The following is a 460,642-nucleotide window of genomic DNA, read 5'->3' on the forward strand; positions in this document are numbered from 1 at the left end:
CAGGGATTCAGGCCTATGGCAGACTACAGCCTGGCTCATGTTTTCCACATCGTACAGTCCTTCCACATTGTACAGGTAAGGACAGATGTAGAAGAAAGGGTCATAGCAGGTCTGATATTCAACTGGTAAGCACCAATGTGGCCACAATGATTTTCTAAATGTTAAAATATTTCCATACTAATTGGTAAATAGCTGCTATTATCAGCCCCTCCCTGCCCCCAGTGCTCTTCCACTTCCCTCCTACGAGACCCCTGCCCCGTCCCCCCAAACATGCAGCAACTAGAGGGGCCACACCTGGCCCAGGAGGGGGCTTCAGGGGGCCTTCTGTTTGGGCAGCATGGTGATTATTAAGTCTCTGCACATCACCCCTGAAGAGAGGAAATCTCTAGTGAGGATAGGGCAGAGACAGCAGCTCTAGAAGTTACATCTTTGTTTGTCACGTGCCATTTCTAGCTACTCTTTTTTATACATTAAAAGTATCCGGGGGCTTCCCTGGTGGCGCAGTGGTTGAGAGTCCGCCTGCCGATGCAGGGGACACGGGTTCATGCCCCGGTCCGGGAAGATCCCACATGCCACGGAGCAGCTAGGCCTGTGAGCCATGGCCGCTAAGCCTGCACGTCCGGAGCCTGTGCTCCACAGCAGGAGAGGCCACAACAGTGAGAGGCCCGCGTACCGCAAAAAAAAAAAAAAAGAATCTGCCTGCCAGTGCAGGGGACATGGGTTTGATCCCTGGTCTGGGAAGATTTCATCATTAGTGTATAGGAATGCAAGACATTTCTGTGCATTAATTTTGTATCCTGCTACTTTACCAAATTCATTGATTAGCTCTAGTAGTTTTCTGGTAGCATCTTTAGGATTCTCTATGTATAGTATCATGTCATCTGCAAACATCTTCTTTTCTGACTTGGATTCCTTTTATTTCTTTTTCTTCTCTGATTGCTGTGGCTAAAACTTCCAAAACTATGTGGAATAATAGTGGTGAGAGTGGGCAACCTTGTCTTGTTCCTGATCTTAGTGGAAATGGTTTCAGTTTTTCACCATTGAGGACGATGTTGGCTGTGGGTTTGTCATATATGGCCTTTATTATGTTGAGGTAAGTTCCCTCTATGCCTACTTTCTGGAGGGTTTTTATCATAAATGGGTGTTGAATTTTGTCAAAAGCTTTCTCTGCATCTATTGAAATGATCATATGGTTTTTTTCCTTCAATTTGTTAATATGGTGTATCACATTGATTGATTTGTGTATATTGAAGAATCCTTATATTCCTGGGATAAACCCCACTTGATCATGGTGTATGATCCTTTTAATGTGCTGTTGGATTCTGTTTGCTAGTATTTTGTTGAGGATTTTTGCATCTATGTTCATCAGTGATATTGGCCTGTAGTTTTCTTTCTTTGTGACATCTTTGTCTGGTTTTTGTATCAGGGTGATGGTGGCCTTGTAGAATGAATTTGGGAGTGTTCCTCCCTCTGCTATATTTTGGAAGAGTTTGAGAAGGATAGGTGTTAGCTCTTCTCTAAATGTTTGATAGAATTCGCCTGTGAAGGCATCTGGTCCTGGGCTTTTGTTTATTGGAAGATTTTTAATCACAGTTTCAATTTCAGTGCTTGTGATTGGTCTGTTCATATTTTCTATTTCTTCCTGCTTCAGTCTCGGAAGCTTGTACATTTCTAAGAATTTGTCCATTTCTTCCAGGTTGTCCATTTTATTGGCATAGAGTTGCTTGTAGTAATCTCTCATGATCCTTTGTATTTCTGCAGTGTCAGTTGTTACTTCTCCTTTTTCATTTGTAATTCTGTTGATTTGGGTCTTCTCTCTGTTTTTCTTGATGAGTCTGGCTAATGGTTTATCAATTTTGTTTATCTTCTCAAAGAACCAGCTTTTAGTTTTATTGATCTTTGCTATTGTTTCCTTCATTTCTTTTTCATTTATTTCTGATCTGATCTTTATGATTTCTTTCCTTCTGCTAACTTTGGGCGTTTTTTATTCTTCTTTGTCTAATTGTTTTAGGTGTAAGATTAGGTTGCTTATTTGAGATGTTTCTTATTTCTTTTCTTTTTTTTTTTAAAGGAAGGAAGGTTTTATTTATTTGTTTATTTATTTACTCCTTTGTTTATTTACTTATGGTTGCGTTGGGTCTTTGTTGCTGCGGGTGGGCTTTCTCTAGTTGTGGTGAGAGGAGGCTACTCTTTGTTGCTGTGCATGGGCTTCTCAGTGCGGTGGCTTCTCTTGCGCAGCATGGGTTCTAGGCACACAGGCTTTAGTAGGTGTGGTGCAGGGGCTTAGTTGCTCTGCGGCATGTGGGATCTTCCCGGACCAGGGCTTGAACCCATGTCCCCTGCATTGGCAGGTGGATTCTTAACCATGGCACCACCAGGGAAGTCCTGTTTCTTGTTTCTTAAGGTAGGATTGTATTGCTATAAACTTTCCTCTTAGAACTGCTTTTGCTGTATCCCATAGGTTTCAGATTGCCGTGTTTTCATTGTCATTGTTTCTGGGTATTTTTTGATTTCCTCAGTGATCTCTTGATTATTAAATAGTGTATTGTTTAACCACCATGTGTTTGTATTTTTTACAGATTTTTTCCTTGTAATTGATATCTAGTCTCATAGCGTTGTGGTCAGAAAAGATACTTGATACGATTTCAATTTTCTTAAATTTACCAAGGCTTGATTTGTGACCCAAGATATGATCTATCCTGGAGAATGTTCCATGAGCACTTCAGAAGAAAGTGTATTCTGTTGTTTTGGATGGAATGTCCTATAAATATCAATTAAGTCCATCTTGTTTAATGTATCATTTAAAGCTTGTGTCCTTATTTATTTTCGTTTTGGCTGATCTGTCCATTGGTGAAAGTGGGGTGTTAAAGTCCCCTCCTATGATTGCGTTACTGTCGATTTCCCCTTTTATGGCTGTTAGTATTTGCTTTATGTATTGAGGTGCTCCTATGTTGGGTGCATAAATATTTACAATTGTTATATCTTCTTCTTGGATTGATCCCTTGATCATTATGTAGTGTCCTTCTTTGTCTCTTGTAATAGTCTTTGTTTTAAAGTCTATTTTGTCTGATATGAGAATTGCTACTCCAGCTTTCTTTTGATTTTCATTTGCATGCAATATCTTTTTCCATCCCCTCACTTTCAGTCTGTATGTGTCCCTAGGTCTGAAGTGGGTCTCTTGTAGACAGCATATATATGGGTCTTGTTTTTCTATCCATTCAGCCAGTCTGTGTCTTTTGGTTGGAGCATTTAATCCATTTCCATTTAAGGTAATTATTGATATGTATGTTCCTATTACCATTTTCTTAATTGTTTTGGGTTTGTTATTGTAGGTCTTTTCCTTCTCTTGTGTTTCTTGCCTAGAGAAGTTCCTTTAGCATTTGTTGTAAAGCTGGTTTGGTGGTGCTGAGTTCTCTTAGCTTTTGCTTGTCTGTAAAGGTTTTAATGTCTCCGTGAAATCTGAATGAGATCGTTGCTGGGTAGAGTAATCTTGGTTGTAGGTTTTTGCCTTTCATCACTCTAAGTACGTCCTGCCACTCCCTTCTGGCTTGCAGAGTTTCTACTGAAAGATCAGCTGTTAACCTTATGGAGATTCCCTTGTGTGTTATTTGTTGTTTTTCCCTTGTTGCTTTTAATATTATTTCTTTGTATTTAATTTCGATAGTTTGATTAATATGTGTCTTGGCGTGTTTCTCCTTGGATTTATCCTGTATGGGACTCTCTGTGCTTCCTAGCCTTGATTAACTATTTCCTTTCCCATATTAGGGAAGTTTTCAACTATAATCTCTTCAAATATTTTCTCAGTTCCTTTCTCTTTCTCTTCTTCTTCTGGGACCCCTATAATTCGAATGTTGGTGCATTTAATGTTGTCCCAGAGGTGTCTGGGACCTTTTCATTCTTTTTTCTTTATTCTGCTCTGCAGTAGTTATTTCCACTATTTTATCTTCCAGGTCACTTAACCATTCTTCTGCCTCAGTTATCCTGCTATTGATCCCTTAGAGAATTTTTAATTTCATTTATTGTGTTGTTCATCATTGTTTGTTTGCTCTTTAGTTTTTCTAGGTCCTTGCTAAACATTTCTTGTATTTTCTCCATTCTATTTCCAAGATTTTGGATCATCTTTACTATCATTATTCTGAATTCTTTTTCAGGTAGGTTGCCTATTTCCTCTTCATTTGTTAGGTCTGGTGGGTTTTCACCTTGCTCCTTCATCTGCTGTGTGTTTCTCTGTCTTCTCATTTTGCTTAACTTACTGTGTTTGGGGTCTCCATTTCACAGGCTGCAGGTTCGTATTTCCCGTTGTTTTTGATGTCTGCCGCAAGTGGCTAAGGTTGGTTCAGTGGGTTGTGTAGGCCTCCTGGTGGAGGGGACTAGTGCCTGTGTTCTGGTGGATGAGGCTGGATCTTGTCTTTCTGGTGGGCAGGTCCACATCTGGTGGTGTGTTTTGGGGTGTCTGTGACCTTATTATGATTTTAGGCAGCCTCTCTGCTAACGGATGGGGCTGTGTTCCTGTCTTGCTAGTTGTTTGGCATAGGGTGTCCAGCACTGTATGTAACTTGCTGGTCGTTGAGTGGAGCTGGGTCTTGGCATTGAGATAGAGATCTCTGGGAGATTTTCGCTGTTTGATATTACGTGGAGCTGGGAGGTCTCTGGTGGACCAATGTCCTGAACTTGGCTCTCCCACCTCAGGGGTACAGGCCTGACACCCGGCTGGAGCACCAAGACCCTGTCAGCCACACGGCTCAGAATAAAAGGGAGAAAGAAAGAAAGAAAGAAAGAAAGAAAGAAAGAAAGAAAGAAAGAAAGAAAGAAAGAAAGAAAGAAAGAAAGAAAGAAAGAAAGAAAGAAAGAAAGAAAGAAAGAAAGAAAGAAAGAAAGAAAGAAAGAAAGAGAGGAAGGAAGGAAGGAAGGAAGGAAGGAAGGAAGGAAGGAAGGAAAAGATAAAATAAAATAAAGTTATTAAAATAAAAAATAATTACTAAAATAGTTTAAAAATTAATAAAAAAGAAAGAAGAGAGCAACCAAATCAAAAAACAAATCCACCAGTGATAACAAGCTCTAAAACTATGCTAAAAAAAAAGAAAAAACAAAACAAAACAAAAAATATGGACTGACAGAACCCTAGGACAAATGGTAAAAGCAAAGATATACAGACAAAATTACACACAGAAGCATACACATACACACAAAAAGAAAAAAAGGGGGAAAAAAATATATCGTTTCTCCCAAAGTCCACTTCCTCAATTTGGGATGATTCGCTGTCTCTTCAGGTATTCCACAAATGCAGGGTACATCATGTTGATTGTGGAGATTTAATCCGCTGCTCCTGAGGCTGCTGGGAGAGATTTCCCTTTTTCTTTGTTCGCATAGCTCCCAGGGTTCAGCTTTGGATTTGGCCCTGCCTCTGTGTGTAGGTCGCCTGAGGACGTCTGTCCTTCGCTCAGACAAGACAGGGTTAAAGGAGCAGCTGATTCGGGGGCTCTGGCTCATTCAGGCCGGGGGGAGGGAGGGTTACGGAGTGTGCAGCGAGCCTGCGGCAGCAGAGGCCGGCATGACGTTGCACCAGCCTGAGGCGCACCGTGTGTTCTCCCTGGGAAGTTGTCCCTGGATCATGGGAACCTGGCAGTGGCGGCCTGCACAGGCTCCCCGGAAGGGGGGTGTGGAGAGTGACCTGTGCTCGCACACAGGCTTCTTGGTGGCGGCAGCAGCAGCCTTAGCGTCTCATGCCCGTCTCTGGGGTCCGCGCTGAGAGCCGCGGCTCGCGCCCGTCTCTGGAGCTCCTTTAAGCAGCGCTCTTAATCCCCTCTCCTCGCGCACCAGGAAGCAAAGAGGCAAGAAAAAGTCTCTTGCCTCTTCGGCAGGGCCAGACTATTTTCCGGACTCCCTCCCGGCTAGCCGTGGTACACTAACCCCCTTCAGGCTGTGTTCACGCAGCCGACCCCAGTCCTTTCCCTGCGTTCAGACCGAAGCCCGAGCCTCAGCTCCCAACCCCGCCCGCCCCGGCGGGTGAGCAGACAAGACTCTCACGCTGGTGAGTGCTGATTGGCACCGATCCTCTGTACGGGAATCTCTCCGCTTTGCCCTCTGCACCCCTGTTGCTGTGCTCTCCTCCGCGGCTTCGAAGCTCTCCCCCTCCGCCACCCGCAGCCTCCGCCTGCGAAGGGGCTTCCTGGTGTGTGGGAACCTTTCCTCCTTCACAGCTCCCTCCCACTGGTGCACGTCCCATCCTTATTCTTTTTTCTCTGTTTTTTTCTTTTTTCTTTTGTCCTACCCAGGTACGTGGGGAGTTTCTTGCCTTTTGGGAGGTCTGAGGTCTTCTGCCAGCGTTCAGTAAGTGCTCTGTAGGAGTTGTCCCACATGTTGATGTATTTCTGATGTATTTGGGGAGAGGCAGGTGATCTCCGCGTCTTACTCTTCCGCCGTCTTGAATCCCCTGTCGCAAATCTTCTATGTTAATGTAATTAAATATTTTAATTTTTTACCTTTGTGTTTTGGGCTTTTTATGTCTTGTTTTAGAAATCTTTCCTTTTCTCACAGTCTTAAAGATATTCTTCTGTATTGCTCTCTAATTTGTTTTAAAGCTTTGATTTTCTACTTGGATATTTAATCAACCTGGAACTGATTTCTTGTGTATGGTGTGAGGAAAGGATATAACTTCAGTTTTTTACTATACAATAACCAATTATTCCAGTGCCATTTATTGAATAACCAATCTTTATCCCACTGATCTGCAGTGCCATCTCTGTCAAATTACATGTTCCATAAATGAATGGGTCTATTTCTGGGGTCCCTATTTACTTTGTGAATCAATTTATCTGTCTCTTTATCAATACTATATTGCCTTAGTTACTATTATTTTACAGTAAATCTTGACATCTGTTAAGGTGTGTCTCCCTTCCTTGTTCTTCATAATTGTCTCAATTATTCTTAGCTTTTTATTCTTGCACATAAATTTTGGAATCAGGTTGGCAAGTTTCATGAAAAACCCTGTTGGTATTTTGGTTGGAGTTACATTGAATTAATAGATTAATTTGGGACTATTGAAAGGTCTGAAACATTGACTTTTCTCCTCCATTAAGATAGTGTACCTCTTTCTTTATTGAGATCCTTATTGTCTTTCAATAACGTTTTACCGTTTTCTCCAAATAGGTTTTGTACAAATTTTGTTAGAGTTATTCGTAAGTGCCTTCAAGTTTGGGTTGCTATAGTAAACAGTATCTTTTCCTTTTAAATAATGTTTTCTAATTTTTCATCAATGGTGTGTAACAGGAGTTACACACTGTATGACCTGTGGACCAAATCCAGCCTGCAGCGTTCTTTTGTAAAGAACACAGCCGTGCCCATTTGTTTACATATAGTCTATGGCTACTTTTGCACTATAATGGCAGATTTGATTAGTTAAGATTGAGACCATATGCCTTCAAAGTCTAAAATATTTACTACTTGGCTCTTTATAGAAAAATTTGCTGACCCCTAATGTATAGGAAGGAACACTATGGATTTTTGTATATGTACCTTATGTCCAGCAATGTAGGTGAACTCTCCTATTAGTTCTAAGGATTTTGGGGTTAATTCTCTTACCTTGTTTATGTAAACTATCACATTATCTATGATTAATGATATTTTTTTTTCCTTTAGCTTGACTCTTTTGAAAAATGTTGAATAAAAGCTGTGATAACTGGCCTCCTAGCTTTGTTTCTAATTTTAAAGAAAATTCTTTGCATTAATTAACAGGATTGCTTTTAATTTTTGGTAAATATCAAATATCACATAAGGAAGTTCTCTTCTAATTTTTTATTTTTAGCTTTAAGAGTTGTTTTGTGATCACTATTGGGTGCTGAGTTTATCAAATGCTTTTTTGTATCTATTGATTACCTATTGATCACATGCTTTTCTTTTGATTCTTTGACCATTGTGTATTATAAATAGTATGAGGAATCCTTAGAACAAATAAAATATATTTGTATTTTTCTTCCTGTTTTTTAATTTCCTTTTCCTTCTATCCATCAACAATGAGATCTCAATTCTGTACAACCACACAAAATTATCAAATTAAAAGGAAGCTCTTGGTAGTAACTATAATGGATGCTTGTGGCTGTATCTAAACTGAGATAGATTAAGTAAATTGATAAATTCACATTCCACCACAGGTGGTTTCCTAGAGCCAGAGATGGGAGTGGGAGGATAGCATACTACTTGGCTTCCATCCCCCCAGCCCCAGGCAATAGTTGTGAACTTTTTGGAGAGAAGTATGGTATCTGCATTTCTGCATGGAACACAGCATGGTGTTGGCATGGTGCATCCTGAAGAGGAACCAATGGCACTTGGCACATTGAAGGTTTTACAGGTTTGGGAGCACTGAAGTCTGTGCTATGGGCAGGATGTTTTCCCTGTGAGCTTCAGCAGAACATTGCAAAACAATGGGGCTGGCAGCAGATTGCCAAAGCTCAGCAGACTCAGTGGATAACCAGCAAAGCCCTGAGAGAGAGTAGAAGCACCTCATTTGTGTTCATTCATTCCTGAATGCATGTGAAACATCCTTGTGACTTCCCAGAGTCACTTAGGGTCTGGACTGGAAGTAGGGGGCACTTAGCCAGGAATACATTTGGGCTTAAAAGTTAAGGTAACCTGAGGCTGTTGGGCTGAGGAAGTGGGGCTCCATAATCCTACCTGCACTATTCTAAGTGCCTGTTTACTTGGATAAAAGCTTTTGTATGACAAGAAGAGCTATTGTAGACCTTCATTAAGGCTCCCAAAGACTTGTCAGTGAACTATTTGGTGGATTTGATATTTGCTAGCTTGTTTTTCACCATGGCCCATGCACTGGCAATTACACTGCAGAGAAATAGTAAATGTAAAACATGCAAGCACATTTTTAGATTCTTTTGCTGTGTTCTTGATTTCCTTGTTAATGATGCATCCAACTGACAAACTGCCAGACACTAAATCTTAATTCTTCTCTGTTTCTACAAAAATTGAGGGTACTTTCCTATGGGTTCTACCATCGCTGTCTGACAGCTATGCGTTCTGCACACTGGATGGGAAAATCCAGCTGTATCTTTGTGTCTCTGAATGTCATTAACTAATTCTCAAATATTCAGTGAAACCACAGATAGACGAGGTCAAGCACTTTTCCCCCTGAGTTTTTGAAAATGTGCACATTTTAAGAAATGTATTGCATGTTTCTTATTCATTTACTGCTAACTGTTCCAAATCTTGCATTGCAGGAGTTAGACACTGTCCAAAGAGCTTATTTTTTTAAATTAATTAATTAATTTATGGCTGTGCTGGGTCTTCGTTGCTGTGCGCGGGCTTCCTCTAGTTGTGGAGAGCGGGAGCTACTTTTCGTTGCGGTACGTGGGCTTCTCATTGCGGTGGCTTCTCCTGTTGTGGAGCACGGGCTCTAGGCGCGCAGGCTCAGTACTAGTGGTGCACGGGCTTAGTTGCTCCACGGCATGTGGGAATCTTCCTCAACCAGGGGTCAAACCCATGTGCCCTGCATTGACAGGCAGATTCTTAACCACTGCGCCACCAGGGAAGTCCCCAAAGAGCTTACTGAACCATTTTTGAAACTGTTGTTTTACAAAAACAGAAAGTCACAATATATCAAATGTCAAGTAAATTTGAACTTGAGAGAAGTCGGATTAGGTTCAAAACATTTGAATTCATAAACTTGAGCAGTTTCTAAATCAGAGCATTGATGAGTCCCCTGGTTTCTAATTATTTTTCCTCTTTTATGCTTGTGTGTGTGTGTGTGTGTGTGTATGTGCATGTTTGTTTATACAGTGCCTACTTCATACGTACTCTGAAGTGCACTGATGAGAAGAAGAAATTTCTCTGTTTTGATTACATTGGATTTAGGGAGGCAAGAAAAACAATCCTGAGGCTTCAGACTTGGAAATTCAGAATGCATATTTAATCGTCTATGAGCTGTGTGACTGTAGTACTGTTCTTTTTTTTAAAATTGAAATATAGTTGACATACAATATTATGTTAGTGTCAGGTGTACTACATAGTGATTTGACATTTGCATACATTATAAAATGATCACCATGATAGGTCTAGTAACCATCCATCCCTATAGCAAGTTATTACAGTATTATTGATGATATTTATTATGCCATATATTACAGCCCCATAGCTTATTTATTTTGTAACGGGAGGTTTGTACCTCTTAATCCCCTTCATCTATTTCACCCACACCCACACCCTCTCCCCTCTGGCAACTACCTGTTTCTTCTCTGTAACTATGAGTCTGTATTCATTTTGTTTGGTTGGTTGGTTTGTTTTTAGATTCCACATTTAAGTGAGATAGCATGATATTTGTCTTCCTCTGTCTGACTTATTTCACTTAACGTAATACCCTCTAGCTCCATCCATGTTGTCACAAATGGCAGGATTTCCTTCTTGTTTTTTGTAATTTTTGGCCCCACCACGTGGCATGCCAGATCTTAGTTCCCCGACCAGAGATTGAACCTGTGCCCCCTGCAGTGCAAGCGTGGATTCTGAACCACTGGATCGCCAGGGAAGTCCAAGATTTCATTTTTTTTATGGCTGAGTAGTATTTCCTTATATATATATGTATGTGTGTGTGTATATATATACATACATATATATGTATATATATCTCACAACTTCTTTATCCATTCATCTGTTGGTGGACACTTAGGTTGCCTCCATATTTTGGCTATTGTAAATAATGCCACAATGAACATGGGGGTGCATGTATCTTTTCCAATGAGTGTTTTTGTTTTCTTTGGAAAAATACCCAGAAGTGGAATTGCTGGATCATATGGCAGTTCTGTTTTTAATATTTCATACTGTTTTCCATAGTGGCTGCACCATTTGGTCCTGTTTGTTGTCATTTGTTAAAGCCACTGAAATAGGGGACATTTACACTTAGTGATTTTTTTTAAGATATATTTCACAGATTACTTAACATATTATTGAAAAGAGTGCTTTGCAAAGATAATTAAAAAGTGTGTATGGTTTATTATTTTATATGCTAATCATATATATATATATATATATATTTGTTGTTGTTGTTACTGTTGGGGGACAGGAAGGAGACTTGGAAATGTTCCAGGATCTGAAAATGGCAAAAAACTGATATAACTGCTATGCTCTATATTTCTTTAGTGGCTGATGAATCTGTTCAAGGTGACTTAGAGAAGAATTTTTGGAGTATGAAAGAATTATCTTCTTAACAACATCTTATACATTAGAAGATATAATTTTAGTTCAGTTAATAAAAATTTGACTGAGTGAATGTTATGGGACCAGGCACTGAATGTGCTTGAGATAAAAAGATGAATTTGAAATGGACCTGCCCACAAGGAGTTCACAGTAGAGTGAGATACAAACAAATCATCAATATTTAAAGTGTTAGACCAAGTAGTAAGAGATTAGATAAAGTACAGGAATCATACAAAGGGAGGCAGGATTAAGTGTGTCTGGGGTGGTGAGGGAATGTACAGCACCTGGCACTGTGCCTGGTATATAGTAGAGGCTCAGAAAATGTTAGTTCCCTTTTCCCCTTCCTTTAGATATAATATGTTGACCTTTATATGCAAAAATTATGATTCTACTGGCCAAATGCCAAGGGGATATGGAGTTCGAATTCTTTCCTTGTTGAGTGTTAAGTTAGTATGGATTCCGCTGCATTAAAAATTTTTTCGATTCTTCTGGGGACTCGTGACCAATATTTACAAAATTGCCGACCAGTGCAATGGGCAAGCAAGGAGCAAAGAACAGACACACAAATCAATGCTCAACTATAAACTTGTGGTAAATGAACTGACCGTATTTGCTGAAGATTCTTCTGTCTCTGTTTCATTTCAGCAGTATGGAAGCCTACCAAAGTTCTAAAAGCAGTACTTATTAAACTTTTCCTAAGCATCCCAAGAGCATAGCTGGGTAAAGACTTACTCCTAGGGTTTGGGAGTATGGAGATTTGGTAGGGGGAGTGAAGGGAGACAGTGTAGGACTATTGTCCACTGGAAATACAAAATATTTGAAGTCTTAGGTTTATTTAAAAGATGTATGCAAGTGCTACAGTCCAAGCTATAACATACCCATTTATTTATATAAATATGAAAATACTGCTTCAGGTTACTTACCAAGTAAATGATTTAACTTCCTGAATCACCAAGTAAAAGTGATGTTCCAGGAAGAAGAACTGAGTTTATCCTGTGATTTCCTGAGCCCTGGGTACACCATTATGAACAGCTTGGTCTTCAAGAAAGAAATAATTATTTGTATCTCACAGATCGTATGACCAGTTAATGAACTGATACAATGTCTTCTTTACTACATTCCTCATTTCCCACTTGTTGTCTCTTTGAAGCACTATGGCTGCTCGTTCTAATTTAAGACAAGGCACAGGATCTGTGCTCACTTCAGCAGCACAGGCATTAAAGTCTTACACATGATGGAGTGGAACGGTATGTCTCATGCCTTTCCTTAGAATCATCCCTTTCCTTGTCACTTTCTCTTTATGGTAATGCCATGACAATTGTTCTCTCTCCCATCTCTTTATTTCTTTCCACTTTCAAAGCATTTTTCACATACATTTTGTCATATTGTTCTGTAAAATATTGAGGACAGACATTCTTAGCCTTATTTGACCAGCCATAAACTAAGGTTTAGTTAGGTTAAACGATTTACCCGAAGTTGCATTCATTCAAAAGTATTTACTTTGTATCTACCATGTGCCAGACTCTGTACAATGAACTAGAGACACAAAAGTGAGTAAAACACAGTCCCTGCTCTAAAAGAGGAGTCAAGAAAGTAAACAGACAATTATAGGATCAAGGGATAAGTACAAAAATAGGATTTAAGCAGAGGGCACTAAACATAAGCCTTAGGGAAATTCCTATTCCAAAACTGGGAGACAGTGTGAGTAAGGGAGAGCTTCCTTGGTAAGTGATATCTAAATTGAGATCTAAAGGACGAGTACAATTAACCAGATGAAGACGACATGGAGTTGGACGAAATTATAAATGGGAAACAGCGATATGCAAAGGCTCAGAGTGAGGGGAAATACGATGTGTCAGGGAAGCTGCTTTTAGCACAGTATACGAAGTGTGAGAAAGAGGCGAGGCTGCCACGTTTAATCTCACAGGTTGTGCACTGCACTACTCCAGCAGTCATCATTCACATAGACCAGGATGGAAATGGCGGCTCCAGAATTGAGCAACCTGGCTTCCCTGCAAGAAGAAGGGTGGGTGGGGAGAGTGCAGGACTTTGAAAACCAAGCATGCTAAGGTGTTTGCCAATAGCCTGAAGGTAATGGAAAGCCACTGAAGGAGAGTGACTTGATTAGGCTTGCAGTTTAGAAAGATTGTACTGCCTGTGGGATGGAGAATAGATCCAGGGAAACCAGCTAGGAGGCTGCTCCAATAAGGTGGGTATACATGGAGACTGTCCTGAAGTGAAGTCCTGGAGATTGGGATCAGAATAAGTGATAGATTTAAAAGATATGGCAAAACCAGAATTGATCAGACCTGGAAGAGCCTCAGCTTTTGTGTTTAGACCAAACTAGGTCCGTGGTAGTGTCATTTACTGAGATGGAGACACAGGAGGAGGAATGGGTTTAGGGGAACATTATTAATTCTTTTTGGATATGCCGAGTATGAGGTGATTTTGCCACATCCGAGAGAGGAGTTGGATGGTATGGAAATCAGGAGAAATACGGTTGCCCTGAGACACAGAAATGCATTCTGGGCCAAAGACAAAGTGTTTGTCAGCATGTGCCCGAGTGGAGCTGGTCAGAGCTGCTGTGTTTTCAGGGGAGTGGCTCAGGGGAGTTGGAGAGGGATGTGGAGGTGAGGAAGGGGAGATAAGAACAAAGAGACATCCCTTGTGAGAAGTTTGGCTGTGAAGGAGAAGAAAGAGGGGCAGTTAACAAATTTTGTGAATTTGCATAATCATTTTTCTGGAGGAAGGTTGAGAATGGTGCCTCGGATTCTACAGCGTCCCAGTGAAGCTGAAGGACCACCACTGCATGTTAAAATGCCCCATCAGGAGTTTCTCTTTTTTTTTTTTTTTTTGCGGTACGCGGGCCTCTCACTGTCGTGGCCTGTCCCGCTGTGGAGCACAGGCTCCGGATGCGCAGGCTCAGCGGCTATGGCTCACGGGCCCAGCCGCTCCGCACGGCATGTGGGAATCTTCCCGGACCGGACCGGGGCACGAACCCGAGTCCCCTGCATTGGCAGGCGGACTCTCAACCACTGCGCCACCAGGGAGGGGTTTCTCTTTTAATGGAGATACCTCCACCGACTTCACCTCTTTGACATTTCTTTGCAGCTTCTCTTCTCTCCTTTATTGCCCATCCCTTTGTATTTTAAGGTGAGTCTTTCTCATCTTCTCTTGTTTTTGATTTGCTTTTCCAACACAGCTGTCTAAAAAAGTTGAAAATAAATGGAATTTTAGAAACCACAGTAAACAATGGAAGCCTTAACCCAGAGCAAACGCAATATTCATTGTAGCAACCCCTCACAGGAAAACTTTAAATACTTTGTTTCTAAATCACTGTAATAACTTAGCTCTTTCTACTTTGTTCTACATCTGAAAAGTTTTTTGTGTTGCTGACTTTTACACTTTGGGTAGGAAAGTAGGATTTTGAGTAAGTATTTAAAGAAAAAAATCTTAGTACATATTGAGTAGAATTACTACATTTGCAGCTATCATTCCCTCCACTTTCATGCTTTTAACATCAGGTAGTGTGCCATTATTTATCGAATTTGTACTTAGTAGCCAGCACTATAGGGGATACCAAAGAAGTATAAGCCATGGTCGTGCCCACTAAAAGTTTCTAACATAATGAGGGAAACAAAACAAGTACAAAATAAAATATAAAAAGTCATTAGAAAATGGATGCTCACAAAACAATTAAATACAATAGATGAATAATAGCAAATAAAACAATGAAGTACGACACTGAATGCTACTGATTACACGTGTGCTAGAAGGTCAAGGACGGTAAAGAACAAGAGCTGCGGAAGGCATTCCCTGGTCAAGAACATAACTTCCAATAAATTAACACCGAAAATAATTTTACAATATTTATTTTAAAAAACTACTATATTTCTTCAATTCTAAGCTGTCATCTTTTCCCATTTTACAACAATAGATACAATGGCTAGCATTCATCTTGCACTGACTCTGTACAAGGTACTAAGTGCTTCACATGTGTTGACTCGTTAATATGGATCATTTAATGGGGTGGAAATATTTCATCTCCTCCCTGAAAAAGTGCTATTAAACCATTGGTACAAACATAAACCCCATGGCTGTTCAGAATCCAGGAAGCATGGTGTGTGCAGAAATAAATAGCGCTTATAAATGAAAATGTATAAAAATACACTGACAAAACGTTCTAGTCTCCTTAGCCTCGACTGCTAGGCCCCGGGTTGTGCTCTGTGGGGATCACCTGTAGCCCTGATACGCTGGAACCTCCTGTAGCTTAACTGTTCCATCAAAGACCACACCAGCTTCAAAACTGAGAAGTCTCCACACTGACATAGTGAGAGAACCTCATTCAAAATTTATCCTCATTCGGCAGTCATTTACGCAGCTCTGCTTGTGGCTTTCACCTAGGCTGGGAGGGTGGCTCTGATTTTTTTACAAACAGGGGATCAACTCTCTAAACCACCAGCGTCAAGTCAAAATAGATGATTACATTGGGTTGGGTTTCTCAGGAACAGTCTCTGAGGTGGAGATTGGCATGCTGGGATTTATTGGTTTTTAGGGTCACCACCTGTGGGGAATGAGGGAGAAGCTGATCTGCTATGAAGTTGCAGCATAGGCCTCAGATGATCCCGGGGGAGCTCTGGGGCTAAAGTGTCCCACATTGAGGTTAGGGGGCTGGGCCTCTGTTCCCTTCCACTCACTGGATAGCAATACCTCCAGGGAGGTGTTGTAATCTCGGGTGAGGCGATTACACTGGGCTGAGGCCAGTTCTTGTGGGGAAGACAAACGCAGGCTGTCAGCAGGCAACATTCTCAGGAGTTGGGGGAGCGAGGGCTTTGGTCTTGGAGGTAGGAACTGGGTGGCACACCACAGCGTCCACTACAGTGATATATATTATACATTCATATGTTTTGTATATTCACAGGCATATATATTCATATAGACATACATGGGTATATAGGCAAGCATATATTTATGTGTGTATTTATATTTACACAAGTTTAAGATGCATAAGTCAGGGAACTTCCCTGGCGGTCCCGTGGTTAAGACTACTATGCTTCCATGGCATGGAGCACGGTTCGATCCCTGGTTGGGGAACTAAGATCTCACATGCCACGTGGTGTGGCCAAAAAAAAAAAAAAAAAGCATAAATCAAGTAAAGAAAACAACCACGGTGAAATGTGACATAGTAAGTTGGGTGGATTTATTAAAATCATAGGTAGTGATCACTGCAGTACAGTAGATCTGAGGGTTGCCTCTTAGGGAATATTTTTGAAATTTGAGGGAGTGTATTTGGTTGTCACAAAGAGTAGGGAAGTTCCAAGCATTTATTTGGTGGGGATCAGAGATACTAGGTGTCATGCAATGTCGAATTTCAAATGTCCCACTGAATATTCATGTAGGTGAAAAAAATCTGTTTTTAATTATCTTAGCCTAGAGCTTAACCCACTTTACATGTAAACATAATATTTTTGTTTTGTTTTATATGGTTTTAATATTCAGTGATTTTTTTTTTATTTCAGGGATGCACCTCTGTTGTTGTAGCAGACAGGATCTAGTCGGGAAAACAAACCACAGAAATAATTTAATATGGAGCATTGCTGAAACAGGTGTTGGAGGACTGAAAAAGCAAAGAGGGAAGCAGCGGCGTCAATTGGGCTGGGGAACAAAGGGAAAAGTTTAGTTACCAGAACTAAAAGTGTGCAAGACTCACACCTTCATTCCTGAAGGGTGTGAATCTACTTTTAAACTCTTTTAAAAAAAATTATAGTAGCTTTCCATTAACTTTTACCATAGGACACGGAAGTGCTAAGAGGTATCACAGAAAATCAAGAATGCACCCTTTTTTTTTTTGCGGTATGCGGGCCTCTCACTGTTGTGGCCTCTCCCGTTGCGGAGCACAGGCTCCGGACGTGCAGGCTCAGCGGCCATGGCTCACGGGCCCAGCCGCTCCGCGGCATGTGGGATCCTCCCAGACCGGGGCACGAACCCGTGTCCCCTGCATCGGCAGGCGGACTCTCAACCACTGCGCCACCAGGGAAGCCCAAGAATGCACTCCTTTTGTCCCCGTAGTCTTCCCTGTCCCCACTGTGAAGCAGAAAAGCCAATTTCCTCTTGGCAATTGGAACCAATCACCCCAGCCAGGACAGCACCCGCTTCTTCACCTGATTTTTTTCTATAGTACGAGGAGCCCAAAGTGCCGAGGTACCATCTCAACCTCAACCTCAGTGGAACCATAGTTGTGATCCCTGTTGGGAAGTAAAATCTCCAAACCATCAGGGCTCAAAGTTACAGGAACTGGAAACAGAAATTGTGTGAGTGGATTATTGGGTATAATGATGAGAGGAACCAATTCCACTTTCCCCACCCCTTGATTCTTGAACCTGTGTATTTTGAAAGAAACGGTACTATGTATTGGCACTGACTCAAAGCATATACTGCATCCTATACAACGGAACTTCAGTTTTTAACATGTTATTTCCTAACTGGCACCAGAACTCAGTGGGCTATTCCATCATCCTTCCAGGAGCTTCTGGCTGGTGGGGCATATGATAAGACTAGCAAATTCCAGGGAATTCCCTGGTGGTCCAGTGGTTAGGACTCTGCACTTTCACTGCAGAGTACCCAGGTTCAATCCCTGGTCAGGGAACTAAGATCCCATAAGCCGTGCAGTGTGGCACCGCCCCCCCCAAATTCCATTTGCACGAGTCCATTGCTGCATTTATTTTACTATGAAATGAGTTCCCTGGAAAGAAGTAATATGTAGAATATCATAACAGTGAGTAAGGTATAATGAGTTCATGGTTGATAATAATATCAGAAATATTCTGAGCATAGAAAGCAAATCTATATCCAAAATATGTGTTTATTCCAGTAAGACAAATAGCTGTCCCTTCCATGATGGAAGGGGTCCAGTATAATCAATCAATCTGTTACTAGGTTACTGGCTATTTTCTCCTGGAAATAGTGCCATATTGGAACTCAACGGGTGATCTCTGATGTTGGTAGATATGAACCTTACTGTGGGGAAGCCCATGTTCTTGAGCCCATGAATATCCTTTGCTCCTGACTGCATGGCTACTTTGTGCAAGCACTGCAGTAGGTGGAAAAAGAGGCCAACTCCATCAAATGTGTCATCCCCCTGATTTTGAAATCTGAGTGGATGCCCTTTGGTGTACACAAATATCCTCACACTTTGTGCCCACTCTGAGAAGTGCATCCATATACCTCTTCCCTAGACCTCCTTGTCATCAGTCTCCCAATCTTTTCTTTCCAAGTTATTCACCGTTCAGGAAAACCATCAGCTATTGCCCATGAATGAGTGTAGGTCTATACCTCTGGCCATCTCTCAATCCAGACAAAGTAGACACCCAATGCACTGCAGGACATTCTTTGTGCTGAGAGAATTTCCCTTCAGTACTACCATCAGGGGCATTCCTCATGGGAGTTCTAATGCTAGAACAGACCACTTCCAGCTTGTGCCAGTGTATTGAGGAGAACTGTATGTAAACCAGTTAACTGATTGAAGATGATGAGGAGGCAATATACCAGGAGTAAGAATCAAAGGAATCTAAGTCACTGGCTAAGGCAACTTGTGCTTTCTGGACCAGCTCAAGCTGTCTCTTACATACCACTTCCATTTGATGAGGGATTGCTCTTGTGCATGCCCAGCCTTATGGGCTGATGGGTCAGATAACATCCAGTTCATAATGGGCAGCTGAGGTTGCATAGTCACTTGATGTCTCATGGCCAGTCATTCAAATTCAGTAGCAAGCTAGGTACAGTTTCTCAAATGGAGAATTGTTATCTGCAGAAGAGGGCATGGCTTTGCTGTGAAACTAAAGAAAGCTGCATTGTGGATCTTCTATTAGAGTTTGCCAGTGGCAGATGTATATGTATATGTTTGCCACAGACACTTCAAGTATCATGGGATTCCTCTGGATCATAAGGTCCTGTTACAGAGTCTTCTTTTTCTTTACTCCTGATAAAAAATGCCAGCCTTATGAGTTACTGGGTAGATGGGTCAGAGCACCACACTCAAATGCAGTATATATTTCTTCCAAAATCCAAAGAGACCCAACAAGTATTGTGTCTCATTTTTAGTGGTAGGTGGTACAAGGTGCAGCAACTTGTTTTTCACCTTGGAGGGATATCTTGATATCTTTCAGATCACTTGGATCTCCAGAAACTTCACTAAGATGGTGAATTTTAAGACTTCCCTGGCAGTCCAGTGGTTAAGACTCTGCACTTCCACTGCAGGGGGCACAGTTTCCATCCCTGGACGGGGCACTGAGATCCTGCACATCGCGTGTATGGCCAAAAAAAAAATAAAGTCTAAATTATTTGTTACTTCCTGTTTATTAGGTCTAATCAGCTTGACGAATCTAACATAGTGATCAAGATCTCTGCAGACTAGATTATGACAGAGAGCAAAGGAGTTTATATCCCACAGACAAGACTATAAAGGTATGCTGCTGGCCTCGCCACATAAAAGAAAATAGATTTAGTGCAAATTGGAATAGATGAAGACAGCACATATAGAATTGCAGTTGCAACTGGCATTACCATCTGATTAAGTTCATAACAATTCATAATTATTCTCCAAAATCCACCTGCCACTAGATAGGTCAAACAGGTGTGTTAAAAGTGGGAAGTGATAGTATCACCACTTTTGCATCATTCACATCTTTTATGGTGGTCCTAATTTCTATATCTCTCCAGGGATATGGTATTGCTTTTGGTTTTCTATCCTGGTAGCAAGAGGAAATTTCCAGAGGCTTCCACTTGACCCTTCCTACTACAATAGCCTTCACTTTGTAGGTCAGAGAAATAATGTGGTGATTCTGCCAGTAACTGGGCATGTCAATTCTAATTATATATTCAAGAAGTAGGGCAGGGGCTTCCCTGGTGGCGCAGTGGTTGAGAGTCCGCCTGCCGATGTCGGGGACATGGGTTCGTGCCCTGGTCCGGTCCGGGAGGATCCCACATGCCGTGGAGCGGCTGGGCCCATGAGCCATGGCCGCTGAGCCTGCGTGTCAGGAGCCTGTGCTCCGCAATGGGAGAGGCCACAACAGTGAGAGGCCCGCGTACCGCAAAAAAAAAAAAAAAAAAAAAAGTAGGGCAATAACCACAGGGTGGGTCTGCAAACCTACTGGATCCATGGTGATATATACTTGGGTGAAAACTCCATTTACCATCTGACTACCATAAGGCTGCACTTTGATTGGTGGACCCAGTGATATTTTTGGATCTCAGGAATTAACATTAATTCAGAAACAATATCAAATAATCCTTGAAATAGATGGGTACTTCCTTTTTCCCAGTGTATGGTCACCCTAATAAATGGCATCAGGTTCCCCTGGGGAAGGCTTGGATGAAGATTTGTAGTATATATTTATGGCAATGCTGCAAGATTCTTCTTCAAGGGGACCAGCTACCCTTTCAATCAAGGTCTGTGTCTGTGAACTGGCTGAGGTATGGAAACTGGATGAGAAGAATGATTTCATTTGATGGCTCAAGTCAGGTTTCAGGCAGCAGACCTAGAGTTTTACTTGTTAAAGAGATCAAAGAATATTTCAGAAGTCTCTCCATATATTTCATTCCTGTGGCCACCTAGGGCATTACCAAATATCCCTGTAGGTCAAGACCTTTGAGTACCACTTTGTCCCTGCTACCCAGTATAGTAAGTGTCTGCCTGGTCCCTGCCAGTTAAGTGCTGCCACTTGGCCTTTGACATCCCAGGATCCCACTCTCGCAGAAATCAGGGAGTCGTCTCAATGGAAGCATTTCCCACCATCATATCCAGTTACCACAGAGCTTTTCTGGTGCTCCCCTTACTAATGTATTTTTCTTTTTAAAAAAATTTTTATTTATTTATTTTTGGCTGCGTTGGGTCTTCATTGCTGCACGCGGACTTTCTCTAGTTGCAGCAAGCAGGGGCTACCCTTGGTTGTGGTGCGCAGGCTTCTCATTGCAGTGGCTTCTCTTGTTGCGGAGCACGGGCTCTAGGCACTCAGGCTTCAGTAGTTGTGGCATGCGGGCTCAGTAGTTGTAGCTCGTGGGATCTAGAGTGTAGGCTCAATAGTTGTGGCACATGGGCTTAGCTGCTCCGTGGCATGTGGGATCTTCCCAGACCAGGGCTTGAACCTGTGTCCCCTGCATTGGCAGGCGGATTCTTAGCCACTGCGTCACCAGGGAAGTCCCACTAATGTATTTTTCAATGCCTTACTGTAGGGGTTTATAGTTTGGGGGTGGGTATACAGTATGCATGATAAAATCACTCCAACATTCCCGTCTCCATAAACCTTTGGATTTTTTTTCCTCTACATTGTACCAGGGACATTCTGTCATCTCCATCTCATCAAATATAGACCACCACTGAGTCTGAGTTTTTTTAACCAATGAAGCAAACTGTTGGAGTTACTTTCAATTCATGAGCTCACACATTAAATCCAGACTTTCTGGTAAATGCACCCATATCAGCAAATTTAGCTTAATCTTCCGCTCTTTATTTTGTTTGGAACTTGACCAGGAACTATTCAACCTTTCACAAAATCATGTCACCAATGACAACACCAATGTTTATATGTGAGTTGCTAATAAAACATTCAAGTTGGATTGCGTTTGTCGTTCTCTCATTCACAATGGTTCTACATACAGGTGCAAGCATCTTACTATTTGTCTTCCAATAGAGTTGTGCTATAGCATTTACTTATTGAAATACACATTAATTATAAACTGCTTCCCTTTTATTTTTCCTTTATTATACAATTAGGACATTATATTGATTTGGAGGGAAATTTGCCTAGGTAGGTAATATTACCTATGGATTTCATTTCATAGTAATGAGTGTTAAAAATACTAGTTATAAAAAGGGATGATGGGTCTGAAAGGGTTGAGAACTGCTTGCTCCTCCTTTCAAACGAGGTCCCAAGAACTTACCTGTAGGCATGCCCATGATGAAGCAAGTGGACCTTGAGTACATCTGCCAAATCAAATCATATGTTATCACTCTTCTGAAAGACAGCTATATTTAGGTAGAGAAGTCAGTGTCCTGTTCAGTTACAAAGCCATGCAGGATGATATTAATAAATAGACATACCAACAACAGCACTGAAGAACTGCTTCATAGATGCAGCAAAAGCAAACTATTTTGTGTTTGAGGGAGGCCTTGGAGTGGAATTTTTTTTGTCTCTGTGCATCACTGAGGATAGTGGAGTGGAAGCCAGGAGAGTGCTTTCTTGGTTCCCCTTGCCTGTGTGACTGAATTCCAAGCCCATGGTTAGATAATAAATGGGAGGATACTAAGCAAAAGCTACCATCCCTCCTCTCCTTTCTCACAGAGACTCTTTGGGAAGGCTCTGAAAGTGGGGAGGAAGAGTCCACATTTGGTTTGTGAATGAAGGGTAGATACTGTGGTTTTGGTTTGCCGTTCAACTGTAGGTTTGTTCCATGGCATGCCAGGGGCACGTGGGGCTGCCTGGGAGCATCACCCCATACACTTGCCCACTTAACCCTTTCTCCTGAAGAATCTCAACTCTTGTCTCTTTCTCAGGGAAGCCCATCCTCACCTACCAGTCTGGCCTGATTCCTCTGTCATGGATTCCTTCACAAGTATTATTTTCCCCCTGTGATCCCTTATCTCATTCTGTAATTACATTCATTAGTGATGACTATTTATGTCAGAGACCTCCTAAGACTAGGTATCTTAGATGTTTATGCTCCCCTTTACATACTGTGTCTAGCCAGTATCCGGTACAAAGTCAGCAGTCAGTACATGGTTGTTGAATGAATAAGCGTTTGCTTCAGATTCCACAAGTATTAACACTTTACTCTGATTATGACTATCACCGTTGTGCGTGTATCCCATGCTGTTTGACAGCTGGGTCTTCTATCTGTTGAAGAGCATGGTAACTGGATTTTGTAGAAATGAATGAGTCAGAACAGGTGGAAATCCTCAAAAGCCCAATTAATGCGGTAATTTAAGACCTCTTTTCTTCTCTGGTAACTCCGCTCCACCTCCTTCCTCCCCAAATCAACACCCAAAAGTTTGAATTTAATGATGGGGTTCTGCGCGTGTCCAACTGGGAGGTAGCTGGAGAACAAGATGCAAGGGCCAGAGCCCTTGTCCCCACCCTCCAAATGTTTGACAAACACTCGCTAAAGAATTAGCGTCGGGGCCTTCCCGTATTACACAAAGAGAGCATCAGCATAGTGGCCCCTTGCCCAGGTGGGATAAGTTGAAGTGCTGTGCAGTCTGATTCCGGATTAGGGGGAGAGGTTTAGGGGAAGGCGTGTGATCCAATCTCCAGGGTTGAAGTTGGCTGCGTGTGAGTGCAGCCTTTCTTGTCCCTCGGGGTGTGTCCACAGGGCTTGCTCGTCAGGTTGTGTTTGTGGGTGTTTGTGTGAGACAGGGCGAGGGTGTGTGTGGGGGTCACGATCAGCCCCCCGGGAGAGGGGCCTCTAATCGTGCATGCCCTGGGTGGGGGCAGCGGGGGCAGCCACGGGCCCCGGTCCCGCTCACCCCTGCGCAGAGTGCAGGTGCGGAAGCAGGCGACAGTCCGGCCCCACGGCGGCGCGCCGGGGGCGGGCGCGGGCGTGGGCGGGCGCCGAGGGCCGCGGGCTGCGAGGCGCGGCCGCGGGCGGCAGGAGGCAGCGTCGGCCCAGGCGTCGAGGCGGCGAGCGAGGCAGCGCGCGGTGATGTCAGTGGCGGCCCGGCTGGCAGCAGCCGGTACTTCCTGTATAAAGGCGGGCGGGCTCGGCTGCAAACCCTACTAGCCAGTGTCAGCCTCTCGGCGGGAGGAGGAGGAGGCGGCGGAGGAGGAGCAGGGGGAGGGCTGTCAAATTCGGGAGCCAGATTTTTTTTCCTTTCCCCTGGCAGTACCTTCCGCTTCCCCGGCTCCTGGCGTGACATCTGCGGGCCGGGGACCTGTATGTGTGTGCGCGCCAAGGAGCAGAAGAATGGCAGTGCTCAAACTCACCGACCAGGTAGGGGGCGGCGGCGCCGGCGCGCGGGGCGGCGCGGAGCCGCGGCGGGGGGATGGGGGCGCGGCGCGGAGCGTGCCAGCGAGCTGTTTACTCGCGGCGAAGGAGAGGAGTGTGTGCGGCCGCCGGCTGCTCCGAAAGCCGGCGGCTGCAGCTCTGCTCCCCGGCTCGGTCCCCGCCCTGGGCCGTCGGAACTGCGCGCACGGCTCGGCGGCCGGGGCGCCCCAGGGGCTGGGGAAGGGGCGGCGGGGCTCCCGCTGGCGTGCGGAGGTGCGCGGGAGTGCGTTGTCCGAGGGCCCGGGCTGGGCAGGGGGAGGGGAGGCTCGAGGTGCTCCTCCGGCTCCTGTGGCGCTGCGCAGCGTGGGCTCCGCCAGCCCCGGTGGGCCGAGGGGAGGCTGGTCCGCGCCGCCGGGAGGAGGATCGTGGATGGAGAGGGAGAAGGGATGGCAGCCTGGGACAAGCCAAGAGACCCCCCAGCCAAGCCGGAGACTGGCCCATACCGCGGCTCTCGTGTGGTCGGGCTGTCTTTACCCTCTTGACATGACATCCTGACTTCCTCTTTAGTAGCCCAGAGGCTGTGTGTGCGTGGTGCGCGATGGGGGCCCTTGGCGCGGCTCTCCCAAGAGGAGTGAAGTCCGGCCCGGGGCTTCACTCACAGACTGTGGGCTACCGCACAGGGTAGCTCTGGAGTCCTTTGCTCGGAAAGGTGGGGCTATTTGCTGGCTTGGTTGACAGTCCTCACTTCAGGTCTGTGGAATGGAAACACCCTACCTTTGCGGACTCCGCTGCTCTGAGGGCATTGACACTCACAGGCGCCCAACCAAGTTGCATGACAAAACTCTGCAGCTCGTCCTACGAAAAAAGGAAACAGCTTGCTTTTTTTTCTTCTGCTATTTATTCATGGATAGTGAAATGAACATTGTTTTGCGGTCCTGGTAGGCGGCAAGGCAGTCTTGACTTTGACACACACGGTCAAACATGCCAGTCCTTGGTGTTAAACATCTCATACTTATCCAGTGGGTTGCGCCTCGTGCCTCGCTGTCCTCAGTATCCAGCCAGAACTTCCTGCGACTTAAATGCAGTCAGTCATCACTATAATTTTTCTCCTGCCTTTAAAGTTTTGCTTTGCTTTCCATAAGTATTTTCAGGCTTTTAAAATTTTCTTTTCTGTGTGGGGGAGGGATCACTGAATTAAAATTCACATTATCGTTAAATTTAGCAGGGGGAGCAGCAGCTGGTAATCGTGATGAATCTACTTGTTCGCATTGGTTCCAGAGCATTGAAGAGTGCTTGTAAGTTGATACTAGTTTAGGCTTCCCCTCAACCTTTTGGTCACATACTTAACAATTGTTAGACATTTGGTTGTTTTAAATCTTCCAAGTTTAGTCTGCCTTGGTCTTGTTATCTTTGCCAGTGCAAGTTACTATATTTCTCTGTTAATGCCTAAATCTTCATCTTCAGAGTACAAAAAATGCTTCTAATAGGCGTTGTCATTTTCACATACACAGAGGAATTTCACATAGAATTTTAGAGCTGGAAGGAATGCCAAAGATGATCTTCACCCAGATCCTTGATTTTTTAAATGAAGAAACTGAGGTATAGAGAAGGGAAGCATGTCTTCCTCAAGGACCCAGCTGTTGACTTGTAGGGTAGAGATGCACTCCTGGCTCCTGCCTTCCAGGTTCCTGTGCTTTCTTCTAGGGGTTAAGACACCTCCCTCCATCTTGTCATTGGATGTGTTGGAAAGCTGACAAGAAGGCATCCTCTCCTCAATCAGATCAACACTAGTGAAAAGTGTACTTGGTCTTAGAAAGAAAGGAAGTTATTCTCCAGGACTTATCACAGTAGGACTTTCAAAGATAGTTTCTCTTTTAAAGTGTTTCTGAATACATCCCAACCCTTCCCCCAACAAACTAGTATTACTGTGGGGGGAAAGAAGTTGTATGACCTTCAGTTGGTTCCATTTACTGATGCATAAAGGGAAACTAAGGAGTTCTAAGATTCAAGAGCATCTACAAATTGCCAGCCTATCTTGGGGCAAAACCGGAGGGAGGTTGGGTGAGGAGGTAGACTGGGTGCCATGGAGTGGTGAACAGTGATGGTTTCTGCGAGGCTTTAGGTCCAGGAAGTGTGTGGTCTTTCTTGCCTTAGATGGTCTTACCTTTCAGTTTGAAACTAAATTCTTAGAAGCTGGTTCTTAACCTCACCAGAGGCTTCAAAACCCTTTGCTTAAACTCCTGTTGCAGGAGCTTTGCTTCACTATTGTGGGTAGGGAGCCACCTGCTTTGTATCTGGGCCTTAGAGTTTGTAGAAGAGTGCCTAGGTCTCCACTCACCTGTTTGTAAAGCAGTCACTTGTTAATTGCCTCTCATCTGTTTAACACCCTATTTGCAAGGTGGATCTTATTTTTGCCAGGGTTCTTGGATTTTTAGTTTGAGGACACATTCTTGCTGTTGATAACCTGAATCACTAGTTGTTTGTTTTATTATTTTGGTTTTGTTTGTTTTTTTGAGTTTTATTTTGTTATTTTTTAAAGTGAGGTAACATTGGTTTGTAACATCATGTAAGTCTCACGTGTACATGAAAGCAGGTGACGTTTCCAGTCCCGCTGAAGCTGGGTGCGGGAGCTTGCTGGCGATGACGGTCAACACCTCAACAGTCAGTCCTGTGCTGACATCTCCATCATGCAAGAGGAGGAAAATGCCTTTTCCTAACTCTGTTTTGGGAGAGTAGAAAGAAAGGGGGAAGGGAGAGGCAAGTGTGGTGGGTTTTTTTTTTCTTTTTTACTATGAAAAGGAACTGGGAGCTATTGCTGCAAACAGACTTCGCATTGAGTACTTCTGCATTTTAACTGTCTCTTCTGTTTTCCCCTTCACAAAACACACATCAATTTTCTTGCAGCGTTAGGGGGACCAGTCTTCCTGGTTTGCCAAGGACTGAGGGGTTTTCGAGGATGTGGGACTTTTGGTGCTAAAACCAGGACATTCTAGGCAAATCAGGTCAAGTTGATCACCCTATACAGCACAGCACACACTCACCTATGTAATTAACATTAATAATGTAATTATTTCCTCATAGATGGATGTTGGGAGGTTTATGTATATCTTTGGTAAAGTGAGGTAATTTTAAGTTTGGGAAAGAAAATTTCATTGCATCCAAATGTAATACATTTTGTTTGAAGATAGACGTGAAATTCTTTGCAATTTTATTTGATATTGAACTTTGCAGGGCTACGGGGGGTGTTCTTTATGTCATGTAGTGAAGGCACTGCAGTGATTTTAAGAGTGTGGTCATATCTTTAGCCTGGCCCCCCCAGAAAAGTTTTTCAAAGTTCTGAAGCAGAATGGTAAGTGCTATTGGACCTTTGAAATATTCACTCTTCTTCCTGAATTTGCTAGTGACAGCGGAATGCCATCTCCATCTCGAGGGTTGCCTGTAGACAAACTCTTTCTGCAGGGGGCCCTTTTTGGAGCTTCCTGCCTGGAGGCCTTTTGGTTTGGTGTCCTCTTGCCAAGTCCTATAGCTCACACTTGAGTCACCCACCTCCTTGCCAAAGGCAGTGGCTGGCAGCCGTGGCAGTGGCAAGAAACTAGAAATCCTGTAACTTTGAAAGAAGCATTTCTAGCCCGTAGTGTGGGGTCTTGGGACACGTTACATATTTTACTGGGCTGCCCTTGTCCTTCCGGGGCTCCTGGCAGCACTGGGCTTACAGCAAACTCTGTGTCCAGTCCTGACTTCAGCAGAGAAGAAGGGAAAATAAAGGCTTTATTCTGTGGACCCTTCTCTAGTTGTCTTGGGATGCAGTCACGTGGTTTGGGGAGGGCACTTGAGGACTGGTGTTTCATGGCAGAGACCTAATAATGGCTTACATTATTGTGATCTTATTGTATGCTGGGCCCTTGCCATGAATCGTCTGTCTTAATCCTCACAGCCATGCTAGGAGGTAGGTGGTTGTGTGATTCTTACTTTACAGATGAGAAAACAGGAATAAAGAGGCTAATTGACTTGTTGAAGGTCACACACCCAGTAAGTGATGGAGTGCAGTGTCCTACCCTGGCAGTCTGATTGCACAGGTGGGACTCTGACCACAAAGCTATACTTACGATAGTTGAAAGGGCAGTGCACCGTAGGACTCACAGATGCCTGTTCTTATTTACCGGGAAGGCTCCGGGTGAGCCACACTCCCGCATTCCTCCAGGCTCGGGGGCCAGAACCAGGTCTGGCAGAGTCAGGAGCTGCTCTGAGGCCTCTGCTCCTGCCACACTGGGGCCTGGCTTATCCCATTTGCCTTTCACCTCCCTACCCTGGAGAGTGATGTGTTGGTTGGTAGCTTGGTGATTTGTTTCTTGGTCATTAACAAATAAACTGTGGTCATTGTAGAAAAATCAGAAAGCTAGATAAGCAAAAACAGTTAAAACCGTGTGAAGTCTCTGTCCTCGGAGAGAGCTACTCTTGGCAGCTTGATATATTTCCTTCTAGCTTCTGTCTAGGTAGCCATGTAAGAATTTTTAAACATCCCACATGATGATATTGGTATCTTTCTCTTGAGCATCAACGTGATACCTATGATGTCTAGACCAATGGGTTTTCCAAATAAACTGAATTTATGCCTCTCAGTTAACAACTGGCTGCTTTAGTGTAAATCCAGCAGTGGTGCACAAGGTCTAGCCCTGGATTGATTGAAAAAATTTTTTTAAGATTTCAACTTTTACTTCTTCTTTTCTTCTAAACAGAGAGTAAATATAAACTCAGAAAGGCACACTTGTTTGTGCCAGAAATAGGCCTGAAACATTATTTTTTTTTTTTTTTTGCGTTACGCGGGCCTCTCACTGTTGTGGCCTCTCCCGTTGCAGAGCACAGGCTCAGCGGCCATGGCTCACGGGCCCAGCCACTCCGCGGCATGTGGGATCCTCCCGGGCCGGGGCACGAACCCGTGTCCCCTGCATCAGCAGTTGGACTCTCAACCACTGCGCCGCTAGGGGAGCCCAGCCTGAAACATTCTTTAAAAAGATTTCTATTTCAACAATACAATGTGAATTAAAAAAAAAAATTTTTATTGGAGTATAGTTGATTTACAGTGTTGTATTACAAGCATTTATTTAAATTTACTTTTGGCTGCATTGGGTCTTTGTTGAGCGCGGGCTTTCTCTAGTTGCGGCAAGCGGGGGCTACTCTTCGTTGCAGTGCGCAGGCTTCTCATTGCGGTGGCTTCTCTTTGTTGCAGTAACACGGGCTCTAGGTGTGTGGGCTTCAGTAGTTGTGACACTCGGGCTCAGCAGTTGTGGCTCGCGGGCTCTAGAGCACAGACTCAGTAGTTGTGGCGCACAGGCTTAGTTGCTCCGTGGCATGTGGGATCTTCCCAGACCAGGGCTCGAACCTGTGTCCTCTGCACTGGCAGGCGGATTCTTAACCACTACGCCACCAGGGAAGTCCAATGTGAATTTTTATAGGCGAAACTATAACATGAAATTTAAAAATAGGCAGGGGCTACAGAGGTCTTATAATCCTGTCGTTTCCAAAATTGCATAAGCTATAGCTCTCCTTTTTGTTTTTTTCCCAAGGAAAATTCCGTATTAAAGCTCAATATATAAAAGAGGTTGATGAGAGTAGTGGTCCCTGAGGCCCTTTAAAAGATCATTTGGGTTTAGTATTATTTGAAAGTGTTTTGCAAAACTACTGGTGACTGGGTCAGTGGTTCTGTTCCTGACACACTGTGTACTCAGAAAACAAATAAACATTTATAAGTGTTTGTAGGTGATTAGGAGTTACATAGAATTTGGATGACCATATCATGTTAATCCAAACTGGGACACCTTTGAGGATGATAGGGGGTACCATTAAATATCACATTGAGGAAACAGGTGTCAGGGCTGTCCCAGGTAAACCTGGACACAAGGTCACACCACATAAACTATGTTTGCTCACTTCAGTATTGAAGTGACAGTAATAGTGAACTAGTTTGGCTAGTAGACTAGTCACTGTCTTTCCAGTCAGATTTACACAGGAGCTGGTATGATAAAGACTGTTTTATAACGTTATGCAAGGCCCGAGTTGGAAATTGGCTTCTTTCTCACACATCAGCTCTGACCAGTTGGTCAGGGGTTGCAGGAGCAATATGTCAGGAGCACTGTGGCTCTTGCAGCCAGAGATGGGGGAAAATGTGATGATTGATAATCAGTGTTTGCTGTGGGTATAAGATAAAGGAGAGGTAGCATATATTGTGCCTTAGCCAACCCTTGGCCAGTCAGATTACCCTCTGTGGTCCTCAGGCTCCTCTTTGTAAAATGAAGAGGTTGGACTGGGCGCCTTTCCAGTGCCTGGGCTCCACTCTCTCCCTCTGTGACCCACCCCTGCATGGGTGTAGTGGCTGAGAAGGGTGTGTTTGCAGATGAGCTCTAACTGAGCTCCCCAGGTAACGAAGTCAAACAGTTAATTTCTGGCTCCAGAAAAGAGTTTTAACCGACGTCAGTAATTCAGGAACTGATTCCTGCCCTGTCCCCCGCTTTCATTTTATAGATAACCCAAGATTATCTAAGATTCTTCATTTTATAGATTATCCATTTTATTGATTATTCCTTTACTACCCTTTTGCCAACATCATCTTCGCCCTCTGCTCTGCCGTTGGAAAGTTAGTAGAGCAGGTATTTTCTCTTATCAGTGTTGATGCTTCTGAAAGAGTTGGTCGCCCAAGAGGTTGAAATGAATGATTCATGACTCTAATTTTTTATGATGATATTCATAACTTTTAAGGATCCTTTCACTTGTCTCTCCTTTTGAAAACTGAAAATTTGTCTAGTACTCTATTAATTGGGCCAAGCAAAGAAAAGAAGCATGTAATCCATCTTTGGGCCATTTCAGGCTTTACTAAGCCAATGTTTGCTTGTATTTCTTGGTTTTCATTTGTCTCTTATCCCCTCGAACACACCCTCATGAGTCATAAGCACCGCCATGTAACTTTCTAAGGTATCTTCAATGCCAAGAGGCCATTTTGCCCCAAGGGAGCCCCCCACCCCGACCCCAGCCAACTCCTAAAATTAGAGGTGTGCAGAAACATCTGAGGCCTAGACACGCAACATTTAATCACAGTTCTAACCTGTTTCTAAAGATTTCCATGTTAAATTGCTTTAGTTTTGCTTTCACTTATTTTTAAAATAACGATTGGGAATCCGAAGATCTGGATTCTACTCATGGTTCTTTTTCTAATAGTTGTGTTGCTTTGGGCAGGTCCTGGCCTTAGTTTCTTTGTGAAATGGGAGTGGGTGGGTGGAGAGTCCTCTAAATTCTTTCAGCATTCTAACGTTCTAAGAGAGCACCCCAGGTAATTTCAATGTCAACCTCTTCTCAACTCTTGGAATCTGGTTTCAAAAAGTATCTGCCTTCCATGAACTTCTGATTTTCCCTCCAGCACCCACAGTTCTGCTTGAGTCAGGGGTCCTTTCCCCCAAAGTTCCATCTTCTAGTGTCTCCAGGAGCTTGGTTTTGGGGACCCAGAACCCCTGGGGCTTTTCTCAGTGTGGCCTTTTGAGACTCCCTTGAGCATCTTGCAGGGCAAGGGGAGCAAACTTTCAGACCCCATGTTTGTCTGTTGAGAGCTGTGGTGAGCTGGGGGACCCTCTGTAGCCTTCCTCAGAGGGGCTGCTTTAGCAAACAGCCTGGGTTCTCTCCTTAATCCTGTTTTATTGAACTCCACAATAATATCTGGGTCTAAGAAGTCTGTTTCCCAACCATTGGCCCCAGATATTGGGTGCAGTTGACCCAAAGACCATCAACTTTCACAAGGAGGGATTTCTTGCATGAGATCAACATGTGTAGATACACTCCGTCTGTGGAGGAAACTTGTTTTGGTATCTAAGACTGGCAGAATGAAGAAGAAGATAGGAAGTGAGCACAGGACAAGTATCACAGCAGAAGGCCAGGCAGAAATTCAGGTCAACTGATACAGGTCAGCCAACCAATTTTTGTTGAACAGTGGCCTCCTAAAGAGGACGGGGGGCACCCCCACTCCAGGGGTGAACAGGGTGCCTTATTGACTTTGAGAAAGAATTTTAAAATTCTTAAAAATGTTGTTTGTGTGTACTTTTAATGTATATTATATGCTAGTACTATAAAACCCTCTTAGCTCTACTTTCCGCTTTTGGCCACCTTGGCCAAACCACAACTTAGATGCCTGCAGTGGCCTTCTGACTGGTCCTCCCCATCCAGCCTTGGCCCCCGCACTCTATCCAACATAGCTCTCAGGGTGATGGCTCTCAGATCATGTAGCTGACATCCCACAGTGGTGCCCCAGGCCCTCTCCTCCCAGTCCTGCCACTCACCTGTCCAGCGTGTCTCTTCCAGTCTCTCCCTGGCTCCTTGGCTCCAGCACAGTGGCCTCCTCACTATTCAGTGGATGTGCCAGGTGCGCTCCTGCCTCAGGCCCCGAGCCTCCTGCTTCCTGTGAAGCTCTTCCCCAGGTATCTGCATGGTCCACCCTCACCTCTCTCAGATCTTTGCTTGAATATTACCCTCTTGGTGAATTCTTTTCTGGCTGCTCCAGTTAAAATGCCCACTCCACACACTTCTTGCCACTGTTTCTTTCTTTTCTCCATGGTACATATCCTTTATACCATATGTTATATATATATATATATATATATATATTATATACATATTTTTTAAATAAAAACTTACGTGTAGGAGAGCCACAAGTAACAGGGCAAAGATATATATTTTTTTCATTTCCTTCTGTATCTTCAGCACTTAGAGCAGTGTAAGGCACATAGTGAATGCTCAGTAAATATTTGTTAAGTGAATGAAATAAATATGTATGTATGTGTATATATTTGTATGTGTTCAAATGTTTTTACTTATGAGGTACTCAAAGAAAAAATTTGGAAAAACTTCCGTACACAGAGTTTCTATCTGTACACTGGGATATTGAGTTTCCATTCAAACAAAATTCGGAGTAAATTTTTGGCCCCATCAGAAGATAAAAGATCACTTTTGGTCTTTTTTTTTTTTTTTTTCCGGTTGTTTCCTCTCTTTTTAAATTGGGATGAAGATGGGTTAACACTGTATTTAGTTCTGAGCAAGTTCCATTTCTTTACAGGGGAAGTATCAGGGTGACACTAGGAAAAGGGACCCTAAATATGTTGGGAAGGGACACTCACACCCATGGCAAAGTGGATCTTCTATGCATTCAAGCAATCGAGGAGTGTTTAATGAACTCCATCTCCATGGCAGTGACTCAGCTGGAGTCCTCTACTCCCCCTTTCCACAAAGCATAAGAACAGGTAAGACTAGGTACAATACAATAGAGACCAGACAGAGAATTGGTAATAAGGAGACAAGATAATACTCACGCTTTATGTGATTTGATCCTAACAACATATCTGTGAAGGAGTGGCTATTATTCTATTTTACAGATGATGAAATTGAGAACTGAGAGATTAAGTAATTATTCAGGGTCACATGACTCTGGGGTTCACATCTGGGCAAGCTTGACTCCAAGGTGCACATTCTTAGCCACTGTGCTTCTGGCCTCCTGACATAGGTGTAGCATCACAAGAGACCCTTTTCCCTGTGGAGGTCATGGTCTTGTTAGAGATGACTGTGAATGCCTTGTATGTGGAAGGCCCACCTCAAATCTTTGTTGAATACATGTGGTATATGAAACAGCTCTCAAACCAGCCATAGCGCAGGTTTAGACTGTATTTTGGGGTACTGATTAGGGACTACAGGAGTCCAGAGATGGGCAGAGTTATTAAGAAAGGCTTCAGGGAGCTGGAGGGAGCCCAACTGGTCGTTGAGGAAAGGAATGATTTAGGCAGCAGATGGGAGTGGAAGGTATCCCAGATGAGTGACGTGCCATGTACCTGTCGGGGTAACCTGAGGACTGTGAATTTACTGAAGCATAGGGTTCATGCTAGGAAGGCAGAAGAGCAAAAGGAAGAAATAGTTAACATGCAAACTTGGTAGGAGAGCTGTTTGTATATTAACAAATCTTTCTCACTTGAGTTCTTCTGATAGGTACTACGTGTCCTCTCCTGGAGACCTAAATTAATGAGTTTGTATCTGGACAGAACTCATTATTCCCATTTGTTGCTTAGGCATGAACTTTTAAAAACTAACATGTACCCCACCTTGTTCCAAAAAGTACTAAAGCATAAGGTAAGGTGTTACCTATGGGTTCTTCTGTCTCCATGACACCCTCTGCTTGAATAGAATGTTGCATATATTACTTGCATGGCAACATTTTGTGGACAAACATGTATCCTGGAGTAGCATGGACTTCATTGAAAGAGGCTGGGTGGTCATCATGCTGCAGGACATTGGTGGAAAAATGTAGTAGGTCTAGAGATGGCCTGTTTTTAACCTAACACAGTTTTTAAATTAAAAAAAAATTACTTAAAGAAATAGAGACTGTGGGGATTCTACAATAACAAGATCCCATTTCTTTAAAGAAAAATTGCAAGAAAAAAAAAGATGGAGGGGAACTATGTAGATTAAATGAGAATTAAGACTAATTGGATTCTGATGCAAACACTTAAAAAACACGCTTCTGAGAGACAGTTGGAGAAATTTGGGTGCTGACTGGCTGGTGACTTAAAGTATGAATATAGTATTGTGATTATGTTTAAAAAGAGAATCCTTATCTTACAAAACAAGAAAAAGCCCCATGAAACCTTAGCATTTGCCCAGGGCACTGAAATATTTTAGTTGACTCACTCTTTTTTGGAAACTGTTTCTCTTTCTTTTTACTTCTTCCTGCTCCTTTTGTTCTCCTCCAAGCCCTTCACTCTCACTTGATAGAATATCTTCAGTAGAGTTTTTAGAGTCCTTTCTGATTGATTGTCAGAAAAGCACACAATTCTGCTAGTTCTGTTGCCTAAAGAAATACGCTTCTGAATTAGTTGTGAGGTTCACCCGCCTGTTGACTTAGTCTAAGCGGCACTCATGACTCCAGTCAGATATTTGAGTGTCTGCCTTAAAAATCACATCTTGTGTGTGTAAGGAAGACCTGGATTTGGCTGTCCTTGTGAAATATTTCAGGGTGAGGTTTTTCCAGGGGAATTCAGATATTAGAGTTGCCAAGAACTCATTTTGTTATATTAACTTTTTAACCCTGTTTCTATCTAACCCGGCTAGTTTTTAAAAACAGCAAGCAGTTATAAGGTCTCAATTTTAACGACCCTGCCTCCTCCCCTCTCTTGTTACCTGAACAGGAAGTGGGTGTTGGTCGTTGTCCCAGGGATTTCAGTGTTGCTTTACGCATGCTGAAATATCTTCGTTTATTCCTACAAGTGTGAAAATCTTTCCATATCCTTCTTAATGGAGTCCAGATTTCAGACTAGACTGTAAGCTTGAGAATTGGCCAACTGCAGCTTGAGTAAATGATAGTGTCATGAGTTATTTAGAAGCCAAGTGAATAGGGTTTTAGGTGCCTTGGAGCCTCAGAACAATTATGTCTTGGGGCCTCTGAGGCAAGTGTAACGTTTAGTTGCTAATGCTCCATTTCTTAGCAGCCAAGAAGGAGCAATCTTGTTTTGAGAAGCTCTGCTCTTTAGCAAAGAGTCTTATGTCAGGGTGCTAGGGTACTCTATTACTGTGTTCGTAATGTTTTAAAATATTGTGGCATCTCAACAATAAATGCTGGAGAGGGTGTGGAGAAAAGGGAACACTCTTGCACTGCTGGTGGGAATGTGAATTGGTACAGCCACTATGGAGGACAGTATGGAGGTTCCTTAAAGAACTAAAAATAGAACTACCATATGACCCAGCAATCCCACTACTGGGCATATACCCTCAGAAAACCATAATTCAAAAAGAGTCATGTACCTCAATATTCATTGCAGCTCTATTTACAATAGCCAGGACATGGAAGCAGTCTAAGTGTCCATCAACAGATGAATGGATAAAGAAGATGTGGCACATATATACAATGGAATATTACTCAGCCATAAAAAGAAATGATATTGAGATATTTGTAATGAGGTGGATATACCTGGAGTCTGTCATACAGAGTGAAGTAAGTCAGAAAGAGAAAGACAAATACCGTATGCTAACACATATATATGGAATTTAAGGGAAAAAAATGTCATGAAGAACCTAGGGGTAAGACAGCAATAAAGACACAGACCTACTAGAGAACAGACTTGAGGATATGGGGAGGGGAAAGGGTGAGCTGTGACAAAGCGAGAGAGAGGCATGGACATATATACACTACCAAACGTAAGGTAGATAGCTAGTGGGAAGCAGCCGCATAGCACAGGGAGATCAGCTCTGTGCTTTGTGACCGCCTGGAGGGGTGGGATAGGGAGGGTGGGAGGGAGGGAGACGCAAGAGGGAAGAGACTTGGGAACATATGTATATGTATAACTGATTCACTTTGTTATAAAGCAGAAACTAACATACCATTGTAAAGCAATTATACCCCAATAAAGATGTTAAAAATAATAATAATAAAAAAAATATTGTGGCATCTCAATGAACAGTTTCCAAAAATATTACATGGGAGTGGCGTAGTTAAGAGAACACTGAATTGATGTCTGGAGATCTAGGCTATAAGCACATCTCTTCTCCTAACTAGCTGTGTCATTCTTCCTGTGACATAACTTTTCTCGATTATAGAATGGGTATAATAATACTTGCTTGATGGGAAAGTTGTGATAATCAAGTGGGAAGAGTCTTTGTCCAGCAAGTGGCTCATGGTAGGAACTCAATAAATAGTCTTTGAATCTCTAGTTGGTTCCTCATTTGTCTAATTAAAGAGACTAGCTCTCTAGGATTAATTTCAGCTCTATAAGAATATGATTTTAGGGCTTCCCTGGTGGCGCAGTGGTTGAGAGTCCATCTGCCAATGCAGGGGACACGGGTTCGTGCCCCGGTCCGGGAGGATCCCACATGCTGCGGAGCGGCTGGGCCCGTGAGCCATGGCCGCTGAACCTGTGCGCCCGGAGCCTGTGCTCCGCAACGGGAGAGGCCACAACAGTGAGAGACTCGCGTACCGCAAAAAAAAAAAAAAAAAAAAAAGAATATGATTTTAGGTATGTTTTAAGTTTATGCCCATTTGTCTGGTCTTCCTTCTCTCTAACTTAAACAGCATTGGTAGAGAGTGTGTGTTTGTTTTATTTTTGTGTGAAGTTTCCATCGGTAGGTTTGAATTGTAGCATTTTGGTCCCCCTACAACTTTAGGAGGTGTATTTTTCTTTCATTTCATTTTAAACAAATCGATTGACTTAGTTTATTTGACTGAAGAATCCTATGTTTAGATAGGAGAATAACTGCGTTTAAAAAATTCTGAGGCATTTGCAGTCATTCTTGATTTAAGTTGTCAAAAAGAACTGAAAATTACTTACGAGAACGCCATTTCCTCTTTGCAGAAGTATATAATGGTGTCTTTTTGAGGAAGTAAGAACAAAATAGTTGGTAGAGCAATCTCGATAAAAAAAAAATCATGGTGTAATTTCTGAAAAACATCAGTGTAAAACTTCAAGCCTTGAATGAATACATAACAAGATAGGCAACGCTAAATTTCTCTGAAAAAAAATGTGGTTAAAAAAAGTCAGATGACAGATCCTGTGTAAAAAGTCACTTTAGAGTCCTTTTTTTCTTAAAACTGCAGAATGCTATTTAGGAGAGGAGCTAAGTTAAACATCATTGGATACACGTGTGTATATTAATTTTAAAGTGTATTTCAGTTTGAGTTTATACCCAGTGAAGGTGTAGGGCAAAATAGAAAGGGTCACGGGAAAATGAAAATAAGAATTGGTACCAAAAAAAAAAAAAAGAAAAAGAGTAGATTAAAGAAAGAAAAATAGGAGAGAAACATATTTTAAAAAAAGAAGGAAGGAAGTAGGAATGGGAGGGAGGCTGAGCATGTTGCTTTCTGAGGTGAATGTTGGAGATGCTGTTGAACGTAGCTTGAGGTGGTCGTCCCTGCTCTCTCTGTTCTTTGAAATAATTTTTAACATCGATCTCTGCTCTTCAGCCACCTTGACCCTTATTTCTTGGAGTTCTAGAATCAGAGTAACCGAAGTGGAGGTTGTTACTTAGGCTGCAGAAGAAATGAGCAGAGCTATGTACCCGGAAGAGTGGAAAGAATCAGGCTGATGGGTATCTGGCTCATCCTTTGGTCCTTGCTGCTGATATAGAGCCCTCAGAATCTGTGCAGTGGCCGGCAGGTGATAAGTTGTTTTACATAGTGGGCAGGCAGGTACTGAAGGCTCCTATGACTGGTGGCTAGTTTCCTGTGACGTCTCTGGTGTTAAGCACCCAGGGCCCGTCCGTGTGAATTGAACTCAAGGACATTTCTTCATCACTGCCATACCTTTTCAGTGATCCTTCCCAGAGATCTAATTCTCAACTCCATTTCTCCCGTGAATTGGCAGGGAGACCCTGGCAGTCATCACACCTCTCTGGGCCTCAGTTTCCTCTAAGTGATGAGGATGTTGGCTTAGGTGAGCCAGCTGCCACTCTACTCTTCTATGACTTTGACCCAGAGGCTGGCAGACCACTCACTGTGCACAGGTCAGATCCAGCCTGCCGCCTGTTTACATGGCCTGTGAGCCAAGAATAGTTTTTACATTTTTAAATGGTTGAAAGAGATCAAAAGAATAATATTTTGACACATAAAAATTATATGACATTCAAATTTCAGTGTCCATAAATAAAACAGAACACGGCCTCCCTCATTTGTTTATGTACTGTCTGTGGCTGCTTTCAGGCCCTGAGAGCGGAGAGGAGTCCTTGTGACAGAACCTGTATGGCCCGCGACGTTGAAAATATTTACTATCTGGCTTTTTGCAGAAAGTGTACCATCCCCTGCTCTAACCTGAGCACACACTTGGGACTGTACTCTTCAGAAATTGAGTGCTGCCTTCTTACAGCCGTACTATTACCTAAACTGAACTTCGATCTAGACTTAATTAGATTAAGATGGGAGAGTCTTGCCTTTATTATTTTCTCCAGGAGAAAGTAGAAGCTTAGTTAGCTTTCTTGGTATACTTTTAATTAAAAAAAAAAAATCCTCTTTAAAACAATATTTTGTTTGTACTCAGACTTTTTTTTTCTCCCTCTAGGAATCACTGTAGAAAAGGAAGCCGTAAGTTTATATTTTAAATCATTTGCCTTGTAAACTGGATTTTTAAACTCCAGATGTGGACTCAGAAACAGTTAAAATGTACTTTTGATGCTCTCAAAGAGCTGAGATGGGAGAGGAGAGCTTTACCACTTATATATATTTTTTTTCTTCTTTTTTTTTTAACATCTTTACTGGAGTATAATTGCTTTACAATGGTGTGTTAGTTTCTGGTTTATAACAAAGTGAATCAGCTATAAATGTACATGTATCCCCATATCTCTTCCCTCTTGCGTCTTCCTCCCTCCCCCCTTCCCTACCCCACCCCTCTAGGTGGTCACAAAGCACCGAGCTGATCTCCCTGTGCTATGTTTACTGCTTATATTTGAGAGTGAAACAGAAATCTTAAGATTTTCTATTTCCCACTGTGTGCTGAAAATGCTATTTTTAGTTTCTTTGAGTAGGGACTCCAGATTAATGTGGGGATGAAAATGGTTTTAATTTTTATGGAAAGCCAATTTAAACAAATACATTTAAAAGATACACTTAATTATTATACATGGAAATCATAAAATTAAGAAATAAATATCAATAGTATCTACTTATCTAATGTTTCTCCTTATTCTAGGAAGTTCTCTCTGAAGCTAAGTCTTGTAATTTCTGTGTGAGTTATGAGTGTGGGTGAGTGTGTGCGTGCGTGCGTGTGTGTGTGTGTGTGTGTGTGTGTGTGTGTGTGTGTGTGTGTGTGGTTTCCAGTATTCATGTCATTATAATTGTAACGAGGATTTGCCTCCCACTCTTGAGCTTCCAGAGTCATCTGAGTTATTCTAAAACCCCTCCTAGGCCGGGAGTTCCTTTTGATCTTGGGAGAAGATGGGTACCTTGAAGTGGTTAGTGAGGAGCAAAAGGGCAGTTAATCAACACATGTCATCTTTCTTCTAAAAGTTAGCTTCATTTTTCTCTTCTGAGCCTACAGAGAGAAAGAATTAAGACTGAAGGGACTTGCTGATAAAGATTTGAAAAGAAATTCTTGTAGTGTATAACTTTAGAAAACATTGACAGTGACTTCGTACCTAAAGTACCTGAAGACCTCCAGCATTTTCTGAACAATATTATAAATCCTCTGGGGGAGACAGGAGGCGAACACGAGAATCCCCATTTTTCAGAGGGAGAAACCGAGGCCAGAGGCTGTTCCTGGGCTTGCAGACTCTCAGTCGGGTTAGAGCTCTTGTTTTTCCTCTGGCTCAGTCTGAGGTGCATTTCATTTGCCTGTCCTGTTCTTAAACAGCACTTGTAAAAACATGTGTTGTTTCTACAGTTATATTTAGGATACAGCTTGAAGCACTGCATAAACACCCCAGGATAGAATACTGAAGTCTGCTGCCTGGTAATTGTTATGTGGTTCTAGTGGCATGTTGTCTGTGTTATCCAGATGAGAACTGGATCACCCAGTTTTAAGTTGGTCTAGAAGAGGGAGCCCCTTGTGTACAGGGCCGAAAGGATATTGCCTCATGGTTCCCCTTTGGGTTAAGAACCTTGTGATATACAGAAAGCCGTGGAACTTCATCCTTGTTTGAAAACACTCGTAACTGGGAAAAGTGCTGAAATACTAAGGCTTTCCCACGCTCTGACCCCCAGAATACCTCCACAATGTGCTTTGTTTTCTTTTTTCGAATTTCCTGAGAAGTATCTGAAATTGCCATCTGAAGGGAATGTTTGTCACAGAACTGCTTAATCTCTAGATGTGTCTAAATGCAGATGTAGTTAACGAGTACTTTCATTTTCCCTCTTACGTGGACAGGGGCGAGTTTCTTGGTTGAGCCTCTCACTTCTGGTTTCAAGCCATGTTTAGCTCCTTGATTAGTGTGTGGCTTGGGAAGGTGGGCGCTAAGCCATTCGTTTACTCTTCACTTCGGGGGTTGGGGGGAAAGTGCTTGCACGCCCACTTTTTAGTATGCAGGGCTCTGGTGAACCTGATAGTAGGTTATCAGTAGCTACTAACTGAATGAATGAATGATCCAGTGCCAGTTTCTGCTGCTATGTTTTCTCCTTCCCCACCATCCTTCCCAGTTCCTTAATATTTACTTTCTTTCCTCTTCCTGAAATCATTAAAATGAAGCCAGAAAGGTCAGGACATGATTAATATTTTGTTATATAAATAGCCCTAGTAAAAGGATTGGTGGTGGAAAATATTGTCAAGTTTTTTGGTGGATTTTCTTTCTTGGTTCTCTGTTAAATACGTATAATCAAGAATTGTGTGACTGATAGCTCATTGTGTCATGACACGAGCAGATCTGAATCAGCCTCCCTCACCCCCAGTCAAGGAAATAGCACAGGAGGAAATGTTCAGTTATCATTTTTTTTTATAGTTACAAGATTTTAGATGGGCTTTAACTGAGACAGGTCTTTAAAGACTTGCACAGGGACTTCCCTGGTGGCGCAGTGGTTAAGAATCCGCCTGCCAGTGCAGGGGACACAGGTTCGAGCCCTGGTCCGGGAAGATCCCACATGCCGCGGAGCAACTAAGCCCGTGCGCCACAACTACTGAGCCTGCGCTCTAGAGCCCGCGAGCCACAGCTACTGAAGCCCGTGCACCTAGAGCCTGTGCTCCGCAACAAGAGAAGCCACCGCAATGAGAAGCCTGCGCCCTGCAACGAAGAGTAGCCCCCACTCACTACAACTAGAGAAAGCCTGCGCACAGCAACAAAGACCCAACACAGCCAAAATAAATAAGTAAATAAAATAAAATAAAGACTTGCACAGGAAGTCACTGTTAATGTGGGTGCTTGGTACCAAGCTTATATGGGCCCAAAGGAGGCAGAATATGATTCCCACCATTGATCCTGGGTGGACCAAAGGGAGGGCCAAGCTGGGCCATCTAATGATGCTCACGAACAGCTCTGCAACATTTTTTATCCTCAACTTTCACCTCTGAAAGATTTTTACAACTATGTATTCCCTTGCACATTTTTTAGGTTTTCATCATAAAGTTAGAAAGATACAAAGGATGTGATTACTGGCATAATGTAAATATTGACTTTTAAAATAAAAATGTTATATCACTGTTTAAAATGTATTGAATGGAATTTAAACACTGTTGTGATTTGATATGTCCCATCATCAAAAATACCTGAGCAAGCAGTTCTTTAATAGAAGGAACTTTTTTATTGTTCTTTTTTCTCCTTGAATTCATACTTTCATTTTACTTCCTCACACAGAATTTTACCCAAGTGTAATATGTCAAAAACCCTGATTATCCAATGATACTTTGCAATAAAAATATGATCTCAAGGCGGTAAGAATTATATAAATTTCTGGATTGAGTTTATCTGTATAATAATTATTAACAATTTGTCAAAACTTAAGTATCAATATAGTACAAAGTTCGATACATTATTAACAGAACCTGCAAAGTAAGACACTGTTTGAAATGCCTTTCTTAATCTCTGGATGAGGCTTGCTTTCTTGTTTTAAATTAGTTTGAGTATTTGTGGAGAATGTAACTTACTGCTCGGACGATACAGATGTTCTTTAAAGGAAGTTCTCCTGACCTGTAGTATTTTGAACGTGCCCTTTCTTTGGCACCAGCACGTTTAGCACCTTGCGGGCAGTTCCCTTGGTCAGAATCAGAATGGCGGAGAGGTAAGTCTACCTTTTGTCATGTGAGAGAAGAAAGCTCCCCAGGAGAGATGTGTGAAAAAAGCAGCAGCAGGTCTCCTGAACCGATGCCTTTTAGGAAGGTGGACATTTGCAAGCTGAGGCTGTGGATCGCGATTCCCACACACAGCCTGTGTCTGCAAACCCCTCACAAAGGCTTCCTGTGCTCCAGGGGGTGCAGGGCCCCTACGTGAAGTCACAGCTCTAGAGAGGCAGCCCTCGAAGAGCTGATGTCGTCCTGGGGGACAACCTGCATTCCTGTGCCCCCCTGGAGTCCCATCAGTGGGCCAGCTGGGTCACCAGGTCACCTCAAGTGTGAATGAGACACATTAGTCAACTCTCATAGGCAATACAGATCTTCTTTGAAAGCTTGTGCTTGCAATTTTGAAACACTAGGCTCATATGTGTTAAAACTTTAACTTTTGAAGGTAAGGTAGAGGGATATGTAATAGGGCTTTAGATAAATTCTCACTTAAAAGATATTTAAAACTAATTCACCCAAATAACATTTCTTTCATGATTTCTGTGTTTCTGAAAGATAATTCTAGTAACTAGATCCTTGATGAAAAGTCGGTTTCATGTGTATGGATGTTTGGACAACTTATCCCTCCGACATGTGAAACTTTATTTGACGCTTGGGAAGCCTTCCTCTCAGATGTGTTGAATCTGGTGTCTATATAGTACCCCTCCTCATATTCCAGTCTGTGCCATAATAATCATGGGATGTTAGCAATGGTGTTTCTCATTAATTTTTTTTTTTTTTTTTTTTTTTTGCGGTACGCGGGCCTCTCACTGCCGTGGCCTCTCCCGTTGCGGAGCACAGGCTCCAGACGTGCAGGCTCAGCAGCCATGGCTCACGGGCCCAGCAGCTCCGTGGCATGTGGGATCCTCCCGGACCGGGGCATGAACCCGCGTCCCCTGCATCGGCAGGCGGACTCTCAACCACTGTGCCACCAGGGAAGCCCCTCTCATTAAATTTTAAAATTTAATTAGAATTCAGTGTCTTGGAAAGCTCATTTCTTATATTTAAAGACCCAGATCCTGCTCTTATAAATGATTTTTGGCAAACCGGCTGCTTGTGGGAGGACATCTGACAGCTACTTTGGTTTGTTTGTCAGTTTTGGAATGAGCTATCGAATCCCCTGATTCCCTAAGTTGGAAATAGATATTATATCTGGGCAGTTACTTTACCAGAAATGAGGTGAAATAACGAGACATAAAATTAAAAATGATGTATTGTTGTACGTATGTGTCGAATGGCTTCATCTGGCTTTTCTGTGCAGTGTTTCAGCAGCATCAAACATGGTTCTTTAGAGAGAATGCTGATCTCTGATGACTAGTGTTGCTGGTTCCTCTCTCGCTCATCTCTAGGCCAGACAGAAACACGTCCTCTCTGCCAGGCATTCTGTGATGTCCCAAGGCAGGCCCGACAGCCCAGCCGCTTTTCCTTTTCTGGCTGCAGGAGGTTTAACCTCTTCCTCAACTCTTCTACCCATTTTTTTCAGTTGGAGGATACATACTATTACATTATTTAGGATATTCAGTACTGTTATTTCTTTTTCAAAAAACAGATTTTATTTTTTAGAGCCGTTTTGGGTTCACAGCAGAAATGAGCAAAAAGTACAGAGTTCACTTACACTCCCAGTCCCCTACCTGTACAACCTCACCCACTCTCAACATCTGGAAACAGAGTGGTACATTTGTTACAATCCCCAAACCTGGACTGATACCTCATTATCACCCAAAGTCCATAGTTTACCTTAGGGTTCACTCTCAGTGTTGTGTGTTCTGTGGGTTTTGACGAATATTTAATGACAGGCGTCCACCATTATAGTATCATACAGAGTAGTTTCATTACCCGAAAAATCCTCTGTGCTCTGCCCATTAATCCCTCCTCCCTAACTCCTAGCAACCACTGGTCTTTATATTGTCTCCATAGTTTTGCCTTTTCTGGAATGTCATATAGTTGGATAGATTCTTTTTAAAAAAGAAATAATAGGATAAGAGAATTTGGGAACTTTAAGGAGTCTTAGACTGTTTCCATTCGGTGGCCTTTTCATGCTTACCAAAGTTACATATTTTTTAACAGTTCAGATAAAAACCAAATGTTCAGCTTCACAAGCAAAAGCATGCTTTACATTGTTTAAAGGCAAGTTAAATATTTCTAGAAGTAAGGAGAAGCGTTAAAAAAAAAAACAAGGTGTAGGAAGTAGAAAGAGATTCTTTCCTTAAAAACTCCTTAAAGAATTCTTACACCAACTTTGGTTGCCATTTTCATAGCATTAAGGGAGATCTTTGATTAAATAAAAAGAGATTGCTTTCAGATTGAGAGAACTAGTATTAAATAGAAATATGTTCAGTTTTATTGCAAGGTGGAAATGGACTCTATTGAGGCCAAAGACGTTTGGAAAGGATAATGTGCTTTAATAGTGTCATGGAGAACTCTTGTAGAGTAGCAAACGACTATGTTGGCCAGCCAGCTACAATGACCGAATGGAAGAGTTCTCTTGTGCCAAATAATTGGCCAGCTTGCCCCTTTACTCTGTAAATTGGGGTGGTAGTGCTATCAGACTCACCCAGAATTAGCTCTGGGGTTCAGGCATTTAGTGTGGGAGGTGGTATTGTTGAATCACTTCCACTAGTGCCCAGTGATAAAACTGGCAGCCTTGATTTTGTCCAAGAGGCGACCACATCGACGTCTCTTCTTTTCCTTAGGCATCTGGTACTGTATTATTTTATTCATTTCGTTAAGCTCTGTACAGGTTCTTTGTCAGCCACAAATGGGGTTTTGTGTTTTCTTTCCTTTTTGTTTTTCTGTAATCTGTTTAACCAGGGTTTATTTTGCAGGAACTTGTGATGGGGGGCATATCTGAGACTAACAAACAGGCCAAGTCTTTAGGGCTGTGACACTAGGCTGTTAATAGCTTAAGAGGCTCTTCGTTATGGAAGTAAGTCATAAAGTCACAGAAGGATTTAGTTTCTTGAGAAAGTAAAAATCTACTTAGCATGTTTATGAAGAAGGAGTGAGAGTCATTACCTCACTAGAGCCAAGCATTAAAGCTCCAACATCCAACTAGAATATTTCCCATAGTTTGGCAAGTCACTTTAACCCTTGGCTTCCTACACTTTGATCCTGTTTCTCCAGTTGCTCCATCACAGGCAGGCTACTGTGTATGGATCACAACCCAGAAGAGGAGCAGAGGGGAGCTTGATGCCACAGGTAGCATTTTATGGAATCACACAGGCTCCATTGACTGACTCTTGGCTTCCATGGTTCCAGATGCATTCCTACAGCAGGAGGATTTGTGGAACTAGTTGATGGACATCTTGCAACTGGAACTCACCAGGGCCTACAGGTCTTGCACAACTCAAACTCCCTAACTTTTCATCGCTTCCTGCAGAATGTTTGTAGGTGGGCCTAGGGATTTCACTAGAGACTAGTGAGTGATATATTTGTTCAGGGGTTAAAGCTCTTGGGTGGGCTTCGAGGTGTGCATTGCTCAGAGTGCCACAAAATTGGAAAATCACTGCTTCTGTCATAAGAAAAAGTCGCTGCTCAACTAGAAGAAAATATATTTTTATTGTAAGTCGTTAAAATTTAACAGTCATTTCTAGAATTTTGTTTAAATACACACATGTAGTTTTTGAGTATATGTTGCCTTCATTTCTTGTGAGATCATGTGGTGGTAGGTGCTAAGATTTTAGAGAAATTAATGGGAAAACTTTAAAAGAATAGATGTCATCTATCTATATGACACTATATAAAATTATTTTTTTTCCTTCTAAGAATTGGGAAAAAGACTCCATTGTTTGATTTTCATGGTGAGGCAACTTGGACCTGGTCATAGAACATGGGTAGCCTGAGGGACAGTAGTTGGAAACCTCTAGATCAAAATGCAGGGGAAATTCCGAGGAATCCTGGTAGCCTGTCAGAAGCCTGGGAGACCTTCGTTCGTTCTCCGTGTGCAATTCTTTGATATTGTTTGCAAATGGATCTCACTAAAGTGAGTTCCATCTCTTAATGTCACTAGGTATAGATGTCTGTCCACCTTTGGAAGTACTTTGGAAGATGATCTCATACCAAATGAACATGTTACATGCCTGTTCATATAAGGCCTGATGCTTTATTTTCTCCAGAGTAAAATGTAGATATTTCAAGATTGTAAACTCTACGAAAGCACTTCAGTTTTAGTTTCCCTGCACCCCTCAATCCAGCAAAGAGACAATGTCCTGGACCTTTTTGGGAGATAGTTGTCCGACTTTCTATTCATTTTCTTCCACATCACCAACTGGTAATTACTTCACGTAATTGAAACTGGAAAACCATTGGCAGCCCTCGTATAAGGCACCAGCCCCTAGGTAATATATTCTATACTATGAGACTTACTGGTAGGTGCTAGTTCTAAAGGTGTTCTGTCTAAAACCCTCTAAAATGATTCTGAAACAAATATGGAAACTGCAGTGTCTACCATGTTTTCCAATGAAAGTCTTTACTTGGAGGCATTAGAGAGAAGAGGCTGCAGTGAGGGGCGGTTGTTGATGGTGTGTGTGCATCTTGAATGCCGAACCTGGCAGTTTATAGTATTGGGCTGGTACAGGGTGTGTGGCAGTGTATGTTTAAGAGTTTGAGGATGAATCTGGCATTTGGATATAGGTAGCTTATTTTATTTTATTAATTTTTTTGTGGCCATGCTGCGTGGCATGCAGGCTCTTAGTTCCAGGAACTAAGATTTCCTTACAGTGAGGCCTATTAAATTAAAAAAACCCATTATGATGAATTACCCTAGGAACAAACAAAATGGAATACAATTCATTTTCCACCAGTAAATATTTATTGAGTCCTATAAAATTTTACACCAGTCTGTGGGCAGAGCACTTTGATATGTCTTTCAATACCTGTTGTACTGAAATTTCAGTATTAATCTCCACGTTCGCATATAAAGCAATTCAAGTAAAAATTAAGTGAAACTGTCGCTAGCGTGATGTAGTAAATCCAAAATAATCGTAGTCTTAATAGAAACCTAACTGTTGAAAATGCGACAAGTTAAGTACCTGGATGACAATAATTATCAAATCAACATATATTTTAGTATAATATCGTATATATTAATAATATATTTTAACAATTTATGGGATGGTTTCTTTAAAAAGTTTAATGTAACAGTGAAGTCATTGGAATCTCTGTTACCGAAGTGGATTTTTAATATTACATTTCCCTCTTGCAACCATTTTACGCAATAAGCAGGGGAAGGTAAGGCTTGGGCACTGCATTTGGCTGGAGTAGGTCAGGGCGCCGTCTGATAAGGGAGGGGTTTAGATTTTGGTGTGGAGAGATTTCTAGTGTTGCACTGTTTCAAAGAGTAGCTCGGTGGTATCGGTGTTCTTATACTTAAATGGGCACCAGATGTGGAAGGGTTTTATCAAAGGAGGAACCCCATTAATTACCTTTCCCGTTTTTCAGCATCTACTTGTGGACAGTACTCTGTATCCTCAGTTCACCGAAAAGAAGGGAATATTATTTTGGAAATATTTTTATGAGCTTAGAGAGACAATGTTGTGCATAGAACCAGGGCTTAAGACTTTAGGGTAAAGAACATTCTAGTAGTCAAAGACTTTATATAAAGAAAACCACAATCTTAGCTGGAGAGATTTAGGAAGGTAGTAGCAACATAGAATACAGTGGTCCCCTCTTATGCGCGGGGGGAATACATTCCGAGACGCCCAGTGGATGCCTGAAACTGCAGGTAGTACCGACTCTGTTTTTTCCTATACATACATACCTATGATAAAGTTTATTTTATAAATTAGGCACAATAAGAGGATATCTGAATTGCCAGCATCACTACTCTTTGCTCTGGGGCCATCATTAAGTAAAATAAGGGTTACTTGAACACAAGCACTGCGATACTGTGACAGTTGATAACCCAGATGCCTACTAAGTGACTAGCTGGAAGGATACGTAGACAAAGGGATGATTCATGTCCAGGCAGGACAGAGCCGGATGGTGCTAGATTTCACTGCACTACTCAGAATGGCGCTCAATGTAAAATTCAAAACTTACATATTGTCTATTTCTGGAATTTTCCATTATAATGTCTTCCGACTGCTGTTGACCTTGGGTAACCGAAACAGCGGGTAGGGGGATTACTGTAATGGAGAAAGAAAGGCTAAGTATGTTGGGTATGGATTGGTAACATGTGACTGTTAATTGGTAAGATTAATCTCTTAATTAGTGATTGACTAACATGAGTAGCTGTGTTTCTCAAGTGATGCCGCTATACCCCTGGGCAGCTGTTACCTTTTCAGCAATCAAATCAACAGCACAATTCCTGGTCCACCACACTGTCTTCAGTGAGGACCATGGATGTTGTCTAGCTGTTGCTCAAAGCCTCCACACTCCGCCCCTACAGACCTGAAACGGTGGAGTCAGCTCGAGATCTCCCCATTTCTGTTAAGTTTGTGGTTCAGGCACAGGTAACTGAAAACAGATGTGCTGAGTGAAAACTGCTAGTTTTCTTCTTGAGTTTTGGTGATTGGAGGCGGGGAGCTAAATCTGCCCCTTACAAAGCCTTTGTGCTTTCGTTTCACGTACAGTTTTCCCATCTCAGCAGTGTCTGCCCAGGTACTATCCAGATGCTTGCTTTCTTTTTTGTTACTTAGTGGGATTGCTGACGAAGGTGGAGAGGAGCCATAGCCTACTTTTCCTTTATGCTAATCTCTTCCTTGTGTTGCCTGTTTCGTGTCTGCAGACCGAACATGGCCCTGTGGGACCCAGGGTGATTTTCCAACCTGGCAGTCGCCTCTTAGGATTCTTTCGTTAAACACTCATTAAGCTATTTGACAGCCCTAGGGACAGAGTGAATCGGCAGTCCTGTCACATGCTCGGGCCAAAAGAGAGGGCAGTGATGGGACAGCGAGGAAGAGAAGTAAGATGATTTACAGACAGAAGTATCTCATAAACCGTAAGCCCCAGGGAGGACCCAGATAGTGGTGATTGCTGAAAAGTGAGGGCAGCAGACCTCTCGTGAGCATCCGCTGTGTGAGGGGAGCAGGTGATGCTGGGGAAGTCGGTGCGGGAAGCTGTGCCCAGGAGCTGCACCGTCCACCTGGGGCGGGTTCCGGGATAAGGGAATAAGAAACCCACGATGCACAGCACGTACAATGCCAGCTGATTACTGTCATGGTAACTCAGGGAGAGAGAGAGATCCAGGGCAGGACATTTCCTGAAATGCAGTTTTGTGGAGGATATGAGTGTTGGGCTGGTTTTTACATGCCTCATGGTAGGAGCCTGACAAACTGGGAAGAAGGAGGAAGGGGGCATTTGGGACAGAGGTCAGCAAAGCAAGAGGAAAAAGGAAGCTCTGTGCTGGGTTTTCAGGAGCAATGACATCAGTTGACTGAAGCCAAGCGTTTGCACTGGTGACTGTGGGAGATGGATTGGAGAGAATGGGCAGCGCCCCAGAAAAAACGCTGAGGAGTTTGGGTTCCATGGGGAGCCGTGGAAGACTTGATCAGGGCTGTGATGTGTGCAAAGTAGTGTTTTAGGACAAATAATCTAACCACGATGTAGAGCACCAAGGGCTTATTTACTGCCTTGACTGTGTGTTTCTTGAGCTATCGCTCAGTTAGAAATGCATTTTTATTGTATGCAGGTGGGCCCCCTGGCATTGTATCAGGAACTGACCCTCATGATCTTGTTAGGAGAGGGAAATGTTTTTATTACCAGCTTCTCATAAATCCAAGGAGGCAATATCAGTCCTTGAAGTGTGGGCTGAATGATGGATATGCAATCGACTCTTAAATATGTCACTGCTAAGCTCAGCCCTGCAGTCATGAAATATTATCCAGCCTGAAACCGTAAGAAAAAAACCCTCTTAGCCTGATCTACTCACGACACACAATATGAGAGCCTAGTCTTTGAAGGGATGTGGAAGAACTGGAGAACCGCTGACTGCATGCAATGCAAATGAGAATTCCATGTGGAGGGATTCTTAGAGTTGTGGAGGAGGTACGTTCGTTCTCTTGAATGTTGGCTCCAGAGCACACCACCTGTTTCTGCTCCGAATGTTTCCAAGGCCAAGGGTCTCTGCCTCGCAGATTTGAGGCACTTGCTTGCTGCTGACCCACATGCCCTTCCTGAGGGAAGGGAAGAGGATGGAGGGGAAGAGCTGATGGGCAGAGAGCCTTTGGTCTTTTGGTTAATATAAGCTGGGGCCACAAAGTAGTGCTTTGATTGGAAATCTTCCTCCAGAAGCATTTGGTCTCCAGACAATGCACCTGGAAGTTGGGGAGCTGTGGGAATGGGGTGTGGTACATTGGTGTTAGTCTTGCACCAGCTCAGCAGGAGAAATCCTCATTGCCCATGGTGATACGTGGAATAATTGGTCCTGCCCCACCTGCATCGCCTCTGCCAGGTTGGTGAAGGCTGATCCAAAAGAACCTGAAGTTTGATTTTGCCAATGGGTGCTGAATCTCGGTCAGACCAAGATTTCATTCATTGCAGAAGCCTGGTCCTCTTCCAACTGGGGACCCAGGGTTATCAGCCATAGTGGGAACATAGGTCGACACTGGGAAGGAGCAATGTAGAACCAGTGAATTTTCCTTAGAGTCCTGTAGACAGAGAAGTAGCCACTCAGCTATCTTGGATCTGGGACCTCTTGTCCCTGGTGACGTATTCTGACTTCCCCTTTGATTAGCCAATCTCTTTTCACATCTGTGAAAAGTGCAGGCCTCCACTGTTTTCCTTGCCATTTCGTCCTCATTCTCCACAGACATGTGGCAGCCGTTATGCTATTGCTTATAGTTATAGCCTCTTTATTCTTAAACGAAATGACAAATCATTGGTTTAAAGAGTACATGGAAGCTTCCCTGTGTTATTAAGGGTACCCTCGGTCGCTTGCTGAGATCACCTCACTCCCTCTCCGCCCTTCAGCTGCTCCTTCGTTCTCCCACCCCCTCTTCCAAATGGCTCCTGAGGCATTCTGAGCAGTGGTTCTCACAGTGTGGTCCCCAGATCAGCAGAAACAGCACCCCCTGCAAATTGTTAAGAAAGGTAAATTTTAGGGCCCTACCTAGGATCTACCCAGTGGGAAACTCTGGGGGTGGGCCAGCCATCTGTGTTTTCACAAGCTCCCTAAGTGATTCTAAACGCATGCGAACTTCCCAGTGTCTGAGTTTGAGAAACGTTTGGCTTGGCTTACGAAGAGCCTTGATCTTTCCCTGTGAAGTGTTAAAAAGTAAGTTTTGTATCTACCTGGATGCACACCTAGGATGTAAGAATAAGAACAACCGGATGCATTTCATCTTCATTTCTATTCATTGTTGACAGTTTCTGCGTTAGAATGGGGAAGCTTAGCACTTGCAATTTAACAGCGATAGTTAAAAACCACTTAACCCCTTAGCACTAGCCAATCGCTTTTCCTCCGAGCATGTTTCCACCCCCGCCCTTCCCACCAGTGCCCTGCTGATTGCTGCAGTCACTCACTATTAGGCCGATTCGCAGCTCTGGGAGACGGGGCCACGACGGCCCCCTGGTTAGGTGGGAATTGATTAAGCGGAAGCTGCTTTGTGCTGTTGCTAGATCAGGGAAGCAACCAGAGAGCTTCTCATTCTGAGCCTCCTCCCATTTTGCTGTTGCCTCAATCAAGTTACTTTTCTGTGCTTCGTGGCTCATTAGCGTGGTGACTGCTGAATGCCTGTTCTCCTAGAGTGTTTCCAGCCTTATGTGAATGATACGTGTTCAGAATCCCTCATCACGGTGATATCCTTTTGCCATCCTGAATGTTGGTGACAAGGCAGATAGCAAGATGGAAATGCAGCTTTTGAATAGAAATCATCCTTCTTGAAAATCCTTGGGCCTTCCCCCAAACCCACCTCCTTTCCCCTGGGCCAGGTCCCAAGTGTTAGCTGGATGGTTAAGCCCTGTCCTCTGGGGCTGCAAGAGCTGAGTTTGAAACCTTACGTTACCTGACTTCCCTGGGCCTCAGTATCTTCTTCTGAAAGACCTGGACAGGAATGATATTTACCCAGAGGGTAGCCATGAGTATTGACAGAGGTCATTTTATGTAAAGGTCTCCTGCAGTGATGCTCCCCAGAGATGAGGCTCCTGGGATCACTGTTTTTCAGATCCCCACGCCAGTGTGCCCTCTTCAAGACACCTCCCCCAGGCTAGCATCTCCCTTTCTTGAATTCCCATAGCACTTTGTTAGTACACATTTGCCGATTAAGTGCCTAATGTTATGGTTACACCTCCAGGCTAGGTGATGGCTTGGTGTCCCCTCTCTCCTCCATAGCTGTGGCTACAAAGCCTGGATGAGCATCAGAATCACTTGAGGAGCTTTGAAAAAATACAGATTCCTGGGTTCTAGCCCCAGAGAACACTCTGGTGAGTCTGGGTTGGAACCTAGGAACCTTGATTTTTTTTTTTTATTTAATAAATTTATTTATTTTTGGCTGTGTTGGGTCTTCGTTTCTGTGCGAGGGCTTTCTCTAGTTGTGGCAAGCGGGGGCCACTCTTCATCGCGGTGCGCGGGCCTCTCACTGTCGTGGCCTCTCTTGTTGCGGAGCATAGGCTCCAGACGCGCAGGCTCAGTAATTGTGGCTCACGGGCCCAGTTGCTCCGCGGCATGTGGGATCCTCCCAGACCAGGACTTGAACCTGTGTCCCCTGCATTAGCAGACAGATTCTCAACCACTGTGCCACCAGGGAAGCCCGGAACCTTGATTTTTTTATGAACACCACAGATGTTTCTGCTGAGGGTGGGCCTCACACCCCAGTTTTAGAATCAATTCTATAAGCCATCAAACCTAACATCCCCTTTTATATATTTTGTAACATCCTCTTTACTTCCTGAAATGAAACTCACAGATAATAGGCCTCACTTACACACAGTATAAACAACAACAACAACATAAGCCTCTAACTGGAATATAGAGAAGTAACATGAAAATAATTCATAATAAAATAGCTTGTATTTCAATATGTGCACAGTTACATTAGAAGACATTAATGAGAGAGATATTTGCTCTTATAATAAATCAGTTTGGATTTAAGGACTAATTCAATTGAATATTATCAGAAATCACATATAAAACCTTAGAAATAAAGGCTAAATAAATCTTTATGTTTATCACTAAGACTAAGATAGCTACAAATACCAACACAGGTATGTTATAGAGGTGACTCAATAATCGTAAGTGACACTCCTGAAACTGTCATGACTTTTGGAGATGATAAAAAAAAACTCTTGGTAAAGTCCTCAATAGAATAAAGTACACCTTTCCCTCGATTTATAGGATAATTGAATTCTTAGAAAATTCAGTGTATTTAAAACTGAACAAAACATTTTTATGAAATGTAGAGTTGAGATCTAGATTCAGATGATGATATAAACTTTTGTTCTCTGTTTTGAAAGTCGTGTGGGACATGGGACAATCCATTATCAAGAGGGGCCTTCTGGAGCATTGTAGGCATTTAGCATTTCTGCTTCCCCATCCACAAATGCCAGCAGAGCCCTGCAATCAGTGTAACAACCAAAAGCTGCTTACCCAATTCCAAAGCCTCTAGGGACATGACACCCCACCAAGAGCCACACCAAGGAGATAGACATCAGCCCTAAACTATGATCATTACAGAGCCCTTGTGGCCCCCAGCAGGTTGGCCCCGGGACATGATGTTGTGTACACATGTGGTGAATATGAATGAACTACCAGACTTGGAATACTTTGAAATAAATGGCACATATGCAAAAAAAAAAAAAAAGTTTATGAGCATGATATATTTTTTTCTTCCTAAACCAGAATTGGCCTTTGCTCTTTGTCACATTATGGAAGCTGTGAGGTACTGTAGACAGCCCAAGGGCTTTGTTGCAGGTTGGATTCTCTGGAAGCAGATGCATGGAATTTGGGGTGGAAGATGCTCATTAGAAACTGGTACCCAGGAAGGGAAAGAAGCAGGATTGGGCAGAGGAAGGGGTTGAAAAGGCCTCAGCCAACTTGGTGGGAAACCCTGGGGTGAGTACTTGCAGTCATGGTGTCCTGCTTTGGGCCAGAACTGCTGGGCCTCAGTCACCAGATGCAGATTGTCTCAGGCCCAACAGGGAGGGCATGGTCTCACGGGAGGCATCTCTCTGCCCGTGAGGAAGACCCTGAAGGAGTGGGTAGCTGGAGGCCTTGTACGATCACACTACCCATAGTTGGGAGGCAAGCCCTTCCCTGAAGGGGGATCTGGGCAGCTTACCTCCGTCTACCCCAGGCTTTCATGTATATCCTCATTTGTGTCTCACAGTAGCCCTAGGAGAGGCACAGTTATCATTCCCATTTCATAGATGAGGAAACTGAGGCTGAGAGAATGTTCACTAATTTCCATGGTTTAAGTACCTACCTAGTATCTCAGTGACGATTGGATTCTAGGCCTTCTAAATGTCAGGTCCCCTCAATGATGTCCACGTGAGCGTGATGATTCTCATTCATTCTTTTTTTCTCCCGTTGCGGAGCACAGGCTCTGGATGTGCAGGCTCAGCGGCCATGGCTCACGGGCCCAGCCGCTCCGCGGCATGTGGGATCTTCCCGGACCGGGGCACGAACCCGTGTCCCCTGCATCGGCAGGCGGACTCTCAACCACTGCGCCACCAGGGAAGCCCCATTCTTTCATTTATTCAGTCCCATTCATTTGGTTGATGTGAGGTGCCGTGCCCCATGCTGTGTGGGACAGGTGAGCTGCTAAAGCCTCTCCCATTCATACTGTTTCTTTCATGGTTGAGTAGCGTACAGGTAGATTAGCACAGTGAAGTAGAAATATCTGAGTCCTTTTAAATATCTAGCTTTATCACTTGATCAGCTTAAGGAATTAATTAGAAAAATCCTTGATGTGCTGGAGAGCTTGTTTTGTGATAAGATTTTCCTTATAGGTTGTTTTTGGCAGAGACAAGGACCTTTGATTTAGGGCCTCTTGAAAAGAGTGCCTGGGCCTTCCAGATACAGTATCACTTCCCAGTCTCCAGCCAGGTAGAGAATCGGTGGCTGGCAGCTGCCTTGGGAACCTGACATGCACACAGGAAGCTCTGGCCACTAGGTGCGCCGGCCGGGTCCTCCACCCTTTGCTCTCTTCCTCTCTCTTTGCTGGGCACCTTCGGTTTGGACTCTCAGTGGCCCATTGAAAAGACTTTCAGATTATTTCCAGGTCCCCCAGGGGGAACTACGGTCTTTAATCAAAGGCAAGACATTTCTGCTACAGGGTGTTGGAATAATTTTGGCTTTTTCACAAATCAAGTGGGAGATGACTAGGCTACGAGGTTGGCCGTAGGCAAGTCCAGTGAACCCTTAGGGTGGTCAGCCTTGTTAACCCCAGCAGGTGGAATAAACACAAAGTATGATAGTTTAATATTCTTGAGGCCAGAATTCTTTTAAAATAGTTTAATTTTTTAAAATTACAAAATATAAGCTCACTTTAGCAATGAAATCTCCTGTCCCCTTCAATGCCATCATACCCTTAAGGCTATCAGTATTAACATTGTGTACATTTCCTTTCCTACCTTTCCCTGTGCTTATTCAAACATGTGCAACTCTAGTGACCACATGGGTTTTTCCTTTCCTTTTAAATGAAAGTATGATTCTAAATATTTTATAAATTGCTTTATCCACAAAACAATATATTATGGACATCCCTCCCACCCCAGGTCAGTATCTAGCTTCATAATATTCCATAGTGTGGATGTGTCATGATTTATTCAACCGTTTCCCCTATTGATGGGCTTTCAAGATTGTTTCCAGTTTTTGTTCCTAAAACAATGCTGCAGTGAAAATTGTTAGTCCAAATAGTGCTTCTCCAGGCATCTCAGAGCTGGGAATAGGGGGTGAATGAGAGAAAGGGTAGGGGGAAGGGGGAGGGAGGGAGGTGCTCCCTGCTTTCTAGACGTTTACATTGTGGTGGTGGGGAAGCTATGTATAAACAGGTAAAGCCGTTCATAAAGTAGGAAATAGCAGAGATAAGGGCTCTGAGTAAAATAAAGCAAGATTCCATATTAGAGCAAAGGCCTCTTTCAGGAGGTAATTTATGCCAAGACCACAGGACCAGGGAGACAGACCTGCAGTGAGTGGTGCATGTGAGGAGGTTAGACTCGTATCCTGGGGGTATCCGTTACTGGAGCCTGCCACCGTGACCTTCTGCAGAAGTTCTAGCAATGCACACTCCACCCAGCAGTGTCTCGGAGGCCCTGCTTCCCCATAACCCCCTTAGCTCTAGGGGGGTCTTTAGTCTTGCAACATTTTGCCAATCCAATATGTGAAAAATGGAAGTTTCCCTGAGTGCTGAGGAGGGCAGGCAGCTTTTTATACGTTCATTGACCTTCTCTGTTTCTCTTCCTTGGATTGCTTATTCACTGACTTTGCCATTAAAAAAAATGGGGTTATCCGGCCTCTTCTGACCATTTTGTAGCAGCTCTGTGTCTATCACAGTCCATTCCCTCTTGTATTTCCTGACTTGTTTTTCTCTTCATCTTTCTTCAGTCTCTCCAGACTTCTTTCCTTAAGCCCCAGAGACATCCAGCCTTCGTTAATCCTTAGGAATTATGAGCCTTGGTCCTGTGAGCTTTTCAAAGGCCTAAAAATATGTCTGAAATCAGGAAAAAAAAGAGTTTATGTCGGCCTCTTGAATACTGAAAGAAAACTTTAAAATCAAAAGTTATCTATTTTTGGGGACTTCCCTGGTGGCGCAGTGGATAGGACTCCACGCTCCCAATGCAGGGTGCCCGGATTGGATCCCTGGTCAGGGACCTAGATCCCCCATGCATGCCGCAACTAACAGTTCACATGCCACAACTGGGGAGCCCACCTGCCGCAACTAACACCCGGTGCAACCAAATAAATAAATATTAAAAAGGTAATATATGTTTAATCAAATGCCTATAAAACGTAACATTTACGTCAACTAATCACTTGCAACTCAACTCAATATATAGTTATAACGCAGATAAAAGTAATGTATATTTAATGTGGGAGGTGGGCATATTTTTACATGTTTAATATGGTGGAGAGCAGGGCTTCTAAGTGAAAGAATGGTTGGTGGTCTTGGAAGATTTTTACTCACCCTTGAATCTCCCAGAATTCTTAAAAAGAAAACATTTACCCCGTTCTGCTTTTCCTCCAAGTTCCTTGATCTCTCCTTTTTGTGTGCTGTCTTTGATTTCTCCGCTTTCTGTCTTCCTGGTCCCTTGGCATCCTGTACTCACGCTTCTCCCACGTGGCCCAGGACTGATATAGTTCCTTCTCAATGGCCTCAGGATGCAGCTCTCACCTTAGCCTGATATTCTCTGGGGCTCTTGACCTCATTGACTACTCCCTTCTGGAAGCTCTTTGGCTCCCTTGATTTTGCCTATTTTTTCTTAGTTTTCCTTTTACCTTTCTGACCATTCCTCCTCAATGCCCCACCTCCCAACTCAGTGTTGGTTCCTCGTGAATCCTTCTCTGACTCTCTGCTTCCCTTGGTTAATTTCAGCCATTCCTTTGTCTTCAGCTACCCTCACTATTTTCTGTATACTGCCTCAAATTCTTTGTGGAGGAAAGAGAATATAAATTTTCAAAAGAATCTGCACACCCCTTCCACCACCACAAACAAAACAAACAAACCTTTAGTATTGACTTACCCCAAGAGAGTATTTTAAAACTGTGATTTGCAACCCATGAGTGGGTTGTGAATGTAATGGTCTGGGGGAAAAAAACTGCATTAATAAAATAAAATAGAAAATATAATTTTATATCGCATGTGGTTGGGAGATACTGTTTTATGAAACTTTGGTTAAAGGTATTTGTGTCAAGATTGCCCTCATAATTTGCGGGATCCTGTACAACATGAAGATGGGGGACCTTTTGTTAAAAAATTGCTGGAGATTTCAAGATGGCAACAGCAGAGCGCGTAACCAAGAGGGGGGCCCTTCTGAGCGCGGGACCCTGTGCAGCTGCCCAGCTTACACGCCCGTGTAGCCAGCCCTGGTGTGGTGTGTCTAACCTGGGTTCAGATGTCAAATTATTTTCTTACTGTGAGTCACAGGCATATAAGTTGGAAAGCCACCGTTCTAACATGTGCCAAGATTCGTGTGTAAGGGTGGCTGTAGACACTCAGCAACGGGGAGCTGGTTCCAAACCACCTGTATTCAGTCATTCCATCTCTAGTCTGCTCACCTCCACCCGGCCAGCTGGCTCTACTTCCTTAGCTCCTGCCTGCCTGTGCCTGGTTTCTGCTGTGTTGCCCACGTAGTTATGCCTGGCTCCAGGCACTCAGCTTTTTCACCTGCAGTTGCCCCTCTCCCTGGCTTGTTTAGCAACCTGGGGAACACTCCTCCTGGGGGCCCCTTGAGGAATGGCTTGGAATGGCTTAGCAAGTAAAGGCTAAGGTTTCTCTTACTTCCAGCCCAAATGTCTCCCCCCAGCATTCGTCTGTTTATTACTTCTTAGACCTTCCGCCTGGATGTCACTTGTGTGCCTCAGACTCCTTTTCCACCTCGCCTTCCCATCCCCTCCAGCCCTGCTCGGACTCTTATAGTCATCCCTTTGGTTAGTGCCACTACTGTTTACTCAGTTGGCCCAGCTTAAACCTGCGGGGGTTATTCTTTATTCTTCCATTCTTCCTTCTTCCCCACCTCCTCATAGCCCGTGAGCTGCCAAGTCTTATGGGCTTGGCCTCCTACGTAACTACTTTGAATCTGTTGTCTCTTCTCCACGTCTGGCAGACAGTCTGACTCCTTGGCAGGGATGCAAGGCCCTTCATTCTGGTCCCCACCTGCGCCTTACCCTCAGCTCCCACCCTCCCACCCATCCCATCCCCTGCTCCAGCCACGCATCTGTTTTCCTAGGTTCTTGGGCTTCTCAGCTGCGAGCAGTAGCACACCCGCACTCCTTGGTACCTTTAGAAATGTAGGGGGCGTTACATTAGTTATCGTAACGGTTGGGATTAGCGGGTAGGGTCAGAGATGGCAAATATCCTGCAGTGTGTGGGACATTCTCTCAAAGGGGAGTTGTCCCACCCAGAACTGCAGTAACCACCCTGTTGAAAAGCAGAATGGGGCTGTGTCATGCCTCTGTCCTTTGTACCTGCATTCCCTTGGCTTGAGACGCTCCTCCTCGACCCCAGCCTGGGGAACTCCCACATATTCTTTTAATTCTAGTTTTAAAAAGATGCCACTTTCTCTCTGAAGCCTCCAGCACCCGTTTCATGCTGAGGGTAGTTGGTTCCCTGCTTTGTTCCAGGCACTGGTACCTCGAGTGGAGCACTTCTCTGAGCATGCCTTTCCCTGCAGAAGGGCCAGTCTTTTTTTTTTTTTTTTTTTTGCGGTACGCAGGCCTCTCACTGTTGTGGCCTCTCCTGCTGCGGAGCACAGGCTCCGGACGCGCAGGCTCAGGGGCCATGGCTCACGGGCCCAGCCGCTCCGCGGCATGTGGGATCCTCCCGGACCGGGGCACGAACCCGCGTCCCCTGCATCGGCAGACGGACTCTCAACCACTGCGCCACCAGGGAAGCCCTAGAAGGGCCAGTCTTATACAGCTTTGCGTTTCCTGCATCTGGCATGGGGTTGGCAGGTAGTACCGTGAGGTCACCATAAGGTAAAGAGGGCGGATTGACTGAAATGAATGAATCCCAGAGCCTGGCAGCCAGTCAGTCCTTAGATGGGCTTTACTTGCTGCACTTGAATTTCATCTTCTCCTTCCTCCGTCCCCGCCTCTCTCTGTTTTTTCCTTTCTTTATTGCAGTCTCTCTAACTCTGGCATGCGCTTCTTCATTACTACAGATCGGCCGTCTTCCATAGTTACAGTCATCTGCGGTTCCTCGAGGCATCTAAGAATTGAAATAGATCTTGGCCATCTTTGCTCCCGAGGTGTGATTGCAGTAGTTACAGCTCCTGTTTCCAAGGCAACAGCCTTCTGGTTGTGAGTAGAGTGCTTCTCTTAGTGGATCTCCATTCGGAGAGAGGAGTCTGAATGGCTTCTGTCTCCATATTCAAACTTACCCTGCTTTATTGCTTATAAAAGGCCAGTTTACATTCGAATAGGGCAAGGATAAACTATTACTCTGCTCTGACAATTTTAACACTTTTTATTGAAGCATACTATACATATAGAAGAGAACACGTATAAGTGTATATCTCCATGAACGCACCTGTGTACGTAGCACCCAGATCAATAAACAGCACCTCAAAGCTTAATGATTTTTCATGGAACTGTTGGATTTTTTTCTAATGTGCATTTCTTATTGATGTTTTATCTAAGAATCACATTTCTTTCCCAAACCGATACTAATCTAAGACCCTGTAAGATGGGGCCTGATTTAAGACCCCTGGGCATTCAACCCACAGGTTATATAGGGAGCTTTAGGTCATTCCTATTTAAAATACCATTTAAAAATGCTAGTTCTCTGGCATTAGGGAGGTTCCCTGTGGATCAGCTGCTTCAGTCTGATGGACTCACTCTGTTCTTTGAAAGCAATGCATGCGAGAAAGGCCTCAGTGCAGGCTGTTTCCTCAGTGCAGGCTGATGATTCACATGAAACAGATGCACACAGACATAGAGGGCCCTCTCCTCACTCCATTCCTCCATATTTTTCTCCCTTCTTTCCTCCCTCCCTCCCTCCCTTCTTTCCTTCCTTGTCATGTTTCCTGTATATCACTTGGTGCGAGTGGGATTTAGGAATCAGATCATTCTGGAATAAATCCCACCTGTCACCCATGCTGTGTGGCAATTCTTTTCAACCTCTCTGTTTTTCAATTTCCTCATCTGTAAAGTGGGAATAATATACTCCTCTTGTAGACTTAATGTGAGGAATGAATGAGATAATGTGAAACACACCAGCATTTTGCTTGGTTCACAGAAATAAGCAATAGTTCCCTCTCTTTTCTCACCCAAAGCTGAAAATCGTCAGAGCTTTCATCACGTTATTCCTGGATAACTGTTGTCACCTATGTGATCTCTTTGCTCCTGCTTCCCCTGCCCCAATTCATCTCCAATGCTTGTCCCTCCAGATTTATCTTTCCAAACCCCTACTTCCACTTTTGCTCTTCCCTTCTCAAAAAGATCAGTAGATTTTCATGGTATGTATGCTAAAGCCTGGCTTTGAAGGACTTCCTAAGTTGCCCCTAGAGCCTCTGGCTTATCATTCATAACTGCCATGTTGAGAACTGTGTTATTTCAGGGAATAAATGAGGTTACTGCACTGTAATGCATGTAGAGAAGTGTTTGAGTGACATATATAGTATGTTTGAGACAAATATAGGTGTTTGGGAGACATATGTAGCTTCCTCCAGGCTAGCCAGTTGTCCCTTTGGTGTGCCTTAGGTTTTCCTGCCCCTGTATCACCCACTGGCAATGCCCTCTTATAGGTCACCCATTTGGGCATATCAAACACAGAGGCCACTTTGCCCTGGGGCCCTGGAGAAGGTGATGCCTGTGGACCATGGAGAAAGGGGTGGTTGGCAGCCCCCTGCCCCTGTTTTCCTGACATAATCTGCTGGGTTCCTCAGCTTTGCCACAACCTGAGACATTTGACCCCTACCTGTAGGTCCTGTCCCATTTGGCTTTGAGGATTTAAGGAGCTTCAGCTGAACTCGGGGACGCTGTGTCACGTTGGAGAATTGGGCTTTTTTGTTTTGTTTTTCTAAATTTATTTATTTTATTAATTTTATTTTTGGCTGCGTTGGGTCTTCGTTGCTGCGCGCGGGCTTTTCTCTAGTTGCGGCGAGCGGGGGCTACTTTTCGTTGCGGTGCGCGGGCTCTTCACTGTGGTGGCTTCTCTTGTTGCGGAGCACGGGCTCTAGGCGCGCGGGCTTCAGTAGTTGTGGCACGCGGGCTCAGTAGTTGTGGCTCACAGGTTCTAGAGCGCAGGCTCAGTAGTTGTGGCGCACGGGCTTAGTTGCTCCACGGCATGTGGGATCTTCCTGGACCAGGGCTTGAACCCGTGTCCCCTGCATTGGCAGGCAGATTCTTAACCACTGTGCCACCAGGGAAGCCCTGGGCTTTGGTTTTGTTCCTAAGTTGTCATGTCTACCTTGCACCCGACTCTGATGACTCTTTCTCAGCTCCTCCCTTTTCTGGAATGACTTCCTCCCTCAGAACCCCAGTGTCGAGAATGGGGTTTCCACTCCTGACAGACAGGCTGCCCTGCACTCCAGGGGTTTTGTTTTGGACACCCCCATTCCAGCCCTAGACCAGCTGCTTACTCAGATAACCACCAGTTATCTGGGGCCATAATTTCCAGATACCCTGCCTAGTGGAACAATCGCCTCTTAGCCCCTGGAAATGTCGTACTGAAGTAGCATAAGTTCATTTAAAATGCCCTTTTTGGAACTTGGCTTATGGCCTCTTACCTATCCAAAATAAGGTGGAGAACCAGGAAGTAGTCTGAAAACCAGAGCTTGAGATCAGGCACACCTAGATATTGCAAGGTCTAAGGATTCTTTACTCCCAGGCTCTCACTTAGAGCCTTGTGCTTTTACTTGAGACATACTGCTGTGGTTGATTGCCTTTTAAGTGTGCAGTAACCCAGAAACAGCCAATTTTAGGCTGTTTACAATAGGGAGAAATGATAACCCAACAGAGAGGGAAAGTAAGGAAAAATGACAAAAGCATAAAATAACTGAGGAATTGCATAAAAAATGCTGGAGTGATTTAGTATTTTAAAGCATGCTAAGAACATCTTTGAAGTATAGGATGTATATAACGGTGACCTTCTGCTGTTGGCAAAGTGTGCGATTACTATCTTTATAATCTTTTAAAGAAGGTAGGAGAGGGTGCTACTATAGTACACATTTTAAGGAAATCTCCACCTGAAATGGCTAAAATAAAAAGCATTCCCACATTTATGAGGGCTAAACTTTTATTCATTTGTTCATCTAATATATAATGAGCACCTATTATGTGCTGGACACTGTTCTAGGTGCTGAAGATATATTACAAAGCAAAATACAAAATCCCTGCCCTCTTGGAGATTAATCTAGAAAACTAGGCTATCCAGAGTGAATAATTCTCTATGACTTGAGAGGGTCAAGCCTTTTCCTTTATTATTTTTAATAGATTATATGGGAAGTTTTTCTATGTTGCAAATAGATTAAATGGAAGAGATTATTTCTAAGACTTTCAAAACTGGTTGCATGAATGTCATATACCATGTTGAAAGTCTCTTTGGAGCTTGACTTACCCTAGTTATTTTTCATCACAACAGGAAGTACGAATTGTGGTTTGTTTTTTTGCAGGTGGGGAAATGGCAGAATGGAGAGGTGTAATGACTTGCCTGAGGTTATACAGGGGTTAGTGACACTCTTCAATGCTCAGACTGGAAGATTTCCCACTTCCAAGTTCAAGTTCCTGGGTTGGGACCATTGTTCAGTTGTGTAAAGAATAAGGGGTAAAAAAAAAAAAAAAAAAGAATAAGGGGTAAAAAAGTCCAAATTTTAAATATGAAAGGTTAAAAAAATGGAGTGATTTAACGTTCATGTAATCAGTCCTAAAATGAATTCCTCACCCATGGCTTGTACATTAGCGGCTTAACTGGATCTCTGAAGGATATAATTTCAAGTGTAATTTTCCTTTTGCCCCCCTTCCCTCTGGCAATGTTATAGAAATCTCTTAGCTGTTACTTGGGGCTTTCTAAATGATCAAAATGAAACAGCTACCGCGGCTTTTATTTTGATCCTTAATCAGAAATAACTGAAAATGGTGGTGTTTGATGGAAAATTTTTTAGATGGTCACCTCTGGTTGGTCTCCAGGCAGCCACCATATCCTCAGATAGGTTCCACCTGCCCGAGCAGTCACTTTGCTGCCTTCATGTACAGCTTTTTCCTGGCCTGCATCCAGTTTGTGACTTTTTGCGTGGAGAGTGAGCATTTGATTTCTTTCTTCTTCTTTTATATACAGGGATATGTCATATGCTTTATGGAGTATAGATTCTAGATGGATTTTTAATTACCTCAAGCCAAATATGTTTTAAATTTTAGCCCTTGGAGGGTGTGATAAAATACTTTCACTACTGGAGTTCAGTTTATGAAAACATAGGTGGTTCGGATTAGAACTCTTCTGTTATGCTGCTAATAAAGCCAAAGGGTTGAAATAGGATTAAAAACCCATTTATTTTGTTTTTAAAATTTAAGTGTAGTAGATGTGCAATATTAAATGTTACAGGTGTACAATATAGAGATTCACAATTTTTTTGAAGGTTATGCTCCATTTATAGTTATTATAAAATATTGGCTATATTCCCTGTGTTGTACAATATTGTCCTTTCTTTTTTAATATCATGGAATCATGTGCTCTTTCGAATGTTAAAGGAAAGTGATACCTATTGGTTTGTGGTATTCTCATGGCAACATTTAATGTGCTCTGTTCCTAAATGGTCTCAATTGCAATACTCTCTGCATGTGGAGATATCCTACACTTAGGAGTTAAAGAGTCACAGAACAAAACACTCAATCATTTTTATTAGACAAGGCAGGGGCAGTAAAGAAAAAAAAAGAGGAGACAACGCAAGCTTTCATTTTAAGAAAGCTTTTACTTAAGCAAGTGCATTTGCATTTCTGTGACTAAAATAAGAAAAAGCTATCTGGTGTGTGGAATGGGTTAATGATGTGTTTGCCCTTAGTTGGGTTTTTGGCTAGAGGGAGATTAGGGGTTGATATAGGACAGAACAATTCTATGAGGACTCAATTCTGCAGGAGTCTTACTGGGTTTTCTCAGTGTTTTTTTTGTCTGCTGACTCTTTCACCCTTCTTGTCATTGAGCCAACTATCATTTTCATTCTGTAAGTGGTAATGACTACTACAAATTTGAGAAAGTTTAGTTTCTTTTAAAGCAGAGTGTGTGTGTGTGTGTGTGTGTGTGTGTGTGTGTGTGTGTGTGTGTGTGTGTGTAGAGAGAGAGAGAGAGTTTTTTTTTTAAAGAGCAGTTTTAGGTTCATAGCCAATTTGAGAGGAAGGTACAGAGATTTCCCACATACCCCCTGCCCCCCGACACGTGCATAACCCCCATTATCGACATCCCCACTGAGTGGTACATTTGTTACAACTGATGAATCTACATCGACATTATGATGAATTTTTATTTTTAAAGAACCTATGAAATCTGACCTGTTAACTTTATCCTAAGTATTTTGTCCCGTTATCTGGAGTCGTGGATTTTGACTTCCTGAACTATAAAAAGGTGATTTTTCTCTTTACCCTCAGGGGTCTGGGAGAAGTTAAGATAAGGTTCTCATTTTCTAAAAGATGTGAAGGAAGTCCCCAGGTGTTTACTACCTTTCTCGATGGAGGGATGATGAAGACAATATGAGATCCATCTTATATGGATGAGATGGATGCCAGGTAGAAGGAAAGACTTTCTCCTTCTGAGTGTATTGTCATTCTTAAGTTGAAAGTCATTATACTTTCTTTAAACGTTCTTTTGTGGAAAGAATGGACTCATTTTGGCAAGTTGGAATTTTCACAGAGAATTTCCATTAGCGCAAATCCATATGCATCAAAGTGAGAAAAGCCTTCAAAGGACAACCTCTGGGGAATAGGTCAAAATTTTTCATTCGGGATGGGAATTTGATTCTGCAGCTGTTAGTGGTCTGTAATTAGGGCTGACTTGATTATGCAAATCCTAGGAATGGAGCCAAAACATTACAGACTCATTTATAACTCCCCCACCCCCTGTGAGTAACCATATTAATAAGTAATTTTAGGGTCTGGGTTCTAAACTAATTTTATTAAAACATAAGAGTGATGTTTCTTGTTTTTTCTACAAGAAGATAGTGCCAGAAAGCTCTGCCGTTTCTTCTTTCTGGCTACTTCCTGTCTGGATTTTGCTTCCTGCTCTCTGCCCAGAATGCTCTATCAGAGGGAACTACTGTATGGTCAGGAAGGTTGGTTTGTATAAAAGTACGTGAATATTTTGTTCTTGTCGGTAGGAAGGGAGCCGTTGCTGATACCTAAATTCTTACTGCAAAGCCTGGCACATACCATACGTTACAGATTTTTAGTCGAGATTCCTAGTGGTGTGCGTGTTTGCATTTTGCCCTTGGGTTTTCTCTTATTTCATCACACACAGCAAAGGTGGTTTTGACATCTGAGCTTCAGATTCTGTTTTCCTCGTAAGGGTGAACTGGACTTGCAGGCTCTCTCTTCTGGCCATCTATGAGAAGTTAGCAGGCCTTTTCTCTTGTTTGATACGAGGCAAGTGTTCTTGCTGGCTCAGTAGTAGTATATATTGTGTCTCCAGCTTTGTTCTGGTCTTTGGTTTGGCCGTGAAGTTTCAGAGTCTCTAGGGTCCCTTGTTGTCACTCCACCTTAAACCTTCTTCAGGAGACTCAGCGGTAATGACAGCTACTACCGAAGAGACAGGGTATCAGCTGTCATCAAAGTTTCCTCTTTAGCATAGAGACTTTGGGTGAAAGTTTTTAGAAAAGACTGTCTATGTCTTTTTGATTGTTGTTTTTCTTACCAAGAAAGCCTTTGATGAATTTCCTTATAAAAGACTGTTTGGTTCAGGTCTCTGCTTCCAGGAAAGGTATTATTACCATTTTTCTGGGGAGGCCACCGAGATGCTTGATTTTGCTCAAGGACCTATAAGGCTGCATGGCCTTTTTATTGCACCACATTATTTTTCAGTGAGTTATAGTATAAGTGACCCTCTGTTTATAGGTGAACAAAGAGTGGTTATAAGCCCCCAGAGACACTTCAGGATTTTAGGTAAAGTAGGAACCCAGAGAAGGCAGACATCCTCCATGGAGAGTCCTTGCTGCTCGCGTCATGGTATCACCAGCACCAAGCTCAGCCTCTAGCACACAGGGGTCTGCAGGGTATGCATGTTGCCCGTGGAATTAAAGACTGTGAATTGGAGGACAGTTTAATAAAGAAAAAGGAAAAGAAAAGATGTGGCAGGGAAATTTTCTCAGGCAGCCTAAAGACAGTTAGGTTAGCTTAGATGAAGAAGGGAAGGAGAGATTATTTATAGGATTTGCAGAGTCATGGCGGGCTAGACAAAGAGGGACCCAGATGCAGAGAATTTCTCAAGGAGTTATCTCACAGCAGGACTTTTAATTCCAAGATCTTTTAAGTGCCTGAATTTGTCTTCGTGTCTCAGGTTTACGAAGTTACTTTTATAATGAGGAGGTTGAATCTATTGCTGGGTTGTGTTGTTAGGCTGTGGCTTTGGGAGGGGTGCCAGAGAATGCACGTGTGCACACGTGAACACACGCGTGTGCATGCATGAGCAGGAGCTGATCAACTAAGGCCTCGGGTAGGAGTAGGCGTACCTGACTCAGCGCACCAGCCTCATGACCCCAGAGCCCTGGGCCCATCCTGCTTTCCTCTCACTCAGCTAGCTAGTTAATCTCCTTGACAACAAAGACATTATTGGCAATATAGGAGGACTGTGCTGTTTTACCTCGTCTTTAAGAACCTGGAAGGAATTTTTGGAAGTACCCTTTATGTCCAGGCCCCAGGGATTTGGCACTGGTTGAGACCTAGATAATGGAAACTTTGGCTTCTTAGTTTGAGTGTGTTGGAAGTTTTTCAGAGCTCCCAGAGCATTTCATGATTATTTACTTAGAGCAGTGACTACATTTCTGTCATATAGAAAGAGATACCGAAACAAAATAAGAAGATGTATTTTGAAACACCATTTAAAAGAAACTGGAACGGTCACTAATCACTGGGGAAATGCAACTCAAAACCATCATGAGATATCACTTCATACCCATTAAGATGGCTGTTATCAAAAGAAAACAGAAAACAGTAAGTGTTGGTTAGGTCACAGAGAAACTGCAGCCCTTGTGCATTGCTGGTGGGAATGTAAAAATGGTACAGCTGCTGTGGAAAACAGTGTGGCATTTCCTCAAAAAATATACCATAGAATTACCATTTGAGGACTTCCCTGGTGGCACAGTGGTTAAGAATCCGCCTGCCAGTGCAGGGCACACGGGTTCGATCCCCGGTCCCCGAGCCACAACTACTGAGCCCACATGCCACAGCTACTGAAGCCCGTGCGCCTAGAGCCCGTGCTCCGCAGCAAGAGAAGCCACCGCAGTGAGAAACCCGGGCACCGCAACGAGGAGTAGCCCCTGCTTGCCACAAATAGAGAAAGCCTGCACGCAGCAGTGAAGACATTTGACCCAACAACTCCACTTCTGCATATATATCCACAATAATTGAAAGCTGAGACTTGAACAGATAGTTGTATACCAATGATCAGAGCAGTATTATTCACATAACCTAAAGATGGAAACAGCTCACATGTCCATCGACAGATGAATGTATAAACAAAATGTGTATATACATACAATGGAATGTTAGCATTCAAAAGGAATGAATTTCTGAAACATGCCACAACATGGATGAATCTCGAAGACATTATGCTAACTGAAATAAGCCAGACAGAAAAGGACAAATATTGCAACATCCCACTTATATGGTAGTCAAATTTGTAGAAATGGAAAGTAGAATAGTGCTTACCAGGGGTAGGGGTAGGAGGCAAGGGGGAAGTTGTTGTTTAATAGGTACAGAGTTTCCATATAGGATAATGGAAAAATTCTGGAGATAGTGGTGATGGTTGCATAACAATGTTGTTAATGCCGCTGAATTGTACACTTGAAAATGCTTAAACTGGTAAAGTTAATGTTATGTATATTTTACCTCAATAAAAAATATTTGTGCAAAAAATGTGTTTTAAGATACTAAAAGAAAAAGAGCAGGAAAATGGAACTGAAGAAAGTCATGACGGTTTTTTCCTAAAGATTTATAATAATCAGTAAAAAGCAGACTAGTATTGTGTGTTGATTCTAAGTTTTAGCAAGTAAAAATATTCTGTGTGGCTTTAACTTTTTTTTAAAAAGAATACTTCTTAAAACTATTGTCGAATCATGTTGAACTAGCACATATCCAGCTTTCTGTGGTCTGCATTGGTACCCACGTTTGGCTAACTGACTTCCTGTGCACAGTGACCTAAAAGAAAGCTGACTACCTTGACTGTAAAGAAATCTGCAGTTACGGAAGCTGCCTCCAAGCCAGTCCAGAAATCTGCTTAAGCTCAGGCACCTGCATGTTAAACCCTAAACCTGTGCAAGCGGTGTGCTTGTTTCTTAGGGGCTGGATTCATGTTTTCACTTTTTCCTCCATTTTTATGAAGGCAGGCTGCTCTCTGAGATTTGGAGACATCTACTGACTTCTCTATTTTCTACACCTCCTGAGGCACCCACAGCATGAGTCCAGTTTTTTTTTTTCTTCCTCTCTTTGTATAGTCTTTGTCTTTTTTTTCCACCAGAGACAAGACCATATTTATTTATTTATTTATTATTATCATTATTTTTTAACATCTTTATTGGAGTATAATTGCTTTACAATGGTGTGTTAGTTTCTGCTTTATAACAAAGTGAATCAGTTATACATATACATACGTTCCCATATCTCTTCCCTCTTGAGTCTCCCACCCTCCCACCCTCCCTATCTCACCCTCCCACCCTCCCTATCCCACCCCTCTAGGTGGTCACAAAGCACCGAGCTGATCTCCCTGTGCTATGCAGCTGCTTCCCACTAGCTATCTATTTTACCTTTGGTAGTGTATATATGTCCATGCCACTCTCTCACTTTGTCACATTCTGTGTTGAAAAAAAGGTTGAGAAGATTTGAAGCCCCTCACAGCACAGTTCACTGTTTATTGGGGATACATGGAAGTCTTGCACTAGGGGCATGTGGCTGCTCAAATTTCATAGGAAATAATTGGCTCAGAATATGAGCTTCTCGATTTGTTATTTATGTGTAGAGCCTTATACCCCCTTCTTTTCTTGTGCCATTTTCTGAAACACCTAGGCCTTTGCTTTAAATCCATTCTACGGGAGATTAGTGATGTCTCCTTCAGAAATAATCTGTTTTTTTTTTTTAACAAAAAATTAAGTCATTTAATAGAAGAATCCTTTTAAGTTAGGAGCAATTAGTATCTCCATTCAGAATGAGTCTTAAAGTGTATTTTTTAGAAAACTTGAGCCTGGAAGGTAGATATATATATATATATATATATATATATATATTTCCTACAGTTAAACATCTACCATATATATATATGAATATATAAATATAAATATATCTATATCTATCTATCTCTATATATATACATATAAAATTTCCCCTTTGTCTTCCCCAGGCTGATTTATTTCCTGATGTAATGCCTATAATGCACTTTGGTTTTGTTAACTTTGTTGTACGTAGATGCTTGTATTCAAACTGTCTTACCTTTGGCTCTGTTGTGCCTACATGTCCCTTTTGTAAAACTGTTGATATGTGGAGAATATCTAAATGTTGGTTTTAAAGTTAAAGTGTCTTTTAAAGGCACACAGTTAAAGACACAGAAAGACAGGAATCTCTTCTACCGGTGCTCCTGACAGGGGCTAACTGTCCTAACTGTTTTAAGTTCACACTCCTAGTGATTTAGAAACCAGCTTGGTCCAGCCTGGTCCACTGTTGGGCATTTGCTAGAAACTCGTTCTTTATCTGAAATCTCTCTTTTTTAAATTACTTTCCCCATTTGTCTTATTTTCTGCTGTTTAGAACAATAAATGAAAGTGGTATGAATTCAAAGACTCTGTATTTTAGATTTGAAAATGGGTTCAAGTTATAGGTCATCCATACATTTTCTCTCAAACCATGTGTACAAAAGACAGCCCCCATTACAAAAATATAAATTCAGAATATGATAAGAATTTCCTTCAGTCATTTTTCTTGATTTAGAACAGATGGATTAAGATTCCTTACTATCTTTTTGTGGTACGTGGGCCTCTCACTGTTATGGCATCTCCCGTTGCGGAGCACAGGCTCCGGATGCGCAGGCTCAGTGGCCATGGCTTACGGGCCCAGCCACTCCGTGGCATGTGGGATCTTCCCGGACCGGGGCATGAACCCGTGTCCCCTGCATCGGCAGGCAGACTCTCAACCACTGTGCCACCAGGGAAGCCCCCTTACTATTTTTAAACTGTACTTAGTAACCACCCATTTAAAAGGTCTCCTGCAATGAACACCACAGATGCATGATGAAGCATTTCTCTGTTTGGTGGGTGTCCTTCCATTAAGCGTGGTGTCTGCTCTGGCTTCCATGATGTGACTGGAGGAGGTGCACTGTTACTCTTCATCAGCGCTCTAGCCCTGCTTTCTCTGGCTTTCTTGTGCTGGTGGACACGTGGCAGTCTGTAGTGGGGCAGCCGATTTGCACACTGACAGTGCTGACAACAGCAGAGCACATAACAACCTGGAGAAAAGGGAAGTTCATAGTCCTGCTAAAGACTAAGCACAGGCCTGCACTTCTTCCTCTTTTTAAAATTTTTATGCTCCCAACTTATAATTTATAGATTATCAATTCCAAAACTGTGACAGTTTAAGGCAAGGCAGGTTAGATTGGTTCCTTCTTGCTAGGTAAGAAGGAATACCTAATTTCTATCCAAATAGGAGCCTGTCCGGTTACTGATTTAGTTTTACTGCCTTTGTGTCTCTTCGTTTTTAATTTTTTTAAATTAAGAATTGCTGTTGGACCAGAGGGCAGACAGCAGAAGCAAGAACTACAATCCTGCAGCCTGTGGAACAAAAACCACATCACAGAAAGATAGACAAGATGAAAAGGCAGAGGGCTATGTACCAGATGAAGGAACAAGATAAAACCCGAGAAAAACAACTAAATAAAATGGAGATAGGAAATCTTCCAGAAAGAGAATTCAGAATAATGATAGTGAAGATGATCCTGGACCTCGGAAAAAGAATGGAGGCAAAGATCGAGAAGATGCAAGGAATGTTTAACAAAGATCTAGAAGAATTAGAGAACAAAAAAACAGAGATGAACAATACAATAACTGAAATGAAAAATAGACTAGAAGGAATCAATAGCAGAATAACAGAGGCAGAAGAATGGATAAGTGACCTGGAAGACAGAAAGGTGGAATTCACTGCTGCAGAACAGAATGAAGAAAAAAGAATGAAAAGAAATGAAGACAGCCTGAGAGACCTCTGGGACAACATTAAACGCAACAATATTCACATTACAGGGGTCCCAGAAGGAGAAGAGAGAGAGAAAGGACCCGAGAAAATATTTGAAGAGATTATAATAGAAAACATCCCTAACATGGGAAAGGAAATAGCCACCCAAGTCCAGGAAGTGCAGAGAGTCCAATACAAGATAAACTCAAGGAGAAACAGGCCGAGACACATAGTAAAACTGGCAAGAATTAAAGACAAAGAAAAATTATTGAAAGCAGCAAGGGAAAAACGACAAATAGCATACAAGGGAACTCCCATAAGGTTAACAGCTGATTTCTCAGCAGAAACTCTACAAGCCAGAAGGGAGTGGCATGACATACTTAAAGTGATGAAAGGGAAGAACCTACAACCAAGATTACTCTACCTGGCAAGGATCTCATTCAGATCCAATGGAGAAATGAAAAGTTGACAGACAAGCAAAAGCTAAGAGAATTCAGCACCACCAAACCAGCTCTACAACAAATGCTAAAGGAACTTCTCTAAGTGGGAAACACAAGAGGAGAAAAGGACCTACAAAAAGAAACCGCCCAAAGTTAAGAAAATGGTCATAGGAACATACATATCGATAATTACCTTAAACGTGAATAGATTAAATACGCCAACCAAAAGACAGGCTTGCTGAATGGATACAAAAACAAACCCATATATATGCTGTCTACAAGAGACCCACTTCAGACCTAGGGACACATACAGACTGAAAGTGAGGGGATGGAAAAAGATATTCCATGCAAATGGAAATCAAAAGAAAGCTGGAGTAGCAATACTCATATCAGATAAAATAGACTTTAAAATAAAGAATGTTACAAGAGACAAGGAAGGACACTATGTAATGATCAAGGGATCAATCCAAGAAGAAGATATAACAATTATATATGCACCCAACATAGGAGCACCTCAATACATAAGGCAAATGCGAACAGCTATAAAAGAGGAAATCGACAGTAACACAATAATAGTGGGGGGCTTTAACACCTCACTTACACCAACGGACAGATCATCCAGACAGAAAATTAATAAGGAAACACAAGCTTTAAGTGATACAACAGACCAGATAGATTTAATTGATATTTATAGGACATTCATCCAAAAATAGCAGACTACACTTTCTTCTCAAGTGCACATGGAACATTCTCCAGGATAGATCACATCTTGGGTCACCAATCAAGCCTCAGTAAATTTAAGAAAATTGAAGTCATGTCAAGCATCTTTTATGACCACAACACTATGAGATTAGAAATGAATTACAGGGAAAGAAACGTAAAAAACACAAACACATGGAGGCTAAACAATACGTTACTAAATAACGAAGAGATCACTGAAGAAATCAAAGAGGAAGTCAAAAAACACCTAGAGACAAATGACAATGAAAACATGATGATCCAAAACCTATGGGATGCAGCAAAAGCACTTCTAAGAGGGAAGTTTATAGCTATACAATCCTACCTCAAGAAACAAGAAAAATCTCAAAGAATCTAATGTTACACCTAAAGGAACTAGAGAAAGAAGAACAAAGAAAACCCTAAGTTAGCAGAAGGAAAGAAATCATAAACATCAGAGCAGAAATAAATGAAATAGAAACAAAGAAAACAGTAGCAAAGATCAAAAAAACTAAAAGCTGGTTCTTTGAGAAGATAAACAAAATCGATAAACCATTAGCCAGACTCATCAAGAAAGAGGGAGAGGACACAAATCAATTAAATTAGAAATGAAAAAGGAGAATTTACAACAGACACCGCAGAAATACAAAGCATCCTGAGAGACTACTACAAGCAACTCTATGCCAATAAAATGGACAACCTGGAAGAAATGGACAAATTCTTAGAAAGGTATAACCTTCCAAGACTGAACCAGGAAGAAACAGAAAATATGAACAGACCAATCACAAGTAATGAAATTGAGACTGTGATTAAAACTCTTCCAACAAACAAAAGTCCAGGACCAGATGGCTTCACAGGTGAATTCTATCAAACATTTAGAGAAGAGCTAACACCCATCCTTCTCAAACTCTTCCAAAAAATTGCAGGGGAAGGAACACTCCCAAACTCATTCTATGAGGCCACCATCATGCTGATACCAAAACCAGACAAAGATACTGTAGAAAAAGAAAATTACAGACCAATATCACTGATGAATATAGATGCAAAAACCTCAACGATGCAGAAATCCTCAACAAAATAAATACTAGCAAACAGAATCCAACAACACATTAAAAGGATCATACAGCATGATCAAGTGGGATTTATCCCAGGGATGTAAGGATTCTTCAATATATGCAAATCAATCAATGTGATACACCATATTAACAAATTGAAGAAGAAAAACCATATGATCATCTCAATAGATGCAGAAAAAGCTTTTGATAAAATTCAACACCCATTTATGATAAAAACTCTCCAGAAAGTGAGCATAGAGGGAAACTACCTCAACATAATAGACAAACTCACAGCAAACATCATTCTCAATGGTGAAAAACTGAAAGCATTACTTCTAAGATCAGGAACAAGACAAGGATGTCCACTCTCACCAGTATTATTCAACATAGTTTTGGAAGTCCTAGTCACAGCAATCAGAGGAGAAAAAGAAGTAAAAGTAATACAGATTGGAAAAGAAGAGGTAAAACTGTCACTGTTTGCAGATGACATGATACTGTACATAGAGAATCCTAAAAATGCCACCAGAAAACTTCTAGAGCTATTCAATGAATTTGGTAAAGTTGCAAGATACAAAATTAATGCATAGAAATCTCTTGCATTCCTATCCACTAATGATGAAAAATCTGAAAGAGAAATTATGGAAACACTCTCATTTACCATTGCAACAAAAAGAATAAAATACCTAGGAATAAACCTACCTAGGGAAACAAAAGACCTGTATGCAGAAAACTATAAGACACTGATGAAAGAACTTAAAGATGACACCAACAGATGGAGAGATATACACCATGTTCTTGGATTGGAAGAATCAATATTGTGAAAATGACTATACTACCCAAAGCAATCTACAGATTCAATTCAATCCCTATCAAATTACCAATGGCATTTTTTTTTACACAACTAGAACAAATCATCTTAAAATTTGTGTGGAGACACCAAAGACCCCGAATAGCCAAAGCAGTCTTGAGGGAAAAAAACGGAGCTGGAGGAATCAGACTCCCTGACTTCAGACTATACTACAAAGCTACAGTAATCAAGACAGTATGGTACTGGCACAAAAACAAAAACATAGATCAGTGGAACAAGATAGAAAGCCCAGAGATAAACCCATGCACCTATGGTCAACTAATCTATGAAAAAGGAGGCAAAGATATACAATGGAGGAAGGATAGTCTCTTCAGTAAGTGGTGCTGGGAAAACTGGACAGCTACATGTAGAAGAATGAAACTAGAATACTCCCTAACACCATACACAAAAATAAACTCAAAATGGATTCGAGACCTAAATGTAAGACCAGACACTATAAAACTCTTAGAGGAAAACCTAGGTAGAACACTCTTTGACATAAATCACAGCAAGATCTTTTTCAATCCACCTCCTAGAGTAATGGATTTAAAAACAAAAATAAACAAATGGGACCTAATGAAACTTCAAAGCTTTTGCACAGCCAAGGAAACCATAAACAACACGAAAAGACAATGCTCAGAATGGGAGAAAATATTTGCAAATGAATCAACGGACAAAGGATTATTCTCCAAAATATATAAACAGCTCATGCAGCTCAGTATTAAAGAAACAAACAACCCAATCCAAAAATGGGCAGAAGACCTAAATAGACATCTCTCCAAAGAAGACATACAGATGGCCAAGAAGCACATGAAAAGCTGCTCAACATCACTAATTATTAGAGAAATGCAAATCAAAACTACAATGAGGTATCACCTCCCACCAGTTAGAATGAGCATCATCAGAAATTCTACTAACAACAAATGCTGGAGAGGGTGTGGAGAAAAGGGAACCCTCTTGCACTGTTGGTGACAATGTAAATTGATACAGCCACTGTGGGGAACAGTATGGAGGTTCCTTAAGGAACCTAAAAAAGAATTACCATATGACTCAGCAATCCCACTACTGTGCATATACCCAGAGAAAAGCATAATTCAAAAAGAGTCATGTACCACAATGTTCATTGCAGCTCTATTTACAATAGCCAGGACATGGAAGGAACTTAAACGCCCATTGATAGAAGAATGAGTAATGAAGATGTGGTACATATATGTACAGTGGAATATTACTCAGGCATAAAAAGGAACGAAATTGGGCCATTTTAGAGACGTGGATAGACCGAGAGACTTTCATATAGAGTGAAGTAAATCAGAAAGAGAAAAACAAATATTGGATATTAACACATATATGTGGAACCTAGCAAATGGTACAGATGAACTGGTTTGCAGAGCAGAAATTGAGACACAGATGTAGAGAACAAACGTATGGATACCAAGGGGGGAAAGCGGCGTGTGGTGGGGGTGGTGGTGTGATGAATTGGAAGATTGGGATTGACATGTATACGCTGATGTGTATAAAATGGGTGATTAATAAGAAAAAATAAGTAAACATTAAAAAAAAAAGAATTGCTGTTTGAACAAAGGTCGCACCCACAGCAAAAGTGATTCACCTTATGATGAACAAGGCCCTGGGTTGCCTTTTCCATCACTTTAGCTCGTGTTTCCCAAAGTGCAGTTCCCTGTGGTGTGCTGAGGTGAACTGCTCAGAGAGCTAAGCTTCCAAATTGATGGAGTCCAGTTCCAGGAACGTTGGCCCCCCTGACTGGACATCTCGGGGACCCAGGTGGCATTTTCACTCTACCTCTCGCCTCTGCTTCTCTCTATTTTCTTCATTTGCTGCCTTTCTGAAGACCACATTTCTTGTCTCCTCGGATTACATAGGGGGACACGTGGCTTCAGCTCCAGCCAAAGAGAGAGACGTCTTGCTCTCCATCTCCTCACATTCCCTGGATGGGGAACCTCCTGGTCCCCCCCGGGCCTTGTGGTTCGGTTAACACGGTGAGGGCCTGGGGCAGCATATTGCACAAATGGCTCTCAGGAACTTGCTTTGTGGAGGTGGTTTGTAATTGGGAAGGGGAACGTTTTGAATAAGCCAGACAATCTGATGGGTGTGTACCCCAGTGGGTACACGAAGTGCTGTAATACATCTACTTCCTCCTTCTGGAGTATCCATTTTTCCTAGAGTTTTAGAAGAAACATTATTTGCTATTAAAGCAAATGCATAAATACAACAGAGACTAAGATGGAACCTATACAAGACATCTTAAGATAACCCCAAGGGAGAGTAATTTAATTTTGTATTTGGGGTCTGCTCCTCTGCTGTTAGGATGCTTCAGTAGGATAGTTCAGGAAGCACCAACATTTCTGGCCGATTACAGGCGGGAGTTGAAAGCTTAACATGAAACCGTGGAGGAAGATACTGAGTGCTTTTACCTGTTTTAGTTCAATGAGGCCAGCAGATTTGCAGCCTGCGTATTATAGAATTGGATAGAGAATACTCCCACTGGGGGTGGCTGAGCTCAGAAACATTAATCTTTCAAGGAACCCCTGCTTATTAATATTGTTTCTGGAATGAGGCTGAATAATAAGACTGAGTCAGTGCAGGAGGCCACGGTTAACCCTTTTGCTTGTTGACTGTAGGACCACATAGTGTTGCCCTTGTCTGCCGAGCATCCACCTAACATAGTGTGACTTTCTTTTTCTTGGCTACAGAAAGAAGATAAAACTCTAACCACAGGGCCTTTTCTCCACCCAGCTGAGGCTGCAGCTGAAGTGATTTTCTGTGATTTAAATACCTATGTGGAAATACGCTGGAGAGTTAGTAAAGCACTGACTTACGAAGGCTTCTGCATTAACATTCTTCTGGTTTTCAAGTGCATCCAAGTTTCTCTTTATATACATATGTGGAATACATACATATAGAATAACTGATATTCATAGAATAATGCAGAAATCAGCATTACTGAAGGCATTAATAAACTATCCACTGTGCTTTGGGACATCTTAGAATAAGATTCTAATAATGCCTGACAGCAAAGAGAATTCAAAAGGAGCCAGTGAATAAATGGGGAATGCCACCTAGGTTTTTTACGAATCCCCTTTCATTTTCTCCTGAAACATAAAAAATAACTTCCCCATAACATTAAGGAAAAGTTTGAAAAAATAAAATTACTTACGGTTGACTACCCTCATACAAGTTGATTTTGGTTATTTATAAACAAGCAAACAAAGAAAAAACAAAGTCCCTTTGCAATAGGACTAAGGATTCCTGAATACTTCCTTCAGGAAGCACTATGAGGGTAAATTGGTACCAGTGTTGGTCCTGGATACCACGTGATCCTTACCTTACCTTGCAAAGGGCTGAGAGTCAAAAATGTTTGTCTCTGGCCTCTGCTCTTTCTTAGGTAAAAGATTAATTAAGAGTGTAAATTATCTTTCAAGAGCTTTTTCCAAAACACTACAGAAGTAAATGCAGATCTTTTGCTTAGCAGGATTTAAAATCAATTTAAATATTAGCCTTATGGTTCTTGTTAAGAGTTAGTTTAAAATGAGAATTTTGCAGCTAAAAGATTTGGAAACTTGGGGAATATTTTAAAAGTATAGATTATTAGGCTGCAGCCCCGCAGATTTGGGGCATGGGGCGGGAATCTATATTTTTAAAAGGCTCTCTTAGTGATTCTGGTTTGAGAATAAATATTTAGGTAACAGAAGGAGATAAGAGGCAAAGTGGTAGAGTCTAAAAAAAGTGTTTATAACAATGTGCCTTATGCTTTTACTTTTTCTTTTTGTATTGAAGTATAGTTGATTTACAATGTGTTAGTTTCAGGTGTACAGCAAAGTGGTTCATATATATATATATTATATATAATATATATATACTTTTTCAGATTCTTTTCCTTTACCGTAGGTTATTACAAGATATTGAATATAGGTCCCTGTGCTATACGTTAATCCCAAACTCCTAGTTTATCCTTCTTGCCCCTTTTTATGCCTTTTCTTTTTTGCTAAAAGATGATTGAAGAGTTTATTGTATATGTTGTTTGGAGGAGGCTTTTTTTTCCTCTTTATATACTTAAGGAAAACAAAACCTGAAGATACTGTTTTTTTTTTCCCCTAGGAGTTTGCACCTACCTAGCAATTTTGGGATAAAAGCACAAAAGAAATCTTATAAAGGCTATTATCCCATAGTGAAAGAATGATCCTTTATCTGCAGAGTGTAGTTGACAATGAAAACAAGGCTTGATGTATATATGTTAATATTACTCTTAGAATTTTTGAGTGTAGTGGTCTTAATATGTATCTTGGGGAAAAAATAAGCAGTGGAAACATTCTTGTTCATATTTTTATTACTAAGATGGACAGTTATGCCTCAGTTGTTGAAATCTAGGAATTCTGGGAAACAAGCTGGAATTTGGGTTCACCCAAGTGTAAGTCTAGATAAACCAGTCATTTAGTCTGCATGCAGTTTGCAGTAAATGAAATTAAGCCAACTTTGTTTTGGAATATGTGAATCACAACAGCACTAAAACCCAGAAAGATTAATGGGCAGAGAATAGGAACAGGTTTTTCACAGGAGGAAATACTTGCACACACGCCTATGGGGAAATGCTCCACTCCAAATCAAAGAAATGGAAGTAAAAAAGTAATGAGAAACCATTTTATGGCTACTTAATGAATACAGATACAAATAAAACAAAGCTAATGTGACCTGAGAAAATGAGTACATTCTTACATTTCTGGCAGCAATGTTAATAGCTCAGTTCTTTTTGAAGCCCATCGACAGTGGATGAAAAAGTCATACAAATGGTCAGACCCTTTGACCTGGCCATTCAACTTCTTGGAACCTATTCTAAAGACAAACTGCTAAAGAAGAAAAAAGCTATAAGAAAAAACCCCCATTTATTGTATTGTTATTTCTGATGGTGAAAAATTAGAAGGAATGTAGGTGGCCAACAATCGAGAGATAAAATTGGAATTTTCTTTTAGCTATTCCAAATGATATTCAGGAAGACTGGAAATGAAAAAGATTTGGAAGAAAGCAAAGTAAAATGTATGTGTTTATATATTGTAATAAAATATGTAAAAAGATTATCAAGAAATAAACAGTTTTATTTTATGGTGTTGGCAATATATGTGAAATTTAAAACAAAAAATTTTAGCAATAAATAAAAGATATTTTAAGAGGAGCGTTCTAAAGTGGAATGCTGGAATAATTTTTCTTCCTTCTTTGCCTTAATGCAGTAAAAATGGGTGAAATAAGAGTGAAATAAGATGCTTTTATTTGAAATTTGAGGGGTTTTAACACTTTTCTCCTTTTAAAAAAATATTTATTTATTGGCTGCGTTGGGTCTTCGTTGCTGCACGCGGGCTTTCTCTAGTTGTGGCGAGTGGGGGCTACTCTTCATTGTGGTGTGCGGGCTTCTTGTTGCAGTGGCTTCTCCTGTTGTGGAGCACGGGCTCTAGGCGTGAGGGCTTCAGTAGTTGCAGCACACGGGCTCGTTAGTTGCAGCACACGGGCCCTAGAGCATGCGGGCTTCAGTAGTTGCGGCGTGTGGGCTCAGTAGTTGTGGTGCATGGGCTCTAGGGTGTGCGGGCTTCAGTAGTTGTGGCTCGAGGGCTCTAGAGCACAGGCTCAGTAGTTGTGGCACACGGGCTTAGTTGCTCCACAGCATGTGGGATCTTCCTGGACCAGGGATTGAACCTGTGTCCCCTGCACTGGTGGATTCTTAACCACTGTGCCACCGGGGAAGCCCCTAAAACTTTTCTCCTTTTACTAGCTTACCACCCCAGATGAATTTTATAGCCACCTCAGTTGTCTTTTCTGCTTTAAAATTTTTGTAGCCACCCAAACCAAGCCTTTGCTGACTGTGGGGTCAGACTGTCTGGATTTCAGTCCTATTTCTATCACTTACCTGGAGAAACTATATGACCACTCTGTGCTTTGGTTTCCTCATCTGGAAAATGGAGATAATAATGGCCTCTAACTGGTGAGAACTAAATGATATAATGTATAAACAGTGCATAATAAGGTGAGTGGTACTAAAAGCATTCAATAATATAAGCTATTCTTTATCCATCTTTGGAAGTGACTCTTGATTGCCCATCCCGCTTTCTCCTTTGTTAACAGAATCCCAATTTTGTTCAGGCATCCGGCTGCAATGTGCCCAACCCCAGGGGATGAATGAAGACCTCTTAGCAGATCATGGCAATCCTATTCCCATTTGGCACAAATTCGTTTAGAAGGGGTCATGTGACTTCATTCTGGTTCAGGAGATTTACTGGAAGACTGGGGGCTTCTGGGAAAGATAGTTCTCCCTTATAAAAAAGAGAGAGGTTCAGGGAGTACACACTCCTTACCTCTCCCTGCCTCCAGTGTTCCTACTTTGGACATTCTTGTGTGATGATGTGTTGTTTGGAGCTTTTGCCACCATTTTGCAATCATAAGGAGGTGGTCACCAACTACCAAAGATGCAGAGCAAAAGGATGACATCACTGAACCACTGACCTACTCAGGCTAGAACAACCTACCTCAAAAGGTTTTGCTAAGAGATATATAAATGTCCAGATTGCTTAAGCCAATTTTAGTTGTTTTTTCTGATGTTTGCAGCTGAAAACATCCCAACTGATAGATAAGTTTAACTGTCATTGTCTAGTGTAGTGATTTTAAAATTATGCCACCAAAAGAAATTGTTTTTCATGAGTAGATTAAAATTTCTGAAATAAGTCAGCATTCTCCTATTAGTGTTTTATTATAGGTGCAGATTTTCATTATGGAAAGAATACTTTTAGAATTTAACCTTAGTTAATACCTATCGTATATTTTGGGCCTAGAAACATCTTTGAAAACTACTTTGATAATAAAAGTGAAATGTATGTGGACTTGTATGCTTTTAATTATCCACATGAAAAATATCCTCAAAATAAATACTGTAGTGATGTAGACATTTTGGTGAGAATGAATGTAAACCTGTAACTCGACAACTGATGATCCAGCTGCAGCTGTGATAGGATTATGGCTTAAATATTTTGAATATCTGTTTAAAAATAAACTTTAGTGCAGCTGATGAAGAGATTATGTGTTTTAATGGTTGTTTTGCTTAAATTACATATCTAAAACAAATAGGAAGTTGTGTTTTCCCTTTGCTCTGTCATAAAAACTTTTTTTGTTTCCCAGCATACTGTTTGAATAAAAGTATGCTGGTGGCCACTTGATTATTCCACACATAGAGCAAAATTGGGAAGTTCTTCCTCTTTCATAATGTGAATCTTGTCCTCTTTTAAGAAGGTTAAATTGATAAAAATTGTCAAATATGTTTTCTATTGGGATTTTTATAATCAAAGTGAGTTTTAGACCACATTTTTCTTACATATTATGTAATTTTCAAGAATAATAAACTTTCTCCTTGTATAACTAAAAATGTTAGTTCTCCCTAAGCAAAAATTTTCTCAATTCCAGCACCCGCCCCGTCATTCCTCAAAGTACATATACATCAGTACTTCCCTCCACGTGGACACCACATGCTCTCTCTGCTTTGAGTTCCTTTTCATCATCCCAGAGATCCTTCTTCATCTGTAGCAAAGATCTGCTCCTATAATATTCCACCATTGCCAATTGGTCCCTGTGTTAGTCATGGTTCTCCAGAGAAACAGAACCAATGGGAGATATATATATATATATATATATCACACACACACACTATTTTTTTAATATATATATAAATTATCCATATATATATGATCTGTCTATCTATATGGCATTTTTAATAAGGAATTGGTTCACATGATTATGGAAAGTCCAAAATCTGCAATGTGGGCCAGCAGCCTGTATACCCAGGGGAGCTAATGCAGCTCTCACTGGAATGGCTGCAGCTCCAGTCCCAAGGCAGTCTGCTGGAGAATTGCCCCTTGCTTGGGGAGGCTGGTCTGTCTGCTCTATTCGGGCCTTCAGCTGATTGGATGCGGCCCACCGGCATTATAGAGGGCAATCTGCTTTACCCAGAGTTCATCCATTTAAACATTAATCTCATCCAAACACACCCTCCAAGTTGACACATAAAATTAACCATCACAGTTCCCCTCTCATCCCCCTCCCCAGGTTGAAGGTAATGAGGCTCTGCTCTCTGCTCTTACTGCAGCATTGGGTGGGAAGCCAGGAGGGACAAGTGTGGATGTTGCTACTTTCTTCTTTTCTGCTTCTGGGTTGTTCAGGTATTTTGGGGAGCAGGGAGGAGGAGGGGGGACAAGGAGGAGGAAGGGACCCTGTCCAGAACCATTACTTAGCATGTACAGTTGATGGAGCCAATGTCTTAAGCCCGCAGAAACCTGTTGCCAGCCGTTTCCTGGTTCTTCTTGGGTGCCTCTGCTCCTCAGCTTGGACTCTTGTACTAAGTTGGGCAGAACCTTTCTTTATCGTGGAAGAGGCTGTATGTAGAGGGAAAGGTCTGTTAGAAAATAACTGCTCTTCACACCTGGGACCCTCAGGCTGGACTTGGAGAGAGAAGACTTGGTCTCTTGTCTTTTGTGTGGTTTTGGGTACATTGCTCATCATCTTTGCACTCAAGTTTCCTCCTCTGCCAAATGGGGAGAATAATAAGGCCTCAGAACGTTGCCATGGGGATGATGTCAGAGGTTATGTGTAAGTGGTTTGTATCCTGTGAAGTATTGTATGAATTAAGTTTGGGTTTTTAGTTTATCCTACTTGTTGGCACCAAGCAAAACCTAATTTATATAAAGCAATCGATTTTGCTCTAGGTACTCAGGACTACTGCCAGTATGATTGCCCTATGATAGATTTGATAAATTTTCTTTCAAGGAAAAAAACGGTGTATTGTAAGGAGTTTGTCTCCTGGATTGGGGATCCATATTCAACAACCATGCCCCACCCTCGTGTGACTTGTAACACGTCTGGGTGTAGATCTGTTACCGCTGCCTTGCTTGGAAGCCCTCGCTGACAGTGAGGAGATGAATAATTAACCTAACACGTTCTTGTGCAATTTCTTTGTTGCCTGGTGTCATGTTCAAAGATTAGATTTCCTGGGAAGACGCTGCAACAATTTTTTCCCCGTGACATTGAAAATAAGGACCATGTTTGAATGAAATAAAAACTGACTGATCATTCATTAGCTTGGACATTTCATTCAATCAACACGAATTCATCACGGGGACTGCATCGTGCTGTGCCAGGTAGTAAGGAAGAAACGAAAGGGAAGAGATGGAAATAAGACTGGAAAGATACGGAGATGCTTGATGGCGAGGCCGGAGAGTTTGGATTTTATTTTGTTGGTGTTAAAACATGGGGGTTGTGAGTGTTTTGCTGTATCCTAGCTGTGTAATTTTGGGTAAATTATGCAACTACTCTGTGCCTCAATTTCTTCATCTGTGAAATGGAAAGAATGAGAATATAGCTCATAGCACTGTAGTGAGGATGAAATGAGATAATGCATGAAAAGCCCTTAGCATAGTGCCTGACCCTGGGGAGCTGCTGTAGGCGTTCAAGCTCTAGAAAATATGTGTCGGGAAGCAAATCTGGCAGCAGCGTGAGGGTAAGGTGCTACAATGGGAAGGGCTGACAAGGGTGGTGATGGGGAGACTGTTACAGTAAAAGCGGGATACTTGGCAGCACCAGGGGCCCAGGAATTCAAGCTCCCTTTGTAGGCTGGCTGGGCGGAATGGTTTAAGAATGTAGGAATGGTTTATGTGCGGCAGGGCATAGTTATCCGTGGCCTTATAACTGGACTTCATATTTTGCCTATTCTCTTCCTTCCTTTTCCTTCCTCAAAGCCTGGCCTTCATCAGGGCTCATGTGGCTGCATTGTGTTCACGTTCCTGATGTCATTTTCTGGTTTGGGGACAGAACAAAACAGTAGGAATGGAGCATTGGGGGAGAATCCAAAATACTCCTCCCTTTTCCCATTTTTTTCCTCTGTGTTTTCTATTTCCATTTCAATGAGATAAAAGAGGTTGCATGATAATCTGAGTGCCATATTAGGGAATATATTTTATTTCTCTTGCCTTCCTAGTTTTTAAAATGTTCCTGGAGGAATTTAGGTACAACTTTGATTTGAATGGCCTCGGTGCTTTTAATTATTCCTGAACGGGAAGACATTCCCGTGTCCTTAGGAGTCACAGTCAGTTGTGATGCTCCAGCTGCCTCCTGACTCGAGTGATGAGTACAGAATCGTCGTGCTGATTCTCACGGGGCAGCCCAGCAACTGCTACCACTGTTACGAAAAATAACTCCACAAACAACTTTGCTCTCAGGTTTCCTCTTCCCCTTGACCTGATAAAAAACTATAGCAAACAGCCTCTTTATTTTGTAAGGTAAATGAGCACCCTTGAGTTAATCTGTTTTGTAATTGGGACATTTCCACAGATTTTCTTAAAACAAGCAGTGTGTGTAGCCAACCTGTGGGTGGCCAGCCTTCAAGATTGGCTACCCACAGACTTACCCACCTATCCATGTATTTTTACCAGGAATGGAGTGATCAATCATCTTGATAGAGCAGGGGGTTAGCTGAAGAGATAATTTGCGTCACTGCTTGAGATGTGGAGGTGGCTTTCTTTAAAAAATTGTCAAGCCAAAACTTTGTTGAGGGTAGAAAGCAAATAGTAAATAGTCTCTGTACATGTTGTCATTTCCCCCATTTTCTGTTTTTCTGTCTCCTCAGCAACCGTTTCAATGAACATAAGAGACACACACGGTATTCTGTCCCACCTCTATCCTGACATATGCCTGGTGGCAATGAATAGAAATGCTTATTAGCAAATAATATTAGAAGCGTTCTAAATTCTTCAGAAAGACGGGAGTAAATAAAAATTACTGCCCGCTGCTTAGATACTGACCAGTCTGAGGCTGACACATTCTTCTTATCTGCTAAATTAGTAAGAGAGTGGGAAGCAATTTTCTCCTAATGCTATTGTATCCCTTGATGTACAGATTTATCTCAATTTTCCCATTATACCATGGGTAGTTGCTTAAGAGAGTTGTGCCCAAGCATTTAAACAATTACCCTGTTTTTTAATGTGGCTGCTGACATGAGCTATTAAGAAACTTCAAACTTTAACAGCAGCTGCTTCCTTTGTCATTTATAGCCACCTAAGTTGTTTTGAATTTCTTTTCATTTTTAAGATGTGGCTCCCATGTGTGAGAAGCATTTGGTTATTTTGATATTTTTGCCTTGGAGTATACAATGTCAATGACTGTGCGCTAACTTTTATACATAGATCATTTCATGTCTGTGTTCGTGGGTGACATAACAATAGTTCTGTGCCTATTCATGGTGCTGTTTGATTTCTTAACTCCCTTGTTTTGGGCCCACAAATATTTCCTCTTTGTATGTTTTCTTGGCCTTCATTTATTTGTTTTAACAAGTGAGTTTTAGGAAGCCCCAACTAGCTTGAACTTATTAACATTGATTCAATTAACACAAAATTTAGAGTTCAGGCCCAAGTTTCTCTTACTTATAAAACAATTTTTTTTTCTTTTTTTCGGTCTTAAAAAAAAGTTGTACTTCTGAGGCACTGGATTCCTTGTTTCTTAGGCTGTCTAGGAATCCTTTTTTTTTTTTTTTTTTTTTTTTTTTTGTGGTACGCGGGCCTCTCACTGTCGTGGCCTCTCCCGTTGTGGAGCACAGGCTCAGAGGCCGTGGCTCACGGGCCCAGCCGCTCCGCGGCATGTGGGCTCTTCCTGGACCAGGGCACGAACCCGCGTCCCCTGCATTGGCAGGCGGACTCTCAACCACTGCGCCACCAGGGAAGCCCTCTAGAAATCCTTTTGAGCTAGTCTTACAGACTTTCTTGCTGCTGTTGACATCGTAAGACAAATTCAGTAGTGTGAACTAGAAACACATTGCATATTTAGTGAATATATGTGTGTAGTAAATACTCAAAAATGGTAGACTTAGTTTATTTTTGTTTTGCTTTGGTTTGATTTGTGGAAATTTATTCCTCTAAATGGCTTTTCTAGTATGGTGGTGTGGGTCCACTTTAGTCATTGGAATTCTTGCTCAGTGAAATTGAAGGAAATCTCAGCACTTTCTAGAAACTCTGTTCCAGCAGAGCTGTAATTAGAGCAGGGCAATATTATTTCCCTGAGCAAATAAGTTTGCTGCTTATTTGGCTAGTCACAAAATTTAGGCCTCTTTATTCAGGTCTCAAAGCAAAGGAACTTGTACTTTTTGTGGCCCTTCCATGTGTGGTTAACCTGGTGGACTGAGAATTTCCACACTGGGGCTTCCAGCTGACATAATTTCCCTGGGTTCCTCCCATTTGAGTTGTAGAGAGACTACACAGAGGTTTTCTGGTCTCATCGTGGGAGATGACATAAATAGAAGCATGTCCTTTGCCTCCCTTGATGGGTGAATCAAGTCCCAAAGTCTGCCTACATTGGAGTGTCCTGTTGACCGTTCTTGACCTTCCCCCTAGCTGAGAGGAAGGGGGTCATTCTTCCATGGGAAGAATAGCCTGGAGGGGTTAGAAGAAGAGTTCTTTTCTTCATGGTGAACCTGGAGAGGTGGCTTTGCTAGTTTAACCTAGTCGCTGTGGTTGTAACTGGGGACAGAAACGCCTTAACAAGTAAGTGGTTTGTAGACTTGCTGAAGATGGACTTTGATGCCTGGCTCCTCCGGTCTCTTTTGCTAAACGTGGCATAACTGGAAACGTAGGAAGCCTTAGGACCAAGCATACTGAAATTGTTTTCTTTTGGCCAGAATTAGAATTTGGTTTTACTTTTCTGGATAGTCCAAGTTACCATGATTATCAAACTGAAAATAAGACAAAGCAACAGATAATATCATAAAGTATTTGCCACGTCGGTCTGTTATAACTTTAGTTTCTCTATGCTAATTTTTCTCTTTCTAATTTTATAAATAGTATTAGATTTATTTAGATAATAACCTGCTAAAATAACTAATCATGAAGAAGGACATGCTTTCATGGAATTCTCCAAGAATAATCACGTATTTCCCAGTATGTAATAAGCATTTAATAACTTGATGAAAGAATGAATGATAGAGTTTAAGGGTCTATTGATAACATTTTATTTCCAATTCAAGTTTTTATATATAGGGTACTGTTACAAAATAAATCAAGAGGTTATATTTAAAGGGGATCTTTTAAATGATTAGGGGGAAAAAGCACAGTAGCATAAATGTATATTTTTATATTGATATTGTACAAGTATTTTTATTATGTTTGCAGGCTTTAGTTTATTTATTAGCTCATAGTGGGAAGACCTTTGAAGAGTTTCTTTTCCTCTTTCAGGCTACTGGAACTATGTAGTGAATCATCAAAATAAATTCTTCCTTTTTATTACTCCTACATTAGAACCTGGCATACTGGAGGTATACAGTAAATCTTGAAGAACAATAAGCACCTCTGTTTCTTAAAAGAAAGAAAAAAAATCTCCCTTTCAGTTACTTCTGATTTTTAAAAATATTAAAACAATATAGATTCAAATGTTAGTTTTTCTTTCTCATCCTTAACTTTTTTCAGATTGTAAAAGCAATAGCAATTCATGATAGAGAATTTAGAGATACAGAGCATTAAAATTACCTGTAAACTTTATTACCCAGAGACAGCCCTGTTTAATCTTGATACATTTCTTTCCATTCTAGTATGTTGCCATGTATATTCTACAGAGCATTTGCCATATAAGATGAACAAGAGTTGAAGTAGAAGATCTGTCTACTGTGCCCCTCTTGGAGATCCATAATGCATATTGGCAATATTAAAGGCTCTGAGAAGGTCTGCAGGAAAGGAACCTTTCAGTTAGTGTTTCCTAAGAGTATTTGACTCCTAGCACTGTGTGTGTTTGTGTGCGTGTGGGCGCATGTATAATGCCTATTGGCATCTTCACACATTGACAAATTTAATTCTGTTTTCCTTTTCTCCTTTTAAGTCATGAGCTTTTCTGACAGACTTCCCTGGCAATGGGAAATTCTCCTCTAATTTTTCAGACCTGATGTCTTGGTACACCTCAGAAACAGGACCGAGATTCAGAAAGAGAAAATTTGTCCTGGAAAGGAGGAGTAATCTTCAAATGCATGACCATTGTGGGCTGTATAACATGATTTTGCATACCTCCAGTCCAAAAAATCAAATTTATTCATGGTCAAGAGAATGTTTCTGAGTCTTTGCCAGCTGTGGATTATGTATCTGGGGAAAGCTGATGGAGAGGCCTTTGATCACAGGCGGGCTTGTTGTAGAATTTCCTGACTGCAAAGAGCAGACAGTTACTTTTAAGAGAGGATGGGTGTGTGTTAGGGTGGGCTGGAGAATGGGCCAGAAAATTGTGAGGTTTGGTTATTATGCAGTATACCATGTCCTCGGATCTGTCTTTCTGAGATGACTTACCTGCAGTAAAACATTGCCACATGCTGCTGTGGTTAATCAAAAAAACTTACTTTAAGACGGATGTAGCCACACTAAATCTAAACTGGACACAAAGTGTTGTTTCTCTCAGAGAAGGACTCGCTGGAAACAAGTGAGGTCGAATCTAGCAATTTTGTGAAGGTTTCCTTTACGCTTCTAGCAACTGTCACTGGTGTCACTAGCTTGCCGTTTGTAGAACAGTTTCGGGGATTCCCATCTTGCTTCTTGCCCAGCTCTTCCTCTTAATTTCTGAAATACCTCGAGTTTAGTAGTTGAAGTCTGACCAACTTTTTTTTTGCAATGCGCAGGCCTCTCACCGCTGTGGCCTCTCCCGTTGCGGAGCACAGACTCCAGATGCGCAGGCTCAGCGGCCGTGGCTCACGGGCCCAGCCGCTCCGCGGCATGTGGGATCTTCCCGGACCGGGGCACGAACCCGTGTCCCCTGCATCGGCAGGCGGACTCTCGACCACTGCGCCACCACGGAAGCCCTCTTTTTTTTTTTTTTAAGAAGGTACCAATCTGGTTTGACTTACCTCTTGAGTATATTTTTCTATGTAAGTTTTATTCCATAATTAACAATTCAACCATTGGTATTTTAGGAAATGCAGAAGTCATATGACCCCAAATGCATATATTATAAGGGAGTGTGTTTGAGAGATTAGCAGAAAAATGAAAAGCCCCTCTTCTGACTGAAAACCCACATTGAAGCCATTTGAGAAGAATTAGACTGATTGTATTTGGTATTTTTTTCTCCAATATTCACCACATATATTTCCTCTTATGCAGTCTAATCTGAGGATGCCATGTAAATGGGTCACTGTGAAATGCAGCAATTTAATTTTTCTCCAATCGAACGATCTCATTTCTATTAACTTTTGAAGGTTTACAGCAGTGAAAGTATTTTTGCTTCTATGTATGAAGTTTAAAAACATCATTTTTTTTCATAAAATACAAGAGCAGCCAATTTCACTGTCGAATAAAAATAAAAACTAGGATTTAAAAATTAGTCCAAAGTGGCATTTAGGAACTTAGCTGTAGGCTGCTGTGCTGATACCATGACAAACCAAAGTATAGGGTTGGGTCAGGTTTTGTTTCGGTTTTCTTTTCAATATCCAGTGCTCGTGGATTAAGTTCTAGAAATGTTCCAATTGTAAGGCAGGGATCTGTTTGGATTCCATCATGGGTATGTTCCTTGGGTTGGATGCTGGAGGGTGAAGCACGTTTCGCCAGACCCATGTCAACTACCTAGTAATCATCAAAGTCAAAAAATTCATTGTTTCCTCCTTGGTATTCCATTCCCTGGAAATCTGCTCGGTACTGCAAGATACCTCCAATTGCACCAAATCCTTTCACAAACTGGGATCCTTCTTGTGCCTTATCTGCGACAATTTCCAACATAGCTCCAAATTTTTTTTTATAGTTGTCAGCAAACCATTCCAACAGGGGCATCATGCTCATGTTCTTGTCGTGTCTGTCTGTAAAATGAGATTTATCCTTCTCTTTCTCTGGAGTTGATAGAAAATTTTGTCCTCTTCTGTGCTTTGCCAGTGAGCAACATCTCTCTGGCTGACGTCATCAAAGTATCGCTCTATTAATTTCTTCTCCTGAATGAGCTTCACGTTGGAGAGGACTTCAGTAGATATCTCAATACCTTGGTTGAATCCACTTTTACCACTGTAGGATGTATCAACTAATTTAAAAACTTTTGATTGTAACCTCTGATCAAACATATCAGATAGACTTAGTTCAGTTTTAGTCAGCTGATCCAGCTAAAATGAGACCAGTCACATTCACTTTGTCCCCAGAAATAAACAGCTGCCCCGCAGTCTGAGCTACTTTCCAGATAGAGTTAGGTCACTTCCCATTCTTAAATGGGCAAGATGCAGGCTGGTTGACCTCCTCCACCATGTTTCTTTGGGAGAGCCACAGTGAATTTGTGCAGGACTTCTCTTGTATTTCCTTGGAGTGTGCCAAAAAGTCACCACTACCATCTGTTACAATGATGCCAGCTGGCTGTCTTCTGGAAGCAGTGCTGTAAGAGCCTCTGGATGGAATTGGTTGTCCCACAAATACAGTGACGTATCAATTGGTTTGAAAGGTTCAAAGTCAACGTTGACTTTCTTTTCCTTTCCCTCTTCTGTTACAGTTGTAGCACGGTAAACTACCAGGCCATTTGGATGTACTTCGTTATAAAACTTGAGGCTTTGTTGTACAGATGTAATGGCTCCCAGGACTGAAAGGCGGTTTGCTAGTAACTTAAAGTAACTTAAAGTTTGCTAGTAACTTAAAGTAACTTAAAGTTTGCTAGTAACTTAAGGTAACTTAAAGTAACTTAAAGTTCCAAACTCCTCTGCTAACATTTTTTGCCACTCTTGAAATCTGGTCTTTGGGAGGGATGGTCAGTGATATCATGCCTGTGCCTTTGCTGCGGGCGGCCTCCAAGCTCTTAATGAGCTTCCTACCCTTCCAGATCTCCACGTTCCTGTCGGCAGCGCTGGGGTCATCTGCTGTGTTCTCGCTGCCTTCTCCCTCAGGGCCCACTCTTTGGTGGCACTTGTTTGTTCATATCAAGGCTCGGATTACATTCTGTTGTTGGGCATACAGGTTTCTTTCTCCCGTTTGGTCGGTCTTACTTGCTTAAATGACATTCATTTGAGGAGGGACCTGCTGTTACCAGGAACAGCAGACGAGATCCCCTCAAATATTTTTGCAATTTGTGGCAGAAACTACTGATTGTCTCCCAGTATCCAGCCTTCCTTTCTTTGTTATTAATATAAACTTCTTCTAGAATACAGACTATGTTTTCTAGCTTCCCTTGCCTCTAGGTATGGCTGTATGACTGCATTCTGACTAAAGGACTTATGTGTGAAATTTCTAGAAAGGGGGAAGCCTTTTTACCTCTTTCTTTCTTACTGATGCCTAGAATTGGATGGGGTGGCTGGACTTGAGCAGCCTTGGTGGATCATGAAGTAGAAGCATGAAGTAGATGCTAAGGAGAGTTTTGCAGCAAGATAGATGGAACCTGGGTCTTCTCATTGCAGACTACTGTAGCAGTCCTGGGTAACTTCGTATTTAGACCTTGTTTACAGTGAGGGAGAAACATGCATCTATCTTGTTTAAGCCACTGCTGTTTGGGATTTTCTGAACTACACTGCTGAACCTAATCTATCATATTATGCTATCCTTAGGACTAAACCAGTTCTTTGTCAGGGTCATGACCATAGCATAGATCAAGATAAACTAAATTCGCCAAGAAGAATCTACTTACTAGCACTATGTCAAGCTGATTGATCAGACAGTTTTCAGAACACTATTTTCTTCACTTCATCTTTATTTGGCCTGACCATTTATATGGCAGGGTGTCAGGACATGATGGGGTTTGCTTACTAAATTCATTCAGCAAATTGAGTGCCTACTATATTCCAGGCATTGCGTTAGGCTCCAAGAATCCAGTGAAAGCAAAACAGCCATAGTCTCTGTTCTGACAGGGCTTAGCGTCTGGTGTAGAAAGATGGATATTAGTCAAATAACACACACAGTTACATAATTACTCTACAGACTGATAAGTGCTCTGAGGGAAAAGCACAGGAAGCTGCAAGAACCTGTGTAACAGGGGAATCTCATCTAGATGGGACAGTGGTAGGGTGGTGAGGGAAGGGTGTTTTGGACAAGGGCCTTTTGAATTGAGATCTGGAAGGTGAATTGGATTTAACGAGGTGAGGAAGAGTGTATAGAATGTTCTAGACAGAGGGAATTGTGCAGAAGCTGTGAGAAGGGAGAGGGCTGATGCATTTCAGGAGTGGAAGGGAAGCCACTGCATTCCCGTGCATTACTGGTGCACAGTAAATAAGGGAAAACGGCGGGAATAAACTAGGCTTATTTGGTAAGGATGTCACTTTTGTAAGGAATTAAGTATTATCTTTTATTACAATATTATTGTAGAGGATCTGATCACTTAATTCCAAATCTATCACAAGATAGATAAAACAATCAGACCTTTTGTATCTTTGGAGGTGATGCTCTGGGACATGTAATTAAGCTCCAGGTTTTTCTGCATGATTCTCTTTTGCAGTGATTTATATATTGTTTATCAACTGTCGTTTAGACATTTGCACAGGTGGACAGTAGACACAAACAGAGCCAGCATTAAAGACATCACACCCATTGACGCTTCTAATGAGAACATTAATGCTGTGAGATATTTTTAATGAGCATAGGCTCCCTTGAATAGAGCTTCATTCCTAAAAAAAAAAGGGAGAGGACCAGAGTGGCTTGAATGCAAGTGAGTTGATAAGTCTCGTTTTTTGAGAAAAATATTGCTGAAATGGTACCTTTTTTTTTTTTTTTTTTTTTGCGGTATGCGGGCCTCTCACTGTTGTGGCTTCTCCCGTTGCGGAGGCCCTCTCTGGATGCGCAGGCCCAGCGGCCATGGCTCACAGGCCCAGCCGCTCCGCGGCATGTGGGATCTTCCCGGACCGGGGCACGAACCCGTGTCCCCTGAATCGGCAGGCAGACTCTCAAACACTGCGCCACCAGGGAAGCCCTGAAATGGTACCTTTTAAGTTAATGCTACTGAAAGTAAAAACAGCAGAGGCAGGAAAATATTTGTTTTCCAAACACATTTTATTTATAGGTTGGTGAGTTCTTAGAAAAGATGATTTAATAATTGATCCCTTCTTTGTTTTGAACAAATATAGTGTTTGGTGCCTTTCTTAAGCTCCATAACTAGTACTGAAACATTCAAGAGTGCAGTACTATATGAGAACAAAGGTCTATTCTTAGGGGAAAAAATCAGCTATTATATGAGACTCACAATCGATGGCAAGCAACTTAAAGAAGTCGAATTTGCTCCAAAAATGAGTCTGTGCTGCCTCTCATCAGCTCAGTTCTACACTGTTGCCATCCTTGCTGCTGCCAAGCCATCAAAGAACACTTTGTTTTGCCTACTTCCTTGACTTCTAGTGAGAGACAGTCAGTAATGTCTTGCTTCTCTCGACTTTCCCTCTAGTATTTCTGAATGCTGCTATGCCTTTGCTGCTTCTGTAAGTCATTTTAATTATAGTATAGTGTATTTCTTCTTACCATGTGCTCTGTACAAACTTGGACTTGATGTGGTACAGCAGTTCTCTTTTTCTCATAGCTACTGCAAAATTTCTTTCTTCCTTCCTTCCTTCCTTCCTTCCTTCCTTCCTTCCTTTCTCTCTCTCTCTCCCCCTCCCTCCCCCTCTTTCTCTCTCTTTTCTTTCTTTCTTTCTTTCTTTCTTTCTTTCTTTCTTTCTTTCTTTCTTTCTTTCTTTCTTTCTTTCTTCCTTCCTTCCTTCCTTCCTTCCTTCCTTCCTTCCTTCCTTCCTTTTTCTTTCCTTCCTTCCTTCCTTCCTTCCTTCCTTCCCTCCCTCCCTCCCTCCCTCCCTCCCTCCTTTATTTTTTTAGTCATTTGTTGAGGGGAGATATTGGCAGTTTGGGACTTAGATCGAGGCTACCTTTGTGATGAATGGAGAAAGAAAATTGAAACTTATTTAAAAGCTCCATTAAAGGGATATATAGATAGACAACACTTCTGTCCATAGAGTTGAAAGAAACGACTAGGCCCTTTGCATGATAAGGCTCAACATTGTAAGAATCAGCGAACACAAGAAATCTTTTGTAATATCCTCTTTTTATTGGCCTACAGAAATATTTTTTGCGTATGTTCTCCTGTTGCTCCTTTTTTCAATGTGTTCAGGCTCTACTATTGATTAGCTGGGGAGGTGGATTCAGTTGTTCAGATACCTGTGAACGCTTTCAAGGTAAGAACGATGTGTCTTCTTAATCTGCTCTTAACTTAGGCAACAGACACATAGTAGATGCTTAGTGATGGTTTTTGAATGTATTTACATGCAGTCAGCCTTCAGGAGAGGAAAAGTGCCTACAACTTAAATTCTGATCCCGCCAAGAAAGCTTTGCAGAGATAGTGCTTTGCAGCCTCTTTGACCCATAGAAGGGGCAGGGGTTGGGAGATTCTGGATATAGCTCTGGGTCTGAGCATCTAGGTGGCATCTTTTGGGTTTTCACCTATTGGAGCATTATTATGTCCTATTTCTACCAGATGTGCCCTTATACTTCTATTCATTTGTCCAGGAGTGTCTTAGACTCAGAATTACTATTTGATGGTCATGTAACAGATAGCCTTCATCAATTGACTCTATGTTTCAAGCCCTCACTGCAGTGCTGAGGGCCCTATTCAGAGTGAATTGTGTGGTGTTACTTCCCTTGATTTACTGTCCCTGAGAGCTCCGCCTGGAGCACCATTGCCTGAACCATTCATTTGCTCAAATGAATGACTTTGGGCTACTTTGCATTGCTAGTTACTTGTTTTATTCCTGTAAACCTCACCTCCCCAGCTGTTTTATACCTTCTAGAAGGCAGAGGTTGAATCTCAGACTACTTTTGATCCCCTCTCAGCATATAGTAGGGAATCAACAAATATTTGAATTTGGAAATTCCAAGCGAAGATAGTTTTTCTCTTGTGGAAAATTCTAGCAATATCATTCTATTTAGTTCTTTTGTAGAACCCAAGACCACGCTTAACTGGGTAAACAATTCCATATAGCTTACTAAGATTTTCACAGGCAAGCCTTCCTTCTTTCGTCTTAGCATTGTGTGTGTGTGTGTGTGTGTGTGTGTGTGTGTGTGTGTGTGTTGAGGCTGAAGTTTGTAATGCTTAACATGGAAAGCCCATAGGTGTAGGCCCATTCTCTCTGAAGGTGAAACGTAGGACTAATTGAACAAATGCTGTTAGCAATGAATAAGGAATGAAGTTTGAAAGATTTAGCATTGAGTATAGACTGCTAACCCTCTCTTCAGCCTTTTCTTAAAATGACTCTATTGAAAGGAGATATTAGAACTTACTGGAAGTGGTTTTCAGGTGAAATTTGGAGAGAGGCAATCAGATGGAGATTTAAAAGTTTTAAAGTTTAGCAAAGTTTTGTCATTTTGGAAATCGAGGACCATTAAGGTTAAGTCAAGTTTGGGGTATTTACCTAACAGAAAACCATATGCTATTAAAAAGATGAGGTGGATAGGCATGGATGACATGGGAAAATATACAAAAAGTCAAAAGAGCAAGTTGTAGGACAGCTCTTAAAGTATGATCTCTATTATATAACAAAACAGAATAAGAGATTTCTGTATATAAACACATATAGCTGTTTGCAGAAAGAAGTCTGGCAGGATGCACACCAGACAGACTGATGGCTGATTACCTCTGGGGAGTGAAGATGGGTGGGTTTTTTGGTTTACTCTATATTTTTGTATCGTGTGAGACTTTTAAACAGATATGTTTATATATTATTCATTATGAAAAAAAGTACATCCAGTGGTCCCAAGACATTCCTCTGTCATTCCAGTTTTGTGGTGTCTTAGGAGAGAAAACTGAAAGAACAGTGTATGGTTTTGAGTTGTTTCATTGCATTAGTTATCTTGGCCAAAGATGAGTGCAGTTACACTTGAGTTATTGCTAAACAATGAGAAGCTGTGATATGAAAGAGAATATAAGCAGTTTCTGTTTATTCCCTTTGTTAAGTCAATTTAGAAATCATCAGATATTGGTTGAAGAAAAAAGTACAGCCCTTAGTTTGATAATATCATTTATGTGATCTAATTTGTACTTTCTAGCAGTTCAACCTTAGTCAGAGACATTCAGTGGCTGAGGGGCATATTAATCATTTCTGGGAAGAAGCTAGGACACCATATTACGAAATGCTTTTGCGTGGTGTATCCCCCTGGATCCTTTTAAGAGAAATGGATGAAGTAGCACAGGAGGCACTGATTCTGCTTCATATAGGAGGAGATGGTCCCAGAGAAAATGATGACATAAACTGAGCCATAGAGCTGGTAAGTGACAGAGCATCAGCAACTGGATGGAGCCAGGCTCTCTGGTTTCAAATTTTGTTCTCTCTCCACCCAGCATGAGGGTGTGCACCATAGCAGAGCTGCCCAGGGTAAAATATACTGGGACCATGTTTTGTCCCAGTAAAGCTTCAAACCACTGAAAAGTGTTGTGAGAGAATATTAGGCTTGAAGGAAGAGGATGAGGGTCAAATAAGATAACAAATATGAAAGAACTTTCTTGGAAAGTGGTGAGGTGGTGTTTTGGTGATGAGTGGTATAACAACACGTTCCATCTGTCCTTGACATGCTTTGAGATGTGCCCGAGAGCTCTACTGTCTTTTTTTTGTTTGTTTGTTTGTTTGTTTTTGCAGTACGTGGGCCTCTCACTGTTGTGGCCTCTCCCGTTGCGGAGCACAGGCTCTGGATGCGCAGGCTCAGCGGCCATGGCTCACGGGCCCAGCCGCTCCGCGGCATGTGGGATCCTCCCGGACCGGGGCAGGAACCCGTGTCCCCTGCATCGGCAGGCGGACTCTCGACCACTGCGCCACCAGGGAAGCCCTCTACTGTCTTTTAGATTCAAAAGCTGGTGCAGAGGATGGGGACAGATGAGGAGGGAAGAGAACCAGGAGAGGAACCTCATGGGATGACTTCTGTTTGGATCAGTGGACTCACTGCCATTAAGGCAGCTACTTTCTAGAAGGAAGTGGGCCTTACTCCAGACCTTAGGGGCTCCTCTCCTCTTCTCTTGTGTGGACAGATTTTGAATGACAAATAGTTTTGTCATTGTGCCCATCCCCACGTGCTGTGATGGGAGCTGGGATGGTAGTTGCATATACAGAGCCCCGATCAGATGAAGTTCAACAGACAGCTGCCACATGGGTGCAACTTCCTGTATCTTTGGGTCTGGATGAGGGTTTGTGAAGAGCTGACTTATGAAGGTGAGGCTTTGTGCTTCATTACCAGCCTCTAAGGCCTTGTGCTCCTTTGAGCATTGGATTTCTTAAGGGCAGACTGGATTCTCACCTCCTTGTTGTTGTTTTGTTAGGTTTTCAAAATGGGAAGTCTTGAGAACCAAATACCTTCATTTATTCAGAAGGTGAGAGTGTGGGACACAGTGGTTCAGGGTCATCCACCCATCTACTCATTCAGCATGTATTATATGCCTAATATTAGTGGACACTGGAGGGTGGTGATGGATACAAAACCCAATTCTGTTCTTGCCCTGAACTCATAATCTAGTGGGGAAGGGGAAGAAGAGACATGGAAATAACTATTCCATTACGATGTGCTAGGTGAAGCACCGGGCACGTACTAGGTACACAGAAATGGCCCATGAATGGAAGTATTATAATAGGTGTATGAACAAGACCCTAGATTCAAGGCCTAGAGCAGAGCTTCTTAACCATGGTGCTATTGACATTTTGGGCCAGATAATTCTCTCTTATGGGGGATTGTCTTGTGCACCGTAGGATGTTTAGCAGTATCCCTGGCCTCTACCTACTAGATATCTGTGGCACTCCTTACCCAACTGTGACTATCAAAAATGTCTTCAGGAGTTGCCAAATGCCCCTGACAGGGCAACATCACCCTTGGTTAAGAACCACTGGCCTAGAGGAACATGGGGTTACCATTCCATGTTTGGCAGGGCTAGGGAAAGGTATTCATGGTAGGACATTCTTAATTGATTGATAATTCAGGTTCAGCTCAGTTTACCCCCAAGAAGTATGGCTGCTGACAATGACTTAGCTAAAGGCATTTTTGTCCAAATCTGGATTGATTTCCTTCCTTCTCCTCACCGCAGAGAAAATATTCCATCAAACCCTGTATTCTTTTCTCTCTGGGTCCAATTTTCCAGTCTTCCTTTCAGTTGGGTGGGGCCAGGTGACTGAGCTCTGGCCAGCAGAATGTGGTCACTTTCTGGCCTCGTCCCTATAAAACCTCCCACATGTTCCTTTACTTTGTCTTTCATGGCTTGTTGACTGTAAGCACAGAATCCAGAAGAGGACCCTGAGGTCCTGGAAGGTGAGGGAAGCCCTGGAGGAAGAGGCCTGAGACCCTGAATGGCCACGTGGATCCCTGCCCTCTCCTAATCTGCATTGGACTGTAACACGAGAAAGAAACAAACTTACTGTGCAATAGTACTGACATTTAGGGGATGTTTGGCATAGTAGTTAGCTTTCCTGATTAATATACTCTCCCTTGCTCCCTCTCCTTTATTGGGTACCTCTCACATGTCATAAAAATACTACTTAATGTTACTTCTCTTTGGTCACTCGGTGACATGCACATGTCATAACCTAGGATATAGCCTTGTCTTAGCAGTACCTATGATATAATTAATTGTATACCTTCTTATCTCTCATGCTTTTCCTTTTCAAAATCTTCCTTGGAAGGGATGAGTGTTTGAATCTGCCTCTAGTGCTCTCTGAGACTCCTGGGACCCGGTCATGGAATAGGAGTTTTGGTTGCAATCCAAGCAGAAAATTCTTCCTGAATGCTGAGTTCATAGTAGCTTTATTCCCCACACGGTTCAAATGGTGACATTCTGAAGGCAGAGGAAGAAAGAGGACAGTCAATTCTTTTATTTAATTTTGGCAAGACTACGGGTTATGGTGCTGTGGGGAAATGCAGCCACAGATGCATCAACCTTTTTAAAAATTCTTGGCAGTTTAACCCTTTACGTCATAAACCTAAACACAGACAGTGCATCCTTGAAGAAAGTTTGTATTGGCTACATTTGTCAACAGTATCCCTCCTCCAAGATCATCCTTCCATCTGTGCTTGTGAAATGCAAGTTCTGTTTACTTTAATCAGTATTTATTTGCTACATTATTTGGGTTATGATTTTCAACATGTTGGACAGTTTTATGATTAGCTTAGCAATCCCTATTTTATATATCATTTGCTGCCAAGTTATAGATAAGCATAAGGGAGTTTTTTTTTTTTTTTCTAATCGTGATAATATTGTATCTACAGTGACAATATTGTATCTCTATTTGAGAGGCAGCACAGCAAAGTGGTTAAGAACGTGGACTCTGGAGCCCTACTGCCTAGGTTCTAATCCCAGTTTAGCATTTTACCTACTGTGTGACCTTGGGGCAAGTTGCTTAACTTCACTGGGCCTTGCTTTCAGGACAATAATTGTACCCACTTCATGGAGCTATTGTGAGAACCAAAAGGGTTAATTTGTGTATGGACTTTAGGTGTGTGCCTGGCACAATATAAGTGCTTTATAAATGTTATCCTTCAGTGTTCCTGTGCTCTGTATTTTTCATATATTTTAATTACATGGTAATCAAAAGGAGAAACTAGTTATTATTTAATTCATTAGGTCTTGAAACTTCCTCTATGCTTTTAAAGGACTTAATTAGCTAGAGTTATTACAACTCAGTTTGGAGAAAATTTTCTATTTTTATATATACACAGACAGGAGGAAGTATGAAAAAGTGAATTCCAAAATTTCATAGCATCATCTCTGGGAGGTTTGATTATGGATAATCTTAATTCACTGAAAATTTTCTCATGTGCATTTTTCTAGTCTCTGCACATGAGCCTATATTACTTGTAGAGTTTGTTATAACAGAAGAAGGACTAACATTTTTGACATTTCGTGTTCTGTAGTCAAATCCTTTTTTTAGGAATTTAGTACTCCTGAATGTTTTATCTTTTTATCTGCTGATGTAAGTCTCTTTTCATTTCCTTTGCTCTTCCCAGTAATACATTTATGTGCAGTTTTTTTTTTTTTTTTTGCGGTACGCGAGCCTCTCACTGTTGTAGCCTCTCCTGTTGTGGAGCGCAGGCTCCGGACGCGCAGGCTCAGCGGCCATGGCTCACGGGGCCCAGCCGCCCCGCGGCATGTGAGGTCCTCCCAGACCGGGGCATGAACCCGTATCCCCTGCATCGGCAGGCGGACTCTCAACCACTGTGCCACCAGGGAAGCCCTTATGTGCAGTTCTATAAGGATTTCTTCTTTTTTTTTAAATCTTTGGTTGAACCATGTACCATTCTAAGTGCTCTGCATTACATATACTATCTCACATAATTTCCCAACAATACTACTACTATCCCATTTTACATATGAGACAAGAAGTTAAGTAACATGCCCAAGATGACACACATATACATGTATTTTTTCTATGTCATAATATTGACATTCAGTCCAGTAGTCCTCCACTGTAATAGCTCCTTTACTTTGCAGTGAAAATTGATTTGTATATTTTTTGCCTCTGAGTCCTTGTGGGATTTTTTTTTTAATTCAAACAGAAAGTCACAAAAATTATAATCATCCTCATCAGTTCACTCAGTCCCATGTAATTAACTTTTTTTTCATCTTGATCTTTTGTTAGCACTTTTATGAATTCATCAGTTTTCCATTAGAGTTCTGAAAATGCTTATTCACTCAGTTCAGCAGTATAGTCAGTTACCAGAAAACTGTACTTGTCAGAGTCTTTTCCGTGAATTCCTTGAAGATGAAACCCTTTTATAGGAAATGTTTGCAAAAGCATCAGAGTACACCCAGAACTGTCTGTAAATGATAAAAGACTTAAAAATGACCACGGTTAAAGATTTGATGAAAGTTCATAATAATGCAATTGACAAGGAAATTTAGTTATTTATGATATATACATTTTAAAGTAATAACTAGAATTATGACATATGACATTATACCAGAACATATAAGATTTTTAGAAATTTCATGTAATGTCTGAAACATTTATATTAACATATTTCCATACAAATAACCCAAAGAAAGTTTAGTATTAGTTGGTTTTTTCTGTTTGTATTTTTATACTGCAGATTCTTATTAGTCATCAATTTTATACACATCAGTGTATATATGTCAATCCCAATTGCCCAATTCATCACACAACCATCCCCACCCCACCACGGTTTTCCCCCCTTGGTGTCCATATGTTTGTTCTCTACATCTCTGTCTCAACTTTTGCCCTGCAAACCGGTTCATCTGTACCATTTGTCGAGGTTCCACATACATGCGTTAATATACGATATTTGTTTTTCTCTTTCAAATTACTTCTCTCTGTATGACAGTCTCTAGATCCATCCATGTCTCAACAAATGACTCAGTTTCGTTCCTTTTTATGGCTGAGTAATATTCCATTGTATATATATACCACAACTTCTTTATCCGTTCGTCTGTCTGTGGGCATTTAGGTTGCTTCCATGACCTGGCTCTTGTAAATAGTGCTGCAGTGAACATTAGGGTGCATGTGTCTTTTTGAATTATGGTTTTCTCTGGGTATATGCCCAGCAGTGGGATTGCTGGATCATATGGTAATTCTATTTTTAGTTTTTTAAGGAACCTCCATACTGTTCTCCATAGTGGCTGTATCAATTTACATTCCCACCAACAGTGCAAGAGGGTTCCCTGTTCTCCACACCCTCTCCAGCATTTGTTGTTAGTAGAAGTTCTGATGATGCCTATTCTAACTGGTGTGAGGTGAAACCTCATTGTAGTTTTGATTTGCATTTCTCTAATAATTAGTGATGTTGAGCAGCTTTTCATGTGATTCTTGGCCATCTGTATGTCTTTTTTGGAGAAATATCTATTTAGGTCTTCTGCCCAGTTTTGGATGGGGTTCTTTGTTTCTTTAATATTGAGCTGCATGAGCTGTTTATATATTTTGGAGATTAATCCTTTGTCCGTTGATTCGTTTGAAAATATTTTCTCCCATTCTGAGGGTTGTCTTTTCATCTTGTTTATGGTTTCCTTGGCTGTGCAAAAGCTTTGAAGTTTCATTAGGTCCCATTTGTTTATTTTTGTTTTTATTTCCATTTCTCTAGGAGGTGGGTCAAAAAAGATCTTGCTGTGATTTATGTCAAAGAGTGTTCTGCCTAGGTTTTCCTCTAAGAGTTTTATAGTGTCTGGTCTTACATTTAGGTCTCGAATCCATTTTGAGTTTATTTTTGTGTATGGTGTTAGGGAGTGTTCTAATTTCATTCTTTTATGTGTAGCTGTCCAGTTTTCCCAGCACCACTTATTGAAAAGACGGTCTTTTCTCTATCGTATATCTTTGCCTCCTTTGTCATAGATTAGCTGACCATGGGTGCATGGGTTTATCTCTGGGCTTTCTATCTTGTTCCATTGATCTATGTTTCTTTTTGTGCCAGTACCATATTGTCTTGATTACTGTAGCTTTGTAGTATAGTCTGAAGTCAGTCTGATTCCTCCAGCTCCGTTTTTTTCCTCCAAGACTGCTTTGGCTATTCATGGTCATTTGTGTCTCCATACAAATTTTGAGATGATTTGTTCTAGTTCTGTAAAAAATGCCATTGGTAATTTGATAGGGATTGAATTGAATCTGTAGATTGCTTTGGGTAGTAGAGTCATTTTCACAGTATTGATTCTTCCAATCCAAGAACATAGTATATCTCTCCATCTGTTGGTACAATCTATAATTTCTTTCATCAGTGTCTTGTACTTTTCTGCAGGCAGGTCTTTTGTTTCCCTAGGTAGGTTTATTCCTAGGTATTTTATTCTTTTTGTTGCAGTGGTAAATGGGAGTGTTTCCATAATTTCTCTTTCAGATTTTTCATCATTAGTGTATAGGAATGCAAGACATTTCTGTGCATTAATCTTGTATCCTGCAACTTTACCAAATTCATTGATTAGCTCTATAAGTTTTCTGGTGGCATTTTTAGGATTCTCTATGTATAGTATCATGTCATCTGCAAACAGTGACAGTTTTACTTCTTCTTTTCCAATTTGTATTCCTTTTATTTCTTTTTCTTCTCTGATTGCCGTGACTAGGACTTCCAAAACTATGTTGAATAATACTGGTGAGAGTGGACATCCTTATCTTGTTCCTGGTATTAGTGGAAATGCTTTCAGTTTTTCACCATTGAGAATGATGTTTGCTGTGGGTTTGTTGTATATGACCTTTATTATGTTGAGGTAGTTTTCCTCTTTGCCCACTTTCTGGAGAGTTTTTATCATAAATGGGTGTTGAATTTTGTCAAAAGCTTTCTCTGCATCTATTGAGATGATCATATGGTTTTTCTCTTCAATTTGTTAATATGGTGTATCACATTGATTGATTTGCATATATTGAAGAATCCTTACATCCCTGGGATAAATCCCACTTGATCATGCTGTATGATCCTTTTAATGTGTTGTTGGATTCTGTTTGCTAGTATTTATTTTGTTGAGGATTTTTGCGTATATATTCATCAGTGATATTGGTCTGTAATTTTCTTTTTCTGTAGTATCTTTTTCTGGTTTTGGTATCAGGGTGATGGTGGCTTCATAGAATGAGTTTGGGAGTTTTCCTTCCTCTGCAATTTTTTGGAAGAGTTTGAGAAGGATGGGTGTTAGCTCTTCTCTAAATGTTTGATAGAATTCACCGGTGAAGCCATCTGGTCCTGGACTTTTGTTTGTTGGAAGATTTTTAATCACAGTCTCAATTTCATTACTTGTGATTGGTGTGTTCATATTTTCTGTTTCTTCCTGGTTCAGTCTTGGAAGGTTATACCTTTCTAAGAATTTGTCCATTTCTTCCAGGTTGTCCATTTTATTGGCATAGAGTTGCTTGTAGTAGTCTCTTAGGATACTTTGTATTTCTTCAGTGTCTGTTGTAACTTCTCCTTTTTCATTTCTAATTTAATTGATTTGAGTCCTCTCCCTCTTTTTCTTGATGAGTCTGGCTAATGGTTTATCAATTTTGTTTATCTTCTCAAAGAACCAGCTTTTAGTTTTATTGATCTTTGCTGTTGTTTTCTTTGTTTCTATTTCATTTATTTCTGCTCCGATGTTTATGATTTCTTTCCTTCTGCTAACTTTGGGCTTTGTTTGTTCTTCTTTCTCTAGTTCCTTTAGGTGTAAGTTTAGATTGTTTACTTGAGATTTTTCTTGTTTCTTGAGGTAGGCTTGTATAGCTATAAACTTCCCTCTTAGAAGTGCTTTTGCTGCATCCCATAGGTTTTGGATCATCATGTTTTCATTGTCATTTGTCTCTAGGTGTTTTTTGACTTCCTCTTTGATTTCTTCAGTGGTCTCTTGGTTATTTAGTAATGTATTGTTTAGCCTTCATGTGTTTGTGTTTCTTACGTTTCTTTCCCTGTAATTCATTTCTAATCTCATAGTGTTGTGGTCAGAAAAGATGCTTGATATGATTTCAGTTTTCTTAAATTTACTGAGGCTTGATCTGAGACCCAAGGTGTGATCTATCCTGGAGAAGGTTCCATGCGCACCTGAGAAGAAAGTGTAATCTGCTGTTTTTGGTTGGAATGTCCTATAAATATCAGTTAGATCTATCTGGGCTGTTGTGTCATTTAAAGCTTCTGTTTCCTTATTTATTTTCATTTTGAATGATCTGTCCAGTTGTGTGAGTGAGGTGTTAAAGTCCCCCATTAGTATGGTGTTACTGTCAGTTTCCTCTTTTGTAGCTGTTAGCAGTCACCTTATGTATTGAGTTGCTCCTATGTTGGGTGCATATATATTTATAATTGTTATATCTTCTTCTTGGATTGATCCCTTGATCATTATGTAGTGTCCTTCCTTGTCTCTTGTAACATTCTTTATTTTAAAGTCTATTTTATCTGATATGAGTATAGCTACTCCAGCTTTCTTTTGATTTCCATTTGCATGGAATATCTATTTCCATCCCCTTACTTTCAGTCTGTATGTGTCCCTAGGTCTGAAGTGGGTCTCTTGTAGACAGCATATATATGGGTTTGTTTTTGTATCCATTCAGCAAGCCTGTGTCTTTTGGTTGGAGCATTTAATCCATTCATGTTTAAGGCAATTATCGATATGTATGTTCATGACCATTTTCTTAATTGTTTTGGGTTTGTTTTTGGAGGTCCTTTTCTTCTTTTGTGTTTCCAACTTAGAGAAATTCCTTTAGCATTTATTGTAGAGCTGGTTTGGTGGTGCTGAATTCTCTTAGCTTTTGCTTGTCTGTAAAGCTTTTGATTTTTCCATTGAATCTGAATGAGATCCTTGTCAGGTAGAGTAATTTTGGTTGTAGGTTCTTCCCTTTCATTACTTTAAGTATATCATGCCACTCCCTTCTGGCTTGTAGAGTTTCTGCTGAGAAATCAGCTGTTAATCTTATGGGAGTTCCCTTTTATGTTATTTGTCGTTTTTCCCTTGCTGCTTTCAATAATTTTTCTTTGTCTTTAATTTTTGTCAGTTTGATTACTATGTGTCCTGGTGTGTTTCTCCTTGGGTGTGTCCTGGTGTGTTTCTCCTTGGGTTTGTCCTGTATGGGACTTGCTGCGCCTCCTGGACTTGGGTGGCTATTTCCTTTCCCATGTTAGGGAAGTTTTCGACTATAATCTCTTCAAATATTTTCTCGTGTCCTTTCTCTCTCTCTTCTCCTTCTGGGACCCCTATAATGTGAATATTGTTGTGTTTAATGTTGTCCCAGAGGTCTCTTAGGCTGTCTTCCTTTCTTTTCATTCTTTTTTCTTTATTCTGTTCCGCAGCAGTGAATTCCACCAGTCTGTCTTCCAGGTCACTTATCCGTTCTTCTGCCTCAGTTATTCTGCTATTGATTCCTTCTAGTGTAGTTTTCATTTCAGTTATTGTATTGTTCATCTCTGTTTGTTTGTTCTTTAATTCTTCTAGGTCTTTGTTAAACATTTCTTGCATCTTCTCGATCTTTGCCTCCATTCTTTTTCCAAGGTCCTGGATCATCTTCACTATCATTATTCTGAATTCTTTTTCTGGAATGTTGCCTATCTCCACTTTAGTTACTTGTTTTTCTGGGATTTTATCCTGTTCCTTCATCTGGTACATAGCCCTCTGCCTGTTCATCTTGTCGGTCTTTCTGTGAATGTGGTTTTTGTTCCACAGGCTGCAGGATTGTAGTTCTTCTTGCTTCTGCTGTCTGCCCTCCAGTGGATGAGGCTATCTAAGAGGCTTGATGGGAGAGACTGGTGGTGGGTAGAGCTGGCTGTTGCTCTGGTGGGCAGAGCTCAGTAAAACTTATCCACTTGACTGCTGATGGGTGGGGCTGGGTTCCCTCTGTGTTGGTTGTTTGGCCTGAGGCAACCCAACACTGGAGCCTACCTGGGCTCTTTGCTGGGGCTAATGGCAGACTCTGGGAGGGCTCACACCAAGGAGTACTTCCCAGAACTTCTGCTGCCAGTGTCCTTGTCCCCACGGTGAGGCACAGCCACCCCCTTCCTCTGCAGGAGACCCTCCAACACTAGCAGGTAGGTCTGGTTCAGTCTCCCTTGTGGTCACTGCTCCTTCCCCTGGGTCCTGATGCACACACTACTTTGTGTGTGCCCTCCAAGAGTGGAGTCTCTGTTTCCCCTAGTCCTGTCAAAGTCCTGCAATCAATTCCCTAGGCTTCAAAGTCTGATTCTCTAGGAATTCCTCCTCCCGTTGCCGGACCACCAGGTTGGGAAGCCTGACGTGGGGCTCAGAACCTTCACTCCAGTGGGTGGACTTCTGTGGTATAAGTGTTCTCCAGTCTGTGAGTCACCCACCCACCAGTTATGGGATTTGATTTTACTGTGATTTTGCCCCTCCTGCCATCTCACTGTGGCTTCTCCTTTGTCTTTGGATGTCGGGTATCTTTTTTGGTGAGGTCCAGTGTCTTCCTGTCGATGATTGTCCAGCAGCTAGTTGTGATTCTGGTGTTCTTGCAAAAGGGAGTGAGAGCATGTCCTTCTACTCAGCCATCTTGGTTCCTCTCTGGGCTAGATTCTTCTATAAGGATTTCTTAAAATATAAATTATCTATTAAATTATCTGCTTGGTCTTCATAACCAACCCATGAGGTGTGATCCCAGCTTTGCCCATGAGTAAAATAAGCTACTAGAAGTGGACTTGCTCTGGGACTTCCCTGGTGGTGTAGTGGTTAAGAATCCGCCTGCCATTGCAGGGGACACGGGTTCAAGCCCTGGTCCAGGAAGATCCCACATGCTGCGGAGCATCTAAGCCCATGCACTGCAACTATTGAAGCCCACATTGCTTGAGTCCATGCTCTGCAACAAGAGAAGCCACCGCAATGAGAAGTCCATGCAACGCAACGAAGTGTAGCCTCTGCTTGCCTCAACTAGAGAAGGCCCAGATGCAGCAACGAAGACCGAACGCAGCCAAAAAGAAAAGAAAGAAATGGACTTACCCCAACATATGCCACCAGTAAGTGGCAGGAGCAGGGCTGGAACTGAGGTCTTCGGACCCCTGGGCCAGTTCTCATTCTACTCTGCTGTGGTTCTGACCCCTCTTTCTCACAGGTCAGCTGTCTTTTTCTTCCTGCCCCAAGAGGATAACCTTTGGTTAAAACAAAAACATTTTCTTGTTTTTTTTTTTTTTTTGCGGTACGCGGGCCTCTCACTGTTGTGGCCTCTCCCGTTGCGGAGCACAGGCTCCGGATGCGCAGGCTCAGCGGCCATGGCTCACGGGCCCAGCTGCTCTGTGGCATGTGGGATCTTCCCAGACCGGGGCACGAACCCGTGTCTCCTGCATCGGCAGGCAGACTCTCAACCACTGCGCCACCAGGGAAGCCCTTTCTTGGTTATTTTTAATAGGTAAGCAGGATTGGGACATGCACATGGGATCAGGCAGGACAAGCAGAGGAGACTGCTTTCCAGGGGTTTTCACACCTTAAGTTGTGTGAATGAGGAGGTATTCATGAACCCCCAGGTGGGGTCATTGTGCTTATCCCTTTCCAGAATCTGGAATGGGACCAGCGATGCCACATGACACCCAGCTCTTGAGGAGCTTGGCCCATTGTAGCTCCATACACTATTTCTGCAGTCCCGTGTCAACTCTTCCTGAAAGCAAAGCTTCAGACCACCCATTAGCAAATAATTTCTTTTTCAAGAAGTTGCCCCGAAGCCATTTCTTTACATGAAAGCTTTTAGTTCATCCCTACCCTAGAAATTCAGTTTACCACCAAATGAAGTTTTTTAGAGGCGGTTGTTATTATTTCTTTTAAAGAGAAGTATCAGGACAGGGGTTGATGGAAGCAATAAAGAAAACCATTAAAATAGATTGCGAATTAGGCTGCTGCTTCCTGGTGAAGATGGCAGCAGTGGGCGTTTTCCAGCTCACATGGTGATGTGGTTGTCATAACAGTAGCCAGTGGCTGGGCGTCCAGGCCACAGTTAGACTGACTATTGTGTAGCTGGTCACTGGAAGCTCTCAGGGAATTGGGTCCAAATTGGGATCCCTTTTTAAAATCAGACTCTGAGATCTAATTTCATAAGGAGAAATAGAGGTATGAAAGAAAGTAATGTAATAGAGAAGAATCTGAAGACATGGATTCTAACTCCCACGTTATTATGGGCTAATTACCTATGTGACTTTAGGAATGTCACTTCACAGCTCTGGGCCTCAACTTCCTGACCTGTAGAATGAGGTGGTTGGATCACATCTGTGGTACCTGACCCTCACCATGCATCAGGATCACCTGAGGAGTGCCTAAAAAAATACAGTACCCCAGCCTCATCCATAGAGACTCTGATTTAATTGCTGTGGGGTACGCCCAGCATCGGTATTTCTAAAAGTTCTGCAGGGGATTCAAATGTGCAGCCCCGTTGGATCAACTCTAAAATACCCTCTAGCCGTAACAGTCTATTCTAAAATATATATAGCTGGTCTCTTACCAAGGGATTTATAAGCTACACAACAGCTTGTAAATGGGTTTACTATAATGAAGAACACTGATCATTTTTTGTCTTGAAAAACATAGAAAAGTTATTAAAGAGTCATTGAAGCTATGTCATTGATTCGTACAATAAGCTAATTCTGCAGGGGAAGCCATAAAAGTTTTCTTCTATGAGGCATGGAGGGTAGGAGAAAGAGAGTTTAACATAGCCAGAAGGGAGGAATTGCTGTTTTTAGGTAACTGAAAGCGTTTTTCCTCAGAGTTTATGTTGGGAGAACTGGTTCATAGGCCTAGAAGAGAATGTTTGGGTTGCAAATTACTTTTAAGGTAAGCACAGTAATTTCTAACTGATACCTCTTTTTAAATCCCAAGGCAGAAATCATCTTTTTATAAATGCCAGATTATTAGGTCTGGTTTGGGGTCAAAATTCCAGTCCTTGCTAAAGCAAATTACCTTTCCTTGGGAATCAGATTCCCCCAAACCAGATTTATTTTTAAAGGCATTGCACTGGAAAACATAAGATTAATTGAACATTCCTTTTATTTACTTAGTTTCAAATTATTAACCGTATAGGAATTGGGCAGAATGATTTCCTAGTTTATACTTGGATATCAAAAGAAAAATTAAGAGTTGTGGCATCAAATTTGATACTGAAGGTTTCCTCACAAGTACTTTCTGTTCAAGCCTTTGGTTCCTTGGATCCCCAAAGGTGGTTATCATCCAGCACATAAGCCGGTCATAGTAAATCCAAAGCCCAAGGTCACCTCTCTTCCGTCTCTCGCTCCCTCCCCACCACACACATAAAAAGCTCTGGCTATGTAATCCTCTTTTGTGTCAGAAGAATCTAGGCAAGATTGAGAACTGTTGTTTCTTGCAAACAGGAAGGCACCATCTATAGCCATGATAAACTTCACATTTGTTTTGAATTTAGAGCCTGTGAGCTATAACAATCCTATACCAGGAAAGGATAGTAACTGACCTCATGTGGCATCGGGTAGGAACAGATATAATTAGATAAGAGGCACTTTTAAAACAATCAACGTTTCTACTTATTACTAGCCCTTGACTCCTTTTCCTGAAAAGAAAATTGAGTTTGTATTTGAAAATTCTATGAGGCTTAAAAAAATCAGGTGTTAGTTTTTTAAGTACAGAAAAGCATAATGAAGAAAAGAAAAATGACCCCAAATTCATCACCCAGGTAATCCTGTAAACATTAGAAACTCAAATGTCCAAAATGGGCACAAAAGACTACTCCTTAGATATCTACTTTTTAAAAAAAAAAAATAAGTATAGTTGATTTACAATATTCTGTTAATTTCTTCTGTACAGCAAAGTGATTTGGTTCTTAGATATCTACTTTTTTTTTTTTTTGCGGTACGTGGGCCTCTCACTGTTGTGGGCTCTCCCGTTGTGGAGCACAGACTCTGGACGCGCAGGCTCAGCAGCCATGGCTCACGGGCCCGGCTGCTCCGTGGCATGTGGGATCTTCCCGGACCGGGGCACAAACCCGTGTCCCCTGCATCGGCAGGTGGACTCTCAACCACTGCGCCACCAGGGAAGCCCTTAGATATCTACTCTTAATAGATAACTTTTTTTTTATTTAAAAAATGAGGCTAGAATATAATAACAACTAATTTTTTTTTTTTGCCCACTTAGGTGCCAATTCCTATTCTAACTTCTAATTCCCTAACAACTATTACAAGGTAGATACTATTATTATCCTCCCCTTACAAATGAGAAAAGATGCTAAATAATTTATGCAAGGTCATGGTTAATATGCAGCAGGGCTGAGATTTGAACTCAGGTCACCTGGCTTCCAAGGCCCAACTCATAAACCATTTCTCTATACTGTATATCACAGAATTTTGGGGACTTAAACTGTAGAAAGTTCTCATTATGCTTGCTAAGTAGCTAGACTGCTATGAAAATTGTGAATTATTATCTTAGGTTCTGAAGAACTCATCTCAAGACCATCTCCTTCTGCTCCTTTTCCAGAACTGCCCTTTGGGATCAGCTCAGAAAAGTAGAATTTGTTTTGTTTTGTTTTAATTGGACAAGAGTTGATTTACAGATTTTGGTTTTAATACCCAAAAGATTGTGCAATATATATATATATAGTGTTTCAGATTAAATATATAGTGTTTCAGATTAAAATTAGGAGGAAAATGCCAATTGTGCATACAGTGTATTGAAACTGATTTTCCTGTTTATTCTCCTTCCTTTTTCATTTGTTCAGTTTTTTCTCCCCCTTAAATCTCTTTAAACTATGGTCAGGATTTAAGCCATGGAGAACCACTTCCCTCAGAGCAGTGACAGTGGTGGTGGTGGTGTTTCTTGTACTCTGCCTGTTGAAGCCTAGGACATGAGTTGCCTTCTAGAATGCAGAATGTGCTCAGGGAGCAGTTTAAGGGACCAAGATCCTTTCTCTAGTTGTAATCAATATCTCAGAAGCCAATATTTCATAAATACAGATAGAAAATTCTTTTCCTACATGCAGTCTATTACACATGTGGAGGTGCATCTCCCACTTTGCGGGGCTTGCTTACACATTTATAGAGTCATAGATTTATTCGTTCATCAGACTTTTTTCTTTAAAAGTTTTTTTGGAATTCAAAAACTTATTTGTTTTATAAGTAATAAGGGGAAGCGTGCATTTGTTGAATAAGTAATAAGTGGAAACATACAAGTAGACATAACCATCAGATTTACAAGAATTAAAATCTGAAAATAACAAATGTTGGAGAGGCTGTAGGTACACAGAAACTCTCACAATACTGCTTCTGGGAGTGTAAAGTGTTACAGCCATTTGGAGAGTAATTTGGAGATGGTCAAGTTGAAGCTGTGTACACCCTACAATCTAGTGATTCCATTCCTGGGTCTATACCCATAGGAAACCCTTGCATCTGTGTTTAAGGAAACAAGTACAAGAATGTTCACCACAGCATTGTTTGTAATGAAAAACAGACAAACTGGAAACAAACCTAACTGAAATGGAGAAATAGAGTGGTTATTTTTCATGCAGTGGAATACTATACAGGTGTAAAAATGAATTAAGTAGAACTATGAGCACCAACATAAGTAAATCTCCAAAACATTGTATTGAACGGAAAAGGCAAGCTTCAGGAGTATATGGATACTGTGACTCCACATAAACCTTTAAAACATTATGTTGTTCATGGTTATAAACACACCCAGTAAATATTTTAAAACGTGTATGGGATTGATGACTACCGATATCAGGGTAGTGGAGTGGAAGATGGGTGATGGGTGTGGGGCTTTACTTAACATCTGTTATGTTTCACTTCTTAAACTGGTTAGTAGGTACAAGGATGTCATGTTTCACTTCTTAAACTGGTTAGTAGGTCTGTAATTATCTAAATTGTTTCGTATGCTTTAAGTATGTCACAGTTTAAGAATAGAAAAGAAAACAAGTATCTTGTACAAGTACATTAATTCCAAAGTAATTTATACAGCACTGACTTTTATGCTGACATGAAGAAAAGTGCTCCTGGAATATTCCTCCTGTTTCTTTTTTTTTTTTTTTTTAACATCTTTATTGGGGTATAATTGCTTTACAATGGTGTGTTAGTTTCTGCTTTATAACAAAGTGAATCAGTCATACATAAACATATGTTCCCATATGTCTTCCCTCTTGCGTCTCCCTCCCTCCCACCCTCCCTATCCCACCCCTCCAGGCTGTCACAAAGCACCGAGCCAATATCCCTGTGCCATGCGGCTGCTTCCCACTAGCTATCTACCTTACTACGTTTGTTAGTGTGTATATGTCCATGACTCTCTCTCGCTCACCCTTCCCCCTCCCCATAACCTCAAGTCCGTTCTCTAGGAGGTCTGCGTCTTTATTCCTGCCTTACCCCTAGGTTCTTCATGACATTTTTTTTTCTTAAATTCCACATATATGTGTTAGCATACGGTATTTGTCTTTTTCTTTCTGACTTACTTCACTCTGTATGACAGACTCTAGGTCTATCCACCTCATTACAAATAGCTCAATTTCGTTTCTTTTTATGGCTGAGTAATATTCCATTGTATATATGTGCCACATCTTCTTTATCCATTCATCCGATGATGGGCACTTAGGTTCCTCCTGTTTCTTACCTACACAATTATTTGTGTAGGTAAGGACAATAAACAGGGCAGCTTTCTAAAGCTTGTTAAAATAAAGGGAGTCTTTTCTGCTAAGCTTTTACTCTCTTTCGTTCCTTCCTTCCATATTCTCTAAGGCTTTTCCCTGCCTTAGGAGATTTGTCTGTTTGGCCTGATTCTAATTTCCTCTGTAGAATATCTTCCCTTGGGAGATGAGATGCAAGCTTCCTTTTTGTGTTAGTGCTTTCTCCTATTACATATATAAAAGCAAAGAATCTTCTTTTTAGCGATTTACACGACATGATCCATTTGGTTAATTGTCTTCTGGTCTTCCCAGAATCCGATTATTTTCAAGAATAGTCAGGGTCCCATTTGCTTTCACAGTGCCAGAAAATTTTGTTTTATTCATTGTTTTTTAAAAAACCCTCATATCCTTTATGAATTTCTTGTATTTATCACTCTATACTCTGCATTTATTTATTAGTCAGGATTTTGTTGGATGCAAGTGACAGAAATCCCTCTCAAACTAGTTTAAGCAAAAATGTCATGTTTTGGAGACGGATGGTAGTGATGGTTGTAAAGCAGCGTGGATGTACTTAATGCCACAGAACTGTACACTTTATTTATTTTTTGCAGTACGCGGGCCTCTCACTGTTGTGGCCTCTCCCGTTGCGGAGCACGGGCTCTGGACGCGCAGCCTCAGTGGCCATGGCTCACGGGCCTAGCCGCTCCATGGCATGTGGGATCTTCCCAGACCGGGGCACGAACCCGTGTCCCCTGCATCGGCAGGCGGACTCTCAGCCACTGCGCCACCAGGGAAGCCCAGAACTGTACACTTTTAAAAAGTGACTTAATGGGCCCCCCTGTACTGGGAAGTCTAAAAGGGCTTCAGGAAACTTTTTTTTTCATTTTATTCCTTGGACACCCAATGTTTAACTTCTCATCATTTCTTTTTTAAGTTTCAGAAGTGCAAGTTTCCCTCCGTATGTGACAGATTCATGTGGGAGGTGGGAGTGTACTGTGGGATGGGTCCCAGGTGATTTCATGGAGAAGCTGGCTACTGAACTGTGGTTATTGGCTTGGGAGCAGTTAAAAGAAAAGTTCTCAAAGTAAATTGATCAGCTTGAGCAAGGGTGTGAAGATGGGAAAATTCAGGAAAATAGTCCACTTTGGCTCTCAGATGCCCTGTACCATGTGTGCAGAGTGAAGGGGTGTGGTATAGCTGAGTTCAAGAAAGGTGGCCGGGAATAGCAGTGAGTCCCACTGGTATTTTAGACACCCCCGGAGGATGGAGGGTGGACACGAGGACTGGGATAGTGGCCTCAGAAAGAAGGCAGACTCCTGCTCTGGGGAATTTTTCAGGGGAAGGAGTGTTGGAGAAGGATCATCTCAGTAAACATTTTTCGTTCCTTCTATTCAAATGTCTTTTTTATGTTTTCATTTATAGGATAATCTTTCCATGTCTCTGCCATTTTACAGGATCTCTTTTAAAGTATCCCAAGCAAATAAGAATCCTTCCTCTTCTGGTGTCCTGATCTCAAAAATGATTCTTTCCTTCTCATTCTCGTGTTTTAACTCTGCCTGTAAATTTTCTTATTTATAACCTAAACCCTCATGCTATTGCTAATCTTATTTTATCCATCCATAGGAAGCAGAGGGAATATTTTAGTCTAGGAGTGGAGGGCTTTGTTGCTAAATTTTTTTTTCCTTTGGGGACAATTACTCAGATGTTTTTCTGCAAACTCTGTGGGAAATGTGTTTTGAGTTGAACTGTAGACTCTTTAGATGTGGAAAAGACCTAAAAAACAAAACAAAACAAAACAAACCTCAAAAAAAAAAAACCCTAAGCCAACCAAATGTAAAATAGATAGCTAGTGGGAGGCAGCCGCATAGCACAGGGAGATCAGCTCGGTGCTTTGTGACCACCTAGAGGGGTGGGATAGGGAGGGTGGGAGGGAGACGCAAGGGGGAGGGGATACGGGGATATATGTATATATATAGCTGATTCACTTTGTTATACAGCAGAAACGAACACACCATTGTAAAGCGATTATACTCCAATAAAGATGTTAGAAAAACCCCAAAACCCAAGCCATCCAACCTGCTCATTTAACAGATGAAAAAACTGGACCCCACAGTGGTTAAATAACCCTATCATATGTTTATTACCTCAAAGGATAAAAGTCTCAAGGGTGCACCTAGAGGAAGAGCAGGTGAATGATTCAGAACCATTATTGCTCTGTCCCAAAGTGGAAAATACGCTCTCTGGACTTGTTATCTGCCTGTTTTCCTGTTGCTTAATTTCTCAATTGTTCTACACAACAATTTCAAGTATCTCTGAGGTACAGAGTCGAGTGTGATACTTTTGCTGCCTCTCTGCAGGAGAGTCTATTATGTCATTTAAGCAAGTACTAGACTTTCTCTGGTTGAGTCACTTGAAGTTTGGTGGGCTGGAATGACACTAATATTTTCTGTATTAAAGAACACTAACGTGTTCCCCTATTGAAATCTGTTTGGGGAGCCATCCAACCTTAGTGAAAATCTGTATCTCTGCATGGTTTTAGAGCCTTTGAATGAAGTCCTGGTGGTATTTACATCATATCTGGCACCCTGGATTTTTCTCTGCTTCTTTATGGGTTTTTACGGAAAAGTATATGGATCAGTCAGGAAACAGGAGGTAATGGTGATTATCTAGATAACCTAGTAATGTGGAAGATAATTGGGCCAGGAAAAAGTGGAAAGAAAATGAAATGATCTCTATTCATCAGCAAAGCCAGGCTCACTTGGCAGTGATGAGAAAATAGTCATCACTTCTTTATCTTAGGCATGGGAGCTTTTACAGATCAGCCAGCTCTGCCTTTTTATTTGTGATGGTGTCTTTTTTTTTCAGTCAAGAGTGATTTTGGTTGGTTGTTTTTCTATCAATGTGCTTGCTTACACTAGCCACTGGCTGCCTTAGATTTCATGCTATTTCAGGGCAGTAAGGTAGTGTTTCCTAGAAGTTGATGCTTGTGATGGCAGCAATGCTTTTCTGCTGGAAAAAAGCAAGAAAAGGTAGTTTTGTGTGAGGTGATGTTAGGCAGAATGGGATGTCTACTGTCTCCCAGTTAGAGAAGGGCAAGAGGAAGATGGTGAAACGTGCCTTTGCTCAGTGTCTTAGAGAGAGGTCACCCTTGTTCTCCTCCCAGGATCCAAATCAATTTCTAAAAAGAACTCTGACTGGTCAGCCTGCGTCATGTGCTTGCCCTGGTGGTGAGGACAGCTGAGGGAAGTGTTTTAATGAAAAATTTCATTGGAATCACAGGGATTTAGGAGGGACGGTTCCTAAAATTGGAGGGAGGTAGGACAGGCTAAAAAAGGTCCCGGATTTTCCCTGCAGTGACACTGATCCTTTGGAGGGCATTGAATAGTTCACAGTAGGTAAGCCTCAGAAATTTGTTGGGTCACTTATAGGATGAGCCAAGGAAATAGTGTGTTTCTGCCCAAGTGAGAGACTTTCAGGGTGAAGTATCAACTCATCTTCTCTGTTGAGTGGAAGTACCATTCTTGTAGATTACTTCCAGATCAGGACAATAGTTTTTGAGAACGATACCAGACACACTATATTTTGAAGGATGATTTTGTGCTCTGTACCTTCACGTGAGTTACAGCCAGAAGAGCTAGGTGATTTCCTCTCGGTTTTAGGAATAAAGAAACAGGCAACAAGGGGTGAAGTTTCAGAGGCGGCAGGGGGCTGAACAAATCCTTGAACCCAAGTCTGCGTGACTTTTTGTGTTCTTTCCTCTACACCCTAGCTGCTTGTCAGAGAACCGGTGTGTGCTACTATTAATCAAGATTGTGAATTTAAATACAAATTGAGACCGGAGTGTGGAGGAAACAGCCTCATAAATCCTGACACAAAAGTTTAAGGCTTTTAAAATACCTTCAATATGTCTTGGCTCTTAGGATCTCTCTGTTTGTTGTCACATAATTAGGACCAAAGACCTAATTGCAGGTTGATTTCTAAAACTGCATGCCCCTTGCCAGTAGGATTTATGTTGAGACATTTACTTTAATTAAATGGCTACTTAGTAACAGGGCTTAATATGTATCTTTTAAAGTACCAGATATTTTTTTCAGATACTTGGTCAACCAAGAGTATGTTTCTTCCTCATTAACAGTACATAGACATGTTTCTTTCTGTTAATTGAAGCCATGTGAGGCCATCATAATTATCTGGGGAGATGTTCTCTAATCTGTGTCTTTTAGGGATGGGTTAAATTGGAAACTGTGGATTCACTGCCTCACACTTTCCCCTTTCAAGTGTTAAACTGAGGTATTGGTTTAACCCTGGCACCAGGAGACCCTTGTGCTGCCCAAACCTGAGGTTTCTGTAGTCCAGCTGATGCCAGACAAAATGGCCTTTTCTCACTCAAAAGCAAGAAAAAGCTTCAGTTGAAAAACTGGAGCTGACTATTTACTTCTTAGTGTTTTTCAGTGAACAGAGTGAAATAAGCTATCACATTTTGCTTAGATTTAATATATCACCCCAACATAGAAAGTTCTGATGCAAAACTAATGATGACGTATCAACTTGCTTTCTTTTTTTTTTTTTTTTGCGGTACGCGGGCCTCTCACTGCTGTGGCCTCTCCCGTTGCGGAGCACAGGCTCCGGACGCGCAGGCTCAGCGGCCATGGCTCACGGGCCCAGCTGCTCTGCGGCATGTGGCATCTTCCCGGACCGGGGCACGAACCCGCGTCCCCTGCATCGGCAGGCGGACTCTCAACCACTGCGCCACCAGGGAAGCCCCTAAACTTGCTTTTTAAATATAGCTGTTGGTTATTCTAGTCCCTGAATTCTGGTTTGGCCTGACTTGGAGCATCCATCTAGGGAGAAGCAGCCCTGATCTCTGGTCTGAGGCTTTGCTTCCGCTGTAGCTGTTGATGTCACCGGGCTTCTGTGTTCTAGTCACTCTTCAAAAATTACATTTAAATTGCAATTTCATTTAGACATCTGTTTTCATGTTTAGGGTTTATAATGTTTCTTTTCTCTCTCAAGTATATCAGTGATGGATATTAACTGTAAATTTAGAATATACACATGAGAATAAGAAAAAAAGGAGAAAATAACTCATCTGTAATCTAATCACTAAGAGAAATACTATTGACTTGTTGATATTTTTCCTGTTTTCTTTATACTTGTTTATGTGTATATGTACTTTAAAATATAGGCTTGCTATTTCATTGTATGTGCTACTTAGTGTGACAAAATGCTTTTTGCATGTATGCCGTGTGCCAGGGCTTGGATATGGTTTTGTTTACCTTTTTTCTCAATCTTATATAACAAATATTTCTCCAAGTCTTTAAAAATTCTTTGAAATATAATTTTTGATAGCTGCATAGTGTTCTACCATTTGGATATGTGCCATATTTTATTTCATTTTATCCCTAAGATTATTAAGAAGATTCCAATTATTTTCTATAATAAACAACGCCCCAATCAACATGTCGAACATAAATCTTTGTGCTCATCCCTGATTGTTTCCTTAGGGCATTTTCCCACAAGAATTACAGGAATAAAGGATGTGAAGATACGTGCAGCGCATTCAAGTGTACCCTTCAGCTGTAACCTCCATCTTATTCTATGATTCTTTGTCCCCTAAAGTGATGTGGATTGCTTTAATGTGATCCTAACACTTACATAGCATTAAAAAAACCTAAAATATGCTTTAGGAAAGATTCTGTACTCCCAAAGATTCAAGCATTTAATCTCTTAAACTGGCTGTGGTTGAGATATGTTTCTTTACTTAGGAATGAAAGTGTCCTAAGTTTGTTTACTCAAAAAGTCTATTAAAACAGATCATTAGAAGTGCTGGAATTGTCTTGTTTATGAAAACTTACAGTGGATTTCAATTGACCATTAAAAGATCGTATGAACCAGTCGCCAAAAGCTTAGCAATGTACGGGCCCAATTCCATTATTTGCTTAATAACAGATTTTTATGCTGAGGCTTAGCATCTACGGCTGATAATTGTGGCATCATAAGATTGCATAGTGCTCAAGTGTATAATAAGCCTTGCTTAGCTGGAGTAGAGAAATATTTACCAGTGCTCTGCTAATGAGCTGTTCTTTATATCATTTAATTAGCCAGATTTATTTTAGCTAAGGTTAAATGTGTTTAATATATTTAAAAGAAGTTTTAAAATAACATGTGCTGAAATCAGTTAGAAGAAATGCAGAAAAATTCCAGATAGGCTTGCTGTGGAGTAGTCACCATGCAGATATTATTTTGGTTCATCTTAGAAAAACCAGAAAACTGGTTGGAAGAAAATGTACTGAATCCTAACCCATGCCAAAAATAATATTGTCTAGGGGTTTCCCTGGTGGCACAGTGGTTGAGAGTCCGCCTGCCGATGCAGGGGATGCGGGTTCATGCCCCGGTCCAGGAGGATCCCACATGCCGCGGAGTGGCTGGGCCCGTGAGCCATGGCCGCTGAGCCTGTGCGTCCGGAGCCTGTGCTCTGCAGGGGGAGAGGCCACGGCAGTGAGAGGCCCGTGTACTGCAAAAAAATAAAAAAATTGTCTATATTATCAGCCCTTCTTTTTATAGACCACTTGTGGAAGCAGATGTCCAGTCCTCTCCTTTGGAAGGTACTCCTTATTCAGCCTACTCTTGTTGTGGGTGATGTATCGATCAGGGCTTACCAAGTGGCTAGATTTGTGAGTGTGTATAGGAGGCAGAAGTCATGTAAAATCAAAATTACCCTTGAGAGTCTCTTTGGAAGGCCCCACCTTGGAGGCCAACACAGCCAGTTTTGCCTGCAGAGTGGGAATTCACTGCTGTTTCTTTGAGCACCAGACAAGCAGTTGGCTTGAGTGTAAGGGCCGACTTGTATGAAGAATATATTTCCCACCAGGATCCCGCTCAGGTCTGAGATGTCCACACTGGGAGGAACTCACCGGGATGAGACTGACTGAGGGAGCTGAGGAATGATGTTGCCTTCTCTTCCTTACCCTGGGGCGTGAGGTCATCGAGTGGGTTGGCTGGTGCGTGTGTCTGTCTGTCTGTCTCCCTCCCTCATGGTAGGTGTTACTGAATTCTTTTGAGAGAAAGCATGTGTGACGTGACACCACAGCAGTTGCCATGATGCAGAATTTTTACCCATGGAGAAGTTCTTCTGTGAGACCTTCCAGTGACCTTATTGTTCAGTACACACTATGAAAGCAGAGTAGAAGAGGAAGGAGGAAGGAATGTGTTACTTTGCAACTAACCTATAATAATACTATAACTTTCCTTTCCCTACATTCAGTGAGCAGACATTTATTGAGAGCCTACTACATGCTAGGACTTAGGGACACAGTGGTGACCATCCCTGCTCTTCTGGAACTTATGGTCTTGGTAGGTCCTTGAGAGTGTGCCTTTGCCTAGACAACAGTGGACTGACTAGATAATCATTACACCTATTAGGACTAAATATTTGGTGCAGAAAATGCTTATTTGGGGTTCTTGATTTGGGACTGTATGATGAACGTGGTTTCTTTGAGAGGTATCCATTACCTAAGCTTACACGGCTACTGACATAATAACCAACCTCAGAGGCCAGTTGACCTTCCTGTCTGATGCCGGTGTGCTCTCACTGCATCACTACCTACCTGGTTTCAAACTCAGCTCAAGTACCGCCTGATCTCTGGCATCTTCTGTGTCCACTGGCACCAGCAACTCCTCACTCCAGCTCTTCAGTCTCAGGATCTGCATACCTGTCATATCTCCTCTGCTTCTCCCGAAGTGGTGGTGGTAGACTGTGTGTGTGTGTGTGTGTGTGTGCGCACACACGTGTGTACGTGTGTGTGTGAGAGAGAAGCAGACTCAGCGAAGCACATTCCTGTGCATGAGAGTTGACTTGTGATTACTGATCCTTCATCATTAGAGTGATGGTTGCACACCTGGAGAAGAGGGCAAAGTGATTGGGTCCCCATTGTGTGTGTTCCTTTGGCTCTCTTGCTGTTCACCTTTCTTGGGGCTTCCTTGTGCCGTGTCGTCTCCTGCTTGCTGTCTCTCACTATTCTTCTTATCTGAGTTATGGTTTATAACCTCCAGTCCTTGTAAATGAACACCTGGACCCTCCAAAGTTGGTAAAGAAGGGGAATCTCATGGTGGGGTGGGGCAGCAGGACCGTGTGGCCCTGACTTGGTCCAAGATTCTTGTGTCCCTCAAGATGGATGCCAGGATGGATGCCTCAAGGTACGCCAGGGTCCACATAATCCACAGGATTGACATGATGTATCTTCCCAGGCAGTTAATTGTTTTTGTCAGTCACCTAAAAACATTATTTTTACATTGACACAAGCATGGATATCTTAAGGTATAGACTACAAAATTTACACGAAGTTTTTTTAAATCTTTATTTATTTCTGGGTCTTCGTTTCTGTGCGAGGGCTTTCTCTAGTTGCGGCGGGCGGGGGCCACTCTTCATCACGGTGCGCAGGCCTCTCACTGTCGCGGCCTCTCTTGTTGCAGAGCACAGGCTCCAGACGCGCAGGCTCAGTTGTTGTGGCTCACGGGCCTAGTTGCTCCACAGCATGTGGGATCTTCCCAGACCAGGGCTCGAACCTGTGTCCCCTGCATTGGCAGGCAGATTCTCAACCACTGCGCCACCAGGGAAGCCCCCTACACGAAGTTTAAGTTAAATTGTTTTTGAGGCAGACGCCCAGAGGGATACGTTCACTCTTGTCTTCTGTTACAAGGACTTTGGAGGAAGAGTTGAAACAGGCCTGGCTGAACCCTGTCTCCTTGGTGCAGTTGTTTGAGATGTAAGAAGCACACGCAGTGCATGTTGGTTGCCCTCCCTCCCTGGTCCCTGCTGCCCCCAGCTGCCCCCTGTGTTATCACTCGCGCCGGAGGTGCTCTGCTCCTTGTGTCACCCCTCGTGCATGCCTGCCCGGTCCACAAGCGCTGCGGACATTAATCCTGGGTTTCCTTGGACCTGCTCAAAGGGCAGATCCTGTGGCCCATCAGAATCCTGGGCGCGAATAGTGTGGGAATGAGGCATGTGAAGAGGGATGGAGAGCGGCTGTGGCCAGCTTCGTGACATCAGAATGGGAGGCATCTGCCTCCTTTAGAGAAGGGGCCAGTGTCCCCCTGGCCCGACACCCTCTCTTGGCATCCAGGCATGCAGTGGAGCCTCCTGCATGTGACGGGGTGTCTGTAGTCCCCAGGTGAACCCACTGATGGAGCAGGCCAGGATTAGCTCATAGACTACAACACAGACCAGAGCAGAGTCCATCCTGGTTGCTTTCTGCTGCCTCAGAGGCTGCAGGAAGACATTTGTCCCTTGACCCTTTCATTCTTCTCTACGTGGAGCTGAGGCCATGCTCAGCTTCTGTTTCTGACCTCCTTTGAAGCTGCATCTCTCCATGCGGGAGGAATGATATTTGAGCCGAAGGAAGCGGACACATGCCATTCCAGTCCGCATAGCCCTGGCACCCTAATCTCTCCAAGACAAGATGTTCCAACAGGTGGGCAATCCTTCTCTTTTAAGACCTATCTTATAAGAGGAGAATTTCCTTCCTTAATCTCTGGAAGAAGGCGATGCAGTAAGACAGGCATCAGCCTTAAGGAGAATTTCTGAGCGTGCCAAGTGTGTCTTTGATGCCATTCCAAAGGACGCAGCTCAGTGTAGTGGGAAGGGCGCCAGTGTTGGAACTGCACAGATCAGGATCTGGTCCAGCCTTAGTCCCTTGCTACCCTTGTATCATTGGTCAGGTTACTTAAATTTCTGAGCCTCATTTGCCTCATCTGTAAAAGGATGATGTTAATAATAACTCACTGTTAGTGATGAGGAAGAAGCAAGATGATGTACGCAAAGGGCTTGGCATGTAGTAGCCAACTGAAAAGTGCCCCTCACGGATGCTCTACAGTCCCCAAGCCCAGTCTTGGGTACAGGGCAGCCCTTCTCAGGAGGCTCCAAATCACATTTATTCTCTTTCCTTGTCTCTATTGAAAACACTTATCCTCCCCTTACTGCTGATCTCTATTTCGGAGTCAAGGGGAAAAAAAAACCTAAATAATTCTCCATAAGATGTGGCTAAATGATAATCTGACTCGCTCAGAGGTGATTTCAGCCTAAAGGGGAAACTTTAACTCAAGGGAATTTCTGTTACTAAGAGAAGTCTTTCAGGTAGTAGGCGTGGGTTCCCATGGTTTCTGAGCAGTTTTCTGCTTTACCCATGTTCCCCCAAGTGAGGCCCCAACGTGCCCTCTCTCCCCTGCAATCCTCACCTTGTAGCTGTAGCCCTGTTTTCACTCCCTCTTGGACTAAAACTCTTTTTTTTTTTTTTTAAAGAAGATGTTGTGGGTAGGAGCTTATTAATTAATTAATTTACTTTGCTGTGTTGGGTCTTCATTTCTGTGCGAGGGCTTTCTCTAGTTGTGGCAAGCGGGGGCCACTCTTCATCGCGGTGCGTGGGCCTCTCACTATCGCGGCCTCTTTTGTTGCGGAGCACAGGCTCCAGACACGCAGGCTCAGTAGTTGTGGCTCACGGGCCTAGTTGCTCCGCGGCATGTGGGATCCTCCCAGACCAGGGCTCGAACCCGTGTCCCCTGCATTAGCAGGCAGATTCTCAACCACTGCGCCACCAGGGAAGCCCTGGACTAAAACTCTTGCCCTGATAATTGGTTCTCCTGATTCTTAGTCCTCCTCTTGGGCTGTGTGCTGAGGCAGCTTGCTTATCTATTCATCTTACAGAAATCAGAAGTAACAGTTTTAGCGTTTAACTCTTTCTAGCTTTTCATGGTGATTTCCATAAACTATTCCACTTCTTAGAGGAAAAGAAAATAAATAGTTAAATAAAAGACTGGTCAACTTTTTGTCTTTGTCTATCACCAGTGGATTGTCTAGCTTTCTCTTAAACCAGAGTGACAAACAGGCCAACTGTTGTTCTTGGTTGTTAATCATTGCCTGGGGTACTTGAGTGTTGAGAAAGCTTCTGAGGTTGTGTCTATTTGAGATCGAAAAACATGTCATGCTTGATTAGTGATGTCTGCTAGAGGCACAGGAAGGGAAGTGCAGTGCTGACTACATTATTTGTCATGCCTCTCTCCAACTCTCTAGACATTAGTCATTTCATCATTTCTCTCTTCATTTGCTCTCCCAGTTGAGTGCGGTTAGGGTATCAAAGAAGGTACTTGCAAGCCAGGTTTACTCTGGTAATGATTTAGCCTGGCTGAAGCATGATGCCAACTAAAACTTATTTTCTGTAGATTTCATAATTATCCTATTCTTGAGGTCCATTCATATGAATAATTAAGAGTTCTTATAAAGTCAGGGTTTTTGGATCCTGGGGTCCATAAACAGCATCAGGATTTGGTTCATTCAGAGAAACTACTCAGAAGATCTTGCCTTTTCATCTCTAAAGAGCTGTGAGCATGTGAACCGTCGGCAAGGAAATGAATTGCATTCATGAATCACTTGAACAGCACAAAGCAAACCAAAGAGCTGTCTTTAATAGTATTGGCTGTTGTATCCGCTTTGCCTTTATTCTAAATGCCTGTTTTCCAGGTAGCCTAATGGATGAATCACACTATGTTCCGAGAGAAGCAGAAAAACAGCCTGGAGAAGATGGGTCGCTTATGTGGGGTTTCGGGTTATTCTTCTCCAAGGTTACCATTAGAACCCATTTGAAAACATTAAAATGAAAGCCATGCTTGAAAAATAGGCACCCGGTGTGTGGCATGGCTTCGCTTTGCCTGCTCACCTCTCCCACTGGGAAACTGAACCAGTCTTTGGATGTTGAAAGTCGAAGGGCTAACAGCTCTTCCCCCAAGTGTTGTTTATCCTCTTTTCTTCCCCAGGGTGGGAGGAGAGGTGGGGTGGATACTCAGATAAGTTTTTCCGTGAATTTAGGAGAAACTGGCCAGCTCTCTCTGACCTCCATTTTTTTCTGCACTGTTGGCGTGTCTGTGGGTGGTTACTGGTACCAAGTGTTCTCCGCTAGGGTAACTGCAGGCAGGTTTAGGTCATACTTTGGTTTTGAGGCTCTTCTGTGGAGTTACTGAGAAAATATCTAAAATACTTAACAAATCTTGAGCATCTCTTTGAACATCCTCCAGAGTAAAATATATATTTAGAACGTTTGAAGAAAGCAAATTTTTTAAAGTTTATCAATACTATCCAAGACTACTGTGCAACGATAATCCAATAATAGCAACAAAACTCCCATCACCATTTGGCATCTCCTCTTCCTCTTTCCTTGCTGTATAGTGTATAAAAGGGGGAGGGGGACTTTAACATCTTACTTTTAGGAGTCTGATATATTTTTTATAAGCTGATTCTGCTTGGAGGCAGGCTCATAAGTACCCAGGGAATGTACACCTCATCCTCATTTCTGTTCTCCTCTAATTTGCCTAAATGTTGCCTAGTTTTCCTCTAAAATGCAAAGGTTAGGATTATTCAACCATATGGGGCACCAGTTCTTTCTTTCTGTAACATTTCTGGGAAAGCAGATTTTGACTCAGTACTACCAACCAGTAGTATATGAGCTCCTTTGCTGGTGGACCAAGGAAAGGTGTATGACAGGCATGAGAGATCATCGTGGCAAAAGAAGAAACTACAAGAGGGCTTTCTCAGTGACCTGACTTAGGTGTGAATTACCTGAGCTGGTATTTAAAAAGGGAGAGGGGAGGGAACACATTCATTTGATAACGTACTTTTTTTCTTGCTAGAATGCTAAAAGATCAGAGGAGACATCCGAGGAGACACAAAGAAATTAAAATCACCTCTAAAAGAGAAGCAGCTTAATGTGCCATCCACAAGCACAGCTGTTTAAGCGAGGGTCATTCTTGTACTGGAATCAAGTAAAGGAATGAACAGAATGTCGTGGCTGTGACTTAAACCACAAGGGCTCTCTGGTAGGAGCGTCCTGACCTCACCAGTGACCTGGGACTGAGCAGACTTCTGGAGACCATGGGTCAGAGCACCGGGAGTCCCCTCCAGAACTGAAAGGCCCTGAGTGGGGAGAACCTTCAGACAACCCCCCCCCCCGTACACACACATACACACAAGTCGTGACTCTCTGGTGGCTTGTTCCGTGGTCTGTTTTTGGATAACTCCAAACTTGTTCCCAGACCACCTAGCATCTATCCCGAATACAACAAGAAGGGTGTTCATTTAATTTAGTATGAGGCCACATTTAGTAAATTGTTAATAATGCTTCTGATTTATTGATTTAATATGCCATTCCCATTTTTTTCCTCGTCGATCATTTCTGTTCAAGGAACGATGTATTAAAATGGGGGTAAGTTCTTCTTAACTTCGCATGAATGAAATACACCGAGAGTAGGCAGTCTGCTTTACATTCTCGCGTATGAATATTAGAAACATAATGCTGAAGAGTACTGGCTTGCTGAGGATATAGCTGTTTAGGGTTATCTTACGGGGCTCTTATACTTAATGACTCTTTCAGAATTGATGATGGAGGAGGGAGAAGGCAGCCCCCTAATGTCCTTTAACTATTATATTATTATTGATAACATACGCAACCAGTCTACTTTTTGTATATTATTTAATACTTTAGAAAATACTTCCACAAGCATCTTTTGCCCGGCAGAGGGTGAACTCCACGTCAGCAAGACTGTGTTTGTTTTTGCCCATCCTTGTACATCTAGCTCTGGCAGAGTGGCCAGTACATAGCCAGGGCTCTGTAATATTGTTTACAGAAAGAAGGAAGGAAGGGGGCAGGAGGAAGGAAGGGGCACAGTCATCTCTCTGCTTCACAGCATCTGCCCTGCCACCATCTTTGTAAGGATGACCATCCCCTCTTAGCTGAAATTATTGCCCCAGTCTTCCGTGTGGTCCCCCTGCCTCTAGTCAGTCCTGCTCTGCCAGTCTGTTTCCACACCACAGCCAGTCGGATCTTTGTTAAGATGTGATTCTGAATATATCACTCCTTTGTGTTAAGCCTCAACCCTTTCTGTTTCCCTGAGGACAAATGATGAAGTCTTAGCATGGCACACAAGTGCTTGGGGCTCTACCCTGCCCACTTGGCCAGCCCCAAGTCTTGCCACTCCTTTCCTTGCATCCTTTTCTCTAGCCACCCTGAACTGCTCGCATTTCCCCACATGTGCTAGGCTCCCGCTGGCCTCTGGGCCTCTGTAGATGTTGCACCCTCAGCCTGGAATCCCTTTTGTCTGGTCACCTTAGGACTCTGGGTTTGATGTTACCTCCTCCTGGAAGCCTTCCCTGATAACTCAAGGCTGGGTTGGGTACCCCTCTCGTGTGACCCCCTAGTTCTCACTGGGATGTAATTGCTTACTTTTCTGCCTTGCTGGATGCCAAAGCTTCCTGAGGCTGGGGACTGTGTCTTAATCATTGCTGAATCCCCTCAGCCATTGCCCTGCCTGGCTCCTCAGGGGCAACTGAGAGATGTTTGTTGAGCTGGTGGAAGAGGGCACTGTGGTGGAGTTCAACTAGTATGTGAATCAGAGCCGGAAAGATCTTCTCAGTAACTAGCAGTTAACTTGGATCATACTCAAATTCCCCAAGCCTCGGTTTCTCTCTCTGGGAAATGGGATGGAGGACATCGCTTCTGACCTCCAGCAATCATTGTGAAAATTCCATGAGATGACATAAGAAAGCATTTAGCACAGAGCCTGTCCTGTAATGAGCTCCAGTAAGTTGTTCTTCCTTCCTTCCGTCTCTCCCCGCCTTCCTTGCCAGCTAGGTCAAGCCATGGATTAGTCATAGAATTCCCGCATCAGAGTCAGGTTCACGGCGGTGGTTCTAAACCATCTGCCAGGCGGCTAAGACACCTTTTAAAAGTACACACTCCGGGGCCTCACCCCATGGTTCTGGGATGGGGTCCAGGAATCTGTATTTTTTTCAGATTGCTGGTACTCAGCCATGATTGGGAACCTTTGACCTAGTCCAACTTGTGACCAATAACAGGAATCCCACTTACATAGCCCTTGCTGGAACACCTTGGGGATGGGAAGCTCAGTGCATTTTGGAGCTCTGTTTGCTGTCGGGCAGCTCCTTGAATGTTAGAAACCCTCACTTATCTAGTGGGCCTAATTCTGCTTCCAAATGACACCTAGCCTTTAGTTCTGGGTCTGCCTCCTAGAGACAAATGGATTAAGTTCACACGTCTTCCCATAGCCATTCTTCAGATATTTGAAGTTACTACCATGTCCCTTCAAAGGTTTTTCTTTTCCAGGCTAAACATTCCTGTTCCTATAAACTGGAGTTTGCTGACTGGCGCCTGTGGGCTACATCCGGTCCACAGATGTGTTTTGTTTGGCCTGGGGTGTTTGAAAAATACTGAATAAGTTTCCAACGTTTAAAAATCAGGGCATTTGCTGATAAGTCTGGAGCTCCAGCATCTCTTGAAAACTCAAAAGATCTGGAGCTGCATTTCCAGCTTTGGGTGGGATGTAAGTTCTCCAGATTGTTGCACTCGCAAACACTCCATAGTTTTGTCTCACCCCCGCTAATTAAATCATTACATCATGGGTTTTTCAGACCTTTCGTTACTCCTGTTACCTTTTCCTATCTGTGCTCCAGAGTGTCAAGTGGTCTCATTTTTTTAAAAAAGTTCTTTATTTTTATGATTATAAGAATAATATTTAATAATTGAATGATATTTAATAATAAAAACAATAGGAAATTTGGGAAATTATGGAAAAATGTAAGACAGAAAATGTATCTGTCCACATACCCTGTGTGACAATTTTATACAGTTCCTTCCAGCGCTTGTTCTTCTGTGCATATTTCTATATTGTGAAGCTGGGATCACACTAGAAGTAGTTTCATAGAGTGCTTTTTCCATATTTTCCGCATCTCATTAAATTCCCTCACAAGATCAATTTTAATAACTAAAAGATGCTGTTTTATGTATTGTGCCTTTTTCTGATGGTGGTAAAATACACATAACATGAATAAAATGTACCATTTAAACCATTTTATTTTATTTATTTTTATTTTTGTGGCCGTGCCATGCGGCTTATGGGATCTCAGCTCCCCGACCAGGGATTGAACCTGGGCCACGGCAGGGAAGGGCCGAATCCTAACCACTAGGCCACCAGGGAGCAACCTTTTTAAAGTGTACAGTTCAGTGGCATTTGCAGTGTTGTGCCGCTAACCCCACAACCCATTCCAGAACATTTCCAAAAGGAAGCCCCGTCTCCATCAAGCAGTCACTTTCATTCCCTCTTCTTCCCAGTCCTTGACAACCACTGATCTGCTTACTCTCTGTCTGTATTTGCTTAGTCCAGATATTTCATATAAATGGAATCATACAACGTGTGACCTTTTTGGCTTCTTTCACTTAGCGTGATATTTTCAAGGTTTGTCCATGTTGTACGATCTATCACTGTATGTCATTCCTTTTTATGGTTGAATAATATTCCATTTTACGGCTATACTGCATTTTGCCTATCTATTCACCAGTTGATGGACATTTGGATTATTTCCACCTTTTGGCTATTGGAATAGTGCTGCTGTGAACATTTGTGTACACCTTTTTATTTGAATGCCCATTTTCAATTCTTTTGAGAATACATCCCGGAATGGAACTTCCAGGTCATATAGGAGTTCTATGTTTACCTTACTGAGCAGCCTCCAGATTAGTTTCCACGGTGGTTACACCATTTCGTACTCCCATCAGCCATGTTCCAGTTTCTCCACATTCTCACAAACGCCTACTTTTTGTTTTATTTTGTTCTAGCCATCCTAGTGTGTCTGAAGTGGTGTCCCGCTGTGGTTTTGTTTTGTATTTCTCTGATGACTAACGACGTTGAGCTTCTTTTTGTGTGCATGGTACCCATTTGTATATCGTTTTGGTCCTTATGTTTTGTAACTTATTCAATAATTTCCCTAGCTTTTACACTGGTTCCTTTCGAACTTTTGCTCTCATGAATATTGGTGTTATTAATATCTCTATTTAAAAATTGTGTGCATATCTAGTTATTTTTGTAGGATGGCTTCCTTGAAGTGCAATTATGGGGTCAAAGGTGTGCTATTTCTAAGGTATTGATACGAAGGATCAGATTCAGTACTGCGTGTTTGAGGAGCACATATAAGTTGCCTGGAAAGCCTTTTCAAGTGCTTTTGCTAGGATTTCCATTTCTGACTTACTGCATCAGGCTCATTGGGGTGTGACCCACTTTCCCAGGAGATTCTGATATATGCAACCCAGCTATCACTCATTAGCCAAATTTCTTCTGCACCCATGATGTAGGTCTTTAAAAAAAAAAAAAAAGAAGAAGAAGAAGCACTTGAGAACTCCACACTATTGACTGTCCCAGTACCCTGACCAGTTCCAAGCAGACTGGTCCTGCTACTTCCCCAGCTGTGAGCAACATGGTCCATTGGCAAAGTGAGCTTACCATCACCTGAACCCCCTCAGTGGATTTTTTTCCTCGTAAAATCTGGTCTTCCCCTTCTTGTTGTTTGGGAGTTGATTGTATTGAACCCATTTGTTTCTGGTGAGGAAGCAGAGGTTTCTGTTAGCCTTATGACTTGCCCTAGTTTTATAACACCTATTCGCCAGAGACAAAGCAAAACCAGGCCTCTGGCTTCTCAGATAATTTTTCTACTTCCCTCAGTGACCTCGTTTCGACATTTTTGATTGGTCATGATCCAAGAAGTCAAATGTAGTCGCACATGCCAAATGTACTCAGAGTCTGTAAAAGAGGGAACAGGCTTCAGCACGTCTGGGCAGGCCGTGTCTGTCACACGAAACCCTGGTTTTACTGCCTTTGGCCAAGCCCAGTTCTATCCCTGGGAGGAAGAAGGGCAGCCCAAAGTCCTCCTCGGCTGGGACAGCGGGACTGTGATCTCTAAAGAACCGTGATCATATGGTGCCTTTTAAACCACTGGAGCGTAATGTGGTAACTGGGTAACGGTTGCGAAAAGTTTTGATGTTAGGGATCTGCAGGGCAGATTCCCAAATCTAGATTTCATCTCCAAAGATACTCATGAGGTCTCCATAGCATTTAGTGCCAATGTCAGGGAGAGTGTTGGTGAGGAGAAGGGAGTGTGGAGGCACCAAGAAAGACATCCCCTCAGTTACCGTCATTCAGGCCATAGGAGGCATCAGGACAGTGGCTGCCTCGCTGGTACCCAGACTCAGACCTCACTCAGTTGTCTTTGTGGATGGGCTGGTACAGTGGAGGTCAAGGGCTTTTTTTGTTTTTTTTTTCCTACTGCTAAATAGAAACACACAGCAAATTAGGTTTTATTTAAACTCAATATTTCCCTCTCCTTGTTAAAAACCCTTATTTTCTGTGCTATGGCTGTCAAGATTATGTCTTTGAACTTGGCATTCAAGTTAACATCCTGGGAGTGAATCTTGTTTTCCTAAAGTTTAAAAAAATATGTTCAAAGCTAATTGTAGACCGGGAAGGGTAGTGAAAACAAAGAAAATTGTAGATTTCCCCGTGGCTCCACCTCCGTTAAAAATGGCTTGTAACTTTTAAATCTCAAGACTTTGAGATGAAAGGGACATTAATTTACGTATGCTGAATTCATTTGCAAAATTGTGTCACAGAGCCACTTATATTCAGTATCAAGGCATAATACCTGTCTGGCATACACATGGAACTCTCAAATCTTAGTTACCAGTATGATAAAATTTAAAACATGGTATTAGATATATTTTATATTTAGATGAACTTGGTAAGTTGCAAACGTAGCAGTGTAGCATAGAGTCAAAGACTGACAGTGTAGTGGTCAGTTTATCAATAACAGCATTTTTTTTTTTTTTCGCTACATGGGCCTCTCACTGTTGTGGCCTCTCCCGTTGCGGAGCACAGGCTCTGGACGCGCAGGCTCAGTGGCCATGGCTCACGGGCCCAGCTGCTCCACGGCAGCTGGGATCTTCCCAGACCGGGTCACGAACCCATGTCCCCTGCATCGGCAGGCGGACTCTCAACCACTGTGCCACCAGGGAAGCCCAATATAACAGCATCTTTAATAGGGTTTTTGATTCTCAAAAGAGCTCAGTTTTTTGGTTACACTACAGTCACTTCAACTTCATTATTACTTTCTTCCATGTTGCTCATGTTCTTTCCCAGATGGACAGGAACAGTTTAAACAACTGCTATTGTTTACAGGGCACAGAACAACGTGGGGTGTGTGTGTGTGCATGTGCAGGGCTGGGGAGGGGTGTGTAGAGGATGGGGAGAGAAGAGACCTGGGGAGTATTTTCAAGCTTACGCTGGCTGGAAGTAGTACATTTAAATCAATGTTAGTGTAGTGATCTGTGGCAGCTAAACTCGGGATTTTTTTATGTCTTTAAGCAGAGGCTGGGTGGGTGTAGAGGAATACGAGAGGGCATGTTTGGAAATGCAGTGACCTAGAGAAGGGCCTGCTTACTGTCACTCTCCTGAGCATATACATGGCTCAAGTCAGTGCTGTACCCTGGCTCATTTGTCTCTGAGATACAATTGCTTTCTCTCCATCCATCTAAACTGTTCTCAGGCCTTGGTCAAGTACTGCCTCCTCTGCAGATACCGCCTTGATTTCTTAGCCTTTCCTGTTTCCCCCTTTTCTGAATCAGAGAAGCTTCCTAGAATGTTAGGGCTAAAGGGACCACCGAGCTATCGTTGTGCTGGAGGAAAACCTGGCATCCACTTGTGTGAAGTCTGTAGAACGTGGCTCAGTCCCGTCTTACACGGTTTAATTGTTCTGTGTGGGCTAGGCTTACTTCCTCAGCTATATTTGGCATTCTCTGAGGGAGGGACTGTCACACATTTCTTCTGCATATTTCATAAAAATAGCCTGTAGTAGGTCCTCAGAAAATGCTTTCCGCTCTGGTAGCACTCTTCTGTGAAATGCACTGGCCAGGATGGACACTGATAGAGGCTGTTTGCTGTGCCACCAATTAGAAACAGCCTGAATGCGCAGCCACAGGGGAGTATATTATGATCTATCCATATCGTGGAGCATCACATAGCTGTGAAAAGAAATGAGTTAAGCCTATAGCTAGTGACCTGGGGGATGTCCTCAATATATTATTGTCCTTGCAAATACCAAGAAAGGGAAATAGTAATATCTCACCTTGGAGATAACAGTGTAGCCTCCTATATCTGTGTCTATATTTTGATATATCAGCAAGGACTTGGGGAAAGATGTGGAAGGTACACATTAGGCTGTTAATGCTGGTGACGGAAAAGGTTATTACATTTTTTTCTTTACCCTGTCTTTGTATTCTTGCAACAGGGAAACTACTAAGATTAAAATCTAGCAAATAGGGCTTCCCTGGTGGCTCAGTGGTTGAGAGTACGCCTGCCGATGCAGGGGACACGGGTTCGTGCCCCGGTCCGGGAAGATCCCACATGCCGTGGAGCGTATAGGCCCGTGAGCCCTGGCCACTGAGCCTGCGCGTCTGGAACCTGTGCTCCGCAATGGGAGAGGCCACAACAGTGAAGGGCCTGCGTACCGCAAAAAAACAAAACAAACAAACAAACAAACAAAATAAGCAAATATAAGACAAAGAGAAAATGCATACAGGTTTTTATGTATTAAAAAGTCCCTTTCCCGTAATACTTCTACTTTTCAAACTTTGCATGATTAAAAAAATTAGTTTTATTCTTTGACTAAATTTTAGAATTAGGAAATAAAGACAGCATTATACTTAAGTTGGGTCTTTTTTTTGTTTGTTTTTTTGCTTTTTGAGCTTATGACATAAAGATAAGTTCTCTTTTCACCAAAACCTAAACTATGAAGGTAGCACCAACACCGAAAGCCTGGCACTCTGGTTTCTGTGGTGGAGTGGGGAGAGAAGTAGCAGGTTGGTTGTACCAATGTAGGATGCCAGCTGACTTCAAAGCCCTAGGAACTTCCTATCCCAGAGCTGAACAGAACAGAGTAGGCAACTAGAGATGCTTGCACAAGTGGAAAAGGGAAGGAAGCAAATGCTGCAGAACTTCCGGTGCTCCTCCGCCGATGGTCGGGGCAGCTCTGCCCCAGAGAGCCCTGCATGTCACCCAGGAAGTTGGTGAGAGCCTTTCTGAATGGAGATGGCCATGCTTGAGCTGGCTTGCCCTTGTTACATTAAAGGTGGAGGTAGCTCTTTTACCTTTTAGTGCCTAATAACTAAGGGACTCCATCCCAGGACCTCTCACCCAGACTGTTGTTGTGGTCTCCTAACTTGTTGAACCACTCTGGTCTTTTCTTCCAGTTCATCATACAATCCATTTCCAGAATGATTGCTCTAAAGCACAGCTCTTAGGTAAACTCCCTTGCTCAAAAACATGCATGGCTCCCCAGCTCTAGAGAGGAGAGTCCAAATCTCTAAACCTGACATTCAGAGCCTTCTAGAATAGGATCCCTGTCTACTTCTCAGCTTACCCAACTTCTCTCAGGCTCCGGCCAAATGAAAGTGTTCCTGTGCATGTTCAGTCTTCTGTTCACGTTCTCCTGAGGTGGGAGCACTCCCTTCCCATTCATCCATCTCTACCTGTTTAAATCCTCTCTAAGTTTCAATATTCATTTTAAAGGCTACATCTTTCAGGAAGCCAGGTGTGACCTCTTTCTCTTTCTTCTTCATGTACTTCTCCTATGGTACTTACCTTACACTCAGGTTGTCTACTTCTTCTTGCACCTTGGTAATAACTTCATCAAGGGGGAGACTGGCTATAACATCTCAGTGTCTGAATTTCTTACCCTTAGTAAATTTCCTACATTTAATCAGTCTTTGTTGACTTGAATTGAATGTGGTTGTTATCTGAAATGTACCAGATTAATTTTTAAAAAACATATCATTCATTTCTTGTTGGCAGGGTGCTGTGCAGAGAAATAAAGGAAATATGAACTGGGTTGGTGTCCCTGCAAGGAAACACCATGTGACTCTCCTTTTTTGCAAAAGTTCCCATTTTATATTATCTAATGTTTTTCAGTCTCTTGGACTGCTTTCTTCCTGCCGTCTTATCATTTCCCTTTGATATCTGTCACAGAGTGCCCTTGCCATGACACTGGATGGGGAAATTGGAAAGATGCCTCCAAGAAGACTACCCTGACAGGGTCCCTTATAGATTTACATTCCTTGTAACTTTCCTGGTTTTGTGGGCAGCAGGGGACCCTTCAGGCATCTCAGGCAGAGACTAATGGAGGTCCTGGTCAACCCACTGCCGTAGGTTTGAGAGTGGTTTGAGCAGCCAAGGCCAGGAAGGTGAGTCCGTTTTGCACATCTCCATAATCCCTCACCTGGCTCCCTGTGGAGAAGTGGTGAGAGTTTAACTGCTATCTCCCTTTCCAAGGAATGCTATGGAATTCAAAGAAAAAGGATTACAGAAAGGAAGGAGAGGTTTAAAGGGAAAATCTCATGGGCTTTGGAAAGACTTGATTGGGCAAAAGGTGGCTTTTGAGAGAATCCAGGTTCTAACAAATTAGACAAACCCAATTTGGAGTTTGCCCGAGTCATGAAGAACTTTATGTGATTGAGTTAATTCATATATCTCATGTGTGGTCATTCCATCCCCCTCAAATAGAACAAGAAATTGCCACCTTCCTGATGAATGCCTTTTATTTCTACACATCGATTTTGTTTTTAAAGGCTGCTTGGATTGCTTTATTTAGCTTCCAGTTTCCAGTAATTCTCAAAAGTTATTATTACTCTAGATCGCAAGAGAATATTACTGTAATTAACCTTCTGTCATGTTTTTTCTTTAGGAATACTGTTTTACCATTGTCCTTATGATAAGGGATGTACATACCAGATATTAATAAAAAGTTGTGTTTGTACAATGCATCCTAAAACTGAGAACCGCTTTCTATATCTGAACAAAGAAATTACACTGAATATACTTATCACCCTGAAAAACATCTTCTGGCCATATATAATTTTTTCCCCACAAAAATCACTAAAATGGCTTTTATTGATTAACATTATTAACTCACCCCACATTAAAAAAATATTTGAAACCACATTAATTCAGTATACTCTAAGATACAGTTATACAAAGAATGTAAATAAAACACTAAGATAGGAAATAAAACCGCTATAAAAATTTCTCAAAACAAGAAACTGTTGTAGAAGTATGTTCCTTTTGTTTCACTAAAATTACATTGATTTAAATACGCTGCACACACTAACCTATTGGATCCAGTGTGCTCTTGCTTAAATTAACTTTTTTTAAAGGTTAACTCCTGAACACTGTTTAATTAACTTAGCTAAAGTTGAGATTTGGTCTCAAGCCATTTCGAGCTAGACGGAGTGAAAAAAGATGTGGGGAGTTGGCAGCAGATCCCAATACAAATATGGCATTTGGCAAACTATGTCTGTGCTGTTTTGCTTTGCTTTTCTCTTTATGGTTGTGGCCTATTTTTGAAATGCTATGATTTAAATTCAGTGCCCAAGTGACAAGTCTGACGAAACAGAACTTATTTCCCTGGGGGTTCTGTTGGGGGAAAGGTGGAAGTGTTCCAGGCACTAAAGGAAGTAACCTCAATTTCACCTGGAAACAGTAGTGTCTCGGGGCAGGAGATTTGGGCTATAAAGGAAAGTGGCGCAGCTGCTGAGCCAATTTTGAATCCAGGAACAGAGCAACATCAAAGAACTAAAAACAGTATCTGTCGTTTCCACTATATCCCTGTAAGTTGTAATCGGGGAGCCCGAGATAAATGGAGATCGGAAAGTTCTCTCCTGAGATGCCTTGGATTGTGGCGATGGTCTTCTAACTGGGTTCTCTAACTCCACTTTCCTCCTCCAATGCTCAGCCCACACTTTGGCCAGATAAGGGTTTGCAAAGACTCTGTGCTATTTTCTTGCTCAAGACCTCCAGTTCCTGTTTGCCCAGAAGATTAGGTTAAAACTCCTTCTGATTATGGCTGAGTAATATTCCATTGTATGTATGTGCCACAATAGACCTAGAGTCTGTCATACAGAGTGAAGTAAGTCAGAAAGAGAAAGACAAATACCGTATGCTAACACATATATATGGAATTTAAGAAAAAAAATGTCATGAAGAACCTAGGGGTAAGACAGGAATAAAGACACAGACCTACTAGAGAACGGACTTGAGGATATGGGGAGGGGGAAGGGTGAGCTGTGACAAAGCGAGAGAGGCGTGGACATATATACACTACCAAACGTAAAATAGATAGCTAGTGGGAAGCAGCCGCATAGCACAGGGAGATCAGCTCGGAGATCAGCTTGTGACCACCTAGAGGGGTGGCATAGGGAGGGTGGGAGGGAGGGAGACGCAAGAGGGAAGAGATATGGGAACATATGTATATATATAACTGATTCACTTTGTTATAAAGCAGAAACTAACACACCATTGTAAAGCAATTATACCCCAATAAAGATGTTAAAAAAAGATAAAAAATAAACAAAAAACCCCCCAAAAAACCCAAAACCTCCTTCTGTTCGCTGCATGACACAGGGAGATGAGCTCCGTGCTTTGAGACCACCTAGAGGGGTGGGATAAGGAGAGTGGGAGGGAGATGCAAGAGGGAGGGGATATGGGGATATACGTATGCATATAGCTGATTCACTTTGTTATAAAGCAGACACTAACACAACACTGTAAAGCAATTATGCTCCAATAAAGATGTTAAACAAACAAAGATCTCCTTCTGCTGGCATGGAGCTTCCCCTAAGCCAGTTATTTATTTATTTATTTTTTCTAACCTCATCATCTACTCTTCTCCAGCATGAAAGATATTCTCCACAGTCTCATTCAAAATCCAGCTTAATACCTATGTCTCCTTTCTGATAACTCAATCCACACGGACCGCCCCCCCGCCCCAAGTTTGAAAGATCGTAGCTATTTGTTTTCTGACTTTTGGCAAGATTGTTTTATTGTTAGTTATTTTGTTAGGAGTGACTGTATCTAGAAATATATATACATATGTCGTCACTATATGGTGTATACACGCACACGTAGAGAGAGAATAGATATGGTAGCATTTTCCCTTAGTGAGTTGTTAGGTGTAAATTTCTCCATAGAACGTTCACTGAAATTGAGCCTGAATTACTGGTTAAGAATTAGATATAATATATTCTGTATTAATTGTATTATATTGTATTTATTGTATTGTATTAACATGACATGTGAGAGAGAGAAAGTACTGAAGTGGGAGAATCTGGACAACTAAATCCTAGTCTCAACTTTGCCACTAACAGGCAAATCATTCGACCCCCTCACATCTCCAAACGGGATTAATCTCCTTTATGACCATCAGGAGAGCATAAAGGAAAAGTATAATCATGCTTGTTTACAATAACCTTAAATAGTAAAATTATGATTTCACGTCCCATCCAGCGGACATAAATATGCGGCACAGCCGGATTAGTCAAGAGAGATGATGTATTGTTCAGGTGAGTTGCTGTTCTTTTGGTTTTATAGATTAGACCCCTGAGTACAGAGAGGTTGTGCACTATTTTTGAGGTTGGCCAGGGTAACAAAGGCCAAATCAAGCTCGGTGTGATTTTTACTCCCCTTCCTGTATGTAAATGCTTTTTTCCCCAGCGTGATGGGCCCCTCCGCTTTACTGGTGGTGTTGAGTGGGTTTTCATCCACACTTGATTTATATGCTCTGTAATTTTTAAGGAAATCTCCCTGGATCCCTTATTTTTCCTACTGTAGGATGGATGGACATAAATGTACTTGTCTATGAAAGTTTTTGAGCTTGTTACCTCAAAATCCACACTAATCGCTATTTTTATTGAGCATTGGCCCTGTACAGGAGGCACTGCATATATTATGTCATTTCTTAAAACACATCTTATAAAATGGCTACAGTAGCCCTATTTTGTAGATGCGGAAACTATGGCTGAGATTTAATCCCAAGTTAGTCTGATACCAAACATAGGAGGAATCTCCCTCCTATGGCAGAAAAAGAGAGATCTCAGGTATGTAAAATCAACATTGCTTCCAGATTTCAAGCTAACCGATACTGTTGTTTCGGCATTTCCTTTTACCTAACCTTTTGTGAGTAACTAGTAGCAAAGTTGACACGTCTGGGTTTCATTTTCCCTCGGACCAGCTCTCCTCTCATGAAGGTGCTAACGAGTGCTCTTAAAAAGCAGAGAAATAGCCAAGGAGGATCTCAGGAAAGGAAGGTGCGACAAAGGATGTGAATTTTCCAAACACTGAATAATTGGTCCTTGAATAACTATATCATAGTCAATGCCTCTGTGTTATTTTCATTTTGGAAAAGGTTAGATAAATTAATTTTTCCACTTTCTGATTAAATATAGTTCTTCTTTCACAGTATTTAAGTATAAAGTTAATAAATAGCTACCTATAGGGACGGTATTGCTGATACTTGGAATTTTATGCTTCTGTTTTTAATAATCGGAAATATTATGGACACTTACTCTGCAGCATAGTTTGTAGGAGGCGTTTTCAGACATGTAGTCTTGCATTAAAAAATGTTCATGAAGACTCAGTATATTTTGTACAGTTCTTAAGGGAAGCAGATTTTGATTTTATTATCATCATTGTCTTTCTGTGATGGAGTGACCTTCTCCCCAAGGTCAATGGCATCCTTTCAGTGGATCACACAGCAGGAGCCACATGAGTAGAGCTAACAAGTTCTGTCCGTTAAATCTAGTGACTTGAACAAATTTTTATTATCCTTTTGTAAAAATGTAAGCACTGCCTTACACAAAAACCAGTTGTTACCTAGTGAAGTATTTCAACATGTTCATATATGTTGATAGTTTCATACGGCCAGATTATTGCTGCATCAGCTATTAGCTACTAATAACATGCTCCCATCCTGCTCTAATGACATTCTGTACTCAGAGTACTTAAGTGTGGACAGATGTTTAGGAATATCATTTTCCCCTCTTGGCTATTGATTGACTCCCAACACCCACTCCTGATTAGAATGCAAGATGTTTTCTTTTAGACTTGGAGTCTTTAATTACCCAATCTAATTAGAAAAAGACAGGCAACACACCAAGAATTTGGAATGTAATGCGGGAGCATCTTCTTGGACTTCTTACCATGGACTGTATTTCCGGATGCTCAGTGACAGCCTCTGTCACTCTGTTTATCTTCCAAAGCCAAAGTGTTAGTAAAGAACACGCAGCTCTGACAAAGAGAAAGTGAAATGCACTATACAGTGGTTTTAGCCAAAATCAAATTGTTGGTTTCATCAGGAGATTTTGGAGGGGTGACCCGCGACCTCATTGCAGGACAGGATGGGGTGGATCCTCTAAACCAGCTGTGGTTTCTTCATAGAACCCCTGATGGGCTTTATTCCTAAACCAGTGGCATATCTGATGCCACTAGTAGCACTTTTTAAAAGTGAAATTGAGGAAATAATTGAGTTTTGGTTTTTTTTTTCTTTTTTTTTTCTTCCCGGACCGGGGCACGAACCCGTGTTCCCTGTATCGGCAGGCGGACTCTCAACCACGGCGCCACCAGGGAAGCCCGAGGAAATAATTGAATTGGGTTTTGCACATGATGAAAAGAATTCTTTAACACCTGGGTTTTAAATGGCTTTATTCTTACTTCCTAAAAACCTGGACCCTCAGGAATCAATAGGAAAGGTTTTAAAATTTTTGTTTTTGGGTATAATAATGTTTGTGTTTACTTATTACTAAGTGCTCTCTCAGAAGCTTAAATTCTTTTATGTCTTGAACAAAGTGGATCCTCCAGCTACCTTATTCCGCAACCTGAACATTTACTCTTATCTCCCAGGTAACAAATTACCGTCTTGCTCCCCCTAGTGGAATTGTAACTCTACTTCAAAGTTTAAGAACACTGTTATCAGTACATGTTTGATTTAGCATCTCATTTTGGGGAATTGGATATTTTCCTAGTTTGTTCTCAAACACTGAGAATAAAATAGAAAAATATTGCATCGAGTGGGCCGATAGGGGATGTGGGTAGCAAAATTGGCGTTTTGCTGATAAATTTTCAGTTCCTGGTGTCAGCAAGGTTGGCTACTTCGTTCATAGTGGCTGCCAAATTCAAGCAGCTTCTGCTCTGCACTTCTGTCTTAGAGGGGTCACATGTCATCAGCCTGGAAGACAGTCACCTCTAGAAGGCAGCTGTTAACACTCCTGGCAGAGATGGTACAGTGCTGAGAGTTGGTGATATTGAAAGACGAGGACTGGTCCCATCTGAATGGTGGCTCCCACTTGTGCCATTGGTAAAGTAGGCCCAGGAAGTATCCTTCTACCTTCTCGATCTACGTGAGGGACTGTGGCAGTATCCACAGCACGTGGCAGTCATTTCCAGTGTACAGCTGCTAAACATGCTTAAGAAATTCCAGTAATGGAAGCTGAAATTACTGTATATCTCTTCTTAAGAATTGAAGTTTCTTTAGGGAATGACAACCCATGGTTTCACCGCATCAGAATCTCTTTTTCCTGCCCCTATTTGTTTTTCACAACTTTGACCCTTGTAATAAATTTGTGTTTATTCAAATTTGCACACAAAGCACTCCTATTTTGTATATGCTAGCGTTGAAATGTGTGAAACGTCTAAAAAATTTTTGTACATGCCAAGGCTTAGGACTCTGTTCTTTTGCAAGTAAGGCCTTGTCAAGGTCAAGGTAAAAGGTGTAAAAGATACAGTGATCGCCAAATGAATAGTCAACAGAATATAAGTACTTGGTACTTATGAGCAAGAATATTGTATTTAGAATCTCCCTCCTTTCTTAAAATCACGTAATAGCGACCGTATTTAGAAATATTTTTCAAAATATTTATTCTCAGGGCAAGTGTTTACCTAGGGAAAAATAAAAGAGCAGGATCTGATTAAAATCCCAACAAAAGGGAATGCCAAAGTGTTCTATGGGCATGTTTTATTTGGGAGTGTGGAGAAAAAAAGCAACAGCCGTACTGTTTGTTTGTTTGTTTTTTAAATACCACTGGCTCAAGAGTTACAGAAATTTAGTTCAAGAACTACATCCATGCAAACACACGACTTCCATTCAAGCAAAGCATGTATCTGTGAAGTTCTGGTTTGGAATCTCATAATGCCTGGATTAACAGTTGTGAAGACAGAGATGTCACAGTGGCCGCACAGCACAGCTGGGGTGGAGATGTCCATTTAGCAAGACTTCGGGCTTTGGGGAACCAGCACTTTTCTATTCCACAGGGAGTGTGAGGGATTTGCGAGTGAATCAGCATGTATCTCTGTGTATACGCACGTGAAGGTAGATACAGATGTGTACATACGTGTACAAATGTAGGCATGTACATGTGGGTATATTCATGTATGTATGTGACGGCAGCTTTGGAAGACTTACAGCAATGGCTCCGCTTCTTCCCAATGGATGCTAGGAATTCTGGGTGTTGACAATGCTTCCCAAAGCAGCTTTTAGCAGAGGGAAGCTGGGAGGCATTGGGGAAGTGTGCATACCATTCTCTGCTGGGAATTCTCTGCACTGGTGATACCCTTCCAGCAGTCTCAGAGACCGGGACTGAGAAGCTCCACATGCCACTCCCTGAAGAAGGACTGTGCTGGCATCTTTGTCTGGCAGCATTACAGGGTGGCTCTCCTTGGGAACATTCCAGCCATAGCTTGGAACCCTTGTCTTTCTCGAGAGGTGTGAGGACTGAATATCTTCCCGCATTCCTTAGACTCATGAGTGAAGAGAGGCTTTGCTTCCCTAGCTCTGTTTCCTTCAAGTGACTGACTAGTGGTGCATTAAACTGGGATGGGTTTGTTTCTCAGGATCTTAACTTTTCAACTGTTGATTGACCACTGTTGACTCAACACTAAAATCTTGTCTGCCTCTGCTTGTCATCCCATGGTTATTGGGGTTTGTTATTTGCTTTCTCTTAAGGTTCAAAAAGGCAGAAAAGTATACACAAGCATTTGGCCACAAGCAGAGCAGATAGAGAATTATGAAATAGATATCCAAGGTTCAATATTTTTGTTGAAATCCTGACATTGTGTGACTGCCTTTTTTTACATGAAATATGGTCCTTGCCATGGGGCAGATAGCCTGGAGACGTGGTTAGCAGGTAGTCAGCAAGTGTGGGAAGGAAGTCCTTGTCTTGGGCAGAGTGCCAGCTGACACAAACTAGTCAAACTTGCATTCTTTTCAAGACTTCTTTCCTGCTACTTAAGTGTTGGCAATTTGAGAAACTATCTTTGAATCATACACCTTGGCAAGAAGGTAGGATTAAGAGCGTATTGGGGACAAAAAAGAGATACAAATGTCCACTCGCTGGAAACTTTAATGGCAGAGGGAAAACTGTGGACAAATTCCTGGCCTATGGAAATATTTATCTGCAATTTAACATTTTTTATATAATGTTTCCTCAGGGAGTCTTACTATATTCCCACTGACAGTACTTATATTGGTCACCGCAAATAACAAGGAACACCTGCAAAACATGCAAGAGAGGCAACAGGCAGGTAAAAAAGAGAAAAGAAAGTTTGTAGGGAAAATCAGGACTTGGAGCCTCACATAGATTGCACGGGGAGAGGTTGAGGCAGGTAATGCTAATCCTGTCACCTTAGGCCAGTGCTCTGCAGTTCCCAAGAACTGAGTGGGTGTTTTTTAAAAATCTGGGTTCTCAGATCCCACCCCAGAATCTCCAGGGAAGGGATCTGGGAATACAGTTTTAACAAGCATCTCAGGGGATTCTTAGCAAGTTTGAGAAACTGCCGTCATCCTATTGCCTACTAGGACTAAAATATTTCCAAAAGTTGTGTGTGTGTGTGTGTGTGTGTGTGTGTGTGTGTGTTATTGCCAAGGTTTTTAAAGTTTGAAAAAAAATAGTCAAATAGCCCGTATTGGCATTATAAACATTTCTTAGTGAAAACATCTGTTATTTGTGTAGGGTTGTAGAGTTACAGAGGGTTTTCTCATATATTATCTCATTTGTTCCTAATACCAACCGTTTGAGGGGCTGGGCCACAAAGATCATGTTCGGCCCCAGATTACACATGGGAAGTGTGCTCCACATGTAGCTGGCAAGTGGCAGAACCGGCTCTGAACAGGATCCTTCACCATGTGGGCAAGCCCAACACCGACCTCTGAGGCCACGCCTTTTCCTCTTTTCCCCCCACACCCTGGTCACCAGGTTGATGGCAGCGTTTGTAACATGGATTTGCATACCCACACCTTTGCACACCACGATCCCTCTGCCTACATGTCCCTCCTTCCCTGTCTGCACACTCAAACCCATTCATTAAGGTGCCTTCCAGGAAGCTTCTCTGGATACTCTTCTCACCCTACCACCCAAGCAGAGACAGTTTGTCTTTCAGTTGGGTTTCCATCAAGCTTTACAAATCCTTCTACCATATGTTGGGTCTTGTTTAATATAGGTGAGTTCAATGATACCTGCTCAGTAATGCCTCCCTTCTTGCTCCCCACCCCGCCATTGTACCACTTTATTTATTTTTATTTATTTATTTATTTTTTATTCTACTACAGATGACAAACAGAAATGTTAGCGTTGAAGCCACTTACTTTAAATAGATGGGAAGTAATCACGTCTAAAACACTCAGTGCTTGTTGGCTAAAGCTATGGGAAGCATTCAGGAATGATTTAAAGGGTTGTCCAAACATTGACAAAGAATCATTCAGGAGGCCAGAAACGTGGCCATTAACATCCTCTAGGAACAGAATTGTTTCAAGGGACCAGGCAACATTGTCTACTGAGAGATGGGGGGAAGGACAGGGGACTCTATGCACAAAAGCATAGATTTGGTAGTTTCCTTGATGGGTAATTTAAGGGCCTTTCAAGGACATCTTCAACTAGGGGTGATTTTCATGTTATATTCATAGCCCCAGGTTAGATGTGACTGTCTGTCATGGCTTTCAAATCATATTATAGTTAGTTCTTTATGCAAATACACCCCCTACTAGACTTCGAGTGAGGGTAGGCCTGAGCCATATTCATCTTTGTCTGCCAATTGATAATTGTTGAGTAAACTTTTTGGGGAACATATATCTTCTAGCCATCTGCATCTGAATGCAATCCAATTATTTAATTATAGTTCTAATTCAAATTCTCCTGTGTTTACAGCCACCATTGGTCCAAGCAATCTTCAGCGGTGATCCAGAGGAGATACGGATGCTCATCTACAAAACGGAAGATGTGAATGCTCTGGTAGGAGATGCGCTGGCTTTTCTGGCTCAGACCCTCTTAACCCTTTCTGTGCCATGGACCTCCCTGGCGTCTGGTGAAAGCCCTGTCCTGCTTCTCAGAATTCTGTTTTTAAATGCACTACATAAAATATATAGGGTTCGAATGGAAATCAATTATATTGAAATTCAGTTATCAAATCAGATTTTTCCTATAATAATATATGTGTTTATCAGCACATTTAAATGGCAAGATACAGTCGGAGATCTAATAGTGACCATAATTTAAAAATAGTGGTGAGCCTGATGAATATTTTGTGCTACCTGCTACCACTCTAATGTGGTATGAATGTGATTTCTGCTGACACTACTGAGGTTTGCTGCCCGCATTCATAATGTGAAGAAACGTGGAGTTTCCATTAGAAGTTAGTGAAAATAGAGACAGAAAATGTGTACATCTAGAACCCTTGCCCTACAGCAGGGATTGACAAACTATGCTGTGTCACCTGTTTTCGTGCAGACTACCAGCTAAGAATGGTTTTGATTTTTTAAATAGCTGAAAAAAGAATGAAAAAAGAACACTTTGTGACACAGGGAAACTCTATGAAATTCAAATTCTGATATCTACAAGTGAAGTTTGGTTGGAGTACGGGCAGCGCAGCCTTCATACTGCAGCAGCAGAGTTGAGTCGCTGTGACAGAGACAGTATGTGGCCTGAAAAGCCAAAAATATTCACTCTTTGGCCCTTTAGAGGGAAATTTTGCTGCCCTCTGCTCTGGAGGGTCCACGAACCTGGAATCAGTGGATAGACTTGGCATTCTGTGTGCACCCTGAAATCGTGTGTAATATGTGTGTGCACTTGTGGACGTATTTTTTTCTGTGAAAGGGTCAAGGCATTTCATCAAATTCTTAAACGGGTCTATGACCGCCCCCCCAAAGATTAAGAACCACTGGATCTGGAAGTTCTTGAAATAAAGAAACCTGCAATGAAGAAAGGTGAAAAGAGTTAGTCAATCATTCACCCTGTTAATAGTTTTCTAGACCTAGATTAAACAGGCAATTATGTACAGTACATGCTACTAATTTTCTTAATGTAACTCAATTACTTAAATGCTCCAGTCCATCGGGGAGAGGAGTTTTCTTTGAAGTCTCTAGTGTTCGGTAGGAACAACAGAGTCAGATGCATCGGTGTAAGAAGAGCTTTGCCACCGGGAAATGAATTCTGTCTGAGGTTGCATCACTCTCCGGTTGGCTGATTGCTTTATTCAGAAGGCGAGTCATTGGTGCAGCCATTGTTCTGTGGCAGTGTAGGTTGCTGTGGCTTTTTGAAAAAGCTTTGGGCCACTTCTCGCCAGCTGGCACTGAAAAGAACGGAGCAATGTGCTGTGACATTTTTGCAAGGTAAGCACAGATGAGGCCAGGGCCAGACTACTAGAGAAGGCAGTTGGGCGCTTGTGCAGGGCCTGCGGGGCCCTGTACTTCTGAGAGGAGGCGGGGCAAGGAGGCTGATCATCTATGGTTCTGACATCACCAGAATTTGCCCAGCCTGTTTTGTGGCTTTTCCTGAGGATCATGAGTAAACAGGACTTTCGTTCAGTCATACATCCCAAGAAAGATTGGACTGTCCTCTGAATGGCCTTTATTTCTCCTTAGGAAAGTGACAAATGTCCGCTGGCTGGTAAAGATTAGGGGAGCCTAACTTGAGTTGTCACCTAACTGTGTGACTGAATTAGAGAGGTTTACTCCTGAACACATAGATTCCTAAAGTGTCTGATGGCTCAAACATAGGAGAAGGTCGATTTTCTTATGAACAGATGAGAGAGGTGGCTCTCTTCCACATAGAGTCCCAGGTATCAACATATAGCTTCTAAGGTCACTCAAGGGGTTTGTCTCTAGTCCAACCAGAAGGGAAAAAAGAGTGTGGAGGCAAAGCATGGGAGGATTTTCATGGGTCCGCTTGGCAGTGACTTAATCACTTCCACCCACGTCCCACTGCCCAGAACTCAGTCACGTGCCAAACTTACCTACAAGGGAGGTTGGGAAATTAGTGTAGCTGTGGCCCCAAAGAGTCAGAGAACAGGGACTTGGGTGAACAATTAGCAATTTTGGCCACACCAATTTTTGGTCTTAGAGAATTCTAGGGAATACCTCTTACTCGTCTGTACAGTGTCTTGTTCATTCGACAGTTATTTACTGAGTTCGGACCCTGTGTTAGGTGCTAGGGATATAGCAGTGAGAAGATAGCTCTTTCCCTCGTGAGCTTACATCGTGACAGAGAAGCAACAAATGAGAAATCATACCTTGGTGTATTTCTGAGGGAAAATCCAGGGCACTGTGTAGGGGCCTAATCATGAGCGATTAATGAGACTACTGAGGAAGTTGATTTTTATTTGTAGCCTGTTGGATGTGTGGCAGCAGAAAACGGTGGGATAAAGGGAGGGAGAGGAATATATGAATGAATGAGTGGTTGAATGAGTGAATGAACACACACAAGGGGAGCCTGAGTTCCTTATTTTGATCACGTGGCTTTTCTGGGTCTACAGCCCCTTTCCTCCACTCTCACCACTTAAGACTCCCTCTTCATGTCTCCCGTTCCCTTCTCTCAGGTGAGCATAAGGATCATTTGCTCCCCTACTCTGTTATCAGGTATGTTGGAGACACTGAGCTGTCCTCTTCATGTCACGATCTTCCTTTGCCAGCACTCCGTAGGCATCAGTCACAGGGACTGTTTGTGGGAGGTGGATTAGGCAGTTTAGGGGAAGTCGTTGTTAATAAGGGGCGTAGGGAGATGGAAGATAAATAAGGATTAGAAATCTAAGCCTAGAGGTTCATTTTAGGATACAAGAGAGGCTGCTGCAGTACATTTCAGTGTCAAGGAAGGGAAATAAATCGCCTCTTGTTAGTGGGAAGACAGTATTTGTCTTCCCTTCTCACCTTTTGCTTTTCTCTCTTTACCCCTATTTAGTCACTTAATTTTTCCTTTCTGCCTTAGGTTCTGACTTTTTTGCCTTCTTTTTCCTTCCCCACCTTTCTGTATCTTTGGATGGGTTGCCTGTTCTTTGGTATAAATACCCTTTGATTAGCTGATCCTGATAGAGGAAGAGTCTCATCCAGCTTTGCCTCTCTGTGTGTTTCCAAACTTTACTTCCCAGTAGTCATATTCATGGACCCTATGCGTCAACCAAACCAAATTACTCAACCCACTGGTATTTTATTCTTTTCTCACTTCTCCACTGTTCCAATCCCACCTGTCCTTCCAGGCCTACTACTTCCTCTGGTAAGTTGGCCTGATTCTCAGCTTCCTTTCTGCCGCCTTCTGTGCCACCTCCCAACTCCCATAGCTCTTTGCACCTCACTGATCACTTGACTTGAGTTATTTATGTCTGTGTTTTACTTTTGAGAAACTATGTGTTGGACGACATGATTGCTGTGTCATTCATTCTGATTTGCTCAGTGGCTCAGTCCAGTCCTTGCAACACTTGTCGAGTGAATGACTAGGCCTGCTTTATTGCTTATGTCGAGCCAGTTTGTGGTTGCCTATTTTTCATTTCTGCCAATGAGGACAAGTTGCCAGATAGTTCTGGCTTAGTTAGTGGCTCTCAGCTCTCAGTTGTAAGATTGAAAGTTCTCTTCATAAGATTGAAAATCTGTAGATGGATTTGAGGAGCCACTGAAGGATCGGGAAGGGTACTCTGAGTCTTTTTTTGTGGTTTCTCTGGCCGGTGGCATGCCAGGGGCTGGAAAGGTGGGAAGACAGTTATATGTTCTGAGAAAGCCATTGGAGTTGACCCAGCTGTAGCTGATAATAGAAAGATTTAGAATCCTCCATCAGACTAATTAAATTGAGGTGGAGCATGTGAAGTCTAAATGAATGCAGAGAGTCTGAAAGCCAAAATTTGAACTCAGTAAAGGCATTTTGGGGATCATGTCCTGACAGCATGACATCAACAGACCATTTTACCAGGCACCGCACTGAAACAAGGACAGAGACAAATCGGTGCCTGTCAATAGCGAGTGGTGAAGACAGGGAAGGAACCATGCCCAGTGAGGAATGGCTGAAGAAACTGGTGATGTTTTAGACTTGGGAAGGACAGGAGAACTGTCTGAAATAGTTCAAGCACTGTCAAGTTCAAGTGGAGCTCTTCTTATATGTCTCGTGGTTGTAAGCTGCAGAAAATAAGATTTCGGGTCAAAATATAAGAAATAACTTCATAGAGCTGTCTAAAGAAGTAATGAGTGACTTGACAAGTATTAAGTTCCCTGAAAGACCACTAGACTAGAGATTCTAAAGGTAGCTAGTAGTAGTAACACACATTGCCCCACTCTCCTGTCTTGTGCCCTTGGCTGGCATTGCTAATGGTTCATGACCTTTTTTTCCCCTCTTAGTCTTAAAGGCCTAAATTCCTTCTCAGGATAGCTCTATTAAATTGGAATTGGCCTATAAATTGAAATCTTCTTTCCATGCCTGGACTAGGTGATGTTTATAGTCTCTTAAAACTGTGAAAAACTACAATTCTAAGATTTGTAAGTCCCACGTGATAGCAAACCCATGGAGTTTATTTCTTTTTTAAAGTATCACTAACAGATAATGAACACACACACACATATACACACACACAAAATCATTGTCATACTAAATACAATTCACAATAATTCCTCAGTATCACCTAATATCCAGTGCATATTCAATTTTATTTTGTCCCAGTAGTTTCAGGAATGCCTTTTCACAATTGGGTTGTCCCTGTGTTGATTAATTTAATGCATCTATTTTATACAAAAAAAAAAAAAAGCTTTTGCCGAGCAGTTAATGTTTATTATTTGCCATAATAGGATCTGGCCCAAGTATAGTGGTGCATTTTTCTTACTCTCTTCAGTTCCAGGGTAGGAAGGGATGATGTGTGCATCTACTAGAATAAATCTTGAGATGAAAGCTAAGCTTATGTTAGCAAAGTACTTAAAGTGAAAAAAGGGGAGAAAAGCATTAAAGCTGTGGTTCTTGACTATGGGCATTAATTCAGGGAATGGTGGCCTGCTAGTCTCAAGATCCAAGTGAGAAAAAAGAAACTGTATCAACATTGTATGATGAGGGGATTCTTTTCAATAAATAAGACAAATTATCAATAGTAAATTTATAATTTGTTCTCATGTGTGTGTTACTATACCTACAAAAAATACATCATACATAGTTACAAAAAAATTTTTTTATGATTAGAACTTTTAAGATCTACTTAGCAACTTTCAAATGTGCAATACAGTATTATTAACTATGGTTACCATGCTGTACATTACATCTGCATGACTTATTTATTTTATAACTGGAAATTTGCATTATTTCTTTTAAAAATAGAGTATATCTTTTGAATCCATCCAGAAGGCTGCAATCTGACTCTACCTAAAGAACTTTGAGTGATAAATTCAATGTCCTCTCTAAACTTTTCTCAGCTTCATTCTATCATGTCATGAGAACATGAGAAATACAAACTGTAGAGCACGGGCTTTTACACTTCTAGATTTTTGTGTATTTTCCCTCACCTACATATATCTTACTTGATTTTTTCTTTTTTAATGAGGAATTTGATACGGTAATAAAGACTTGAGGTGTTGTGTTAGCTTAGAGACCTGTACACCCTCTAAATTAGACCTAAATCAGAAACTGCTTGGAGTAAGGAGGCTGCAAGCAAGGGTAGGGGGACAACCCCCAAAGCAAAGTCCCATAAATATAGAAGCACACTGTCACTGGGGGTGATGACCCTCTCAACTCTCACTGAATGTTCCCGCACAAGAATGCAGGCGCAGCGTGGCCCAGACTTAAGTTTTTAAGAGAAAATACAGGAACTCTCTAAATTGTTAAATGTTGGTTCCAAAAAAATGATCCAACATCATTCAGGCCAAAGAAAACACATCTGTGGGCCAAATCCAGCTTGCCGGCCACCGTTTTGCTAACTGTGGATGAGATCAGCAAATATTTAGCAGTTAAGGTTTCTCTGGCCACCTGCATCTGGAAATCTAAAGCATGGTCCTGAGGCAGAGGGTCCGGGGTTCTGGGGAGAGCAGTGACCCGTGTTCTGCAAGCATGGACAGCACTTCTGGCTCCCTGGCCCATGGGTAGGCTGGCAGCCCCTTCACAGCTCTGGGAGGGGTGCTTTTTGTCCTGAGGGTGGGTGCCCATCTCTCCGCGTATGCCAGGCAATACTGTCGCCAGGCAATACTGTCACCCTGCTCCTTGTTGGACCACTGCCCAGGATGTGGGGCTGTGGTTTGGAAGCCATGACCTATGTCCTGTAGAGAATGATTCATGGACTCCAGACGGCTCTGAGCAAGCTGCAGCGATGTGGCTTCAGGGCATTTACGATGTGTGAAGGCAGGTCTGGTTAGCATCATTCCTAATTGTCCTCCTGACGCTTAGCAGCTGAGGCCCCATTTCTCCAGCGCTGGCCTTGGAGGCCAGAAAGCCATCCTCTGTGAAAGAGAAATCTTGTAAGGGTATTCGACGTGCACCCTCCAGATAGTAGAGATGGGTATTTTGGAGCTATGGGAAAATTCCAAGTATAATGGCATTAGTATTATTTTACAGTTGCTAGACATTTTTACAGCACAAAAAAGTCTTGAATTAAAAGATGTACTTTGTAAATAGCTTGAAAATGTGAACATCTCTAGGATAAAGGGTTATGGTTTTCCACGTTAGCTGTTAAGTTTGGGGGAAGGATGAAAATGTGAATAAATGAGCTATATCATTCTCAGATGGAAAGAAGACTCACTTGTTAGAAATTAGTGTATAAATTCAGTGCATTTGATTTGGGTGGTAAGACTTGGATTGGGGAAACTTGACAAGATCATTTTAAACTTTATCCAGAGGAATAAATATATGAGGAAACTCTTGAAAAAGAAAATCAGTGAGGAGAGAATTTCACCAAATATAGTAAAACAAGTTACAAAAGTATAAAAATTAAAACAATGTGTTAACTGGCATAGGAATAGAAACAGTGAAACAGATATAGTGAGTCCAGAATTAGACTCAAGTGTATATGGTCATTTGGTATAAAATAAAGGAAGCATTTGAAACTACTAGAATGAAATGGATTATTTAATAAATGGTGTTGAGACAACTGGCTGGTAAAAAGCTGAATCCTTCCCTGATTTCTTATACCAAGATAAATTCTAGAGGTAGAAAATAAAAAGATGAAAGTAATGGAATACAAGGGGGGAAATACTTTTTTAATCCTGGTGTGAGGGAGGGCTTTCTAAGCATAATAGCAAAGATAGACATCATAATGGAAAAGATATCTTTGAATATATAAAACCTGTAAACTTCTATATATTAAATCTCCACAAACAAGGTTAAAAGATAAACTAAAGGTATGTACAATATATGTGAAAAGTGTTAATGTTCCTAATATATATAAAGAACTCTTGCAAATTATTTAGGAAAAGATAAACACCCAAATAGAGAAACGGGCAAAGAATATGCAGAGGCCACTCACCAAAGAAACTGTAGGTAGCCAACACGTATATGAAAGGGTGTCCAGTCTCAGTCTCACCTGAGATCTAAGAATTCATATGACAGCCATACGGTGCCATTATTTACTTGTCAAATCAGCAAAGATGAAAATAAGATCTCAAGGAGGGTGTAGACAAAGGGACACTTTGATGCCTTTTTGGGGAAAGTGTGATTTGTACTAGCCTTTGGAGGGCAGTTTGACATCTGTATCAACATTCAACAGAGTATATCCTTTGACAGAGCAGTACCATGCTGGGGAATTTACCCTAAGGGAAATCACTGGACAACTATATATACAAAAAATGCTTGTTGCTCTGTGGTTTATAATAACAGGAGATTAGAAATTACCAGTAGTTTATTTCTGAAATATGTTACAGTATATCCATATGTGGTAATATCATACCATCTTTTAAAAGGGTGATTTGTATCAATTTTTACCTATTACATATATTTATTGATGGGTAAGATCTTCAACGTCTATTTTTTTTGGCTGTATTGGGTCTTCGTTGCTGTACACGGGCTTTTCTCTAATTGCAGCGAGCAGGGGCTACTCTTCGTTGAGGTGCACAGGCTTCTCATTGCGGTGGCTTCTCTCGTGGAGCATGGGCTCTAGGTGTGCAGGCTTAAGTAGTTGTGGCACGCAGGCTCAGTAGTTGTGGCTTGCGGGCTCTAGAGCACAGGCTCAGTAGTTGTGGCGCACGGGCTTAGTTGCTCCGCGGCATGTGGGATCTTCCCGGACCAGGGATCGAACCCGTGTCCCCTGCGTTGGCAGGCGGATTCTTAACCACTGCGCCACCAGGGAAGTCCCTCAAGATATATTTTTGAGTGAAACAGCCAGTTGCTAAACAGCATATGTCATGTGTGCATATAAGTTTAAGAAGAGGTCCAAAAGGTTAATTATGGTTGAATCTGGCTAGTAGGATTTCCACTTTTTTCTTTATTCCTTTATGTGTTATTAAGATTTTTTACACTGACCAAGTATTGTGTTGATAAATGATAAAGACTAATACATTTATATCAAGAAGCCACATGCACAGGAAAGCCAACAAACCTGGTTCCAAAGTTGTTCATATTTAGTATATGACTGCTAAAATGCACTTGTTTTATTTGTTTGAATAAGTATAGAGCATACTTCAATGGTGTGGTACTTACTACCCATAGTGATAAGCAGAGAGGTGCTCCCACCTTTTATTACGTTACAGGGGCCTTTCTCCTGGTGGTGGGAGATGTTGGCATCTCAGTAGAATCCTTTTCTTCTACCATCATGCTTCCTTCTTTGGAGGAATTTCAGGGAGGACCCCATTCATCGGCATTTAAGACCGAAGTGTGTATGAATGAGATTCTAGAGGGCAATATCATATAATTTCATGTCTTTTTACTTAGGTTTATGAACCACATGTCATATCATAAATTACGGAAAAATAATTTTTGATTGCTTGTTTCGATTAGGGTAAAAAATCAAGTGAAAGTTTCCAGGTGCTTTTGGGGCTTCTTTATTTTCTAATTTCTTTTATAATTAGAATATACTTATAATCAGAAAAAAACATTTAAAGCTTTGTTGAAAAGAGCTAACTCATATTTAAGATGAATTGGGCAGAGATAACCATATGCCCAGATCATTCTTAGGAGATATACGCAAATTAAAAGGATATAACATATATTTTAGATCAATTAGTTGTGTCAGCTGTGATTTTTACCAAGGAGATATTGCTTTTGGTTTCAAATGTTAAATAACTATATAATTATGACAGCCAGAGGACTTTCCATTTGTAGTTTTATAGATGTATTATCATTGCAACTGACTTGAAAAGAAAAGAAATGCAAAGAGCTTAAATGTATGTTTTATTTAATTAGGGTAGAAGCCTGGGGGGCTGGGTGGGATTTTTTCCCCAGGAGGTTGCATAGCTGGTTGTAGTCAAGTCAGTTGCCAACTTGCTGCTTAAAGAGATGTTCCTGGCAGTCAGTCTAGGGCAGCTATGGGTTTCTTGCTATGTACTTTCCGAAGTCACCCTGAGTGTAACACAGGCCACATTCTCCTTCTCCTTCAGCCCCTTCCTAAGCTCCTTCCTGGCTTTCCTACTCCAACACGCACCTGATCAGAATTTTTGATGTAACACCTTCACAACCAACCCTTATATGTCCCTGCTTGATATACTTTATTTGTGGGTACATAATCCCTATCAGTCACACCAAAATGCAACTGTGGTGTAGGGAAAAGGGTACTAAGTTTAGCTCAGAGGCAGAAGCCTTGGGTTCTGTGTGTTTTTGAGTCAATTAATCTACTCTGGGCTCAGTTCCCTGTCTATAAAATGAGTATGATAACAAACTTTTTATAAGGTTTTGGTTGGAGAGATGCTATGTGTATATCTGTTAGGATTAGATTTGGCTGCATTAGAGAGAAAATAGATAATAGTAAAATGGTAGCTTGTAGTAAAAGAAAAGCTTATTTCACTAAAATATAGCGGTTTTGAATAAAATAGAACTTTATTTATTTCCTGTGTGCAAGTACAGAGACTGTTCAAGACTAGCATGGTACAGGCATACCTCAGAGATACTGCGAGTTTGGTTTCAGATCACTGCAATAAACCAAGTCTCACAATAAAGCAAATCACATAAATTTTTTGGTTTCCCAGTGCCTAGAAAAGTTATGTTTACATTATAATGTAGTCTGTTAAGTGTGCAATAGCATTGCATCTAAAAAGCAATGTACATACCTTAATAAAAAATACTTTATTGCTAAAAAGCGCTTAACCATCATCTGAGCCTTCAGCGAGTCGTAATCTTTTGCAGTAGTAACATCAAAGATCACTGATCACAGATCACCATGACAAATATAATAATAATGGCAAACTTCAAAATATTGCAAGAATTGCCAAAATGTGACACAGAGACATGAAGTGGGCAAATGCTGCTGGAAAAATGGCACCAATAGACCTGCTCAACTCAAAGTTGCCACAAACCTTCAATTTGTTAAAAAAAAAAAAAAAAAGCAAAAAGAAACTCAGTATCTGAAAAATGCAATAAAGCAAAGCCTAGTAAAACAAGGTTTGCCGGTACTCAATGATGGCAGGAGCTAGTCTTTGTTTCCTTTTGTGCTGCCATCCTTGGTAGGTGGCTTCCATCTCACTGTCAAAAATGTTCACTTGAGCTCCAGCCATCACATCCAAATTCCAGATAGCAGGAAGGTGGAGGAAGGGAATTCCACCCCCACCCTACCCCAAGGACACTTCCACTGAGGAAACGATTGCTTATGTATTGTCTAGAACCTCATCATATGTTCATGTACTCGGCTAAAAATAATTGTTTTTTATGAAAGAAAGAGATGTTGGGGCAAACCAACAGTCTTTGCCATGACCTTTGAAAGACTTTTGTGACCTGGGAAATACTCTGAGTCCAAAGAACTACATTATTTATGTAATATGACTGTGAGGCAACCGCATATACATTCATCCATTCACCAAATATTTATTAAATACCTGCTAGATGTGTAGCACTAGAGCTGACACCCCATATGCTTTCTCACATTTTCTTAGTTTATGTTATTTCCAAAAAAGGGTTTGAGAGATCCATGTAGCTGTGATTCCCTCCCTACTTCCTGCTTTGCTGTGCATGTGGGAACATAACGTCACTAAGATACTATATTCCTCTATTTGGGAGAAGGGAAGGAGAAGGGTGACATTGGAGCATGTTGTAAATGGCAGCTTTCTAGCTCACCAGTACAGACACTGTGTGTTTTCCCCTCCAGTTCTCAGAGGTCCTGTCTTTCGTCATCAGTGCTTCATGTTGCTTTACATCTTGTGTCCCTACTTACTTTGTATATATGCCTTTCCCTCTATTTAAAACAGATGTGCTGGATTGTCTCGTTATCATCTGCCCTCTCCCTTTCAAACAGGGAACACTCTGTTTGAACAAGGCTTTGTTTTATTTGGGAGGCAAAGATGGATGGATGGATGGATAGATAGATCAAGTAGTGGGCGGGTGGGTGGATGGGTATGCAAGTAAGCATGCATAACCTAAAGGCCAGGCAGCGTTGTCCAGTACTGGGGTTATTACTGTTCTCAGGGGACCCCGATGTGTGCAGGATCCCTAAGGAAATAGGATCTGCAGTCACAGGCTCAAGATACTCCATTTGGAAAGGATCTGGAAATGTCTGACATCCTTCCTTGTAATCTTTCAAGAATTGACAGTGGTGGGCGTTTTTTTTTTTAATCTTCTTGTTTCTTTTATTATGAAAAATTTCAAACATTCAGAAAACAACCACGAGCCCACTACTGAAATGGAACAAATGTTAACATTTTGCCATATTTACTTAAAAATGAAATTTTATAGCTGTAGAGTTTTCCTCATATAAACACATGCTCCTTGTGTCATTCATGTCTTTGCATTAGCACCACCTTATCTGAGACACCGTCCCCGAACTTCCTTTGTAAAAGAGCCTCGCTCCATCAGCCTCCAACCTCTCTTGCTAGCACTTTTACCACCTGACATGTACAGTGCATTTTTCTGTCTTCTGTCTGTCTCCCTCCTAGCATGTCTGCTCCGTGAGAGCTGGGACATGGCTTTGTTCCCATTGAATCACCCTCATCTGGCATCAGCTAGGATCAGATGAACAGAGATGAAGCCTCTTTTAGGCTTCTGACCCATCATCTCCCTCCATGTCTCTCTCCCCAGGGGGAACCACTGTCCTGAAGTTTAAATACCCTTCCCATCCTTGTCTTTATATACTCTAATTTTATTTATACCTTTAAATCTGTGTGTGTGCATGTGTGTACACAGATGCCAGAACAATAGATGGTGTTGTGTATCTTTAAATACATTAACTAAGCAAGCTGTTTATATCCTCTGTAACTTGCTTTTTCTTGTTCGACATTATGTGTTCGAGATTTATCTATGTGGATACATGCCCACAAGAATTTACTTCATATATTTCATATTCCTATAATATTCCTTCTAGGATTTTATCACAGTGGGTCCACAGCCTTTTAATAATGGCTATATTACCCTTCTTTTGTCAGGGACTCCCTGAATCTGATCCGTGGTAACAATTGCACAAATCCTAGAAATGGGCTAAAAAATTAAGATGGTAAATTTTGTTATGTGTATTTTACCATAATTTTTAAAAATTTTTAAAAACTTATTAAATTATACATTTAGGAAAAAATAAGTTAGAAGGGGCACCAAATAAGGCTTGTATTCTTTGTAAAAGTAAAATCATTGTTAATGGTAATTTTAGAGACTTAATTTTACTCACCGTTGAATACATTTAATTATAACAGTAGCTTTTTCAAGGAATTGTGATTTTGTTCTTTATACCTTAGAAACTAGAATTCCCTCAAAGAAGACATACAAATGACCAACAGGTACATGAAAAGATGGTCAACATTACTAATCAGGGAAGTGAAAATCAAAACCACAATGAGATATCACCTCACACCTGTTAGAATGGCTATTATCAAAAAGACCAGAGGTAACAAATGCTGGCAAGGATGTGGAGAACAGGGAACCAACCCTTCTATACTGTTGGAGGGAATGTAAGCAGGTGTAGCTGCTATGGAAAACAGTATGGAGTTCCTCAAAAAATTAAAAATAGACCTGTCAATATGATCCCGCAATTCCATTTCTGGGTGTATATCCAGAGGAAAGGAAATCATCGTCTTGAAGAGATCTCTGCACTCCCATGTTCATAGCGGCATTATTTACAGTAGCCAAGGTGTAGAAACAAACTTAGTATCCGTGGATGGGTGGATGGATAAAGAAAACATGGTATATATGTACATTGGAATCTTATTCAACCTTAAAAAAGAAGGAAATCCTGTCATTTGCAATAACATGGATGAACCTGGAGGACATTACGCTAAGTGCAATAAACCAGATAGAGAAAGACAAATACCACAGGGTATCACTTACATGTGGAATACAAAAAAAAGGTAAATATGTGAGGTGATAGATGTGTTAATTAACTTGATGGGAGAATCTTTTCACAATGTATATCTATATCAGATCATCTCATTGTATATTTCAAATATCTAAATTATTGTCAATTATATCTCAATGAAGCTGGAAAAAAATAGAATTCCCTCAGAGATAAATCACATATTTCAATATATAGTTCTCCCATATTAGAGAACCTTTAATGGCTTTCCTCCTAAGGAGAGAAAACTTGAGAACAAATATATTGAGTTGCCCTAAAGTAATATTCAGAATTCTTGGCTTTTGACAAGATTTTAAATGTTCAGGGAAGTCTGTTTTTGCAACAGCATGACAACTTGACTTCACACATCGGTACAGATTAACTGAGTGCCTGGGTTTTCTTTAAGACATATTCAAATATTCTCTTTCCACGCTTCCTATTAAAAGCAGACTTGTTAGAGGACAAAGCTTTATTTGTAAAGCATTTTGCAGATATAATTATAGGTACAATTGGAAAAGTTAAGGAAGATTTATCACCCATAATTTTGAATAATGACTCAGTAGACCTTGGCTAAATGTGAAACTGTTCTAGAAAGATCACAAGATTGACCCTGTTTTTCATTTTGCTCATAAAAATCCATCTGGGCTGTCCCATGAATGTCTTGTTTCTAGAGATACAGTCAGATTTAATGAGCTATTTATCAGTTTCAAAACAGGTCCTGTTACTACATTTCTTAAATTTGATTGGTATATTTCCCCAAGCCCTACTAAACTTGAATACTTAAAAACATATTTGGCAGTTAAATTAACTATCTAACTGTGGCTGTTTCACTTCAGTTCAATCAGCAGATGTTTATTGAGCATCTACCATGTTCCCAGCACTGTGCCAGGGCTGGGACTATAAGATGAATAGAACAGGGTTCTGGTCCTCCTGGACCACATAATCAGGTGGCTGAGACAGATATTTATCCAAGTTATCAAAGGAAATGGTCAATGCTACAATAGAAGTAGAATCGTCCTGTTACTGCATGCTCCCTGTGTGGCCAGGACTCTTAGAGCAATAGATTACTACCCTCAGCAACAGTGCCAGGAAGTGCATGGGCAGGCGTGAAGGTGGTGATGGGAGGAGAGCTTTTAAACCTACCCACCATCTTCATCAACTTCTTTCTCCAAGCTGCCAATAATAATAATGACGGTAGTTTTTGATTTGGGCAATTGATCTTTTCTCAATCTTATATAAAGTATGACTAAAATCATCTATAGAAACTTTTATTTTATTGAATTAAAAATAGACTTTATTTTTAATAGCAGTTTCAGGTTCACAGCAAAATGGAGCAGAGGATACCCTCTGTCCCCACATATGCACAGCCTCTCTTGCTGTCAACATCCCCGGACAGAGTAGTACATTTATTACAGTCTGTGAGCCTGCACTGACATTCCCCTCAAAGTCCACAGTTTACCTTAATATTTACTTTTGGTGTGGTACATTCTGTAGGTTTTGACTAATGTATAAGGACATGTATCTGCAGTTATAGTATCATATAGAACAGTTTCACTATCCCCCAAATCCTCTGTGCTCTGCCTATTCATCCCGCCCTGTCTCTGTTTTATTAAACTTCACATATAACCTAAGTAAGAGCAGTTGGCCTGAAATGCAAAAGCGGCTCCAACTAGACTGTCACACCAAAGCCCTCCCAAACACATTCTGGAGTCGCTGCTATGTTACTTCCTTTGGTCATCCACGCCTCTACGTGAGAGCTGCTGTGTTTAGCGCAAATGCTCACAGTTTATGTTAGAGTCTGTGGCATTAAATTCTGCGGTTTCAGAACCATTGAATGTGGTAGGTGTGTTCATGGTCAACTTTTTGTTCACCATCCTCCCTTTCCCATCACACCTTGACCACCCTTGTCTTTATAAAAAGGTTGGAAGTCTCCAAACAGAATCGCCTTTGTACTGCTGAGGGTTGGGGGTCTTCTGTGCTCCAAATGTCTGATTACAGTGTAAACAGACCTATTTGCTTTTAGGGAAGCAAATGTTTTCTGTGTCCAACTGAGCTTGTAAAATTTCATTAAGAAGCTAATCATTAGCCCTGATTAAGTAAACAGTGGATGTTTGGCATGAATATTTTAATTTTCTATTTCCAGGCTGGCTTAGCCTTCTCAAGGTTACTGATGGTCAGCTGGCACCGATAATTTTTCAGTCACCTGTGCAGTTTTCCACTCCATCATCAGAGAATCTCCTCCCCTCCCCCATTCAACTGGGGAAGAAAACCAGGGCTCTCCTAGAGTCCCAGACATGAAGCTGGTTCTCTGATGCTCATTAGAGGACTTTTTTTTTTTTTAACATCTTTACTGGAATATAATTGCTTTACAATGGTGTGTTAGTTTCTGCTTTATAACAAAGTGAATCAGCTGTACATATACATACAGCCCCATATCTCCTCCCTCTTGCGTCGCCCTCCCACCCTCCCTATCCCACCCCTCTAGGTGGACACAGAGCTCTGAGCTGACCTCCCTGTGCTATGCGGCTGCTTCCCACTAGCTAGCTATTTTACGTTTGGTAGTGTATATATGTCCCTGCCACTCTCTCACTTCGTCCCAGCTTACCCTTCCCCCTCCCCCTGTCCTCACGTCCATTCTCTGTGTCTGTGTCTTTATTCCTGTCCTGCCCCTAGGTTCTTCAGAACCATTTTTTTTTTCTCTTGCAGTTGAAGTAGTGAATCTCATTGCTGCCTACTCCAGTGCAGGACAAGACACCAAACTCTGCTCTCTTTCTAATTCAACTTGAAATTGCCACCATTTCTATCCCTCCTTATTTGCCTTTATAAACATTTCAGGCTTTAACAAAGATCAGATTTCCTTTTACTGATACTTACAAATCAGTAGGAAGATGTGCTTAATATTACGCTTTTATTTTCAAATCTAGGAAAGAGCATAAAAGATAAAGATGAAAAAAGCTTAAAGCAGTTACCGCCAGTTACTCAGACGTTATTAATATCGCTGTGGGCACAAGGAATTGGAATGGTGTTAGAACGATTTTCTCCGGGGAAGAATGCATCATGACAACATTTTCCAAAGTATGTTTCTCAGAGGCCACAATAAATTTGACTAGTGTTTAGAAGGGGGAAGAAAGATATTTTGTGGCTAAATAAAATTGGGAAGCACTTCTACTGCAAATTTCCTTGTTTTAGTGATTTACAATGTGTATTGCTATATTAAAGGCTCTGGGAATTCCTGCCATAAAAACCTGTTTAACTTTCTTCGACACAGTGTTTCAAATTCACTTGGCTTCAAATGCCTACTTTTTTTTTTTTTTTTAATTTTAATGTAACACCTGGAACCAACCCTCAGAGCCAATGGGATATACTTACACTTCGGGATATCATGTTGTAGAATGAGAGTCGCTGGAATAGTCTCTGTGGCAGTGGTTCTTGAACTTGAGTGTGCATTAGAATCCTGGAGGACTTGTTAAAATACAGGTTGCTGGGTCTCACCCCTGTAGTTTCTGATTTGGGAGGTCCAAGGTGGGGCTTGAGAATCTCTTTTTCTAATCAGTTCCCAGGCAATGTTGTTGATGCTGGTTGGGGGCCACACTTTGAGAACCACTAATCCACGTTCAAACTGGAAGGAAACAAAAGTTATGGGGGATGGGGGTGGTACCACAGGTGTGCTGCTGTACAGTATACGAGTTAGTGTACTCATGCAAGGTATACTGATCAAACCTGCTGTGTGTCAGGCACCGTGCTAGGTGCTGGAGATGATCCTTGCCTTCAGGAGCTTACAGTATAGTGGAGAGATAGACAGTAAATGGCTAAAGGAAATGAGTCATAGGTCCATATGAATTGAGAAGACTTCTGTGAAGGAAGCCAGCAGTGTGTGTGCTATGATCCTGAATAAAAGGTGGTCGAGAAAGAGCTCTCTGAGGTGGCAGGGACATTGCAGCTGAGACTGGCCGTGAGAAACCGGGGGGCCATGAGAAGATGGGGATGATGTTTCAGTCTGGATAAAGCCATGAGCAAAGGCCCTGGGGGGGGGGAGAGAGTAGCAAGTTCTGGGAATGGAAAGAAGGCCAGGATGGCTGGAGGACAGTGAGAGAGAGAGAGAGAGAGAGTATGGAAGAAGAAGAGGTTGGAGAGGAGACCAGGAAGGGCCGGGTCACTGGAGCTGAATGAGGCAGTTTGGGTTTAATTCTAAATGCGAAAGGTTCTGGTGACTATTGTAAACAGTCACTCTGGGTGTTGTGTGAAGGAAGGATTGTAAGGGGAAGAGTAAAAGCTGTGAGACCAACAGGAAGACCATAGCTGGAGTCAGGGTAGAGATGATTTGCCTGGGGTAGGGCAGTGGTGGTGGTCAGGCAGCCACATACTCATGAGCTCTAGGGGGCGCCACTGACAGGGATTACTCGTGGCTGTTAGCAGTGGAGAGATGTAGATTGCTTCCCAGCATATCTCGGAGGTAGATCATCCCGGATTTGGTGATGGGTTAAGTTGTGAGGGGCAAGGAACAGACAGGTGCCAGGAATGACTCCTGAGCAACAGAGAAGGGGAAGAGCTGCAGGAGTAGGAACCAGTTCATTTCAGAGAGTGAGGAGGGAACTAAACAGTTACTTTTCAGGGTGACAGTGAAGTGACCACAGCCCATTATTCTGCAAATATAGTAATCGGCTGTTTGCTGGTACACAAAAGAAATGATATTGGGGTTTAATAAATACTCTTATGAGAGAGTTGCTCTATATGTTGTGTATCAGTGGTTGCCTGGTAGCCCAGAATTAGAAAACAAATAAGGCCATTTAACACTAAGCATAATGTTGTCTTTCTCTAATAACTCAGAGAGCACTTCAGAACCTCACAGAGACTGTTACTATTGCTGTGTAACAAACCACCTCACAGCTTAGTGGCATAAAACAGCCATTGTATTATGCTCATGGATTTTGTGGGTTAGGAATTCAGACAGGGCACAGCGGGATAGCTTCTCTCTGTTCCGTGGTGTCTGGGCTCAGCTGGAAAGACTTGTCAGCCGGGGGGACTTGACAGATGGGGGCTGGAATCATCTGGAGATGTCTTCACTCACGTGCCTGGCAGTGATGCTGGATGTCGGCCTGAGCACCTCCACGTGGGCTCTCCACATGGCCTGGGCTTCCTCACTTCTCGGCCCCTACACGATCGTTGAACTTCTGACATGGCAGCTCAGGGCTCCAAAGGCGAGTCATCATTGCAAAGATCTTGAATGTTTGAATTATACGAAACAGGTTGCTGAATTCATGTTCTGTTTAATAGAATGCTAGATTAGAAAGAGATTGCCTTGCTTGCATGCTGCCTCGGGGATAATTTGGGAAGAAGAGGCTGCTTTAGGGAAAGAGCTGGCTGTTTTGCATTAGAACAGATGACAAGGATATTCTCGCTTTGGCTGTGAGCCAGTCATGTGATAAACAAGTATTTTTCCAGCCTCTTCTACTTGCCCAGCTCTCAGGGGTGAAGCAACCAAGCATAGTTCATGCTTATCGGATAATAAGAGGATGTTTATAAACTAGGACATAGAAGAACTGGTTTGGAATTATTTAAAAACATTACGTGGATTCAGATTTCTCAAAACCTCTATTCATAGATCCATTCTGGTGAGTTTCATCCATGAAGTAGCAAGGCACAATGCTTCCTTAGAAATGGTTCTTTTTTTTTTTTTTTTAACATCTTTATTGGAGTATAATTGCTCCACAATGGTATGCTAGCTTCAGCTTCACAACAAAATGAATCAGTTATATACATACATATATTCCCATATCTCTTCCCGCTTGCGTCTCCCTCCCTCCCACCCTCCCTATCCCACCCCTCCAGGCGGTCACAAAGCACCGAGCTGATCTCCCTGTGCTATGCCGCTGCTTCCCACTAGCTATTTACCTTACGTTTGGTAGTGTATATATGTCCATGCCTCTTTATCGCTTTGTCACCGTTTACCCTTCCCCCTCCCCATAACCTCAAGTCCATTCTCTAGTAAGTCTGTGATGCAGATCTTGGGTAGCCCTTGATGACTAGAAGACACCAGTCTGAGTTGGATGGTCTAACCCTAAGATAAAATCCTTGATCTAAGGCAGTAGATTCCAAAAAGGGGAGTATAGGCCTCCCAAGAAGTGTTCAGGTTGATCCATTGAGGACAATGGAATACCGACCTCTATTTCTTAAAAAAAAAATTTAATATATATTTTGTGTGTGTCTTATAGAATATTAAATATGTAATGCAGGTATGAAATTTATGACTGGTTAATTAAAACAATAATTTTGTGCTCAAAAAGTTGTTTTTTGCTGATGGAGTACAGCTTAAAGGCGTGTTTTATCACATTTATTCCTTGTTGCTAATGCTTTTCAAACTTTATTATGAAAATCACCTAGAGAAACTTGATTTTTCTCAGCTCAGTGCAAGAGTGATTAGAATTTGGGGAATTGATTCACACTAAGCTCACAAGAGAATGACTTATCAACCAAAATGCCAAATTTATTAATTTCCAATAGCTGGGAAACTAGACCTATCATTGATACATGTTATGCTTTTATTCTTGGACAAAGTGATTTATCACAGGATATGAAGTATCAGAAAGCTATGTGTCTTTTAGACACAGAACTGCATTTTCTGAGCTTCTCTAGTGTTTAGGGCTCTTCTTACCTATGACCTCCTGGTTACCACTTCCTATTCCTAGCTCACCCGGCTCACAGGTGCTCACCCGGCTCACAGGTGCTCACCCGGCTCACAGGTGCTCACCCACGGGAAATGAGATGCAGCATGTGACCCACTCGCTGTGGTTGGTGTTCAGTCCACCTTTCTGGCACCCTGGTAATTATAGGTGCCTGTGGCAGCAGTCAGATTTTGTTCACCAAAGATGAAAAGCTTGTCTGGTCAGCTCCTCTGTCAGGTGACACCTCCCGCCACGTTGTCATATTTTGATTTCGTTCATCTGATCCTGTGCATCTCCAGTCGCAGAGTCTACTAGAGAGGATGTTTGTCTGGCCCTTGGACATCTTGATTACCCTGGAATTTAGGTGAGACTGGGTGGGACACCTTATCCTTCCCCACCTCTGTCCCGCCTGACTTCTTTCCCTCTTCCCATCAGCCAGCCAGAATGGGGGAAGGAGTAAAAACATGGATTACATAATACAGGCAGTGTTTGTTGAGTGCTAACCATATACTAGCAACTGTGCTTTATTAGCATCATTGGATTCCATCTCACAAATTCCCATTTTACAGACAAAGAAATGGAGGCTCCAGTAATTCGCCTGAGACCACATGGCTCTGGGTGTCAGGGCCGGGATTGGAACCAGATCCCTCTGCTTCCAGAGCCCACTGTTGCACTGTCATCCTTAGAGATGGCTAAAATCCAAGGCAGAATCAACTGAGTACAAACAAATTTCAGGGACCAGGGAGGGGAGGAACTACTGCTTTTGAGAGATGTTGCTGGAAAGGCATTGCTGAGAGGGCCTGGAGGAGGTTGAGGGCTGTGCCTTCTAAAGTTAAGACATCTTAGGGGTGGAGAGACGCGGGGGAGGAAGGCGGTTCTGGTTAAGAGGCAGGCCTGATTGAGCAGAGGTCTGGGGCCAGGAAAGCCAGTGCTCTGGGGCTGAGAGGGTCCCTTGGCAGGGAGTGGGGGTGAGAGGTATGCAGGGGTTGGCGGGGGTGGGTAGGGGCGGGCTGCAGGGAGGGGAGCAGTAGGAGGTGAGAGAATCCTGCGGCAGGGCAACCGTCACCCTCCCATAGAAAGCTGCCTCAACGAGTAGGGATGATGTCATCACTGCGCATGCCCACTGTGGAGGCAAAGCCTGCCCTTCCTTCTTCCACCAAGAGAGCACGCTGCGGGGAAGGGCTCTCTAGAGAGCTGCTCTTCGGCTGGAGGAAGTGCCTGACCTGCCTGACCCCACAGCGTGGCTCCGGAGAACCAGAACCAAGGGAAAGGGCTTCCCGTGTCAGGCCGCCTGGGAACTCCAGGAACACAGCAGCTGTACTTCCTTCCCTCTTCCCCACACCCTTGACCTCGTGCTGCCAGAGAGGGGTCTGATACCCAGACACAGCTGGTAGCATCTGAGGCCAGACCTCCAGTGACCTGAGGAATGTGGAAAAGTCCCCGCTCAGCCAAGTTGGAAATCAAGTCGGTTTTCACCCCTGATTAAAATTTCCCTAGCAGCTCCGGTCCTAGCTGAGGGACATGGCTGGACTGGGATGTGGGTCCCCCAATACACCTCAACCTTTTTGGGAAATCCATCCTTCTGGGAAATTCTTGAGGGATTGAGAAGCGGTGGGTACTACCCGTGACCCCACTTCCTTTACTTGTCCTTCATAAAGCACTTTGAAGGACCCGCAGCCCCGCTGTAATCTCTTCAGCCCTCTCCTTTTAAGAAACAGTGTTGGTGTTCTCTGTCACCAGCACCCCTCCCCAGCACTGGGCCTGCACTGGCCTGTTAAGGTGACCAAGGACTTCCCTGGTGGCGCAGTGGTTAAGACTCCGCGCTCCCAATGCAGGGGGCCCGGGTTCGATCTCTGCTCAGGGAACTAGATCCCACACGTGTGCCGCAACTAAGAGTTCGCATGCCACAACTAAGGAGCCCATGTGCCGCTACTGTGGAGCTGGCGAGCCGCAACTAAGGAGCCCGCCTGCCGCAACTAAGACCTGGTGCAACCAAATAAATAATAAAAATATATAAATTAAAAAGGTGACCGGCCCACGCCTTCTCCTTTCTATGCCTGTCCCAAACAACTAGATTTCCTATGCCTGGAACTATCCACACTAGTAGTTTCATTTTTTTTTTTTTTTTTTTTTTTTTTTTTAGTAGTTTCATTTTAATAGGAGCCTCTAATAATTTCATATACAGGTTTGGGTTAGCCAGAGACAAGGAGATACATGTTCCACATTTTTAAAAAATTCAGTTTTGGTCCCCTAGTTCTACAAGCCACTGGGTTCCCAGGAACTGGTATTTGTGGACTGGCCGTGGACATGAATGTCCCTCTCTAGGTCTTATTGTCTCACAGAAACCAGAACTGCACAGCAGGCAGCCCTCACTGGAGGGGGCACAGGTGAGCTTTATTGATAAGAAACGACGCTAGCTGAGCCTCATAGCTTTTTTTTTTTTTTTTAACATCTTTATTGGAGTATAATTGCTTTACAATGGTATGTTAGCTTCAGCTTCACAACAAAATGAATCAGTTATATACATACATATATTCCCATATCTCTTCCCGCTTGCGTCTCCCTCCCTCCCACCCTCCCTATCCCACCCCTCCAGGCGGTCACAAAGCACCGAGCAAGACGATACAAATAGATGGAGAGATATACCATGTTCTTGGATTGGAAGAATCAACATTGTGAAAATGACTCTACTACCGAAAGCAATCTATAGATTCAATGCAATCCCTATCAAACTACCACTGGCATTTTTCACAGAACTAGAACAAAAAATTTTGCAATTCGTATGGAAACTCATAGCTTTTTGTTTCCACCTTCTTAGCAAGCCTTCTCATCCACTGGGTGAGTGAGGTACAAAGTCAAGGCCCTATTTTGAGAGCAACAGAATGGATAGGAAGTCTGAAGGGCTGAGGGGTCCTGGAATGGTCAGACAGCTTTGAAACAAGGCCAACCCCGACCTGTGATGGACTGAGGGGGTTGCTATCGTCAGTCAGTGTTAGAGGTGGATGAGAGCCACAAACAACCATGCCACACACCCATCCAGACTCTTTGGCATCCCTATCCCCCTGTAGACAGCAGTTCTCTGTCTCACCACAGAAACCTGCAGGCTACCCTCATCCAGACCCTTTTCTTGTTGGAGTTTAGGTTTTGATAGAGTCTAAAATAAATCAAGACATGACTCTCTCTTATTCCTCCAAGAAATGTATATTGAGCACCTACTGTATGCCAGATGTGGTACTAGGCTGATACAGAAATGAGTAAGACTATCTCTGCCCTGAGCTCACAGCCTGGTTAGTAGGAGTCAGGAAAAAAGGAGGGCAGACAACCAGCTGTGATGGTGCCATGAAAGAAAATTGTAGAATAGAGGGGGTGGGGTACAGAATCAGAAGAGGTTTCAGAGGAAAGGTCAGTTGAGCTGCATGTGAAAAGACTCTCCCAGGCAACTCCAAAAACCCAAATCAGGGGCTCCCTGTTTTGTGATATTAAAATAAATGTTGCCTTATGTTACGTCAACTGTCCCTGCTTCTTCTCAAGGGGGAATGTTTTGTGTTGACTGTCTCAACGCCCTCACACTTCCACATCCTTGCCAGCACTTGTTATTTGTGGTCTTTTTGATACTAGCCAACCTCATGTCCTCTTTTGTTATCTTGTCATTATTTTATAATTCAATGGAAAAAATAATAAATTCTACACAATTTTAACGTGTAGACCGCTTTCAGAAACACATATGGTATGCAAAGCAAGATCATTTAAATTAAAAATCATTCCCTTCCATGAATACATAAGGTCAGTAGAGAAAAGATAACACTTGCAAGCAAGGAAACCAACCAAATATGTATTAGTGTTTAACCCATCCATGGAATGCCATATCCCCATGTCCTGTGGTGTTGAATAGGGTATTTGAGATCTTCTGGGGGAAGACCCCATTCTTGCCTTCTGTATACTCTCAGAAGCCAGATTTCAAGTGAGGATCCTAAGGGGCTCTTAACTCATGTGAAAAAGTACTAGTTAGTCTGGAAATACTAAGCAATTTGAAGTTGGGGGAAAATATCCCCTATAGTCCATGGTTACGAAGGCCAGTTGTGTCCCCAGTGACCTTTTTCTCTGATGGTTGTTCTCAAGTGGTATGGGTTTTTTTGAGATTGTCCTGAAGGTGGAGCGATGCATCTTCTCTTTCCCTTGTCTCCAAGAAGTGCTGTTATGTAACCATCTCCACGTTCTGGGACCACTCACATCAGTCTCTAATTAGAGGGCTTGGGAGGCCTGCCATCTTGCAGCCTTCCCTCGCTAAGCAGAATGCTCTGTATTGAATCATTGCAGTGTGTTTGGCTTTCCGTACTATTAGCTCAATTTAGGAAGGGCGTAGATGAGTGCTCCTTTGCTTTTTGTTGTAGAAAGTGGCCCCCTGTTTATTTTCCTGAGTACCTTTAATGATTCTGTGGTGGCTTTACTTCTAATAAGTTAGTAAGGGAGACTTTGATTAATAGCGTAGGTGTCTTGGATAGCAAAACTCTCCTGTCAAGTGTCAGAAAGGTTTAGTGAGCTTTCTAGCTTGGCGATGCCTAGTTCGAAGGTTTTCAACTTTGGGGGAGGAGAGAAAGGGCACAGCATCCAACCCCCAAGGGCAGCTCCCATCTGTCTAGGTTGCTGACTCTGCTGAGCTACCGAGACTGGATGAGAAAGGAGGCCTTCATGGCAGCAGAGATACATTCTCAGCAAGGGTTTAGAGCTGCTGGGGGGGGGGGTAGGTGTTTTAGGTGGTTCCACGAGAGGAAAAGACTCCACTGTGGGTCCCACGAGATGAAGGACGAATTATGCGAGGCCCGACTCTGGAGTCTGGGAGAAGCTTTGGTTACTTTGGTTGAGGTGGGACAGGTAACAATGGCCAAGCCCACCGAGTTGGCTGCTTTAGGCCGGAGAGGAAGCAGGCAAAGCACTGCTGTGGGCCAACTTTGAGCAGGCATTGCCAGCCCTTCTTCTGGTAAACAAATACCATTTCTTAACAGTAAAACTGTTTCCCCAGAAACTGTTCTGAATCTCCTTATTTAGTCTAATCACCAAGGGGAGCTAAAAAACCTAGGATAAGCCACAAAGATGTCAGTAATAATAGTAAGATGGCTGATATGTATTGGACATCTGATCTGTGACTGCAAGGGAGGTGATCCTGTTTTCATTTTACAGAAAAGGAAAATAGGTCTCAGAGAGGCTGATTTATTTGCCCAAAGTCACACAACTCCTAAGTGGCAGAGGAGGGATTCAAAGTCAGGTCATTCTGACTCCAGAGTGTATGTTCTTTAGGCCACAGGAGGATGCCTTTAATGAAAGTGTGTGTGTATGTGTGTGTGTGTGTGTGTGTGCATGCGTCCATCCCTATCCTGCAGGTCACTTGACAGGAAAGGTCAGAGTAGGACCAAAGGTCCAAAGTGCCGTGAGGAGGGTGGAAGCAGGTTCTTCCTTGGTGAGGAATTCGTACCAGCTAGTACAGCCCTGTGTAGTATTGTGAGAGAACACAGAGAATGTGGAATCAGGACACCCAGAGTCACCAGAAGTTGGTGTGTGACGCTTGGCAAGTCATTCAACTCTCTAGGTCGGCCTTGATTGCTGTCCTGTTAAATGGGGATAACAGTACCTACTTGATCAGTCTCCCTGACTTTTCCCGTGATGCATTGTGTAGGATGATGCTTTGGCGACTCTGTGGAGCATTATACAAATTACGGTTTTTCCAGGTTTATTCATAAACGTAATATTTTGTCATTTGCAAAGAAACACATTTGCATATCAATTATTTAAAACCTTACTACAAGATAACGAAGGTTTTGGACAGGAGATAACGTCCAGTGCTTTGATATTTATATTTAATTACTTACAACTAGCTCTTGTTAGAGCAGGCCTGTTTTTTTTGTTTGTTTGTTTGTTTTGTTCCTGTTTTGTTTTTTAAATAGGAAAGTTTTTCTTATTTACAAAAGGAATTCTGGTTTTTCTGTTTCTAAACTGTGTTAATATAAATCTTGAAATACAGGCAAAGAAAGAAGAAAGTGAAGAACACCCATAATATTCTTCACCCGGAGGTTATCATTGTTAACATCCTGGTTTATTGAGCCAGTCTGATATCTTAGGTCCTGATAACTACATTGGTGATTTTTATAATCGGTATTGTATATTAACTCAGTTTCTATAATATCCACCTGGAGGCTGAAAAAAAAAAACTTGTAAAGAGATACTAATCATTTTAGTTAAGATGCTTTTTTTCTTTTTTGTTATGATGATTTTTTGTGGACCACAGAAACTGTTTTTATAAGCTTTTGCGGTTAATTCCCCTCCCACACCGCCAAATAAAAAAGAGAGATAGCAAGAAACAGACCCAGTAACTAAGAGTTATTGTTGTGTCCAGAGTAGCTTCCTTTGAGCATTGTCTCCTTTCATGCCACACTCCTTCTTTCTCTGTTTGCCATTTTCTAACACTGCCGTAAGTGTGTCTGCTCTTTGCTGATGGGTGTGATTAATCTAATATTAGTCCACTGTGGTAAATAGCCCATTGTCGTAAATAGCCTGGAGCCAAGAAAGTGAGATTCTTTGAGGTTCTGTGAAGGCAGGGACCCTCTCTTGAATGCTGCTGCATCCCAGGACTGAGCATTGTGCCCAGCACATAGTAGGCTCCAGTAGATATTTTGTCATTTGTATGAATGAAAGGTTCCACCACTGCCATTAACAGCTATGTGACTTCGGGCCAATCAGTTAAATTCTCTGGATGTCTGTAATACCCTTCCACTTTAGATATTTTATAATTCTAGGCTTCCTCTCCTGAGATTTTGATTCTGACACTGTGTGGTCATATACCTGATGACAAACTTTCACCATTGCTATCCCCTTAAAGATGTGAAAACCTAGCAACTGCCTTCTCTCCATCCTTTTATCAATAGGAGATAATTTTCCAAGTAATGAACTGATTTTCTTAGTTATCTGCCTCTCTTATTAGACATCTTTGTTTGTTGAAGAAATTGGTTAATGATCTAATTAAAAGAGACAGGAAGCCTGGGGTGGGGCCCTAACAGAAACTAGACTTCTCATGTCATTGGTTAGCTCATTGGAACCAAGGTCAGTTCCAAACTGTGGGCTCCCTTAAATATCCTTAGCAGTAAAACTTTCCCACCGTGTATACAAGAGTTATGGTTTCTCCATGAGAAACTATTTACCCAATGCATTAAGTTTAAAGACACTGCTTCTTCTTATACTTGGGATGCTGCACAGAGCATCTGTGAACTTTATTAGCTTTTAGGATGCAGGGGGAGGTAGTGCTGGGAAGATCTGCCTTGGTTTCATCAGAAGCTCTGGATGATTGCCTTTGCAGTGGGTGGATGTGTATTACTGTTTCACTGGCAACAAAACCCAAGCATGTTGGCCGGTTTTCCAATCTGTAGGACTAGAGGACTGGAACCCTTTTCTATGTTCTGTTTCCACTGACTCTCAAGAAATGTTTCTGGCCAAATGAAATCAGGGCAACAGAATAAATAGTTGATGCCCCATCAGTTTCCCCAGGCAGAGTCTGCCCTAAAAGGACTTCTGTCACTTGGGAATTTCTGAGTGCTGTGGTAAGATCCCAAGGGTGCTCTGGTCATCTGCTGGTGACATGTTGCAGTGGACCCACAGGTTAGGCATAAATCATTCACTTTCATAATTGTACTTAGTTTTCTAGATTTATTTTTCTACATCCTTACCCAATACACATTTGTCAAAGGTTTCATTGAGGAAATGTAAATGTCCTAAGAGATTTTGCAGAGAAATCTTGCTTGTGCCTGTTTTTAAAGCATATAGACTTTAATCCAACACGCCCTTCTTTTGCCAGAACTTCACTTTTATGTCTATACATGAGCAGGACATAACATGAATTGCCTCATTTCCTTTCATGACTTTGCCATTTCTTTTCTTCCTCGTAACTGTATTGTTGCGTAGGTGTATTTTTTTAACTCTTAAATTTAGACTTCTTTAGGTTATGCAGAAGAGAATATGTTTCATTTGCCTGCTTGTGTATTTTAAAAGCAGCTTTATTGAGATATAATTGACATACAGCAAACAAAAATTTGCAGTTTTGACATGTTTACACTCATGAAACCATCACCACAATCAAGATAATGAATACATCCATCACCCCCAGAAGCTTCCTTGTGCCCCTTGGCAACCCCTTCCTCCCACCCTTTCCAATCTCCCTTCCAGCCTCCTCAGGCAAACCCTGATCTGCTTTCTGTCACTGTACATTAGTCTGCATTTCCTGGAATTTTATGTAAATGGATTCATACAGTACATACTCTTTCTTGTCTGGCTCCTTTCATGCAACAAAATTACTTTAATTCATCCATGTTGTAACATGTAGCAATAGCTCATTCCTTTTAACTGCTGAGTAGTGTTCCATTGTATGAAAATACCACAGTTTGTTTATCCATTCATCTGTTGATACAGATTTGGATTGTTTCCAATTTTTGACTATTAAAACAAAGCTGTTACGACTTGTGGCTACCAAGGGGGAGGGGGCTGAGGGAGGGATGGATTGGGAGTTTGGGATTAGCAGATGCAAACTGTTGTATACAGAATGGATAAAGAACAAGGTCCTACTGTATAGCACAGGGAACTATATTCAATATCCTGTACTAAACTATAATGGAAAAGAATATGAAAAAGAATATATATAATATATACATAAGTAAAAAAAAATATATATATATATACATAAGTGAATCACTTTGCTGTACAGCAGAAACTAATACAACATTGTAAATCAACTATACTTCAATAAAATAAATTTTAAAAAATAAAGCTGTTACAGGCATTCATGTACAGGCCTTTGTGTGGACGGATGCTTTCTTTTCTCTTGGGTAAATACCTAAGAGTAGAATATCTGGATCATATAGGTCGAATGATCAATGTCATTGAGCATTACTTCATGTGCTTATTTGCTATCTGTATATCTTCTTTGGTGAAATATCTGTTCACATCTTTTGCCTACTTTTTGATTGGATTGTTTTCATATTAGTGAGTTTTGAGATTTTTTGGGTATATTTTAGATAGAAGTCCTTTATCTGATATATACTTTAAAATATATTTTCTTTCACTCTGTGGCTTGTCTTCTCATTCTCTCAACAGTGTGTTTCAAAGAGCAGAAATTATTATTTTTGATGCAATTCAATTTATCAATTTGTACTTTTATGGGTCACGCTTTGGTGTTATATCTAAGAAATCTTTGTCTAACCTAAGGTCACAAGGGATTTCTCCAGTGTTTCCTTTAGAATTTTAAGTTTTACATTTAGTTCTACGTTCCACCTTGATTTCATTTTTGTCTAGTGTGCAGGGTTTGGGTTGGAGGTTTTTTGTTTGTTTTTGCTTATGGCTATCTAATTGTTTCAGTGCCATTTGTTGAAAAGGCTGTCTTTTTACCAGTGAGTTGCCCTTGCACCTTCTTTGAAGATCATGTGTTGTCCATATATGTGCCTTTGCACCAATTCCAAATTGTCTTGATTACTGGAGGTTTATGATAAGTCTCAAAATCAGGTAGTATTCATTCTCCAACTCTATTCTTCTTGCCTACTAGTACTTTTTACTTATGAGAATTTTGTTCTTAGGTCTGGAGTATTAGGGCAAGAGTACCAATTCTAACAAACAATAACTTTCACTTTGTTTACTTATAACTATTCAGAGAGTCAGCAAGAGCATGAACAATGGAATCAGATCTGGTTCTGAATCCTGGTTCTGCCACTAATTAGCTGTGTGACTCTGGTCAAGTTACTTATCATCTCAAAGTTTCAGGCTCCTCCACTGTAAAATAGGGATGATAATATTTACCTCACAGTATTGTTTTAAGGAACAAATTAGAAAATATAAAAATCTCTGATATAATTTTTGCTTAATATACATTAATTTAGTTAAAAAATTAATGCAATAAAATATATAGTATTTAGTTACCTAAGGCACATATAATCAAAATGTCTTTGGCATTCTCATTTCTCTTATTTCATCTTTTTTTTTTTTGGCCACACAGCTTGCAAGATCTTAGTTCCCCGACCAGGGATCAAACCTGGGACCTGGCAATGAGAGCACCAAGTTATAACCACTGGGCCAGTTCCCGCTAGGGAGTTCCTATATTTTATTTAAAGTCTTTTAATAAGACTTTAAAATCTCATTTTAAAGTCTTTTGAGTGATTATTGTTTAGTTTCTATAATTAGGTATAGTTTTGAGGTTTGAATTTGAACTTTTTTTTTTTTTTTTTTTGCAGTACGCAGGCCTCTCACTGCTGTGGCCTCTCCCATTGCGGAGCACAGGCTCCAGATGCGTAGGCTCAGCGGCCATGGCTCACAGGCCCAGCCGCTCCACGGCATGTGGGATCTTCCCGGACCAGGGCATGAACCCGTGTCCCCTGCATCGGCAGGCGGACTCTCAACCACTGCGCCACCAGGGAAGCCCTGAACATTTTTGATATAGCAAAATGTACTAGTGTTTCCCATACATCTGTGTTACATTCAGATGGATGGGTTGAAATACCAACAGAGTGATAGTTGAATGAGGTTGTTCAATGGTGCGGGTGTATAGGGGCAGAGATTAACCATCACTTTTGAGGCATAGAAAATTCCAGCCAAGGAAAATCCAGCTCCATGGGATCACTCATGCATGGAAGAAGAATGACGATTGTAAATCTGAATTTTTCTCTTATGGTGACTTGGGGTAGACATTGACCCATCTCTGCTGTGTCTAGGTGAAGGCATAACGAGTTTTCATTGAAAGTTGAATTAAGCAATATTTTAAAAAACCCTCCGCACATCATAAGAAAAAGACTAATAACTGAATTTGGAAATGGATAAAGGATATGTACAGGCAGTTTGCAGTTGAAGAAGCCAGAACTTTTAGTAAACATATGAAAAGAATCTTAACCTCACTTGTATTTAGTGAAATATAAATCAAAGCCACAATGAAATACCATGTTAGGTATATCATATTGGCAAAGAGTAATAAGGTTGATAACAGCAAATATTGGCAAGGATATCAGGGATAGGAACTAATTAATATTTGACTGGTGGGAGTATAAATTGGTGAACCATTTTTTGAAAGCTATTTGGCAATACCTAATAAAGTTGAACGTGAATATTCCCTAAGATCCAGCCCTTTGATTTCTTGGTATCTGCTCTAGGGAAATTCTCATACATATTCCCAGAGACACATGTACAGAATGTACATTGCAACATCGTTTGTGGTAGTGAAGAACTGAAAACTGCCTAACCTAACATGTCTCTGTTTCTGTGTCTCTTTCTCTCTGTCTCTCTCTCTCTCTGTCTCTCTCTCTCTCTGTCTGTCTGTCTCTCTCTCTCTCTCTCTCTCACACACACACACACACACACACACACACACACACACACGTTATTTTCAAGACCATTTGCAAGTCACAATACTCATGACATTTTACCCCTAAAGCTATTTTTTAAAAACAGAGTTCTGAAGCAGATGTAAAAAATGTTAACATGTTTGACATGTTTGATTTTGCTGGTGGGAACATATAGATCTGGTATTTTCTGTACTCCTCTGTATTTGTGAGATGTTAAAAAGAAACATGATTTTTGTTTCCCTCCTTTGCTTTCTTTTCTTCTTCACAAATTTCTTTTAATTTCCCACCTTCAGACGAAACATCTTTCCCGTTCTGCATACTGTTTGATTTAAATCTTTAATGTGTCTTTGGCTCTTTTCCTCATATGATTTGAAGTATCTCCAAGGTACATATTTTGTGTCCAGAGTTCTTTAGATATCTGCTTGCTTCTAGTGATCTCCGTTCAATATCACATACGCTGGTTGGGCCTAAGTTGTTAGTTATTTCTTTGCTTCTTTGGTATTGGTGGGAGTTTGAGTTGACGATTGGAACTTAACTTTTGTATTTCATGACAGGAAAGGTTTGCAGAGTTTGTTTTCTAATATTGCTCCATCTGCCCGTCTTGGTATATAAGCTATTTCTTTGTAGGGAGGGATGTTTGTTTTAGTGTATGACAGATACTTACAATGAAGATTAGATCATGCACTTCTAGCTGAGAATTTCCAAAGCATGTAATAAACAGTTCTTAATCTTCAAAAGAGAGGCTTGGGGTGCCCTCTCAGTCGGCCTGCCTACACAGTATTTTCAGCTGCCAGAACGGACTCTCTGCCCATGTCAAGCTCACTTTACATGGACATACTTCTAGTTCCCTATTTTCTTTCATCTGCTTCTTTGGTAAACAGACGACAGAAACTTCCTCTGCCTGATCTTTCTGTGACATACTGCAAATTTAGCTCAGACGCCAGCTGGCTGTGTGTCTTTGGCTATTCGTAGAAAGGGAGGGTTTACCTTCCTTCCTTCTGAAGAAACCTGATTTTTTTCCATGGGTCCGAATCTGTTTGCCAAGGGCTATTTGGAATGGGAGCTCCTGGGGAATGGGAAAAGATCTCTCTTTTTGTGGTACTTGAACAGTCTATTTAAAAACTACATTGATGAGTTATTTCTAATCTGTGCTTGCTTTTGAATTGTTTTCTCCTCTTGTATTCCTGGGTGTTGTAAAGACCTACACAACCATTCATGAGCTATTGGTCATCACAGAGAATCCACTTGGGTAACAGAAGTGAATGCAAATGGTGCAGAACATGTAGCTCGGCCACTCTGCCCGAAGGCTACTCTGGTCCTAGCCTGGTCCTAGATTCTGATTTCGATCCAGAAACTACCCCTAAGGCAGCCTATAAGATACAGGCTGGGCTCTGTGACTGACCTGCAAGTCTGACCCAGGGCTTCCAAAGTTCCCATTTAAGCTGGAGCCAATGGGGCCTCTCGAGAGTCCTGGGCAAAATTTGTTTACTTCCCAGTTCAGGAGAGACTTTTCTTCTTGTTGGTTTAGACTTCCTGCCCAGGCTTGGTCAGAATTGGACAGGTTTTGGGGCAATATTTACTACAACATTTGTCTCAGTTTATTTTCACAAATGTTTTAACATCACGAATATCAGTAATTACCATGTCCCTGCTTTTGTTTCTGTTCTGATGTCCTAAATTTGGAAGCTGGTAACTGGACTGTGTCTTTAGGGTGAGGACTGGATGTTTTAAATTTTCCATTCCTAACATCTACCACAATGTCTGGGAGATAATACCTTCTCAATAAATGTCTGTGCCTAGAAAATATGGCTGAATAAATGGTTGTAAAACATATCCCAAAGTCACTGTACTTATTTTATCCTTCTCCAATTTTCTTTTTTTACTTTTGTTTTCATCTCTCTTAGACCAAAGCCTTACATGGTTTCTAGCATCATTTGTACTGCTTCCTGTAACTCTTCCTTCATACCTCTTCCCCCAAATTTTGTTCAGTTAAAAAAAGAGAAGGTCTTATTTTCTCCCTTGGGCTTTGTCCTTCATGTTTAAATGATTTTAGACATTACTCGTATCTCTGTCTGCTTCTTCTATAATATTATCTCAGGCTCTTGCTGGTTGTTATGCCTGCTAACCCTGGCTTATGGGAAATTAATTGTTTCTACGTGGGTCTGTGGTTTAGGCTGGTGAGCTCATCTTCAGCGGGGGTTTAATATGCGGGAATCCTGGATTGCTTGGATTGAGGGCACATCTGTCCAGATAGATTTTGTTTCTTCTTCTTGGCACCCTAGGGGTATCCTTGGCTTAGAACCAATTTTTATGCCAATTTTTTAGCTTGAAAGTTTCTAGACTACAAAGGTATTGTGAATTCAAAACCCCAAACCACACGAGGGCAGACTCTGGGGACGTGGGTGCTCAGCGGGGACACTTTTGTTCTTCCACCAAGAATCTAGGCCAAGGCATCGCTTTGCCATCTGCCCATGGAGTGTCTGGCTTTTTCTCGAGCCCACCATTGCACTTCAAGGATCTTTCTTCAAGACCACTTCATGGGTCTTCCAGTTCCAGTTCTCTACCTCACCTCCCATCCCTGAGCAAGTGTTCAGTCCCAGGCTCCTGGGGTATGACTTCTCCCTGCAGGGTAATAAGCTCATGTGCTTCCAGCTTTGTTTCTCACTTTACTCTTCATTTCTGGCCCCAGACTATTACTTTAACTTACTGTAAGCTCATTTAAATGAATGTTTACTATATGTGTGTCACATTTTCCCCAGAATCTCTTAGGGATTATAATGGAAAGTTTTTTAGACTCTCAAGGCAACTTCTAAGATGATGTTCTTGCTTCCATTTTTATTAAGAAAACAGTTTTAGATTGGTAGCCAACACACCTAATTCTTTGACATCAGTTTGCTGTGTTGGGCAAGTCATATAATCTAGGGGTCAGATTCCCTATCTTTTAAATAGTGGTAACAAGACTTAACAACACAGTTCTGAAAGGTGTGTCTTCTCTGATAGGGATATTATGAGATTTAAGTAATAGAAGACATGAAAAGACATTTTGAAAAAAAATTAAAAGCCCTGCATAAGTACCAGATAGGTTTTTTTTTTAACATCTTTATTGGAGTATAATTGCTTTACAATGGTTCCGCTTTATAACAAAGTGAATCAGCTATACATATACATGTATCTGCATATCCCCTCTCTCTTGTGTCTCCCTCCCACCCTCCCTATCCCACCCCTCTAGGTGGTCACAAAGCACTGAGCTGATCTCCCTGTGCTATGTGGCTGCTTCCCACTAGCTATCTGTTTTACGTTTGGTAGTGTATATATGTCCATGCCACTCTCTCACTTTGTCCCAGCTTACCCTTCCCCCTCCCCGTGTCCTCAAGTCCATTCTCTACGTCTGCACCAGATAGGTTTTCTTTCTTCTTTTAGATGCCATAGGGGTATCATTGGCCTAGGACCTATTTTTACTAGTATTATTACTAGTATTCTGTTTTCCCCAGAGCCTTCCCCCTCCTTCTTCTAGCATTGCATCTCCTACTCCATTTGTCTAGCTTATGGCAAGTAGAGTGGCCCTATACTTAGGCAGAGGATGAACTGCAGTTGGTGAAACCTGGCTGGTTTCACCTTATTGGGTATGGTGATGAATGTGGCTCTGTTATTCACCCCTCAACTCATGATCCTGTACATCACTCGGGTTCCTTGCTAGAGAGCAGGTGTTGGTCAGTAGTAGTAATGCATTGTTATTTTGGATAAGGTCTTAATAGCACATGAAATGATTTATATGATTCTGCTGCTTCAGTGAACCAAACAACTACTTCCTGAATACAGATCTTCTCTGCAGTTACCTGTCTATGGCTTGTCACTGAAGGAGAGTGTCAATTGGCATAGATGTTCAGGAAGCTACAGGAAACCTTTAAATGCATATTAACAGGAACACTGGGATTTACAATCAAGGAGTTTTTACAATATGATCTCATGTAACACACCCATTTTATAATATAAAAACTTCAGTTTGGACAAGTCGTGTTATAAAAGGGGCCGCAGAATGAGCAAAGCCAGTTGTATAATGATGGACCAACCAGATTTGGATATTGGTGTTTTCTTGGCTTTTATTTGAGGCCAAGTTCTCAAACAGAGCATTGACTTTGCTTCAGGTCAAATTAAAGTTATAATTTGCGTTGGGTTAGTCCTTGTTTAAATCACTTAGGTGAGGTTTAATTTTTGAACAAAACTCTGGAACCAGTTCAATTCATGAAAGAACATATAATTATATAACTTTTATCCTAAGGCCCAAGAGATACTTTTCAGTTGATATAATGAGGATTCAAAGGGAATATGAAGCTAAAAAGGAAAGTGCTTGTAGAAATATCAATAGAAGAAATAGAAATAGAAGACATTTGTGAAAGTCTGGTCTCAGTTATTTGTATAGTTCATTGCACAAATTAATACACTTGATTCTCAAAGAAGCAAACATGTTTTTAAATATTGAAACTTTATTTTCACAGAAAGGATGATATAGCAATAAGGGGGTTAACCATGGTTGTATATCTTACTGAATTTTCCAAGGCACACCATTATTTAATATGGCATAGTTAACATGACTGCCCTATTTCCTCTTATCTGTAGTGACTGCCTGCAGCATACCTAGACAACATAAATTCCCAGCCAACTCAAACCCCCTCTTTTGATCCACTGAAAAGTTAGTTAATCCATTCATAAAACCTATTTACCAGACCTCCTAACAAATAGACGGGTCTGAAGATCAGTTCTTGTCATGTTCCCTGCCTGCCATCTGTTTTAGATATTAGTGAGTCATGAAATGCCTACAAGCTATGGTCTGAAAGAGACTGAGAGCAGAGGGCCTGAACTGTCCGCAAACAGAATAACAGAATCCTTAGGCTACAGAGACTGTTAGGTATATTGTCTAATCTAGTGACGATAGGAATGATGATTCAAATCAGTAGTGAATCCACAAATCTCGAAACTAAAAATGCATGCTAGTTTCAGGAGGAACCTCTAAGATAGCATATAGGCTTTGGTTACTGTTGTTATGGGACAGTTGATGGAAGTTTGTGGAAGAGACCACACACATAGACTAGTTCAGTTTGGTCAGTTTATGCTGAGCCCCTACTGTGCTGCTACTGTGGGGAGAGAAGGGAGTAAGACCTGTTCTTTACTCTATGAGAGTTCTCAGTCTTAGAGGGAAGATGTAACCAAACCAAACTTGGGTCTGCTCGCCTACGTGCAGTAAAGACCATCTACTGATACTGGGCTGTAGCGAAGGAAGGTGCAGCGTTTATCACAAGACCAAGCAAGGGGTACTTGCCTTAGCAAGGGGTGGCTAATGCTGAAAATGCGTGCACTCCTCAATGGCTTTCGGGGAAAGGTTTTTAAAGTCAGGGTGAGGGAGACGGTTTTGGGATGTGTGACCAGCTTGTGGACATTCTTCTGATTGGTTGGTGGTGAGGTAATCGGGAATCAACGTCATCAACCTTCTGGTTCCAACTTATCTGGGGTCTACGTGCTTGTGGTCAGCATGCAGTTAACTTCTTCCTCTTGGTGGGGGTTTCAGTATCTGCAAAACAACTCAAGGATGTGGCTCAGGATATTTCTATAGCACTTGAGGAGGAACTAAAGGTCCTAGACTTTGTTTAATGGCTAAACTATTATTATTTTCTCTTACTTTTCTTTGTTTCTTTCTTTCTCACTTCTTTGATTAGATTTATTCTTTGGAACTCGGGGAAGGCCTAGGAGGCTAAAGTTTTTCTACAAACAAGAGGCAGGTAGAGGACAGGGACGTGGGTCCTGTCCCGGGAAGGCCCCATAGGGTCCTGCTGGGTTACAGTATCACACAACTATCTATGCTGTGACGATAATGGCTACTACGGAGCACTTGCTGGGCATGCGCCAAGCCTCATGCCTGCCTAGGACTTATTTACTTACATTGTCTTGAATGTTCTTATCAGTTCTCTAGGGAGAGACTATCATCTCCAGTTTACAAATGGGAAAGCAGTATTTCTTCCCCGGCCTGTTAGCATGCTGCCTCTCAGCACAATATGTTAAGTGCCTTGCCGAGGACTGAGACTGGAATCTGACAGGCGAAGGTCTAATCTTGACTCTGCTATATACCTGTGGGGTCTTGAGGACATTTCTTAATTTATCTGAGCCATAGTTTCTCATCTATGAAACAGTAATATCTACCTCACCTCTCAGCTTCAAGGTCAACATCCTCTGAAAGGCCTTACTCAACCACTCTAAGGACTCTTTTTCCCATCTCCCCAGTCACTTGATCTCATTATCCTGTTTTTATTTTGTTATGGCCTTTATCACCATCTGAAAGGATCTCATGTGTCATTGGCTTACATGACTATCGTCGGCCTCCCCACATGATTGTGAGTTTCATGAAGCCAGGGACTGGGCCTGTCGTGGTCACCCTCCCTGTCCCCAGAATCTGGCTTCTGGCACCTAGTAGGCATTCAATAAGTACTACATGAATGGGCAGTTGTCTAGGCAACAGTTGATGGAAAATGTCCTTGTGAACAATTCCACTAGGTTCTCTTAGAAAGAAAATAAATCATTGAAAGCTTTGAACTATGCTGTTAAGGTAGGTAGAAAGATTTGAATTTTTTTTTTTTTAACCATACTGAAGGTTTAAAAATAAGTTGAATTTCATCATCCAGTGCATGATGGTCCATCCTTGACCTGAACTGGGCTTCAATAAAAGGAGCAGGGAGGCAAATACGACACACAGACACAGAAATCGGGATCTTTCGTACACGTGACTGTGGGAGATGCTGAGAGAAATGTGTAACCAGAACTCACCTGAGTAGGTGTTTGGCCTTCACTCTCTGTCACAAGCATTAATCTCAGAGTGAGTGACATGTCGTACTATAACTACAAAAGATACCTCCGGCTGCCACTGACTTGTTTATCTTTGCCATTGTTTCAGGATTCTGAGAAGCGAACCCCGCTTCACGTGGCTGCGTTTCTGGGAGATGCAGAGATCATTGAACTCCTGATTCTGTCAGGTAAATATCAGCTGTACTTAAAAGTCAACTGCAGATAAAAATTTAAATGACCAATTTACTGGACTGACTACTACAGTGAACCCAAACAAAATTTCTTTACTGTGCTCGTGGAAGTTTATTTGATCATGGAGTTTATCAGTAGACAAGGGACAATGCAAGACCTTCTTCTTATTGAAAAATGACTTCTCTAGTGACACTTTTATATTGCTTTGAGAGTCTGATTCCTGACTGTCTAACCAGGCCCAGTATTGTGAATGAATTCAGTACATTTGGATATCTTTTAATTATTTTTCATTGTAAAAAAACAAAGAACAAACAAGAAAGCTGTTTTCTTAAGGTCTACATGAACACATGTAAATGTGTATGTGTATTTACATATATTTAAATTGCATTACAAAACAATACTATGTTTTGCTTATGGATACATGACTGTAATGATATAATCAAATAATAAAAATATGGAAGGAAAGGAAACATATCCATTTCTGGATAGTGGTTACCTCTGAGGAGAACAACTGAGTGAGAGATGTCTTCAGGGGAGAGTATGAAAGAGACTATAACTCTGTAAAATTTTTTATTTTTTAAAAATTGGAGTAAATATGGCCAACACATGTTAAATCAGATTTGTGTGTGTACTGGTCTTTGTGATATTATTCTCTTTAGTTTTCGATGTATTTTAAATATTTCATCAGATTTTTAAAATGTCAGTGTTTTCATTTTTGGAAACCTCTATGCTTGGTACATCTCACCAAACAGGTTTCCAAAACCAGTATGTGCTTTCTCCCTTGAGTATTTGCTAGACAAATCCCCAGAATGAATCTGAGCACGTGCACGTGTCTCAGTGTGGATTGTATGCAGGCCAGCTGGCTTTCTTCCTCCTTCTTTTGGTTTGGGGAGATTCGGATCTGGAGGCAATGCCTCTTCCCGCAGACCATGCAAAAGGCCTATAATAAGGTTTTACCTTTGTATGCAGTAGGGAAACTGTAGAATTCTAAAGTCATCTATGCAAAGGTAGGAACTGACATGGCAATTCGAGCAGATGTGGAGAACATTATGAAAACGGAGCAAGCATTGTGCTGTGATACACGAAGAAGACTCACGTTGCCCTTATTTTTGTTGAGTTTGTGTCCTTGAGGTGGGTTTTCCCAGGAAACAAATATTTTGTGCCTTACAATGTTTGTGCCCCGTGCTCTTGACAATCTCGTGGAACTTAAGTTAGATTCCACGTAGTACTTCTGGTGCTCTTGAGAACAGGCCTTCATTCTGATGATTCTAAAGATGTTTCAGGGCTGTGTTCCAAGCAGAACGTGTGCTGCTTGAGGCTGGCACAGTCTATGGCTAACAGCCAGCGCACACCTGGCTGGTCGCCCCAACAGTAGAAATTTGGCCCGTGGAAAATTATAGGCAGAATTGGTGAGGGTGAAAAATAAAGAGTTTTGTGGTATGACACCTAATGGTCCCGACCTGCTGTGCTCACCATCTAAATGTTGTATTAAGAGACAGATCTGGGTCTCAGAGGAATGTTTGATTCATGAATGTACAAATTCAAAACCTTGTTTTAGATCCCCAGCTTTGGTTTTTTGGTTTTTGGTTTGTTTCTCCACATTCGAAGGGGAAGGTTTTAATTCTTCAGCATGAAGGACCCATCTGTTTTTTTTTTCAGGCATCTGGGGCCTGGTGATCAAGAAACTTGATTTCACCTCCCCTTCACGTGGGCATGGAGTACACCAGCCTCTTTTAAACGGGGCTTATTCAGTAGAGCCGGGAGAAACTGTTCTGTATATCTAGATCTGTACACCTGTTCTCTTAGCCCAGTCATCTAGGAAGAATCACTGGCTATTAATGTCTCTAGTATAATTTTGGGTGGCACATGCTATGGAATTTTTCCTTCTTCCCTCATCAAATTAGGAAGACCAAGGGCATGGGAGAGCATTGGGAAAGTTCTTTAGAAATTTTATTCAGCTGTGGAAACTTAGGCGAATTCTTGGAATTCTCATGGTTTTAATTTCCCCAAAAGGTCCTTTATTCAATATGTATATATTCTAAAGAAATGTCATTGTAAGAGCAATGATTTCATCTCCGAGCTTACATCTGGCAGCTGACCCTTTAGGGAATCCAACCAAACTGTTTTCCAATTTAATAATGAATGAGGTGCTAACAATTCCCACGTTGGACAAATCACTTGGCTTTGCCAGAATTGCCCATTACAGCTGTGTTCTGCATTGTTGTATTAACTTACAGAGCACAGTGTAACCCAAGCCCGCTAAATTCCTACTGACATTATCTCCCGTTAGCCAGGCAGGTGGAACCCTGAACGCCTCTGAGCAGACAGCGAGGAATTTCAGGCCTTGCAGATTTCCTCTTCTTCTAACTGTCAGTCCGCATTCTGGCTTTGTTTTCCCCACCTGCTTCTAGCTTCTGTTTTGGAACTGGCCGAGTCAGGATTAAGGCAAATACAAGGTCAAGATCTTGCTAAATCGTTTGCCTGGAGATGGATGAATGAGATCAATGTGAACCAATCAGTGACCGAGAGTTAAGAGCCTAGGCTTGAGATATAGGAAACAGAGCGCACAGAGAAACAGCCACAGTAACGAGACCCTGCAGAGAAACTCTGGAGACATGCAAGGGTTAGAGAGTTCTGGGCTGAAGGAAGAAAACCAGAAGTGCCCACCCTCTAAAATGGGAGTGTCTGTGAGGGTGTTTTTAATTTACTAATTAAAAATAGTAAATTTATTAGAACATAGGCCACCAAACAAGTGGTATTCCTGTAAAATTATTTCCTGTGATTGTTCAAAATGTGATTGCTATTCCCAATGCAAATTGCCTCCAGAGCTGGTAGCAGGTCATTCTTTTGATTATCTCATGCATAACAAATATTCATCCTTTGAGGTTGGATTTGATTTTTTTTTTTTTTGGTCTAGAGAAAGAGGGGTGATTAAATGAGTCAATGCTGATTTTGGCCTCCAATGTAGTGCAATTATAAAGTAATGGGCCATTTGCTGATGGATGTATAAACTGGTTCCAAAGGCAGCTCCAAGGGGAGTTTTTAAAATGCTTTGGACAATGCTACATACATGGAATTATCATACACTGTTCCAAGGTCATTGCTTTGAAGGACAGTGCTCCTGGGCTGTAATAAGATTTGGTCTGTTTGTTTAAAAAAAAAATCATAAACAAGCTGATCTCACTGTATTATAATCATACTTCATATGATCTTTCTTTCATATTTCTTTTTCTTTTAAATTAATTTGTTTATTTTTTTGGCTGTGTTGGGTCTTCGCTGCTGTGCGTGGGCTTTCTCTAGTTGTGGTGAACGGGGCTACTCTTCTTTGTGGTGTGCGGGCTTCTCATTGTGGTGGCTTCTCTTTGTTGCAGAGCATGGGCTCCAGGTGCGTGGTCTTCGGTAGCTGTGGCACGCGAGCTCAGTAGTTGAGGCGCACAGGCTTAGTTGCTCCGCGGCATGTGGGATCTTCCTGGACCAGGGCTCAAACCCGTGTCCCCTGCATTGGCAGGTGGATTCTTAACCACTGCGCCACCAGGGAAGTCCCCATATTTATTTCTATAATTAAAAGCGAAACATTGGCTAAACCCTCCTTAAGAGTCAGTTGTTCTCTCTGGCCTGTAAGAGTTTTAGTCATTTGGTCTACCTTTTTTCTTTATTCAACTTCTTCCTAGATGACAGGGCTAAGAGAACAGAAATACTGCCTCTGGAAAAGATGCCCAGAGTTCTCTTTACTCCTGATATCTATGAAAATAAAATCAAGTGTTAATAGGGATAAGATTAAAAAAAAAGGTACTTAATTTGTAATTAGAGTTTATGCCTGATAACTTTTAGTTGTGTCTTTGTTTCTGCAGAACCAGCATAGCCTAGTGCTTTAAAAAAAAAATGATAAGCTTTAAAATGTCCTTGGGGAAAAAGCATTTGCCTTTAAATCATGAGACATGCAGACTCTGTGTCCTTCAGTGCACAATGGTGCCCGACAGGCAGGTAAATAACATGAAGCTTCCTTTAGAAAAATCAGTTATAAATATTCAACTCAAAACCATCTGATGTCTCCCTCTGACACGTAAACAAGACTCTCAGACAGACGGAGGAAGAGGATGAGGAAGCCGGTCTCACGGGATGACACTGATGAAATACTGCGTCCCCATTCAGATAACTCTGCTTTTGTCCTCATAATTTTGTTGTTCTGGGAGAGGTTTCCTTGGCAGCTGCCTCTTCAGCCTTTTGGAGGAGGATTAGTAGAGGAATGGAGGACTTAAAGAGTGACTGAAAGAATCTACTTCCTAGATTTCTAATTATCTTTCAATTCCTCAAGTGACCCCAAAGCTGCACGAACACAGTGCTGGTGTTTGTTACACACGGGGCATGTGTTGCTGTATGCTGCGCAGCGAGCTCAGGGTCAAGGTGGAGGGATGAATCGGGAGATGGGGATTGACATATATACGCTAATATGTATAAAATAGATAAGTAATAAGAACCTGCTATATAAAAAATAAATAAAATAAAATTAAAAAAATAACAATACAATATGATTGTATACATATAAATTATAAGAAAAACATAGTAGAAAAATAGGAGAAATAGGCAAAGAATATAAATAAATGGTTCTCAGAGAATGAATTATAAATGACCAGTAAACAAACATATTAGAAGATGCCCAACCTCCCTGTTAAACAGGAAACACAAAAATGTGAGACCATTTTTCTCCAATCAGATTTGCACGATTTTATTTTATTTCTTTATTTTTGGCTGCATTGGGTCTTCATTGCTGTGTGCGGGCTTTCTCTAGTTGCAGTGAGTCGGGGCTACTCTTCGTTGTGGTGCGTGGGCTTCTCATTGCGGTGGCTTCTCTTGTTGCAGAGCACAAGAGCTCTAGGTGCGCAGGCTTCAGTAGTTGTGGCACTCAGCCTCTAGAGCGTAGGCTCAGTAGTTGTGATACACGGGCTTAGTTGCTCCACGGCATGTGGGATCCTCCACCAGGGCTCGAACCCGTGTCCCCTGCACTGGCAGGCGGATTCTTAACCACTGCGTCACCAGGGAAGTCCTGCAATATTTTAAATAACTGATAATATCAAGTGTTGATGAGAATGTGGGGAAATTAAGCAATCATACACTGTGATTGTGTACACCGATACACTTTGGAGGGTTCAGACTATGAAAACCAAAAGTGTCCATGACTGTTGACACAGAAAGTCCGTTTCTAATTATCTATCCTAGACAAATACTTGCACATTTGCGTAAGGAGTCATTTTCTGGATGTTCATAGCAGCATTGTTTGACGAGTGAAATACTGGAAACAATTGAAATACCCATCAATAGAGAGGATGTCTAAAAAAAATGTATATTTATATGTTGGAATACATGTGGCAAATAAAGAGAATGGACTCATTCTCTAAGTTTCAACATAAACAGATATGAAAAATGTATTATTGAATGAAACAAGGAAATTCAGTGTTATTACAATATGACACATTAATGTAAAGCATACTTATGAAATACTGCTATAAATTTTTAAAAATTGTGTAATATTTTAAAAAACAAGAAGACTATTGTATTGGCCACTCAGCTTACTTCTCTGATTTTCTATGGGTACACGTATTTGTATATGAAGACATAAAAGAAACCAGAAGCTCACCAACCAAACAGAGCAGTAGTTTTCTCCAGGGAGTGAAGAGAGTCCAGCATTGGGGATGATTCTCAAGGGGACTTTACCTAAATCTTTCTTTTTTTTTTTTTTTTTTTTTTTTTTTGTGGTACGCGGGCCTCTCCCTGCTGTGGCCTCTCCCGTTGTGGAGCACAGGCTCCGGACGCACAGGCTCAGCGGCCACAGCTCACGGGCCCAGCCGCTCCGCGGCATGTGGGATCTTCCCGGACCGGGGCACGAACCCGTGTCCCCTGCATCGGCAGGCGGACTCTCAACCACTGTGCCACCAGGGAAGCCCAACAATCTATCTTTGAAAAGAAGAATGCATTCATGTATTACTCATATGATCAAAACATGAAGTAAAATAGGTCTGCTGCTCTTCATGGTGATAGGCACATTTTCATAGCTCTGGTTCAAGGCAGTTCAGTTGAGGAGACATTGCTGCATCTCTGTTTTAACCAGAAAGCATCCTTCATGTGGCAGCTGTTAACTAAGGTCTGAGCTCGACTCAGAACTGTGTCAATGGTAGATACCCCAGTCTCTATCCCTTAGTTCCCTGACTCTACTTCGATAATAGTTAGCAAGCAAGTATACAGTGTTTACCATGTGCCAGGAAGTGATCTCAGGGCTTTTGTGGTACATCCTTCTAGAATGTTTAATGTTTTTACAAAAATGGGTTCATTCATTCATAATGTTTTAGTACTTGCTTTTTGCACACAACCATAGTTTGTGAACATCTGTCCACATTACTAAGCATTCTTACAAAGCATCGCAGCTACATCATGTGGCTGTATGGTAATTCCAACCCTTTGTCTAATGCCAAAGTTGTTCCTAGTATTTTACTTTTATGACTAACCTTTCTTAAATCATCCTTAAAGATTAGTCTTAACATTTACCTAAAGTTATTTCCTTACAACAGAGCGTTCTAATACACACATACAAAGACAAAAATAGGTTGTGTATATGAGAGAGAGAGGGAGGAGGGAGGAGAGAGGAGGGGGAGACAGAGGGAGGGAGGATAAAGAGAGGAGGATGGAAGGTAAGATTTTTGGGGTTTTTTGTTTAACATCTTTATTGGAGTATAATTGCTTTACAGTGTTGTGTTAGTTTCTGCTGTATAACAAAGTGAATCAGCTATATGCATACGTATATCCCCATATCGCCTCCCTCTTGCGCCTCCCTCCCAACGTCCCTATCCCACCCCTCTAGATGGTCACAAAGCACCGAGCTGATCTCCCTGTGCCGTGCAGCTGGGAAGGTAAGATTTGAACTTGCAGTGGCAAAAGCAGGTAGACACAGATCAGGCATGTACTACACACATGTCCTCTGCCCTTGTCAGTATGCTGGCGGTTTGGCTGGTGAGGGAGCTACTGAGATGAGATGCTTAGATTCAAAATGTGGTGATAAAATGACATGTGGAAAGACAGCAAAAGATGCGCTAAGATTCTAGAGCCCTCGCACCTTTGGGTAGGCACAAACTTTTTTTTTAAATTTTTTTTTATACAGCAGGTTCTTATTAGATTATATCTATTTTATACATATTAGTCTATACATGTCAATCCCAATCTCCCAGTTCATCCCACCCACCCCCCCGCCCCCACTTTCCCCCCTTGGTGTCCATACATTTGTTCGCTACATCTGTGTCTCTGTTTCTGCCTTGCAAACCAGTTCATCTGTACCATTTTTCTAGATTCCACATATATGTGTTAATATACAATATTTGTTTTTCTCTTTCTGAGTTACTTCACTCTGTATGACAGTCTCTAGGTCCATCTACGTCTCTACAAATGACCCAGTTTTGTGCCTTTTTATGGCTGAGTAATATTCCATTGTATATATGTACCACAACTTCTTTATCCATTCATCTGTCGATGGGCATTTAGATTGCTTCCATGACCTGGCTATTGTAAATAGTGCTGCAATGAACATTGGGGTGCATGTGTCTTTTTGAATTATGGTTTTCTCTGGGTATATGCCCAGTAGTGGGATTGCTGGGTCATATAGTAATTCTATTTTTAGTTTTTTAAGGAACCCCCATACTGTTCTCCATAGTGGCTGTATCAATTTACATTCCCACCAACAGTGCAAGAGGGTTCCCTTTTCTCCACACCCTCTCTAGCATTTGTTGTCTGTAGATTTTCTGATGATGCCCATTCTAATCGGTGTGAGGTGATACCTCATTGCAGTTTTGATTTGCATTTCTCTAATAATTAGTGATGTTGAGCAGCTTTTCATGTGCTTCTTGGCCATCTGTATGTCTTCTTTGGAGAAATGGCTATTTAGGTCTTCTGCCCATTTTTTTTTTTTTTTTTGTGGTATGCAGGCCTCTCACTGTTGTGGCTTCTCCCGTTGCAGAGCACAGGCTCCAGACCTGCAGGCTCAGTGGCCATGGCTCACGGGCCTAGCCGCTCCGCGGCATGTGGGACCTTCCCGGACCGGGGCGCGAACCCATGTCCCCTACATCAGCAGGCGGACTCTCAACCACTGCGCCACCAGGGAAGCCCTGTTGGAAGATTTTTAATCACAGTTTCAATTTCATTACTTGTGATTGGTCTGTTCATATTTTCTGTTTCTTCCTGGTTCAGTCTTGGAAGGTTATACCTTTCTAAGCATTTGTCCATTTCTTCCAGGTTTTCCATTTTATTGGCATAGAGTTGCTTGTAGTAGTCTGTCGTGATGCTTTGTATTTCTGCAGTGTCCATTGTAACTTTTCTTTTTTCTTTTCCAATTTTATTGATTTGAGTCCTCTCCCTCTTTTTCTTGATGAGTCTGACTAAAGATCTATCAATTTGGTTTACCTTCTCAAAGAACCACCGTCTAGTTTTGTTGATCTTTTTATTGTTTTCTTTGTTTCTATTTTATTTATTTCTGCTCTAATCTTTATGATTTCTTTCCTTCTACTAACTTTGGGTTTTGTTTGTTCTTCTTTCTCTAGTTCCTTTAGGTGTAAGGTTAGATTGTCTATTTGAAGTTTTTCTTGTTTCTTGAGGTAGGATTATATTGCTCTAAACTTCCCGCTTAGAACTGCTTTTGCTGCATACCTTAGGTTTTGGATTATTGTGTTTTCGTTGTCTTTTGTCTCTAGTTATTTTTTGATTTCCTCTTTGATTTCTTCAGTGATCTTTTGGTTATTTAGTAACGTATTGTTTAGCCTCCATGTGTTTGTGTTTTTTATGTTTTTGTCCCTGTAATTTATTTCTAATCTCATAGCGTTGTGGTCAGAAAAGATGCTTGATATGACTTCAATTTTCTTAAATTTATCAAGGCTTGATTTGTGACCCAAGATGTGATCTGTCCTGGAGTATGTTCCATGTGCAGTTGAGAAGAAAGTGTAATGTGCGATTTCTGCATGGAATGTCCTATAAATATCAATTAAATCTGTCTGGTCTGTTGTGTCACTTAAAGCTTGTGTTTCCTTATTAATTTTCTGTCTGGATGATCTGTGCATTGGTGTAAGTGAGGTGTTAAAGTCCCCCATTATTATTGTGTTACTGTCGACTTCCTCTTTTATAGCTGTTAGCATTTGCCTTATGTATTGAGGTGCTCCTATGTTGGGTGTATATATATTTATAATCGTTATATCTTCTTCTTGGGTTGGTCCCTTGATCATTATGTAGTGTCCTTCCTTGTCCCTTAGAACATTCTTATTTTAAAGTCTATTTTATCTGATATGAGTATTGCTACTCCAGCTTTCTTTTGACTTCCACTTGCATGAAATATCTTTTTCTATCCCGTCACTTTCAGTCTGTATGTGTCCCTAGGTCTGAAGTGGGTCCCTTGTAGACAGCATATAGATGGGTCTTGTTTTTGTATCCATCCAGTGAGCCTGTGTCTTTTGGTTGGAGCATTTAATCCATTCACATTTAAGGTAATTATCGATATGTATATTCCTATGACCATTTTCTTAATTGTTTTGGGTTTGTTTTTTATAGGTTCTTTTCTTTTGTGTTTCCCACTTACAGAAGTTCCGTTAGCATTTGTTGTAGAGCTGGTGCTGAATTCTCTTAGCTTTGGTTGTCTGTAAAGCTTTTGATTTCTCCCTCGAATCTGAATGAGATCCTTGCTGTGTAGAGTAATCTTGGTTGTAGTTTTTTCCCTTTCATCACTTTAAATATATTGTGCCACTCCTTTCTGGCTTGTAGAGTTTCTGCTGAGAAATCAGCTGTTAACCTTATGGGAGTTCCCTTGTATGTTATTTGTCGTTTTTCCCTTGTTGCTTTTAATACTTTTTCTTTGTCTTTAAATTTTGTCAGTTTGATCACTGTGTGTCTTGGCATGTTTCTCCTTGGGTTTATCCTCCTTGGGACTCTCTGCACTTCATGGACTTGGGTGGCTATTTCCTTTCCCGTGTGAGGGAAGTTTTCAACTATAATCCCTTCAAATACTTTCTCGGGTCCTTTCTCTCTCTCTCTCTTCTCCTGCTGGGACCCCTATAATGCAGATGTTGGTGCATTTAATGTTGTCCCAGAGGTCTCTTAGGCTGTCTTCATTTCTTTTTTCTTTATTCTGTTCCGCAGCAGTGAATTCCACCATTCTGTCTTCCAGGTCACTTATCCGTTCTTCTGCCTCAGTTATTCTGCTATTGATTCCTTCTAGTGTAGTTTTCATTTCAGTTATTGTATTGTTCATCTCTGTTTGTTTGTTCTTTAATTCTTCTAGGTGTTTGTTCTTTAATCTTTTAGGTCTTTGTTAAACATTTCTTGCATCTTTTCAATTTTTGCCTCCATTCTTTTTCCAAGGTCCTGGATCATCTTCACTGTCATTATTCCGAATTCTTTTTCTGGAAGGTTGCCTCTCTCCACTTCATTTAGTTGTTTTTCTGGGGTTTTATCTTGTTCCTTCATCTGGTACATAGTCCTCTGCCTTTTCATTTTGTCTCTCTTTCTGTGAATGTGGTTTTCATTCCACAGGCTGCAGAATTGTAGTTCTTCTTGCTTCTGCTGTCTGCCCTCTAGTGGATGAGGCTATCTAAGAGACTTTTGCAAACTTCCTGATGGAAGGGACTGGTGGTTGGTAGAGCTGGGTGTTGCTCTGGTGGGCAGAGATCAATAAAACTTTAATCCACTTGTCTGTTGATGGGTGGGGCTGGGTTCCCTCCCTGTTGGTTGTTTGGCCTGAGGCTACCCAGCACTGGAGGCCACAGGCTCTTTGGTGGGGCTAATGGCAGACTCCGGGAGGGCTCACACCAAGGAGTGCTTCCCAGAACTTGTGCAGTTGGTGTCCTTGTCCCTGCAGTGAGCCACAGCCGCCCGCTGCCTCTGTAGGAGACCCTCCAACACTAGCAGGTAGGTCTGGTTCAGTCTCCTATGGGGTCACTGCTCCTTCCTCTGGGTTACGATGCTTTGTGTGTGCCCTTCAAAAGTAGAGTCTCTGTTTCCTCCAGTCCTGTCGAAGTCCTGCAGTCAAATCCTGCTAGCCTTCAAAGTCTGATTCTCTGGGAATTCCTCCTCCTGTTGCCGGATCGCCAGGTTGGGAAGCCTGACATGGGGTTCAGAACCCTCACTGTAGTGGGTGGACTTCTATGGTATAAGTGTTCTCCAGTTTGTGAGTCACCCACCCAGCAGTTATGGGATTTGATTTTATTGTGATTGCACCTTTCCTGTTGTGTCATTGCGGCTTCTCCTTTGTCTTTGGATGTGGGGTATCTTTTTTGGTGAGTTCCAGTGTCTTCTATCTATGATTGTTCAGCAGTTAGTTGTGATTCCAGTGCTCTCACAAGAGGGAGTGAGTGCACGTCCTTCTACTCCACCATCTTCATCCCAAGAGGCACAGATTTCTGAGGTCCTGCCTTTCCTGCATGTGCTGACTTGCCTCTGTTCAACAGCTGGGGAGATCAGCGATAGTGATTGTGGAGAGAGGACAGCATGAGAAAAAAATGACAATAAGACAGCAAATAACACGTTGTTAACTTGAAATTTTCTTATCAAAATGGACTGTACAAATGAGGTCATCTGCAAATCCAACAGCAGCTCTTACTCGTCTTTCCTTACTCACCTTGGGTGAGCCTTAGGAAAGTCCTGGAAGAGACTACGAATGGGCCATTTTGTATGAAAGTGTCATTTTTCTAACAAGAAGGGCGACTAACCGAGAAAACAGTAGTGTAAGAAAAAGCAACTTAATCCCCCCTGAACCATTTTCATTAAGAGACATAAAACTTTAAGTGTACTAGCTTTCTTAAAAGTATTTTAGGGCTTCCCTGGTGGCGCAGTGGTTGAGAATCTGCCTGCTAATGCAGGGGACACGGGTTCGAGCCCTGGTCTGGGAAGATCCCACATGCCACGGAGCAACTAGGCCCGTGAGCCATGACCGCTGAGCCTGCGCGTCCGGAGCTTGTGCTCCGCAACAAGAGAGGCCGCGATAGTGAGAGGCCCACGCGCCGCGATAAAGAGTGGCCCCCGCTTGCCACAACTAGAGAAAGCCCTCGCACTGAAACGAAGACCCAACACAGCAAAAATAAATAAATAAATTACTAAAACTCCTACCCCCAACATCTAAAAAAAAAAAAAAGTATTTTATTAGAAAATATTTCAAATGTATAGAAAAGTATGGAGAATAATGTAATTAATACCCATGTATATAAGCTTTAAGAAATCTTAAGATTTTTCTATACTTGCATTATATCTTTTTGAAAAGGAAGTAAAGCATTGAAGACACAGTTGAAGCCCATTGTATCCTTTCCTTATCCTTTCACACCCTCCCTCCCTAGAGGCAACCACTAGCCAGAATTGGTAGTTGTTTTCTTTAGCCATATTTATTACTTTTTTTCCAATCTGTGCATCTATAAACAACATATTGCTTTGTTTTTGTAAATTTAAAAACTTTATGTAACTGGTATTAAGCCGTTGGTATTAATCTGCAACTTCATTTGTTCATTCAATGTTGTGTTTTTGAAGTGCATATGTTTATATATGTAACTTCAGTCTGTTCCTTTCCATGACAGTGTAGCATTCCATTGTACAAATATACCACAGTGTATTTTTCCATTTTCCTCTTGATCACCATTTGGGATCCCAATATCTTGCTGTTACAAACATGCTTCAGTGAATATTCTTGTACATGTATGAGAGTTTCTCTAGGGTATATGATTGGGTGGAATTGCTGGGTGGTAGGGCACACACATCATCAGTTTTATTAGGTAGCACCACCCTGTTTCCAAAGGGGGTTGTACCAATTCACACTCTCACCATCTGTATCTATGTTTCCCTGTTGCTCCATATCCTTGCTAACTCTTGGCATTTCACACTTTAAAATTTTCCCCAGTTTGATGCGTGCAATATGCTTTGTTAATGTTGCTTTCATTGGCTTCTCCCTGATGAATTTTGAGAAGTATCTTTTCACATGTGTCTTACCATTTGGGTTTCTTCTTCTTGCATTAGCTTTTTAAGTTTATACACAATATTTACTCTGTGAAAGACCATGAATAAGAAAATATATATTTCTGTGCCATATTATTATAACCGGTGTTTGGAACTAGAAGGAAAAATATGAGAAAGGAGGAATGAAATCAAGGGGGAATATATACATATATATGAAAAATATATACATGAAAGTGGAGAAAGAGGGAGAGAAGAGTGACTCTAAGGACCAGAGAGAAAGATGGGGAAAATGGAAGGGAAATGCAATCAGTGTCAGTTGAATGCTGTGTGAATGTTGCTAGTTTTGAAGTGAGGCACACTGCCCTAGAGCTTGGCTTTGAAGTCAGACTACCTGGGTTCAAACCTACCATTTCCTAGCTGGGGACCTGGAGCATGTTATTTCTCATGGCCTTGGTTCCCTCATCTATAAAACTGGCATAATAAGAGTATCTCCCTATTAAATGGATTACACGTACGTTAGTATAGAGAGTCAGCGTTCAGATCACGTTAGCCATTCTTAACACGGCTCCTAGCAGTTTCACAGCTCTAATGGTAGAATCATAGCTCCTTAGAACTGAAGAGAGCTACTCAGGCAAACGAGTAGCCAAGCCTGGGCTCTGCTACCTAGCATTTAGAGCTGCGCTGTTCAGTATGGTAGCCACACTCCAGCTGTGGCTGTTGAACACTTGAAGTGTGGCCTGAGTGAATGGAGATGTGTTGTGAGTGTGAAATACACATGGGATTTTGAAGCTTTAGCGTGAAAAAAAAGAATGCAAATTATCTCAATAATTAAAAAATTCAATTACATGATAATATTTTGGACATATTGAGTTAAGTAAGTAAAATATATTACTGAAGTTAGTTTACTTGTTTTTTATACCCTTTTTAGTGTGGTTACTAGAAAATTTTCAGTTACTTGGTTCACATTATATTTCCATTGGGCAGCACTGATTTAGAGGCTCTGAGGCAGAACTGATATGCTACCCATAGTGGGTATCAATCTGTCCCAGGTAGCATTCCTTCCTACAAACGTACTAAAGTGTTGATAAGAACATCATGCAGACAGCCAGGTGAAAATTCAAACCCAGAAACAGAGGGAACTTATGGCCAGATGTTCTTCATCTCAGATGACTGATTTGACTTCGTGACACGGAAGTCCCTTAAACGTGGACAGGGAATCTGAAGGGACACCCTGATACAGCCATCTCTACCGGTAGGGAATGAGGCTTGAATCCAGGTCTTCGTGAAATCTGGGTGACGTTTGTGACGTGTCAAAGAAACAGCCTAGGATTAAGTAACAAATATACATTTGAGTTATGAGAGAGAATAAAAGGTCCGTCTTCTGATATGCAGGTATAAGCACAATATGGTAAAATAGACATATTTATGACCCGGGTAAAGGCCTGACAAAAAGACAGGTAATTTTAGAAGGGTTGAATAGCTGAATGTTGGAAGAAGAAATACTAGGACCTGAGGGATAAATACTGTTTGTTTCTAAGCCAGAAAGGTAGGCTTTGTAACAATCATCTGGTGCTCCCTTGGAACTAAGACTTAGGAGAGGAAAGTTAAAATTTGTTTTTTTGGTAGGGAAAATTTTGTTTTAAAATTCACAATATTTTCTGCTCTCAATTACATCTGGGTTTCCTCCTCCCTGGCATTCTCTAGCATCTGAGTCTCTCTTAATCTTCAAAAGATACCTGTTTGTGCAATCTCTAGGTGATGGTTCTTTGCGTTCTTAAATCTCTATGTTTGACTTCCCCCTACTTTCCTGGGCAAAGAGTATGCCTCTCACTTCCTTGAAGACCTGAGTCATAGATTTAGAAGTAAATATGACATTAGAGGGGATTTGGAAATAAGAACTGCTAATATTTTTCTAGTGCTTTGCAATTTACAAAGCACCTTCAAATTCACTTGATTCTCCCAACCACCTCATAAGGTGGGTAGAGAAGTATTATTATGTTGTTGTTGTTAGCCTCATTTTACAGAGTAGTGGCTTTTGGTAGCTGGGCCAGTAGGTGCTGAAATCAGAATCAAATCTGGGTCTTCTGACCATGAATCCCACTGTCCTTCCCAGACCTCATTCATTTCACTCCAGAGCATTTAGCCCAGGACATCCTGCTACTGGGGAGTGAGATGTCTGCTGCCTTGGCGTCTTAGCACCACCAAACTGATATTGTTTGGTTCTTACTGATGTAAGGGGCTTGAACCTTTTCAGTTAAGCTGCCTGGATGAAGTTAGTAGAATTAGGATTCAAATAATTTTAAGCTTGATAAACTAAGCAACAATTTACCAGTGGCTCTCCATCTTAATAGCCTATTACAATAACTGTGGGTCCTGGGGAGTTTTTTAAAAATACCTGTGCCTGGTCCCACCTCCAACTAATGAAATCAGAATGAGGGGAGAAGAGACATTCTCTCTCTCTTTGTTTTAGGGATTATTATGTTCTTGTTTTCTATCACTAGTATGGTTGATGGTATTTCTTCTTCAGTTAAAGAGAAAAAACAGTGTAAGTTCTATGATTAAATTAAATTTCTAGCACACATGTATCCATGAAAGTCTCCTGCTGCCTTTTTGTTTTTTCTAAACACGGTTCCTGTTTTTTAGCTGTCAGCTGGCCTTGGCCTCACAGAGATTGGTCAGCCTCTGCTTACACTTGACTCACTTTCTCGGCCCTTGTCTCAGAGCCACCTCCTTTGCACTTCCCCTCCTCTGCCTTACTTTCTAGTTTCTTTGAGCTTCCTTCCTTGTTGTCCTAAGGCTAAAACAGGCTCCTCTTATTACATCTGCAAAGATATCATAGATGTTTTCTCCTCCTCTCCTTTTGTAGTCCTTTTATAAAACTTTCCATCTCTGACCAGAAGACTGATCAAAATCCAGATTCCAAAAAAAGGAAGCTCATATTGGGTGTTGTAGTGGTTCAGTTGTAGCTTGGTGGACATGTACGCATGGAGAATTGTGCAGGTGTCATGGGCGGAGGGCATACTCTACTTTCTGGGAATCTGTTCCTGTGGAGCTTCTGCTCCGTGATTGTGATGTGGCTCCCGGGGAGCTGAGCACGGGTACCTCCCTGAGTATGACCGGGCTCTGGCTCTTGCGTCAGCCTGTATGCCCACCCCATAGTATGAGCGAGCCGTGAGCAGCCTACATAGGCTTCATGTTGTGTCTGTCCAAAAGCTCCATGGAACCTGGCTTCTTCCTACCAAAATATTTGGCTAGTTCCAGAGAAATAATTGGGATTCTTGGATAAAACGGATTTCTACTAATCCCTTTAGCCCAGATCAAATCTCATCAGAACTCAACTTCACTGGCCTCTAATATACACTTGTTGGAAGGCTGCTCATCGCTAACAGTTTTCCAAGAAGGATGTTGTGTGCCCTGTGAGATAAATACGCTTAATGACTAAAAATAAAATAATGTACATGATTCTATATTTTATATTCAGGAATATAACATTCAGGAACACGAACACACACACACACACACACACACACACACACACACACACACACACACACACACACACACACACACACACGCATACACACCCCTGAAAAGTTCTTCATTCCTCAGAACCTACATTTCTATAGTTCTGGAGAATCTCAGCTTTCTTACAACTGTATCTCCTACCCAGTGAGACACTGTTCTCATCTGGTCTTGGCCCGATTCTTGTGACATCCTCAGCTCCTGACCTTGCTCCTTCTACTGCATTCAATGTCTTCTCCTTCTCCTTGTTTGGTGGCTAGAAAGCACATGACTAACAGAAAGGAAAAAACAAAACAAAATGTGTTGGTTGTACCCGGCAAGCGAGAGCACAAGATATAGCATCTGACTTCACATCAGCAGAATTGCATTATGCTTCTAACCTGTGCTGTTTGGTTCCAGGAGCTCGTGTGAATGCCAAGGACAACATGTGGCTGACCCCGCTGCACCGGGCTGTTGCCTCCAGAAGTGAAGTGAGTGATTATCTTATTTAATCTAGCACCTCCAGTTCCTAGAAAGAGAAAAATGCTTTCTGCTGAATTAGGGATCCTCACTGGTGAGCAAGAGGCTTTTACTTCTAATGCAAGAGGGTTACCAAATCGAACAGCTGTTTGTTTAAGCACCTCCTGTGTGCCAGGCATGGTGCTAGGGGCTGACTGGGGTGGTCCAAGATGGACGGTGTGATCCTTGACTTCAGTGAGTTCTCAGTCTGAAGGGGGTGCAAACAGGTAAGCAGATCTGTACAGTATCATAACTGAATTGGAGGAGGAAGCAAATAACTGTCTTCTTGAATAGACGAAGTCTTCCAGGAAGACATGTCAATTGAGCTAGTCCTTAGAGGATGATAGGGACTTACCAGGCCAGGAAAAGGAGAGAGGGCTGAGGCAGGAGGAGAAACATGCTGTAGGACAAGGGTCATGGAAGTGATTGAATGGTGGGTTCAGTTGGATGTAGCTGGAACACAGGGTGTAGTAGAAGATAAGTCTGATAGTAGAGGCTGGGTCCAACAGCAGAGGGCTGGGTGTCCTCTGAGCAGCGGGGAGTGTTGACAGCAGAGATAAGTTGTGAACCTGACAGGATTTGGAACTTGTGAGGGTGAGATGGAAAAGAAGCCATTGGGTGAATGGTAACACCATTACCATTGGTAACCCAATGGAAGGCAGAGACAAAGGAGCAAGGGTTGGGGAAGTTAATCATTTCTGTTTGAACATGCTGAGTTTGGCAAACATGTCACTGGAATGTAAGCACCATGATGGCAGGGATTTTGTTTTGTTTCCTGATGTAACCCAAGCCTGGTACATTGTAGGTGTTCAAGAAAGAATTTATTTTGAATGCTGGAAATTTGGGTGAGGATGGCAAATATGTCTTTTAATTGGAACATTTTGTCCATTTACATTTAAAGTAATTATTGATAGGCGTGTACTTAATGCCATTTCATTAATTGTTTTCTGGTTGTTTTTGTAGTTCTTTTTTGTCTTTTTTCCTTCTTTTGCTGTCTTTCATTGTGATTTGATGACTTTGTTTAGTGTTATGTTTAGATTCTTTTCTATTTTTCTACGTGTATCTGTTGTAGGTTTTTGGTTTGTGGTTACCATATATGTATATGTTGATGATCTCTTAATTTCAAACATATTCTAACAACTCGGAATTTTTACTCCCCCTGCTATATTTAATGTTTTTGACATCATATTTTACATCTTTTTGTTTTGTGTATCCCTTAACTACTTATTGTGGATATAGATGATTTTGCTACTTTTGTCTTTTAGCCTTTCTACTAGTTTTATAAGTGGTTGATCTACTACCTTTAGTTTATGTTTGCCTTTACCAATGAGATTTTTCCTTTCATAATTTTCATATTTCTACTTGTGGCCTTTTCTTTTCCACTAAGAGAAGTCCTGTGAACATTTCTTGTAAAGCTGGATTAGTGGTGCTGAATTCTTTTAGCTTTTGCTTCTCTGTAAAACTCTTTGTCTGTCCTTCAAATCTGAATGATAACCTTGCCAGGTAGAGTATTCTCAGTTGTACGTTTTTTCCTTTCATTGCTTTGAATATAAAGTGCTACTCCCTTCTGGCCTGCCAAGTTTCTGCTGAAAGTCAGCTGATTATCATATCCCTTGTACATAACTAGCTGCTTTTCTCTTGCTGCTTTTATTTTTTATTATTATTTAAAATTTTTTAATATATTTTTAGAAATTTATTTTATTGAAGTATAGTTGATTTACAATGTTATGCTACTTTTTGCTCTATAGCAAAGTGATTCAGTTATGCATATATGTATATATATATATATATACGTTCTTTTTCATATTCTTTTCCAATACATATATGTATATATATATACGTTCTTTTTCATATTCTTTTCCATTATGGTTTATCACAGGATATTGAATATAGTTCCCTGTGCTATACAGTAGGACCTTGTTGTTTATCCATTCTATATATAATAGTTTGCATTTGCTAATCCCAAATTCCCAATCCATCCCTCCCCACCCACTCCCCCTCCCTCTCCCCCAGCAAGCTATTGCTGTTTTTTGTTTGTTTGTTTGTTTTTTGCGGTACGCAGGCCTCTCACTGTTGTGGCCTCTCCCGTTGCGGAGCACAGGCTCCGGACGCGCAGGCTCAGCGGCCATGGCTCACAGACCCAGCTGCTCTGCGGCATGTGGGGTCTTCCCAGATCAGGGCACGAACTCGTGTCCCCTGCATCGGCAGGCGGACTCTCAACCACTGCGCCACCAGGGAAGCCCGCTATTGCTGTTTTTAAGATTCTCTTTTTTTCTTTAATTTTTGTCATTTTAATTACATTGTGTCTTGGTGTGGACCTCTTTGGGTTTGCTTTGTTTGGGATTCTCTGGGATTCCTGGACCTGGATATCTGTTTCCTTCCCCAGGTTAAGGGAGTTTTTAGCTATTACCTCTCTGCCCCTTTCTCTTTCTCTTCTCCTTCTGGGACTCCTATATTGGAAATGTTAGTACACTTGCTGTTGTCCCAGAGGTCTCTTAAACTATCCTCATTTTTTTAAATTCTTTTTTTCTCTTTTCTGTTCAGCTTGGGTGATTTCCACTACTCTGTCTTCCAGATTGCTGATCCATTCCTCTGTGTCATCTAACCTACTGTTGATTCCTTCTAGTATATTTTTCATTTCAGTTATTGTATTCTTCAGCTTTGTTTGGTTCTTCTTTATATCTTCTAACTCTTTGTTAAAATGCTCGCTGTGTTCATCCGTCCTTCTCCTGAGTTCATTGGGCATCTTTGTGATCATTACCTTGAACTATTTATTGGGTTGATTGCTTATCTCTACTTCATTTAGTTCTCTTTCTGAGGTTTTGTCTTGTTTCTTCATTTGGAACATACTCCTCTATCTCCTCATTTTGCCTAATTCTCTGTGTTTATTTCTATGTATTAGGTAGGTCAGTTACATTTCCTGATCTTAGAGAAGTGGCCTTATGTAGAAGATGCCCTATGGGGTCCAACAGCATGCTTCCCTCTGGTCACCAGAGCTATATGCTCTAGGGGTGCCCCCATCTGGGCTGTGGGCCCCCCTCTGTTGGAGCGGGTTCAATTATTGTGGGTTTGCTGGGAGGCGGGGCTGGCTCCCACTTGGTAGGCTGTGAGGTTCTGCCTCATGGTGTAGCTGTGGGCCCGCTGGAGGATGGGTAGTTTCCCCAAGCAGTTAGCTGTGCAGCCTTGGGGGTGTCGGGCTGGTGCTGGTGGGCAGGTAAGTCCCCCAGCACTAATAGGCTATCAGGAGGATTCCAAAATGGCACTTGGCCAGTGCTGACATCATTGTAGAATGAACTCCCCCAAATGGCTGCCACCAGTGTCTTTATCCTCAGATGGAGTCCCGGTTGCCTTCTGCCTCTCTGAGAGGCTCTCCAAGAATAGCAAGTAGGTCTGACCCAGGCTCCTTTTAAACTACTGCCTCTGCACTGGGACTTGGAGTATGTGAGATTTTCTACATGCGCTTTAGGAGCAATCTGGTTCCTAAGCTCTCTGGCTCTCCTGAACACAAGCCCCACTCGTTTCCAAAGCAGAACTTCTGGGAGCCCATCGTCCTGATGCAGGATCTGGGCTGGGGAGCCCAATGTGCGGCTTGGGCCCCTTGCTCCTTGGGGAGGACCTCTGCCATTGTGATATTCTTCCCACTTCTGGGTTGCTGACCCAGGTGTATGGGTCCTGAGTATACTGCATCTTAGCCCCTCCCATCCATCTCATCGTAGTTCTTCTTTATATCTAGTTGTGGGAGATCTTTTCTGCTGTCTTCAGGTCATTCTCATAGATAGTTGCTCTGTAAGTGGTTGCAATTTTGTTGTGCCTTTGGGAGGAGGTGAGTTCAGGGTCTTCCCACTCTGCCATCTTGGCTACATCCCATCCTTCCTTTTGTGAGTTCTATCCTATAGCCATTACTTTATGCCTCCCCTAGAAAAATAGCTGGGGAAAGGGAAGCTTGCTTGAGAGGGGAAGAACAGAGAAGGTTTGGGCTGGTCTTTTGGAGTTTTGCTACTAACACTTGCCAAAGAAGATACGTGTGTTCAGTAAGAGGGCTGGCACATCTGTCTATTGCTTAGACGGGGCAAACAGTGATGTTCCTCACACAAATATGCTTTAAAAGCCATTTCTTCATTGAAAGGCTTATAAACTCTATATTGTCTTCAAAACCCCTGTGCTTCTAAAATGTGGGTAATTGATCTCTCTCAGGGCTTCAAGGTTCCGGGTTCAATCAGGGAAGCAGAACCACAATGAGAAATATAGATAAGACATTTACTATAGGAATTAGAGCCTACACAATTGTGTGAGCTGCTGAAGAAGTTTATGTAAGGCTATCCCCTTGGTTTCTGTGTGGTCCTAAAGTCACTGTAGGCCAGCAGGGTCTGCAGTTGAAAAGAAAAGCTAAACATGAAATGGGGGAAAACAGGGATAAACTGGAACCCCTGTCTGTCTCTCACTGCCTCTGCATCGTGGATGTGGGTGCCTTGCAGAAGAAGCTGTGTGCTTCACCTCTGAGCTTGCATGCACCTGGCCCAGGAATGGGAGAAACTGAAGAAGATATGGCAGGATCTGGAGACGCATCAACCTGGTACTGCCCTTTGCCAACACAGTGATGCAGCTGGTCAGTGACACCGTGCACAAGCTGCCTCAAACCTGGCACCCAACATGCCAGTCAGTCTGTGGTTTCACGTATGCCTTCCAAAACTCATGCAGATTTCTCCAGCACCAACCCTAAATGGAACAGTACAGCGGAGGGAACTCTGCAAAACGTCGCTCAGCTTGGCTAACTTAGCACAATATAAAACTACCATTGAAATTGTTTTTCTGTTTTAATTAAAAAGATCTTCTAGGCAGTAAGTTCTTTGCAATGAGTGGCATGCCTATTGCTTGTCATTGTATGTTTAGCATCTAGCCTGCACAGGAAACAATTGTTTTTTGAGTGATTCCTTAAAGACTGGGTTTTCCACTTAAGCTGTGTTCACCTGGTTCTCTGTAAAACTGCTAACGTGGAGCTAGTATACAGCACAGAGAACGCTGGTGGTAATCATCTTTCATGCATGCAAGGTAAACTAACTTGAAGTTTGTTTATGGGAGCATGGCACTAAAAGCAAGTTAAGCCACCGGATCCTGCAAAATCAGAACAGGTTTCAAAAATAGTGTGCAACAAGATATCAGGTTAAGTCAAAGTTATCAGTATACGTCCACATTTCTGAGCCTTCTTTCCATCAGGCAAATTTCATGTTTGGATTTCTATGCCTGGAAAAATAATGTTCATTTGCTAAATTCATTTCCTGAGCCTGTTATAGCAATAGGAGTGTCAGGTCATAATACTGATTAAACATCCACCCATGCTTGACATTATAAAAGCTCCTCTGCAGACAAGAAAGTAGATCAAGAAATGGTCATATCCCTTAAAAACTGTCCAAAATAGATTGGGTTGTGGAGATGAACCTTTAAGACTTAACTTGGCCCTGACCAGGCTGCATTGTGTGCTCCCTTCTAGGCCCAGTCCCCTCCTCCTCCCGCCACCACCTGCTCCCCATGCCTGGGATTCCCAGGGAGGAAACACCAAACAGATAATCGGAGCCCACCAGTGCTGTGTTCTCACTGACCCGCCCAGGTCACCATTCATCCCCCTCTTTCTCTGACTGCTCCCACAGCTGTGAAGAAATGAAGAGAGTCTCATGTGAAAATATTAGGGAAACTTATTTTGCAATGCTAGATAACATACACGAGTAAGATTTGGGGCTGCCAGGGAAAATTATCTGAAGTGCTGCTGTGAATTATTTCATATCGTTTCCCCTGTTTAGCTTATTCTTGTTGCTTTTTTGTTTCCCGTGGAAAAGAACAGCTGTAGGGGAAAGGAATGAAATGCATACCAACCTGGAGGGTTTGACACATGTTTATTGAAGCCCACTCTGTGGAAGGCACAGTGTTAAGTGTGGACCTTAAGGGGGTACAAAGTGTCCCTTCTTGGACACTGTGTGGAGGGCAGACAACCAGTACACAACCAGTACACAACCATAGAGCCTACTGTGACCTGTGTCCAAATGTGTTTGACCTTTCACACATGCATTTTCTTCTCCAATGAACTGAGAGTAGCACCAAAGGATTTGCTGAACTTGTCACTTTTCTGTTCTGGAGGCTATTTTGTGGTTAGAAATGTTGAAAATAGTTGTATCCTGTCTTTGGGGTGTAGAATTGAGGATATTGTGTTCAAATATGTATTGTCACGGTGAACATTTATTGAGCACTTACTGTGTGCTAGGCTTACTGTGTGCTAGGCAGTGGGCTAAGCACTTTCTGCACGTTATTCCATTTTAGCCTCTGAATCACTCTCTGAGATTGACACCGTTATTAATCCTAATTTAGGAAACATGATCTCAGAGAAGTTAAGGAACAAACCTAAGACACCACAGCCAGCAAGTGGAGGAGGGTGTAACCCGAAAACCTGCTCTCGTAACTGCCGTGCTCCACTGCTGCCCTCACATCACATGGGCACCCCTAGGGATACTGGTCCAACTAATAAGATGCATCTATTTTTGTGTCTGTGCAGACAAAAGTCTGACAGGTATAAAAATGTTTCCCAGATCTGATCAGGAGAAGCATTTTATTTTATAGCTTAAATTTTAAACATCACATTTTCCCCTTCCCTCTGAAAAACGTTGTCATTATGGTGGGCTAAATGCTAATAGACAGGAGAATTGGAAAAATTATATGGGAGAGTTGAATGTTATTGCTTTCCATAAATTATCTTTATGATTATAAAATGATGGTCACATATAGAACATATATCGTACCTGGAATGGGAAGAAAGTAAGCATCTTATAACCTATTAGAAGGTAGATGAGTCGTATTCAGATTTAGTGTGCATTGAGATCATCTGCAGTGCTTGTTAAGTACCTGTTCTAACACTGCTATATATAAAATAGATAAACAACAAGGACCTACTGTATAGCACAGGGAACTATAGTCAATATTTTGTAATTTCATGTATATATATATATATAGCTGAATCACTTTGCTGTACACTTGAAACTAACCCAACATTGTAAATCAACTATACTTCAATTAAATAAATAAATAAATAAAATTATGCACACACACAAAGTACCTGTTCTAGAACCTCACCCCCCAGTGATTTTGATGAAGCCTGTAATTGAGCCTGGAAATCTGTATTTCAAAAAGAAGATTCTGATGCATGTGGTCTACATACCACACTTTGAGACCAGAGATTAAAGATTGGAAATACTTTAGTATCTGGCCTTCCCAATGTTTAAAGCCAGTGGTTCTTTTTTTTTAATACTTATTTATTTTATTTTATTATTTATTTTCTTTATTTTTTGGCTGCGTCTGGTCTTAGTTGCGGCACGCGGGATCTTCGTCGAGGCGTCCCGGATCGTTTTTGCTGCGGTGTGTGGGCCCTTCCTTGCGGCACGCAGTCTTCTCTCTAGTTGTGGCGCGCCGGCTCCAGGGCGTCTGGGCTCTGTAGTTCGCGGCACGCGGGCTCTCTCGTTGAGGCAGGCGAGCCCAGTAGTTGAAGTGCACGGGGCTTAGTTGCCCCGCGCCATGTGGGATCTTAGTTCCTCGACCAAGGATCAAGCCCGCGTCCCCTGCATTGGAAGGCAGATTATTTACCACTGGACCGCCAGGGAAGTCCCCCCGTGGTTCTTGAACAGTTTGAATTCTTTCACATCCCCAAGTCTTCCCTTTGTACTACTAGTTCTTAGAATAATTGTACTCTAATAATAATTATAATAATAAAGTGCAAGTTTAGTTTAATAATAGGTACTTTTAGAAGAATAATTTGATTAATTTGAACAAATTAGGCACCGATTTATACAAATCTTACAGGATATGAAATTACTATAATCAATAGAGGGTAAAAGCCCCAACTGGTTATTATTTTACATTAATAGAGTGAATGCCTTCGGGACTCGAGCGCAGCCTCAGGGACCTTAGCCCATGTAAATGTCTTGTTAATTTTCCTGCTGTATATAAAAAAAAGTCATGTTAGTTTTTGCATATTATTACTTAGAGAGTTTGCTAATGATTATACCAATATATTTATTCTACCCAAATTTATTGAATATACATTAGGTGCCAGATACCTGCCAGGCTTTGTGGCAAGTATAGAAAATTGTATGAGACTCAGACCCTGGTCTAAAGCAACTTACAGTTTATACAATTTGACATTGTTTATGCCTACAAGGACTCTGTATAGTCATAAAGCATTACTTTTCCATGAGTAATTTATGATCACTTAAATGCAATGCACATTTGAGAGTAAGAAAAACAAATATTGGAGGCAACAGTTTTTAAGGCACATGTATCCTATTTCTTCTCATCTTTTCCATGTGCCACAGTGTATGTTTCTACTTCTTATACAGGGTTGGAGTGACCTTTCATAAAAGGAGAAAGTCATAAAAAGTAGAAATAAAATGACTGCAGATGCCGTCTCCAGTTCCCTCCTGTGTCACATCCCGTGACAGTTCCTCCCTCTGTCTGTTATTTCTGTGTCTCATATAGGACAGCCTACTGTGGAGTGTAATCCAACAAGGCCTACAGTCCTAAGGGTGAATGCTAACTAGGCTGATCCCTCCACTCAGGAGAAATGCCGGAATCCTCACACATGCTTGTTCATTAAAAAAGAAATCAAGGCTTTGAAGCATCATTGCTCACAGTGCGGCTTGTGACTAGTCTGAGTCTTTTTGTCTTTCCTTTTGTGACATGAGTGAGCATTTAGCAACTTTTAGAGAAATTTGATCGAGTAATTTCATGCCTGCTAAATTAAATGATAAAATAATTGAGTTTATAATTTCTTTGTCTTTTTTTCATTTTATTATTCTTCTAATTACTCATGATGAATTTGAAATAATAATAATTCAAAAAAAAACTGTCCCTTCACCACAGATCGTTTGAAAAGTACTGTTTTAGTATCCTTTCTTGATTCAGAAATTGTTCAGCTTCCCTTCCCCCACATTAGCTTCTTTTTAACCTTGTAAGTTTCTGTCAGCACAAACTCCTAGCTGTTAATCTTTTAGCCAATGTGTGATACAGGAAAAGAGAGACTTCTTTTGATTACAAAAATCAGTAATTCCAGCTACATGTAAAAGTATGAGATTAGATCACTCCCTAACACCATACACAAAAATAAGCTCAAAATGGATTGAAGACCTAAATGTAAGGCCAGAAACTATCAGACTCTTAGAGGAAAACATAGGCAGGACACTCTATGACATAAATCACAGCAAGGTCCTTTTTGACCCACCTCCTAGAGAAATGGAAATACAAACAAAAATAAACAAATGGGACCTAATGAAACTTAAAAGCTTTTGCGCAGCAAAGGAAACCATAAACAAGACCAAAAGACAACCCTCAGAATGGGAGAAAATATTTGCAAATGAAGCAACTGACAAAGGATTAATCTCCAAAATTTATAAGCAGCTCATGCAGCTTAATAACAAAAAAACAAACAACCCAATCCAAAAATGGGCAGAAGACCTAAATAGACATTTCTCCAAAGAAGATATACAGACTGCCAACAAACACATGAAAGAATGCTCAACATCACTAATCATTAGAGAAATGCAAATCAAAACTACAGTGAGATATCATCTCACACCAGTCAGAATGGCCATCATCAAAAAATCTAGAAACAATAAATACTGGAGAGGGTGTGGAGAAAAGGGAACCCTCTTACACTGTTGGTGGGAATGTAAATTGATACAGCCACTGTGGAGAACAGTATGGAGGTTCCTTAAAAAACTACAAATGGAACTACCATATGACCCAGCAATCCCACTACTGGGCATATACCCTGAGAAAACCATAATTCAAAAAGAGTCATGTACCAAAATGTTCATTGCAGCTCTATTTACAATAGCCCAGAGATGGAAACAACCTAAGTGTCCGTCATCGGATGAATGGATAAAGAAGATGTGGCACATATATACAATGGAATATTACTCAGCCATAAAAAGAAACGAAATTGAGCTATTTGTAATGTGGTGGATAGACCTAGAGTCTGTCATACAGAGTGAAGTAAGTCAGAAAGAGAGAGACAAATAACGTATGCTAACACATATATATGGAATTTAAGAAAAAAAATGTCATGAAAAACCTAGGGGTGAAACAGGAATAAAGACACAGACTTACTAGAGAATGGACTTGAGGCTATGGGGAGGGGTAAACTGTGACAAAGCGAGAGAGAGGTATGGACATATATACACTACCAAACATAAGGTAGATAGCTAGGGGGAAGCAGCCGCATAGCACAGGGAGATCAGCTCGGTGCTTTGTGACCGCCTGGAGGGGTGGGATAGGGAGGGTGGGAGGGAGGGAGACGCAAGAAGGGAGAGATATGGGAACATATGTATATGTATAACTGATTCATTTTGTTGTGAAGCTGAAACTAACATACCATTGTAAAGCAATTATACTCCAATAAAGATGTTAAAATGAAAAAAAACATCAGTAGTTCCCTAAATAGCCATAGAATTACTTCCTCTTAAAACCAAGTTAAAATGCTTACAAGATTAAAATTTTTGAAAGAGAAATGCAACTTTGAAAAAGGAAATTGTAGTCTTTTTAAATCAAAGCTTCGTTTTTGTGAAAATATTGTATTACATTTCTATTAAATGTAGGAAGCCAGTTTGTCAGGCTAAAACTTCAGAGTTTAAAAATGTAAATAACTAAGGAGAATTAACATTTCAAAGTATTTATGTCAGGGTGCTTGGCTGTTACTGTGTGCTGAGTAAGCTCTGACCTAGTAGAAAGTGCATGAGCCCTTAAACCCAGGCTGGCAAACCATCTTCAGCCATCTTCCCTATAAAATGAAGCTGCCTATCAAATGAGGGGGCAATCCAGATGACCCCTGAGGCCTTTTCTACTTCTAATATCCGGTGTATCTGTGAATTTAATTCCATAATCATTTTATACTTGCATTTTCATTTTTTTAAAAAAGGTTAATCCTTGGAAATTGAATAAGAACCCCTCCTTTGTATACTAAGTATTCCTTGATAGAGTCCTTTCTTGTCAAGTAAGATGAAAACTGTTCAATTCACTATATAAGCAGATATAAAAGTAAAAATGGAGAATGGCAAAGTTAAAACCTTTTATAAAATTGGAGAAATAAAAGTAACGGTTATTCTAGGTGTCCTTGAACTGTGAAAGTGAGTGTTGGTACAAAAGACACATGGTGTGGGCTTCCCTGGTGGCACAGTGGTTGAGAGTCTGCCTGCCAATGCAGGGGATACGGGTTCGTGCCCCGGTCTGGGAAGATCCCACATGCCACGGAGCAACTGGGCCCGTGAGCCACAACTACTGAGCCTGCGCGTCTGGAGCCTGTGCTCCGCCACGGGAGAGGCCGCGACAGTGAGAGGCCTGTGCACCGCGATGAAGAGTGGCCCCCGCTTGCCACAAATAGAGAAAGCCCTCGCACTGAAACGAAGACCCAACACAGCCAAAAATAAATAAATAAATAAATTTATATAAAAAGAAATATTTTTAGAAGTATTGTCTACTTAAGAATACATTTTTTCCCCACAAACTCCAAAAGCACTTATTTATATATAAACCATAACTGGCATATGAATGTATATTTTCTTTGCTTAAAGTATTGCTGTGTGTACAATGCAAATCATTCCTAAATATTCGTTTAAAAGTAGGGCCTCTCCTAGGTAATATCTCATTCACCTAGTCGCAGTTACTCTAAGAGCAATCACATTTTGTTACCTTTAAAAAACAAATTTCTCATGAATTGGTCTTATAGTATAAAGTTGTGAAATGTTCCTGTACATTTTCTGTTTTGTTAAGTCTATCCTGAATTTACATAATATTTAATGCAAAGCAAGAATCTGTACAAGTACAGTAAAATAATATACAAAGCAAAGGTATTAAAGAGACAGTATGTATTGTTATTTTGCTGTGAATGTGTGAAAAGGATATATACCGTTTTTTATAGCACTGCTTTTGAGATGGTTACCTCCAACCCTTTTGGCCACGTATCTGCAAAACGTTTTCAGCATGCATCTCCAGAATATGCATCTCATTTATTTATAAATTATATATAAGAACTACCGTCATTAGATAATATTTCAAGGCACAGGTGAAATGTTAAAGTGAGGCTTTTCATTTGTCCTAGTCTTAAATAACCATATAGATAATAGACTTTTGTTTTATATATAAATTTATTTGTTTATTTGTGGCTGCGTTGGGCCTTCGTTGCTGCACACGGGCTTTCTCTAGTTGCGACGAGCAGGGGCTACTCTTCCTTGCCGTGCGTGGGCTTCTCATTGCAGTGGCTTCCCTTGTTGGGGTGTATGGGCTCTAGGCGCATGGGCTTCGGTAGTTGCAGTACGTGGGCTCAGTAGTTGTAGCTCATGGGCTCTAGAGTGCAGGCTCAGTAGTTGTGGCACACAGGTTTAGTTGCTCCATGGCATGTGGGGTCTTCCCAGACCAGGGCTCAAACCTGTGTCCCCTGCACTGGCAGGCGGATTCTTAACCACTGTGCCACCAGGGGAGCCCTAGATAATAGACTTTTGATGATTTCTCTGTTTTTGCCAAGCTCTTGTCAGATCTGATTAAATTTGTCATTACTTTTACCTTGTAATGTAGGTGATAGAAAGCTTTTATGAGGAGTAGAGGTGTCAGCTCTGTGACTTTCACATCATTTATGCTTGCATTAGTATTATTATTATCTTTAATCTGTGGGTTCCTTGCATAAATCTTGTCCATTTTAGGGTGTTTTTAGGTTAAGGGTACGTATTACAATCTGTAAATGGACTCGGCAGGCCATCACTCTGTATTTCAGTGCACTCAAAGTGAATGAATGGAGAGGGCAAGCCCCGCCCCCCCAGCACTGTGGAAGCCCCACCCCTCCCTGAGGGCATCTCCAACACTGTGAGGCAGGATCTTCCATGGAGCTGACTGAGGGCAGGACGCCAATCCAGAAGTTAAATACCAGCTTAAATGCTTTCCTTTTTAAAGAAATAAAATATAAATGGAGGTTCCAATATTTTCTTCCCGTATCACGGTTGACTGCACATCTACATAAACTGCATAATTTATGAGATGAAAGTTGATAAAAATATTATTTTTCTCTTATTTAAATCTTAATGCTTATATTGTGATCTAGCTTTTCTTTTCTTTTTTGTTCACCCACCTAGTTTTTAGGATAGAGCCTGACTAATGCTTCCTTCAATCTTCCATAGTTCTAACAGTGTTTTTTACATAGTAAGCGAGCGTTAATAATACGTGTACACATGTTTCACTCTAAAATGGGCTCAAGGACTATTTAATAGCCATTATCATCAGTTGTGCTGAGGATGGGTGGCATACATCTTTTTTTTTTCCTTTTTGGTAATCTTAACAAATTGATTGTTTGCTTGGATCCTATCAGTTTATTGCCCTTTATTTATAGCATCTAAATGGAGCCCCATTGTTTTCTTAAAGTGTATTCTCTAATTTGCAAAGTTAACTTCTTTTTGCTCTCATTCTACTGTTCAAGTTAGCCATTCATCTCAATATGTTGCCACTACTGATTCATGGAACTTTTTTTTATTCATCCTTTATGTCCCTGGTTAAAATGTTAATTCTGAGAGTTCAAATCATCTACTTTTTTGCGATTCTTCCTATACCTGCATGAGAAAGTTGATAGACAGTCCAGGTCTTTGGGGATTAAGGTGGACACGGGTAAGTTCTTTGTCCATGAAGGGTGGCAGGAATGTGGTACTAATGCCTTTCATTGGTCTGTTGATGCCACATTGACAAGGTGTCCATAAAGGAGCCAGGGACATCCAACTGGTCTCAGGGATGTCTCTAGACATAAAGAGAAACAACCGACAGCCATTCCCTTCTCTTGAGAGAAGCTATGTCCTTTACTTGACTAAAGAGAAGAGTGTCCTCAATCCTGGCTGCATAACAGAGTCCCCAGGGAGCTTTACAGACATTCTGAGGCCAGTTAGAATCAATACAGAACCGTCACGTGTATTTTTAAGAGCTCCCCAGGTGATTCCATTGCACAGCCAAGGTGGAGAGTTATAGTTCAAGAGGCTAATAAGATGATTAGGTCAATAGAAGGAAAATCAAAAGTGGGAGGCTCAGGAAGGGTGAAGGGACTCAATAGCGAAAAAAAAAGTCTCATTTTAACATAGAAAAGATTGGGGAAAGAAGGAACAATTTCGTAACTTCAAGTTGATGGTGGTAATAGACATCCTCTACCCTTGACCGCTTATTGATCACACAGGGAGGGTTGAGATTTGACCAAGAGAACCAAAGATTTATAAATTGATCCAAGAATGTCTGGAGAGCTTTGGGGCCTTTGGCTTTGGAAGATGGAGGCTTACTGACCAATATGGCTAACCTTGGGGGATCTTTGGGGGCCCTTTGGTCTATGGCTGTTGTAACCTGCTGTGCACACTTGCACATGAGTGCTCTCGTTTGGCCTAAAGATACCTTATATTTCGTAAGGAAACCTTACACTTGGAAGTTTATTTGGTTTTGGAGTTTTGCCAGGGCTCTTGGCCTAACAGAGAAAGGGAGAGTGAATCTGTTTTAATCTGTGCCACTCTTTTCATCTTCATCCCGTATGACCTTGCTTGTCTCAGAAGAATATATGTCATGAGCCAGCTTGTCATGAGCCAGAAAGGGAGCCTTTCCCTTTCTGTAGTTCCAGGGTCTGGTGAAGCATCTTATACGCAATAAGGATTGACTGAGTGTGTGTCAGTGACCCCTGCAAATTCTGCTTTTGTTGTAGGAAGCAGTGCAAGTGTTGATTAAGCACTCGGCTGACGTCAATGCGAGGGACAAGAACTGGCAGACCCCGCTCCACGTGGCAGCAGCCAATAAGGCTGTCAAGTGTGCAGAAGTCATCATTCCCCTGCTGAGCAGCGTCAATGTCTCTGACCGAGGGGGACGCACAGCCTTGCACCACGCCGCTCTGAATGGCCATGTGGAGGTCAATGTCCTCATCATTGAGAGCAAGAATCCTCCCCACAGACCCTCTTAGCCCCATGGGGAACCCAATCTCATTGCTGAGGCTTTTAGATAATGTGACAATAATATTTGTACACCAAACCTTAGGCAACTGTACCTATTTTTAAATTTAGAGCCACAATGAATTGAAAAAGTAGCCGACACCTCAGTCTTTCCCTCTGACACACATGCCGCAGGTTGGCCGTGGTGTCTTCCTACTTTGAACTTCAGATCTCTGACCCGCCTTTAGATTGGACATTAATTTGGCTCACATCACCTGCTGAGGGTGAGGACCCCTCACCATTACAGAGTATACGCTTGATTTCACTGTCGGTTATCTTTCAGATGGTTAATTTACTCTTGGCCAAAGGGGCAAACATCAATGCGTTTGACAAGAAGGACCGGCGTGCTCTGCACTGGGCAGCTTATATGGGTAAGGATTCCGTGAATGGAGAGCAAAGTGCAGATAACTTGAACTAAAAAAGCCCCGGGTTTCTCACTGACCACGCAGGTTTTCTCTTGGGCGAGCCTGACTTCTTTTCAAGCTTGGGATTCAGTTGAATTAAGATTCGGTCCTTGTACTGGCATGCACAGAGCACTCTAATTGGGCAGTTGCTTTGTCAGAGATTTATTTATCCTACAAAGAGCAGGAGGGATGAATCATGGCATGGCCTTCATTGAGTGCGTTTCAATCTGGATTGGAAAGCGGCACAAATTGTGCTTATTTTAACTTGTTATGGCAGCAAAATAAGGTGTTTAAAGAGAAAGAAGGACGGGCTAGCAAAGCAAGGATGTAAATTTCATTTGTCTTTTTATTTATAAATATTCCTGAAAGAAACAAAAAGGAAGGAATAAAGGACAACACCCTGACTGTCGTGTAGGTGGAGGTGGCCAGAGTCACTGTGGGTGATTCTGCTACTGCACTGCCGACAGAGCTGGGGCTTGCTCGCTGTTCCTGCCAGCTCGGGTGCGGAAGACAAAGGAAGACATTACATTTCTATGCTTTTCCTCTTCACTTTTGTTGGCACTAGTACCACTGACAAATGAGAGCCCTCATAGAGTTTATTCTCAGTGTTGACTCTTGGGAAATGAAGAACTAAAAGAACTAAGATCCTTCCTTTGTGTTTCTAATTGGAGAACATCCTGCAGTTAGAAAAGCAGAAAAGCAGGATTCTATCAGCACCAAGTTATAAACACCCTGACTGCCCATCACAACACAGGAGATTGTGAAAGATCTACACAGTGGGACACTATGCAGTAACTACAGTGATGATATCATTAGTATTTTCTTAACATAGAAAGATTCTGTGATATGTTAAGTGAAAACAGATCATAATACAGTATGAATAATACAATCCTCATTTTTGTTAAAAATATCTATAAAATGAAAACAACCTGGGTTGTATTAAACACTGAAATTATTCACTGAGTATCTCAAGGGATTGTGGATGATTTTGGTTTCCTTTTAACACCTTTTTGCCTTTTCTGAATCCTTTTTAATAAGCCTACGGACCTTTTATTATCATAAAAAATAAAAATGTTAATTGTGGGGAGAAAAAAGAGAATGGGTTCGGGCAGGGATGAAATAAATTCTGTGGCTATAGATAGGCCTGAATGAATTATTGGACTTAAAAAAACAGAATCTTAAGATTTTGCACGCATTATCCTTTTTTACAAGGCGACATGGACTTCCGAGTTGTTTGAAGCAGGTTGGATGTCTGCATGGTCCCTGCGGGACTGGAGCCAGTGAGCGTTTGCCCCATGATGTTTAGGCAGAGCACACACTAAGCTAGTGTGACCTGGGACTCAAAGAACCTGGAGTTTCACGTTTGTTCTTTGCTGATACATGGCTAAAACATATGTGTAGAATTGCTTTAAAGCAGTAAAGTTACATTTTTGTGTGTCATCGGGATACATGTAGGAAAACATATACAGATGACTATCTTTAGGGACTAATGGACAAAACCAGGGCAAGGAGCTTAAGATAGCACCACCAGTAATTCAAAATAGTTTTTTTCTGTACATAAGTCTTCATAAAACTAGCCAAGACAAAACTCTGTCTCTTTTGTACACACACACACACACACACACACACACACACACACACACACACACACACACACATTTTAGGCCCTGGAGCCAGTACTCATCTTCTACCCTTCAGTTATCAACAATGTTTAGAGCAATGATCTTGAAGCATCGAACAATCTTTAGTCAGGAAATAAAGGTCAAATACATTTATTGTTGTATATGTAGCAAGATAGAGAACAAAGGAAGATATTCTAGAAAATATGCCAACAGGAGTTGAAACTAGAAGGGTTTTCAGTTTAGCCAGCAACTCATGAGAACTTGAAGTTGAACCATATGAAGTTGCCATTTTTGTGGGCCCAGAAAAGGGTCAAACAGCAGCAGTTGCATATGATTTAACAATAATCTGGAGTTGTTCTGATTAATTGATCTTTTTTTCTTTCATTAGTTTTTCCAAACCAAATTGTCATTGTTAGACTTTTCAGTGAAGAATGGCAATTGGTTTCAAAAGCATTGCTTTCATTTGACGTGATTTTTTTTTTTGGTCTCTGGTTCTAACATATTGGCAGGACCTCCACATTATTTATTTGTAAACAGGCATCGATCTCCTTAAAGAGAAGCCTCACATGTGAATCATCTTCTTTCTTCCCACAGCACTTACATGGTGCCTGACACATAGTACGTACTCCCTAAATGTTTGTTGGATATTTGCCATGAAGCAGCTTTTTATAAACAGCTTAGCAAGATGCTGGCGGCAATAAAAGCTGATGGTGATAATTCAGGTGGAATGAATTGTCAGATTGTCCTATAAAGGTTAACGATGTTTTCTGCTGCTTTGTTTCTACAGGCCACCTGGACGTTGTGGCTTTGCTCGTTAACCACGGCGCGGAAGTGACGTGTAAGGATAAGAAGGGCTACACGCCCCTGCATGCCGCGGCCTCCAATGGGCAGATCAGCGTTGTCAAGCATCTCCTGAATCTGGGGGTGGAGGTGAGCTATGATTCAGGCATCACCCCATGGTGCATTTGTGGGTTTTCTGTTGTTCGGAAATTAAATCCTGTGTCTTTGTGGGTTTTCTGTTGTTCTGAAATTAAATCCTGTTTGCATTTTAATTCAAGAGGGAAAAGAAAAACAACCCTCATTTCTTACCATCCTGTCTTTTTTGAGTTTACATGGGCAACTGATGAAGGGCAGTGGGGCATATGCTAAGTCGTAGGAAGCCAGAAACAGACTAACTTTCTATATCAACATAGAGAAATATTTTAACATCTGGGATACATATCCACCAGTCATTTTTAAAAGACTGGCGAGGTTTCATCGTCCCACCTTTAGAACCTAGCCTTCTAAATCGTGGCTTCCAAGCAGAAGTGAATGACAAACATGCTGAGCTGGAGAAGTAGACCTCACCCCCTTCTCCTTAGGTAGCAGGGTGGGAGCAGTAGTGAGGCTGTCCCGGAGGAAAGGAAAAGCGAGCTGCGATAGTGAGATGGTGATAACAGCAGTCAGGGCAGGTCTGGGAGAGCAAGAGGGAGCTGGGGGCTAAATGACCAGGGCAGCTCCACAGCCCAGCCACCAGAATGTGGCCTCTTGAGGTGTCAGCAGAGCGGGTTCTGAGTTCAGGCCCCACAGCAGCTCCCTGAGCACCTCCCACCCTTTCCTCTTCTGTTCGCTGTTGAGATCCGGGCTCGTTTCTTGCTCCCCCGATTCAGTTCTCCTCTGGCGTTTTGAGGCAGCTTTGCCTCTCCCTTTTTGTCCCTTCCCTAGCTGAAAGATATCTTGCCACAAGTGGAAACCTCTCACTCTTCCTCCCAGCTCACTTTTTGTCACTTTCACGTTTTGCTGAGCTTTACCTCCGCATGAGAAGCCTTCCCAGGATGACCACGCTGGGGCAAGAGTAAGCTCTGAATGATCACACTGACAGATGGGTATTTCCTTTCTCCAGCACAGCCGGTAGGCTTTTGGTGGGAAATGGAGTAAATTGGCTTCAGTGCTTTTAATCGCCCATGTTGGACTCATTTGCAGATTGATGAAATCAACGTGTATGGAAACACGGCCCTCCACCTGGCCTGCTACAACGGGCAGGATGCTGTAGTCAACGAGCTGACCGACTACGGTGCTAATGTGAACCAGCCCAATACCAGCGGGTTCACCCCGTTGCATTTTGCTGCTGCCTCCACACACGGTGCTTTGTGTCTTGAACTATTAGTAAACAACGGGGCGGATGTTAACATTCAGGTATGACTCTCTCTCAGTCTCCCTCTCTCAGTGTGAAGTACCTTTGCGCTGAGCCTCTGTTTGAGCAAACTCACCTGCTGTAAATTACAATTAGTGAATTGTAACTCTAAGCGTCCTGATTCTTGTGGACTTATCCTATATTGTCGTGATGTGGAAACTTCTGCAGCAGTGGTGGTACCAGTGGATGACACTGAGGTTCTAGCCACGTGCCCTCGGTAGCTTAGTGAATATATGGGAGCAAATACTGGGTCTCAGGGATGTGGACTTGGCCGAGATTCTAATACTGAGGTGAATGTTGAGCTGATGGGGCAGAGATGCTGAGCATGAAAAGGAAGCCTAACCTAACGATCTCAGGTCTGTTTCCAACCCGCAAGGCCCTCCAAGGAGTTTCTCAAATGGTTTCCTGGAGTAAACCCCAGATAGTGGCTTCAAGTATATGATATTAATCTGGTTTTAATGGTAATTCCTTTACTCAGCAAACTTACTGAGGACTACCTAGTGCCCTCTGTTTGGTACTGGGTGTATACTCCAAGGTGCCCTCAAGGGACTTATGATATGGCAAGGAGATGATGTACTCAGATAATCATGGGGCAAGAGAGAGTGTCATGAGTGGCGTGAGAAATTAATAAAGTGCTGCAGACTATAAGAAGTAAGTATTGACTTGCTTTTTGCTTGGGCATCAAAACTAGAGATTGCTTTTGAGCTGAAGATTGATATCAGTTGAGATGAGGAGGGATAGAGAGAATCTGAGAGAGGACATTCCAGATACATAGAATGGCAAGCAAAGGAGTTGAGAGGTCTCGATAGGTAAACTTTAGGTAACCAGTCTGCTCACTGTAACAGATAACCAAGAGGAACTTTTGCAGGTAGCCTTCATGATCCAGGTTACATCACTTGGATGCATTTAGATTGTAGCACAATATCCTGATTTATACCAAGTGACCTTGTTCTCATCCTCAGCTTCCCTTCTCCCAAGCACACAGGAATTGTAAAGCAAGGTCCCAGTGTATTCTGTCTCTGCTTTTGAAAAATTGTTATTTCCAAGATTTAATTTCAAGAATATTGGATCAGTCTATTTTAATGATCTCCTCTATTCACTATTAAAGTCCTTTTATATTTTTTCATTTAATTTATAATAGTGGGGAAATATGAGACAAATTCTCAGAATAGCGATTTATTGTGATTAGAGTACAAATCATATGAAAGAAAGGAGCCAGGAACAAGCTGAAATGTGACCTGACCAAGAATGAGCACTTATCTACTGCCCAAGGAGTTGGGGCCTCTATAGGGTGTGGGTCCGCTAATCATTATAGAGGCCACATGATCAGAACTGAGCATTAGAAACGGTAATCTGGCCACAGAAAACCAGAGACAGAAAACATAAAGAAAAAAATGTATATATGACTACATAAAATTTTTAAACTTTTATATAACAAAACAAAACAACAAAAAAGACAAAAACAAAAACCTTAACATAAAATTGAAAGGGGAGCAACTTGGAAATTTTTCTGCAATATACATATAAGCAAGGAGTTAACATATTTAATATGTAAGAGCTCATAAAAATCAATAAGAAAAAGTCTGATAGTCTACTAGAAAATATGGGCAAATGCAGATCACAAGAGAGAGAATACAATATCCATTAAACTTACGAAAAGATATTCAGTATTACTAGTCATTAGAGAAATGCAAACTAATACGTTTATAATACTAATACATTAATATTTGCCTTTAAAATTGGCAAGTATCAAAAAGACTAGCAATGCCCAGTGTAATCAATGAAAAATTAAAATGCAATAAGTAAATATGATCCAGTTTTATAATTTCAAAAAGTATGTGTCTATGTATGTGCATAGAAAGAGAAAAATATCTGGAATCTACGTCAGTATCCTAGCAACAGTTATCACTCCAGCGAGGCAAAATTATGATTTGGATTTTTAGTTGCTTTTCAATATATTTGTTTTAATCTTCTTATTGTGATGCCATAAGTATGTGTTACTTTTATATCCAAAAGAAAAAAGCTATTTTCATTTTTATAAAAAAAAAATTTCAGATATAGTGGACCTAGGGAGGGGACAAGTAGAAGATAACTGGAAGTCAATGAAATGGGTCTGGATAAGAGGTAATGACGACAGGGGGATGGGGACAGCCAACGGAGGGAGAGGCTTTGCAGAAAGGAAATCTCTGGGATTTCGTTGGACAAGAGATGGAGGAGATAAAGATGAGTATAAGAATTGAAATCTGGGCTTCCCTGGTGGCACAGTGGTTGAGAGTCCGCCTGCCGATGCAGGGGACACAGGTTCGTGCCCCGGTCTGGGAAGATCCCACATGCCGCGGAGCGTCTGGGCTCGTGAGCCATGGCCTCTGGGCCTGCGCGTCCAGAGCCTGTGCTCCGCAACGGGAGAGGCCACAACAGTGAGAGGCCCGCGTACCACAAAAAAAAAAAGGAATTGAAATCTGGCTGACGAGGTGGTACAGCATAGTGATTCAATGTCTAGTTCTGTGTCTAGACTGCCTAGATTCTCATCCTTCCTTGACTTTTAGTAATTATATAATCATAAACAACTTCTCTGTGTGTCTGTTTGTTTATCTGTAAAATTAGGGAAACGGTAGTATCTTCCTCATGGGACTGTTGTGAGGATTAAGCAAGTTATCTCACATAAATTACTTAGAACAATGCCTGCCACATAGTGAGTACTCCATAAATGATTATTGTTATTAAGAGGGATGTCAGGAGAAAGAGTAGGCTTAGAAGGTAAAACCAGTGAGTTTAGTTCTTAAGAAGCTGATTTTGAGCCTTTGATACAGCCAGTCTGAGAAAACCAATAGTGCAAAATGTGATTCTCTAGCATGGGAGAGCAGTAGAGAATAGAAGAAAACACCTAGGTTGTCTCATTCACGTAGAGGTGATTGATAGTTGAAACTGGGACAAAAGGATGATGAGATCACCCATGGAGAGAGTACCTCATAGCATGAGTAGAGAAGGGGCTGTAGGACTCCAGTAACTCTTCACTCTTAGGATCAGGAGGAGGAGGAAAGCCAGAGAAACGGATGAAAAAAGAAGAGTTAGGGGGCTTCCCTGGTGGCACAATGGTTGAGAGTCCGCCTGCCGATGCAGGGGACACAGGTTCGTGCCCCGGTTCAGGAAGATCCCACATGCTGCGGAGCGGCTGGGCCCGTGAGCCATGGCCGCTGAGCCTGCGCGTCCGGAGCCTGTGCTCCGCAACGGGAGAGGCCACAACAGTGAGAGGCCGGCGTACCGCAAAAAAAAAAAAAAAAAAAAAAGAAGAGTTAGGGAAGATAGGAAGGAAACGAAGGGGATGGAGTGTCTTCATGAAGGTAGAAAGCAGGCAGAAATGAAAAAGTAAACTAGCTGAAGAGAATTTCAGAGTTCCAGATCTTGTAAGGGGACCCCATCCAAGGTCCTACGTGGAGGTAGGATGAAGGTCTTTAGGGGCAACAAAGCAACCAAGGTGGGGAAAGAGCCAACATGTGGGGTTAGAGTCTAAGAGGAGGGTGGCAGAGGACAGGAGGCAAACCGGTGGCTCAACCGTCAGTGTCCCCAAGACTTGTGACACTTTTCTTGCCACCCTAATGTCTGAGGGACATCCTGTGGATCCTCTAAAGGAAGGAACATTATTGAAGTTAGATAAAGTATCTCTATTTACCAACCTTAATTAATTCACGGGGTTATCTGATGCTTTCCATTTCCTCTGTAAAACATGCCAACGGATACTTTCAGTGTGCCCGATACTGAGGTTAGAAGGCCACTTTCTGGCATACCTACCTACTTCTCCCAGGTAACTGACTAGCAGCCAGTTCAGATCGGATAAGAGGCTTCAACTAGGTATGCCTTGGTTTATGGCAGCCTTCTCTTCTCCCCCACAAAATGGACATGGAAAGCATAGCTACTTAATTTTAATAGTTAATTTTTTCCTGTAGACTGCTAATCATCAATAGAGTATAAGAAGCACCATTAAAAAAAAGTCTGAGACTTGGGTTTACGTATTACCTAATCTGTGTAAATGGGATTTTGAATCCAATCTAGCCTTCTCCCTCAGTCTCCCCATCTACTCTATCTACATCCTAATTCTCTTGAATCTTTATGAGTTAACTATGGATGCATGGATCATCTAACATTTCCGTGGAGCCATTCGGTCTGACTGGAGGTTGTTATCTCTCTGCACCACATTGCCCTTGGATTTTGAAAGTGTTTGTAGATTGCAAGACAATTTGTATTTGTTTAGATTTTCCAAAGTTAGAAGAAAATAGCAGATTGAAATGTAGCCAATACCTACTCACGTGTTCACTTTGTTTTCCTCTGTCCTCACAAAACACAAAAAGTGACATCTTCATGAGAAATTGCAAGATGATGGAGAGGGGAGGAAGGTTATGTGTCCTGCATGCATTTTACAGTCCCTCATTTTGCTTAGATTGACCGTGGCCCTGTCCTTGATTTCGAATATTGTGATATCACAAAGTTTAATTATTATAAAATAATAGAGACACAATACTTAATACAATAATCTGTTGAAAGTTTACTTTTTTTTTTTGCAAATAGGAAGAGCATGAGGAAATACGAAATAATTTCCCTTCTTCATCAGAGACCACGTTGTAATTTTTGTAGCATCTCAAGGCTCTTTTTGGAAGCACTCAAACTAAGCATTAAAGAAGACAGTAAACATGTGGCCATGCTGGATATGACTTAGAAAGATAGATTCAGAAATTACCATTGCCTACCTAACATTCTGCCTGCCTGTGGTCTCAGTTCTTTTCTGTGCACGGGCCCTTTAGATCACTTAACCCTAAGAGACTGGAACTGAAGCCCATCACACATTTACTGAAGTGGACCAGCTCCCTTCATTGTATGTACCAGGACCAAGTTATATTCTATAATTGCATTGCAGAGGTTGAAGATGAAACTGGAATAGGCAAGAGTAAGCAGTAATAGCGACATGGCCCTTGAATCTTAAGAGAGGAAATGAGGAAAGGAGGGGGGTGAATGTCTGAGCCAACCACGTGCCATCTCCAGCCTTTAGAAGCATTAAAAAAATTAGACTGTATATGGCTTTTTGCACACCAGGTTATTAGATTGCTCTTCCATTGAATTAGGAAGCCCTTTGGGGTTTCTGGCTATATTTATTTTATAGAGACTTTATTGCCCTCCACCAGAGCCACCGAGCTTTGTGGCGCCAGGGGGCACTGTGCCACAGAGAACACAGTGCCTTCACCTTCCTGGGGAGTAACTGTGTATTTAAGTTTAGAGAAGGTTTATGGGAGGAGGAGGAAAGAAAGCATTAGAAGTGGAAGAAAAGAATGAATGGATTTCTGAGAATGGAAACGCTTCATTAATTCAAGGATTAATCTTCCTTGGATGATGGTGAATTCTGCCCTGAAAGAATACTAATATTTGTCATAAAATATTCTTAGTCCTCACTGGTTTTCTTTCATGACTGTGGCTGAACCATAAGTCAATAGGAGAGCTATTAAGCAAGTTCTCAAGGTCACAAAATTTTCCAAGCCCTGAATCTGCTCTGGGAGAATGCACCTAGAAATTGGAAGGAGGCTAGAAATGAAGAAGTTCTTCTAAAAGCAAAGCTTTGAATAAGTGGGAGAACTGATCATTTCTTCTCCTTTGAGCATTCAGGGAATGTTTGGTATCTGAAGTTCTAGGGCCAGCAGCAGCAATGGCAAGTTCCCCGCCACCCGACCCCACCCCCATGTGAAAAATTTCTCAGGCAGATAATGAAACTCAGTAGGATCCTCAGTCCCAACCTGAATATTCTGCGTTCTAACTTGTAAAGGCTAAATAAAAAGTACTAGTTTTTTGACCTTCCTTGGTTTTCAATGGCTTTTTGAAATGAGTTCCCTTTACACCTATACCATATAAACAAAGCTGCCCAAAAATGACTGCTATGATACCCTTAATGCTTCCTGTCCCCGATTCCCGACCTCCTGCCACCCGTATCCCAGTGAGAAAAAAAAAAGTCAGCTAAGGTCTGTCTTCAGTGGCATGTGAACTCAGGCAAAGATCTGCAAGGGTAGATCTGAAGCAAGCATCACCATTGACCATATTGCCATCCTTTTCATTTAACCTAACTTTGGTCATGTCTGTTTGTCCCTTTACCAAAAGCACAGGCACTCCAAGGGAGGAAAAGGGTATGGTGTTTACTGTCCTTGAAATGGGACCAGCTTTGTAAACTATATACTATAGAAACTGGTGACGTCTGCTTTGGCTCTCTGGCTGCAATTTAGTTAGTGACCACCAGGTTGGTGGTTACTCCTAGCCTTTAAGCTCTTTTCTAGGCATGGAAAAGTGCTTGGTTAAATATTTATAAAGATATTATCTAAATGCTGAAATATTTACAGCTTTATATATATTTAACTAAATGCTAGTAAGTTATGTTTTCATCTTAAATTTAAGAGAAAATACTGGAGCAAAATTTAAAGAAATAGCACCATCTAGGGACAAATGAATGTCAGCTCTGCAATTTCTGTTTTCTCTCTCCTTAAGAGCCTTGGGCTGTCATCACTTTTTTGTTGGAGGGAGTATGTCTTAACTCCTTATTCCTAAGTGGTTCCCAGACTTTTTAGTCTTTTGAATTGTCTGCATTTATCCCAGCTAAGACCCAGGCTCTGGAATCAGAAAGCTTTTAGGAGCTCTTCTCCATCATGTCTTATGATTGGTGATGGCATCATATCCTCATTTTCTTGACTAATACTCCTTTTCCCTAAAGACGTAATTTCAGTAAAGCTTCAAGCTTACTTCCATCTTCCTTTCCTTTCTCAATCTTTTCTAATTCAGGTTATAATCATACAAGATTAAGATGGAGAAAAAATCCTATTTTTTTCTCCATCAGCCTGAGAACCTTTCACTATAATGATTATTTACTTCACTCAACATGCAGTTACCACTCTGACTAACTCTTCCCTTGGCACAGATTGTGCATAGTTCCTTTCTTAAGTCTAAGGAATAGACTTATAGGATATAATAAATATTCTTCTGTTAAACCTTGTGGTTTCATAAGCTATTCCAGTGGCTCCTAAACTTTAATGTGCTGTGAAAGTTAGAAATGAAATCAATTCTGATTCAGTTTAGGTCTGGGTTAGGGCACAGAATTCACATCTCTAACAAGAATCCTGGGTGATTCAGATGCAGGAGTCTGTGGTTCACTCTGAGAAATATTTAAGTGATTATTTGTTTTCCATTGTAGAGTTTTTGAAAGAATCATTTTAAAGCACACGTATTTGAATTTCATCATAAAAATGAACTTGTGTTTTTGAAATCTCATATTTTAACCTCAGGCTTAGGGAAACGTTTCTTCTGAGACTTAGAAAAAGAATAGTTACATAAATTTCTTTCTTTTCTTTTCTTTTTTAAATAATATCTGAATGAAAGAATACATAATATAGTCTCTCAGTTGGGGATACTTTGGGTCTAAAATAACAGTAATATTTTTGTTTGGATATCACTATTTTTAGAAGAAATTCTGTAAATGATTATTTCTTAATCAAATGTGTAGGACTTTGGTATTTGGTGTAATGATGATACTTTGGTATTTGGTGTAATGATGTATGGATTCTGTACATTTTTCATCTTTTGGCTTAATCTGTGAGAGAGAATGCCATCATTTATATCTTGAATAATAAAGAGATGTATAAATTCAGCGCATATTTCCAGATAATCATTAACATGGCAATTTACATAGCTTAATCCTATGATTTCTAATGAGTTAAGTGAAGCAAATGTTTCTCTTTTGGAATAATCGAAAGTGGTGTTTCTCTGTGGAATTAGAATGTGGAGAATGGTGGAGGATTTCAGGTCAATTTTGAGAGTTGCAGTGATTTATAGCAATTTAGTCATCTTCAGGTCAAACAGGGCCAAACAAGTTAATACATCATTTGTCTTTTTTTCATGTACTATAGACAAAAGGTGAAAAAAACACTGTAATAAACCATACATATACTATCCATTATACTGTATAATGGAAAAGAATATGAAAAATAATATATACTATATATGTATAACTGAGTCACTTTGCTATACACTAGAAACTAACGCAACATTGTAAATTAACTATACTTCAATTTTTTTTAAAAGTTGAAAAAGAAAACTCCTTGAAGGAAACCTTCACCAGTAGATCACAGGAGATGAAAAAACGTTTTGGATGATTTCCTCAGTTTAAACCAGGGTAGTTTAAAAATTGTCCGTGTAACTAAAAATTTCCCATTTCTTCTCTAGAATAATTTCCACATCTCGAAGCTTCTTTAAAATGTGATGTTATAGATAAATAACAGGACCTACTGTATAGCACAGGGAACTATATTCAGTATTTTGCAATAACCTATAATGGAAATGAATCTGAAAAAGAAAATATATATGTATAATTGAATCACTTTGCTGAATACCTGAAACTAACACAACATTGTAAATACTTCAATAAAAAAAATGTGAAGTTAGGCAATAACTTGTGATATCACGTGTAAATACTTCAATAAAAAAATGTGAAGTTAGGCAATAACTTGCGATATCACATACACTTTATTGAGCATTGCTGGCAATGTCCTTAGGAATGTTTCAGATTGATGTCACTGGCCCACTGTTTCTCTCTCTCTCATTTTTTAGAGTAAAGATGGTAAAAGTCCTCTGCACATGACAGCTGTCCACGGAAGGTTCACACGGTCACAAACCCTCATTCAGAATGGTATGTGAGATTCTTCTGCAGTGTCATTACTGGAACAGTTTCCTGATGTGACTGAGTTTGGTTGTCTGTCATTTGAATGTGAAATATGATGCTCTGTTTTAGAGTTTATTAAGCTTGGATTTATACTGTCCTTTGATGAACTTTGCTAAAAGCTCTTAGACACGTCATCACCAATTCACTTAAGAGTGAGAACATAAAAAAATAAATAAATAAATAAGAGTGAGGACGTAGAGCCACTAAGTTTCACAGTCAATTCCCAGTCAGTCAAAGAACATGTGAGTTTTGAAACTGGAAATGATCTACTTATATAGGCTCAAGATCCTGCATTTTTCACTCTGAAACTAATAAAAATAAGTATCAGACATTTTCTAGCAGCAAATCTGAATTATTTAAAAATTTTTGAATCCACCATAGTTCCATAAGTTAAAACTCGTTAAGCTACTTGGGCAAAAGGTAAGAAAAATGAGTGACTCAGAGGAAAAACGGGTACGTACATGATATAAAGGATCATAAAATCACAGGCTTGATAGAGACCTTGGAAAATCACATAATCTAGTAATTTCCCAGGCTTACAATAAAGGTGTGTTTGAACCATTGGGTTGTCTCTGCAACCAAAGTACTAGGGAGTGTCACTTCACAGCATGGTTCACATTACTATTAGAGGGTCATGGCCAGAATCTGTGAGTGGATTGACTCTGACAACGCAACTTCTATTCTTTTAGCAAATGTTAAAGACAATTTTAAAAAAACAGGTTTAGTTCAGATTTTATGCTGACATTCCAGGTGAAGCCAGCAGTTCCTAAACTATCTTTAGTTGACCCACATTTCTAGTTCTCAAAATTCTGGCATTAGTCAGTTTTTTTAGACCTATCTTTTTCTCATCTGTAAGAATACTGGATGATGTACACTTGAATTGTCAGTGGTACTAAGTTATGTCTTAGGCACTGAAGTCGTAAAACTAAAAAGTCATTTGACATTTGGATGGAAGACCGGCCAGGGAAATTATGCTGAGGAAGCAAAATACCTGCAGCAAAGCACAGGAAATTTATAAGCACTTCAGTGAAACTGTAGAAGAAAAGAAATCGCAACAAATTTCCAGTGAGCAAATGCAGGTAAATGAAAATGAACTGCACAACACCCATTAATTCTAGTTTGAAATATGTGATATGCCTTTGTCATTTACTTTATTGAAAGGCCACTTTAATTGTTTTGTTTTGCTTGAAGTAAAGGGGAGGTGGGGAGGGACCCTAGCATCTCTCCTCTGCACGCTTTCCTCATCCCACTGTATTTCTCAACTGTTTTTCAGAAACAGTGTCCACTGCCTTAAAACTAAACAAAACTAGGGAGTTATTTGGTATCCATTTTTAAAAATTTAATGTGAACATCATCACCAGGGCTTAGCTCTGTGGCATTAAAAAGCATTGCTCCCTGTTAGAATAATTTCAAGCACTAATGACCAGATCAGAGAAAGAGCAGTTTTTCACCTTGTAAGCACTGCCTTCCTACAGGTCCATCCCCGCGGGCCAGACCCGTGTCATGCTAGTGTGCTTACAACAGTCTTGGGGGTGCTGCTGGCTGCTTTGACCTCTCTAAAAACCATCCCTGTGGACTTGAAGACTTCCATGCCCTCTCTGGACATTCTTGCTAGACTTTGGAGTTGGGACGACCCCTGAAAGAGACCTGATGTCTTGTCCTCTGTGATCAAGGAGCTGGTCTCAGAGCCTATCTCATTCTTGGCTGGCCTGGCATCTTGCTTGTGGGTTGAGTGGGATCCTGGGTCCTATAATGCTGAGGATATAGTGGCTATAATACATAACTTATGTATAATGATAAAGCTAACATTGGTTGAGTGTTCTTCACATTGTGCCAGGCACTTGGCTAAGCACGCCACATAAATCCTTCCAACCACCCCATGAGAAAGAGGTGCTATTATTATCTCCATTTCCAAGATACGGAAACTGAGGCAGAGAGGTTGTCACTTCTGCTGGGATACATGGCATGTATGTTGAGGAACAGAGATTAGAACCCAGGAAGTCTAACGCTGGAGACTGAACTCTCAACCACTCTTCTCTGTATGAACAATGACAGGTTAAAATGGTTTTTAACTTGAATTCTATTTACTCTAAGAGTCGCTTGCATTTGGCAGAGTTATTTATCCCTGTAAAAGGATGATTTGGCATTCTCTTCTCTCAGCCGACAGTTCTTTGCATTCATTGCAGATGTGAGAACTGCGAGTTCTTCCATTTGACTTTTTTAAAAAAATGCCCTGGGGCTTCCCTGGTGGTGCAGTGGTTGAGAGTCCGCCTGCCGATGCGGGGGACACGGGTTCGTGCCCCGTTCCGGGAGGATCCCACATGCCGCGGAGCGGCTGGGCCTGTGAGCCATGGCCGCTGAGCCTGCACGTCCGGAGCCTGTGCTCCGCAACGGGAGAGGCCACAACAGTGAGAGGCCCGACGGGGGAAAAAAAAAAAAAAAAAAAAAAAAAATGCCCTCAGGGACAAGAATAGGAAGCTCTTTTCTTTCCTCCTGTTTGTTGGTTTCTTTCTGGGAAAAGCCCAGAGGCTCACACCCCCAGGGCCTGGTGTCTGTCCTCCAGAGTGGGTAACCACACCACAGGACCTGGAATGCCCGTCCCCCATGGGGACATCACTTGGCTCTTAAGACCTGCTTAGGAACATTCTTGATGTTTATTTATTTGTTTTGTTAAATGGCTCTGATGTTTGGACTTTGTGCAGTATTTCTCTGCTTCTCTGACTGATCTCTAGTCAGGGTTATTAATTCTTCATAATGACTTTTTTTTTCAGAAGCATTCAGCTTTGGTAAGGTGATCGTTTAAGACAAAAACCCAAAAGACTCTTTTCTTTTTTAAGTTAATAAGCAAAGACTACCTCTGCGGTTCAATCACGTTGTTTGTTGTCTGAAGCTGTGTTGTAAGAGCCAGAGAGGGAAAGAAGTAAACGAAAACACAATCTGATATCAGAAGGCATTTGATCTGGGCTTTTGCACAGGCAGCTGCCTCAGATGCTGTCCAGCAGGTTACAAAAGTTCAAAATCATGTTTTTATTTTCACAGAAGCTTTAAAAATAAAAGTTTGAGAAGGAAGAGTGAAGTGATAGGATGATTCATTGTGAGGTTTTTGACCTTTGGGCTCACAGACTTTCTGAGGCAACTTAATAAGATAACTATTCTTGTTTGTGCGATGAAAAACTAATTTCAGATGAATGCCTAGATAATGCTACATAAATCATCCCTTCTGACGTGCTCTGCGTATGTCTAAACTCATGATAGTTATTTTCCTCACTAATAATCAATGATCGATAACAACTTGCAACCTTCAAATGAATAGTAAAGATATTTAATTTGCTAAAAAAAAAAGATAACTAATAAGGACCTGCTGTATAGCACAGGTTGCTGTATTACATTACTCTGTAATGGCTTATATGAGAAAAGAATCTAAAATAAAGAGTATGTATATGTAGAACTGATTCATTTTGCTGTACACCTGAAACTAACACAATATAGTAAATCAACTATACTCCAATAAAATTTTTTAAAAAGATATGTAATTTGCATTCCAAGCAAATGAAGATGGAAAGGCTTCAGGAGTGACTATAAGATAGAAATTCATTCATCTAGAGGTCCTACTTTAATATAAAACATATTTCTAAATAACAAATATTCTCTTTTATTTTTCTACTAAGTTATGATGTTTTCTAGAAGTATATCTTAAATGACCAAGATAATTACCCATATTTTTACAGTTTTAAATTGACTTATGAAATGACAGTAACAACAGGAAACTTTATCAGCTCAGACCCTCTGTTCCATCGTTTCCAGTATTTTTCACTCTTCTCTTTTCCTATCCAATTTTTGGCATATTTGAGGCTGGTAAACATGGAGCCCCTACTCTTGGCTGGGAAGGACATGAGCAATGTAGTGTTTGAAAGACTTCTTTGAAGTCTGGGGATCTGTCTCCCACAGTTCCCCGCATCAGCTCCGTGGGTGGACCTTTCAGGCTGACCACTGTGGGCAGCTCTCACATGGATACATGTACCCTGGATTGCTCTGAGGTATCCATGGAGACCAGGTGGCTGCCTTTCCCCAAGGCATAAAAATGATCTAAATTGGATACTTCTAAATTTAGGTTACTGTGAACTAGCTCTTGAGTCCCTAGAAGTTTTTAATAACTAATTTTATTTTAATTTTTCTTGATTATAAAATTAGTACATGCTCACTGTAGAATAAAATTATTAAAGAGATTCCCCCATGACCCCCATCAATGTGTCTCCGTAACCCCATCCCAAGAATTTCTATTGACAGTTTGGTGAAACTTCCAGATTTTTCTGTGTATTTAAGAATGTATATATAAAGATACATAATTATTACTTTTACAGAAATGATTGTAGTCCATTTATTTGAACAACTGATTTTAAAAATCACTACTGTGCCACAGACACAAAGATATGAGGAAAGATCAGCATTTGCATTCAAGTGGCCATTTATATTTCTCTGTCACAAAGTTAAAAAGGGATTACCTTTTTGTAAACAGCTATTAAGTTGCAAACTCCAAATGTGCAAATTTGTTGGCAGCAGCTAAACTCTACCTGCCAAAGTCTTGGTTGCAGAGTGAAGCATCTTAAATCCTGTGTAAACATATGTACTAATTGGAGTTTGTTTTTTTCTTAGCATCTTCCCCTTCTACAAAGCTCACACATATTTGTAATTACTTCACTTTCTAGGAGAGATTCTCGTTCATTAACTCTGTTGTGCCAGTACACCTGGCTAGAAAATATATTGTTTGTTGGAAATAAATCTTAGGGAGTTGGTGGTCATAGTTAGGATTCATTAGAATGAAGGACCATACAGATATTATCGTGAAGATTTTGTAATGGTCATATTATAAGAAATAGTGTCTTGGCCTGGAAGTTAATGCTTTTTCCTCAGATCTGAAAAGACTCTCAATGGCTTCCTTTTGGTACTCAAGTATACCTCTGATGGGTGTGCAAATGGGCACAGCCTTTCTCAAAAGCAATTTGCCTGTGTCCATCAAGAGCCTTGAAAACATTCATACTTGTGATCTAGTAGTTCTACTTGTAAAAATATTGCTGAAGGAGATCGTCTGAAATGGTGGATAAAGATTATGTATAATTATGTTCGTTCCTGTGTTTTTCCTAATGGCAAAATTTGGGCATAGCCTAAATGCCTAGTAATTGGGGACTTGTTGAGTGAATTCTCTAAATACTGATATCATGTAGTCATTTACAGTTGTGTTAATGAAACTAATTAATGACGTGGAAAGTGTTTGTGATATAATACTGAGGGGGAGATGGGGATACAAAACTCTTTCTACCCTATGATCTCAACCATGGGAAATGTCTTCACACACAAATGCACACACACATACAAACAACTGGAAGAATATATCCAGAGGATTAATACTGATTATCTCGGATAATCAGTGAATTTATAGATGACTTCTGTTTTCTTCTTTGTATTTTACTGCATCTTCTAAATTTTCTACAGTGAGAAAATTACTTTCTCAGTAATAAATATTATTTAAAGTAAATGCTTAATATCTTTTTAGATTGATCTAAGCCATTTATATAATATTTGCATTTCTCAGGATTTTGTATTTCTTATTCTGGAATATATAAATGTGTATGTGTAGTTTAGATATATAAACTAAACATTATAGTATTAGTATCTTAAAACTATGTATTTTAGTTTTAAAATATCAGCTTACTTCAGTCCAATATAATTGATGATGGGAGTAAAGCTTAAGATTTGACCTATTCTAAAGTACCTGATATCTAAGAGCATGAGCTGACAATTCAATAACTTAACTGCTTTCCATAATGATGCAGAGATTTGTTTATGAACAGGATAGTCAGGAAATAAAACCTTAGAATAATTTATATTCAGTGCCCCAATATCCTAGGTGCTTTCTTTTATTAAAAGCATAAGTGCGTGTGGGCTTACATAAGCAAGAGTACACACTATGTGATTTTTCTCCTTGGTGTGCTTCCCTGTCCTTTACTCCCTCCCCTTTTCCTACTTTCTTCAGGCCCTTCCTTTTTGACTGGGATGTAATTCATATACTATAAAAGTCACCATTTTAAAGTGTACAGTTCAGTGGATTTCAGTATTTTCACAAGGCTTTACAACCATCACCATTATGTAATTCCAGAACATTTTCATCACACCCCTTCAAAATCTTTATCCCAGTTAGCAGTCACTCCCCATTCCTCCCTCTCCTTGATTTCTCCTTATTTCATGATTTTCAAGGACTCTTAAACTACTTGGAAGCTTACCCAATTATCACTAATGCATGTAGCAAATATTTTCACATATGTCAGTTTCCTTATTGCTAGGATGTGGGGAAAGCCTTTTTAACTACAATGCAAAATCTAAATACAATAAAAGACATCACACACACACACACACACACACACACAGTCTTAGAAAAATGGGCGGAAGTCATGAAAAAATGGTTCATAGAAAAAGGTAAACAAATGGCCCTTTAATATATTAAAAGATTCTCAACTTCCTTAACAAGAGAAATGAAAAGACTACAGTGAGATACCAGTTCTCACTCATTACGTGGTATATATTCAAAAGCTTGACAAGGCTGGGGAGGAGAAAAGGCACTCTCATACATTGCTTGTGTGAGTGCAAAATTGCACAGCGCCTAAAGAGGGAAACGTGGCAAAATCTAACAAAACCACGTAGTCATTTCTGTAACCTAGAAATCCCCTTTCTAGGAATTTATTCTGAAGATAGACCCAACAAATACAAAACACTTGCAGAATGAGGTTATTCCCTACAACATTCCTGATATTAGCGAAATGATTTTTACCACCTAAATGCTCATCCATACCCGACTGGTGTACTTAACTAATACATCCATGCAATGAAAAATAATTAAGCTGTACAAAAATGAGGAAGATTTCCAAGAAGGGATCTCTAGGAGTGAATTCGAGGGTATGTTGTTAAGTGAAAAACGACAAAAAAAGCACGGTATGAAAGATTCTATTGTGCTTGTTTTTGCAAAGAGAAACACAGAAAGCATAAACCAAAACTAAAGAAAGTGATTAATTACTATAGGAAGTGGTTGAGGGTGAAGTGAAAGGGATAGAAATGAGAGTGGGACTTTTTAAAAGTGTAGAATTTTTGACTTTTGACACGTGTGTTACGTATTAATAAAATAAAATTAAAGCTGGTAAACATTTTGAAAACAAAATCCAATGAACCTGTGTATCAAATTGATAATATAAGCACACAGAACGAAGAATTCAGATAACTTTTGAACGAAGTACTCGCTGTATATGCTAAAATCATTATAGGAAACTTTGTTGGGAAATAGAGTATTTGCACAGTCTGGAAGTATCACCCACAAATTCCTTGTTAATTACAAAAGGGGAAAAGACATTTGTACAGTGGAGAGTGCTGGCTGGCATCTCTTGTATTTCTTATTCTGGAAGACATAAATGTGTATGTATAGTTCAGATATACAAACTAAACATTATAGTATTAGTAGCTTAAAATTATGTATTTTAGTTTTGAAATATCAGCTTACTGATATTTTCTTACTGATAATCAAGCCTTTTTTTTTTTACTGTGGTACAAAAAATTTACCATTTAAACTATGTTTAAGTGGCACTAGTAAGTACATTCACATTGTTGTGCAGCCATCACCACTCCCCACCTCCAGAACTTACTTTTTCATGTTCCCAAACTGACACTCTGTACCTATTGCAAGTAATCAAGAGTTGCATCACCCAGTAATGGAAAAACTTGACCTTATGTGTGTGCTGTGGAGATGTGATGGGAAGTGCAATTCAACTCTGGGGTATTCTTGCCAAAATGTTTAGCCTGAATCTAGTAATGAGGAAATAATCAGACAATTCCAGAATGCAGTATATCCTACATGACTCCTGGCATGGTCTCCAAAAATATCAATGACATGGGAGATAAATATATAAATACATAAAAGGCAGGAGGATTGTTTTAGATGAAAGGAAACTAAAGAGACATGACAACCAAATGCTATCAGAATCTTTGATTGGATCCTGGATTTAAAAAAAAACAGTTATAAAGCACATTTGGGGGAATAATTGGAGAAATTGGAATATGCACTTATATTATGTAAAATTATGGTATCAGTGTTATATTTCTTGGATATGATGATGAAATTATGGTTATGCGGGAGACTGTCTTTGTTCTTAGGGGTGAAATGTCATGATGTCTGACTTATTTCTAAATGATTCTTCAAATGAATGAATAGACTACTTATCTTTCATATTATATATAACTTTTCATATATATATGAAAAGTTGAGGGAAAGAAAGAAATGTAGTAAAATAAAAATTAGGGGAAAAAGAAGGCAAAATAAAATAAGATGTTTACTGTGTTACTAAAGTGATGGTTAATGTTATAGTTTTAATAAATACAGATTTTTCAGTTTATGGTTGATGCTTTTACTCATCAGCATTTAGATAATCAAACTACATAAAATCTTTTCCTGAACACTCTATTCCTTCTGGTTCTTATGTTTTAGCATAAGGTTTATTTACATAGGTCTTTAATTAAGCAAGTAAAACTAAAATTGAATGTGTCTTCAGAGTTACATTTTGTGGAATTTGATTACATTATTTATTCAGAGGGAATCTAGTTGTAAGATTTTAGAACCTTAAATAAGACAATGTGAAAAGGTTTTTTTTGTTGTTTTGTTTTTTAATTTTTTTTTTTTGTGGAAAGGTCTTTTAAAAGCATTTCTTTTTGTTGTTGTTGTTGCATGCATCTTTTTTTTTTAATAGATCTTTATTGGAGTATAATAGCTTCACAATACCGTGTTAGTTTCTGTTGCACAGCAAAGCAAATCAGCCATATGCATACGCATATCCCCATATCCCCTCCCTCTTGAGCCTCCCTCCCACCCTCCCTATCCCATTCCTCTAGGCGGTCACAAAGCACGAAGCTGATCTCCCTGTGCTATGCAGTTGCTTCCCATCAGCCAACTATTTTACATTCGGTAGTGTATATATGTCGATGCTACTCTCACTTAGCCCTCCCACCCCATGTCATCAAGTCCATTCTCTATGTCTACCTCTTTATTCCTGCCCTGCAACTAGGTTCATCAGTACCATTTTTTTTTTTTTTTTAGATTCCCTGTATATGTGTTAGCATACGGTATTTGTTTTTCTCTTTCTGACTTACTTCACTCTGTATGACAGACTCTAGGTCCATCCACCTTACTACAAATAATTCAATTCGTTTCTTTTTATGGCTGAATAATATTCCATTGTCTATACGTGCCACATCTTCTTTATCCATTCATCTGTCGATGGACATTTAGGTTAGTTCCATGTCCTGGCTATTGTAAATAGTGCTGCAATGAACATTGTGGTGCATGTCTCTTTTTGAATTATGATTTTCTCAGGGTATATTCCCAGTAGTGGGATCGCTGGGTCATATGATAGTTCTGTTTTTAGTTTTTTAAGCAACCTCCGTACTATTTTCCAGAGTGGTTGTATCAATTTACATTCCCCCCAACAGTGTAGGAGAGGGTTCCCTTTTCACCACACCCTTTCTAGCGTTTATTGTTTCTAGCTAAAAGCATTTCTAATAGACTTCCCTCCATGCAGATTTAATAATACTACTACCTCAGATGGTAACTTGTCCCCTTAAAAAGCATTCTTGTCCTTGAGAGCAGAGACGCACAGAGTAGAAACGAAACCAACACTTGGTAACGTGAGCGACTAGCATAAAATGTAGTATCTGCGTCAACCTGAATCCTTATGTAATTCTGTATTAAAACGTCTTTTTCAGGAGGTGAAATTGACTGTGTGGATAAGGATGGCAACACTCCTCTCCATGTGGCTGCAAGATACGGTCATGAACTTTTGATTAACACCTTAATAACCAGTGGAGCTGACACAGCCAAGTAGGTTATTGCAAAAATATGGTGGAATAATTTCCACATGTGGGAATACTGCCAAAGGGATTCTGCCATGCCGTAGATAGTTCCCATTTATCCAGGTTAAGTAGATCTTCACCATTGTGCTAAACACAGATTAAATTTGAACTAAATTAAGTGACTTTTAATGACAGTTGCCAGGAAGAACCAGTTTTATTTTTCAGCTGTGTCAGAAGGAGGCCTATTTCAGTGGTTTTAATTAAGGAAACTTGGACTTTGTTCCTAACTCTGCTTTTTAATATTCTTCTGTTTTTTCCAATGTGCAGTGTTAGTTAAGCAGGAAAAATAAAGCATAATTGGGCAAACTCAGAATTTATTCAGGGTGCTGTTTTGCATGTATTAATGACCCATATTAATGATACGCTTATACGGTGCAATTGAGTAAATCTGCCACACCGGGAAGGGGGGACCTGGCTTCATTTTGTACTTTAATTCAACAAGAATATATAACGCATCTATATGAGTCTGTTGCAATGTTAGGTGCTGTGGGAAATTTCAGAAGTAAGTTAACTGGTTGGTACCTTCCAGGAGCTCATAATTTTGTTGGAGGCCCAAGGCCCACTTAAGACAAAGAACCATGCAAGATAGTATTTAATAAAGTTCAAAATGAAACAGGATTTTAATGGCAAAATGTTTGATGTAGACAGGAAGGATAGAGCTCAAAGGTGGCCACAGTTGTCAAGGAAAAGGTGAATTTTAGGTAGGCTTTGAAGGATAAGAATTATGTGAGTAGAGCAGAGAGTGGCAGACATCCCAAGCAGGGAGGCAAGCAGGAACAGACCCAGCTCCGGGAGGAGCTTGGCCTGGCAGGCCTGTTATATCAGTGCGGGGGACCCAGGCTTTCTTGGGCACTAGCTGGGCTCCAGTCCAAGCTGCCTCACTTGTGAGCTGTGTGACCTTGAGCCTGTTGCTCAATCTGTCTGTGCTTTGGTTTCCTCTTTTGAAAAATGGGAGTAATAATAGTACCTACCATAGGTTTGTTATTGAAGATTAAAGGACTTAATCACCATTAAAACTCTCTGGTATATGTTAAGATCCGTGTGAGTATGAGTTATGTAAATACATCTGCTAAGGTTATTCAATAAGATAATCCACGTTGAAAGCTCTTTGAACAGTGCCTGGCACATAGTAAGCTATCAATAAATGCTAACTATGGTTTTATTACTTCATAATAGGCAGGAGAACCAAATTAAAGAGGGCCTTAAATGCTTAAATAGTTTGGCCTTATTATAGAGACCGGGGGTAGCAATAACTGAATCTTTAGGAAAGGCAAAATATGAGGGCAGTATTACATTAGGAATTCTAATTTATTTTGTCAAGGGTTGTGCAACAGAATTGAAAATCTTGGTGGAGAATGAGCCAAAGTTTAAATGGTCCAGGGAGGGCGTGGTGGGTTCCACTGGCCCTCGGGGCTCCCAGTCCAGTGGTGGAGATACGATCAAGGGCGAATGTGACTGCAGCATCATGAGATGTGTTATGATGGAGGTTTGGATAGGGCAACACTGACTATCTCTAGGTTCTGCAGAAGAGGTGACATTTCATCAAGAAGAAGAATGGATAGGAGTTTGCCAGGTGGACAGAATTGTGTGAGATAAAAAAGATAGAAGGAGAAGCAAAGAAGGACATTCCAGGAAGAGGGAACAGTATTTACAAAGGCACAAACATGTGAATATGTTGAAAGCAGATTCCCAAGGCCGGGTTATCTAACATGTTAGGGGGAGTGGAACGAAATGAGGTGGAAAGGTAGGAAGAACCACATTTCAGAGGACCTCGAATGTCTTGCTAAGGAGTTAGATTGCATTCTGAGGCATTCGGAAGCTGTTAAAGAATTATAAGTGGGTGTAGGGTAGGTTGTGTCTAATGCTCCCATTTGTGTGTAAGAAAGATCGCTCTCATAGCAGTCCAGACAGATTGGAGGTGGTCCAGGCTAGAAACACTTTGCAGCCTCTTGCAAATGTCCAGAGAAGAAAAGATGAGGGCTCGGGCTAAGGACAAGACTGAGGGTGGACAGAGGGGAGGGGGCATACTGACAAATAGCAAGAACCGTGGGTTGTCTCAGAAGAGAAAGGAATCTGCTTCAAGCCAATGGACCTTTTTGACTGGGAGGTTGCAAATCAAAAGAAGCAGTTTGGGACCTCCCTGGTGGTCCAGTGGTTAAGACTTTGCCTTCCAATGCGGGGGGCGCGGGTTCGATCCCTGGTCGGGGAGCTAAGATCCCACATGGCTCGTGGCCACAAACCCAAAACATAAAACAGAAGCAGTATTGTAACAAATTCAGTAAAGACTTTAAAAATGGTCCACATTAAAAAAGAAAAAAAAGAAAACAAAAAACCTTGAAAAAAAAGAAGCAGCTCAGTTTCCTGGAAAGAGCCGTGTACTAGGATTCAGGAGGCTTTCACCAGATTCTAGAGTTCCCAAGCAGGCCATGGCTACCCAAAGCCAGAGATTTTAAACGCTCAGTGTCAGTTAAGCAGAAATAAAATATTAGGCACAAACCGACTTCACCTATGGTATATTAATATTTTCAGTGATGTTTTTCTTTCAACTCTGGGTTATTTGGGGAGTTTTAGCCAAAGAACCACGAATTTCTGATTTTCTTTCAGATTTGAACTCGTTTGAGGGATAGAGATCAACTGGGCCCCATACTTACATAAAATGTCTGAAAAAACATATTTAACTCAATAAACACAAAGTCTGTTTCCTCGTAATTATTTTCCCTTCAATTTATGTGAATACAAACTTTGTGGCAAAAATGCCTTAGGAATGACATTGTTGTTCAAGTAGCCTTTCCTTCCATTGACGATGCTGTGTCCTGGGGACAATGACAAGGGAAACATTGTCCCAGACTCAAAGAGCCACATACATATGCTTTCTTCTGTCACAGCGTTATCTGGGGTTAAGGCATGCTCCCTTCAGTAACAGTGGTTCATTAAAGCGGCAATTGTGTGTGTGTGTGTGTGTGTGTGTGTGTGTGTGTGTGTGTGTGTATAGTGTGTGGAAAGGGAAGTCATCTAAGGAAAAAATATCCAAGTGAGGGGGAGGAGAGTTGGAGAAGATTAAATTTGCTAGACTCCCCAGAAAGTCACTGTTTTCTGGGCTCCTTGTAGATTTATGTAGGGGAGCTCCTTAAAGAGGAGAAAAGCAGGCCTTTCCTTCTGTAAATAAGTGAACAAAGAGCATTTATGAAAATAACCAATTTTCATTCATAAACAATATGGCCAATGTATTTTTAAAGATCTCTTTATGACAAGTTTTATGGTCATTACTTTCTGATGAACTTATTTGCATCTTATTCTCAGGCCTTGATTGAATGTTCTTTGTTATTCTTTTTGCGTCTCCGAACTTTAAGTCAGAGAAGTTTCTGCGGCGTGACTCAGTGCTTACGCAACTTCACGTGGTATCGGAGCCATTGGGTTTTTTCTTCTTTAACTTTGTTAGGTTTGGGGTGCTTGTCTCTAGGATTTTAATTTGTCTTCCATCCTACCAATTATGCTCTCACTGCTTTTTCTGCCTCAACTGCGGCAGAATTAGCAGTATTGTAGTTTTACAGGTAACTGGTTCTGACATTCTTATATTCGCTAGATATCTGTTGATAGCTTGTTAAGTGTCACCCACTGTGTCAGGTTCTGGGGTCACAGAGCTCCCTGCCAAGGAATTGATAGCCTACGGAGGTGGGGGAAAGAAGTAAACAGGCCATGACAATCACACGTGCTAAGTGTGATGCCAGAACAGTCGCCAGGTGCCCCTGGGATCCAGGAAAACATATCTGGGGGACAGCAGGGCCAGCAAAGCTTCCAGGAAGAGGGATGTTAACTTGTAGGACAAGTAGTGATTAGTTACGTCATTGAAAGTCTTTCAGATCCCAAGCATCAACTTAGATTATTTTTATTATAATGTTTGAATATGTATAAATATAAGACTAGATAGAAACTCCTTAGGCTTTTGACTCTAACATAGCAATAAATCAAAAAAAATTACAAAATACATGCAAACAGAAACCACCAATGTTCACATTAACTGCACGGGACAACAATAGTAACAAACACTCATGAGTGCTTACCTATGCTACGCCGCACTCTGAGAGGTTACATTTAACTGTCACAACAACCCCATGGGGTGAGTGCTATGATTATGCCCATCTTACAGGTGAAGCAAAGGAGGCACAGAGAGGTTCAGTTACCTACCTGAGGTCATAGAACTAGTGGGCGGAAATGGGGCTCCATCCTCGGCTGTCTGGATCCTGGGCAGGAGGCTTGCTGCCCTTCTTTGTAGTGGATGATGTGATATTTCACATTTTGCATGGGATTATGGTCCTGGTGGCTAAGGTGCTGAGCCTTTAGGATCCAGTACACACTACGGGAGTGGAGGTTTTGCAGTGACTTAAAGTGGTAGGCAGTGGACCCGTCACATGGCGCAGAGATCTTTACTCAGACAACTGCCAAATTCCGCGCATCCAGGAGGCTCAGTGTGCTACATTATCATTGGCCCTCCCTAGACTCAGACATTTCATTTTCTATTAAGTCCACCTTCTTTTCTCATTAGCCCCTGGCAATTAAAGTCGGACTACCAGCACAGCTGTGATCCTAAGTGCAAATGTGGGCGCTGAAATTTGACAGAGGTGTGTGATGATGTGGTGGTCCTTCAGATGAGCTGAAATATGCTTTGATGCCAGCTGTTTTAGATTACCATCAAAAGGAAAAGACAATTTAAAAATTGCCACAGAGGGCTTCCCTGGTGGCGCAGTGGTTGAGAGTCCGCCTGCCGATGCAGGGGACACGGGTTCGTGCCCCGGTCCGGGAAGATCCCACATGCCGTGGAGCGGCTGGGCCCGTGAGCCATGGCCGCTGAGCCTGCGCATCCGGAGCCTGTGCTCTGCAACGGGAGAGGCCACAACAGTGAGAGGCCTGCATACCGCAAAAAAAAAAAAAAATTGCCACAGAAACCTCATAAAAGCCCTAAGATATTTCCAGCAACCCTCAGAGATGCACTGACTAGTTTGAGAAACACTGGGAGAAGCAGGAGAGAATGGGAAGAGTTTCAGGGGGGCCCTGCATGTGAAAACCTAGGGCTGGGCAGAGCCTGGCTCTTCCAGGAGGAATGAACAGAAGGTCACAGAGATTAAGCAACAGTCAGATCCAGAAAGGGCCTTGTAAGCCACGTTAGAGTGTTTGGACTTGATACAGAAGGAACCACTGAAAATGTCTGTAGGTCGTAAACAGCAAGGACCAGGCCTCATTGTTGTCAGTTATCCCAAGTGCCTGTAACTTAAGGGTGTGTGATAAATGCTTGGAATGGCATAGATAAAATTAATAAGAAGTTTGTTTTAGGGTTTGGTGTGATCAGTTGAGTAAGAATCATAAAATCATTTGATGATCGAAAATCATCAAATTTTTTGTCTCGCCCACTTGGTGGGCAAAACTAAACCAATCCCACCTTCCCTGGGAGAGTTGAGAGATAAGTATTGTAAAGCATTTTGAAATATAGAGAGAACAGAAATGCTAGTTGATCACACTTCATTCTTGGGTTTTAAGGAGTCACACACCTGATTTTAAGGAAGTACAACCTGATTACCACTTCAAAACTCACAGACTGCTGGTTATCCAACTAAGCTAATAATAATTGCAAGGGCAAAAATACCACTAACATGTATGGTGAAGGCTTAACCGTGGGTCACATGTTCTATTTAGCACTTTATGCACGTTATCTCAATTAGTCCTTACAATTGTTCTATAAGATTGACACTGTTATTATCTTTAGTTCCAGGTGAAGGAACCCTTATGTATTTGCCAAAGATCAAATAGCTAGCACATGGCAAAGCTAGAACTGAAACCCAAAGGTTCTGACCCCATCACCTTAACCACAGTGTTTTTTACCATATGGCCTAAGGGAAGGCTCTAGAAAAGCCTGGATATGGAAAGGGACAGCCATGTCCCCCGATGCCAAGGGAAAACTTAAAAAAACTGATATTCTAATGGTGCAAAAACCCGTTCCTCACATCTGATGGCTCTCTACAATTTATTCTGACCTCATTTATTCTGAGATAACTGGGTAGGAGATGCCAGCTAACAGCTAAATTAGAAATAGCTAATACAAACACGTTCCATTAATTTTATGACTGCTCAAATAAATGTAGCAAATTAACTGGAATTGGTCTTCCCTTTCCTGTAATTTATGCATTGTTAAGTTTAGTGTTATCTGACATCTTTATTTCTTGATCTTCCTTGATGTAGACCTGATGAAATCAGAGCGATGCTTCTTATTTGACTGAGACAGCCAAATCCTAAGTTTCCTGCTAAAGGTTTTAAGATCCTTTCTTTATAAGCAGTCTTATTTTATAACAACAAAGGAGAAATTTTATTTTGAAACGCATGAATCATTTCTGAAGTGATTCAGAGATTCTGAATTCTACTTTTACTTTCTTTCCCATCTCGGCCTGATACTTAGTTTTTCTCTTTGAACCAGCGCATCATATTCAAGTTCAAATGCCAACAGTACTTGAGTCTCAATTAATATGTTTCAAAACCTGCATTGAGGTAGTGACTTTTTATTAACTATGGAATAAAAAACATATATCAAAGAGAATTTTTGTTAGGCCTTTTAGAGTTCTGCCTCCCTTACCTTCTCACGTTTATAAGTAGCAGCAGAAAAAAATGAAATTATTAGCTAATGTAGAGTGTGACAAATTACCTAAAGACAATGGTGTTAAATGGTAAGGTTGGTTAGAAGTGTTAATAATGAAGTTTATGAAATATGTTATACTGAGGCTGTTAAAATATCTCATACTTTATGTTTTTTCTTGATTGTTTTATTAGAGTTTGATACTCTTTTCTCTAATTCATTTGCTTGTATTATTTAATATAAAGTTGTATATTTTATGTACCTATATAAACTATATCATAAATATTGTGTCTATATACGTGTGTATGTGTATGTATATAGAAAATATTAAAATATTTAAAATACTAGAAGTATTTATATTTTTATACATATTAAATATTTGTGTATACATGTATATAAAGAATGAGGAAGACTCAAAGAAATCTTGACAAATCCACTCCTTGTTTTAGGCATGTTCTTACAGGAGCTCACAACCATCCTAGAAAATAGTCTATCCATTTTCTTCTTGCAAATGTCCAGAAATATTTAATCAAAGATTTTTGCCTTAACTCCCCCAGACAAATAAAATGGTTAGGTAAAATCCCATTAGCTTAAAGTTCCATTTAGTAAAGAGCTTTTAAAACATGTTATACATCAAAAAAAATTAGTGTGTTTCATTGGCATAGGGGGGGAACAGTATAAATAGCAGCACGAATAAAAAGCTTCTCTCCCATCCCCCAATTCTCTCTTCCTTTTCACGAGCATCAAGGTTGTCACTGATGCGATTGCTTTTCAGAATTTTTTTTTTTTTTTTTTTGTAAATGACAAGAGAGGCAATTACAAGCAGTTCTCCTCCCCGTGACACTACCCGGAAGACGGGCAAATTGCATCTCTTGATGGATGCCAGCTATTATATACACTGGGTTGGAAATCTCCATATAGGGAAAGGAAAACGAACAGAGGGAAGACTGAACAAAAACACCAACAAATAAAAAGAAGTTTTCATGCAAAGAGAGAGGCGGTTAATTGCTAGCAGACTCGAATTTTGCAGAACACTGAATACCATGAACTATCTGTGAACATGTATATACTTTCACATACTCACGCACATCGTAATAACTTTTGAGATAGCAAATAAAATTCATGTGTCTCAAGCTTAACAAATTCAAATCACATGTAGTTTTTCATTCAGGATAGAATCTGGAAACGGGCCACTTTGTGCTAGGGAAGAAATTAGATGATTCATGCTGCAGGTGTAAATATAAATAGTCTCATACTCCTTGTGTTATGTGGAGGATTTACAAAATCTGAAATATATTATTTGAATAAAATGAGATGTTATGAGAAGGGATCACTAACACGCTTCTAAGTACACAGGAACCTCCTGATGGTGCTGTTTGATTTGAACTACAATTCAGCTCACGACTTTGACTTTGGGTCCTTGTTTGGGGAGAGGGGATGGGCAGGAGGAGGAAGATTTAATTCTAAGGCCCAAAGCACTGCCATCAGAAAGCTGCCTGTCTCTCAGGGCGTTGTTCCAGGGACTGTGTTATTGCAGGGGTCAGTCTAAGAAGTGGATTCTTTCTGTAATGCTGTTAGGGAAAATATGCTAGATTTATGAAATATATGCAAGATAGCTATTAACTATTTTGTGACTGTTATTCTTGTGTGGGTTAACGTGCAAAATAAAAGGCTATTAGGAAGATGAAGTTTCACTTGCCAAAGGTGAATATTTATACATATTAAATATTTGTGTACACATGTATATAAAGAATGAGGAAGAATATGAAGAATGAGTTTTAATTCTCATCCAAAATTTTATTTCCAGTAATACAGCCATTATTAACTCTTAGCAAAGTGCTTGGTACATAATAGGTCAATAATAAATATTTGCTTATCAACTCAAGGAATAGAACAGGTTGCTTTTCAAAGTCAAGGGTTTGTCAGTTTCATGTTTTCTCCACTTAGCATGGTATCTGATGCTTATAAAGTGTTAAACAGATGAATGAATGGGTGAATGAATGGGACAAAATTGCTAAGCTGAAAGAAAAAGAAATTAATTTTAAATGCTTAGAGTCACTGTTCATGTGAAATGTTTTCTTAAAAATATCTATTTCTATTGTTATGGGCTTTTCGTTGTGGTTTAGGTCCAGGATTTTATTATTTTAAGATAGAAATGATTGCCTAATTATTTCAGCCAAGAGTCCCTAAGCAAGGTCTCATGGGTTTAATTTTCATCAGAGAACTTATAGAAAGACCATCCCCCTTCTGCGGGTATCTTGAGATCTGTTACCGTGAGCTGCTCTGTTTTTTTCCTCCTCAGGTGTGGAGTCCATAGCATGTTCCCCTTACATTTAGCTGCCCTCAATGCTCACTCTGACTGCTGCAGAAAGTTACTGTCATCGGGTAAGTAACTCCATTACCACAGATCAGGCTTAACATGTCCTGCAAATGAGCCGTGTGGCTTCAGGTGTCTGGTCAGCATGAGCGGCTGCCTGTGCTTCATGTCATCCATGACCCGACGTGGCAGGATGAGTTGTGTCCACAGCTAACTGCATGTGACAGCTCCCAGCGACTCATGGTGTTGAAGCCGTTTGAATGTCAGCATTCCTGCCCCAGAATGAGAGTCTTGTCTGTTTATCAAGTTAAAGCTCGCGTGATCCAGAGTGAGAGGCAGGCAGGGATGGCCATAGCTTACAGGAAGTTTCTCATAGAAGGAGAAAACATCTTTGAGGATTAGATTGGTGGCATAACATTTCATATTTTTCAACAAAGGGAAAAGGCCGAATCCCCTACGTTTTAATGGTAGAAAATGTCAAATTACCATCCCACTCCCTGAGCTCTGAAAAATTGCTGTGGTTGATACCCCTCCAACTAGGTTTCATTTTAATTTTTTTAATGCGGGTCTATTTGGAACCAAGAAATTCTTTCTGGTTTGGAGCTTTGCTAATTTTTCTTATCACTGCTTCTGCCAACCTCCATGTATTTAGAAGTTCCTGGCTTTCAAAGGTGATAGAGGTCTGCAAGGCAAAGATTGCTTAAGAATTCATTCAACAGATATCCCAGAGGCGTTTTTTTGTGTTTTTTTTTTTTCCTTTAAGTTCTTTACTAATGATTGATTCTGCTTTCACTGCTTTTGGCATGTTTAACAATAACCCCTGCATGAAAGCACGTTTCCCAAATCTTAAACCAACTGAAAGCTAATAATACACTTAAGAAAATATCTCTTCTAGCATGCTACGATTACTCCTTTGCCTTCCATGTTTTCTCCATGTGTTCTGTCTGCCTGTCTATTGCCCTACTTATCTCAAACTGGTTTCATAAATTTCTATCCTGGGATTGAAATATGGGGCTGTAGTTCACCCAGGGCTGAATGTGAAAATAAATTCTTCTTGACTTCACGGTTCTTCCTATAAAATTGCCAAGCTTGAGCAGTTACCGATCGTTTCCATGACAACCTCTTTCTGACTACAGTGGCTTGCGTTCTGGTTTTTCTACTAACTGATTTTTCTGTCTCTGCAATGTTTCTTGTGGTTTAACTAGGACAAAAGTATAGCATAGTATCCTTGTTTAGTAATGAGCACGTGCTGTCTGCAGGCTTTGAAATAGACACCCCAGATAAATTTGGAAGAACGTGCCTTCACGCTGCTGCTGCAGGAGGGTGAGTAGTTAACAATTTTAGTTGTTATCTTATGAACGAATTACTAATTCATCTTAACTGACTTAAGTTGTCTGTGGATCAAAGGCAACTTCTTTAGTAAAACGGGTAAGAACTCTTTCTACCAATACCAAATATCACTGTGTTGAATTTCCAGATTACTCGTGTGTTTGTTTTTCCAAAGAAAAAGTGTTAGCCCATCTCATATAGAAAATATTTTTTCTTTTGTTTTCTCTTCTCTCACTCTTTTTTTTTTCTTATTTTAAATTGTAGGTCTTTAGCCTATAGAATATATACTTACTTGGTACCTCTTCCACCAAAAGAAAATAATTTGAGATTTGTTCCTAAGTTTTTCCTCTTTCGTTGCTGGAAGGTGGTTGATGATCAAGGGAATCCAGGGTTGAGTTAATTCATGTTCATTTACAGACATTTTGGTCCTTATTTCAAAACTGATTTTTAAGTCCTTATAATGATTAAATGTGAACAAAGGTCAAGAAACCCAAAGGATAGGCAAAACATGAATTAATCCTTGCCTTTTTTTTTAAGTTGTAAAGAGAATTTTTCATCAGATACTCTTTTTCATATAAGTGGTTAGATTAAGGCTCTGATCAATGTATTGTTGACATATGACCACACATTGGCCAAACATGGTTTCCTTTGGATGTCCTCGTTTGGATAAGGTGTTGGTTCTTAATCAGTTTCCTAGTCTTAAGGAACAGCAGTGCTTCTCCATGTGTCAACTGTATATGACCAAAGGTATTACCTATTTAACAGAGGTGGATTGACTGTGAAGCTTTAGGGCCCTTTATTTGCATGGCTCCCTTCCAAAGTCTTGTATCTAGTTTTTTGTTTTTTTGGGTTTTTTTGTGGTACGCGGGCCTCTCACTGTTGTGGCCTCTCCCGTTGCGGAGCACAGGCTCCGGACGCGCAGGCTCAGCGGCCATGGCTCACGGGCCCAGCCGCTCTGCGGCATGTGGGATCCTCCCGGACCGGGGCACGAACCCGTGTTCCCTGCATCGACAGGCGGACTCTCAACCACTGCGCCACCAGGGAAGCCCGTTGTATCTAGTTTTATATTCATAATTTTGTTATTATTTTTTTAAAGAGAACCTCCTTCTCCTCACCCCATTTCCTCAAACTGTATGAACTTCCTGAGCCACGCAACTTGGATCTGTCTCTGTGTTTGATCCTTTGGCTCAAAGAGACAGGTGCTTTACATCAGCTGACATGTTACACCAACACGTAATGACCTCATAAAGTTCTTATATTTTATGACTTAAACTAGTCGCTAGTTCTCTGCGAAAGGTGGCTATAAAGGGTGGAAGTGGGGTGGGGAGAGCCCTCCTCACGCTTATCATTAATGAGATCATTTTTCTTATTTAAACGATAATAAAGTCATAAATCCTAGGCCACTTCTTAGCATCCTAAGTTTAGAACAATGATGGATGAGTGTCTCTTTTTATGCCCCCATTGTAAAAAATATCAGACCTGTACAGAAAAGTGGCAACAAACCATTCTGGATTCATGTCTGAAACCCCTATTAGGATTAGTATTTAGCTATATGCCCTTCAATAGGAAAATTCACTTCAATGGGTTCTTTTCTCTCTACTAAACATGATTTATTGCTTCTGCAAATGACAAAGAAGCTTTGGAAGATCACTACGCTCCATTACATCATTTTCGGCCTTGGTTCTGCACGTTCATTTACCTAGATTACCAAGACAGGGAAATGCTGCTGTTTTATTTTCCATTAAGGAGAGTCTGGGTCGAAAATGGTTATCATAGTGAATTCATTCTGCTGTGATAAAAGGTAACGCTCATCCATTCTGGCTTATTGTTTAAAGGTGACATGAAATTATTCTAGGTTTAAGGGGTTGTTTCATAAACTCTTGATGGTTTTGAAAGAGAATTTTAGGGTAAATGATGAAAACCATCACTGAAAGGTTTCATCACGTAATAATCATTAAATTCTTTAGTCATGGAATTGAAAATGTTCCATCAAGCTCTCTAACGTATTGATATATTAGCTTTGAAAAAGGAATTGTGGGAACTTTAGATCCTTACGATATGGCATTACTCTAATGTGTTCAGGTTATTTTTGTGTTAGCAGAATTTAAAGCTAGTTCTCTCATTTCATCTGGGTGTGCGCTCTGCAGAAAACAGCTCTTTCTGAAGATAGCCCAGCAGTTGACCTCCACCATCTTAATGATGTTTTCCCTGTCTTTCTAGTAATGTGGAATGTATAAAACTCTTGCAGAGCAGCGGAGCAGATTTCCATAAAAAGGACAAGTGTGGGAGGTATGTAAACAGGGAACTCTGCTTCAAGTGCCTAAATAAAAGGAGTGGGGAGCAGTCCATCTGGAAATCGTGTTATGTTGAAATGGTAAACAGCGAAGCTAGCTGGGGAGATTCCATTCTCAGAAGGAAACCCCTTCTACACCAACAAAGCAGGCACAAGGCACGAGGAAAGAATCTCCTCTCCCTGCTTCTGTTTAGAAGTGCCAGTTGTTTCTCTGATGCTTCCAATATATATATATAACTGTATCCATGTGGAGGATTACATATTTTATATGTGCATATATATTTGTATCTGTAAAATATGTAATTTCCCACATGGATATAGTTTAGAAAATTCTGACTGTAGCAGAGTAGAACACTTCAGCCCTTCCAACCCAGAATTTGGTCACAAGATCTGGAGCACTTTATTGTATTTATTGAACATTTCATTTTGGGATAAATCTTTAGACACGTTTAAAACATGAATCATAACTAATGAGAGCCTGCTGTATAGTACAGGGAACGCTACTCAGTGCTCTGTGGTGACCTAAATGGGAAGGTACCAAAAAAGAGGGATATATATATGATTCTCTTCGCTGTACAGCAGAAACTAACACAACATTGTAAAGCAACTATACCCCAATTTAAATAAATAAATAAATAAAACATGAAACACACACACGCCACCTATAGCCCCTTTGGCTATTGGGATGGGTCATAGAACTTTTCTTACCTTATTTGTCCTTTGCATGCACAGCTAAATCATGCCATAATACTAGCTGGTACAGGGAAGAAAACAGCACGAGGAAAGGTGGAGGAAGTGAGGACATGATCAAGAAAACCTCAGGTCATTCAGTTTGGAAACAGCATTAGACACATTTAGGGGAGAGAGAGAGACTTTATAAAGATAGACCAGGGCTAGCTTGGGAAAGTCTTCAATTCCAAACTAAAAAATCAAGGCATTGTTCACTGGGGTGGGCTGAAGGTTTTAGTACAGGTTTGTTATATGTAGGTATTGGACCTTGGAAAATCCAGTTCTTCATTGATGCCCACTAAAAGTTATGTGGAAGTTGCGTTAGGGCAAAGGAGGCCAAAAGGGGTGGTATTGCAAGAGTCCAAAGGAGCAGTAATGTAGACCTGCACCAGGATAGGCACTAGGAATGGAGAGAAAGGAGAGATCTACAGGTGGGTGGCCTTGTCTGAAGCCACCATCTTTGTAGCCTTCGTTGTAACATAAAGTCAGAGAAAGTCATGTCTCTTGGCCTCCACACTGAGAGCCAACACCCCTAGGAATACTGCTGTCTGTGCTGGTGTAGTGATGGGCGTCTGTTTTGCAGACTGAATGAAGTAATAGACTGCTGTTTGTTTTTCAGGACCCCTCTGCACTATGCAGCTGCAAATTGTCATTTCCACTGTATTGAGACATTAGTGACCACAGGGGCCAGCGTTAATGAAACCGATGACTGGGGCCGCACCGCTTTGCACTATGCTGCTGCATCAGACATGGATAGAAAGTAAAAACAGCCTTACTTCTGTTTCCTCTCAGGGTGGGGGAGGTGGGGGGAAGTTGCTAAGTTTTCTTCATACCGCCTCACAGAGAGTGTGAATGAAGAACCCCTCTCACCCAGACCTGAAGGAGTTAGAATTGCTTCATCCCTAGCCCCGGGTTTCCCATTCTGCTCTCTTTACGTTTGATTAGTATGTGTCGCTGCACAATTACTTCTCCTCTCTGTTCTTTGGGTTGAATGCCAAATGGAGCTGTCAAGCCCAGGTTTTCAATTCATTCAAAACCTGTCGTAATTTATTTTGTCATATACTGCGGTTTTCATCATCACCACTTACACGCTTCATTTGCTGTAAGACTTACATTTGCTAATAAATATGTCATGTGTCAAAAATATCCATCTATGCATAATCCTGATAGTCTTCAAATGCAGCATCAGTATTTTAAAATAGGCGCTGTTGTTCCAACCTGGGCATGAATACTCTTTCAGGAGCTGGAGTACAGAAAGTTGGGTACCCTGATCATATGTGGATTCTAGGTGGCTAGGAATGGAAAGCAGAATTAAGTGAACCAGTTCAGGGGGAAAAGGTGGAAGAGGTACCCACAGTTTATGAGCCTGTTCTCAAAGACTTGAGGACCAGGCCTTCCTTCATAGGAATACTTTTCGGTGATCCTGTTTGGAAAACTACTGAGTTATTTGCTGCCCTGTGCTATGGAGTTGCTTCTGGGTCAGTACTAACTCCTTTTCTTGTAGAGCAGTGGCGTTCAAATGTATTAGACAATGACCCACACTAAGCAATACATTTTACATCATGACCCAATACACACACTCACATATATATGTTTTATACATATGTATGGAAAATGGAAACAAAGATTTCATAAAACCATATTTACTTTTGCTATGTGGGATGCATTTTGATATACTTTTATTTCATTAAAAAAACCCTACTGACTTCAACCCGCTAAATTGATTTCACAATTCAGTAATGGATTATGATCCATGTTTCCACAGTTTGGAAAACGCAGCTTTTTTTCCTTCATATAGTACTGGCAAGACTGTTGTAGCCTCAGGATCCCAGGGCCGCATGTTATTAATTCGACAAACATTTATTGAGCATCTACTATATGCCAAGCTCTATGCTGTTCACTTGGAATAGAATGGGAGACAAGTACACTTCATCTGTTACGAGCTGGCAGAGGAATCCTAGATAGTGAAGAACTGCTCTGGCACATAAGGGGTGCTTAGGAACCCATTTATTCCTGGATAAATGAGATGCTCAACTGCCAAGGAGGCAGCAAGGAATGTTGTAGAAGCCAGGGACGTTTAAGCTAGTCACTTCCTCTTTCCGTGGGGAGTTTAGAATACTCATGGAAGGGTGGGCAGCATAACTGCTGTCTTAATCACTGATACCTCGGTGGAAGTTTTAGGAAAGTCATGTTCTCAGTTGGATTCCTTGGGAGAGAACAGACTTACTGGATGGCCTTGGGGAGAACCACGTATATCCTCCATGAAAAATCAGTAGCACTTGCTTCTTTTGAGTCGGGGGAGAAATTGTTAAGATATAAACTGCACCAAAATCATTAGCAACTTTGCCACTAATTGTAATTTCTTTTTCTTTCCCTTATGCTGAGAAGTAAGACTATCTTAGGAAACGCCCATGAAAATTCCGAAGAACTTGAAAGAGACAGAGAGCTGAAAGAAAAGGAAGCTGCATTGTAAGTTTCTTCTCAGCTTAAGAACAAGGTGTAGTTACTGATGCTTTGTCTGCTGCTCTGGGTTGCGCATGGGCCAGCCTTACTATTTCGGGGTCTCACTTGGGCTCTTGCAGAAGTGATGTGGGCTTGCCTTTGTTGAAGAAGAAACTATTCTTTTAACATATCCTTCAAATATGCTGTTTTCACACAAGGAACTCTTTCTAAAATTGAAACCTTTGCCGTGACCATCACTGTGCTTGGTCAGCAGTTTTTAGGACTAGGTACGTTAAATACAGTTTCTCACTCTGCCATGTAGTATGCCTCAGGGGACATATTAAGCCTCCTCTGAGGGCCTCAGGCTCTCGTTTTGTGACCTGAGGATAACAATTTAGCAGATTCTATGAATAAATGTTTTGAGATTTTGGTGTGAAATGCACCAGTCGTACTCTCCCCTTCTCCCCAGAAAACACCCATCAACTTACAAACAGCTCCTTGCTTCCTGCAGACAGCTGCTCTGTCACCCCTCATCCCACCTGCCCTGCTCTGGTGTCTGACAGAGATTCAGCTATCACTGTGATGGAGTGATTGCCAGCACCCAGGGCTGTGGATAACGTGGGAACCCCTAATGCTTCCTCCTCTGAGAGCCCTTCGTGCACTGGAAGTGGCAGTGAGAAGGTTGTGCTCTGCCCAGTGCAGTGCCCAGTAGGTAGCTGGTGATCAGTAACTGTTTGTTGAATGAATGAACACTTGAATAACTGGTGCCCACAGTTTGTGTCCTGCCCCTGTGAGGCTCAGTGGATGTAGTGCTCTAAGAGTCTGCACACACACAGTCCTTAACTTGCTTATTCTCTTCTCCTGCTGTCAGAGGGACCCGTTTCTCTCTGACTTGAATGCTCATATCCACTCTGGGGTCTTCCCACTGCCCACTGGGCTCTCCTCCCATGTCCAGACCATTGTGGAAAGGTGTGGTTAGCAAGTGAGGCCCCAGTGCAAGTTGTGGGGACATAACTTTGACTGTTCCTGGGGTGAGCACAGGAAACACCGCTGTGAGTAAATCAGAATAACAAAGGTTTTGCCTAATAGTCCAAAATTAAAATAATGGTATTCAAATACTGTAGAATTTTAAGCCACCTCAGCAGACACTCCCTTCTCCAGTGAAATGCAAGCTTGTCCTGGGCCAGAGCAGCCCTCTCTACATCTGATGGAGAGGGAAGGAGCAGGAGAGGCAGGGGAAGGCAGGGACCAGCCTGCTGGAGATCTGTTTCATGCAATGAAATGCTACTCCCCTTGTCCAAATACACCCCTGACCTAATGCGCCTCTCTTGATTTTGCAGCTTAGGTGCCAAAATTACTAGTCAGGGCCCTGGGTGGTAAAGAAGACAAGCATTCCCAGTTAAGACTGGATTTCATTTTCCCTTAGGAACAATGTGGAGAATATTCACGTTCTGTAGTATTGTTGTTATTTCTAATAGTACTGTTGACAGTTATAGTTCAGCTGTATTCTGCGTTAAATAGCTCTTTGGGAGTAATCCCAGTATTTTCCAAATTACATATTAAATTTATCAACTGATTTTTAGAGTATAATCCTTTCAGAAGCTGGGAATTGTGTGTTCACTAGAATGCTATTCCTACTGAGTGATTTTATTTCAGGAGCCAAATTCAGTTTAAAATGAGTCACACCTAGGATTCAGTCCATGGACATTTAATTACAAAAATAAAAAAAGACTTCCTTTTAAGGTATAAATCACCGAAGACAGCCTGATACATCAGCACTCCAATAATAGTTTGATTTATTACAGAGAATTTTATGGATGAATCATGTGATATGTAGGTATTTGGTTTAAAAAATTCCTCTTTCATCAGATTTTCTAGAAATTAAAATGTCTGTTTTCATATCTCTCTATGTGTGTGCTTTATTTACTCCTTTTGCCTTAGGTAAGTGTAACTTTAAGGTTTTTGGGTAAACTATAGAAATTGTCCATTGAGGTCTTATTTAATATACAAGCTTATATTTAGGATCTTACAGTTTTGATTTGAGTATGAAATTGAATCACCCTGGCCTTGTAGAGGACATGTTTCTCCCACTGTCACAGAAATAAAACCGAAATCGTGGAACGTTGCTCCCTGTCTAGGTCTTCCCTCTTTGACCAGCAGGATGGTCCCATTTGCAGCACGCCCTGAACAGAACACATTACGTCCCCGAGTACCTGTGTCTTGGAGTCTGGGGCTCTTCAGCGGAGGTGGCGCCACTCCCCTTCCTCTTACCTATTGCAGAGATGGTGTTTTTTTCAGAAAAATTACAACTGTGTCAGAAAAGGCTATTATTACTTTAAATATTATTTAAATTTTTATTATTATAAAATTTAATATTATTTTATTTATTTTTCCAACCTTTTGATCTCAGAGTCTCCAGTAGCAAGGTTTAAAAATAAACACCCCTCTCTTGAGGTTTATCCCATTGCAATATCTTGACCACTTCTTTATTATGCTGAGAACTTGTCTTTTGGACGTGGAGCTCTAAAACTTATTATTCAGTAATCTTGATGACAGGCAGGTTCTGTACCTTAAGATGAGAAGGGAAAAAAAAACTTAATTACCCTCTAGTTCCTAAAGCTTTTCCTGAATTCTAGAATGGCTATTTTAAGCTGAAGGAGGGGACTTCCCTGGTGGTCCAGTGGTTAAGACTCTGCGTTTCCACTGCAGGGGGTGCAGGCTCAGTCCCTGGTCAGGGAACTAAGATCCCACATGCTGCGTGGCTTGGCCAAAAAAATTTAAGTTGAAATAAAGATAGCTGCAGAAAACACACAAAAAACATCCAGTACATAAACCCTCATTGCTGTAGGATTTTTAAAGAAACACTTCAACTCACAAAGTGCTTTGTGGAACACTTATAATAAGAGAACATTTACATTAATTATCCCTTTTGGTCCAGAGATGTTTTCAGAGAACATTTACATTAATTATCCCTTTTGGTCCAGAGATGTTTTCTGAAATAACATCTCATCTTTATACTTACAGATGTCTAGAGTTTCTGCTTCAACATGATGCAAATGCATCTATCCGGGACAAGGAAGGCTACAATAGCATACATTATGCTGCTGCCTATGGCCACAGACAATGTCTGGAATTGGTGAGCTGTTTTGTCTTGATTTGTTCTCTCTCACACAAACACACATACACCCAAACCTGAAAATGCTGGTCTTAATCTCTCAACAAATGTGCCCTCACTGCCTAATTCAGTCCCCACGGGAACTCACCTGGAAAGATATTCTGTGGTAAGCTATTAAATTGTTTCCCTTTACAATATGTAGGTCTTTTTGTTCCATTTCTGCCCATTCTAATCTCAGAGCTGGCTAGCAATTGATTCTTTTCCACATTAACTTGGACTAGGAATTTTAGACCCTGTTGTGGACACAGTTTGTATTTTGAAGATAATTTGGATGTATCAAATAAGCTTAGTATATATTTCCAGAGTCACACTTAGCACCCCAATATCCAGTAACAGTGTCATAAGATGACTTACAGAACCATTAGGCATATGGGTTTGTCATAGTCCCACATTTGTGGTTTAGGAAAAGAAATCGGCACGGGTATAACAGCAGAATTTACTGGAATTTCTAAACCACCCCAAATTTCAAACCCATTAGTGATCAAGAAACACTTGATTTGGAGTCTGAAACTCCTTTCTTGGTGTAGGTTACCAGATGCAAACTCAAATGTCTACAGGCACAGGAATATAAAAAACAAGTGAAGTGAGCCCAGGTGTGGATAATAGGGAGTGGTGGGGACTGTGGCAAATAGGACATGTTCTGTCTGAGGGGAGAAACAGCTAGTCAGCTGCAGCTGATGGAGACCAGATGGTACTGCAGACCCAGGTTTGCTAGAATTCCACTGTTTCAAGAGAAGCTACAAATCTAGACTTTTTGTGTGGAATTTCCTGCTTTGAAAACACTGGGTGGGTTAGAAAGAAAAATTATGGGTTTGTGGCTGAATCCTGACTGCAGGCCATCATTTGCTGTCTTCTGAGCACCACCCTTGATTCAGCTTCACCAGGATACATGGGGTATCCCAAACTCACCATCTCTGGTCCAATGATAGGTGCCACCTTCCTTACTGGACTCCAACTGTTTTCCTTGTTCTTTTAAAGGAGAAGTCCTACTTTTCAGAGTTATTTGAAGGTGTGTTTGGTGAAACACTTGCCCTTCATCAACTGCATAGTTTATTGAGAAAGGCATGAGGCAGAGAGCCCGCAAGCAATGGTGTGAGCGCCTACATAGAAATGACTCGATGCCCCAGTGAGGCCCTTTACCTTTGGCCTTGCTGCTGGTTTTTCAAATGGTTCCACTTAGGGTCTTTCTTACTATATTTGTTTTAACTATGAATGTGGGAAAATGTTCATAAAGATAACCCAGTTTGGAAATAAAAAGGTGATTATTTTGGTATTGAGTTTTGTGACATTTATTGGTGAATTGTAAGTACCTTCATCATTTCTGCGGACTTCCAAGTCTGCTTTTCCTGAGGTTCTTGTGGATGATAAAGATTTCTTTGCTTGACCTTGGGGGTGGCATTTTTTTCTCTCTCCCGTTTTAATTCCATCATGGTTCCTCTTCCAGTTACTGTGGCTGCATAACAAATTACCCTCAAAGTTAGTGGCTTAAAACAACACTAATCACTTATTTGTTTCTGGTCAGGAATTCAGGTGTGGTTTAGCTGAGCAGTTCTAGTTAATACCCTATGAGATTACAGTGTCCGGGCTGGCATAATCTCAAAGGCTTCTTCTCTCATTTGTCAATCACGTGGGTAGGAAGAATCGAATTGCTGACGTTCCTAGGGCCTTTCTCTCCGTCTCTATGTGGTTCCTTTTTGCGGTTTTCTCTAGCATGGTGTTTTCAGAATAGCTGGATATCTTACCTGGTGGCTCGGGTTGCTAAAGGTATCCCTGGGAGAGAGTGTGAGTGAGAGTGAGCAAGTAAAAGAAAGAGACCATATTACTTTCAACGATTTAGCCTTGAAGTTCACATTTCTGCGGCATCTGTTCATTGCCGCAGTCACAAAATCCAGAGGGGTGAAGTAGATGCCGCCTTCCAAGCGCAGGAGTATCAACGAATTTGTGGACATATTTTTAAACCACCCAGTTCCATAGGAAGATGTAGGAAGCCAGTGACGTCAGAGCCTTCTATAAACTGAATTTAAAGTAGAATCACAAGTGGCCAAGGGGCAATCTCTTATCTTACAGATGAACAAACCAAACCACAGGGGCATTTACTAGGTTGTCCAAAGTCATAGCTCTGGTCAGTAGAGGAAGTGGTACCATGAATCAGGATCCCTGATTTAAAAAAAAAAATTATTTTTTTTACCACATCATGCTGCCTTCCATTGCTGGTCAAAGCTCTACCACCATCCAAAGCTTTTCAACGTAGGGCAAAATCTTGGTAGGACTTGGTTAAGATATAAGGCAGTAATCACTTCTTCCTTCTAACACCAGCAATGGAAGTTGATCTAGACCTATCACCTATCAGCAAATAGGATTTGTGTTTAGATCCCACAAAGAAAGGGGTGTGTGTGTGTGTGTGGGTGTGTGTATGTGTGTGTGTGTGAATCAGTGGCAGAGTGAAGGTTTACTACTGTAACTACCCGTATGAGCCTGCATTCCAAAGTTTACTTAAGACACAGCTGTCTTTAATTGGTTTTCTCTATGAAAACCATATGTCATCATTGGACATATGAACTTTTATTTCAAGGATTATTATAGTCTTGATAACTTGTGCTGTTTTAAAGTACTTTGGTGAGTTATCTTTAATCCCATAGTATAATAACTCTGATAAAGATTTACCCATAACACCTTTTTTTCTATGTAAATGATATATGGCACATTATTTTCCTTTTTCAGGAAAGCCCTTTCAGGGCCATTATTTCTGTTATCCAATGAAAAGGTTTTCTGTCTACAGAAAGTTTCACAAGTGCTATTTGATAATGAAATTATCCCCTTGATTAGGTCAACACTGTGATTTACAAAGCAGTAATGATTCTTGGAAATTATGTACATACTTGACATACAGCATTGTATAATTCTAAGGTGTACAGCATAGTGACTTGACTTACATATATTGTGAAATGAGTACCATAATAAATTTAGTTAACATCAATCATTTCATATAGATAAGAGAGAAAGAAGGAAGGAAGGAAGGAAGTAGAGAGAGAGAGAAAGGAAGAAAAAGATTTTTTCCTTGTGATGAAAATAAGGACTGCTTTTGAACAATAAGGGCTTTTTGAAGGGCATCTTTTCTAACTTTAACTTTCTCTCTCGACTAGGACCTCAGTGCACTTATGCTCCTTAAAACTCCCATTTCTTTGAGGACTAGGTGTTAGGAAAGCAAGCCACTTAACCAATATGCACTAGGAGGTACGTACCTAAGACTCACTACCACCATGCCAATCTTCTCCCTTATCTCATGACACAAACACCTCAGTCCTCCTAGCGGGTTATCTGTTTTACAAGTTGGTCCTGACTCTGTGTTAGATGCTAGAATTATGACAATGAAATACATGATTCTGGTAGCTCTGAATGGCTTACTTGAGCCTCTGAGCAAGAATTATTCAGGGAGACCTTTTTTTTTTTTTGGCCGCACTGCATGGCATGCAGGATCTTTGTTCCCCGACCAGGACCAGGGATCAAACCTGTGCCCCCTGCAGTGAAAGCACAGAGTCCTAACCATTGGACCACCAGGAGATTCCAGGGAGACCTTTCTTTAAGTCACATTTCCTAGCCTGTGTCTCTGGCCTGTGGAAGGTGTGGAGAGAGTAAATGAGTATTTATGGCCCCTGGGCCTCCCGTAGCAGACCGGGGCCTTTGTGCTTTGGAGTAGGAGTAGGATTAAAAAAGATGGGTGGCATCAGAGACAGCTGATTTGTGAGGTTGGTAAAATTTGTCTTTTGCCTCTTTTCCCAGAGAGCCATTACTGTGATTATGCATACCGTTAATTTTGATGCATATTTTATTTGACTCTTAGTGTGTGTTTACTTGGCATTCGTGGTTTACGGCTCCTGTCTGTGATCATAAGCTTAGAATTTGTAAACCATCCTTTGTGTTCAGTCCATTTTGCTATAATCAAAAGGGAACAGAAATTATTTAAGTTGTTTTCATTCTATTTCCCTTATATAAAGTACTATTGAATTCATTCAATGAGCAAAAAACTTCTGGAAAGTAGGGTGAACCCCTTAGCCTTGATAGAACAGGTTCAGAATTCTGCCACGTCTGGCTACTTAGGCCAGTGTTTTCAGCTGGGCTTGATCAAAGTTGTACGTACCATGTGTGCAAGCAAAAATCTGCCCACAAGTGTATGCTGAGAGCTGTCATCAGTCATATTCAATTGGGATCAAAATATCAAAGTGGAACAGAGGAGACTTGGCTAATAAAGCATCTTGTGTCTGAATAAGACTTATGTTTGAGTGGAGGAAGGGAGTTGGCAAAGGAGAGCTCTGTGCCTCCCTTTTCCTTTATCTGGAATGCATTCTTACCGACTCTGGAGAGGAAACTCAGAGTCGTGCCCCTACTTGGAATTTGTGAGTTTATATGGGCACACTGTTTTTCTCTTACAACATTCAAAATTTGTCTGTGAAAGAAATATCTTTGTGGCTTTGTTACCGAAATGGAAAAATGTATGTGCCAGTATAATTACATAAATTATCTACGGAAATTTAGAGAGATGGTTTGAAAACTCTAGGCCTCTGATTAAATTCAGTCCAGGATTCTACCCTGCCAGCTCGCTTGGAATTTGGCTGCTTCCTTGGGACCTTCTCTCCCTTTCACTGTTATGAGATAATTTGAACTTCAACTGGGAGAGTTTATGGGGGTGACAAACGCCCCTGCGTGTATATTCTAGGAATTTCTGGGATTCTCTGAAGACAGTTGTATCTTGGGCAACTGAACACTGACATTATGCTGCTTTTTAAATGTGTCTTGTATTTATCATGGGGCTTTAGGAAACCGTTACCACCTGGCTTTGCATAAGATGTACTCACATGGGCAGTGTCTAATTTAGCTTCTCAAGACTGAGAAAGTAGAATATAGAAGAGGGGTTTAAAAAAAAAAGAAAAGGAGAGCTACTTAGCAGTCAGCTGAGGACACGATGAAAACCCAGTGAACTTGAACCCCAGCCCCAAACAAGTCTCTGATGGCTTTTCTCTGTCCCCAGAGGTTCTGCTAAGAGATGGAACTGGGGGTGAACATGACCTCCCAGTAGGCGGACTTCCAGTGGGCAGTGGAAACTTCAACAATGCTAGTCTTGTTTTTTCTTCTAGTCAATTCAGTTGAAGAGAAACATAAAATCTTACAGAGAACTCTCATTAAGGGAGGGAGCAGAGGTGTGGGCACAGATACTTTGATGCTGTTGGCAGCCTCCTCACTGCTGTGAGTAAAAATATAAGCCCACAAGTTTTGAATCAGAATTTGGATGTGAGTCTATGTTCAGAACACTGGAGTAGACAATATTTTATGACAAAATGTTCCACTTATCTCTTTGTAATAGAGCAAAAAAGAAATTTTTTTGGCTTTACCATGAATGAATTTGGCAATTGATGAAAGAACCATTCAATAGGTTGTATTAAAATAAACAATTTCAGTTTCACCTTCAGTTGAGTGCTCAGGACAGTGGAGCCATTGCCCCCACGTTGCAAAGTCAGGTACTAGTTCTCAACCCATGGCCCCCTTGCCCATTTAAGAGATCAGAGAGCAGATTTCTTTGGAGATAGTTCTGCTTCACGTCCCATCACCGCTCCCCTGCCCTTATAGCGCGGGAGAAATCCTCATCCCAAGCCCAGTGAGAGAAGCTTCAAGGAGATTGCTTGGATATCTGATATGAATTCCACACACTTTAGGGGGCTGAGTGGACTGGCATGTGATGAATCTAAAGACTGAATGGCTCTGATTAGAGCTTGCTTGCTGGGAAGTTAAATAAAAAAGAGGGCTGTGGTTGAGAAATACTCTACCCCCACCAACGATAGGTCAAGAGTGTATGTTTCCCAATGTCCAAGTGTGAGCCAAGGGCCAGAGCTGCCCTGGAGTTCTCCTGGCTGCGACTCAAGAGGGCTGCCTGGAAGTATGGGGAGGTGTAGGATGCCTGGGGTTGGGGAGAGGGGAATGTGAGCTACCAGCAGAGAGGGGCAGTCACCCAGGGAAGTTGGGAAGTTGTTGGAGAACCTAAATAAGCATCCGAGAGACAGTTTTAAACATCTGACCCAGTCAGAGGATCACTGCCAGAAGGGTGCCAGTCAGTAAGACCATTGTCCCTGTACCCTTGGTGTCCCCCTTTTCCCTCTTCTCTTTAGTCCTGAGGGAGGCAGAGGCAGCCAAGAGGGGAAAGGAGGAGAAGCCATAGTCTGGGAAAGAGAGAAGTCAGCCTTGTCTCCTTCCCCACTGGGGGAGGCGGAGAGGAGCTTCGGTGCTAAAAGGCATTCAGGGTTTGAATGTAATAACAGACATTAACAGACATTGTAATTACTGACATGAAGTTATGTAATAACAGACAATAACAGACATTGTAATTACTGACATGAAGTTATGTTTGTGACTAAAGTGCCTGGAGAACTTTTTGTTATTTGTTGGAGATTTTATCTGAGGTGGCAGGAAAAGAAGTAGTCTCATAAAGATTATACCAGGTATAGGAAAGGGAGAATAAAGTTATTGTTTGATTATACCCCATGACTCACTGGTTCAGTACAGAGTCACACATTTAGAGTCATTATTTTAGGAAAGATTAACACTCAGCTCTAAAGAAAAAAAAAAACTTACCCTTTAAATACATGCGAATTTAAATATCAACTTTATAAGACATAGGTTCTAGTAATGCCAAGCACTTATCAGGTACCAGATTGTTGAAAAAATGAATCACACTTGTGAAAGATAAAGCCTGACTTAGTGATAAAACTTAAATGCTAGTTTATAAGTATTATGGTGACTATCCTGTTAGGAAGGTATTTCATAGAATCCACAGGTGAGAGAGAAAATGAAAATGTACTGTTCTGTAGCTTGGTCTTTTCTGTGGATTTGATTACTTCCCAACACCAACTCCAAATTTTATTGCAACCTCTCCTTTATTTTTTTTTTTTTCAAGATCTAAAAAGCTGTACTGACGCATCAAATTGGTATGAAGACATCTACAAAATTAAAACTACACGCACATACACATGTATACACACTTCCTGTAATTTCTTATAAATAGCTAGTCGGCACTAAGGGATTCAAAGAGGAGGAATCATTGCTCCTGATATGGGAGCTTTAAGGACTCAATGATGTAGCAGAAAGGAAGATTTCTTAGAGAATATAACTTAAACGTTAGCCTAAAAGAAGTTTATCTGGCCTTCCTTCCTTCCTTCCTTCCTTCCTTCCTTCCTTCCTTCCTCCCTCTTCCTCCCTTCCTTCCTTCCTTCCTTCCTTCCTTCCCTCCTTCCTTCCTTCCTTTCTTCCTCCTTCCCCTCCATCCCTCCCTCCTTCTCTCCCTTCCTTTCTTCTTTTCCTCCTACGCAATTACAGACCCATTAGGCAGGCCTGAGGAGGGTAGGAAGGCAGTCCAGCTGGGGCCCAAGGAAAAGGATATCAGGAAAGCAGCCCAATAAAGATTGGAACTTATTCAGGGAGAGTGTCCTAAATGTATATACACTAAACAACAGACTGTAGTATGTATGAAGCAAAAACTGATAGAACTGAAAAAATGGAGAAATCCACAATTAGAGTTGGAGACTTTAGCACCTCTCTTTTAACAATTGATAGAACAACTAGATAGAAAATCATCAAGTGTATAGAAAAACTCAACAATACAATCAGCCAAGATGACCTAATCAACATTTATAGGCTGTTCCACCTGGCAACAGAATGCATATTTTTTTCAAGTGCCCATGATATCCTGAACCATAAACCAAACCTCAACAAAACTGAAAGAATTGGAATCATATAGAGTGTGTTCTCCCACCACAATGAAGTAAAACTAGAAATCGATAAGAGAAAGATACCAGGAAAATATCCAGTACTTGGAAATTAAACGACAGACTTCTAAATAATCCACGGGTCAAAGAGGACATCTCAAAGGAAATCCCCCAAACTACACTGAACTGAATGAAAATACAACAAATCAAAATTTGGGGACACATATTAGTGCTGAAAAAAATTGTAACACTAAATGCTTACATTAGAATAGAGGGAAAGTCTCAATTCAGTAAGTTTCTACCTCAAGAATCTAGAAGAAAGCAGAGCAAAATAAACTCAAGGTAAGCAGAAAAAGGAAATAATATAGATAGGAGCATAAATAAAACAGAAAACAATGGAGAAAATCAATGAAACAATGACCTGGTTTTTTGAAAAATCAACAAATGAAGTAGGGTATATTACTACAGACCTTGCAGACATCAAAAAGATAATAAAGGAATATTGTGAATAACTCTACGCAAAGAAATTTGACAACTTAGGTGAAATGGACCAATTTATAAAACAACACAAACTACTACAATTTACCAATATGAAGTACTGATCGTTTGAATAGTGTATAACTATTTTAAAAGTTGAATTTTAAAACTATCCCCAAAGAAATCTCTAGGTCTAGATGGTATCACTGGAGAATTCTACCACATATTTAAGGAGGAATTAACACCATTTCTACCCAATCTCTTCTGAAACATAGAAGAGGAGGGAACACTTTTTAATTCATATGTGAAGCTAATACCCTGATACTAAAAGCAAACAACGGTAGTACAAAAAAAGAAGTGTATGTATATATATATATGCAAAAAAATCCTTAAATATTAACAAATAGAATTCAGTAAGAATTATATACCACAACTGAGTGGGATTTATTACCAGGAAAGCCTATTTTGATATTTGAAAATCAATCAGTGTAATTCATCATATTAACAGGATAAAGAAGAAAAATCACATGACTGTGTCAAACGCTGTAAAAAAAAATGTTTGACAAAATTAAACAGCCATTAACAATTTTCAAACTCTCAGAAAAAAAGGAAAGGAGGGGAACTTCAACTTGGTAAAGAGCATTTAACAACTTAATAAAGAACAGCTAACATTGTACTTAATGGTAAAAGACTAAATGTTTTCACCTGAAATCAGGAAGAAGGCAAGGATGTCTGCTTTCACTGCTCCTACTTGACATTGTGCTGGAAGTTCTAGCCAGGGCAATAGGGCAAGAAAAAGCAGTGAAAGGCATAAAGATCAGAAAGGAAAAAAAAAAACAACTTTTCCTCTTTGCAGCTGATGACTGTCTACATAGAAAATCCCAAGGAATCAAGAAAAAACAACTAGAAATTATAAATGATTTCAGCAAGGTCACAAGATGCAAGACAAACACACCAAAATCAATTGCATTTCAGTATACTAGAAATGAACATGTGGACATCAAATTAAAAATACAATATTATTTACAACTGCCCCCGCAAAAATGAAATATGGGATTATATGCTGAAAACTACAAAATGCTGATGAAAGAAATCAAAAAAGATATAAAATAATGGAGAGACCGTGTTCATGGATTGGAAGACTCAGCATAATAAAGATGTCAGTTCTCCCCCAGTTAATCTGTAGGCTTAATGAAATTCCTATCAAAATAACAGCAAGGTTTTTTATAACAGAGGTAATATTTTTCTAAACTTTATATGGAATGGCAAAGGAACTAGAATAGCTAAAACAATTTTGAGAAAGAAAAAGTGGGAGAAATCAGTTTACCCAATTTCAAGACTTATAGCTACAGTAATCAAGATTGTCAGGTATTGGCAGTCTTAAGATACATAGATCAGTGGAACAGAATAGACAACCCAGTCATAGCCACACACAAATAAGCCCAACTAATTTTGACAAAGGTGCAAAAGGCATCCAATAGAGGAAATGTAGCGTTTGCAACAAATGGTGCTGGAGCAGTTGGACAGCATCGGCAAACGACAATGAACCTTAATCTAAGTCTCACACCTTATATAAAAGTGAACCCAAAATGGATCACAGACGTAGAGGTAAAACATAAAACATAGGAAAAAATCTCCAGGATCTAAGACTGAGAGTCTTAATACCAACTAAAAGTCTTAATAGGCAAAGAGTTCTTAATACCAATTTTTTTAAAAATTGATAAATTGGACTGCATCAAAATTAAAAACTTTTGCTCTGTGAAAGACCCTGTTAAGAGAATGAAGAAGCAAGCTGAAGGCTGAAAGAAAATATTTGCAGACCACATGTCTGAGAAAGGACTAGTATCTAGAATATATAAAGAATTCTCAAAAGTCAACAGATAAACAAACCCATTAGAAAGTGAGCAAAAGACACTAACAGACATTTCACTGAAGAAGATAAACAAGTGGCAAATAAGCACCTGAAAAGATGTTCATCATCATTAGCCATTAGAAAAATGGCTCCACTGCACAGCACAGCCCACTCAGTTGCACACTCAGGTTCCCCTGGAAGAAACTTCCAAATCTGTATCTCTAACCTCAATCCTCTCCAAGGTCCAGGCTCATCTGTCAAATGGCCTTATAGATACCCCCATCCAGAGGTCCTTCTGGAACCTGAGTGGGTCCTGAACTTTATGGCACCAAATTTCATGGAATTTTGACCAAAAATACAAGGTCAACAGACCCTCGGTCCTTGAAAGAATCAATCCCTCACGCAAAACAAAGCCCTAATTCTCTTTCAAAGCCTTTTCTCATGGGGGACATGTTTAACAACCATGCCTGTTTTTAATAAAGTCATAATAATGGGCATTTATTGTAAGCATATTGGGCTAGACCCTGTGCCTACCTCATCTCATTTAATTCTCACAACAGCACTGTGAAATAACTCCTGTTTTTAATCCATGTTTCACACGTGAGTATCCTAAAGTACAAAGAAATGGAGTAACTTGCCCTGGGCCTTACAGTTGGTGTGATATAGAAGCAGGACTCAAATCCATGTTTATCTAACTCTAAATTCCAGGCTTTTAACCATATGCTCTACTGTCTGGAGGACTGGCAAACTCCAGACTTTAAAAGACAAAGCTGTCTCAGAGGATCTGAATTCACATCAACCAAGAGAGTGATGTCCAAACAAGGTATCACTGAGATGAGCAGTGTTTCAGCTTTGTCAAAGGGAAGCGGGAGGACCTCAGACAGTACCAATATCGGTTATGTCTGTGTCATCCATTTCTCTGGAAAGCCTTAGGCAAGGCAGTCTGCATTTTCCTTTTGTGTCAGGAGGACAGAACTACCTTAGAGCATTCCCTATCCTGTGATGGGTAAAAGCACCCTAGCTACAGTTCTGAAGTACGTGCCATTATTGGAAATCTGCAGCGCTGACCCCTGGACCTCACGTATTTTCATAAAAGCACTCTTCCTTGGGCCCAGCCTTCCTCCTGAAATCTCTGTTCAGTATGTTTGTAACAGCTGCTGTCAGCTTGGCCTCACTCTTCTTATGATAGCAGCTGCCAGGGATGACCCTTTCCAGCTGGGGGTGGAGTGGGTGGGAGTGAGGGGGAGGGACTTCCCAGCAAGATTGTTTCTCCAAAGACACTTTATTCTTGGCAGCCGCCAAGGACTCCTGGCTTGTGAGGTCTAGACCGGGTCCCTCTGATAATCGCTTCCCTTCTTGACCCTCATTCAGTAACAGAAAATGTAGAGGCCCGAGCATTTTTAAATCAGACTAAGTGCTCACATACACACCTGTGCCTCCAGGTCATGGGGTGGTGATGCTCACAAAGAACCAAGAGCCCTTCTGAGATTCCAAAGAAGGGTAGAGGCCCAGCCATCTGTAACAGCTGAAAGGAATATTTAGAAAAACCAAACCACTCAGCAATAACTAAGATTTATTTTCTCTTATGAGCAGATCCCTATAACCTAAGTGATAACATCACTGGATTTAAATTCTGTGGGCCATTCTGTACTTGGAAAAGTAGTTTTGTTAATGGTAAACAATAACATTCACTCGATCACTGGGAAGCCATTTAGTATAGAGTGACAACTTCATAGCATTTTTTCCCCCCAATTCAAGGATTCAGCCAGCTGCTGCAGGTCATGTAGTCCTGTAGTATGCATTTAGTGAAAAAAGTCCACGTATTACTGAACCTGTGCAGTTCAAACTCTTGTTGTTCAAGGGTCAACTGTATTGTTGGTCTGTTAGGATTTTGTATTTTTGTTATTTTTATCATTATCCAAAATAAAATGTGATCTTCCAGAAGAGTACAGGTGCTATGCTGTGAGAGTTCAGGGGAGGGCACATCCCATTCTGGGTTCAGTGGTTAATGAGAGATTACCCGACACTCGTCAACGCAATGCATTTGCTGTGTTTGTCTCTCTAGATTTCTTGTCTCATCACCGCCACCCCCCCTCCCCATTTGTGTGAATGTGGGATAGTAGCACCAAACCTGAAATGAGTTGAATGATGGAGAATGTGGGTAGATGTTTGGACTTGGTTAGACCAATTGAGCAACATGTCATTTTCAGGATATCAGAAGTTTTCATGATGGTTTCTTTCCTTTTGATGATATTTGCATCATCCACTAAATAGAAAAGTTGTAACTGACATCGTACATTGGAGTAAAAGGAAAATGGATACTGTATCTCAAATTGTGCTCCTGAATCCCATTACCATCTGGGATCAGTCATTCATAAAAGATTAAACGTGAGGCAGGCACACATCTGAATATATGTGTGTCAGTCTCTCCCATCTGTTTTAATTTTGCTTAAAATAATAACAGCTTTCTTTACCCACTTAATTGAATCTGCGTTGATTCTTTTAATGTTCATTAGCCAGAGGTAGTCTGTGGTGTTTAGCTAGAGTTTCAGAATCCCACCAAGATTAGCTTTAATTGGATCAGTAGAAATTTTCTTTAAAGCTGTATATTTTAATGACTGAGCTAGAATCACTAAAATGTTAATTGATGCTTAGAGTGGGTAATTTATACTGTAAATTAAGATTAAAAATGGTATCTGAAGATACATTTATGTTGGTTTACACAGCTTTTGTGGGGACTGAGACCAGGTAAGCAAAATGCCTTTCTGAAGCAGGGTACTTTTACTATCACGTAGTTTTTTTAATTATTAAAAAAAAAAAGTGTATTCAAATCTAGTATTTCCTTTTTTCTCTTTTTCTGCAGTTTTTAATCATATTACCATGTCCCTCAGATTTTACATCCCTCTCCAACCTACCCCTGCCTCTCAAATAAAACCTCCCTTGTCCTAGGCAAATAAATTTCACCTTGTGCTGAGGCAGAAAGTAAATTAACACAATGATAATATAATTTAGGGTAAACTAAGAATATCATCTAGAAGAGAATTACTTAAACTTAAGAATTGCTCTCAGAAGTCACCATGGAAACATGAGGGCAATGTTACTGTTTTGCCTGGTAATACACAAAGAACTGGATGTGCTCAGCAAGTGGAATTGATCAGATGTAACACCCATGACCCTGAATATTTTACAGGGTTGACTACTTGTCACCATTTCAATATGTCTGTCACTTAATGCAATCAAATGTTTTGCAGTGCAGAACTTCAACTGAATTAGCTCTCAGATGAGTATTTTTGTTGATAGATAGGTGGATAATGGATAGGGGACTGAATACATTTTAAATAGTATGAAATCCAGGAGACCTGCTGCCTTTTTGTTTTAGATGCCAACTTATAGTGGTGATTAAGCCCCAGAGTTATATAAAGACTCTCTAATAATCAAAGCCTTTGTAGATAAGCATTCACATTTTATCAATGAACTAATAATACCCTGGGAGGTAAAATAATTAAGCAGACTGACAAAATCTAGGCTACTTTAATTTTCATTAAAATTATCGATTATCTCTTTTCATCTTGTATGGTATCCCTTCTCTGTTTAAAAGGTTTTAATTTGCAGAACACGGCAATAAACAATTAAATGCTGGGGAAAAAAAAAAAGATTCACAGTCTAAATGTAGAGAGAGCATCTCTCTGAATCCCCCAGTTCAACTCTAGTGCTTTTTTCTGTTAACTTTAAGCCACATTGATTTAAATATTTGGTGACTTTGGAGACCTGCAGTGTCAAGGATGAGATGAAGGAGTAGATAGTTATTAGTATATGCATAACTACAATCCCAAGACATTTTTCCAGATAGTACTTAAAAAGATAACATTCTTTACTGTTGAACGAAAAATTGGACTATCACCTGCAGTGGCACCATCTGGTGGTTTCATTTTCAATTCACTGCATGTTTATTGAGAACATATACTATACCGGCTACTGCTCACTATAAAGTGGACCCAGCTCCATCCCAATGGACTCAGCATATGTTGTGAACTGCCAAAAATGCAGGCAATAAATGAAAGAACTTTTCTGTTGGAAGTATGTGGTTTCTATAAGATTCTTTGTCTTATCTCAACCCTCAACATGTTTCATTTCATTTAGATAAAGATATCACAAAAAACTTTAGATAAAAACAAACAGAACTGTTATGTGGTTAGATCACTGTAGACAAGATTCAGAATAATATAAAGGGCTTGGGGTTAAAGATCTATTCTTTTTTTAATGTTATCTACAGTTCTTATGTTGCTTAAGGTAGATTTTTTTAGGCTGAATATTTTTTAGACTGAAAACGTCCATTCAAAAGTACTGACAATCCTAAACAAAATGTTGGCAAATTAAATGCAACAATGTACGGAATAAGAGAAGACCTGCATTGTAATTGAGATAATTGAGTGGGAGTATTCTAGGGATACAAATGTAGTTTAGCATTAGAAAATCAATCAAGGCAATTTACCACATTAACAGAAAAAGAAGAAAAATATCAGATAAACATCTCCATCAATGTAGCAAAAATATTTGGTAAAACTCAGTGTCCATTTATGATTTTTAAAAGTCTTAGCAAACTAGGAATGGAAAGGAACTTCATTAATCTGATAAAGATTATCTGCAAAATGTCTATGGCACACATCATACTTAAGAGTGAAATATTGAAAGGTTTTTTTCCTTACAGTGGGAAACAGACAAATATGCCTGTTGTCTCCCCTTCTATTCAACATTGGACTGGGAGTCCAAGCTGGTGAAATAAGGGAAGAAAAGGAATTAAGTGTGGTAGACAGAATGGCCCTCAAGTGATGTTCACGCCCTCATTCTTGATACCTTTGAATATGTTACCTTACGTGGTAAAAGGGTCTTTGCAAATGTAATTAAGTTACAGATATTAAGATAGGTGGCAGGTCAATTTCATATGCCTATAGAGAGAAATGAATCTTTTCTTCTACCTCACACCACATACAAAACTCAATTCAAGATGGATTGAAGGACTTCCGTGGTGGCACAGTGGTTAAGGATCCGCCTGCCAATGCAGGGGACACAGGTTTGAGCCCTGGTCCAGGAAGATCCCACATGCCGTGGAGCAACTAAGACCGTGCACCACAGCTACTAAGCCAGTGCTCTAGAGCCCACAAACCACAACTACTGAGCCCACGTGCCACAACTACTGAAGCCTGTGTGCCTAGAGCCTGTGTTCTGCAACAAGAGAAGCCGACGCAATGAGAAGCCCGTGCACCGCAATGAAGAGTAGGCCCTGCTCACTGCAACTAGAGAAAGCCTGCGTGCAGCAACAAAAACCCAACACAGCCAAAGATAAAAATAAATAAATTTATAAACAACAACAAAAAAAGATGGATTGATAAGGGTATAAGGTCAACATACAAAAAGCAATTATATTTCTATATACCAGCAACAAAACAAATAGGATATACACATTTTTAAAGATATCATTTACAAAAATATTTTAATTTGCATCAGCATCTAAAATGTTATGTAAATTATCTTTCTATAAAAACTATAAAACATTATTAAGAAAAATTAAAGATGACCTAAATAAATGCCCTTATCTTACCATGTATAAGGTTAATATGTTAAAAATCAATTGCTTTTCTATATCCTAGTAACAACAAACAGAAAATGAAATTTTAAAAAGATACTACTTTAACAATTACAATTTTCAGTAGCATAAATATATTAAATGCCCATACCATAAAATTTACTATACTTCAAAAAAATTAACTGTACTTCAGTAAATGGAAAAATATATTCTTTCCATTGATTAAGACTCAATGTTGTAAAGATAACAACTCTCCCCAAACTGACACAGACTCATCAGACTCCCTCTAGGGCTTTGTACATGTATGTAAATTGAAAAGCTGATTTAAAATTTTATATGGAAGTGCAAAGGGCAAAGATTATACAAGGCAGTCTTGAAAAAAGAAAAACCTGGGGTCTTACACTTTCAGATATCAAAATCTGTTATGAAGCTATAGTAATGAAAATAGCATGGCTTTGGAGTGAAGATAGGTAACTTACAATGGGACAGAATGGAGAGTTGAAAAATAGATCCACACATATAGTATCCTGATTTATGATAAATATGGCAAAAGGGTCTTTTCACTAAATTTTAATTGAATATGCATATGGGGAAAATGAATTTTTTTATCATCTACAAAACAATTCAAGATGAATTGCAAATCTAGATGTGAAAGTTACAATAATAAAGCTTTTAGAAGAAAACATAGGAGAACTTCTTCATGACTCAGAGGAAAAGATTTCTTAAATAAGACACAAAACTAATAAACCACAAGGAAAAATTGTATATGTTGGAATATATTAACATTAAAATTTTGTTCATTAAAGGACACCACTAAGAGAGTGTAAAGGCAACCTTCAGAGTGCAATATGAAAATGGTCTTGTATTCAGAATGTGTACAGAACTCTTATAGAATATATAAAGAAGCCTTAAAAACCATTAAGAAAACAATAGGAAACCCAATAGAAAAATGGGCAAAAGGTGTGAACAGGCACTTCAGAAAAGAGGATATCCAATAAATACATTAAAAGTTGTTCAACTCTATTAGTCATTAGGGAAACATAAATTAGTGTTCTATTGTATTAGTGTGATATAACAAATTACCACAAATTTAGTGGCTTAAAACAACACAAATTTATTACTTTACAGTTCTGTAGGTTAGAAGTCCAACACAGACCTGACTGCACTAAAAGTGTCAGTAGCACTGCATTCTCTTCTGGAGGCCCTAGGGAAGAACTCACTTCCCTCCCTTTTCAGCTTCTAGAGGCTGCCCTCATTCTTTGGGTCTACCCCCTTCCTCCATTTTTAAAACCAGCAATGTTGTATCTCTCTGACCCTTCTTCCATCGTCATATCTGTCTGTGTCCACAGCTGAAAAAGGTTCTCCACTTTAAAAGACTTGCATGATTAGGTTAGGCTCACCCAAATAATTCACAATCATCTCTCAATTTCAAGGTCCATAACATTAATCACATCTGTGTATTCTCTTTTGTCATGTAAGGTAGTATAGTCACATGTTCTGGGAATTAGAACGTGGACATCTTCTGTCTACAATATGCTTACAACTTCACACCCACCAAAATGACCGATGAAAAAGAAAATACCAAGTATTGGTAAGGATGTGGAACAAGTATCACACTCATACAGTTAAGAGAAAAACCACTTTGTCTTAAAAAGCCCTTTTGTTCACCCTTCATTTTTAAAGAGATTTTCACTGGTTATAGAATGCTGTATTGACAACTTTTTTTATTTCAGTACTTTCCTAATGTCACTCCATGGTTTGGGCTCACAAAATTTCTAATGAGAAATCTGCTATAATTCTTTGTTTCTCTGGATGTAATCTTTCTTTTTTTCTCTGGTTGCCTTCAAGATTTTCTCTTATCTATAGGTTTCAGCAGTTTGACTAACACGTATATAGGTGTGTTTCCCCTGCTTTGATATTTAAACTGCTTGAAATTCTCTGGGATTTTTTGATCTGTGGTTTTTTGGGGGGTTGTTTGTTTTTCAGTTTTGGAAAATTCTTCAAGTATTTTGCTGGCTCATTCTTGTTTCATCTTCTGGGACTCCAGTTACATGTATGTTAGACTGTTTGATAGCTGTTGATACTTTGTTATTTTTCTCTTTCACTCTTTTTTTTTCCCCTCTATTTCAAATGTTTGGATCATTCAGATTGACCTATCTTCAAGTTCACTGATTCTTTCTTCCATGGTATGTATTTAGTCTGCTGATGAACCTGTAGAAGGAATTCTTCATCTCTGATATCATGACTCTTTGTCTAGTATTTCCGTTTCATTCTTTCTATAATTTTCATCTATCTGCTGAAATTCCACATTTATTCATACATATTTTCTACCTTTTCCACTGAATTCTTTAACATTAGTTAACTTAGGTATTTTAAAGTCCATACATGATAGTTTCACCCATTTGGGTCATCCGTCTTTGAGTCTGGTTCTGTATTGCTTTATCTCTTAAAAATAGGTTGAGGGGGTGTTCTTGCCTTTTGTATCTCTCATAATTTTTGAGTGAATGATCAGCGTTTTGTGTGCAAGAACAGTAGAGACTGAGGTAAATAATCATCACAGCTGGAAATGGATAGGCCTCTTCTTCTCAGTGTTAGTGTGGGCATGCATCAATCTAGTCAGGAACTGACTGGGTTTGAGTTTTGTTGTTGGCATGGTTATCTTCAGTACACCAGAGACCTAAAATTCCTCTGGAACAAGCCATTGCTACCTTGAGCTTAAAGTGGAAGCTGAGCTGCCAAAAGGTTTTTCTCAGTATTTCTTCTTCACTCTCACCTTTCAGCAGTCCCTGCGTGCCTGTTCCACAGGAGTGGTCCTTTTCCATGCTGTTACTTCTGCAGTAGATTGCTTTTTTTTTTTTTTTTGGACCATGCTGTGGCTTGCAGGATCTTAGCTCCCCAACCAGGGATCAAACCCAGGCCCCCTGAAGTGGAAGCGCAGAGTCCTAACCACTGGACCACCAGGGAATTCCCAGCATTCCTACTCTTCTACCCTTTGATAGACAAACGCAGCACTGTATCTATGGTGGTTCTTGAGTAAGAGAGAGGTTCTTGCCACTCCCTGAGTGATAGCAGAACTCTGCTTTTTGTAGATATAACATATAGGCCTAAAAGGAGTTTCTGCCGTCCCCAGGGGCAGAGGATTTTTGCTTCTGCCCCTCTTCAGAGGAAGACTGATTTGCTTTTACCCCTCCACCAGAACTAGTGGAATATTGTCTGGGTCCTAGGGATGAAAGAGTTGTCGCCCCATCCTGCTGGCCTAAGACTTTTACTCTGTATGAGAGAAGAATCCAGGGAAACAGGCAGCGTTTCCTGTTTATCTTGCAGTGACAGCCAATCACCTCCTCCATACCTCCTCCACCAAGGAGGGTTCTCCTTGGTCTCCCATTCTGCCCCCAGTCTTGCTAATGAGCACCCAGTGGAGACCTATGGTAAAGAAATTTCAAGTTGAGTGCAAACTCCCCTTGTGTCTGATATTCCCAGCTATTCTAAAAGACAGCTTGGCCTTTAAGAATTCATTAGAAATTTGAGTTGATTTCTTTTTTCCTGCTTTTTTATGGACGTCACTACTTTCACACATGCTGTGCCATAGGTGAGACAGTTCATGTGTCCCTTTTCTCCTTGGATGGGCTTATTACTCTTCTGAATTAATTTACTTAGTTGCCTTGTGACCTCAGCTCTCTGATGAGCTCAAGAAAAGTGATGATTGTGTAGACTATCTTTTTTCTCATTGTTAGGGTAGGAGCAGTGTGCTCTTGTAGCTTTCAAAATCCTAAGTGAAAGCAGAATGATGAAACCCTTTAGAAAACTGACAATGTAAATTAAAGCTAAAACTATGCATGCCCCCTGACCCAACAATTCTACACATAGGTATACACCCAACCAGAATGTCTAAATCTGACTACCAAAAGACATACAAAGAATGTTCAGGAAGTACTATTCATAATAACCCCAAACTGGAAATTACCCAGTGCTCTTCCACAGTAGAATGGTAAAATATATCGTGGTGTAGTTAAAGTGAGATACTATAAAGCAAGCAGAGAATGAGTGATTTACAGCTACACATTGCAACATGGGTTAACCTCACGTACATAATGGTGAGCAAAAGAAGCCAGATACAAAAGAATACATGCTTTATGATACCCTTTAAAAAGAGCTCAAAAATGAGCCAAGCTAATCTATGTTGTTAGAGGTCAGGATAGTGTTTACTCATGGAAGGGATTAATGATTGCAAGGTGGGGCATGAGAAGGACTTTGAATCATTAGTAATGTTGTGTATCTTGATCTGTGTGCTGCTTGCATAGAATTCTTGATACTGGAATGATTCTGCTGGGTCAAGGTATTATGTTTTAGTTAAACTGAAAATTAATGTCCTAGAAGGGAACGTATTACTACCTGCTGACATCTGAGCTCTGAGACGGCAAAAGCTTGAGAGAATGAGAAAAAGGACATAAATTTTGCTCTGTGGGGGAGACTTGCGCAGCTAGAGGCCAACGTAAGAGCATCGAGAGGATGAGGGAGTACTGGTCCAAAGTATTAGTCCAATTTTTCCATGTCTACCTCAGGTTGATATCACCTGGACCCATATCTTTTCCATATTCTGTGACCTCAAAACATCTGTCACCATGGTATCTGTACAGAAGGCATTCTGTAAGTGATGCTTTAACCACAAAGTTACTAGGACTATTATTTTAAAAGAGCTCTGGGAATATCCATATGGCCCTGTAGTCATGAGGAAATTGTTATAAATCAAACAAGAATTCCCCATTGTTTTGGGGTTTTTTTTTGAATTTTATTTTATTTATTTTTTTAATACAGCAGGTTCTTATTAGTTATCCATTTTATAAATATGAGTGTATATATGTCAATCCCAATCTCCCAATTCATCCCACCACCACCCCTGCCCCTGGCTTTTCCCCTTTTGTGTCCATATGTTTGTTCTCTACATCTGTGTCTCTGTTTCTGCCTTGCAAACCAGTTCATCTGTACCATTTTTCTAGATTCTACATATATGCATTAATGTACGATATTTGTTTTTCTCTTTCTGAGTTACTTCACTCTGTATGGCAGTCTCTGGGTCCCACCACGTCTCTACAAACGACCTAATTTCATTCCTTTTTATGGCTGAGTAATATTCCATTGTATATATGTACCACATCTTCTTTATCCATTCGTCTGTTGATGGGCATTTAGGTTGCTTCCATGACCTGGCTATTGTAAATAGTAGTTCAGTGAACATTGGGGTACATGTATCTTTTTGAATTATGGTTTTCTCTGGGTATATGCCCAAGAATTCCCCATTGTTAACACCATGGAACTAGAAATAGCTAGTTAGGACAGGATCGCTTACCTGCTTCCAGGATCATTGTGGGCATAATTTATTGCTCACTTATTGACTTATATCAAGAAAGCCTCATTAACTGAGTGGTAGACACAGGTATTTTCTTCAGTTTGTATTGATACTTACACAGGAATTTCATTGTCTTTTGCTTAACTATCTGGACTTTAATTTTAAGAGGATGTATTTGTCTTCAGTGGTAATACCTATTAATGTTTGATGTGGCTCTGCCTTTGAACCTTAACTGTTGTTGACTTTTTTTTTTGAGGTCAGATTGTCAATTCTTGCTTTGATATGCATAAATTCAGTCATTTGAGTTTTCTTAGGATGATAGCACAACAAATACTTTCTCTTAATTCTCTAATGACCGTGAAATTTAGGTAAATCTGTGTTCTATATTGCAGAATTTTTTGGTGCTTTGCTTAGGCCACCATCAGACACCTTATATCATCAATGTATCAAATTATTTCATTGAATGCATACATTGCATACAACTTGGGACACTGAGCTAAAACATAATTATACTTCAGATCCTTTTCAAGGTTTGAGCCTCATATCTTCAGTATGTCCTATAATTGGCCTGGTTGTGACTCTTTTCTATTTTCTTTCATCCTTTCCTTCTCACTATCCGTTGCCAGAATATAAGGGTATGTGTACTGTGGAAGATAGAATTTGAGAGGTCCTTTGATAAACTAGTTCTTGAGTAACATGTTAACATGTTACCCACTAAACAACATGTTATACAGTCAGCTCTATAAATAGGTAATACTGGGTGAGATTTTCATCTGATTTGATCTAGTATCAATGGTTATTTACCCTTTTTCAGCATAAGTACTCATGTCAATATTTAAAGGATAGCAGTGGAGGTAGAATTGGATTATAGTTAGGGAATGGAATAGAAAGGCATCCAGGTTGTTTTCTGATTATAAAACTAATATGTGCTTAATTGTAGAAAATTTGGAAACATCATAGAAATATAAAAAGAAACTTGAAATCCCCTGTAATCCCACCATCCAGAGATAACCCCTGTTTAAATTTTGGTCTGTTTTCTTCCAGTCTTCTTTCCCATGTGTATGCAGATGTGTGTGTGTGTGTGTTTGTGATGTTTTAACTCTCTCAAGGTCTTCAGAACAACAATAACAATAAAACAGGAAATCATTTTAAAAAAGGAATTGATTTAAATTCTTACTCAGGAGTGGGGCAGTCATGCATCAGTTTAATTTAAACTTCGGCAAAGGAATATTTTATTTGGAACTTGGCTAAAGGAGACAAATTGGGTCCATCTGGTTTTAATCCCCCCTTTACCAGCTGAGACGAGCAGCTCACCTTCTCCCCAGTCTTCTCTTCCCATGTTGTTTGGCAGAGCTGTACACTCTCTGGCATGATTACCAAAACAAATGAATGCTTCTTAAGTCTACTTGTAATTAATAACTCCCAACAGAACATGAGTCTTCCGTAGGCTTGGAATCTTGCCTAATTTTCTCTAAGATAAGTAATTAGATGCTGAGGGCTGATAAGGCTCTTTCCTCTGAGCATCTGCCAGACAGCCGGTATCTGTAATGTGGGTAAGATGATTAAAGTCTGAAAATAGCTGGAGGTTTTCTCCTGTGTCACAACTGAAGATATTTATTTGTACTCCATCCTCCAAGCCCAACACAGCCCCAAAGGAGAAAAGATTTAAAATGGATTTTTAAAAGGCTATACCTAAAGTCTTTTAGATGGTTTAGTTAGCCTCTGTTTTCTGTTTTCTTCTTCATTCAACTCACACATTTTCTGTGCAAATTAAATGTGAAGGATGGGTTTCTCACTAGTTATGAACACTATCAAGTTAATGATTACACTTTCTCTGGAGCTTGGTCTGTATGCCAGTGGATTCAAGTTTACTAAACTCCTTTATAAGAATCTACTAGGGCACTCCCATCATAGGACTTCTATTTAGAAACTTGTCTTCCTATTAGGAAGTTCTAAGTCAGATCTCTATACTTCTTGGATGGTAACACTTTCCAGAGGTTCAATGGGAATACTTTTCTTTTACCTGCTTTTATTTCATTCCCTTACAGCAGGCTTTCTCAACCTTGGCACTGTTGACATATTGAACAGGATGACTCTTCGTTGTGTGGCCTATCTTGTGCATTGTAGGATGCCTTGTAGCATCCCTGGCTTCTCTTAACTCAACGCCAGTAGGAACCAATGCCCCCTCTAATTTTCGACAGTCAGAAACGTCCCCAGACATCGCTAGATGTCTGTTAGAGGTTATAATCAGCCCTGTTGAGAACATCTGGCCTAGAGAACAGTATTCATGTGTCAGTGGTCACAGTAAGTTAAAGTAGATCTTTATTTATCCATGAGCTATAGCTGGGATTTCAAGCTAGTACTGGGAAGAGATGAATGCATCTCTTCAGCAAAGTTACTGTTAAATAATTCAGAAGGCACATGTGGAGAGCAGTTGACTGAACACATATTCTGATTTAAACAAGCTGGTACCTCCTAGTAGCTGGATTTGGTAGAAGCTTACAGTTTTGAGAAGCTTGGGTCCTACTGTTTATGAGTCATCAGCACTTTACAGATACAAAAGGGAGGCATATGAATAATTCCACACATTGAAGTGCTCATCCCAGGGGCTCAGATCTGCTTCTGAGAGGGCTGTGCTCTCACAGAGCCCAAGCACAGCTAGGAATAACCGTGGTTTATTTATACGACTTTCTGTAGGCAAGAACTTTCAAAAAGTAACCTGGTGGTTTGCCAACAGAAGGAGGCTCGAATTTAATTGGCCCAAAGTAACTAATTATTTGTGGAGAAAGGTTTTAATTGCAACAAAGGGTATTGTGAATTGGGAGTGAGGGAGAAAGAGGATGCTTTGTTATTGGTGGTCAAGGTGTGTCCTGGCCAAGATCCAGAGAAAGGCCATTGGATTAGTTTAGAAGGGAGAATAATGTATGTTAAAAAGGAAAACATGCTCCAGGAATCTTCTTTCTTCCTTGATTAAAATCACTGCTAAGGTCAAATTCTTAAGGTAGGAATTCGGAAGAGCATCTGGTTATCCTAAGGTGTATATAAAGCAAGAACATTTGAAGCATAGCTGGCAAGAAAATATAAAATTTAGAGAGGGCAGACAGCAGAAGCAAGAAGAACTACAATCCTGCAGCCTGTGGAACAAAAACCACATTCACAGAAAGATAGACAAGATGAAAAGGCAGAGGGCTATCTACCAGATGAAGGAACAAGATAAAACCCCAGAAAAACAATGAAATGAAGTGAAGAGAGGCAACCTTCCAGAAAAACAATTCAGAATAATGATAGTGAAGATGATCCAGGACCTCGGAAAAAGAATGGAGGCAAAGATAGAGAAGATGCAAGAAATGTTTAACAAAGACCTAGAAGAATTAAAGAACAAACAAACAGAGATGAACAATACAATAACTGAAATGAAAACTACACTAGAAGGAATCAATAGCAGAATAACTGAGACAGAAGAACGGATAAGTGACCTGGAAGACAGAATGGTGAAATTCACTGCTGAGGAACAGAATAAAGAATGAAAAGAAATGAAGACAGCCTAAGAGACCTCTGGGACAAAATTAAATGAAACAATATTCACATTATAGGGATCCCAGAAGGAGAAGAGAGAGAGAAAGGACCTGAGAAAATGTTTGAAGAGATTATAGTCGAAAACTTCCCTAACATGGGAAAGGAAATAGCCACCCAAGTCCAGGAAGTGCAGAGAGTCCCATACAGGATAAACCCAAGGAGAAACATGCCAAGACACATAGTAATCAAACTGGCAAAAATTGAAGACAAAGAAAAATTATTGAAAGCAGCAAGGGAAGAACGACAAATAACATACAAGGGAACTCCCATAAGGTTAACAGTTGATTTCTCAGCAGAAATTCTACAAGCCAGAAGGGAGTGGCATGATATACTTAAAGTGATGAAAGGGAAGAACCTACACCCAAATTACTCTACCCAGCAAAGATCTCATTCAGATTCAATGGAGAAATCAAAAGCTTTACAGACAAGCAAAAGCTAAGAGAATTCAGCACCACCAAACCAGCTCTACAACAAATGCTAAAGGCACTTCTGTAAGTGGGAAACACAAGAGAAGAAAAGGACCTACAAAACAAACCCAAAACAATTAAGAAAATGGTCATAGGAACATATATATCAATAATTACCTTAAACATGAATGGATTAAATGCTCCAACCAAAAGACACAGGCGTGCTGAATGGATACAAAAACCCATATATAAAAAGACCCATATATATGCTGTCTACAAGAGACCCACTTCACACCTAGGGACACATACAGACTGAAAGTGAGGGGATGGAAAAAGATATTCCATGCAAATGGAAATCAAAAGAAAGCTGGAATAGCAATACTCATATCATATAAAATAGACTTTAAAATAAAGAATGTTACAAGAGACCAGGAAGGACACTACATAATGATTAGGGGATCAATCCAAGAAGAAGATATAACAATTATAAATATATATGCACCCAACATAGGAGCACCTCAATACATAAGGCAACTGCTAACAGCTACAAAAGAGGAAATTGGCAGTAACACAGTAATAGTGGGGGACTTTAACACCTCACTTACACCAATGGACATACCATCCAAAATGAAAATAAACAAGATAACAGAAGCTTTAAATGACACAATAGACCACAATAGACATTCCATCCAAAAACAGCAGATTACACTTTCTTCTCAAGTGTGCACAGAACATTCTCCAGAATAGATCACATCTTGGGTCACAAATCAAGCCTCAGTAAATTTAAGAAAATTGAAATCATATCAAGCATCTTTTCTGACCACAACACTATGAGATTAGAAATGAATTACAGGGAAAAAAACTGTCAAAAACACAAACACATGGAGGCTAAACAATACGTTACTAAATAACCAAGAGATCACTGAAGAAATCAAAGAGGAAATCAAAAAATACCTAGAGACAAATGACAATGGTAACACGACGATCCAAAACTATGGGATGCAGCAAAAGCAGTTCTAAGAGGGAATTTTATAGCTATACAAGCCTACATCAAGAAACAAGAAAAATCTCAAATAAACAATCTAACCTTACACCTAAAGAAACTAGAGAAAGAAGAACAAACAAAGCCCAAAGTTAGCAGAAGGAAAGAAATCATAAAGATCGAGCAGAAATAAATGAAATAGAAACAAAGAAAGCAATAGCAAAGATCAATAAAACTAAAAGCTGGTTCTTTGAGAAGATAAACAAAAGTGATAAACCATTAGCCAGACTCATCAAGAAAAAGAGGGAGAGGACTCAAATCAATAAAATTAGAAATGAAAAAGAAGTTACAGTAGACACCACAGAAATACAAAGCATCCTAAGAGACTACTAAAAGCAACTCTATGCCAATAAAATGGACAACCTGGAAGAAATGGACAAATTCTTAGAAAGGTATAACCTTCCAAGTCTGAACCAGGAAGAAATAGAAAATATGAACAGACCAATCACAAGTAATGAAATTGAAACTGTGATTAAAAGTCTTCCAACAAACAAAAGTCCAGGACCAGATGGCTTCACAGGTGAATTCTATCAAGCATTTAGAGAAGAGCTAATACCCATCCTTCTCAAACTCTTCCAAAAATTGCAGAGGAAGGAAAACTCCCTAACTCATTCTGTGAGGCCACAATCACCCTGATACCAAAACCAGACAAAGATAATACAGAAAAAGAAAATTACAGACCAATATCACTCATGAATATAGATGCAAAAATCCTCAACAAAATACTAGCAAACAGAATCCAACAACACATTAAAAGGATCATACACCATGATCAAGTGGGTATTATCCCAGGGATGCAAGGATTCTTCAATATACGCAAATAAATCAATGTGATACACCATATTAACAAATTGAAGAGTAAAAACCACATGATCATCTCAATAGATGCAGAAAAAGCTTTTGACAAAATTCAACACCCATTTATGATAAAAACTCTCCAGAAAGTGGGCATAGAGGGAACATACCTCAACATAATCAAGGCCATATATGACAAACCCAAAGCAAACATCATTCTAAATGGTGAAAAACTGAAAGCATTTCCTCTAAGATCAGGAACGAGACAAGGATGTCCACTCTCACCACTGTTATTCAGCATAGTTTTGGAAGTCCTAGCCATGGCAATCAGAGATGCAAAAGAAATAAAAGAAATACAAATTGGAAAAGAAGAAGTAAAAGTGTACTGTTTGCAGATGACATGATACTATACATAGAGAATCCTAAAAATGCCACCATAAAACTACTAGAGCTAATCAATGAATTTGGTAAAGTTGCAGGATACAAAATTAATGCACAGAAATCTCTTGCATTCCTATACACTAATGATGAAAAATCTGAAAGAGAATTTAAGGAAACACTCCCGTTTACCACTGCAACAAAAAGAATAAAATACCTAGGAATAAACCTACCTAGGGAGACCACAGACCTGTATTCAGAAAACTATAAGACACTGAGGAAAGAAATTAAAGATGATATGAACAGATGGAAAGATATACCATGCTCTTGGATTGGAAGAATCAATACTGTGAAAATGACTCTACTACCCAAAGCAATCTACAGATTCAATGCAATCCCTATCAAATTACCAATGGCATTTTTTACAGAACTAGAACAAAAAATCTTAAAATTTGTATGGAGACACAAAATACCCCGAATAGCCAAAGCAGTCTTGAGGGAAAAAAACGGAGCTGGAGGAATCAGACTCCCTGACTTCAGACTATACTACAAAGCTATGGTAATCAAGACAATATGGTACTGGCACAAAAACAGAAATATAGATCAATGGAACAGGATAGAAAGCCCAGAGATAAACCCATGCACCTATGGTCAACTAATCTATGACAAAGGAGGCATGGATATACAATGGAAAAAAGACAGTCTCTTCAATAAGTGGTGCTGGGAAAACTGGACAGCTACATGTAAAAGAATGAAATTAGAACACTCCCTAACACCATACACAAAAATAAACTCATGATGATTCGAGACCTAAATATAAGCCCGGACGCTATAAAACTTTTAGAGGAAAACATAGGAAGAACACTTCTTGACATAAATCACAGCAAGATCTTTTTTGATCCACCTCTTAGAGTAATGGAAGTAAAAACAAAAATAAACAAATGGGACCTAATGAAACTTCAAAGCTTATGCACAGCAAAGGAAACCATAAACAAGATGAAAAGGCAACCCTCAGAATCGGAGAAAATATTCGCAAATGAATCAACAGACAAAGGATTAATCTCCAAAATATATAAACAGCTCATGCAGCTCAATATTAAAGAATCAACCCATTCCAAAAATGGGCAGAAGACCTGAATAGATATTTCTCCAAAGAAGACATATAGATGGCCAAGAAGCACATGAAAAGCTGCTCAGCATCACTAATTATTAGAGAAATGCAAATCAAAACTGCAGTGAGGTATCACCTCACACCAGTTAGAATGGGCATCATCAGAAAATCTACAAACAACAAATGCTGGAGAGGGTGTGGAGAAAAGAGAACCCTCTTGCCCTGTTGGTGGGGATATAAATTGATACAGCCACTATGGAGAACAGTATGGAGGTTCCTTAAAAACTAAAAATAGAATTACCATATGACTCAGCAATCCCACTACTGGGCATATACCCAGAGGAAACCATAATTCAAAAAGACACATGCACCCCAATGTTCATTGCAGCACTATTTATGGTAGCCAGGCCATGGAAGCAACCTAAATGCCCATCGACAGACAAATGGATAAAGAAGTTGTGGTACATATATACAATGGAATATTACTCAGCCATAAAAAGGAACGAAATTGGGTCATTTGTTGAGATGTGGATGGATCTAGAGACTGTCATACAGCGTGAAGTAAGTCAGAAAGAGAAAAACAAATATCGTATATTAACGCATGTATGTGGAACGTAGAAAAACGGTACAGATGAACCGGTTTGCAGGCAAAAGTTGAGACACAGGTGTTGAGAACAAACATATGGACACCAAGGGGGGAAAGCCACAGGGTTTGGGGATGGTGGTGTGCTGAATTGGGCAGTTGGGATTGACATGTATACACTGATGTGTATAAAATTGATGACTAATAAGAACCTGCTGTATAAAAAAATAAAATTAAAAAAATTAAAAAAAAATTAAATAAGCAATGAGAATGTTCCTTAACAGCATAGAACTTAAATATTAGCGTCTGGTTGTATGGATGTTATGGAGGGTAAAACAAGGATTGCTTGCTGTCATGCACATATTTGGAAGATCCAGCTATCCTTCATAGTAGTGTCCTGTGAACTTGTAAAGATTATGGAAAAATCCTTTGCACCTAAATTTTTAGAAGATGAAAGATCTCTATTGATTGGATACATGAAAATAGATCTATTTAGAAAAGCACAATGTAGGGACTTCCCTGGTGGTCAAGCGGTTAAGACTCTGTGCTCCCAATGTAGGGGCCCGGGTTCCACCCTTGGTCAGGGAACTAGATCCTGCATGCCACAACTAAGAGCCCACAGGCCACCACTGAAAAGATCCCACATGCTGCAATGAAGATCCTGCACGCAGCAATGAAGATCCCACATACCGTAACTAAGACCTGACGCAAATTAATTAATTAATTAAGAAAAGCACGATGTAGACGATAAATTATTTCATAACTTACAGGAAGTCTATGTAAAATACTTATTCATAGAGCTAAAAGTAAGGTTTAAGATTTAAGTTCTTAAAGGAGTAGCTAGAAGTATTTCAACAAAGAAATTGTGCATGAGTGTTTTTTTTTCTCTCTTGAAGGCAGATATTTTTAGTTCCAGAGGGCTTTTGTCATAGGCATTCAAAAAATTCACTGAAATCACTCTTCAATTCTTCCCTCTTACCCTACCCTCTACTTTTTGGAAAAGGTTTCAAGTCCTTCTCTACTAAGTTCTTCTAAAGCACACTGAGTATCTCTGTCATTACTAGAAACATTGTGGCACTAGTCCTATAAGATAAGAAATTCTTTTTTTATTAATTTATAGTGGTTATTAATAAAATGAACAAGCCATTTAATTACTCAAGTGACCACTCTGAGCCCAATATGTATATTTTCTAAGAATAGTTAAGGCTAAATTTTAAATGCAAGTAGCCAGTTAGATGCCATATTATTTTGTGTCCAGTCATGTTTGAGAGGATTGCATTTTGGTTATCATCTTAAAATAGCAATTCTAAATATTTTACCAACTGGAGATGAATGTTTAAAGAAGATTTTGATAGTCTTCTAGAGACAGTTATTCATAGATAGCCATAAATTCTGTTATTTTTAAAGAAAGGCTACCTTTTTATTCTTTTCTTGCAAGTTGAAATTTATTTTTATTAAACGAGTGGAAAATATCAGGTTATGTTTGTTTTAGTTTAAACATGAATAAATTCACATTTTACTTCACTTATTTTTTTTTTTTTTTTTGGTACGCGGGCCTCTCACTGTCGTGGCCTCTCCCGTTGCGGAGCACAGGCTCCGGACGCGCAGGCTCAGCGGCCATGGCTCACAAGCCTAGCTGCTCCGCGGCATGTGGGATCTTCTGGGACCGGGGCACGAACCCGTGTCCCCTGCATCGGCAGGCGGACTCTCAACCACTGCGCCACCAGGGAAGCCCATACTTCACTTATTAAGGATGAACACAGTCAAGATTAGAAAAATTGTAAGAGTACAAGATTCATTTTAGAATTGCTACGAGAAAAAGAATTGAAAGACATGTACACTACTCCAGCTGGGCATGAAAGAACAGCTGGAAATACCCATGGCGCTGTTTTTAATGAAAGAGATACAAGTTTCCTGCCCTCTCTGAGGGTTCAGTAACTGGCTCCTTGGTGAATGACTGCTTTGATGAGCCTTGAAAATATAAAATCAGAGTTAGGGGTAAATAGTATTGGAAATGATGAACTAAGACCCAGCAAAGCTGCAGGCACTGTACCTCAAGCTACACCAAAAGTTGATTTAAATTACCGGAAAGATTTTGCCAATTACGAATCAAAACCTTAAATATTCTGCTTCCTGCAGTTTATCATCAGGAAACCGTCACGAACATCCATAAAGATTCAGCCACACAAATGTTCATTACCTGTTAATAATAATAATAATCATAATACCAAGAAAGGGACAACCTTAAAGTTCAAAAATAAGGGAGAAAGGTAAATTATTGAGAGATTATTTTACTGATTTACTGAATGCTGTGTAGTCATTAAAATGACATTGCAAAAGAATATTTAATGTGCGCACATATATTCACTACATGTTAAAATAGCACAAAAAGGAAAATTATAAAATAATACATACATCATGATTTATGTGTGTTTATGAGCTGTTATATGGCTAAGAGGGCACATACCAAAATTTATCTGGTTATCTCTGGCTGTTGCCATTACAGTTTTTAGGGACCACATTTTGGGGTTTTTTGGTGTGTGTGTGTGTGTGTGTGTGTGTGTGTGTGTGGCTTTTTGACTTACATTTTAAAGATTAGTTTACAGTTCTTTCATTTTTTTAAATTCATGCATTGAAACAAATTTATTGAATACCTCCTCTGGGCAAGATACTGTTCTAGAGTCAGGCACCATGTTAAATAATGCATGCCTTCCTGAGTACCTCTTCTTTAAAAATTATATGTTAAAAGTCAATGGAGGGTTTCCTTGGTGGCACAGTGGTTAAGAATCCGCCTGCCAATGCAGGGGACACGGGTTCAAGCCCTGGTCTGGGAAGATCCCACATGCCTCAGAGCAACGAAGCCCGTGGGCCACAACTACTGAGCCCGTGTGCCACAACTACTGAAGCCCATGCACCTAGAGCCTGTGCTCCACAACAAGCAAAGCCACCGCAATGAGAAGCCTATGCACCGCCCCAAAGAGTAGCCCCCACTCGCACAACTAGAGAAAGCCCGTGCGTAGCAACGAAGACCCAACGCAGCCAAAAATTAAAAAATAAATAAAATTTTTAAAAAGCCAATGGAAAAAAATTTCAAAACTTAAAAGTTGACTTTAAAGGAAAATTAAGCTCATCAGAGTGACCAGTGGTATCTAGAAGCCTGTCTCTCGACAGAGGAAGAATAACAAAGACCTGAACTTCGAACTCCTTCTCTCACCCTTCCTCCTCCTGAGGATGCTTTTAGGCTACCTGCCAGGGAAAGTGAACACAGGGGTGGAGATAAACACCACACTGCAGGTGGGATTATCTCAGAGTTATGGAGGAGGATTTTAAGTCCCTGTTGTTAAGGGATGGATCCTGTTAAAAATAAAATACCTTCAGAGCATTGTAGATTGCAGTAACCTAACCTCATTAATGTAGCAGAGAAAGCACAACAGTACAACTTCTTTACTGCAATTGAGGAAGGAAAGTAAAATGAAGACAGAATCATCAGCATGTGGAGGCATAAAAAGAAGAGCGCCTGTACATTCAGCAGAATAAAGAGAAGATGGCTGTGAAAGCAACATAGCACAGGCTTACAGCCCCAGTGATAGAGTTGCTCTGACTTCCTATTGCCTAAGTGGAAGAGCAGAAAAGAAAAAAAAAGAAAGAAAGGAAACAAATCCAAGTGATGGTTCAAGCTGTGCGACTACTTGTGAAATTATTAGATAATTTGATCATTCTTTTGGCATTTTAATAAAATCTACCATTAATATTTAATTTTAATACTTTTGAGTTAATCTTTCCAATCCAGCACTCTCCCTGAGCACCAACTCAGAAACTTTTTTCAAAGCTGTTTCAGCAAATAAATGCTAAAATTAAGGTATATTTAAATTGTTTTGCTTAGACCTAAAACTTCCTTCTTATACCTCTTTTATGGCAGAGCTAGGAATCTGCATAAGCTATTGATGAATTGATGGCTTACTTTAATATTTTAGGACCAGGTGAAATCTCAGTCTGTGCTTTGGCATGTTTGGGCATTTATCAGGATCATGTCACATACTTTTCAGGCATATACTTCAAAACTGATCATCATAAATAAATGTAAAGCACCCTCCTGAGGAAAACATTCATTATGGGCCAGACTTTAAAACTGCAACATGCAACCAGAAGCTACAGGAATTGGTGTGCAATTTAGCACTCACCATGTTTATCAACCATTCAGATAATTTCAGAGCAATTTGGTATGTAAGAGAAATTCTGCAAAAAACACCTTTTTACTGTGGTAACACAGAGGTCTCTCCCAAATTTTTATGCAGTTATGTTCAATTGCCATTTGTATTAGTCATTAAAACTCCAAAGGATATAGTGAGTAAACAAAAAAGATACAAAACTTAATTTTAATCAATAGTTTCACCTGTCTTCTTAATCCCTTTATTGAAGGTAACAGCAAGCAGTGAGAATGGTCCCTCTTAGAACTGTGAGGACCATAGTCATGTACTTTACGTAATTAAATATCCCACCTCTCACACCTTCTGTTCAAAGAGCTAATTAACAGCTAGAAAGAAAAGACAACAGATGGGAAAGGAGGCATAGACACTCCCAAATTGATGAAATGGCTCTCTTTGTATCCTGGTGGCTCAAATTCACAAATTTTAGCGTGTTTTAGCTGTTTGCTGAAGATGCTTCATTCTTGCCATCAGCTGAACATGACTAATTTTTAGAATTGCTGGGTCTGTGAAAGTAAAAGGCAGATAAAATAGTTTAGGACCTGATTTTAAAACTCATTAAAATTCATGAGTTATCCATGGGCTCTCTGGGTTTTGATGGCAAGTTATATTTTGTATTGTGGTGGTGGATGGGAAGCAAGGTGCATGTGTTCCCCAAGACAATGGTGGTTATTTACATATGTGCCCTGGAGGCAGGAAAGGGGTTTTGGTTTTCCTTGTTGTAGTGGAGGGGGAAACCGTGGAATGGGAGGATGAAATTGAAAGGAATAGGAATTAAGCCCTAAGTACAGGGTCTTTCCTTCTCTTCCAACAATGTTGGCTGCTCTGGAAGGAAGGGTCAATATCTCCTGTCCAATAATAGCCAAAGGACAAGATAACAGGAGTCAGGCTCAGATGGGTAGATGGCCTAACACCTCATAGAAGGAGAATCCAGGAAGGCTAGATTTGCCAAAATGCCAGCCTACAGGCTGCCCCCAGCGACCCCTTCAATTAAGGGTAGAGTGTGTGGCTAAGGTGGGGTCCACAGCGGAAAGACCCACAGAAGAAACCATTTTTTAAACTGACACACAAAAAATCAGGCTGAGGAGCATCATAATTTCATTATACTAAAGAAAATAGAAGTTTGCGATTTTTGTGTCTGTTATACCTTCTGTAAATCTAAAATCATAATTTTCTTATATTTTTGTAATTCCTATACCAATAAAATAACCATGGCAGAACAGTCATCTTACATAAATGAAAACAGGATTTAATGAAATGAAATTTTATGAGCTTTGAGAGAAACAATTCTTTGAATTATCTTACTTATTTCGCCTAAATGAAATTAATGTGCTCTTGCTTTCAGTCGTAAATGATCTGTGCTTTATTGTGAATTTCATTTTCTTCTGCAGAGAGATTTATTTTAAAAGAGAGGTGAGATGGAGGAGGAGAGAGGGGTCTGCCTCTTGGGTTGTAGGTGATCTGAGGTTTATGTCTTACAGGCGTCTGCCTGGGGGTGAGGCTCCCTGCAGTTCTGCTGAGGATTCTAAGTCAGGAAGGAGGCCAGAAAGAGAGAAGAGGTGGTCCACTGTGAGACCCCCAAAGTGTGCTGAAGGGACATAGCCCTCCAAGGCTATGCCTCCTCTCTTAGACTGGGGGGGGGGTGAGAAGAGGGCAGTGTTGGTATATGGAAACTCCAGTCTGTTCCTGGGATAAAAATGAGCAAATGCGGACCATAAGGCCTTCAGCCCAAATGAAGAGTTCCTGGCCACCACCATGATTCTCTGGATAAAGTAGACACTTGAAGAGCGGAGGGGAGCCCATGATTCCTCAGTCTCAGAGCCTGAGAAGGGTTCATTGGAAATTCAGTGGGACTGATTTTCTGATCGTGGGTCAGCATAGCTCTGTCTGCCCTGTATCTGCACAAGTTTCTTTGGAAGGAGAGGAAGGCATCTTTTCAAGTTCTCTCAGTGTTCCCATGGAGAGTCCATTGTGGAACGACATTGACCGGGGAGATTGTTATAGGCATTTCCAAAGGATATTAAGACTTTTGAGGTCTTGTATTAAGATTGGAGCCGATGGGTGGTGTCAAAGTATACTTCTCAAAAAATTTAAAATGAGACTCTCATAAAAGGAGAAAAAGAACATGTGTTAAAGATTTTTATAAAAATCTCATTAAGTAATGATGGAACCACTAAGATGCTAAAGTTTATTCAGGGATCATTTGAGGAACAGAGCATTTATAGAGACTTTAATAAAATAATATTAGAGTAAGCTAGGTAAGATACAAAACTTGTTACCATCCAACACAGCAATAAGCTATAATTTCTAGAGTTATCTTTTCTACCACACAGAAATAATGTGTATTTCTGCAGGAAACAGATCTACAAGTTAACATGTAACTTCACAGAGACTGCGCCCTTAATTAACATTTTACTAAAAATTAATCCTTGGGTGGACCTGTTAAAACAGTGCCTCAGTATGATTCTTAAAAGGACATGGGGGCTTCCCTGGTGGCGCAGTGGTTGAAAGTCCGCCTGCCAATGCAGGGGACACGGGTTTGTGCCCCGGTCCGGGAAGATCCCACATGCCGCGGAGCGGCTGGGCCCGTGAACCATGGCCGCTGAGCCTGCGCGTCCGGAGCCTGTGCTCAGCAACGGGAGAGGCCACAACAGTGAGAGGCCCACGTACCGCAAAAAAAAAAAAAGGACATGGAATTAGCCTCTTTGCCTTATTTACAAGTTTTGGATCATTTTTCTGAACAATAGGGAATCTTGTCTAGTACCTCTTGATATTAATCCCTCTTGTTCTTTTTCCTTAAACTCATGTTATCCACGTGTGATTGTGGTTGAATAGCACAGACGTTTTGCTTTTATCTTCCTCCCCTGTGCCCCTTTACTCACACACACATATCCCAGCATCACCACAACACACATGTAATGCCAGGATCCAAAAGAGAAGAGTCAGGTGGCTCTGACTGAATACACCAATTGAATTGAATATACCAATGCGTTGAACTCATTGCTGATATAGAAGGGTGAACTTAACTTTTGAATTATTCTGCAAAATTCAGGAGGTTGTAGGCATGGTCTAGGCTAATTCCTTTACTATGAATATCAAGGGAATAGGCCAAGTTTTTTGTTGTACAGAAAATTCCTTGCAGTAATTATTGCTAGATCCAAGAGGGCTTGCCATACTCACTATCACATCCCTAGTGGATATATTAAGGGTACCCCCAGGGCATACTTTGCTGGTATCAGCAACCTAGGCGCACACTTTATCTGAGATTCCTGCTTCTGGAATTTGCTGGTGACTGCAGCCTATTCCCTCAGAGATTTTCTTAAGGACCCTTTTCAGCTATCTCTCTTTTCTATCCTGTCTCAAAGCCATCAGCATTCCTTCCCTCTTTTGGCTCACTGCCCACACAAAAGAATGAAACCAAATTCGGTTATAGAAAACTGTGGAACCAAAGAGAATAATTTCTTTATTATGGTGAATTATGCCTTCTGATTCTATTTAACCCAGATATAGTCATTTCATATTTTTTATCCGGCTTAGGAAAAAGTGAATTTAGGAATTCTGAGCATTAGTTAAATCATTTAAATCCAAAGCTGCCAGGGAACCTCGAAAATAATAGGGAGCACTTTGATGATTTTTTCACATTTGCGATAGCTTCTGCAGTGATTCTTTGCAACTCCTTCAGTGGGTTAAAACACTTGTTCTCTCCATAATCAGTTTTGGCTTCAACCTTGGATAAGTCCTTGTGTTTTCAGGAACCATGGTTATCTTTTCCCTAAAGAGAGTGACATTTCTTATGAGTTAATTTTAATGCTCTTCCTTATCTAGAAGGCTCACTCATGGCAAGATGAAAAGAATTCTACTGTTTCTTTATTTCAAAAACATATTATCTGGCTTTCTCTGGACTGATTTAGGTATTTACAACCAGAAAATGTGTTTCGAATTCTTTTACTAGTATCTTACCTTCTTCATAGTATTGGTACGTCGATCGTATCAAAATTTAATTTGACATTAGTCTTCTTTACTTCCTTATGACAGAAGGCCAGAGTGTCACCTCAGGATGAGTTCTACCACTACCTGGCAACAGCAAACTGACATCCTGGTTTAGAAAGACACACTTAGCCTAGAGCATTTTTCAGTTACAAGACCATGTTCTATGAAAGGTCAGGTTTGTTTATTTGTTTTGCTGGTTGGTCGATTTATTAAATGTAGCAATGCATATGGTATTCACATTGTTTTTCTAAAGGGAAAAATCCATCCAAAATATAAGATCCCAGTAATGTTTTTGATAGTTCTGCAGTGTCAAGGCAGCAAATGTGTTATCACCTGTAATTAATTCCACTAGTGCTCTCTCATTCACTTATCAGATTTAAATTAAATTCAGTAAACAGTATTGAATACCTCCTACAAGATATAGGTAGTCCCTGCCCCTAAGGACTTTGCAATTTAAGGGCCATGAAGGAATGTACTCAACCAATAGTAATACTAGCCAGAATGGTGTTATTGATTTAATAAAGATATACCACTCATGGTCATGAAAACATTGACCTCCCCCTGCCTAAATTTTGACTGGATAGGATGCTAAAGGGACCTTGGAAATCATCTGACTCAACCATCTCACTTTTAAATAGAAATTTATGTTATTCTTTATTAATCTATATTTGTTGTAGAAAGTTTAGAATATGTAGAAAAGTGGAAAGAAATCAAACACCCAAAGTCCCTCCCCTACAAAGCAGTTATTATTAACTCTTTTGGTATATTTCCTTCCAGTCTCCTTCTCACATGTTCTATTTTTTACATACATGAGATAGTATTAAATATGCAATTTTATGCATTGATTATTTTTCCATAAACTGTTCTGACATGATCCTTTCCCAGTGCTATTAAAAACTCTTGGTAAACATTTTTTAAGCTAAATAATGTTCAACTATTGGATCAGTCATAACTTAGACATTCTTCTATTTAGGTTGTTTATACTGTTTCACTGTTGGTTGGCTTTGGGCTTAAAACTTTCTCAGGATAGAGTCTGAAGTAGGTTTATGGGTCAAAGTACATGAACATTTTTAAGGCTCTTGCAAGATAGTTTTCGAACACTACGCATTTTGTACCTTGCTTTTGCCTTTATCTTCACAGCAGGTTTCATTAGCCTTCCTTACACATACTACAGGCTCTTCTGCCTTTTAATTGGCAAGGAAATCACCAGGAACTGAATATACACTGGAGGGAGGAGATAAGCAGAGTTACCAAAACCGGCTCCCAAGAAGAGTTGGAAACTTAATCTAGCTAAGCTTCTAGTCGTGCCCTCCTCACAAATGTGTTATCTCCTTTTGAAGTTGCATAGACCTTGACTTACACAAGTATAGAAAGTTAATGGTTCCTTACTTACGGAATTGAGTGGAGAAGGCAGAAATTAGATTAGATTCATGCATTGCATTTCTAGGAACCACTGAGTCTCCAGTAATTGTTGTTACTAACAATTTCAAGCAACACGGCTTTCTCTAATAGCTGTGAAGGGGTGCGAGCAGAATCCTGAGAAACAGTTACTGAAGTGGCATCATGGAGGGAGCTAGTTTATTCTGGGCTAGGCTCAAAGGCCTGGCGCCCACTGAGGTCCCGTATGGCCTGAAACATTATATTAAGCCTGAGACTGGAAGACCTGTGGGATCCCCCGAGCTCTATCCTGTGCCCCTGGGAGCCTCTGAATGGAGCGTTGACATAGGCTGGGTGGTCTGAAACTTCTGCAGACTCAGCCCCCTCTTCTGGCCTGAGCCAGAGTCAGGTCACAGCACAGTGGACTCAGGATCGGCCTTGAGGTTGCCTAAACAGCATCTCATTCTCAGGCACAGACAAGTGGAATGTGAAATAGAATTTCTGACAGAGGTGCCAACTTTCCAGGGACCTTGGTCTGCTTCCAGCCCTTTGACTTGAAGACTCATAAATGTCCTCACTGCTAAAAGATAAATAAATCCATTTTTAAAACTTTCCTCAGAGCACCTCGTTGACATGGTCCCCATGGATATTTTCTGATTGGTTTTCTAACTCCTTTTCTCCCTCCTCACCTGTGGAAACTAGTTATGTAGTCCAAGTCTAACGAGCACTGACAAGAGCAAGGGTTACCTCACAGACCCACTGGCTACACCTTTTCGTTTTTATATTCCGAACCATACTTGGTTTCTGCTTTCTTAAATAACACATTTATAAACTGGTTTAGTTCAGCTGAAGGTCTCTTGAAATCCCTGGATTTTTTCCTGCCATATTTTCAAATAACTAGTCATAAGCTATACTACTTACAAAGCTTGGGTTCCCAGCTAGAGGGTAATATTTGTGTGTTTCCTTGCAATTTTGGATCAGATCACTGTTTTGTTAACCTAGCGGCCAGTTGGCTTATGGTCAAGTTCATATTTATTCTTGATTTTGTTATCACAGATTCACTTTTTAGAGAAAGAGGCTTAAACTTGGCCTTCTATTACCTCTGCTGTTTTAAAATCTAAGACGTTGAGCTGTTCTTTGTGTGAGTCCTCCGGTCCTGTGAAAATGCCTTCCAAATTCAGAAAGTGTCCTATGAATTGTTATAATCTTAAATACAATCGTTTTCTCAGGCCCCCCAAAGTTATAGAGCATCCCAGCCACCCCCCACCCCGAGCTGAACCAGAGAGTTCACGTTTTACGAATAAGATGGTTGAAAAGCCTGCTTGCTCTCATCTTAGCTTTCTTCTCTCAATTCCCACTTCAGATGCCCATCTTTACTTGTCAGTGGGGGTTGGGAGTAGCTTGAATCTCAGACCTTCTGTTTTTTTCAGCCAAGAGAGTCTTGGCAAACGCAAGGTGGTAGGAGGACGCTGTGGGAGAAGAGGCAGAGGTCAGGCAGTGCTAGATTCTCCATACAAGGTTCATAAATGATTGATCAAATGAGAAAAGAAGCAATTCTGGGATTTTGGAGATAAACAGGAATAAGATTAAGTAGTCCAGATAAAGGCTTTATTAAAGCAGCCATTTTAATAGATTTTTTAGGCAGAGGACCAAGTCGATCCTTGGAATGAGTGCAAATTTTTTATTGAGCCAGTAGAAACTGATGGTGACATATTGGACGTGTACATTGGATTTATGAGTGTAATTCAACGTGAAAACTAGCATGTGAATGCATGGATTGTGTAAATGTTATGTATAAATTATATTCTTTGATTTATAACTACAAGCTTTATGTGCAGAACTCATTGCCTTTTTGTGATGCTGCTTGTTTGGCATGTATTCTTAGCTGTAACTGTGTTTCAAAAGAGCCATTCTATTTCGGATTTTGACAAGGTAGGTTGCTGGTGATCTCTGTAGAGCAGTGTTATTTTCCAGTAATATTGCCGACCACAGACTGAAGTACGAGTTTGTATAATGAGTCATGGTAGGAGCTCTCTGTCTCTCTCCGGCCCCCATATTCTTCCCCTGAGTCGTTTGTGCAGAGTCGAGTCTCTGAGCAGTGCTGTGTATCTGCATCATCCCTTGGACTCTGTATGTTTAGAATCAATTTTAAATTAGAAAGAAAATTCTAAACATAAACGTCAATTTTGAATGACTTACAAATTGCTTTTCTCCCCACTTTTTTCACATTGCCTTCTTAACTAACAAAGAAGAGTCGCTAAAGGAAGAGGCATATTAGAGGAGCTAGTTCCAATTAAGGTCCCCTGTGACTGCTGTGTAACTAAAATGACTACTTAGCACTCCTAGGAAACAAAGAGGAAACTCTCAAAGATCAGAGGGAATTGTTGAAGTTAGAGACATAAAAAAGACCCACATACTTTAAAAACACACACACACATGCACACACACACACACACACACAAACTCTTCTTGTCTCCTACCCTCATCCCTGTTGGTTTTTTTTTTTTTTTAATATCAGGAAAAAGTTTCAGCTTATCAGTTGATAGGAAGACATTGTTTTGTGAGGTAGATAACATGGGTTTTGAATTAGACCTGGTTCAGTTTCCTCATCTGTATTTTCCAGGCTCTGTGAACTTGAGCAAGTTACTTAATGGATTACTTGAGGATAGATTGAGGTGACCCATGGAATGCTCAGCTCATAGTAAATGCTTAGTACCTTCCGGTTGTCATCAGTGAGAATCTTCATCATTATCACTTATCACCACCAGCACCTTCATATCATGGTCATCACAGCCTCCACCGCCACCAGTCACCCTCACCATCATCACCTCACCATCACCATCACCATCACCATCACCATCACCATCACCATCACCATCACCATCACCTCCTCACTCTCCTGGTTTTCCTTCTACCCCTCTGTACCCTCCCCTCCTCACAACCCCTTTTGCAGGCTCTCTTCCTCTTCCAAACCCTCAATACTGGGGTTCCTGAGGTTTACATCCTCTCTCACTACACATTCTCCCTGGCAGCCTCATCCACAGTGGGGGCTTCCTGTCTCAGCCATTGCTGATGATTCCCAAATCCATTACTCCAGCCGAGATCGCTCTTCTAAGCTTCAGACATTATATCCATCTGTCCACTGGACATGTCCCCTTAAATGTCCCAGCAGCACTTCAGACTAAAGCTCCACACAATTTCCCTCCCCTGACCTTGTGCCTTCTCTTTGTTTCTTATCTTAAAGAAGGCATCACAATTCACCCTGTTACCAAAGCAAGAAAACTGGGTGTCATCCTTGACTCTACACTTTCCCCTTCCTCCACTGTTCAGTCGATGAATGATGTCTGTTACACCTTCTAGGCTCTCAGGTTCATGTGGGTAAGGACCATTTTAGAACTGGAAATCTCAGTGCCTAGCACAGTACTCAATAACTATTGAATGAATGAATAAAGGAGTGAATGAAAGTCCTGAATATCCCCACTTCCTTCCATTTCCTCTGCCTCTTCTGTAGTATAGGCCACCGTCCGTTCTTAACAACTTAATTCATAATTTAGAAATCCCATCGTGGAAATATCCTAACTGATCTCCCTGCTTCTAGGGTTGCAGTCCTCACCCCCAGCACCACTGCAGCTCATTTACCACACTGCACAGAGAGGTTTTCATGAAACCCAAGAATCTGATCGTGATCATGCCTCTTCCCGGCTGAAAGCACTGCGATGACTCTCACTAATTATCCTGATTTGATGTCCTGGCTTACAGCTGTTATCCTGGCGCAATTGTCAATCTCATAAATGTCCTGAATTGGGCGATAATGATATGATCACCCTATACCTAATCTGTCGTCTGCTTACGTTTCCAGCCTAATTGCTCCTCATTCTTTCCTTACCCCTACATGCTATCTAGTCTTATCAAACTTAAAGCTTTTCGTGTTTGTTGTGTTCTCACATGCTCTTCCTTCTGCCTAGAAATTCCCTTCTCTCTTTGCCTCACAGATTCCTACCATCCGGGTCTCAGGCTAAACCTTCCTTTACAGAAGAGTCTTCTCTGACCCCCAGGGTTATGTCAGGTACCTCTTCCTTCATGTTCCCGTAGCATCTTGCATCCTAGCTCTTGCCTCACTGTTTTCACTACCTGTTAACTTCTGTGGGTTCCCCACTAGCCTCTAAGTTCTCTCAGGTCAGTGACCGCATCTGTTCGCTGCACAGTTGAATCCTGGTGCCTAACCCAGGCTCCCTGACAGAGATGACATTCAGCAAACGTGTAGTGAATGACTGAAGTAAAAATCACATGCTATTAGAATGATCAAAGTACACGTGTGGAAAAATCTGCCACAATAAATCTTCTGGGAATATGCCTAATTTTTGACTGTAAACAGTACATTGTCTTCTTGCCTCTCTTCATCGTGTTTTTGATAATGGTGGAAATGATTCTGTGTTCCTTTGATTAAAAGTTCATCCTAGGACAGGATTTGGAGTTGGTACGCACTGTCAATTCCAGGAACTCTTGCAGGTGATAATGTTGCAAAACAAAGCAAAGAACAGCTGTTTTCTAGCCTTTTCAAGCAGTTGAAGCTACTTTTATTTCAACTATGTATGGCAGATGGTTTTAAAATTATTAGTTTTGAAGTTAAAATTAAATTTTCTCTCATTATTCTAATGTATCCTAGATTGCTTAAGTTCCAAATTCTATTCTCGCACTAATAAAAGCAAACATAAAATGTCTCATACTTCCGATATAATTATTTGTATTGTATTATTTGAAAACTTGAAATTGTGTGCTTTTAGATGGTAAATTTTACACTATTACTTGATCTACCAGAGAATGCAAACATTTTGTTTCACATGCATTGACTAGAAAGGAGTTCTGGACCTATCTAGGGGGTCTGTGTACATCATTCTATTAAGTGAAAAGTAAGGTTAATGGCTTTTATTCCAAACAGAAATAGCTTTAGTGTTTTTATTACAAAAACAATACATAGGGCTTCCCTGGTGGCGCAGTGGTTGAGAGTCCGCCTGCCGATGCAGGGGACGCGGGTTCGTGCCCTGGTCCGGGAAGATCCCACATGCCGTGGAGCGGCTAGGCCCGTGAGCCATGGCCGCTGAGCCTGTGCGTCCGGAGCCTGTGCTCCGCAACGGGAGAGGCCACAACAGTGAGAGGCCCACGTACTGCAAAAAAAACTAAAAAAACAAAAACAAAAAACAATACACATTCATGGCCAAAAAAAAAATCCGGAAAGATAAAGAAGAAAATGAAAATCATCTGTATTCCCACTTTTAGGTTACTGTGTTAAACATTTTAGGGTATATATTTCTCGTCTTTTTTTCTGCATGTGTAGTCATATCAATACAGTTTTTTAAATGGAAATGGTATCATTCCACACATATGGCTTTAAAATGTGTTTTTCCACTTGACAAGTTTGGGACTTTCCGGGAGAAAAAAATGGGTAAAGAGCATGTTAGAAAGTTTTGCTTTCTAGTGTGTTGAGTGGTGTAACTTACCCTTCACCATCCCCATTAACAAAACTTAAATAATCTGTATTACTTTTTGAATCAGTCAGGGTGCATTTGAAGGAAACAGAAGCCATGCTAGCTGTTTTAAGCAGAAGAAGATTTGATTTTTTTAAAATAGGTGTTTATAGGGCTTCTCTGGCGGCACAGTGGTTGAGAGTCTGCCTGCTGATGCAGGGGACACGGGTTCCTGCTCCGGTCCGGGAAGATCCCACATGCCGCGGAGCGGCTGGGCCCGTGAGCCATGGCCACTGGGCCTGCACATCCGGAGCCTGTGCTCCGCAACGGGAGGGGCCACAGCAGTGAGAGGCCCGCGTACTGCAAAAAAAAAAAAAAAAAAAAAAAAAAGGTGTTTATAATATTGTTGGGAGGTCTAGAAGAGGGTGCCCTAGGCTGATCCTCCAGAAATAAACCTAAACTGCACTTGGACTGCCAGGGTGGCTGCCCCTTCCTCATGATCAGGGAGATGGGGAATCAGAAAGCAGCCCTGGAATGGCTGCTCCATAGACACACCACCCCAGCTGACGTACGGGGACAGACTTGTCACTGCCACTGCTACTGGCCCTAGAGCCACACAGCATCTGCTTAATCCACACTGCCAAAAACGGATGCCTATATCCCTGTCTTGCTTCTCTACCCTCACGAAGATAGTAGCCTGCACACAGGAAGCTAAAAGACAAGCTAAAGTCTCCATGACTCTGCTTACCATCAGAAATCAGAGATGCCGTCTGCTCACTTCTGCCTCTCAAATTTCAGACTGCATCTAGTTGGCAGAACCTAAATCAGATCTGAAACCCTAGTTCAAGGGAGTCTAGGAAATGTAGTTTTGAGCTGTCTAGTCTCTGCAGTATAGGGCAGCCCAATCCCATCAGTCAGGAGGCTGGAGTGGACATTGAATACTGCCATATTCACCACACATCAAGGCTTTGCGTGTTGGGTTTTTGTCCCTTTTGGATGCATCACTATACAAAGAAGAACTTAACAGCAGCATAAAGAGGGAGAGCTTATCAGAAGTGGTGATATATACCACTACAATTTATTTACTCCATCCATATTGCTGTTTATTCATTTTCTGTTGGTTGGGTTTTTTTTTCCATATAAACAGTGTCTTGATAAACTGCTCTTAGCAGTCACTAATAGCCTCCATGTTCCTAAAACCAATGGGCAATTCTCAGGCCCCATTTTACTTGACCTGTCAGGACTTTTGACACGGCTGTGCATTCTCTCCTTAAAACTCTTCCTTCACTTGGTTTCAGAACCTCCTGCTCTCCTGATGTTCTTTCTAGCTCACCTGCTCAATCTGCATCTCCCTGCTGGTTCCTTCTCATCTCTCTAGTTCTTAATGTTGGGTGCCCAGGATCCAGTCTCCCTTCTCTGTGTACTCCCTGGCTCATCTCATCCAGCCTTATGGCTTTAAATACCCTGAAGTCCACACCCGTGTATCCTACAGCTGCCGATTAACATGTACTTTTTTTTTTTTTTTTGCGGTACGCGGGCCTCTCACTGTCGTGGCCTCTCCCGTTGCGGAGCACAGGCTCCGGATGTGCAGGCTCAGTGGCCACGGCTCACGGGCCCAGCCGCTCCGTGGCATGTGGGATCTTCCAAGACCGGGGCACGAACCCGCGTCCCCTGCATCGGCAGGGGGACTCTCAACCACTGCACCACCAGGGAAGCCCTAACATGTACTTTTGATGCTTTAAAAACATCTCAAACCTATCATTTCCAAAATCGAACTTCTGCTTTTTCCCACTACGTATATTCCACTCACTTCTCCATTTCAGTTCGTGGAACCTCCATCTTTCAGTTTGCTTACAACAGAATCCTGAGTGACATCCTTTACTTCTCTCTCACACATTCACGTTCAATCCATCAGCAAATCCTGTTGACTCTGCCTCCAAAAATATCCACAGTCCAACACTTTTCTCCATCCCCACTTGCTCCCTGCTGGTCCAAGCCACCGTTATTTCTCTCTTGGACTTTTGCCCCAGCTCTTCAGTGGTCTCTGTGCCCTCCCTGGAGTCTAAAAGTTAGAACATGTCACCCCTCTGCTCAAAGCACTCCAGTGAAATTCTATCTCACTCAGGATAGAAGTCACAGACTTTTTACAACAACCCAGAAGGCTCCTTGTGATACTACCACCCACAGTGCCACCATCTTTCTGATTTCCTTTCCTGTCATTCTCATCCTTGATCACCTTGCTCCAGTCTCACTGATGATCTTAAGCATCTCTGTTGCTAAAGGACGTGGCAATTGCTGGCCCCTCTGCTTGGAATGCTCTTCCTCCAGATGTCCACAAGACTCTCTCATCGCCCCCAGACGTTGTTCAGCCATCACCTGCTCAGGAAGGCCTTTCCTGATCTCTGCATTTAAAGTTGCAAATGGACCTCTCCTCCAGCCTTCCGAACCCTCCTTCTCTGTTTTATCTTTCTCCATCGCACCTACGGCCTTCTAATTAATTATATAACTTCCTTTTTCTATTGCCTGCCCTGCCCCCCATGAAAAAATTGATTTTTAAATATATTTTTTATTATTGAATCGGTGCATGGAACAGTATCTGAGCACATTGGTAGTCATTCATCAAGTGTTTGTTGAATGAATATATTTCTTTATACATGTGTCATTGTGCACTTGTCTAATTATTTACTGGGGATTAATTCCTAGGGTCAAAGATATGCACAAAATTGCCTGGGAAGGTTTTAACAATTTGTTCTCCCAACAAGAGTCAATGAAATGTCTTTTGCCTGACACCCTCACCAACATCATACCCTAGTCACACTATCTGTTCCATTCCTTGAAATCACCGTGTTCATCCCCACTTGATGCATTTGCCCTGACTCCTTCCTGCTCCCAGAATGCTCTCCTGCCACATTTTGACTTGATTTTACTCTTCTTCTTATTCAGGTCTCATTTGAACTGTCATCTCCTTGCTTGGAGAGGCCTCCCCTGGCCATCAGCTGTAGAGTAACTTCCCAGTCACTCCATTTCACATCACCCTACTTTACTTTCATTACAGCATATTTCACTACCAGATATCTTCTTATGTGTATGTTGTTTATTTGTTTGTCTGTGCTTTCCCGCTCTAGAATGTAAGCTCCGTGAGAACAAGAGCTTCCTAAGTCTTTTGCAACGCTATCTCCATAAATGTGTGTTTGATAATGGAATAGACCCGGGGTATTGTAATTTTCTCGTTGTGACGATCTGCTGGGTGGGAAGTGGATTTAACATGAATTATTTGCCTAGATTGGTGAAGCTGAGCAACTTTTCAAGTATGAAAGCTTTCTTTTGAATAACAAATGCTAAGATGACCTAGAAGTTGAAATATTCAGTTAGCATATTTGTTTTAGATATGCTATATCAGATTTCTTATGTTTCTGAGAAGTTGCATGATTTCTTAAGTTTCTGAAGCCTCCTTTCTCATTTATGACAACGTTTGTATCCATAAAGTAGGATTCCTTCTGCAAATTGCACTCACGTACTGTTGTTTTCTCTGTGTCTCCACAGCTTTTGGAAAGAACCAACAGTGTTTTTGAAGAGTCAGATGCTGGTGCTACCAAGAGTCCGCTCCACTTAGCTGTAAGTGAGATGCTGTGGGCAGCTTCCCCCGTTACAAAAAGAACCTAAGTGTTTCTAAAACTAGGCTGCTCTTAAAAGGGAAGCATAGCAATGCATAATAACTCATAATGGAAACAGTACATGGGTGAAGGCTGAGGCTGCGGTGAGAAAGCTTGTCTCAAATTCCAATCCCAGCTTCTCACTGGTGACCTCAGACACATGACTTACCCTGGCTGAGCCTCGATTTCCCCATCTGTGAAGTGAGGATACAGGAAAAGAGACAACGTGCCTGAAGCCGTATCACAGTGCCCTTAAGAATAATGGTTGTTATAAGTTTTAAGTCTCTCAATTATTATTATCTAGGAGCTAAATCAGTAAACTGAGGAAATGTTTTATTTTGGTTTTAGAGATTTAAGTATAGACAGCAAGAACTGAACTTACAGATAATCGAATGCCACAATTAAAAACTTGAGATATTTAAATACAGACTTGTGAGAGCAAGATGAAAATATGCATAATTCCAACTCTGCTGCTTCTGCCTGGGCTTGGAATCGGGGTCTCAGAGGAGGTATCAGGGACTGATTGTTGTACTGGGTGAGATCTGGGAGGGAGGGGAACAGGAATTTTTCTGCCACCAGTAAAGCTTCCTTTCCACATCCCAGTCATTGAAGAGAAATGCAATAGCTCAGAGTGAGGATCCCCAAACTCTCTCTGAGGGTGACCGAGCTGGGAAGCTCACTACCACTCTACTTCAGTTAAGGTCTTGCTAACCGTCGATCAGCAGCAGCTGTTCCCTAGGCACCTCTCAGACTGGCAACAGCCAGCTCACCTACGCAGGGCTCTGCTGAGCTGTGAGGCCTCGGTCCAGGGCCATCAAGAAGGTGTTTGGATGCACCCAGAGACTGGATGTTGGGAAGAGTAGGATGCTGGGTCTCTGTGTTTAATGGTTATGACATGTCACGCAGTACCACGCACACATAAGCACTTATTCAGTTTCCTTCTGATGAAAAATTGAGATGGAGATTTTGGAGAGCAGAGAGGAGCGTTTTACTGATGGCATACTTAAGCAGTCAGGCAAGGTAAGAAGGGATGAGGCCATCCCACAAGGATTGGGATGAACCGATCATACTCATGGAGCCCTCGCTTCTTTGCCAGTCTCCCCACATACTCACCAGCACAACTGATAACATCCCACTCACCACCCTCTGCCACATCTACCAACGCAGGACTATACACACGGACGCACGCACACACTGAGTTTGACCGGGGATGCGACGAGCTAACCATTTGGTCTCGGACAGAAGAATGCTCTGGGCAGAAGTGCAGAGTCCCCGGGGTGAGAGCACACTTGGCATGTTCCCAGAACAGCAAGGCCACCATGGCTGGAGCACAGTGATGCAGGGAGGGTGGTAGGGGTCCGAGTGTTGTAGAGGGGGCAGGGAGGCGGGGGAGGGCCACAGACTCCAGGGGGAGCTTTGACTTCTTCACTGAGCAAAAGAGGAAACCGTTTGGAGGGTTTTGAGGAGACAGATGTTGTGATACGACTTTTATCTTAGAAGGATCCCTTTAACGTCTGCATTGAGTTTAAATTGTCAGGGAACAAAGCAGAAACTAGACAACCAGGCAAGCGATGATGGTGATAACTTTGACCAGGGTGATAGCAGTGGGTCAATTCTAAAACTATTTTATGTTTTCCCTCTAAAAGCTAATACGTTTTAAAGAAATTATTACTTGCTCCAAGAACCCCGCAAGTATGCCCATCGCCCTCCCCAGGGCCCCCTGTAGCAATTAACTTGATTAAAACCCAAGGCACATTATTTCTTCCGTGGAAGATTCTACAGTGAAAGAGAACCAGATGCCCTCAAACCTTGACTACCCCAAGAAACCTGACCGGCCTTGAGTTACTATTTCCTGGTTGAATGAGTCAAGTCTCCAGGGTTATCTGCCCAGTGAATTTCATAAGCATTTCATCCACTTGAAAAAAATTAAATCAAGAAACACGGCTATGCAAATGAAAGGCTCCAGCTGTCGAGATTTCCAGATGGACCCATTGTTTCATGGATTCTGTTGAGATCCCAAATTCTTTCTCCTTGCTGCCCTCAGTTCCAATCTAAAAAGTTCAAAGAAATTAATTATGTTTAAGAAGTATTTAAGTTACTTAAGGAGATTTTTTTAAAGTCTTTTGTAAAACAAATTTGAAATGTTTGATTGCCACCTCTAGTGAAGGCTTAAACTGGGTTGTCTATCGAAAGCCAAAATGCTACATGCTTTTTGAACCAGCATATTTGCTCTTTTGTGTGATTACTTCTTCCTGGAGATATTTTAGACTTACCCACTTAACACCTGATTTAGGATGGGAATAGACCCACTTACCCACTAAACACCTGATTTAGGATGGGAATAGAAATAGAAAAGAAAAATAAGACAGTGTTCCTCATGCACTGCTGATATGAGAAAGGTCTTCTTTCCTGACTACCTGAGTCTCTTTCAGAGAGTTTAAAGCTTTATTTTATACTTTCTTATAGACTCTAAGAACCACATAACTGCCTAAAGACAGAATCATGCATTTAACCACAGAATAGAATTCCATATTATATGGTAGTTTGTTTCTAGGGTTAAGCCCTAAAGTGTGAAGGTAAGTGAAAATTCTTGTATTAGCAAAATTACCTTTATTATTTCCCGTAAATTGCCCTGGAAGTATAGTATACATAGTTTTATGTCTTCAACTCCATATCGTAATGCTTTTGGATACTAAAATTCAAGAGCTGCAGGCTTGACTAATGGAAGAAACAAAGGGAATTCTATATATAAATCTGGCCTTTCAATCATCCTGTCTTTGAATTTTTAAGTGCCTGATATAGAAGAAAATATCGATTGGAATTCTGAAGCTTTCCTTCGGCAGGGTTCACTCCATTTTATTTTAATGTTAAGCCTCTTTAACTTTAACACGTGCAAACGGGTTTATTTTTTGTTGTGAGAATTAAAGGAGAAACTGCAGGGGTCTTTTACAGGAGTTAAGTTCTTAAGTCAGCGCCTAAGTTAAGTGCCCTTTGATGTGGCTCTGCTGTCCTGAACAGTGCTGATCTGTCTACATCACCTTCCTTCCTGAATATGTTTCTCTTTGCCCTGGGTTTTCTCTTTATTAAAATCTAAATATGTGAGCCATGGTGCTTTGTAGATATGCATGCAGTTTATAGGTTGCCAATTCTATTTTCCTAGGCTAAGTCAAATTGACAGATATTGTAAATGTTTACTATCCTTGTCATCATAGTAACTGCCACTGAAGGAACGAGCATTTGCAAATAGCATCTAGAACAACCTATTATCTACATGGACTCATTTCCCTTTGATGTAAAGTCAGGATTTCTGCATAAGCTGAATCAGTCACTACCATTACAATTTAAAATTAGAAGAGGTGTTATGCAAAAAGAAGCCACAGACTCAAGCCCAGAGTCAAATGAGATAGACTGACTTACACCCTGATGTAGGTGCTCCTGTTGCCACAGCCCTTTATAGGAGGATAGGTGCTCCCAAGTTCGCTTAAAATCACCAATGGCGAGTTGATGATGGCCGAAACTAGGTGATGGGTATTTGGGAATTTGTGACACTATCCTCTGTTCTTTATATAAATTTGAAACTTCCTGTAATAAAAAGTTAAGCATATATCTTATGGTCTTGTTGCATCCTATCCATAGTAGGAGCTCATGAGAAGCCCACAGCTCAGGCTCTGGGATCTGACTGGTCTGCCTTTGAATTCCAGCTCCACCACATAAGGCTGAGGGCTGAGTAACATCTCAGCCTTCCTGTGTCCTTGTTGGTGAGATGGGGATAACGGTAGCATCCAAACCACGGCTTGTCGTAATAATTAAATAAGGTGCTACATGTCTAGTCCTGCCTGACACACAGCAAGTACTCAATGAAATCAACTATTGCTTCAGAAGTTAGGATAGACTAAAGGCTTTCCATCCTAGGTTTCTGATTCAATATTTGTTATTAAGCTCTCTGAGCCATTACACATAGGCACAAAAGTATTTTGCTTGAAAGTCAATTAAATGGAATTACTGGGAAAAATTATAAGACATTGCCTAAAAACATAGATTCTAGTGGTCACAGATTGTGGGTTTCAAACCTGACTTTGTCACTTACTAGCTTCAGTGATCTTGGGTGAATTAATTAACATTGCTTGTTTTGGTTTTTTTCCATCTATAAAAAGGATGTTTGCAAAGATTAGAGCTCAACACAGTGTCCTCAACAAATAGTTGCTATTTTTAAAATATATTCTTATCACTAATATTAATAAATGATAATAGCAGTCATTATATTCATTCATTTATTCATCAAATAATTGTTGAGTGTGCCATGCACGAGTCTAGAATACAGCAGTGAGCAGTACACATAAAGTACCTTCAGTCTTAGATAACAAACAAATTAATAGCTATGTAACAGATATCAAGTGATATATAAAGCTATAAAGCTAAAATAAAGCAGGATAAGTGGCGTGTAGAGTATCCGATATGTTGAGGAGAAGGGTAGTGGGCTATTTTATATGGGCTCTGAGAAGCTGCCAGATAAGGGGACAGTTGAAGCAGAATTACTGAAAAAGCCTTGTGGCTCTTTGGGGGAAGGGCTTTCCAGGCAGGGGAAACAGAAAGGACAGATGCAATGGCCCAGAGGAGGACAGGCATTACTTAGTCATAGGGGGTGCAGAGGGCAGGCTAGAGTGGTTGGAACAGAGTGAGTGGGGGGCTATGCTGATGGACAGGGTCGAGGGAGGCCACATCCTAAGGGCCTGAATGGTCATGAGAAGTTTGGGATTTTATTATCAGTGAGGGAATTATCAATGAGTTTTCATCAAGGAGTGCTATATCCAACTTGAGTTTCAAAAGATTTCATCCTGTGGCTGCCCAGTAATCGTTTGCAGGAGGGTAAGGACAGAAAGGGAAGAAGCTTTTGCCATAATCCTGGCAACAGAGGATGTGGTATAGTGAGAACTGGATAGATTCTGGATATATTTTAAAGAAAGAGTAGAGATGATTATGGCTTGGAAGTAGAGATGATCGTGGCAATTGAGGGCTGCTACTAGTCACCCAACACCTGTGTGTGAATTACAACAGGGATATGGATAGATATTTCCTGCCAGATGCCCGAGAACCTGATGACACCTCTGTGTGGTTAGCAGAAGTGTCCGTTCCTCTCAGCAGACACATCCCTGTACCAGGGCATGGCAAGGCAGTGGGAAGGGGTGGGGAAGCTACTTGTTAGCACCCCCTTGCCCCAATGTCCCAGAGCCCTTGTGTAGGGCTACAACCCTGGGCTTAAGAGGGAAGACAAAAGAGGGCTCCAAAATATTGGGCCTGAGCAACTAGAAGAACAAAATTGCCATTTACTGAGATGGAGCTCAGTTCGGGACATGTTAAGCTTGAGATGCATATTAGGTATTCAAGTGGAAATTTCAATAGACAGTTGAATATATATGTCTTGCAAAGTAAAAGAAGTAGTTAGAACTGGGATATAAATTTGGGATTCATCAGCATATGAGTTATTATACTACATATATATGTTTAATATGTAGCATAATAATCATAATCATTTACAAAAATAATATAATGAGAAAGTTTTAAAAACAGTTCCTATCAGCACTCTTAAATCTTGTGGGTCCTTTTAATTTAGTTTTTGTTATTGTTGTGGTTGACATGTACTTGGGAAAAACATTCAAATGTTTTTCAAAACATTCAAAAAACATTCAAATCTTTTTTAAAAGATAAGGTGAAATGAGTCCACATGTTCACTACTTCACCTCCCATTTCTAGAGGTAACCACTGTTAACAGTTTCCTTTGTATCCTTCTAAAATTTTCTATGAATACAGAGATATACATAGATACAGATATGTGTCTATCTGGATATATTTGCTTTTTATAAAATTGTTATATGTACTATTTGCAACTTTTTTACAATTTTTGATAGATTTTTGTCAAATCACCCTCCACAAATGTCACACCAGTGTATACTCCCACCACCAGAGCATAGATTGCTTTTTTTCACCATGTCTTATCTAATACTGGACATGCCCAAACTTAATCATTGCCATTTGGTAGTTGAAAAATAGTACCCTCAAAATTTACATGGTTTTTTTGTACGTGTATTGACCTTTTATATTTCTTTTTCTGTGAGCTGCCTTTTCAATGTCCTTTACACATTTTCCTAGTTTTTAAAATGGTTTGTATAAGTTCTTTGTGTATTAAGGAAATTAGTCTTTTGTCTGTGCTAAGCCGTTTTTCAAATAAATCGTGCCTTGAGTAATTGCTGCAGTAGAAAAACAGAAAGTGCAGGAGCCATAAGAGGAAACTTTGGCTGCTGACGACACTGGGGACAGGCTTTTCCTCTGTCTCCTTCTTTACTTCCCTCCACCAAATCCCCACCCCCACCATATCCTTATCTGTTTTCTTTCTTTTATTTCAATGTCCTTAGCCTTATATGTGTATTTACATTTTTTTAACCTTATAGACTTAGTAAAAATTACCTTTCGGACTTTTAGTTTTGTGTTTTAGTATGAAGCCTCCTAACTTTAATGCAGCATAAGACTTCACAATAGGTCTGAACTTGGCACTGATGTATGGAATATACTTCCGTAATTGGTTTTATGTTTTCGTTATAATCAATGGAGGAAACAAAGGAGAGAAGAGGAAGCATCAACTATGTAAAGACACTGTGCAAATCCGGTGCAATTTTATCTCTTCTCGTCTTCTCTGGAAGGCAGCTTTTATTGATCTCACTTATAGATGAGGAAACAAAGTCTAAGTGAAATTAAGAAACTCACCTAGGATCACGAGGTTGAAATTTAAAATGTTGGACTGTGGCAGAAGGTCACTATGCCTCTGTTGAATTACAAAGTCCACAGTGTTTTTAGTGGTTTTTTTCCCTTGAGGTTTAACAGAAAAGCCTCCTGAAAAAATATTCTGATTGTGTTAATAGGTTTAGGACTGAACTAGCAGATGAAAAAATATATTCATTCAGCTATTAGTCTGCATTAGATTATTAGATCAATAGATATAAGAATACATTGATTTAGTACCTTTGGAATAAATTATTTGACAAAAGAGGAAGAACATGAAGAAATGCATATGTAACTGTGAGGTCTGTGCGTTATTTCCACCTAACTCTGGTTTTGCCTGTGTTTCCATAATTACTCCAAGCATCTTTCCGACGCGCTCTCTGGAGTGGTCTCCGTGTGTGATCTGAGAGCCTCAGCCCCTCCCGTGGATTGTTGTGGGATTTAAGGTGAGCAAGCATTTGAGCGGTTGGTTTCTCCCTTGCAGGCCTACAATGGGCACCACCAGGCCTTGGAAGTCCTCCTGCAGTCGCTGGTGGACCTGGACATCAGGGATGAGAAAGGCCGCACTGCTCTGGATCTGGCTGCCTTTAAGGGACACACAGAGTGTGTGGAAGCGCTTATCAATCAGGGTGCATCCATCTTTGTGAAAGACAATGTAACCAAAAGAACCCCACTTCATGCCTCAGGTAGGTCTTGTCAAGAGTCTGGTTACGCTAGTTCTGTGGCCCACTTATAAGTTCAAGTAAAAGGGTGGCAGCGTTTTCTTTCATCCCAGTTCTTAAAATATCTATTTTCTTTCTACATCAGACATGCCTACACTCTTCCAAAATGCTTTTGGCTTACTATCCACTTGGTGATAACTGGTATTCTATGGCCAGAGAGCCCCTGGCCTTCTTCTTTAAAGACAGTTTTTCTTTAGAGCAGTTTTAGGTTCACAGGAAAATTGAAAAGAAGGTACAGAGATTTTCCACATACCCCCTGTCTCCCACATGTGCATAGCCTCCCCCATTATCCACATCCCTCACCAGAGTGGAACATTTATGACAATGGATGAACCTACATTGACACCATAATCATCCAAAGTCCATGGTTTACATTAGGATCCATTCTATGAATTTGGACAAATGTATGATGGCATGTATCCATCCTTCTGCCCTAAAAATGCTCTGTGCTGCATCTGGCCTTCCCCTTAACTCCAAACAGAGTTCCGAACCTTTGGCCAATGGCAGTCACAAAACTTTCTGAAAAAAGGGCAAGATGTATTATGATCTTCAGACAAATTACATAGAGTAAAATCACACAGCATTTTGAAGCACAAAATTAATGATATTTCACAGCTACTTCATAAAAGGAGTTGTCAGACAGCAATCTACTCGGTACCTTATTGTGCAGCCTAAACGGTACTTCTTCACTTTTGCTCTGATTCTTGATGCATCAGGTGTAACAATAGGGACTGTTAAAAAGTGCATGTATTTTTCAAGAAGTAAGTAATTTGCCTTTTCTGCGACTTTTCTTCAAGATACATAAAAAAAAAAAAACTGTGTCCATACACTTCTAGACATATACACAGATGTAAAGGTAATGTGGAAGAGTTTCTAGCTCAGCTAAGGCATAATTTCCTTCGGACTCAGGAATTCAATGATAATGGCCTTTGATCAGGAAAGCAGATAGCATCTTATAAAGGGAAATAACCATGAAATAAGGGATGTATTGAGGAAGAAAAGGAGTGAAAGCAGTTTTCGAAAGACTTTATGATTCTTGTACTTGGGAAAATGTCCTTGGAATGTTAGATTTTGTGGAAGTATTGCCATCCACATCCCTGAATTTCCAAACCACTGAAGAAAAACAATATGGAGATTGAAAAACTCGGTGTTGCCTAATTATCTGGAAATGATTGTTCCTGGAAAAAACTTTAGCAATGTTTGGTATGGTTAAGTTATAAATTCTTATTTCCCATCATCACATTTAGTCTTTTTGGTATTTTTGGTATTTATAAGTATTATTATAAAGTTTGGTATTCTAGGCTTTCTTGGTATTAAAGTTTACATTTAGTTCTCCTTTTTAAAGAGTAGTTGCCTATTATTAAGGAAAGCATTGTGCTTTAGTTACCATGTACTTCCTGACAATTACAAAGGGCCTGTTTTGATTGTGGAAAATCACCCTTGTGGACAGGTAAACAATGAAGAATAATCACCGTCACTCATTTGCCACTGTGATATTGGTTGCGGTCCAATGGAGCCCCCTAGTGGTCAAGAGGACTCACTCCTTTTGGGTTTCCCTCGTGTCATTCATTAAAAAGATGCAGGCTGTCATTTGACTCTGTTCTCCACAAAATGTCTGCTGTGCAGAAGCTTTAGCCTGTGCTTTGAGAATCTGCTTTTCCAGAATCTTTTCCAGCTCATTTGAGATGCCAATATTTTTGTTTGTTTCAAATCCTGGGAGTACTGTGAGGAAGAGGAACCAGGATGGATTTTAGAGGGTTTGGCACAGATAGTTGTAATGACAGTTGTGGTCTTTGAGCAGCATGAGAAATGGCTGTCACTCATAGTCAGGGAGAGGCTGAGCTAGTCTGAAACAAAGCTGGACTTGGCAGTGCACAGCTAAAGGAGAGGGTAGCATCTTTTTGTTGGAAGGCAATTGCGGAAAAACATAGTTTGTGGGAAGCCAACGAGAATCCTAGGGTAGCTACACTTTTACGATAAGGGGGAATTATATTTACTGAGGGCTATTAGCTAAGTTCAAAAAGCTACTGTACACGGCCTCACCTCCCACCCCCTCACTGCCCCCCCCCCCAAAAAAAGACACACTACTGAAGAAATTGGTTTGCTCTCCAGCATCCTGGATGAGTGATATGAACTTAGATGACTTTTCCCCCCTTTTTCTGTTTAGGCAGAAATCAAAATCCTTGGAACCATTATGATTATGAGTATTTAAAGAATATCAAATTGCTCTAGAAAGAGGAATCAATCAAAATATGCTGTACCTCCATTTCACGAGCATTATAAAATACCACCACCTGTAGTATTTAGCTATCAGTCCTCTGCTAATTATTTACTTTTGAGCATACATTAAACCCCTTGCATATTTCACCATTGGTAACAGACTTAATGTAATTTTTAAAACAAAAAGCAACACAGCAGCAACAACAATATTTCCACAAAATTTCCTCCTGAGGTACATAAATGGGATGTTGCTGAGCGTTCGCTGAATGAAATGTCTACAAAATGCGGGTATTATTCCTGTAGTTAATTTGAGTGGTGTCGAGGAATGTGAGCTAATCCTAATACGTATTGTCCCTGAAAAATGTGTCCTTGTTAAATTAGCCTTCTCTCGTAACTGGCATGCAATAAAAAGGGCTGTAAAACGCAGCTCTTAGAAGAGCCTCTATCAACCTAACATAGCTGCATCTATTCCCTTCTCTCTCCACATCCATAATGAGGTTAATGCAATGTATTTTATGGTGTTCTCATTGTTCAGAGAGGAGAGAAGGTCACGTTTGGAATTTTAAACACATTTGTTCCTATCCTACTCCCTGAATGGAAAGCCATGCCTTTTGTAAGGCTGTGGGTTCCATTTAGCGAGCTGGAGGAAAGTACCTCACCTCAAGGATTGTCGTCCCGGAGGGAGGTTTGCTTCCGGGCCCTGGGGCACTGCAGCTCCTAAAAGAAGCATCTTGCCTTGTGCTCGCCCTGCCCTGTGTGGGTTCTGCCCTGGCCGGTCAAGGCCAACCCAAGGTTGGGGCCACACTTCCTGCCCCTTGCCAGTCACTACCTGGGCAGCTGGGTGATGGAGGGGCAGGGTGAGGGCCTGCCACACCCCAGTCAGAGCTTGGCAGGGAAGGAAGCGGGGGACAGAGGCGATGGGGGGTGGGGTGGGGTGGGAGGCCGCCGGGAAAAGGCAGAGAAATGAAGGCTTTGATTTGAGGAACTCACATGGAGGAGTCCTCCAGCTACTGGGGGTCCATCTGTGAGTCTCCTGCGGGTGCCAATCAATGAGCAGTGAGCCAATGGCTCGCGTACACCTTGCTGGCTTGACGTTTTGCTTTAAGTCACCACTAATCAGTTGGGGCAGAATAACTGCTTCACCGTCTACCTCAGAATGTAAAATGGTGGGGAAAAGAAGTGAGATCTGTTCCCGTCTCCCTTCTTCCCCTCCTCTGCTCCCCTCCCCACTCCTCTTCCCTTCTGCCTTCTTTTTACAAAGGGCTGGAGGCAGGCTAGACACAGGATGATTATACAGAATTGAGAGGCTCTCTTAGAGGAACAGAAAGGATAACTGGAAAGTGGAGAGAGATGATCAGTCCCATAGGAGGAGATAAGAATGTCCTGTTTAGGGAAAAAAGCCTGTATACAGCAACCAGGGAAAAAAGTTAGTTGAGGACCAACGTGCCCTATAGGAAGAAAGGGGAAGGTGGGTTGGTAACATACACAGTGTGTGCTTTGCCCAGCAGCTGGCACGACCTGGAAACCTGGAGATGTCTGTTAGCAACAATTGAAAACCACCCATTTGAAGTCCCAGTAAAGTTCACTTTGGAGGGATATGTGTGGTCTGTTAAAAGAATGTCCATTATTTTCTTTTTCAGTAATTAATGGTCACACACTGTGTTTGCGGCTATTACTAGAAATTGCAGACAACCCAGAAGTGGTTGACGTGAAAGATGCCAAAGGACAGTAAGTGTTCATATGCTTGGGGTTGACATTTCAAATCACTGCAGGTGACTGGTTAATTTATTAAATAGCTAGGAGGGCTGACTGCTGAATTCTAGGTTGGGGGTATATATTGGGGTGAAATTCATGGATGAGGGTCCTAGAATAATGCAGTGGCTTTGCACTGGAGTGTATATCCAAGAAAAATGTGTGTGTGTGTATATCTCGATGAAAAACAGCCAACTTTTTATGTCTGTAGCCATGTGCTCTGGCCTTTTCAAAATATTCCCTCCTTTGTTCTTTTCTATCCATTTTTACCCTCTTCTGAAGCTGCTACAGTCTCTTTTTTTTTTTTTTTGCGATACTCGGGCCTCTCACTGTTGTGGCCTCTCCCGTTGCGGAGCACAGGCTCCGGACGCGCAGGCTCAGCGGCCATGGCTCACGGGCCCAGCCGCTCCACGGCATGTGGGATCTTCCCGGACCGGGGCACGAACCCGTGTCCCCTGCATTGGCAGGCAGACTCTCAACCACTGCGCCACCAGGGGAGCCCTACAGTCTCATTTTTTAAATTAATAATGTAATAGGACAGACCTCAAGAAGTTATCTCCACTGTAAAAATCCTTCATATTTTTATCCTTCCTGAGTTTGTTTTTCCCAAGTATTTTCCATCTGTTAGCCCGTTCTCCCACCCAGTCTTCTCTTACAAGTAGGAAACACAGAGCAATAAAACACTAGTGACTCACCCCAGATATATGAGTTCATGTTGAAAGCCAAAGCTGGAACCTCACCTTCTGGATCCCAGCACTTGGATCTTTCGTCTCTGGGCTTGTCTGACTTTTCTTTAAGGCAATGAAGCTTTGTTCAAATAAAATCTTGAGCCAAAGTCCGACGTAGAAAACCATGAAAGTAGAGCTGCCCTGATAGAAGCAAGAGCATCTCTTACATATACACACTCCTTACTCAATTGATATTTGGTCAGTGCTACATAGTTCTGAAAATGATGGAATTCAAATGAACATTTTGAGGTGGAATCTTCCTGTGCCCCACCCGTATTGATCAGTCCACTGCCGCCATTCCATGTGGCCATTAGAGACCAGAGGCAGATAGCTTGTTCCAAGTGACAGATAGCAAGTTGGGGACCCTCAGAAAATATCAAGCAATTGTCAAGAGGGGAGAGAGACTGAGAAAGAGAGAGACAGAGAGATGGAGAGAGGGAGATCCTCCCACTGGAATCGGTGAGTATTTTTTTAATCTTTTTAAAAGCCTAATTTCCCTGTTTTCCTAGAACCCCACTGATGCTTGCAGTAGCATATGGACACATTGATGCTGTTTCGTTGTTACTTGAAAAGGAAGCAAATGTGGATGCTGTTGACATCATGGGCTGCACAGCTTTACACAGAGGGGTATGTGTATTTTCCTCAGCTTCAGTCAAGCAATTTCATAGTGAGCTTGTTTCTTCTCCCCCTGCCCATATGAATTTTTAGTAAGAAAATTGTTTCCTGAGATAACCAATTAACCTCAGTCAGCCAAAAAGAAATTACAAGATCTTTTGCAAAGGTAAAATAATGGCAGGTACTCTTAGGTCCTGCTCTTGAGTTATCGCATTTGATTGTGATAGTAGATACATGAACACCTACTGTTGGTAGAATTGGTTCTTTCTGATTGCATGCACATCATAGGAGATTTGCAAAAATTTTTTTAAAGCACAAATAAGAAAATCATAATCTCTAGTAATCCCACCTCCTAGAGATAACCACTTTTTGGTGTATATATCACCAATCTTTTTTTCTAAATATAGATTTGTTTTAAATTTTAAAAAGAGAGAATACTGAAGATGCTATTTGGAACCTGCTTTTTCTTCTCTTAGTATATCAAGTACCTTTTTCCATATCACTAAATGTTTTCCTGCCCTGTCATTTTTCATCCTCCACTGTGTACGGGTGTCATAATTTATTCCAACGGTTACCTAGTTTTGAGTAGCCGTGCTGTTTTTAATTGTTCTTTATACAGTGTAGGCCCATTCCCCACCTGAAATATGTATCCTGTGGGTAATTCTTCCTACACACCTGCTGAACTGTTCTTTAAAGCATGTCAAATAATCCAAATGAAACAAAAGTAGAAATCAGAAAATTGCTATTTGAAGCTGATGCTGACCACCATGATCAATGAAAAGAAGAGAAGCTATGAGCGGTTAACGCCATAACCATGGATCTTATTTCTTGGGTACTTCCTGTGGGCCACACAGCAGGCTGAGAGCCTTTACAGATCTCATGAGTCCTCAAAACAGGCTGTGAGGTCCTTATTACTCTCCCCATTTACAGGTGGGTAAAGTGAGGCATAGAGAGACAAATTGACTTGTCCAGGTTTTATAAGAGGGAGCCAGAATTTAACTGACATCTTCCTGATTTTAAAGCTGATGCTTTCCACTACATCACGATTCCCTTTCATGGTTATGTTGGGAGAGTCAAGAGACGTTTCTAAAATGCTGGTGTTCACACAGACCTTTCTGTTATGAATCCTGCTAGGTTGTCCTGCCTCTCTCCTCCCAAGTAGGATAGAGTCTGTTTCCCTTAAGACCCCGGTGTATGTCCACTCACTCTGAGCCCAGCCTCCCTTAGCCACCTGCTTCGCTTCCTGAGTCTTCTCAGATTTGTGTTGTGTTTTTCATTGCGATGCATCAGATTATGACGGGACATGAGGAATGTGTGCAAATGCTGCTGGAACAAGAAGTGTCGATTCTGTGTAAAGACTCCAGAGGGAGGACACCCTTGCACTATGCGGCTGCTCGTGGCCACGCCACGTGGCTGAGTGAGCTGCTGCAGATAGCACTTTCCGAGGAGGACTGTTCTTTCAAAGATAACCAGGGCTACACGCCGCTGCACTGGGCTTGTTACAATGGTGAGTTAACTGTCATTGGGCTGAATTCCATCAGACTTCCTGCCCCAACACCACTGTGATCTCAGAGGAGGTGGGAACAAAGCATCAAGCTGTAAACCAGGGTTTCCAATCTTTCTGCATTCAGATACCTCAAAAAAGATACCTTTTTATTTTTTTGATATTTTTCCCTCCGTGGCTACCATGATGCCATAATGGAGTGAAAATTCACTTTACTCTTTTTGTTGATCAGTAACCTGTAACTCCTAATCAGAACTTCTGATGAACTGAAGTAACCAGTTTTAATCAGGGTTTCTTCTCTATATGAGACAACCAGGGATCCTACAAGGAATTAAAATAATACAGCTAAAAACAACCAAAACAATATGATGTAATAATCTGTCACAATTGACAGCTGGTAGATGCATGATTTATCTTTCAGTATTTCCTTTTTATGTCTCACAGTCCCCATTTATTTAGTTACACTTGCTACTTAGGAGATTTAAAAATTTGTGTTTCGCTTATTTGAGTAGAAGAGTAAATGCATGCTAATTGTTACATTTCAAAAATACTGAGGCATCTAAGGTAAAATTGTCTCCATTCCCAAACTTACCTTCTGATGTAATTTGGTGTTTATCTTTCATAATTTTCCCTTGAGGATGTAAATAAATACAGATGTATGTGCATCTGTTTTTTTAAAACTAGAATCATGTAACAAATATCATTCTGTAACTTTTCTTGTTGTTGTGTACTTAACATTCTATTGCAGATATCCTTACAAGTCAATGTGTATCAGTATACATTGATCTTTTTAATAGTTGTGTATTTTGTATCAGATAGATAAATAGGTATAGACATGCATGAGTCTGAGTGTGTAAACCAGAATTTAATATTTATTCAGCCAGATCCCTGTTGATGAACACTCAAATTGTTTTCAGGTTTTATTCCTATTACAAACAGTGCTGCAGTGTGTGTGTTCATATTATGGACCTTATATTCTGTCAGATAAGTTTCCAGAAGTAAAATTATTGATGAGGGCTTGTATATTTTTTAATTTTAATAACTTATACCATATTACTTTGGTATATCATAATTTTTTACTCCACCAAACATGAATATAAAACTACTTTCCCAAACTTTTGTCAGCCCAAAATGATATCATCTTTTTAATTTTTGTCAATTTGAAGGGCAGATAAAAGGTATCTCATTTTAATTTGTGTTTCCTTGTCTAATAGTGTATTGATTTATGTATTTTCATTTCCTCTTCTGGAAATTACTTTTTCCTTCTGTTGCTCACTTTTTTTCCTATTGAGTTGTTTATCTTTTCTCACACATTTGTAGGAGCACCTTGTCTTAGGATATGAATCCTCTGTGTGTTCTGTGTGTTGCAAACGTTTTCTGTCAATCTACCGTTTGTCTTTGCTCCTTGTTGATGATGTCTTTTTCCATACAGAGATTTTTGAACTTTTATGTAGTTGAATCTGTCAGATTTTTCCTTTATGGTACCTGGGTTTACAGTCTTGCTTAAGAAGGTCTCCTACCCCTAAGCGAACATGAATATTTTCCCATATATTACTTATTCTGCTTTTGTTGTTTTATTTTTCCATTTTCAATTCTTCTATTAAAATTTGCACTCAGAAACTATGATTATTGGGTCCACAAAGGTTTTATGGTGCCTTTTATGGTGCCTTAATTTAATACCTTTCATTATGTTTTTATTACAGTCCTCCTTTTTTCATTGGTTCTGACCTCAATAAGAGTCAAATCCTCTACTTGTTCAACTTTGTTTTGCTCCCTCACTACCATTGGAGGATTGTGATTTTTTTTTTTTTTTTTTGCGGTACGTGGGCCTCTCCCGTTGCGGAGCACAGGCTCCAGACGCGCAGGCTCAGCGGCCCAGCTGCTCCGCGGGATGTGGGATCTTCCCAGACCGGGGCACGAACCCGTGTCCCCTGCATCGGCAGGCAGACTCTCAACCACTGCGCCACTAGGGAAGCCCGTGATTTCTTTCTTAATTTACCTGCTCATGGGCGAGGTCTCCCTAACCCCCATCGGAGTTAAGCTGTGAGAGCTATCTGGCACTGGAAAACCTACAGAAAGGGGAAGACGCAGTAAGAGTATTGATTATAATGGCAGGTGGAAACCCTGCCACAAACCACATTTTCTCCCCTGGAGTTGGGTGGGGTAGGTATGGCAGGTCTCTCTGTTCTTAGGTCTCTCAAGGTACAAGCAGGGGAGAGGGAACAGTCCTCTCCTAAACAATTCACCTTTCCAGTGCAGTCTTCCAGGTCTGAGGTTTAAGCTCCCCTCTCCCCAGAATCTCCTTCTCTGAGCACTTTGAGATACTGAAAGTCGTTCAAGGATCCCCAGTCCTACCTACATAGACCTTTAGATTGAGATTCATATAGTCTCTAAGAAATGGTTTGGGTATGTGCTGCCCTAAGCTAGGCACTTTGGGGGAATTCATACTAATAAAGGGGTTGAAGTGTCTGGAACTGTTTGAGTGAGTGTTGGGTATAGTTGGAAAGCTAAACAGTATAACTTACATATAGTTAGGGGATTTTTATATTCATTACTTCATATGCTTCTCCCTAAAAGCAGTTTCACCTTTTTTTCTTTATAGGTACAAGAAAGGTTTGATTTTATTTTAATACTTAAAATTGTCCAATCTATATCCTTTTGGGGCAGATCGGAAGAGAACTCTAATTTAGCACTGAACTCGGCCAAGGAGAAGTTCCAGGGCAACAACCTATATTCCAAAGCCAACTAGCTTTACCTTCTTGCCTTAACCAGTTAACATTGCTTCACAAACCTCATTTAGGTCCTTCATCAAGTAAAGCTCCCGTCATCCTGTGACATCAATAGGGCATGTATTCCTGCTTTAAGTTTTTCTATGTAGGAAACTGAGGCTCACAGATCACATAACAACTACGCTGATAGAGCTGGGGCCTAACTTAAATTCAGTTGACTTGAAAACTGTCATTTTGTTGAAAATAGTTATTCACATTCACTCATCTACTTATTAAAAAATACTTATTGGGTACATACTATTTGCCAGGATCTATTCTTGGTGCCATTTTAAATACTCTATAGTGTTTTACAGTCAAAGCCCTTTCACTGGCATTATCTTAAATACTATTTTCTATCACTCACATCTTCCCTTCCCTAGGGTACATAATTATAAGTGAACCTAATCATATGGGTGAAAGGGAAACTTTCTATTGTAAATATGGGCAAACTGAGGCATACCTATGTTAGGCATCTATCTATTAAGAGCTGAGAGTAACGTAGAATTATTCTGCTTGTAAATGAGGTCTCTTCTCTTTCTCTCCACCAGACCATATGGCCTTCACTGTTTTATTTATTCATTATGTCTCAGAACACCTGTGAGCATAGTTAATAACATTTTGACATTTGGTGAATTTTATTCCATGGAGAATAAATGTTCAGCTAATTCAGGAAAATTCATAGGCCAGAATTCAATACTTAATGATAAAAATAGATTGAATTAAACAAAGTTTCTTTCTTGGAAGCTCCCTAAATTCTTTTGATTCCTTGCAGGTAATGAAAACTGCATAGAGGTACTTTTGGAGCAAAAATGTTTTCGGAAATTTACTGGTAATCCCTTCACTCCACTGCACTGTGCAATGTAAGTAGAAATGCTGGAAGTTAATGGTGTTGCTTGAATTCTTTAAAGTACATGTAGAGAAATTGCCTTTCAGGGAAGGAGAAGGGTTTTAGATTATAGATAAGACCAATATATTCCATTTCACTGCTAAAGGCAAATAGGTCTGATAGCAAAGTGCAGTCCATAACGTTAATGATTTTCTAGGAAATTTTTGTGGAGTGCCATGGTTCCAAGGTGGCTCACAGACCATCTAGGGAAACTGCAGGAAGGGGTGGACTGAGGAACACAGCACACACCTCCTGAAGAGTTCTTCAGATATACCTCACATCTGTCTGACAAATTCTAAAAATAAGTTGGGGTTAACAACATATGCCTGTGGATGATTAGAAAGATATTCTGTACGAGTAAGACTTTTCATATATGGTAATTCTTCATAATGTTGAAATTCTTTTTTGATAAATGTAATTTTTGCTCTAGTCTCATAGTGTGAACCATTATTTAGAGAATACAGTGACATTGAGACAGCCTTCCATGGTAAGCTTGGGGGGAACATGGTCACCTGGGCCTGTGTTCATCTGGGGGTCCATGTTCACCTGGGCAGTGATGGACAGCCTGGGGGCCCAAGAGTTGGGAGTGCTTTGTCTTTGCCTCATCTCTGTGCTTCACATGAAGCTGGGTCATTTGATTGGAAAGACATTAGAGGTATAAAGTGGATCAAAAAAGAAGAGATAATAGATTATGAGTAGGAGTGATTTTAAATCTGAAGAAACGTGTCTTCTTCACTTTGGTGTATCTCCAAAACACCTAACATGATGCCTTGTGTAAGTGGCGTGCAGTAAACTCCTTCCTGGAAGTAGGGGGTTCTGAAGAAATGCTAGCGGTTACAGAGTGTGTGCCTTTAGAACTGTTAAAATGACTAAAGAAGACTATTGAAGCAAACTTGATTTTACAGTTCATGAAGCAGGCAGTCTCCACTCTCAAGAGTTCAGAGAGCTGCAAAGTGGGGCAGGAGACAGGAAGCTTGTACAGGATGAAAAATAGGGAACAAGGAAGAGCAGGAATAAAACTAGCTGATTGGCTGGGGTTACGTATCTGGCTTTATTTGAGGTATCATAGGAATAGGGCAATCACCCATATAACTTGGCGCTCATGGACTGGCTACCTAGATGGTCTGACCTCTAGGCAGATGGAACATTTACAAGAGCATGAAAACTAAAAGTTAAGTTTCCTTTTGCGGACGTGGTTTCTCAGGATCAGCAGCACCTGGCCTACTGAGGAAAGGTTAATGCAAGATCATTTTGACAGTTCCCCCTTTTGATCAGCCTCTGGCCAAGCAAGAGGTTTGAGCAAAGATGGTGTTGTAAGTTATTCTCAGTTACCATTGCCTCTTTGCATTTCGGTATATATTTCACAGGAAATGATATCAGATTCATCATTCCAGTTGGAGAAAGACCATTTGTTGACTGATTGATGGCTGCGTACACTCACCTAAAACCTTGAGAGAACACAACAGACCAGAGAGATAATTATTATTAATAATAGTAAAAGTATTCCTAAGGTTTGCAGGGCAATCTTAAGCCAGGGTCCCCATGAACCAAACCAGCTAGAATCAAATACGTCAAGAAATGATCCCAAAGAGGGACCTACTTCTTTAAGCCAGTTGGTCTATTTTTATATTCCTTGCGACTCTGTCTCCATTTCCCCAGAATTGTTTATTCAGTGAGTTCGTTCCAGAGAAACTGAGGCATTAACAATCAGAGGGAAGTTTCTGTAGGCAAAACCACAAGATCACCAGCATTGTAGCAAATCCAACAGGTTGGAGGTTAGATTACCCCCCTTTGCAATGGCCTGACATATGTGAACAATGATATATCTTTCCAGGCAAGGGCAAGGCAAAGGTGGATAAAAAAATTGTAAAGACCTCCATGGTGTAAGAATAAGGAAAAGGATGGCCAGAGAGGGGAAGAGGAATGGAAAGAAACATTCTTGATCCAGCATCTTGGGAGGAAGCAGTTTACTTCGGTGTTAGCTCCTTCTGGTCAATTTGATTTTGAGGTCTCTGGCATTTGCCGAGGACTAGGTGTCAGGTGGAGCCTTCTTCAGTTTTGAAATATGCACTCAAAGTTCAACACTGTGTAATTTGGCAGCAGCGTCAGGGGTCAGGAGTACTTGGTAGGGTCTTTTCCATGAATCTCTTTTTGCAAAAGCATCAGAGTAAAACAATTAACTGTCTACAAATGACAAAAGACTTAAAAATGCCTGTGGTTAAAGATCTGATGAGAGTTCATTATAATGGAATTAACAAGAAAATTTGGTTATTTCTGTGACACACAACATTTAACTGGAATAACTGGATAACTGGAATTATGACTGATAACATTATACCAGGACATACCAGATTTTTAGGAATTTTATACAATTTCTGGAACACATATAGATAACATAGACCCCTACAAATATAACCTAAGAAGGTTAAACATCACTTCTTATTTGACAATGCCTCCTATGTAATTTAACATGTCAACTAAGCATAATTAGTTTAACATTTCTCTTTTGATAAAGAAAGAGAACAAATCTTTTGAGATATTCTAGGGGCCCTGTGGAAAAATCCCAAAGTTAGTTTAAGATTTTATTTAGAATTTGATTTTAGGAAGTTTATCAGAATATCAAAAGCTTTTAAAATGTTTGATCAAATAGGATCATAGGTCACTGTGAAACAATACTTAATTATCCATTTAACCAAAGTGACAGTTAAAGACTTCAAAGGCAAATATAGAACATTACATAGCAGTTAAAAACAAAAACAAACACAAACCTTAGTTCTGTTAATATTGAGAAGAGTGGTTTTTCTTAAGTAAGACCGGGTAAAGTCAGTGTGAAGCACAGTAAATTATTTTGGTGAAACACAAAATCTTTGCTTTTCAGGCAGATTATTTAAAAGGTAAAGAAAAACCTTTGTTTATAATTTCTTATTAAGAGCACACCAATAATCTTTAAAAAAAAAAACTTTGTCTTTTTAACAGAGAGAAAACCAAATTCTAATTTTGCTTTACTGTACTTTTGATATTAAAACTCATTTTTTATGGTAGTGTACGTATGGACATATGTACACTACCAAATGTAAAATAGCTAGCTAGTGGGTAGCAACCTCATAGCACAGGGAGATCAGCTCGCTGCTTTGTGAACACCTGGAGGGGTGGGATAGGGAGGGTGAGAGGGAGGGAGACGCAAGAGGGAAGAGATATGGGGACATATGTATGCGTATAACTGATTCACTTCGTTATAAAGCAGAAACTAACACACCATTGTAAAGCAATTATACTCCAATAAAAAAGTTTTTTAAAAAAAGAGGATCATAAAGATTAAAAAAAACAAAACAAAAAGGCCTCATTTTTAAAAACTTAAGTCTATTCCAATCTTAGCCAACTCAACCACATGTAAATTTTCTTTTCCAAGATTCCTTTCCACAAATCTTCTACAACTTTCTCACATCCAGTCAGATTTTGTCCTATTTTTCCAATTCTGGAATAACCAGTCATTTTTCTTTAAGACAAAGTTACTTTCTCTTTTCCCTTACCAAAACAAAATAAAATGAACAAACGATAACAAAAATGTCCTTCATACATTTTCTTATCCAAAAAATATATTCTGCTTTCCTACCTACTTTTCATATACAGTTGTTTTCTTTCACCCTTATTTCTAATTAGTTTTAATTGACTAAAATTATTAACCCTTAGAATCCTTAATTTTAAATCTTAAAACTAAGAAATAAGCAATTGTGGTCTGTGTTACACTAGTACTCTGTGGATTGGCAAATTTATGAATACACTTCATAATTTTTAAAGTATATTCTTCCTTATAGTAAATTTTTCATCATGGCACAAAACATGTTTACTAATAGAACCAAATATCTTAGGTCCTCTGTAAAAGGAAGCCAAAAGTGGATAAACTTATGTTGAGTAAGTTTCAGTATTTTGTCTTATTTGGAAATGATCTAGATATTCAATGAACATCCATTATTTAATTTATCTCAGTGTAGCTTTAAGGTTTCAACTTACCAAAAGCATTTTGGAAACTATTTAAAGTAGACATACCATAAAGCATACTTGTTGAAAAGTTCATTTATAAACTTTTATCTTACTTACATCTATTTAATTTACAGTTCTTAACAATTATGTTTAGATTACTCATGAAAATTTCATGAGACATTAAACAACTAACCATCATCTTAGGTTATTTTTCTTGCTGACAAATTCTGTAACAGAGATAACATGGGCTTACTTGACTTTTAGTAAACCTAGGTAGAATAAAAGTTGTATGTCTGCCTTATATTTAATTCTGATAAGTCTAAAGACATGCCTGTTTTAATTAAACCAAGGATTTGCATAAAACCTTCTAGGACAATCTTTTTTCCAGTTTCCCTGTTGATTGCAAATGAGACACCAATCTCTGGTGTTTTGATGACCGTGCAATGGTGTTTTAGGTTTTTGCCCTTGGAATTGTTGCAGCTATAAGGCCAGTAACTTTGAGAAGACTTTTGCTTATGGTCTTGTAGCCTCTTCAGAATGGAAAGGCAATTCAGGTAGAGGATCAGTAGACCCTGAGTACTCAGGTAAAGGAGGGCAGAGGGGAGTAGTAGGGTCACATTTGTCTTATAGTCTTTTGTTTTAGGTACCTCTGCATCTTTAATTTTTCATTAGCCTTTTGCAATAAATCTTTCAGTAAGGCTATTTTGGAATCTTGAAGCCCTCTGGGGGCTTCTGCATACCGATTAAAATAAGTATTCCATTCTGTTTGTTGATTTGGGAACCCTTGCTTTCAAGTGCACTTCTTAAATGAATCATCTTGTCTAACTGGAACATATAGCGTCTAGGACCACAGTTCTTAGACAAAATAAGCAGGTGTGCTGGAAGGTAGAGCACTCAGTTTTTTGAAACTTGAGGATTCTATTTCTTTAGCTAAGCCTGAGTTTCCTGGAGCCAAATTAATACCTAAGAGATGTGCTGCTGGGTTGGGGATTTTGTGGTGTTTTACAACGTACTTCATAGCATAGAAATTTTCTTGAGGTTTTTGGGTGACCTAGTGTCAATCTAAACCATTCCATGACCAGCTTAACCCAGCACAGGAGAATTAGATTTAGGTGCAAGCCCTCTAGCAGCTTTTCAGTGCTTGATCCGTGCCCACCAATTTTGAGGCTTTGGCTTCTGAGATTCTCATTAACGATAGATCGATCGCTCTTTCCACGAGAAGATTCCTTTATCGTGGCAGATGCTCTAATGGCTTTCAGTGGTCTAACTTGTGCCCACTGAGATGTTGATGTGCCATTGGTCAAGACAGTCTGAATCCCTTATCTTATTTCCCCATGTCCCCCAGTGGTTTATGCTATGGAAGCTCTCTGGAAACTTTAATAAACCCTTTCTTTTAATAATTTTTGGGTAAAGTTTGTTTGGATTGGAAAGCTGCACGCAAGTGAGCAGAGCTCAAGTCTAAGAGTGACTTACCCGTGGCCCTCGGTAATGACAGGAGGAACAATGAACTCAGAGGGTTCAGCAGGCACCTTGCCTGTGTGTCTTTCTTGCAGGCATTTAGTAGTCAGCTTTGAATCTCATTCCCATCGGCAAAACTGTTAAAATGATTAAAGAAGACAATTTAGGTGATACAAAGTTTATTTAATAGTTTCTCAGGCAGGCAGTTCTGAGAATTCTTGAGAGTAGAGACGACCCACTTCATAACGTGTTAGAGAAAGTTTATTTGTATGACCTAAATTGTCTTCTTTAATCATAAATTAAACACAGACCACAGATATTTGCATCAGTTTTTTTTTAATGTGTCCGATTATTAAACATACAGTGTATAGGAAGATGGAGTAGGAGGGGATATATAATTTTTTAGAGAGCAAGATTTTAAAATTTGAAATCTATTTTCATTTTAGAATAAATGATCATGAGAATTGTGCATCATTGCTACTTGGGGCCATAGATTCCAGTATTGTCAATTGTAGAGATGACAAAGGCAGGTAAGTGATCCTAGGATGGCATGGCTCTTGTCTTGATGAATCTTAGTCTGCTTTGTGGTTGCAGAGTGGCCAAACATCTATGTTTTTTTAATTGAAAAAGTAATATAAAAGCATGGTTTTAAAACTTAAGTATAATAAACGATATATAATTTAAAGAAATTACCCTCTTAGCCCAGAAACCCCAGCCTCTTCCACTGAGAGATCCACTTTAAACTGTTCTTTCTAAATTTTTATATTCTCCCAAATATTTTCTAGACATAGCTACAATATATATGCTTCTGTTCTTTTTATGCAAATGAGAACATTCTGTAGAAATGCTCTGCTTTCAGCATATCTTGGAGATCTTTCCATACCAGAACATATGTATTTACCATGTTCTTTTCAAAGCTGCATATCATTCCATTGACTGGATATGTTACAATTTAATCAGCCTGTTCTGCTTTGAAGAATATTTGGTTGTTTCAAAACTTTGGTATTTTAAAGAGTGGTGCAGTGAACAGTCTAGTGCATTTGTCTGTTCACATGACCAAGTGTATCTGGGAGATAAAGTCCTAGAAGTGGAATTTTTTGGTTCAGAGGTCATAGTGTTTAATTTTGATAAATCATGCCGAATTGTCCTCCCAAAGGAATCAACTATTCACGTTAAATGATGTAGGCTTTTTTAAAAATAGCCAATTGTCTACACATTTAAGGCTTAATTTTGGAAGTATGTTTATCAAAGATGAGAGAGAAATCACTGGAACTCAAGATTAAAGGGTCCGTAAAGATGCTAATTGTATTATCAGGGCCGCTTCCTATACCCCCCAAATCTGGTGGTGCTGTTCACATCGGTGACACTTCACTGTCCACCCCGAATGGCCTTTGGGGGAACCTGATCACCATTTCTGTAAGCTGATAAGTTTTAAATCCCTAAGACGATACCATGCACATGTTTCTCAGGCATACATAGAAAGAGAGTGTGTTTACAGGAAGTTAAAATCATACTTGTTTTAAATCGTTAGGACACCACTTCATGCAGCAGCATTTGCTGATCATGTGGAGTGCTTGCAGCTTCTTCTGAGACACAACGCTCAAGTGAACGCAACAGACAATTCAGGGAAAACAGCCCTGATGATGGCTGCTGAGAACGGGCAGGCCAGCGCTGTGGGTACGTGCTTGACTTGCGGACTTCGAGTTTATGCCTATCCAAAACCAAAGGCATGGAAAATCGAGCAATTGGTCATCCTCTGGGTTTATACATGTGAAAAAAGACCGACGTTTTATTTAGGCCACCTGATCTACCTGCTAGTCATCTTCAGTCCCCTGTTAACTTGGTTATGGATGGATTTTGTCAAACCGAGCCAACCTTTCCACAGTGAAATCTCTCAACATTTAGAAACCAAATAGAACAGGATCATTTTATCTGGAAATAACAAAATTGTAAAGGGAATTAAAATTAATGCCTATGGACCTTGGATTTGAATAGAACAGTTATGGCAATAAATTGCTCCTTTTTTCTTCAATAATATTAAATATGATTATGTGAGCTGTACAAATTTAAATGTGTTATTGTTTTGGTAGTAACTTCTCCAAAATGCATGTAATTAACGTGTAGTCTGAGTAACTTTCTTTTGGCTTTTTCTGCAGATATTTTGGTGAACAGTGCCCAGGCTGACCTGGCTGTAAAGGATAAGGACTTGAACACACCCTTACATTTGGCTAGTAGTAAAGTATGTAAATGAATTTGAAACACTGTTATTTAGAATAATAATAATAATAACAATAATACCTAAATCTATCTATCTCAGAAGCGTGTATCGTGGCTCTTAATTAAGATGTCTGTTGTCACTCTCAGTGGAACTGAAAGGGGGAAGCAAAGGGCAGACGCACACAAGGGTTGAAGGGCTATGCCTTTCATGGCATTTGCCACTTGAAGTCTTGCCACAGTCTGGCTTGATGCTGCCACTGTATTTGTCTTCATGGTTGTGGCACCACATTTTGCTTTTAAAAACACAGGTTAGGAGCTCAGTTATCAGTTCCACATGCTTTCATTTGGTTCCACCTGAACACATTGTAATAACACAGCCAAAAAATACTCTCCTATGAAGCAAATAAATGTGCTCATGTATGCTTCTATTCTCCCCTTTTTTCTGGTGCATAGTTCAATGCAAAGAATGTGCTTGTTTTTTTTAATAGCATCGTGTTCACATATAGCTCAAGGTTCCTGCTTCTGTAAAAGATAAATGTGTGATTTTATGAGAGTGGGATCATACTGTTTGACAACCTGCTTTTGTTACTGAATCATATATTATGAATATCTTTCTTTTAGACATCATATATTATAGTGTTTTAGAAGATGTGTGGTATTCTGCCTTAGGGCTGTGCCGTCCTTTATTCAACCCATCCCCTATTGTTAAACATTTACTTATTTTCAAATATATGCTGCTATAAATGATGCTAAGTATAGATAATAATAATCTAAATTCCTATTTATGAAATTAGTGAGTCTAAGGCTATGAACATTTTTAAGACCAAATTGCCCCATAATAAGGTTACAACCATTTACCCTCCTCCAGCAGTACATCAGAATGAAAACTCCATGGACACTTCTAAAATTATCTTTAAGTGTCTCTCTTATAAGGCATTATAATATGATGCCAGTTATCACCAGTGATGGTGGTTTGTTTCAATATAGTTGTAGTAGTAAAGGTGTTATCTATACCCAGTGGTACCAGAAGTCTCAGCTATTCCTTTCATTGGTTGCATTTTCTCATTTCATGCTCTGAGAAGCCTTTGGAAACCACAAAATGTGCTCAGGTTCATGAAATTCATTTCAAGGTTTGTGTTTTTGTGAGTATAAGTACAGTGCTTCCCAGACTTTATTGTGCAAATGAATTGCCTGAGGATCTGGTTAAAATACAAATTCTAACTTAGGAGGGCTGGATGGGAGCCTGAGATTCAGCATTCCTAACTCCCAGGTGAAGCTGATGTTGCTGGTCTGTGGGCCACATTTCGAGTATCAAGGGTTTAAGAAGTGGCGACCCCTTAACAGGGCACTAGGCCTGAAGTTATGAAAGTGTCTCTGATTCATCAGTTGATTTTTAAAAAGTTATCAACCATCATTAGTCATAAGATAACAGAGGTATCTTCTGGATGAGGAAGAAAAGAATGACCTTTCCTGAAAAAGATTCTCTTCATAATATAAGGCAGCCAGTGATGATGAATGATACAGATAACAGATACAATGGGAATTCCAGTGATGGGATCACTGACGTGGTATTTGAAGGCTTGAGGAAGGATATGGGACTTGACTTGTGTTTAAAAAGCATTGTTGAAGAATTTAAAGGACACTCCTAATTCTACTCTCTGTTTACCAGCTGACCTAGCTGAGCTAGCTTCTGCTTCAGCTCTCTGGACATTAATTATAAAAGTTATCTTAGAAATAACAATATTTTAGATCAGATTTATATTCATCAAGTCCTAATAGACCTTATTTAGAATCTTTGAAAATCTAAGGCTGTTTAACCATTTGCTTTCAGAAGAAAAAAGAATTACTCAAAAAATAGCCTATTTTGTTATTAGACGGGGCATACATTTTAACTTTAGAGCATAATGAAGTGATTCTTCCAGAACTTTTCTGTGTCTCTGTCCCATGTTTTCTTATCTTTTTTTTTTCATAGGGTCACGAAAAATGTGCCTTGTTAATACTTGACAAGATACAAGACGAGAGCCTTATTAACGCAAAAAACAATGCACTGCAGACGTAAGTGTGGCTACTAAAGTTTGACCAAGTCCCAGATTCATAGTCATTTATTCAACAAACAATAAGAATTTGCTGTATGCCAGGCTAGAGCTGGGAGCACAGTGGTGAAAGGCACAGACCTGTCTTCTCCTTCGTGAAGTTTAAGGTCACATAAACTATAAATGGAAAACAAGTTTTATAAATCAGGTTCCCAGAATACATTTGAAGCATTTCTAAGCTATTTTCTTAATTATATTTTAATATAATTCAGTGTAATCCTTACCGTGAAAGACCCGAAAGCTGCTTCATTTTCCATTTTGGGAAATTACCTATGCATTCGTTTTAAGGGCAAAGGAATATTAGGATTTTTTTTCATTAAGATTCTTAAGCAGCATAGCAGAATATATTGGGTATAATATTATTCTTTAAGGTATTCTAAATTCAATAAAACATCATTTAGTGCATTTAGTAATAACAGGGAGGTTTAAGATTATGTAATATGGGTGATCGTGATACCAGTCATACTGATGAACTGTGTGAAACAGTGATTCAAATGCTGACCTAGAAAGCAAGGGGTAAAGAACCTTCTAGAAAACACACCAGAGCTTGAGTACTTCTTCTGGCTTCTTGTGTCCTGTCACTAGGGTTGTTTGAGGTGTAGAGTATTTGTAATATCTGCAGAGAAATTTGGGCCAACGTGGAAGAACAGTTGGATCATTAGCACCTGGAAAGGATGTGGTGAACAAATATCTTTTTTTGAAAAAGTGAAAATATTCATGTGCTATTTATAGATTCTCAAGTCTTTTCTTTTAGCCACTCAGACTACCCAAAATGCCACATTCTCACACAAATATATATCATAGTTGATGCTCGCTGTTATCTTTTTTAGACCCCTCCACGTTGCTGCACGCAATGGCTTGAAGGTAGTCGTTGAGGAGCTGCTAGCCAAAGGGGCTTGCGTACTTGCTGTAGATGAAAATGGTAAGTGGAAAAAGTAAGCCATTACTGCAGGTACCTCGCACCTGCGGTGAAGCCAGAGGAAAACGAGAAAGCCAGGAGCTAGATAAAAAGGCAGTGAGAACTCTCTTCCCCTTGGAAGTTCCCTGTGTGTGAGCAGTCAAACAAGGATAATTTGTCCTGTCTGTCGTTGTAAGACATATAGTCTCCCTGCAGCCCCCCCAGTGCCTTCCATGTGCATGTAATGTCAGCAGCTGGTCTCAAACTCCTCAGCGTGGTGGTTAAAATATGTTAGACACACTCAAAAACTTTCAACTTGGCATTCAAACCCAATTCTAACTGCATATGCTGAAGAGTCAGGGATCATACATGTCATGAGTGCATGCTCAAGGGCTCGAATTAAAACAAAATCTTTGTATTTCAGTTCATTCTGAGATCAAACCTCTTATTATTATTCTTTTAAGAACAGATCAGAACTCATATTTCCGGTATGGATATTTGGGGAACATGAGTAAAATTTTTAAATTAACATTTAGGCTTGAAAGGCTTCTTCTGATCTATAGCACGTTCCGTTTCTAAATGAGCTAACTCTTAACAGAAGCTTTCTACTCTGCTTCCTGAAAACTTTTGAAAGCTAATGAATACTAGAATTGTATTAAACTGCCGTGCCTTTGAACCTTGGGGAGCAAAAGAGGAACTTCTGGTTATTTATGAATTAAGTAATTTTTTGAATGTGGCGTTAATTGTAGCATTTAATTAAAGTATTTTAAAATGTATTAACGTAACTCAATTAACTGCTTATTACAGGTATTGGAATTAGCAGCTCATGCCTATTTCTCAGAAGTAAGCAGCCATATGACATCATTAGCTAACTCCTATTAGTTTTGGTTTTGCAGCCCCATTTATCCTAGCATGTACCCTGCTCTGTCCCCAACCTGACTCATGTAGGAGGTGCAGAAAGTTCTCTATTACTCCATCTCCTTGGTCCTCCTGCCTCACCCTCCCTCACCTTCTTATCACGACCATATATATATATATATATATATATATATATATATATATACATACAGACACACCTTGGGGTTGGCATGTAGAGGCCCACAGTTTTTCTGCAAAATGACTAAAGAGACCAGAATAAACTAGTGTAAGTCTGCTGTATCTGAAACTTGTCCAGCCCACAGCAACCTTAGGAACAAGAGCCCCAGGCCTACAGAACTGCAGCTTGTGTCCGAGCCTAGCTACATCCCAAAGGTCTAGGAACATTTGGGACAATTTTGTACAGCACTACAATCTTAATTCCTTTACTCATCACGGACCTTTGTGGAATGGAATGTTAAGATATCTGTCCATTCTTGTTTGTTTTCATCCCAGGGAAAGGAATCATCTGTTAAGGGGGGGAGAGGAGCAGAAATCAGGTCAGATGCTGATAACACAGCAAAAAATTAAGTTTTATTGAGCCAGTGCCTCTGAATAAATGAGCGAGTGGTTAGTAGGAAGTTTAGCCAGCACAAGGGGCTGGAACCCCTTTCCAGCCAGTAGAATAAAGGTTGAATAAGAGTAGATGGAGTCAAAAGACTTTCTCTACCTCCCCATGGCACCTGCTTCGTGAGTTGAGATAGTTTTCTTTTCTGGACTGGACCCATCAAGTCCAAATGGCAGAGAATGACAACTCTATGGCAAATAGCAATTTCCACACATCTGTTACATTTAGGACTTGGGACTTTGGCTAGTGGTGCTGATGTTACTTAAAATGCTGTTTAAGTTTCTTTTAAATGATAGTACATTTCATCACATACAGCAAGTGCTTTCCTGTGTCTGATCTGCTCAAATGATTCCATTTCTCCAGAACCAGTTACCTGTGCATACTTTATAGAAAGTATATATGAAGTGACAGAAGGGTGTTACTGACTCTTACAGACATCTGATTCTTGACATCCTTTCTAATCTGACACACGATTACCTACAGTGGAAAGTCATTGTTCTCAGAATGAGAGTGCTCTGGCCCCAGCCCGAAGCGCATGGTGTGTGCGTGTGCTCTGAGGTGGAAACATCTTTTTGATTGTCCTGTGGCTGTTTCTTGTGGAATTGTGTCCCACCCCCGTCCCCTCGTGTTTCTGTTCACTAGACGAAGACTGAAATTCTGCCTAACTTCCGATAATATAATGCTTTGTTGTTGTCATGTAAGCAGGAAAAAAACCCGAAACCTTCCATCAAATGTCTCCCACTCCCAGTCCCCTCCAGTCTCACCCTAAGCATGACTTGTGGGAAATAACTCCTTTGCCTGGCATGATTTCTAACTTGACATACATCTCTGCGTGTGAGGTCGTTCGAGATGTACTGTGGGATGCTCACACCACCTCTGGATTGCCTGGACTAACCACTGCCTTGTCTGCATTTACGCCCAGGTCATACCCCGGCCCTGGCTTGCGCTCCTAACAAAGACGTGGCTGACTGCCTGGCCCTCATTCTGGCTACCATGATGACTTTTTCTCCTTCCAGTACCATGACGGCTGTCAACTTCGTTTGTTTTAAAAAAGACAGTTTGAGCAGGACGACCCTCTCCAACCTGGGTAGCATGGTTAGCCTGTGCAGTAACAACGTAGGCTCGGAGGATGGGTACAATGAAAATGATTCTGATTCGGAAACGTTTTGACTTTGGACCGTAGAAGCTTTTCCTTGATCACCCATGTTGGAGGAAGGGAAAGAAGCTTGAATTCCAGGTTTATGTTGTGTTCAAGTATTATCATGGGCCCGAGCTTCCAGAAGCCAGTAGAGAAGGAATTAATTAAACCGAGGGAAGGCAGCTAGGCTGTAGGGCAAAGCACTCACACAGATGGGCCTCGATTTTGCTTTGTTTCATATTTTCCTTAGATCTGAGATACTTCTGTGAAAGTCTACCTCTCATTTTAAGTAAGGAATAAAAAAATGCATTTAATTCTTTTTCTTTGTGGATAGTGCAACTGAGAGGGAACTGGTCTCTAAAAGATTTTTTTTCGTGTACTCACTCGGCGGTGAGTTCTCAGAAGTGTATCAATATGACATTCATGTCCCCCAGGAGGGGAGGGAATGGCTGGGTAGGAAATGCCTCAAACCTCTTCTCACTTTGATGTTTACTTCCTTACTAGAAGCCGAAGGTAGAGGTGTTCATCTTCAGAAATAATGCCTTCATCTTCAGAAATAATCTTTTTAAAGGAGTCCAATTATTCATATCCTATCTATAGTAAGCACTTAAATATCCAGAACTTCTTTTTGAGGATTTTTGTTAAAGTTGCCAGATGAAGGGAAAAGTTCACGGAAATTGAACTTGCTTTCTTCATTTAACATAAAGGTAGCACTCAGTGGTCCCCATAACAAGCCTGTGACTAATTTTCACCCGAGTGATCGAACCCAAATCTCTCCAGTAACATTTCAGGTGAAAATTATATTGCACCAAAACTTTGAGACATAATGCAAATATAATATGAAACTACCCTTTATTAATTTGTCTGTAAATCAAAATACCAACTTTATGAAAACATAAGAACCATCAGTATTGTTCATCAGTAGTAAAATGTTAAACGAGCTTCTCGGTCAAAGTCATGCCCCAGTGAGTGGAAGTGTGACTCCAAAAGGGAACAAAGTGAAAGCACGATGTAGAAATGGGCAATGTGGAAATTAAGGCCAATTAAAGTTGCTTGATGATGAAGTCACCGTAGTGAATACTGTGTCTGCTCCCTCTGCCAAAGCTTCTAGGTCAAATGGACCCCGTTCCACACCTGGAATAGCTGTACAAAAAGAAGAATGAGACTTTTTAGATTATGCACATACACATGCACACGTATATGTATGTATTTATATATATATGTCTGTAGTTCGTCAACCAGCTATCCACGAGGACCAAAATGCTTCAGTCTAAAATGGAAGATTTAAATTGTTTTCCTTCGAAGTGGAAGTGAGAACTGAAATAGCTTTTCTATGGAGTTAAAATGTAATCTTTTTGCGTAACAGTCTTTGTTCTGTTTTATATTTCTTATGACACAGATTTCTAGTTGATGGCTTAACATTTGTAACTGATAATGTGTTGACTACAAGCTTATTTTTTTGCCAAACTAGAGAAAATGTTCATATACTTCTGATGTAAATGTGTTTGTATTTATTTGAAATGAAACAAATGCCGAGGAAACATCCATTGTTTGTTCTCTGTTTTAATTCCTACTTGTCTTACTTGGAATCATGAAAAAGCCGGAAAATACACAGGACTCTCCCTGGGCTGGCCCTCAGTCCTGGGGCCAAGCCCAGCAGCATTTCCACTCCTAAGGTTTCCAGCCAGCCCTCAGGTTCTTCCACGTCGGTCGGAAAGGGGTAAAACATCAGTGGCTCAGCCCGTGTGTAGCCAGCTCAGAGCTTAAAAGACACTGCAGTCCTGTGATCTTCTGCGAGATGAAAACTGAAGTGTGTACTGGATCATATGCCCAAAAGTGGCCCAAAGAAAGATATAGAAATTATCCTGAATGCGCTGAAAAATCTCACATGATCCCAGCAACCTAATGGGAAACTATGTCAGTGCGTGGGCACATGTACCAAGAAGAGAAATAAAAATCACCAGCTCATGCTATTTTCCACTTGAGGAAGAGACAGGAAAGAAACATGTTGCATTAAGGTAGTGCTCTCTGACATTTTATAATCGATTCCATTTTCACCCTGAAAATTTCTATCTTATAATATATGTGAGATATTTTTAAAACAGTGTTCTATCATGTCTGGATCAAATACAGATACTGTATTATATATTTCATCTAATTGTAAAAGACTTTAATCTTACTCTGTAATATCCTGGATTTAATTAAAAACTCATGCTGGGTTCTTCACAAATGAGAACTTGTTCAGAGGACTTCTAAGAACTGGTATTAATTTCACTGAAAAATTTTGACACCACCATATTGTTTTTTTAATTCTTGGTGTTGTGTTCCCCTCCTCCCTCTGTCCTTTCTGTTTGTTTTGAGAAGATGAGTTTCGAAAAAGTGGATAAATTGCTAATGAGCAGTAATGACCTTATCTTTACCAAAACCCTGAAAATAAGGGAGATCTAACACTGAAGAAGCACGATATACTGCAGAGTCTTTTTCTAGAAGTGAATGGAAATCTTGCTCAGTTGGCATTTAAAGCAAGGATATGCGATGCCTGCTTTAATGGTGAAGCAGCATTAACATTTTTCCCCGGAGAGTAGCACAGAGAACAAGAAACATTGCGGCAAAACAGTGGCAGCCATGCGACATTATCTCCACGGAGCTGCGTTCTGACTTCTCCCCACTCTTTCACTGCTAGAAAGAAGGAAGACAAAGGAACAAAATGAAATCATGCTATGAATTGTTCACTGAATCCATCTCTCGCCCCCGCTCTCTTTCTCCCTCTTCCCCAGACCAATTCTTTTCCTTTAAGAAACGACTTTAAAAACTATGAGTTCTGCTTTTCACATACATCTCTTAGAAATAAAGCTAGATTTTCCACATAGCTTTCTAAGAAAAACAAAAACAGAAAACATTGTGCTTTTACCTTAATGTGTTCTTTTTAGACTGTATTTTAACCACAGCCACGGGGATCATGTTTCATCGCACTTACCTATTCGCCGGTGTCTGCCTATCCTGGGTAAATATGTTACTATCTCCAAATTGCCTAAAATCTGCTATGATTCCACAGTAAATAGCTCAGGGGATTTCTATTTATCACTACTAAAAGGGCACCATAGTATGTTTTGGTACTTTAGGCAGTAAACAGCTGCTTGGTTTATTATTTTATTATTAAATTAGGACAAGAACATCAAATGGATTTGCTGCACTAGTAATTCTTCGTACTGTTGAGCAACTAGGTTTGCTTATCTGTTGTGTTGGTTGAAGAACTCATCCCTTTTTTTGTCTTGTAATATGAAGTTAGAGTGCCTTTTTATATTTGTATATTCTGAAAATGTTCTGTGAAATGTTTGGTATTTTTTTCATTTGAGTGTTATCAGAGCAATATAATACCAGTGAGTTTTCATTTCCGCCTTTCTTTGAATGTATAAAGTGTCTTTTTCCTCCTTCCCCTTTTACCTGCTTTGAAATGAAAATGAAGATGCAAAGTTTTCTATAGGAATTGTTTGATATTGCAGTGCTAAACTGCTTTCTTTTTACAGAACTGTAAACCATAGGTCAGTGTTATAGGGCAAGAGCATTTTAAGATAGTGACAATCTGAGTGTGTGTATAAAATGTAATTCTAAGCGTTTCTTATGCAGTGATCTAAAAATTCAATGCAAATATCTTTTGTTTGGTAGTTTTGTCTATATATTTTATGCTTTAGCATGTGCAATATATCTTTGTAAAGCACGATGATACAAATCTGGTGCCAGTGTTATATTTTGCATAACATATTTGTAACAGCATAAAATATTGTTTGATGATTTCAGTGGGATTTTTGTCTGTAATGTTTTCTTACGTAAGTTGGAGTTGAATGACTCTGGTAAATGCCATGACTGTAAAAATGAGGAAATGACTTTGAACCAATCTGAATCTTCTCAAGCACAGTTTCATACTTTTTCAACTACTGAATGCTAATAATGTAATGAAGTACTTAACTGTAATATACTATGGAAATGCATTCAGATGGTTATTTTTACAAATAAAAGCGGTACAAATATTGTTGCAATTTGTGTTGTCTTTAATTTTTCCAGTTATGCTAATTTTACCACTTATTCTGCTAACTTAAACCTTTGTCCCCTGCCAAAGCCAAATAACCTTAAATTTTGAAAATAATCAAGATAGAAGTATGTCTCCATATTTTCTATTTCTGTTTATATAATCACAATTAGAGCAAAAAATTTCAAACAGATATTTTATGTTTATTTTACCTGTTTATGCCTCCAACATTTTCCATAAAAATTTAAGCTGGCTTGCAACAAAGACATGTGAAACTAGAAATAGAAAAATTAGGACAAGGAAAAAGAATTCAAACAAATATGGGAATCCTGAAATTTAATGCAGCGGCTGTAACTGAACTTGAATTTGGTCTAGACTTCCTTACAGCCAAAGTAAGAGGGAAGTGTGATTAACTCTATAGATCACTATATCAGAAAAGAAGACGCCTGATAGGTCCTCAAAATTGTGAAATCAACCACGCTTACCTTTGTTGCTGCCACCACTACTCCTCAACTGCTCTGTAGTAACACAAGACCCTACTTCTCACCACTGTCCTTAAAGATATCCATAGAATTACTCCTCCGTCTGTCTCACCATTCAAAATGTCTCCCCTTGGGTAGTAACTCAGGAACAGTCCCTAGAAGAACTAAGGAACAGCTCCCTAATTATGGGGTTTCCAGCTGATGAGAAAGAGATTTGGGGTGGGGGGGTGGCTTCCCCAGTTCCTCAGATCACAGTGTCCTAGAATGTTAGCAGTTCTCACAGTCTAGCCCAATCCCATCACCACCTTTTTCATGAAAACGTCCAATCCCAGAGAAGTTATATAATTGCTCAAATTTGTGTAATTAGTGATCTGAATACACACACTTGTGCCTATAGATGTTCTCTCCTCTATGCTGACCTGCCATACAATGTTTTGTGGGGTTTTTTTTGTTTTCTGCTAGAGATGTTCAGGGAGGTTTTGCACTACCCTGCCTTGCCTACTCCTTATTCAAGTATACAGACCTGAGTGTTTCTCAGTCTTGAAGACTATAAAGCATGAATTAGACTGCAGATGAGTATTTCCTGTAGTTTGGAGCAGACTGGGTGTATTAGTTATCTAATGCTGTTTAACAAATTACCTTAAAACTTAGTGACTTAAAACAACGAGTGCCTATCATGTAACAGTGTCTGTGAGTCAGGAGTCCAGGCATGGTTCAGTTGGGTCTTCTGCCTCAGGGTCCCTCACAGGCTATCATCCCAGTGTTGGCTAGGGAAAGCTCCATTTCTCAGTTCACACATATGGTTATTGGCAGGATTCTTCATGGGTTGTTGGACTGAGGGCTTCAGTCCCTTGATGGCTGCTGGAATTGTATTGTTGGACATCGATGTGGTGCTTTGTCTCCAAACTGCTTGTCAAAGGATTCCTCTCCCTAATGCCATTCAGTAGGTTTAGATCCCTATACATCTGTCCCTCACTTAACACACTTAATGTGTTCCAGAATTAGCTTGCAAGGCCAAAGACATTAAGCTCAAAGGCTCTTAACACAACCTAAGAATATTGTGGGTAAAAGTACTGTATGAGTTGTCTCTTTAGCAGATTTCATACTGAAGGTACATTTGCTGTAAAATAAGAAGCAGCAAAGATAATGGCTGTGCCATTCATTCATTTTCAAGCACTCCAGGGGGTGATCGAAAAGGTGTGGGCATTAGTGGTTGGCACAGTGACTGGGGAGTGGGAGGGCTTGCTACTAGCATTTGGTGAGCCAGGGATACCAAATGTCCCACCCAGCCCAGTGTACAATCCCCCCACCCCCAATGCCCATGCATCCCCACCTCACTGCTCATATACTTGCTCTCCTCTTTTTTCTGAATCATTCCTTCATCAGTGTATTACTTGTGAAGCCAGCCATATTCTAAAATCTGCTTTCACAGGGAATTGCATGAAGATGCTCTACTATGCATCCCCTCCTAAAGAGCGCTCCCAAGCTTAAGAAAAAGAACTTCAGAAGGCAATGTCGAGTCCATGTTCCCTGGTTGTGTATTTCTCCAGGTGAGATCACATGCAGGTGAGTGGAGGAAAGTGCTACACAGATTTGAAACAAATACTTAATTCCTTTGTTGTTAAACACAAAAACACAGGCCTGCACAGGTATATTTCTTGTCTTAAGCAAGGGATGATTGCCTCCTCTTCACAGTTGGGGTAACCCTGCTCGTAAAGACAGAAACATTTGGCCCACAGTCCCATAGCAAGATCTGGCAAGAAACCACTGTTGGCACACGTGGTTCTCTGGGCACTGGTAGACCCAATTTCTAGAATACCATTTTCTACCTTTAAAAGACAATTTAATGAAGTATATTTAATATCTAGAAGAGTTTTATAATTTTCAAAAGTAAAAAATTGAAGCAGTACCTAGAGCACAAAAATCTTACCTGTGTTTCTGTTCAGTTGATAAAGCACCCAGCAAAATTGAAAACTTGAATAACTCATATTCCTTTTAGTTGGGTTCCCTGAGAATTACAAATGTCTAAACTCAAATCTGAATGTGAAGGAAGTGGCCAGCCGTATAGAGATCAAAGGAGGAAACAGGGAGAGGGAACAGCCAGTGCCAACAACCAAAAGCAGGAATGAGCTTGGCATGTTCCAGGAACAGAAATGGGGCCAGTGTGGCTGGAGACTTGTGGGGTAGGGAAGGGTGGTGTGAGATGAGATCACGAGTGGTCTGAGGCCAGATCTTGTACAAATGTTTTGAGCCAGGAGAAGGAGTTTCTATTTTATTCTTAATGTGATAAAGATCCACTAGAGAAATCTAAGCAGAAAAAAATGGCTGTGTTCCTATTTCATTTTTAAGAGGCCACTCTGACTGCAATAGGGAGGCAAGGGAGGAACCCTACTGAGTAGTTAGGTGGCTTCTGCGCTAGTCTAGAGGAGTAACAACATGGTGGCTTGGATTGGTACAGCAACAAGGGAAACAGAGTGTGGCACAGTTTGGGTACTCTTGAAGACAGAGTTGACTGACCTTGCTGATGGTTTTATGTCAAGTAAACAGTCTAGAGTTTGGGAGAGAGGCTGGGGCTGAGGTCAATGAAATTATAGATGAGCAGAGGAGCTTGCCCTGGGAGTAAATGGAGAGAGAGATGAGCCCTGAACTGTGGGCACTCCAACATTCAGACGTCAGGAAGAGAAGGTCTAACAGAGAAGACCAAGAGGGAGTGGCCAGTGAGGCAGGAGGAAAAGCAAGAAACCTAAATGTCCCTGAAACCTGGGAAAGAAAGAATGTATGAAAGGAGTGTCAGTTGTGTCTCCTGTCTCAGTTGCTTCTGGGAGGTCAAGATATGATGCAGCGTGACCATTGGATTTGGCAACATAGAGTTTATTAGTGACTTTTGCAAGAACAGATGCATCAGAGTGGGGGGGGGGCAACAATCCAAAGAGGATGGTTTAATGAGGGAAAGAAAGGGGAGAAGGTAAAAGGAAGAAGAAAAATAAGGCAGTAGCTGGAGGGATGTGAAGACCAGAGAGAGTATTTGTTTTTTAAGATAGGAGATGCTGTATGTAGTATATCAATGCTAAGGGGAATGTCTGGGAGTGAACAAGAAGAAGGTGTGAGAAGGGATGGGAGGGTAATTTTAGAAGGAACATTTTAGAGCAACAGAGGAGGATTGCTGAGTAAGGCTTGGCACACTTGAGATTTATGACCATGAATTTTAAGTGGTACCAGTCATCCTGGTGGGTTTTTTCATCAATGTTGGTACAGGCGTAGAGTAAGTAGATAGTGGAACTTAAACAGGGATAGAGCTTTGCCAAACGAGCCCAAGGGAAGTTATGGAACTGCGGTGTTTTCAATAGACATGATTATATAGATCATGGATTCTAAACCAGGTAAGGAGGGAAATGAAGACATGAGGGAGGTGATGGAGAGTGAGAAAGTGGCCCAGTCACTGGACTGAAGGGCTTGGTAAGATGGAAGAATTGTTGAGCTGTAGCACCAGAGTTGGTAAGCAAAACATGGGGTGCTTGAAGTAAAGACTTTAGAAGTGGTACAGTTTTGATGTTGACAAAGTCAAGAACATAATCACAGGAGTGGGTGGTTGAGGAAAATTGAAGGAAAAAGCACTGGAGATAAAGAAGTAAAAAAGTGAGGAGGCCAATATAATGAATGGCTTGAAAGCCATTTAAAATAGAATTTGAGCAGAATTGATGAGAAAATTTGGCCACTTCAAAACATCTGTTTTTCAGGTGTTTTACTTTAAGACACACACTCAAAACTGATTTATTATCAGACTGATGTTTGGTTCCAGGATTAGGATGAAGCTTTTGAAGAAGTGAGAATGGTCAAGTGCATTTCTGTTAAAAAACAGCAACCAGACTTTGACTCTAATACAGTGACAGGTTTTATGTCCATATGGTTTAACCTAAATGTGTTTATGAGGCTCTCCAGAAAACAGGACAGATGGCTAAGAGCTGCAGAGTGAACAAAAGGAGTGTGTGGAGCAGACAGTCTTAGTGACAACAATGAAAAATTGAATACTTCCCAGTGGGCCTTCCACAGAGGACAAAAGACTAAATTCACTGGAATTCTGTATTGCTCTTTAAGTGAAAACTAAATTTGCTTTAAAATACTTATCCTGAAATCTCAATTTTTAACAACAACAACAACAAAAACCAGAAAGCTGACTTGGGTTTATCGTTCCCTTTTGACTTTCTTTTTGCAGAAATGATTTCTCCATTTCCAAGTCCATCCCATGATTTTATGTTACTTGCCATGTTTTATGTTCTTCAGGCCTTGCTATTTTATGATTACTTTATTTATTTATTTATTCCTTGCTATTTTATGATTACTTAACATCTGTAGAAACTTTGTTAGAGGCCTGTTACCTGATAATTGATGGGTTTTCTACTTAACTTCATTCACAGGGTCCACACAGGGCCCACACATTAGCGATGTAAATTTTGATGAGGCTGCTGGGCCTACTTCATTTTGGCATCAGTGCTAAAAAATCTGATAACGGGCTCAGTGGGCGCCATCTGGGAGCTTGCTTTGTGATGTCACAGCTGACACTAGAAATTAGCTTGAGAAAACTAATTAATTTCCCACAACATTTCAGATATTGAAAAAGAAAAGCCTTTCATGATGCTAACAACATTTCCTAGAGATAAGGACATATTTTCCAGTATATATTAATAATCCATCTTAATTTTCCTTGCTGCTAGCCTCATGACATGAGAGTAACTTGGGTAGTACAAAGCAGAGGACATCTGTTAAAATTCATATTTATGTTTATAGGTGTCTATACAGTGTAAATGTATACGATCATGGACAAAGATACAGCAGGATTTAACCCAACAATGTTGAAGGAGGAGGGTATAAGGAAGTAGGGAAATTGTAGTTAATTGGGAAAATGTACTTGATATAATGTTAAATTATGCAAATATAAAATGTAGAATATACATTGTTTTATATTACAAAAATAGGTTAAAACTGAATATGTTTATGAGCAAGAGCTAGAAGGTAACGTAGACAAATTAAAACACTGATTTAATTAAGTGACAGAATTGTGGGCAACTTTTTTTTTCTTATTTTTTGAATTTTATTTTATTTATTTTTTTATACAGCAGGTTCTTATTAGTTATCCATTTATACATATTAGTGTATACATGTCAATCCTAATCTCCCAATTCATCCCACTACCACCACCACCCTCCCCCACCACATTCCCCCCTTGGTGTCCATACGTTTGTTCTCTACGTCTGTGTTGCTATTTCTGCCCTGCAAACTGGTTCATCTGTACCATTTTTCTAGGTTTGTGGGCAACTTGTGCTCTGAATTTATGTTGCTTATTGTTTTTGCAGTACAGATTTTAAAACAAAAAGAGACTGGAATGTATAGATAGGAACTTGGAGGTATATTAGTCATTCTAATGAGTGCTGGGTTTATTCTGTTCGTTAGAACCAGCTCCAAACTCCCTAGTTAAAGACGAATGAAGAACACTTGGAGATGCTCCAATAAAAACCACAGATACATTAAGAATTGAAGAAAACATCCTTTTAGGAAGAGTAAAAGGAACTGAATTTAAACAGCTTAAAGGGTTCCTCAACTGTAAAATATGGAGATTTGAGTCAGTAACTTCTCATATCCTTCCAGCTCTGACTTTTTAAATTCTTAGACTAGATCCATTAGTCAACAGAGTAACTGCCAACCACCTACAGCATCTGAAGCAGTAGAGTGGGCATATGCATATGCTTGGGAATAAACATGATTGAAGGCTGACTGCACTAATAGTCCTTCCACTAATAGATGAAGAATTTCTTTTAGACAGAAGAGATTAAGGAGATGTGCCCTTCCTTCTCTGAGCAAGAAAATCAATGGGCTTTAACTACAGCAAAACAAATTTAAAGTCATGAAAAGCTATCTAAAAAATGTGTAGTAAATGTAGACATGGTTCCTACAAGACTGATTGTAAAGTCCCTTCACTGAAGACTTTCAGACCAACACCACTCCAGGATGGTATTAGAGAGATGTCAGATGGCCAACGTGCTCCATAGCTTAGAACTCTGAAGCACCATGTACACTATCTCCACCAGTTTCTTGTTCCATAGATACTCAAACACACTTTTTGTCCTCTCTTCCTTGAGCAACCTATAGTACCTATCATATTCAGTAGCATTAAAATTCATCCTGTCTCTCCAAGCTGAAAACAAGACAGACATCCTAGACTCCTCTCCTTTGCTATCCTTATCGAGTTGGTTAGGAAGTCTTCTTCCTTCCATGTCTTCTAAATGTCTTTTGAACCAGTTACCTAATTTCTTTATCCACTACTCCTATTTCAGACCCTCATTGTAGGATACTGCAGTGATGTCCTGGCTAATCTCTTTGCTTTCAGTCTTGCCCTTCTTCAATCTTTTTCCAAAATTGCTGCCAAAACTATGTGTTTTTTAAAGTTCAAGCTCTGTAGCCTGAAGAAGCGTCTGCCCCATCTCTTCATTTCCCATCATTCGCACCCCTCATCCACCCTACACTGTAGACGTTTTGGAAGGACTGAGGTTCTCCTCTTTCATATATTCCTGCCTCCATTTCTGTTAGTCCTTCTACCTAGAATACACCTCCCCTATTATGCCTGTTGAACTCAACTTTTCAGACCCAGATCAAATGTCCTCTTCTCAAGTGTTTCCTAAACTTTTATCTGCAAACAAAAGGCAGAAATAATGATTTCTTCCTCTGTGTTTCCAAGGTACCCTGAATATGCCAATAGTAATGTTGATCATATTACCTTCCATTGTAATTATATGATTATATATGTGATAAAGATGAAATATTCTTGTGTCTATGCTCCTTACTCCCCATCTCCTCCCTGCCACATGCCAAAGGACAGTTTGGATCTTTTCTGGGTGAAAGAACAAGGGGTGATTTAAAAACAGGAAATAAAAGGGAGAAGAAAAACCTAGGGGCCTAGGAGAAAGCAGCTAAATCTATCAATAACAAAGAGTTCGGAGAAAGGTAGCATTGCCATGGGGGGATTTAACATATGAGGCTCTGGGTAATCAAAGTCTGTACGTATGAGGAATTGAATTGAGACTGCTTTAATATTATTTGAGAAACATAAATAAATATTGAAATATATTTTAATTACTACTTGGAAACTAGACTGTACTTCCCACACAGAGACTAAGCCACTTGGAGCCCTAGCGTTTAGTTACATATATCTGTTGCCTCTTATTCTACTCCATGTTTATTTCAGTACCTAAGACAGTGCCTGAATAACTTAATAAGTGAATGTATGAATTGTATCTGGCCCTGCCAAGAAAATGCCACAGGTTTCCAAATTAGCAATGATGAGCATTTCCAGATGGTGTCACTTTGCTGAATCCTCAAACACTAGTGGTCCTTGAGACCTGGCCAGCAGATGAAAGGAGATGAAAGGACTGCCCACCTGTTGGAATATAGGCAGAGGGGCCTGGGTGAAAGCTCAGGATGGAAGGACAAGATATCAGGGCAGTCCAGAGTCTTCAAGGCAAGCTTTAGAGTGTGTTAAACCTCTGGTGCCCCATGTCAGTATACTGGAATCATACCGGTAGGCACTGTATTCTGCACTGTCCCACACTTGCAGGAAAAAAAAAGATGATGCAGTAAAAGTGAGCTCTGAAGTAAGACACTCTCCCTGGTTTTCCACTTTTTCAGCCAATGGTCCTTTGAGGGACCGTTCCTGGACCAATTTCAGTAGGATCCTTGAAGAAATCAAGTATTCTCAGTAAACCAACTCCATTCCCACATTTGGTCTTTTCTTTTCTTCCTTAATTAATTTTCCTCCAGGATAAGTCTTTTAAATTGCTATTGCCTTGGTATAGAAAACAACATGAAAGTGTGAGAATTTTTTTTCAGATTCTTAATTTTAGCAGTTTCAATCTATTGAATATCTTTTCCAATATATGTAATTCTACTGCATGCTCAGCTTTTATTGCCATTGTATAAAATTGGGTTCTATATTGTTTATTGCATGCAATTATTTGTGTAGTTAGTTTTTAAAGATCTAGTTTGCATCAGTTTAAATCAGGCACTGGTATCATGTTTCTGTACATATTTTCCTTATTTGAGTATTTCCCATCCTGCATTTTGAGAAAATTAATATAATTGAACATTTTCTTTTTCTTTTCTTTCTTTTATTTTTCTAAACAGCAATCCAGGCTGTTAACCCTTCGGGATCCGAGACCATGGGTCAGCTGTATAATAGGAGCCCTGAGGGACCAGTTATGAAGCAGAGTGTGCTTTATCCCAGCCATGGCATGCAAAGGGTTACACTGCACACGCTACAGGGGCTGTGGTGGGGGAGAGGAGCGAGTTTCCTTGCCCTTCCTGCCTGGGAGCACTTACCCTTTATCTGGCAGCAAGGAACTGGAAATTCCCCTTCCACTTTTAAAATAAAGACAAGGGTGCTTGCTGTGGGAATTAGAACTGGGTAGTATTTATGGAACACATTGGGATTCTTTCAGGGTAAGTGTTAGAAGAACACAAGTTATTTCTTTTACTCTTTTTTTTTTTTGCGGTACGCGGGCCTCTCACTGTTGTGGCCTCTCCCGTTGCGGAGCACAGGCTCTGGATGCGCAGGCTCAGCGGCAATGGCTCATGGGCCCAGACGCTCCGCGGCATGTGTGATCTTCCCGGACCGGGGCACGAACCCGTGTCCCCTGCATCGGCAGGCGGATTCTCAACCACTGCGCCACCAGCAAAGCCCTATTTCTTTCTTTCTTTCTTTTTTTTTAAAAAATATTTTATTTATTTATATTATTATTATTTTTTACATCTTCATTGGAATATAATTGCTTTACAGTGGTGTATTAATTTCTACTTTATAACAAAGTGAATCAGTTATACATATACATATGTTCCCATATCTCTTCCCTCTTGCGTCTCCCTCCCTCCCACCCTCCCTATCCCACCCCTCTAGGTGGTCACAAAGCACCGATCTGATCTCCCTGTGTCGTGCGGCTGCTTCCCACTAGCTATCTATTTTACGTTTGGTAGTGTATATATGTCCATGCCATTCTCTCACTTTGTCACAGCTTACCCTTCCCCCTTCCCATATCCTCAAGTCCATTCTCTAGTAGGTCTGTGTCTTTATTCCCGTTCTACCCCTAAGTTCCTCATGACATTTTTCTTAGATTCCATATATATGTGTTAGCCTACGGTATTTGTTTTTCTCTTTCTGACTTACTTCACTCTGCATGACAGACTCTAGGTCCATCCACCTCATCACAAATAAATCAATTTCGTTTCTTTTTATGGCTGAGTAATATTCCATTGTATATATGTGCCACACCTTCTTTATCCATTCATCCAATGATGGACACTTAGGTTGCTTCCATCTCCTGGCTATTGTAAATAGAGCTGCAATGAACATTTTGGTACATGACTCTTTCTTTTTTTTTTTTTTTTTTTTTTTTTTGGTATGTGGGCCTCTCACTGTTGTGGCCTCTCCCGTTGTGGAGCGCAGGCTCCGGACATGCAGGCTCAGCGGCCATGGCTCACGGGCCCAGCCGCTCCGCGGCATGTGGGATCCTCCCAGACCGGGGCACGAACCCGTGTCCCCTGCAATGGCAAGCGGACTCTCAACCACTGCGCCACCAGGGAAGCCCATGACTCTTTTTGAATTATGGTTTTCTCAGGGTATATGCCCAGTAGAGGGATTGCTGGGTCATATGGTAGTTCTATTTGTAGTTTTTTAAGGAACATCCATACTGTTCACCATAGTGGCTGTACCAATTCACATTCCCACCAGCAGTGCAAGAGTGTTCCCTTTTCTCCACACCCTCTCCAGCATCTACTGTTTCTAGATTTAAAAAAAAATTTTTTTTTTTTTTTTTTTTTTTTGCGGTACGCGGGCCTCTCACTGTTGTGGCCTTTCCCGTTGCGGAGCACAGGCTTCAGACGCAGGCTCAGCGGCCATGGCTCACGGGCCTAGCCGCTCCGCAGCATGTGGGATCCTCCCGGACCGGGGCTCGAACCCGTGTCCCCTGCATTGGCAGGCAGATTCTCAACCACTGCACCACCAGGGAAGCCCATGTTTCTAGATTTTTTGATGATGGCCATTCTGACCGGTGTGAGATGATATCTCATTGTAGTTTTGATTTGCATTTCTCTAATGATTAATGATGTTGAGCATTCTTTCATGTGTTTGTTGGCAATCTGTATATCTTCTTTGGAGAAATGTCTATTTAGGTCTTCTGCCCATTTTTGGATTGGGTTGTTTGTTTTTTTGTTATTGAGCTGCATGAGCTGCTTGTAAATTTTGGAGATTAATCCTTTGTCAGTTGCTTCATTTGCAAATATTTTCTCCCATTCTGAGGGTTGTCTTTTGGTCTTCTTTATGGTTTCCTTTGCTGTGCAAAAGCTTTGAAGTTTCATTAGGTCCCATTTGTTTATTTTTGTTTGTATTTCCATTTCTTTAGGAGGTGGGTCAAAAAAGATCTTGCTGTCATGTATGTCATAGTGTGTTCTGCCTATGTTTTCCTCTAAGAGTTTGATAGTGTCTGGCCTTACATTTAGGTCTTTAATCCATTTTGAGCTTATTTTTGTGTATGGTCTTAGGGAGTGTTCTAATCTCATACTTTCACATGTACCTGTCCAGTTTTCCCAGCACCACTTATTGAAGAGGCTGTCCTTTCTCCACTGTACATTCGTGCCTCCTTTATCAAAGATAAGGTGACCATATGTGTGTGGGTTTATCTCTGGGCTTTCTATCCTGTTCCATTGATCTATATTTCTGTTTTTGTGCCAGTACCATACTGTCTTGATTACTGTAGCTTTGTAGTATAGTCTGAAGTCAGGGAGCCTGATTCCTCCAGCTCCGTTTTTCATTCTCAAGATTGCTTTGGCTATTCAGGGTCTTTTGTATTTCCATACAAATTGTGAAATTTTTTGTTCTAGTTCTGTGAAAAATGCCAGTGGTAGTTTGATAGGGATTGCATTGAATCTGTAGATTGCTTTGCATAGTAGAGTCATTTTCACAATGTTGATTCTTCAAATCCAAGAACATGGTATATCTCTCCATCTATTTGTATCATCTTTAATTTCTTTCATCAGTATCTTATAATTTTCTGCATACAGGTCTTTTGTCTCCTTAATAGGTTTATTCCTAGATATTTTATTCTTTTTGTTGCAATGGTAAATGGGAGTGTTTTCTTGATTTCACTTTCAGATTTTTCATCATTAGTGTATAGGAATGCCAGAGATTTCTGTGCATTAATTTTGTTTCCTGCTACTTTACCACATTCATTGATTAGTTCTGGTAGTTTTGTGGTAGCATCTTTAGGATTCTCTATGTATAGTATCATGTCATCTGCAAACAGTGACAGCTTTACTTCTTTTCTGATTTGGATTCCTTTTATTTCTTTCTTCTCTGACTGCTGTGGCTGAAACTTCCAAAACTATGTTGAATAAGAGTGGTGAGAGTGGGCCACCTTGTCTTGTTCCTGATCTTAGTGGAAATGGTTTCAGTTTTTCACCATTGAGGACGTTGTTGGCTGTGGGTTTGTCATATATGGCCTTTATTAGGTTGAGGAAAGTTCCCTCTATGCCTACTTTCTGCAGGGTTTTTATCATAAATGGGTGTTGAATTTTGTAGAAAGCTTTCTCTGCTTGTATTGCGATGATCATATGGTTTTTCTCCTTCATTTTGTTAATATGGTGTATCACGTTGATTGATTTGCGTATATTGAAGAATCCTTGCATTCCTGGGATAAACCCCACTTGATCATGGTGTATGATCCTTTTAGTGTGCTGTTGGTTTCTGCATAGACACATTTTTCTTTCCATTTCCATGATAGTTCTAGCATAGAGGTTGAAAGAGAAGAGGAATACTGTCTGCTGGGATTTGGGAGAGGGTTAAATGGCGCAGAATTAGGTACATTTCTGATAGTCCAGGTTAGAAGTCAGAGCACAATTTAGTATAGAAACCACGTGATTAAATGTGTTAAATTTTATACTATTTTGTGTAAATGTACTGCATTTGAGGTGTAATCAAAAGCTAGTGAGCCTCCTTAAGAAACTAGAAATTTACCACGCTGTCTGAATTCCAAAGGACTTGCAAGCAAACTGTGCTCCCAAAGTTCATTTGTAAATTGAGGACTTTGTTTTCATCAAATCAAGATGAAAGGGCAAGTGAAATAAAACACCCCTTTGATGATGCATAATTAGAAAAATAATCCTTAAAAGTAATTACCAGGGTAGCATGAAGACTTTTCACCATACACACTTTATATCCATTGAATTGTGGACTACGTGCATATGATAATTATTCCCCCAGTAAGATTTATTTTAGTTTAAAAGTGTTAGAAAGAACTGCCAAATTACATATTTAGAACATTTCTCTAGAGAGCAGGTGGACAGATACTATTTCTTTAAATTCTGGTGTCTTTCTCTGTTCTACTGTTGAACTTGAACCAGCTTTGTTATGGTGCCAATAAATCTCAAGTAATCTACCATTACTGTAAAAGTTACTCTGCATGCTGGCTACCCCTCCCTGTAAAAATAATTATACCACTATGGGGGTAACTGACTTTGCCTTAACTATAATATGGCTATCTTTAGCGGGAACACTTATTCCCCACCCCTGGTGTTTTCTTCCAGCTGAAGAGACATCAATTAGAGTAATTCTCTCCATCCCTTCACTCTACCCTAGGAAGGAGAAGTGACCTGCCCATGAATTTGGGAGCAAGAACTGGACAATCAAGGCACCACTCCTCCACCTCTCCTCCTCTTGTGGACCAGCTGCCCACAGGAAGCATCAATGTCTGCAAGCCACAGTATTACAGGACTAGACCCTGTGGAGGCAGCCAGTGGTGGTCCACATCTGAGTGGGGTATCAGTCTAATTCTGGGGTTCAGTATAGCTCACAGACGTAAACCACATTCTCCAATATCTGCTTTATCAGTAATCAAAACGATATGTCAATCTCCATCTATCTTACTCCATACCTACCTCATCAAAACTCATGCAAGAAAAGCAGGAGTGTTTTGTACCTGTCCCTGTGGATATCACCTGCTATACCTTTCTTCAGTGATGCCCTGAAGAAAAACAATTAGAAAAAATGTTCAAGTAAGATGCATTGAAGACATATTAGCATTGGAAAGTAATTTGGAAAAGAATATTAAAATGAGGAAAATCTAATTTCAGACTGAATTTCCTGTGCTTTGTTCCTTCGTTTCTATTTTTGTCTCCTCCTACTATTTCCTGGCTGTAGGTACACTCTTATTTCCATATTCAGTTTTTCACTCACTACTCAATTCATCCATGTAGCAAATGTTTAGTTAACTTCTACATGCCAAGCACTGAGGATACAGAATTCCAAGATGACCAAAACAGAACCTAGTGGGAGAGATAGACAGATTGCTATTTAATATTGCTATGAAATGTAATTGGTTAAGTACGGTGGCAGAAAAGTGCACAGGGAATTATGGGTGCATCCAACCAGAGGGAGTCAGAGAAGATGAAGCCCTGAGCAGCAACTTAAAAGATGGGTGGGAAAAATGAGTTCTGTTAAAAAACTTAAATTTTTTTCATTGCTACTTTTATCTCCAAGAGGGTACATTTGCACAAATGATATTTAAAACAAGTAACCCGTGCACCATGAGTAAACTTTTCAAATGTGAGCTCTGGCTCTGTCATTCTACTGGTAGCAGATGCTTTGGTGCACCCTCAGCCTACTTCTGGTTTCAGCCACAGCTGTGGTGGACAGTTCCAGGCATGCTGGCAGGATTCACCTCCTGTACCACAGTATGCACAACACTTTTCTGCCTCTGGGTTTCTCCGAAAGCCTTGAACCTTGTCCAAGTGCAAGTTCAGCCCAGAAGTATTGTTGCATCTATGTTCATGCATGTGATTAAGCTGTAATTTTTTCCTTTTTTGTACTGGATTTCATATCAAGATTTTTTTTTTTTTTTTTTTGGTTGCATCATGCAGCTTGTGGGATATTAGTTCCCCGACCAGGGATTGAACCTGGGCCCTCGGCAGGGAAAACGTGGAGTTCCAACCTCTGGACCGCTGGGGAACACCGTCAAGATATTTTAGTATCATAAAATGAACTGAGGAGTCTTTATTTCTATCCTCTGGAAATATTTGGGTAAGGATTGAAATTATTCTGTTTAAGTCATCTTTATCCTTATTGATTTTTTTCTGCTTTTATATATCTATAAATTATTGATAGAATTGTGATATTCTTCCACTAAGGATGGATTTTTTTCCTCAAAATTGTTGAATTTAGTGTGTTTTACATATATGGTAAGTATTGAGCATGTGGCTTTATTTTTAGCTTGTTGTGTTTTTTATTTATTCCACTTGAATATTTGCTAAAAGTTTCCTGGGTACAATGCTTTTCTTTCTGGAGCAGTTTTAAAATTCTGCTTTAATTTTTTTAAGGGATATAAGACAATTCAGCCTTCCTCCCTTTTGTGAGTCATATTTATAAGTTATATTTTTCTAAGAATTCATTTATTTCATATACGTATATTTCATATATGTTTTCAAATTTATTGTATAAAGTTGTTCATATGAAGAAACTAATATTTATTGAAGATATATTATGATATATTAAGATATATTATGCATTGTATTATATACTATACACTTGTGTTCTAGATTCTATTTTTCTTTTTTTTTCTTTTAATTTATTTATATTTATTTTTGCTCTGTTGCGTCTTCATTTCTGCGCGAGGGCTTTCTCTAGTTGTGGCAAGCGGGGCCACTCTTCATCGCGGTGCGCAGGCCTCTCACTATCGCGGCCTCTCTTGTTGCGGAGCACAGGCTCCAGATGCGCAGGCTCAGTAGTTGTGGCTCACGGGCCTAGTTGCTCCGCGGCATGTGGGATCCTCCCAGACCAGGGCTCGAACCCGTGTCCCCTGCATTAGCAGGCAGATTCTCAACCACTGCGCCACCAGGGAAGTCCCTATTTTTCTTTTTTAAAGTTTTTTTTTTAACAGCTTTTTCAAGATATAGTTGACAGACAATAAATTGTGCACATTAAAGTGTACAATGTGATATGTTTTGACATATGTAAATATCCATGAAACCATCACCACAATCAAGAGAGTGAAAATATCCATCATGCCCAAAACTTTTATCGTGTTGCTTGGTAATTCCTTCAGAGTACTCCATCCAGTGTCTGTGAACTATGAGATTTTTCCAAACTGGCTGGTGGTAGCAGGCACTATTCCTGGCTCTTCGTGAACTCCCAGCCTTCTTCCCTTAAGGCCTTCATTTGCTCTTCTCTGGCCTCAGGTAGTTTCCTCACACTCATGTGCAGATGTACTAGGTTCTCTCTCTGCAAGGTTCTCATTCTCGAGTGCTACTGTCTTGCAAACTCTAGCTTCTTTAGTGTCCCTGGACTCACAGCTCTGTACTTCCTGCCAATCAACTTCTTAGCAACTCAGGGAACCTGCTGCGCTCCACCTTGATTCCCCTTCCCTACACCACCATGACCTGGAAATGCTCAAGGTAGTAAGTTCCAGTCATAGGGCTCTCCTCATTCGTTTTCCATCTCTTAGGGAGCACTGTTCTTTGTTCTCTGATGTCCAGTGTCTTGGAAATCGTTATTTCATATATATTGTCTGTGTCAACTACAAATTGGCAGTTGCTGTCTACCTCTACGAGAATTACATCATGTGCTGCTACAGCTGCTGACTTTCAACACCCCCTGAAAGGAGCTCAGGGTGGAGAGCAGAAACGAGGCACTCTGTGCTCTGGGAAAAACTGGCAGAACAGGGCTTCAGATAGTTAGATATTTTCAGGAGCCGATTTTATGAGCCCAATTCTTATATTTCCTCATATTTAGAAAAGCACTAAAATCCTTCATGGTGACAACTGCTCCCCATGACTAGCAGAAACTTTCTGCAAAAAAATATGTGCTTGATTATGTGTACTCCCTCTTCACCAAAATCACATATATACTGACCTTCCCCCCTACCTCTCTGGAGCAGTTTCTCAGAGCTATCTGAAATGCTGTCTCCCGGGCTATAGTCCTCATTTTGCCCCAAATAAAACTTAACTCAAAACTCTCACATTGTGCATTTTTATAAGTTGGCATCTGGCTTTTTGGTTGTTTTAGACAGGATGATAAATCTTGTCTCTGTTACCCCATATTGGCCAGAAGTGGATCATAATATCCTTTTTTTTTTTTTTAACATCTACAGCATCTTGTTTGCTTTTTCATTTCCTTTATTCCTCCTCTTTTTCCTCCCTTGATTAAACTTGCCCAAGGTTTGTCTAATTAGTCATCTTGAGAAACCAGCTTTTGTTTGCTGATCTTTCCTTTTATATGTATATTTTCAATTTCATTCATTTCAGTTCTTATTTTTATTTCCTCCCTTTTATCTCTTCATTATTCATTCATTTCTAACTTAGATTCATAATATCATGTCCTCCTTATATTCTGGTATAAGCATTTAACACAATAAGTTTACCTCTCAGTAACATTTGAGCTGCATCTCATAAGGTTTGTTATGTATTATTTTCATTGTTCAATTCTAAAGAGTTCTAAATTTTATCATGATTTTCTTTGACTCATGAAGTTTTAGAAATGTTTTAAAACTTCTATACGGATTTTTCCTAGTTTTCTTTTTATTATAAATTTCTAACTTAGTTGCTTTGTAGTCAAAGAAAGTTATCTCTGAGATATAGTTGATAATAAACTGCACATATGTAAAATGTATAATTTAATAAGTTGTGGTATATGTTAACACCCATGACACCATCACCACAGTCAAGATAGTGAAGTTATCCATCACTCATAAGATTTCTCATGTTCCTTTTTAATCTCTTTGACCAGGCTTCAAATAGATCAGGCTGAATAACAGAATTTTTTTTTCTCTTTAAACTCTGTTTTAAAGGGTCCCAAAATTCTGTAACAGATTTTCAATAGGTTGTTTCCATTACAGAGTATTGATTTTAGAAATAGTAACTTAAAACTGCCACACACATACGCACAAAAAAAACAAATGGTCCACAACACATTCTCCTTTTCTTCTGAAGGTTTTACAATGCATCTGTATCATTAATCAGCCTTTCACTTAAATGGCCAATTGAGACAATCAGTTCTGAAACCATCCCCCACCACTGACTAAGACAGGGTGGCAGGTATAGGGATGATATTCATTTAGCCTTCTGAGCTTCCTGAGCAGGCAGGTGACCCTGCAAGCACTAACCGCCTTCTTGTCCACTTCTTTGGTGACACTCACAGAAACCATCTGTCTCATGTCACCAATAGGAAGACGACTCAGAGGAGGATAGTCAGAGAAGCTCTCAACACGTGTGGGCTTACCAGGAACCATATCAATGATGGCAGGATCATCAGATTTCAAGACTTGGGGACCATATTCCATCTTTTTCCTAGAACGACAGTTAATCTTCTCCTTCAGCTCAGCAAACCTGCAAGCAATTGAGCTGTGGGACAGTCCAGCACTGATTTAGCCTGGGTGGTTCAGGTGATCCCCTAGGCTGTGAAGTCAGCTGCTTCCATTGTGGGCCATGTTTGCTGTCACCAGCCACATTGCCACAATGAACATCTTTGACAGGCATGTTCTTGACATTGATAAATGTGGACAGCTAGAAGTCCACACTGTCCCCAGGAAGAGCTTCACTCAAAGCTTCATGGTGCATTTCAACAGACTGACTTCAGGTGAAATGCCGACTGGAGCAAAAGTGACCACCACACTGGGTTTGAGAATACCAGTCTCTTTGAATACTTCACCCAGTCAAGGATTGGTATCATATAGATGACTGTTAGGATAATGTTGTGTACAAGTAACAAAAATCTAACTTAAAATAGGTAAAGCAATAGGGAAATTTTACTGTCTTAACAAGGAGTCCTGAGGAAGGGTGCCTCTAGGGCTACTGAATTCAGCAGCTCAGTGACATCACCAAGCTGTTGGGACTTTTATATCCTTCTAACTTGCATCTTTTAGGCTAGCTCCCTTCCTGGTTACAGGATGGCTGCCTCTTATCCCAGTTCAGATGCAGACATAAACAAGCCCAGCAGATGAAGAGCTCATTTCATTCTTGTGTGCCCTTTTAAAGAGTGAGGAATAGGGGCAGGACAGGAATAAAGATGCAGAGGTAGAGAATGGACTTGAGGACATGGAGGGAGGGGGAGGGTAAGCTGGGACGAAGTGAGAGAGTGGCATGGACATATATACACTACCAAAGGTAAAATAGCTAGTGGGAAGCAGCCGCATAGCACAGGGAGACCAGCTCGGTGCTTTGTGACCACCTAGAGGGGTGGGATAGGGAGGATGGGAGGGAGACACAAGAGGGAGGAGATATGGGAACATATGTATATGTATACCTGATTCACTTTGTTATGAAGCAGAAACTAACACACTATTGTAAAGCAATTATACTCCAATAAAGATGTTAAAAAAAAAGAGTGAGGAAGTGTCCCCAGCAGACTTCCCCTCATCTCATCATAGCCAGAATTGTGTCACAAGCCCTTGTCACATGCCAATCTAAGATAAGAAATACACCCCATCCCCTTCCTTCACAGAGTTGGAACTGGGACTGACCTCCCTGAAGGATAGGGCTATGTGGAAGAGAAAAGACAGTTCCCAAGGAAAGAAGGAAAGTATTTCAGGTAACAACGAAAGCTATCTGCTACATGAAGCCATCCAAAAGACATAATAAAAAGAGGAGCCATTTTTTAAAAAGCAAAAAAATCCCCAACAACTCCAACCCTTAGAACACCATAGCCCGCTTGTGTATCCCTGGGGAGTGCACTTATGTAATGGAACCACATCAGTGCTCGTTTTCTTACGGGATTAAGGGGCAGGTGTAGGGGGCAAAGGTGTGCATTCCTCTAAAAGTTTATAGCATATAAACTAGCCTTAAAGCCATGACCCAGAGTGTTCCCTCGTGATACAGTCAGCCCTTCTTATATGTGGGTTCCGCATCCGCGGATTCAACCAACCTTGCTGACTGTAAGGGACTTGAGCATCACGGATTTTGGTATCCTCTGAGTGTCCTGCAACCAATTCCTGGTGCATTTTGGGGGAGGACTGCATATTTAAGAGAAATGATTAAACTGATCATTTCCCAACTACTATAAGTACACCCTCTAACAGAAGAGAACTAAAATTAGTCATTTGTTGTATCGAACTTAAAACTATTCTCTTCCCAATTTAATAATCTTTATTGAGTTTACAGGTAATTTTTTATAATTGCATTTCATACTATCAGCTGGTTTCAGCTTTTCATCACAAATTAAAGGACAGAAACCCTTTGCTTCACTTGAACACTTCTAGCCCAGTACTATGAATACAAGATACTGAATAATATTGCAATTGAAAACTAATTAATTCACTCAGGAAACCTCCTGATTTATTGTTCTCCTTCTCTAGTAACCACTGGAGGGAATACTCAAGGATTAAACATTTCCATAAAGACAATTTATATCCTTATATGTTTGCCTACAAATTTCCATGGTAAATTGGGAGGATCATTGTGGTAGTTTATTATCTTGGCTTTGTTCCTAAGATTCCGATTTCAAAAGGCTATACACAGTAGTGGAGAGGTAATTGCGACTGGCACAAAAGTAGCAGAGATGGATGCAAGGTTGCCCAAAACAAATGCCTGCTACATTTTCCATGTGCCATGGTACTGTGCTAAGTCCTTGTACGCGTATTAACAATTTTATCTTTCCACAACCTCATTGGGTTGGTGCTATATTATTCTAACTTTACAGGTGAGGGAAATATCTGTAAAATACCTGTAATAGGGGGTCGTAAAGGTTAAGAAACTTGCCCAAAGACACACTGCTAGAAAGTGACACAGTCCTAGTCTGTCTGACTCAAGAGTTTACACTCTTAACTACTGCATTAAGAGACCAAATGGTAGACAAGGTTTACCTGGATTTAAATATTTTCGGTCCCTTACTATATTTCTTGCTTTGGGCCTTCCTTTTAAAGCATTAAAAAAAAAACTGTATGCAACCAATCACTAATATTCTATACCTCTTTAATTCTAGAGCCATGGTTCTTATAGTGTGGTCCCCAAACCAATAGCATCTGGCATCACCTGGGAACTTGTTAGAAATGCAAATGTTCAGTTCCTAACGGAGATCTACTAAAGGAAAAGCTCTGGGTGTGGGCATAGCAATCTCTATTTTAACAAGCCTTCCAGAGGATCCTGGTGCACACAAACGTTGGAGCACTGTTCTAGAGAAAGCATATAGACGTTGTTTAGGCCTCCTTTCTCCTACAGAGGGTGACAACAGCTCACAGGTTGAGGGGGGCTGAGGTCCGTGCTCAGTTTCTCTCTCTAGTCCTGTTTTGTCCCACAGTCTCTTCTCTGTGGCGCTCTTCTGCCGACAGATTATCGTGCCTTAAAGTTGCGTGGTCCTTGTCGTCTGCTTGTTGCTGGGGGTTCACAGACTTCAGTAGAAAGCTACTGCTACACTTCCTTCTTTTTCTTCAGATTTTATGTCGCTTTCTACTTTCCACTTCTGTTATCTTCATTTCCCCCTTTCCTCTATTTTTCTTTTCAGATTTTTCCTGAGCACATTGCATTCTTCATGACACACTATCCTAACCTGCCTCCTTTCCCTTTCCTGTTCTTTTTAATAGTAAGATGTACTCTTAATTACTCCTTCGGAAGCTATCATTTTGACAGCAAAGTCCTGGCTTCTTGGTGGTGCCAAAAGGAAGACACTTCCATTTGTAAGCGATTCTAAAACATCCTGAAACTATCTTTCGATACTTTCTCTTTCCTGAGAAAAAGAATCATTTGATTTCTCACTAAACTGAAAATGCTTGGAGGACAGGATTCATGTCTAATTCACACCAGTTACCCATTGCTATGAAAAGTGATAATCCTCCAAGGCAATCAATCCCTTTAAAAGATTGTGGTAAAATACATATGACATAAAATATACTATCTTAACCTTTTTTTTTCCGTAACCATTTTTTAATGTACAGTTCAGTAGCATTAAATACATTCACATTGTCATGCAACCATCACCACCATTCATCTCCAGAACTCTTTTCATCTTGAAAAACTGAAACTCTGTACTCATTACAGAGTTCTCTTCCCCCCTCCCAACCCCTGGTAACCACATTCTGCTTTCTACTGCTATGAATTTGACTACTCTAGGAACCTCATGTAAGTGGAATCATATGGTATTAATCTTTTTGTGACTGGCTTCTTTCATTTCACATAATGTCTTCAAGGTTCGTCTATGTTGTAGCAGGTGTCAGAATTTCCTTACTTTTTAAGGCTGAATAATATTCCATTGTAGAAACACATATATTGTGTACACACACACCATAGTTTGTTTATCCATTCATCTGTCAGTGGACACTTGGGTTGCTTCCACTTTTCGTTACTGTGAATAATGCTTACATGAACATGGGTGTACAGATATCTGGGGACCATCACCCACTTTTGCACATGATATCAGCACCATTAATCCATGAGTGCTCCCTATATTTACGATGGACAGGTAGATATGGATGAGGAAGGGTAAAAGGCAGGCCCATAGGGGCATATCTAGGACCTCCAAGGCATGCTGGCATCTGACCACAGTGCGAGTCTCTATAATCAACTTAACTATATTTTCAGTTCCCGTGCTCTTGTTTCTCTGCCAGAACCCCCCAGGAATCATCTTTGTTTTGTTCCTTAGACTCTGGTTCTCTCCTTTTCTTCTATTCAGACTTGGAGCCTCTGGTCGTTGTCTTGGTTCCTTGACTCTGTTCTGTTCCTCACTCTGCTTTTACTGATTACACTTTGGCCACTTGTCACCTCCTCAGTTTCTGACCTCAGTCTTGCCCCTACTTTTTGGATTCTTTTCACGAACTGCTTGAAGGGACCCATCTCAGCACCAGTTGTGAGAAAAGAGGATCCGTTATCTTCCATCCGGCTAGGCATCAGGGTAAGTCAGGAGCACTGGAGTAGGAGATGTTGGGCTAGACTGAGCAGACACAGGTACCAGTACATACCTGTCCGCCTAAAGCTCATGGCATGTGACCCACCCACAAGACACAGGAAAAGATAGACTGAAAATCAGGCTAACCCCTCCCAGACAGTCTGCTGGCTCTGGCTCTGTTCAAAGAACTAAATGGGTGTTAGTCACGCAGACCCTCTCAGAGGAGAGTTCCTAGAGGCTTTTTAATGTGACTCTTTGAATTGAGGGTTTTAAGAACAGCAGAGCCAGGGACCCTTTCTGTGTACCTATCTCGACACTGGCCTCTTTTGACATCCAGCGAAGTGAGCCTGGGATCTTCCCATGTGTTTCATTTCTTGGGGTCTTTGAAGCAGGGCTTTAGCAGCTGGCAACTGCCCAGCAGAGAGGGCTTAAGAAGCATAACAGCAGCTGTAGGTTTGCAGTAAGCCTTGCAGTAGCAGAGGGAAAAAGTGTCCACACAGCTTTAGGAAGAGCCACTAAACAGAAAAACAGACACATGCTGGACAGCTGCCCTGGACCATAGGTGTGATAGGGGTCCAAAATCAACTGTCCACAGACACTCTGTGCCTTCACTTGGGGAAATGTGCTTCCCTTGGGGAGACTCCCTAGCTCCTAAAAATACTAAAAGATAGTGCATCTTTCTGCTGCCTGTAAGTAAAGTGTACTCATTTCTCCTTTTAAGGACTTCCCACCTTTTTTTTGTTGTTGTTCTGTACACGGGCCTCTCAATGTTGTGGCCTCTCCCATTGCGGAGCACAGGCTCCGGACGCGCAGGCTCAGCGGCCATGGCTCACGGGCCCAGCCGCTCTGCGGCATGTGGGATCTTCCCGGACCGGGGCACGAACCCGCGCCCCCTGCATCGGCAGGCGGACTCCCAACCACTGCACCACCAGGGAAGCCCCCACCTTCTTTTATTAAGTTTCTATTTCTGAATGTCAGTGTGGTGTCATACGTCATGTTAGCCTCTTTGACAGATAGAAAGATGGTGGTCCTTATGTTCTGTTAGTTGTGTACCATTAGTCTTTCTTTTTTATTTTTCCTTTTGGTGCCAGGAAAGTCTCTTTGACTTTACTGGGGCTAGTACTAGTTTTTCTAAAGAGCCAAGTGTTATGAAGCTCATAGTAATACTAGTTACATTTTTTTTGAGTGCCTATTACATATCAGGCACTTTACAGAGATATTTGTAATCTTCCCAGCAATCCCCAGAGTAGAATTATTCTTCCTATTTTTCAGATGAGGAAACTGAGGCTCAAAAAAATTAATTTCTCAAGTCATAGAAATTGTGAGTCAGAGATAAGAACGGAAACAGGCCTCCTTACATTAGGCTATTAGTTGAGAAAAGTTCATTTTGAAGTTTGGACTCCTTAGAAACTCCCTCTGCTTCTTATCAGGTCATAAGTCATTTAGCATTAAAAAGCTAACTAATCAAGGAAAACAAGATACCCATAACAATTCTTCCTAGAAATGTCAGTTTGCTTCCAGCATCATCTCCCATTTACTGAGATTATCTTAAACAGGAGTTTGTCCCTCAAGTTCAATAGAAACCCTCTGCTCACCCTGTTTTTAGCATAAAAAATATTTAAACGTGATTTTTTATCTCGGTAGTCTATCACCAGGACCAGGAGGGGTATGCATTAAGAATTTTGTAGATGAGACACTCATGGTAAGAAAGGCAACAGCAGAACTTTGTGCAGGCTTAGGTTTCTGATACTGCTCTATAAATGACCTAGCATATGAGTGGCTATTACTTTGGTCTCTATCCCTCTAAGAGGAAACTTAAGAGTCATAAAAACAAATGGTATTTATTTTGCCTTAAAGTTCCTTAGAGAGATTTCTTATATCCATATATGTTTGAATACACTTCATAAAATATATTAGGTAGTTATTTAAATGGATCTATTAATAAGATTAGTCATAATACTATATCAAGCAGCGTCACAATATTTCATATATATATGCATGGTGATATTGAATAGAGAGAACTCTGGTTAAATTGACGCACATTTAGCTAAAGTTCAAATAACACTTAACACCTAAGTTTGTCTGCTATCTCACCATTAATCACAGTTCTTGACCAATGTCTAATGAGTTTGGAAAATCAGAAAATCTGCATTGGCCAATGTTAATATTCACAGGTATAGAATATTGAATCTGGAATATTGAATTAGAACCTTCTAGCCCAGGGATCAGCAAACTATGGCCAAGAGGCCAAATTTGGCCCACTGCCTGTGTTTATAAATAAAGTTTTATTAGAACACAGCTATACTTATTCATTTACCTGTATTGTCTATAGGCCCATTCATGTTACAACAGAAGAGTTGAGTAGTTGTGACAGAGACTTTACGGCCCACAAGGCTGAAAATATTATCTGGCCTTTTACAGAAAGTTTGCTGACTCCTGATTTAGTCCATCCTCCTCAATATACAGATGAGGGCACATTTCCAGATCCTTTGCTAATATTTCTATAGGTCTTATCAAGTTCCATACTTTGCTTAAATATATGAACATGTCCTTTAGCCAAACTCACCATCGTTTCCTATGTGCCTTACTGTTCTCAAGATAAGTACATGTTTGTTTCACATGTTGGTACTGTATTCTCTTTTAATATAAAGACTTTTATGTTAGCTAAGGTAAATTTCTGGATTAATATTTTATTCTCCAAGTCTTTTTCAAAAACTTTTTCAAATATTAAGAGTTGTTTTACAAAAAGTAGTGTACTTTGGCTATTAGCATTTACAATTAAAATGTGTTTGAATACCACAAATTCTGCATTTCATAGTAAAAGACCCAAATGTGGCTAAAACCTTTATTTAAAATATAGGGTATTAGTAAATAAATAAAAAATATTTATTCAAAAACACTTATGGAAGAATACCTCCAATTACTAGGCCCTGTACTGAGCATAGGTATTAAAAATGATCAAGACCCTTGTATAGGCCATGCCTTTGAAAAGCTGGAATCCTTTGGGGGAAATAGACATATAAGTAGAAAACTGATGTAAGGAAGCCCCCAAACAATGATATGAATCATTCGTTCCCATTAGAGCTATTATCTGAATTTCAGTATTCATTATCTGGAAATATTAATATGCCATCTAAAGCCTCTTAAACTGTACTTCCATTAAAGCAAATTTCTATTGTGCACTTCACCCCAAAGAGAATCCTCTGGCTTTAACTACATTTTTTGGGGTTTTTTTTTTTTTTTTTTTTTTTTTTTTTTTTTTTTTTTGCGTACGCGGGCCTCTCACTGTTGTGGCCTCTCCCGTTGCGGAGCACAGGCTCCGGACGCGCAGGCTTAGCGGCCATGGCTCACGGGCCCAGGCACTCCGCGGCATGTGGGATCTTCCCGGACCGGGGCACGAACCCGTGTCCCCTGCATCGGCAGGCGGACTCTCAACCACTGCGCCACCAGGGAAGCCCTTTAACTACATTTTTAAATAGAGGAATACTGCTTTTTATTCCCCCAGCTTTACTGAGATATAATTAACACATAATGCTGTGTAAATTTAAGATGCAAAATGTGTTGATTCGAGAGGAATACTGCTTTTATAAAACACATAGCACCACTAGGTAATATGACAATGCTAAATCAAAATTTTGTTATCTATAGCTATCTATATTGTTCCAGATCATGATTTTTATCCACAGTAGATACAAATATGTAGAACAAAGAACAATGTTATAATGGTATTTTGCTCTGTTGAATGGAAATCCAATTATTTCCCCCTTGACTCCTATCATTTTTTTAATCCTGTCCTCTCTCTCTTTCTTATTTCTTTAAATAAAACATTTCATCCTAGAAGTCTTTATCCTTTTCCTAGAAATTCTCATTACTTACTTATATTATGCCCAAGAAATGTTAAATCTGAGATCAATATTTTAAACATTTGACAGTTTTGATGCAAAAACATATTGTTATTCAGCAAATGTACATAGTACTTTATATTCAAAAGGTATTCTTCATCCTTGTGAATGAGTTTAACTCTCTAGGAGAAAACCAACATGTAACCCAAGAGATTAAATTTTTTGCCTGCTTTTAATAGCAAGAGACGCACAAACAGAATCAAGAATCTGAATTGCAAGGCTGAGTTTATGTTGCCTTTCCTTTTGCAGCAATGGAGACTGAACTGGTGAAAAAAGGGTAATCAGGTTAAAAATCCTTACTTTGTTTTTGATGATCTATTCTCTGTTTCCTTGGAAACAGAGCTGGCAGCCACAGAGTTGCTGGCATTATGTTTTCTTTTTAAGCTTTGAAGCATCAAAGAAGAAGGTGAGGTTTTATGACTGTAATTCATAGAATCTGAGTTATTGTCAAGTAAATTAAAAACAGGGCTTCCCTGGTGGCGCAGTGGTTGAGAGTTCTGCCTGCCAATGCAGGGGACATGGGTTCATGCCCCGGTCGGGGAAGATCCCACATGCCGCGGAGCGGCTGGTCCCGTGAGCCATGGCCGCTGAGCCTGCAAGTCCGGAAAAAAACCCCAAAAAAACCCCACATTCATCTTTTTGGGGCTTCCCTGGTGGCGCAGTGGTTGAGAGTCCGCCTGCCAATGCAGGGTACACGGGTTCGTGCCCCGGTCCGGGAAGATCCCACATGCCGCGGAGCGGCTGGGCCCGTGAGCCATGGCTGCTGAGCCTGCACGTCTGGAGGCTGTGCTCCGCAACGTGAGAGGCCACGACAGTGAGAGGCCTGTGTACCGAAAAAACAAACAAACAAACAAACAAAAAATACAAATATTATTGAATGCCTATTACATATAAGGTACTAGGAGGTAAAAACTAACACGTTTGAGAAAAAGTTTTAAACAATTGAGGGCAATAAATCTTAGTTTCTAAGAGCCAATCTATTATATACATATTTTTTAAGAAAAAGAGGAAATAAAGCCTATTTAAAAACCTATAGTGTGAGTGTAGTACATTGAGATCAGTATAATTTATTGAAATTAATTTTAGAAAGAAAATAGATTCCCACACCAAACAGCATGATTCTTTCTTCCTGTATTCAAAACTAGATAATACAGGGGTGGTTACCATGTGTTGAGAGGACAGTTTTTGCTTCCTGTAAATAAAACAGACAAAAGCCAAGGGGAGCTTAAGCAAATCTAAAATGTTTCCTAAAAAACTGATATATTAATGAATTTATTAAATATTTCAGTCGACGGGTGATTGTCAAATAATTATAATATGGTCATTTCCTTTATGAAAGTTGCATTAATTTAAGTTTAAAAAGCCATACCTTTAAAAGCCCTGACTGAGATGAGAAGGCAAGAGTTACAGGCAATAGTTGCAGGGAGGATTTTTCTTTTTATTTTAATAAGAGCTAATGCAAATCAAAACCACAAAGAGATATCACATCTGTCAGAATGGCTATTATCAAAAAGACAACAAACAAGTATTGGTGAGGTTGTGGTACTGTTGGTAGGAATGTAAATTGGTGCAACCACTATGGAAAACAGTATAGAGGTTCCTCAAAAAATAAAAATAGAACCACCCTATGATCTGGCAATTCCACTCCTGGGTATTTATCCAAAGAAAACAAAAACACGAATTCAAAAAGTTATTTGTACCCCTATGATCATTGCACCATTATTTACAGTAGCCAAGATATGGAAGCAACCCAAGTTCCCATCAATAGATGAATGGATAAAGAAGTTGTGGTACACACACACACACACACACACACACACATATATGTGTGTATGTGTGTATATATATATGTATATATACACACACATATATGTGTGTATGTGTGTGTATATATATATATATATGTAATGGAATATTACTCAACCATAAAAAAGAATGAAATCTTGCCATTTGCAACAACATGGATGGACCCAGAGGGTATTAGGCTAAGTGAAATAAGTCAGACAGAGAAAGACAAATACTGTATGATTTCATTCATATGGAATCTAAAAAAGCAAAACAAATGAACAAACATAACAAAACACAGAACCACAAATACAGAGAACAAACAAGTGGTTGCCAGAGGGGAGGTGGGGTGCAAGGATAAGAGAAATAGGTGAGGGAGATTAAGAGGTACAAACTTCCAGTTACAAAATAAATAAGCCACAGGTATGAAATGTACAGTGTAGGGAATATAGTCAATAATAACATAATGTCTTTGTATGGTAGAGATGGTAACTAGACTTATCGTGGTGATCATTTTGAAATGTATAGAAATATCAAATCACTATGTTGTACATCAGGAACTAACATAGTGTTGTAGATCAATTATACTTCAAAAACAAACGCACAGAAGAAGAGACCAGATTTGTGGTTACCAGAGGCTGGGGTACAGGAAAGGGGAATTGGACAAAAGTAGTCCAAAGGTATAAACTTCCAGTTATAAATAAGTACTAGCGATATAACATACAACATGATAAATATAATGAACACTGCTGTATGTTACCTATGAAAGTTGTTAAGAGAGTAAATCCTAAAAGTTCTCATCACAAGGAAAAACACTTTTTTCTATTTAATTTTGTATCTATATGAGATGATGGATGTTCACTAAACTTATTGTGGAAATCATTTCATGATATATGTAATTATGGGGTGCACCTTAAACTTAAAAGTGCTGTGTCAATTATATCTCAATAAAACTGGAAGAAAAAATAAAATTAATAAGATCTAAGCATACTTATATGTTTCAGGGGAGAGAGAAAAGAATTAGAGAGATTGACAGAGACTTTAACCTGATAGAACGAATTTCCTGAAGAGAAAGGAAGGAATGGGAACTAAAACACAACTAGAGGGATTTGCTTTTGATGTCCTCTAACGACATCGTAATAATATTAATGCTTACTATGTGCCAAGCATTGTTCCAAGCACTTCAGATGTATTAACTGAATTAGGACTGGATGGAGATAATGAACCTGGAAATGAAGAGTTGAAAGAATGTGCACCTGAAAATCAAAATTATCACTGTGAATATGAATATGAAGATAAAATTATGTACTGATAATCTGCTAAAAGAGAAAGAAAAGATGGTGTAGGCAGCCTAAAAAGAGGTGGTTTGAGGACTAGGAGAGGGAGTTGACCAGAAACATATAAAAGTATTTCTGAACAGTAATTCAAGTGACTGTGTCATTTTCTCCAGCAGTGCTCAGATACACTGGTGTCAGAGCTCAGAGCCAGACTATATTGACCCAGGGTTGGACGTTTATAAGCAGAGTAGGATTGAAAGACAAGAGTTCAGGAAGTCGACAGCACTGGCAGAGGGTGGTTAAGTGATGCTCTGGGTTAGGTTAGACATGAAATGAAGTGAAGCCAGGAGGGGGATAATAATAGGAAAAAAGAAAGTAAAAAGGTAGTGATAGAACAATTACAAACATAGAGTCCATTGAGTCTCTCTCCTACTCCTTTCTGAGTGTACCATCAAGGCAGCAGGTTACCACAACTCATGAAAGCCACCAGAACAGTAAGCTCTGTCATCTTCAGGTTCAGGGGTTTCTCCACGGAGCAGAGTCCTCGGGAAGGATAAAATCCTTGCTTCTCAAAGTGCACTTGACTGACCAGCATCACTAACATCACTCAGGAGATGGTCAGAAATGCAGAATCTTGGGTCCCACTTCCAAACTGAATCAGAATCTGCTTTATAAAACAGAATCTCCAAGTGACTCATATGTACATTAAGTTTAAGAAACACTGGGATAAACAGATGAGAGTGTAGCTTCACCCTTGGTTTATTTGTGCTGAGCGTGATACGCTAGGGGAAACAAGGCGCAAACATCCTGCCTGTGATGTTCTTGAGATCCCAGACTATTGAGTATTCCCTTTTTAATGTATAATTTAAATCCTTTCTCAAATGACTCCTTATGCCCTGCACAAACTCCTCCCTAATTCCACCCTGGACCCCAGGTGCTCTCATATCTGAACATCACAGTATCCTATGAGATAAACTATAAGCTTCCTTTTATTTTTAAAATTATTTGATTTTATGTATCAGCCAAATTTCCTGTGCACAGAAAAATTACTAGAAAATCAGCCCAAGGGAAATGAAATTCAGTCAGTGCCAAAAATAATCCTCAGAAGAATTCGGCAGTTAGCTACACACACGCACACACCCCATCTGCTGTTGGGTCAGCTTTAGAGGGTGCTACCGTGTCTTTCTAACTCCTAACAGACACTGTTTTGAAGCTGCTATATGTGATAGTGAATGGTTTTTGAGCTGCTTTTTACCCCCTTTTTGTGCAACACCAAACCGAAATTCATCTAAATGAATTAAGTCACTTGAGAGAGTCTGAGTGGAAGCTTGAGCGAATTTGCCTCCACATGTTAATGTGGAACCAATTTCCAAAGAGGTGGAGGAGATTCTGAGGAGTAAGGCAAGTCAGCGATAAACGGATCACGCAGTAACTATCGGGAGCATCAGTGTTAATGAAAAATTTGGTAACGTTAAAGACTAACGATGCTTTTTGTGATTCAGGCTTTCATCTTATACCAAGACCAGAATCTCGTCGACCTGCTGGTGGTTTTTAAAGAGTCCGTGCTTTTAAGCGCTGTTACCTAGTGGGCCGGCGTCGGCGGTCAAAGAGGGGAAGGAAAAAGCCATTTGTTTCCTGTTTAAGCTAACTGGTCCAGAGAGCTGTGAATGTGCTCCACCACCGCTGGGAGAACCGAAATCGCGGAGGCCTGAGGCGTTTCAAAATGGAACGGTTAGGGTTTTTAAGCTGCGCAGGAGAGGTGTTCGCGACGTGACAGCTGATGGTCTCCGGGCTCTGATGTCTCCCCTCCCGGTTGGCTCACCATCATTAATCGCCTCCTCGTCTCCAGGTTAGCGCCCCCGACGCCCACCCCCAGCCCTTCCCACTCCTCGCTTGCAGGACCCCGCGCTCCGCCCATCCTTCGCTAGTACCCTCCGCCCCCCCCTTCTTCTTCTTTCCCTCCAGCCAGCCTCTCATTGCCCTTCCCTCCCCTTTCTCCTTTTCCTTTTCCTCGCGCCCTTCCCTCTCTCCCCTCACCCTCCAACCCAGCCCACTTCGGTTTCTCCCTTCTCGGCCCTCTCATTCGCGCTCCCCCAGCAAACGCCGCCTCCCTCTCTGCAGGCGGGAGGTGAGCAGAGAGGCTACGCGCAGGCGCACTGCGCGGCGAGCCCGCGGGCTGGCCGGGCATCCGCGCACGCGCGCGGTGCTTGGACTTAGCTCCCAGGCTGGCAGCCGGGCGTTCTTCGGCTCCTTGAGTCAGGGCTAGGGATCCCGCGGCGGCGGCGGCGGCGGCGGCGGCGGCGGCACCATGTTCCTCCACTCCGTCAATCTCTGGAACCTGGCGTTTTATGCCCTCATGGTCTTCATGGCGACCCTGGGGTTGTGGGACGTCTTCTTCGGCTTTGAGGAAAACAAGTGTAGTATGAGCTACATGTTTGAGTATCCGGAGTATCAGGTGAGCTTTCGCCCTCCCTTCGCTGGGCGCTCCGAGGCTCGGGCCCCTCCAGCCTGGCCCTTCTGTGTGTTTCCCCTGCGTCGGCTCCCCGCGCCTCTCCTGCCCCCTTAGCCCAATCTTGTCCCCGCTTGCTTCGACCCGAAAGACTCTGCAGCCCCCCGCGGCCCCTTTCTCCTGCCCTTTCTCCTGCCCTGTCCTCTCTTCACGGTGACCCCACCGGGCATGCTTCCCGCCCCCCTCGAGGTTGCTGCCCGGTTCCTTCGCGGTCCCAAATCCCAAGCACAGGCTCATCAGAAGGGCCGGGCCCAACGCCCCTCATCCCCAGAGATTCAGCTCCAGTCCCTCTCCCCAAACCCAGACCCCATCCTCCCCGCCTCCCTGCCTTAACAGGTGCCCCGGGCACTCCTTTGCTTCCCACGCGCCGAAATTCTTCCCCTCCCGCCCAGGTGTTTGCGCGTCAGCTCTCGCTTTTCTAGAAAGGAACCGAGCTTCTGCAGAGCGTGTACTGGCTACACAGTTCCCAGGGTTGCCTTAGAGACTTAAGGGGTTTACGTCTGAAAGGCTAACCTGATGAGTAAATAAATGGGGAACTAGCGCAGTTCTCTCCTGTGAAGGTTTTGCGGAGCCCTCTTGTTTTGTAGGTCGTGGGTCGGTGCGTGTGCATGCATCCTGTGTTGATGCGTGTCGCCCCTTACCAGTTGCATACAAAATCTATTTCATGGTGTTATTTTTGTTTTCTCAACTGTGTTTGCAATTGAAGAGAGACCCGGCCCTTCTTTCTCTTCCTGTCTCCGCCCCCACCTCTTTCGTTCCATTTTGGATATTTTCAGTCACAGTTGCTTTATCAGTTCAGCATAGTAGACGCTAGAATTTCATTCATGACCAGCAGTAAAAAGAGATGGTGACAAATTGCACAACCGTCCAAAGAAATTTCTTCCGAATCATTCTTTTCTTTATAAATGCATCTCCTAATTATGGAATATGTATTGTAATGATAACTCCCTACCTTAGAAGTATGTGTACTATAATACATATTGATACAATGCATTTAAAACCATAGCAGATTTATTCTTTGAGGTGAAGGATGCATATCCTGATTGTTTCCGTGTACAGGTCATTATGAAGGAGCATATTATTTGATTATCCTGCTGTTATTTAGATCTTAAAACTACTTAAGGTTTAAATTGCTGAACAGCATCCTTTCCCATGGGCAAAATTCGAATTTAGATTTCATTTGTTTTGAGATCTTTACCTTGGTTTTGCATCAGTGCTTATAAGGAAGTGGAAGCATTTGATATCAGATGCTATTGAAGGAGCACATTTTAACATGTTACAGTTGTCTCTTACTTTCTAAATGAATATGCTGGTTTATGTTTATTAGAGGCCACATATAGTTAAATATATGGGCTTTTAGTTTAGATTTTTAAAAAGACTGAAAATAGAGCCCTTATAATCTCCTTTCATTTTTCTATGGTTTAATAATTAGGAAACTCCCAATAGATTGAAGCAGGTCATTTTAGTTTTGTACTGCATTGAAGAGTTTGGTTAAAATAAAATCATTTTGGAACAATACAGTACTAATTCCCGTTTATTTTTGGATTACCCACAATTATTGAAACTATTTTAATATTTGCAGTAGTAGAAATCACTTAGTGTTGGGAACAAAGCATATGGACCTCACAGATACATTTCGTGCCTCATAAAATTGACTGGAAAGACACAGAAAATTAGTGTAGCTAATGCAAAAGAGCTATTTGGGTTTTTTGGTGTTGTTAGGTAGTCTTATTTAGTTAATTTTGCTGTTTTGAGGTTTTACACTTCTGTTAATAATATGTTAGCACAGTAATATTACAGTGGCAGGAGTTTTTGATACACATTTTCAGTAAATTTTTATTTTTATGATGTAAAAAGTATTTATTCACTACAGTATTTGTCTTTGACTCTTAGTCTTTTTATTGTGCACACTAGGTTGAGTTATTTTACAAATACAGTTAAAAACTGCCTACAGAAATGATTCATTTTGAATATAATGTGAGCTTTCTGGATAATTGGGGTCAGCCAATTAAGAACCAATGGTTTGTTAAAAGTGTTCTAAACATGCTTTTTATATTGCTTTTAATTATATTTTATAGTAAGCTCTAATTGTTCACAGGTCGATATTCAGCATATGGGATGTCCTGGTTGTTGGGTTTTCTTCTCTTTCTTGATGCTTTTCTTCTTTTTTACTACTCGTTTGCATACTCTTTAGCAGAATTTTAGAGGCACTTGAAAGGTTAGTTGAAACATGCTCAATTTTATTCTCCATTTTAAAAATAAAATGTGGGACAGGAATTTGAAACTCTGAAAAAATTGTTTGAATTTTAAATTGTTTGAGTATCTATATTAATCCTCTACCTTTAGTTTTCCTAGACTCACTTATTCAGAGTAATTGAACATCTCACACACCTACCAGGCAAAATACACACTATCCTTTAAAGCTTTTTGCCTTATTATGACAGCAAGGCAGAGCTTGTATTTGGTAGCAAAAGTTTTAGGCAAATTGTAGAATTCGATAAGAAAACATCTGTGTTGTGTTTTTTCATGCAACAGTTTGTTTGGCTCTCTTTAGATATGTGACCTGACAATTGCCCTCTGAAAGGAAATGTTGATATTGGGAAATATGACTCATATATTTTGTTATTAAGTGTGATGTTTATTTAGCATATAATTTATTTCATGACTTCTCTGTGTAGATATATTCTACATCCTGGGTATGGGTGAGAGGGAATTAGAGATGAATCACACCTTGTGCCTTTAAATTTATGTTTTTAAAATATAATGGGGGAGACAGGAGTGAAATGGATAAGTAAAATATAATGTGTTAAATGTTATAATTTCACTGTAAGAGAGTGTGTACGAGGCTCTTCACAGAAGAGAGCAGCCGTGTTCGTCTTGGGTAGTCAAACGCTATTGAGAAGAGGTTGTGCACTGGGCAGTGGAGGGTATGTATACAGTTCACAAGGTGCAGAAACAAGAAAATTGCAGGAATAAAGAACAGCATTTGTGAAGGTGGGAATACCAGGATACATTCCATAAGTAGTATTTATAGTATGTTATCATTTATATAAAAAGGAGAAATAACCTAAAACAAATTTGCCTGTATTTGTATATATGTAAAATATTGGTATTTCTGGAAGCACAAACATTGCTAATATTGGTTACCTTCTAGGTAAGGAACTGGATAGCTAACGAACCAGGGGTAGGAGAGCCTTTTCAGTATATACTCTGTTGAATCTTGAATTTTGGAACATATTAAAAAATTTAAAATGTGACATGTATAAATTATAAGGAAATAGGTAAGAATAATTAGAGTGAGGTTTTAAAGGACCTCTCTCTTAAGTGTTTATCATCTGTGTATGCAAGGAAACACATAAGGTGTATGTCTTAACAAGGTTATTTCTTGACAGCAGTATGGACTATGGATTGTTTAATTTTTTTGGGGGGAGGGTTCTCATTTAAAATAATCAATATAAAATAATTTAAAATATATTGGAGTCCTGTTACTATAAATGTGTTTTTTTTAAAACCCTTTGACCCTCTTCTGTATCTTTCATCATTATCCTTTTTGTATGCCTACATCTTTTCTGTCCTCAATCTAGTCAATACCCTTCCTGTCGTTTCCTGCCACTCACTCCCAACTTGAATTCTGTTGGAAATGCAGCTTTGCCATTGCCTACAACTCCCACTTTTTATTTTTGTTCCACCTCTTTTTTCCACCTTTATACTTTTTTCTACTCCACATTATATGCCTTCATATTTTTATTTTATTTTTAACATCTTTGTTGGAGTATAATTGCTTTACAGTGGTGTGTTAGTTTCTGCTTTATAACAAAGTATCAGTTATACATATACATATGTCCCCATATCTCTTCCCTCTTGCGTCTCCCTCCCTCCCACCCTCCCTATCCCACCCCTCCAGGCTGTCACAAAGCACCGAGCCAATATCCTTGTGCCATGCGGCTGCTTCCCACTAGCTATCTATTTTACGTTTGGTAGTGTATATATGTCCATGCCACTCTCTCACTTTGTTCCAGCTTACCATTCCCCCTCCCCATATCCTCAAGTCCATTCTCTAGTAGGTCTGTGTCTTTATTCCTGTCTTACTGCTTCAGGTTCTTCATGACATTTTTTTTTCTCTTAGATTACATATATATGTGTAAGCATATGGTATTTGTCTTTCTCTTTCTGACTTATTTCACTCTGCATGACAGACTCTAGGTCCATCCACCTCACTACAAATAACTCAATTTCATTTCTTTTTATGGCTGAGTAATATTGAATTGTATATATGTGCCACATCTTCTTTATCCATTCATCCGATGATGGACACTTAGGTTGTTTCCATCTTCTGGTTATTGTAAATAGAGCTGAAATGAACATTTTGGTACATGACTCTTTTTGAATTATGGTTTTCTCAGGGTATATGCCCAGTAGTGGGATTACTGGGTCATATGGTAGTTCTATCTGCAGTTTTTTAAGGAACCTCCATACTGTTCTCTATAGTGGCTGTACCAATTCACATTCCCACCAACAGTGCAAGAGTGTTCCCTTTTCCTACACCCTCTCCAGCATTTACTGTTTCTAGATTTTTTGATGATGGCCATTCTGACTGGTGTGAGATGATAGCTCATTGTAGTTTTGATTTGCATTTCTCTAATGATTAGTGATGCTGAGATCCTTTCATGTGTTTGTTGGCAATCTGTATCTCTTCTTTGCAGAAATGTCTATTTAGGTCTTCTGCCCATTTTGGGATTGGGTTGTTTGTTTTTTTGTTATTGAGCTGCATGAGCTGCTTGTAAATTTTGGAAATTAATCCTGTCAGTTGCTTCATTTGCAAATATTCTCTCCCATTCTGAGGGTTGTCTTTTGGTCTTGTTTATGGTTTCCTTTGCTGTGCAAAAGCTTTGAAGTTTCATTAGGTCCCATTTGTTTGTTTTTGTTTTTATTGCCATTTCTCTAGGAAGTGGGTCAAAAAGGATATTGCTGTGATTTTTGTCATAGAGTGTTCTGCCTACGTTTTCCTCTAAGAGTTTGATAGTTTCTGGCCTTACATTTAGGTCTTAAACCATCTTGAGCTTGTTTTTTTGTATGGTGTTAGGGAGTGTTCTAATCTCATACTTTTACATGTACCTGTCCAGTTTTCCCAGCACCACTTATTGAAAAGGCTGTCCTTTCTCCACTGTACATTCCTGCCTCCTTTATCAAAGATAAGGTGGCCATATGTGTGTGGGTTTATCTCTGGGCTTTCTATCCTGTTCCATTGATCTATCTTTCTGTTTTTGTGCCAGTACCATACTGTCTTTTTTTTTTTTTTTTTCATACTGTCTTGATTACTGTAGCTTTGTAGTATAGTCTGAAGTCAGGGAGCCTGATTCCTCCAGCTCTGTTTTTCATTCTCAAGATTGCTTTGGTTATTCTGAGTCTTTTATGTTTCCATACAAATTGTGAAATTTTTTGCTCTAGTTATGTGAAAAATGCCAGCGATAGTTTCATAGGGATTGCATTGAATCTGTAGATTGTTTTGGGTAGTAGAGTCATTTTCACAATGTTGATTCTTCCTATCCAAGAACATGGTATATCTCTCCATCTATTTGTATCATCTTTAATTTCTTTCATCAGTGTCTTATAAATTTCTGCATACAGGTCTTTTGTCTCCTTAGGTAGGTTTATTCCTAGATATTTTATTCTTTTTGTTGCAGTGGTAAATGGGAGTGTTTTCTTGATTTCACTTTCAGATTTTTCATCATTAATGTATAGGAATGCCAGAGATTTCTGTGCATTAATTTTGTATCCTGCTACTTTACCAAATTCATTGATTAGCTCTAGTAGTTTTGTGGTAGCATCTTTAGGATTCTCTATGTATAGTATCATGTCATCTGCAAACAGTGACAGCTTTACTTCTTCTTTTCCCATTTGCATTCCTTTTATTTCCTTTTCTTCTCTGAATGCTGTGGCTAAAATTTCCAAAACTATGTTAAATAAGAGTGGTGAGAGTGGGCAACCTTGTCTTGTCCCTGATCTTAGTGGAAATGCTTGCAGTTTTTCACCATTGAGGATGTTGTTGGCTGTGGGTTTGTCATACATGGCCTTTATTACGTTGAGGAAAGTTCCCTCTATGCCTACTTTCTGGAGGGTTTTTATCATAAATGGGTGTTGAATTTTGTCGAAAGCTTTATCTGCATCTATTGAGATGACCATGTGGTTTTTCTCCTTCAGATTGTTAATATGTTGTATCACATTGATTGATTTGCATATATTGAAGAATCCTTGCATTCCTGGAATAAACCCCACCTGATCATGGTGTATGATCCTCTTAATGTGCTGTTGGATTGTTTGCTAGTATTTTGTTGAGGATTTTTGCATCTATGTTTATCAGTAATATTGGCCTGTAGTTTTCTTTCTTTGTGACATCCTTGTCTGGTTCTGGTATCAGGGTGATGGTGGCCTCGTAGAATGAGTTTGGGATTGTTCCTCCCTCTGCTATATTTTGGAAGAGTTTGAGAAGGATAGGTGTTAGCTCTTCTCTAAATGTTTGATAGAATTCACCTGTGAATCCATCTGGTCCTGGGCTTTTGTTTTTTGGAAGATTTTTAATCACAGTTTCAATTTCAGTGCTTGTGATTGGTCTGTTCATATTTTCTATTTCTTCCTGATTCAGTCTTGGCATGTTGTGCATTTCTAAGAATTTGTCCATTTCTTCCAGGTTGTCCATTTTATTGGCATAGAGTTGCTTGTAGTAATCTCTCATGATCTTTTGTATTTCTGCAGTGTCAGTTGTTACGTCTCCTTTTTCATTTCTAATTCTATTGATTTGAGTCTTCTCCCTTTTTTTCCTGACGGGTCTGGCTAATGGTTTATCAATTTTGTTTATCTTCTCAAAGAACCAGCTTTTAGTTTTATTGATCTTTCCTATTGTTTCCTTCATTTCTTTTTCACTTATTTCTGATCTGATCTTTATGATTTCTTTCCTTCTGCTAACTTTGGGGTTTTTTTGTTCTTCTTTCTCTAATTGCTTTAGGTGCAAAGTTAGGTTGTTTATTCGAGATGTTTCCTGTTTGTTAAGGTAGGATTGTATTGCTATATACTTCCCTCATAGAACCGCTTTTGCTGCATCCCATAGGTTTTGGGTCGCCGTGTCTCCATTGTCATTTGTTTCTAGGTATTTTTTGATTTCCTCTTTGATATCTTCAATGATCACTTCGTTATTAAGTAGTGTATTGTTTAGCCTCTATGTGTTTGTATTTTTTACAGATCTTTTCCTGTAATTGATATCTAGTCTCATAGCATTGTGGTCAGAAAAGATACTTGATACAATTTCAGTTTTCTTAAATTTACCAAGGCTTGATTTGTGACCCAAGATATGATCTATCCTGGAGAATGTCCCATGAGCACTTGAGAAAAATGTGTATTCTGTTGTTTTTGGATGGAATGTCCTATAAATATCAATTAAGACCATCTTGTTTAATGTATCATTAAAACTTGTGTTTATTTATTTATTTTCATTTTGGATGATCTGTCCATTGGTGAAAGTGGGGTGTTAAAGTCCCCTACTATGAATGTGTTACTGTCGATTTCCCCTTTTATGGCTGTTAGTATTTGCCTTATGTATTGAGGTGCTCCTATGTTGGGTGCATAAATATTTACAATTGTTATATCTTCTTCTTGGATCGATCCGTTTATCATTATGTGTGTCCTTCTTTGTGTCTTCTAATAGTCTTTATTTTAAAGTCTATTTTGTCTGATACGAGAATTGCTACTCCAGCTCTCTTTTGGTTTCCATTTGCATGGAGTATCTTTTTCCATCCCCTCACTTTCAGTCTGTATGTGTCTCTAGGTCTGAAGTGGGTGTCTTGTAGACAGCATATATATGGGTCTTGTTTTTGTATCCATTCAGCCAGTCTGTGTCTTTTGGTGGGAGCATTTAATCCATTTACATTTAAGGTAATTATCGATATATATGTTCCAATTCCCATTTTCTTAATTGTTTTGTTTGTTATTGTAGGTCTTTTCCTTCTCTTGTGCTTCTTGCCTAGAGAAGGTCCTTTAGCATTTGTTGTAAAGCTAGTTTGGTGGTGTTGAACTCTCTCAGCTTTTGCTTGTCTGTAAAGGTTTTAATTTCTCCATCAAATCTCAATGAGATCCTTGCTGGGTAGAGTAATCTTGCGTGTAGGTTTTGCTCCTTCATCACTTTAAATATGTCCTGCCAGTCACTTCTGGCTTGCACAGTTTCTGCTGAAAGATCAGCTGTTAACCTTATGGGGATTCACTTGTGTGTTATTTGTTGTTTTCCCCTTGCTGCTTTTAATATGTTTTCTTTGTATTTAATTTTTGACAGTTTGATTAATATGTGTCTTGGCGTGTTTCTTCTTGGATTTACCCTGTATGGGACTCTCTGTGCTTCCTGGACTTGATTAACTATTTCCTTTCCCATATTAGGGAAGTTTTCAACTATAATCTCTTTAAATATTTTCTGAGTCCCTTTCTTTTTCTCTTCCTGTTCTCAAACCCCTATGATTCGAATGTTGGTGCATTTAATGTTGTCCCAGAGGTCTCTGAGACTGTCCTCAGTTCTTTTCATTCTTTTTTCTTTATTCTGCTCTGCAGTAGTTATTTCCACTATTTTATCTTCCAGGTCACTTATCCGTTCTTCTGCCTCAGTTATTCTGCTATTGATCCCATCTAGAGTATTTTTAATTTCATTTATTGTGTTGTTCATTGTTGCTTGTTTCATCTTTAGTTCTTCTAGGTCCTTGTTAAATGTTTCTTGCATTTTCTCTATTCTACTTCCAAGATTTTGGATCATCTTTACTATCATTATTCTGAATTTTTTTTCAGGCAGACTGCCTATTTCCTCTTCATTTGTTAGATCTGGTGGGTTTTTATCTTGCTCCTTCATCTGCTGTGTGTTTTCCTGTCTTCTCATTTTGCTTATCTTACTGTGTTTGGGGTCTCCTTTTTGCAGGCTGCAGGTTCGTAGTTCCCGTTGTTTTTTGTGTCTGTCCCCAGTAGCTAAAGTTGGTTCAGTGGGTTGTGTAGGCTTCCTGGTGGAGGGGACTAGTGCCTGTGTTCTGGTGGATGAAGCTGGATCTTGTCTTTCAGGTGGGCAGGTCCACGTCTGGTGGTGTGTTTTGGGGTGTCTGTGGACTTATTATGATTTTAGGCAGCCTCTTTGCTAATGGGTGGGGTTGTGTTCCTGTCTTGCTAGTTTTTTGGCATAGGGTATCCAGCACTGTAGCTTGCTGGTCGTTGAGTGGAGCTGGGTGTTGGTGTTGAGATGGAGATCCTTGGGAGATTTTTGCCGTTTGATATTATGTGGAGCTGGGAGGACTCTTGTGGACCAGTGCCCTGAAGTTGGCTCTCCCACCTCAGAGGCACAGCACTGGCTTCTGGCTGCAGCACCAATATCCTTTCATCCACACGGCTCAGAATAAAAGGGAGAAAAAGTAGAAAGAGAGGAAGGGAGGAAGGAAGAAGATAAAATAAAATAAGATAAAAGAAAATAAAGTGATTAAAATAAAAAATAATTATTTAGAAAAAAATTTTTTAAGAAGTAAAAAAAAAAACTGAAAAGAACGGACAGATAGAACCCTAGGACAAATGGTGAACGCAAAGCTATACAGACAGAATCTCACACAGAAGCATACACATACACACTCACAAAGGAGCCGCTGATTCGGGGGCTCTGGCTCACTCAGGCCGGGGGCAGGGAGGGGTACGGATGTGGGGCGAGCCTGCGGTGGCAGAGGCCGCCATGACGTTGCACCAGCCTGAGGCGCGCTGTGCGTTCTCCCGGGGAAGTTGTCCCTGGAGGGACCCTGGCAGTGGCGGGCTGCACATGCTCCCCAGAAGGGAGGTGTGGATAGTGACCTGTGCTCGCACACAGGCTTCTTGGTGGCGGCAGCAGCAGCCTTAGTGTCTCATGCCCGTCTCTGGGGTCCGCGCTGTTAGCCGCGGCTCGCGCCCGTCTCTGGAGCTCCTGTAAGCAGCGCTCTTAATCCCCTCTCCTTGCGCACCAGGAAACAGAGGGAAGAAAAAGTCTCTTGCCTCTTCTGCAGGTACAGACTTTTTCCCGGACTCCCTCCCGGCTAGCCATGGTGCACTAACCCCTTCAGGCTGTGTTCACGCCGCCAGTCCTCTCCCTGCGCTCAGACCAAAGCCCGAGCCTCAGCTCCCAGCCCTGCCCACCCTAGCGGGTGAGTCGACAAGCCTCTCGGGCTGGTGAGTGCTGGTCGGCACGGATCCTTTGTGCGGGAATCTCTCCGCTTTGCCCTCCGCACCCCTGTTGCTGTGCTCTCTTCCGCGGCACCGAAGCTTCCCCCCTCTGCCACCCGCAGTCTCCGCCCTCGAAGGGGCTTCCTAGTGTGTGGAAACCTTTCCTCCTTCACAGCTCCCTCCCACTGGTGCAGGTCCCACCCCTCTTCTTTTGTCTCTGTTTATTCTTTTTTCTTTTGCCCTACCCAGGTAAAGAAAAAGTGGGGAGTTTCTTGCCTTTTGGGAGGTCTGAGGTCTTCTGCCAGCGTTCAGTAGGTGTTCTGTAGGAGTTGTTCCACGTGTAGATGTATTTCTGATGTATCTGTGGGGATGAAGGTGATCTCCGCATCTTACTCTTCCGCCATCTTCCCCGCCATCTGATGCCTTCATATTTTTAAATGTACAGTGTCTCACTATGAAATTGCCTTTATAATAGTAGGTTATGAAATATATCAAGTAATATTCTTTTGCTTGTTTTTCTGTCTCCAGAGAATTAAATATTTCTTTTTCTATATATTTGATAGTTCCTGTTCTTCTGAGTTAATTTTCAAGTAGTTCAAAACTTTTTTAGTTACTGTCCTAAAAAGAATAGTGATGTAATACGCATGTACTGCTATATCAAATGGTGTACTAAATTGAGAGGAGTTAAGATAACTGTTCCCTTTTTCTCTCATCTTTTCTTTTTGCTTAATTTATACCTAAAGAAACAAAATATTACATCATTTTTATTTTTTGATTATTTACTATGCATAATTAATATTGGGACTAATTTGAGTCGAAGTCCATGTACACATATAAAGCAAATAGTGGGGTTGGTATGTCTGTATTTTGAATATTTGAGGAGATAAAGTTGCTAGTATCTTAAACAATAAGGTCACAATCTCTAAAGATGTTTTCATGGTGTTAGTGGCACAGATTGTTTATGGTACTATCCTCAAAGGAATATTCAGGAATTTGCATGAATGATCAGAATTATGCTTTTTCTAGAACAGTGATTTTTTTCAGTAGTCATTATCCATTTACAATTTTCAAAATTCATTCAGTAGTTAAAATTTTTACCAAGCACGTGTACATTACTGCTAGATCATTAAATCTATTGCTGTGTACTTAAATAAAATCTACTGTTCAATGTAACTGGTTTCATTTTTAACAGTCTCCATCCCTTCGGGGGAAAAAAGGAGAAGAAGAACTTATACTTTACTCCCACTTTTATAGATACCTACCTTTTGGGGATGACATTAAGACTTCGTTTGTATTTTGCTGAAAGAAATGTTATGTGAATTACTGCCTCATTTGGTGTACAGTAATATGAATTGCAGAGTAGTTTTAGGCTTGCTGATAAACCATGCACCAAGTCCATGAAAACTGAAACAGATGCTAATTCACTGGAATGTTCATGGTGAGAAGAGTGTACATGTCTCAACCAAGACATGGCTGTAAGGTTCAGATTAATTTGTTAAGCACATTGTAGGTCAAGCATATTAAGTTGAAAGGTCAGAAAGCTGCATTATAAAACAAACTTACTTTCCTTTGAATGATGTAGCAGCTTGGAGTATATAGTTAGGCCTGAGTGAAAGGAGAGAGACATTACAAAACAGTTTAAAATAGCAAAAAAGAATTCATTTGATAATGGAAAGCTTTTATCATTTCTAAGTATAATTGATAACTGATACTAAATTAAATGCATTTTCAGTTATGTTAACATGGAACTTGCTGACATAAACCAGTGTTTTTCTCTTGCCAGTAGCTATTCTGAGTAATTTGTATTTATTAGAATTTCAAGTAGTCCCATTTTATGCTTTCTTGAAGACTACATGGTTTAAAGCTCATATAACTCAAGACTGAGTCTTCATATGTGTAAACTAAAAGTAGAACTTGTGCATTAAGTGTAGTTTTATCATCAGTAATATTTTTATATTGTACTATTTCAAATTCAGAATTGGGTACTGTGAGACTGAATTGTATTAGTAAAACTGATTAAAGTGAAGTTGCTTTTTTTTTTTCTATAGAAAATAGAACTTCCAAAGAAACTGGCAAAACGCTATCCTGCATATGAATTATATCTTTATGGAGAAGGATCCTATGCTGAAGAACACAAAGTTCTCCCTTTAACGGGTATTCCTGTTCTCTTTCTTCCCGGTAATGCTGGAAGTTATAAGCAAGGTAAGTCTCAAAAGTAAATTTTGAAAGCTGTGAAATTCAATTGAAGAATTTATCAGACATGTACTCTGTGTTAGGTATTAACGCTAGGTATACTGGGAGACACAAATATATGACATTTTGTCTGAGAGAAGTACATGTGAGAAGTACACAAAAAAGAATAGCTGCAAGCCACTTTGCAAAGAGTAAGTAGGAGAAGATAAGATGGAGTGGAATGATAAATAGATGACATAGGGATTCAGGAATCAGCAGAAGAAAGAGGTTTGTGTTAGAAGTGGAGGGTACAGAAAACAGAACCTAAAGCATTGATTAGAGAAGTAAGTCAGTGGTTTATGTTATTGCTGAACAAGAGAGGAGACTGGTTTCTTTGTTTTGGAGCTATTTAAATTAGGTCTAGAAATACTGAGGGAAACACAGAAAGGTGGGGGTAGGGAAGTTATATGTACAGATTCCAAATTGAAATATAGCAGTTATTTTTGGCCTAACAGTCAGGCAATTTAGAAGTAATTTCAGCTAAAACCTGCTCTTTTTTTTGTTGTTATTAAATGGTGTATTCTTTTGTATAATGAGAATAGAATTATTTCAACATTTAGTATAATTACTTACATGTTTATCTATTTAGCTAGCAAATATTTATGGGGTACCTACCATGAGCCAGGCAGTATTCTAGATATTCTAGATATTAGTATGCCAGTAATATTAAAAGTTAGAAAGAAAAATAAACCAGAGTAAGGGATAAAGGATAAACAGGGTCAGGAGGTGGCTAGTTTAGATGAAGTGGCCAGGGAAGGCCAGTATGAGGAGATGACATTTTGAGTGGAGGCTTGAATGTAGCAAGGGACTGAGGTATGTGACTATTTGGGGAAGATCCGGAGGCAGGAACGTGCTTGGTGCGTTCAAGGCCACTGAGACTAGAGAAAGTGAAAAGAGATGAGGATGGAAAAGTAGCCATAGGCTATGTCATAAAAGCTGTGGAAGAGACTTAGAATTTTGATCTAAGTGTGATGAGAAACTATTGGAGGGTTTGGGTAGGAAATGATATACTCTGATTTTTTAATTTAATCTTTGTGTTTGAAATATAACACATATACAGAGAAATGTATAGAATATGGCTATTAGGTTAAAAATGATTATAAAGTGAGTACCCATGGAACCAAAACCCAAGTCAAGAAGAAGGTCGCCAGCACCCTGGAAGCCTCCTGTGTGACCCTTCCTGATTAAAACTCCCTCCCTTCCTAACTTTAAGGTAGTCATTTTCTTGACTTTCTTTATAGTTTTAGCATCTAAGTATGCATCTCTAATATAGTCTACTTGTTTGGGGCTATTTTTAAATGTCGCACTATAAATATAATCACTCAGTACGCATTGTTCTGTGTCTGGCTTCGTCCACTTAACATCGGGTTTTTGTTTTTTTATCTAGTAAAAATAACTTTTACTGTTTTTATTATCATCTTAGATTTTTTTAAATTGAAGTATATTTGATTTACAATGTGTTAGTTTCAGTTGCACAGCAAAGTGATTCAGTTCTATATATATCTATCTATCTACCTATATATATATATATATATATATATGCACGCATATGTATATTAGTGCATTCTAGGAATTAGAAGGAGAAGAGGAATGAGGAGTAACTGTTAATGAGTACAGGGTTTTCTTTCTGGGGTGATTAAAAAATGTCTAAAGTTAGATTGCAGAAATGGTTGACTATACAAAATATCATTGAATTGTAAACTTTACACAATGAGTTGTATAGTACATGAGTTATATATGTTAAAAAAAAAAGGAATGCCAAACAGCTATTTTGTTTGCTAAACCCAAAACCTAGAGAGTACAAATGCAGGAAATGGGAATTACATTTGAAATTAAGAGACCAGCAACTTAAAAAAAAGTTTTATATATATGTAGACTACTTTATCAAAACCTAAAACAGTGGAAGCAGAGAGACCATTTAGGAAACTGTTAGAGTAGTTCAGGCAGGAGATGATGGTGCTTGGATTAGGAAGGTGGTGGTGGAAATGGTGAGAAGCCTTGATTGGGGATATATTTAGAAGGTAGAGCATGACAAGATTTACTAATGGTTGGATGTCATGTATAAGAAAAAGAGACAAATTATGCATGAGTATTTACACCACTGTGATGAGCTGTAATGAGCAGACGTTTCTTGTAGGAATTTTCTCATTCTTAAAATCCTGAAGTGTGACAAAATTCCTATTTCTTATTCTTCAAGGAATCCTTCCTTCCCTTTTAGCTATTGTTGCCCCTACTGAAGGGGAAGCAGGTAGAGAATGAATGAACCATTCACGTTATACTTAACTTAAAAAATTTACAGGACAAGACACACAATTGCTAAGTTGGTTTGTTTTTCTAAATTGCTATTGTTAAGGATGTCACCCTGAAATAGGTTGTATTCAGAATCTGGGATAAAGTTATTTGTTAAGAGACTTTGAAGCAAGAATAGATGAAACTTTAAAAATTTTTGTTTAATGTGCACTTCACCTTTTTCCTCTGCAGTTCGTTCTATTGGCTCTATTGCACTTAGAAAAGCTGAAGACATTGACTTCAAGTACCACTTTGACTTCTTTAGTGTGAATTTCAATGAAGAACTGGTGGCACTATACGGTGGAAGTCTTCAGAAGCAGACCAAGTTTGTGCATGAATGCATTAAGACAATTCTCAAGCTCTATAAGGTACGAGATAATCATACAAATAAATAGTGATCAACCTATTGGGTTTTTTTTTTTTTTTTTGGTTAAAGGGACTCAGCATATTTTAAATTATTCATTTGTTTGTATGGAAGTTGAAGCAAAGGTGGCACAAAGGTATTTGTGTGTGGGACTCTGTCGTTTTGAACTCAGTGGTGGGTTTTGAAGTTCAAATTCAATTTACAAGAAATCTTTCTTGTGAAGTTTGGAAAAAAAATTTTTTTTACTTTATGTATGAATTAGGAGTGCAGTGCATTTCCTAAAGCCATTAGTATGGATTTCTGCTTCTAGTTTTGGCTAAATAAGTGGTACTAGAGTAGACTACTTCCATATGTAAACAACTATAAAACTAGCCAAGGTATCTGAAGCACATGTTTTCAGGTGTTGGACAACCAAGTGGTAAAGGACTGTGACCACTGAAAGAGGGGAAACATGTGAGGTGAGCTCCGTGAGTGCCCGGCTTTCTGCCTGGAAGCATTTTCCAGACCATGGGGTAAATTTTTAGAGGTCAAGAACAGCAAATTGATATCACTAAGCTGAAGAAGGCAGAGATTGGAATTTGGGACCACTGAAATGGCTAGATTTGTGGTCAGGTAGGAGAAAGAAGAGAACTAGGCAGAGACGGGAGCTCTAGAAATTTGAATCCTTCAGTCTTTGAGTGCTGTGCTACGTATGCACAGGGCAAGAGGCTGCAAGGCAGTAGCATACCAAGGAGGAAGTGGTGGGGTATGTCTGCTTCAGGTGCAAGGAATAAGGGGGAATATGTGTCCCTAGAGAAATTTAAAAGAGCAGTACAACAGACTCAAATTCATCTGTGCCAGCAATTCTAAACAGCGTCAGGGATAATTCTACTACCGACTAGGATAAGTCATTTCCTCCCTTGGTATACCATTGTGCAAGTCCTGGCAAAAACAGCTCGTGGGGAATTGTGGGTTGAATTGAGATTTGAGAGGCCACTTGGTGCCCAGGAGTTCTGACCAGCTAGTTAGAAAGCCTTATCTGAACATTGGGCATTCATTTGAGACCCAAGAAAGGACACGATTTAGGAATAGAGCTACTCTAGCCCTAAAGTAAGAGCTACTGTAGGATCCACCTTAACAATGCTTCCATATAAGCCTCAAAAACATCAGAGTTAAGGATTTAGAATAAAAGATGCAAACAACAAGGGAACAGATGAGGGAGCTCAGTAGAGACATGGAAACTATTAAAAAAGAAAAAGGACAGAGACTTCCGTGGTGGCGCAGTCGTTTGGAGTCTGCCTGCCAATGCAGGGGACATGGGTTCAAGCCCTGGTCAGGGAAGATCCCACATGTCACGGAGCAACTAAGCCCGTGTGCCACTACCGCTGAAGCCTGTGCCCCTAGAGCCCATGCTCCGCAATGAGAAGCCCACACGCCGCAACGAAGAGTAGCCCTGCTTGCCACAACTAGAAAAGGCCTGCGTGCAGCAACGAAGACCCAACGCAGCCATAAATAAATAAATAACGAATAAAAAAGAAAAATTGAGAACTGAAACAATAAAACAGAAATGAAAAATTCAGTACATAGGCTTTAAGCAGGTTGAACACCACAGAACAAGAGATCATTGAATTTGAAGACAGGACAGTTAAAAACTATCCAAAATATGAAGCACAGAGGATAAAAGGATGGAAAGGACAGAGCCTCAGGAATCTGTGGGACAATACTAAGTAGGCTAACACATACATAACTGGAACCCCAGAAGAAGAAGAGAGAGAAATATAAGAGGAAAAAATATTCAAAGAACTTGGGCGTCCCTGGTGGCGCAGTGGTTGAGAGTCTGCCTGCCAATGCAGGGGACACGGGTTCGAGCCCTGGTCTAGGAAGATCCCACGTGCCGGGGAGCAACTGGGCCCGTGAGCCACAACCACTGAGCCTGCGCGTCTGGAGCCTGTGCTCCGCAGCAGGAGAGGCCGTGACAGTGAGAGGCCCGCGCACCGCGATGAAGAGTGGCCCCCGCTTGCCGCAACTAGAGAAAGCCCTCGCACAGAAACGAAGACCCAACACAGCCAAAAATAAATAAATAAATTTATTAAAAAAGAAAGATAATATTCAAAGAACTAAAGGCCCCAAATTTACAATTCTGATTAAAATTTTCAACCAACAGATCAAGAAGGTCAATGAATGTCAAGCAGGATAAACACAGACTCACACCCAAGTTTATCCTAGTCAAATTGTTCAAAACCAAAATAAAGAGAAAATCTTAAAAGCAGCCAGAGAAAAAAAGGCTCTTTACCTACAGGTAAAACAATAAAAATTATTGCTGGTCTCCATCGGAAATAATGAAAGCCCAAAACAATAGAACAGCATCTTAAAGGTTTTTGGAGGATGATGGGGTGGGAGGGGACTCTCAACTTAAAACTGTATATCTAGCAAAAATGAGGACAAAATAAAGACATTGTCAGAGTAACAAAAACTGGCAGTTTTGTGATTAGTAGAAGGAAAGAGGGAAATAAAAAATTCCCGTTAGGTGAACGGCACAGTAATAATTGCTACAGACAAGATTCATCATGGGTGCTAAAATCAATAGGTGAAGGTTTGAGGAGGAAAAGGATATTCACATGGTTTCACAGTATCTTTTCTAAAATATTTATTACCTACAAAGGGAAAGAACTTCACAATAAGAAACCTGGTAGACATCATCTTAACCAAGATTAACATTACCAGTAATAAGACATATTGATATCATGAATCTCCTGACACGCTGCACCATAGTTTCTGTGGCATTATTGTCAAAAATGCATAACCTCATTCTAATCATGGGAAAACTTCAGACAAACCGAAATCGAGAGACATGCTATAAAATAACTAACCAGTACTCTTCAGAAGCATCAAGGTCATAAAAAATGAGGAAAGACTGAAGAACTGTCACAGATTAGAGGAGATTAAGGAGAAATAACAATAAATGCAAGGTGGGATGCTGGATGGAACCCTGAAATAGAAAAAGTACATTAGTGAGAAAACTGGTAAAACTTAGATTAGGTCTGCAGTCAATTCTGTTGCTGCACCAATGTTAATTTCTTGTTTTTGATAATTGTAGTAGGGTTATATTAACTGTTAACATTGCGGAAAACTGGGTGAGAGGTATATGGGAACTCTCTGTGCTATTTTTCCAACTTTTCTCTAATTGGTTCATAATTAAAAGGTTAAAAAGTTTATTTTCAGTAATGAATTCCTTATGAGGTTTATAATTTATTTAGAAGGAAAATATATACTAATGGTGAAAAGGATGGGAAGAGGAGTAAATAGAATTATTCCACTGCCGTAAGAAGTATAATATTAATTCTGGTAGATAAGTTAAGGCTGTATATTGTAATTTCTAGAGTAACAACAACAAAAAAGCAAATGCAGCTGAAGAGCAAATGGAGGAGAAATACAGGTATACCTCAGAGATATTGCGGGTTCGGTTCCAGACTGCTGCAATAAAGCAGATAAGACCTAAATATAAGGCCAGACACTATAAAACTCTTAGAGGAAAACATAGGAAGAACACTCTTTGACATAAATCACAGCAAGATCCTTTTTGACCCACCTTCTAGAGAAATGGAAATTTAAAAAATGAACAAGTGGGACTTAATGAAACTTAAAAGCTTTTGCACAGCAAAAGAAACCATAAACAAGACAAAAAGACAACCCTCAGAATGGGAGAAGATATTTGTAAACGAAGCAACTGACAAAGGATTAATCTCCAAAATATACAAGCAGCTCATGCAGCTCAATATCAAAAAAACAAACAACCCAATCCAAAAATGGGCAGAACACCTAAATAGACATTTCTTCAAAGAAGACATACAGATGGACAACAAACACATGAAAGGATCTCGGCATCACTAATCATTAGAGAAATGCAAATCAAAACTACAATGAGGTATCATCTCACACCGGTCAGAATGGCCATCATCAAAAAATCTAGAAATAGTAAATGCTGGAGAGGGTGTGGAGAAAAGGGAACACTCTTGCACTGCTGGTGGGAATGTGAATTGGTACAGCCACTATGGAGAACAGTATGAAGGTTCCTTAAAAAACTAAAAATAGAACTACCATATGACCCAGCAATCCCACTACTGGGCGTATACCCTGAGAAAACCATAATTCAAAAAGAGTCATGTACCAAAATGTTCATTGCAGCTCTATTTACAATAGCCCAGAGATGGAAACAAGCTAAGTGCCCAACATCGGATGAATGGATAAAGAAGATGTGGCACATATATACAATGGAATATTACTCAGCCGTAAAAAGAAACAAAATTGAGCTATTTGTAGTGAGGTGGATAGACCTAGAGTCTGTCATACAGAGTGAAATAAGTCAGAAAGAGAAAGACAAATACCGTATGCTAACACATATATATGGAATTTAAGAAAAAAAAATGTCATGAAGAACCTAGGGGTAAGACAGGAATAAAGACACAGACCTACTGGAGAACGGACTTGAGGATATGGGGAGGGGGAAGGGTGAGCTGTGACAAAGCGAGAGAGAGGCATGGATATATATACACTACCAAACGTAAGGTAGATAGCTAGTGGCAAGCAGCCGCATAGCACAGGGAGATCAGCTCAGTGCTTTGTGACCGCCTGGAGGGGTGGGATAGGGAGGGTGGGAGGGAGGGAGACGCAAGAGGGGAGAGATATGGGAACATATGTATATGTATAACTGATTCACTTTGTTATAAAGCAGAAACTAACACACCATTGTAAAGCAATTATACCCCAATAAAGATGTTAAAAAAAAACAAACTTATTTAAAAAATAAAATATGTAATTGTCAGTGAATAGATGTTGTGGAATGCTGGCTTCCTTTTAAACCCAGGCACACAATAGAGAAATAATTTGATGAGATAGGATATATCAATATGATGAGGTAGTATATTGCTGTGGCAGTTGTAACTGTTCTGGCTTTTTTGTGCTATTTCCAGTTTCAAATAAATGATTTGACTTTATATATCCTATGAAATCTAATATTCTGGTATACACCAAATATAATTACACCTCTTACATACAATATAACAAATGGTAAAAACATGATTTGCTAGACCAAGTGTTCTGATTTTGGTTCAGAAAACCAAAGCCTAGCTGTTAAAAATGTTTGCAAAACACAAAATATGTATACACTAATTACAAATATATGAAAATGTATGTCTGTATCTTATTATGGGAAGTTATATAAATAGTTTAATTTTCTTTTTTCTATGAAATTGCTCATATGTAGAGAGAAGTATTTAGTATATTTATTATAATATTAATCCTTAATCATGCCTTGGTGATTTTTTTAAATAGGGTCAAGAATTTGCTCCAAAAAGTGTGGCGATAATTGGTCATTCTATGGGTGGCCTTGTTGCAAGAGCATTGCTTACGTTGAAAAATTTTAAGCAGGATCTGATCAATCTTCTTATTACACAAGCAACACCTCATGTTGCTCCTGTGATGCCATTAGATCGTTTCATTACAGGTGAGTACTGTTACATAAACACTAACTGACCTCCCCATTGTTGTTTAGGATTAAACAGATCCTTGCAGCTACTACTCCCTTTAGAGTATACTACAGGTTTATCCATGTGTGAAGCAGCTTAGGTTTAAATCAGCACCTCCAATTCTGAGCATCTCTTTTTGTGACTTTCAACTTAGGCTCATAACTGAAACTGCTGTTAATTTTCTCTGCCTTTTGCATCTTAACATGGAAAACATGTGTCTTATAACCCCTAGGCACTTGAGCTTCATTTTAGTTATTCTTGAGGATGACTCTTGGTCTCTTAAAGTGTGTTTATACTTCCTTTTTTTGTTAACTCCTCTGGGTACTTCATTCAAAATAACCTTATATTTAACTAAAATAGTAGAAATGCCTTGTTTTTATTTTAATAAATAGGTCTGCTAACACTTTATATGATGAGGTAAGGTAGGATTGCTAATCTTTATAGAGCTCTTATTATATTTTGGATATTGTGGTAAGAACTTTACATGCTTATTGTATCATTTGATCCTTATGGCAGTTCTTTGAGGTAGGTACCATTGTTATTGCCATGTCCATGGACAGAAAAAAGAGGCCAAGATAAAATTCTTGCCCAAAGTCACATGGCAAGAAAATAGTGGAGCTGGTATTTGACTCCAGCAAGCTTGTTTCTGGGCCTGTGCTTTTAACATTTACGTATGCTGCCTCTGAATTGAGTTCCATTACAATAACAGAGGAAATAAAATTATGGATAATACTGTAATGTTGCAGGGAATTTTGAGTGAACAGTAGGTGTTTATGATTGTTGTCATCTAATTAAATAGTGATAATGTCACAGAATAAGAATTAAATGCCTACTGTCTCAACTTTTTATTAAAGAAAGTCAAGTATTCACTGCTTTTTGGAATGCTGTATGTGTAGAAGAAAATCTTTAGAAAGAAATCATTATTTTTCCTAATCAGTAAATTTACACAACTTCTTACCCTATAAAAATTTGCATTATCTTAATTGTGGTGAAAATTTTGTTTACAGATAAGTGAGACATATACCCTAGTGACTCCAAACCAAAGTAGTTTTCCAAAGCACCCATCTTAACATAACATTGCCAAGGAGTAACTTACTTGCTGGAATATCTGGTGCAGTAGCACTTAAAGAGAAGTTTGATTTTTTTCCTTAGTACATTTAAAACTTTGCCTGTAGAACTCTTCTGATAAAAATCTTTAGTTTTATTATTGAAGTTGGTTAAATATGCTTTACTGATTCTAATAATTATAAATTATTATTTATAATAGGTTTAGGAAAAAATTAAAGGTCTAGACAAGCCATAATACTTGTCACCACAATTGAGAATTCTTTCCCTTACTGCATTTTATGTGGTGTATGTAGATGAGCCATGCAGGCTAAATTATAATTACTCAAGATGCATTTTAAAAATCTCTTTGAGGAAAGAGCTGTCAAGAGAGGCAGGTTTACTGTTTTTGAAGGATACTGATGGTCTGTCTCTAAATGGCTTAGGTTGAAAGTGCTTCTTAGGGTCAGGGGGCCTCTCCAGTAATTAGCAAGCTTCTATGCCTTTTAGTCTGTATTTATTTTTTATTGCATTAAGCCATAATTAGAATGAAAAAACAAAAGTTCAAGGGTGGATTTTAAGTTTTTAGGAGACCCATATGACCTCCAGAAGTAGATTCCCTATTTATACTTGGTGGAAATACTGTCCTTAAATAGGGGAAAGGAAGCCTTGCACTGAGCTCTGTACTTCAGAGGGCCCTGCTCTCGTGTTGCCATTCCCCACAGGGTGTGGAGTGTACAGGCCAAGCAGCCTCCCCACTTACAGGCTGTACCTTTACTTCTGGACTCTGATCCAGGTAGCCAGTCCTTCAGACTTTTCTTGCCCATATGCCTGAAGCCCACTCCCTTAGCCTCTTACTTGGATCTATCCTGAGGACAGGTATGTAGAATCCTGAGCTTGAGTTTTGGCCAAGGGGTGGCTCTGCATGAGGTACAGACAGAATTTTGTTGTGCACAGGAGATCTTTCTGATGCAGGATGGAATGTGGATGGGAAGAAGAAGAGAGCACAGTGATCTGTTCCCCCTTTGCTGCAGATCTCCACAGCAATCTGTGGCCAGAGATATGCTCTCCCTATGCTGCCATAATCTGGTGTCCAACTCTGAGGTGTCCTAGAATTCTTAATTTGAACCTGGCCTTCCAGGTTATTTCAATGATATATTTGTCAAGGTAGGCAGAGAAAACACATTGGATTTAAGTTTGTTAGCTGGAAGTTTGACTTTTAAGTATTTAGACATATGGCATGTATACCTCATTGGAACTCTTATCCCAAGCCCTGGAGTTATTAGGAATGGGTCTGCTTTGTCTCAATCTAAGTGAATACTACTGAAATCTTTAATGAGAAGAGTTTGCTGTTCCAAAATGTTAAAAGCCATCAATGGGATCAAATGCCAGGATAAAAAATGCAATAAGTTTTGATAATCAGAATAGGAAATGAGAACTCTCCTGCCCTGGCCTCAGATCTTCAACACTAAATTTTTCTCATTTCCATAGATAAAGTGGAAAAATTGTCTGCACCACTTGTTACACTAAATGGATAGAATCTTCTTAAGCATCAGATTTTCTGTAGCGGAGAGTCCCAAGACTAATGTGACTGTCATTGTCCTGATAGATTGTATTTTAAGAACTTAAATAGTACTTTGTTTGGTCACCAGTACTACAGTGGCTGCAGTAGAGAGTTGCTAAGCCCTATAAGCAGAGACACAGCCATGATTAGGAAGATCTATTGATATAACTCCTTAGCATAGTAAACTTATATCTTTGGAAGAATTTCGGGGGTTTCTTTCTATACTATGTGGCTCATAAACAAGCAGCATCCTTGTGGAATGTAGAGACCTGTTTGCTATGGACTTGTCAAAGCTAATAAAATTGGGTTATCTTTTTTCTTTATTGATACCTTTACTAACTCTTAGTATTTGTACTCTGATGGGGAAAGTAGAGTATGTGTAAAGATACTGACTTTACCCAAAATAGAGAAATGTGGATGGCATTGCTTATAGACAATTCAGATGGCTTAAACAGAAATTCAGTTTAATATTAGTATTATAGATGGGTTATTGTTGCAGAGCATGGTTACTGATTTTTAATGTATGTCTTTTTTATTTCCCACCAGATTTTTATATGACTGTAAACAACTATTGGATTCTGAATGCTAGACACATAAATTTAACCACACTGTCTGTAGCTGGAGGATTCCGGGATTACCAAGTTCGTTCAGGACTGACTTTTCTACCAAAATTAAGCCATCATACCAGTGCCTTATCTGTTGTGGTAATCTTTTTAAAGATTCTACTAAAGTAGTAACATGATGGACACAGTGGAGCATGAAAGGAGAAATGATATGTAATCGGTTAGAAATGATTCCTGAGTTGGTCTGGTATACTGTGTGTGTGCAAGTGTGCATGTGTATGTGTATGTGAGAGAGACAGAACATGAAACAATGAATATGAATATTTGGGGAAGACAGAGGCATGGATACTTACATCCATGGAAGGTGAAAAGGATCTTAGAAACTTTGTGCAAATGACTCTTATTTATGAAGATGATTGTTTCTTGTTCAAAATAAGTGCCTATACATTGATTAGAGTTTTAAGTATAAAAAAGTATGGACTGAAGTCCAGGGGCCCTGGGTGTATCTCAGTGGTATGCTGTATACAGTGGTAATGGAAGATCAAACATTTCACATACTCTTGAATTTTAAACTTGAATGAAGGTTTACTGATTTTAAAATTTAAAAATTAGCTTTGATAGTATAGATAGAGCTCTGATTAATTAATTTGCTAATTATTCTTCCCTGCTAGGACATCAAGTATTTGGTCTTTAACTGGGATACACAGCTTCTGTAAAATAAGTTCAGGTTTCCTTTTAGGACTTATTTTTGTATGTTTAACCTTTAAGTCTTTAGTTAAGAGCTTAACTTTTAAACTCAGTATACACGTCATCTCCAAATATAACTTAATTTCTAAAAAGAAAATTTATAGCATTCCTTTTGCTTTTTAGATGATAGTTCTTTGTTTCATAGTTGTTCTCTTAATAGATATTCCTTTGCTCAGTTCACCTACTGCTGTTCATTCAGTAAATAGGTATTACTGAATGCTTGCCATACATAGAACAAAAATTATTAAGCTATTCTGCTCTTATCCACCATTTTCTTATAACTGAAGGAGTTGTGATATAGCCATAATAGCTTTGGAAGTAATTAGTACTAATTTACTAAATCTCTCAAACCTCATCATCGGTAGGAATCTTGTTTTTTGATGCTGAATATTTTGGGTAGATATGTGCTAGAAGTTCTCAAAACTCTAAATATGAACTCCTTAGTATAAAAATAGATGTTTTAGTCATATAAAATTGGATATAACTTATTTCCTAGACTTGGTCTGGAGCTTGATGCTGTATTGATACCCTTTCCTCCAGCTTTTAAAGAATTTGGTCTTTTTAATGGTGTGTGGCGGGGGGGGCGGACGTGTCCTTCCCTCTTTTCTAATCCATTTGATAATGTATTGTGTTCAAGGCAGCTTATATATCTTTATCTCTGATGAAAATATTATTTTACTTATTATGGAACTTTCTCAAAGCTGGTTATTGTATAATCTGAGTTTTATTTAGTTTTTAAATATTTAATTACTTAGCTTTTAGCTCTCAAATAATCTACAGTCTTTTATATATGTATGTTCTCTTTAAAGAAACAATTATTAAGAAGTAATTTTTTTAATGATTATCTCAAGAACAGTTAGATGACATTAAATCCATTGGGACTAGAAAAATGGTTTAAGTTAGAGACTTTAGTTATATTCGTAGGGTAGGCTGAACTACTGTAATATTCACTCATGCAGGCGATGGCACTTAAACACAATAGAATTTTATGTTTCACTCATATGACTGCCCTAGGTGTGCGTTTACGTGGCGGGTGGTTTTTGAGGAGTCTCACTAAGGGACCCAGGCTGATAGTAGGCTCCCCCTTCTTGAATGCTTTACTTCCGAGGTTGCTCTAATCATCACTGTTTCAATCCACAGGAAGGGGGAAAGAGCATGGAGGAGAGCAGTTAGGCCTGGAAATGGCACACATCACTCTTTTTCACATCCCATTAGAGAAAACTTAGTCACACCATAGAATAAGAGAGGCTGAGACATGCATTCTAGTTAACTATGAAAAAGGAAGAAGATTTTGGTGGACATTTAACAGTTTTTATCACAAAGGTCATGAGCAACTACCTTTTTTAAAATTTTAATTTAATTTAATTTTTTTTTGCGGTATGCGGGCCTCTCACTGTTGTGGCCTCTCCCGTTGCGGAGCACAGGTTCCAGATGCGCAGGCTCCAGATGCACAGGCTCAGTGGCCATGGCTCACGGGCCAAGCTGCTCCGCGACATGTGGGATCTTCCCGGACCGGGGCACGAACCTGTGTCCCCTGCATCGGCAGGTGGACTCTCAACCACTGCGCCACCAGGGAAGCCCCGCAACTACCTTTATAATGTGTGTTGACTTTCCTTTTTTCAGTTCTAACACAGATGCATTCGTTAGACTGAATGAAAGTAAACTAGCTTTTGTCCTTGTTAATAGTAAATGATGTCTACTGTGAGTTCTTACTTTACTGAGCATCTAACCTTAGAACCACAGTGAACTCTGGTTGTCTTAATTTTTTAAAGTAAGTTGCCAGCAGCAATTCCTAAGTGAGATAGCTAATCCTTATAAGTTCATTAAGTAATCTGTAGATTCCTTCAACTTTAGAGCCTCCAACCCAAATATACATTGATATTTGCAGAGTACAATGGTGACAATGACTCAATGACTCCTTAGAAGTTATAAATACCTTTTTTTGTTACAAATACCTTTTTTTTTTTTTTAATTAAAGAGGCATAGGGCTTCCCTGGTGGCACAGTGGTTAAGAATCCGCCTGCCAATGCAGAGGACATGGGTTTGAGCCCTGGTCCAAGAAGATCCCACATGCCGCGGAGCAACTAAGCCCGTGCGCCACAACTACTGAGCCTGCGCGCTAGAGCCCACAAGCCACAACTACTGAGCCTGCATGCTACAACTACTGAAGCCCACGCGCCTAGAGCCCGTGCTCTGCAATGAGAGAAGGCACTGCAATGAGAAGCCCGTGCACTGCAACGAAGAGTAGCCCCTGCTTGCCGCACCTAGAGAAAGCCCACGCACAGCAACAAAGACCCAATGCAGCCAAAAAAAATAATAAATTAAATAAATAAATTTATTTTTAAAAAACAAAAACAAAGAGGCATGTTAGGCCTCTAAGTTTTCTTGCATACAGCATTGTTAGTTTCCTGTTTTCATTTTGTTTTGACAGTTCTAGTGAGGGCATCTCAATGTGTCTTTGACAGTGTAGAGAGAGAGATGACATGAAAAATAATATCAGATTTACTTAATGTTTCCCCATTGTATGTAAGATGCTGTTCACAGGGAGGTCATTACCCTGTATAAATAGAAGTCTCTAGTTCTTGGAGGGTGCTGTGCCACTGTTAGGAAGCCTTCTGAAAATAGTTATATTTTTTGCTAGGCTTTTGCCCTTCTGTCTCTAACCAGTAGTATATATGCTAATCATCTAGGGATTTTTTTCCTAATAAGTCTGGACCCCACTTACAAGAGTCCGATTTGGTAGTTTTGTGATTAGGCATATTTATTTTGAAAAATCTCCTCAGGCCTAGGTATCTCTCAGGCACAGGTATCTCTCAGGCACATCCTGATTAGAATTAACTTAGAACTTATTAAATGATAGTCTAGTCGGAACTAAAATTACTGAAATATCTATTATAATTTATATATACACTATGATTTATTAAAGAATCATAAACTTAACCTCTTATTAGAGTAATGAAGAGTTAGACAGTAAACTTCAGTAAGTAATCTGTGGATGTTTTAATAATTTTAAGGGGTAATTTAAGCTTGACTAAGTAATGACAAAGAATTATTTTACGCAGGAAATATTCAATATCTTAATATTTTTGGATCACCTTTTACAAGAGTGCATCGTTTAAAAATTTCTGCGCATCATAAAATAGTGAAACTAATGTTACATGTTTCTAAATATTAGCCTATAAGAATTTCAAGCCTTTTGGAGAATAACAAGTGCATTTTTCTTAAGTATGATTTTTGTTTCTTTCCATTTAGAGTTCAGCAGTGCCTAAGACCTGGGTTTCAACAGACCACCTCTCCATTGTATGGTAAGTTAATATAACTTATTTTGGCAATTTTTGGTGGTCCTTTCATCAATGAATTGATTGGTTAGTTAGCTTTCTTAGAGCTTTATCCATAAATAAATAAGGATTTGGGAGAAAGATTAACTTAGGGGTTTAGAACTTAAGCCTTTGTTCTTGTCTCAGTTTAACCAAGGTGTCCTTGACAACCTATAAAATCATCTCCTGAAGAACCAGTAGCATCAGTCTCAAATGATAATGTCAGAATTTTAGAATTTGTCATAGCTGGGCAGAATCAAAGATACTTGTGGTAGGACTTTCTGAGCTCTTGGCCAATCACCAAACTCGGACTTGATTAATGCAGCATTGCCTATTCTAGAGCAGCACATGGAAAACCAAGTAGGAATTAGATTTACCCTTAATATAAATAAAGAAATAGATTAAATAAGGGTCAAGAAATACATAAATCCTAGTATTTTATCTCTGTATGCATTGGCTTAAAGATTCTCTTTTCACCTTCCTCTGGCTGTGCAATCAGTAGTGTTTGCAAGAACCACAACAGTTCAGACCTATGAAGGTGGGGCAGACAATATGTCTATATCTGGGGTAGACAGGAAGATTTAGGGAAGACGGGGGCCTGACACTTACACTCTCAAATATCCAGGAAGATTTAATTTCCTTTATTTTTATAGGTTTCAGCTTTAAGATGTATGCTTAATAATGATAATTTGTTAAATAATTTTAGAGTTTGTAGCATTAAAGGAAATTCATATATTCCATTAAATAATAGAATTATTTATGTTTGTATTAAAAGTATATTTTTAAAGAAAGTTTCATTTGTAACATTTATTTTATTCTTTAGGTGTAAACAATTACAATTGACGACAATTCGAGCATTCTTTGATCTTATTGATGCTGATACTAAACAAGTATGTATTTTTAAACTAAAAGTTATTTCAGTGAAGTAAAAGCTTTTGTTAGAGCAGTGATAGATTTAATACATTTTTTTACTTTGATGAAAATAGAAGCCTACACCTTATATTGACTGTAATTAGTTTGAAAATGGAAATATCTGTATTTTTATCTGTAATCTTTGATAACTATTAATAATTAAGAATGCAATAAAAATGAAAAAGGGAAAGAATACCTTAAATCTTCCTCAGTTCTTCCCCTTTACTGTTTAAAATTTAATATATGTCCTTCTGACTTTTTGTTTTTTACCTTAAGGGAAATACTTATTACAAATATCCTTATGCAGTAGGATCAAAATATCTACATTCGGGCTTCCCTGGTGGCGCAGTGGTTGAGAGTCCGCCTGCCGATGCAGGGGACATGGGTTCGTGCCCCAGTCCGGGAGGATCCCACATGCCGCAGAGCAACTGGGCCCGGGAGCCATAGCCGCTGAGCCTGCGCATCCGGAGCCTGTGCTCCGCAACGGGAGAGGCCACAACAGTGGGAGGCCCGCATACTGCAAAAAAAAAAAAAAAAAAAAAAATCTACCTTCATTGAATAACACAAGCTCACCAGAACTTAAATTATGTACTTCTAGAGTCAAACCTTTTCTGTATTGATATTTTACATATAAACTCTCCCAACTAGTGATTTTCTAAGTTGTTCAGTTAGCAGGATACCTGGAAATCATATTACTCATTCATCTCTTTCTTGTCTGCCAGCAGATAAATAGTAATGGGCACCAAGGATTTCAGCAAAATTCAGAGAATTCTATTAACTTAATTTTTTTTTTCCTGTGAATTGGGAACAGATTGCCATTATTCATCGTAAGCAGCCTTTCACCTCAGGTCACTTTGCATTGCATCACTGTTCCATAGAAGCATGTTTTGAGAACTACAACTCTGGCTTCTCCTTTTGGAGAAAACGTTCCTTGTATTTTTGGTAATTTTTTCCATTATGGCATATATTTTTGGATTCTTTTTCCTGGAGGCCCTAGTTCTTTGAGAGACTATTATGTGTGGCTTCTTTCTCAGCAAATCTCTGGGTAATGCTTCCTTATCATTGTGTCTTAACCTTGCTCCTAAGCATTCTCTCTTAGGAGTAGGGTAGTGTCTATATTTTTTTCCTTAACCTTTCAGGAAGCTGCATAACTGTTATTAGGGAGAGATAGATATTTAGCTCTCTCCTGAAGAATGCAGTAAAAGAGAGACACAAGTTGATCTGTTTTACCACACTTTAAACCACAAGGTACCATATTTAAGTTAGTATATTTATTAAAGTAAATCAGCTTCATAGAGTTAACACTGTTAACATTGGAATCATGGAGTCATGGAATGTAAATGTTTTTCAGTTTTTCAACCTTGTTTTAATTGTGACTCTATCGCCAATGTGTTTAATCTGTTCAACTATATACAACAGTAGAATCAATTAAAATTTGTATTTGACCAGTTGGTATTTTAAATGACATTTGGTAGGTTTAGGAAAAACCCCATTTCAACTAATGAAGAACAGGTGAATCTCAGGTATATTATTTAAAAATTATACATCAAACTAATTTTAACAAATCAAATCTTGTTTTCCATTAAATTCTAAGGTAAGAAAATGCTAATACTAGCATGTAATAAATTATAATTCTGGATGGATAAGTATTTTACAGATACGTTTTAAGGGACAAATGAGAAATTTTTGACTAATACTGCTAAGAATCAAAATAATATGAAACTGAGCTCTCTTTCACAAACTCAGTGTATATGATATACTAAACTAAATATTAGACAATAAAATGTTAGGATATGATTCCTACTCCTCAAGAAGCATATAGTTGAGGAGGAGAAACAAACATATATACAGGGAAACTAACTCAAAACATAGTTAGTCCCATGTTAAGCACTTAGAACGGTGCCTGGCCCACAGTAAGTAACTGTTGGCTCTTATTATTATTACTTGAAACAAAGTTTCATTAGGTCATCACAGTGGATATAAAAGGATACAGAATGTATCAATGTTCTTTCTAGATAACTCAAAATCCCAAGAAGAAATTGTCAGTTTTGAATCACCACTTCATAAGACACCCAGCAAAACACTTTGAGGAAAATCCATCAATAATTTCTGACTTAACAGGTCGGTAGTAATAGCATGTTTTAATTTTAAGTAGAGTTTTGAGTATTATTTTTAGGTAAATTTGTCATTAGCAGACAAATTCTTTGAAACTGTAATGCTTCAGGTATTATAATCCTATTATATTTTATTAATTTCCCTATGCTGGTTTCTTATGAGGTTCTTGGCTAAGGAGGGGAAAAGTAAAAAATGTAAAAGTAAAAAGATGTTGCTGATAAAATTTTGTACTGAAAATAACATGACAGTAGAAAAATTTAAAAGCGTTAAATGTCTCTATTCTCCTGACAGCCACGTAAAATAAATTCTATATTATTCTTGACTTAGTTTCTCAGTATCATTCTTCAGTCTTTCGGTTTAACAGCATATCTTTTGCTGGTACATTTTGTTTTTATATGTATCTGTCATGCTCTACTTAGTTTGGAAAATGAAATGTTTGTTTTCTTCTGTTGATACTTCTTAGAGTTAGACATCAGAAAGATTTTAAATGCTTTACATGATCTGAATGCTCCTTGATGATGAGCATATAGAGAACATCTCATTAGATTTTCTATTTTAAAATAGCCAGTGTTCAGGAAACTGCTTCTTTTTCAAATCCTGTTGTGATTGAGAAGGATTCAGTAAAAGAAATCACTTAATGTTTTTTAAAAAGCCAAACAAATTAATTTCTTTTACCTTAGGGACATCTATGTGGGTTCCAGTAAAAGTGTCCAAATGGACCTATGTGGCTTACAATGTAAGTATACCACCAATGGATTTAAAATTTTTTTCAAGAATATTTTAGTATTTATTTTTCAAAGCTAGACTTTTTAAAGAAGATAACGTTATTTTCCCATACTAAATCAGTTTAGTAATAATTCCTTAATATCTAGTCTGTTCAATTTTCCAGTTTTATCATAACTGTCAAATTTTTTGTTGTTTCTTTGTTTTCCAGTTTGTTTAAATCAGGGTACAAACAAGGTGTACGTATTATTTGTTGATATGTCTCTTATTCCTCTTTTAATATCTAATACTTCCTTCACCCTTTTTTTTCCTTGCAGTTTATTTGTTGGAAAAAAAAAAAAAAGCTAGTCATTTGTCCTATAGAGTTTCACACAGTCTTGATTTTGCTGATTGCACTCCTGTAATGTCATCCAGTATATTCCTTTCCCTACTCTTTCCTGTGACTTGGTAGCTGGATCTTGGATCTAGATGCTTCATCAGATTCAGGTTTTTGTTTTGTTTTTGTTTTTACTAGACTCTCTCTCTTTTTGTGATGTTAGCAGCTATTGATGAAGAAGGCCTAGAGTCATTAATAGGGAGTACAAAAGCAATGAGACTCCGATTATTCCTTCTTCATTTATTAACTGAAACACTATATAGAAAAACTTCTCATCTACTAAATTTATCAAAAGTAGAACAAATTACAAAGGAAAACAATGATGATTCTTTGGATCTTATATTTACTGGTTTTTAGAGTAGTGAGTTGGCTCACAAACACCCTCCATCAGGGACCATAAGATGTTTTGGGGGGTTTTTCCTCCAGTGTTATTATGAGCTTAAACATTTTTGTGTTTCTGTCTAAACTAAAATACTAAAATTGTTCTATCTTTGATACTAAAATTGCTATTAAAACTGTTCTGTCCTTGACCAGTGGAAGCCATTTCAAGGTAGGCTCCTGAATCTTTTTGCTATAGCTGCTCTTTAGTTGTCTTTGATATTTTCCTCACTGTCTAGTATGAGAAAGTATTTTAGCTCATTGTGTATCATCTCCCGTCCCAGACCTTGAATCTGCTTTTTCTCAAAGAAGCTCTTCCTGTTATTTGGGAAACAGTATCTGCAAACCATAATTTGGGAACTAGAGATGTTTATGGCTAGTAAGTTAGCATTTCTAAGGCCTTTTCAGTAAACAGAGCTAAGAAATGTATTTTATCTTGGTCATAAGGCCAAAAACCAAACCCAAACAAAAAAAACATGCATTCATCCTGATACTTCCAAGACAAATTCAGGTCTACAGAGTTTATACCTGATCTATCTTGCATCTGTATCTTCTTCCCATTCCTAGATTATTGGTTCTCAACAACACCAAGAATGATAGAATTAAAATAATTAATTAGAATAATCATTCATTACTTTATCTGAATTTTTGAATGATGAAATTATCTACTCATAATTTATTGTGTTTTCCCTCTTTTTTTAGGAATCTGATAAGATATATTTTACATTTCCCCTTGCAAATCATAGAAAAATCTACACTCATGTCTATTGTCAGAGCACCATGCTGGTAAGATAATTGATACACTTTATGTAAATTTAAAAGGCTAACTGTTGTTTATTTTTAAGATTCAACTAGTATCTAGTAGGTATCATCTTTAGCTATGAACTATTATTAAATCTAATTAGTTGAAAAACATTTATCTGGAACAGAGAGTATTGATTGAAAAGTACTAATCAAAATGCTTCTGTAACTGATAATGTATCTATACTATTAGCTTGTACCTTTGCCTCTAGTTTAGGTTTTTCTACTTTAGTTTCACTATGTTTAGGTTGAAGGAATTCAGTTCAGAGCTCCTTTAATTCTAAAATTCTATTAGTATTTTAAAGAATAGATATATTTAAGCAAAGCTATCCTTTGTTTTATAAAGTAAATCCTGTTTTTCCCATGGCTTCCATACTCAAATTTGCAGTACTTTTTATACCAAATATTCTCTAAAATAGTATAGTAACTTTTTGTTAACAGTGTTGTCTAGACTTACAGTATCAGTATGATGATTTTGTTTGTGTATTTCTTTTTAATGAGTACCTACTATGCTAGAAATATGTTAGATGCTTTAGCATGCTTTTGTTATATTAGGTCTATTTAAGTAATAATTTATCAGCACTTCTTACTTTCAGGAATTTGTTTCCCAATTTGGGTTCCTTTCTCTCTATTCTGATTTTTTTCCCCTCATGCCCTAGGATTCTTCACTTTATATTTGCATCTTTCATAATTTAAGTTCCCTCGTTTCCCTTTTGTCGGATTATTTGTATTTTTTAGGACTAGGATCTAATATATTACTTAGTTGGTTGATACCACCATTTGATGTATAGTAAAGTCTTTAGAAAAGATGGTAGGCAGGCACTGTGGGCTAGGTGCTAATGAATACTAATTTTAGTGGAATTGCCACAGTTTTGCGTCTCTCACCAGAGACAGACTACCATCTCTCAGCCTAAAATTTGGATGGGTAGTTTATCCCAAGAGAATCTGGCCCTGAGAGTGATGGCTTAAAATATCCACACTCCTACTAAATTCCAAATCAGAGTGTCAGTATTATATTGAGAAAAATCCTTGCCAAAGTGCAAATTATCCATTTGGCTTATTGGAGGATCCCTTTTCTGTAATTAAGGTCCATGGGTGAAGTATTACTAGTCATGTGGAGAATTTGTTTTAAATGTTTTCAATTTTTATCACAGAAGTTTTCAAACATACAAAAGTAGAGAGAGAATATAATAAATTCTTACTTAACCATCACACAGCTTTAACAGTTATCAATATTCTGCCATTCTTACTTGATTTATCCCTTCCTCACTTTTTTTGAGTGAAGCATTTTTAAAGCAAAATCCAGGCATTTTATCAATATATATTTCAGTATGTTTTTATAACAGATAAGAATTTATATATTATTATAATACTAATAATATTTATAATAATATTATTATATTATTTTATCCAACAAAATTAATTACTTATTCCTTAATATCATGTGGTATCCAGTCCATGTTCAATTTTCCTCTGTTCATTTAAGTTTTAAGTTAGCTTGTTTGAATCAGAATCCAAAAAGTACATACATTGCATTTGATTCATATGTCCTATGTCTTTTTTTAACAGCCCCCTCTTTTTTTCCCCCATGCCATACATTTGTTCTGGGTTTAGTTGATTGTATTCTTGTGGTATCTTTTAACATGTATTTCTAGCCATTGTTTTGTGTAAACTGGTAGTTAGATCTAGAATCTTGAATAGATTCATTTATTTATGGTATGAATGTTTTATAAGTAGAACTGCGTACTTATCATATCGGGAGGTATATAATATCTGGTTGTCCCACTTTTAGTGACAAAAATCAGTGGACTGATATATCAGTGGACTCAGGTCATATTGGCATGATCCATTCATTATAAAGTTCCTAGTCAGTCTTTCACCTAATGATTTTAGCAGCCATCGAAGACATATTTTTTACTGTAGATAGATTTTTTTTTTTAGATCTGTAAATTTTATAATCAAGTAGCATTTTCTTTTCTGTGCACTTCAGGAGTTAGTAAATTCTGAGTGACTTTTTCTAAGATTTTTAATACAAGTTTTAAAATTAGCTGAGTTAGGGGTGTTTACTAGATGACCTGAAATTGTTCTTTGACACCTTCTAGGTTATAACAACATGGTGTTTTAGGGTGGATTTGAATAATACTTTATTCAGTCTGTTAGTGAATGAATCAGAATTCCCTAGACACCAAAGTAAGTAGTGTGCAGTATTGGCAATTTTCATAATCAGGGCTGTCTTTGAGTTGCAATAACTGCAAAAACCTATTACAAAAGTGAGTTGGATCTTGAGAGGTTGCTAGATTCTCTTTGTCTAGGCTATGCAGATCTGTTCTGTTGCCTTGCTTTATAATGTCACGTGGTGGTTCTGGTAAACACAGGTAACTGATAAAAGAGTTTACTGAAGTATTTTGCCAGCAGTGGAGAGTAGAGAAATACCACATTGTGTTTGTTTTCTTTCAGCTTGCTTTTTTGAATTCTTGAAAAATATCTTAAAATTTTATTTAAGCTTGATGAGGGCAGAGGCTATGTCTGCTTGATTCATCATTTTTCTTGAGGGCTTAGCATAATTCCTTGGCCCTGGAATGGACTTTATAAATATTAATTGAATGAAAGGATTGATATTTTTATTGTCCTGTCTGTATACTAAGGAAAAATATATGTAGCTGTCTCAGCAGTGTTTCTCATTCTCTTATGCCCTGGTAGGATTTCAGTAGTTGGATCGTTAGATCTTGGAACATTGCTCTTACTACTTCATTAAAAGTTAGAGTGAAGATCTTGGGTCATACTGCTTTTAAATGACTGAAGCTGAATACATAATATTGTTAAAATACCACAACCATCTCTGCAGCATTCCCAGTCTGCGCTAGTAAAGTAACAACTAGCTTTAGTCTTAAACCCTTGGAATTGTGCTTCAATCCAAGCACATTCTCAGTTGCATAAAAGTTATCTGCCTAGTAATCAAATGAGAACTTAAATGATAAACTAAAAAAGCTGTACTTAGATTATTTTTAATTACTTGGCTCTGGATTTTTTTTTTTTTTCTGTTTGTGTGAAAGTCTACCTCTAGTTGTTCTCTTCTAGTTTTGTTAAAATATAGGTTACTTTCTATGTAAGTACCTAATTGAAGTGTGGACATTGCTGAACTCTAAAAGTGTTGGTTCAGAAATGAAAATTGCTTAACAGTATGCTGTGGAGAGATAACCTATCAGGTTACTCTCTCATACTGCTGCTCCAGGTTACTTGCTTTACCTGTCTATGTTGACATTAGACTTCTTTGCCTCACCTTGACCTGTTTGACTTTTGAGAACATTTTGAATACATTTCTAAACAATAAGTTGTTATTTTATGTTTCCATTGTGCCTACTGACCCTATCATAAACAGTGAAATGCCTGTTTTATATAATTATTTTCTACAATATTTAGTGTGTTTTATTTTGTGTTATTAATCAATAGGATACAAATAGCTGGATTTTTGGCTGCATAAACAGCACTTCTATGTGGTAAGTGTTTTGAACATAAGGCCCTCTGTTCATTTTTCTCAACATAAGATATACTCAAGTCACACTTTCAGAATAGCTTCAGATTTTTTTTTTTTTTTTTCCTGCGGTACGCGGGCCCCTCACTGCTGTGGCCTCTCCCGTTGCGGAGCACAGGCTCCGGACGCACAAGCTCAGCGGCCATGGCTCACGGGCCCAGCCGCTCCGCGGCATGTGGGATCTTCCCGGACCGGGGCATGAACCTGTGTCCCCTGCATCGGCAGGCGGACTCTCAACCACTGCGCCGGACTCTCAACCACTGCGCCACCAGGGAAGCCCCAGATATTTTTTTTTTTAAAGCTTAATAGTTTGCTTTTTTCTTTTTAATATAAATTTATTTCTTTATGGCTGTGTTGGGTCTTTGTTGCTGCGTGCAGGTTTTCTCTAGTTGCAGTGGGTGGGGGCTACTCTTCGTTTTGGTGTGCCAGCTTCTCATTGCAGAGGCCTCTCTTGTCGTGGAGCACGGACTCTAGGCGCACGGGCTTCAGTAGTTGTAGCTCGCGGGCTCTAGAGCACAGGCTCAGTAGTTGTGGCGCACGGGCTTATTTGCTCCTCAGCATGTGGGATCTTCTGGACCAGGGCTCAAACCCGTGTCCCCTGCATTGGCAGGCGGATTCTTAACCACTGTGCCACCAGGGAAGCCCCACTTCAGATATTCTTAAGCTCATTTTGCTACTAAACTAAATTATAGTATTGATTTTAAAATTAAAAATAAAGAAAATTAACATACTAGTAATTTTTGCAAACATTGATAGTTGGTTGCTAGGAAAAACTACGCTTTGTTCCCCAAAGGACTATGTGGATAAAGTGTATTGTGTTAGACCTATTAGACTTGAGTTCATTAGAACTGTCTTTGGTAGGTCTACAGATGGTTTCTTTTTGCTCTGAAGCTCATTTTTAATTTATAATACTTTAATATATTTGTCCTTTAATTATATTTTCATATTTATTTCCAAGCCGGCAAGGGGTTGATTTATCATGGAAAGCTGAACTGCTGCCAACAATTAAGGTAAATTGTGGATTTAGAATGTTAATATCCAGGTGAAAAAATATTTGAGCATATGGGCATGTACAGTATGGTCTTTGATTAATTCTAGGTATTAAATAAACTTGAAATTTGCTAATATACATTTTAGAAATATTTTCTCTGGAAATACATTTAATGGAGAATAACATGCAATTATTTTTTAGCTTTCAGAGGTGAAAACTATAAGTCATCAATCCTAAATAAAATTAAATCTATATGTTATAGCATCATACTAAGAGATAGATAAATTTTTAAGATTCAATTTGAGGGTTTGTTTGGAATGGTCTGTCTTAAAATATTAAGTTGAATATACTCAGAATTCATTTTGGGGAGGACCTACAGTAGGGAAGTAAGCATCTCAAAAAGACACAAAGCAATTTTCAGTTTCAGTGTCATCTGTGGTTAAGCACTTCAGTAACTATCTACTTTTATATAGTACTCCATGGAATTTATTTAATAATTGTTAATGATTTCCTTAAGCAACTGTGGTAGGTCAGCACATCTTTACAAAAGGCTAATTTGCACACTCACAAAATCTATTGTTGAGAAAATAAAACAGTTCTAAAATTTGATGAAAATATCTGTTCTAATTTTCAAATTGTATTTATTATAACTGATAACCATATGCCAGTTGATAGTTTTTAGTCTTCAAGTAAATCTATACTTTAGAATATATTGTCATGATGAATACTATATTCATAGGGTTGAATGTGAAGTCCTCTGGTTGGTCCCAGTCATCTCCCAACTCCAGTTATTTATTTGTGCTCATGAATGTTTATTTATCTGTATGTTTAGTCAACTCTGTCCTATACCAATGAGAGGAATGATGACAGGATGAATAATTGCAAGTCACTTACACTTGACTTTGGAATGATTGCAGTTATTTTTTGTGTCACCTTGGTCAGTCTTACTTTGTGCATGTTCATTCATGTGGCTTGTATTGATAAGACAAATAAGTGATTTGACTCATAAGAACATTTTTAAGGTCTCTCACTAGTTCTATCCTAACTGTCTAGGCAGGAGCAAAGCAAAAACAGAAGTATTAGGGTATACTTACTGATCAATCATTCATAAGATATATTAAATATTTCCTTGAATTTCCAGTTTGGATATCCTTTCCAGTCTGTAATTTAAGAGTTAGGAAGAAATAAATCATAAAAAACCCGATAAAATGTTACTTTGCTACTATTTTTAAAAAATTATTTCTTAAATCATAATATCCTTTTTTTTTTAAGTCTCAAAGATTTAACAATGTATTCGTCTAGTTTTAGACCCCTGTGTTGTTTTTTCTAAGTGTAAGAAACAGCTGGCTGAGTAGTAGAACAAGTTCTTCCAGCTGATTACTTTTTTTTAAATTTATTTATTGTATTTATTTTATTTTTGGCTGCGTTGGGTCTTCGTTGCTGCGCGCGGGCTTTCTCTAGTTGCGGCGAGCGGGGGCTACTCTTCGTTGCGGTGCGTGGGTTTCTCATTGCGGTGGCTTCTCTTTGTTTTGGAGCATGGGCTCTAGGCACGCGGGCTTTAGTAGTTGTGCATGGGCTTAGTTGCTCCGTGGCATGTGGGATCTTCCCGGACCAGGGCTTGAACCCATGTCCCCTGCATTGGCAGGCGGATTCTTCACCACTGCGCCACCAGGGAAGCTCCAGCTGCTTACTTTTTATAGTGGATACTAGGAGAAAGTGCCAGGCGGCAGTAAAAGCCTACTGGAATTTAGGGGGAAAAACTGGAAGAGAAAAGTTAGAAAATGAGGATTATAATACTCTGCTATCTTAAGCATTCTCAGTTGAAAAGGATTATAATTATTAAATGCAAATAAACTTTTCCATTGTAATTAAAATTAAAATTATATATATGTGTGTTAGCCCATTTATAAAAAGGACACAAAATTATTTTGCTATGAAGTTGAAGGGAAAGGAAAGATTGAAGTGAAAAAATCTTGTGGGTTTTATTCATATTTATATCATCTCAACAAAGGTAATGTAAGATGAGAATCATACCACCTTTGGCACCTCTGATGACTGAACTGTTAATAAATAGATGGAATCCTCCAGCAAAGCACTTGTAAATTCGGTTTAGGGCCTTAACAACATCAGTCACATGGAACTTTTCTGTCATGGTACAATGAAGACAGAAACCACAGCAGACCAACAATTGGGTAAGCCCAAATGGACTTATTGCTAAAAACAAACAAAACAATTAACTTTGAAAAGAAATCTAAGTTAATGAGAAAAATTACCTAGTCACTATTGTGCCTAGATCATACTTTAGCACCACAGCTTTGCCCTACACACGGCAGCAGAACTTGAAGGGTTTCTGACATCCAAACGCTGGTGTTTGATTTTCTGTGTGTGTTGCCTCAGCATTAAGGTCATTTTACCCTTAAAACACTGAAAAATTTCCAAACTTCATATTAACCTTACCTGTCAGTGTAACAATTTCATGAATATTATCTTCCCAAATTCCTACTGACATTGTAACTATATGGGAACTTAACTTTATAAGTAAATGTATTTTGACACACTGATATCTTTTTAAAGTATTCTGATCCTAAAAAAAAAAATTCTTGAGGAAAAAAATTATTCTTGAGAATAAATAACAAAAGTTCTCAGTGGATAGCTACACAGAGTAACCATGGTTCTTTCTAATTAATTTATCTTTCATATTGTCTACCACCTGTCTGGTTGGTTTCAGTTGCCTTTAACTTTGGTTTCTGTGGCTCTCTTAAGGCCCTTTAATTTACATTGGAATATGTAAGTGTGTTGCAGAGACTTTGCTGACTAAGTTGAGGTGCAGTCCAGGAGTTTAACAAGCGCTCCCAGGTGAATCTGGTCAGGTTGTTTGAGGACCACTCGTTGACAGTTCTCTTTAGAACCTCTATCCAACTTGCCCACATTGGTGCTTCGGAAGAACAGTGGAGAGTATTAAGTGCAGAAATTTCTTAATGTACACGGATTGTCACAGCATATAACTACTCACACCCTCGCCACATCTGCTGTCAGGAAAAAAAAATAAAAGACTTGAAAACTGTATTTGGTGGCCTGGGTTTTCATTAGGTAGACCAGTCTCCAATCTGTTCATTCCTCAAAATATGGACTGTAAGATAAGGTCTTTAGTTTTAAGAAAAGAATAGATGCTCATTTGGGGAGGTGCATTATTAGACTTACTGTGTTCATGTCACTTACTGAGTAAGTTCTAGGGAATGATGTTCATACACATCATTAGCCAGCAACTGTTTATTACTTGGGCTAGATCAGAATCATTTGAGATTAAGTTGTAATTCTTCCATCATATTGAGCATCCATTCATTCATCAACTATTGAATGCTCTTTGTCATATACTACCAAGATAACTGTAGAAATCATACTGTAACATTATACAAAACAAGTAGACAAATTGTAAGAAACATCAAATCTGGAAATAATTACGTAAAATAATTAAATTTAATGTTAAATGTCATTTATCTTACATGAAGGGATACAGTTCAAGGAATATTTTTGGCAGTCCATATTTACATAATTATTAGAAATTTGACCTTCAGCAGGCTCATTGACCTGAAAATGTAAACATGGGCATTTTATGAAGTACTGAGCATAAAGTTTGAAGTCAGTTTTTTCATGACTTACTAGGTAAGAAATAAATGTTTGTAATTTATTTTTCTTTTAACATGCTTTAAGCTCTATATATCCTGAGAAATAAAATCAGCTTTTTTTCATCCTTTTTTAGTCTCTGACGTTAAGACTTCAAGACTATCCATCTTTGTCTCATCTTGTTGTTTATGTACCATCTATTCATGGAAGTAAGGTAACAAACAAATTAAGGTTGTTTTCAGAATGTTTTGGGGATACTCATGCTAAATATTTAAAATTATTTTTTGATGAATTCTTCAGCTTAGGGCTCATCTGAAACAGTGGCCAGGTTGGTGATCCACCTAAGACTGTTTAAAGCATTAGGATCATCTACTCTAACTTGAACTAAGCAGAATAAATCCAAGTCTCTTTGTTTCAAGTGGGAATTAGTTCTACTTTATCAGTCTTTCAAAATCTGTTAATTATTTGTTTTTCTTTTTGTTTTTGTTTTTGCGGTACGCGGGCCTCTCACTGTTGTGGCCTCTCCCCTTGTGGAGCACAGGCTCCGGACGCGCAGGCTCGGCGGCCATGGCTCACGGGCCCAGCCGCTCTGCGGCATGTGGGATCTTCCCGGACCGGGGCACAAACCCGTGTCCCCTGCATTGGCAGGCGGACTCTCAACCACTGCGCCACCAGGGAAGCCCCAAATCTGTTAATTATTGAGTACTCTTTTATGTGCAAGACTATGTGCCAGGAATTATAGGAGGCACACAAATGAGAAAGACATGAACCCTGTTCTCAAAAAGCTACATACTGTTGGGCAGTGGGAGAGAAATATATTTGGTGGCCAGGGAAAGGGTGAGAATGAAAGAGTTATCCAAAATGTATAAAACAAATCAGAATATAGCAAATCCATGAAAAGTGTTAAAGGGGGAGATATCTCTGATTGATGAAATAAAAGAAGGCATTATTATGAGGTGATATTTAAAATTGCCTTAAAGGATAGTTAGGGTTTTTATAGGTAGAATGAATATTCTAGACCTGGGATATCTAATATAGGAGCCACTAGCACATGTAGCGATTTAAATTTAAATTAATTAAAATTAAAGTAAAAATTCAGTTCCTTAGTTGTATTAGCCACATTCCAGATGCTCAATAGTAACATCATTGCAGAAAGTTACAATAAATAGCACTGTTGCGACAAAGAAATAGTAAGATCCAAACATGGACAGTGTAGAGTACGTTTGGAAAATAGTGAATAAGTAAATAGTAGTTTTAAAAGGATGGCTACCATGGGTAGAATAGTAGTGGAAGAAAAGTCTGGAAAAGTAGTTAATGGCCATATTCTGGAGGGCCTTGATTGGAAGATTCAGGACTTTATAGAATTCAGGAGTCAGTAGAGAAGTGAAAGATTTTTCACCATAGTAGTAATGGGATCAGAGCTATTTATTTTGGAAAATGAATCTATTTATGGTATAGGATAGATTAGAAAAAGAGAGAACAGGCACCTCATATAGGATTATGAAAGCTTGTACTAGTGAAGTGGGAGTAGAAATAAAAGGATGGTGATTTTTGAGAGAAGTAGGCAGGGAAAGAAGATGGAGGTAAAAGACCCTCTACTCCCCTTTCCACATTTCACCCAGCAAACTTACCCTTCAAGATCTAGCCGAAGTGTCCCTTGTTTTCCTTTTCTAGACTACTCCAGTAACCTCTTACTTATTCCCAGGATATTTTGTTTATAACTTCTTTGAGGACTATATTATACCGAGTTATAATTTATTTGTTTATGTCTTTATTGCCATCACCATAGTATGAATTCATTCAGAGTAAGGACCAGATAGGTTTTACTCTACTTTGCATCCTCAACCTTTAGTGACTACCACATAAATGCTCAAAAAAGTGTTTCTTGAATGAGAAGGTTAATGAGATTTGGGGCCAATATCATAGGAAAATTTAAAGGAAAAAAGAAAAGGGGATGTAGTTAGGAGAAGTCTCGAAGATTGAGTCTCACGAGTACCTTATAATGGATTCATTGTTTTGTTTTGCTTAGCTCAAGTGAGAGGTAATTCAGCATCTTCAATACTAAAAGCTCTCTTTAAGGGTTTTTCTTTCAGGTAAGTTGGTTTTGAATGAATTTAACATCTTCCCAAACTTGGAAAGGGCTTCCTTGGTTATTCCAAGAAAGTAATGAGCGTTTCGCAAATAGCCAGTCTTAGTGGCCTAATAAATACTTAATGTGTCTTAACGCTCTTTGGAAAGTAACACTGCTGACTCTAGTGTTGCATACCCAATCTCACAAGGATGGTAACTTAGGCCTTTCATAATTTTTATGTGTCTGTTATAGCCCATCATCAGAAGGATACATATATTTAAATATATATATATATATATTTTTTTTTTTCCTGCGGCACGCGGACCCCCCACCATTGTGGCCTCTCCCGTTGCAGAGCACAGGCTCCGGACACACAGGCTCAGTGGCCATGGCTCACGGGCCCAGCCGCTCCGCGGCATGTGGGATCCTCCCGGACCGGGGCACGAACCCGTGTCCCCTGCATCGGCAGGCAGACTCTCAACCACTGCGCCACCAGGGAAGCCCAGGATACATATATTTAAATAGGCAGTTCAAAATTTTCTTAAGTCAACTAATCATCTTAATATAGTTTTCCAAGTGTAAATGTGGAATTACTTGCATTTTTTGATGACGGAAAACAAAATGATTAAGTCCATTAGAAATGTACTTACATTGTATATTTCAGAGACAGACTCTTGAATTCTTTCTTTTTTGGGTAAGGGTTTATTCCATAAAGAAATGGCCAAATTTTTAAAGCAATAATAAAAGTTGTATTATTTTAAATACCTGTTAAAGTGATTTAAAATTGCTTCCCTGTCTCAGGCAATGTGTCACCCAAAGATACTTGTAAAAATATAATGAATTATCCTGTTGAATAAATGATTTCTCTATAACAGCTGTTTTCTGTAGTGAAAATATCTGACAGTGTTCTTTGCCTTCTAATTAAAGAGGGAAAAATAAAAGCAGAGCCCCTTAGTTTTTTTCTTTTATTCCCTCGTGTGTGTACATTCTCATTTTCCCTCATCTGTTTTTCATTTTCAAAAACAGTCAAAACTCCACCCAAGAGGCAAACAACGTAACACAGCTTAAAATACAATCCAAGGTGTAGTTACTGGAAAAGCCTAGGATAGACCCCACTGACTTTCCACTTATTGTAGACAGCAAACTACTTGCTAGCTACAGTTAGGCATCGGATTAATTTCTTCCTCAGCTCACATAAATAGATCAGAGTAATTTGGTTGGATTGTGGAAATGATTTTAATGAAACTGTTTTTATTGTAGACAGCTGAGAGCAAGGTTCGTTATGCCACTGTAGAAATGTTATTAGATAAGAAATGCCATTACAGAGATTGCAGTGATGCAGATGTCACATTTTAGGTTCACTTTTTTTGAGATAGTGGTTTTTTTTTCCTTTGTACATAGTGAATCTCTTTGCCATTTATTATAATCTCTGTTTAGCCTGGAATAATCTTACATGAATAACATTAGCCATCTGTAGATGAATGGCAGTATGTCTCCAAAAGCCTTTTGTAGTCTAATTAGACTGCTGAAGCATACTAAATATGCAATTTTTGAAAAGATGTAACAAAATCACATTTCTTTTTGAGTATGAAAGAATTCAGAGATATATTACCTAAATTCTTAATTATCTTGAGTTAATCTTGGCTCTTAATGCTTTGATCCATCGTTTATGGTCCCTCTTCTATAAACACCTAAAACCAGCTGCAAGAAAACTTTGCTGTACATCTGCTCTTACAGAAATGACCCTCTGATAATTTATCTATTAAGTTAAGCTTTGTCACCAAATTCTCTTAGCTTAGCATCTCTCCTTGAGGAATTCATGCCCCCTAAATATAACCAGGGTTAGAGTGTAATAGATAATAAATAATACCTTCTTCAAAACTGAAGTTTATAGATTTTTGTTTTCTACTCAGATATCAAGATATTTTACTATAAATTTAATTCTATTTTTTCCTAATAAATCAATGTTTTATATTCCAGTTTGTTGTAGATTGTGAATTCTTTAAAAAAGAGACAAGATCCATACAGCTTCCTGTAACTCATCTTTTTTCCTTTGGTAAGTACTTTGATTTTGGAAATCTTAAGAATTGCTTCTATTTTTAAGAGTGTTGATTTATTTTGCCAGTTAGTTGCAATAATGCAGAGCCCTAACATTAAGTGTTTTTGTGTATTTCAAGTGTAGTTCTTAGAATAACCACGTGATATGGCTTAGTGGTTTGATTTTTAAGTAGGCCAGCAATCATTTTCTGAGAAATGAACCTTATTTTTTTAATAGACTTTATTTATTTATTTAAATATTTATTATTTATTTATTTCATTTATTTTTGGCCACGTTGGGTCTTAGTTGCAGCACACAGGATCTTCGTTGAGGCACGCAGGATCTTTCGTTGCGGCGCCCAGGCTCTTCGTTGTGGTACACGGTCTTCTAGTTGTGACGTGTGGGTTTTCTCTCTCTAGTTGTGGTGTGCAGGCTCCAGGGCACGTGGGCTCTGTAGCTGTGGCGCACAGGTTCCGGAGTGTGTGGGCTCTGTAGTTTGCAGCATGTGTGCTCTCCAGTTGAGGCATGTGAGCTCAGCAGTTGTGGTGCGCGGGCTTAGTTGCTCCACGGCATGTGGGATCTTAGTTCCCTGACCAGGAATCGAACCCACGTCCCCTATGTTGTAAGGCGGATTCTTTAGCCCTGGACCATGAGAGAAGTCCCAGAAATGAACTTTAAAATAAACTTATCCATGATCATATACATTTGCAGGTAACTGTCTGTGTGTATGTGTTTTCACATGAACTTATACTACATATAGGCCCTTTTTATAAAAGGTTTATTCTAAGATATAAATTACTACCTGCCGTCTGAAGGTTTCAAGATTGCTCTAAATATTTCCCTTTTTTTTTTTTTGTGGTAACATACACATAACTATTCCTTTAAATTTTATTTTGAAATAATTTTAGACTTACAGAAAAATCACAGAAAGAGTAGAGTTCCCACATAGCTCTCATTCACCTTAACATAAACGATAAAATTGTCAAAACTAAGAAATTAGCACTGGTACAATACTGTTAACTACAGTTTTATTTGGTTTTCATTGGATTTTCCACCAGTGTTCTCCAGGTTCCCATATTGCATTTAGTTGTCATGTCTCCCTAGTTTCCTCTGATCTTTGATAGTTCCTCAGTCTTCCTTTGTCTTTTATAACTTTGAGGCCCTTGAAGAGTATTGGCCAGTTATTTTGTAGAATATCTCTCTATTTGGCTTTGTCTAATGCTTTCTTATAATTAGATTGAGGTTATGCATTTTGGGCAAGAATATCACAGGAGCAATGTGAACTTCTCAGTGTATCATATCAGAGGATACATGATGTCACTGTGTCTAATTACTAATGATGTGGACCTTGATCACTTCTTGGTTAATGTGTTGTCTGCCAGGTTTCTCCACTGTAAAGTTACTGCTTTGCTTTTCTCTTTGTGATTAATAAATATCTTGGGGGAGATACTTTGAGAATGTGTAAGTGTCCTGTTTTTCTTCAAAATAACCCACTAATTTTAGCATCCATTGGTTTATCTAGTCTGAAGCAATTATTACTGGCATTCTATAATTATTGGAATTCTTCCTAAGGGAAAGTTGTCCCTTTTCCCCCATTTATTCATTTTTTATTTTTGTCACTATGGACTTATGGATATTTATTTTATTTATTGGGATATAATGGAATATTATTGTTACTTTTTGTTTTTTGGCTTAAGTTGCTTCAGCTTTGGATGTTGGGAGCTCTTGTGCTCTTTTGGCATGCCCAATTTTTTCAATATTTTTCTTTTGTATTCCATTCGTGAAAAGAATCTGTTACTTGAGAGAGGAAACTTCCTTTAAGATTTTTATCCCTCCCCCACCTTTTTTTTTTTTTTTTTTGGTTGAAGAATACACAGAACAATACAGAAATGACAACTCTAAACCACCTACCTCATTAAAAATAGCAAGCTTGGACTTCCCTGGTGGCGCAGTGGTTGAGAATCCGCCTGCCAATGCAGGGGACACGGGTTCAAGCCCTGGTCTGGGAAGATTCCACATGCCACGGAGCAACTAAGCCCGTGCGCCACAACTACTGAGCCCTCATGCCGCAATGACTGAAGCCCGGGAGCCTAGAGCCTGTGCCCTGCAACAAGAGAAGCCACCGCAATGAGAAGCCCCCGCACAGCAATGAAGAGTAGCCCCCGCTCGCCGCAACTAGAGAAAGCCCGCGCGCAGCAACGAAGACCCAATGCAGCCAAAAATAAATAAATAAATAAAATAAATTTAAAAAAAAAATAGCAAGCTTATAAAATAAGAGATCTACCCTCCCTAGCTCAAATTTTTGTAATTGTGACTCCATAATTACACATACCATATTCAATTCCATGTTCATAGAGGCAAATTCTCCTTGTTTTAATTTATGCTCAGCTAAACTGATTAATACTGTATAATGATAGGAAACTGCTTTTCTAGACATAATTGATATAGGTGCTTCTGGAATATGCTAAGCAATTTTAAAGTTAATCTATTAAAAGAAAAATGGGTCTTGATTTCTTCAGGTGACAAAATGAAAATTTTATTGTTGCTAAAATATACTCTGACAATAGTATGTAACTGATGTCCACCAATACTTTTGATATCTTAGATTTAATAATAAATTAAGACTTGAACTGTTTTAAAAGTGAGAACATTCAGGGAAGTTTATGCTTTGATTACTGGTGAATGTCTCACATTTTAAATTATAACACAATCGAACACTTGTGGCTTATTTGTTGATGTTAAACAATCTTCCAAATGGGCCTATCAACATTTTGTTTTTGTTTTTGTTTTTGTTTTTTTTTGCGGTACGCGGGCCTCTCACTGTGTGGCCTCTCCCGTTGCGGAGCACAGGCTCCGGACCGCGCAGGCTCAGCGGCCATGGCTCACGGGCCCAGCCGCTCCGCGGCACACGGGATCCTCCCGGACCGGGGCATGAACCCGCGTCCCTTGCATCGGCAGGCGGACTCTCAACCACTGCGCCACCAGGGAAGCCCCAACATTTTAATAATGATGTTCCTTCTAAAATCTTCAAGGTGTGAGTCAGGCTAAAAAAAATTTTTTTTTAATTAGTAAAGTGTTCAGCTTCTGATTTCCCTTTTGCCATAGTGGAAAGCAAAATGTTAAATTATTTCTTACCTCCTGTTAGAATTTTTTAAACACCCAAAAGTTAGACCATCTTACTTGTGAAGAAGGGTACCACAGTGAATGGTATTTTAAATTAGATTAAGTAGAATGTGAAGTATACCTCATATTTACTAGTTTTTCTCCTATTCATTTTGAGGTGCCTTAAATTCAGTGCTGTATTTTAAAATATTGGTTACATTAGGTATTTATTAAAATGGTTTGTAGTTGAATGTATAAGTTAGCATTGTGTTTTAAAAGTGATTTATTAATCACAGATTAATGGTACACCTTGTACTTAGCAAATTTGTTTACATGTTGATAAAATTTCCTAAGTCTTTTTTTTCTTAACTCCAAGTATACATCCTATAATATAGTTATGATAATGCAACATTATGAAAAAACTGGTTATGTGTTTTAACTGGTGCTAAATGTGACTGACAGAATCTTAACATCATACAGTATTTATTTTTTAATTAATAGAATTTCAGTGATATACTTGGTAAAATATTTCAAGCCTTTTCTGTCTACTGCACAGTGGAGGTTTGTCTTATTGTTTTCTCTTTTCAAAGAAGCATCTGAACACTTGCATTTGCGTATTCTTATCCAAAGGCATTCACATGTAAGTGGATGCGATTTTTAAAATTTTATTAAAATGTTAAAAAAAAAAAAAAACTACCAAGAAAGCATACCTTTTTGAAATTGGAACTATGTAGTGATTTTTTAAAACACATAAATGTCATTGAAAGTCATTATAAATGTTATGCTTTGTTCAAAATTTATTGAAGAAAGATTGGATTTTTAGGAGTTCACTCCTCCATACTGAAAGCAAGAACCTATAAACAATTTTCTAATGTTAAAAATCTGTTGGCATTATTTTAGACATTGTTTAAGTAGTCAGTACTTTTGTACTTAAAAAAAATTTTTTTTGGTATTCTAAGTAATACAGTACTTTTAATTCAATAGGGTTGTCTTCAAGGAAAGTGATATTAAATACAAGTGGCCTGTTCTATAATATAGAGCTTCTGAACTTTGGACAGGTAATTAATTATCTTGACAATAACAGGACTTGATTTTACTTTACTGTTTAGTTAAACAAGCTTATAAACTTGTTTTTTTTAAATTTTTGTGGTCAAACTCTATTAGATATACCAAGCTTTTAAAGTCAACGTGGTAAGCAAGTGCTCAGGAGTGAAAGGTAAGTGTATTTCTGAAAAAATAGTATTGTCATTTGAAGAATCATTAGGTCTTCACTTGAATTTTCTGTAATACTTATTTTTCCATATATTTTATGTAAATTAATATTAAATATACGATAATAGAAAAGCTGTTTATATTTCCAAATGGATTTAACATAGACCCTTTCTTAACAGTAAGCATCTTCGTCTGTTTCAGTTTAAATATCCACGTTTTAAAAATACTGTATATCTTGCTGTTTTATTGTAGTAGTAATTGAGATTTAGCTGTTTAATGTTTTTCCAGTTTCTTATACTTCCCATATGCTCTAATATCTTGTTGTAGGTCTAATTAAACATTATTATTAAGTAATTCTCCATAATTTATTGTGTGATATAACTCTTACTGATTATTTTTTAATGAAATGAGTATTGTGTAAATAGTTAGGTATTATAGTAGTAACCTTAGTAACATAAGGTTAGTAATACATATTTCCTTTATGTTTCCACAGAAGAAATTACTAGTATCTATAAACTTCATATTCCCTGGTCTTATGAAGATTCACTAACCATTGCACAGTAAGTATATGAAAGAATTTACCTTAAACTTCGTTGTTTTTGAATAATACATATTCTACTTAGTCTGTTTATTTAAATCATAATAAAATTTTAGAGAAATTATTACAGGGCCTCTTAGTAAAATGTAGGTATCCTTTATGTAACATTGTGCCCATAAGATAATATAATATTATAAGATACCATATAGTATTCTTATTTAAACGATCTAGAATTTAAACCTTACTTGCTTCAGACATGAACCCCTTTCCACCCTCTCCCCCAATTTCTGTGTCCTAGAAGGAGCTGTGATACGACTGGAAAAGTGTCAATCCATAGTAACATGTGTGGCATCTAGCCTCCTTACGTTATTTCACTGTGTTGTGCTGAGGATTGACTTAGCCATGGTTATTTCACAGCATTTTGTATTTGAGAACTGATGTTTATCTTTTCAGGGTTCCATCTTCCACAGAAATTTCTGTGAAACTCCATATTGCTCAACCAGAAAATGACAGCCATGTAGCATTATTAAAAATGTATACATCATCAGACTGTCAATATGAGGTAAGTTATATGTTTGCTTAGTTTTTAGGATTTAGTTATAGAATAAACTGGAAATATATTTTTATATTTGCCTCAGATATATGGTGATGCGAAAGCCAATTAATATGAGAGAGTTAGTTACTTATGATACTTTAAATAGTCTCCATTTTGCCTGTTAGCACCACCTCAGTATTTCCTTAGCTGGACCATTGAAAGTATGTATCTTAATAAGTAATAGAAAATAAAATACAAATTGAGACTGCAGATTAACCTTCTCAGTTTGGAAGCCCAAGTCCAGGATCCTCTGTAAATTGAAGAACTTCATGAAATCAGCTGACATGGCTATACTGCAGTAACTGGCATGATATATATTCTCCAGCACTACTGGATAAGCTTAAGGATCTTATTTTCACTCATTATTTTAAGCTCTATTAATCATTAATATGTGCAGTTTAGTACCTGTTGGGTTTGTTTTACAATCACAGTAGATCTCTGCACTGAGAGAAGGGAAATGGACTCAACAGTAACATTTTATTTACATATAGATTCATGAACTAAAAGAGTTCCTCTTTGTATAAGAACATACCAACTTCTAAGGATTCCAGATTTAAGTGCTTGAAGTATATATTTCAATGGTGGTTTTGGTTTATGTGAAATATCTTATTTCTACTCAGTTGCTTTAATTTGGATTCTTTATTAGAGCTAACTTTCTTAGGGTAAACTAGAATTGGTAGGTCAAGTGAATATAATCTGTCCTACAAGCTTCAGTTTGACCTATATTATGAGTTATTTTAGATTTCATGGAATTTATTAATGCTCTGATATCTTGCTTTCTGTTTCTAGCATTGAAGGATTTTGCAGGGATATAATGGTTTTCAGCTTGTGCCTTCATATTTCTAATATTACTATAGAGGTAGAAAGAATTGTGTTAGTAATTTGGCTGTACTGCACATTCTCTTAATGTCCATATTTTTACAAATACTTTATTTTTTTTAAAGTCCACGTATTGACAAATTATAGTTATTTTACAACTTCTCTATGAAAGATGAATTTCCTTTTTCCAGACTTCCTAATATCAAAAGAGGTATATTTATGACAGAGATAATTAATGATGAATTTCTTTTTAAAGTGTTGTCTTGGCTCAAATTTTATTACATGTGATCTGTTTGTTCCTGGTATTATATCATGTGAAACCTATTTTTATGAAATTTACTCAGAAGTGGTTTAGCTTAACTATATTTAGTACCATATGATTGCAAGTTTGAGATTTTAAAGTACGAGTTACATAAGTAAGTTGATCAATTTGTGCTTAATTTTTCAGCAAACATACGTATAGTTTCTGACTCAATCATTCAATAAATTCCTTTAGCTTGTATGATCTGGTAATAAGATATTCTGATTAATTAAATATTCTAGTTAGTAAAGGGTTACCACGTATCACAGTATCATATGATACCACGTATCATAGCATTCATCCAATTGGGAAAGAATTAGATTACAGAAAAAATATTGAACAGCAAAACCATAGTTGATACAAATTAAATGTTGATGGTTCAGAGAATTCTTTGAAGATCTTGAGTACCTTTAGGTTCATCATTATAAAAAAATTAATGATTATGCTTAGTGCTCAGTTTAATAAAATGTGAACTAGAGTTTAGGGAAAATAACCTTTTTTTAATAATTGTTTTAAACTAGGTGACAGTTAAGACTTCCTTTTCACAAATACTTGGACAGGTAAGAGAGACTCCTTGTCGATTATTTATTGCCTTGTGAATAGAAACTGTAAGGCAGGGGTTGTAAACGTTTTCTGTAAAGCACCAGATATTAGTATTTCAGCAGACCATATATAGTCTCTTGCCACTGCTGCCACTACTGCAGCTACTTCTTTTTTCTTCTTTCTCCTTTTTTCTTCTTTTTCTCACGTTAATAAAATCTGAAAGCCATTCTTGGCATACAGGCCATAGTTGGCCACCCCTGGCTTTAAGGTGATGCTTTCATGTTTGATACTTCTTAAAAATGAAAGTTGATTCCTGATTTTCAAGAAAATTAATATTTTTGGCTAAATGGATATCATATTAAGATTTCATGTTTCTCATATGATGCTGTAATTCATAATCCAATAAAATCTGTGGGCTCTGTCATATAAATGAGCTTTTTCCAAGAACTTTTTATGTTGTGCAAGCTCAGTTTGTAAAAGGTAAAAGTAAATTATATTAAAACTAAACATGCTGAAATAGGTTAAATTCATTTGGGGAGTATCTTAAATTCATAGGCAAATAGTGTTACAAAAATAATTTATCAAGTTGTAGAACTACTATATTATTATTCAACATCATTATAATTTGCAGAATTGTGCAATCTGGACATAAATAGATAATACTGATTAGTCAGAGAAATTATAGTTTTAAAATTCACTAAAAATTTTATTGTGTCTTTTATTACTTTCACTTTTTTTTTTGGTTATGTTTTGCAGTCTAGGCATAGCAGAATTTTTAAGTCATTTAATTCTATAATTATAATAAAACTCACAAGTTAAAAGTAAATAAGAAACTTTTTATGTATGTTATCTCATTTGATCCTGAAAACAACCTGGTAAGAACTAGATTGTGATTATTATTAAATTTGTGAACATTAGAAAATTCTAAGCTAATACATAAAAATTTTGTGCTACATTAGAAAGAGAAGATTAAATGTTAGTGTAAGTTGGAAAATAGCATCATGGATAGTTATAATAAATACTCTAAAATGTTAAGAGATCAATTATTAAGAAAAATTGTATCTTGGAATAAAAGGGAAGAATTCATGCTATAGTATTTTTAGTATGTCACTGTACATGGTGGTATGGCTGAGGATATAACACACTCTCTTATCCATATCATCCCTGGGGCTCATAATTCAGATTAGTGACAAGAAAAGTCAAGTTTGCTTGATACTGTATAATCAGGTGTAATTATATGTACACCAAAAAAACCTAGACTAATAGTCTCGTTTAAACATGGAAATTTTTCTAAAAAATGATGATGTGTGGATGTTGCAGGATCAGAGGTAGGTACTTTTTTAAATGTTGAAGAATTCATGGCAATTGAGTTAAGTCCTCAAATGTTTGCAATGATATAAGATGCTCTTCCTTCACGTTTGTTTCAAAATTTAGCTTGAGAACAGTAGGAGAATGAATTCGGTTTTGTATATCTTATTTGTCTTTTAAAAATCATACGTATTTTCAGTGTTAACTGATTCAGTCAAAGAAGACTGGAAAGAGGACTAAAGAGAAACCACTTAGGAGAATCTTTAGACTTTGATTAGATAACTTTTTCATAAAATTAATTTTTTTTTAAAAAAAGGAAAGAGGAAAATATACTTACATATTGTTTAGTCTACTCTTATGAAAGAGAGGACAGAAAATAAACTGAAAGTTGCTTTCTCAAGAGAATTATTTAAATTCTTAATAAGTCATTTCCATGTAGGAATGAAGCCCAGTGTTGCCCAATCTTTAGATTTTAAGAGAAACTAGAAATCTGAATTTTTAGATAAAATATTTTAATTTTTCAATGTTGGCATCTAATTCAAAATGTAAAGAAATACTAAACCACATGAAGCACATATACAATTTGAATATGACCCATGGAGGCCAGTTTATGGTTGTCGATTGTTGTATCTGTGGCCCAGTATCATATTTACTACTCATAACAATGACACTCAGTCATTAAAAAGAAATTCTATGTAGGACCTCTTACAAGATTTCTGAAAACAGTGAAGAGCATTAAAGGTTAATAATAACAGTGAACATTTTCTGATCACCTACTTGTGCCAGTTACTATTCCAAATGATTTACACAAATGAATACATTTAAGCCTCAAACTCCCTGTGAGATAGTGCTATTTAACTCCATTTTACTGATAAGGGCCTAGAGAGAAGGAGGGGTAAAATAAGTTGCCTAAGAGCTAGTGAAAGGCAGAGCTGTAGTCTGAACTCAGGAGTACGACTCTGAGCCTGTTATGCTACTTAACTATCTTTCCAACACACTTAATAACTAAAGTATGCTGTATATTTCCTAGCATGTCATTAGCAGGCAGTGAGCATCATTTAGTAATAGGTAGGAAAATGACCTTTTCCCTTTCACTCAACTCTCCTCTCCTTTCACTCAAAGCTACAAACTATAAATCATAAGTATGAGCTTTATGTTTTTTGAGTCTTATCAATTTTAATCTGGGAATCCACAGAGGAGCTTCAGGGAGGCCTTGAACTTGCTGAAATTTTACTTAACATTTTGTGGAAGCATTCATTTCCATAGTTTTCATTAGATTGACAGGGGAGTCTGTACATTTTTTTAAAAAATTCTGTGGATTGGAGAACATGCTTTAAAGTAATTTCCTTTTAAGACTTTAACATTAAAAGAAGAACTTACACTATGTTTTTGTTATATGTATGTTTTTTAAGGAGATTGGATCAGCTGATAGAATGACTTGAGGTGCTATAACATAATGGTTATGAACTTAGGCTTTGAGTTAAATTCCATTCCACAAGATTTCCAAAGATGGTGAAGGACATAAAAGCCTAACAATAGCAGCTCATATTTTTGATAGTTTATCATGTTCAAGTTCATATTCTAAATGCTTTACACAAATGAACATGTTTAAATCCTTAAAACCACCTATAAGGTAAGTACTATTATTGTCCCTATCTTACTGTTAAGAGGGAAGAGAGGTAACAAGGAAGTAAGTAACTCGCTTGTCTCTTAATTGTGCAAGTTACTTGGGCCCCCTGTACCTGAATTTCTTCATCTGTAAAATAGGGATAAGAACTATATGAAAGGATTTGGGGGAGGAGAGCATGAGATAATGCATATAAGATGTTTAGTATTATACCTGGAACATAATAAATGCTCAATAAACATTCCTTGTAAAAAATTTTGTAGCATGTGCTACACAATTATATATTGCCTCTATTATGCCTTTGATGAAAAATTCAGGTAACATGTTTCTAATATGCGATATATTCTTAGCATTTATTTTGCCTAGAATTTTTATACCCATTACTCAAGATATCTTTTAGTCATGTCAGAAAATGTATAAAGTGAAAAACTTTTTTATTTCATGTGAAAGTATATTTATTTCATTAACATGAACATTCAGAAGTTGCCCATTGATTTGCCTGTTTTCTAGGTAGTTAGATTTCATGGTGGAGCTCTTCCTGCCTATGTTATATCTAGTATCCTTCTTGCTTATGGAGGACAGTTATACTCTCTTTTCTCAGCAGGTAAGAATGTTTCTATTCCTCCCTCCCTCTCTTCCTTCCTCAGTGCTTCATTACTACTTTTTTTATCCTACGTGTAGCTAATGAAGACACATCTATTTCTTGAAACTTCACAACCCTTCTCTCCCAAGGTTACAGGAGTTTGAGATCCTCTTAAATTTTAAGAGATTACCAAGAAAATTCCTTACTTGTTTTCTGCATTTTATACCCTTGTGTCTAAAGTTTATTCCCTCTGTTCTGAGGATCTCTTAAGAGATAGAAGCTGGTTGACAGGGATTTTGTCCTCCATTCTATTCCCGGTGCCTGACATAGGGCCAAGCACATAGTTGGCATTCAGTGTAATATTTGGGCTGTATCAACTATCATTTAGGTCTTGTACACTGAATGGAATAATTAAGAGTTTAATTGAAGGGACTATTTCAAAGGTATGTATAGGGTTAAGGGAAACCAACAACAAATGATAAAATACCAAATTAGCAACAGAGCCATCTGATACTCCTAGGTATCAGGGCAAGGGAGGGAGCAAACCTAGAGAGCTGTAGGAGAGAGCAGCAGTACTGCACCTGAGCCTTGGGTACAGAAACGCTGTGGCCACTGTCAGCGTGTGGCTCAGCAGGGAGAAGGCAGGGAAATAAATACACTAACTTTATTTCCTTCTATCCTCCTATCTGCCAGTGCTTATTCACTGAACCCAACTAGAAGCCAGTTCATAAAAGTCAGCCTCCCAGAATTCAGAGCAAAGTAAAGGGTAGAACACGGATCTGGAGAAGAAAATATAGACTGTACAGTACATTGGACAAAAAGCCTTCTCTAGAGTATAGCAGTTAGAACAATTTCCCAGGAGCCTCACACACTTGCTGGGCTTGTACAATGATAATCAGAGGAGGCAAGAGGGAAAGAGAGTGGGGACAAAACATACAAAAGCAGTCCAAAAATCCCCTCCACCGTTTCCATGGTGCCAAATCCTTTCACAGCTACTCGTTTCCTTTCAGTGACTTTTTTGCAATTTCAAGTCTGCCTTTAGTGTTCATTTTAACCTGATTTAACTTATTATATTCCAGGAAGAAGTAAGCAACATTTAATGTGATGTGCTCAGATCCAACCTTTTAATTAAAAGATTATTCTGGCAATATGACATCTCCTATACTTGAATATAATTTTTGGAAATTTAAAAGAGACACCTCATTCTTCTTAGTTTTAAGTGACTTGACAATTGATTTTCAAACATTTGGGATTTATATCTAGGTAGTCCACAGAGACCCTGGAGATATATGATATTGGTTAATCTAGAGGACTTAAGTATGGGATTGTGTCCCAAATCAATTAAAGAAGTAGTTCTGAACCAAAGATGCTTATTAGAAATCACTGGAATGGCTATAATAGAAAAGACAGATAATAACAAGTGTTAATGAGGATTTGTAGAATTGCAACCTTCTGTATACTGTTAGTGGGAATGTAAAATGGTATAGCTGTTTTGGAAAGCAGTCTGGCAGTTCATCAAAAGGTTAAACAGAGTTACCATATGACTCAGCAACTCCTGGGTATAGACCCAAGAGAACTGAAAACACACATCCACACTAAACACTGTTTATAATAGCCAAAAAGTGGAAACAACCAAAATGTCCGTCCACTGATGAACAGATAATGTGCTGAATGCTACAAGATAGATGAATCTTGGAAATATGCTAAGTTGAAGGAGCCAGTCACAAAGGACCACATATTTTATGATTCCATTTTTATGAAATCTTCAGAGTAAGCCAATCTGTAGAGACAGAAAGTAGATTAGTGGTTGCCTAGGAATGGGGAGGCATTGGAGGTGACAGTTAAGGGGAACAGTTTCTTTTGGGAGTAATGAAAATGTTTTAAGACTGACTGTGGTTGTTAATGCACACTCTATGAATATACAAAAAACCACTGAATTGGATACACTTTAAATGGATGAATTTTGAGTTATAAGAATTATATCTCAGTAAAACGGTTTTTAAAAAATAGCTCACCTGTGGAGCTTTATAAAAATACAAATGACAAAACCATAGCCTTGGCTTACTGAATTTGTTTCACAAATGATGATTGACTATGTACTTTTGTATGAGAACCAGTAAATTAGAGTAAATTTTTATGGTAGGTTTATGTTTTTTTTTTAACTTTTTAAAATTGATGTATAGTTGATTTATAATGTGTTAACTTCTGCTGTACAGCAAAGTGATTCAGTTATACACACACACACACACACACACACACACACACACACATACATATATATATATATACATTCTTTTTTATATTCTTTTCCATTTTGGTTTTTCATAGGATATATAGTTCTCTGTGCTATACATTAGGACCTTGTTGTTTATCCATTCTATATATAAAAGCTTCAATGTGCTAATCCCAAACTCCCACTCCATCCCTCCCCCAACCCCCTCCCCCTTGGTAACCACAAGTCTGTTCTCTATGTCCATGAGTCTGTTTCTGTTTCATAGATTGGTACATTTGTGTCATATTTTAGATTCCACATATAAGTGCTATCATATATTTGTTTTTCTTTTTCTGACTGACTTCACTTAGTATGATAGTCTCTAGTTGCATCCACATTACTGCAAATGGCATTATTTTGTTCTTTTTTATGGCTAATATCTCATTGTATATATGTACCACATCTTTATCTATTCGTCTGTTGATGGACATTTAGGTTGTTTCCACATCTTGGCTATAGTGAATAGTGCTGCTATGAACATAGGGGTGCATGTATCTTTTTGAATTAGAGTTTTGTCTGGATATATACCCAGGAGTGGGATTGCTGGATCATATGTTATTTCTATTTTTTAGTTTTTTGAGGAACCTCCATACTGTTTCCCATAGTGACTGCACCAATTTACAATCCTACCAACAGTGTAGCAGGGTTCCCTTTTCTCCACATCCTCTCCAGCATTTGCTATTTGTAGAGTTTTTAATGATGGCCATTCTGACCAGTGTGAGGTGGTACCTCATTGTAGTTTTGATTTGTCTTTCAAATTAGGGTAATTTTTAATCTTTTGAGAAGAGTCTCTGTGGTAGTAATAAAGACCCTTGCTTTCTATGATATGAAATATGTTGCTCGTACAAACAATGCAGCATATAATATGTCTCATACTTAATTACTGTGAATTCTCTACTACATATAATTTTTTTTTTTAATCACTAGGTCACTGCTTAGAATATGCTGCTATGTTGGATAAAGAAGCCAAACCATACAAAGTTGATCCTTTTGTAATTATGGTTAAGTTTCTGTTGGGGTAAGTTTTATTATCTGTAATAATGATTTTAATTTTGTTTTATATATAAAGTATTATGTTTGGCTCAAATATGAAGGATAAATTTCCATACAAATAAGGCAATTGACTTGTTTTATTAAATGGACTTTTTCTCTTAGGCAAAGGCCTAATAGTTTAGTAGTAATTATTGAACTTATATATATAATATATATATATACACATATATCAGTCTAAACTTAGACTATAAATATACCAGGACTTTAACATTTTCAAAAGAATGTATGTGGTACATGAGCTTTGGGTATCCCAGATTCATGGACACAAAGCAATGTAGGATATTGGTGAAACAGTGCCTCAGAACACTTTTTATTACTTCCCATACAAAGTATATTTTAGATCTCTCTACCCTACTTAACATCGCATTCTTAATTTATTCAGGTTTTGTTTTTGTTTTTGTTTGGTTAAAAACCATTACTTAGATGTCTTTTCTTCTGTCTTTATAACTAGCTATTGGCTTTCTAACTTTAAAGAAAGACCAGTTATTACTTCATTACAAGGATCAATGAGAGCAGTAAAGCTGCATTGAGACTTGAGACTCAGATCCTTGAAGATCACTAGACTCAGTAGTTCCCTACCAGGAATTGAAGTTTGTTTTTTCAGTGTAATTATAAATGAAATATCATGGTACTCTGGGGCCTGTAGTGAATGGTCAAACACTTCAAATATTAAATCCTTTAATGAGAGTTGTCGGGGTTTTTTTGCTTTTATTGTATTATTTGCTTTTATTTTTTGTATGTTTTCTTTTATCCACAGATACAAATGGTTTAAAGAATTTTGGGATATGTTATTGTTACCAGAATTAGATGCCATCGTTTTAACTAGTCAGAGTATGTGTTTCCCCCTTGTATCTTTGATTCTTTTTCTGTTTGGAACATGTACTGCCTACTGGGGTGGCCTACTCTCTTCTACATCTGTGAGACTCCTTTCTTCATTGTGGCTGACTTTGAAAAGGTAAAGAATGAATGACGAAAACCTTTCTTATTGCTCCTAAGAAAAAAACTGTATTCTGAAAGGGAACCTTAAAATTAACTTGCTTTCACTAAACTATAATTTCTGAGGAAAAATGTATAACTAGCAAAACATGGAGTTAGTGTTCAAACTTATGTTTTTGTCATAGGTTACCATTTATTTCAAGTTAAATGCTACATTTGATTTTGACCATAGTGCTCAAGAGTTAATCAAAAAAGTTGGACAGATTACACAAGTATTTTTAAATTTCACTGTTGTAAATCTTTCCAAGGGCAAAGTGTTTCTCTGGCAATGCTTTTATATGTTGATTTTCAATCAAACCTGAGACTCCAATCTTGATATTTAGGATCAGATTAGATGAAATGTATAAGAGCTCCAAAAACATTGCCTAGAGGTTTATTATGATCCCAAGACAGTTTGAAGTTGCTGGTATGCGCTTTTGGTAAACCAGTGATCTAGTTTCCATTTCCTCACCAGCCATGTTATGCGATTTACTGTCACAGAGGGGATTATGGAATGATGCTTCTTCCTCCACCCTTCTGAGGTGCTTCTGACATTAATACCATCACATGTCTGAGTGACCTCAAGACTTTAAGAACAAAAGTATTTCTCTTCCTATCAAGATTGGAATTGTATGGCACAGGGCCTATAATTAATAATTATCTTTAATAATACTTTTTCTTTTTTAGTACACGTATTACCCATAGTATATATAAATGCAAGAGAAACTATCACAATGTATAAAAGAATTTTAAAAGATGTGTCACCCCTCACCTTTATTTTAAAAAGCCTGTTTACCTTATAGTAATACTTGCACATTAATAAGGAGAGCCTGGCAGAGCACTGTATTGTTTTCTGCTTATATGTGACTGTGTAGGTAACTTAATATGCTTTTGAAAGCTTTACTCTTGTTATTCCAGGCCCTCTGAACTTCCTAAAGATATGAAGATAATATCACCAGACTTGCCCATTTTGACAGTTGTTTTGATCATAGTTAGTTGGACAACTTGTGGAGCATTTGCCATCCTTCTTACTTATCTTTACTATGTGTTTAAGGTATGTCAAATCAGTAAAGTCAGAAGGCCTGAGCTTTGTATCAGACAGGCATAGACTTTCCCGTGGGTGTTGTTAAAAAAATTTTTTTGATCACTGCTGTTATGTAACAGACCTACATGTAAAGTTTTTTTTAACATCTTAACTATTTCAAATATATATAGTTAACTGTAGAACTGAAGTTACTAATCTGAGTGGGTTTCTTTGTTAAAACCAAAGGGAAGGGAGGAGATTTAATCTGTTCCATATTGCTTGATGCTCTGGCAAGTAATGTTAACTTTTTAAAAAACATTTTACTAGAATGGTTTTTATTCACACCTCCCTTTCAACGTGGATAATAGACAAAACAAAAAGTTATGTCAGTGGGATCAGGCTGTCAATCATGCTGAAATAATGTAGAATGTTACAAATGTTGCTGAAGAATCACAAGACACGATAAAATTAAGCTGACAATTTTACTGAGGAAATGAAAAACACTTCTAAGAAGGCTGACAGCTTTTCAGGAAAATCTACCTTATACAACTGCATGTTCTCCACATTAATCTTATGTAGAGACAGTTGATACTGGAAAGGGTAATAATTTTTTCCTTTTTTTAACAAAGGTTTATTTGCGTCTGCATTTAACACTAATACATGCACATTATAGATTACTTTCAGTTTACAAAGGAAAAATGTGTCCATCAGAAAAAACTATTTAGAATTATTTTGATTTACAAATATAAATTAATTTGATTTATAAATATAATATTTTTAGTTTTTTTAACTGGATATTTCAAACAACTGACACAATTAGCAGAACTTTCTCAAATACTTAAGCAAACCTAGTAAATGTATAGACTTTCTCAGGTTCTTGTAAACATTTCACCACCCTATATAATTGAGTTCCAGATTTTCAAAGATTTAGATTATATAACACATGTTAAACTCTTTATACTATGCTGAATAAAATCAAATTTTTGACTCACATGACACTTTAAGTTGCGATAGCAAGGCACCATTCAAGCATAGGCTCACACAGTGTGGAAGACATAGCATTATATCCTGACCCCAACATACTCTGGAATTTTGTATTATTTTGTTTGTCTTTTAATCCATGATAGCAAGCACATGTAGTTATTATTTATCTTTTCTAAAATAATGTGTTTAAGTGTTTAAATGAATTTTTATTTAGGTTTTTAAAATTTCAAATTACATTGCTTCTCAATTTCAGTAAAAATGGTTATGTTTTTTGTTTCAAAATAAAAGTAAAATTAGTCTTTTCTTTTTCATAGATTGTTCATCTGCAAGCCAGCTTAACAACTTTTAAAAATAGCCAGACTGTGGTAAGTTTTATTTTCAAAACGCTGTATCACTTTAGTATGAAAGAACATGGAAAAATATAAAAGTTTATTTTTGTAAAAAAAGGTTAGAACTTTACAGTATTTAAAAGGTTTTATGAATTTAAATAACTTTAAGAAAAGCGAGCCTAATGAGTATTAAAATAAGACTTAGATTGTCATTTAATTTGATCTTTGTCAGTCCTTAGTTGTTTTTATCACAATTATCTTTTAAATTTTATGTCAAGTAATTACTTAAGGGGATATATTCTTAGCAGTGGAAATAACAAGTCAAAGGAATAAAAATTTTATAACTGATAACTGCTTTAAAATACCTTCAAACAAGATAATTCAGTATTTTATATCAATTTGGTAATGGAAAGATGTATTTATTTAGCTGTTAGATAATTGAGTATGATTCTAAATAAAATAATAAACTTAAATTTTACTTCATATCTTGATATTTTAACTTCATTGCTTTGTAGAACCCCAAACACTCTAGAAGAAGTGAAAAAAAATCCAATCACCATAAAGACTCTACAGTATACCATCTCCGTTTATCTGCCAGTGATGCTGAAGATAGTCTTCGCATGCACAGTACCGTGATTAACTTATTAACATGGATTGTATTACTCAGCATGCCATCTTTAATTTATTGGCTGAAGAATCTTAGGTGTGTTTTATTTATATAATTATAATTTATGTGGTTCAAACTATAAATATCTGTAAGTAGAGACTTGTAGGATTCCTAATGTTTCATAAAACTTTCTCAAGAACAAGAAGGTATCACCTGAAATTTATTTTCAACATATTCACATTTTCTTCTTTTCCGTGAGAATATAAACTTTCCCAAAATCTGCCCCAAAGGGGAGGGATTGTATTTTCTTTAACCTTCTTTGAGTCTAGAAATATGTGAAAATGTGCTTTATTTTGCTGACTTATAGTATTCATAATGCTAGTGTTTATATATTTTTCAATTCATGATCAATTTTATATTTTCTTAGATTTGAGGGGAAGAAAAATGATTACATTTAAAATAATAGAAATAACGAAGGAAGTGTGTACTTTTCTGATGTGTCCTATATGTTGAACTAAAATAAATGATCAGCTGTTTTACTAGAAAACTGTCATTTGCTTTGTTACCTGATAAGTGTCCTAGGTTAAATGAGAGTCTAAAAATGCTCTCTAAGGTTATTTCTAGAATATTTAATTATTGGTAAATTGTCTTTGAAAAAACCACGTTATCCAGTTAATAGTTAATCCCTGCTTAATATAGTTTTTAGAAATGATGTAAAACTTTCAGATTATCTAAATACTGGAAGTTTTTTTTTTTTTTAAGTTGGCTGAATCAAAATAAGTTCAGTAAATTAAATCACAGGTCACCAGATATTAATATCCTTCCTTTGTCCCTTATTTTAATCAAGATGCAAATTTTTGTCCACAGATTTGGGGAGAAAATTACTTGAGGAGCACAAATTTATGATTCTAGAAGGCTGTAGACAGTTACTTTATATAAACCTTCATTTTTTTCATCTTTTTTAAATAGAGCAGTTTAAATATGTTTTAAATAATTCATTTTATAAAATATTATTTATATATGACCTTTGAGGCATATACTTATTGTAAAAAGGAAGTGCTTCCAGATGGGATATTTTCATTTCCTTTAGTAGTTTCTGAACATAATTCTCCATATAAAACCTTGAGTATAAAGATGATGTAGAGGGCTTCCCTGGTGGCGCAGTGGTTGGGAATGCGCCTGCCAATGCAGGGGACGCGGGTTCGTGCCCCAGCCCGGGAGGATCCCGCATGCCACGGAGCGGCTGGACCCGTGAGCCATGGACGCTGGGCCTGCGTGTCCGGAGCCTGTGCTCCGCAACGGGAGAGGCCACAGCGGTAAAAAAAGATGTAGAGCAAAATTTATTTATCAATGATTTCTTGAGCTGTTTAGAGCTCTCTTATATCCATATCGCTATAGGAGCGTTTTGAAGTGTATTTAATTGATTGATTCTGAGAATTTAAAATGATTGGCAATGCTTTGTTGATTTATGTTTTATTTTTTTCTTTTTGACATAGGTATTACTTTAAACTTAATCCTGATCCGTGTAAACCTTTGGCATTTATCCTTATTCCAACTATGGCAGTTCTTGGAAATACTTACACTGCTTCAATAAAATCAAGGTATAGTATTTTAATCTTTTTTTTCTCACATCTGTTCCTGGTCTTTATCATACTTTCATGTCTGAAACATGTCTTTCATTCCTAATTACTTGGACTATTCCTGAAGGTAAAGCTATAATAGTAATTATGGTTTATGTGCAAATACAGTTTATATGCAAATGTATTATATTTGTGTCCTTAATTATGCATTTTATTTGTTAGGATATAATCATTTTTTTTCTTTAAAAAGCTAACCCTTGAAAGATATGATATCTAAGGTTTGCTTCCAAAAAATACAGGAGGAGTGGAAGTGGACAGTAATATAGGTAAAGTAAGATTGGCCATGACTTGATAATTTTTGAAGCTGGTTGATGGGTCCATGAGGTTCATTATACTGTTAATCTACTTATGTATATGTTTAAAATTTTCCATAATAAAACTTTACTTTTCATTGACTGCTTGTTTGCTCTGGGAGCCTTTTCAGTTAATTCTGGCAGATAGTTGCAGATATGCTAAAGTCAGGCAGATCTGGGGTTTCAATCTAAGGCTCTGTGTCCTTAGGTAAGTTTCTTAACCCCTCAGTTTCTCTGTTTTCAGAGTAAAAAGGTGATAGCCTTTCCTGATAGTATTTTTCTTTTAAAAATAGTGTCTTATCCTACATGCTCCTATTAGGAATTAAAGATGTTTCCTTTTTTATTTGGGTGAAGTTTTTTGCTGATACTAAATAGGGTGAAAATAAATATTTCTGTAGCTATATCTTAGTAAACATTGATTTTTTTCTTATTAGGATAAATCTCTAGAGGTAGCATTGCTGAATAAAAGTCCAACTAGTATTTTTCTGTGGTTAAAATTTAAAAGAATAAACAAAAGTGGTTATTTACTTACTAGAATATTTTTCTCTTTTCTAGCCAAAATTGACTTGTATTGATCTTTTAAAAAATTTTGGACAGTTAAATTCATTATACGAAAAATTACTTTATCTAAAATCACTTAGAACACTTTCTCAAAACTGTATAAAAGATTGACATGTTCAGTTTTTGTTCACAATATATGTTACATTATAATGTGTATTTCTGTCTCTTTACAGTAAATTGTTGAAGACTACTTCACAGTTTCCACTACCTCTGGCTGTTGGTGTGATTGCTTTTGGGTCAGCACACTTATACAGGGTTCCATGCTTTGTCTTCATTCCTCTTTTACTCCATGCATTATGCAACTTTATATAAGATTGGATTTAAGGAATGATAAAGATCAGTTATGCCTTTAGGTCCAGTAAAAAGAGGGAACACACAGATCCATCAGTGTGGGCAGCAAGATCCTTTGGAGAAGACAAGTCTATTTTTACAATGTTGAAAATAGGAAATTAGTTCTGTAATGCTTGAGGAAAGTAGTTGAAGCATGGTTTTGTTTTGTGGTATGACATCTGTGTACTAGTCATTATGAAAAATCAGTAAAAGGATATGGTAGCCTCTGTCTTTGAGGACTCTGCATATCAGCTAGTCTGCTTGATTGGCCATACCAAGATCTTCTCCTAAACACTCAGAAAATGTAGCACTGTTTGTATCCTCACCTCACGTATTCTCATTTCATGAAACTTTCTTCTGAACAGTGGGTTACTTTGTATTTGCTACAGTATACATGTTGAAAAATAAGTCTTAAAAGATTAATGAAATTTAAACTGTTTGCTTTCTCAGAAATGAAATAGCCACAGTCTTTAGTCAGTTTTTGGCAGCCATAGTGAACAAAATAGATCTTTTGTTTTCTTACACCTATGAAAATACAACTTTAAATTCTAAGGAGACATGTTTTCTTGGTAACCAGCAGGATTGATGAATGGAAATGTAATTCAAATTCAAAACTCAATGAAATTTTCTTGGTTCTTTTCAAATAAGAATCTTATTTTGTATTCTTAGTGAATATCAGGAGACTACTGAAGAGATGTATTGCTAAATTTGAAGAAAATTTTCATAGATATTTACTTATAGGCATTGGAGCAGTTCAGTCATTCAGTCTGTACCATTTTATTCAATTCACTGACCCCGTGGTTGTCAAAAGTGCCTCGGGTCATGGTGGATTGTTAAAATAACTAAATTCCAGTGGTCAGAAGAAGCTCTACATTTGCATAGTTTTTATCTACTATGGAAAGAAAATCAGCATGATGAAGTGCAGTACCACATTAATGTATAAAATTATACTATTAATGGAATAACAGTGGAAAAACTGTTACCCCATTAATAGTATAAACAATGAATACCTGAATAAGTTGTTTAGCCACTAGGTTTAATAGTGGAATCTTAATTTACCAAGGTGATTACTATTTGACAGATAAAGAGTAATATTTATATTTCATTTCAGATTTCAGCTCACTTTTTGGAAGTAGGTAATGGAGCTAGGTATCTTCGCCTTAAGATAGGATTCACTGAAGGCTGGGGTTTACCTGAGTGATAGAGCCCTTCCTTTAGATGTGTATGCTGTAAATATCCAAAACCTTGCAAGTGTAGTCCTTAAGTCCCAGTAGCTCCACAGTTGTATCTGTGAACTTGTGTCCTTGTTAGTGCCCAGGGATGTCCTAGAGTACCAGGTTCATTTTACGTGCCATTGCATCTGGATTCCATTACAGCCTCTCAGCTGTTACTGCCTATTAGAAGGTTACTCCCACTTTACTGCCTGTAGAGGGTTACCTCACTTCTTTTCTCATTTGTTCTTTGGGTTCTTGCTGTTTCATCATCAGTTGAAGATGGTCTTGCTATCATCTATGAGAGTTTTAAGTTTGTTTGATTCCATTGTTGTCTTTCCCAGCTTCATGTTCAGTATTCATATGTTCACTTACTGAGATCGTTAAAGGTAAGTGATAACCTCGTAGTAGACATGGCAGGCATACCAGGCTCTTGTTTGTTTGATAGAAGCAGCAAAAGGGATAAAATACAGAATACTTGTGTGTTCAAACCTGGAAGGAAAGAGAACTTACCAGGTTATATATGCACTTTCCCATGGCATACCACATATGTATTTAAACAAGGACACATCTGCCTAGGTTTAGCTTATACATATACTCATAACAACTTTTGTACATATGGTGTTGTATTTCAAGTTTTCACCCATATGTAGTTGTATTTCAAGTTACAGGTTAAATATGTCATTTAACTATTTCTGAATTTGAACTTAGGTCCATATATAGAACTTAAGAAAATTCATTAATTTGAATCTTCTATTGACAGCCATAATCAATGTGTTTAGATGATCTAAAGTCTCCTTGTTTAGTCATTACTGCTCATGAATAAAACGTAACAAGCTTAAATTTCTCATTTGTGAGTAGTACATTAGCTTTTTAAAGCAGCAGACTAGGCACATTAGTTTCCATGAAAATAATTTCATGTGAGTGTCATTATCATCAAGTCCTAAAGTCTTATTTGTTCCAACAAAATATTTTATTTTAGGACTACAAAAAGGATTCTCATTAAACATGTTATAAACAGCAGTAGTTTGGTTTTTTTTTACATATATTTAATATTATAAGTATATGTATACACACACACACATTTTGACAGAGTCTTCATCAAGTCCTAATGCACTTTAAAACCAAATAACTACCAGAGATGAGAAAGTAGGCTCTGTCTGAAGATTAACAAAACTGATGTTTCTATCACTTGAGAAGAGGAAAGTCCTTTGTGTTTAAATTCACATTATTTCAACCATGCCTACAATCTATATTATTAGCTGGCAAAACAGCGCAGGTTTATCAGAAATGTTACCAAAAATGAAATTGTTCATTGGCAGTTAGGGATTATCTAATTTAGCAAACTTCTGAGCTCTATTGTTATGACATTTTTATTTAGATTTTTTTTTTGAGTTTTGAATAAGTTTTGAACTTATAAAAATTACTCCTGGATCCTATTGTTGATACCTAGACCAAATATAGACTGGACAGGACAAACAGTGAGTACTTTCAGTGTCTCTAAAGAGTCCTCTGGAGTTACTACTATTATAATTTGGAACAGATAATATGATAGAAATCATTAATGCTCTCTTTTCTTTATCTTTTTCATGTTGGAAATTACACAGGTTCTGCTAGCTCTTTTCTTGGTTGTCACCAGAATGAAAGTATTTAAAACAGTAGTCCTAAAAAAACACAACATTTATGCTTGGTTAACACTGATTTGAGTCTCTTCAATATATATATTGATCATGTGTTAATTAATCTTTAATTTTTTTTTCATATTTTGCTTAGATAAATTCAGATGTATATAATGGAATACGTTTTCTTGTTTGAACTACACTATAATATCTGCATGATTATACAGTAAGGAAAAGAAATAAAGAACTATAGTAGGCCTAGTAAATGTTCGTTGTTGATTATCCTGTCACTCATGCAGATGGTACACATTTCCGCCACACACACATACTTACATGAGGCAGATTGTCTGATTTGTTCATTATCTAGTTCCCATTCTTTTCTAAACTCTTCAGACTTTTCACTTATAGCATAGTATATTCTTTTTACCTCACTGCTTATTAGCATCTCTTACAGAAGGTGGTCAAGGGAAATAAAACTCAGTAAAAGGTAAAACTCAATTTTCAGTTTATTCTTGAGAGCTCTGGGGAAATAGGGTAAGCACAAAGATGATGAGATAAACTAGGGCTGTTGATTCCCAAATCCCCAGACAATTCAATTAGCCTGTATTTTCATCTTAAGCGTTAGGTCTAAATTAGTGTAGTATCTTGCTTTATTATGAGGTTTAGTGCAAAACCTTACAGTGCTGCATTTGCAATTTTTTAGGAACTTGTTATGAAAATCAGTTGGGAAAATTTTTTTTAATGTGTTGAGACCTTCTACGACTAAGGCATTTGTTGATTATTTTTCATCATCACTTTTTTCTCTGTGTTTTATTTTTATAAATTTGTTTTATTTATTTATTTTTGGTTGTGTTGGGTCTTTGTTGCTATGTGCGGGCTTTCTGTAGTTGCAGCAAGTGGGGGCTACTCTCTGTTGCGGTGCATGGGCTTCTCATTGCAGTGACTTCTCTTGTTGCAGAGCACGGGCTCTAGGCACATAGGCTTCAGTACTTGTGGCTCATGGGCTCTAGGCACGCAGGCTTCAGTAGTTGTGGCTCACAGGCTCTAGAGCGCAGGCTCAGTAGTTGTGGCACACGGGCTTAGTTTCTCTGCGGCATGTGGGATCTTCCCGGACTAGGGATCGAACTCTGTCCCCTGCATTGGCAGGCGGATTCTTAACCACTGCGCCACCAGGGAAGCCCTTCTCTGTGTTTTAGATTTGTGAAATTACAGGAAACAAGTTACCTTGTGTAGTTTTTTCTTGGGGGGGGGTCAATTTGGAGAGTATAGCACTCCCCAGGAAAAAGGAAGCAATAAAAGTATCTTTGTATTATTAAATTAGACTCAGACAGAAAACTTCTTGCCACATAAGGTAAATGTAGAAAATACTATTACAAAATAGTAAGATGATTGGGAGCTGAAATTTTATTTCAGTCTTTTTGAACAAAGAACATTTCAAGTTCTATAATGAACTTTTACTTACACATTATTAATCATGCATTATTTCACAATATATTTTAACAGCCTGAGGAAATAGAAAGTTTATGAGGCTACTCACATTCTTTACTTTTTTTTTTTTTTTTTTTTTTTTTTTTGCGGTACGCGGGCCTCTCACTGTTGTGGTCTCTCCCGTTGTGGAGCACAGGCTCCGGACGCGCAGGCTCAGCGGCCATGGCTCACGGGCCCAGCCGCTCCGCAGCATGTAGGATCTTCCCGAACCGGGGCACGAACCCATGTCCCCTGCATCGGCAGGCGGACTCTCAACCACTGTGCCCCATTCTTTACTTTTAATAAGGATAATAGGAAAGAAAAGTCAGACCCGTAATCCAAATCCGAGTATGTATACTCTTAAATGCTCAAGAATTCACATTTTTGATAAATAAATTATATTATGAATACAGATGACTGAATTTTATAATTAATAACTTAGTCTTAAGAATGGAATAAAATTTGCAAATAGTGAGAATAAACTGTAATTTAATTTACAGTAGAAATGTAACAGTACCCCTGAATTGGTAATGTTGCTTTCAAAAGTTAGGTGATATTCCGAGCTACATCTTGATTTCATTGTCTGTAGTTGAAAAATTTTAAATCAAATACAGTACTTTCTAAAAGTGTTTGGCATATTACATTGCCAAAAATGACTATGTTTTAACATACCAAGTAACCAGTTAGTTTCTGATGACTTTGTGTAGGACTTGATATATGTGAGTCAGATTTATTCTGTACTCATTCTGTACATTATAACTTTGAACACTTATGAAAAACTGTATCTGTTGATGTAGTTTTATTAGTTAGTGTAAATTTGTTTGCATATTGGAACATTAATCTTAGTTTAGGAAATGTAAACCTAACCATTTTTGTAAGGTTCATATGCTATTTTTTTCAGTATTATCTTGGTTTTTAGTATTTATATAGTAGAAATGTTACTAGTAAAAATTTATAGACAAAGCATAGAACTATTAACTGTTCAAAAGCCTAAGTGTTAGGCATATTTTGTATTTCATGTTGCACTTGTTTTGTTTCATATTGGACTTTTTACATCCCTTTTTTAGGAAAAAAAAGATGCGTTTGAATTTTTTTTAGCATAAAACTCTACATTGGAAAATAGAACTGTTTTCATATGGTTAGCAAAAACACACTTTGCCACCAAAGCTAAATGAAACTGTAAAATACCTCCAGATATTTGTGCCAATGAACTTTTCTTACGATATTGGGATTAAAGCAAAAATAATCTTTTCAGTATTTTTCTGCTAGGACTTAAATACACATCATCAAAACTTATATTCCATATCCTAACTTTTCTTTCAAAATATGTAAAGCTTAGAGCATAGTGTATTATATTTTTTCTGATTTCTGGAATAGTGTTTTCTGGTTTTATTGAGTGAAAGTTAGTTTACCCAATAATGATCTTTCAGTAATTAGTTGAAGAAATCATTTAGGTAATCTTGCTTCAGATTCATTCTGTAAAACTTTAAATTCCATTGCCCAGATCATTTTTAGTACAGGTGTCTCCCATTTATGTAATAGAAAGTTTATTGTGGAATTTCTATTGTTTTCTATGTGTTTCCATTCAGTCCCTCTATACAGTCACATGTTTCATAGGCGAGAATTATCCACTAGAACTAAACATAATACAATGAAATAAACATTGTAAAATGCATCTTAAAGGAAAATATAAGAACAAGATGTTAATGCTAAAATGTTAACATTGATGTGGTAGTGTACTCATGAGAGAAAGCAGAAATATGATAGATTCAGAAACTGTTGTGTTTATATGGTTGACATTCTTTAATTTCTCTCCTATAGAAATTTTCAGAGGGAATTTCAGTCCCTCATATTATGGTTTTTCTCATAATTTAATGTCACTTAACTGTTTCTCTGCCCAGTCATGTTGACGTAGTTTGCATAAGTAGCCTTGGAAGTAAAGAGACAGAAGAGAAAGCCAAACATTAAAATGTTTGGCCTTGATTTAGTTACAGTTTATCCAACTATCTGGTAGGGACATGGATGCTATTAATAAAAAGATGATATACAAGACCTTAAAATTCAGTGAACATTATTTTTGGAATGAGTTTGTCCTTTTTGTTGAATAATTTTATCCTAAGTAGGAGATGCCTGTATTTAACATAACTATGCTTTCTACATAAGCAGATAATGTATTTGTTGGAATATTGGTAGAAATAATCTTCTCTGCCTCCACTATGGAAGCGGAAAAATCCAATTTTTAGTGTATATAAATTAGGAAATTGTGTTGTATATTTACATTTTTAAAACTGTAAAAATGACTTAGATATATTATTTTGGAGTGATTGTATTACCATTTCTTAAACTTATGACTAACTATAAATGTAGCAACGTACCCATGAGAAACCAGACCAAAATTGAATGCATATTTTCACTGTGACCTTGAACTTATAGTTGTTTGGGATAAAACAGACTGTGCCTTAAAATGATGAAGGAATGCCCTGCAGTTTTATAACTATATATTTATTATGTGTGGTCTTCTCAAATTGGCCCCAAATTCTTTTCTTTGAGGTTGGTGAAGTAAAAATTTTAAATAAAAGTTGATCAATATTTCCCTTAGTATCTGCTGAACTATTGCTCTAGAGGCCTCCTTTACTTTCCACAGTTCCCATTTCAGATTAAAATTGATTTACACTTCATAGGTGTAGAAAATCAAGTTTGGTTAAAGTTTCTGAAAATAAATTTATTTTAGGAGAAGGTGCTGGCACTTCTGAACTTATTACACATGGAAAAATTAATCTTCAAATGTAACTTTTTGTCTTTTTAGTGAATACTCTATCAAAAACATGAATTCTTCCCTAAAACGTGTACTTATTGTTCCTCAGATTATTGAGGCTTGTATTTGTATATCAAATAAAGTTAATTTAGTCAATAATAATTTCTCAGTAGTTAAATATAAACTCACATTCATGTATATTTTTAAACATTTTCTCTTTTACTTTTTCCTTCCTAATTATTTTTAAGGTATCAAGAGAGAGCTGGCTTCAGATTCTTGTGGGTTTTTCTTTTAATGTAAAGACTGACATTTTTACTGTGCTCATTTAAAATAACATACAATTTCTATCAAAACAAATTATTCCATTCATAGGACATTCATGGTCTCGGCCAAAAGATGCCCACATCTCTGTGTGGCATCTCAGAAGTTTTTTGTATATTTTTCAATTTCAATTTTGAACATAAACTCCACACTTTTCTTTCTTCTCATTTCACCTCCACCGCCTCCCATCAAAGACAAAAATATAGGTTTCTCTAAAAGCATGTAAAAAGAAAACATGTCTTTCCTTAAAGCATGGTCAAATTGAGATGGAAATAGTTTGGGGAAGTGTATGTAATACAATAAATACATGGCTGTCAACTCGCATCAGTTTCTATATTATAGTTAAAAGTTTATAGAGGACAAACTATGTGTTTTACTGAGACAGACTCAGTAATCATTTATTTGCAAATCAATAATTTTACTCTCATCCAGAAAATGCAGTGCATAGTAATTATACTTAACAGTAAAAACAATTTGTCCTATAGTATATACTGAAAAATGATTGTCACCTTGCAGATTTTTCTTTTTAAACATGCATGATCTTCTCCAGTACTTTGTACAATGTATGGTATACTAAAAACATTTATGTGTAATTTTGTGTGTATTTTTTATGGTATAATTAACTTTATTACATTTAACTGGTTGTAATGCACAAAAAAGTGCTATTTATTGTACTCTGTAGAGTGTTGTGAATGTTTTTATCTGTGTTTCAACATTATGGTGTAGGGTTTAATAGATGAATATTTGCCTTTAGTCTCCACTCAGGTATTAATGTGTAGCAATTTTTGGTGCTTTCTTTTTTATCTGTCATAATCTGGTGTTCGGAATGTTCAACAATAAATTTGATGAACAAGAACACGTGGTGCAGAATTGCTTACCAGGTCACATACTCCACAATACCATCTCAGGAAAAACCCGTAAAATGATTTCTTTATAGCATGTCTAGCATTTCAGAAGTTTGAACGCCTAAGCATGGGACATGATAAACAAGATACATCACAGGTAAATATTGGAAGCAAGATAATTTCTAGTATTTCCCAACTTGATATCTTGTAGCTTCCCATATGCATTTGTATGGACATTTTATGGTTCACGTTCTATTTTAAAGAATTGCACAGTCATGTTTCTCCCAGAGACCATGCTTTCCACTTTTCTTATGCTAACTTAATATATATTCTTGGGTGCCCCATTTCCCAAATTACGCGAGAATAATTTAGACATTTTTTGAAAACAGATTCCCTGGTCATCTTAGAAGTACTAAATTTGATCTGTGGAGAGGAGACCTGGGATTCTGTTTTAACAACTGCCTCAAACATTGCTTTAGTCAATAAAATTTAACTTGTTAGAACTCCTAGAAGCAACTAGAAAGGCTGTCTTTAGGATTACAAGATACTAAAGTGACACTACATAATTTGAGAATTTAGTATAGATCTAAACTTTATTATAGAATGGATGACAGGAGTCAAATGGGGTAGGACATCTTTTGAGGGGTTAGTGTCTTCTTACACATTGATTAAAACAGTGTTTTCTAAATTATTTTAACCAGCATCTCTAAATATATGAATATTTATAAATTATCTGCATGTGTTAACATTGTGTATATTATTAAATATACCCCAAAGGGTAAATGTTTAAAGATGAGAAATATACAACTAGAAACTTTAATATTGATATTTTCCTTGGATACTTAGAGGATTATCTTGAAACCACCCAACGTGGAGGCCACTAGAGTGTACAGCATGAAAGCCTCATAGGCCTTTCCCACTAGTTTTTCTTTAATCAATTCCCACTTCATCTTCACTTTCTTTCTGTAAGATAGATAGATAGGTAGGTAGGTAGGTAGGTAGATAGATTACAAATTTAACAGCTTAAAACAACACCTATTTATTTACTCACAGTTCTGTAGGTCAGAAGTCTGGGCACAGACCAGCTGGGTTCTCTGCTCAGAATCACACTTCTGGAATCAAGGTGACAGGACTGCAGGCCCATCTGAGACTCATTCAGGTTGTTACAGGTGGAGGTTCCTGTTTTCTTGCTGGCTGTCAACTTCTTAGCTCCCTGTGTCTTTCCCTGCTGTGTAGCCCTCCACTAAAGTTTGGTTTACTCCTTCAAGACCAGCAGGAGAATTCCTCTCACATTTTGAATCTCTTCAACTTCCTTTGTCTCTGACCTTTAGACCCAGATTTAGAGGTCTCTTGTTAGCTCAGATCCACTTTAGATAGTTTCTCTTTTGATTAACTCAAGGTCAACCTTAATTATACCTGCAGAATCCTTTTTGCCATATAAGGTAACATCATATTCCCATATACACATTGTCCGCTCACACTCAAGAGGCATGGATGATACAAGGTGTATACACTAGAGAGTGAGACTCTTGGGGGCCATTTTAGAAGTATGCCTACCATGCAATATTAGGGAACTAAAGTCTTTTTCATAATTGCTGTGCTTAAATAATATTATTCCATAGTTTTAATTGAAAGAGCTGATAAATATAAAATATTTCAGGGAAAGAAAAGCCCCTCAATTCTTGGACTGAATTTTAAACAACGCTTAGAGATGAAAACAGTCTCCCATCCCTGGGTTAGTGTGTGTGTGTGTGTGTGATTATAATTAGTTTAGAGATTGTTTTCTTTCCAACAGTTAGAACTTGGATATGGCCTGAAATTAAGGAATAGTAGACTAGTTTACCTTATCAAGTGAATGGAAACATTTTACTGTACTTAATAGATATAAGTTCATACTGGGTATAGGTCAAGAGTAATGATCAACTCAAACAACATTACATAAAATATTAAAATTGAAATTTTAAAAATACTTCCGGTGATTTGCTTTTCTCTTGAATATGTTTGGAGAAAGAATTGAGTTTCATTAGACTTCCTAGATGTGCTTAAATCGTAGTATACTGTGTAAATGGAAATCTTCAGGTTTTGCAGTTGTGTGCTCATTTGAATATCCATGTATGTAAATCAGCCTATCCTTCAGTATCAAATAGTTCTATAAGGTATGTTCACATGCTAAAAAAGATTCAATCATTATGCTTTTTACCCTTAGTATTTGTGCCATTCTGATCAAGAAAGAATTATAGAAGGTTGAGAAGAACAGCTAGAATGATCTAGGGACTGGAGTGTAAGATTTGACTGAAACAATAAAGGCCTTTTTACTGTGGAATTGCAGATATTTAGTTAGAAGGTGTTTGAAGAGGAAACTTCATGATTCACACTCTTTTTGTTCCCTGGCTTACAGGAAAGAACAGTATTTTATGTGGTTACAGAGATGGTTGGTTGCCCTTAAGAAAATGATACAAGATTGGGATGGAGGAGAGAGGAAGAAAACCTTTCTATAAAACGTTTGACCTACTGGAGAAAAAAGGAATTTAGTTAAGAAAGGAACTTGGTTTACTGTTTTTAGAAAACCAAAGTGTGCAATATAGTTGTATTTTAAACTAGGAATGTGTAACAATCACTGCACTTAAAAAATCTTTGTTCTAGCTAATTTTTAAGTAGAATAAATAAAAGGTTTAGTTACATATATAAATTACAGATCCACACAGTACTGTAAAAGGAAATATGATTGTTTTGGACAGTTATCTCCAAACTTTTTTGATTGCACACCCTTATCATTAAAAAAGTTTGAACTTTACCCCCATAAACATACTACTACTATAATAATATGTAAACTTTAATTATATGTAACTTTTACATATAATTTTATTGTATATAGTAATTAATATATGTAATTTTAATAGAGGAATAACTTATCAGATACGGTTAAATTATTGTTTTTAATTCTTTTTTTAAGATTTATTTATCTGTTTTTGGCTGTGTTGGGTCTTAGTTGAAGCATGCGGGATCTTTCGCTGCGGCACGTGAGCTTCTCTCTAGTTGTGGCATGCGGGTTTTCTCTTCTCTAGTTGTGGTGGGCAGGCTCCAGGGCGCATGGGCTCTGTAGTTGTGGTGCAGTGGTTCCAGAGTGCGTGGGCTCTAGTTGAGGCACGCAAGCTCGGTAGTCCCGTGGCACGTGGGATCTCAGTTCCCTGACCAGGGATCTAACCCGCGTCCCCTGCATTGGAAGGTGGATTCTTTACCACTGGACCACCAGGGAAGTCCCTGTTGTTTTTAATGCTTAATGAGCCTGACAAAAGAGTAGAAGTGTACACACTGGTAAATTTTCTTTTGTTGATTTGCATTAATGGTATTATTTTCAAATTTTATTGTAAGGAGTGTCTTGTAAGGTATATTTTTAAGCTGCTTATTCATTTTGTGATAGTTATGTTAATTAAAAATAGATAATATGATAAATACTTAATATAATGCATGGATTTTAACTGGCTTATAGATGTTACCATGTCACAATATGCTTAAACAAGTGAATGAAAAAAACTAGTGGGGTGCCCTGTCATCCTCCAACAAACCGTAGAATTCCCACTCTTCTCTCAGAATATATCTCACGCTCTATGTATGATCAGCTATGAAGAAGGCTGAGTAAGGGCATTGGTATCAATTCATGTATAAAATGCTGGTACACTAATTTGTTAGATTAAAAACATGAAAATGAATTGTTTTCCTCCCACATCCCAACATGTTGCCTTGCACACCACTTAGAATGTACACAACCCCCTTCTGAAGAAACTTAGTTTAGAATATATTTTTGTAAGCCTTTGAGGTTGTCTTTAATAGGTTTTAATAGCTATATTTATATTATCCTGAAAGCAAAAAAATTAGGTTTCTGGATCAGGAACCAACTATTATTACTTAAAGCAATAACCATGGCAGTTCCCCTTGCCCCATTCTTCCCCCTTGAGGGCAGTGTGAGGGGGGCCAGGTGAACCCTGAATGTTCAAATGAGGTTTTCTGTTTTGTTCTGCACCACAGGAAAGGAACTCTGAAATTATAAATCTGGGAGTTTATATAAGCTACATGCTGCCCTCTCCCCCTCCTGAGAGAGGAAGTAAAGCCTTTGTTCACAAATGTTTTACAGTCTTTTCGAATGTAAACAGATGGCTCCAGGTTTCATCTTCCCATAGAATGTAAGCGTGTGGCTCTACCAAACAGGAGGCAAGGGGAGGAAGAGCACTGGAGAGTAAATGTTTCTGGGAAAAGGAGACATGTCTTTATAGCATGTCAATTTCCTTTGCTCAGGAAGCCAAACCATGCGGAAACATGAAAATATACATGAGGCATTGTTTCCCTGATAGCCTTCTTGGGGTACAGAAATAATGCCTCGCTCCAAGCTGGCTTACTGTTAGAAACATTTAATGACCAAAGGAATTGAGTAGAGCACCTTAAACGTCATGACTTACAGTCCTTCAGCTGTGATCTATTGGGTAGGGTAGACAGGAATGAAACTGGTAGAGCCAGCATTGGGGAGTTCTTTTCTGATACTGAAGTTTGTAATATCTTTGTGTGTAAAAAAATTAATGGGAATAAAATACGCAGGATAGAAGGGAAGTAGGTGAGACAAGGAGAAGGAGATCATTTATCAAACCGCTACAAAATTTGGAATACTAGTAATGATGATTTAAACTAGGTTGGGAGCCAAAAAAAGAGTGAAACAATGTAAGGGGACTCTTTAGGGGTTAGCAACTAATTGGATGTGGTAGACAAGCCGCTTTCTGTGTTAGATTTGACGTGGGACCTTGCCTGACTCCCTGTGTGTAGCATATTATGAACACAACCAAAATGTCTTAAGTTGCTGCCAGCCAATAGCCTATCTTAATTTTCATTTTTCCCAAGATCCTAGGTACCTTAACTACAGTGGACCAAGTGGAGAATGGATTTTCTGAATCTCCATTTTGTTCTTTCTTCGTCTTGTTGCAGTACCTTATAGTTTTAAATTAACTTTTTTTTATTGTTCCAGTGAGACTAAAATGCAGTAGGATCTTTAGGTGCCAAAATGCAACTAACTGGAATCCTTAATCAGAAATATACTCTGTAATTCAACTTTGAAAGAAAAGAAACAAATCATAGAAAAACTGAAAAGTATAAGCAATTTCTTTCAGTAAAAACATTCTAGACCATATTGTGGGGTTTCTACAGACCACCTTGTCACCTATACTTTATTCTTTCAGCAGACATTCACTAAGTACCTATTGTACCAGAATCCATGCCAGACACATTCACGTTCAGTTTCTCATTTCATTCTCCATAAAAACCTTTAGAGGGAGGATTATTATCCTCCATTACAAGAAAAGAAATAGTCTCAGAGAAATGGAGCAATTTGCCCATAGTAGAATTCAAACCAGACTGTCTGAGTTCTGCAATATGTAATTATCAATACTAGTTCACTTCCTACTCTCTGAAAATCTTTTCTGACTGTACTAGTTACTCCTTTTGCTTTGGAAAAAATGTTTCCAATGATATGCTCACAGCTTTCCTTATTACTCTTTCTATATTTTCCCTTAGAGATTTCATCTGTGGCTTCAGTGTTATATTCTCGGTTGATGATTCACCAAGTCAGACAGACTTGCTCCCTCAGTTCCATATCTAAGTATTTCTGAATCAGTGGTAAGGTATTTAGCCTCCCTGAGACTGTATCCTCATCCATAAATTGTGACAATAATATTATCTTAAATATTACCATTAAATGAGTTAATGAACCAAATGCATCTGACACCTTTGTGTACAAGAAATGATAGGTGCTTTCTTCCAGCTCTCCAATCTCTAGTTTCCTCCAAACTAAACAAATTCAGTTGCAACTCATTGTTGAAATTTAACCTTATGATTTCTCTCCCTCCCTAATTAACAACTCCTTTCAGTTTCCAAATTTCTCTTAAATCCTCCAGCTACTAAAGTTGAACCTCCATTCATTTTGATCATGTCTCCTTTGCTTACCATCTAGTTCCTCCTTGCATACCACAGGCCCTAAAGAGTCCAGCACTTTAGGGCCACCCTTACATTAGTTCACTCTTTGCTGACTCCCACCCTAATTCAGACCATCATTACTAGTATTCCTAATTTTGCAGCAGCTTCACAAATGATCTTCTCATTGTCTCACCCTCTTCCTTTTTCTCCTGCATATTCCCATTAATCCTTTTTTAAACAGCAATTTAGCATTATCACTCTCTTTTTCAAAACCTTTTAATCTTCCCCCATGTTTGATAGGAAACAGTCTGAACTCCTTGACAGTTTGATCCATTTCCAGCCTTCTCTCCTACTGTTTCCTAAAGACACCCATCTCCTCCCCACACAGGCTGTTTCAGTTAGGATTAGTTTGCAAGAAACAGGAAGCCTGAGAAATAGTTGCTGAAACAATCAAATTTTCAGGTAGAAGGTCCAGGATAAGACTCCATGAAGTCATCAAGAACCAAAGTTCCTTCTATCGCATTTGTTCTCCATCCTTAATGTGTGGCTTTCATAACAAGACCGTGGCTGCATGATATTTCCATTCCAGGAAGGAGGGGAAAGGAGCAAAAGGAATTTTGCCTTTTATTTGGAAAGGATTCTCCCTCTCCTCTCCCTTTCCCACTCTCAGGGACTTCCATTTACAGCTCACAGGCCAGAATAATATCGCATCACCGCTAAGAAATGCAAGGGAGATGGCGGAATCAAGTTTTTAAGCTGGGTTTGTGCTACCCCAAACAATATCTAAGAAGAAAGGTGTATTTCTTGGGCTGCTATAATAGGATTCCACAGACTCCGTGGCTTAAGCAACAGAAATTTATTTCTTCAAGTTCTGGAGGCTGAGAAGTCCAAGATCAATGTGCCAGCTGATAGGGGGTTAGGACTTCAACATATGAAACTTTGGGGGGAGGGGAATACAATTCGGCCCATAACAAAAGGGATAAAAGGAAACAATGAGCCAAGTCTGCCACACATGGAAACTTGGCTACTGCATCTCCTTTGTCTTCCTTTTGCTACTTCACTGCCTTTGCTCAAGAACTTCTTCCCACATCTTTGCTGTCAAAATTTTCTCCGTAAAAATCTACCAATTGCCAGTCAGGACTAATCTTATCCCTACTTCTAGCTCTTGCTGTCATAGTTTCATATCCTATGGGAATCATCACATTAGGTCACATTATGTGCAGTTCTTAATAATGGTGACATTTAGCATCTACCTGTCAGGTGCCCTTTATACTTATCATTTCTAAATCTTACAACAACACTGCAAAGTAGGGTTACTTCACAGATGAGGAAATTGAGGTGCAGAGAGATTAATATTTGCCCAGGAGAATGGCAGAGTCCAGTTTTGAACATGGTTAAATTTGGTTCTGAAACTCCACCACACCATGCTGTTTCTCCATATAGATTGTTTGCTCGTAGCAGGCAGGGATCGTGTCCCTTTCCATACACCTATTTGTAGTCCCACACTTAGCAATGCATATTTTACATGGTAGAAATTTGTTAAATATTTTTTCAAATGAGTAATCATAACAGTGACCCAAGATAATTCAAAATCCTGATTTAACAACAACAAAAATTATGTCTGTAACAAAATTGCCTATGTGTTGATAATTGTTGAAGCTGACTGATAAGTACGTGGACTTGCATTATTTTTTTCTCCTTACTTTTGTATATATTGGAGTTCTATATAAGAGAAATTTTAATTATGGTCCAGTTATTATATTTACTAAATAGATTAATACATTTAGAAAAACTTTAAGAAATAATTGAAGTTTTTCTTTTTACAATTGACCCCAGCTAATTTTAAAGTATTATTACCTGTGGTTCCCTATGTGTAAGATTACATATTATAATCCCTAAAGCAACAATTAAAATAATAATTCAAAGAGGTATAGCTAGAATGCCAATGGAGAAATTAAAATAGAAATTTTAAAATATTTTTAAAGCCCAAATCATAAAAGACAAAAATTGATGAATTAGACTTCACCAAAAATAAAAACTTCAACACTGTTCAAAAACAGTGTTAAGAAAACGAAAACACAATTTGCAAGTGAGAGAAAACCAAACATACATCTGATAAAAAACTTGTATCTAAAATATATATAAAGAATTTTCAAAATTCACCAAAAAGAAAACAGCTAAATTTATAATGAGCAAAATACTTAAACACTTCACCAGAGAAGATACATGGGTGACAAACTAAGTACATGAAAAGATGCCCAACATAGTCACTAGAAAAATGCTAATTATAACCACACGCCTAAAATAAAAATTTCAAAAACTGGCAATAGTACTGGTAAAGATTTGAAGCAACTAGAATTCTCATACATTGCTGGTGGGAATACAAAAGAGAATGTCACTTTAGAAAACAGTGTGGCAATTTCTTAGAAAGTGAAACATACCTTTAGCATATGAACCAGCAATACCACTTCCATATGTTTACTCAAAAGAAATGAAAACCTATGTCAAAACAAAGACCTGTATGTAGATATTTATAGCAGCTTTGTTAATAATTTCCCCAAACTGGAAGCAAACCAAGTGTCTGTCAACTGGTGCATGGGTAGAAAATTTGTGGCACATCCATAAAATAGAATATTACTTGGCAAGTAAAAAGAAGTGAACAGCTGATATGTGAAATAATATTGATGACTCAAGTTCAGTATGCTAACATGCCATATTGTGTGATTCTACTTATATGAGAGAAAAAGGAAAAACTGTAGTGACAGAAAACATAAGAGTGGTTACAGGGGAACTGACTCCAAAGGGGCTTGAGGGGAACTTTGGGGGTGATGGAAATGTTCTAAATCTTGATTGTGATGGTGGTTACATAGCTATACAAAATTTGTGGAACTTTTTACTAAAAAGGATATATAAGTTACATGCTAATAAACCTGACTTAGAAAAATTAAAGCTTCCCAAAAGAAAACTCCAGGCCCAGTTTATTTCAGTGGTGAATTGTATTGAAGTTTTAATTCTGTTGAACATCGGGTAACACCGATGTTGACAACTCTTTTGGAAAATAAAAGAGGAGGGATCGCTTCCCAAATCATGTTATGAGGCAAGCACAGCCTGATATCAAAGCATGACAAAGAAATTACAAAAAGTTACTGACCAACATTCCTTGTTAACATAAATGTGAAAGGTCTTAATGAAATACCAGCAAATCAAATCCAGTAATTTATAAAAGCCCTCAGGAATATATAAATCAACTACTAGGACTGGTATGGTCACAGAATTTAAGGTCAATATACAAAAAATATTTTCCATATTCAAATATCAAACAACTGTAAAATAATTTTTATAAAATGCCATTTATAAGATACTTAGGAATAAATAAAAATATGTACAAGGTCTCTCCACCAAAAACTACAAAATATTGCTTAGAGAAAATTTTAAAGCCCTAAGATAAAGAGAGATAATATTCATTGATAGGAAGACTCACTATTTTTAAGATGTCATTTTTCTCCAAAATGATATATATATATTAAATACAATCTCAATAAAAATTCCAGCAGGCTATTTTTCTAAAACTCTACAAGCTGATTCTAAAATGTATATAGAAAAGCAAACAATTTCAAATAGTCACAACAATTTTGGAAGAGAATCACACCAATACGTGACTTCAAGACTTACTATAAAGCTATGGTAATCAAGACAGTGTGGTATTGGCAAAAGGATAGATAAGTAGTAAGTACATCAGTGAAACAGAACAAAGAGTTCAAAAATAAACCCATGTGTTTATGGTCAATTGATTACTGACAAAGGTGCCAAAACATTCCAATGGGAAAAGAAAATCTTTTCAACATACAGTTCTGGAGTAACTGGATATTTATATGGGAAAAAAAATAAGCCTGGAACCTTCCTCACATCATATACAAAACTAACGAGATGAATCATAAACCTAAATGTAAAAGCTAAACTATAAAGCTTCTAGAAGAAAATATAGGAGAAAACTTTGAGATGTGATGGTAGGCAAATGTGCATAGTTAGGTTAAAGAAAGCAATGACCACTGACATTTAAACAGACTCAAGTCTTAACAATAAAATCAGCACCTTCCCCCCCACCACACACACACACACACACACACACACACACACACACACACACACACACACACACACACACACACACACACACACACACACACACACACACACGCAAACTTCTCCAGAGCTTGATGGATTCATTCTCTCTTTCCTGTCCATCGAGTCCCTTCTAATCTGACCTTCACCTCCATCTACCCAAATATCTCTAATGCTCTATGGATCCTTTTAAGTCCTCATTTACCCAATTTGTCCCTTCTTGAAACATTTTCTTCTCTTGCTCCCATCCTCTCCTGGTTTTCCCCCTACCTCCAGGGTCTCCTTCATATAGATTCTGGTTTAGGGCTGGTTCATGTTAAAATTTCTCAAAGCTCAAGTCCTACGTCACCTTTTCTTCTCATTTGCTAATCTTCACTGAGGTAATCTCATCCTTTCCATGCCATATTTACAACCCCCATAGTTACATCTCCTTTCCAGACCTCTCCTCTGAGCTTCAGGCCTGTGTATCCAATTGTATACTCCCCATCCCCACTTGGAGATCTCCAAGGCTCCTCAAATTCAACGTGTCCCACCTGGAACCCATGAGCCTCATCTCCTCATGCCGTGTTTGATATGTCAGCTAATGGCACTGTAGTCTGCTCAGCTGCATAATCCTGAGACCTAGGGATTGGCCTTGAAACTCTCTTCCCCTTAGCTCTGCCTCCCATAGTATCCAGTACATTATCAGTACCTTCTAAATATCTCTCAGATCCATCCACAACACTGCATCTGTGCTACCACCCTAATCCAAGTTAACATCTTGTCCTGCCTGGACTATTGCAGTAGCCACCTAACTGGTCTCCCTCTTTTCTAGCTCAGTCTGTCCTCCAACAGTGCAACCAGAATAGCTTTTTAAAATTGCAAGTCTTTTATCAAGTCACTTGGATGCTTAAAACTTTTCAATCAGTTAGCATTGTTTGCAGCAGAAAGATCATAATCTGACTACCTCTAAAGGCCCAAATTGCATCAGCCCCCCACCTTGCTCCTTATACTCCTCAGATACTGACTTAATTTCAGTTGCATTAATTTGCCATGTTCCTTCCAGCCACAAGGTCTAGTACAGTTGTTCACCTTGTCTGAACCTCTTCTCCCTCTGTCCTCCCTAGGTTGCCTAGGTAACTCTACTCATCTACCAGATATAAGGTCACTTCTTCACAGAAGCCTTACCTGATCCCTAAGACTGCATCAAATCCACCTCTTCTACCCTGTCATAGTGCCATAATCTCAATAGAAATTATCATCATTGATATTTATACACTTCGTTATATAATGGTTTGATTAACGTCTGTCTTGCCCACTAATCTGTTAATTCCATGAGGGCAGGGAATCTATTATTCTTACTATTTTATCCCCAAAGCCTTGTGCAGTGCCTGGCACATAGTAAGCACTCAGTAAAAGTTTGTTGAATAAACAAAGGTGTGAATAAATGAAGGTCACGATGACCCTCCCAAGGTCAAAATGGCAAGACTGAGATTGTAGCCAGGTATTCTAATTTCCAGTCCAGATTACTAGCCTTCTCAACAAAGAGCTTGTTCTGGATTGTTCTGAACTATTGGAACCAAAGCAACTTCAGTTCGTCAAGTCCAATTTCTCAATCCTTCCATTTTCTGCGGATGGCATTTATTTAGCAAGGGAATGCTATAGGTGAGGTAAGTTTTCTTTTTTCCACAAAACATGTGCTATCTTTTTGCTCTATTTTGAAAGGGTATTATGATTAACCATACCACTATTTAAAACTTGTAAAGCTTCTTGAGATTCTAAGAAGAAGTATAAGGTATGGGTCACAAAGAGCAATTTTGTCTCTTGCAATAGAATTTTCTGTTTAAAAAAATGTGATTAATTTGAAAGGCTGATAGCTCCAAAAGAGCATTCTGTTAGGTGGGATAATCATTATCATATTCCCAGCTGCTGTGTACACACCTTCTCTTAAAAGTGAAAAAGGAGAAAGCCATTTTGCCGTGTGGAAGTGCCTTGTGTGTTCTATAACATCCAAATGAAATGTTCAGTGGTTGGAGGAGAGTCTGCTGTATTTAGGACAAATAGCTTCACTGTTAACCCTGAAGAAGCCTGAAGATGTGATTCTCAAGGGTCTTTGTGCTGTGGATGAAAATGGAATCATTATTTTTGAGCCCCCCACCCCCGCTCACATCAATGACTCCCACCTGCAGCCGATCCACTGGTTATAAGTAGCCATGAATCGCCTTGCAGATTGTAGGCAGGGTAAACAACCAGGGCCAGGCAAAACCAAACTCCTGGTAAGCTCTATTAGCTCTTTCTGTGTGTTTCATTTCCATTTCACACCTTGGGGTGGGATACAATCTCTACTTACACTGGTGTGGTGTGTGTCTGTCTCAGACCTGTGTGTAAGGTGCATCTTTCAGTTCGGGGTGTATATTTTTTTCTTTTCTCTCTCTTTTTTTTTTAAGACTGCTGTCTTAACACTTAAAGTAATTTAAGATTGGTTGTTTTTTTTTGTTGTTGTTA

General features: G+C 39.8%; 2 protein-coding genes, 1 non-coding gene and 2 pseudogenes across 4 annotated transcripts; 3 read left to right on the plus strand and 2 right to left on the minus strand.

Moving 5' to 3' along the window:
- Nucleotides 1–17,769: 17,769 nt before the first annotated feature.
- On the plus strand, nt 17,770–17,842 carry TRNAE-UUC (transfer RNA glutamic acid (anticodon UUC)). Its single transcript has one exon. It is a non-coding gene; the product is annotated as a tRNA-Glu (tRNA).
- Nucleotides 17,843–24,055: 6,213 nt separating this feature from the next.
- ANKRD44 (ankyrin repeat domain 44) lies at nt 24,056–341,942 on the plus strand. The gene is made up of 28 exons (XM_060152397.1): nt 24,056–24,180; nt 146,775–146,858; nt 185,205–185,283; nt 202,169–202,239; nt 217,011–217,211; nt 217,574–217,661; nt 220,104–220,246; nt 221,279–221,491; nt 230,118–230,196; nt 240,025–240,139; nt 249,093–249,175; nt 250,313–250,430; nt 252,657–252,725; nt 254,078–254,218; nt 255,847–255,927; nt 258,925–259,036; nt 306,559–306,630; nt 313,927–314,128; nt 318,025–318,112; nt 319,374–319,491; nt 320,770–320,986; nt 324,524–324,611; nt 330,523–330,606; nt 331,608–331,753; nt 332,233–332,315; nt 334,266–334,348; nt 335,217–335,308; nt 337,690–341,942. Exons 1-28 carry the CDS (start codon nt 24,154–24,156, stop codon nt 337,935–337,937), a joined length of 3,225 nt encoding a protein of 1,074 aa, XP_060008380.1. The 5' UTR covers nt 24,056–24,153; the 3' UTR covers nt 337,938–341,942.
- LOC132521709 (eukaryotic peptide chain release factor subunit 1-like) lies at nt 91,492–92,713 on the minus strand (annotated as a pseudogene).
- A 17,608-nt stretch (nt 341,943–359,550) lies between the features above and the next one.
- Nucleotides 359,551–364,302, minus strand: LOC132521514 (elongation factor 1-alpha 1-like; annotated as a pseudogene).
- A 9,271-nt stretch (nt 364,303–373,573) lies between these two features.
- Nucleotides 373,574–448,092, plus strand: PGAP1 (post-GPI attachment to proteins inositol deacylase 1). Of its 2 annotated transcripts, XM_060152398.1 has the most exons (28): nt 373,574–373,731; nt 386,031–386,184; nt 388,696–388,871; nt 394,178–394,349; nt 397,526–397,683; nt 401,542–401,594; nt 402,430–402,496; nt 404,534–404,639; nt 405,314–405,369; nt 406,813–406,896; nt 410,362–410,408; nt 411,402–411,453; nt 415,195–415,272; nt 419,110–419,185; nt 423,254–423,327; nt 423,434–423,485; nt 423,975–424,041; nt 424,473–424,581; nt 426,256–426,294; nt 429,723–429,816; nt 432,995–433,085; nt 433,878–434,075; nt 435,014–435,149; nt 436,418–436,468; nt 436,948–437,135; nt 438,536–438,640; nt 439,707–439,769; nt 446,967–448,092. In XM_060152398.1, exons 1-28 carry the CDS (start codon nt 373,585–373,587, stop codon nt 447,160–447,162), a joined length of 2,889 nt encoding a protein of 962 aa, XP_060008381.1. In that variant the 5' UTR covers nt 373,574–373,584; the 3' UTR covers nt 447,163–448,092. The 2 variants fall into 2 exon arrangements, with proteins under 2 accessions (XP_060008381.1, XP_060008382.1); XM_060152399.1 differs by lacking the exon at nt 446,967–448,092 and having other exon boundaries at nt 439,707–440,343.
- The last annotated feature ends 12,550 nt before the right edge of the window (nt 448,093–460,642 follow it).

Source organism: Lagenorhynchus albirostris, chromosome 6, assembly GCF_949774975.1.
Source record: "Lagenorhynchus albirostris chromosome 6, mLagAlb1.1, whole genome shotgun sequence".
NCBI classification, from domain to species: domain Eukaryota; kingdom Metazoa; phylum Chordata; class Mammalia; order Artiodactyla; family Delphinidae; genus Lagenorhynchus; species Lagenorhynchus albirostris.

Excerpts from the sequence above, each read along its gene's own strand:
- ANKRD44 (XM_060152397.1), top strand. The coding sequence starts at position 24,154 with ATGGCAGTGCTCAAACTCACCGACCAG. Across the intron at positions 202,240-217,010 it reads CTGTTGCCTCCAGAAGTGAA|GAAGCAGTGCAAGTGTTGAT; the intron begins GTGAGTGATTAT and ends CTTTTGTTGTAG. Across the intron at positions 230,197-240,024 it reads ACAAACCCTCATTCAGAATG|GAGGTGAAATTGACTGTGTG; the intron begins GTATGTGAGATT and ends CGTCTTTTTCAG.
- PGAP1 (XM_060152398.1), top strand. The coding sequence starts at position 373,585 with ATGTTCCTCCACTCCGTCAATCTCTGGAACCTGGCGTTTTATGCCCTC. Across the intron at positions 404,640-405,313 it reads AATAATTTCTGACTTAACAG|GGACATCTATGTGGGTTCCA; the intron begins GTCGGTAGTAAT and ends CTTTTACCTTAG. Across the intron at positions 435,150-436,417 it reads ATCTTTACTATGTGTTTAAG|ATTGTTCATCTGCAAGCCAG; the intron begins GTATGTCAAATC and ends TCTTTTTCATAG.